Source organism: Ovis aries, chromosome 14 (genome assembly GCF_016772045.2).
Source record: "Ovis aries strain OAR_USU_Benz2616 breed Rambouillet chromosome 14, ARS-UI_Ramb_v3.0, whole genome shotgun sequence".
Lineage (NCBI taxonomy): Eukaryota > Metazoa > Chordata > Mammalia > Artiodactyla > Bovidae > Ovis > Ovis aries.
The window spans coordinates 1950965-2525168 of NC_056067.1; the positions used below are offsets into that span (position 1 = coordinate 1950965).

Here is a 574204-nt window from a genome sequence, read left to right on the forward strand (position 1 = left end):
CACCTGGGCATCTCGGAGGCTGGGAAGAGCGATGGAGGATTCCTCACTGTGGGTTTCAGACGCTGCATGGTCTTGCCAACACTTTGATTTCAGAATCAAGAACTGTGAAAGGACAAGTCTGTGTTGTTTTCAGTCACTCAGTTTGTGATCCTTTTTTTTTTAAATTTTATAACAGCCCAAGGAAGCTAATATACTGCCCTTGATAGGATAGGATAAAAATGGTTCTTTTTACCTCTGATGTCTTCCTCCCCAAAACCTATAACCCCAGTCTAACCACGACAGAAACATCAGACACTCACCAATAGAGGAATATCAGAATGCCCGACAGTGCTCAAAGCTGTCCAAGTCATCAAAAACAAGGAAAGGCTGACAAAGCCACAACCAAGGGAGTCCGTCTCAGTTCGTGCGGATTTCGTTGCTGAAGTCCATTGCTGAATGGACTTCAGTAACCCATTAACAGCAACATTTACTGGCTTACATAACATTTACTTCTCACAGTTCTGGAAGCTGGGGTGTCATGCTCAAGGCATGGGCAGATCTGGTGTCTGATAACCACTTCCTGGATCAGAGAGCTGTCTTCTAGATGAGTCCTGGCATAGTGGAGGGGACGAGGGAGCTTTCTAGACTAAGCACATTCATGATGGATTCACCCTCCTGATGTAATCCTCCCCGTAAAGACCCTACCTTTAAGTACCATCACATCGGGGGTTAGTTTTCAACCTATCAATTTTATGGAGACACAAACATTCAGTCTGTAGCAAAGCCTAAGGAGACGTGAAGACTAAATGTAGCCTCCTGGATAGAATCTGGTAACAGAAAAAGTAGTCAGTAAAATTAAGGAAATCTGAAAAACTATGGCTTTTAGTTAATAATATACTATTATTGATTCATTGGGCTTCCCAGGTGGTCCTTGGTAAAAACCTGCCTGCCACTGCAGGAGACATAAGAGATTTGGGTTTGAATCCTGAATCAGGAAGATCCCCTGGAGGAGGGCATGGTAACCCACTCCAGTATTCCTGCAGAATCCCAAGGACAGAGGAGCCTAGAGGGCTGTAGCCCATTAGGGTCGCAGAGACTCAAACACGACTGAAGCAACTTAGCACTCACATGCATTGGTTCATTAATTATAACAAATGAACCATACTAATTAATGTAAGATGTTAATAATAGAGGAAAACTGTACTCTTGTTGGGGGGAGATATGGAGCTCTGCTATCTGCTCAATATTTGGCAAATATAAAACTTTTCTGAAAAAAATAAGTGTATTAATAAAAATACAAATAGAAAGGGGGATTAATGAGGGGGGACTGGACCCTAGTAATTAAACATACCATAAGACACAGTGATAATAAGTGTGATATTGTTGTACGAATAGACAGACCAGTGGAACAGAAATAGAAAGTTCAGAAGTGTAACCAATTACAAATATTTTATGTTTGATAAAGGTGGCACCTACAGTCAGTGACTCATTGGAAAAGACTCTGATGCTGGGAGGGATTAGGGGCAGGAGGAGAAGGGGACGACAGAGGATGAGATGGCTGGATGGCATCACTGACTCGATGGACATGAGTTTGGGTGAACTCCGGGAGTTGGTGTTGGACAGGGAGGCCTGGCGTGCTGCGATTCATGGGGTCGCAAAGAGTCAGACATGACTGAGTGACTGAACTGAGCTGAAAGTCAGTGTAGTAAAGATGGACTTATTAACCCATGGTATCAGGCAGAAAAATAAAGTTGGATCCATATCCAAAATAAATACCAAAGAGATAAAATATTTAAATGTAAATAAGTGACATCATAAAAGTATTAGAGGAAAATGGTATTATGTATTTACTTATTTTTGGCCAGGCTGGGTCTTCATTGCTGCTCAAGGGCTTTCTCTAGTTGCACAGAGTGGGAGCTACTATCTGGGTGCAGTGTTCGGGCTTCTTACTGCAGGGGCTTCTGTTGCAGAGCCCTGGTGCTAGGGCGCGAAGGCTCAGTAGTTGCGGTGCATGGGCTTAGTTGCTCTGCAGCATGTGGGATCTTCCTGGGCCAGGGATCTAACCGGTGTCCCTGCATGGCAAGGGGGATTCTTACTACTGGACCACCAGGGAAGCCCCAAAATGGCGTCTTTTAAATGTGTTGACCCCGTAGATTACTAATTACAGCTTTGAAATTTCTGTTATACAAAATGAATGAATTCTAGAAATCTACTGCACCGCACTGTGCTCCTGCAAAACACTGCTGCACAGTACACTTAAAAATCTGCTGAGGAGATAGATCTCATGTTGAGTGTCCTTACATTAAAAAGTATATATTTGTTAATTTATTCCGCTGCACACCCACCTTTGTTACGGCGCCAAGTTCCTTTTTTAGTTGCAGCACGTGAACTCTTAGCTGTGGCGTGTGGGATCTAGTTCCTCGACCTGCGTTAGGAGCTCCAAGTCTTAGCCACTGGACCACCGGGGGGGGTCCCAAGTGTTCTTACACTGAAAACAATAGTTTAATTAAAAAATGTTAAAGATCTAGCCGACAAGGAAAATGATGCAAGAACCATTTTTTTTAATTAATTTATTTTTTATTGAAGGATAATCGGTTTACAGAATTTTGCTGTTTTCTGTCAAACCTCAACATGAATCAGCCATAGGTATACTTATATCCCCTAAGAACCACTTTTAAACTAAAGCAGCAGCCTTGCTGACACTCCATTGTCACGTTTAGAACCAGAAATGTTTGCTTGACAGCAGTGTGTTGCGGAAGTGTGTCTTAGTGTCGGTACACTTTAATTTCAAAAAGTACTTTCGTTGCTCTGTTTACTACCCCACTGAATCAGTTAGCTGTTGCTATAGTATAACAAACACCTAAAACTCCATGGCATAAAACAATAAACATTTATCCTTTTTTTTGATCCCAGGGTATCAGCTTGACCTGGGAAGGGGCTGGAGACTAAGGTCAGCCGTGTGGGCAGTCAGACATGCCCATATGATCAACCTCCAGTAAAGACCCTGGATACCAAGGTTCAGCTGAGCTTAGGGTTAGCTATACTCCACATATGATGTCACACACCATTGCTAGGAGAATCAGGCGCTGTGTGCATGACACCGCTGAGAGAGGACAGCTGGAATCTTGTGCCTTGTGTCTTCTGGACCTTGGCCTTTGTGCCTTTTCTGCTGCTGATTTTAATCTGTATCCTTGCACTGCAGTAAAATGTCGCCATGAGTATAACAGCTTACTGAGTTCTGTGTCCTTCTAAGGAAAAATTGAACCTGAACGTGGCCTGGGGGAGCCCCTAAAACAGTCATACTATCATTTTGAAGCCATAAACAGCTTATCTTTGTCAGAATTAAAACTTGTTGGCTTCTCCAGGCTTTTTCCATTTGTGAACGGGTATTTAGACCAATGGAGTCCTGATCTGTTCTGTTGATATTTATGGATCTGCTCTTAAAATAGAGGAAGCTTTGATTCAGTTGCTTATTTTGCAATAATACTTTGTCCAGTGGGGGATGGAGAGGGTGGGATGAAGTAACATTGAAATATATACATTACCACGTGTGAAATCAATAGCTAATGGTAAGTTGCTGTATAGTGCAGGGAGCTCAGCCTGGTGCTCAGGGACAACCTAGAGGGGTGGGATGGGGTGGGAGGTGGGAAGGAGATACAAGAAGGCGGGGACATGTATACCTGTGGCTGAATGGTGTTGACGTATGGCAGAAACCGATACAACATTGTAAAGCGATTATCCTCCAATTAAAAATAAATATAAAAAAAGACTAAGGCAAATAGAAGAAATAAAACAAGTTCAGAATATTTGCTTTTTAAAAGAATAAGACTGTGTCCAATAATATTCAAACCTATGTCTTTCTGACTTGTATGCAGTTGTCTCTAAATTCTCCATAAAAACCATTGTGCCCAAAATTAAACCTGATTCAGAATGACTATGATTTTTTCCCCCTAAGGTGGGATAAACAGGATATTCTTTCTTAAATTTATTTAATTATTTATTTATTTTGGCTGATTCACGTCTTAGTTGTAGCCCTTGGGATCGTCGTTCCGTCACGCGGGATCTCCTAGATGTAGTACACACATCCTAGATGTGGCGCGCAGGCTTAGTTGCTCTGCGGCACATGGGATATTAGATTCTGAGCTCTCTGAGCAGGTATCCAACCCTGGTCCTCTGCACTGCAAGGCAGATTCTTCACCACTGGGCTACCAGGGAAATCTTTTTTTCTTCTATTTTTAGTGTAGTCTTTAGGTGTCTCTTCACAAAGAGGAGAGAGAGCGAGGAAATAGCTGGAGTTCTTTATAACCCCAAGACCTGGGCAGCCCGAGAGGAGGGCCAGAGGAGCAGCCACCTGCCCTGGTGTGTTGAGGAGGCACTGCTGGCCCACTGAGGTGGGCAGCCCCGAAAAGTTGGGTGATGCTGGAAGCTGCCCATTCCAGCAGGATGCGCGATGCGCAGGCAGCCCTTGGTGCCCTCAGGTGGACAGACGTGCTCAGTACTGGCCGTAGCTGGGTGTCGAGCATGACTGCTTCCTACCCCAGTCATCCACTCTCTCCTCATCTACATCAAGCACAGTGCGGGAAAGGCCATGACAAATGAGACAGACAGTCCTCAGATGCACAGAGGGTCCCTGGATCTCAGCCCCTGACCTTGAAAGACCCCTTCGTTCACTGAGGATGAAGATGGCCTTGTCAAGCACTCAAATAAGATAATTTTTTTGAGGCTCAGGTTGGTTCCATTTCCCAGAGTTCATTTATGTTAAAAATAAAGGAAAGAAACCCCCCTGGTGGTCCAGTGGTTAAGAAGCCACCTTGCAATCCCTAGTCAGGGAACTAAGACCCCATGTGCATGTGTGCGTGTGAGCTCAGTCGTGTCTGACTCTGCAACCCTATGAACTGCAGCCCGCCAGGCTCCTCTGTCCATGGGGATTCTCCAGGCAAGAACAGTGGAGTGGGCTGCCATTTCCTCCTCCAGGGGATCTTCCCCACCCAGGGACTGAACCAGTGCGTCCTGCGTCTCCTGCATTGGCAGGTGGATTCTTTTACCCCTGAGCCTCCTGGGAAGCTCCATGCTCCAGAGCAACTAAGCCTGTGGCTACAACTACTGAGGCCGCACCCCACAGCTAGAGGGTCAGTACCTCCAAAGAAAGATCCTGCATAACGGAACGAAGAGCCCACGTGCTGCAACGAAAACCGGATGCAACCAAATCATTAAAAAATAATAATAATAAAGGAAAGACAGCATAATACATTTAACTTTGCTACAAATTAGAAGAATTTTTGCAGGGTCCCTACTTTGTAATTTTGCCTTGCAAAAAGTAAATTAAAGGTCACTTCTCAGAGCCCCAAACGAGGAGGGAAAAGCTTGTGATTAGACATCATTCCTTTTCCATTATCTTGGCTATAAAAAAGAGAGAGGCTGGTCAACTAGCTGGGAGAAATTGGGGACCAGGGGGAGTGGTGTTGTCAGACACTGGAAATAATACAAGGAAGGAATATCCACCGATAGGGGTCTGATTATGGAGTCTTAGAGTTATGATTATAGGAATTATGGAGTCTAAGAGAGTCTTGGCTCAAACCTAACCTGCTGAGTAAAGCCTTCACTAGCCATTCTGCTCAAAAACGCACCCCTCCACAAGCTCTTGCTACAACTTCTTTTCGGGGGGGGGGCATGCCAAGTAGGGTGTAGGATCTTGGTTCCCTGACCCTTTCCCCCTGCAGTAGAATTGCAGAGTCTTAACCACTGGACCACCAGGGAAGATATGACCTTCTTAGCAGTAAACGCCATCTGACAGGCTCTGTTTTGCTTGTTTGTTGCCTGTCTCCCCAAGTAGAATGGAAGCTCAGAAGGAGAGGGCTCTGGGTCACTCAGAGCTGTGTCCACGCAGGTGCCTGCCACCAGCAGGTGCTTGATAAACGATGGCAGGAATGCAAATAAAGGAGTAGAAAATAAAGACACTTGGGGGAAAAGTTAAACTTATTCAGAAAAAGAATTGTTCCAAGACCTGGAAAGGAGTAAGGAATCACTGGTACTATTTGGCTAAAACTTCTTCTTAAACCTTGACCTCAGGTTCAGAGTTCAGATGAAGGAAGAGAAAATTGACAATTAAAATTTAAGGTGATCAAGACAGTCCAGACCATGTGGAAGTTCTTCAGATTAGACAATCCAGTGTTTCTAGCATGTAAGTGACAAAGGGGGAAAAAAGATATGGAGGAAGGACCTATGTATTAAAAGACATTAATCCTGGGCCATGGATTCATTAGGATTTTTAAAAATATATTTATTTATTTGGCTGTGCCAGGTCTTAGAGCATGCAGGAACTTTAGTTTTGGCATGCAAACTCTCAGTTGCATCACGTGGGATCTAGTTCCCTGATCAGGGATCAAACCTGGGCCCACTGCGTTGGGAGTTAGGAGTCTTAGCCACTGGACCAGGGAAGTCCCCGACTGGATCTTGAGTTTGAAAAATTTGAAGAAATGTATGATGTTCATGGAAACAAGTTGGAAATGTGAACACCAACTGGATATTTGAATAGTATTTAGGAAATACTGTGCAATTTTTGGAGAAGGCAATGGCACCCCACTCCAGTACTCTTGCCTGGAAAATCCCATGGATGGAGGAGCCTAGTAGGCTGCAGTCCATGCTAAGCTTCGGACACGACTGAGCGACTTCACTTTCACTTTTCACTTTCATGCATTGGAGAAGGACATGGCAACCCACTCCAGTGTTCTTGCCTGGAGAATCCCAGGGATGGGGGAGCCTGGTGGGCTGCCGTCTATGGGGTCACACAGAGTCAGACACGACTGAAGTGACTTAGCAGTAGTGCAATTTTTAAGTGTGATAATAGTGCACAGTGACTGTGCTTTAAGTATGACCCACAGACCCCTGAGGTCTCCAAGACCCTTGCTGAGGATCCAGGAGGTCAAGGTCACGTTTAAAAAACTACACGCTGGGAAGCCTCCTGGGGATTCCAGACAGTGGCACCGAAGCGCACTGGCAGTCACTGCCCTGTTTTAGTGTTTTTGGGCTGTGCTGAGGCGCGCAGGGTAGTAGTTCCCAGACCAGGGGCAGAACCTGTGCCCCATGCAGCGGAAGCACAGAGTCCTAACCACCAGACCACAAGGGAAGTCCCTGGTAGTCCCTGATTTCTGCACTCACACAATTACAGGAAAGAAGCGCCAGTTTCACTGAAGACTGACTTCAGTAGAGCAGTAAAAATGATTAATTGTGCTTGTCTCAACCTTTCAGCGCTCGCCTTTTTAATATTCTGTCTGATGAAACAGGAAGTACATACAGAGCATAATACTTCTGCTGCACACAGAGAGGCGATGTTGTCTCCAGGAAAACCACTTGTGCTGCTGTTTGAGTCATGAGTTGAACTAGCTGCTTTTCTCATGAAACATTTTTACTTGAATGGCTTACAGTCAATCCAAGGCTGGGTGTTTGGCAGACATTGTCTCAAAAATGAATGAAGTGAGCTGTCATTTCAAGAAAAACAAGTGGCTACAAGTTGTTGCTCAATGGTAAAATTATCTTTCAAGTGAAAATTTGAATGTTGGCAAAAACCTGATTCTGCTTTCTAAAACTTACGAAAGCTTTTCTGTTGAGACCAGCAGTGATATTATTATGGTCATTTGATACTATGCAATAAAATGTATCAACATTTTAAAGATCTTTAGGACTCAGGAAGCCAGTATTTTTCAAGTGGCCAGGGTATGACATGACAAACTCATGGATTTGAGATAAAGGATCCATTCAAAGTGCAAGAAAGACCAGTGAATTTTAATGTAACAGAGTACACAAGTTGTTTGATAAAATTGGATGATCTAGGATCTGTGCCCCATGGGAATGTCATCTGATCAAATGAACAAAAATAAAATTTTTTGCCAGTATCTAAGAATACACCCATAGACAGAGGAGCAGAGGAGCCTGGTGGGCTCTGGTCCATAGGGTCGCCAGAGAGTAGGACATGACTGCAGCGACTCAGCACGCAAGCACGCAGGAACAAACCACACTTTATTTATGTGGTTTGGAATATTTGCTCCACTCTCAACAGTCACTATTATAACAAAGTCTTTTTGAATCCAATAACAGTGCCGTCCAAGCATGTAGTTACTGTTAGGCGCTTGTTGGAAAGGAAGCTGATGCTACAACTTGCTGGGAAGATGAAACAGCCACTAGGACATGCTGGGTAGCTGACTGAGAAAGAGTGCGAAACCTTAGTGGAAGGTCAAAAAAATTAAAGGCAACATTTAAATTAAAATTTGCAATATGTTTTTTTTTTTTAATCTTCCACACTTTCCTTTTATTCCTAAGAGGAAATTAATAAAGAATAATGTGCAAGGTCTTCAGAAACAACCCCAAACACAGTACTCTACATTGTTGCGTAAGGCAGTTGGGAATTTAACTCATGTGTGTGGAATTTAACTCACTGGGGAAGAGTGTGTATTTATTCTTTTTATACATTTAAGTATTTAGTCTTTTTAAAATATGTATAATTTTTTACAAAAATAGGCTCACACGCTACATAATCTGTGTGATCTGCAATTTTTCATTTCTGAATGCATCAGACACCTCCCCCATGGAGTTAGCAGGTGTGTGTGCTCAATTGCTCAGTCGTGTCCAGCTCTTTGCAACCCCATACACAGACTGTAGCCTGCCAGACTCCTCTGTCAATGTGACTTCCCAGGCAAGAGTACTGGAGTGGGTTGCCATTTCCTTCTCCAGGGGATCTTCCCAACCCAGAGATTGAACCCAGGTCTCCTGCACTGGCAGGCGGATTCTTTACCACTGAGCCACCAGAGAAGCCCAATGGAGTTAGCATGCATTATCATTTTCAATGTCTCCCCAAATTCCATTTACATATTATGATTATTTTAATTACATCTACCGAAAGATTTTTAGATTTTTCCAGCGTTTTGTAGCAGATATAGGCTGCAATGTGAGAACATTTACGTATATACATCGTTGTACAAGATTAAAATCTATAATTTAAAAATTTTAACTTTTGATACAATAAGGCCTTCAGAAAGATTTTATGTATTATAGTCCTACCAGAATTGTATAAAATTTTTTTGGGGGGGGCTTCCCTGGTGGTCCAGTGGTTAAGAATCTGCCTTTAATGCAAGGGACACCAGTTCAATCCTTGGTCTGGGAGGATCCCGCGTGCTGTGGTGCAGTAACTAAGCCTGCGAGCCGCAACTACTAAGTCGTCGCTCTGGAGCCTGTGAGCCGCAACTACTGAGCCCACAAGCCTAGAGCCCGCGCTGTATAACAAGAGAAGCCACCGCAGTGAGAACCCTGCTCACAACTAGAGAAAGCCCGTGTGTAGCAATGAAGGCCCATCACAGCCAAAACTAAATAATAAAATGAATGAACACACATTAAAATTTTTTTTTGCCAAGTTGTTCCAACCTTGGATATCCTTACTCTTTTAAAAGTTGTCCAAACTGATAGGTCAAAATGATATTACATATGTTATCATATTGCTTTTCTTTGATTTTGAGTAAAGAGAAAACATTTTGAAAATATTTCTTTAGGTGCATCGGGTCTTTTAGTTGCAGTATACGGGCTCTTTGTTCTTCATGCTGGATCTTTCGTGGCGGCAAGCAGATGGGCTCAGGCTTGGTTGCATGTGGGGGTCTTAGTTCCCTGCCACGGATCGAACCTATATCCCCTGTTTTGCAAGGTGGATTCTTAACCATTGGACCATCATGGAAGTCCCCTCTGCCTGCCTCCTGCTTGAAGAAAACTTTTGTCTTGTAGGCCTTCCCCAAGGTTCAAGGAGAAATTTAATCCAAGAAATACAAACATACAAAAACATTTAAGCAAGTCAAAATAATAATTGTTTAACCATTAAACAAATTCAGGGATCTTTAGTTACTCCTCAAGGGCTATAGATAATATTGTGAACCATGTCCTTGAGCTACTTTCCGAAACCTCCACCAGGTGGAAGAAGTTAACTAAATGTTGACCACAAACACGTAGAGCCCAGACCGGTTGAAACCAGAAGGTTGGTGAGTCAATCAAGGTAGACTCCTGATTACTTCATCACCAGTCAATCGTAAAAATGTCCATGAGCTGATTATCCCACAACCCTCTCCTTCACCCTGCTTTTGTTTTTTTTTTTAAGATTGATTTATTTATATACTTTTGGCTGTGGGGGGTCTTCACTGCTGCGTGTGGGCTTTCTCTAGTTGCTGAAGGCGGGGCTCCTCTCTAACTGCGCGTGGGCTTCTCACTGTGGTGGCTTCACTAGTGGTGCCCAGGCTCTCAGGGGCTCGGGTTTCAGAAGTTGAGGCTAGAGGCTCTCAAGCCCTGGCGCAGTAGCTGTGTTGCACAGCCACAGGTGTTCCACAGCACATGGGATCTTCCCGCACCAGGGGTCAAGCCCATGTCCCCTGCATTGGCAGGTGGACTCTCAACCTCTAGACCACCAGGGAAGCCCCATCCTGTCTTTAAAAAAATTTCCCTGAAAGACATCAGGGAATTCCATTCTTTGAAGCAGTATCTGACCCTATGCCTTGCTTGGCCTCACAATAAACTCTGCACTTTTGTTTACCACAACCTGGCATCATATATTGGCTTCAGTGTGTGCATACAGACCCAGGTCTGGTTCAATAACAGTAGAGTTTGCGACCGTATATTGTTTAATTGAAAACTGGTTGCTTCCACTACACACCTATTAGCATGGTCAAAGTCCACAACACCGACAACAGCAAAAGCTGACAGGGATGTGAAGCGACAGGAACTCATTCATTGCTGGTGGGGATGCAAAATGGTACAGCTAGTCTAGAAGACAGTCTGGTAGTTTCTACAAAACTATATTGTCACTATACAACCGAATAATTGTGTTCCTTGACATTTACACAAATGAGAAACATTTTATTTCCATGCAAAACACTGCACAGGGATGCTTATAGAAGCTTTTATAATTGTCAAAACTTGGAAGCAGCCAAGATGTCTTTCAGTTGCTGAATGGGTAGATAAAATGGTGGTAGGTGCAGACAATGAAATATTATTCTGCTAAAAAGAAATGAGCTGACAAGCCATGAAAAGGAACTTTAAATGCATATTACTAAGTGAAAGAAACCAACTTGAAAAGGCTACAAACTGAATGATTCTAACTATATGACATTCTGAAAAAGACAACTGTAATAGGGATGAAATTTTGTATTCTATTACAACTTAATCACTAAAGGGATATTGCCTCAAAGCTTACATTATACATAATCACCCATCTCTGGGAACACTGCTTCCCAGGTGATGTGCATTAGGCTAAAATACCTTCAGCTCACTGGAAGCACCTTGACCAGGCCCACCTGTGAATAACTGCACGAAGAAGAAATTAATATATCCCCTCCAGAGGCTGCCGGGAACCAGGAACTGTTTGACTCTACTCCCTCCCCTTTTAGGGGATGTATAAAGGATGCCTGAATCCAAAAGTAGGCAAGATGGTTCTTCGGAACATGAGTTCATTATCTTCTTGGTCTGCTTGGATTCCCAGTTCAGTCGTTACTCCCTGCCCCATCAACTTGTCTGTTGAGTTATTGGTCTTCCGTGCAGCTTGGACTCGGTAATAATTCTAGCAGTACAGTACAAAGGTCAGTGACTTTCAGGGACTTAGGGAGAGGGAGGGAGGGATGAATAGATGGAGCACAGGGGAATTTGTGTGCAGTAAAACTACTCTGTGTGATACTATGGTGGTGGATACATGTCACCATATGTTTGGCAAAACCCATAGAACGTTCAAGGCCCAGCGTGAACCCCAATGTAACCTATGGACTTTGGGTGTCTTGTCAGTGTATGTTTAATTGTAACAAATATACCACTCTAGTACTGGGTGTTGATAGTGGGGGAGGCCATTCATGTGTGGGCACACGTGGTACATTGGAACTTTCTTCTCAAATTTTACTGTAAACCCAAAACTTAAAAAAAAAAAAAACCCTACTGACCTACACATGGTACCTTTATGGCCAGTTTTATTTATTTTTAATATCAGAAAGGTAACTTAATGTTATATATAGTTATCTTTGAAAGGTGAGATCATGGGTGATATTTGCTCTATTTTATACATATTTTCTAATTCAAATGCTGTGATCATAGATTACCTGTGTAATCTCGAAAAGCCAGGACTCCTATTTTAGGGGAGGTGGTGGTTGTAACTCATACCCCCTTTGGCGGAAATGAGGTCCAGGCCAAGGGATTATCACGGTCAGCACTCCTCCGACTGGCTGAACAAGGTGAAAACTTTCCTGAGAGTCCCTACGGTGTGGCCCTGCGGGCTTATGGGAAATGTAGTCCCGAAGTTTGACGGACCACCCCTCGGAGGACCCTGGGACGGCGTGCAGCCCCTTGCATCTGCGCGTGCGCACTGCTGCGAGCGCGCCGGGGGCCACCCTTCCCCCACCTGCAGCCGCGAGTAGGTGACAGGGCCCCGGTCTCCCCGCCGTGACCCAGCCTGGCCCTGCGCCACGAGCGGAGGCTGTGCCCCTCCAGGTAGGAGGGGGCCTGCCAGGCCGCCCCGCGGGGCCGCGGGGGCCGCGGGGCAGGGGACGAGGGGTGGGCTCGTGCCCGCGCGCGGCGGGAGCCCAAACTTCGGAGCCCCTCGGGGCGGCGACCCTCGGGGCGGCGTCGGCGGCGGCCCGGCGCTGTCGGCGGCGCGGGGCCGGCGGGGCCGCCCGGCCGGACGTGCGGGGGCGGGGACGGCGCGGCGGCGGGCGGCGGCGCGGGCCGGCCTCCCTCCCTTTGTCCGGCGGGGCGCCTCCGACCGGCCGCGGAGGTCTCCGGCCGCGCCGCCGCGCTCCGGGCGCCGGCGGGCGGGCGCGCGCGCGACCCTGCGGGCGGCGCGGGGCGAGGCCGGGGCGGGGCCGGGCGCGCCTCAGAGCGCGCGGGCGCCGCGTGCGCCGCGGCCGCAGCCTCGCGGAGGGCGGCCGGAGCGCCCAGGCGAGGCGCGGGCCGCGCGGACGGCGACGCCGCGACCTCCCCGCCCGGCCCCTCAGCCGGGGCCCCCCGAGGCGCGCCCTCCCGGGCGTCTTCGCTCGTTCCCGCGCTTTCCCGAGGTGGCGCAGCCAGCTGGTCCTGTCACACGAACGGCAAACATTTTTTATTTTGCCCCTTAATTTTGCTCACCAGTAGTTTTTACTGTGGAGGCGTTACGATTTTTCCGTGGTTGAGTTTACTGCTCTTCCTTTATTGGACACCCCAAAACCTTCACTATTTTGAGATTATACACCTTTGCTAATGATTCCCACTGATACCTTAGAATAAATTAATTTAAAAAATCTGTTCGTGCTTCTATGATCCAGTTGATGGTTACATTTAATGGGGGAGGGGTGGACACCTTTATAATATTGGCTCTTACTATAGGCCTTCCCATTTGTTCAAGTCTCATTTTTTTCCCCTTACGAGCACTTTGTAAGTTTTTTCATAAATATTTGCGTTTTTATATTATTGTTCTGTAGTAACTTATTGCTATGAAGATGGAATCTTTTCCCCATTATTTCATCTTTTTTCTCTCGTATTTGATATTTCCCACTTTGCTTATTATGTGTATTTGAGATTGCTCGTTTTTCTCCTTAATTTAGCTAGTGGTTATTAATTTTTTTGTTGCAAGAGAATAACTTTTTAATGTCTGTAGCATCTGTAGTAATGTCTCTCCCATTATTACTGACATTGATTTTAATGCTATAACTGTCCTCTAAATACTGCTCTAGCTGCATCCCTTAAATTCTGGTATGTTTTGTTTTTCATTTCCATTCAGTTTTTTAAACTTCCCTTGTGACTTCCTTTTTCACCTATTGGTTGTTTAGAAATTTGTTGTTTAATTTCCAAACATTAGGGATTTTCTAAATCTTTGTCTATTACTGATTTCTAGTTTAATTCTGTTTTGATTAAAGAATTTACTTTGTTACATAATTCAGTTCTTTAAACCTTGTTGACTTGTATCTCCCTGGAGGTGCAGTGGTTAAGAGTCCACTTGCCAATGCATGGGACATGCTTCGATCCTGGGAGGACTCCACATTCCTGGGACAGCTACTGTCCATGCTCAGCAACGAGATAAGCCACCACAATGAGAAGCCTGCACACTGTGATGAAGAGTAGCCCCCACTCACTGCAACTAGAGAAAGCCTGCTTGTAGCAATGAAGACCCAGCACAGCCAAAAATAAAAAATACAAGTTTTGTTTTATTTTATGGCCAAGGATGTGTTATACTTTGAGGATGTTTTTTATGTACTTTAATGACTATTGTACTGTTCGTGGTAGAGTTTTCTGTAAATACTAAATGGGTCAAGTTTGTTGGTAATGTGGTTCAGTTTTTCTGCATCCTTACTGGTTTTCTATATATGTGTCTTGTCACCTACTGAGAAAATAATCCTGAATTCTTGAGCTCCAATTGTGGATTTTACCTATCTTTTCTTTGTTTTATCAACTTTGAGTTCTTTTATTTTGAAGTTCTTTTGTGCATAAACATTTAGGATTGTTAACGTTTTCTGGTGACTTGATACATTTACCATTGTCATTTATTGAAATGACATTATGTAATATCACATCTTATCCCTGGTAATTTTTCTTGTTCAGTCTGCTTTGATGTTAATCCAGCTTTCTTTTGATTATGCAAGGAATCTTTTCTTATCCTTTTGCTATTTTTTCCCCCACTGTGCTGCGTGTCATGCAGGATTTTAGTTTCCCAACCAGGGATTGAACCCATGCTTCCTGCTCCCTGGTTAAGTCCAGTCTTAACCACTGGACTGCCAGGAGAGTCCCTATCCTTTTTGTTTTGATCTAGCTATTGTTGGTGAAAATTCAGTTAACAGTCAAGAAAATTTTATTTGAGCCAACCTGAGGATTATAACCCAAGAGACAGACTTAGGAGCTCTGAGAACTGTTCTGCCTATTAGATATTGAAGGCATAGTCATATACTTTTTTTTGAACTTTTTAGTTTGTATTGGAGTATAGCCAATAAAGAACTTTGTGATAGTTTCAAATGAACAGCATAGGGACTCAGCCATACAAATACATGTATCCATTCTTCCCCAAACTCCCCTCCCATCCAGGCTGCTGCATAACACTGAGCAGAGTTCCCTATGTTATCCAGTAGGTCCTTGTTGGTTATCCATTTTAAACACAGCACTGTGTACATGTCCATCCAAACTCCCTAACTATCCCTTCCCCTCAGTTCAGCAACCAAACCAAGTTTGTTCTCCAACTCCGTTGAGTCTTTTTCTGTTTTGTAAGTTTATTTGTATCATTTCTTTTTAGATTCCACATATATAAGGGATATTAGACACTCTTCTGACTACTTCAGTCACCATGACAATCTCTTGTCCATTTTTGAGACAGAGATGTCTCAAAATGACATACTGACATAAAGTTCACCAAGTATACAGTAGTTCAAGTAAGCATATGCAGAGTGAACCTCAAGTCATCATGACCCCTTACAGACTTGAGAAAGAATGTTACTCTTTTAAGAAGTTTCATTGCTCGCCTCAAAAGAAAACAGATCTTTATGGCAGGTAGGCATTCCTACCTTTGAGGCGGTCTGGTTAATGTGTGATGCAGATGGACATATCATACTAAACAGGGAGAGAGGAGGCTCAAATAAACTTCTTGAGTGAATCTCAGTGAACATTTAAATATATTCCACTGCTTTGTGTGTAAGGTAAGATCCTTAAAACTACCGTCAACAATTTCATCATCTCATCTTTTATGCTATTAATGTCATACTTTACATATCCTATAAGTTTGCAGAACTGTTCTTTTTGCTTTAGACATTCAGTTATGTTTTAGATTGATTAAAAGTAAGATAAGATGTCTTTTATAGTTCTCTTCATTTTAACGACTCCCAGAGATCTTTTATTTCTTTGTGTAGACCCACATTTCTGTCTGGTATCCCTTCTACCTGAAGAATGTCTTAAAAAGTTTTTGTTGTTGTATAGGACTACTGGTAATGCATTCTTTTTTTTGTTTGATAAGGTTTTTATTTCACTTTTTTGTGTGTGAGATATATTTGCTGGGTATAGAATACTGGATTGGTAGTGTTTTTTTCTTTTTTTTAAAGATGTCACTACACTGCCTTCCAGCTTATATAGTTTCTGATGAGAAATTGTGATTTTTTTAATGTTGATTCCTCTGTACAGGCAAACCTCTGAAACAGCATTCAGTTCCAGATCACTGCAATAAAGCAGGTCACGTGAATTTTTTGTTTTCTCAATTCATATCAATTTGTTTACCTTTATACTGCAGTCTATTAAGTCTGCAGTAGTGTTATGCCTAAAAAAATGTATATAACTTTATTTTAAAAATGTGTGTTTATTTGGCTGTGCTGGGTCTTAGTTGCAGCAAGTGGAATCTTTAGTTGTGGCAGGGCCATACCTGGTGGCTCATTGGTCAAGAATCTGCCTGCCAGTGCAAGAGACTTGGGTTCTATCCCTGGGTCGAGAAGATTCCTTGGAGAAGGAAATGGCAACCCACTCTGGTATTCTCATCTGGAAGATTCCATAGACAGAGGAGCCTGGTGGGCTCCAGTCCATGGGGTCGTAGAGTCAGACTTGACTTCCTGACTGAGCACACACACGGATCTTCTGGTTGGAGCCTGTGAACTCTTAGGTGCAGCATGCGGGATCTTGTTCCCCAACCAAAGATCAAATCCAAGCCCCCTTCTTTGAGATTGTGGAGTTTTAGCCACTCGACGACCAGGGAAGTCCTCTACATACATTAACTTAAAGATGCGTCATTACCGGGACTTGCCTGAAGGTCCAGTGGCTAAGATTCTGTGCTTCCAACGCAGGGGGCCTGGGTTCAATCCCTGGTTGGGGAACTAGATCCCGCGTGCCACCACTAAGAGTTTGTATGCTGCAATGAGGCGATCTTATGTCTCAACTAAGACTGAAAATCCTGCATGCTGCAACTAAGACCCAGTGCAGCCAAATGAATAAATAAATAATTAAAAATGTTCTTACTACAAAGTGCTAACCATTATCTAACAATGCTGAGTTGCCACAAACTTTCAATTTGCTTTTTTAAAAAAGCAATCTGAAGAGAGGGAAAAAAAAAGTTACGTCTATATGTAATATGTCAGGATTTTTTTCTGGCTGCTTTCAAGAATTTCTCTTTAACTTTGACTTAAATATGATATGTCCAGGTGTGTCTTTGTTTTGTTTTTTGATACTTACCCTTTTTGGATAAATTATCCTGGTTTCTTGGATCTGAGGTTTGATATTAGCCATTTTTGGAAAATCCTTGGTCATTGTGTCTTCAAATACTGCTTTTAAAAACATTTATTTCTATATCTGGCTGTGTTGAGTCCTAGTTGCAGCCCGTGGGATGGTCATTGTGTCACGTGGAATCTTTTGTTGTGGCCCCCAGACTATAGTTGTGGCGTGCGGGCTCACTAATTGCGATGAGCATGCTTAATTGCTCCGAGGGGCATGGGTTCTTACTTCCCCAACCGGGGATCGAGCCTGTACCCCCTGCGTTGGAGATGCGGAGGCTTAACCACTGCCAAGCTTTTGGTAATGCATTATTTTTGAAAATAATTATTTATGTATTTACCTGTGCTGGGTCTTAATTGGGGCACATGGGATCTTCAGTCTTCACTGCAGCATGTGGCATCTTATTTTTAGCTGTGGCATGCAAACTCTTAGTTATGAGATGTGGGATCTAGTTCCTGACCAAGGATTGAACCTGGGCCCCCTCTATTGGGAGTGTGGAGTCTTAGCCACTGGACCTCCAGGGAAGTCCCTCCAATACATTTTTGTTAGACCATTTGATATTGCACTAGAGCCCTTGGATTCCTTGTCTTTTTTTTTTTTTAAACTTCCTCTTTATGTCTCAGTTTGGGTAGTTTCTTTGGACCTATCTTCAGATTTACTGAAAATTTTCTCAGCTCTGTTGTAGCATTGCATATTGAAGATGGTCTTTCAACTCTGTTACTGCATTTTTTTAGCATTTCCATTTTTTTCTTGATGGTTCCGTCTCTTGAAGTTGCCTATTTGTTAATTCATTTTGTAAGTCTTTCGCACAAAGCTTTAATATATGAATAATAATTTTAAATTCCCTGTTTGATAATTTAACCAGTTATGTTTTCTGTTGTTTGTTTTGTCAGTTAACGATTGTCTTAGTCTTACCTTTTCAGATGTTTCATAATGTTTGACTGAAGGTGGGTTCTGCCAGCATGATCCTTTTTGCCCTTTCTGAACAGGCAAAAGGACTAGCCCATGAGGTGGAATTTTCTCAGGTGATGTGTAACAATTTATAAACAAGTCATTCTGGAAGTTCTGAGGCAAGTCAGACCTTTAATAATAATACCTTCTGTTTTCCTCTATTCCAGTTCTGCCTTCATAGTTCTCTGCCTTTATCCAAAAGCTGCAGAAAATGAACAAATCCCAGGTGAGTTGTTTCTTCCTAACTTTTCTGTGAATTTGAGGAAATATATAAGGACCTAGAAAATGAAATGAAAGGTATAAAAGAGTAAAATTCAGAAAAACATAGTAAGAATAATCAATACCAGCAGACAAAAAGTAAAATCAAATTAATCAGGTATTTTTTAAAAAGTTAAAATGTAAATCAAGTTAATTAAGCAATTATTGCATTGATTATGAATACCTTTCCTTGGTTCTCGAGTATTAGGTCTAAATTAGTTTTATGAACATTCATATAGATGGTGTTTTGAGCAGCATTCCCAGGAAGAAAAACAGATTATTATTTTATCTCTAGTTATTTCATATAGCATTCTTCAGGGTAATACAGTGTGTATTTTATTTTTCCAGTGAGATTAACATGATGCCAGAGAACTCACTAAAGAGCTGGATATGTATTTAAATTCCCCCCCTAACTTACACGAGTTCCATTGTCATTACTTTCTTGAGTAGCATTCCAGAATGTACTTCGACATATTTGCACAAGTATGAGTACAGATTATTATGAGATGGCATACTAATTATACTGTTCTGTTTATGTGTGTTTTGTTTTGCTTTTAATGAATAGACTTCATTTTTTTAGAATAGTTTTGAGCTTACAGAAAATTTGAGTGAAAAGTACAGAATTCCTTTCCTCCCTCTGCACACGTGGTTTCTTCTCTTATTAACATCTTGCATTAATGTGGTATAGCTGTTAAAGCTGATGAGCCAATACTGATGATACTCTAACTAAAGTTCATAGTTTACATTAGGATTTGCTTTTGGTGTTGTGCGTTCTGTATGTTTTGACAAATGTGTACGTGCATCCACCATTATTGTATCTTAGAGCAGAGTTTCACTACTCACAAAATCCCCTGTGCTTCATCTATTCATCCTTCCCTCCCTTTCCTTGAGTACCTGGCAGAATTGGAGGGGCAGTAAAAAAGATACATATTACCTATATATATCAGTGGTTTCCTTTTCCAGAATGTTATAAAGTTGGAATCAGTCAGTATGTAGCCTTTTCAGACTTTCATTAATACTCTGCATTTAAAGTTCTTCCATGTCTTTTCATGACTTGACAACTTATTTCTTTTTAGCACCCAATGATATTTCGTGGTCTGAATGTACCACTATTTATTTACCCATTGAGCAACTGAAGGACATCTTGGTTGCCTCCAGGTTTTGACAGTTACGAATTAAGCAGCTATAAACATGTCTGTGTAGTGTTTTTACGAATGTAAGTTAATCATTTGGGTAAATGCTAAGGAAAACTAATGCTGGATTGTACAGCAGGAGTAGTTTGTGAGAAACTGCCCAACTGTCTTTCAGAGTGGCTATAATATTCACATTCCCACCAGCAGTGAATGAGAGTTTGTGTTGCTTCATGTCCTTGCCAGCATTTGGTGTTGTCAGTGTTGTGAACTTTGGCCACTTTAATAGGTGTTTTGCAGTATAATTTGATACTTCTCTGACATCTTAAGTATCTTTACACATGTTTACTTACCATATGTATATCTTGTTTAGTGAAGTGCATGTTAAGGTCTTTGGCCCTTAAAAAAATTTTTTTTTTACTGAGGTATAGTTGATGTACAACCTTGTGTTACTTTCTGCTGTACGGTGAAGTAATTCATTTATACATACATGTGCATTCTTTTTAAAAAATATTCTTTCTCATTATGGTTTATCATAGGATATTGAATATAGTTCCCTGTGTTATATCTTGGGACTTCGTTGTCTATCTGTATGTCATAGCTTACATCTGCAGACCCTAACCTCTCACTCCATCTCTCCCGCCACCCCTGCCACTGGGCAACCACAGGGATGTTCTCTGTGGGCATGATTCTGTTTCTGTTTGACAGATAGGTTAGTTTGTTTTATTTTTTAGATTCGGCATATAAGTAGTTTTATATGGTATCTGTCATTCTCTTCCTGACTTACTTCACCTAGTATGCTATTGTGTGTGGACCACTAGTGGATTCCATTATACTTGAGTATCTGATCTTTTGGATTCTCTTCCCCTGTAGCTTGTGACAGAGTGTTGAGCACACTTCCTTGTTCTATCCAATGCTTGTTCGTTTTTTCTTTGATGTATCTGGGTGTCTCTTTGTGACACTCTCTCTGTGTCTAAGTGTGTATGGTTTCATCCCAGTCTCCTCGGTTATCTCTTCAATCACTGAATATTTGCCTTTTTTAAGCCTAAGCTTTTGTCTAACTCTGGGAGTCTGTTTGCATTTCCTAAATTAATTCATTGTATGTATTTTTAGATTGAGGCTTTAGGGAATTCCCTGTGCCATTTGTCTTTTCAGATTGCATTTGTAAGGAATTCCCTGAGCCAATTGTCTTTGTCTCATTTACTTGATATAGTCTGATCATCTCCAGTATCTGCCATGTTGCTGCAAATAACATGATTTCATTCTTTTCTAAGGCTGAGTAATTGTTCATGGCATATATGTAGCACAACTTCAGTATATAAAGCTCATAGATGTTCTGGATGTTTCCATATCTTGGCTATTGTAAATAATGGGTTCCTGAATGTTGGGGTACCTTATTTCATAGTATAGTTTTCCATGCATATAGGCTTGGACAATCTTGCTGTACGTCTGGGTTTCGTTTTAAAGAAACCTACATAAGGTTCTGCATCTTGTCTCAGCAATTTTCATTCCCAGAGGCAGTGGAGGAGGGTTCCCTTGTGGCTCAGCTGGTAAAGAATCCTCCTGCAATGTAGGTGACCTCAGTTTGATCCCTGGTTTGGGAAGATCCCCTGGAGAAGAGAAAGGCTACCCACACCAGTATTCTGGCCTGGAGAATTCCAGGGACTATGGAATTCTGTGGGGGTCGCAGAGTCAGACACCACTTTCACTTTCAGTATGTATCCCTGTGTTGGGATATTATGGCTGCTTTGGCACCATGGCGCCGGGAAAGAGTGCCTTCCTGAAATGTGGGGTGCCTGTATTGTTTTGAAGGATGCATTTCCCTGAATATAGGGCCTGGTGAGGGCTTGGAGGATCTCGTGGTAGGTGCTGGTTTTGTTCTAAAGGAGCCTGTCTCCATCGTGGCTGGTTGCAATGTCCATTTCCAGGAGCAGCGGAGGGGGGTTCCCTTCTCTCCCTGCGGGTGTCCAGCATTTATTGTTCTGATTTGCTGGGGAGGGCTGCCTGATGAAAGATGGTTGTAGGTTTGCTCGGCATTTCTCTAAGAATGAGGGAGGTGGAGTTTCTTTAGAGGTGCGGATAGTTGGTTTCCACCAAGTGTGAGCAAAATGTACCATTTGCAGTCAGGTTTTCAAAGTCAGGCCTGTTTTGAATTCTGTCTCTCTGAATGGCTGTCTGGGGAGGCCTTACAAATAGCTGTGAAAAGAAGAGAAGTGAAAAGCAAAGGAGAAAAGAAAAGATATACGCATCTGAATGCAGAGTTCCAGAGAATAGCAAGAAGAGATAAGAAAGCCTTCTTCAGCGATCAATGCAAAGAAATAGAGGAAAACAACACAATGGGAAAGACTAGAGATCTCTTCAAGAAAATTAGAGATACCAAGGGAACATTTCATGCAAAGATGGGCTCAATAAAGGACAGAAATGGTATGAACGTAACAGAAGCAGAAGATATTAAGAAGAGGTGGCAAGAATACACAGAACTGTACAAAAAAGATCTTCACGACCCAGATAATCACAATGGTGTGATCACTCATCTAGACAAGTGGGCCTTAGAAAGCATCACTACGAACAAAGCTAGTGGAGGTGATGGCATTCCAGTTGAGCTATTTCAAATCCTGAAAGATGATGTTGTGAAAGTGCTGTACTCAATATGCCAGCAAATTTGGAAAACTCAGCAGTGGCCACAGGACTGGAAAAGGTCAGTTTTCCTTCCAATCCCAAAGAAAGGCAATGCCAAAGAATGCTCAAACTACTACACAGTTGCACTCATCTCACATGCTAGTAAAGTCATGCTCAAAATTCTCCAAGCCAGGCTTCAGCAATACATGAACCGTGAGCTCCCTGATGTTTAAGCTGATTTTAGAAAAGGCAGAGGAAACAGAGATCAAATTGCCAACATCCGCTGAATCATGGAAAAGCAAGAGAGTTCCAGAAAAACGTCTATTTCTGCTTTACTGACTATGCCAAAGCCTTTGACTGTGTGGATCACAAGAAACTGTGGAAAATTCTGAGAGAGATGGGAATACCAGACCACCTGACCTTCCTCTTGAGAAATCTGTATGCAGGTCAGGAAGCAACAGTTAGAACTGGACATGGAACAACAGACTGGTTCCAAATAGGAAAAGGAGTACGTCAAGGCTATATATTATCACCCTGCTTATTGAACTTTTATAGAGTACATCATGAGAAATGCTGGACTGGAAGAAACACAAGCTGGAATCAAGATTGCTGGGAGAAATATCAATAACCTCAGATTTGCAGATGTCACCACCCTTATGGCAGAAAGTGAAGAGGAACTAAAAAGCCTCTTGATGAAAGTGAAAGAGGAGAGCAGAAAATGTTGGCTTAAAGCTCAACATTCAGAAAACGAAGATCATGGCATCCGGTCCCATCACTTCATGGGAAATAGACGGGAAACAGTGGAAACAGTGTCAGACTTTATTTTTTTGGGCTCCAAAATCACTGCAGATGGTGATTGCAGCCATGAAATTAAAAGACGTTTACTTTGTGGAAGGAAAGTTATGACCAACCTAGGTAGCATATTCAAAAGCAGAGACATTACTTTGCTGACTAAGGTCCGTCTAGTCAAGGCTATGGTTTTCCAATAGTCATGTATGGATGTGAGAGTTGGACTGTGAAGAAGGCGGAGTGCTGAAGAATTGATGCTTTTGAACTGTGGTATTGGAGAAGACTCTTGAGAGTCCCTTGGACTGCAAGGAGATCCAACCAGTCCATTGTGAAGGAGATCAGCCCTGGGATTTCTTTGGAAGGAATGATGCTAAAGCTGAAACTCCAGTACTTTGGCCACCTCATGCAAAGAGTTGACTCACTGGAAAAGACTCTAATGCTGGGAGGGATTGGGGGCAGGAGGAGAAGGGGATGACAGAGGATGAGATGGCTGGATGGCATCACGGACTCGATGGACGTGAGTCTGAGTGAACTCTGGGAGTTGGTGATGGACAGGGAGGCCTGGCGTGCTGCGATTCATGGGGTCGCAAAGAGTCGGACACGACTGAGCAACTGAACTGAGCTACCGTAGGTTATTTGTCAAGGGCAGGGTCATTTAGCTTAATCGGGCAGGCCTCTGACTGGGAAGAGCGTGTTCAGTTCAGTCACTAAGTCATATTAGTTCAGTTCAGTTCAGTCACTCAGTCGTGTCCGACTCTGGCAACTCCGTGGACTGCAGCATGCCAGGCCTCCCTGTCCGTCACCAACTCCTGGAGCTTATTCAAACTCATGTCCGTTGAGTCAGTGGGGCCATCCAACCATCTTATCCTCTGTCGTCCCCTTCTCCCACCCTCAATCTTTCCCAGCATCAGGGTCTTTTCCAAGGAGTCAGTTCTTCACATCAGGTGACCAAAGTTTTGGAGTTTCAGCTTCAGCATCAGTCCTTCCAATGATTATTCAGGACTGATCTCCTTTAGGATGGACTGGTTGGATCTCCTTGCAGTCCTAGGGACTCTCAAGAGTCTTCTCCAACAGCACAGGTCAGCGCCCTTGATTCAACGATGTTGTTCCAGGAAACGGCCACAAGGCAGAAGCGCTTTTGCGGGCTGTGGTCAGTCAAGTGGGCACCCAGAACCTGAGCCAGAGTCGTGTTCCTGAGTTGTAAAGTGGCATGCAGACTACCCGAGTACACACCAGAGAGCTTGGGTGCTATTCCTCCACGCCCCTTTCCTTTCACAAAGCCCTCTCACCACCTCCCCCTGGCCAGAGCCATCTCAGCCGCCAGAAAGGTGCTGTGTTGAGGCTGTTTCCTATATATGTGGATTCTGTAAGGAAGAAGTTGAAATTGGGAACCCCCCCACCAGGAGAAATGGAGACGGGGAATTTTTAAAATGCTTCCAGCCCAGCGTGGAAGTGGGGGTGCAGTAGCCCCGGTGTAGGTGCAAGAGTGCCTGGCACTTTGGTCAGCTGTGGCGTGTCCCAGAGGGGACTGGCGCTGTAGATGCAGAGGGGCTTCTGTGCCCGTGCACCCTCCGCAGCCCCGAAGCCGGGCCTGCGGGGCTCCGCGGGTATGCCGGCACCCCAGTCAGCAGGCCTGAGGGGATTGGGGTATGTGTTTGTTTTCATTTTCTCCTGTCCCTGTAATGTGTATTTTGCACTGGAGTCTACTCAATTCCTGTTATCGCGTTTGTTTGTGGTGGAACAAGAAGTGGATTCCTTTATAGTCATGCATCTGTTCTTTTTGGATTCACTTCCCCTGTAGCTGTTGACAGAGTGTTGAGCACACTTCCTGATTCTGTCCAGCCTATGCTTGTTCATTGTTCTCTGATGTGTCTGTGGGTCTCTCTTTGACCATGTGTCTGTGTCTACGGGGTACTGTTGAATCCCAACTTCCTCAGTGGTCTCCGCACCCCGACCCCGACCCCCAGGGTCGTCTTGTGCTTGATAAGCTTAAATTTGTTGTGTGACTGGGAGTTGGACTGTGTTTGCTAGTAAGTTTTAGTTGATTGTATTTTTCGATTCCACCTATAAACAATACCCTGTGCCATTTTTCTCTGTCTGATTTACTTGACACACTGTGATCATCTCTAGATCCTTCCACGTTGCTTCAGATGGCATTTTTTCATTCTTTTCTATGCCTGAGTAATTGTCCAAGGCATTTATGAAGCACAGCCTCAGGATTTACCCGTGTGCAAGGACTTTACGGCTGTTTTGGCGCCTTGGCGCTGGGAAAGAGTGCCTTCCTGAAATGTGGGGTGCCTGTGTTGTTTCGAAGGATGCATTTCCCTGAATATAGGGCCTGGTGAGGGCTTGGAGGATCTCGTGGTAGGTGCTGGTTTTGTTCTAAAGGAGCCTGTCTCCATCGTGGCTGGTTGCAATGTCCATTTCCAGGAGCAGCGGAGGGGGGTTCCCTTCTCTCCCTGCGGGTGTCCAGCATTTATTGTTCTGATTTGCTGGGGAGGGCTGCCTGATGAAAGATGGTTGTAGGTTTGCTTGGCATTTCTCTAAGAATGAGGAAGGCGGAGTTTCTTTAGAGGTGCGGATAGTTGGTTTCCATTAAGCGTAAGGAAAATTTACCGTTTGTATTTGGTATTTGAAAGTTGGGCCTGTTTTAAATCCTCTCTTGCTGAGCTTCCCCAGAGTATTTCTCGAGAGCGGGTTCGGTCAGCATCGGGCAGGCCTCTGTCCGGGAAGCGCCTGTTCGCCGCTGGCTTAGCGGTGTTGTTCCGGGAACCGGCCACAGGGCGGCAGCACTTCCGCCAGCCGCGGTCTGCCCGGTGGGCACCCAGAACCCCAGCCGGCGTGGCGTTCGTGGGTCGTCAGGGAACGTGCAGACCATTCGTGGGTCGTCAGGGAATGTGCAGACAGCCTGAGGAATCTCCGGAGGGCCTCTCCCGAGGGCCTGAGTGCTCTTCCTCCGCGCCCCTTTCCTCTCACAACCATCCTCCCACTCCCTCCTCCGGGTCTGAGCTGGCAAGAGCCATCTGAGACCCAGAAAAGTCCTGTTTTGAGGCTGTTTGCTACATAGGTGGAGAGGCTGTAAGAAGTTGAACTTGGGGACCCCCTTACCAGGAGAAATGGAGACAGGGGGACCTTTCCAAGTGCTCCCAGCCCAGAGTGTCCAGTATTTTGGGGGTGCAGTAGCCCGGGTGTCGGTGCAGGTGTGCCTGACTGTTTGGTCGGCTGTGGTCTGCTCCCGAGGGGACCAGGCGCTGTAGATGCAGCGAGGGGTTCATGTCCCGGCAGTCCTCTCTACGCCCCCAGCCCCGTAGTGTCCAGCCCTAGATCCTAGGCTGCTGGGTCCCCAGGAGTATGACCACCCAGGTCACCGAGGCCTGGGTGGACGAGAGTGGTCGTTTGTTTTTTTTTTTTTTCATTTTCTCCTTCCCATGTAATTTTTTTTTTCATGGAAATATAATAGTTTTACATTGTTTTTAGTTTTAGGTAGAAGAAATTTAGTTAGTTATATATGGAGTTCTAATCACGTTAGTGTTGAACTTATCAGAATCTTTAAAGTCATATATTCTGTATTGTAAGAATATTTATTAAGTTAAAGAGAAGTATGCGGAAGACTGCATATTGTCGGGACTCCTACGCCATCGCTCTTGTCTCCTCGCTGCAGTCGGATCCGTGTTTGGTCCGTTTCCTGGTCTGTCCTTCTGCTCAGGGAGCTGGGAGGATGCACCAGCAATGCCCCCCACCCCCACTGGACGTGCTGGCTGTTTCCTGTGCTCGGTACCACGTACTGTTGACCATTAATGTCCTCCTGGGCACCGAAATCATGGTGAACTGCCTTTCCTCCGAGGAAACTGGAATGTTACCTCATCTCCACGGGTCCTTTCGCAGGGGTTCCCGCCTCTATCCTTCCTCTGGTTCCACCTCCTGCTCACAGGATCCTAACAGGTCATTTTCCCGGGACTGGAATGTATTCAGGGATGACAGTAACGAGGAGGACGTAGTGAGCCTCAAGTTGGTGGTGGTCTGTCGGGTGCGTCCGCTCTGACCTCCGTGTCACAAGCCAGACTTTCTCTATGGCTCACTTTTCTTGAGACCACAAAGTGCGCTGCAGGAAGTTCTGCAGGCTTCTGGCCATCTTCCCTAGCAGCACCTCTTATACTGCTGCTTATGGGCACTTCTGTGTACTAGGTCTGCCCTGCCTTCAATGACAGGTGCCCTCACAAAAATACTCTTGGTAATTGAAAATGACTTCAAATAGAGAAAGACTTAAGAAACCAGTTTCAAGGGTTAAATTTTACCCACATTGTTTAAGAACCAAGAACATGAGAAGATTTGTAACATCACTAATTTGGCGGTAAATGCCAGTCAGCAATACAATGAGCTGCTCCTCTGGCACCATTCAGAATGGTCCTCCTCACAGAAACTACAAAGAAGAAATACAGGAATGGGAGAGGATAAAAGGGAACCGTCTCTAGGTTTCTGGTGGCCATGTCAGTGGTAACAGCCACTAGGGAGATCAGTGTGGAGCTTCCTTAAACATCTTAGAAGAGGTACTTCTCTGGTGGTCTGATGCTTCAGGCTTAGCTTTCCAATGCAGAGGGGAGGGCTTCGATCTCTTGTCAGGAAGCTGGGATCCCAGGTGCCTGGTAGCAGTAACAACCAAAACATTACACAGAAGATAATTGTAACAAATTTAATAAAGGCTTTAATGATGGTCCACATTAAAAAAAAAATCTTAAAAAAGTTCTAAGCATAGAGCTGCCAGATGGTGCGGCAGCCCCATCCCCAGACCTGTGTCTAGGAGAAGCACAGCCAGGAGAGACACAGGCGCCCTGGCTTTCTGTGGCACTGTTGTTAGAAAGTATGTATTTATCTGGCTGCCTCAGACCTCAGTTACGGCACGAGGCACCCTCAGTCTGCACTGCAGCATGGGGGATCTAGCTCCTTGGCCGGGGATCAAATCGGGACCCCGTGCGTCAGGAGCTCATTCATAGTCTGAGCCCCTGGACCGCCAGGAAACCCCACTGTAACACTATTGACAGTTGCCAAGAGTGGAAGCACCGAAGTGTCCACCAGTAGGTGAATGGATAAAGATAAAGCCAGCGGAACACTACTGGCTCAGGAACAAATCGTGCCCTTGCAGCAACTCGGCAGGACCTAGAGATGATGCTGTTGAGTGATGGAAGCCACACAGAGAGGCAGACGTAAGATACCATCCATAGGCTGGATGTAAAAGTTGAGAGCAATGAACTAATTTACCAACAAGAAAGAGTCACAGCTATAGAAAACAAACTTATCGTTAGCAGAGGGGAAAGGGGACAGACGGACAAGCTAGGAGGTTGGAACATACAGACATTCTTGCATATGGAGAAGAGCTGATCGACAGGCTACTGTACAGCGCTGCGCTCACACTGTGCTTACCGAGACGGAAGAGAGGCTAAAACCGAACATGTAGGCACCTGTCAGTATGAAGTCAGGTTGGTGTACGCAGAACAAACAGCACTGTAAAGCAAATATTCCCCAGTTTCAAATGCGGATATTAATTCAGAAAGAAAAACAGAAGTGCCTGCTGTATTCCCTTGGGCCCCACTCACCCAGGCTGGTGGCACATCCCTGGTGCCTGAGCAGACTTGGGTCCCAAGGCTGGACTGTCATGATACACAGGGTGTTGGGGAGGATGTACCAAGAAACGTGTCCCCTTTGACCCGTAGTGCCTGGGCCCCTCTGCGTGGAGCCACAGTCTTCCAAGTCCAGGGGCAGCCAGGACATGACTTGGGCAGCCGCAGGACAGTGGACCTTCTGGCCTGGAAGAGACCTGAAAAGCCACCTCGTCCCCACCTCTCCTTGTGGTGGGAGACCGTCTCCAGCCTGCCCCGTTAGAGCTGCCCCCTCTGATGACAGTACCATTCACAGGAGGTTTTCAGGGCTAGGGGTCTGCCCAGAAGATGAAGGGTAAGAGGGATGAGACTCAGGCCCTTGGGTGTTTGGTCAGGCATATCCCACTCTGATTTACAGCCCAGGAACAGGACCGTCCCTCCCTCAGGCTCATATTCCCTGAGTAACCAGAATGGGGCAAGAATAAATCCTGCCACCTTCTGCCCATTTCTTATAAAAACAGCTTTAAAGTCAGTCTTTAGGGGTACTTCATAATCACTAGACCTTTGGGGCTGTAAATGATAGGGGCCCTCAAAAAATGTCTTGGGTAGATAATCACAAATGACTTCAAATACGGTAGGCTTTCAGGAACCCAAGTTCAAGAGGTAACTTTTACTCATGAAAAGCTCGCCAAGATTGCTAATTATTGGGGAAATACTAATCAGCACTCCAATGAGGTGTCCCCTCGCAGCAGTCAGAGTGGCTGTCATCACAGTCTACAAACGAGAAACGCTGGAAAGGCCATGGAGAAAGGGATCCCTCCTAAGCCATTGTTGGGAATGTGAACTTGGTAACGGTCACTATGGAGATCAGTGTGGAGGTTCCTTTAAAATCTAAAAACAGACCTGCCAGATGATTCGGCAGTTCCACTCCTGGGTGCCTATCCAGGGAAAACCACTTTGAAAGGGCACGTGCTCGCAAGGTTCACTGCAGCACTGTTCACAGTAAAATGTCCACTGACAGATGAATGGATAAAGGAGATGTGGTAGAAACATTCGGCAGCCATAAAATAAAATAATGCCATTTTCAATAACACAGATGGACCTGGAGATAATAGTGAAGTAAGTCAGACATAAAGGCAAATATGATACCACTCACGGGTGGAATCTGAGTGAAAGTAGCTCAGTCATGTCCAGCTCTTTGTGACCCCATGGACTGTACAGGCCATGGAATTCTCCAGGCCAGAATACTGGAGTGGGTAGCCTTTCCCTTCTCCAGGGGATCTTCCCACCCCAGGGATCAAACCCAGGTCTCCTGCATTGCGGGCGGATTCTTTACCAGCTGAGTCACCAGGGAAGCCCAAGAATACTAGAGTGGGTGGCCTATCCCTTCACCAGCGGATCTTCTCGACCCAGGAATCGAACCAGGGTCTCCTGCCTTGCAGGTGGATTCTTTACCAGCTGAGCTGTCAGGGAAGCCCAAAGTGAAAGTGAAAGTCGCTCAGTCGTGTCTGACTGTTTGCAACCCCTTGGACTGTATAGTTCATGGAATTCTCCAGGCCAGAACACTGGAGTGGGTAGCCTTTCCCTTCTTCAGGGGATCTTCCCAACCCAGGGATCGAACCCAGGTCTCCCACATTGCAGGCGGATTCTTTACCAGCTGGGCCACAAGGGAAGCCCAACAATACTGGAGTGAGTGGCCTATCCCTTCTCCAGGGGGTCTCCCTGGCCCAGGAATTGAACTGGGGTTTCCTGCATTGAAGGCAGATTCTTTACCAACTGAGCTATCAGGGAAGCCCAGTAGAATCTAAAAATTGCTACAAATGAAATAATTTACAAAACAATCTCAGATGTAGAAAGCAAACTTTCAAGGGTTGAGGAGAGGGATAAATTAGGAGGTTGGAATTATACACCCTAGAAAAGAGACAATCAGTACCTACTATATAGCACAGGAATATGTAGATACCCATGTATATTAGTGAATTGAGTTGCTAAATACTTAAGCACATTGTAAAGTAAAATAAAGTAAAAATAAAAATTAAAAAATATATATACAAAAAAAAGCACAACATTAAAAAAAATTTTTTTTGGTGTGGACCATTTTTTAAATCTTTATTGAATTTGTTACAGTCTTGCTTTTTTTTTATGTTTTGGTGGGGTTTTTTGGCAGCAAGGCGTGTGGGGGTCTTAGCTCCCCAGTCAGGGGTCGAATGGCCCCCCTGCACTGGAAGCCGAAATCTTAAACACGGGACCGCCTGGGAACTCTTAGTGAACGTGACATCCTAAATAATCAACTCGTCGGTTTAAAACCAAAATTAAACTCAGAAACAGACGTGCCTGCAGCATTCCTTTAGACCCCACTGATCCCGGCTGGTGTCACATCCCTGGGGCCACAGTAGGCTGGGCCCAGGCTGGACTGTCCTGTGACTGAGCGCCATCACCCCCCGCCCCCGACCCCACCCTCGACTTGTAGTACCAAGACCGCCCCGCAACCTGCAGCTTCACACGCTAGGAGCCTCGTGTTTGTCCCAGCACCGAATGTAGCTTGGGCATATATTCTGTGATTGCCGATCGTTCAAGTGGTACAGAAGTGAGACCCTTCTCCTGAGGTCAGGGGTGTGCAGACAGGAGGAAGAGGCTCAGATGAAAAGGAAAGAATGAAGTTTGGGAGACGAGACTCTGGAGAGGGAGGCTGCTGCTGCTGCTGCAGCTGCTAAGTCGCTTCAGTCGTGTCCAACTCTGTGTGACCCCACAGACGGCAGCCCACCAGGCTCCCCCGTCCCTGGGATTCTCCAGGCAAGAACACTGGAGTGGGTTGCCATTTCCTTCTCCAATGCATGAAAGTGAAAGTGAAGTCACTCAGTCGTGTCCGACCCTCAGTGACCCCATGGACTGCAGCCTACCAGGCTTCTCTGCCCATGGGATTTTCCAGGCAGGAGTACTGGAGTGGGTGCCATCGCCTTCTGCAGGGAGGGTACTAGCCCACCCTTAAAATACCACCCGATCTTCCACATGCCCTGTCACAACCACCCGCTCCATGTTCCAGATTCTTTCACGGCTGTCAGCCCAGTGGTCAAGCAGTGTGTTTCTGAGCCCTGCCTCTGGTGAAAGAACACGCAGTTGGAGCACAGCCAGCCCCCCGAAGTGTCCAGGCTCTGCCTCTTGATCAGGCTGTAGCTGCCCAGTGGGGTCCTGCGGCGGGTTTCTGTCCCCTCTGGGAAGCCCCCGACTGGGCAGCAGGCCTCCAGTGGGCGTGGCTCTGAAGGCTCGCGGGCCTCCTCCCGCCCTCGGCCCACGCGGCCGTTTGGGGACCTCCTGCCGATATCCTCCCTGTGGCTGTCTGCAGTGAAGTTACCTACAGAAGTTGAGGGTCTCATGGAGGAAGAAGATCTTTGAGTCAGTGTTCCTCAACCCTGAGAAATTTATATCAAAAATGAACCCGAAATACTGTTTGTCTCCTTTTGTTTCTAAAGAGAAACAGCTCTAGTTCTCTAACTCATATAAAGTTATTTCCTTTGAGTACCTAACTTGTACTCATGTAGTTCGTGCTAACAGAAATACAGAGATAACAGTTTCTGGTCTAAAAAATCATAACATCTAATGGGGAGAGTAAGAGAAATAAGGTTTTTGTTTTTGTTTTTAAGAGAGCACAGAGTGAAATACATACAACATGAGAAGTATAACCAGAGTGCCCCAGGGTTTAAGAGGAGGGACTCAAATTATGGAAGTTCCCATCTAAGCAGTGTGTGACCTGACCTAAGTGAGAGAATCTGTCAGAGAGAGTGGAGTCAGGGGAAGGAGGGATGGAGGAGGAATTTGAAATGTGTTGAATGCTGGGCTAGTCACTAATTTAAGATATAATGGACAGTGTTTCTAATCCAGCCAATCCTATAGTTAGAGCTATACTTTAGAAAAATCATACTAGCTTATAATGTGTAGTAGATGAGAATAAGAGGAGTTAGGAAATAGAGAGTTAGGAAACATTGGTAGCAACTGAGATGCAGTGAAAGGAAGCGAAGGTTAGACTCGTGGGGTCTGCAGCTTGCCTCTAAGGGTGAAGACAGCTTGGTCCTCAGGACTCAGTTTATTCCTTGGGAAATTCCCAGTGTTCCTGTTTTTTGTAACGGATTTCAGAAGTGATCTGAAAATGGGAATAAATACTGCTGGGAAAATCTTGACTCTGATTGCTGACCTCAGTGATCCTAGGCATAGATGACCTACCACCAGCATTCTCTGCTCCCAAGCCACATGGCTAAAGATTCCTGTAAGATGTCATGAAACAATACTTCTGGGTTACCTGAAAATTCGTGCAATATGACTAGGTCATTTGTAGTGTTCAGATCTTTATCTCATATTTTTTTTCTCACTTCCTCTAAGTTTTTCTGGGTTTCCCAGGTGGCACTAGTGGTAAAGAATCTGCCTGTCAATGCAGGAGACACAAGAGACGCAGGTTCGATCCCTAGGTCAGGAAGATCCCCTGGAAGAGAAAATGGCAACCCACTCTTATTCTTGCCTGGAAAACCCCATGGACAGAGGAGCCTGGCGGGCTACAGTCTGTGGGGCTGCAGAGAGTTGGACATGACTGAGCGTACACCCATAACTTCCTGAGTCTAAGAACTTTTAAGATCTGTTCTCTTAGCAACTTTCAGGCATGCAATACAATATTATTACCCACAGTCACCATGCTGTACATTACCTGACTTACTTTATAAGGGGAAATTTGTACCTTTTGGCCCCTTTTACCTAACTTTCCTACCTCCACCATCCAGCCTCTGACAGCCAGTCTATTCTCTGTATCTACATGTTTGTGGGTTTTTTTTTAGATTCTACATATAATTGAGATGTATGTCTCATAATTATATATATAATGTAATTGAGATAACAATAGATAATTGAGATATGTAATTTAATTATAAACATAATTGAGAAATATATCATAATTTATATAATGTAATTGAGATATAATTTAATTGAGATTATTTCATTGAGATAACTTAATTGAGATGTATAACTTAATTATAAACATATAATTGGGATATATAATTTATCTGACATTTCATGTAGCATAAGGTCCATGTTGTCACAAATTCCATTCTTCTTTATGGCTGAATGATATTCCATCAGTGGATACTCAGTTTGTGTGCATATTTGGTTTTTGTAAATTATACTGAAATAAACACAGTGATAAGTCATGCCTCAGTATCTTCAGTAGACTTTGTATAAGTCCCTAATAGAAAAAGCATGGTATTTGCATGTAATCCACATACATCCTCCCATGTACTTTAAATCATCTCTAGATAATTTAAAGTGCCTTGTATAACATAAAGGACATGTAAATAGTTTTGTCTTTATATATATAAATAGGCACCACACCTATAAGAATGGCTATTTCACTGTGATTTTGATTCGCATTTCCCTGATGACTAGTGATTCTGAACACCTCATGTACCTGTTGGCCATTTGTATGTCATCAGAAAAATGTCTATTTCCTCTGCCTGTTTTTCAATCAGATTGGTATTTTTTTCTGCTAAATTAACCCCTCATCAGGTACATGACTTGCAAATATTTTCTCTCATTTGGTAGATTGCCAGAAAATATTTGCAAATCATATCAGATAAGGTTTTCATTTTGTTGATGGTTTCCTCTGCTGTGCAGAAGCCTTTTAGTTTGTAGTCTCTCTTGTTAGTTTTTATTTGTCTGCCTTTCTTATGGTTTGGATATGGTAGAGAGATCTTTACCTATGCCTGATAGTTTATCTTATAATTGGAATTTCATATTCTCCCTTTAAATATTCAAAGCTTTAACTCTTTATATTGTCTAGTTTGAGACCACGAAAATAATACCTATATAAGCATCATCACTAACTGGTAACATTAAATACTGCATATTAAATAATCTTAATATCTGCCAAATATGACAATGCTGGAATTTATGGGAATCTGAATAAATGCTTTAACTTTTATAAAGATATTTTTGGAGGCATGACAAAACAATGAAATTTTACAGTTTGTGTCATACGTAAATTTTAAAGATGGTTCTTTTACAACATAGAGTATGTTTTTATGTGTCCTTCCTGCATCACCAAATGCTAATCATATCAGAATAAATAGCAATATGCTATTTCAGGGGTCAGTTTCATTCACCGATGTGACTGTGGACTTCACCCAGGAGGAATGGGAGCAACTGGAGCCCTCGCAGAGGATCCTCTACATGGACGTGATGCTGGAGAATTACAGCAACTTACTATCAGTGGGTAAGGACAGCTTTCGGGTGTAATTCAGCATTTGCCCAGTCGCGTTTAGGTCCTTTCTCAGTTACCCAAAATTACAAGCTTCTTGGTTTTGGTCTCAAGCTTCATGTATTAAAGCTGAGATAGTGCAGACTCTGAAGTTCTGCCTTCTTTATTTTCAGGCTTTCTCAAGGCCAAGCAGTTAGGAGCAGTGTCCCATTATCAAGGTCTCTAATATTATCAAACCAGATTTTCAAGTTGGATCAGTAAGAATAGTTGTGGGTATCAGAGTTAGAATTTCCAGTTCAGAACTTCCTAGGGGGGGACTTCTCTGGTGGTCCAGCGGCCAAGACTGCACAGTCCGAATGCAAGGGGCCTGGGTTCAGTCCCTGGTCAGGGAACGAGATCCCCCATGCCACCACTCATGCCGATCATAAGCCAAATTCTTTTTTTTTTTTTTCCCCCAACAAAAGAACATACTAGTATACAGAGTGAAGTAAATCAGAAAGAAAAGCAGCAATACAGTATAGTAACACATATAAATGGAATTTAGAAAGATGGTAACAATGACCGTATATCCGAGACAGCAAAAGAGACACTGATATAAAGAACAGACTTTTGGATTCTGTGGGAGAAGGCGAGGGTGGGATGATTTGACAGAATAGTATTGAAACATATATATGAAACAGATTGCCAGTCCAGGTTGTATACATGAGACAGAGTGCTCAGGGCTGGTGCACTGGGATGACCCAGAGGGATGGGATGGGGAGGGAGGTGGGAGGGGGCTTGGGGATGGGGAACACAGGTACACCCATGGCCGATTCATGTGAAGGTATGGCAAAAACCACCACAATATTTTAAAGTAATTAGCCTCCAATTAAATAATTTAATTTGAAAAAACAAAGAAAATGATGAAGATAAAACCACCAGTTCACTTTTTTCCTTCTTAAATACTTGCTAGTTTAGTTTTAGATAAAACAGTATTTGATCAATTAATGTTTAAAATATTCTACTATGAGAACTTTCTGTGAGTATGGTTTCTGTGTGTGTCTGCCCTCTGATGCCCTCTTGCAACACCTACCATCTTACTTGGGTTTCTCTTACCTTGGGTGTGGGGTATCTCTTCACGGCTGCTCCAGCAAAGCACAGCCGCTGCTTCTTACCTTGGACGAGGGGTATCTCCTTACCGTTGCTGTTCCTGACCTTCAACGTGGGATAGCTCCTCTAGGCCCTCCTGTGCCTTTGCAGCCATCGCTCCTTGGGTTGCCTCTCCCAGCTGCCGCCCCTGGCCTTGGGCTCGAGGTGGCTCCTCAAGGTCACCAGCCCTGGCCTCGGGCGCGAGGTGGCTTCTCCCGGCCCCACCCCCCGACCTCGGTCACGGGGTGTTTCCTCCCGGCAGCCACTGGCCTCTGACGCGGGGTAGCTCCTCCCAGCCGTCGCCCTGACCTCGGACATGGGGTAGCTGCTCCCGGCTGCCACCGACCTCTGACGCGGAGTGTCTCCTCCAGCCGCTGCCCTGACCTCGGACGCAGGTGGCTCCTCCCCGCCGCCACTGACCTCGGACGCGGGGTGTCTCTTCCCGGCCGCCGCCCGTGACCTCGGACACGGGGTAGCTCCTCCTGGCTGCCACTGACCTCGGACACAGGGTAGCTCCTCTCGGCCTTTCCTGCGCCATCGCAGCCTGGTACTCCAGGCCGCTGCCCCCGACCTCGGACGTGGGGGAGCTCCTTTCCGCCGTGCTTAGTGCGTGGGCTCACCGCCGTGGCCTGCGCTTAGTACGCCAGCTCGCTGCCGCCGACTATGCCAAAACCTTTGACTGTGTGGATCATAAGAAACTGGAAAATTCTGAAAGAGATGGGAATACAGACCACCTGACCTGCCTCTTGAGAAATCTGTATGCAGGTCAGGGAGCAACAGTTAGAACTGGACATGGAACAACAGACTGGTTCCAAATATGAAAAGGAGTACGTCAAGGCTGTATATTGTCACCCTGCTTATTTAACTTATATGCAGAGTACATCATGAGAAACGCTGGACTGGAAGAAACACAAGCTGGAATCAAGATTGCCGGGAGAAATATCAGTAACCTCAGATATGCAGATGACACCACCCTTATGGCAGAAAGTGAAGAGGACCTAAAAGCCTCTTGATGAAAGTGAGAGAGGAGAGTGAAAATTTTGGCTTGAAGCTCAACATTCAGAAAACGAAGATCATGGCATCCGGTCCCATCACTTCATGGGAAATAGACGGGGAAGCACTGTCAGACTTTATTTTTTTGGGCTCCAAAATCACTGCAGACGGTGACTGCAGCCATGAAATTAAAAGACGCTTACTCCTTGGAAGAAAAGTTATGACCAACCTAGGTAGCATATTCAAAAGCAGAGACATTACTTTGCTGACTAAGGTCTGTCTAGTCAAGCCTATGGTTTTTCCTGTGGTCATGTATGGATGTGAGAGTTGGACTGTGAAGAAGGCTGAGCACCGAAGAATTGATGCTTTTGAACTGGGGTGTTGGAGAAGACTCTTGAGAGTCCCTTAGACTGCAAGGAGATCCAACCAGTCCATTGTGAAGGCGATCAGCTCTGGGATTTCTTTGGAAGGAATGATGCTAAAGCTGAAACTCCAGTACTTTGGCCACCTCATGCAAAGAGTTGACTCATTGGAAAAGACTCTGATGCTGGGAGGGATTGGGGGCAGGAGGAGAAGGGGACGACCGAGGATGAGATGGCTGGATGGCATCACGGACTCGATGGACGTGAGTCTGAGTGAACTCCAGGAGATGGTGATGGACAGGGAGGCCTGGCGTGCCGCGATTCATGGGGTCGCAAAGAGTTGAACATGACTGAGCGACTGAACTGAACTATGAGAACTTTGAGATGGTATCGTCATGAAAATAGGTGGCAACCTGCCTCTTGAGAAATCTGTATGCAGGTCAGGAAGCAACAGTTAGAACTGGACATGGAACAACAGACTGGTTCCAAATAGGAAAAGGAGTACGTCAAGGCTGTATATTGTCACCCTGCTTATTTAACTTATATGCAGAGTACATCATGAGAAACGCTGGACTAGAAGAAACACAAGCTGGAATCAAGATTGCCGGGAGAAATATCAGTAACCTCAGATATGCAGATGACACCACCCTTATGGCAGAAAGTGAAGAGGAACCAAAAAGCCTCTTGATGAAAGTGAAAGAGGAGAGCAGAAAATGTTGGCTTAAAGCTCAACATTCAGAAAACGAAGATCATGGCATACAGTCCCATCACTTCATGGGAAATAGATGGGGAAACAGTGGACACAGTGTCAGACTTTATTTTTGGGGGCTCCAAAATCACTGCAGATGGTGATTGCAACCATGAAATTAAAAGACGCTTACTCCTTGGAAGAAAAGTTATGACCAACCTAGATAGTATACTCAAAAGCAGAGACTTTACTTTGCTGACTAAGGTCCGTCTAGTCAAGGCTGTGGTTTTTCCAGTAGTCATATATGGATGTGAGAGTTGGACTGTGAAGAAGGCTGAGCACCGAAGAATTGATGCTTTTGAACTGTGGTATTGGAGAAGACTCTTGAGAGTCCCTTGGACTGCAAGGAGATCCAACCAGTCCATTGTGAAGGAGATCAGCCCTGGGATTTCTTTGGAAGGAATGATGCTAAAGCTGAAACTCCAGGACTTTGGCCACCTCATGCGAAGAGTTGACTGATTGGAAAAGACTCTGATGCTGGGAGGGATTGGGGCAGGAGGAGAAGGGGATGACAGAGGATGAGATGGCTGGATGGCATCACCGACTCAATGGACGTGAGTCTCAGTGAACTCCGGGATTTGGTGACGAACAGGGAGGCCTGGCGTGCTGCGATTCATGGGGTTGCAAAGGGTCGGACATGACTGAGCGACTGAACTGAACTGATCTGAATCCAGAATTATTTTTACCTTTCCTACAAAAAATAAAACATTTGGGCATAGGTCTTGAGTGAACTGTAAGTATTGATATTTGTTTTTGAAAGATTTTCATACTTTTTTTAAGACTTAACCAGAAATGCTGTTTCTGTTATTAATCAAATGGTCTTAATAAAATATACCAAGTCCCCCCCCCAAAAAAAAAATACTAGGAAAAATGTGGAAGGTGGGAAGGAGAATCTGTTAGAAGCCATTGGAAGTAATATCCTAGAGATTATGAATGGGTTGGTACCTTTGAAGTATTATTTAGGAATCTGTTTTTCAAATCCCTAACCCTTTAGAGAAAGCTGAGGACAGATGACTTGTGCACCTCATATCTTGAGTCATACTTCCAAACATCAGTTTCTTCCTGCTTAGCTTTTTTCCTGTTTAATTTTTATATCTATTTGCCTCTCACAATCAAGCCTTGATTCTTTCCTGGCATGTTATAAACCTTTGTTTCATGATTAGTTTCTCTTTCATTAGTATTGTCATCTAGCCAGACTGGTGACTTCTATATTTTAGGTCATGGGAATTGGTATATAACCGCAAGGAAAATACACGTTCTTCAGTACGAGTGCCACAAATGGCAACAGGATCCCAATGGTCAGGAATAACCAATAATACAGAGATGCAAGTAAAGGTTCGTACAGCATAGGTGGAGGTCAGGTAAATTTGATCCTTGCGATTCCTTGGAATAAAAGCTGGGACTTCAGACTGCTTTGAGAAAGAAATGAAACACATTAGAGAAAAATAAGAGATAATGATAGAAACATTTTCTCCAACAACTTCGATTGAAAAAAATTGTGTGCCCAACAGTAGCAGTGAGTGATTCTGCCAAAAGGATCTTGGATTCCTTTTATATTTCCTACAGAATATATGAGTTTCTGGATTTTGCCTTCCACTTGCAAAAGTCTGACTTTGGAGCTTTGGAATGCTGCGTAGGGTTCTGTCTGCAAACCTGTGAGAAATGTTGCCTTTAGGAAGTTACTGGTAAACCTGCTAGAGGAACAGAGGAGAGGAAAGGGGAAAGATCCTTGAATGTGTAGATGTGGCCATCCGACCACAGTTAGTCTCAGCATTGGCTGCTCAACTTAGATCTGCCTGGTTTTTTTCCCTTATCATCTACTTATTATCTTGTTCTGTGTCAGCTGGTGTCCTTGGACACCAGGTCACATTTGTCTTTGGAATTGCCAGCCTTCCCACATCAGTTGTTTTTATTTCACTTTACCCACTTTTAAGGCCGTTTTGTAACCTGGGGTGTTGTCTGTGTCCATTTTGCCACAGGCTTTGTCTTTTTCTTTCATTGTTTAAGAGCTAGGAAAACTCAGAACTGGGGACTTTTTTATACTGAAAGACTGGGTCCCAAACTAAAGAAAGAGACAGCCCTGCAGTGGAACATTTGTGGAGCTTCACATTCTGTAACATTATGGTGAAAGGCTGACAGTGTTTCATATGCTCTTTCCTAGAGGTATGGAAGGCTGATGACCAGATGGAGACGGACCACAGAAACCCAGATGAGCAGGCGAGGCCGCTTGTAATCTTTAAGGACCAAACCCCAACCGAAGAAAGAGATAATAATCTCTTTGGAAAAACATTTAACCTTAGCACAGACTTTGTTTCTTTAAGACAAGTACCCTATAAATATGACTTATATGAAAAAACTTTGAGATACAATTCAGACATACTTACTAGCAATAGAAACTATATAAGAAAGAAAGCAGATGACTGTAATGGATTTGGAAAAGCACTCTTCTATCTGAAACAAGAGAAAACCCATCCTGGAGTGGAATACTCGGAATATAATAAAAGTGGGAAAGCCTTCAGCCATAAAGAAGCCATTTTTAAACACCAGAAAATTAGAAATTTGGTACAACCTTTTATCTGTAATTATTGTGACAAGGCTTTCTCATTTAAATCACTTCTCATTAGTCATAAGAGAATACATACTGGAGAAAAGCCTTACGAATGTAATGTGTGTAAGAAAACCTTCTCCCATAAAGCAAACCTCATTAAACATCAGAGAATTCATACTGGGGAGAAACCCTTTGAATGTCTGGAATGTGGAAAAGCATTCACCCACCAGTCAAACCTCATTGTACACCAGAGAGCACACATGGAGAAGAAGCCCTATGAATGCAGTGAATGCGGCAAGACGTTTGCCCAGAAATTTGAACTTACCACACACCAGAGAATTCATACTGGAGAACGACCCTATGAGTGTAATGAATGCGCAAAAACCTTCTTCAAGAAGTCAAACCTCATCATACACCAGAAAATTCACACAGGGGAGAAACGCTATGAGTGCAGTGAATGTGGAAAATCCTTTATCCAGAACTCACAACTCATTATACACATGAGAACTCACACTGGAGAAAAACCCTACGAGTGCACCGAGTGTGGCAAAACTTTCAGCCAGAGGTCGACTCTTAGATTACATTTGCGGATCCACACAGGAGAGAAACCGTACGAGTGTGCTGAGTGTGGGAAAGCCTTCAGCAGGAAGTCCCGACTCAGTGTCCATCAGCGAGTTCACACGGGGGACAGACCCTGACACTGCAGCCCATTTGTACCAAGGAGGACCCTTCCCATGGGGAGGAACCTCACAAAGGTGCTGAAGGAACATGGGAACTCATGCAGTCTGTCGACGCAAATGTGTAAAAACGGGGTCCCCTAAGAATAATATTGTACCAACAGTTAGGTATGATACCCAGGTAAACAGTATGTACCGGAATATATCCAACTGTAAATAGACAAACTTACATGTATTACAGTGAGCTTTTAGAAATCCTGAGTAAATTATTCAGTAATGAAGTATTCTGGGCAGCATAAAGGAGCTAAAGACAGTACTCTGCGGATTCAGTGGTTATGTGCAAGAATATGCCACACACACAAAAAAAAACACTGTATTTTAGATCTGTGCATGTAAATTTAACAGACACTGATAGTTTGACATTCTTGTCCTAATTAGGACATCCAAACACAATTTTCCATACTGAGCATCACATGTTTTTCAGTACCTTACAATCCAGGATGCATTCCAGAGAGCATACGTTTTCTCCTCTTGTGGGCACACTGTTACTGAGTTACCTCGTCAGTCAACAGAAGACAGTGTTATTGAAGTTTTAGCCTTCTGGGTTTGCTGAAGACTTCCCAGTATTCCTGACACATAATTATGCAAGTGTGAGGTAACAGAGAGAGTGAAAAGGAGGCAGTGTGCAGCACAGAACACACGGGCTGTGTAAAGAACAGCCGCACCCAATGTGTGCTTGTGTTTCACTGGGGTATTTACGTACAAATGCATGTCTTACCAAAATACTGTGTAACCCAGGAACCACTTGTATTTTGTGTTTCCTTATTTCTCTTAACATTTTATACATTGTTTTGCAACAAATAGAATGTGTATGTAGTTCGTGTCACATTTCAGAGACTTAGAGAAATAATTTATTTTAAGTAACTGTCAATAAATGTCTTACTGCTTTTAAAAACGTCCATGTGCATAGTCCACTTTAGAAATAAACTTTTGCAGAATTTTATTTAAAGGAGATAGTTCTACTTCCATGAGTTTCACTGTCATCAACCAAAAGCATTTCCCTTTGGAATGTGACTTGGTGTGAGTTCTTTTAAAGGCTCACAAACACTTTATTAACCTAAAAAATTTCTCAGTTTTGCATAACTCAAAGATATCATTTTAGGCCTCATTTCAAATTCACAAGTTCCTTTCCTTATTCATCACAGATCATGCATTGATACAGCAAATGGCTGCTGTAACTTGCCTTTCTTGTAGGTGTTTTTGGAGATTATTGATGTGCTGTGACTGTGTATGAACATGAGTGATTTTCTGAACAAATCTGTCAGAATATCCATAGTCCAGTAAGTCTTGTCTTTCTAAACTGTCATCTCCTACTGGCAAGGAAGCAGCGGAAGAGGGTAACTTAATACACTGATGTTAGAAATACAAATTGTGACAGCCTCCTTGGGGATAATTATGACTCTGTCTTTTAACATCAAAAATATACATACAGTTGCCCCTTGGACAGCACTGGTTTAAAATGTGCAGGTGCATTTATCCACGATTTTTTTCAGTGAGTATGTACTCCAGTCCTCCATTGGTTGAATCTGTGGATGCAGAACCTTGAATACAAAGGACCAACTTAAGTTATACTTGGGTTTTCAACTACACTGAAGGTCTGTGCCTTTATCCCCTGTGGTGGTCAAGGGCCAACCCAGCAGACTTGCTTCTGGGAATCCATCCCTAAGAAAAAAAGTGCCAGCACCTTAAACTGTATGTTTTATCAATGTATATTGTATTTTTCTGTAAGGAAAAAAGAAACAATATGAAGGACCATTGGTAAGGGAATGATTGAATAAACTGTGATAAAGATGTACCACAGCTAGAACATAATCATGGAAAAGAGAAAGCGTGTAGGGGCAAATGCCACCAGGACAGATGGACAGATGGGGTGGGTAAGTATGTGTGTGTGTGTGTCTGTGTGTGTGTATGTGTACACCAGGATAGATGAGAGGGTGAGTGTGTGTGTGTACACCAGGACAGATGGGGTAGGGGAGAGTGTGTACACCAGGACAGATAGGGTAGGGGAGAGTGTGTGTACAGCAGAATAGATGGAGTGGGAGAGTGTGTGTGTGTACACCAGGACAGATGGGGTGGGAGAGTGTGTGTATGTGAGTGTACCAGGACAGATGGGGTAGGGGAGAGTGTGTGTGTGTATGTACACTAAGACAGATGGGGTAGAGGAGAGTGTGTGTACACCAGGACAGATGAAGTGGGGGAGTGTGTGTTTGTGTGTGTACCCCAGGTCAGAGGGAGTAGTGGACAGTGTGTGTGCACCAGAACAGATGGGGTGGGAGAATGTGTGTGAATGTGTGTACACCAGGGCATATGGGGTTGGGGAGTGTGTATGTGTGTGTGTGTGTGTGTGTGTGTGTGTGTAGACCAGGACAGATGGAGTAGTGGACAGTGTGTGTGCACCAGAACAGATGGGATGGGAGAATGTGTGTGAATGTGTGCACACCAGGGCATATGGGGTTGGGGAGTGTGTATGTGTGTGTGTGTGTGTAGACCAGGACAGATGGAGTAGTGGACAGTGTGTGTGCACCAGAACAGATGGGATGGGAGAATGTGTGTGAATGTGTGCACCAGGACAGATGGGGTTGGGGAGTATGTGTGTGTGTGTGTGTGTGTGTAGACCAGGACAGTTGGGGTAGGGGAGAGTGTGTGTGCACCAGAACAGATGGGGTGGGAGAATGTGTGTGAGTTGTACACCAGGACAGATGGTGTGGGGGAGTGTGTGTATGTCTGTGTACACCAGGACAGATGGTGTGGGGGAGTGTGTGTGTGTACCCCAGGTCAGATGGAGTAGTGGACAGTGTGTGTGCACCAGAACAGATGGGGTGGGAGAATGTGTGTGAATGTGTACACCAGGACAGATGGGGTTGGGGAGTGTGTGTGTGCATGTGTGTGTGTGTGTGTGTGTAGACCAGGACAGTTGGGGTAGGGGAGAGTGTGTGTGCACCAGAACAGATGGGGTGGGAGAATGTGTGTGAGTGTTGTACACTAGGACAGATGGTGTGGGGGAGTGTGTGTGTGTCTGCGTACACCAGGACAGATGGGGTTGGGGGGAGAGAGTGTGTGTGTGTGTACACCAGAACAGATGGGGTAGGGGAGAGTGTGTATACACCAGGACAGATAGGGTTGTGCAGTGTGTGTGTGTACTCCAGGACAGATGGGGTTGTGGAGTGTGTGTGTGTGTGTGTGTATACACCAGGACAGATAGGGTTGTGCAGTGTGTGTGTGTACTCCAGGACAGATGGGGTTGTGGAGTGTGTGTGTGTGTGTATACACCAGGACAGATGGGGGGGAGAATGTGTACACCAGATGGGGTGGGTGAGTGTGTGTGTGTGTGCATGTACACCAGAACAGATGGAGTGGGAAAGTGTGTGAGTGTGTGTACACCAGGACAGATGGGGTTGGGGAGTGTGTGTACACCAGGACAGATGGGGTTGGGGAGTGTGTGTGTGTTTGTACACCAGGACAGATGGGGTAGGGGAGAATGTGTGTACACCAGGACAGATGGGGTTGGGGAGTGTGTGTGTGTACACCAGGACAGATGGGGTAGGGGAGAATGTGTGTACACCAGGACAGATGTGGGGGAGTGTGTGTGTGTGTGTGTGTACACCAGGACAGATGGGGTTGGGGAGTGTGTTTATGTGTACACCAGGACAGATGGGGTAAGGGAGAATGTGGGTACACCAGGACAGATATGGTGGGGGAGTGTGTGTGTGGGGGACAGATGGGGTAGGGGAGAGTGTGTGTACACCAGAACAGATGAGGTAGGAGAGTGTGTGTCAGTGTGTGTACACCAGGACAGATGGGGTAGGGGAGAGTGTGTGTGTTGTACACCAGGACAGATGGGGTGGGGGAGAGTGTGTGTACACCAGAACAAATGAGGTGGGGGAATGTGAGTATGTGTGTATACCAGGACATATGGGGTGGGGAATGTGTGTGTGTGAGTGTGTGTACACCAGGACAGATGGAGTGGTGTGTGTGTGTGTGTACACCAGGACAGATGGGGTGGGAGAGTGTGTGTGTGAGTGTGTGCACAGCAAAGTTTGTAAAAGACACGGGTCCTCCCCGGGCTCGGTGCCGCGTCACTGGAGGTTTATCCCGGCAGCCCTGCTGTCTCCTCTCACGTTCTAACCTCTCGGGCACAGTCCGTCCTCATCTCTTCAGCTGAGTGACCGACACACTGCCCCGTTCCCAGCAGGGCAGCTGGTGTGGGCAGTCAGGACGCTGTGCCCTCCTGGGCCGTGTCGGGCTCGACCCCTTACCTGAAGTCAGGTCCTGCTGGGTTCCCCAGCTCGGCTGGGTGCTGGTGACCGTCTTCTCCGCAGGTCCGCCCTCCTCCTGCCCCAAAGAGAGGCCGCCCTCTGGCCCGGACGCTCCCTGAATCGGGCCACGTGCGACACGTTTGACTAAAGGAGAGCCCACCTCTCTCGGTTTTAGGACAGTCAGGATGTTAAAATGCAATGAACAAGCCACAGCACACCTCCACAGGTTAGAGACTCGCGAAAGAACCCAGAGATGGGCACTGGGGAACTTTCGGGAGCGTAAACCCAGGAGACGTCGGGACCGTGGCTCGTGAGGTGAATCGTGGCAGTGGATGTGGGACATTCATTCACACCAAAAAGACATCGCGAGCACCAAGGGAGTGGGCGCTGCGGGGAGACGTTGGGGAACAAAAGGACGCCATGACGGGGCTCCTGCCCTTGGAGTCTTTACATGTTGGCGGAATATCCGAGAGCAGACACTTGGAGCAGAGGACAGGCTCCATGAGGCTGAACTGCTGGTACCAGCTGGGCCTGTCCCTATGAGAAAATATGAGAAGCCACAATGGGGCTTTAAACAAGGAGTAGCATCATCTGCTTTTTAAAAAATAAATGAGCTTCATGCTAACAGGGAGGAGAATTTGGGCAGAGCTGCCCAGAAGCTGAAACCCCCACTTGGAAGCCTCGGATGGAGTTCTGCCTGTTTACAGCTCCTGCCTGGATTGTTTTCAGAACTTCAGAGAGGAACTGAGCTTCCCTCTGTCCCTGGTGGCTGGCAGGTAGACATCAAGACATCACCTTGGCCAGGATCCAGGGTCACTTCCTTCCGCTTCCATGGATCTGTTCTAATGTCTTCCGGCATTTGCCCCATTCCTCCTGCCTCCAGCCTAACAAAACCCCTGCGGATTACCTGTGCCCACCTCAAAACTTGGGATTCCACACCCCGAAAACCACTCTGAGCAGTGAGTGCAGGCTGTCTGGGGCTGACCCCAGCACCTCTCCTCTGCGCTGGGGGCTCAGCGCGGGGAGGTCTGTGTTACACGGGCTGCTGAGGCCGCTACTGAGAGAAGGAAAAGGACCAGTGGAGAGAGAGCAGGGCTGCGCGGGGCGGTCCCTGCGATTCAGGGGCGTCCTGGCGTGGAGACAGCAGGAGGCCTGGGGGGCAGTGGCTCACGACAAGCCCGGCTTCCGCTGTGCTGAGGACCAGCCTCGGGGCGGGCCTGGCTTCTGGGGACAGGCAGCCTGAAGAGCGGGTACAGGATGGCCAGGTCTGGGGAAGGAAGAGGCCGCTGAGGGGTGCCTTGCGGAGACAAAACTTGTCATCAGTGGAGCGGACCACCCAGAGGAATGGATGGGAAAACGTGACCTCAAGGGGGTCAAGCTGGTGAGGATGTCAGCATGGCTCCCCCGTGGCCTTGGGAGGTCAAAGGCAAATGACAACAACAGCAACAGCAGCTACCACCAGACTGGTTAGTGGATGTAATAATAGTGAGACAGGCTGGCACCTGGACAAAGGTCTCCTCGAGGAACAAAATACCAAGAAACCATAAGGGGCTATAAATAACTGCATGCGGGGGGCACTGGGCAAATTCTGGACAAAACGATACCAAAAAAGTCTGACACTCTGGAGAGCTGAGAACAGGGTGTCAGGAGCAGGCGAGTACAGCGCGTGCCCCCGAGAGGGCTGGCGACCCTCTACGCTGGCGCCTGGCTCCACCCCTGGGCTGACCACTACTCTCAGCCCACATGGGGAACCAGCGGCCCCCTCGCAGAGCTAGCCGGGGGTGGGGGTGGGGCCTGTCACGTGGTCTCAGCCCCTCCTGCTGCAGCAGGGGCCCCGGTAAAGCCCCACCCGAATTTCCTTCCGGCCTTTGGTCCGTTTCTAGTGACTGGGGCAGGCCGGGAGCCCTGGTTAGTGACGCCCATCGTGGGGCACTTGTCCCCTTCTAGGGAGGGGACCTGGGCACCTCCAGGGCCCCAAGTGCAGGGGCCCCATGGGTGACGAGTGGCCGCCTGAACGCCTTGTTTCCTCATCACGTTTGGTAAGGCTGCCTTCCTGGCCCCTGGGCCCGCAGGACTCTCATTCAGGAGACACTCTGCCCTCCCCTCTGTCCCTGTCTCTCCTCCATCCTCTCCCCCGGAGAGTGGACGTCGGGCAGCCACAGCATCACTCTCTGAGCTTGTGAGCCCTGCCCTGGGGGCGGGCTCCCCTGGCCGGCGACAAGCAGAGGCGCGGGGGCTCACCCACACGGTGCAGACCCCGGTCCGGCGGGCTCTCCCCAATGGGAGCTTCTGAAAGGCATGCAAACCTCCTCTCGTGTCGTGGCTGGGTCTGATCGTCCCTGACCTCTGACCTCTGACCTCTGTCTTCCTGCCGTCTGTCTCTTTCTCAGTCTTTCCTGTCCCTCCTCCCTTAACGGCTCCCTGGGTCCTCCAACCTACACTCCCGTTCCCTTCATCCTAAAGACTTCTTCTCTGTGTCTGTGAGTTTCTGTCATTCGTATCTTTGTTTAAGGCTTCCCGGGTGGCTCAGCGGTAAATGCATTTTCAGAAAAAAAAAAAGAAAAAACGATGCACTTTACATTTCAGGCTCGTGTCATCTGGGAACTATTCAATATTAATATCTGGTATTAAGGCTAGCTTAAGCTTGCGGGTTTAATTAACACAGACCTGGCTTTAGAGCATCAGGTATGGTACTGTCATCATGCCTGGGGCTGTGGAAGTGAGTGCATGTTGTTTCTGTTATGAAATTTGTCAACAGGGAAAATAAACTGACATGACTAACCTTTTAAGTAAATTTAACTGAGATAAGAACTTTCTGGTAAACTCTGTAGGAATAATTAATTATCTTTTGAAGATTTCCATCTAAACTAGTCCCTCCAAATTTTGGTAACTTAAATCTAAGGAACTCATTTAATAGCCAGGCCATTTCATATAAGAAAAGGGAAACGCAAACTCCACTGTAGCACTGCCTGGACTTCATATAAGCCGGGGGGATGGAGAGAAAATGGGTGTCTCAGTTATAGTTATATAGGCCCCCCAGCTGGCACTAGCGGTAAAGAATTCGCCTGCTGATGCAGGAGACGCAAGAGATGCAGGTCTGATCCCTGGTCGATAAGATCCCCTGGAGAGGGAAATGGCAACCCGCTCCAGTATTCTAGCCTGGGAAATCCCGTGGACAGAGGAGCCTGGTGGGCTACCATCTTTGGGGTTGCAAAGAGCTGGACATGACTGAGCATGTCCACATATAAGTAACGCCATACAGAATTTGTCTCAGGGGCCTTCAAGGGTTTCCCTCATAGCTCAGATGGTGAAGAATCTGCCTGCAATGTAGGAGGCCTGGGTTCAGTTCCTGGGGTGGGAAGATCCCCTGGAGAAGGGAATGGCAACCCACTCTAGTATTCTTGCCTGGGAAATCCCATGGACAGAGGAGCCTGGCGGGCTACAGTCCATGGGGTTGCAAAAAGTTGGACACAACTGAGCGACTAACATTTTCACTTTCACTCAACTACAATACCATCTTACAGCTGGATTTTCCTGTCCCAAGATGGGAGAATGGACTGAGGTTCCCATGTTCAGGCATTCATGATTCTTTACCAAAATGCTGCTCTTTGAGGTTGCTATAATCAAAAGCCTAGGGAATTATCTCTTTCTAACCTTCTCAATTCCAGTTGAGCTATTTCAAATCCTGGAAGATGATGCTGTGAAAGTGCTGCACTCAATATGCCAGCAAATGTGGAAAACTCAGCAGTGGCCACAGGACTGGAAGAGGTCAGTTTTCATTCCAATCCCAAAGAAAGGCAATGCTAAAGAATGCTCAGACTACCGCACAACTGCACTCGTCTCACACACTAGTAAAGCAATGCTCAAAATTCTCCAAGCCAGGCTTCAGCAATACGTGAACCGTGAACTTCTAGATGTTCAAGCTGGATTTAGAAAAGGCAGAGGAACCAGAGATCAAATAGCCAACTGCTGGATCATGGAAAAAGCAAGAGAGTTCCAGAAAACATCTATTTCTGCTTTATTGACTATGCTAAAGCCTTTAACTGTGTGGATCACAATAAACTGTGGGAAATTCTGAAAGAGATGGGAATACTAGACCACCTGACCTGCCTCTTGAGAAACCTGTATGCAGATCAGGAAGCAACAGTTAGAACTGAACATGGAACAACAGACTGGTTCCAAATAGGAAAAAGAATACGTCAAGGCTCTACATTGTCACCCTGCTTATTTAACTTATATGCAGAGTACATTATGAGAAATGCTGGGCTGGAAGAAGCACAAGCTGGAATCAAGATTGCTGGGAGAAATATCAATAACCTCAGATATGCAGATGACACCACCCTTATGGCAGAAACCAAAGAAGAACTAAAGAGCCTCTTGAAAGTGAAAGAAGAGAGTGAAAAAGTTGGCTTAAAGCTCAACATTCAGAAAACGAAGATCATGGCATCTGGTCTCATCACTTCATGGGAAATAGATGGGAAACAGTGGAAACAGTGATAGACTTTATTTTCTTGGGCTCCAAAATAATTGCAGATGGTGATTGCAGCCATGAAATTAAAAGATGTTTACTCCTTGGAAGGAAAGTTATGACCAACCTAGATAGCATATTCAAAAGCAGAGACATTACTTTGCCAACAAAGGTCCGTCTAGTCAAGGCTATGGTTTTTCCAGTAGTCATGTATGGATGTGAGAGTTGGACTGTGAAGAAAGCTGAATGCCGAAGAATTGATGCTTTTGAACTGTGGTGTTGGAGAAGACTCTTGAGAGTCCCTTAGACTGCAAGGAGATCCAACCAGTCAATCCTAAAGGAGATCAGTCCGGGGTGTTCTTTGGAAGAAATGATGCTGAAGCTGAAACTCCAATACTTTGGCCACCTCATGCGAAGAGTTGACTCGTTGGAAAAGACTCTGATGCTGGGAGGGATTGGGGGCAGGAGGAGAAGGGGACAACAGAGGATGAGGTGGCTGGGTGGCATCACTGACTCGATGGACATGAGTTTGGGTAAACTCTGGGATTTGGTGATGGACAGAGAGGCCTGGTGTGCTGCAGTTTATGGGGTCGCAAAGAGTCGGACACAACTGAGTGACTGAATTGAACTGAACTGGACTGGACTGAAACCTCCCCAAGTCTCCCCTACTTCTCCAGAGCCAGTTACTTCCCCAGATCCCTCTGGTGTGTCCCAAACTCCAGCTCCCTGTGTCCCGTTATGCCCTCTGTAACCCCAGAGGGGAGAGACTAGTCCTCTGGGTAACTTGTAGTGGAACTTTGTATCACCCAGGATCAGGGCAATATGCTCTCTTAAAGAAAAAGTGAAAGTGTTGGTTGCTTAGTCGTGTCCAACTCCTTGCAACCCCAGTGATGGTAGCCCACCAAGCTCCTCTGTCCATGGGATTTCCCAGGCAAGAATGCTAGAGAGGGTTGCAATGCCCTCCTCCAGGGATCTTCCCCACCCTGGGATCAAACCCAGGTCTCCTGCATTGCAGGTGGACTGTTTACCATCTGAGCCACTGGGAAGCCCATGTTCTCTTAGGGAAGTGGTAAATAGCAAAGAGGCAATCAGAACACATGGGCCCTTCTCTTGCACCAATTTAGCCCAATGCAAAGACTGGGCCGATTCCCTGAGGACTCTAGCAAGTTTGCTGAAGGGTTTCCAGCTCTAACTCTGGCCTGTGACTGAACTTGGAAGGATGTCCTAGCAGTGCGTGCCACTTGCTGTGCTCCTGAGGAAACACAGAGAGCCAGGCGGCAGTCCGGGGGCACATGCTGACCAGCTTGCCAGGGACCAACCCAGGCATTTTGTTATGGGTGGAGTTGGAGTCCCAGATCAGGAGCCCCAGCAGAACTGTAACTCTCGGGAGGGAACAGAAGCTGGGAAGCTCATGACTCAGCGTGTATAGAAGGATCAGGAAAGCGTTTCAGAAGCCAGTTAACTATGAAAAGGTTAAAGTAGTGATCCTAGATAAAAGAAAATCAGTCCTCTTTCAGGGACGCCTTGTGCAGGCTTTCAGAATATTCACAAATCCTGATGCATCTGCTCCTGAGAGTCAACACAGCTGGGATGACCTCATCAGCCAGTCTGCCCCTCATTTTCGGCACGGCCTCCAGAAGTCACGATGAGGCCCACACACCCCGATGCCACAGCTCCTGGAGATGTTGGTTAGGGTATCAATAATCAAGAACAAGCTGAGGAGGAAGGAGAATCCAGCGTGAAAACACACAGGCCAGGGCTCAAGCGAAACTGATGGTCATACCTGTCAGCCATGACTTGTGACCTCAGGACAACCCAAGGGGCAAGGAAGTTTCACCCTCTGCCAGGAGGTAAGACCAGCCAGGGAAATGCTTCAAAGGCAAGTCACCGGCCCGCGGGCCCTGAAGTGCCTGAAGGAGCCCTCAGCCCCTGCCGGCCTGCAGACGGACAGGTCGTTCCAAGCGGTGCTGTCCCCGTCCTGAAGGGGCGCAGGGGTCTTGCTCCTGAGATGGCCACGCCGATACCTGACGGGGCCCAGGGCTTCTGGCGGCTCCCCCACAGCCAGGTGTCTGTCTCCAGCGGGGAGCCCTGGGTGGTCCGTGACGTGACAGGTAAGAAAATCAATTCTCCAGTTGATACGGGAGTCACCTCCTCTGCCCTGCCTTCTCACACTGGGCTGCTTTCCTCCAAAAGCTGTACTGTGAGCAGGGTCCCCGGAAAGCCTCACACCTGTCTCTTTACTCGGCCTCTCAATCTCCTTGCTAGGCCTCTCAGTTTGAATGAGTCTCCTCCGTCCATGGAATTTTCCAGGCAAGAGTACTGGAGTGGAGTGGGTTGCCATTTCCTTCTCCATCTTCCCAACCCAGGGATCGAACCCAGGTCTCCCGCATTGCAGGCGGATTCTTTACCTGCAATGCGGGAGACCTGGGTTCGATCCTGGCTTGGGATGATCCCCTGGAGAAGGGAAAGGCTACTCACTCCAGTATTCTGGCCTGGAGAATTCCATGGACTGTATAGTCCATGGGGTCGCAAAGAGTCAGACACGACTGAGCGACTTTCACTCACCCACTCAGTTTGAACAGTGTTTGATCTCATGTGGCTTTCTGGTTATGTCGGGGTGTCCTGCCCCACTACTGAGGAGACACCTTCCCGGCTCCCTCAGAGCCACAGTACAGTTAGGCCCCAAGCAGCCACTTTCCTGACAAATCAGCTGGAAGAACAAGAACCTGTTCCCAGCCGTATTCTACACGCAGTGAACCTGAAGTTTGGGACAAAGGAATCGCTGGGGACACTATAAGCGTCCAACCTGTAAAACCTAGCCTTAAGCCAGAAGTCGCTTATCCTAACGAGACAGGACTGCATAAAGTTGGAAGCAAAATAAGATTTACAACCGCTCATAGATAAATTCTTAAAAGCATGGCCTCTTGGTACCCTGTCAGTCTCCTTGTAATCCCCTGTTCTGCCTGTTGTTCGGCCAAACGGGGAATGCTGAATGACACAGAGCTTCAGAGCAGCGGACGAGGCAGTGACCCGACACTCCCCCTATGGCAAATCCTCACGGCATAGTAGTCCAGATTCCCGGAGATGCCAAGTGGGTCACGGTGCCTGACCTCAAGGACGCCTGCTCTTGAATCCCAGCTCACCCCTCATCTCTGTTTGCCTTTAAGTGGACTAACCTCTACTGGGGCCAAACGCAATGATGTACCTGGACAGATTTGCTTCAGGGCTATGGGGAGAGCCCGCACTCGTTCACACACGGCCTAGGAGAGCCACTAAGGGACATGCACGTAGAAGGGGCCACGATGCAGTGCAGGGTGATGCGCGGGAGAAACGCAGCCAGAACGACAGCCAGCGCCACCGGCGCCAGCCATCAGCGAGTCTGCGACAGTACATGGAGACCCCCATGGAGAAAAGGGGGCCCTACGCTGCTGCTGGGAGTGGAAGCCTCCAAAAAGTCACAATGGAGAGCGGTATGCAGGTCCCTCACAAAACAAAAAGCAGTGCTAGCCTAAGACCCTGCAATCCTGCTGCAGGTCCTATATCTGAGTAAACCATCCTTCCAAAAAAGCACATGCAGCGGAACATTCAACACGACACTACTTAGACAGCCAAGGCCTGGACAGGCACAGTGACCTTCCCCAGGGGGACGGACTCGTGAGATGCGCCCTGTATATTCCATGGACTATCAGTCATCAAGAGAGAAGGAAGCCATGCGAGTCACAGCCACTCTGATGGGCCTGAAGGCGATCACGCTAAGTAGGACAGAGAAACACAAAGGCCACATGAGGCCGCTTAGAGGCGGAGTCTAAAAACGGATGCACATGAAGTAACTTACCAGACAGACACAGACCTGCAGATTCAGACAGCAAACTCAGAGTTACCCAAGGGGAAGAGAAAGCGTGCGGTGGGCAGAGAGACTTTAGGATGCTGGGATTGAACCATACACACTTCCAGATTTGACAGACGGAAAGCAAGCATATGAATAAGGATGTATGGGGTAGAACAAGGAACTCTATTCAACTCTCTGTCATAAGCTAGATGGGATCAGAATCCAAAGGGAAAACACACACACACACACACACACACACACACACACACACACCAAACCATGTATATGTATAATAGGATTAACTTGCTGAGCACCTCAAATAAATACAACATGGTAAAACAACTCTATTAGAAAATAAATATGACATGAAAGATAACACAAACGCCTAATTGATCCTTGTGCTTTGGTCCCGTCCATGGGTCCCGAGCAGGCTTGCCTCCCAAAGTGGGGCTTTAATCGGGTGGGGGAGCTGGAGACGGCGAGCCAGCAAACGGGGCCCCCCAGGACCTGAGGTGCCCGGTCCCCTCCGGATAGGACCACAGGCGTCACACCGGGTCAGGCCCTCCAGGGAGGGCAGCACGCCTACTGCACCCAGTAAATGGTGGCTGCTCTGGACTGGAAGAGCTTCCATCAATCGCCCCATTTTCACCTCTGCTGGTGGTGGGGCTGCCACTTCAGCCTCCTTCCTTAGAATCACTCCTGACACCTAACAGGGACAGATGCCTCTGCACAGCTCTCTGGAAGTGAGTGGGATCTGCTGAGGACTGAAGAGTGAGGGCCAAGAAGGAATGACGCTCGACGCAATGGGCGCCTCTTCTGGCACTTGAAATTTCAGCCAGGAAGCACGACCGTCGCGAAGGCTCAGGTAGCCCCGGTTCACCGACTGGGACGCGAGGAAGTGCTGCCACCTTATGGCCGTTAGCTAGAACAACAACTTTAAAACTGGTGCTTATGTTTTATTGCTAACAGCCACTATGGAGAACACCCCTAGTGGAGGTGACGGAATTCCAGTTGAGCTGTTTCAAATCCTAAAATATGATGCTGTGAAAGTGCTGCACTCAATATGCCAGCAAATTTGGAAAACTCAGCAGTCGCTACTGGACTGGATAAGGTCAGTTTTCAACCCAATCCCAAAGAAAGGCAATGCCAAAGAATGCTCAAACTACTGCACAATTGCACTCATCTCACACGCTAGTAAAGTAATGCTCAAAATTCTCCAAGCCAGGCTTCAACAGTATGTGAACTGTGAACGTCCAGATGTTCAAGCTGGATTTAGAAAAGGCAGAGGAACCAGAGATTAAATTGCCAACATCTGCTGGATCATTGAAAAAGCAAGAGAGTTCCAGAAAAATATCTACTTCTGTTTTATTGACTATGCCAAAGCCTTTGATTGTGTGGACCACAACAAACTCTGGATAATTCTTAAAAGAGATGGGAATACCAGACCACCTGACCTGCCTCTTGAGAATTCTGTATACAGGTCAGGAAGCAACAGTTAGAACTGGACATGGAACAACAGACTAGTTCCAAATAGGAAAAGGAGTATGTCAAGGCTGTATATTGTCACCCTGCTTATTTAACTTATATGCAGAGTACATCATGAGAAACGCTGGGCTGGAAGAAGCATAAGCTGGAATCAAGATTGCCGGGAGAAATATCAATCACCTCAGATATGCAGATGACATCACCCTTATGGCAGAAAGTGAAGAAGAACTAAAGAGCCTCTTGATGAAAGTGAAAGAGGAGAGTGAAAAAGTTGGCTTAAAGCTCAGCATTCAGAAAACGAAGATCATGGCATCTGGTCCCATCACTTCATGGGAAATAGATGGGAAACAGTGGAAACAGTGATAGACTTTATTTTCTTGGGCTCCAAAATCACTGCAGATGGTGATTGCAGCCATGAAATTAAAAGACACTTGCTCCTTGGAAGAAAAGTTATGACCAACCTAGGCAGCATATTCAAAAGCAGAGACATTACTTTCCCAGCAAAGGTCTGTCTAGTCAAGGCTATGGTTTTTCCAGTGGTTGTGTATGAGTGTGAGAGTTGGACTGTGAAGAAAGCTGAGCGCCAAAAATTGTTGCTTGTGAACTGTGGTGTTGGAGAAGACTCTTCAGAGTCTCTTGGACTGCAAGGAAATCAAACCAATCAATCCTAAAGGAAATCAGTCCTGAATATTCATTGGAAGGACTGATTCTGAAGCTGAAACTCCAATACTTTGGCCAGCTGATGCGAAGAGCTGACTCATTTGAAAAGACCCTGATTCTGGGAAAGATTGAGGGCAGGAGGGGAAGGGGACAACAGAGGATGAGATGGCTGGAGGGCATCACCGACTCAATGGACATGGGTTTGGGTGAACTATGGGAGTTGGTGGTGGACAGGGAGGCCTGGTGTGCTGCAGTCCATGGGGTCGCAAAGAGTCGGACACGACTGAGCAACTGAATTGAACTGAAGCTGTGGATGGACATTTTTGATCTTTCCATGCCTTGGCTATTGTAAATAGGGCCACGGTGGCGTGCACGTGTCTTTTTGAAAGATGATTTTGTCCAGATATGGGCCCCAGAGTGGGAATGCAGTATCTTAAGCTAGCTGTTTTGTCATTTTGAAAGGAACCCGCATCAGTCAGTCAGTTCAGCTGCTCAGTCATGTCTGACTCTTTGCGACCCCGTGGACTGCAGCATTCCAGGCCTCCCTGTCCATCACCAACTCCCAGAGCTTACTCAGACTCATGTCCATCGAGTCGGTGAGGCCATCCAACCATCGCATCCTCTGTCATCCCCTTTTCCTGCCTTCAATTTTTTCCAGCATCAGGATCTTTTCAAATGAGTCAGTTCTTTGCATCAGGTGGCCAATGATAACACAGGATGTTGAGAATAAACTATACACAGTGTTAAATACATAAATAGAAGTAGATCGTACTGAATAAATATGTACAGGACAGAACAAGGAATTCTATAATAAGTCCAACAATCTGTCATAAGCTCCACGGCTGAAGAGAACCTCAAAAAGGACAGATACACGTATGTGTAGACCTGAATCAGTTTGCTGTACACCTCAAACAAACAACACTGTAAATCAGCTCTACCCCAATAGAAAAAATAACGGGAAAGGATGAGACCGAAAACAAATGGCTACTTTTTCCCTTTGGGTTCGGTGGCCTGGGCTGGAGTCACCTTCTGGACTCTGAGCGGGGCTGGCTCCCAAGGCTGGACTTCAGGTTGGGGAGCTGGGCGTGATGTGCCAGCAAAGGAGCCCCCCTTGGCTCTGGAGCGCCTCGTCCCCTCTGGATGGGACCACAGGCTTCGCACCCAGGCAGGCGCTCCCATAGCTACACCCAGCCTTTTGCACCCAAAAAGTGGTAGAGGCTCTGGGCTGGAGGAGCGTACCCCAGTCATCCTCTGCTGGTGGTGCTGTTCCCACTTCAGCCTCCTTCCTTAAAGTCACTCCCGAGAGCTACATGGGACAGGTGCCTCAGGACAGCACTCACCGGCAGTCTGGGATACGACTGGGGGGAAGAATAAGGGGCGAGAATCAGTGATGCTCGCGGCCTTGGTGTCTGTTGCGGCACTTTGTCCCCTAGTTTACAGCGCAGGAACAGGCCCAGGAACAGGCCTTTCGCCAAGGCTCAGGCCGTCCCAGTGAGCGGTGTGGGCACGTGCTGCCCCTTGTGGCCGGTAACTGGAACCACAACTTTAAACAGCTGCGTAAAGGCACCTTTCCTCAGGAGACTTGCGATGCTCTAAATGCCGACAGCGGCCCCAGCAATCACTCTGAGGTAGGTAATACAGAAAGAATTCCAAGTGGGGCCGACTTTCAGGTCCTATCTCAAAAGGCAAATCTGGCTCACACTTAGGAAAAAAACACAAAATCTGAAACTGAAAAGACCTCTGCCTCCCTAAGACAGAGAAATGCAAACCATAACAGCCACCAGCTGTCATCTGGTAACAGTCCTCACCAAATCCACAGACAATGAGTGCTGGAGTCGGTGTGGAGGAAAGGGGACCCTCCTACGCTGCTGCTGGGGGTGGGAACCGCTGAGAGCCACAGTGCAGAACATCACACAGCTCCTTTCAGAACCACAGACAAAGCCAGCCTACGAGCCTCAATCCCACTCCAGGGCCTACACTGGCAAAACCATCCTTCAGAAAGACGCGTGCAGCCCAGCGTGCACCGCGGCACTATGTGCAATTGCCATGGCGTGGAAGAAACACACATTCCCACCCACAGATGAATGCACACTGAAGATGGACTGCATATGCAAGGGACTGCATCGTTCAGGATGTTGGGATTAAACCATTCACCATTTTAGATAAACAGAATACCAGAAAGGACCTACTGGATAGAACAAGGAACTCTACTCAACACCACGTCATAAGCTATATGAGAACACTGTCCAATAAAGGGCAGGCACGTGTGTCTGTGTAACTGAATCGCCCTGAAGTACACCTAAATAAACAATGCTGTAAACACACTCTACTCCAGTACACAATACAGATTACATGAAAAGATAAAAACGGAATCAGATGCCTACATTATTCCCCTTGGCGTTGGAGACCCAGCCTGGCGTCACAGCCCTGGCGCCTGAGCAGGGCTGGTCCCCGAGCATGCGCTTCAGCCCATCAGTAGGAGCTGGGGAGGGTGGGCCAGCAAACGAGCCCCACCTTGGATCCTGGGTCCTGGGTTCCCCCGGATAGGACCAGAGCTTCCCCCTAGGCAGGTCCTCCTATTGCTAAGTCAACCCCCCTGCACACAAAAATGGTGGATGCTGTGGCCAGAAAGAGCTTTCAGCAGTTACCCTACCTCTGCAGGTGGTGGGTTCCCACTTCAGCCTCCTTCCTCAGGGTCCCCTATCGTACCTACTTGGGACAGCTGCCTCTGTGCAGCACTTTGGAGGGGGTAGGGATATGTCTGAGGGGTGGGGGAAGGATGGGGCAAGAAGTAATGACACCCGAAGCCTTAGGTGTCTCTCTACGTTACAACCCAGGAACATGACCACTGCCAAGGCCTGGTGCCCCCATTAACCAAGGAAGGCAAGAGGAAGTGCTGCCGCCTTGTGGCCTTTGTGTGGAACAACAACTATAAAACTGCAGCCTACGGGTACGTTTTACAGAAGGCCTGTGGCTTCTAACTTTGGCCACCTGATGCGAAGAATCGACTCATTGGAAAAGACCCTGATGCTGGGAAAGACTGAAGGCGGGAGGAGAAGGGGACGACAGGATGGGATGGTTGGATGGCATCACCGACTCGATGGACATGAGTTTGAGCAAGCTCCGGGAGTTGGTGAACAACAGGGAAGCCTGGTGTGCTGCAGTCCATGTGGTTTCATAAAGAGTCGGATATGACTGAGCGACGGAACTGAACTGTGGCTTGTAAATGACCTCCACCAGCAAGAAAAATCCAGCTTCAGGAAACAGAGAAAGAAATCCAAACAGGGCTACTTTCAAAACTCAACTTTAAGAGGCAAATTTAGCTCACACTTTTTAAAGTACCTGAAAATAACTTCAGCCTCCCTGGTTCTTAGAGAAATGGAAATCAAAACAATAACGATCTATTTCCAGATACCAGTCATAACCAGATCTACCAACAATAAATGCTGGAATAGGTGTGGAAAAAAAGGAAAGCCTCCTACGCTGCTGCTGGGAATGGATGTTGCTAACAGCCACTGCAGAGAACATCATTCAGGTTCTTTTGAAAATGACAGAGCTAGCATAAAATCCTGCAGTCCCACGCTGAAGACTATACCCAAGCAAAGCATCCTCAAAAAGACACAGGCACCCCAACCTTCACTGCAGCACTATTTACAAGAGCAAAGACATGGAGGCAGACAAAGTGCCCATCCACAGATGAATGGCTACTAGAGATGTGCTGTGTATACGCAGTGGACCATTAGTCAGCCATAAAGAAGAACAGACCATGCAGTTTCCAGCAACATGGAAACTGGTGTCAATAGTCTCCACATCCACGGGCGGTGGGGTTTCCACTTCAACCTCTTCCTCAGAGCTGCTCTAAGTCAGCTGCCTCACACAGCGCTTAGCGTGTGGCTTATGTCTGCAGAAGGAAGAATAAGGGGCAAAATGTAACGATGCTCAAGGCCCTGGGTGTTCTGGCCCCTTGCTCTCTAGTTTCAGGCCTTTTACTGAGGCTCTGCTTGTGCAGTTCAGGAGTGCGGCTGAGGGAAGTGCTGCCACCTTGTGGCTGTTCATTGGAGCAACAACTTTAACACCAGTCCTAATGAGCACATTTTCTTCAGGAGGCCCGCAGAGACCAACTGCCGCCCACCTATCCCCACCCCTCCCCACTCCCCCCACCCACCCCACCTCCCCCACTCACCCCACCTCCCTCACCCATCCTCGCCCACTCCGCCTCCCCTACCCACCCCCCACCCCCCGAGAAATAGCTTGCAGTAGGTAACAGGAAAAGAATTCCAAACGGGGCTGACTTTCAGGGTCAATTTCAAAAGGCGATTTTGGCTCACATGGGACAAAACAGAAACCTGGACCTGAAAAGAGCCCCAGCCTCCCTCATTCTTAGAGAAATGCAAACCATAATATACAAATGCAAACCGCAACGCAAACCACTATAACGAGCTGTCAGTGGGCACCAGCCCTCAGCAGATCAACAAACTGTAAATGCTAGAGTCGGGGTGGGGAAAGGGAACCCTCCTACGCTGCCGCTGGGGGTGGAAACTGCCAACAGCCACAACACAGAACATCACGTAGCGGCTTTCAGAAGGAAGAACAAAGCAAGCATAACATCCTGAAATCCCACTCCAGGGCTTATATTTGGACAAAACCATTCTTCAAAAAGACACGTGCACCTCAACCCTGCAGCACTATTGACTACGGCCAAGGCATGGAAGCAACTGAAACTCCCATCCGCAGAGGAGTAGACACTGGAGGGGTGCCGCAGGTCTGCAAGGGGCTACTACTCAGCCATTAAAAGAATGAAGCCATGTCACTTGCAGCCATGCCGATGGACCTGGAAATGATGAAACTAAGTCAGAGAAAGACAAATAGCACTAATAGGTGGAATCTGAAAATGATACACATGAGCGAATTTACCAGGCAGATACAGACTCCCCGACTTTGAAAACAAACTCACAGTCACCAAAGGAAGAGAAGGAGGCAGGGGAGGGGCAGGGGCAGGAATCGTGATAATGTAGGATGTGGGGGATAAACCACACACACTTCTGAATACACAGACATAAACAAGGAACTCTACCCAACACTCAGTCACAAGCTCTATGGGAAGAGACTCCGAAGAAGAACAGATACACATATGCATAGAAGTGAATCAACTCGCTGTACACCTCAAACAAACTCAACATTGTAAATCAGCTCTCCCCAACAGAAAATAAAAGTTACATGAAAGAATAAAGCCGAAAACAAATGGCTGCTCCCCTTGGTTTTGATGCCCAGGGCTGGACTCAGTGCCCTGGGGCCTGGGCAGGCTTGCTTCCCCAAGCTGGGCTTCAGTCAGCTTGAGGGGCTGCGGTGCCAGTAAATGAGCCTCCCGGATCTGAAGCGCCTGGTCCACTTGGGTGGGACCACGGATTCACACCCGGGCAGGCCCTCCTACACCCACAGCAGGCCTTTCGCTCAGAAAGTGCTCGATGCTCTGCGCTGGAAGATGTTTCAGCAGCCATCCTGTCTCCTCGTCTGCCGGTGGCAGGGCTTCCATTTCCAGCCTCCTTCCCTAGGGTCCCTCCGACAGCTACCGGGGCAGCTGCCTCAGAGCAGCACTGGGTGGGGGGTTCAGATATGACTGAGAGTGAAGAGTAAGGGGCAAGAAGTGATGACACTCGAGGCCCTGGGTGTTTGCTCTGGCGCGGCGCCGTAGTTTACAGCACAGGAACACGCCTGGTACTAAGGCTCGGGTTGCCCAGTTCCCCGAGTGGGTGTGAGGAAGTGCTGCCACCTCGTGGCTGATGCCTGGAACAACAGCATTAAAGCTGGGGCTCATCGTCCCATTTGGGGACTTCCCTGTGGCTCAGCTGGTAAAGAATCCGCCTGCAATGCGAGAGACCTGGGTTCGATTCCTGGGTCGGGAAGATCCCTTGGAGAAGGGAAAGGCTACCCGCTCCAGGATTCTGGCCTGGAGAATTCCGTGGACTGTATAGCCCCTGGGGTCGCAAAGAGTCAGACATGACTCACTTTTAGGTTCGATCCCTGGGTTGGGAAGATCCCTGGAGAAGGGAAAGGCTATCCGCTCCAGGATTCTGGCCTGGAGAATTCCGTGGACTGTATAGTCCCTGGGGCTGCAAAGAGTCGGACATGACTTTCAATTTTCACTTTCAGGCGGCATGAGGGGTAGATGGGTCTGCCAGGGTAGGAGACACAAGAGATGTGGGTTCGATCCCTGGGTCGGGAAGATCCCTGGAGAAGGAAATGGCAGCCCACTCCAGTATCCTTGCCTGGGAAACCCCATGGACAGAGGAGCCTGGCGGGCGACAGTTCACTGGGCAGCAAAGATCAGGCATGACTGAGCACGGCACAGGGATGGGCACATTTTGTTCAACAGGCCATGGGACTCTAAATGACCCCGCTCCCGGAGAAGTATACAACAGTATGTAATCAAAAAAGAATTGTGAATAGGGCCAACTTTCCAAACTATTTTCAAAGGGCAAATTTGTCTCATATATAACAAAAACCACAAAACCCTGAACCGAAATGACCTCTGCCTCCAAAATACATAGAGACGTGCAAACCACAACCACAACAAATCCACAGACCATAAATCTTGGAGAGGGTGTGGTGAAAACGGAAGCCTCCAGTGTTACTGCTGGGAATGGGAACTGCTAACAGCCACGATGCAGAACATCATGAAGCTCCTTTCAAACGAAGAACAAAGCTAGTATAAGATTCTGCAGTCCCACTCAGGGCCTAACTCAGGCAGACCATCCTTCTAAATGACCCAAGAATCCCATGATTCACTGCGGCACTATTTACAACAGACAAAGTACAGAAGCGATCAGAACTTCCCTCCACAGCTGAGTGGATACTGAAGGTATGCTACGTATATGCGATGGAGTACTATTCAGCCATGAAAAAGGAATGGAAACACGCCATTTGCAATATGGATAGACCTGGAGACGATCAAACTAACTCAGGAAGGCAAATGGCTTGTGATATCACGTACAGGTGTAATCTAAATTGGATACACATGAACAAATTTACCAAACAGAAACACACTCACAGGCTTAGAAAAACAAACTCAGAGTTACCAAAGGAAAAGAAGGGGCTGGGGGAGGGGTGAAGGCAGGGCTACGGAGAGCGTGGAATGCTGGGAATAAACCACACACGCTTCTAAACACACAGGTAGGTAGAGAGAAACAAAGCATGCTGACAAGGGTGTGTGGGATAGGACAAGCAGCTCTGCCAACACTGCCCTAAGTTCTGTAGGAAGAGAGTCCACAAAAGAACAGGCACGCCTGCGTCTAGAACTGAATCAACCTGATGTATACCTCAAACACACACAGCAGTGTGAGCCAGCTCTACCCCCATAGGAAGTAAGAATTACATGAAAAGATAAAACCGAAAACAAACTGTTACTTTACTCCCCTCCAGTTCCGTGGCTGGGCAGGGGTCACCTCCCTGGAGCCTGACCAGGCTGGGTTCCCAAGGCTGAACTGGGGTTGAGTTGGGGGAGCTGGGGAGGACGTGCCAGCAAATACCCACCGTCCCCTTGGATCTGGAGCGCCTGGCCCCCTCTGGGTGGCGCCACAAGATGCACAGCCAGTGGGCCCTTCTACAGCCACACTAAGCCTTTTGCACCCAAGAGCTGCTGGATGCTCTGGGCTGGAAGAGCTTTCAACCGTCCCTGATTCCACCTCTGCTGGTGGTGGGGTTCCCGCTTCCTTAGAATCACTCCTGATAACTACGTGGGACAGCTGCCTCAGCACCGCACTTATTTGGGGGTTCAGATATGACCGGGGGGCTAGGAGTAAGGGGCAGGAAGTGATGACACTCGAGACCGTGGGGGTGTGTTCTGGCACTCTGCTCCCGGATTCACCACCCAGGAACACGCCTTTGGTTAAGGTTCTGGTTGCCTTGGTTCCCCCAATAGAGGCATGAGGAAGTGCTGCCGCCTTGTGGGCATTAACTGGAACAGCAGGTTTTAAACCAGGACTTCGGGCGTACTCCCCTCAGGAAGCCTGTGGGGCTGTGGGGCTCCAGTTGAGCCCCGCTCCCGGAAAACATCCTGCAGCAGGTGACAGAAAAAGAATTCCAAACGGGCCTGGCTTTCAGAGCCCACTTCAAAACGCTAATTTGGCTCCTACTTACCAACAAACACAAAATTGGGACCTGAAAAGACCCGGATTCTTAGAGAAATATATACCACAACTATAACCAACTATCCTCACCAAATCCACAGAGGAGAAATTTAGGAGACAGCGTGGAGAAAAGGGAACCTTCCAGTGCTGCTGCTGGGAATGGAAGCTGCTAACAGCCACACTGCAGAACATCACACAGCTCCTTTCAGAACCACAGACAAAGCCAGCCTCAATCCCACTCCAGGGCTTATAATGGGCAAAACCATCCTTCGGAAAGACACGTGCCCCCCAGCGTGCACTGCGGCAGTATTTACAATAGCCACGGAGTGGAAGGAACCAACTGTCCATCCACAGATGAATGGACACAGAGATGGGCTACAGATGTGCCAAGGGGCTGTTACTCAGTCATAAAAAACAATGAGATCATGCCATCTGCAGCAATATGGATGGACCTGGAGATGACCCAGCTAAGTCAGAGAAAGACAAATACCATGCAACATCACTTATAGGAGGAATCCAAAGATGGCCGCCCTTGAATGAATTTACCAGAGAGAAACAGACGCAGACTTGGAATACAAACTCAGGAGTTACCACAGGAAAAGACGGAGCCAGGGGAGGGGCAGGGGCAGGCACAGAGACAAGGTAGGGTGCTGGGAATAAACCAGACACTCTTTCGAATACATAGACAGACAGAAACAAAGTATACTGAACAAGGAAGTGTGGGCTAGAACAAGGAGCGCTACCGAACACTACGTCACAATTCTATGGGAAGAGAATCTGAAAAAGGACCGATACATATGCACGCAGACCTGAGCCACTTGCTGCACACCTCAGGCAAACACAACACTGCGAATCAGCGCTGCTGTAAGAGAAAATAAAAATTACACGAAGACAAATAGCTACCCCATCCCCTCGGGTGACCTCGGTGGAAGCCACCTCTCTGAGGCCTGAGCAGGCTTGCTTCCTGAGACTGGACTTCAGGAGAGCTGGAGAGGATATGCCAGCTAATGACCCCTCACCTTGGATCTGGAGTGCCTGGTCCCCTCTTTTTTTTTTTTCTGGTCCCCTCTTAAGGGGACCACAAGTTTCACATCCAGGTGGGCCCTCCTACAGCTACACCCATCTTTTAAACTTGAAAAATGTCGGATGCTCTGGGCTGGAAGAGCTTTTGACAGTCATCCTGTCTCCTCCTCTGCTGGTGGTGGGGTCCCCACTTCTAGCTTCCTTCCCTGGAGTCCCTTCTGACAGCTACATGGGACAGCTGCCTCAGCACAGCAGTTAGGGGTTTGGATACGTCTGGAGGGCTAGAAGTAAGGGGCAAAAAGTAATAGCCTTGGGTGTTTGTTCTAGCCCTTTGCACTCTAGTTTACAACCCAGGAAAATGCCTTTTGCTAAGATGTCCCAGGTGGCGCTAATGGTAAAGAACCCGCCTGCCAATGTAGGAGATGCAAGAGATGTGGGTTCTATCCCTGAGTCAGGAAGATTCTCTGGAGAAGGAAATGGCTGCCCACTCCAGTATTCTTCCCTGGGAAACTCCGTGGATAGAGGAGCCTGCTGGGCTACAGTCCCTGGGGCGGCAAAGGTCGGAGAGGACTGAGCACAGCTCAGGGGTGGGCACGTTTTATTCCGTTTTATGCAGTAGGTCTGTGGGCTCTAAATGACCCCCGCCTTGGAGAAATAGCCTACAGTAGGTAATAGAAAAAGAATTCCAAGCAGGCCAGACATTCAGGGCCAATTTCAAAGGGCAAATTTGGCTCACACTTACAAAGAAAAAGAAAAAACACCACCCAAAATCTGTACCTGAAAAGACCTCTGCCTCTGTAATATGGAGAGAAATGCAAACCACAGCTGAAATGAGCTATCATCTGCTTACCATCCTCATCAAGTGCACAGACTATAAGTCTTGGCGACAGTGTGGTGAAGAGGGACGCTTCCAGTGCTGCTGCTGGGAACGGAAGCTGCTAACAGCCACGGTGCAGAACACCACGCAGCTCCTTTCAGAACCAGATACAAAGCCAGCGTGAGATGCTGCAGTCCCACTCAGGGCCTAACTCAGGCAAACCCTCCTTCAGAGAGACACGAGAATCCCGTGATTCACTGCGGCACTACCCACAACAGACAAAGCACAGAAGCGATCAAAACCTCCCTCCAGAGATGGACAGATACTGGGGGTGAGTGCAGTCCAGTCCAGTCGCTCAGTCGTGCCTGACTCTCTGCGACCCCATGAATCACAGCACGCCAGGCCTCCCTGTCCATCACCAACTCCCGGAGCTCAGACTCAACGTCCATCAAGTCCGTGACGCCATCCAGCCATCTCATCCTCTATCGTCCCCTTCTCCTCCTGCGCCCAATCCCTCCCAGCATCAGAGTCTTTTCCAATGAGTCAACTCTTCGCATGAGGTGGCCAAAGTACTGGAGTTTCAGCTTTAGCATCATTCCTTCCAAAGAAATCCCAGGGCTGATCTCCTTCAGAATGGACTGGTTGGATCTCCTTGCAGTCCAAGGGACTCTCAAGAGTCTTCTCCAACACCACAGTTCAAAAGCATCAATTCTTCGGCGCTCAGCCTTCTTCACAGTCCAACTCTCACATCCATACATAACCACTGGAAAAACCATAGCCTTGACTAGACGGACCCTAGTCGGCAAAGTAATGTCTCTGCTTTTTAATATGCTACCTAGGTTGGTCATAACTTTTCTTCCAAGGAGTAAGCGTCTTTTAATTACATGGCTGCAGTCACCATCTGCAGTGATTTTGGAGCCCCAAAAAATAAAGTCTATCACTGTTTCCACTGTTTCCCCATCTATTTCCCATGAAGTGATGGGACCAGATGCCATGATCTTCGTTTTCTGAATGTTGAGCTTTAAGCCAACTTTTTCACTCTCCTCTTTCACTTTCATCAAGAGGCTTTTGGTTCCTCTTCACTTTCTGCCATAAGGGTGATGTCATCTGCATATCTGAGGTGATTGATATTTCTCCCAGCAATCTTGATTCCAGCTTGTGTCTCTTCCAGCCCAGCGTTTCTCATGATGTACTCTGCATATAAGTTAAATAAGCAGAGTGACAATATACAGCCTTGACGTACTCCTTTTCCTATTTGGAACCAGTCTGTTGTTCCATGTCCAGTTCTAACTGTTGCTTCCTGACCTGTATACAGAATTCTCAAGAGGCAGGTCAGGTGGTCTGGTATTCCCATCTCTTTCAGAATTTTCCACAGTTTATTGTGATCCACACAGTCAAAGGCTTTGGCATAGTCAATAAAGCAGAAATAGATGTTTTCTGGAACTCTCTTGCTTTTTCCATGATCCAGCGGATGTTGGCAATTTGATCTCTGGTTCCTCTGCCTTTTCTAAAACCAGCTTGAACATCTGGAAGTTCGCGGTTCACGTATTGCTGAAGCCTGGCTTGGAGAATTTTGAGCATGACTTTACTAGCATGTGAGATGAGTGCAATTGTGTGGTAGTTTGAGCATTCTTTGGCATTGCCTTTCTTTGGGACTGGAATGAAAACTGACCGTTTCCAGTCCTGTGGCCACTGCTGAGTTTTCCAAATTTGCTGGCATATTGAGTACAGCACTTTCACAGGCTCATCTTTCAGGATTTGAAACAGCTCAACTGGAATGCCATCACCTCCACTAGCTTTGTTCGTAGTGATGCTTTCTAAGGCCCACTTGACTTCACATTCCAGGATGTCTGGCTCTAGATGAGTGATCACACCATCATCATTATCTGGGTCGTGAAGATCTTTTTGTACAGTTCTTCCGTGTATTCTTGCCACCTCTTCTTAATATCTTCTGCTTCTGTTAGGTCCATACCATTTCTGTCCTTTATCGAGCCCGTCTTTGCACAAAATGTTCCCTTGGTATCTCTAGTTTTCTTGGAGAGATCTCTAGTCTTTCCCATTCTGTTCTTTTCCTCTATTTCTTTGCATTGATCACCACGAAGGCTTTCTTATCTCTTCTTGCTATTCTTTGGAATTCTGCATTCAGATGCTTATATCTTTCCTTTTCTCCTTTGCTTTTCGCTTCTCTTCTTTTCACGGCTATTTGTAAGGCCTCCCCAGACAGCCATTTTGCTTTTTTGCATTTCTTTTCTATGGGGATGGTCTTGATCCCTGTCTCCTGTACAATGTCACGAACCTCATTCCATAGTTCATCAGGCACTCTATCTATCAGATCTAGGCCCTTAAATCTATTTCTCACTTCCACTGTATAATCATAAGGGATTTGATTTAGGTCATACCTGAATGGTCTAGCGGTTTTCCCTACTTTCTTCACTTTAAGTCTGAATTTGGTAATAAGGAGTTCATGATCTGAGCCACAGTCAGCTCCTGGTCTTGTTTTTGTTGACTGTATAGAGCGTCTCCATCTTTGGCTGCAAAGAATATAATCAATCTGATTTCGGTGTTGACCATCTGGTGATGTCCATGTGCAGAGTCTTCTCTTGTGTTGTTGGAAGAGGGTGTTTTCTATGACCAGTGCATTTTCTTGGCAAAACTCTATTAGTCTTTGCCCTGCTTCATTCCGCATTCCAAGGCCAAATTTGCCTGTTACTCCAGGTGTTTCTTGACTTCCTACTTTTGCATTCCAGTCCCTTATAATGAAAAGGACATCTTTTTTGGGTGTTAGTTCTAAAAGGTCTTGTAGGTCTTCATAGAACTGTTCAACTTCAGCTTCTTCAGCGTTACTGGTTGGGGCATAGACTTGGATTACTGTGATAATGAATGGTTTGCCTTGGAGACAAACAGATCATTCTGTCATTTTTGAGATTGCATCCAAGTACAGCATTTCGGACTCTTCTGTTGACCATGATGGCTACTCCATTTCTTCTGAGGGATTCCTGCCCGCAGTAGTACATATAATGGTCATCTGAGTTATATTCCCCCATTTCAGTCCATCTTAGTTCGCTGATTACATGTATGCAATGGACTATTACTCAGCCATAAAAAAGGAATGAATTCATGCCATTTGCAGCAATATGGATATACCTGGAGATGATCAAACTCAGAGAAAGACAAATAGCTTATGATATCATTTACGGGTGTAATCTAAAAATGGATACACGTGAGGATTTACCAAACAGAAACAGACTCACAGACTTAGCAAACAAACTCAAGAGTTACCAAAGGAAAAGAAGGGGTCAGGGGAGGGGTGAAGGCAGGGAAAGAGATAAGGTAGAATTTGGGAATAAACCATACACACTTCTAAATACACAAATCGATAAAGAGCATTCTGAATAAGGATGTATGGGATAGAACAAGGAATTCTACCAACACTCTATCATAAACTCTTGGGAAGAGAATCCAGAACAGAACAGATGCATGTGTATGTAGAACTGAGTCAACCTGCAGGACGCCCAAACACAACACTGTGAATCCGCTCCACCCAACAACCTGCAGGACACCCAAACAAACACAACATTGTGAATCCGCTCTACCCAACAGAAAATAAAAATTACATGAAAGGCTACAACTGGAATCAAACCTCAGGTTCAGTGACCTGGACTGGTGTCACCTCCACGGCTGGACTCCGGCTGGGCTGGGGGATCTGGAGAGGACGTGCCAGAAGATGAACCCCCTTGGATCCTGAGTGCCCAGTCCTCTCCAGATGGGACCACGAGCTTCATATCCAGATGGGCCCTCCTACACCTACACCAAGCCATTGGCACCCAAAAAATGTTGGATGCTCTGGGCTGGAAGAGCTTTCAATAGTCTTCCTGTCTCCATATCTGCTGGTGGCAGTTTTCTCACTTCCAGTCTCCTCACTAATTCCCTCCTGACAGCTGCTTGGGGCAGCTGCCTCAGTGCAGCACTCAGGGAGACGTTAGGATATGTCTGGGGATGAAGAGGAAGGGGAAAGAAGTAATGACACTAGAGGCCTTGGGTATTGGCTCTGGCACTTTGCAATTCGTTTACAACCCAGGCACACGCCTTTTGCTGAGGGTCTTTTTGCCCCTGGACCCTGAGTGGAGTATGAGGAACTGCTGCTACCTTATGGCCGTAAATGAGAACCACAGCTTTAAAACTGGGGCTAATGGGCCCATTTTCTGCAGGAGGCCTGCGAGACTCTAAATGGCTCCACCCTCAAGATACATCTTGCTGTAAGTAATAGAAAAAGAATTTAAAGCAGGGACAATTTTCAGGGCCAACTTCAAAAGGCAAATTTGGCTCACACTTACAAAAAAGCAAAAAACATGGACCTGAAAAGAACCTCAGCCTCCCTAATTCTTCAAGAAACGCAGACCAAAACTCCAACAAGCCATCATCTGGCACCAGTCCTCACCAAATCAACAAACAGTAAATGCTGGAGACAGTGTGGGGAAAAAGGAACCCTCCTACACTGCTGCTGGGGATGGCAATCACTAACAGACACTACGGAGAACTGTATCCAGGTTTTTTTCAAAATGAAGACCGAAGCCAGTAGAAGATCCTGAAATCCCACTCCAGGGCCTATTCCGGCCCAAACCACCCTTCTAAAGGACACAGGCACCCCAGCGCTTACACTGAGGGAGCTGTTTACACTGTGGCGCTGTGTACAATGGCCAAGGCACGGACGCAACCGAAATGTCCATCGCAGATGAATGGATACTGAAGCTGTGCCACATATATGCTGTGGACAATTACTCAGCCGTAGGGAAGAATGAAAAGCGCCATTGGCAGCAACATGGAAGGATCCAGAGATGATCACGCTGTGGCAAGTAACTGAGACACCGAAGGATCAACATGAGATGGCTTATATGTGGAATGTAAACAATTGTACAAATGACCTCATCTGCAAACCAGAAACAGAGTCAGAGATGCAGGAAAGAAATTCGTGGTTATCCCAGGGGGTGTGCGGAGGGGGAGGGGTGAATTAGGGGATTTGGGTCGACACGCACACACTACTATGCATGACACGGGTGACTCGTAAGAACCCACTCTATAGCACAGGAGCCCTGCTCAGTATTCTGGAACACCCTGCATGAGGAGAGAGTAAAGAAAATGAATATGCTGGGGGTCTACTGGTTAAGAATCCACCTACCACTGTGGGGGACATGGGCTGGATCCCTGCAGGGGGAAGATTCCAGCTGCTGCCCATGCACCACAACCGGGCCACAAGCTGCAATCGCTGTAGCCTGCAGGATCTGGCGCCTGTGCTCTGAATCCAGAGAAGCCGCCGCAGTGAGAACCCTGCTCAGGGCAGCTAGAGGGCGGCTGCCACTCACCAGGACTATGGGAAACTTGAGGGCAGCAAGGAAGACCATCGAAGTCAAAAAGGAAGTAAAGAAATAATAACAGTTTGAAAAAGAATGGATAAATGTGCATTTACAACTGATTCGCTTTCTTGTACACCTGAAACTAACACACTGTAAATCAACTCTACTCCAATAAAAATTAAAAGTTAAAAGAAAGTAAAATTTTAAAGAAGAAAAGAAAATATACAGGGACCCTAATGTTCACTGCAGAACTGTTTACAGCAGCCAATATATGGAAGAAATCTAAATGCCCATCAACAGAGGAATAAAGAAGATATTGTACATATACACAATGAAATATTACTCAGCCCTAAATAATGAAATAACGCCATGCGCAGCAACATGGAAGGGCCTGGAGATTATCATACTTTGTAACATATTTCAAAGAAAGACAAAATCCTATGCGGAATCTAATTTAAACAATGATACAAATGAACTGATTCATAAAACAGAAACAGACTTACAGGTATGGAAAACACATGGTTACCAAAGGGGACATGTAAGCGTAGGGATAAATCAGGAGCGTGGGATGAACACACACACTATATAAGACAGACATAAAGCAATTATCCTCCAATTAAAAATAAATTTTAGAAAAGATAGCCAGCAAGGACCTGTGGCATAGCACAGGGAACTCTCAATATTCTATGATAACTTGTATGAGAAAATAATCTGGAAAAGACTGAGTCGATGTGAATGTGTAACAGTCACTTTCTGTGCACCTGAAACAGGACACTGTAAGTTAACTACACTCAAATAGAATTTTTTTAAAAAAAGATTCTGTGCAGCAGGAAGGAGAGAGGGGAGCTGACTGGCTGTTGCTCATCTGCAGGTCAGGCTCTGAGCTGTTCTCACAGCTGCCAAAAAATGTCAACGGGCCATTATCTCTGAAGACCCTGAAATCCATAACCTTCGTGAAGATCCACCCTAGCTACAAGCTTGTTCCCTCCAAGATCCCACAGATCCTATGGCCCCGTGGCCTTCCTCTGAACAGGGCAGAACCAAGAAGCTCACCTCAGGAGGCCTCCCTGCACCGGGGGAAAGGCTGACGGGTGTCGAGGCCTCCCGTGTCAGAGGAGGGAAGGGAAGGGCCCAGGGCTCTGGCGTTCATTCCAGGGCCTCCCCCTCACGAGGACATTCCCTGCCTGGGGCCGGCCTGTCCCTCCATGACAGGGGTCACTGGGAAAGCTCACACTGAATGGACACACTCCTGAGACCCGTCTCCTGCTGTGCAAAGTTGGCCTGAGCCAATGGCGAGAGTGCTGCACACACAGTCCCCTTGGGTATGAGGGAGCGGGGGTTTCCTCACACCACTGGGCAATTCTCAGGCCCCGGAGGCACCGGCTAGATGTCCTAATATTCACCTCAGTTCTGACACTGTCTACCTAGGGATTACATTCGATTTCATAGTTCAGGGCTCAGTCCTTCAAGACTGCCTCCGGGCCCATTTCAGAGGCCAGTCTTAAATCCAGGTTGTTATCTGCCCTTCTAACTGACCATCTGTAAATCAGAGGTTCCCATGACCCCCTCCCTTGCGTGCAATTAATTTGCTAGAGGGGCTTGCAGAACTCAGAAAATCTGTTTACTCACTAGATCACCAGTTTATTATAAAAGGATATAACTCAGGAACAGCCAGAACAGACCACAAATTATGGACAGGGGCACAGAACTTCCACGTCCCTTCGAGGGTCATCATTCTCCCCAAATCTCTACTTGTTCACCAATGTGGAAGCTCTCTGAATCCAGTCCTTTGGGGTTTTTATGGAGGTTTCCTTACACAGACACGATTGATTAAATCATGAGCCACTGGTTACAGCTCCAATTTCAGCCCCTCTCCTCCCACTGAGGGCGGTGCTGGAAGCTCTAACCCTCTAACCACAAGGCTGTCTCCACTGGCAACCAGCCCCCAAATATAGGTGAGTTCTGAAAGTCACCCCATTAACAAAAGACACCTTTATGGCTCTCATTACATCAGAAATTCCAAGTCTTAGGAGGTTCTTGAATTGGAAGAATCAATATGGTCAAAATGACTGTATTACCCAAGGCAATATACAGATTCAATGCAATCTCTATCAAAGCACCAATGGCATTTTTCACAGAACTAGAACAAAAAGTTTTAAATTTTTATGGAGACACAAAAGACCTCAAATAGCCAAAACAATCTTGAGAAAGAAAAACAGAGTCGCAGGAATCAGGCTCCCTGATTCCAAACTATACTACAAAGCTACAGCCAGCAAGTGGAATATTACTCAGTCATAGAAAAGAATGAACTAGGGACTTATCTGGTGGTCCAGTGGTCAAGATTCTCCACTTTCACTGCTGATGGCCCAGGTTCGATCCCTGCTTGGGGACCTAAGACCTCAGGAGCTGTGTGGCATGGCCTAAAAAGATAAAAAGAATGAAGTAATGCCATTTGCAGACAGACCTAGGGATGATCGTACTAAGTGAAGTAAGCCAAACAGAAAGATAAATATCATATGACATCACTTACACCTGGAATCTTTAAAAAAAAAAAAGACACAAATGAACTTATTTTCAAAACAGAGACTCACAGACATAGAAAACAATCTTACAGTTACCAAAGAGGAAAGGAGTGGGGTAGAAGGAAGAATAATTTAGGAGATTGGGATTAACATGTACACACTGCTGCTGCTGCTGCTGCTGCAGCTAAGTCGCGTCGGTCGTGTCCGACTCTGTGCGACCCCATAGATGGCAGCCCACCAGGCTCCCCCGTCCCTGGGATTCTCCAGGCAAGAACACTGGCGTGGGTTGCCATTTCCTTCTCCAGTGCATGAAAGTGAAAAGTGAGAGTGAAGTCGCTAAGTTGTGCCCGACTCTTCGCGACCCCATGGACTGCAGCCTACCAGGCTCCTCTGTCCATGGGATTTCCCAGACAAGAGTACTGGAGTGGGGTGCCATTGCCTTCTCTGACATACACACTGAGTGGGTGCCAAGTCACATCAGTCGTGTCTGACTCTTTGCAACCCCCCCATGGAGTGTAGAACCCCATGGAGTTTAAGACAGGCCCCTCTGTCCATGGGCTTCTCCAGGCAAGAACAGACTGTGGCACCCCACTCCAGTATTCTTGCCTGGAAAATACCATGGACGGAGGAGCCTGGTAGGCTGCAGTCCATGGGGTCGCTAGGAGTCGGGCACAACTTAGCGACTTCACTTTTACTTTTCACTTTCATGCACTGGAGAAGGAAATGGCAACCCACTCCAGTGTTCTTGCCTGGAGAATCCCAGGGACGGAGGAGCCTGGTGGGCTGCCATCTATGGGGTCGCACAGAGTCGGACACGACCGACGCGACTTAGCTGCATATATAAAAGAGAGTGCTTGCTTCAGCAGCACATATACTAAAAATGGAATGATTCAGAGAAGATTAGCATGACCCCTGCACAAGGAAGACCTGCAAATTCACAAAGCATTCCGTATTTTTGTCCTGAAAACATAATGCAAAGGAAGGTTCATCAAACAAGCTTTATATGTTGGTTACCTATGTGCCTGTCACCACTTCTGAAAACCCTACGGTTAATGTGGATGAGAACTGCTGACTGTTGAATAAAGTTATTGAATCCCCAAAATAATTAAAATAAAACAGATAACCAACAAGGACCTACTGACAGCACAAGGAACTATACTCAATACTTTGCAATAACCAGAAGGGAAAAGAAGCTGAAGAAGGATAAACACACACACACACACACACACACACACACACACACACACACACACAATTGCTGTGCTGCTGCACACCCAGAACTAATACGATATTGTAAATCAATTACACTCAGTTCTGTTTTTAATAGCAAACATAAAAGTCTTAGGCGCTCTGTACAGAAATGGGGATGAAGATCAAACATATATTTCTTATTGTAAATCATAGTATCACAATTGTCAACCAAGACATAGTGCAGGAAGCTGCAACAAAAAGAGAATTTATTGGGAGTTCTAAGAATTCCAATTCAAAAGATACACATTCAAGTAAAACCAAGAGCATGTTCACAGGAAGAGAGTTGGCGCTTATAGACGCAAAAAGTCGTGAGGTTAAAAGTTGCCTGGCGAGAACTATGATCAACTCGAACGCAAGCTGGAAAACACTGTCCTTAAGGATTCGCAAATTATTTTAGGGTCCGGGAGATAAGTAGAAAGGCTGTGGTGAGTAATTTTAGGGTAAGGCTCTGACAAGCATCTTGAGCTTCTGGCGGATGTTTTGAGTGACTCCATTATGACGGTGAGGGGCCAGAAGGTCTGATTCTGCCCAGCTGAGATGTACATAAGCCACATTCCTGAAGGGCCTCCAGGCTCTCTAGCAACGGCAACTCCATTTTGCTTTTCCTTTCACCTTGGTCTTCAAACATGGATCCTTTATGGCAAAACGATCTGAAAAGTGGAAAGATACTGGCACACTGCTAGAATCCCATTTAGTCGTTAACAACCATCCAGTCCACAGCATTCCATATGAAAACGTCTCCCACAATGAGGTTGAAACTGAGGGCAGTCAAGAGTTAGCTCTCGTAGACTCTAATTTGCTCAATACATAATGTCCCATAACCAAGCTTGCCTTAAATGTTCCTGCAAATTGCATACTCTTCAAGATTTGCATAGCTTAGACACAAAAAGTGGTGAGACTCCTTTTATCACCCCCTACGGGTAATACCTGTGACATAAGGGTTGTATGGTAACAGCTACTTAAGTTGTTTTTCAGGAACATGGAGCTAGTCTTGCCAAGTTCACAGTCAGGACCATCGACCCTCCAGCTGGGCCTGCACAGGTGTCCAGTGCACGTGATGTCAGGGCCAAAATCTCCACCCTTGGATCATGCTGACACCACCATGCTCTGAATGTGCAGCTCACAAAGAAGCATGCAACTCAGATATGGCTTTACAGAGCAGCCATTACCTCACCTTTTCCTGCCTCCAATTAGCCAGAAAGTCAGCTGACAGCCTTCTGGGAGTTCCTTTGTACATAACTTGCTGCTTTTAAGACTATCTTTAATTTTTGTCCCCCCCCCCTTTTTTTTTTTTTTTCGCAAATGGAGAGTGTTCTTAGGGAGGGTTTTGTTTTTTGTTTTTTGTGTTTTTTTTTAATGTGTAATTGCTTTACAGGTTTTCCAGCTGGCTCAGTGGTAAAGAATCTGCCTGCCAATGAAGGAGACACAGGTTTGATCCCTGGGTCGGGAAGCTCCCCTGGAGAAGAAAATGGCAACCCACTCTAGCATTCTTGCCTGGGAGATCCCATGGACAGAGGAGCCTGGTGGGCTCCACGGGGTCACAAAAAAGCCAGACACAACTTAGGGACTAAACACCAACACAACTGCTTTACAATGCAGTGTGAGTTGCTGCAGTACAAGAAAGTGAGTCAGCTGTGTGTGTGTGTGTATACCCCCTCCCTCCCTCCCAGCCCTCTAGGTCGTCACAGGGCACCGAGCTGAGTTCCCTGTGCTGTGCGGCAGCTTCCCGGTAGTTTTCCAGTTCCCATGGTAACTGTCTAGCTCACACACATATGTCAACGCTACACTTGATTCTCTTTGGGAGGATCCTCTTCGGGACTCTCCAGGTTTCTTGGACCTGGAGGCCTGTTTCCTTTCCTAGGTCAGGGAAGTTTTCAGCAACTTTGTGGATATTGTGTTGTTTTGTTTTGTTTTACAAATTGAAGGTTCATGGCAACCTGGCATCAAGCAAGTGTACTGGTGCCATTTTTTTCCAACAGCATTTGCTCACCTTGTGTCTCTGTCACATTGCAGAAATTGTTACAATATTTCAAACTTTTTCAGTGACCGTTGATATGGTGACCAGTGATCTGCAGTGTTACTATTGCAAAAAGATTATAATTTGCTGAAGGCTCAGATGATATTCCAGCATTTTTTAGCAATAAAGATTTTTAAGGAAGGCATATACATTGTATTTTTTAGACATAACGCCACTGCCCATTTATGTATAGTGCAAACATAACTTTTAAAAAAATCTTTAATTGAAGTATAGTTAATTTACAATGTGTTAGTTTCAGGTAGAAAACTTGAAAAAAATTTTAAATGGTTCTTTATTCATAAATTTGATGTAAGCTTACAAACTTACTATAGACTGCCAAATAAATCTGCAGTGAAAAAAAAAAAAAGCATGCCCAACGTGCAGCTGTCAATCTGCTAGGCATCAGGACATTAAACAATTCAATAATGTATTCAAGATTCAGCCTTAGGTTTAAGGAAATTTAATTACTTTAAGAACTCTGCTTTGTCACCTGCTATCTGAGCAACTGGCAATAACAACTCTATACAAATAAAACGTCGCTTTTATGTGCACTAGGAAACCCCAACATTTGTGTGACTCACCTTACTTCACTATTTGCTTTATTTTGATGGTCTGGACCTGTAGGATCTCCAAAGTCTGCATGTGCTCTGTATGTGTTCTTGCAAAGCCCTGGGTTAGAGATTCCTCCCTGCAGAAGCCCCTCTGGTAAGATGGAAACGGTACCTTCTGGGGAGGGCTACACCTGACATGCGCCTGACATCTGGGGAGGGCTACGCCTGACACCAAAGGCCTTTCCAAAGTACCGGAGGACGTGGCTTCCCCGTACTCAGTCCCGAACCCGAGCTCCTGGAGCAAGTGATGATGGGGGTGGGGCAGCTGCCTCCTCCTCCTCGCAGAGCCCTGGACTGTGGCTAAGGGCCTGGGGGTTCGATCCATAGCTTTGGGACAATTTTCTCACAAAAGGCAAGCCCGGGCAGGGCGCCCTGATATCGAAGGAATTATCAGAGACCCCAACTCGCTCAGGGTTACCCCCGTTTCCGCACATGCTAACAGTTCCACACTGGAAATCCTCCTGCAGGACACCACACACTCGCCAGGCCCTCCACGCCCTTCCTGCTGGGACCCTTCCCACCCGCTTGAGAAGTAGGCCCACGGGAATTGGGCGCATCAAGAACTCACACTTTTAACAACTTGGTTCAAGGGAGGGGAACCCTGCCTCCCCGCGATTACCATAAAGGACTGCATCTTCTAATTCCAAAGCAAGCAAAGGAGGCCGTCCAGATGCGTCCGCGGAGACCCAGCGCTTCTGCGGGCGGGCTGATTTCCTGGGCCGCTGACCGCTCCGCAGCCACAGCCATGCCCTCTGACTCCGGGCCCCTCCGCACCACCCCGGCTGTGGCTGCCCCTCAAACAGGTCGTCTCTTCCCTGATGGCGCGTGTCTTGTGCCCTCTGCATCGCCAGCCATTACTGGTTCTAACCTGGGCACTCGCTTTTCATCAGGACAGACTCATTTTCTTTTTGGCTGTGCTGCTCAGCTTGCAGGATCTTACTTCTTAGATTCCCCCACCAGGGATTGAACCTGGGCCCTTGGCAGTGAGCCAGCAGAGCCCTACCTAACCTCCTTACAGCCAGGAAGTTACCAGAAGAGCCTTCTGAAAGAGACTCTCCTTAGGTCACCCTTAAGCAAGTGACCCCTGAAATGGACCAAGCTGGGACCCCGTTTTGCTTGACTCTCTGCCCCGCCCCTGCCCCGGCCTGCACACCCCACAGACCAGTTACCAGCCACCCCCACTGCCCCCACCAGTTCCACTTCCCGTGGTCTCTGGCAATCCGCAAGCTTTACCCCTCCAAGACAGGGTCCTTTCTCTTCTGTCCTCTGACTCCACTTCCCCTTCCACTCTGGTTTTTCCATCTTCTCATCACTGGCTTTGCACTGGGGACCTGATCGAGGGCAGATGGTCCAACGTGCCCCTAATGGCTGTGTGGCTGCCAGGCAGATGCTCAGTAAGCGCAAGTGTGAGATCATTTCTTCTAAAACCCTGACAAGAGCTTCCCTGGTGGTCCAGGAGATAACACCCCCCACTTCCAATGCAGGGGCGTGGGTTCATCCCTGGATGGGGAGCAAATGTCCCACATGCCTTGTGACCAAAAAAAACACCCACAAAAACAGAAGCAATATTGTGAGAAACTCGATCAAGACTTTAAAAATTGTCCACATCAAAAAAAAAGTTAAAAAGTAAGTGTTTTTGTCTGTGCTCAGTCATGTTCAACTCTGTGACCCCATGGACTGTAGCCCGTCAGGTTCCTCTGTGCATGGATTCTCCAGGCAAGAACACTGGAGTGGGTTGCCATGCCCTTCTCCAGGATCCCGGATCCTGCCCATCTCCTGGATCTTCCCGACCCAGGGATCGAACCCGTGTCTCCAGCATCTCCTGTATTGGCAGGTGGTTCTTTATCACTGTGCCAAAACTATTAATTAAAAAAAAGTACAAAAAATAAAACCCTGACAACAGAGGGGCCACTTTCAGGCTGGCTGCTCTCCCTGTTTACAGAGGCCACAAGGGTGGCAAATGAAATCAGACCCTCTACTAACTCACAGGAAGTAAAAATCATTGCCTGGAGACCGATCCCTGGCACAGTCTGAGTGTCTGAAAGAGGGAAGGAAACTCTCTGCTTGGTAGAGATGAGCCAAACTTGGAGATGAGAATTCAGTCAGAAAGTCAGATCCCACAAGAGCTGCGGTAACCCACAATCCACAGCTTTAGCCCCGGGAATCGGCACACTCAGCCGTTCATCAGTATACAGTCGGCTCAGCCAGGACCCCAGTCAAGCTCACCAAGCATCAGTGCTCGACGTGGCTGTGACTAAATGACTTTGCACAGCTAGGATGACGGGTTACACTCTTGAGCCAAAACTCATGCAGACCCAATACTGGAACATACTGTTCCCACGTGTGACGGCACTGCAGAGTGGAGGAGGGGAGAGGGTTGGGGAGCCCTATCAGAAGGGCTCAGGGCCCTAGACCACCCAGCCCTGAGCAAGGGATGGACTCCCTTTCCAGGCAACTGGTCCTTCGGAAGCATCGTCTACTGATACTCACCCCCAGACTCCTATACGTGGAACCCTGCCACCAGCTGGCCCTGTGGTTGCCTGCACAGAAAACTCATCTGGTTCTAGGTACTGTGCTACCATATCTGTCCTGTGCCTCAAGGGACAGTCCCAGGAAGCAGCATCTGTAAGGTCTTCCCTGGCCTGCAAACAGAGGTGTGCCCAGGATCTTCATGTGCTTTCGATGCTGATGAAGCATGCTCAGGGGATGAAGGGCGGCTGCCTGGCCCGTAGCTGAACGTGGCCCTGAGGACCCCGGCGGGCTCCTCACAACTGGTCGCTAGGAGCAGCAGCAGACGCGCAGTTCCGTCCTCGGGGAAGCCCCCAGTCTACATCAGTGTGGCCTGCACCCTGCTCCTGACCAATATGCCCACCGACAGTCACATGGGAAAGTCACTCACCATGTAGGAGAGTGCCAACCACAACCCTCCACAGCACCTCGCCTCCGAGTGAGAAGGACTCTCAGACCACATGGCCCACGCCCAGGAATTTGCCTTTGGAGGTGCCTTTGCCTCCACCAGAGATGGCTCCCTGGGACACACCACCCCCTCGGAGACCTCACCACTTGCCCAGATGTTGAAATATTGCTCAGTGTTACCCAAATCTATGAACAAATTTCCAGGGCCCCCAAGTTCACTGACCTGTTTTCGTGGCTGGATGTTTTAAGTCTGGGACAACAGCTATAGAGTGCGTTTCGGACTGTATATTATTATTGGGTTTGCACATTTAGGATTTAGAGGTGTATTTTATTGGTCACAACTTGCCCTATCCCTGAGTTTTAACCAATCTGCCACCCAGGCTGCTAATGTCTTTATCATTGACTCAGAAGCCTCAGCATCGCAGGGTAGATTGCAGTGTCAGTGCCAGACAGGGTTTTTGTGTGTGTGTCACTGAACTTATTTCGTCTTTACTAAGAATTCTGAATAAAAATGCAGAGTAAGAGTTAAAGTGTTAATTGCTCAGTCGTGTCTGACTCTTTGTGACCCATGGACTGTAACAGCCCATTAGGCTCCTCTTGGAGTTCTCCAGGCAAGAATACAAGTGTGGGTAGCCATTCTCTTCTCCAGGGTGTTTTCCTGACCCAGGGATTGAACCCTGGTCTTCTGCATTTCAGGCAGATTCTTTACTGTCTGAGCTATGCAGAACACAATCTGAATTTATATGTAGAGAAATAAAGTTTTGGCAAAACAAAAACTACTGTTTAGGGAAGTTAAACTGTATACTAGTTTTTTCTGTTTATATTTAGCAGTGAAATATATTACAGGTAACATTCCAAGACATCAGTTCCATGGTTAAAAAAATTTTTTAAATATGGTTCCATGGTTAAAGAAAATTTAAAAAATACCATGCATACTGAAATAATGATAGAAGTGGAAAATTAAGTTTTCATACTAATAAGGAAGCCCAGCTTGCTAAAGCAGCATTAATATCATTCACATAAGATTTTAACTTGTTGTACGCTTTTGTAGTTCAGTAAATGTTTTTGAAGAACTGATTCACTGGAGAAGACCCTGATGCTGGGAAAGATTGAGGGCAAGAGCCCAGGATGACAGAGGATGAGAAATGGACATGAGTTCGATTAAACTCCGGGAGATAGTGAAGGACAGGAGGCATCGAGCGCTGCAACTCATGGGGTCATAGAGAGTTGGACACGACTTGGCGACTGAACAACAACAACAAATGTCCTTTATAATAAAAAACAAAACGTGTTATTTACTTAGGACAAAAAATAAGACTGTAAAGGAAGGAAGACCAAAATATTTTTATATGCTTATTCAGAGACACAGAATTTTCATGAATTTAAGAGGAATGAAGATATTCAAATAGTAATAGAAAATTATTAGACTTATCTGTTCAAATGCTTATGTAAGTTCTCAATCCATCTGGTTTTATAAAACTAAAACTTTGAACACGAAACAGAAAAGTTAACATTACCCTTTTATATGTTCCCAAGTATCACACTGCATCTATTTATTATGAATTTAAAGAACACAGATTTTAAAAGCAAAGTACGGAAGTATCTGATTCTTTTGAATTCCACAAATACTAGCATCCCAAAGTAACATGTAAGCAAACCTCTATGTTGCTTAGTGAATTCTCCCCAATTTCTAGAATAAACTTTGTTTTTTTAAACTTTAATGCAAGTGTCTGACAATCCTTGGATTGCCAAGGCATCCACTTCAACGACAACTGAGTCAAACACACTGCCAGTCACACGACTGGATAGAGAGCCAGCCCACCCCCATGTGACGCTGCAGCTGCTGGCCTGAAGACCCCACTCGGAGAACTCTCGCTGGTGGTTAAGAGTACTGCTTTGCAGCGTGGAGAAAGGGCTCCTGCCTCTTGAAGCCCACAGTCTAGCTAGAGAAGGTCCAGTGGACAGATGACTCCAACAGACCATCATTAGCTTCTAGCTGGGGGAGGACTAGGCACTGCGTGCAAGCTCGGAGGAGGGCCTCCTAACTCTGGTCGAGGCAAAGGAGGCCTGATCAACTAGAGGAGCTGCACAGAGCCCAGCTGCTGGCCACCCGTCCTTCATTTCCTTCAGTCCCACAGGCTGAGCAGGGCCCCAACAGTGCTCCATCTCTTCTGCCCCAGGGTTTCCAGGAGCCCCTAACCATCTCCGTGACCTGAGGACCGGGACACGGCGGCCCCTCCCGCCTCGCTGCCATCACCATGGGCTCTGCACCGTGGCAGTTACTGTGGCAGCGTCTCCCCCAGCCGGCCTACCGGGGAGCTGGAGAACTCCTCACCCAGGCTGGGGCCCCTCCAACAGCACACGCGCTCCCGGCCCTCCTGCGGAACAGGCAGACTCCAAGCCTGCGTCTCCCAGCCTCACCGCCCTTCTCCCACCATCTGACACGGTCACTCTGGCGTCTGGTCGGGTGCTGTTTTCCAGCTTCTAGGAGCCATCCAGGCAGCATGTTGGTACCATCCCCAGGGGACTCCGCTGGGGTGATCAATCCTATACCCTGGGAGAAGGCTCCTAGTCAGTAAGCTCTCCCGGATGCGATTTCACAGTCTGACCCTGCTTGACCCCTGGCTCACCTGGCCTTGGTGGCAACAGGCCTGCCGCTGCATCAGGACACGGCTTCTTTCCTCTCATCAGAGCCGCACGGACAGGAGGCAGGCGGAGGCTGCGGGAGCCTGTGGTCCTGCCAGGCCTGACCCTGGGGAGCAGACCTGCCTGGGTTGCACGTTTAACCTTGGAGCTGGGCGGCGCTGGCTTCACCCTGGAGCTTTCTCACCTGGTGGCCGGGGCGGTGAGGTTGGGGGGCAGCTCCTTCTGGGCTCCAGGGAGGCTCCCTGGCCTTCAGGCCTGGCTTTTTAATTGCCAGTGAATCACTCTCAGCTTTTCCTTTCCTTTTTCCCTGAAGCCTGAATTGTCTTACCAATGGCCATGCCATCTCACCAACCTTGGAGCTGCTCCCTTCCTCTCCGTTTCTCAAACTCTTGACACATGGACCCCACTAGTGAATTCTCCCCCAGCAGACTACCATCAGTCCATCACGGTGGGCATTTCAACAACAGTTTCATCGTTACCTTGTGCCACGGGCGGTGCGCCACCACCAAGGGTGAAGGGTCCTCAAGCCAGCGGCAGAGAGCAGCAGCTCCAACACCCTCCTGGCATCCGCTCCCTGGGCTCCACCCGCTCCTGGGAGCAGCAGGAACAGTTTGAGCTTCCAGGGAGCAGAGGCTGAGCCAGAGGTTGGCACCAGGAAATGCATCAGGGAAGGCTTCTGGGATCAAAACCTGAAAAGGGAAGGGACGGCACTTTAAAACAGAGCTGACCAATCAGAGATGTGGACGGCCTAGAAAGGTGGCATGCCCGTGGTCAGGGTTCCCTGCAGCTGAGGAAGCTGCGAGCACTGACCGCTGAGGGCTGTGCATGGGCAACACTCCCTGCAGCTGGGGTGTCCCTCAGCCCTGGAGTAGGGTCTGGGCAGATCATGCCCGCGGCCATCAGCTGTGGGCACAGATGCTGGATGACGGATGACTGTGAATGGTGCGACCCTCCACATGTGAATGACGACCACTGCCTTCTGATCTGTCCGGACAGTTAAGCAGGAAGCCCGGTCATCTGCAGACAGAAAAGGATGGCAGCATGCCCTGTGTCTAGCACAGAATGGGAACCCTGAATGGGCTAAGTGGAGTAAGCCAGAGAGAGAGACACGCTATGACACCACTTACATGTGGGATCTGAAACATGACACCGGACTTCCCTAGCGGTCCGGCAGTGAAGATTTTGTGCTTCCATTGCAGGGACACGGGTTCAATCCCTGGTAGGGGAAGATCCCGCATACCACTCAGCACAGGCCAAAAATAAATTAATTATATTAAATACGACATAAATGAACCTATATGAAACAGAAGTAGAATCAGGGACATAGACGTTAGACTGGTGGTTGCCAAGGGGCAGGGGGTGGGAGAGGGATGGGTTCGGAGTCTGGGGTTAGCAGATGCAGATTATTATACAGAATGGATGAAAAACAAAGTCCCACTGTGTAGCACAGGGAGCTATATTCAATATCCTTTAATAAACCATAATGGAAAAGAATATGAAAAAGATATATATGCATAACTGAATCACTCTGCTGTACAGCAGTAACTTAACATAGCCTTGTAAATCAACTATATGTCAATTAAAAATTATAAATAAATAGTAAAAAAAAAAAAAAAAGAATACTGTCTGAGGCAGCCTCAGCAGGGCCCATAAGCAGACCCTTCTCTACAGTGGGTCTGTTTACAAACTGGGACAGACTCTCAATAATGGAACTTTTATTTATCTATACTTTTCAGTTTAACACCTAATTGGAAACTACTTGGGTATGCCAATCTAGTTTTTAAACTGCAATTTTTACGACATTTAAATACGGAGCAAATATTCCTTTTGAAAATTTAGCATCCTAATAAAAATGTGCTGTTAAGTGCAAATTAGACACTGGATTTCAAAGAATTAATATGAGAAAAAATGCAGAATATAACATTAGCAATTTTTAAACATATTGAAATGATATTATTTGGATATACTCAGTTGAAAAAAATACATAAGTAAAATTAATTCACATATTTCTTTTGATGCTTTTAGAAAGGCTATAATAATATCATCTAAAATCATCCATTTGGCTCACATTACATTTCTAAGTCAGGCTTCTCAGGTGCTGCAGTGATAAAGAACCCGCCTGCCAAAGCAGGAGACGCAAGAGACTCGGGTTCGATCCCTGGGTCGGGAAGATCCCCTGGAGGAGGAAATGCAACCCACGCCAGTATTCTTGCCTGGGAAATCCCATGCGCAAGGAGCCTGGTGGGCTACAGTCCATGGGGTTGCAAAGATTTGGACACGACTGAGTGACTGAGAACGCATGCACGTTTCTCTAGGAAGCCAGAAGCCAGACACAGCCTCACAGCTTTCACACAGGCCACGAGGTGGCAATTTTATCCTGGCATTCAGGTTTTCAGACTCCGGGAGATGGGATGGTGGGATGGTGGGCAGAGGTGAAGGCAGGTCTTGCTACTAAGTGAGAAAGGAGCTTGACCAGCCTTGTGCTCGCTGCCCCATTTTAATTCTGAGCACATCCCACATCCATTTGTGTGTAAACAGTTTTGATGTAGACACGAAAGGCTTGTCCTTTGGTCTCCTGAGTTTGAGCAGTCTCCCCATCTCAAACCCTCGGTGTTCCTTAAGACACTGGGCTTTAAGTGACGTTTTAAACAATTTACTTCATGCCCACTCCTCTGCCCAGCCCTTCTCTCTCATGTTTCTTTTCCACCCTTTCACCTGTTCATTCTCCAAATCAGGTTTAACTGTTTGGGGGCTTTTTCTCTATTTCATTACTAACTAAACTGTGTATGTAACCTTAATTTCAACATACTATGGCCCACTATCAGAACAATTAAAATTTTACTGGGAGGAGAAAGATATTAGGAAGGATACTGACAGGGAAATGCAGCAAGGAGACCAATGCCATTCCCTCCCAGACGCCCCGTTAGCCTGGGCTACTGGCTGCCTCCTCTGAGACCAGATCTGCAGGAACTCCAGAGGGAAACATCACGATATGGGACCTGGGAGAGGACAGTGTGGACTGGGGCGGGTGTGTGTGTGTGTGCGTGTGTGTGTGTGTATATATGGGACCTGGGAGAGGACAGTGTGGACCGGTGTGTGTGTGTGTGTGTGTGTGTGTGTGTGTATGGACCTGGGAGAGGACAGTGTATGGGACCTGGGAGAGGACAGTGTGGACTGGGGCGGGTGTGTGTGTGTGTGTGTGTGTGTATGGGACCTGGGAGAGGACAGTGTAGACCGGGGTGTGTGTGTGTGTGTGTGCGTGTGTGTGTATGTGTGTGTATGGGACCTGGGAGAGGACAGTGTGGACCGGGGCGGGTGTGTGTGTGTGTTTGTGTGTGTATGGGACCTGGGAGAGGACAATGTGGACTGGAGCGGGGGCTGTATGTGTGCATGTGTGTGATGATGAGTGCTGGGACCGATGGTGGAGGCTGTAGGCCTCGCTCTGGGAGGATAAAATGGGAAATGAACTGTTGTAATTCTGTCTGCTTCTCCCTTAAACCCAGTGCTTTGGGGCCATGGATTCTGCCCCAGGCCCCTCCGTGACAGAAAGGACAGGTGCCATCAGTATACACGGGTCGTGCAGAAATGTGCAGGTGAGGAACCAAGGGCGCTAGAAAACCGTCCACACAGCTTCCCACTGCCCACCCCTCTGGATGGCACAAGACTCCTGCCTTCCAGAATGCTCCATGGGCCAAGGTGGCTCCAGCAATTAGGACCTGGGTTCTACCCCAGGATGGAGCCCTGAGCAGGGAGGACGGGATTCAAAGCCTCAGCTTCCTGAGAAGCGTGTGGGGCGGGGGGCGGTGCTGGGGTGCTGGCAGCCTGAAGGGAGCAGTAATATCCCCTTGGTGGTTGACGGGGGCCCTGCAGCCCCATGCCGCCCCGGCCACACAGGGAGCCACGTGCAGACTGTGCTTATGGACAGAGGGTTTTATTAGGGACTCTCAGGGTGGGATGCCAGGAGGCCCGGGCTCAGTTGGCAGCCAGGGTCTCCTGCACCCACGGCATAAGTGCAGTGACGCGGGCGTACACAGCGGGCGTGGATGTGGAGCACGTGCTGCTGCCCCAGGACACGATGCCCGCCAGGGTCCAGACTCCGTCCTTCTGGCAGACCAGGGGGCCGCCAGAGTCGCCCTGCAGGAGGAGACAGGACTTGAGTCCAAGCCGGAAAGAAGGTGCCAGGGCCCCACTGTGCCCGGACCTGGCCGAGTCCAGCGGGTGCAGACCAAGGGCAAGTGGGGGCCCAGAGGTTGTGCACAGACACTCGGACCTGCTCAGATGGCAGCTCTGCCCCCTACTCCTGGGGGGCCTGGGGCGGGGGCTGATCCTCTCAGCCTCCCCATCACCTGTAAAGCGGCCTGAAATGTCCACTTTGTGGGCACAGTGTGAGATTAAACACCCCTGGAAGTCTCACACCACACCCGGTCAGGGCCAGCCCACGTCAGGGACATCTCCTGGTGCTGGTCCCTGCCTTCACTGGGGCACCAGACAGGGCCTGAGGTTAAATAAGGCATGGCAGAGAGGAGTGGGCCTCAAGGCCTGACTAGTGTGGTGGTGGGGAAGGGGCAAGTAGCCTGTGAGGGCGGGCAGGGCAGGCAGTACCATGCAGGAGGAGACGCCGCTGGCCCCCGCACAGATCATCACGTCGGTGACCCTGCTGCCCCAGTACTTCTTGCAGTCGGTGTTGGACACGATGGGCAGGGTGGCCTGCTGCAGCTTGTCAGGGGTCTTGAGGGCTGGAAGGACAGAGGGCGTGGGGTCAGGGCCCAGGGAGAGGAGACCAGCGCCTGCTGGAACCCTGCCCTCCCGCGGTGTGATCCTCCTCCATCACGACGGTCGTGGGCGCTGAGCGCCACCTTCCAAGAGTCTGGGAGGCGGTCCCTCTCCAGTTCCACACCAGGCAGTGTGTCTGCGCTCCCAGCACAGTTGGGCAAGCAAGTCCTGCCTCTGAGCCCCTGCGCCCCGGGCCCACCGGGCTCTGCGTGTGGGCAGAGGCGCCGTCCCTCCTCCCCAGCCCTCCTCTGCCTGGGGACGCTGGGGGGACCCAGGGGGAGCACTTCCCTCTTCCGCCCTTTCCTAGCTGCCTGCGTGCTTAGTCGCTCAGTCGTGTCCGACTGTTCGTGACCCCAGGGACTGAAGCCCGCCAGTCTCCCCCGTCAGTGGAATTTTCTGGCAATAGCACTGGAGTGGGTTGCCATTTCCTCCTCCGTTCCTAGGTGCTTGTGTCCTGTTAAAGGACCGGCAGGCTATGGCCGGCACTCAGGCCTAAACCCGACCTGGACACTGGGCTCCGGGTTCTGACTTCAGGGTCGCTGGACACAGCCGCCCTCCTCAGTCTCGGGGGCAGTCCGGGCAGTCCGTCTCCATGGAGGTTAGAGGGGCGCGACACTTGCTGGAACTCAGGTGTTTCTTCAGAAGCTGACTGTTCATGTATGTGTTATTAAACCTTATTTTTATTCATGTTTGATAGGTTTTTAATTGCGTGTTTTTAAATAAAGAAATGGGGAGGTTGATAACTGTAAAGGAATTTACGACCAAAACATCTCTAAACAACCATGCGTGTGCCACTTGGCGACTCCTGGGCTCAGGGAGCCCCCACCCCAGACCCCCAGCTGGTGGGCAGAAAGGCTCACCGTTGTACTTGGTCTTGCCCCAGCCTGTGGTGGCGCACAGCATCCCAGCAGGGAAGTCCTCGTCAGTGCTGGGCAGGCACACAGCCGACACGGTCTCTGAGAACTGCGCGGGCGTGGCCAGCTTCAGCAGGGTGATGTCATTGCGGACCGTGAGAATGCTGAACTTGGGGTTCTTGAAAACCTGCAGGGAAGGCCCAGAAAGACAGCTGAGGCCCTGGGGTATCCGCCAGTTTCTAGACCATCTCCTTTCCTGGCGATCTGTTCAGGACAAACGGACCCACAGGAGCCCAGAGTGAGAATCCTGAGACTGGCTCGATCCACTTGGCTCCTGTCTCTCAAGGGGCTGAAGGGTCTTCCCTTTGCCCCCTCCCCAGCCCCGGCCTGCAGCCCGGCGGCTGTCCCTCGGCCCACCCAGCGAGGCCTGTGCGTACCTTGCCAATCTTCAGGACCTGGGTGTTCTCGGTCTGTGAGCCCTGATCAAACTCCCCAGCCACAACCACGTCGGAGGTTCTGGGGGAATCAGGTGGTGGTTAAGGATTGAGCTTGCGCCCTGCTCCCCTCCCCGCCCCGCCCAGGCCGAAGCCAGAAGCAGAACCCTGAGCTCTGGTCCTCACGTGACCCCGCAGTGGGCGGCAGTGACCACCCAGTCCTCGCTGATGAGCGAGCCCCCGCAGAAGTGGAAGCCGGTGCTGTCCTGCAGGAAGATGGGGAGGGTCAGCGTGCGCTGGACAGCAGCAGCACCGACCGTGGCAGCGGCCCTCTGCCCAGCTGAGCCCCCGGTGCCTCCGCCTCATTCACAGAAGCCCCCTCACCTGCAGGGACACCTGCCAGGGCCAGGAGCCGGGCACGGCGTCCTCCCCGTTGACGATCCTGGCGAGGCCACTCAGCACAGGCTGGATGGCGGGGACCCCGCAGCCTGGGGAGGGTGACAGGAGGGTGAAGAAGCGCTAAGACCCAGAGCCAGTCTGCGGAAATCCTCGCTTTTACTTCAGATGTCTAGGCTGACCCAGAACCCACCGCCACACTCCCCGCTTCTCCTGGCACCCTGTGGGCTCAAGGATCCCCTCACACAGCCTACCGACCCCAGGAGCCCACTGTGGATGCAGAGGCGTGGAGCCGCCCCCACCCAGGGCCACCCTGCCTGAAGGAGCAGGGGACAGGCTGAGACAGGGGCTGTCCTGCCTGGACTCCGAGGCCTGCCCCTCCTCGCCAGGAGGCCTTCCACCGGCCCCCAGATCCCATTTCCTCAGGATGCTGGGGAGCAAGCAACGCCACCTCACAAGTCAAAGCTCACTTGTTAGACTGGTAGGATCTGGGGGTCGTGAAGTTAAAATCTGATAACCCTAGCCCCTGGGGAACCCAGAACGCTGACAGCTGATGGGGAACGTTTTACACTGAAATCTCTATTCCCAGAGATTTCAGGAACTCTCCATTGTATAAAGTTTTAATTATTTAATAAAACAACATTTTGATTCCATGCTATTAAAGGACACACTGAGGAAAACAGAAAACGGAGGACCTGAACGGTCACAAAGCAATGAGAAAAGGCAGGTGTACTTCATGTGTCCGGGACACACTTGCTGTTTTGGGACCAGCTGAGTTCTTGGCACCTGTATACAGGTTTACAACTCGGTGGCAGTGAGGAGTGTTGGGCAGGTACAGCCCTGATGACCACCTGGAGGCCATATGGGCCTTGCTACAGGCCCAGTCCAGTGTCTCCTGCCCATGTGGACAGACCAGCCCCTCATCACCAAAATACACGTCATCAACACCTTTTTTTTTTTGAACTAGCCAGAAGATTCAGTATCAACTGTGATGTATTCACCCAGCTGAGTGCTCTGCAGCGATTAAAGTGAATGAGCTGGGTCTCTGCATTAATGGGAATAAATCTAAAACTACATAGATAGGGAAAGGCAGGTTGTAAACCTGATGTAGCAAATGATACAGTTCATGTAAGTTTTTATAAATATTATACTGTGCTGGTGGATTTAGAAACGTGTGGTAAATTTGAAAAGCCCACACAGAAATAATACACAGTGAGTTCAAAATAGGGATCACCTTCTGAGAAGGAGAGAAGGGACTTCAGCTCAAATGGTTCTATGTTTTAAAAAGAAATACCTGAGCAAATCTGGAAAAAAATAACATTTGCTAAAGTCCAATGAAAGGTACAAAGATGCGGTATTATTTTCTGTATTTTCCACTATTTTTTTTTTTTTTGGAAAGTGCCTCGAACAGTATAGTCCCAGGAGGAGGCTGTGGGAGGCTCTTGTGACTACACCTTCACTCTGCCCACAGCGCCCCAACCTGAGCCACATCTGGGGCCCCAGAACTCGGTGCGGCTCGGACTGGACTTTTCTGCTCCAGGCACAGGTTGTGAGGCTCGGGAAGCTCCCAAAGGCCCTGCCTGTCAGGGTGAGGCCCAAGCGGGCAGGGCAGGCCTCCGATCTCCCTCCTGGCCAGGTCCGGTTCGCTTCAGACAGAGCCCCTCAGCCCTCTAATGGGGCCTGGCTTGGGGCCGTCAGGCGCCCAGGGACTCAGGGACTTCCTTAGCCACCTCCCAGACCTGGCCGGCCATGGCCCTGCATGCTAAGTCATTCAGTTATGTCCAACTCTTTGTGACCCCATGGACAGCAGCCCACCAGGCTACTCTGTCCATGGGATTCTCAGGCAAGAGTACTGGAGCCCGTTGCCATGCCCTCCTCCAGGGCATCTTCCTGACCCAGGGATCGAGCCAGCGTCTCTCATGTTTCCTGCATCGGGAGGCAGGGTCTCCACCACTAGCACCACCTGGGAAGCCCTGAATGCACCCTGGCACTCACCGAAGGCGGCCCCTACAAGGGCAAAACAGGAGAGGAGCCAGAGAGGGGCCATGTTTCTGCTTCCGGGGGATACAGGGCGCCTGCCCTGGGCTCCTTTTATATCATATGGGACCCCAAGGCCTCCGCCCAGCCCGAGAGCCACCTCCCTCCCGTTATCTAGGAACCTTGGGAGACAGAGGGGTCAAGCCCCCCTGTAAGCCTGACTGAACTGGCTCTCGGCCTCAGACATCCCAGCACCTGGGAAAAGGGCAGCTGCCCTGGCACAACGTCGCCCAGGAGTCTGCCAGGGCGCTGAGGTCAAGGCCAGTGCCCAGGCTGGGAGCTCAGGTCCTGCAGGGCCCAGCTCGGGGCAGCCAGGACACAGGGCAGTGGGTTCTGCTCCCAGTGCACCGGGAGGATTCCCAGCCCCTAAGTACAGGCGGTCCCAGCACTGGCTGCAGAGAATCCCAGCAGGTCATCACTGGGGGGCCCTGGCTTCTCAGCAAAGAGTGCTTTCAATGCGAGACTCATCTAGAAGCACAGCATCACACAGAGATGCTGGGCCATCCAGAGGTCACCTCAAAACCAGCCAGCTTCGAGCCTGTGTGAGGGCACGTGAAGGAATCACCCCCATGGCTGGTCACAGGCAGGTCGCAGGTTGGCAGACATGTTGTCCCGTACCTGCTGCTAAGCTCAAACACACACTCTCCTCCCGTGATACCTCACAACTTAAGGAACTGGTGATTGCATGAAACTTGAGTTTCAGATAAGATGGGGCTTTGTTTTAGCACCATCAAGTGATACACTGAGGAAATGGCAAAAAAAGGATGTTAATTGTCACAGAACAACGAGAAGAGGACAGATGCAGGTTAATACGCCAGTGGTGTGTTTTCTGTAAGCCGAAGACTTTCCAGCACCATGGACGCGGGTCCTTCTCTCCCCTGGGCCAGGGCCTGGTGTGGACCCCGGGGCAACCCACAGGGGCAGAGCTCAGGGCACCCCTGCCCTCATGGGGCCAAGACTCAGAAGCGAAACAAACAAGAAAAGAACCTGCGGGGTCCGAGAAACCAGGAGAGGGTCTGGAAATCTGCTGCTCCGGACAGTCCAGTCTGGTCCTCACCGATAAACCAGTCTGAGAAGGAAAATAAGCCAGCTGGGCAAACTGCGTCTATTCCCAAGACGTCCAGGGCTCTGCGGTCCCGGGGCCACAGGCATTGAGAGAGAAGCTGGTCAGGGCAAGCAGGACAGTGTTACAGGTCTGGATTTGGACTTCACCAGCTTTGAAGTTCTGTCTCCAAGTTGTGAGTTCAGCTTTGTTTTAGAGTTCTCTGCAGGGGGATGTTCAAAATATTTAAGCACTCCTGAGCAGACGCTCTGGCCAGTGAGAATGGCGGCCATGGCCGGGACAGGCCCACAGAGGCCCTGAGCCCTGCCTCTGAGGGGAGGATTGCAGGGGGCAAACGGAGTGGGGCCAGCAGCTGTCTGGTAACTGGGTCTGCAGCTTTTTGACTTTTTAAGAATCATTATTATTTTTGGCTGTGCTTGATGTTCGTTGCCGCACATGGGCTTTTTATTGCAGTGTGCAGGCCTCTCTAGTTGCCCCACAGCATGTAGGATCTTAGCTCCCCAACCAGGGATTGAACCTGTGTCCTCTGCATTCACAGGCAGATTCTTAACCACTGGACCACAAGGGAAGACCCACTTTTGATATTTTAACAGGCTGGGTTCAGTCCAGGAAAGTCAGCCCTGGCTTTGAGCACAAGGAATAATCCATACTGAATTCCTGGCCAAGGTAATTTATGGAAACATTAACATTTGCTGTTTTGTTTTTCCTTCACTCATTCCAAGCAGGTAGCAAAGCCATCTGTGATTTCCTTGCCTCTGGGATTTTTCCAGACTGGAAAGCAGAAGCAGCCTGAGGTCACTGGCTCCTGAGGTCTGTTGGGAAAGTAAACTCTTGGCCAAGTAGAGCTCAGGAGGGATAAGGCCTTGGCAGGGGTGGGGCGGTGGCGGGGTGTTCACCACAGGGGAGGGGGCGCTTCCCTAGCCCATAGAGATTTTCCAGACCATGAGGTGAGCACCCCTAGGATGAGGGTGACCGTCTTGTCACAAGGAATGACAGCCTTTGCCACTTGTCTAAAGCCATTTCCCCCTTCTTGTCTTCCAGGAAGGTTCCCCTGGAAGGTCACCCCAGCCCAGCTCTCGGGGGGAGGACTCTGATGAACAAAAGCCGGCAGAGGCAGAGGTGAGGCGAACCCCTGCCCTTCCCTTCATGCACCTTGGCTGACTCCCGTGCAGAGGCGGTGCTTGGCGCCTTGGCTGCCGTCCTCAGATCCAGAGAGGAAAGACCCTGACCCAGAACCACACCATCGCCCAGGGCTAAGCGAAAGCCTACACCTGCACACCTCCAGATCTCTGCTGTGTGAGAAAAGCAAATCTCTGCCGCTGAGCCACTGTCAGCCAAGTGTTTTATTATGAAAAGCATCTTCCGTGACGCAGAGTAAATGTGAGAATGGTCCCGGGTATCTTCTGTTTTCCCTGCAGACCTACTCTCCACTGTTTCCATCCTGCTGGCCTCCAGCAAGACTGACCTTCAGGGATGAGACTGCACGAGAGCGTCCCTGCCTCTCTGGCTTCCTACTGGGGTCAAGGCCAGAGACAGGGGAGGAGACAGAAGTCAACTATTTATTCTCTGGGTCCCCTCCCTGAGAGGCTGCTGTGGGTTGACACAAACTATTCTGTATAAAATAAGCTACAGGGGGCAATTCCCTGGCAGTCCAGTGGTTAAGACTCTGTGCTCCCACTGCAGGGGGTATGGGTTCAATCCCTGGTCAAGCCCTGGAAGAACCATGGTCAGGGAACTAAGATCCTGCATGCCTCAGGGAGGAAAAAAAAAAGAACAAAAAAGCCACAAGGACACATTGTACAACATGAGGAATACAGCCAATATTCAACAATAACTACAAATGTAGCTGATAACTATGAAAGTGAATGATTCCCTGGTGGCTCAGATGGTAAAGCATCTGCCTGCAATGCGGGAGACCCGGGTTTGATCCCTGGGTCGGGAAGATCTCCTGGAGAAGGAAATGGCAACCCACTCTAGTACTCTTGCCTGGAAAATTCCATGGATGGAGGAACCTGGTAGGCTACAGTTCATGGGGTTGCAAAGAGTCGGACACGACTGAGCAACTTCACCTTCACCTTATGAAAGTGCTTTTACCATCTGAGCCACCAGGGAAGCCACTAACTATAACTATAAACAACTATAAATATAAATAGCATTAAAAAATTATGAATCCCTATATTGTATACCTGTAACTTATATAATACTGTACATCAACAATACTTCAATTAAAAAAAAAACAAAGAGCTCTGAAAATGGATGGTGGTGATGGCTGCACAACAGTATAACTGTACTTCGTACCTTCTGAATTGTACACTTAAAAATGATTAAGATGGTAAATTTCATGTTATTCATATTTTAGTACAATTTTGAAGAGTGAAAAAAAAACAGTGATACCCCTTCACAGCTATAATTTTTAAAATGGAAAATAAGTTTTGGTGAGGCTGTGCAGAAATTGGAATCTTTGTACATTACTGGTGGGAATGGTGCAGCTCCTGTGGAAAACAGTCTGGCAGAGTCCCAAAAGATTAAACAGAGAGCCACCATGTGACTCAGCAATTCCACTCCTAGGTACATGATCCCTAATCTTTGGCCCTGCATCCAATTTAGGACTAACTGCAGAAAGCTAAGTGTGTATTCCTAATCAGTCCCAAAGGATGCCTGGGTTCTAGTTGGCCCTCCTCCAGCTTCCCTGTGCCCACACCTCCTACGGGTACATCTGAAGTGCTCCACTATAAAGCATTTCCTCTCCTCTGCTTGCCTTTGAGTCTCTGCCAAACGCAAGTGATGCTGCCTGACTACCTGGGTATAGCAGTCTTTGCTGGTCTTCATTTGGGTGGTCTTTACTGATTTCCACAAAGGCCAAGCTTCTATTGGTGGCCTCCTCCTTGCTTGTCACCCTCCCTAGGGGCCAGGTAATCATTCTTGCATTTCCAGCCCCACTGACCCCTGAGCACCTGCATCTCCTTATGGTTTCCCTAAGCCCTTGTTGCTGCTACTGCTAAGTCACTTCAGTCGTGTCCGACTCTGTGCGACCCCAGAGATGGCAGCCTACCAGGCTCCTCTGTCCCTGGGATTCTCCAGGTAAGAACACTGGAGTGGGTTGCCATTTCCTTCTCCAATGCATGAAAGTGAAAAGTGAAAGTGAAGTTGCTCAGTCATGTCCGACTCTTCGTGATCCCATGGACTGCAGCCCACCAGGCTCCTCCGTCCATGGGATTTTCCAGGCAACAGTACTGGAGTGGGGTGCCATTAGAAAGTCTCTTTGTTAGACTCTCTAGTGAGACTCCTGGCAGAATAAAGAATCAAAGTTCAAATTTCAATCTGTAATAGCAAAATAAAGAAACATGCATTTCTTTCCTGTCTGTGTTTAGGGCTGAGAATCACTTCATGGAGCAAAAAGTGAGTGGGATGATAGATGGGTAACAGCCCAAATGTCCCAGCAAGAGAATGGGTACATACAGTGTGGTGTATGAGACTTTCCTGGCAGTCCAGTGGTTAAGATTCTGCCTTGCCAAAGCATGGGGTGTGAATTCCATCCCTGGTTGGGGAACTAAGATCCTACATGTCAAGCAGCATGGCAAAAAGATTAAAAAGCAAAGTTTTTTTTAAGTGAGGTGTATTATACAATATTGCACAGCAACTATACCTCAAAAAGATTTTTTTAGAAAGTGTTATGTACTTATGAAGTGCAATACCACTCAGCAACACAAAGGAACACACTGCTGACACACTCAGGAAGACATCTGGTAGAGTGAAAGAATCCAGACACAAAGACAGCACACTGTATGGTTCCACGCCGATAAATTTCTAGCACAGGTAACACTAATCTATGGTGAACGACATCCGGACAGTGGTTGCTGGTTGCCTCAGAGAAGGGGAAGATGGACATAGGCACGAGGAAACTCTGGGGAGTGATGATATTATCTCACATCTTGGCTGTGGGGTTTGCTACACTATCATCTACACAAGTCAGCACCTATCTGCTCACTTTGGATCTGTGCGTTTCACCATGTGCAAACCGTATGCAGTATATCTTACCTTTGATGGTAAAGAGGGTTGGGATTTGACCCCCTCAAGAGGAGGAGCTCCCCAACCTGAGGAGACTGCCTTCTGAGGTGCCGCCTGGAGGAAGAGGGCACAGTTCCAGAGGCGCGGGCCCGAGCCCTGACACGACCCCGCGCGGGGCCAAACCCCAGGAGGCGGCCGGGCCCCGCCCGCTGACCCGGGCCCCGGGCGGCCCCGTCTCCTGTCCTGAGGGACGGTCCCTGAGGCACACCTGTCTGCGGGCTGGCTCCTGCACGGCCCCCTGAACATTCTAGAGCGAACAGGTGCGCAGTGAAGGCTTTCTGACAGGAAGACCACCCGCGGCCGGGGCCGCACCTCCCCCTGGGCGTTTGTCTGGGCCCTGGGAGTCTACGCAAGGTTTCAGACACGGGGACGGGCCAGACAAGTATTCGCGGCAAAGGGAACACAGGAAAAGGCTCTTCACTGTACACTGACTGGGTTGGCCAGACAACCTGGGGGCCAAAGACCCCGGCCTCCGACCTGTGAGGAGGCGCCCCCCGCTGGGGCCGGGGCCGGGAGGGCGGCGGCTGTTCCACGCGGAGGGAAAAGGTCCAGAGCCGAGAAGTCGGAGCTGTGAAGAAACACTCCGCCCTCAGCGGTCCTTTGTCTGGGCGGGGGCGGGCAGAGCGCGCAGTCTCAAGGATGCGCGCGGGAGGGCACGGCTTGCCCCGCCCCGGCCCGCCTTAGCCCCGCCCCCAGAGGGGTCCAGCCTTAATCCCGCCCCGGCCCGCCGTAGCCCCGCCCCCAGAGGGGTCCAGCCTTAATTCCGCCCCGGCCCGCCTTAGCCCTGCCCCCAGAGGGGTCCTGCCTTAATTCCGCCCCGGCCCGCCTTAGCCACGCCTCCAGAGGGATCAGCCCGGCCCGGCCCGGCCCGGCCCGGCCCGACCCGCCCTGCAGCTGCGCGACTTCCCAGCGCCCGCAGGGCCCGGGCCGGTTGTCGGCTCCCAAGGCCACCGCCACGGGTCGGCCCCGGTCGTGCTCTCCCACCGGCCGCGACCCAGCCCACTCAGGCTCGGCGGCTGCCTCCTCGCATCTGTGCTTCACCAGGCGCCCCTCCAGCGGCCCCTGGCCCCTCCCCCTGCCTCGTGCCCTCCCGGCGCTTGCTGCCATCCAGGCTCGCTCCACTAGGCCTGTGCCCTCCTGCTCCCTGTGCCTCGACACCGGCCCCACCCAGACAGCTAGGAGACTGGTAGATCACAGGTTAATCTCTCCCTCGGAGTGGGGCCCTCCTGCCTTGGTATTAGTAATAACAACAACAATGATTATAGCGCCTTGGCTGGTGGTAATGTATATTTCACTGTGTGTGTGTTTTCAGACCGTTCCATAAACTCCCCACTGCTTTCCCACGCAGGCCCGTAAGGCAGGACTTTGTGTTTCTTTCTTTTGTTTGATCTGTGCCTGGTAAGCTCTGGTTGATAAGATGGATGAACTTGAACAGGTGGTGGGTTTCATATGCACGGGGCCCACACTCTGCATTGTTTCATGCCCTGCTTTCCCACCCAATGCATTGTGGCCGTCCCTTCCTGTCACTGGCAGTCCTTTAGGAAGCACGAAGAGCCCCGCTGGCAAGTCAAGAAGGAAAAATAACAGGGCTGACCAACGTGCATTAGGTTAGGTCTGGTCCCAGCACTGCTGAAGATGGGCCAGGCCTTTCATGAAGTAGGACCTGTACTCTAAGCATCCCCATTTTACATATCAATACTTACAAAAGGGATCAGAGAGGCTAAGTAACTTGCCCAAGGCCCCCACAGCTGTTTTGTGCCAAAACCTGTGAACCACCACACTACAGTCATCAGTGCAATGGAAATGAAAAATTGCCATGAGATACCATTTTACCCATGTGTTTTGGGGTGCTTGCCCTGTGCCTAACGGCCTCACCTTCAAATTTCTCACTCCCCAGTTTCCCAATTGCTGGGAAAGTGTCCTACTGCTCACCGGAAATAGGCCTCCTTGCCTCCTGCTTTTCCACCTGGTGCAGCCTCCACCAGCTCTTGCAGGGACAAGGACAGGGGCCCCCTGGCTGGCCCTGAGCCCAGTCCTGCCTTTGGATGCCATGTGCTCAATTCTAAGGGCAAGATGCCTGGTTGGAAGGCCTGGCTCCACATGAACAGGCAGTGGGTGGCTTGCCCTCTGAACCATGCGGCACACAGCTCATGTGACTGCGCTGACAGTGAACTGAGCCTTCAGTGAGGCTTCTTGGCCATCCCGAGACCAGGGGAGCATTCTCAGCCCACCGGCCACCCGTGCCCTCACCATGCTGCGGTCCCTGCCCCTCCTCCTCCTTGACCACACTGCCCATGGGGTACTGAACAACTGCAGACCAACTCAATTACTCGTCCAAGGTCCTCCAGACTATGAGAGACTGAACTGGGGCTCAATCCTGCCCAGACCTGGCTGCTGCTCAAAGGGCCCCTCCAGAAGCAGGGCCTGGAGGAGGAAACCTGACTGTCCTTTCCCTTTAGCTGGTCGAGGGCCACCTTGGTTGGCCCCACCTTTACTGTTCTCACTGGCCCAAACTCGGCCGTGGTTGCAGCTGCTGCCATCCCAGGCCCTGATGCCAGGCCTGCTCTGGCACATCCTACCCAGTGGGGCACATGCCCAGGAAAGAGATTATCACATCAAGGTCTTCAGATAACAGCCTGGTGCACAGGGATATAATAGGGAGCCCTGCAGCAGGCACCCCACACCACTCTGAAGGCAGCACCATGAACTTCCTCTGGCTTCTCTCCTGCTGCGCCCTCCTGGGCACAGCCTTTGGTAAGTACCTGGGCAGGCAGAGGCCAGAAAGGCTGTCTCCCCTTCCACCCACTGTTGGAAGGGGTGCTGGCTCCAGCAACCCCCAGATCAGCAAAGGGCAGCGGGGTCCCTGCTCCCAGTTCAGCCATGCATTGTTGGTATTAGTCTGAGCGGGTCTTTCTCCGTCTCTGAGTCTCACATCCCTAGAATGAGGACACTGGGAAGACTGGACCACACCATCCAGTGTGAAGTCCCCAGGGTGCAGGTGGACCTTCCTATGTGCAAGGAGCGTGGACCCTGTTTAAGGAGAGGGAGCAGTTCCAGAGGGCCAGAAAGTTCTGTGAGGAGTTAATGGCTCCCAAGCAGCCTCAGATGATGAACAAGTGGGTGGGTGTGGCTTGGCCCTCATCAGCTCTTTCAGGCCCTGAACCAGCACTTTTAAACTTTTAAACTTGTGTGTCAGGAACAGAGTAAGTTCCTGCTTTGCCTTAGTAGTCAAAACATCTTTCAGCTTTATTATATACCAACTCTGTGAGGTTGCCAACTGTAAGATCCCCATTTTGCTGATGGGAAAACTGAGACTCAGAGTGAGTAAGCTGGGCGGTGTGATAGGGCTGGGTTCAAACCCACAGAGCCCAGCCTCCTAGCCCATGCTCTGGCGCTGCCACCACATGGCACTTGGTCTGCTGGGCCTGAGACTCACATCGGCCTGTGCTGTCCCTAGGGTATTCCTGGAGCCATGGGTCCTGGGTGAGACCTTGGCCTCCACTCCTCACCCCTTCCTCCCTCCTCAGGCTGCGGGGTCCCCGCCATCCAGCCTGTGCTGAGTGGCCTCGCCAGGATCGTCAACGGGGAAGAAGCTGTCCCCGGCTCCTGGCCCTGGCAGGTGTCCCTGCAGGTGAGCGGGGTTCTGTGCGTGAAGGGGGAGGAACGGGGGGGTCAGCTGGGCAGGGGGCCGCTGCCCGAGTCAGTGCTGCTGGTGTCCAGCACGTGCTGACCCTCCCCATCTTCCTCCAGGACAGGACCGGCTTCCACTTCTGCGGGGGCTCGCTCATCAACGCGAACTGGGTGGTCACCGCCGCCCACTGCGGTGTCACGTGAGGGCCCAGGGTCCCCAGGAAACCCTTTGGGGTGGTTTCTTCCAGCACTGAGGTCTTGCCCTTTAATGCCATTTCCCAGTTTCTTTTTGTTTGTTTCTCCTCCCCCGGGGTCTCCTTCTCTCCCAGGCCAGGGTCTCCCCTGGAGCGGAGGGCAGGCTGCCCCTAGCCAAGCTGGACAACTAGTAGGCTTCGAGCCCCAACTCTGAGGTTCTCACCTGCCTGCCCCGAGGCTGCTCCGCATGCTCGGCAGCCTGAGCTGCGGCTTCCACGTCTGGCCGCCCGCTTCCCAGGTTCTAATTTTGAGATGTGCAGCAAATCCAGGTCCTGCCGGTCTCCCGGCGTCGCGTGGAAAACACGAGGCAAGCGAGACTGCACAGTGGAGACTCCGAGCTTCAAGCTCCAACTCACACCACACCCCTGTGAGGACATGCACAAAGACACGCAGATGCCCACACGCGCGTGCCCCGACGCCATGTGTACTCCATGCCCCACCTACCCGCCTCCAGCGGGAACCTCTCTTTTCTCTGGCTCTCTTCAGAACCTCCGATGTGGTCGTGGCTGGGGAGTTTGACCAGGGCTCAAGCTCTGAGAGCATCCAGAAGCTGAAGATTGCCAAGGTATGGTGGCCCCCAGGGTCGTCCAGGTGTGACCCCAGGTAGGGCGGTCCCTCGGGAGTGGCCGCCTACACTAAGACCCAGATACTCCAGCTCCCCTCGGTTACCCCGATACCCCATCATGATGGGGCAAAGCAGAGGGCAAGGTGTGCGAGGCTCCAGGAAGGGAAGGTCTGACCTTGAGCCTGGGCTGGGGTTCCTGGGGCCACAGGAGGAGCTGCCGAGTGGAGCAGGCTGTCGTCTAGGGAGGGGCGCTGACGCCACGAGGGGTCTCCCAACGCCGCCAGCTTCTTCCCTTTGCGACTTCTCCCCAGACCCCAACAGCGGCTATTTGTCTCTCCCCCACCCACACACACACACACAGGTTTTCAAGAACTCCAACTACAACTCGTTAACCATCAACAACGACATCACCCTGCTGAAGCTGTCCACGGCTGCGAGCTTCTCCCAGACTGTGTCCGCTGTGTGCCTGCCCAGCGCCAGTGACAACTTCGCCGCCGGGACGATGTGCGTCACCACAGGCTGGGGCCTGACCCGATACACCAGTGAGTGAGGGGTGACCACGGGTGGGCTGGCTGGGAGGTGGGAAGCACAGTCACTGACCACCCACCCTCCCCTTCCAGATGCCAACACCCCTGACCGGCTGCAGCAGGCATCCCTGCCCCTCCTGTCCAACACCAACTGCAAGAGATACTGGGGCACTAAGATCACCAACGCCATGATCTGTGCGGGTGCCAGCGGTGTCTCCTCCTGCATGGTAGGGCCTCCCAGCCTCGGGGGGGTTCAGGCCAAGGGCTTGGGCAAAGACGGAGGAAATGGAAGCTGAAGGCAGCCCTCTTTCAGGGCCTGCCATTCTCTTCTGGAGCATTCCTGCCGGAGTAGTTGGGAAGATAGAGCTCCTGGAGAACCCCCAGTGACCTCAGCAGAGGGGTACTAGAGCAGGGGCCTCTGCTCTCAGAGCTTCAAGCTCCATGTTACAAGATGCCCTTGATATCTGCGTCTGAGCAGTGGCACTTCCTGATCTTGTGCAGTGCACAGCCTGGGCAGCAGAGCATGGCGGCCCTAAAGGCTCTTGAAGGGGCTTGGCAGACCTTTCTCTCTCCCTGTGGCCCCGTAGCCAGCAACACCTGTACTTTCCTCCTGTCAATCAAACCTGCTCTATTGAGCCTCTGTTATAGGACCCCAGGGGGTGACCCAGATTTCCAGGGGCACAAACCACAGGAGCTGCTGAAGTTTCTTTCACAATCCTTCTAATATGCATGTGCTGAGCTTCCACTGGCTGTCTGGCCTGGGACTGGGTGCTGGGAACAACGTTCACGAGTCTGGCCTGCCAGCTCCAAGCCCCCTCCTCCCTGTCCTGCAGGGCGACTCTGGCGGCCCCCTGGTCTGCAAGAAGAATGGAGCCTGGACCCTGGTGGGCATCGTATCCTGGGGCAGCAGCACGTGCTCCACGTCCACCCCCGGCGTGTATGCCCGCGTCACTGCTCTCGTCAACTGGGTGCAGCAGACCCTGGCCGCCAACTGAGCCCCCAGCCTCACGCTGGCCTGCCTGCCAACCTTGCTCCTACATAGCCACAATAAACCGGTGGAAGACATGTTGATGGTGTCTGTGTCCTGTGCTGGGGTTTCTGGGAGTTCATTCTTCTCCTGAACTTGGACCTTCACTGAACCAGGTGGCAGATGGTGTCCAGGAGGGCCCCTTGTTAGCCCACCTCCCACGCGCGGCCAGAAGGGGTGCACACAGATGAGGGGGGCACCTTGGCCTCCTGCCTCCCCGTCAACCCTTGGCTCCTTGTGCTCAAGGCCTGCCCTGGGGAGGGGGGACCTGGGGGTGGAGTCCGGTGCTGGCCCCACACACTTGTGACTCCAGGAAACTTTCCCAGGAGTGGCCCCCAAGGCCTGTCTCTTTCCCAGGCCCGTGCTGCAGTCAGGTGCTTCTCAGCCCAAGGTCTTCTGATAAGGAGGGGATGGCGAGGCAGGCTGCGATTGGTGGGCTGGGGCAATATATTGGGGGTCCCTCGGGCAGACCCCATCTCCCCTGCTGAGCCGCACACCATGGCCCTTCTCTGGGTTGTCCTTGGCTTCTTCCTCTTTGGCAGCAGCTTCGGTAAGTGCAGGGCTCAGGCAGACCTGGCAGACCCCGGTCAAGCCTTGGCCCCGCCCTGGCCCCAGACCCAGAAGCAGGGGACACGAGGGTCCAAGTCCTCATGCCTTGAACCACCCCTGCCGCCCACCCCTCCAGGTGCCCCTCTGACCCTCCTTGGGCACCTACCCCTGGCTCCCCACTCCTCCGCTGGGCCTGGGGCCCCCCGCCACCTGGAGGTCCCTTGGACTTCTGGTCTGGTCTCCTCCATTCGCTCAGAAGCCTTGGGGTGGTCTGGGCTCCTCTACCCCCCAAACCTGCCACCAAGCCATGTGAATTCTGCCTCAGGGATATTCCCCAAGCCCGTCCATCTTGCCCGGCCCCTCCACCCTCTGGGTTTGGACGCACTCCTGGGTTGGTGCCACCCCACCTGTGGCAACTGTTCAGTCGCTAAGTCGTGTCCGACTCTTTGCTATCCCATGGGCTGCAGCACACCAGGCTTCCCTGTCCTTCACCATCTCCCAGAATTTGTTCAAACTCATGTCCATTGAGTCCGTGATGCCATTCAACCATCTCATCCTCTGCTGCCTCCTTCTCCTCCCACCTTCAATCTTTCCCAGCATCAGGGTCTTTTCCAATGAGTCAGTTCTTTGCATCAGGTGGCCAAAGTACAAGGTAATACCCTCACCCAAAGCTGCTCCCCCTGAAGACTCAGAGGCCATGAGAGCACCCAGGACTCACACAGGACATCCCAGCCTTTGGGAAAGGATCCTGGGCTCAGAGGGGACAGACACCCCCCTCAGGGCACACAGCAGGCCGGGGAGAGACCCTCCGCTTCAGGGACCATCCACAAGAGTGCCTAAGGGCAGTTGTCAGCTAGCCGGGAGGGGGCTAAATGTCTTGCAGCAGACAAAGCTCTGGGTGCCAGGGTGCTGCGGAGGCCTGGAAGAGCTGCATCTGCACCCTGATACCCCTTGAGGCACCATCTACAGACCAGCCACCCCATCTCTGCCCCTCAGGTTGCGGGGTCCCCGCCATCGACCCTGTGCTGAGTGGCCTCTCCAGAATTGTCAACGGGGAGGACGCCGTGCCCGGCTCCTGGCCCTGGCAGGTGTCCCTGCAGGTGAGGGGGTGCTGAGGAGGGGCAGGTTAGACAGAGGGGGCTGAGATGGGAGAGGCAAGGCTGACTCTCTCCCACCCCCTCCCCAGACCAGCTCCGGCTTCCACTTCTGCGGGGGCTCCCTCATCAGTGAGGACTGGGTGGTCACCGCCGCCCACTGCAGGGTCAGGTGAGGCCCCACTTCACCTGCTCAAAGGGACCACCTTTACCTCCCAGCCCCAAGCAGGCTCAGGGAGTGGGCACGGGGCTGCTGTGGGAGGGGGCTGCCAAGGGGCTGGGGGCGGCTGCTCTTGTTCCCCACCTGCAGGCAGAACAGTCTCCAGGAAAAGCCCCCCCATCCTCCAACCCCCCCAGCACCCCGGCCTCCAGACCCCAGCTTGGTCCAGGACAGCGTGTCTGGGCCTCCGCCTTCACAGTACAGACGGAGAAACTGAGGCCCAGGGAGAACAGGGGTGCCCTGGGGTCCCCGCAGGACTGCGCAGCCCGGGTGGGCTCGCCCACCTGGCACAGTGCCCAGGCCTCTGCGGGGGCAGCTGTGAGCCTGTGCTCCGACTGTGGCTTCCTTTCTAGGAAGGGTCACCTCGTGGTGGCCGGGGTATCCGACCAGGGCTCCGAGGAGGAGGCCGGCCAGGTGCTGAGGGTCGCCGAGGTACTCACGGTGGGTGGGCGGTGTGGTGGGGGAGTGCTGGGGCGGGGAGGAGGGGGGTGCTGGGTGGGGGGTCGTGGACTTGAGGACCCTGACCAGCGGCTGCGCTTCACCCCGCCGGCACCTCTCTAGACCGACTTTCTGTTCTTCTTCCCAAACACAGCTCCTTTACAAACACTCAAGGTTGTTTTGCTCATCGTAGGAAAATGCAAAATATGTCACATGCCACTCCCCCCACTTGGTCTGTTCGGCCCCATCTGCGTTCCCTCAACACCCTCTGCACCCCCACCCCCCAATCGCTCGCCTGCGCCCCCGCGGCCCCGCCCCCGTGGCCCGCCCAGCCCCCGCTGTCCTGCGCAGGTCTTCGAACACCCGCAGTGGGACCTGCGCGCCGTGCGCAACGACGTGGCCCTGCTGAAGCTGGCGGTGCCCGCCCGCCTCTCCGCCGCCGTGGCCCCCGTCTGCCTGCCCAGCACCGACACCAGCTTCCCCGCGGGCTCCCTGTGCACCGTCACCGGCTGGGGCAAGACCCGGTACAATGGTGAGTGTCCGTGAAGAGTGCTCAGGGCCCAGACTCCTGCTGTGCTTCCAGCTAAGTCCTGAGCACAATCAACCTTCCCTTTCTTTACTTAAAGAAAGCTAAAGTGAAGTCGCTCAGTCGTCTCCGACTCTTTGCAACCCCCTTGTCTGTAGCCCACCAGGCTCCTCTGTCCATGGGATTTTCCAGGCAAGAGCACTGGAGTGGGTAGCCATTTCCTTCTTGAGAAAGTCTTCCTGACCCAGGGATTGAACCCAGGTCTCCTGCATTGTAGGCAAACGCTTTACCCTCTGACCCACTGGGGAAGTCCACTTAACCCTCTTTATTAAAAACCTATCAAGCAAAAATAAAAACAAACCATATATACCTAAACAGTTTCCAAAGAGACACCTAAGTTCCAGCACCTAAGTGTCACCCCTCTAATCTGCACGGAGGTAGAGTGAGAAGGGTGGCCGTGCCCAGCATCCCTGAAGTCTGCGCTGGGAGCCCACGGTCCAGGCTACCTTCAGGCCCGAGCGCCCAGATCTCCCCTCCCTCCCCGACTCCAGCCTCCTCAGGCTCTTCCTCTGTCCTGAGTTCCTCCACCACGGCCACAGCCTACCAGCTGGTCCTTTAACACAACGCGAGCAGCCAAGAAAGGGCAGAACAGGGAGGTGCTCCCTCATGGGTCCCTCCAGCGTCCCCAGCCAGAGGAGGGCTGGGGAGGAGGGATGGCCCCTCCGCCCGCACGCAGGGCCGGGCTGGCCCAGGACGCAGGGGCCCGGCAGGCAGGACTTGCTTGACCAACTGTGGTGGGAGCGCAGACGCATTGCCTGGTGTGGAACTGGAGAGGGACCGCCTCCCAGACTCTTGGAAGGTGGCGCTCAGCACCCACGATTGTCATGATGGAGGAGGATCACACCGTGGGAGGGCAGGGTTCCAGCAGGCGCTGGTCTCCTTTCCCTGGGCCCTGACCCCACGCCCTCTGTCCTTCTAGCCTTCGATACCCCTGACAAGCTGCAGCAGGCCACCCTGCCCATCCTGTCTAACGCCGACTGCGAAGAGTTCTGGGGCAGCAAGATCACTGACGTGATGATCTGTGCGGGGGCCAGCGGCATCTCCTCCTGCATGGTACTGCCTGCTGCCCTGCCCGCCCTCACAGGCTCCCCCCTGGCCAGGCCAGGAGGGCTGGGTCCTCTGCCGCGACCTCCTCACCCTCATGCCCTGCCCGGTGTCCCAGTGAAGGCGTGGACCCGCACTATCAGAGGGCCCTGGTGAGAGCTGGCTCTGACCAGGCGTGGTATGGTGCTTCCAGACGGATTTAATTTCATAGCAACCGCACAAGATGGACATTTCCATCCGTTTTACAGGTGATGGGGAGGCTGAGAGGGTCAGCCCCCGCCCCGGGCCCCCCAGGAGTAGGGGGCAGAGCTGCCATCTGAGCAGGTCCGAGTGTCTGTGCACAACCTCTGGGCCCCCACTTGCCCTTGGTCTGCATCCCCTGGACTAGGCCAGGTATGGGCACAGCAGGGCCCTGGCACCTTCTTTCTGGCTTGGACACAAGTCCTGTCTCCTTCTGCAGGGTGACTCCGGCGGCCCCCTGGTCTGCCAGAAGGACGGAGCCTGGACCCTGGCAGGCATCGTGTCCTGGGGCAGCAGCCGGTGTAGCCCATTCTTACCTGGCGTATATGCCCGGGTCACCAAGTTCATTCCCTGGATTCTTGAAGTTCTGGAGGCCAACTGAGCCTCTGCGCCACCCCAGCTCCCATCTGTGTAAAACCCAAATAAAACTGCTTGCATCTTCACCTCTGCGTCTTCACCGGGCTAGATGAAGGGTGGGAGGGTGGCCGCCCTTCCTGAGGGCCCTCTGGAGTTCAGAGCTGAGAGGGCTGGCAGATCGCCCAGCCCCATGCCCTCCTTCACGGAGATGGGGAGTGAGGCCCAGATTTACATGCATCACGATGACAGCTCGTCCCCTCGTGGGAGGAGGGCACAGCAACCTACTCCAGGGTTCTTGCCTGGAGAATCCCATGGACAGAGGAGCTTGGTGGGCCACAGTCCACGGGGAGTACAGGCCACAAAGAGTTAGACATGACTGAAGCAACTTAGCAGGCACTGGTCCCCTACCTCCCAACTTGGAAGCCAAGTCTCAGTGTAATTCAGATGGAACACTTCTGGAGAAGTTCCACAAGCTGAAATTAAGAGCTCCTAAGGGTTAAGTTCTGGACAAGGGCTGTGAGAGTTTCTCTGCATGGAGTCTTGTGTCCCCCAGGGGTGCCTGCAGTGGGGGGCTCTCTGCCTTTAGATGTGGGGGCCCCAGCACGGCTCACTGGCTCCTGGAGCAGCTCCCGCCCCTGCACCCGCCTTCCCCTCGGCCACTGCCGGGAACCAGGGTGGATTTTCATCAGACCTCAGTGCTGGCTGTGCCCTTGGCCACACACAGGCTGAGCCTTTCTGGTCGCAGGGCTCCGCCGGACGCTGCTCTTCAGCCTCCTTCCAGCAGCCCGGGCTCTCTGCCTCCTCTCCAGGCCCAGCCCTGCTCCCCCAGGCCTTCATTTTCTGAAGAGACCTACTTTCTCTTCATCCTTTTCACAGCTTCAGCCTGAAACCCCTGGAAACCCCTCAACCTGGCAGCCCACCTGTGGCACACCTGCCTTCCCACCTGGCAGCCTTGACTCTCATACCTCAGGAGGATGCTTTTCATTTTAAATTTTATTTAAATGTAGACTATTAGTCAAATGAATGGAAAATCAATAATGAAAAATAGTTTCTTAGGGTTTTCTCCTGGTGCAGAGAACATACCCCCAGCCACGCTTGCCCTGTCGGGGGACGTGGCCCCCTCACTGGTCAGCCCAAGGGGTCCCCTGAGGCTGTGTGGGTGGTGAGGCCTGTGGACCCCAGCCTGGCCCCCCTGGGCCTGCAGTGCGTTCGGGAGAGACTGCTAGCCCTCATAGCCTCGGCTCTGCTGGGGCTCCGCCAGGAGGCCTGCCCCACCTCCTGGCCCATCATAAATACACACGCTGCCCTGCGCAGTCTGGGCGCCTGGCCCCGCGCGGTGCGGCAGCTCTCTGGGCCGTGCCGCCCTGCCCTCCTGCCCTTGCCCCTCCGTGGGCGGCACTCAGGCGGCGGCCAACTGGCCCAGGACGCGGCGGAACTGCTGGGTGCTGTGGCCCAGCTCCTTGACCCGGTCCACCATGTCCTGGGCAGCAGCGGGCGATGGGTACTGCAGGGCGGCAGCCTTGGTGGTCGCCACGATGCCGCGCAGCAGCTCGCACAGCAGGTTGCTGTAGTGCGTCACCTGGCTGCGCACGTCAGCCGCCTGGGCCTGCCGTGACAACGTGTCCCCGATGAACACCAGCTTGTGCGCGCTGAGGATGACGAACTTGCTGTGTGCCACGAAGATCTTGGGCGGCTGGTTGGTGGCCACGGCGGTGAAGAAGGCGTCCACGGCGTTGGTCAGCGTGGTCAGGTTGGCCTCGCACTGCTCCAGGTAGAAGAGCAGCAGCTGCCGGTCCGAAGGCCCCAGGCCACCTGGCCGTCCCGGCACCGCAGCCTGAGCCGGCGTCCAGCTGGCCAGGTCGTGCTCTATGGGCCGCGACACCTCTTGCTCCAGCCGCTCGAACTGCTTCAGCTGGGAGAGAGGGACAGCAGGGTGAAAAGCAGGCCGTGGAGCGAAAGGACAAAGCCCAGCGGGAGAGCGAGGGCCCCCGGTCAGAGGCCCTCACTGGCCTCCCCGGCCCCACCCGCCCAGCCTGCCCTCAGACATTCTCCAGACGGCCTCCCCACTCATCTCCAGAGGTGGCAGGCCGTGTGCGTCACGCCTTTGAAAAGACAAAAGTGCTAGAGAGGGGGCCGGTGAGCGGCGGCGGGGTGAGGGGTCGCGGCCTCCTGGTTGGGATGCTGCTGTCCAGTCACCTCCGACGCCATCCCTGGGGGACTGGGAGAAGGGAACGCACTCGACACTTTGTTTCCAACTTCCCATCAATCTCCAAGTATTCCAAAATGAAAAGGTAAAAAAAAAAAACTCTCCTTAACGTATGCAGTGTGAAAAGATTCAAATACACGAAGCAGAAAAGAAGAGAGTTATCACCTAGAGCAACATGCACCCTGAAATCTGTTAAATCTCTGGTGAGTTATCCTTTTAGAACTATACACTGAAGTATTTGCAGATGAAATGAGGTAAGGCTTTCACAACAATGTGGTGGACAAGTCGCTGCCCTGAGAATGATGGGCTAGGGAAGCCTGGGGCTCCTTCTCTCCAGTGAGTTTACCTGGGGGGTTATTTTCTTCAATTTTATACATGTATTAAATCTCTCACAATAAAAATGTTAAGGAAAAACCAAAAGGTCATAGTACTTGCCTATTTCAGAAAAACCCCACCCATAACTAGTGACTGTTCTACAAAGGCGTTTCCCTTTAAACACGAATAGTCCCTTTCCCTCTTGAACCAGAAAACTGGAGGGCTCCGCTGGTGGCCTCATGGCTAAGACTGCGCCTCCATCGCAGTGGGCGCAGGTTTGATCCGTGGTTGGGAAACTAAGATCCCGCAAACGGCCCTCCCTCCCTGCCCGCCACCCCAGGAAAAGATAGAAACTGGAAACATACAGTGTACTAAGAGTTGACTCATTGGAAAAGACTCTGATGCTGGGAGGGATTGGGGGTAGGAGGAGCAGGGGACGACAGAGGATGAGATGGCTGGATGGCATCACTGACTCGATGGTCTGAGTGAACTCCGGGAGTTGGTGACAGACAGGGAGGCCTGGCGTGCTGCGATTCATGGGTTTGCAAAGAGTCGGACACGACTGAGCAACTGAACTGATATATACATATATTAAATATATATATGTATAGCCTAAAATATATATTAAATATATACACATATTATAACCTACCTTTAACACCCAACAATAATGGGCTGTTCACTTCCTGTTAGTGAGTACACATAAGCCATGTGATAAAAATCCCCACCAGCAGCAGCTCTGGCCTGGATGTTAGCAGTGTGGACTGACAAGTCCTCACCCCAAGCTGGTTCTGACTGGGTGGCTGTGACCAGCCCTGCATAGACTCAGGTTTCAGGCTTTATTTAATTAGCAAACCAGCGTGACACTGATCCTTCCTAGCACTTGGAACCCTGACTTTCCCTCTTAGCTGGCTACTTGGTGAAACTCACTTGGTTCTCTCTGGTTAGGTAAATGCTGCCAGAGTGGAGCAGAAGGCAGAGAAGACAAAGCGTACGTCCATTTCTAAGTCAGTGGCGATCCCCTTCAGAGCCAGTCATTAGCATCTGTACCTCGGCTGCACATGTTCTGTGTGCTCAGCACCTCCCAAGCATTATACATTGTTTACTCATTGAATTCTCACACTGACCCCAAGATGGGTACAACTATGTCCCCTACTTTGCAGCTGGGGAAACGTGGCTTTGAAAACCACACCCCAAGTCCCCAGTCTCAGGGTGAACCTGGTGGGCTCTCTCCTAGACCACCCTTCCCCATGCTCAAGGAATGGGAAGTGAGGGAAACTTTCTGGGTGATACTTTCTGTGTTGATTTTTTACCAGACTGTATTTTAATTTTTAAAATCTCCATAATCAGAATAAAACTCCCTGAAAACAAATCCCTTTCCTATTCTATGGAAACAAGCCAAAAATGAAAATTCTATGTCCTCAGATAAACACAGCAGTGTTTTTCACAATAAGAAAAACTGGGTACAAAGCAAACATTCAACTATAACTGATGTAGGTTAACTTTAAAAACAATTTATGGTCAATATTTAATGCCACGGAAACGTCCTGAGATGAAAGCAGATGTAACTGTTTTCATTCACGTCTCAAGCCACGGATGGCGGACCCTTCCAAGGCCGGAGCAGGAATGGAAACCAGCCCCAGAGCATGGCGACTGCCCCTGAGGGTGAGTGGCTTCTTTTTTGCTTTCACACTTCTCTGCGTGTGCTAAGATACCTGCCACGATGACTGACAATAACCTACACAAATCCTGCTAACACATGGGGACAGCTTTGCGGGAGAGCAGAGTGGGGAGGGTCTGGGGAGCCCCGGAGGGTCAGCTAGCAGAACAGACTCTCAAGACGACAGTGCCAGGAGAGGCTGCGAGCCTGGGCGCCCTCACCTGCTGCAGCTCCAGCTGGCCCTTTCCCTGCCGCGTGATGCTGCCCTTTTCCAGCAGCTCCTTCTGGGTCTTCTCGAACTCTTCCTTCCCCTGCAGGGGAGACACAGGATGGAGCTGAGCCACAGCGCCCAGGCCAGGGGGTGCAGCGAGGCCAGCGGCCACCGGGGGCGCTGCGGCCATGAGCGGAGGGCGGGGCTCGGGGCTCCGCAGCAGGGCCTTGGGCCTCCTTCAGCTCCAGCCCTCAGACCGGTACCCGCCAGGCGGCCACGCGCCAGCTTGGGGTGAGGACGGGGCGGGCGCCCAACCACGCGGTCAGGCTCCGCCACCCCGCCCTGCCCCCACGGCGGGAATCACGTCCAGGCCGCCCCCTGGGGTACAGGGTCTGCCCGCCCACCCCTGATCGCTGTCCCTGGGACGCCCACTCGGCCAGCACCCGGGCCTCCATTCAAAGGCCCAGCCGGGCCCACTGTCCGTCACTTCGCTGTTCTCCCTCTCCTGCTAGGATCTTTGCTTTTGCTTGCACTTCAGGATTCACCTCCCCAAACAGGACAAGGCGCAGGCGCCAGACAAGCCCTGCCCTTGCAGGTGACTGGCAGCCATCCCTGGGGGGCGCTGCAGGACCCCTGAAGGTGCGGCCACATGGGTCCAAGGGCCTGAGACAGGGAGGGTGGGACTCCAGGGGCCCGGCTGGCCTGGAAAAAGAGAAGCGCCCAGGGGCTCACCAAGACCTGGCCGGGCCCCATGCCTGCCCCTGGCCGTGAAAGCCTGCTGGGGGTCAGGGCCCTCCCCAGGCCGGGCGCACCCACCTGCAGGTGCACGTAGTCATAGTCCTCCATCCAGCCCCCCTCGCCGCTCTCGTACTGCCCGTCAGGAGAGTCCTGGGAGGCGAACTTGGGGGGCGAGGGCAGGGGCCGGGACTGGATGCTGCTGGCCTTGTCGGCGGGGGTGGGGTGCAGGGGGCCACCCCCCTCCGGCCCTGGGACAGAGGCCTTGGTCCGTCTGAAGAGCAGCGAGGCGTTGCCATGCAGGAAGGAGGCCAGCTGCTTGGCGTCCTCGGGCACCGCCCGCGAGCAGGCCACCAGGCGGTCCAGGTCTTCGGGGGTGGCGCCCAGGCCTCCCCGGCCGCTCTCGAGGGCCTGGCCGTGGGCCACCAGCGTCTGGTACACATCCTCCATCTTCTGCAGCTGCCGGCTCAGCTTGGCGTGCAGCGTGCGGTCGGAGGTGTGCGTGGCGTTGCCCACCGCGCTGCGGGCGAACTCCAGCAGCTCGTGGACGGCTGCGTGGACGGCGGCCACGGCGGCCCGCAGGTCCACAGCTGGAGGCTCCTGAGGCTCGGGGGGCCCACGCCGGCCCCCGCACCCGCCTGCGCTGCCTGCCAGGTCCAAGAGGTGGGCCACGGTGGCACTCACGCCCTGCTGCAGGCGGGTCAGGGCCTCCACGGCCACCTCCAGCTCCAGGGGCTCACGGCCCGGCACCGCCGCCTCCAGGGAGGAGGCCGACTGGCTGCTGCGGGTGCTGCCGGTGCTCGAGGCCGACAGGCGCTTGGCATCGGCCGGGGCCTCCCGCTCGGCCGCAGGAGGCACCGAGTACACGCCGGCGTCTGCCGCGCCGCTGCTGGCCGCCTCAGGGGGCAGGAGCCGCTCCCGGGGCACGTCGTAGAGGGCGCCGGGGCCGGGCCGCCGCAAGCCTGGGGGCACGTCGTAGAGGTCGGGGGCCGGGGGCGGCACGTCGTACACCTCCTCGGGCGGCGGGGAGTCCGGAGGGGGCGCGGCTAGGACCAGCGGGTGGCGGGTTGGGTCGAAGGGCTTGGCCTTGGCGAAGGCGGGGGGCACGTCGTAGGTCTCCTCACGCAGCAGGGGGCCGTCGGGCACGTCCTTGCTCACCGAGGGAGGGACATCGTACACCTGGGGGCCGAGAAGCGGTCACGGCTGCCCGTCCACCTGCCCCCCCCCCCCCCCCACCCCCCACCCCGGACCTACGGGTGGACCCAGGCATCTGTGCACACACAGCCCTGCGCTCGAGGGCCGCAATTCTTCCTGCAGGTTATGCTTCAGAGCTCGACTCTGGGGCCAGACCAGAGCTCAAAATCCCGGCCCCACCACTTACTAGCTGTGTGACCTCAGGCGCTGGGTGCACCTCTCTGTGCCTGTACGCTGGCCTAGGAGAGAACGCCCTCACGGGTTTATTGTGAGGACTACACGATTTAATTCTCTGTATAACTGCAAACACGCAGGGAGAGGTCAGCTATCACACCACTACCACCCCGACCTTCAGTACCACCACCACGGGGGTATTTTCTACTCTATCTCTACTCTTTGTCTCTTGGTCGTATCCGACTCTTTGTGACCCCATGGACTGTAGCCCTCTAGGCTCCTCTGTCCCTGGGATTCTCCAGGCAAGAATACTCGAGTGGGTTGCCATGCCCTCCTCCAGGGGATCTTCCTGACCCAGGTATCCAACCTGCACCTCTTACGTCTCCTGTATTGGCAGGCGGGTTCTTTACGGCAGATATTAGTAGGTGGCTGAGCCACCTGCGTGCTGTACTCAGGGTGCTGATGCCCTGGTTTGCCCAGGACAGTCCTGGTTCACGCCCGAGGCCCCTTCTAATTATTCATCCTCCTCCTCGCACTCTGAGAAGAATCCCCGTTTGGACGGTGCATGCTGTGGTCCCCCTGCCATCCCATGTGACCCTCTCAAGAACCTCCTGGAGAACGCCCTGCAGAGGAAGGACCCCTTCCCTGATGAGGAAGCCGAGGCTCGGAGGGGCGGCTGGTTTCCACCCCCATCACAGAGGTCCTGGAGGCAGGTCTCTGGAGCCCCTGCTCTGCAGGCCCCCGCCGCAGGGCGCACACAGTCACACCCAGCACCCTGTGCAGCTGCAGCAAACCCTCCATGCTCACCGCGTGGTGGCTGGCTGGCAGCAGGCCCTTCTCCACACTGGGGGGCACGTCGTACACATCCAGCGAGGGGTCCCGGCCATTGGGACCCTTGACGGCCATGGGGGGTGTGTCGTATACCTGAGGGCAGGAGAGGTGCAGTAATGCAGGGGCCAGGGCCACCTGAGGGCAGGGAGGTGGACCCCAAGCTGCACCCCAGGGCCTCCCCGGCCGGGCCTGGACAGCACAGCACCCTGGGCAGGGGGAGGATGGGACCCCGCCACCAGCCCAGACACCCACCTCCTGGCTGCACTGGCCAGGCAGCAGCCCACGCACGGGGGGCACGTCGTAGATGTCCTGGGGCCCGGGGGCCAGCAGGTGGCGCGGGATGTCATACTCGTCCTGCTCGGGAGGGGGGGCCTCGAACACGTAGCCCTGCCCCACACGGGTGGGCACTACCACCTGCGGGCAGACAGCCACCCGTCACCTCCAGCCCTGGAGACCAGCCTCCATGACCCCCTCAGGGAGATGCCACCGCCTGACGTGAGCAGAACACACGCGAGGGGCCCCCAGAGCAGAGGGTGTGCACGTCCCTCGTAGTCCTCGCCTTCCCGTCAATGAAGCAGCGCGCGAGGACTACAAGGACCCCACTGTTGGCTGACAGCCATCTGGTGTGGCAGGACACAGGAGAGGAGTCCACAGCCCAGTGACTCACAAGGCTCCAGAGGCACCTACACGTGGGCTGAGGAGGGGGCCGCCCCTGCCCGGGGTGCCCCTGCCGATGGCGCCTCACAGCAGTGCTGTCCACAGGGCGGCCTGCCTGCAGGGCTGTCCCCACCAGAGGGCCCGGCAGCCACTTTCCGGCTCCAGACAATGAGGGGGGATGGTGCCAGGCGGGAGGAGGAGGGGGCCTGCAGGGGATCCTGGGGGTCAGGGCCTGGGGCCTCCCCGCCCTCCTTGTCCCCCACACCCCTGGGGGACTCCTGGGAAGGGGCCACTGAGAACTCCCAGCGCCCAGAGCCAGTTCTACTGCAAACAGCAGGACAGAGGCTGTTCTGGCAAGTTGTGTGTGGGTGTGAGGAAGGATGGAGACCGGAACCAGGAGCCCTGCTCCCACAGCACCACACCCCCGGGGCTGCAGAGACCAGCCTCCACGCACCCGAAAGCACAAGGCCTCGGCTGGGAGGTCTCCCCTCCCGGTGCTCTTCCCTGGGCGAGCTGGCAGGCAGCCCCCCCTGTGGGGCACCGGCCCTGCGGGACTGGTGGGCCCCGGATCTGCTGACCGGGCACGGGCACACTTCCTCCACACGGCTCCCAGCTCACCCCTCTTGACAAAACGCCCTTCTGATCCCTAATCAAACGGAGGTCTGGGACGCGGTGACTCAGGCGCTCCCCACACACGTCCCTGGGAACTGCGGGGCGGAGGCAGGCCTGCCCCGGTGCTCATGCCCAAGAGCCCTGCGCCCCCAAAACCCTGCGCCCCGGGCTTGCATCCCCAGAGCTCTGCGCCCCCAGAACCCCGCGCCCGCTCCGCAGCCTGCGCGCGCTGGGCGCCCCCGGAGCAGCGCGGCCCTTGCTGGTCGGAGGCGCGGCCGGGCGGGGCTCACCCGCGGTGTCCCCGCCCCCGGCGCGTCTGCGGCAGAGCGGGCGGCCCTTCCCAAGCCTGTCCCTCTCCTCCAGCCCCAGACTTGAGTCTCCTCCAGGGCTATTTTCAGACGCTGGACCCGGCCAGCAGCAGGCCGGGGAGGGGGGGTGCGGCTGGCGGGAGATGGCGGGTCGGCGGGGCCCTGAGGCGAGGCCCAAGGGGACCGCGGGACCAGGGGTGCTTCCCGGCTTCTCCGCGCCCACCAGCACCGCCTCCGCCAGCGCTGATGGGAGGGCCGGGGGCGCGGGCCCGACTGGGCCTGCGGCTGAGTCAGGGACGAGGAGCAGCCATGCCGGCTGACAGAGGTCTCTGTTAGAGGGCAGAGCAGGCGGCCACGGTGGGGTGGGGGTGGGGGGCTCGTCAGAGAGACCCACACCCCAGAGAGGAGCCCCTAATCACAGGCTGCCAGCTCCACACCTGAGGCCCCATCAGCAGACCTGGCGCCCCGGGCATAGGAGACACAATGCCCAGCACACGGCCCACACGCTCCCTCACGCACACATCTCAAGGCGCAGCAGACAGACACGCAGAGGCCAAGAAAACACACCCAACAGCCACGGCCAGACACACATCCACACCACGGACCAGGCAGGTGCTGCAGTGCGCCTTCAGGAGACAGAGCGAGGCTGAAGGCTCCCAAGACCCCGGGACCCGGCAAGCGCCCTGCTGTCTTCTGTCCCAGCCGACCACTGCTGGGCAGCTTGCAATGGGCTTGTTCTGGGCAATGGGCGTCACCCCACGCGACCCAAGCCAGCCTGTCTGGCACCTCCAGCCCCAGCCCTACCTAAGAGCCTCAGCTTTCTGTTCTGGGGTGTCGAAGGACAGAGGCCCAGACCCGACATGGGTTCCCCCCTCCTGAGGAGCGAGGCTGAGCTGTGTCTGCAGCTCTGACCCAGAGGAGGCCCAAGACTGGCCTCCTCCTCCCAGGCCTCGGCTCCCTAAGCCATGCCCCAGCCCCAAAGGGTGCTGACTCCCGAGGTGGCCCTGACCTGCCCCGAGCCATGCAGGCCGCCCTGCTCCAGGCTGCAGGCAGGTCGCTGTTCCTGGGCGCCCACCTCATCACTCACCTTCTGTTTCCCTGGACCCAAGGCCCTACCGACACTCTGCAGGGAGAGTCCCCCTCAGTCCAGCCAACCTCCAGCCCTAGAACCAGGGGCCTCAGTTTCCCAGGCTTCTGAAAGCACAGCCTGAAATGTGGGCACAGGTGAACACTGCAGGATGTTTACAGTCTTGCAGTTTGTTACAGAGACACTCGCCATCAGAAGCCCCTTGGAGCCTGTCCGCCAAAGAGGGGGCGACAAGCAAAACTGGGGGCAGTTGTAATCACACTTAGGGACCCAAGAAAATGCTTCTGGTATCTAATGCCAGATTTATAACCTCAAAGGCGAAAGTCTGTACCAATCTGTGAAAGATGAGTAGTTCACTAGGCAAAATATGGCGAAATCCCCCAGCGAGCCCGTCCCGATTGGGGAAGCTCCTCTCCAGGCCTTCTCATGCATTACGCACCTGCCCGTGACAAGCAAGCACAGCTCTCACGACTATGAAGTAAAAGCAGATGCAATCGAGGCTGCCCAGGCCAGGAGCAGCGAGGCTTCTCAGGCAACGGTGAGGTTCCTGGGCCCCCAGCCCAGGGGCCCCGGGGGACACCGGCTCTGGGCAACCCCCTCAGTGGGCACGCGGGGGGAGCTCGCCAGCTGGGGGGAACCCAGAGAGCAGTCTACGAGCAAGCCGCGTGCATGGGAGGGAAACAGGACCCACAGCTAAACGCCCACAGCCCGCAGTGGGGCCTCACTGCGCCTCCGGGGTGGGGGCTTCTACCGTGTCTGACTTCAAAGCTGTGCCAGGACAGGCCTGCCTGCAGAGGCTTGGAAAGGAGGGGGCAGGCGGGGAGGGTGCCTGCCCGGGGAGTGTGTGGAATGGAGCTGTGTGGGTGTGCGCGGGTGACTCTGGCATGTCCCCAGGCTCACCAGCCAGTTACCGCCCCCTCACCCCCACCCCAAGCCACTGTGCAGCAGTCCCTGTCTGGGCCGCCCCAGCCCAGCCCCCAGCCTGTCCAGCCAGGCGGCGGAAGGAGCAGGCAGAGACAAGGGGCCTCCGCCCAGGCCTCCCGGCTGCCAAGCTCTGCCCGTGGCAGGTCCAGGGCAACATACATGCTGGACTGCTGCCCAGCTGGCATCTCGGCCCCGGGCCGGCAGAGCACAGAGGCCCAGCGCCGTGAGGAGAGTGTCCTCAGACGGGCGGCTCTGGGCAAGACATGCACTCCAGTCCCACTCCTTCCATGGCAGACGGCCCGGGGGTGAGGGGCGCGTGAGCAGGTTGGGGTGCCGCTAGGGTGCTGGGTTCCTGCCTCCCGTGGGCAACAGCGAGAGGCCCTCTCAGGGCGACCATACGGTCTAGCAGGCAGTGTCCGCCCCTCAGTCCAGGAGTCACGGGCAGGTCACCCTGTGGCTTCTGCAGCTCGCTGCCATGGCCCGGGAGATGGTCGGGTGCCTGGAGGACGAGCTCACCACCGAGGGGCCCTTGGGCACTCCAGCACTTGCTGGCGGGCCTCCCCCAGGCCCCGTCCTGGCCTATGGGCCCCAGGCAAGGTGGCAGAGCAGCAAGATGGGGCAGCCGCGGACTCCGACAGTCTCGGAGGTGCCCACCAGCCCCACGCCGCTCACCCCCACTGTGCTACTGGGCAGAGAAGCGTCACCGCCAGCCAGTGCATCCCCCTGGGATCCTGGCCACTCCGGCCTCACGCTCCGTGCTCCAATTACCCCCAGCAAGCGCCGCCACTCCCCTCTCCTGGGCTCCCTGCACCCTCCCCTCTGCACAGAATGGCTTTACCCGGACACGACTGGGCAGGTCACTCCCACCCCAAACCCTCTGTCCTCAGGAGGGTACCAGGCTCAGGGTCCTGGCCTACTCTCAGGCCTCCTGGGCCAGCTCCAACTGCCACACCAGTCTTAGACAAGCTGCGTCCTCTGCCGGGGACACCCTCCCACTGGGGCTTGTCAGCTGAAGGACACCTCACGGCCCAAGACCAGCTCCATGTCTCCTCCTGGGCAGCTCACCCTGACACCAGCAGACAGGTGAACACTTGGCACTTACCTCCCACCGCGGCCCCAGACCAAACATGGAGCTGCTACAGGAACCCCCGTGGTCCCAAAGGTCACTGGTTGGGCCCTGCTGCGTCCAGCAATCAGGCCTGGGCGAGACCCCCCAGAAGGGCCGCCTGATCTCCCAGGAGGCCTTACCTTGGCTGGTGGCTTCGTCCCCTCCCAGTGCCGTGCGTCCATGGAGGGCGGCACCTGGTAGACGTCCTGGGCAGGGCTGCCTGGCCCCGGGGGCACCTGGTAGAGGTCGGGGGCTGGGCTGGGGAATGGGTGATGAGGCATCTGCTTGGAGAAGGCGGAGGTCTGCTTGGCCGGCGGGGACTGGAACTGGGGGCTGGGCCCAGGAGCCTGGTAGAGGCCTTGCTGAGTCTTGCTGGGGGTGGGCACCAGGTAGACGCTGTCCGGCTGGGGCGGGAAGGTGGCTGGCACCATGGGCGTGTACGGGGCTGCGGGGGCCAGGAGGCTGGGCTGGGGTGGACCCGGCACAGCCGGCTTCTTGTCGTGCATGCCCACCAAGATCTTGAGGCGGTTCCCGGGCACGATGCCTTGCCGGCCGTGGAGCGAGCAGAGCCACCAGCCGCCCAGGCCCTGCGTGTCCCGCTCCAGCACCGTCATGATGTCGCCCTTGCGGAAGGAGAGCTCGTCCGGGGACTCGGCGACGTTGTCGTAGAGGGCTTTGGCCAACACGTTCTGGGGAGAGGACATGGGGAGTGAGGGCAGAGGCGGCACTGGGCGCCCACGGCCCGCCCGGCTCCCAACTCCTCCGGGACTGGGGAGGCACGTGGCTCTGGCACCGAGGCACGAACTACACAGGGTTTGGCGGGATCCCCGCGCTTCTGTGCCCACCGCCCCTGGCAGAACAGCCCCGCTGATGCTGGCGCTTCTTCAAACACGCCTGCAGAGTGCCTCAAAGCCCTCGTGACCGCAGCTTCCACCCACACTCCAGGATGGCACCCAAGCTACTGAAAAAAAAAAAAAAAACCAACCAAATACTCCCGGAGTCATGCTACTGGCTAGACCCACGGCTGGGGAAGGCAGCGATCAGGACAGTAATGGCCACCACGTCCTGCAGAGAGAACAGGGTGCACTCTGCCTGCTGCCCCGCCCGTGCAGTCAGCCAGGAGGGAGAGACCAGGCAACACACAGGGGCAAAGCAGTCATCGTCTGCAAAGCACACGCCGTCTGTGTAAAGAGCCCAACAAGCACGAAGGGCCAACCACACGGGAAAGACATCAGCAGATAACAAAAGCTGCAAGTTATCTAAGAGTTAAGCAAGCACAGACTCCAGGAGACCTCGGAGGAAGAAAACGCACCAACTGGGCCAAGCTTACTTAAAATGTTACAACTGCAATAAAAATGCCAGCAGAATTTTGGGGGGGAGGGAAGAAGTCAATCAAAGACAAAGAATCTTTCTAGAATTAAGCGGAGAAATAGAGGTTGGCAAATAGGCAGGTTGGTTCTGAAAATGGAAGGCAAAGAGGCACTGTGTTCTGCCATGAGGACAGGTCACAACTCCGGACCACGACTGGGAACCCCGCAGCGATGGCGAGGGCAGGACCACAACCCACATGCTCACGCACCGCGGGAAAAACGGTCCATTTGGACACTTGCCTCACGTTACAAAGACCCACCTGTGAAAGGTACGAGCTTAGAGGTGACAGAGAAAACACTGTGGAGACTACCTCTGGGACTTTGAGCTGAAAAAATTATAAAACAAAACCCCCGGGAAAAGGACCACAAAAGCACCAAATCTAAGGTAACAACAACAGGAGCAAAGAGGGAGTCAAGCTCACTGACGTGACCGGTTTCAGCTGGATGGGCGAATCACAGAAAGCTGACAGGGTGGCAGGCCACCAGTGACAAGCAGATCACACCTGGAGTCTGGAGGGGCTCCGACACATCAGCAGCGAGAAGGCAAGAACACCAACAGAAAACCCACAAAACGCAAAGAGTTCTCTGAAAGGGAGAGCAGACTGGCCAAGACGGCCAGTGGACGCCCAGGGCTCCAGCCAGCGAAGCGGGACACGCTCTTGACTCTGCTCTGAGCTCTGGCACGGCCCAGGGCCTGGTGAGGAACGCCAGCCATGCCCTCGCGAGTTACGGCTGCAGACAGGCGCTCTAGGGCCCAGAACACTTTATGCAGATGTCACGGGCACCTACAGAACAACTCTACGCGTTTTTCACAGACACTTGTCCGAGGACCGATTCCAGAGACGTTACATTCGCACAGGTGCCTCCGGAGGAGGGACAGGAATGAGCCAGGCGTCAGGAATGAATGGGGAAAATACAGCAAAGCGGGAAGGCCTCCCGTAAGGCTGAGGAAGGCCGCAGAAGGGCAGCACCGTCCCCCCAGCCCTGCTCTTTACTCCAGCAATTCCCCTTAGGTCTCACAGCTGCCCCAGAACCGCTGACTCGGGGCGCTCCTCTGTTCTCTGTGAGTCAGCGCCCCCGGAGCGGGGAAAATGCTCCACGCAGAGGCCCCAAGGCCCAGCGGCCTGTGCAGGCCTTGGGGTCACACAGGACCCCAGTCCTGGCAGACAGCGTGCTGACAGGCCCAGAACCTCCCTGAAGACAGAGAACCAGAAAGAGGGCCTGGTTTCAGTCCTTGGCCCCACTGCATGCACAGGGGGAGGGCCCAGAGGTGCCCCAGGGGCCCGGCAGGAGGGCCATGGCCAGACCAGCCGCAGCGGGCAGGAGGAAGGCAGCAGGCAGGGGTGAGGCAGCGGGCAGGGGGAGGCAACGGGCAGGGGTGAGGCAGGGGGAGACAGCAGGCAGGGGTGAGGCAGGGGGAGGCAGCAGGCAAGGGGGAGGCAGTGGGCAGGGGCGAGGCAGCGGGCATGAGAGAGGCAGCGGGCAGGGGGAGGCAGCGGGCAAGGGGGAGGCAGCGGGCAGAGGGGAGACAGCAGGCAGGGGCGAGGCAGCAGGCAGGGTAGAGGCAGCAGGCATGAGGGAGGCAGCGGGCAGGCGCAAGGCAGCTGGCAGGAGGGAGGCAGCGGGCAGGGGCATGGCCGTGGGCAGGGGCAAGGCAGCGGGCAGAGGTGAGGCCGTGGGCAGGGGCGAGGCAGTGGGCATGAGGGAGGCAGCAGGCAGGGGAGAGGCTGCAGGCATGAGGGTGGCAGCGGGCAGGGGCGAGGCAGCAGGCACGAGGGAGGCAGCGGGCAGGCGGAGGCGGCGGGCAGGGGCGAGGCAGCAGGCATGAGAGTGGCAGCAGGCAGGGGTGAGGCAGCGGGCAGGGGGAGGCAGAGGGCATGAGGGAGGCAGCGGGCAGAGGTGAGGCCGTGGGCAGGGGCGAGGCAGTGGGCATGAGGGAGGCGGCAGGCAGGGGCGAGGCAGCAGGCATGAGGGAGGCAGTGGGCATGAGGGAGGCGGCAGGCAGGGGCGAGGCAGCAGGCATGAGGGAGGCAGCGGGCATGAGGGAGGCAGCGGGCAGGGGGAGGCAGCGGGCAGGGGGAGGCAGCGGGCAGGAGCAAAGCTGGCTCCTGCTGAGAGGGCGGGGGCCGCTGCAGCCTCCGGGGTGGCGGAGAGCTCGGTGGGGCGCAGCAGAGGCCCAGGCCTCGCCAGGAGGAAGGCCAGGCCTGAGACCAGGATTGTGCCAGGCCGGCTGGGCGCCAGCCCCTCCTCTGCATCTCCTGGGGCCTGAAGAGTCAGAGCCTACTCTGGACCTGCCTCAGCAGTGGGATCCGGGGCAGGACCACCCGCGTCCACTGGGGCCTGCATCTTGTCCCTTGGATTCATCAGCAGGCAGAGAAGAGAGAAGGGGTCTTCCCCACCTCCACGTTGGCCTCAGGGGCCAGAAAGAGCCCCTCCAAGCCCTGGCACGCTGGGGGCTGGGGGGTGGACACGGTGTGAAGGCAGCTGGCTGGGCAGGCAGCACCAGGACCGCACGCTCAGACTCCAGGCTCAGAGTGTCGGCAGAGAGTGCAACCCTGCAGAGCCGGAGGCCAGCAAGCTGGAAGCAAGCTGGAAGCCACGGGGACAAGGCCCAGGGAGGTCAGCCCAGGCGCGGAGCGGAGGCCCACCTGCACCGAGGGGAGCACCGGGGTTCAGGCCCCACATGGCACCGTCCGCAGCTTGTTAGACCAGGTCAATTATGAACACAAGAGGCATATGTGATTCCTCAATAAAAAGTCACTTGAACTTGAAAAATGGGGAGAGGGTAATGTTTGAGACGATGAGAGGATGCTTTTTCCTTCTGTTTTTCAGAAACTTGCAACTTGTATTTAATAAGCACTTTTTGGTTTGGGAGCTGAAAACCCATATGTCTTGACAACCTCCTGGGCTCCATCGCAGGATGAGATGGCCCAGGCTGAGGTGGGTCAGAGGGCAGAGGCCTGGGAGGAGCCCCACAGCTCGCTGATCCCCGGATCCCAGCCCTGGCCGCCTGCAGGAAGAGCAAGTTTCCCAAATATGGTCTGCAGTCTGCCGGAGCACACTCTGATTCCGTCGGGGAGGGGAGGGGGCGGGGGGGTGACGCCCAGCCCACCCTCCCTCAGCGAGTGACCCCAGAACATGGAGCTACTCGGATGGGTCCCCTCAGCCCCTGCCCGTGACCACAGGAAGTGCCAGCAGAGTGAGTCACAGGAAAACCCCTCCAGCCAAAGGGGGCGGGTGCAGACAGGGGTATGCCTCACAGACGCCCCCCACCTGGAGGAGGGCCGCCGGGGGTGGAGGGCCAGCAGAGGGGCTTCAGGCAGTGCTAGCCTCAGGTGCTGGAGAGCTCCACCCGGGGCCAGGGCCAGCAGGAAAGGGGGACGGGGTGAGAGTCTCCCCCGGGCCGGGAGGGCACCCAGGGAGCTACTGGGCCACTGCACCCAGGGAGGCCCAGTCACAGGCGGTGTGAGCGCGTGGAGCAGTTGGGCCCTATCCCGCAGGCGACCGAGCTGGGCTGCGCAGTGCCTCCTGGGTGGGCACACAGCAGCAGGCGCCTGGTACTGGGAGCGCCTCAGCCTGCGTCAGCTGGTGCCCCCCCCCGCTCCACCCCGAGCCCTAGGGGCGGACTTGCCACGGTCCGGGCACTGCCGCGCGCCAGCTGGCCGGGCACCACCCCGGGGCCTCCCAGCCGCTCCAGCTGCTCCTCATGCCCTCCCTCTCCGGTCTGAGCACCAGCACCAAGACCCACCTGGGTCTGCCCTCCGCCCACTGCTGGGGACCCCAAGCAGGCCCCGCAGCCTCTCTGAGCACCCAGACCCCTTGCATTCAGAGGGCGAGCCTGGTTTCCCAGGACGCTGCTCTGTTTAATGAGAGGCTCGCCTGGCCAGGTGCTGGGCCAGCCTCAGCAAGGCGGTGCAAGCCTAGCTCAACCAAGAAGACATACCACGGTTTGCCAGGACAGGGCGAAGAGTGGGACGCAAAACTACCGTGACAGGGCCACCTCACAGAGGCCGGGCTGAGGGCTTCCCTAAGAGGGACATCTCAGGTGACTCACGAAGGGCGAAAACCAGGCGCCAGGAAACCATGCGGGAAGGGCGTGTGCACAGAGGGCACACGGGGCATGGCCGTGATGCGGGGCGGGCGGGCGGGGCACCAGGGTCACGGCCCGGACTGGCAGGCCGCCTCAAGAGGACGCAGGAGGGCCTGCAAGCGTGTCCAGCATGGCACGCTGTGGGAGAACAGGCAAGACCCACCACTCCGGAGCACTCCTGCACTGGACGTGTGCCCAGGCCTGGGTCCTCGCTCCAGGCTGAAGAGGGGCCCGTCCACCCAGCACCCGGCCCGCCAGCCTCCATCACTGCCGGGCCTCACGAGCCCCAGGGGCGCACAGCCGGGCCCCCGGAGGGCACAGCACCCGGCCCGCCAGCCTCCATCACCGCCGGGCCTCACAAGCCCCAGGGGCGCACAGCCGGGCCCCCGGAGGGCACAGCACCCGGCCCGCCAGCCTCCATCACCGCCGGGCCTCACAAGCCCCAGGGGCGCACAGCCGAGCCCCCAGGAGGGCACAGCACCTGGCCCGCCAGCCTCCATCACCGCTGGGCCTCATGAGCCCCAGGGGTGCACAGCTGGGCATCCAGGAGGGCACAGCACCCAGCCCACCAGCCTCACAAGCCCCAGGGGAGCACAGCCAGGCCCCCAGGAGAGCATAGCACCTGGCCCGCCAGCCTCTGTCACCGCCAGGCCTCACGAGCCCCAAGGGCGCACAGCCAGGCCCCCAGGAGGGCACAGCACCTGGCCCGCCAGCCTCTGTCACCGCCAGGCCTCACGAGCCCCAAGGGTGCACAGCCAGGGTCCCAGGAGGGCACAGCACCTGGCCCGCCAGCCTCCATCACTGCCAGGCTTCATAAGCCCCAGGGGGCACAGCCGGGCCCCCAGGAGGGCACAGCACAGGGGCCCACCCGCATCCAGGCACCACGGGGATGGCAGCCGCCACCTCTGGCCCCTCACTCCTGACCTGGGGAGCCCCTCGCTAAATCCTACTCCTTCAGGATGCCACTCAGGTGTCACCACCCCCCGGAAGATTACCACGTTCTCTCCTGGGCACCCACCACCTGGTGCGCCCTCCTTGAGGTGCCAATTGACACCCCTTATCACTGCCCACTTCATGTCCCCCAACCTGGGCATCCAGGACGGCAGGGGGGAGGGGGTCCTGCCTTCTCAGCAGGGGACCCCCGCACAAGCAGGGCTGAACCTGGGGCTGCTGACCTGCCAGGCGCAGGAGGGGGCGGTGCCCTGGCCTCCCTGGGAGCCACCCGAGGAAGCCAGGTCAGCCCCCTGACACGGCCTCACCCTAGAGGGAGGGGACAGAGGGGCACCCCCAGCCTGAAGCAATACTCCCTGGTCAACAGCCTGCCATCGGCGCACCCAGGACAACGGCCTGGTTGTTGCACGGGGAGCTGAGAGGCTGTCCCGCAGGCCGGCCTGGGGTGAGAATGGCCCTCGTTGTGTGTGCCAGACCCACGGGCCCAGGGCGCGGAGCAGCTGGGCCACGGTCGCCACTGGGCATGCGCCCGGGAGACTGGTGCCCGTCGGATGGGTGTGCCCTCCACCTGCTGCCCCAGAGAGTCTTGGGTGTGCTCTAGGGGTCCCCAAACCCAGACTCGGGGGTGGTGCTACCTGGCGGCTGAGAGACTGACAGGCTCACAGTGACAATCTGACGACACAGCCCTTCTGCACGCTCAGTATCTCCTTCACCTCGAGACACCAGGACTACGCCCATCCTACAGACAGGGAAACTGAGGTGCACAGCCGTTACCTGATCTGCCAGCGTCGCGGGCAGGACGTGGCAGAGGGGCCCTGAGCTGTGTGGCAAAGTGCAGCCAGGAGGCCCCAGGGCACTGGTCAGGTCCACGAAATCCAGGGCGTAAAGTTCACAGGCCTTGCTCACCCCCCCATCCCTGCCTGACACACACCCAGGCCGCGAGCACAGAGCCCCACACACGGCACTCACTCGGCAAACACTGGTTCTCTTCATACACGGCCGTCTCAAATGTGGGCCAAGATTATTTCTGGGGTATTCTGTTTGCTTGTCCCAAGGAGACCCTGTGGCCAGCGGATACAGCCAAAGCGTGTGTGTGCCCCCGCCGCAGCCCACACCCACAGCTCACTTGTGCCCTGGGACGCCCCCAGGAGGGCTGCCCCGTGCCCAGGGCCCTGGCAAGCCCCCGCTCTGCTCCGGGCTGGGGGGTTCAGGAGGGCAGCCCCTCACCTTTCCAGGGGTCCCCACACCCTCATCTCGGACAGAACTCCGGAACAGCTGGCCTTGGTGTCACCCAGGACAGCTGAGAGTTCAGGGACTGGGCTCAGGTCTTCAGTGCCCAGCGTGAGGAGCACGGGTGAGACCCTGCGCCAGAGCCACGCGCGGGGACAAGGCAGGCATGCCCCCTTCCCCGCCTACTGGGCAGTGCCCGAGCCCCAGACGCAGAGCAGGGGCTGGGTGTGGGTCTTCAGCCCCAGGCCCTGACCCCAGCAGCCAGAACAGGCCCACAGACACAGACTGGAAACCCAGCTGTGGGGGGTCATGGCCAGCAGGAGCCCTGACCCGGCCTTGGTTAGCAGTGGCAAGAGCAAGAGCCTCCGCATTCAGGTCCTGGGCGGGAAGAAGGCCGTGGGCAGGGAGCCCAGGCACGGACCCTGGCGGCTGGGCAGGGAGGGTCCTCGAGCCGCAAACATGGCCTGCAGCCTCTAGCACACCAGATGGTGGGGAGAGGCGGGCCTGGCCCCGGGCACTGAGGAGCCCCTGGGGAGGGACGAGAGCAGAGCCCACTGTCCCAGAGCCCACCTACCTGCTGACAGCTGGGAGTGGTCCTCGCACCCTGAGCTCCGCACCACTGCCACCCGCCCAGGGAACTGACCCAGACCCCAGACTCGCTGGGACAGTCTGGCCTGTTCAGTCTCAGGATTTGGCTTCTTGGCAGAGGCCAGCACAGGCTGACCTTGAGTTCACGGACAGCATCAGGCCCTGGGAAGCCACCACGGCCACCCCCCAGGTTTGCCACTGGAGGGGCAGAGACAGAGGCACAGCCCAGGTGGGGCGGCAGAGGCGTTGTTCCTTACAACGCCTTGGTTTCCCCACCTCGGCGTTCAAAGCCCCCTCTCCAGTCCTAAATGGTAACCCTCAGCAGCCCTTAAAGCAGCACCACCTGCTTCAGCAGGAGGAGGGAGACACACTGGTACAAAGAGCACAGTTCTCCAGCTCAAAAAAGGTCCCGAGCCCTGGTGTCTAGGGTGCGTGCTGGAAAAGGGGTCTGAGACGGGGCCCAGCTCCTCCACCCTGAGCCCGTTCCAGGCCAGCCAGTACTTCGTCCCTCTCCCCAGGCAGAGATGGGAGCAGGTCAAGTCAGGGGCTCTCCCGCCCGCCCCCTGGAGGGAGACCACCCTGGAGCTCCGTACTTGGGGCCTTCAGGGCCCAGAGAGGAGGAACTTGGACAGTGTCTTCCCGGAGAATGACCCAGTGCCCGCCAAGCACTGTCCCCACCCCCTTCCACCTGCTGGCTGGTTCTAGCTGCCCCAGCCAGCTGTGGGCTCCTGGGGGACGGAGGAGAGCTCTCCAGGCTGAGAGAAAACGGGCGCTGGGACCCCTAAAAGAATGACAGGTGGGGGCCACTAAGGCACAGTGTGGGAGCCAGTGAGAGACCCCACGGAGCTGGCAGTCCCCCCAGTCCCAGAGTGAGGGGAGCACATGGACGAGCTGGGCCACACCAGGAGACTACGCCCTGGGTCAGCTCTGAGGACAGTAACGTCCCTCTCTGGCCTCAGTGCCCCCATCTGCACCTGGAGGGAGCAGTGGCCTCTCTCACTCGGGCAGGACCCCCAGGGCACTGCCCTCACTTCAGTTCCTGCCCAAGCCTGGGCAGACGGGGCAAGCCTGCAGCGCAAGTGTACAGCTCTCTGGAGCTGAGGCTGACCGTCCTGGCAGAGTTGGAGACTGCCCTAGCCTGCCTCCACCCTGCACCCACTGGACTCTCCCCTCGCTGAGGTCAAGTGGGTGGCGGGTGCCAGTGCCAGAAGGGCTTGCCAACAGCTCCTCCCAGACTCCCTTCCCATCAGGCTCCACCTGCACTCAGGCCCCTCTCCTGCTTTTCCAGGCCTGTTAGCCCTGACACGTCCCTCCACACCAGCATCAGCTCCCCACCCTGGAAAGGAAACGGTCATGGGTGGGGGGAGATGAGGAATACCTCCGGGCCTGGCTGAAACCGGCACAGCAAACCCGGACAGGACCTCCCAGCTGAGAGTCTTAAGGCTGGGGAGAAAACAAGCTCCCTGTTCTCAAGACCAGCTAGAGATGGGAGACCCCAACATCTCCCCGGACTTTAATCTCTCACGCTCCCCTACCTCCCCCAGGCCTCGGCAAACCTCAGTTTCTCCGAAACCATCACCACTACCCGGGGCTCTGCCGAGCGCAGCAGCAACCCGGGCACCTAAGCCCAGGTGGCGGCCACCCGAGTGGCGGCCGCGCCCCTCCCGGCTCGCAGGCTCCACCAGCGCAGACGAGGGACCGGGATGGGACCGCCGCGTGGGGTTGGACTGGCCTGTCCACCGTCCAGCTCCCACAACGCTTCTGCAGAGAACGAAGGCCATAACTGGAGCCCGCCCCGGATCCCGGAGTCCAACGCTGGCGACCGAGGTTAATTATTAACTTCTCCGCAGACCACGCACTTGCTCCCGGCGCCCTCGATCCCTAGCCTGGGGCAGGGGCAACCGTCCCCCCAAAACACAGGGAGCACCACCCCGCCTCCTGGAAATTCACGGCCCAAGGGGCCCCGGGTCGCTGCTCCGGGCGATGGAGGGGGGGGCTCGGAGACCCGGCTCTCAGGCCCAAGGTCACCCGGCAGGCGCGGCCGGCAGGCGGGAGCGGGCCTCCGGCCAGCTACTCTCCCGGATCCAGGAACTTCCCTGCGGCCCGCGGCGCCCGAACCCGGTCCTTCCAGCAGCCCGCGGGCGCGCGGGGCCTGCGGTCGCCCACAGCCCCGGCCTTCGCGAGCCCGGGCCGGGCAGAGGGGGTTCGCAGGACCCCGGCCCCACGCCCCCGCGGCGGCCGTTCCCAGGACCCGCGGGTCCGGCAGGAAATGCCGCTCACTTAACCCCTCCCCGCCCGGGCCCGCCGGGTCCGCCCGGGCGCGGGCAGGGCCGGGGGGCCTCGGCCGACGGCCCCGGGTGCGCGGACCGCGCCCCGGCCGAGCTCACCAGGTAGTTCATGGTGTCCGGTGGGCCTGGGCTCCCCCCGGGGGCGCACAGCGAACCGCTCGCGCCGCGCGCTCGCGGGGTCCCGAGCGCCCCGAGGCCGCGCGGCTCCCGCGCCCCGGTGCGGCCGCCTCAGCGCCTGCCCGGCCACTGCCGCCGCCCAGGGCCGGCCCTCCTCGCCCCGCCCGCCGCCGCGCCCCGCTCCGTCGCGCCCGGCCGCGCGCACCCATTGGCCACGCGGGCCCCCATGCAAATGCCCCGCCGGGCCGGGGGCGGGGCGCCGAGCAGGGCCCGCCCCCGGCCCCGCCCCCAGGGCCGGGACTGCGCGGGGCTCCGGGAACCCGCCCGCCCCGCGCTCCGAAGGCCTGTCCCTGCCCTCCACCGAGGGCGAGCGCGCCCCTCCTCAAAGGCCGTGGCCTTCCTCTTCCGGGAAGACTGCCGGGATTGCCCTCCTGCTCTGCGGCCGTGGCAGCCCCGGAGGCGCCAGCCTTCCCCGCCTGCCAGCGAGGGTCATTTCACACGCGTCCATCCAACAAGTCCGACTCAGATCTGCACCCGGAGGAGTATGCCCCAGCTGGCAGAAAACTGAGATTCCGACTACCACCGCACCGACTCTGGTCAGGCGTGTGGTGTCAAGAGCCCCAGAACGTGAAGACACGGCAAGGACGCCGGGGAAGGCAGGGAATCCGGGGACGGCAGCTGTCTCCGTGGGTAACGCGGGGAGTGGAGGCCCGGAGCGCATCGTGTTCTAGAAGCCACAGTGTGCAGGAGGCCCCAGCGCACCGGGGACAAGAAGCTTGTCCATTTACCCCTTCTCCGAACTGAATCCAGCTTCCCTAGTGCTGCCCCAGGACCTCTGCCCCCACTCAGACCCCTCAGTCAGCCCTGTCCAGGGCTGACTCTTCTGGCCTAACAACTCCCCTGTTTCAGCAGCAGGAGCTGGGAGGGATGCTGATGGGAATGACCGGGAGGGAGAAGCCCTACAGGGAAGCTGACTGGAGGGCACCATGGTTCTGAACTTCCCCTCCCCAGCAGACAAGCTGTGACCGTCCCTGAAGGTGGTCCAGGGCTGCAGCAGGGAGATCTAGGAAGGAGCCAGCTCCAGACCTGGACGCTCCCGCGCCTCACATTTGGGGTTCTCCCACAGGCTGCCTTCTCGAGCCACCTGCTGAGTGTGCAGACACCATCAGGCAGCTCAGAATGCCAGCGAAGCAGCAGGGCATATCCTGTAGAGAACCCTCGGGCGTGGCCTATAAAATACAGTAGTACAAGCCCAAGGAAGACCCAAAGGTGTCCCTCCATTGACACCCAGGCTGACACAGCCCCTCTCCAGGTGTGCTACCATGGGCAGGCTCTCCCTAATCTATAAAAAGGAGCTGGGCTAGGATGCCCCACGTCTGGCTGGTCATAGATCCTTTGGAAAGCTTGTTCAGAAACAGATTCCTAGGTCCCCTCCTCCAGAAAAACTGGGAGTGAGAGGAATCCGGACATCTGCATTTCCCCCAAAACTGCTTGGGGAACCACTGGACGAAACTCTCAGCATAGTGTGTGGGTGAAGAGCAGCAAGGTTTGCACACAGGGGGACCTAGAGTCCTCAAGAAGGAACAGGACAAGCTGCCACCGTATGCCCGCCTTAGGACTGGCCCCCCTGTACTCTTCAAAACAGCTCCATTCCCCACAGAAGAGCCAGCTCTCGGGAATGTTAAGGGTGTCCCCTCCTGCTTGTTCCCAAGGCTACGCCCCAAAGTTAGAAAGGAAGCCGTGGGTCTGCCCTGCCCTCAGCCTGACTGGCACCTCCGCTTCCAAGGAAACATCGGAGCAGCCGGTCGTGAGTGAATATCTGTCCATGCTGAGTGGAGGGGGTCCTTAGGTTTTCCCCGGGGTCTCCACTCGGGTGGGGAGTAGGGTGGGGACCAGGCTCCACAGCTAGTCAGTAGGTCTCCACAGAGGTGGGCAGGGACAGCCCTGTCAGGCTGGCCTTGGGAGAGCGAGGAAGCAGCCTGGAGGGAGAAGACCAGAGACCCTCCCTCCACCGGATTAAAGCCAAACGGGGGCGGGGCTGCTCAAGTGGGCGGGCAGGCGGGGGAGGAGAACCCAGCTCTGGCCCAGGCATTTCAAAAATTTGCTTCTTTTCCACTTAAACTCCCCACTCCCCCCAAGACTGTGCCTCCTAGAATGGCATTTCCGCTTTGGAATCCAGGCCCGGGATCTGTGCCCCAGTGTGCTGGAAGGGGAGGGGTTGAAGGGGTAGCGGAGTGCCCCCTCCCAGGCCTGCCTTTGGGAACTGGGGGAGGGGCGCCCATTGGGCAGCTCCCGGGGTCTGTGGGGGAGCAGACCCTCCCAGGCCAACGGCCAAGGGACGCAGCCCCCAGGACAGCGCTCAGGCCAGCACTGGGCTAAGGCCTCCATGATCACGTGCTCATCTCGTGCCCACCGTGATCTTGCACAACAGGCTTCCCAATTCGCCCCATTTTCCAGATGAAGAGGCTGAGACCCAGTTTCCCCTGCCCCTCCTGCCCCCCCCCAGAGTGCAGTCCTGGAAGGGAGGGCCGGCGGGGCTGCTATAGCGCAGCCCACGCTGAACCCCCTGCAGCACCTTCAGGACCTGCAGGGCAGAAAAGAGGTCGAGGAACACGGGTGCCCAGGGAAGCCAAGGACCCTGCCGCACTCAGAGGCCCCAAAGGACAAGTATGTGAAACCCAAGCACCATCCTCAGACACAAGTGACCTCAGAACAGGCCCAGGAGCGCCCCTCCCACACGAAGGCCAGCCCTGCAGGGTGAGCGCACTGCGTGGCCGGGAAGGAGAGGACCCTGCTGGATGGATGGGCCGGAAGAAGCTGGCAGAGCGCGGGCTCCTCCCAGAGCACCACAGTCACCCCAGTGGCCCGCCCCTCTGCCAGGCTGCAGGCGAGCTCACAGCTGGGGTGTCCCCCCAGGCCCCGGGGGAGCAGCTCTCTGTGCAGGGCCGATGGTGGCCTGCACCCCAGGCTGCTGGTTCCGGTGCGTCCATCGTGGGCCCGCTGGGGCAGGCGCTGCCGGTGATCCTAGGCCCTGAGTGAGGAGACCTGGCACCTGCTCTCTGGGATTTAGGGGGTCTTATTCTCCACGTCAGACCCACAGCACAAAGAACGGTTCTTGCTCTAGCCCCAACAATGTCTGTGGCAGCATTTAACGTAAGTGTCCAGCTATAGAGGACTGGTTGGGCCACCAGAACCTCTCAATGGAATCCTGTGCAGCTATTAAGATGGCCATTTTCAAAGGCTAAAATCATGCAAGAAAATGCTGATGCCAAGTGAAGCGTGGACTGAAATGGCTAGCTCCGAGTGGCTCGGACAGCCGCCTTCTCCTAAGCCTGGGCTTTTCCAGCAGCACTGAAGGGGGCCAGCCGGCTCTGGGCACAACAGCAGGAAAGGATTTCCTGAGGCCGGAGGTGAGGGCTGCCAGCCGCAGGGACAGGAAGAAACGATGCCTCTGGAAGGCTGCGGTGGATGCTCGGCCCTGGGCTGGCCACGCACACCGGCAGGCTCCATGGCAGCCTGTGAGCCGGAGCCAGCCCTGCGGGTGAGGGGGCAGGACCCCGTGTGGGCCCGGCTGCACCAAGAACCGCTGTCACACGGCCACCGCCACACACACCGCCCTCCCAGGGCCAGGACAGAACCATCCCCACCCAGAGGCTCGGACAGGGGCAGGGCCTTGCCCCGTCACACCTCCAGGAAGTGACAGAGCCACAAAGTGCAAACCGGCTGCCAGGGCGTGATCCCACAGAAGAGCACCCCAGGGGACCTCAGACAGAGCAGACCCCAGGGGCTGGAGCCACGAAGTCTTGCCTCCAGTGGAGAAACCACGGGCGTCCCTGCGTCATGATGGTGGTGACCAGCTGTGGGGTGGGCTCCAGTCCCCTCACAGGGCCCCAGGTCAGCCCCCAGGGGCCTGGGTGCAAGGGTGGGACCAGGGCAGAGGGGTGGGGGCTGAGGCAGGGCTGGGGGGTGCACGGCCTGGACCCCTGCCGATCCTGTGCCCCCACCTTCCAGCAGCTCCCTCCCCAGCTCTCAGGCTCTTTCAAGGGCAGCACAGTCTCCTAATTTTTTAATTGCTTTTCTAATTTGAAAATTAAGCAGGCGCAGAGACACCTGCAGGGAGGTGTTGGCTTCAGAGAGGGGCTCTGCTCACACAGCTGGGGCGCTTCCCAGGGGCTCTCTACTCCAGCCCTGGGTGTGCACCCCAGTAGCCTGAGTGCCCCCTTCTCTTCTGTACCCCCTCCCAGTGTGACTCAGAGAACCAACAACCAGCTCCCGCACTTCCGTGTGCACAGAGAGGCCTGCCCCCAGCTGGCACTGGGACTCCCGTCCCCAGGTCCTCGCCCCCCCCCCCCGCTGACACTGGGACCCCCGTGCCGAGGTCCTTGCCCCCCCCCACTGGCACCGGGACCCTCATTCCCCGGTCCTTGCCCCGCTGCTGGGACCGGGACCCCAGTCCCCGGGTCCTCACCCCCGCAGCGGCCCCTCAACACTGCCTGGGGGGGGCGGGGGTAGGGGAAAGGAGAGCCGGGGATGAGCCCCTGTCCTCGGAGAGAAAGCTGGGTGGCTGAGCTCTGGCGGGCAGCCTGGGCAGCAGGGCCAGGGTGTGGTCAGCAGCCCCAGTCCGCCATCTGCCTGCCTCTCCCATGGCAACCGGCCCCAGCGTGAGGGCAAGGGGAGGGACGACGGCACATGCCATCTGCCACCCCCACCTGCTTCTGCCAGAGGACAGGTGCCGACACCCACCACGGCCCCCATGGGGCAGCGGTGTGGCCCCGACATCAGTGGGGGTCAGGGGGCCAGTGGGGTCACAGGAGAGGACTTCGGGAGCCCAGGCCGGCGTGAAAGCAGAGACAGCACAGCCACGGCGGACCCGCCCACACCTGCTCCAGCCTGCAGGGGGCTCCATGCGCCCCGGGCCCCCCAGTCCTCTCCAGGTTGGCCTGTAGGCCAGGAGCTCTGATTCCACCCGGTGCAGGGCCCTCCGTGGTCACTGCGTCTCTCAGAGCCTCTGGGACTGGCCGGGATGCTGCAGGCACACTCATGCCTCTGCCTTACACACCAGCCCTGCCCCACCAGGCACCCACACTTCGTGCACAAGTCCCCTCTAGTAAGCCCCCCCGCCCTCCCAGCCCTGTGTTTCCGCATCCCCTGAATGGTTCTGCAGCAAAAACCTTTCTGCAAAGCCCAGGTGCCCCCAGGCCCCCAGCCACCGCAGAGAGGTGGGCAAGGTCTTCCCTCAGCCCTGGGACTGGGGTGTGGCCGTAACAGGGTCTATCAGGACACATCCTCCAGCACCCGCTCCCCGCTGGGACACCACTGCCAGAAAACAAGTCCTCATCTTCGGGGAACGTCCACTCCAGGGTGGGTGCGGGGGGCAAGTGGAGAGACACGGAAGGTCTGGGGGAGAACGACACAGAGAGGGGCTTCTTTATACAGATGCTAGGGGTCCTCGCTGAGGAGGTGGCATTGGAGCAGCGTGTGACTCTTTTGCTCAGGCTCATTATACAGAAAAAAGTAAGTCAAGGTTTTTGAAAAATAGCACAAGCATGCCAACAACTGCCTGGGTGTGAAGTGCAGCACCTGGGGCAGGAGAGGCTCTCAGGCCAGCCTCCCCTACTGCAGCTTCCTGAGGAGTCAGGTGTCCTCGGGACCTGTGGACTGCCTGCCTGGCAGGGAACCTTGGCGGGCAGCCAGCGACAAAGTGGGGAGCCCAGGAATCCGTCCAGACCAGGGAGGGTGGAGAGACAGGGGCCACTCCGGGGAGAGCTCCATCTCCTCCTAGAAGCCTCTCCCCACCAGGAGCTCTGGCAGGTACAGGACCTGGGAAGAGGGGATTCAAGCCCCAGATACCTGGGGAGGGCTGTGGACAAGAAGGCATGCGTCACACCACTCGAACAATCACGATACTTTGGGCAACTCGGCATTTAGGGAACACAGACACCTCTGGGCATGCCTCAAGGCACACAGCCCCAGATATCAGGTTTTATAAAATACTGAAATAGGTTATTATACCACCCCCAACACTAGTACGTTCCAGTATTAAAAGCCCTCCGCACACAAGGACTAGAGACAGACAGCCATCAGCAAGAGAGCAGGACATACATAAACTCAGAGTCAGAAGTGGACTGCTCAGCACAGCAGCGAAGACAGAACTATTGATACATGCCCTGCGGGTGAGAATCTCAAAATCAATTTGCTGAACGGTCAGACCCCAAAGAGTATACACTACAATATGCTTCCGCTTGCCTCAAGTTCAGAAATAGGTGAAACCTCGCCATGATGGGAGAAATCACAATGCTGACCACCACAGAAACGAGCACAACACTGTAAAATCACCTACCTACCAATACAAAGTCAATTTCCTGAAACAAAGTCATGGGGTAATCCTAGTTTTTCCTTCTGAAAAACAAAACAAAACAAAAAACAGAATGTTGACCCTGCTATAGGGCTGGGGCACGTTTGACAGTGAGGCAGTACTTGGGAACTTTCTGAGATGATGGAGGGGCTCATCATCTTGATGCGACTGACGGTTACATGGGGTCTACATTAGTCAAAACTTACCCAACTGTACACTAACGTCTGTCCATTTCACTACGTAGAAAACCTTCTCAGTTAAGAGAGTCTCAACTGGTAAAAATAAAACAAATCACAGAGGAAACAATAAAAAGCATTAGGAATACCCAAAAGTAGGTATTGCAATCCTAAACCCACCGCGTTACCCTTTCTGCCCTAGCCATCAGGGAGCTTCAAGTTAAATTTGTATGCCTACCTTCCCCATACATTACACAGTTCTGGATTTTGTGATGATCCCAAACTCGGCCTTCACTATAATCTGTTTCAAATCCTTACTGGAATTTGGCAGGGTTTAAATAATAAAATTGAATTACTGAAAAAAAAAAAAAAAAAAAAAACCCTTAGAGAAGGGATTAACTTTAGAAAGCCGTAACTTGTGACCAGTTCTCCTAGCAGGCATCATCACCACCTCCCAGGTCCCTGACCTATCCCCAACTTTTTATCTTGAAGATAGGGAGACAGTGGTCCAGCAAACTAAGAGAAAGCCGAAGAAACGATGGGGTTAGACTAGGATGCAATCAAAGCAAGCGGCTGTGATGAAACCCCGTCAGAGGCTGGGGAGGCACAGCTGAGTGCAGGGGGCACACCTCTTGCTGGGCCACGGGAGGGGGGTCAGGAGGGGCCGCCTCCTAGCCTTGCGGTCCTGCCTCACCCACAAACTAGAGCCCCCTCCTTAACTCCTTCCCACCCAGGACCCTGCCTGTCCCATGCTGGGCAGGCTGCTCCAGCCACATCTGAAATCAGCCCAGTGCCCAACAATCCAGCAGCTTCCACCTCCTGCTACACAGCACTCACTCTTGGGGGCACTCAGGGCAGGGCATCCAGCCGGCCTGGGACACGGTGGGCCTGCTGTTGGCCCCACTGAAGGGCACTCCATCTGCCAGGTGAGGGCAAGTACCTGTCCATCCAAGGCTGAGACAGGGGTCCCACAGGCAGGCAGGGGAGTGGCCAGGGTCACCCCACGGCTTAAGCCCTGGCAGGAACGGGCCACAAAAAAAGGGCTACTGGAGGCAGACTGGGCAGGCCAAGGGGAATTACAGGGGCAGGGGGGCTGGTTGTGCAGGAGCCAGGAGTGGGTCTTGGCTGCCGTACCAGCCACCAGTGGCAGGATAAAGATAATAACCTCAACAACAGTAGCTACTATGACTTATTAGCCTCTTACGGAAAGCTTTCTGCAAACCTCGCCAAGATCTCATAAAACCCCAAGAGCTCAGTGCCCTTACAATCCCCAGAACACAGAGGACACAGGCTCAGAGAGGTTCAGGGGTTCGCTCAAGGTACAGACGACCCTGCCCCATCATTCTGGAGCCCTGGCCCTTGACCCGCCAAACATCGTCCCTCCAGAAGTGACTCTCTGGGGCCCCATCAGCCCCCAGCCGGGCTTCCAGGGCCTGCGCAGGGATGCAGACCCCAGGCTGTGGGGGCTGGCCGGGGGTCATCGGTGCTCCCAGGACCACCTCCTCTGCAAGCGATCAGAGCAGGCTGGACAGAGAGGAGCCAGGCAGCCTGGGCAACGAGGCAACCCCCCTGATGAGTGCACGACCACCGCTCGGAATCCTGGAGGGCTTCCCGCAGCTGAGAGAGAGGAGGGACGGGGAGCAAGGCGGGGTCGGGGTCGGAGGTCACTTCCCGCAGAGGCCAAGGCCCGTGGGAGGGGCGTGCCTGGCGCTCTGGAGCCTGAATGGAGGACCTTGGACTTGGGCTCTGCCAAGCTCCACTGCTCTCTTCTGCACCCGTTCTCCCAGGCCCCTACGGCTGCTGGCTTGGCTGCCCAGGCCGGAGCCACCCAGTCCCCTGGCCAGCTCTCTAGCAGTGGCAGCAACTGACACAGAGCCAGGCGCGAACGGCACCCTGGGACCGTTGGCAGAGGCTCAACCAGGTGCCACTCCTGCTCCGTGGACCTCCCAAAGGGCTGACCTGCCCTGCCGGACCTCCCTGGAGAGCTGCTTAGCCACCGGGAACCCCAGAAGCCCCACATCCCATGGGTGCTGAAGGGCTGACTCGGACTCATGCTCAGAAAGCCACGAGCAGAGGGGCGCGCTCTTAGTGGCCCTGGCCTCTGCACAGCTCAGCAGGCCGCAGCCCCCACAATTACAGAGGCCACACTTGCTTGCTGGCTTTGGATGCCGCCCGACTCAGTTCCCAGCCTGGCCCCATCCCCAGTGGCCGTGCGACCTGGCAGGACCAGAAGACCTCCTTGAGCCCAGCGCCCAGCACAGGGAAAGCTCCACACACATCAGCACCTCGCTCCTTGAAAGAACCCGTCCCTCACTTAATACAGGAGCAGAGGAGAGGCTGGAGCGGCTGTGCCCATTTCACAGACAGGGAACAAGAGGCAGGAACAGGCAGCAGACAACTTCTCTACCAGCTGGAAGCTGGCTTCCTACCTGACACTGCTGGGGGGCAGTGTCACTCCTAAATTCAGAAGATGCCAGGGCCCACCAGGGGTCTCGGGTGAGTGATGTAGCCATTTCCCTTACCAAATGCTTCCTGCCTGCCCAGAGAGAGGAGGCGGGCCTGGGCACTGAGCAGCCATGCCCGAGAGGAAGGCAGACGTCAGAGAACAGCCAGGAAGCACCTCTCCTGGCGTTGTGTCAACTCTGCCCTCAGCTCAGGGCACAGGCGGGATATAAGGCAGGGAGTCGGGAGGACCCTGCATGCCGTTCTTTGTCTGGGCCCCAGTTAGTCGTACAGTCGTGTCTGACTCTGTGCGACCCCATAGACTGTAGCCCACCAGGCTCCTCTGTCCATGGAATTCTCCAGGCAAGAACACTGGAGTGGGTTGCATGCCCTCCTCCAGGGGATCTTCCTGACCCAGGGATCAAACCCAGGTCTTCTGCATTGCAGGCAGATTCTTTACTGTCTGAGCCACGAAGGAAGCCCCAGATTGCATGTGGGTCAGACGATGGAGTGAGACCAGTTGATCCCTTTAGGGTCCCCCTGCTCTGACACTCAGGAGGTCCCTCCTGGCCCAATCTGGCCTGTCCCAACCCCTTCGCCCCCCCTGCCCCCCACCATCGCCTCCCACCCCATTCTGAAGCATCTGGTAATTGCTGTGGGCCAAAGTGCCTGCGTCAGCCCCATCCAGGAAAAGACTGCCCAAATGAATGGGTATGCTTAAAACCCAAACGTGTCTGTGAGCACCACGTGGGCGGTCATCATTCTGGGTTCCCAGAGCAGGGCTTGAGCAGGAGGCTGGCCTCACCACTCACCAGCACATGAAAGCAATTTTCGGAACATTTCATGGCTGCTCCGAAAATGAACTTGGTTTCCCACTGCCACCAGTTCACACATCACCAGCGGGCCCAGGAGAGGCCCAGAGTGACCCGATAGCCCGGCATGTGAGCACAGAGGGTGACGCCCCTACTCCCCCTGCAGAACCTCCGAGGGCTGCAGCTGCAGGCGGAAGCGTGGCAAAAGATGTGGAGCCGGCAGTGTGGACATACGGGGCAGAGGTGGGTCACAGGTATCCAGGGCAGGTGTCTACAGCGGAGCCTGTCTGCGCTAGTCACACCCAGAACCTGGCCCTCCCACCACCTCTCTCCTCTCACAGACGGGGCCACGGAGGCAGAGCCCAGGAGAGCTGCCCAGAGTGCTACCCCAGACCCTGTATCCAGACCTTTGCTGTGACTGTGGAAAACCACACCAAATTGAGCACGGACCTCCCAAACTAAGGCCGTCCAGGCTCCGATGTGGCCTTAAAGTCCCATTCCCTGTTCACTCGTGCCCTGGAGACTCTGGCCCTCGGGCAGGCTTAGATGATCCACCTCATCTCTCGGGTCAGTGCCCAGCAGGGTCAGGGAAGGTGTCCTGATGCCCTGAGCCAGAAAGGACCGAGAGCCTTGCAGGAAGGCAGGGCAGAAGAAGGACCTGACAGGCCTTTTCTGTCTTCTTTCTTTCTTCCTAAAGATGAGGCAATTATGCTAGGAGCCAGAACAGACGGGGGTGGGGGGTTCACATTAGCACGGTCTGGAAGCCCTAATTTTTTCATCTGTAACTCTGCATTAACCGCTTCTGGAGGCGGGCAGGAGCTGGGATCTTTAATTCCATAATAACAATGCTTTGCTCTTACACAGCATCTCTTCTCCAGTAATCTCCGCGCACTCTATGGTGGTTAATTAAAAGGCCACTTGCCCTGCCAAGAAGCCCCAAACTGTCTGCCTCATTGTAAGGATGGGGTCCCCCAAGTGGGAAGCAGTTTCACACACAGGCCAGGTGGATAGGCACCCGGGGACCACTGCCCCCTCCTGTCAGAGGGAAAACCCCTAAAGGCCACAGAGAAACAATGGCTGGAGGCCAGGGCTTTACAGCACAAGGCCCTCTTCCCGGCAGGAAGCAGGGAAGCAGCCCCCACCTCAGTGGGTGCCTCTGCAAGGCGGGCTGGGGGCTGCACCTGAGGCCTGGTGACCAAGGGCTGCCGGGACCACTGGCCACCCGCGCAGGCGGGGCTCGGATGCCTCCAGGTGACCGGCCTGTGTGGAGCCCGGGGCGGAGTCGCCCGAGACGCCTGCTGGGCTAGCAGCAGGGGGTGCCAGGTGAGAAGAGAAGCCCCACGGCTAGGGGGGAAAAAGAGGTGAGGCCCTGCACCCTTGGAGGCTTCAGCGGCAGAGGTACGCTTCCCGGAGAGCGCACCCTCGGGTTCTGAAGGGTGGGCGCAGATCCCCACCGCTAAGCCGGCCAGGCCGCGAGGGGTCTCCGAGAGGAGCACCCGGGCCCCGGCCGGGGAGGCCCCTGAGCACCGCAGGGCGGCGGTCCCAGGCGGACCCCCGGCGGGGGGACGCGGACCCCGCCCCCTCAGCCGGCCCGGCCTCCTGCAGCGTGTCCCGGGGAGCGGCCGGGCCCTCTCCCCGCCGGGCCCGGCCACCCTGGCAGCGGGGACTCCTGGGGGCCAGCGCGGACCCCGCCCGACCCGGGTCCCCAGGGAGAGGGCGCAGGGGCGGGCGGGGGCGCGGAGGCCGGCCTCGGGGAGCCGCCCCCGGCTGCCCCCTGCGCCCTACGCGAGAGGGCCCGGGGCGCCCTAGCCCGGCGGCCCCAGGCGGCGCGAGGCCGCGGGCAGGAGCGGGCCCGGCCGGCGGTCGGTACTCACCGGCACGGACATCTTGGCCGCCGCTCCCGGGGCCCGGGCGGGCAGCGGCGCCGGCAGGCGGGGCGCTCGGTCCGCCGCGCTCGGCGCCCCCCGCGCGGTCCCGGCGCTCTCGGGGCTCCTGCGCGCTCCCGGCACGGGGTCCCGGCGCTCTCGGGGCTCCTGCGCGCTCCCGGCACGCGGTCCCGGCGCTCTCGGGGCTCCTGCGCGCTCCCGGCACGCGGTCCCGGCGCTCTCGGGGCTCCTGCGCGCTCCCGGGGCTCCTGCGCGCTCCCGGCCGCCGGACGGTCCGGCCGCCCCAGCCCGCGCCGCGCATGCGCCGCCCGCGCCGCCCCTCCCCCTCGGGGCTCCCCCGCCCGCGGCCGCGTTAAAGGAGAGGACCCCGCACCCGGGGTTTTTCTGTCGGCCCACCGCGGCGCCGGGGCTGGGTCTCCGCCCTTTACCCATCCGTCAGGGACCACCTCGAGGCGCACCATCTCTTGGCTGCCTGCCGGCTCTGGAAGCCTGAACGCCCACCCCACCCCCAACTCCACTTTGCCTAGCCCAGGGTGCTGGGCGCCTGCCCGGTTCTCTGGCCAGGCTCCCAGCCCCGGTGTCGGGACGACTGCAAGTCAGCCGATCGGGGCTCCTAGAAACCCTTCCCGCTCTCCTCGCTGAAGGCCTTGGGACCCCTCCTCACCCCTACTCTGTACACCCCCAGGCAGCGAGGTCCGACGTTCCTCGCTGGCGCTGCGCCCCCCTGACTGCCCTTCCCCAGGGATGCGGAGCGCCCGACCCCCCCCGGAAACAGCCTGGCTGATCCAGGTCACCGAACAGAGCTGGCCTGGCTTCTGGGGAGGATCCTGCCTCCTGCTTATCCCCGCTAACGGGCCGGCCCTGCCCCGGAGCCCGGGCTTCAGACACCGAAGACAGACGTTCCAGGGCCTGAGCCTTCCTTTCTCTGGGTTAACCCCCCAGTTTCTTCAGCTGTTGCACAGCTGCCCTGGTGCCCAAGTCTGGGCACATACCTGAGCATCTTAGCTGTTCCCTACCCGCTGCCAGGTAGGCCTTGCTGTCCCCACGGTTACTTCTAACAGACTGAGGCTCTGAGCCCCCTCAGCTACCAGAAGGCAGCACCGGGGGTCTGAGCACTCTTCTGCTTCCCACCACATACAAATCGCTCCCGCTCCCTGGGGGCCCTTCTCGGACTAGAGGCGGCAGGCAGGGCCATAGCTAGCAGAGGGGGGTCTGGGGTGACAGCTGTCACCCCCTCAAAGGGCCTTCTGTGTGTGTCTGGCAGGAGGTCCTGCCCGCGCCCACCCGCCGGCATCCAGCTGGCCCGGGGCTCCTGAGCTAGAAGCCGCAGCTCAGCGCGGTGCCCTGCGCTGTCTCAGAGGTTCCCCCCACGCAACCCCGACACTGCCCCAGCCGCGCCTTCTTGCTGGAGCCTGGCTCCACCCCTTCTTTCTTTCCCAGTCTGTCTGAATTCGTATCGCCCACTGTTCCTGTGTCCTCTCCCGGCCTGGGTACCCGGAAATGGAAACCCAGCAGAGGGGTGCGGCTGGGCCACAATCTCCAAAAACATCCTTGCCTCCGACCGACCCCCTGTGACTACTTTCCCGGAAAGGCCATCACAGGCTCATCCCTTAGTGCCGGAAGAGAGAACACGGCCCAGACCCTCCCTCACTCCGAGGCAGGGACCCAGGGCCTCCCACTGATGGGAGCAGCCCCAGGCGCCCCATCAGTGCACTGAACAGCCAGCAGGACCAGGCATCTGTGAGAAAACAGCGGCTGCTCCCCGCTCGCCACCGCCCAGCAACCGCCCACTGCTCAACACCCCCTCACTACCCAGCCGGCAAGGATCCCCGGATGACTCCCTCGGTGCTGCAGAGAACAGGCTCTGGGCACCTCACAACTAGCAGTTTACACCGCGCTATCTGAGCAGCCACCAGCACCCTGGGAGTGTCCTCAAGGGTTACCAGGGACCCAGGGAGACAGGGATTCCGGTTGCTCTTGGCACTCATGTGGAAGGGAGTTTGGACACGGCCAGAGTGTCTTCTCAGGTGATTCAGGCGGTAAAGAATCCCCCTGCCAATACAGGAGACACAGGTTCGATCCCTGGATGAAGGAGATTCCCTGGAGGAGGAAATGGCCGCCCACTCCTGTATTCTTGCTGGGAAAAGACAGAACAGACTGATGGGCTACAGTCCATGGAGTCGCAAAGGAATTGGACACAACTTAGCAAATGAACGCACACTCAGACACAGATAAGTCTGGGCAGAGACAAGCTTCAAGCCCAGTTCTCTAGACACTCAAACCGAGCCTCTGTGCCCCAGGCTTTGCCAGAGGATCTCCAGCCTAGGAGAGTGTAGTGAGGCTTTGGAGGCACCAGCAGGCACCGTGTAATGATCCTACACTGGTCACCACTGATGAACCAGCGATGAGACATACATCCTTACTAACTGAAGTCCACACTGTATTCAGATTTCCTTCCTTCTCCCTTCTGTCCTTTTCCTGTTCCAGGATGCCACCAGGAATCCCACATCATATGTAGTCAGCACGTCTCCTTAGGCTCCTCTGGACTGGGACCGTTTTTCAGACTTTCCTTATTTTTGATGGCCTTGACAGATATGAAGAGTACTGGTCACGGATTTTATACAGTGTCACTCAACTGGGATTTGTCTGATGTCTTTCTCACAGTTAGGTTGGAGTTGCGAGTTTTTAGGAGGAGGGTAAAATGACTTCCAGTGTACTTGCATGGGCGATCTCATGAACAGAGGAGCCTGGTGGGTTACGGTCCATGGAATCACAAAAGAATCGGACACAAAAGAGTGTGTTTGTAAAATGACATTCTCAATACATCATTTCAAGGATACATTATATTAATAGGGTTTACTCTTGCCAATGTGATGTTGACCTTGAACTCCTGACTGAGACAGTGTTTGTCAGGTTACTCTGCTAAAAAGTGACTCTTTTTTCTTTAGTTTTCAACAATGTACCCTTTGAAAAGAAGTGAGGAGTTATGTTCCACCTCTTTGATGATAGAGTATCTACATCAATTATTTGTATTTCTTCTGTATGGGAAATTGTGCCCATTATTTATTTATTTTTTCAATCGTTTATATCAGTATGAATTTATGAATATTTATTTTACGTTTTGGAGTAGAATCCAATAATACTTTATTTTCTTCTTCAAATTGTTCCCGCTTTGGCTGGGTTCAGTTCTTTCAGTGAATCAGATTTTTCAAGTGAATCTAGAAATCCAGATTGTTTTATAAAATCTCTAGGTTTTGAAACATTGACTGTGTAAGCCAATGCTTCTTCCTGCCAACTCTGGCAGCTCTAAGTCCTGGAGTAGGATTATCTGCTTTGAACCCTGGTCCTCTGCTTGTAGGCTTCCCAGGTGGCTCAGTGGTAAAGAATTTGTCTGCAGCGCAGGAGATGCGGGTTGGATCCCTGGGTCAGGAAAATCTCCGACAGAAGGAAATGGCAACCCACTGCAGTATACTTGCATGGGAAATCCCACGAACAGAGGAGCCTGACAGGCTACAGTCCAGGGGGTCACAAAAGAATCAGACACAAAAGAGTTTGTTTGGGGGAGACCTAGAAAGACACTTCAGGGTTGGAGGTAGCTGGCAGGACCTGGTGCGCCCCAGGGTTGATAAGAAGGAGCATCACCCCAAGCATAGTTTTCAACATGAGAGTTGAGCTCCGCTACTCTGTAGTAATACCATATCGACCTGGAGAATCCAGTGCCAGTTGTCCTCTTACTCATGCTAAGGTTTGAATGACTACTTCTCTTCAGGAAGGCAAGTCAGATTGGAACACAAAAGAGGTTCAGTTGAGTGGAGTGGATGGGGGGCCTCACTAGCCTGCCAGGCTAGACCTTGGGGTTTGGTCCTGGCACCACCTCACACTTGCCATGTGACCTTAAGTCCAGTTTCCAACAAGGGTAATTTCATAGTCTGGTCAAGGATGGGCCCCTGGGGTAGGGTTCCTCCTTGTCTGTCCTCATGCACAGAACCTTGGGTATGCTCTGCTGGAGGGCCTCTGGTTAGGGGAAAGAGTGCGGTTCAGGTCATCAGGCTGCTGGGCCCAGAGGGAGATCCTCATCCCTGAGACAATGAAGTTTTAGGACCTGGTGGCAAGAGGAAGATGCATTAGTTTCTCATTGCTGCCGTAACAAATTACCCCAAACTTGGTGGCTAAAACAACATGAATTTATTACCCTCCAGTTCTTGAAGTCAGAAGTCCAAAATGGGTTGAGAGGGCTGCATTCCTTCTGGGGGCTCTAGGGAGAACCGCTTTGCTTGCCTTTTCCCTTGCTTGAGGCCACCTGCCTTCCTTGGCCTGTGGCCCCGCGTCACTCAGACTCGGCTTCCATCATCACATCTCCTTCTCTCACTCTGGCCCTTCTGACCTCCTCTTGTAAGAAGCTTGAGATTACACTGGGCCCACTCAGAGAATCCAGGAAGCTCTCCCCATTTCAAGATTGTTAATTTAATCACACCTGGCAAAGCACATTTTGTCTTATAAGGTAACTCAGTCATAGACTGGGGATTCAGATGTGTATGGGTTCGGGGAGACCCTGGTACCCTGAAGCTGCTCCCCCACTGGGTACTACAGCCTAAACTTCCACCGTGGCTACCCGCTTGGCCAGCCCAGGAACCCTCTCAGTCAGTTCAAGAGATCTCTCTGGCTGTTCGTGGGAACAGCTATAAGTCATGTATGGCTCCAGTGTACAGTCTGGCAAAAACTTCTAACAGGCAGGGAACTTTTGACCCAGAAATTCCATAAATTTATCCTAAAAAATGCACGCAAAAAAATGCACTCTCAAGTAGCCAGAGATTTACGTGCAAGGATGTAACTTGCAGCTTTCCTTATGGGAACGACTCACAAGTTCAAGAAGACACCAGTGAAACAATTCATGGAGCATTCCCAGGATAGAACTCAGTTCTGGGCACCACCACAAATGACATAGAATGGCATGGAGATGTGTTTATAATATACCGTAAACTAAGGAAAAAGAGGCTTCAAATAATAGGTACAGGTGGATCCTGTTTTCATAAAAATTCACATATTTTTATTTATGTCGTATATTTGCATTGGGCAAAGTGTGGAAGGGTAGATAACCAAAATACAATTATGGCTATCTTGGGGTAGGGATCGGATTTTTTTCACCAGCATGTCATTTTTAGGGACGGCCTATTCAGTGTTGATACTCTACAGATTAATAAATAGAGCTTTTCCTTTCTTTATGGATTAAAATTTCACAGGAGACTAGATTTTTCAGTTGCTTTTTGGAGGAGACGAGGGGGTTTTGGTGTAACTAAAATTGTTTCCTCCATCTTCTGATGTTTCTTGAGTGAATATTCATTATTTGTACAATTTTTCTCACAGTAAACACTTTAAAATTGTGGTAAAACATACATAGTGTTAAATTTACCATTTTACCTATTTTAAGTGTACAATTCAGTGGCAGGAAGTATTCAATCACAGTGCCCTCTAACCATTGCCACTATCCATTTCCAGAACTTTCCCCATCTTCCTGGGTAGAAACTCTGTGCCCGTTGAACAATAACCTCCTCTCCCTCTCCTAGCCCCTGGCAACCACCATCCCCTCTGTCTTTATGTATTTGCCTATTCTAGTACCTCAGATAAGTGCAATCATACAATATTAATCCTATTGTGTCTGGCTTATTGCAGTTAGCAAGATGTTAGTTGCCAAGGTCTAGGAAACACAGGTTCCCAGGCAGCCTCGTCACCTCCAAGCAGGCAGCAGACAGAGGGGAAGGGAGCTGCCGGAGGCGCCCAGCAGCGGGCAGCGGAGCTGGGCAGACCCGCGGGCCCCGACCCCTGCTCCTGGGCCCCTGCCGCTGGCCTCCTCTCTTCTAGGGTGTTCGTAAACACCCAGGGACCAGAGCCCTTCCAGGAGCAGGCCTGCGTTCTCAGTGACTGTGACAAGTGGAATTTCACTCTCCACTGCAGGCAACCCCCAGGGCACTGTGTTTCTGAATCCAGGGATGAAGCCTCCCAGCTGATGAGTACACATTCTCTAAATTATTAAACAGTGGCTGCCACGCCCGGGTCACCAGTGCGAGTCCCCAGAGCAGCAGCTCTGTTCTCAGCAAAGCAGGCCCGCCAGGCCCCCACTGCCATCGCTGCTGTGCTGTCTGGAGGCCAAGGGTTGGCGTTGGGAAGCTGGGAGTGCCTCCCCGCTCATCCCAGAGCGAGGCTCACTCTCATGGAAACGGAAGGAACTCACTGCAGGGAGGGAGGCCTGTTCTGTGAACCGGCCCCTTTGGCCTCCAGTGGCAGGGCGGGGCGGCCACCTCTGGGCAGCAGGCTGGCCGTGAACTTTGGCATGGCATGTACACTCTCTGAGCACGGTTCCACCCCGTCTGTCAAACTGGGCTCAGTCAAGCAGCCCGGCAGCCACAGCTCTGGGAGCCCCCCTACTTTATTCTGAGACCACCCCTGCCTCCCTCCCAGAGTCCCGCAGGGCCGCGGCGCCCTGATTCAGAAGTCCTGGACGGACCGGGCTGTCAGGATGGGCTAGAAGAGCCAGTGGGGCTCCTGGTTAAAGCACCACAGGCTGCCTTGCTGGGCTCCCCGCTTTCTGCTTCTCAACTCCCCTGAGGCGGGCACTGCTGCCTGGAGGCCCAAAACCTTCCCTGTGCAGGGAAGAGCCCTGGGGAGAGGAAGCACTTCAGAAGGCACACAGAGCTGCAGCTAGGACCTCCGTCTTCTGGGAGGAGACCCACGGCAGTCTCCCGATCAGAGGTGTGAGGGTAAGGCAGCTCCCTCTGGGGCAGCCGCAGGCTTGCTTTGTTCTTCTGTGGCCTCTGGGCCTGTCGGTTTGTTGAACAATGAAAAGTAGGTAATAATGCAGGCTGTGGTTAAGGGTACAGCCACCCTGGGCCAGCCAGCAGCCTGGGGCGGACACTAACTGCCACGAGCTCCAGTAAGATGACAGGGCAGCTGCCCCAGGGACTTTGAACTTCCTGGGGGTGCTGTTCCTGCCTCGTGTCTCAAGCTCTGAAGAAGGATGTCACTCTCTGCCTTAAATGATATCCTCACAGATAGTCCCTTGACACATCTCCAAGGAAGGAGTCTTTCCAGCCGAGGCCTACGGTGACCCAAGCTCAGCCCATCCCAGGAGGCCCAGCTCTTGCGGTAGCTGCCAGCAGGGCCAGCTCTGGCTCTCACACAGTGCTGGCTCCCCCTTGTCTCAGGATGCAGAGTGGAGCCGACGCCCCAGGCCCAGTCTGTCTGTGTTGCTTCGTAAGTGTCAACCCCCACTGTACAGACAGCCCAAGTGAGACTGCATGAAGCAGCCCGAACTACAAGAGAGTGGAAGCCAGAACTGATGTTTGGGGTCTGAACCCCAAGTTGGGAAGCCGCGAGTAACCTGACTGCCCGTCAGGATGGGCGTGGCGCCCTGGAGGACAGACGGGGTGGAACCGTGCTCAGAGAGTGTACACAAAGGGCCTGACACGAGAAAGGGACGGGCAGGCCACAGAGGAGAGGAAGAGGGGCCTGAGTTAGGGGAGAGAAAGACTGAGGGCCTATGAGGCGGAGGCCGCGTGGTTGTGAATGATAACTTAAGGCGAATGTGAACCTGCTCACCAAAACTCAGAACCCCCGGGGAAGTGTGAGAGAAGTGAAGTGAGGCTCTGCCTCTTAATCACACGAAGCTCCCTGAGCAGGGAGAGGATGAATGCGTGCAGCGCTCAGTTGCTCAGTCACAACCGACCCTGCAACCCCATGGACCGCAGCCCGCCAGGCTCCTCTGCCAGGGGGATTCTCCAGGCCAGAATACTGGAGAGGGTTGTCAGGCCCTCCTCCAGAGGATCTTCCCAACCCAGGGATCGAACCCATGTCTCCCGCATTGCAGGCGGATTCTTTACCATCCGAGCCACCAGGGAAGCCCAAGAATACTGGAGTGGGTAGCTGTTCCCTTCTCCAGGGGGATCTTCCCAATCCAAGAATCGAACCGGGGTCTCCTGCATTGCAGGCAGATTCTTTACCAGCTGAGCTACCAGGGAGGTCCTGATAAATGAACTCAGAAAATGTTTAGAGTGACTCACAGATGAATATGCCACAAAACTAGGTTTAGATAAATGCAGGGTCATTGGGGGCATATTCCTGTTGCATTAGGGCTCTGCAGATGGCAGAAACAGTAGGATACAGACAGGCTGAAGAGCACCATGGAGACCTGAGGGAGCTGGCGGGGCGCGTCCTAGTCCAAGCCCGCAGGCACCCATGCCAGGGGCGCCGATGGACAGGGGAGAAGGGTGTCTGAGCTCAGGGCGAGACCGGCTGGGGGGCTGAGACCAGACTTGCCCTTCCTTCGCCTGGGCTCTCCTCCGGCCCTCAGTGGGTTGGAGGAGGCCGTCGACACTGGTGACTCTCAACTTCTTGCCAGCCTACCCATTTAAATGCTTCTCATTTCTAGAAAACCCCCTCAGACATGTTTTCCCAGCTACCGGGGCATCCTTTAGCCTGGTCAAGTCGGCACAAAAAAATAACCATCACAGCCGCCCAGTCCAAATGCTTCTGCCAGAGACAGAGCCCTGGCTGGAACTTCAGAAGGTGCTAGTACTCAGGGACCATTGAGGCCAGTCTTCCCTGGGCCATCCTCCTTTTGGTTATGGACACATCTTGCCCAAAGCACTGGCTCAGAAACTCACTGTGCTCACAAACAGGCAGAAAGGGCTTCCTTGCTGAATCTTGTCTTCTCAGAGAGTCTACATAGGAAGAGAGGGGCACAACCGCCCTGCTGGAGAGAGGGAGACCCTTCGGGGAGGTAACTGGGCATCATATTTCAAGGCCTTGAAGAAACCTGCACCTTCCTGGTCACGACAACTCCACCTGTAGCAGTGATCTGGAAATGGTCAGGGATGCAGGTCCAGATCCAGGACTATGCAGTTCACCACAGCATCATGTATAATAACAAAGGCGGGCAACCTCAGTGGCCAGCGAAGACTGAGGAAATACATGCAAGCATACAATGTATTGCTTCAAACATACAAAGAATGTTTGAAGAGCGGGGATGTACATTTTTCATGGCTCATGGCTCACGGTATATATCACAGGTTAAAACAAGAATACAGAACTGCACGTACTAGGTGGTTGAACAGAGTTCCATGCTGATGGAAACATTCAATACATGCACTGTCCAATATTGTAGCCCCCGATCACGTGACCGGTAAGCACTTGAAATCTTTGGCTAGTGGGACTGAAGAACTGAACGGTGAATTCTAATGAATTTAAAGTTTCGATGGAAACCGCCACATGTGGTTAATAGCTTCTGTAGTGAGCTTCACAGGTAGAGTATGATTCCAACTGTGTTAAGAAAAGGGATGCAAAAACAAAGGGAAATGGACTGAAAAGCATCCCCAAATGTACACAGCAGTTTTCTCTGGGGATGCAGTGCTTCCAGATTCTCCAGCGACGACTAGTTGGCTTTGACAGTCGGGAGAGAAAACAGGTCCCTCAGGAGGGAGGAGAGGACAAGCCGGGGGCAGGCAGAGCTCCGCAGGCAGGAGGGCCGGGCGCTGGCCAGGCAGCTGGGGAGGTGGGCCGCCTGCCTCCCGCGGGATTGGCTACAGGCGCGCTGTGCCTCTGTGCCTTGGGTCTCCTCCAAGCTGACGGGCACCCTCGCTGGCACACGAGATGCGCGGCTTAGCTGGGGTGAGCATGTGCGCGCGTGCACGTGGGTCCTGCCCTCTGCTGCCAACCTGGCAGCCCCGTGCTGCCTCTGCAGCTGTTTGCTGAAATCTGGGTGGGTTCTGTTGCTTGAATGTTCACTTATTTTCCAGGCTTTCCTTCAGTTACTTCTCCAGTTACCCGTAACTTTAAGGAGCTTCCCTCCCTGGACTTCTGAAAGCAGGAGAAAGTTACTGCAGGTGGGTCTCAGCCAAACAGCAGGGAGGAAGCCTGGGCTGGCTCATTATGGTTTGCTGGTGTGTCAGCAATTTAGGAGCTTGAATTGTTTGAAGTGGCAAGAATAAAGGAAGATGGAATTTTCCTAAAGACATAGCCGGAGGCTTACAGATTTTTCTCTAGGTAGAGAGGCCATAAGCAAGGTTCTCAAACTTCAGAGCACATAGGAATCACAAGGCTGCCTGTGACATGCAGACTCCTAGTGTTAAATGCAGAAACGGGGGCAGAGGAGGCCAAGCCACGTGCCTGAGGGCATCAGCGGGTCAGCAGAGCTGGGGTGAGGGTGTCTGGACTCTCCCGTGAGGCTGCCTTTGACTGTCGCGCTGTGCCTATCTCCTGCGGCAGATGTTCGGCATGAAAGGAAGAGTGAGACAAACATGGGGTCCAGCTCATTCTCTAACGCCAACTAGAAGTCCAACAACTCATTTCTGTCCTGTCACTAACCACCCAGAGTTAGCGTAGACCCCACTGGTTACTGGCTCAGTCACGCAAGACTGAGCCCACTGCAGACCCCAGCTGCACACGAGGAGCCTGTGACACCTGCACTGGGTGTGATAGTTTGCTAGAACAGCTCAGAGACTCAGGAAGGTGCTCTCTTTACAAGCAGTTTATAAAAACGGTCCAGAGGGGTCCGAGGCAGAGCGCCATTCTCCTGGCACATGGATGTGGTCAGCTACTTGGAAGCTCCCCACACTTCGCTGTTTATGGGGCTTCACTTAGGTTCCATTGTGTTGGCATGATTGATTAAGTCATTAGCCATCGGTGGCTGACTGACACCTGGCCTCCTTCTCCTCCCCAGAGATCGGGGGTTGCGGCGGGGAGGGGAGGGGCTGGAAGTTCTAACCCTCTAGTCACAGGGGTGGTTTTCCTGGTGACCAGATCCCATCCTGAAGCTACTTCGGTTTCCCCAGGCGTCATCTCATTATCACACAGACCGTAAATTGCAAGTGTTTTAGGGGCTTTGTGCCAGGAACTGCACCAAAATGAAAGATATATTTATTTCCTATCATACCATAGGGTATTTACAATTTTCTGGAAAACACACCTGTATTTCTACCACCAGTTGTCTACAGCGGTCTCAAGGGCACACACAGGTCGCACCACACACTCTTGGTGCAGGAGGGCTGGGTGTGTGTGTGACTGGGGGACCCAACTTCAAATTCAAAGGTCCTGTAACGGAGCTCAATGGCAGAGCTGTAACCAGACTGCGAGGTCCAGTTAGAGACAACAGCAGGGATGAGGCAACCTTATGGGATGCCTGGGATGCAGAGGGTCCACCTGGCCACAGACACAACCTCAGACACCCAGAGAGCTCCCGGACTTAAACACGTCTTCCATTTGTCAGTCAGGGTGCCTCAGATGTGGGCAGGCTTAGGTTACTAATGTAAAGGCATTAACTGGAAGAAGTAAGGCATTAAATCATTAGCAGAGATTAGTGGGGCTGGGCGGAGGGTGGCTCCCTCCCTCCCTGCCGAGGCCCAGCAACACGCCTCTGCACCCAGAGGAGCTGAGAGCAGCCTCGGGTCACAGCTGTGGCCCTGGGGCAGCTCAGGGTGCTGGGCAGAATCTGAAGACAGGCAGCTCCGTGACTTCCACTAGAACACCCAGACACTGACTATAATTCATTTTGGAGCCTTTAAATTCAAGCTCATTTACACAGGTCAGAAACCATGTGTCTGTATCTGACAAGCCGCGGCCTGCCGCAGCATCCTTCTGACATCGCGTGCGCCTGCGCGGTCTTGCGGGCGAGGAAGGCGGCCTCAGCAGGACTGGCACTGTCGGTTGCGCTGGGGTGGGGCACGCGGCCTGGCTCCAACCCCTCGGCTTCCCCAGCCTCCCGACCTGCTTTCAGAGACGGGAGCTGAGGTGGAGCTACATACGCGAATCACTCTTCTGGGGAATGTTCTGGGGAAAGCCGTGCAGGGATCGTTCTGGAACGCCTGCTAGCCCAGAACAGGAGACAGACAGAGCTCCCTGACACCCAGCAAGTTCATCCCCACGGCAACGCTCCATCACCGGACTGCCCACGCCTTGGCACTCTCTCCCCCTAAAGAGACTGACAGAGGTGATGCAAATTTAAACGTGGGCTTGCCTTTCTCTAAAAAAATTTTATCTTGGGACTTCCCTGCTAGTCCAGTGGCTAATCCCAATGCAGGGGTCCTGGATTCAATCCCCGATCAGGGAGCCAGATTCCACAAGCTGCAACTGAGACCTGGCGTAGCCAAATAGATAATAAAAACATTTTATCTTGAAATAGTATGGATAAATAGACAGGTGTAGTAAATAATGTTAAGAAATATCTGTGTCCTCACTTCCCAATTTAAGATATAAAACCACATCATTAAACAAAGCTCCTTCGCTCTCTTTGACTGTATAACCTTCCCGGTCCCACGAGAGGTAACCACTATGCTGAAATCAGTGTCATCACCCATTCGTGTACATATATTTATATGTGTATATATAATTACATAGCATATATACAGAGAGTCAATATACAATCTTTCTCATGTTTAAAAACTTTATTGAGGCGAAATCCACACGACATGAAGCTAACCATTGTAGAGTGTACAGCCCAGGGCACCCAGTGCCGGGTAACCCTCACCTGCGCTTGCATGCCCGTGAACCTGTGTGGCTGGGGCCGTGTGTTAGGCATTTTGCCCACCTGCGCTTGCATGCCCGTGAACCTGTGTGGCTGGGGCTGTGTTAGGCATTTTGCCCATCTGTGCTTGCATGCCCGTGAACCTGTGTGGCTGGGGCCGGGTGTAGGCATTTTGTGCAACAGAGCTGCTTGCGAGGTTCATCCTGTGACGCGTGTAGCCCTGGCCCCTTCATTTCACCACTCTACTGCATTCTCCTGCGTGGCTGTTTCACAACTGACCCTTTCTCCTGACGGCCAGAGGATGGTTTCGAGGTTTTCCCTGTCACCAATAAGCCTGCCTCCCTGTGCACACACTGGCGCTTCTCCAGGATGTCAAGCCAGGAGCAGAGCTGCTGTGCCATGGGCCGAATGCAGCTCCAGATTTGAGGCATCGCCAAAGTGCTCTTCAAGGTGGTGCTAATTTATACTCACAGAAGCTTGGCAGTCTTGGGGAGCTGGGAGCCAAGTGTGCAATTTAATTAGAGTAACTTAACACTTGGATAGTGTATTTCATTTAATAAAACGCTGTGAGGTAGGCAGAGCAGGATTATTAAGCATTCTCAGAAAACTTTTTGAAGACGAGGAAATCTAAGACGCAGAGGGCGGGCCTCACCCAGGATCACAGGAGCCAAACCCGCCGTCTGTGAGCTCCTCCTGCTACGCTAGTTCTCCCCTTCCTTCCCCAACACAGCCACCTTGTCCCTTACTTGAGCAGAGGTCCAGCTCCCTATCAGCCTTCCGAAGGCACCGTAATGAAAGCTCACAGGCTGACCCTGGAGAGGAGCCCTGGGAAGGGGGGTCTCTGTGGATTGGGCCATTCCAGGCTGCAGGGAACCAGGGCGCAACCTTCTGGACTTCTACAGCCCACTCTCCTCCTTGTGGTCAACTTGCCTACACACACAGACTGCATCTGGGAGTAGCACTGTTGGATCTAAGTTGCCTTGAGACGGCATAAAAAAACAAAAAGGCTGCAGGAAAAAAAAACACTTGGAGGCAAAGACTTTTCCTGGCAAAGCAGGAGCCCCGGGCACACTGGTACCCCCAGGGAAGGAGGCGCAGTGGGACGGCATTTAAGATACCGCGACTGTACCTCCGAGTACAGTCACCTGGGCACCTGCCCCTACTGCCCCCGCTCGCTGAAACCAGGCAGCATCCTGAAGAGGAGAGGGCGACCCAGCCTGCACCGTGGGGCACGCTCTCCCCTGGAGAGGTTCTGATGCTGCCCCAGGGCACCGAGGACTGGAAGCTGAAGCCCGTGTGCCCACGCCTTTGGTGTACTTCTGGCACCAGAGTGTGCCAGCTGTCACTGTTCTCAAGTGTAAGTGTCCTTCATTTTTGGCTCTTCTGTCCCCTCGAACTCCAATCTTTCCTTTCCGACGTGAATCCTCCAATCGGGAGCTGGATTCGGCAGGTGAGAAGAGACTGTTTCATCTTGCCTGCCTTCTGCCCTCCAAGCCCACCGCACGGATGTAATCACTGTCAGTTTCACAGTCTGACCTCAGGTGAGTTTACTCTCCTGGTCAGGAAAAACGGGAGAAAGCACCAGGCACATGGGGACAGTCCGTCATGTGTTGATGAAACTGAGAGCTTCTGAATGTTTCCCTTGGAGTTCACCATCTTACACCAATTCCTATTGTTCACTTGGTTTTTGGTAATGAAAAAAAAAAAATCATGGGCTCCTACCCGACATGCCTCAGCAATTTCCGTTAAATGCCAGAAGAAAACTGCGCCTGAGATCCACTCCACACACACCTCCTCTGTCCTGCTGAGGCCAAGAGGCGGCCCGGCACCTGAGACCCCGTCCCCTGGCCTGCCTGTTGCCTCCTGGCGGCCAGCAGCACCGTGATGCCACTCCTTTCCTGGAGGTCTTCCGCAGCCTCCTGTGGCACCAGCCACCAGCTGGCCCGGTCAGTTCTTGTGACCTCGGGCCCTGGGGCCTGTCCGGTTCTCTCCGCTCAGCTCCGACGGAGCACAGCTCAATCAAGACTTAGTTCTCAACGCTGCCCTTCTCCCCCAGGACTTTATGCAGGGCTCCTAATTAGAGCACTGCGTTCCTTGGGAAATAGGTGAACAGAACACATAAAGAAGCCTGTTTTTCTTCTTTGACGTTATGCTGTTGTAGGGCAGGTTTTTTTCAGTAACGGGAAAGTACATGAAGCCCTGGAAATCAAATGTGTTCACCTGGGACTAGGCGAAGACTGATGGCCAGAGCGAGGCCAGGAAACTCAGCTCTCAGGGGTTTTCTGGACTCCACAGACCGGCCAGGAAGTGTCCTTGGCCGCCTTCCTCGGACGTCCCCACCACGGCCAAGGGCGGTGCCCGGTGCCTGGCGAAGGACAGTCGAGCTGCCTCCCAGCGCTGACTCAGGCTCCCCACTTCCTGCAGACATTTTCCTTGGCAGTGCCTGACTCCTGGAAAGGGATGTTATTTCCCTTGGGAGTTAGGCAGATAAATTTTCACTAAGTATTGACGTGAAAAGCTAGATAAACTATTATCCACCTGTTCTTAAAAATTGCTGGCTACAGTTCAAACAAGACTCTGATGGAAAAGATGATTCTGTATCGAAGATGCACACACGCCAGTCAGCCCCGTCACCCAGCCTGGCCTCAGCGAGTGACGAGGGTCATAACCTCACGACCGTGCAGGGCTGACATTCTGGTCTTGGCTGTGTGAGCGTCTGCCATGTATGAGAGGACTGGAGGGGGAGACCTAAGCGTGTTCCCTGTACGTGTCACTAGCTCGGCTCCACCTTGGGCGGTTCAGAGAGCGGAGCTGTGCTCAAGGTCACAGGGCTGGTAGATGTACGGGCAGGATCTGAATTCCAGTCTCTGGAGCCCTACTGCCCCTTAACCCTGTCCATGTTACTCAGGACATCCGCCCACTTGCCCCCAGAGGCAGGTTGTGAGGTTTAGGTTTACTGGTTTATTAATATGAAGTTTGGAATTTAAATCTTCTAAAGAGTTTAAAAAAAAAAGAGTCCTTTGGAGTTTTCTTTGACAAACCCCCAATCAAAGAATTATTGAGGTGAGAACACATGGGAAGTTGACTTTAACTTTGAGGAGAGGAGAAAGGTTGAAGGAAAAGAAAGATCTCTAATTCAGTGATGGCATATCCTTATTTTTCAGCCTTACATCCTTACATTGTATCCGTGTGGAGGAGTCCCAGTCAGGAGGGAAGCGCTGGCCCTCGCCACGCCAGCATGGCGAGCCTCGTCTCAGACAGCCCCTGTTCTCGGGCCCACGGTGAGCGGGCCGCGTGCTCTCTTCTCCACAGCGGCCGAGACAGGCCTGCGAGGAACGGGCTTGGCCTCGTGGACTTAGCAGCAGAACAAAGGGAAGGCAAGTGGCGTCATCCTCATCAGCCTCTCACAGGATCAACTTGTACTTTTTTTTTTTAATTTTTATTTTTGAAAGGACAAACTATTAAAAAGTAAAACAAATGAAATCACGTGAGATCAAGATACAAAGACAGAAATTCAGTGTAGAAAAAAGGACCTTGCTGGGAGCCAGTCGATGAGAAACACAGAAAACTTCTCACAGACACACAAGAAGCTCACGCTGTAATGAGGACTGAGCTGCTGGGGGCTCCCCATCACATCAGGGTTTCATTTTGCTCAGCCTGAGATCTCGCTCGATTTCAAACTGCCTGTGATCCACTCGGTCTAGAAAAGCTTTCCGTTCGATATACCTGGAAGAAAATGAAGATGCCTGTCAGCAGACTGAGTGGGAGAAAACGCCTCCCCGGCAGCGTCCCCCCTCCCCATGGGGAAGGGCCCACTTGGCCCGGGGCTCAGCGCGTGACAGCAAAGGCAAGCAGGTGACCACAGGCAGCGCCCAGCGGGGCTGCCGCTACTCTTTCAGTAACATCCAGACCACTCATTTGGTCTAAACAAGGCACTTTCTGGTTCAGAGGTGAATAAAAGTAAAACGAGAGAGAAAGCAACAACTTACGCAGGGGAAGGACACTAGCGGCTGAGGGCAGGAAAACGTGATTGTGTAGCCAGGTTTAAAGGAAAGAGCAGGGCTCAGTCAGGCCCCGGTTCAGAGCCTGACCTGGTTACATAGCAGCTGACGGTGGTGAGCACTCACCGTCTGGGGCACCTGCCTGCTGGTGGCCCTTCCTTCCCCCAACCCGTCCCTCCTCTCCGTGTGTCCTCCACCCACGTGGGGCCAGGGGACTTCCTTGAGGATGACAGAGGAGGCTTCCCTGAATTCCTCCAAGGGAATGAGGTCAACTGCCTCTGTGCCCACGGCCCACATACTCAGGGTGCCCTCAAGGCGGGCGGCCTGCCCCTCACCCGGGCCGCTCAGCAGGCAGGCTTCCTTTGGCCTGCTAGGCACGGTGGGAGGGAAGCCCCAGGCTGAAGGTGGCAGGTACCGCGGGGAGTGAGCGGTGAGATACAGCTTGATTTTTATGCACCTTCTGGCCATAAAGTGCGCTGCCACTTGCCTTGGGGGGAGGGGCTCTCTGCCAAGTAATCTACTGAGAGAGCAAAACTGCCACTGCAAACGGGAGACATGATTGAAACTCTGCTAATCTTCCCTTTGTTGCACTGCGGAAAATGTGCATCTGTGATTACAAGGTCATTTCATTTGTGGTGAGCACGTTTCCAGCTCAGGACCCCGTGTTCCTCGGCTGAGCTCACCCTGTGAAGGGCAGCCCACCCTCCCCGCTCTCCCGCAGGCCTGTGGCCACAAACCCTGTGCCTCACTACGGACAGGGTAGCGGCTCGGGGCCGAATCCTGACCCTGCAACTTGCTGGCTGTGTCTCTGAATAAGCCTCCTAACCTGGCTAATTCTCTTTCTTAATCTGCCAAAAAAAGAGATAATTACCCCTACTCTGAAGGCCTGCCACGGGGATTAAATGAAACAGTGTACATACAATGCCGAGCACAGAACAGGTGCTCCATAAAACGGCAGTTAGAGTGGCCACCACCATTTCGGGAAGCCAGCTTCTAGAGTCCGGGCTCAGGGCAATCAACTCAAGAGCAGCAAGGAGCTCTCTGGTGCATGTTACGAGCATCTGTAACAACAACCTGGTCCAGGATCAGGAACTCGGCAGCTGAGTCAAAACCGCCACGGAGGGGCCGGGATGGCTGGAAAAACAAGGGCCCACCTGTAAGCTTGACGTGAGCCCTCAGGGTCAGGCTGTCAAATTTAGCCAGTGAAATACAGATTCACTGGCTTCAGATTCCCTGGCAGACGGGGAAGCCACTGCAGGGGGAAGAGGACCCTTTTTGATAAAGTGAGAAAGCAGGAGAGAGGGTAGTGGGACGTGGACACACAGAACAAGCTCCTCTTCCGTCCCCCACCAGGGGCCCCGCGACTCCCCAGTGGGGGCAGTAAGCTAGAACCGACTGATGGGCTGTACTGCCCCACAACTGTCCCCCTCCTCACACCAGCTCAAGGACCTGGGCTGAAGACCACAGTGGGCATCAGAGTTTTGACAGCAGCATGCTTAACTGCCCCTACAGGTTTTCCATAGAAAAAAAGGGGGCGGGGCGCTGCGGTTGAGAAGACTTCAGGGCATGTTTCAGGAGAGCCACCAGCCAGGGTCACCTGAGAGCGCAGCCTGGGGACAGGAGAGGAAGCACGAGGCTTTGAGTATTTGTGGTCTTTCCTCTTTGACTTTCCTTTAAAGTAGAGGAAGTGATACTTAAATTAAGATGCTCACCGAGCATAAATAATGGCCTCACAGGTTCCCGGAAGCTGTGTCGGGTCCAGCTGACCTTGAAACCATCAAGAGCAAGGCCAGGCTGGGTACTAAACAGGCAGGTGCAGGAAGAGCGCGGGTTCAGGGAGCGCCGCAGGCAGCAGAGGGAGGCACACGTGCAGAAGGCGCCTGAACTCTCAAGGGCAACCGAGACAAAGGCCATCCCGGCAGGTCTGGCGACTTCACTCCCCCATTTATAGCATCTGCAGCTGCTAACAGGATCCGTATGATGGCTTTGGCTTGTTGCCAAGAGCAGATCAGAAACCAAACTTCTACTGGACAAGCCCCTGCCCCCTCCCCGAGATCAAAAAGGTGCCAATGATGAGGGCGTTCCAGCATCAACTGTGTGTGTGACTGTGGGCAGGACCGCTCATTCGTCTTTGCTGGAAAACACGAGTAAGAATTACAGCACCCCTCTGACAATACAGAGAAGTACTCTGCAAACAATAAAACCAGAAATGGCTGTGAGCACTGTGGGCTCCATGCTTCCCATTTCTGACCTGACAGTAGTACCACTCCCAAGCCTCAGGAGCCGGGACAGTTGGAACAGGGACCAAGAGACCAAGTGCTCCAGAAGGAGGATGGGCTCGTGGGGAAGGCTGGCTCTGCAAGGTGGCCCGAGAGGATGGCCCATTTAAACTGAGCCTCAGGCAGTTTTCAGGCCCCGTAAGCAGGTTACAGTCTCCAAGGAGAACCACCAGCTGACAAGTGCAAAGGTTCTTTTCCGATCTGTGCCCAGCACTCCTGGGGACCAGCCTGGTTCAGCTCAGTCTACTGGGAGGCGTAGGCGGGGACATCCCTTCGTGCCACCATTCACTATGGAGCCCAGTTAAGAGGCCACAGCGCCTCACTCACTCACAAAATACGCTAACGGCACCAAAACCCAAGGGATGTGCTAAGCCTTTCCTTTCAGAAACCAGGTTAGACACAATAGGCTTGGTCATCTTTTTGATCTTTCAACCCAAATTCCTTTTCTGCCACCAATTTCCTTGAGATCCAGGCTGTTGAGGAGGGAAGGAAAAATGGAAGAAGACAAAAAAGCTCCGCCACACAGTCACAGCCATCCACTAGAGGCCTCCGGACCTATGGTTAGGAAAAGAAAGAGCAGGGACTTCCCTGGTGGTCCAGTGGTTAAGACACTGCCCTTCCATCACAGGGGACACAGGTTCAACCCCTGGTTGGGGAATTAAGGTCCCACGTGCCGAGTGGAGCACCCGAAAAATGGGGGTGAGGAGTGGAGAAAGAGCACGGCCAGCTGCAGGGAGTCTGAGCGGGCGCACGAGGAGGGCATCTCGCGGCTGGTTATCACTCTGCCCGCAGCAGAGCCCGCAGGCGTTCTGTGCAGCACAAACCTGGGAAGGAAAGCGGATCAACACCAGAAAGCAACAGGCCACACAGGCACTGAGGCTGGAACAGAGCTCTGTAAGGGATGTGACGAGAGGCGCCTTGCTGCTCTGAGACCCGTGAGTGAAAGAAGCAATCTGCCCAACACCACCCGAGCCCTGAGGAGAGCACACCGCGGGGGCCAGAGTGAGAGGGTGCCGCTTTTAATTCAGTTCCCTCTCCACTGCTCTCCTGCCATCTCACCTCAAGGATGTGACTCTTGGGGGTCATGGAGATAGATTCTTTGAAGAAAGAAAGTTATTTTCTCTGGTCTCTCCTTCACACCTCTTCACATCACAAGCACACCTGGTTTCCAATCATCACGCTTCATGACCTTCAGTTTGATTGCCAGCAGCAGCCAAGACCATGCCTAGCTTCCTCTCCTTCTCTGTGCACTGATCCCTCTTCTAAGCCTGCTGGCTTCCACCTCAACAGAGTAAGAGAGACGTGTGGCTGACAGCGGATACCACCAGGGAATCTAGTAAGAGCGGTTACAGGAATAGAGGGAAGCAATGCTAGAGGCCCGAGGGCCACGCCAATCTTGAAATACTGGACTGAGTTCTGGAGTGCAGGGCTCAGTGGAAAAGCAGCAAGTCTTTGCTGTGCAGCTGACCTCTTGGGTACAGGCATTTTAACCAACTTTGCTGACTGAAAAAGATGCCCGAGTGGAGATCTCATTCCGACATGCCATGCCCTCTTTTCTGGGGGGTTAATTCTAATCCTGCTGGGTTCCAAACAAAACCACGGATACCTAACAGCTAGCGGAATGGGCATCTAGACAGCACAACGGCTCAGCGCCTGCTCTGGACAGGTACTCTTAGAAGGTACTGGTGGTGGGGAGGTGAACCAGACCGTGCCCTTGGAGCTTACTGCACATGAAGCAAAACATGATGGCGCGTGCCACTTGACAGTGTGAGGAAGATCAGACAGAGAGACGTGATGGAGGCTCTCTAAGGGGGGCTGCGCTAGAGAGTAGAGCGCGGCACCCGAGTGACCAACAAGAGCCCACCACGGAGGAGGAACCGGGGAGGCGGATCTGAGGAGCGGAGCAGAGGCTGGGCGGCCGCGGGCAAGCGGAAGAGTAAGAGGTGGGCAGCGGACGGCTCAGGGAGGGCGTGGAATGCCCGGTGAGGAGGTGAACGCTGACCTAAGTGCTACTGAAGGGCTTTCATTTCAGCAGGGGAAGGAGGGAAAATGGTTTGCGCGTTAAAAAAAATCACTCTGGTTGCAACGTGGAGAAAGGAGGTGTAGACGCAGACGCCTGCGGCTGGGACTGGACTGCAAGCAGCTGGGAGGGGCCGGAATACTTCACAGGAGAATTTTCTATTGGACTTTCAGGACTGACTCCGAGGGCCAGCTGAGTGGATGGGGATGGTCCCCTTTTCTGAGAAGTCTGAGGAAGGAGGCTGTTTATGGAAAGAAAGCAAGCCCAGGTTTCCCCTGCTATCTGAAATTAGTGTTCCTAGGACACCTCTCTTAGCTGACATGGTGTGAAGCAACTACCTTTTTGGTGAAAATGAAACCTCTTCAGATTTCTTGCGGTTAGAGAGAAAAGGGAGAGCATTCATGGAGGCTTTAGGTAAAAGCAAAATGGCACAGAGCAAACTCTTGAAAAGTGGGGGCTATCCGTATTTGGCTTTAGTTGTTAAATTTGAGGTACGTCTTGTACATGCAAATAGAGATGTGAACTAAATGGCTGCACAGGAGTCTTCAGCTTAGTGGGATGCTCAGGCAGGGGCAGCTTTTTGGGTACCTAACCCACAGAATTAGTGAGCTTTGCTGGAGGGAAGAATGTGAGGAGCTGCCCAGCACTTGGGCCTAGGGCCTCCTACCTTAAAGCCCAGGACTGAGGGGAGATGCCCCCAGGCTGTACAGGCCACAGCTGGTAAGTGTTCCCGGAGGGTTGGCAGGACTACATCAGCAAGGAGTTTAGAGGCACAGAGCACCCAGCCTTCCAGTAAGGCCCGAAGCTGGGCACGGTCAGTAATGGCAGACGGGAGAAAGGAGAGGGGGGAGACTGGGGGGTGGGGGGGGGGGGGGGGAACCCCATCTGTAAACATGCCAGACATCCCCCAACTTGTTATCTAATTCCCGTAAAACACCCGGGAGGATACTGAAGAGTTCCTACTGCACAGATGAAGACACGGGGGCTACAGCACATGACGGGCTGGCAGTAGGGCCAGGAGCTGAAGTCAATTTCAAATCAGTTTATTGTAAAACAGAATATACACCCAGCTCCCTCACAGCTCAGACGGTAAAGAATCTACCTGCAATGCAGGAGACCCGGGTTCAATTTCTTGGTTGGGAAGATCCCCTGGAGAATGGCAACCCACTCTAGTACTTTTGCCAGGAGAGTCCCATGGGCAGAAGAGCCTGGCGGGCTACAGCCATGGGGTGGCAAGAGTCAGACACGACTTGGTGACTAAACCACCACCACACCCTCACAGTATCAAACGGGCAAGGCAGATGAATCAGTAACGCAAGCCAAGAAGCAGAGAGTGAGCACCCCAGAGAAACCCAAGCTGGTCTGGGAGAGCTTGCTTTATAATGATTCACAATCAGACAGAACTAGACCGTAATGTCACAGGAACAGAGACGTGAAAGCGGAAATGCAGGCAGGTTCACACCTGGCTAGGCTTGGGTGTTGGATACGCGTGTGTGGGTGGTGGTGAGAGATACACACGTGCCACAGTTCTAAAGCATCAGTTCTTCAGCACCCAGCTTTCTTTATAGCCCAACTCTCACATACATCCATACATGACCACTGGAAAAACCACAGCCTTGGCTAGATGGACCTTTGTTGACAAAGTGATGTCTCTGCTTTTTAATATGCTGTCTAGATTGGTCATAACTTTCCTTTCAAGGAGTAAGCATCTTTTAATTTCATGGCTGCAATCACCATCTGCAGTGATTTTGGAGCCCAGAAAAATAAAGTCTGACACTGTTTCTACTGTTTCCCCATCTATTTCCCGTGAAGTGATGGGACCAGATGCCATGATCTTCGTTTTCTGAATGTTGAGCTTTAAGCCAACTTTTTCACTCTCCTCTTTCACTTTCATCAAGAGGCTTTTAGTTCCTCTTCACTTTCTGCCATAAGGGTGGTGTCATCTGCATATCTGAGGTTGTTGATATTTCTCCCGGCAATCTTGATTCCAGCTTGTGTTTCTTCCAGTCCAGCATTTCTCATGATGTACTCTGCATGTAAGTTAAATAAGCAGGGTGACAATACACAGCCTTGACGTACTCCTTTTCCTATTTGGAACCAGTCTGTTGTTCCATGTCCAGTTCTAACTGTTGCTTCCTGACCTGTATACAGATTTCTCAAGAGGCAGGTTAGGTGGTCTGGTCTTTCCATCTCTGTCAGAATTTTCCAGTTTCTTGTGATCCATACAGTCAAAGGCTTTGGCATAGTCAATGAAGCAGAAATAGATGTTTTTCTGGAACTCTCTTGCTTTTTCCATGATCCAGCGGATGTTGGCAATTTGATCTCTGGTTCCTCTGCCTTTTCTAAAATCAGCTTGAACATCAGGAAGTTCACGGTTTACGTATTGCTGAAGCCTGGCTTGGAGAATTTTGAGCATTACTTTACTAGCATGTGAGATGAGTGCAATTGTGCGGCAGTTTGAGCATTCTTTGGCATTGCGTTTCTTTGGGATTGGAATGAAAACTGACCTTTTCCAGTCCTGTGGCCACTGCTGAGTTTTCCAAATTTGCTGGCATATTGAGTGCAGCACTTTCACAGCATCATCTTCCAGGATTTGAAATAGCTCAACTGGAATTCCATCACCTCCACTAGCTTTGTTCGTAGTGATGCTTTCTAAGGCCCACTTGACTTCATATTCCAGGATGTCTGGCTCTAGGTGAGTGATCACACCATCGTAATTATCTTGGTCGTGAAGATCTTTTTCGTACAGTTCTTCTGTGTATTCTTGCCACCTCTTCTTAATATCTTCTGCTTCTGTTAGGTCCAGACCATTTCTGTCCTTTATCGAGCCCATCTTTGCATGAAATGTTCCCTTGGTATCTCTAATTTTCTTGAAGAGATCTCTAGTCTTTCCCATTCTGTTGTTTTCCTCTATTTCTTTGCATTGATCACTGAGGAAGGCTTTATCTCATCTCTTCTTGCTATTCTTTGGAACTCTGCATTCAGATGCTTATATCTTTCCTTTTCTCCTTTGCTTTTCCTTCTCTTCTTTTCACAGCTATTTGTAAGGCCTCCCCAGACAGCCATTTTGCTTTTTTGCATTTCTTTTACATGGGCTAGGGCCACTTTAAAGAAATTTTATTTATGTTTGGCTGTGCTGGGTCTCCATTACAGTGCACGGGGTGCTCACTGCTACACAAGAGGCTTCCCCAGTTGCGATGCCTGGGTTTCTCACTGCGGTGGCTTCTCTTGTTGCAGAGCACGGGCTCTGAGCAGGGGGTCAGTAGCTGTGGTGCAAAGGGTTAGCTGCCCTGCAGCATGTGGAACCTTCCCAGACCAGGGGTCGAACCTGTGTTCCCTGCACTGGCAGGCATACTCTCAACCACGAGCATAAGGGAGTTCTAGGGCCACTTTTACAGTTTCTTCTTCTGGTAAATATTTCAAGTTTGTTTACTTATTTAAATACAGCAGGCATAACTGTATTAAAATCTGTATCTGCTATCTTCATTGTCTAAATTCTCTGCCAATCTGATTCCCAGATTGTGTCTGGTGTTTGCTGTGTCTGCTGTTTCTCAAGGTGCTTTGCTTCTTTCTGTGAATATTTTAAGATAGCAAAATTGCTTTTAAACGACTGGACAATAATAATTCAATACTGACCAATGTAGCTTCAGATAGTATCAGAGGTTTACAAGGGGAAAGACGGCACCACACTTGCTGAAGTAGAATCACTATCAGAACACAGAAAAGCACAACACAATATCTTAACCTCAACTCTGTCTTATTTTGGACTTCCCTGGTGGGTGTGGCTCAGACGGTAAAGCGTCTGCCTACAAAGAGGGAGACCCGGGCTCGATCCCTGGGTCGGGAAGATCCTCTGGAGAAGGAAATGGCAACCCACTCCAGTATTCTGGCCTGGAGAATCCCATGGACGGAGGAGCATGGTGGGCTACAGTCCATGGCGTCGCAAAGAGTTGGACGTGACTGAGCACTTTCACTCTCTCTCTCTCTCTCTTATTTTAATCAGGACTGTATTACAGGAATATTTGTATCGCCTGTAATCATTTTGTGTTTGTGATCTGGATTCTTCTATGTGAGAACAATTTAAAGATGGTGCCTGTAAAAAGGTCACAGTCTCATAATAACTACGGTAGAGGCCAGTGATTACTCACAAGTACCTTATTCGAGATGTTACCAAATACGATCTTTCCCCCTTCTTAGTTTCAGCAGAGATCACTTTTGTTCCAGGGTAACCCTGTCTGGGATTCTCCAACCTCAATGTAGACTCTCCCGAGATGACCTCTGCCCTCACTGGCATCCGTGTAAGGGAATCTGGGGACCTGACCAAACACACCTTTCAGGTTTGGCTTGTGCTCCCTGCCCTTTGACATTGTGGCACTGGGCTCACTTCTCCACAGAAATCTTCTTGCCTGTTCTCAAACAGGCTTTCTAGTTACGCAGGTGCTGGAAAGGCTCACCCAGCAGCTGACTGTCTTGATCTCATTTCTAGAATTTTGTTGCTGTGGTCTAGTGATTCTCAATCCCGGCTGTACATGAGAAGCACCTGAGGAGTGATTTAAAGATACTGATATCTGTGATTTTTTTTTTAAATCGAGGCACAATATTATATAAGTTTTCGGTGTGCTGTGCTAAGTCACTTCAGTCATGTTCGACTCTTTGTGACCCTATGGACTGTAACTACCAGGCTCCTCTGTCCATGGGATTCTCCACAGCAATTCACAATTTTTTTCTGCCACGCTGCATGGCTTGTGGGATGTTAATCCCTTGACCAGAGATCAAACATGTGTCCCCTGCTGTGGAAGCAGAGTCTTAACCACTAGCCCATCAGGGAACTCCTAAGTAATTCATCATCTTTAAAGGCTACACTCCATATAGTTATAAAATATTGGCTATGTTCCCATGTAGCTTATTTATGTTTTATTTACTAGGTTAGATTCCACATATAAACAGTATCATGTAGTATTAGTCTTTCTGACTTATTTCACTAAGCATTTCACTAGGCATAATATGGCAGAAGGCAATGGCACCCCACTCCAGTATTCTTGCCTGGAAAATCCCATGGGTGGAGGAGCCTGGTGGGCTGCAGTCCATGGGGTCTCGAATAGTCGGACACGACTGAGCGACTTCACTTTCACGCATTGAAGGAAATGGCAACCCACTCCAGTGTTCTTGCCTGGAGAATCCCAGGGACGGGGGAGCCTGGTGGGCTGCCGTCTATGGGGTCGCACAGAGTCGGACATGACTGAAGCGACTCAGCAGCAGCAGCAGCAGGCATAAACCCTCGAAGTCCATCCCTGCTGTTGCAAATGGCAAACCTTCAGTCCTGTTGCTGGTGGTGTCGTCGTGCTGGTCTTCGTTGTTGCACGCAAGCTTCCTCTAGCTGTGGCAGCAGGGGCTGCTCTTTCTCCGCAGGCTTCTCCTTGTTGAGCATGGGCTCTGGGGTGTGTAGGCTCCGGCAGCTGTAGCACTTGGGCTCAGTATTCATAGCCTGAGGGCCCTAAAATGTGCATGAACCCGCTAGTTGAAGCTCATGGGCTCTAGAGTGTGAGCTCAGTAGCTGTGGTGCACAGGCTTAGTTGCTCCCCGGCGTGTGGCATCTTTACGGACCAGGGATCGAACCCATATCCCCTGCACTGGCAGGTGTATTCTTATTCACTGCACCTCCAAGAAGCCCAAACTTTCATTATTTACTATGGCCGAGTAGTATTCCATTGTGTATGTGTTCACGCGTGCATGCACACCCACTCACACCCTTGACTCTTGATTCAGCAGTGTGCAGGGATGTCTTTGTCACGTGAACTTTGGGAAAAACCCAGAAGATACTCGTGCTTAGCCAAGGTTAAGAACCGGATCAACAGTTCCTTCCCTGGACTAGGGGCTGGGCCCTTGATCAGCCAGGAGCCAGGAAGGGCAGTGCGTGCAGGTGTGGGGTGGGCCCTGGAGAGGGCAGGTGAGAGAGGAGCTGAAGCAGAGCACTGCAGTCACGAGATCAGCACTGGAAAAACACAATCAGATCCGTGGAATCATCTGGCTGAGGGGGAGGGCTCAGAGACAAGGGAAAAGCAGAGGGCTGCAAAGTTCCGTGCTCTTGGCTGTTCCCTAACCCAGTTATGTGACTCTCCATTGCCTGAAAAGCCCTCCTGGGGCAGATGTCCTTTTTAATCATCTTGTTTTCACTTCCAGACATTTTCTTATCTCTCCCTTATCCTCAGCAGCACCACTCCTTACTTTTACAAGACCTCTATTAACAGAAAGAACATTGTCTAACCCATATAATCAATCCTCAGAGAAGCAGTAAAGTGTGGCACACACTGGCAGTTCCTCCGCTGCTTGAGATCACTGAGCAAACACGAGAAGAGGCGGGGCTGAGCTGCCCAGGCTGAATCAGAGAGCGGAGGTTGGGGCGTGCGTCAGAGACCTCCAGGTGACACCGACCGCTGCCAGTGCTTGCCCGTGGGCCTTCCTCAGAAGGCTTTGGCACTTCTGCCTTTGTCCTGTGGCAAACCATCTCTGATAGATGAACTCAGAAGCCTGGTAGCTACACAAGCTCATAACGTCATTAGAGAAAAAACAATGTTCATATCGTGATCAGCTTCCACATTCACTCACATAGTCTTGAAACCTAATCTAGAAAAATGACCCTGTCCCTCCAACAAATCTCCCACCTATCTTTATTAGAATTTAGCTTATAAGTAAACCTGAGCTACTACCACTTAAGCTGGGCTGGAAGAACCACAAGCGGGAATCAAGATTGCTAGGAGAAATATCAATAACCTCAGATATGTAGATGACACCACCCTTATGGCAGAAAGTGAAGAGGAACTAAAGAACCTCTTGATGAAAGTGAAAGAGGAGAGTGAAAAAGTTGGCTTAAAGCTCAACATTCAGAAAACGAAGATGATGGCATCTGGTCCCATCACTTCATGGGAAATAGATGGGGAAACAGTGGAAACAGTGTCAGACTTTATTTTTCTGGGCTCCAAAATCACTGCAGATGGTGATTGCAGCCATGAAATTAAAAGACGCTTACTCCTTGGAAGGAAAGTTATGACCAACCTAGACAGCACATTCAAAAGCAGAGACGTTACTTTGCCAACAAAGGTCCATCTAGTCAAGGCTATGGTTTTTCCAGTAGTCATGTATGGATGTGAGAGTTGGACTTTGAAGAAAGCTGAGTGCCGAAGAATTGATGGTTTTGAACTGTGGTGTTGGAGAAGACTCTTGAGAGTCCCTTGGACTGCAAGGAGATCCAACCAGTCCATTCTGAAGGAGATCAGTCCTGGGTGTTCATTGGAAGGAATGATGCTAAAGCTGAAACTCCAGTACTTTGGCCACCTCATAAGAAGAGCTGACTCATTGGAAAAGACTCTGATGCTGGGAGGGATTGGGGGCAGGAGGAGACGGGGACGACAGAGGATGAGATGGCTGGATGGCATCACCGACTCAATGGATGTGAATTTGGGTGAACTCCGGGAGTTGGTGATGGACAGGGAGGCCTGGCGTGCTGCGATTCATGGGGTCGCAGAGTCAGACACGACTGTGCGACTGAACTGAACTGAACTGAACTACCACTTAACACACCCCTTTTGAAGTGACACTGACAGGTGTTCTGCATAGGGCTTCATGTGTCTCATTCCATTGTGCCCCACTGCACTGCATTTGCAGATACTGTTTTTTGTACAAACTGTAGGACTGTGGCAGTTCTGTATTGTCAGATGATTGTTAGCATTTTGTAGCAATGAAGTATTTGTAAATTAGGTATGTATGCTGTGTTCTACATATAATGCTTGCACACTAACAGACTGTTAGTATAGTATGAACATAACTTATATGCACTGGGAAACCAAAAAATCCCCATGAAGGCTTTACTGTGTTATCTGCTTCAGCGTCTTTGTGTGGAACTGAACCTGCAGTACCTGAGGTCTGCCTGTGCTATATACATCTACGCACGATACACAGACCACAAGCTTTGTCTCATGACAGCCTCACGACCACCAAGGGTGGTACTGTTACCACAGTCTTACTGGGAAAAGAGCTGAGCCTTAGGGATGCACAGGAACTTCAGGGAGAGCCCTTGCCGGAGAGGGGCAGGGGCTCCAGGCCGTCCGCCGGGCCACGCGCCTCTCTCTGTGAGGGGGAGCGCCGGGCCACGCGCCTCTCTGTGTGGGGGGGGAGCACCGGGCCGTGCGCCGCGCCACACGCCTCTGTGTGTGTGTGTGTGGGGGGGTGCCGGGCTGTCCGCCCGGCCACGTGGTCACGCGGGGCGGGAGTGGACTCAGAGCCATGGACCACTTCTGCAGTCACTTTGTTCTTGGCTCCTTCTGAGGTTCTTAAGAAACCACTGAAAACCGTTTCCCCTGGGATATGCCTGTGCACAGTTTATGGACATCCTCTTTGTGCTGCGAAGTGAAGAGGAGGAGAGTACACGTGATGGTCAGATGCTGTCTGAGGGCTGGTGTGTCACACAGCTTGAAACCAAGGGTGAAGGCCCACCCGGGCCATGACGACCCAAACAGAAGCCCTACAACGTGACAACGTCTAGGCGCTCTACTGGCTCTGCGTTTGATGCACTGAGTTTGCCTGGCTTCTCAGAAGACCAAATAACTCAGATGGTGAGCCAGATCGCAGATTCAGCGTGGCAGCCATGCCTGTTCCCAGGGGGCTGCTGCTCACACGCCCTCCCACCCCTGCCCATCACCTCAGTGTTTCCCTCGCTGGAGGGACCGGCCCACGTGAGAGCAGAGTTTCAGCAACCAAGCAGAGCACTCACATTTCTCATTTCACCGTGGAAAGCTCCCGCCTACTTGCACTGGGTGGCGTGTGTACAAAGAGCTCTCCCAGGGCTTCGAGGGTTTCAGAGGAACAAAATGCAGTGGTTCTTACCCCTCCTTCCCTCGGTTGTGGATGGCTAGCTCTTCGCCAATGCCCTCTTCCTCCTTGAAGCTCTCCCAGTCCAGCTTGGACTTCTCTAGGGTGCTCATCTTCTGCTTCTTGGCTCCGATTTTCCCCAAAAGGCTGCTCATGCCACTTGATCTTTTTAACCTAAGGAAAGCAAAAACATGAAACATGTAGCATGTAAAAGCTCTAATCTCTTAATTAATGGTTTTTCTGACTGGCATGGGCCTCCCTAGATTTGAGCTACGTATCTTATTGGAAGCCGTGTTTGCATCCAGGGTACTTCCTGTCTGGTGAGGAGAACACAGTAAAGACACCAGAATTCTAATGTGCTTTTCCTGCTTAATACCCTCTGACTGCTTTAACGAGCTGGGGATAGGAGATCCTAAAGACCTCTCTCTGGTGTGTATGACGGACAAGCCTCTGCCTGCAAGGAGGGAGAAGTCCAGCATGATTCAGTCTTGGTTTTAGAAGCACATGCCGTGGTTTATATTTCAACCTGAACCATGTGACTTTAGGCGAGTTATTTAACTATCAATACATCTGCCTCAGTTTCCTAATCCACAAAATGAACACTCACTCACAGGGCAGTAGTATCTCTTCTATGTAAAGTGCTTAAGACAGCACCTGGCACAGAGGAAAGGTGCAGCATGAATGTTACCACCCTGTATCACTGTCATCATCTGAGCACTAAAGCCCCAGGGAATCCTTTCAAGACAACACCGATGAGCAAGAGGTCATAATAGCTTTAAAAGACTCTTAAGATCGCTTCCTTTCAACTCCTGTGAGTCAGGACCCTGGTTTTTCCCAGGAGGTGGAGAACATTCCTCACCCCGAGAGCAAGGAATGCACAGCCTGTGCTCTGCTTGCTGGTGATGCTATCATGGATGGCGGGAGAAACCCCACATGCCCAAGTTCAAGTCCTGGCAGGTCGCGTGTTTCCAGTCAATGTTAAATGTGGGAGCTCAAATAAGCAAAACAGACTGCAGCCAGTAAGAAGGTACTACAAGAAGAAGGAATTACGGAAGGAACGTGGCTTTTGGTCTCTTCAGAAAGCAAAACAAGTTATATACCAGCATACAAAAAATTAGAAATCATTTTCTGCTTTGCTGGGATATGCAAGAGAGTTAAAACATTTAAAAACTCTAGGAGCTAACATCACAAGGCCTACTGATAACACTGGTAATAGGACCTCTCATTTGTCTAGAAGGCTAATTCTCCAAGTGCTTTTCATAGCCATTTTCTCATCTTATTCTCCCTAATGCCTGTGAAAAGCAAGCACCGAGTCTCAGAGGTGGTGGAGGAGGAACCTTCGAGGTGATCTTGACTCACCAACTATTCTGAAGTCCCACCTCCCTGCAGCACAGTGCCAGGGAGAGACGGCTTACTACCTCTGCCCTGGAGAGAGGTGACAGGCCAGTGTCCACAGTGAGCACAAGACTCTAGGGGCTGGACAACTGCCCTCCACATTCTCATTCTGTTTATACTGGTGGGGGGATGTTAGCGTCCCCGTCGCGGTCATGCCCTACTGTATGCTGTCAGCTCAAGATCAACTCAGAAAAGGCTGGGCAGGCGTCACGGTCCTCACTTTGAGTTGGACAAATAGACCGAGAGTAGAGAGGTTACATGACACGGAAAGGTCAGAGCAACAGCAGATGCAGGCCCAGGATGGAACAAGGCTTTTCTGGCCCTCAGTGTGGGGCACTGTGCTCACCTCTAGTGTGAGGATTTACTCGAGATATCTTCTAATGGCTACTTTGTTCCCAATCTGCTTATGAATTTTCCAAACAGCTTTTAATGAGCTTTCAATTCATACCCAGATAACTCAGTCCCTACAGCAGTCTCTCCATCCACACACAGACTATATTTTACCAGGAACAGAGCATGACTGTGTGCGTGGTCACTCAATGACGTCCACCTCTGTGCGACCCCATGGACTGTAGGCCGCCAGGCTCCTCCGTCCATGGGATTCTCCAGGCAAGAATACTGGAGTGGGTTGCCATTTCCTTCTCCAGGGGATCTTCCTGAGCCAGGGATTGAACGTGTGTCTCCTGCATTGCAGACGGTGATATTTTACCAGGACAGAGCATGAGGGGGGATGAGGAAACTTGATAGGGCTCTAATGTTTCCACTTCTCACCTGCTGCACTATACTGGTTCTCAGTTTTATTTCCTCTCACCTGGATAATTCAGCAGCCTCTTCACTTGTCTCCCTGACTTCTATCTTGTCCCATCACTCACCTGTTCCATCCTGGCATTGATTCTAATAATATATGCTGTCTTCAGAGCGAGTTTCCTAAAATCCGAATCTTATCACGTCTTTCTGTTTAAGTATCTCCTCCCTGGCGCCCAACCGCTCTTACGATCAAGTCTACACGCCTTCGCTCTTGAAGCGCCTCCTGGCCTTCTCTCACCACATCTCCCTTTGCAGCCAAAGCTCCAGCCACACCATCCCGACCGTGCAGTTTACCTCTCACACACTTAACATCCTCAGGTCTCGTCTCAGCTGGGAAACCACTTCCTGCAGGAGGCTTTCCCAGCCCTTCCCGCACTCTCTGCATTAGACAGCTCCTGCTGGAGCTTCAAGAGCGCCCTGGTTCTCTTCCGTCGCAGCCCTGCTCCTGTACACGTGCCTGAGGGGCTCCACTCTCAGCTGCGGCCACACCGGTCAGCTCTGGGGATGCTCAGGGCCACTGCTGACACCTCACCAAAACTGCATACCTGCAGGCTTCTCGTTTCTGGCCACAGGGCCTCCTCCAACCCTGTCCACATGTCACAGGCACGGTGGTGGAACGACTGTGGGGAGCTGGTGCCTAAGCGGGCCAAGCTCTTGTGCTCACACAGGCGGCTCCGGGAGGCACACTGAACGCTCCTCTGAAGTCCCAGGGACGTGGAGCCCTTGTGGCCTTGGGCACACACACACGCCTGTGCTGGCTCTTCCCCCTTCCCGGCCTCCCCTGCCCCACTCCCTCAACTCCTGCTTCTTGAGACGCCTTCCCAAATAAGCTACCTGTACTCAAAGCCTTCCCCAAGGTTCTGCTTTGATGGGAATCTAACAAAGATGCTCAGGAGAAACACGACTTGCCCTGTGCTAGCTCTGTATGATGCGGACACTTCAGTTCTGGGTTTCCAAATCTCTCTCCAGCACGTGGATATAGTTGCCAATGGCAGACACTCAATAAAGTCAACAGTGTTACCTGGACCATAGAACCAACTAGTGGGAGAGGATTAGACTCTTTTTAGAATAAAAGGTATTCAGAATACTTCTAAATTAGGAAATTCTAAGGGAGGAAACAGTGTCAGACTTTATTTTTTTGGGCTCCAAAATCACGGCAGATGGTGACTGCAGCCATGAAATTAAAAGACGCTTACTCCTTGGAAGGAAAGTTATGACCAACCTAGACAGCACATTCAAAAGCAGAGACATTACTTTGCCAACAAAGGTCCGTCTAGTCAAGGCTGTGGTTTTTCCAGCGGTCATGTGTGGATGTGAGAGTTGGACTGTGAAGAAAGCTGAGCGCTGAAGAACTGATGCTTTTGAACTGTGGTGTTGGAGAAGACTCTTGAGAGTCCCTTGGACTGCAAGGAGATCCGACCAGTCCATTCTAAAGGAGATCAGCCCTGGGTGTTCTTTGGAAGGAATGATGCTCAAGCTGAAACTCCAGTACTTTGGCCACCTCATGCGAAGAGTTGACTCATTGGAAAAGACCCTGATGCTGGGAGGGATTTGGGGCAGGAGGAGAAGGGGACGACAGAGGATGAGATGGCTGGATGGCATCACTGACTCAATGGACCTGAGTTTGGGTGAACTCTGGGAGTTGGTGATGGACAGGGAGGCCTGGCATGCTGCGATTCATGGGGTCGCAAAGAGTCAGACACGACTGAGCGACTGAACTGAACTGAACTGAAGGGGAGGAATTTCCACTTACATTTGCCAATCAGTTCTCAGCAACTCAGGGTTTCCCATTTTATCTGGGCAACACCATGACTTTGTACACATCTCTCCCCATTAGCCTACAGCTCTGATGGCATTACCAGAATACACCATCTTTTCAACAACAGAAAAATGATTTTTGCACATAGCAGTTGAAGAGGGTGCTAGAGAAGGAAAACAGTCACCAGTAAACATCAGCAAAATGTCACCTGCTCTGTTACGTTTTATGGAAAAGCTTCCAGGTCTGCCTGCACCGGATCTTTAACATAGTGTATGATTTCCTAATTTGATGGCCTCAAAAGCAAAATTACCCACCTTTTATTTGAGGCTAAATCAAAGTGAACGTCACATTTACAGCAGTAACCGAAACGCCTGGTGGCCTTATCCTGAGACCAGCACCTCTCCTGGGGTTGAGCATGTGGGGTCTCATACTTGGTTCCCCCCTTGAAACAGGGCTGCAGTGGCACAGTCCTGGCGTCAGCCCATCGCAGCCATCAGGAAGGCAGATCGACCCTGACCTTGGCCCCCTCTCTGCTGCAAAGGTTCATCCAGCAGGCTTTCAGGAGAGCTGAGGCAGGCAGCAGCAGACAGCTTCTGGGCCGCGGCTGGGAGCCATCTCTGCCCTGCTGGGAAATGCAAAGCACGCCGTGCCCTGCACACCCCCCTCACAACAGCGGCTGGGCTAGGAGACGGTGGCCCAGCACTGGCGTCCCACAGGCATTGAGGAGCTGTGTACTGGGCAACCAGGGAAAGGGGAGACTCCTAATTCCCTTGGTGACCTCTCTGCTGTCAGCAGGAACCCGAGCAGCTTCAGGCGTTACAGTTTGTTCTGGATCCTAAGCCATAAGGGCAAGAGACTACCAGAAAGTTGGCTCTGACAGCTCAACCCCCTCCCCAGCTACAGACTTTCCAGTCTTGGTTCTAAAGTGGGGTGAGCTGTGTTACAGAAACCACATTCAAGAGAGCCCTCACCCACCTTTAGAGGCCGAAGCTCACAGTGGGCCTCTGCACTTGCTCCCTCAGAATGCATCCAGAATGTTATACTCAGACACGTCCAGAATACTGCTGACAAGATGTTTTCCACGTAACCCATGACATTTCAACCACCTCCTCCTGCTCTGCTGACCTTCTGACCATATGCTTGGTGTGAACACTAGTCCCATCCGAGGAGTGCGCTGTCACTCTGGCCAGCTGGCCTCTGTGCCATCATGGTGTGGCTGAGTGTGCAGCGTGCTGGTGAGAGACCCTCACTAAGCCTTCGCTTCTGTGCGAAGTCAGCGATTCCCTCAATTCCCTTCCCACCACGCAAAGCCTGCTGACCTGCCCCAACACCAGACACCAGCCAAGGCCTCACAAAAGAAGAGTCAGAACCTCAGAAAAGCAAAAAGGATAAAAGGGCAAAGTGACTGTTGTCTTTTTCCTTTCTGAATTCAAAGTTTACAATGATAATCTGCTGGAATTTTTGCTGCCTTTTAGCCCCTGAAATGTAGATTTAACAAAATTCATTGCAACTAAATGATAAAGTCCACCCTGTTAAGTCTGTTATAACGATATTAAAGTAACATGTTTTCTTTGTTCCAGTCCCATGAACATGGACACAGATTCACCCAACTGATCTGTTCCATAGCAAAAGCACTGCTTTATCTGGCCATGTTCAGTGAAGCTCTGGATCCTGCTATTTATTTATAAGACGTACTAGAAAGGAGCTGGAAAAATAACTTCTTAAACAGAAATAGAAAGGATGACAGGACACAGCGACTGGTTCTCAAGAAAGAGTGGGAACATCTTTCCCATGATCTTTAAAATCAGCCTCAGGCGCCCAGTGGTCCCACAGAAGAGAATTTGAGGTTTGGGAATGAATTTAGAGTCCGTTCGTTCATTGGACACATCCGACAGAGATTACTCAGAAATGACTGTATACCAGACAGTGTGCTTGGAACTAGGGATTGATACAAAAATATATAAAGCAAAATTTTGGCTTCTAGGAGAAAATCAGGTGGAGATGATTATACAAAAAAATTATGACCAAATACTATTAGGGCACAAAAGAAGGAGCAGCTGAGAGACCGGTTGATCTCTTTGTTTTAGAGATGCGTTAACTAAACTCTAAGAAGGTTAAGAAATCTGCCCAGGTGCACAGTGAGAGAGACCTGGGTCAGCACTCAGTGCTTGATCACCCGGCTGATATGAGATGAGGACAGCTCACCTTTGGCCCTCCCTTCCACACTCCAGTTTCACTGCTGGTTTTGGGGTTTGGGGGAATATTCTTATCTTCCCTGTTGTCTTGGAGCTCACTGTACACAGGGCCTATGTCTTACTCATTCTTGGCTCACTCAGCATCGTGCAAAGCTTTGCCATGGTATGTGATCACTACATGTTTAATAGGATTTGACAGTGGGCAAATGAATTTTCTCTTCTAACAGAAGTTTTTAACACTACATTTGAACCAACAGCAAAGAAAAGGAAGCTCCAAAATTGAACCAGCAAGGATAAGGTCAACACAAGTGCACGGGAGCACCACTGACCTCTACTTGGAACTTCCACGCACACAGCCCAACTCAAGTCTATGCTTTCCGGCTCACAACTTGCTTAACCACTAAAATGCAAATTATTTGGAACTAAGATTTCTTGGCAGAGATAAGCAGTTTCCGTAGTATCTGGCATCTGTTTACAAGGCAGGAGTGGACTTTTCACAGCTCACCCATGGCCTAAGAGCCATACAAGGGTCTGGAACTGGCATGGTTCTTCCTGAGAAATGTGAAGGTTTATGATGGAAATTCTTCAGTGAGAGCTGTCTGCTTCAGTGAGAGTCGTCTGCTTGTTCTCTTGCAGATCATCTTTGGATTAAGCTGAAATCCCTAAGAATGAGAAGTAAATCCCCAGTCCCTGGGCCAATTTCACTCTCCACCTGTGCAAGTCTCTAAGTAATCTTCCCAAAGCCCAAGACCAGACGACTCAAGGAAATGGACTGGAAGCCAGTGGCACATTAGGAAAAGAGTTTAAATCCCATTCACTTCCCAACGTTGTATTGCAGTATTCTATGGGACACTGGGCTCAGTAAAGTGGAAAACCAGAAATATTGACATTGATACACTGCCAACCAAAAAAAAAAACACACACCAGAAAAGAAAAAAAGCATCTACCAGCAAAAGGTGAAATAAAAGCTGGCAACAAGTAGCAGCTTCACAGTTTTTGTACAAATAGAAAATGGTCTGTTAACTCAGTTTTATTGATCTTATGCCAATCCAAGAATAAAAGAAGTTAAGTTTTGTCTGATTTGATTTCAGCTGCTCTCCATCTTTACAGCATGTCTGTGAAAACTAGGTGATGATTTTGGTAGCAAATGCCCTGAATTCTAAGCTCTTCTAAAATACTATATTACAGAAAGCCCTTTCCAACTTTTTCTTCCCTATCTGTTAAGCACAGGACTGTTCTGCTTGCTGGAAGGACTATCTTAGCTGACTTGGTTCTATTTACATGAGCAGCCCTTCCTAGAGAAGACACACCATCCCTCCACCGTCAGCTCTCCTCAAAGCCGTAGGAGTCCTGTAACTGCACAGTCTCTGGTCTCTCTTATGATCAAGGTCAAGTATTTCTGAGACAAGTAACTTGTGGCTGGGGACTCTCAAACAACACTGAAATGGACTTATTCTCTGGGACCGCTAACTGAGCGGCTGGGCAACAGTTTATTAGCATCATATGCCAAGAGAAAGTTAATGCCCCTCTTTGTGAAGAACAGTCCTCCTCTGGTCTATTGTTCTGCTGAAACCAGCTCAGTGGGCTTGGGCCCCTTGCCACAGAAGGCAATTGTTTGTTTTTATTGTTGTTTGTTTTCATTAATCTGCCTAGTTCAGACCTTTCAGGGCGGGTCAAAGTTAGACAAGCATTAGGAAAGAATGGGTCCTTTTCCACACCAACCCTTGGCGCACATGAGGCCTTTGCGGTGCTTGGTTCACACACTTATGCAGAGAAAAATGCTGTATGAAGATGTAAAAGGCCTGTGTTGTCAGGCGGGTGGGTGAGCTCTAGAGCACCCAGTCCGCTCCTGCTTCTGCGAGATGGAATGTGACGGCACAAGGAGGCCAATGTGGTCTGCTGAGAACTTCCCCTCAACTTTCCAGTTTCAAAATGTCAAACTGACAGAAAAGCTGAAAGCAGAGAACAACTATTTATCTAAATACTCTTCACTGCAATAGCGTCTGCCTTCAATGCGGGAGACTCGGGTTCGATCCCTGGGTCAGGAAGATCCCCTGGAGAAGGAAATGGTAACCCTCTCCAGTATTCTTGCCTGGAGAATCCCATGGACAGAGAAGCCGTGGTAGGCTATAGTCCACAGGGTCGCAACGAGTCGGACACGACTGAGCGGCTTCACTTTCACTTTAACATTCTGCCACATTTGCTTTCTCTCTCTCTCCTTCTCTCTCTATACACAAATTTTCTTTTTTGGGGGGTGATTCATGCCCCATCACCTCTGGGTCTAAGAAAGTCTCCAAAAAGTGAAAAAGCAGTAACTGGAGAAAGGCCAGGGGTTATGATCATCAGCAGGGTCCTAGACTAGAACTGCCAACGGTGAGCATGGAGTCCCTGGCCAACACAGAAGCATTCAGCTTGATATCTGGATTCTCTTCTCAAGGGTCAGAGGCCCGCTGTGCAGAGGGTTAAGCGAAGTCAGTGCAAAGTCGGTGGCAAAGAAAAACCCTTTGGCCTGTCCACCAGGCCTTGAGGAAATGATACTTTTCTGTTTCCCTTCTCCTCTGTCCCACTCCCATGTGGTCATCTCATTCCCTGGGAAAGAGATAATGCCACATCCCTTCCTGCCTCTGCTCTGGCAACTTCCTTCCTCACACCATTCCCATGGCGGGGCCCAGGACGGGCAGGGGAGAGCCGCCACCACGTTAGATGGGGCCTGAAGCAGGCCAGGGGGCTCTCTCCAAGGAGGAAATGTTCATTTACTGGGAGTGAGGATTGTGCCTGGGGGGGAATGAAGGCCTCTTCCGAGAGGTGCTGCTGTTGCTTTAATTTTCATGATCAGGCGCAGCTGGGGAGAATAATGTACTGACCAACACAAACAGACCATTTACATTTCTGAGACAGACTTTTAAAGAAAGTATTAAATACAGCTCCTAACAAAGCCCATAATGGCATTTTTCTTTAGGCAAACCCTGGGAGCTCAACTGAGGCAGGCACAGCTTGTTTTCCAGACGCTGCTTCCATATGGGCGCCAACCAGTCACAGCCTTGGGGCAGAGGCAGAGGAGCAGAGGAGCCCCTCTTTGGGGGTGCTCTGGGGCATCTCTGAGATGGAGCCAGGCCAGACAGCTCTGGACTACCTGGACTGCCCGCCGGGGCTGAGGCCAGGAGCCCCGCTCACCCTTACGGGTCCGATCCCGGCAGGAGAAGAGCGCCTCTCCCAGAGACAGCAGCCAGTGGGAAGCAAAGTGCGGAGCCCGGAAGACAAATGCGCCCGACGGGGCTGTTCTGGCTAACTGCTGACTGCTGACTCGGGAGTTGGCGTGCTTTCTCAGACCTCAGCGTTCTGCTTTCTTTGACTTCCAGCTTGCTTTTTCTCAGGCAGGTCTCTCTCTCTTCATGAAAATGTCTGAGGATGTCAACATAAAATACGTTTTTAAGTCTTGGCCGCCTCCCAGGTTGAGATCAAGTTAGAGTCTCAGGATGTGGGGGTGTGCTCAGTCAGATCAGGGAGCATTCACTGAAGAGTCATGCCTGCGCTCCTTTCTAGAAATGGGTGGGCACATTAAGGCTTGATGAAACACACAAGTTAGCTGGCATATATTTTGCAAAATTATTCCCCCTCCATCCCTCAACTTCTCATCACTACTAAACAAGCATGCTAAATTGCAAATGAGAAGGATATGAACGCTGGACACAGCTTGATTCCTGACACCTCGCAGTTCTGTCTGGAGAGGGGTGTGCTTGGCGGTCTTCTCATTAGATGAGGCTGAGTGGTGACACAGGTCATGTTCTAGCGCCTGGCGTGCCTCAGGGTCCCTGACTCCAGACCGCTCTCCGTGTGGCGGCTGCACTGTCAGGCGCTTGCTCACTGGCCAGGGGATCTCCTCTGGCCGCCCAGAAGGCGCTGTCCTGCTCACTCAATGGGCAACTCAACAAGGCCCAGACCCCAACCTGTTCCCCTCCCAGGGCAGCGCCTGTCTTCAAAAAGCCAGGACACACCATCATCTACAGTTTTCCCATCACAATCCAGGATTCAGAGTCCTTGGGAAGCAATTACCTGCACAACGGTGATCAAAAGAAGGGGATTGTTTCCAGCCTGAGCCCGAGGTGTCACTTTGCTAAAGCAATGCAATGGATTTCAATAAAGAGGAATATCTGTTCCCACGTAGTCTGGTAGAGAAAGCAGAAAACTTTCTTTTTCCCTGCACTCAGGAAATGGTTTTCATATATGTCAACCACAGCTGGGTAATCTGTATAACCACAACATAGCTTCTCTTTAATAAATAGAAGATTTTTAAGCACTGCATCACTAACCACCAAAAAGAATTCCCACCCTCCATCTCTAAGGCAAGAAAAAATGATAAGGCTAAGTAGAGTCTCTTTCCTTAATCTGCCAGTCAGGGGTTGCTGAAGAAGCTTTTTCATTCAGAAATGTAGACTGTTTCATGAGGCTTCTGTCATCCAGCCCCACTGCTGAATGATGGATGAATCCTGAACAAATCCAGCTTCTCTGCATGCTGGGATCCCCTCAGAGCCTTTATGACCACGATCCACAATGGGTCATAAGGTAAATATAGACTATGGATCATGGCCAATAGGTGTGAAGGAGCTTTTGTGACTGCTGGCTGGGAGATGAAGGTATGCTGAAACAAAGCTGGCCAACCCTGCCTAGCACAGATGGTTCAAGAAAATGAAAACAAATCAAACCAAACATCATTAACTAAAGATGCGAAGGGTGGACTGGACAGTTCTCCGATTCATCCTTGTATATCACTTGCCCTGGGAAACCTGGCATCACCCTCTCCCTGCTGAGAGAGCAAGGCCTCTGTCCTCTGGCTCCTTGCCCTGAAGCCAGGAGCAGTCTGGGAGAGCCGGTGACCCTCTCCCTGGGGGCAAGTGGCTTCATGACGCCCTTCCTGTCACTGTGAGGCCCAGCTGGTAATTCAGCAAAGACTGTATGAGCATGCTCACCATTCCTGCTGCCCAGAGGAAGGAGGTTTGGAGCCAGAGGTACTAACACCGGTGGTCTCATTTGAATGATATTACTAAAACTAAAAGGGTATTCATGCAAAAACACACAAAACAACTCCCCTCCCCCAAACCTACCTAGTTGTCAGGAAGAGCTTTTTTGTAAGGGTGAAGATTAAGCTACTGAATTGATTTGTATTCTGTTGATAAAAGAATGCTGGAAAACTGGTGACACATCATTTTTTATTCTCAGTTAATACTTTTAAAAACAGCTTGACTGCAATACAATTCACATACTAAAGAAGTCACTCATTTAAAGTATGCAAGTCAATGGTTCTCAGTGTATTCAGTTGTGGAGCCACTATTACAGTCTAATTTTAGGACATTTTATCATTCTCTCAAAGAAAAACAAAAAAAACTCCTCACACCCATTCATTAGCAGTCACCCCCATTCCTCCAGCTTCAGGCCAGGAGCTAATCTATGTTCTGTCACTACAGATCTGCCTGTTCTCCCAGCTATCAATAATAGTTGTATTTTGCTATTTAAAAAAGTATTATTATTCTTACTTTTTGTCATGCTATACAGTATGCATGGTCTTAGCTCCTTGACCAGGGATTGAACTCAGGTCCCCTGCAGGGGAAGCAGGAGTCTGACCCGCTGGACCGCCAGGGAAGTCCCAGCCAGCTAATAATTTTAAATCGTAAGTTTAAGACTATACAGTTGGCATCTGTTGTAGCTAACTGTAAGAAACACTTTTAAAATTTCAACTTGTCCCATATGTTGATGGTCATATACATATATTTCATAAGAGCCACGAAAATCAGAAATCTAGACTTCAGACAGGAATACTGTAATATCTGAGCACTGCTTATATAGCTAAGTCCTGAATACCGTCACCACTGCTTTGGAGCTGTGTTTTTAAAGCAGTGAGGCGCAGTGGCTTAGCATTCAGTGCAGAAAACTGCCCCTGCCACTTAAACCTTTTTGTTTGTTTGTTTGTTTTAAAAACCATTTGGGTGAGAAAATTTACCTGAGCCTCAGGTCACTCATTAGTGTGTGTGTGTTTAGTTTCTCAGTCGTGTCTGACTCTGCAACCCCATGGACTGTAGCCCATCAGGCTTCTCCGTCCATGGCAAGTATACTGGAGTGGGTTGCCATGCCCTTCTCCAGGGGATCTTCCCGACCCAGGGATCAAACCCAGGTCTCCCGCACTGCAGGTGGGTTCTTTACTGACAGAGCCACCAGGGAAGCCCAAGAATACTGAGGATAATAATAGCTGCTTTGAAGTGTGATGATTAGGTGAGATATTCATCTACCTAGCCCGAGTGCCTTCAGTGTGCCAGACTCTGTTGGCCACTGGAGATAGAAACACAAATTTCTTAGCCTCATTAAATTCATTTGCTCAAGACAGAAACACAAACAAGTAATTAATTAGATTATGAGAAAACCAAGTGCTTTAGGAGCCTAACAGTGTGAGCTGGGGAAGGCTGTAGAGAGGGAGGGGAGGTATCTGAAATGTGCAAGCTGAGAAGGGCTTTGCAAGGAGACAAGGTGGGAGAGAGAAGTCAGCAGAGACAGGGGCCTCTGCAGCACATGTGAAGGCGCAGAGCAGAGGCCACACTTCCTGTCGCTCCTACTCTCATCATGCCCTCAAAAAGATGCTTCTCTAGAAGCCAGAAACAAATTAAAATCCTGCTGCTGCTAGAGAAAAACTATGGAGCTTTAGGAGTTGCTTGTTCTTTTTCTGAAGCTAATTCATCTTTGGCAGCAAAGTATATTTTAAATTTCTACTTTTTTCTCCTGAAAAATTTCAAACCAAGAAAAGTTGATCACCTTTGATCTAGAACAGTCCCCATGCCTGCAGAATGGCCCACAATTTGGACTTGCCCGATTGTTAACGCTGGCTGCTTTGGGGGCATCTGGGAGTCTTTCAGCACGCAATCTTTGGACGGCATTTCCTCATGGACACCTACTTCCTGAGTGATTTCATCCAGTCCCGAGGCTTACATACCAGTAAACTGCCTCTGACTCCCAAAGGTCTTATTTTCAGCCCAGACCTTGCTCCGTAACTCCAGACTTTCACTAACTGCCCAGCAGACCTCGCCTGCAGCCGCTTTCCACACCTTAGCAGAAGGCACAGCACCTGGCCACGTACTCACCTTTCAGACTTGCTCTCTCAAGACTAACCCCACACTCACTCCATCTCAGGTACGTACCCACCTTTGAAGGCCTAGACTCAAGCCATTCCTTCCACCTGAAATACTCTCTTCCAATAGAACATCTTGTTAGCGTTCTCACCGCCCTCAAGACTGCGTGCAGATCTCAACTTCTCAGTGAGACTTGCCCTTACCACCCTGTGCATCCTGTTCCCACTCTAACCTTCACCCTCACCCCACAGTCCGGCTCCAACTACCCTTCTCAGATTTTTTTTTTCTTTGTAACATTCAGTATTTTCTAACACACCACATAATTTATTATGTTTATTGTCCATCTCTTTCTTGGAATGGAAACTCCACAAAGGCTGGAGCTGATGTCTGTTTTGATCACTGATATAACCCAAACATCCAGTACAGCGCCTGGCACATGGCAGGCACTTTTAATAAACATTTGTTAAAAGAATGTATGAATATTGGGAAAACATATCAACTTGGTACATTATAAACAGATTCCAATAATGATATCTACTAAGGTAACAGTTCTTGGTGTTGGCTAATCTCATAGCCGCTGCATATCCTTAGCTGGGTTTTCTGCAGGAAAAATTAGCAGTTTAGACATGGGAAAAGCATTTGTTCATTGCAACAGATGGCAGATCCCTCTGTGAATGGCTGTCAGGAGCCTGGAATTTGTCCTAGGCTGGCCCCAGTGTCACTGGATAAGAGCCTGCAGAAGGCTCAACAACCCCACCATAAACTGTAGTCTGGTGGACACAGGCTAAAATATCCTAATTGAAACACAAGTCAGGGACAGAATTAGAGGGAATGCTGGATGACCTTTGTGTTTTTGGTCTACGATAAGAGAATTTGCAAAAAAAAAAAAGAAGTGATATATACATTCGTATTTTGTGGTAAATGAAGCTCTGGAACAACCAGGTCAGGAGACAGAAGCAAAGACTAATGAGGGTCACAAGCGAGTCTTTTTCTCTTGCCACCAGTTACCTCACAGCAAAGCTGCTTTTATTGGTTTAGTCTTGGGGCTAGTTTTAAAGTCATATACTCTACTATGTTATGAGCCAGAAGCAATGTCTGAGTCCAGTCTTGAAGCTAAAACCAACACTGGATGGATGTACTTGGAGCAATTAGCTAACTCAATATTCAGCCAACTGAATAACTTCTTGTCAGAAGCTGCCAGGAAGAATCATTCAGGGGTACAGGTTTGATATCAGCGGCAAGCTGAGCTACAGCAAAGACAACCACTCCTTCCAGCTGCCACAACCAACTATGTCAAGGTAAGAGAATTATCCAGATAGGAACTTTCTCTCTTGTTCAGTGGGCACCTGAGCTGGTGGACAGTGGAAGGGATAAGATGGCAAGAGCAGCTAGAAAAAGAGGCAAAAAGAAGTGGGTTCTTCTCATTGCTGGTGGTCTGGGTGCCTGGTAAGAATAGAAGACCCTAAAAACGTTCAAAGGGGTGTGGGAACGAGGTCATATGCAAAAATGCAAGACTTCCAAATGACTTGAGACTTCTAGAAGCCTGACTGTGGAGAAACATCCTTACAATTCTGAAGGAAAATCATTTCCCACCTCATGTTATATGCAGAAAAACCACTGCTAAAATGTAAAGACAGAACAAAGTCATCTTCGGACATGCTTAGTTTCAAAAATTTATCTCCTATGTATCATTTCCTCAGGATGTTACTGGAGGATGAGCTCTATTAAACGAGGAAATAGAAAGAGTAAGACAAGGAATCCAAAAGGCAGGGGAGCCACACAAACAGGGATGGGAGGCAGGCCCAGAACAACAGCTGCAGAGAAAGCCCAGAGAAGAGAGTCCAGACCCGGGCCGAAGGATGGAAGACTTCAGAAGGGACTGGGCAGGGTGTGGTATGGAGACGACACAGTCAAGAAAAGTATCGACAGGGATTTCACAGATCTGTGGGAGAGTTTGGAAAAAATGTGACAGGGACATAGAAAACGAAGCGAACTAACAAATAACATGCTGGGAAAGACTGAAGGCGGGAGGAAAATGGGACGACAGAGGCTGAGATGGCTGGATGGCATCATCGACTCAATGGACGTGAGTTTGAGCAAGCGCCGGGAGATGGTGAAGGACAGGGAAGCCTGGTGTGCTGCAGTCCATGGGGCTGCAGAGTCAGACACGACCGAGTGACTGAACAACAACAACGAATACGATACATACGTGAAAGGAAACACAAAGCTAGTCCACACCTGGGCTCAGGGAAGGGGCAGTACGAGAGTATTAATTCCTTCTCTTTCAAATCAGGAGCTGGTGTTCCTTAAAGACTAGGATTAACAGTAAGTCAACAAATAATGGCTAAAATTGAAAAAAAAAAATACCCAGTATACTAAACACAGTAGTTTAAATTATTGACAAAATAATACCAGAAGAACTAGCTGAAAGAGTTTAAAGTGGTTGCCTCTGAGAAGCAGGGCCCAGGACACGATCACACAGTGCATCTGGATGTTTCACTCTATGCCTGTATGACTGAGCTGATGATAAACCTGGGTTAATAAATCTTAATGTTCCTTTTAGCAGGAAAAGAAGAGAAAGGAATGTTTCTGAGGAGTCAATCGGTCTCTCTCTCCACTGGACAAGCTGGTGAAGTGATCTGTTCCCCAGTTAAGGGCACTGCTGAAATGATTAAAGAGATGAAAGCTAGAACACTCTTCCAGTACTTAACAGAAAAAGTTTTGCAGAATCATATTTATTCCTCAGTAGGTTTTGTATGCTGTTAAGTTTTAGGAAGACAAAAATCTTTAAAGGGTGCCCCTTCAGATAGACGCTGTGCTTCAGAGTCAAAGTATGGGATTTCCCATGATTATGGGAAATGGCTAAAATGGGACGTGCCTCTGTCAAATGAGAATTGGGAAGGGAAGTCCTGGAATGCCACTGAGACTGTCAGCAAACCAGAAAGTCTGTTTTAAACAGAGGGAGGAAAGTAAAAAGGTGATGAAAGGAAGTCTTTAAAGTCATTCACTCTACATTCTGAATGTTAATAGAGTGCATTTCTTCTTTCGCTCTCTCCACAAGCTGATTAAAAAAATAGGGAAGGAAGTGACAGTGGTTGGAGCAAGGCGTTAAGGTGGTTAGAGCCCGACTCCTGGGCTGCACTCCTAACTCATCTGCTGCTTGGGCTGGCCGCCCCCGCCCCGCCCCCGCCGGAGAAATCACGCCTCCACATTTCTACTTCAGTGACGAGACACAGAGAAACTAGTTTACCTCTGTGAGAGGCCATGAACATTATTAATCATTAATACTCTGCAAGAGCCTCTGTGGAACAGAGATTGCAGTATCAGTTACTCATGATCATCTGGAAAGGCCACTGACCCCACCCCCTCCCACAGACCCAGGACTTGCCTCCTCTTGAAGCACGGCATCCACTCCAGCTATAGGAAGGCTTGCTTCCTCCTTTTCCTGTAATTAATTAATCCAAACAAGACCCTTTAAAACAACAGAAACATGAAAAGGAATAGGAAAGAGGACAATAATAAGGACAAACTGTTGCAACAATCAATTCCCTCTGGCTAGCCAATCCCGTCAAGCCTGAAGTGCTCTCAGAAACATCTAACTGGACTTTCCAGGGGTGCAAACCCCAGAAAGAGGCTGCTTGCTGGCCAGTAGACCTAGCCTGGTGTTGCAAAGCAGAAACCATCAGCTGGAAACGGCGCAGGGGGTAGAGAAAGTTTCCACCAGGACAGAGGAGAGAGGGAGAAACGGTTGGGTAAAGCACGGGAAGAAGCCTCTTCCCTCACCTTTATTATTCCAATAAACTGTCAAAATAAGGCTAAAAAAGAAACAAAAGTTGGGATAGTCCCAGCACAATCTAAACCCTACCAAACTGAAAAACAAAAAGACTGGAAAAAAGAAAACTTCCTATTCAGCAGGTCAACTGATGGGCTAAGGGAATGCATATGGGGCTGAGAAATGGCTCAGCTGCCCCTACAATTAGTCTCCCCATCAACACATTCCAGGGACGCAACCAATTCAGCGATCCTTCTGGAGCCAGCCATCGCTTTCTTGTCCTCCTGTCTCATAAAAGCTGCAACCTGCTCCCTCGCCAGGTTTCAAATGCTCTCAGGTCTCCTGATTTACAGTGAGACATGAACTATTAGAACCTGAAGTATGTATTGGCCAGTGACTTCCTGCTGCTGGGAGTTGGGTGGGGGAATCTTTATTTGGTTTATGCATATGGTCAAAATGCAAAATGATCAAAAAGGGACCAATGAAAAATAATATCCTGCCAGTCTCCCAGCCAGAAATTCTTTTCCTCTGAAGCCACCGGTGTGACCAGTTCCTGGTGTCCTTCCAGAGTGTCTCGGCGTGTGCAGTCATTGTCAGTCCCCTCGCTATCTTCTCCAGTAGGACCTAATTTCCTATCCGAGCACTTAAATCTCCATATATTTAGTTTTTATTGGGGTCTGGAAAGAGAGCTCTGCCAGTCAGATTTTAGAAATCTGCTTCTTCCTGCCAGAGCTATTTCATGCATATCCAAGCAATATATATTTGTCTATATTCTCGCCCATCCTGCACATGATCTGACTGTAGGCCTCTACACCATTCTGCCCCTGGCCTTTTCCCCTGATTTATGTATTCCCGGGATCATTACACATCAGTACACAGGGTACTTTCTCTTTCTTCTCCCAGCTGCATGCTGTCCTGCTGTATGGAAGAACCATAGGTTACCAGACAGCCCCTACTGATGGACCTCAATGACAACTGTCTGCCACTACAAACACAGAGGGCCATACCCTTGTCAAAGTGCTGTTCTCCAACCTTGGGATCTCTGCCAATCTGGTGAAAAATAGCATCTCCTTGTCATTCAAATTTGTGTTTCTCTTTTTAATAGGGAAACTCAGCATCTTTTCTAATGTGTAAGAGACATTTATATTTCTGTTCTGCTAAGGGATTTTTTGGCCCTTTTAAAAATTGGGTGATTAATATAAATATATTTCTTATTGATTAGTAGAGGCTCTTACTAAGGAAACTTATACCTTGTTTGGATTTGAGTTGCAAATGAGTTTCTCCTAGTTTGTTATTAGTCTGTCATAGGTTTTTCATGGTATTTTTTTTTTTAATGAATGTATCAGCATTCTTTTAAAAAAGCTTCAAATGATCTAAACATCCATTGACAAATGAATGGATAAAGAAGATGTGTATATACTTTAGTACTTTCAGTAACCTCAATGGCAAATTCCGGAAGGAGGAGGAAAGAATTTGGAAGCCGTGATGGGGTACAAGGAAGATATCTATTTCATCTCCAGGTCTTGGGAAATGTGAAGTGCAGGAGAAAAGGCAGCTCCAGCCTGAGGCTGCTCAGGAGAAGCCATGATTCCAGGGGCCCACTTGGGCCAGTTTCAGTGAAGGCAGGTGAAGGGATTATTCATCAAGGAAGCTGAGTCAGCAGGGGGTCAGGATGTGTCACACCAAAATATGTCACTTTGGCCTTTTGAGTTTTCTGAATTAAAGGTACTTGAGAAATAGCCAGGACGAAAAGGACAGTCTGACCCTCCTTGTCCCCCTACTCACCAGGCGATAACCGCCCACCCATGGGGAAGGCAGCAGAGGGGCAGTGGGCATCCTTAGGGCTGAGAATGTCATATAAACACATCATGCTACTTCTTTACCAACTCACTATCCCGAGCCCAAACCCCTTTGCTCAGCCCTTCACAAATCTATGGTTTCTTTGTCTAAAAGGTATAAAAGCTTCCTCTTTCGGTCACTTCTTTGAGTCTCACATTTTTATGAAGCTCTGGTACATACAAAATTAAATTCATTTTTCTCCTGTTAATCTATCTTATGTCAATTTAATTATTAGCCTAGCAAAAGGATCTAGGAGGGGAGAAGGGAGATCACTGGGTCCCGAGCACAGGCGGGTACGAGAGGCTAGGCAGGGGTGGCGAGGGATGAGCATCTCAAGGCTGAGCAGAGCCTGGGGACCTGTGGTGAATGGAAGGAGCGTTTAGACACTGAGGAACTAGAACCTCACTTGAACATGCACAACAGCAAACCCCAGGAAAACCAGAATCATGAGAGAGAAAACTCCAAACTCAAGAAATTGAAGAGCTGACATTGGAGAATCCAACTACTGTAAATAGAACCTAAGGAAGGAGACTTACAGGGAAATGTGTTTATACCCTGAAAGGAATAAAAGGAAAATCTTCAATTAACGAAACAAGAACAGACTCTTATGGGAAAGAATGAATTCTATTTCCTAGATCTTGGAAATAAAACATGATTGTTTAGCTAGAACCTCATTAAAGGGACTCTGTAGCCTAATAGATACAACTAAAAGGAATTAACAGTGAGCAAAGGAGAGACCCGAAGAATTTCAAATAATTAAGAAATAGGTGGACAGAAAAGTAAATGTAACAAAAAGAGTCATTTCAGAAGTTTCAGGGTTCACAGAATATGAGTTCTGGGAGAAGAGAGGAAAAATAAACAAGGGGGAGCAAATATCTAAAGACATAATGGAAGAAAGTTTCCAAAACAAGAAATAATCCTTATCATGAAAGGGCGCACTATAAATGTATTAAGAGGGCTTACATTTTACAGATACAGTGGAAGTCTCAAAGGACTCAAAGGTAAGGAAAAATCCTAAAAGCTTCGAGATAGAGGAAACAGTGCAGCCTAGAATCAGGTTGGTGTATCAGAGACTTCTTGGCAACGCTGGATGCAGGAAAACAATGAAACAATACATTCATAGATCTGAGAGAAAATACTGTAGGACCTCACAGTCCATACCCAGGGAAGCTATCCCCCAGGTATTGAGATCTAATGCAGGCATTTGTCAAGTTTGCAAGAACTCAATTTCCTATTCATGATCCCTATTTTAGAGAATTACCAGGGGGCGCTGTCCAGGAAAATTCAAGGGGGAAACAGAAGCATTAATAAAGGGGGGGAAACGCAGCAGAAAATGCTTTAGGCCAGTGGTCTGGGACTTGTGAGCCGCTGCCGGCCCGTGACAGCACTGACCCCTGTAGGTGCAGGCAAAGGCGGCCGCCCAGAAGGGTGGGGGTGGGGGGTTGAGGGGGTGGGACACGAAGCGCTCTTGGATTCTGGTTTCCACCTTTAATATGATCCCATCTGCCTTCTGTCCTTCAGGAATTCCTCAAACTTTTAGACTATCCAGGACATCCTTTTTTCCCAACAGTTAAAGACATATAGCTTTCTGATGTATTTAGGAATTTGGGGCACATTGGAGTACCTGTGTGGCGGCATGTGTTCAATTTACCATCTAGAGCCATCTTAGCAGTGGCCATTTAAACTGACCAGGTGGAGAGTGTTTAAATACAAACCACTAATACTAAGAACCTTACAGATAAATGCCTTACAGTAGAAGATAGATTCCTTGGAAGTCTCTAAGTGGCACATAGAGAAGACGCTAGATCTATTTACTTCTTTTTCCTTACCTCGTTACAAAGCCGATCACTTTTCTTGATTTCTCAGCTACTGGATTTGGGATGCTTCATTTGAACAAACTCTTCTGGCCAATGAAATAATAATTTTAATAATTTTAAGTTAACTAACAAGCATTTTGGTTTTCTAAACCAAATGTAAAACACCAGCCTAATGAGTCATCAAACAGTTCATTAGAATCTAATCAACTAATAAAATCACATTTCTAGAACTGCAAAGCTGAGAAATGATCCTATAACAGAGGTATCTACAACAAGCCTGCGGCCTCCTTCAAAACACAGAACACAATCAACAATCAACTGCAAAAAGGAAAAGCAATCTAGGAGAAGAAATAATGTCTGGCTCTGAAAGATAGCCAAATTTAAAGGAGCTACTCTTCCTCTAAATAAGCTGAGGAGAGGATCTGCCTCTAATAAATGCTGGGTTCAAAACATTTACTTATAGAAGTAAGCTCTCCTTTGCTTTCTCCTATACTGAAATGTTCACACGGAACTCAAATACTGCTGCTGCTCAATTCAAAGCAGTTTCTAGTCAGAGTAACGGGCGGGGAAATCCTTCAATAAAACGGCACTGCCTTGGGGTAAAATGCAACACGACAAAAACAGGACCAGCTTTATTAAGGTTCTGCAGGAAGAGGAAAAGAATTCTGTGAGTGCCATTTCTGTCTGCAAGTGAAGCGAATGTTCAGGTAAAACATTTTCAGAAACTGAGGCTGCTTGGGTGGACTCCCTGCTTCTCTGCAGCATGGGTTCTTCTCTTCCTCTTCTGTTTCTCATTTGCCAAGTAAGAGTTAATCCATAAACTAGCGGCATGTTTCAACTCCACAGAAAGCTTCCAAGGAGAGGGTCAATGCAAGGACCAAGAGTCTTCATTAACTCATTAATGAGACAGGTCACTGTGGCCTCAGGGTGCATTTATCAGCAGGAAAGCCTCAGCTGGTAATGGCTGCTTGTTTCCTGCACATCTCAAAATTCAGAATGGAGAAGTGGATGCTATTGTGAGTTTGTTTCCTGACTCGGAAGGAAAGAAAATATTTTCACGATGAGTATTCTTTTCTCAGGTTGGTGTTACATTTGGTCCAAAGGCACAATGGCCAAACATGGGGCTTCTTCTCCCAGAGCACTTTCTAAATGCTTTTTTGTTCCCAGGTAATTATTTTCTAATGGTGCTTACGTATAACCTCACTGGGCTTCACCAAAGAGGCACAAGTTTTTAAATGAATTTTTATGTAAATATTAATAGCTGTAAATTAGGCAAGTTTCAGCAGTAATTGCCGACCCCTGTACCTGCCACCACATACCATCAGCTACAATTCTCCCTGGTGGCTGATGTTCCTAACTGTGAACTACTACTGCTCACAGTCCAAAATGGACCCAAAGCTATTAGTAACCCTATGGAAACCCAACTGGTTTTGCTATAATGTTCAGAAAGGCTTTCTTCTGTAACGCTGAGCTGGCATATACCTTGAGGAGGAAAGTCACGAAAAATTGAGCAATCACTGTGCTCTCTAAAGAAGACAGGGAGTTTCTCTCCAAAGTACGTGACTAGTTGGATTAGCATGGAGCTTAAAGCAAAACTCCAAAGTAAAACCTCTCAGTGGGGTATTATAATTAAAGCGCCCACGCACGTGGCGTTGCTCTGGCTTTTAAGCCTTGGGAGGGCTTCTGAGGCCTTACTGCGAACAGCAAGTTGCAGCAGGGAAGAGGGGGAAAAGAAGACTTGATTTCTCGCCATCCCCTCCTAGCCCTGACCCAGCAGTCCTGACACACCTTCCTCAGCTGCAAGGAAAGGCAGCCACAGCATTTCTGGAGGAAGTAAAGCTGCCGTGTTTTCTCCCCGCCTCTGGTGCTCTGCCTCTGCCACCACGTCCAAGGCTCCCTTTCTGTGTTCAGTTTGTTGCTCTTCTCCAGCAGCCAGTTCGGGAGGTAGTGTGGAACAGCTAAGACCTAGCCGCAGGCGCCCCTCAGCCTCTCTGACCCCCAATGGCGTGGTCTCTTTCACTTCTAAAACTCTACTGGCATTTTCTTAATTCCTAGTATTTGTAACTCAAGGGGTGTCGAAAGCTGTAGGAATAGAATATCGGTTACATTGTTCCTGGAGACCCCAATCTTCAGGAAAGGTAAAAAAGGCTAACAACATTATTAAGAGACATCTGTGTAAATTAACTCAAGAGCCTCAGGACAACTGGCTTCAAGTTCTACAGCTTTAGAGAGGGCTTGGACTGCCCCTAAAAAGGAAGACTGTCCCACTTTGAATGTATCTATGGAAGACCCTCTTTACGCATAGACATTGTTATAGACCCTGAAGCCTTAGGATTAACTAACTATGTGACTCAGCTTTCAGCCTTTCAGGAGACATTGTGGAAACTCCGGGAGGTGGGTCCTGACCCAGCCTCTGAGTCAAACAAGCCACTGTTTGAGCCAGGCACTGAGGTCCTGATAAAGACTTTGGGATCTGGAGGCCCATCTCTCAAGCCCCTCTGGGAAGGCCCTTACCAGGTTATTCTTTCTTCTCCCACAGCTGTCAAGGTGCCAGGAATTGAGTCCTGGGTACAACCACACTCAAGTTAAAAAGTGGCACCCTGGCCAACTAAACAATGTAATTTTATGTTTTTATCCTCTATGCTTTCACCTTTTACTTTTCAGATGGGCCTGATAATCTATGTGGGTCTGCTTCTGCTGACTCCAAAAGTCCTGTCTGCCATCTGACCCTAAAGACAACGCCTTCCTGTCCTGGACTCTTTCCTACACTGCATTCCACCATCAGTCTAATTCCTGGGTCTGTGGAGCACACCCCCACCCCCGCCCCCATCAACTGGAGGTTTAACACGGTAGGTTTCTCCATTTCAAGGAAAGGACTTTCTTCAAATCTGCAAAAACCTTCACCAATCATATGTGACAATCATATGTGACTCCTCTTCTTGATCTGATGACATCTAACAATCCTAAGATGGACTGATGTAACTATGGACATAATTTAACTTTTAATTTTGATTATGTTTTCACTTGGTTTAATGACTGTTTTGCTGTATATAAGAAGGTAAATGGGTCTAGATCTGGAGGATTTCTACCTGGTATTTATCAAATATGGGATGAGGTCATATGGCTAACTCCTAAAAAGGGATGCCTACTATCTAATGCTCCCATATGCTGGGAACAAATAGAGCCATCCCCAGAAGCTAGCCAACAGCTTAATGACTGGAAACAACTGGGATTTTTGCCCCAAGAAATATACAATACAATCATTCCTGTGTTTTCCAATCCCAGTTTAGGTCCTCCTTTTGCCTGGCCAGGTAGTCATTTGGACTGGATCCCTCAGTCACACTGGTTTGCTCCACATGGGACCTACTGGATATGTGGCTCTCACCTATGGGTGTGGCTTCCCCCTGGCTGGATAGGGAGATAAACCCTAGGTCTAACTTCTACTCATGGCTTCTGGATCTTCCCTGTAGCTCAGACGATAAAGAGTCTGCCTGCAGTGCAGGAGACCTGGATTCGATCCCTGAGTAGGAAAGATCCTCTGGAGAAGGGAATGGCAATCCACTCCAGTATTCTTGCCTGGAGAATCCCATGAACAGAGGAGCCTGGTTGTACAGCACATACATTCAAGCTAAACATTTTAATATGCACTTCAAGTGCCTGAATATCACAGGCCACACCAAGGATGTTCCCAGTTGCTGGCATGCTGCCACAAAATTCACTAACAGGACCAATTTGTGGAGTTTGCTACACTAGAGGTTTTATAATCCTCTGTTGACATCAGAATTTATTTTTTACTATAAAATGTAGAGAATAGTGGTGCTTTCTAATCATTATTGTTGGGAAGAAAATCTTGGAGCTTTGAAAAACCATTACTCATAGTAGTCACAAATTGATGCTGGCACTTCTGTTTCACTGAGAAAGTTAGTATAACAGGAACTTATGTGCACACAACTCTGCTGTGTCTCTGCTTCCTAAAAGCTTTGGCAAAAGAAGAGCATTTTCTTTACCAGCTGACTCGTTAACAGAAAGGCTGTAAAAGTTTGTTTAATTAGAACAAGAGGGGCAGGTAGTAAGGAGGTTACTGCTAGCTCATCACTTCCCATCCCCAGGGCTGTCCAAGACAAAGGCAGTAGTTTCTGACTGATTTCTGTGTATCAGAGTGAAAGCAGAAGAGGCATTTTTTCTCTAGGCTCTTACTTGGGAGAAGAAAAACTACTTTGAGGTTAGGTGGTTAGGTTAAAGTCAGGAAGCTCATTTTGCCTCCAGAAGAATCCTAAGATCAATGATTCTCAATCATGGACAATTGTGCCCGCAGGGAACATTTGGCAATGTGTGGAGACACTCTGGGTGGTCGTTACTGGGGGAGAGGGAAGAGGTATGACTGGCATCAAGTGGGCAAAGGCTGGGGTAGCTCCTGAACAGCCCATAATGCACAGGCCAGTTAGTTCTCCATGACAAGGGATTCTCCAGCTCAAACATGAGGGGAGCGGGGCAGGGGAGAGGCCTGAGACGCCCTGCCCGAGGGGCAATGGCATTCCTGCCACCCCAGGGAGCAGGTCTGCTGCCAGCAGGACAGATGTGTCCCTGACACAGCGTGCTGAGCTCCTTGGAAACAGACAAGATTCAAGGTCTGGTCCATCAGTGAGCATTCCCTATGAGCTCCAACTTCTGGTTGTTCTTAGGAAGATGGGAGACTGGCTTGGAAACTCGAAAGTTTCTACACTGAATTCAGACTACTGCATGATAATAGATACTTCCAAATAACTTTCTGCAAAACCCTTTCACATTTAGCTGGTTAGATAACCAACCAAAGGTAGCACTAAATAGCCAGTCTTCTCTGCGCGCACACATTCTATCTTGTTTCATGGCAGTTCCTTTGTTGAGGATCCTACTTTTGAGCAGTCCTCAAGTAGCCTGGGCACAGCCTGGCTAAAATTCCTTCACACTGATGTGTTGATTCCATCTTTCTCAGCAAAAAACGTGCTAGACCACATCATGCAGATGAGAAGCAAACTCTAATGAAATTGTTCCAAGGTGGACAGGAATTTTAGGGATAATATATGTCTATGACAAAACAGTCTTTAGGGAAGCATGAGCCCCCAGAGCACATGAGAGCCTGGGAAGGAGGTCATGACGTCATCACTACTTCAATTATTTTAAAAGCTTCCAAACAGAAACTAAGCAATAAGCTTTGGAACTGCCTCAGCTAGTACACTAAGTAGAATTCTCAAAGGTGGTCTGATGAGGTAAAAATGATCAATATCCTAATATTGACTAACCCTACCCTTTTCTGCTATACTACTCTAAATCAGTTAATAAATGCAAAATCAGTTCACGCACGGTTAATTTCCTAAGGAGGCAAAGAAAAGGAAATAATTTGGTGGATGATTTGATAATTGTATAGACTGAGCAGCAGACGAGAATGCGACATTTCCTGCAGAATTTTTAAAAGCATTTGCTTAATTATGACATTTCAAGAATCTCTTTAAAAAACAACTTCCCCCTTATCCCCAAATTAAAGCAGCAGGAACAATTTTAGCACTTTTTAAATAAGAGGGGTAGGACAATTATGGTAAGACAATGTGCTGTAAAAATCCAAGTAACTTAAAACCCAATGGACCAATTGCTTGGCTACTGGATGAAACTAACAATTAACTAACTAAAATCCAGTACTAGGGCATAAATGCTGAAGCCAATGAAAAGCTTGCCCTATCAGCATATACAAGGCTTTGGAGGCATATACAAGTTTTTTCATTGCTACACACAAACAGTAAAAAAGGAATCAGGGTGATGACTGCACAAAAATGAGACTACTAAATACTACTGATTCATATGCTTTAAGATGGCTCATTTTATGTTACTTAAACCACAAAACCGTGGGAAGAATGCCTACCAGAAAAATACCTATAAAACAACAATATACTTCATAACCAATCAACAGTATTATAGCTCATGTACAGATGTTTTACAGTAGACATATGTATATATATATATTCACATGAGAAGAAAAGCAAGAAAGAAAAGGAATGCTGAATGAAAGACTATTCAAAATACACCTCTGAATGAAAATAACGATCTTTACGAAGAGTCCAGGAACAATCTAATTTACAAAGAATGTCCCTAAAAGCTGTGAGAGACTTGGTAATAGGAGAGTAAAATCACCGGTTCCTACTGTGACTGGTTTGAGGCAGACTAATCTGGAAGTAGGAATACAAGGAAAGTGACAGAGAAACTTCTAAAATCTTGGGACTTGCTGATCTTTTTTTTTTTTTTTTTTTTTTGCTGATCTTTTTAAGACACGTGTTACTTGGTCCTGAGATTGTGTCTGGCCGCCATAAGACCTGGTCAAGTAACCAGTGACTGCACCGAAGCTGCACCAGGGGAATAATCAAGGCCTTCTTTCGATAAGATCTGAAGGTTTCTGGGTTTCCACCCAAGAAAACGGAAATGTTCATTAAGAGAAAATAACAGAACTCAATGACAGTGTAAATTTCAGCGTTCATAATCCATCTTCCATGAGGACTTGCCTCGCTTAAATTCTGCTGGACACAGGGCTTACTAGTCGGCCTAGTATTAATAACAGAACAGTGGTGAGATTGTACCCTGGCTTCTGATATGAAAGCTCCTGGTGAAATGTAAATTAAATAGCCCAAGAGCTAGGAATACTGATTTGCCAGAATTCTCTGGGAGTAAATGATCTACTGCAGATGGACAGACAGGATGAAGGAAATAAGAATAAACTACAAAATGTCTAGATACTCTACACTGCGTAGGCTTGAATCTTCTAAGATAACTCTTAAAAACTCCCACTCCAAAAAAAACTGCCAACACTCCCTATGAAAGAGTCGCATGCCATCCAAACTCTGGAAATAACCCTGCTCCATTCCTCTCCTCTGAGGTCGTATTTTGCTGCCTAATAAAGACTTGAAAATCCAGTCAGTCATCAGGACTTCCCCACCTCACCCCCGAAAAGTGACTGAGCTTCCCTTAGAAAAATGCAGATGGTCTAATTTATCCTTCCAGAGTAACAAGTAGTTGGTGCCACAATGCATTTGGGGAGCTCGGGTTCAGTAGCAAGCATCAATATTCCTTTGTTAATATCAACAGAACACAAATCCAAAGTGACCTGGAAAAACTGAAAAAGCAAAGCAATTAAATAAAAGGTAAAGAGAAAAAAATTAAAATATTATAGTGGAGAAACCTGGCAGACTCCACTTTAACCAAATGATCAAAGGTAGCATCACCAGTAATAATGTGATAAGAAGGGCACGCCACTTCTTGGGCAGGTTTTCTAAACTTCCATAAGCCCAGCCTCATCATGAGGGAAACTCAGATGAGTAACATTCTACAAAATACACGATCAGTAGTTTTCAACGGCGTCAAGGCAAGAAATAAAAAGACTAGAAACCATCACAGATCAGAGGAGACTATGTAGACATGCAACTGAGTGCGCGGTGGAATCCCAGTTTGGATTCTGGAGCGCAAAAAGGATTAGCGGGAAAACTGGTGAGATCTGAATAACGTCTGCTGCTTAGTTAACCATATACCAATGTTAATTTCTTAGGTTTCTTTTTTTTTAATACATGGGCAATCTTCATATTTCTTTCTCTTATTTGGGTTTGTTAATTTCTAATAGAAATATGGGTATTTTTAACTTTACCAGTGATTTCCTAAATTTTTCAATTGGTATTATATACCTTTCTATGTTTTTCCTAAGAAAAATATTTGAACAGGGACTTTCTTGGTGGTCTAGTGGTTAAGAGTCGGCCTTCCAATATGCAAATAAAGAAAAAAAAAAAGGGCCCACCTGCCAATGCAAGGGATGTGGGTCTGACTGCCGGTCGGGGAAGTAGAGTCCCACACGCCGTGGGCCAGCTAAGCCCACACGCCACAGCCAGAGAAAAGCCCGGGCATCAGGGAAGACCCAGCACAGTCAGAAATAAGTAAGATTAAAGCAAAGAATAACCGGCCAGAGTTGGACGGGTACTTTTCTTCCTCACAAGGATCTCCGTCCTTTGAGGATAGAGACCTTTTCCTTTCTTCTTTCTATCACTAGCACAACACTTTGCCAAAAGGATTCCTTATGACCAGGTGAAAAAGGTTAAAAAAAAAGAGAGAGAGAGAGAAAGAAAGAAAGAAAAAAAAAAGGCAATTTCACTTAAGAACAAAGCAGTAATTTGCTGTGTGTCTGTCATTATATCTGCCCATTTGTGGAGGAGGAAGCTGAGATTAGGGAGGTCACACTCCCGGAAACAGCTGGGGTTGGGCGCAAAACCCTGGTCTGCCTGACTCCAAGCTTGAAGTCTTGAAGTCGTAAGAATGTGAGGCTCACAGATGTGGAGGCTCCCCCCAAATCTAAGACATGTCTGCAGGGGAAGTGTCCCCTTGATGGTATAAAAATGTTGTGGCCTCTATTAGTTTTAGACAAACACTATTATCATGCAAGATGCTTACATCAGGGGAAGCTGGGTGGAGGGTACATGGCACTGTCCTTTCTGTCTCTGCAACTCTTCCATAAATCTTATAATTTTTCTTAAAAGTGGTGGAGAAAATATTGTTGCCTAAATGTAATGGGATATTCTGGATTGAACTCTTATGGGAAAACTGGAATATAACTTAGAATTTGGTTAAGTTTTATCCTCTTGTTGATATCTTAATTTTGACAAATGTCCCATGGTCATATAACTGTTAAAATTAGGGGAAGCTGGATTAAAAATATACGGGAACTCTCCATATCATTTTAGCAACTTTTCTGAAAGAAATTATTCAGATTGTTCAGTATAAAATTATTCTAAAATAAGAGCTTTATTCTTATTAAAAAAGAAAACCCAAAAGCCATAAAAATTAAGGGAAATAAACATTTTATATACAATTATAATTGCATTTGTAATGAAATAAATATAATCTTATTAAAATAAGGCTAACTTATTAAACCTTAATTCTTTACTAGATATCTTTTTAATATTCCATTTTATGAAGTAGAAGTAAGCACTTCTGCCAAGAGTGGTGGTCTCTAGGAAAAGCATTTGTACAACCAAGTTGCAAGCTAAATCTGCTTTTCCAGATAAACTATGGTTACTCATACTTGGGTACTTGGCAGGTATTTTCTCATTTCTGAAAAACAAACGAAGTCTTTCACTTGAAGGAGAACAACTAACAGTATCTGCTGCCAATGAAAAATTCTGAGATTTAGAATTCTGGAAAATTTGGATCTACCACTGTGAGCTGGAAGGCTTCCTGGTACTTAAAGGCTTTCTGATGAGATTGGTGGCGATATTAACAAATACAACTTGTTAATGAAATTAGTCAACATTAGCTCTGTATAATCCAGTGAACTAGCATTCTACAAATGCCTAAAATGACTAGTGCATGGTATTACAAATCATGTGTATTGGTTAAAAAAATTCATTCAAAATGCAAGTGAGACCAAAAATTTTCATATGATAGTACAAAATGCTTACTGATATGTTTTCAGATTCCACGTTGCAACTAAGCTTTAAGAAACTACCACTGGAGAACTCTGTGTATTAAATAAAGGAATCCAAGTATCTGAATTCAGTGTGCTGATGAATTGGGTGCTAATGCATAAAGCCACCATGTGTTTTGTTGAGCCTGTCAATGTTTTGTGTTATGTTTTTAAACAGGGAAATCAAGGTGTTGCTTTTTTATGAGGCAAGTTATATGTACTATTCTATTTGACAGGTTGTGCTGCCTACTGGAGCTTGCCTGCAGCAAAATAGTGAGGAAGGGCAGATCTAGTCACTGGCTTTCCGGGTGCTGGAGGTCCTCAGAGACAGCCAGCAGCATGGCCCCGAAGACACGAGCTATGCCTGCAATCCTGCTTCTGCGGCTTCCAGGGAAGATCACAGTCACACTGATCCCACAGATCTATGACTTCCAGACTCAGACCTGCTCTTAAAGCTGCTCAGAAGTCCTGGGGAGTGACTCTAGGAAGCTCCCCTTTCCCATTTCCCAGGGACCATTCCAGCCACCACCACACTCCTTGAGTCCCTAACATCATCTCCTCTTTCCTGTTGTAAGTAAGAACAATCAAACAGGATCCATCTTAACTTCCAGGCCATTCTTCCCATGTGGAGGCTCTATGCTTGTATACTCTGAAAAGTGAAAGTGAAATCGCTCAGTCGTGTCCGACTCTTTGCGACCCCATGGATTGTAGCCTACCAGGCTCCTCCGTTCATGGGATTTCCCAGGCAAGAGTACTGGAGTGGGGTGCCACTGCATTCCCCAGGAGATCTTCCCAACCCAGGGGTTGAAGCCGGGGCTCCCGCACTGTGGAGTCATGGGGGACCTCCACCAGTGACTACCAAGGAGTAAGACAAAGGCCAAATGCAGTGGGAGAGGGCAGGAGCCAGGGATGTGTGAGGGATGCAGCAAGCGAGGGCAGCCTCTGGGAGCAACTACAAAGGGAAAAGCGAAAATGGAAGAAAGAGGTGTATCTAAAGAAGGGGGACTGCTGAGGAGGTAGAAAAGGATGGATGCAATTCTCAGCTCAAGGAGCGCATTAGTTTTGGAATAGAAGCTGCTAGAGTACACGTGCATTAAAATACAGAAAGCTCCTTTACCTCACTTCACAAGAGCATTAACAGATGATGTATCCCTTCCATGACTATTTAAAGGCAAACTGAGTTAACACCAACACCAATTGTAAACAGACAGAGGGAAACTTAACTGCAAGAACTCAAAAAACTCTGCTCAGACAAAGTTGTAATGGTAGCTAACAAACCAAAGAAGACACGGAGTCCTAAACACGGCTAAATATGGGTCACAGGACGGGTCATGGGTGTGACCAGCTGCACCTCACTACAGGTCAATGTGGACAGGGGAGGCTGGAGGGGCCTGGAGAGGGCGGCTGACATGTTAACTGTGAAGCATAAAACTGAATCTTAAAATGGGAGGGTAAGCGCAGAAGGTATAAATCTTCACCCCCTCGGGGGCTTTATCTGTATTGGTAGTTCATGCCGTGGTCTGCGTTTCTGCCGTAGCCCCCTTGTGATGACTGACAGGAGCTGGGAGGGCCGCACGTGTACTCTAGCAGCTTCTATTCCAAAACTAATGCGCTCCTTGAGCTCAGAATTCCATCCATCCTTTTCTACCTCCTCGCAGTCTCCCTTCTTTAGCTACACCTCTTTCTTCCATTTTCGCTTTTCCCTTTGTAGTTGCTCCCAGAGGCTGCCCTCGCTTGCTGCATCCCTCGCAGAGCCTGGCTCCTGCCCTCTCCCACTGCATTTGGACTGTCTTACTCCTCCTCTGCAACCAGCTGGTGGACGTCCCCAAAGACTTCCTAGTTATCAAAGGCAAAAGAACTTTTTCTCTCTTTTGTTGTGGGTATTGGGGATGCAGGAGTCCTGGATATTTTTGAGACCATTATTTAGAGCTAAAAGTTTCAGAAACAGAAGGGTCACCTAGAGAGTTCACCCGACGCAAAGGACAGTAGGAGAGGCACAGAGAAACTGAAGATGCTTTCCAATGCTCTCTAACTACAAGTAGCAGGCCTGGACTTTGAAGCCAAGAAGCTGGGCTCCTGCTGGCTAACCCTCTCACTCAACTGCTCATTCAGGTCTCCTGTATCTTTTAATAATGTACTTCAGAGGCTTTCCCAGTAAGTACATACTGATCTTAGGGTTTAACAGCTACATTATATTCCATTGTACAGATATACTATATTTCATTAGTCACATTACTGGGTATTTAGACTCTTTTCAGTTTTGCTGTGGCAAAAAAAAGTTGTAATGCTTTCGTATAGAAAAAAAAAAAAAACTATCATTAGTCATATTTTTGTGTAGTACCACACAACAATACCCCAAATGATCTAGATAGCTATTAAAATACTCCTTCCTTGATAAGAAAAATAAGAAAAAGAATAGAAAAAATACTCCTTCCTTTTCCAACTATGTATCTGTATAAGTCTGGCTTTTTTGCATATAATTCAACCAAAGTAACGTATTTTAAAACAGCTTGACTAAAGCAGAAGATCTGAGAATCCAGTTACCTTCTATTAAGATACACGTGTGCTTAGCTGTGTCCGACTTGTGGCGACCCTATGGACTACAGCCCGCCAGGCTCCTCTGTCCACGGAATTTCCCAGGCAAGAATACTGGAGTGGGCTGCCATTTCCTTCTCCAGGGAATCTTCCCGACCTAGTGATCAAACCCGTGTCTCTGGCATCTCCTGCACTGGCAGGCGGGTTCTTTTTCACTGCGTCGCCTGGGAAGTTGCTCTTCTATTAAACCAGATGTTAAAGAGAAAAAAATCACAGCACGACTCTAATTTTTTTTGGTAAAATATAGTTATTTATATTATGTTAACATGTATCAAAGTTCATTATTGTTATTTGAAAATGAACTAATAAATATTTTAAGTTGTTCTCAGTTTTAACTTTTTACACTATAAATGGCAGCTGTAAACCAACTCAACAATTTTGAAGAGTGCTAAGAGGTCCTGAAAACAAAAAGTCTGAGAACTGCCAAGCTGGGTAAAATGTACACGAGCTTCTTTTCTCCAATGCGGGGGAAAAAAGCCAGACTCTTATTAACAGAGAATAATTCACACCACCGGCTCCAAAATAGCTAAGCTCTGCAGAGGCTGATGGGAGAAGGCAATGGCATCCCACTCCAGTGCTCTTGCTTGGAAAATCCCATGAATGGCAGAGCTTGGTAGGCTGCAGTTCATGGGGTCGCGAAGAGCCAGATACGACCGAGCAACTTCACTTTCACTTTTTACTTTCATGCATTGGAGAAGGAAATGGCAACCCACTTCAGCATTCCTGCCTGGAGAATCCCAGGGACGGGGGAGCCTGGTGGGCTGCCGTCTATGGGGTCGCACAGAGTCGGACACGACTGAAGCGACTTAGCAGCAGCAGCAGCAGCGGCGGCGGCAGCAGTAGTAGAGGCTGATACCCTATGAAGTGAATCAAGTGTGTTGACGTTTTAGTCAGTCTGTGCATTTAATTTTGCCCATCTATTCCCCAACTCCTAGCAAAAAAAAAATACAACAAAACCATCAAATCTCATACTTTGTGTTTGCCAAATCATGAAGCCAGTTTTTTTTGTTTTTTTTTTAAATGCCTTTGCCACCTTTAAGGAGTTTCCCTGACCATCAGCACCTCCATATTATACAAAGGCAAGTGGCTCACCTTCTATCAGATTCTCCTATCTTTTCTCCAGGGATACTAACCTTGAGTACATTTTGGAGACATAGTCAGGACCATTAGAAGTAACTTGTTTTGAATTCAGAATAAAAGAATAACCACCTGTGATCCAATAGGGATGTGCTTCCTGGTCTCCTTGACATGGTCAATTTCTCTGAGGGCCAGAGTTTCATAAACACAATCTGAAGTTTTCAATATTTGTTTATTGTGCTATCCAACCCCACATTTGCACTGCTAATGGATACACTCCAACAAAAGCTGAAAATGATCCACTGAGAGACAACTAGTTTTCTACTTGGTTGAATCTTGCATACTTTCTATCTTTTAAAATGCTAGTCTCCCAATAGAGCTTGGAATACCTGTCTTGTAACATAGCCACACATACTTCTTACCAAATCAAATAAAAAAATGGCTTCTGGAAGGATGTCCCTTCTGAAAGTAAATACAAGGGTCCTTATACTACAAAACAGCTTTATTTCACAGATGTGGCGACTTTGGAGTAGAAGTCAGGGAAGGCTGGAGGTGACTCTAAAGAGAATGATGTATCTAGTTAGTCAACCACTGACTGGGTGCTGAATCACATGGCTGGGTAGTGAATAAAGTTCCTTGGAGCCAAAGTAATGGGATAAATTCTAAATTCTGGCCTTAGATGAGTAAGAAAAGCCTCAGGGAAAACAGAGCAGAAAAAAAGAAATCTATGGGACTGGCAGATCAAAGAAAGCATAAACCATTTTCCCCTTGAGATCAATTTACCCATGTAGAATTATATCTACTTGTTAACTGTATCATAATACAAACAAATAATGCTGTGTGTAACTGAGGTCCATGTAACTCATATCAGTTACCAAAGCCCATCAGGGCCTCAAGACTACTAGACTATCCTATTTTGATTTAAATAAAATTAGTTCAATCTATCATCTCATGTAGGAAAAACTTGCACCCAGCCACTCTCTTCTGGATATTCACAGAGTCTTTCATTAGCTGCTTTCAGTTTCCGTTTTCTTCAGTTGTGTTCATTTACAGCCTCCGCTCTCTCACTCGTCTTTAGCACGCCGTCTATACACGCGATGCTATGTATGCTGGTGCCCCGTGGTAGATACCGACCTCTTCTGCCACCCGTGCAAAGGTGTGGGCCCTATCACACTTTTCCAGAAAGCTTCAGGAAGGGCAGCGGTGCTGGTGTGGAGGGAAGCGTCCACCCAGCACAGCAACTGACTTAGAGTGGAACAGAGATTAACCGTCTCTCTTTTTGGGAGTCTGTGGGAACTCTTCACCAGCTCGCTCTTTCTCTGAAGCTCCTACAGTGGTCAAGAATTCTCAGTATATGTGTAATTTTTCTAGGAGGCAGGTCCATAATTTTCCTTAGATTTTCAAAAACCTCAAGATCTAAGAACAGTTAAGACGTACTTTATATTTAGGTAAAAACATCAAAATGCACTCTAACAGTAAACAACTGCCTCCCCACTAGGTAACTAAATCAGTAATAGAGAAATGCAAATTAAAGCTATAGTAAAAGTTGCATTCTAATAGTAAATAAGGACACACCGTTTCACACCCATGAAAATGGCAATACTGAAGTCTGCCAATGCCAAGGACTGGAGCAATAGGAACTCTCACTTGCTGCTAGACTGATTCAACCACTTTGAAAACAAACTGACATTATCTTCTTAGGTTAACATTTAAACACATTCTAGACCCAGTCATTCTTAGAGCAGTTTTCCAACTGTTGGTTTTAATCTAATGGATCTTGAGTCAATTTAGTGGGTACAACCAGTATTTTATTTTAATAAAAGTAAATGGAATAAAATGTTATATTTTTACCTCATTACACACAAATAGTGCATTTTGTCTTATATTTCTTCCTATGGGGTCGTGGTTAAAAACACTTCCCAAAACAGACCTGGAGAAACACCTACACATGTGCATAAGGAAATGTGGAGGGGAATGTTCAAATTCTTCAGTGCTAAGATGCATTTTGGGCTGTCCTTTCAAATATTCCACTCCTTCTCCAATCTTCTTCCTAAAACCTCATCAATTCAACAAATATTTATTAAGTGCCTGTTTCTAACATAAATTCTTCTGGGTGCTGCTGATACAGAGGTAAGTAAACCAAGTAATCTGGGTTCCCACTGGTGGGGCTTATGACCTCAACATGTAAACATACATGGTCCTGAGCACAGTGACAATACCAGCCACTACCCAGAGAACTTTCACAGGTGAAATTCCGGGTTACAGTCACAGATTCAGGTCCCCATAAATGCCTCCCAGAGTGATACTGCTATCAGTGTTAGAGTTTGTTACTTTGGGACAAGAAGAGGTACAGCAGGAACTAAAAATTCCATCTCAAAACAATGTTCAGTCAGATATTATAAAACCTTAGAAAGGGATAAGGACTAGAAAAGTTCAGAGAATGAAACATTTACAATACACAATAGAACTCACAGGGCACCTGTAGCTTCCATAAATATACCACGGAAAAAAACTCTGAACGCACGGCACGGGCATGTTTTCAACTAGGCTGGGCTCTTTCTAAACTTCTCATGTCAGTTTCCTCTTTGGTTCCTCTGGTTTCCTTGTATTTGTTTTCAGACCTTTTGCTATTTTTTTGCTCTTTTCCTTCTACTATTCTGCAATGTGCAGCTATGGCACGGATTGGAGTGACGTCTAAGAAAAACAAGCAAAAGAGCTTGTCTTGACCAATTCCCATAACTACAGGAAGTTACTTGTGTAAGATGAAGAAACTCAGAAAAACCCAGGTAGTCAGTGAAGCTGTTCTTTCCCAGAGGTCCTTGTGCCACCACCAGACACTTGCCATTTCCTAGAGTGTAAGATCTATACAGATTAGGCGAGGATGGCCAAATGGGATAGTCCTGGGTCACTGTTTTATTCTCCTGTTTTCACCTGTCTGACCTACAGGCTTTAAGGCAAGTGTCCTTTGCAGCAAAAAAGACATCTCTCTATGATGGCTTGGTGTAGTCTGTGGTGCAGCATCCTACTCTGGGTAGAGAGGTGGGGCCAGGCTGCAGTTCTAGCAGTGCTGATGCCAACATTGTGCTGAAAGACCAATAAAGTGGACATTAAAACACAGCTTTCCAACTTTTTAGAGTCAGCCTCCTGCCTTCCTTCTAGGAAAAGCATTCTTATGTCCTGATATTCTTGGACAAGGCCAACTTTTTTACTTTACGCCTTAATGTTTAACTGTATTTGACTTATTATTTCTAAAATTTTATTTCTTTATTCACTGCACAGGGTCTCAGCTGTGGCGTGTGGAATCTTATTTGCAGCATGTGGGATCTAGTTTGCCAACCAGGAATCAAACCTGGCCCCTATGCACTGGGAGCATGGAGTCTTAGCCACTGGACCACCAGGGAGGACCTCCTTATTATTATTATTTTCAAAAATTTTGGCAAAGGCATTTATTTAGGAGAAAAAACCCACAAAGCTTATTCCACATAGTGTAATGCCTTTAGGACCATCCATGCTACTGACTTATTTTTTAATACCACTGTATGACTTTTCCGGTAAATAAAACTACAAATGAAAAAAAATTTCTTGCAGCAGGTGTGCTGATTTTTGGTTTATGAAATACACGCACCATAGCTCCAAGGAAATCATGGCATGATCTCCAGCACAAGCTGTGAGCTGAGGTACCTTCCAGAAGCATACACTCTGCTCTTCATTCCTATACTCACAAACCTAAGTGAAAGATCTGTTCACGGATGGGAAAAGAAGGGCTTTACTACGAAAATATAGCTCACCGTGTGCTCTTCTACTAATGACTATAGATCTTCTGCTCCACAGGGTTGTTTTGTATAGAAGAGAGAATAAAGCTTTTTAGAAATAGTGAGATTACATGGAACCTGAGGCACAGGAGTGGACCTCAGTGCCCACAGCAAGAGCATCAGCTCTTGCTACTACGGCAGTGGCAGATCTTACGGCAGTGGCAGATCTTACGGCCGTGGAGGGTCTCATGAGCAAAGTGCTGGCTTTGAAATCCACCTGCTTGCCTCTGATGACCCAGCGGTGAATGAGCTGAGAACACTGAAAGAACCACCACAGGGAAACAGATGAAATGTTTGGCCATCTTCATCCAGGAACGAAGAAATGTTTGGTGTAATGCTCTTTACCTTAGCATTAGAGTTTTTTTTAATGTTTATTTTATTTAGAGAAAAACATAAATCAAAGAATGAGATGGAGAAGGAAATCTTTAAAATAGCAAAATGGCTTCATGCATGAAAGTATGAGCACAAACCCATTCTGCGGCCTCCTCTGTGACGCTCACCTTCCAAATTGCTTACTCAATATTTATTGCTCATCTAATACACAATCTATGGGGAGCCTGAACAAACGCAGGAAGCTTTTTACCCATAAAGAAATGGTGTTTGGGCAGCATATTTGTATTCTGGCAACTGTCCAGAACTGCTCAGCATTGACAAATGGGAAACTGATGTGAGTTTCCCATAGATCCTCATTCATTTGTTTAATTAATGTTTGCTGACAAACCATTATGAACCAAGTACTAGACTGAGAAGAGTGAACAGATTTGGCTCGTGCCCTCAGGGAGTTAACCATCTAGTGAGGGACAAGAAAGGTGAAAAAATAAAACAGACAAAATCTATGTACTTACAAGTTGAGGTAAGTGCTACAAAAGAAAAGAATCAGGGACTATAAGAAAGACAGTGGGAACTGAATTTAAATTGAAGAGGTGTCTCCTGAAGTTCTTCTCTCCTCTAAATATAAGTATCTAAAATAAAATAATTTTTGAAAATCTATTACTTTAAACACCTTTCTGCCAGAAGAAAGATAAGGGCTTTATTAAATCATTTACGTTTTAAAAATGGTAATTAATGTACAAGGCACAAAATTCAAATTGAAAATATGCCTTCCTTCCCTCTTCTATCTTCTAGTTACCAAATTCTGGCTCCTCTGAGATAAATATTGTTATTAGTTGCTTGAGTATCTTTCTAGAGATAATACTAAACTAAAATGTAAGACAAGGCCATTCCTCTGAATTTTTTTTTTTTTGGAAAATATATTTATTTTTCATAAAAATGCTACTTTTACTAACATGTAATGAGTTTATTCTGGAGAAGGGAATGGCTACCCACTCCAGTACTCTTGCCTACAGAATTCCATGGACAGAGGAACCTGGCAGTTGACAGTCCATGGGGTCACAAGAGCTGGACATGACTTAACAACTGATACTTTCACTTTCAACGAGTTTATTACTACCTGAATAATTTCTTAGCTTTAAGTTCTAATACAGGAACAGATATCAAAAGCTCTTTGGGGTTCTCAGTAATTTGTATGCATGTAAAGAAGTCCTAAGACCAAACAGTTTGAGAAGCACTAATCCAGGCATGTATAAACGTACATCAGGGCATCTCTGGGGGTCCAGTGACCAGGGATCTGCCTTCCACTGCAGGGGATGCAGGTCTGAGCCCTGGTCGGGGAATGAAGATCCCGCATGCTGTGGGAAAACTAAGCCCACATGCTGCAACAGACGCCAGCGCGCCACAAGGGGAGGCCCACGTGTCACAACAAGCAAGACCCGGGCGCACTGCAACCAAGGCTCCATGCAGTCAAAGTACATTTCTTTACAAATGTATGTCAACTGTTCCCTTTTAACCCCACTAAACCCTGGCCCATCTCCTGCATTATTTTGGTAAAGGTTTTAGAGTACGTTTTGAGTAGACTGGCAACAAGATGGAAACCAAGTTACTTATCTGCAGCTACAATATGCTCTGGATTATTTGGCCTTCAACACATCACAGATTCCACCATAGTGACTGGCTAGTTGTTTTCCTACAGCACCTTAAACGTTCAACGTATTAGTAGGTGGAATTACTCAAAGCCCATAAAGAGTTTTCAGAAAGTAATTATATATATATATGATAGCTGAAGCTGAATGGCAAAGTTAAACACATATTTGTGGCGGGAGAGTAATGAGAGAATCTGTTTTTAAAATTAAATAACGCAGTAATGGTGGAGTACTTTTTATAGACTAATCCTCCCACAATCAGATAACAATGATAAACTCTGGATAAAACTGGAAAAACAAGTATTTAAAGGCACTAAAGAGCAACCAAAACCATGTAGAAAACTGGAATGGAGTCAATCATCAGAAAAAGGGACCCAGCTGAGAGAGCCCAGTTACATACAGAGCTTTGCCTGCAGGCAAGTGCCAGTCCCTGTGACATGGAGTGGCTACAACTCAAGTTGAAAACAGCATTTTCATGGCAGATCTACCCAAGTCAAAAGGCCGTGATAATACCTTACCTACTTCCAAGAGGGCTTCCCTGGTAGCTCAGCTGGTAAGGAAGCTGCCTGCAATGCAGGAGACCTCAGTTTGATTCCTGGGTAGGGAAGTTCCCCTGGAGAAGGGATAGGCTACCCACTCAGTTTTCTTGGGCTTCCCAGGTGGCTCAGATGGTAGAGAATCCGCCTGTAATGTGGGAGACCTGGATTCGATACCTGGGTTTTGAAGATCCCCTGGAGGAGGGCATGGCAATCCATTCCAGTATTCTTTCCTGGAGAATCCCCGTGGACAGAGAAGCCTGGTGAGCTACGGGGTTGCAGAGTTGGACACGACTGCATGACTAAACACACATACACACACGCACACGTGCGTGCACACACTTCCAAAGCAGAAGCCAGCAGTAATATTCATGACAGTGTTTTCTTCCCTCTATTACAAATAGAAAGATGTATGTTTTTTATGTCTGTTCACAAATAACTCAATGCTGGGCGGGAGGCACACCCGCAAGTTCAAGGCTGGACCCAGGAGTGCTCACCAGTCTTGACAAAGTGTCAACTGACTGCCAAAGGATCCAGATCAGTGGAACTTTCCAGTTCTCTAAGGAAGCAATATACAGTTGCCCACAAAATGGTTCCAGTATCCAATCAAAACTGGAAACTGAAAAGACTCAGACCAGGTTCAGAGCAACAAGTATCTTCTTCATGAAAGAGTCAACAGAAAATCTAACAGAAGTACTCTACTTGTGCCTCGGTCCAGGGTTTATGGTTTGGAAATCATTCTACTTCTTAAACTGCTTGCAAAGTTCATCCAACTTTTCCTTCCAGGTTTTCTTTCACAGGGGAGAAAAAAATCATTGCATTTTAACACAAGAAAGTGCTGACTTTTCTTCCTGCACCTCTATAACCCACAAATTTAAAAGAACACACACACACACACACACACTGTTCAAAAGCCTGTGTGAATCCTAAATAAGCCAGAGCATGTGTCAGGGAAGGAGAAAATAAAAGTGTCAGCAAGGGAACATTTTAGCTACAAAGTTCTAAAGGCAAACTGATACCTGAAAAAGGAAATTAACTTTATCAACCTTGAGATAAAGTTCATGATCCTGTTGTTTCAAAGGAATTCCCAGGCCCGGAGTCAGATCATAGACTCAATTCCCAGTTCAGGGACCAAAACAATTCTGGCCTGGAGATAGAGCGGTGAGGAGCCACCCGACACACCTCTGCTGGAGCAGCTGCTTCCATCTGTCCACTTCCCTCAAAAAGCTACTCCAAGGGCTGGATTTATCAGTTACATATGCTGATTGAAAAAGACGCACATTTCCCAGGCCACAATCACGGAAATAACATGCTGGCCCATTTCAACACTCACAAACAGATGTTAACCTGACCAGAGTCAATGTGAATCATCCCCCCTCACCCACTCTTGCTAACCCTACAGGTGAGCTGTCTTACAGGCTTTCTTGCTGCAAAACGACCGGCCATGTACTACGCATGCACGTTCAGTCGCTCAGCCGTGTCCGACTCTCTGCGGCCCTGTGGACTGCAGCCGCCAGGCTCCTCTGTCCATGGGATTCTCCAGGCAAGAAGACTGGAGTGGGTGGCCATTCTCTTCTCCAGGGGATCGTCCCAACCCAGGATCAAACCCGGGTGTCTTGCATTGGAACCTGCGTCTCTAATTTTACCACTGAGCCACTAAGGAAGCTGGCCATTTACTATAAATTTAAGATTTTAGAACCATTAGGAAAGATGTTTTGCTTAAAGAAAAAGGAAAATAATTAGAAAGAGGAGAGCTTTTCAAAAGAACACAGTGAGCATTAAAAAATCCCTTAAGCTCAGGCACAGAATACTGGCTTCTTTTCGTTTGTGACCCTCTGTCCAGCCTAAACTTGCTGTGTAACTGATCATGTGTAACAACTGATCATGAACAAAAGAGAGGCAGTTGGAACTCCAGCAGGAAAAATACACTTTATTTAAAGGGCCTGCTCCTCCTAAGACTGTTTTGATTAGAGTTATGAAGCCATTTTGTCCTTGACAAGGGAACCTTGACTTCCTCTACACAATTCACCCATTCTGGCTATAATAACCATTTCTATTTGAGAAGAAAACTGTTTTTATCAGATTTCTAAATATGAAGAAGCCTCTAAAAACACACTGTTTATCAGAAAGCAAAACAGTAAATAAACTAAATGTCTCTATAGGGAAATGGTTTTATAAATTATAGAACATTCAAAATAGAACACTATGCAGCCACTAAGAGAAATATCAAATAATCTATATGCACAACACGATATGTGTTAGTGTGTATATTTTTTTATTTTTAAGAAAAAATGGCAAAACCAATACAGTATTGTAAAGTAAAATAAAGTAAAAATAAAAATTTTTTTAAAAAAAGAAAAAATGACAAATTTCAGGAAAACAGGCTTCATGTAACTAAAACCAACTATTACATGTGAAAAAAAATCTCAAGCACAGATAAGGATATAAAGATTACTAAATGCTTAGGAAAAGGTCTAGAATAGAGCTATTCAATTGAAATATAATGGAAACAACAAATAAGAGTCACATATAATTTAAAACTTTATAGTATCCATATTAAAGAATGTAAAGGTGAAGTGAATTTTAATTATTGTATTTAACCCAATATATTAAAAATGTTACCACTTCAATAATGAAATGATACAAAAACTGAGCTAGTTCGCCTTTTTCTCCTAACTGTTCAAAATTTAGTGTATATTTTATACTTAAAACACATCTCAATTTAGAGTAGCCACATTTTAATGCTCAGCATTAAATGCTAAGCATCAAATATGCTTAACGAGGACTGTACTGAACAGAGGATGTCTAGAAAAAGAAACATAAAATTATTAACTTTCATTTTGTTTTCTGTATCTTTCTGTACTGTTTGAACTTTTTAAGCAATAGTTTAAATTGTTTTTACTTTCATGATTCTTAAAAAAGTGACTGTTTAAATATAAAAATAATCAAGACAGATAAAAAAACCTAAACACACACCAGAACAATGAGGGAAAGAAAGGAGAAACCATCTCAACCTTAGGATAGGGAAACTTCTAGGAAACAAAAAGCACTAACCATTAACAAAAAAAAAAGATAAATAAACTGAACTTGAACAAAATATAAAATTCCTGCTCATCAGAACATACCATGCAGGGGACACGCACGGGTGCAGTCTCTGGTCGGGGAAGACCCCACACGCTGTGGGCAACTAAGCCCGTGCTCCACAGCTACTGAGCCCAAGCGCTACTGGAGCCTGCAAGCTCAGGAGCCCGTGCTCCGCAACAAGAGCAGCCGCCACAGTGAGAGACCCACCACCACGACGAGAGAGAAGCCCGCTCGCCACAACCAGAGAAAAAGCCCGCATGAAGCAAAGACCCAGCACAACCAAAAACAAGTAAATGAATAAAAAAAGAACAAACCACACACCACAATGGCCAAGCGGTAGAGAACTCACTGCCAATGAAGAGACACAGGTTCAGTCCCTGGTTGGAGAAGATTACACAAATTGTGCAGCAAATAAGCCCATGTGCCCCAACTACCAAGGCCTTCACGCCCTGGAGCCTGTGCTTACAGGAAGAGATGCTGCCAAGAGAAGCCTGAGACCCACACCTAGAGAGCAGCCCCCACTGTCCGCACCCAGAGAGCGGCCCCCACCGTCCGCACCCAGAGAGCGGCCCCCACCGTCCGCACCCAGAGAGCGGCCCCCACCGTCCGCACCTAGAGAGCGGCCCCCACTGTCCACACCTAGAGAGCGGCCCCCACTGTCCACACCTAGAGAAAGCTCTCACTGTCTGCACCTTGAAAGTGGCCCCCACTGTCCACACCTGAGAAAGCCCCCACTGTCCGCACCTAGAGAGTGGCCCCCACCGTCCGCACCCAGAGAGCGGCCCCCACTGTCCGCACCTAGAGAGCGGCCCCCACTGTCCGCACCTAGAGAAAGCTCTCACTGTCTGCACCTTGAAAGTGGCCCCCACTGTCCACACCTGAGAAAGCCCCCACTGTCCACACCTAGAGAGCAGCCCCCACTGTCCGCACCTAGAGAGCAGCACCCACTGTCCGCACCTTGAGAGCAGCCTCCACTGTCCGCACCTGAGAAAGCCCCCACTGTCTGCACCAGGAGAGCAGCCTCCACTGTCTGCACCTAGAGGAAAGCCCCCACTGTCTGCACCTAGAGAAAGCCCACTCACAGCAACAAAAACCCAGTGCAACCAAAAATAACAAATAAATATAATTGTGAGCTAAAAAAACATAAAAGAAATACTCAGTAATAGCATTTATATCTGACAAAGTGCACATATCCATAAGAATTCCTACAATTCAACAAACTGATGAACAACTGATAAAAAAATGAGACTGGAGGACACATTTCACAAAAGAAGACATACAAATGGCCAATAAGCACATGATAAGATGTCATTATTATTAGTCTTCAGAGCAATGCAAACGAAAACCCACACCCACCAAAATAAAAAAGACTGTCAAAACCAAACGTGGACCAGAATATGGACCAAGTGGAACTCTCACACACGCAGGCACTCACTTTGGACAACTGTTTGGCAATCTGTTTTTCACATTAAATATACACCTACCCTATGACTTAGCAGTCCTACTCCCTGTTATTTATTTACCCGAGAGAAATAAAAATACATGTCTTCAAAAAGATTTGGAAACAGCCCAGACGCCCATCAACAGGATGGATAAACTGGCAAATTCTCACGGAATATGGAAATAAATGGAAAGAAATGGACGTGACACAGTAACACGGGTGAGTCTAAAAACATGCTGAGTAAAAAAGCCACAAACAAGAGAGTTACACGCCATATGACTGATACACATCGAATTTTGGAAGAGGAAAACTAACGTATCGTAATAAAAATGGGTGGCTGCCTGGGGCAGAAGGTGTGAGGGGAGGGGGGAAGAGAACCACCTGAGAGAAGGCAGGAGAAAGCTCTCTGGGGAGACGGAGTCACAGCACACGGACCTCATTTCAGGAGGGGCTACATGGACATATACAACTGGTGTAACTCACTGAATTGAACACTGAGGCTCCTATGATAACTATCCTATATTCCGTTAAGAAAGTCAAATTCTGTGGGGAACCAAAAAGTACTCAACAGAGGCTGTTTAATACATCTTCTGAATAGATGAAGACTCAGAAAATAACGAAGCTTAGAATATGGGGATTGTCACTAAAATGCTCTCCACCATTCTTGACTTGAGTTCACCTGAAATGTGATGAAAGGATACTAACAACAGCTAAAATGATATCCTTATCTCTCTACAATCTTGCCTATTTATATCTCACTCCTTTCTTGCAAATTCTCAATATATAGCTATTAACAAGGCATCTAGCTGAAATAACAAAAAAAGAAAAAAAGGATGGCAAAGAAGAGAAGAAACTAAGTATGAGAGAAGATACAGAAAGATCTTCCTGTGTTCAAGTACCATCTAGTCAATTTAGTTTCAAAGGAGGAAAAACATGAACCCATTAAATATGCTCTTAACTGAAAGTCAGAGAAATCATTCAAGAAGTCTTTTCCCACTGGCCATCCCCAGTTCATTCAGTTCTATTTTTTTTTTCTTGCAGTAAAAACTGTTAGAAAATCCCCAAAGCAACAGAGAGGAAGTCACCCCAAATTGCCTTAGCAATAAATAGGATATCATGCCAAGTGGCAGAATGTGTAGCTCAGGTCCCTACACGGCTCCTATAGCTACTCCATTTACTGCACACAACTTAGATGGCAGTCACCAGCAAGAGCCTGAACTCTTTAACATTAACAGTGCACATTATACAACAAAATCCTTTATGCACATTTTAACCCAGGGAAAGTGAAAGTGTTAGTTGCTCAGTCGTGTCCAACTCTTTGTGATCCTTTGGACTGTAGGTCACCAGGCACCTCAGTCCATGGGATTTCCCAGGCAAGAATACTGGAATAGGTTGCCATTTCCTTTTCCAGGGGATTTTCCTGACCCAGGGATCAAACCTGGGTCTCCTGCACTGCAAGCAGATTCTTTCCTGTCTGAGTTGCTGCTGCTGCTGCTGCTGCTGCTAAGTTGCTTCGGTCATGTCCGACTCTGTGTGACTCCATAGATGGCAGCCCACCAGGCTCCCCCGTCCCTGTCTGAGCCACCCAGTACCTACACTGAATGGAGAAAACCACCAAAGAGTTATCCATCAGGAAACTCAAAGTTAAATGCAGGAAAGGCTAAGGGAATACCATGTGCTTCCTGACTAGAAAACAAGGCTTCTAGGTACATATCAGAGCTTTTGTTCACTATACAAGGATGTGAATTGTGAAATGTCTTGTTATGGAAACAACACTTTTACAACAAGAGGACAAGTCAACCTGTAATAAAGGAAATAGCAGGAGTTGTGAAATAAGTCTTGTGGAATGAGTAAGGAACTTCCCACATGTCTATGCTTGAAATATGACATGATCAAGCTGAAATGAAATGTCATTCTAATCACATAAATAGACATTACAGTTTGTTTCAGGGGTCAATCACTTGCTGAACACAAGCTGTAGAACAAAAAACATTCTGCTTTTAAGATTAAGACTGATAGGAGAATACATATAAGCCAAAAAAAAATGAAATCTCCTTAGATCTGAGTTTACCTAAGACTTTTTAAAAATGCTGGAGGCTGGAAATCCAAGATCAAGGTAAGACCTCTCTGGTTGGCAAACAAATACCTTCTAGCTGTGTCTTCACATGACTCCTTCTCTGTTAATATTTGCAGAGAGAGGTCTGGTGTCTCTTCCTCTTCTTACAGGAGACTGATCCTTTGGGATGAGCACCCACCCTTATAACCTCATTTAACATTATTTACTTTCTACCTTATCCCCAAATACAGTCACACTGGGGGTTAAAGCTTTAAAATACAAGTTTTTAAGAGGGAGGGAAGAACACAATTCAGTCCATAACAAGGTTTAACAAGGTTTGATACGAATTCCTATCAAAATCCCAGAGTTTTTCTAGACACTGACAAAATTGTTTTAACACTTATTTGGAAAGGCAAAAGAACTAGAGAGTTTTTTTTAAATACTTCTGAAATGAAATAATGAAGTGGGAGGAATCAGATGACCAGATTTCAAGATTTATTTTATAGATCAGTAATCAAGATTATGGGATAGACACATGTCAATGGAACAGAGAACCCAGAAATTAAACTACACAAATAAGCCGAATCAATTTTTGACAAAAGGGCAAAAGTAATTCAAAGACAGCCCTTTCAACAAATGTTGCCACAAAGAGGATGACACAGGCAAAAAATAAATAAAATGAAACAAAAATTTAAAAAATCATCCTTGACCTAAATCACATGCCTCATGCAAAAAATAACTCAAAACAGTTCATGAAGTTAAATGTAAAACATAAAAAAAAAAAAAATCAAAGAAAAATCTGTGGGATCTAGGGCTAGGCAAAGCATTCTTAGACTTGACACCCCAAGGAAAATCCATAAAAGGAAAAACTGATAAACTGGACTTCATCAAAATCACAAACATATACCCTGTGAAAATCTTCTTAAAAGGATAAGACAGCTATACATTGGAGGAAAGGATCTGCAAATTTAATATCTGATAAAGGACAAATATCCAGAATTTATAGACAACTCTTAAAACTCAGCAGTAAGAAGTTCAAACAATCCAGTTAGAAAATGGGCAAAAGACAAGAACAGTCATTTCACCAAAGAGGATATATAGATGGCAAAAGAGCACATGAAAAAGTATTTAACATCTTAGGGAAATGTATTTATATGTCATTAGAGAAATATAAATTAAAATCATAATGAAGTATACTACACACCTACTGGAGTGGCTAAAATAAACAATAATGACCGTGCCAAATGTTGATAAGAATGCAGAGAAACTGAATCCCTTACACACTTCTGGTGGAAATGTAAAATGGTGCAGCCCCTTTGGAAAAGTTGGACAGTTTCTTATAAAAGTATACATTCAACTACCATCAGTTCAGTTCAGTCGCTCAGTCGTGTCTGATTCTTTGTGACCCCGTGGACTGCAGCACACCAGGCCTCCCTGTCTATCACCAACTCCCAGAGTTTACTCAAACTCATGTCCATTGAGTTGGTGATGCCATTCAACCATCTCATCCTCTGTCGTCCCCTTCTCTTCCTGCCCTCAATCTTTCCTAAGATCAGGGTCTTTTCCAATGAGTCAGTTATTCAGGTGGCTAAAGGACTGGAGCTTCAGCATCTGTCCTCCCAATGAATATTCAGAACTGATTTCCTTTAGGACCGAATGGTTGGATCTCCTTGCAGTCCAAGGGACTCTCAAGAGTCTTCTCCAACATCACAATTCAAAAGCATCAATTCTTCAGTGTTCAGTTTTCTTTACAGTCCAAGTCTCACATCCATAATGACTACTGGAAAAACCATAGCTTTGACTAGATGGACTTTTGTGGGCAAAGCAATGTCTCTGCTTTTTAATATGCTGTCTATGTTGGTCACAGCTTTTCTTCCAAGGAGCAAGCATCTTTTAATTTCATGGCTGCACTTACCATCTGCAGTGATTTGGGAGCCCCCCAAAATAAAAGTCTCTCACTGTGTCCATTGTTTCCCTATCTATTTGCCAGGAAGTGATGGGACTGGACGCCATGATCTTCATTTTTTGAATGTTGAGTTTTAAACCAACTTTTTCACTCTCCTACTATATGGTAGTTTCACTCTCAACTACCATATGACTCAGTAATTGACTCGCTCTCAGAGCATTTACCTCTGAGAAATGAAATTTTAATTGTGGTGAGAAGAATAATGACCCCTCTCCCTGAAAGATATTCACTCCCTACCCTCCTGGAATCTGATTTAGCTACCTTATGTTTCATGGCAAAAGGGACTCTGCAGATGTGATTAAGGGTATGGTCCTTGAGACAGTGGAGATAATCCTCGATTATCAGTGTGGGCCCAATCTAATCAAAGAAATCCTCACAAGCAGAGAACCTTTCCCAGCTAGGGTAGAGATGAGATGAAAGGAGGAACAGACATTCCTAGCTTGAGAGGGAATCAACCAGCTACTGCTGGCTTTGAAAACAGAAGCGGGCCATGAGTCAAGGAAAGCGGGTGGTCTCTGGAAGCTGGGAAGGCCCACAGCTGAGAGCAAGAAAATGAAGCCCTTAGTAGTCCTACAATCACTAGGAACACAGATCTGCTTTGATTTTAGCATGGTGAAACCATGGTGTTGGGCTTCTAGTCTACAAAATTGTAAGACAATAAATCTGTGCTTTGTAAGTAGCTACATTTATGGTAATTTGTTATAGTAGCAATAGAAAACGTGTTCACACAAAAATAACACACTTATGTGAGTTCCCTGGCAGTTCAGGGGTTAGGACTCAGCACTTGCACTGCTGGAGCCCGGGTTCAATCCCTGGTCAGGGATCTAAAAGCCAGCAAGACACATGGCGTGACAGAAACAAAACAAAACACCCCACAAATGCACATACTTAACAACCACACAAAACCTGTACATGACCATCTGTAGCACTTTGTCTGTGATACTGTAAGATGTTACAGTAGAGGGATGCTGGGTCAAGGATTCAAGAAAGCTGTTATTTTACAAACTGCATGTGAGTCTACAATCTCTCAAAATAGCAAGTTTAATTTAAAAAAAAAAGGTATTGGATTACTCATCAAAATCCAGGAGGATTTAAGAAGCAAGTTCAGAAGCCGGAAAACAATGCCCCCAAATCACACCACAGATGTAGACTGGCGCTGCTGTCTGGGGTCCCACACATACCGCAGCGGCCACCCCTGTATGGGCCCAGGAAGATCTTCCGAGTTCTCTGCCTCTGCCTCACTAGGCCTGGACGGAAAATCCTGGGCAGGTATCTGACTCAAGAAGCCTAGGTTCCTGACTGAAAACTAGCTACAAAGAACACTGGGAAATCAATAGTTTTGAATATTCGGCTCCTTGCCTCCCATGAAGTGTGGCATTTATGAAATGTCTTGCAGATTTCTGAGGGGGTGAGGCACCAGACAGACAAAAAGAAGATCCACAATGCCTGGTGGTAAAGATTTTCAAAATAGACATTAAGATGGAGCTGGGAGCAGGGCGGGGGAAGGTAACAAATAAGACTAATATGAGTATGAGGAAAATTCATGGATGCTTTAGAAAATGTAACAAAAAATATTCCCAGATATTTTGTTTCTGAAGAGAACAAGGAAAATCAACAAAGGGAGCAATGTAAATAGCTCAAAAGAGAGAAGAAAAACAACAGATATTTAAGATATACAGGATTTTAATGGTGAAAATCAATAGGGTTTGAATAGGAGAAGAATCAGTTTATATCTGATATGAAAGAAAGTCATCAAATGTGTTTTTAAGGGTTACTGGGTATTTCTTCCTATGCTCAGAGTGGTCAGAAGTATTTCCTTTGAGTAACTTCAAATTCGCCAATTGTAATGACCAACTTCGTACTAGCTGCAGGGAAACATTTTTTTAAAAAGAAATACAGGGTATCTGCCCTTAAAGAGGGGCTTCCTTGGTGGCTCAGATGGTGAAGTCGATCCTTGGGTTGGGAAGATCCCCTGGAGAAGGAAATGGCAACCCACTCCAGTATTCTTTCCTGGAGAATCCCATAGACAGAGGACCCTGATAGGCTACAGTCCATGGGGTCCCAAAGAGTCGGATATGACTGACTGACTTCTCACAATGAACTTCCAGTTCAGGCAAGATGAATGTTTAATATAACCTAAACATTTTCCAATAAAGACCTAGAAACACAAGATTTAAATATAACAAACGACCAAACCTTATTTTAAATGCATAGTTAAACCCGAGAGAAAGAAAAGGGAAATGCCCAGGGTGCCAGGATCAAGGAAGGAACTGAGGCCACAGTGGCAGAATATGAGCTGATTTAGTAGCTACAGGAGCTGAATGCGGTGGGGAAGGAGTTTCAATAACTTCTGCCCTGGGTTTTGCTATCCACATGCTAACACGACTAGTCTCGGACTTGTAAAAGGTGGAAAACTAGAACTAAAGTCTCAAATAAAACAGAAATTATGTATCCTCAGGGAGAGGACAGGCTAGGAAAAGCTCACCTAACAGCCTACAGAGCAAACAAGAAGCTTCTCTCTGCTTGGACAACAGGGAAAAGGGAGGGGGAAGCATCTCCTGAGAACTGGGGCCCTGGGCCTGTTATCACACGGAGCTGGGATTCCTAATTATTCCAGTTATGATAGCTGAGTGTTCCAGAAACTTCAAAGCAAAGAAAGAAAAAAGGAAACATAAAAAGCCAGGGCACTGAGAGGAGAGTTCATTTCACTTTAGAGAAATATAATTTCACTAGGCCATATGAGATCACACCAGACAAAAGCTTAGTAAAGATGATAAAGAATACTAAACACAAAGGGACATAATCCACTGTAAGAGACAACAGATGAGATAAAGACAGCTTTAGAACTTCTGGTAAAAGAACAACCAGAAACTATAAAGGAAGCACACAGAAAATGATAATAAATATAAAAGAAAACCTCAAAACCATATGACCCTATGAGAAAAAAACCAAGCAGATTTGCAAACAAATCAAATAAAAATTCTAAAAATGAAAAGGAAACGTACTTATTGAAATGAAACTCACTGAACAAGCTAAAATAGCTTAGACATAGCTGAAGAAAAAGTGAAGAACTGGGACACTGGAAACAGCCGGAAGGCAACTCAGAGATACAGTGAGGCGAAAAATACTGGAGAAGTGAAGCGATGCGGAGGACAAAATGAAAAGAGCTGCATACAGGCATTCTAAATGGTGGTGATAAAATGCAAACAGACAATATTCAAAGAGAGAACGCCTGAGAAATTTTCAGAACTTTCAAAAGGCATGAATTTTCAGATTTAAGAGACAAAATTAAATCTCTACCATCCACACAGTATTGAAACTGCAGAAATCCAACCTCAAAGAAAAGATCTTAAGAGTTTTATTCTTTTCAAGGCATAAATAAGGAAGAACAAAATAACTATACTTCATGGTCAAATATTGAAAGGGCCATTAGTGGGACAGGAGTACAGAGAGAGAGGGTCTGTATCAGGACAGTGTGTGAGAGGGCAGAGCTGGGCTTGAACAATGGGTGGGATTCCCACAGATGGGAAGAGATGAGGGCACCTGGGGTGGGGACAGGGGGTCTGAATAAGCTGACGAGGCAAAGGGAAGGACCCTTCTCTGGCTGTCAAATAGAGTACCTGAAAAAAGTTCGGTTTGCTGGAACTAAAATCCGTTGTTCACTAATATTAGGCTAAAGAATTTGAACTGAATAGTAGGCAAAAAGAATCAAATTTTTGAGCAAGTGATAGGATCTAAGCTGAATCATTGCCCCAAATCTCTTATTCCAGAAATGGCATCCAGGGTGGATACAGGAAGAGAGACCACAGTCTTTTAAGTAAATTTAGGAACCAATTATAATAGTCCAAGCTATTCAAAGACTTTAGAAAATATTTCAATTACAAGACAGATGATGAAGAAAGACAGACCCAGAAAAGAGGCAATGTCAGTGAAGATGAAATGTAGACAGAAGGCATGAAGAGAGAGAGGGAAAGAATATAAATGGATATTCAGAACATTCTGACGGTGGAATTAAAAGGACTTAATGGATTGGGCAGGTGGGGGTAGGGGGCGGATAGGAAAAAGAAAGGGAAGAATTGAAGACGGCACTGAGGCTGGGATGACTGATTTAGGAAATAGTGGTGGTATATTCTTTCTCCAGAGACAGACAAGCAGTGTGGCCCAGCAGGCAGGAAAAATGACTAGAAAGAAGCTTTAGTTTAGAAGCTCTCTCTGAGAAGCTACTTAGCTTCCCGGCTCCATTTCTCCAGTACTGTGAAATGGAAGCATTTAGAGAAAATGAATTAAATGCTGGACCACTGTGGTGTCAAGAGGATTCAGAATAAACTTTAGCAAGCAATGGGAAACATGGGTCTGGAGCTCAGGAGAAAAGCAGTACCGGATGGACAGAGGACCACCAGCACTGAAGAGACGGTCAGAAGAGGCCTCTGAACCCTGCGGATGCGCCACACACACAGGAGAGGCGGCGGTGGGGAGCTGAGCGGTGTGTCAGTCTTAGCAGGAAGGGGCGTCCTGAGATAGTGTATCGTAAGCAGATGACACACACACTGGGAGAAAGGAGATGTGTTCCATTTTCCATTGCCAATCAATCCCCCCAGGGATTGATAAGTGTACGGAAAACAGAAGCCCTTATGCAAACTTTCCCTACTCCGTCTGAGAAGCACTGATCCTTCGCTTTCATTTTGGTGCTGACCAAAGTCCTATTTCAAAGGCGCTTTAAAAAATACATATATAACTCCAGTTTCATAAAGACAGATACTTCAAAAGCTAAGCTTTTGTGCTGAAATTCTACCTGGCTCATTCTTCTATGATACTGTAAAACACATAGCTGATTGCCCAAGTTAGCCCAATAAGAAAGTCGCTTCATCACAACAAGACTGAGAAATTGAGGTCCAGACAGGTCCAACGTAAACTTAATTGGAATGACTTTCTGAAATGCTTTCAAAAACTAGGATTTCATTAACCCACAGCATATACAGAAACACAGCTGGGAAGCAGACATGATGCCTGTGGTTAATGCTCTAAAGGAAACTCCCTCAAATCTTTTCTTTGAAACTAGTTACATGAGACAAGAGTTCAAGATCAAGAGTTTTATACATGGGATCCTCTGGACCTTTCTAATTCTCACTTCAGATAAGACATGTCACTCTCTGACTATAGAGAAACTCTTCTCTTTTGGTTCCTACCTCCTACAGTTTACCATCTCACAAGCAGCTGGGGCTGAATGATCCCAGTTTAAAGCAAAAGCCAATGCAGAGAGTGGATTGCTCTTGCTCATTCTCAAATAGGCAGCTACTGAAACTGCAAGCATTGCAAATTCAAGGGAAGTCTAACTTTCAAAAGGCTGCGATATTGTTTATGGTCATAACTACCCAGAATTACTATTAATATATCTAAAGATTAACATTTATTCAGAATCTCCCATTTTCTTAATGATATAGAAATATTAGCTTAGGTTAGAAATTTTAAATTATTTTGAATGAAATTTATCATAGGTTCCCTTGGATAACAGGGTTTTGGCAAGAATCCAGGGCTAGTAACTGACAATAGTTCAGTGCTGGACCTCACATCAGCCTAATTTTCAATCCCTGACCAAAATAACCAGAACAAAGCTACTCAGCCTCTCCCATAAGAAAAACTCCCCAATCCAAATAAAAATATTTATCAAATATGCATCTTTCTATTTAATCATACTGCTAAGTCACTTCAGTCGTGTCTGACTCTGTACAATCCCATAGACAGCAGCCCACCAGGCTCCCCCGTCCCTGGGATTCTCCAGGCAAGAGTACTGGAGTGGGTTGCCATTTCCTTCTCCAATGCATGAAAGTGAAAAGTGAAAGTGAAGTCGCTCAGTCGTGTTGGACCCTCAGCGACCCCATGGACTGCAGCCCACCAGGCTCCTCCGTCCATGGGATTTTCCAGGCAAGAGTATTGGAGTGGGTTGTCATTGCCTTCTCCGCTATATAATCATAACCTCCCACCAAACAGTAGCAAGATGCCTGTATCAGAACATGATCAGAATGTCAGAATCACTGGCTGCTAAGCTTAGGACAAATGACATTCTTCACTGACATGAAAACATTTGGGAGTAGTGACTTCCACCACTAAGGACACAAAGAGAGAATGCTAACACATAGCATTTTAAAGAATCTATGATATACTACAGTCCCTAAACTGGCTCACAATTGCTCTCAGCATGCATAAAACTCAGATTTTTATCTGAACTCTTAAATGACTGAGAATTAATTAACTTTGATGATTTGATATAACATGGAGACAATCTAGAGGCGATACCAAAATCTTGATTTTCTCCTTCTCTAACATTTGACAAGGGCACCAACATGCAACACTAGCTTAATTCTTGGGGAAAAAAAAAAAGTGTTTCTGATAAAAGTTTTCAAAGGAGGGGGAATTTTAAGCCACAACACAAACCAGTAGGTTAAGAGGAATCAGTTAACATGATTGTGGAGAAACCTTTGGATACTAGTAAAGCAACGATGTGCAGAAATGCGCCCTCCAACTCACATAACACTGGAGATATCAAACTGTTGTTGCCTATTTGGCAGTACCTATTAGGATTTAAGATGCATACATTTGACTCAGCAATTCCACTTATAAGAAATCTGTCTTCCAGAAATAACAGCATAAGAATATTAAAAAAAAAAAAGTATGTACAAGGATTACTACAGAACTATTCATAAGTGCAAAATTTGGAAAACTAAAAGTTCACCAATAAGGGAATGGTTGGTTATTCAAATTATAGAATATTCACACAACAGAGTATCATGCAGGCATAAAAAAGAATAGACGTTTATACCGGACCTGGAAAGATACTCAAAATAAGACTGTTTAAAAATACAAGTTGCAGATTAATGAAGAAAGAACAAGTCCATTTTTGTTTTAATGTATATATATTATAATATATTAGCATAATACAGGGAAGGATTGGAATATAACTGATAACTGGCTGAAATGATTAGCCTCTGGGACTGGGAATGAAAGAACTCAAGAGAGGAAAAAATCATTTTCCACTTTCTAAGCACAATGGTAAAATTTAAAACAAAACAAATTCTCTAATAAAAGAAAAATGTAGAAACTATATATAAAACATAAAAATATTTCATACCAAGAGAGTAATCTCATATCATTAGAGAAAAATGTACATTACACACTTATATACCCAATCTTAGGAATGTTTCCTTCTCCTGGGATCTTGTCAAAGACAAACTATCTTAAAAAGACAATCTTAAAAAGACAAACTATCTTTTCAGGGGAACTCTGCCCTCTAGTGTACACTGAAAGAAGCTAAAGCACAAGAAGCAACTAAAATCAATAAATTCATGTTATAACCAAAATATTTCCACTTCATCCCTATAGCATCACAACTCTCTCCTTAAATGAAGGCCTCCATGTATCTTTTCCAAATCAATTTCCTATTATCGCACCAACTGAACTTCACAAGAGTCATAACTTCAGCTACCTACCCTTTCTATGCTTCCCTACACTCCAAGAAGCACTCAAAGCATCTTCCTTCCCTATTTCACACTAAGAGAAATTTGGCACAATCAAGGGTATAGGAATACAGAAAAATAAAAAATTTAAATTTTATAACACATATAGGTATCTGGCTCTTAGACTTGTTGCTGCTTTAACTCAAGGGAAAAGGCAAAGTTTTTAAAAAGGAGGTTGCTCTGTGGAATAAAGCAACTCCTTGATAGGACTTTCTAAGATCACTAGAAGTTGTTCAACTCTGGGCAACCTGTAAAACCAAAGGGACATTTCCTAGAGGCACAGTATTTGTTGTGAGCATTCAATCCCATCCTAGTGACTACAAAGGAAAAATGTCCTTGCTTTGCAGCTTTTCTATGTTTGGGTTCTCATTCAGATGCATGAATTACTTGATCCAAATGTCAGAAAGTCTCCCCGAAAAGTGAAGGGTGGGGTGAAAGGAATATCATTAATCTCTCCAGTCATAATTCTTTCAGTTAGTAGCCTGACCTGGAACAATCTCTTCAAATCAAGAATGTGCATGAGATGAGATGACCTGTAATAAATTCAAAATATTCCAAGTAGTCATGGGGAAATCTTAAAAGAATTGTTTAATTTCAATTTCAAATCCACTTACCCTATACCTGCAACAACTGTAGAGTATACCTAAAATAAAATTTAAGAATAAGCTAAAACCAAATGAAGCAGAATATAAGCATCCATTGAAGAACATGTAGGTGAAAGTCTGTACAGGGTTTTCTTGCCCCAACAAAAAGCAGCATTCTGGAGCTGGTAAGTAAAGTAACAGCAGTACCAGTGAGGCTGATAGAATCAATCATTTCCTCTTAAAAGCTGTTTCTAGATAGTCTTATTCTGGAAGAAATGGTTGCAAGAAGAAATGACCTTAAAACAAGCCAAACAAGGATATCTCCTACTTGGGTCCCCTGGAAGCTTTCCGCAGTGTAAGATGCAGACCTCAGCAGGAGTCCACTGCTGCTGCTGTTCAGTCGCCAAGCCGTGTCCGACTCTCTGCGGCCCCATGGACTGCGGCACGCCAGACTTCCTTGTCCTTCACGACCTCCTGGAGCTTGCTCAAACTCATGTCCATTGAGTCAGCGATGTCATCCAACCATCTCGTCCTCTGTCGCCCCCTTCTCCTCTTGCCCTCCATCTTTTCCAGCATCAATCAGCCTCTTTTCCAATGAGTAGGCTCTTTACATCAGGTAGTCCTGAAGTATTGGAGCTTCAGCATCAGTCCTTCCAATGAATATTCAGGGTTGATATCCTTTAGGATTGACTGGTTTGATTTCCTTGCTGTCCAACGGCCTCTTAAGAGGCTTCTCCAGTATCACAATTTGAAAGCATCAATTCTTCAGTGTTCAGCCTTCTTTATGGTCCAACTGTCACATCCCATCCATACATGACTACTGGAAAAAGCACAGCCATGACCATCCAGACCTTTGTCGGCAAAGTGGTGTCTTTGCTTTCTAAACAAAGCTGGAACTCATTTTTAAAATGTGCTAGCTCCTTCAATTTCATGAGATAAGGCTGAGATTAAAATATAATACAGGAAACCCGACTAGTCATGGTTAATGAGGAAAAGGCTTACAAAGGAAACGGGATTAAATAGTCATCTCACTTCCTTCAAAAATAACAAAACACAAAATAGCTTTAAAGGGTCCTTCATCAGTTATAAAGCTGAAGAGATACTTTTAACAAAAAAGGTTCAATTGAAAATAAGGAGTGGTTGTAAGGCACAGTGGCTGGAGTTCAGGTTTTGGTCTCACGTAGAACTAGACTGGAATCCAGGCTTCACCATCCATCCACTATGTACTTTTAACAAATTAAGAGCACCTCCCTGAGTTTCAGTTTCCTGATCTGTGAAATGGGCACAAAGTTAGCACCTATCTCTTGAAGTGTCCATGGGGAGTAAATGAAATAATAAATGTACATTTAGGACTGTGTCTTAAGTCTGGTAAACTATCAATAAACACAAACTACTTATTCTTTTAAAGCAGATAAACGTTTAACCTACAATCTGAGAAGGCAGTAAATCTGATACTTAATCTAGAGAACGAGTTGGTTCCAAAAGGTAACTGACTTGACCATTAAGGGGGAACACGGGGCTCAAGCATGTGACTACAGGAACCAGGCAGGCAGCAACACTGAGGAGCGTGAACGGGAATGGGCACAACCCGTCGGCTCTGCTCCAGTTCCTTCCTGCTGTCAGCAAAGAGCGGGGGCAGGGGCACAACCTGCTTCTGAAGAAAAGCCAATAATCCAAGGTGTTGTGCCAACTCTCCTGATTTTTAAATGCTGGTCAAATAAAACATCCAAGGACAGATCTGATTCATCAGCTGTCAGTTTGTGAATGTCTACCCTGGAGGAGTCTCAAACTGGAAAGTGAAGGACCCCAGCTCCCTAAAACAGTATGCCACAAAGGGGACACTACTGGCATTTTGGGAAAGAAAATTCTCTGCATAAACTGTCCTAAGCACTGCAGGATATTCAGTACCCCTGAACCCCACCCACTGAGTACCGATGGTCTCAAGTCACGTGGCACCAAAATCTCTCTCTCACCACACGCTCCTGAACACCCTCTAATGGCAGAACCACATCCACCAAGAGCGACGAATTCATATCCAAGCGTGAAGTCATGAGCATCTATTTACAAACAGCAATAAAACAAGGGCAGGGCCAGCCCTGAGTCAGCTGAAGTAAAATCCCAAATTATCATCCAACAGGAAATCTCACTAAGTAGAAAGCTTAGAGCTGGCTGTGGGAACAAACCAAAAGTCTTAACCTCTCTCCTTACGTCCAACATGAACTATGACAAAAGGAAATTGCCTTATTTTTTATCTGGCCATTTCTTTTATAATGTTATTGGACATTACAGCTTTCCACCAGTCTCTTTTTCCTACAGCAGAGCTTATAGAACTACACATGCTTTAAAAGAAATCACGGTCAAAGGAACCTCTTGGTAACACGTGAATTCTCCTCTTATGGCTCCTTGTCCTATCCAAAGCTGTGTCCAACTTACCACATGACCCAGAAATCTCATGCCCAGGTTCATACACATATCCCTACAAAAACTCGTACATGAATGTGTGTGTGCGCTCAGTCACTCAGTCGTGTCTGACTCTGTGTGACCCCAGGGACTGTAGCCCACCAGGCTCCTCTGTCCATGGGGATTCTCCAGGCAAGAATACTGGAGTGAGTTGCCATGCCCTCCTCCAGGGGATCTTCCCAACCCAGGGACCAAACCCAGGTCTCCTGCACATGAATGTTTAGAGAAGGATTATTTGTAATAGTCAAAAACAGCAAACAATCCTGTGTCCATCAACTAATGAATGAATAAACAAAAAGAGATACAGTCATACGAAGGAATATTATTCAGCCATAAAAAGGAATGAAGTACAGACACAAGAATGGGCCTGAAAAACATTACGCTAGGGACTTCCCTCGTGGCCCAGTGGTTAAGACTCCGAGCTCCCAAAGCAGGGGGCACGGGTTCCATCCCTGGTTAGGGAACTAAGATCCCACAGGCTACAGAGTGCAGCCAAAAAAAAAAACAAAACACATCACGCTAGTCAAAGAAGCCAGACACAAACCAAGAAATGCTGTATGATTCCATTTATATGAAATGTCCAAACAGGCAAATCTAGACAAAGAGATGGATTAGTGGTTTCCTGGTGGTGGGGAAGAGAGAGGTGTATAAAAATGGAGACAGACAGCATTTTGGGGGAAGTGCTGCACAATGCTGAATACACTAAAAACTAAAAATGGCATAACTTAATTGGTAAATAAATACAGTTCAATATAGCTATTTTTAAAAAGAGATGAGGTACATCCAATTTTAAACTATTAAGCTAATACTATTTGTTCTCTTAAAAACGAATATGAAAGACATCACAGGTCATGTCTAGAATGCCCATTTTCTTCAAATGATCTTAATTATAATAATTATATACAAATTAGAAATGTTAATAAAATATTTATAAATATATAAAGATTATAAGTATATAATTAATTGTATGCTGCTAAGTCGCTTCAGTCGTGTCCGACTCTGTGTGATCCCATAGACGGCAGCCTACCAGGCTCCCTCGTCCCTGGGATTCTCCAGGCAAGAACACTGGAGTGGGTTGCCATCTCCTTCTCCAGTGCACGAAAGTGAAAAGTGAAAATGAAGTCGCTCAGCCATGTATGACTCTTAGCGACACCATGGACTGCAGCCTACCAGGCTCTTCCGCCCATGGGATTTTCCAGGCAAGAGTACTGGAGTGGGTTGCCATTGCCTTCTCCAATTAACTGTATAATTATATAATTATGATTATAATTAATTATAATAATTACTAGTAAGCACTTACTTATGATATTTATTCTTTTGAAACAAGCTGATTCTCTTCTTCTGGGAAGGGTCCTTCTCTGGCATTCAGTAACCTCATCATGTATAACTACTCACAAGCCCACAGGTGCGTGCCACCTGATCAGGCATTTCACAAGAGCATCAAACCTGGAGGTGAAGTCAGATTTTTGAGGTAGCCTGTCTTATCTTTTGCTACTGATATAAATATATTTTTTGTGAATAATTCGGAGGTCCTTTCTTCACTGTCAGGCAAAAAACTTGGAATATAATTTTATCTAGCTTTGAGATGGTCCTCTCAATGGAGAAGGCAATGGCAACCCACTCCAGTACTCTTGCCTGGAAAATCCCATGGATGGAGGAGCCTGGTAGGCTACAGTCCATGGGGTCGCGAATAGTCAGACACGACTGAGCGACTTCACTTTCACTTTTCACTTTCATGCACTGGAGAAGGAAATGGCAACCCACTCCAGTGTTCTTGCCTGGAGAATCCCAGGGACAGGGGAGCCTGGTGGGCTGCCGTCTATGGGGTCGCACAGAGTCGGACACGACTGAAGTGACTTAGCAGCAGCAGCAGCAGCAGTAGCTTTGAGATGCTCCTCTCAATGTGACTGTAACACTTTAAAAGTAAAATGGCCTAAAAAAATAAATCAACATACATCAGAAGTCTGACTGATCAATAATGAGATTCAGATCAAAAATTAAAAACTTTTCCAACCCAGTGCTGTGGCTATGTTTGATTTTTATTGCTTGAAGTAAAATGCTCAATGATCTCTATCAAAAGACTATATATTGAAACTTAAAAGTCAACAAGGTTTTATTAACTCAAGTCCAAAGAGTTTGGGAGAGATCAACGGCTCAGACAGACCCTGCTGTATGAAGTGAAGGTCCTGGGGATGGATGGCTCAAATACACTCAGTGCCAACAGGTCTTCAACCAGCAGTGTGACACTGTGAGGAATCCTCTCTCTTCTATTTTTGGGGCAAACAGTGCTAACCTGATACCACCCAGGATGATGTCTGAGACTCAACAATGAAGCCTTTTTTTTTTCCCTCAACAGATCGAGATGACAACACAAAATTACACAGGAAAATGATGTCTTGAACCCTTATGTTTTACTGGTTTAGATCATTTTCAGTCTATAAAGAGGAATCTAAAACAGTAAGCCCTTAATCAAACAAGTTAACGGCTCTGGCTGGGATCATAAACTTGAATGGGACTAATGGTTGCCCACTGTTGGAATCGAGTAAGTAGTAAATGCTGGGTTGAAGACAAGCAGTGAATGTACCGGCCAAACACCCACAAACACTGACAGAAGCTGGATTCAACTGGTCACCAGGGCTGGAGGGACGTGGAGGGTGAGAAGTGGATCGAGCACTTAGAGTAACAGGACTCGGAGAATCCAGACACGGCAGGAGGAGCGTGGTGCTTCTTCTACCAACTGCAGAGTTAACTGTCATCTCTGATTCCTGCCTCCAGTGAAAACTGGATGTTTGGTTTACTCTATCCCCAAAGTATAAACTTCAGATTTTTTAAGCCAAAGCAGTGTACTATTTTAAACATGTGGAGGAAATGCATTTTCAGTTACAAATGTTTGCTCCTGTGATTCTAGCAAAGGATGTGGGACAGGATGTTTTACTCTCCTGCTCTGGTTTTCCTGTATTGCTTAAATCTGTTTAGAGAAGAGAAAAATAAACAAACAATGTGTTTCTCCTGGGCAACCTCTATTAACTGAAACAATTCCAACATTGAAAAAAAATTTTACTGCGTTAAATAAATTTCACTTAATAAATCTGGTTATCTCCTGTAGACTCTTCTGCAGACTTTCCACACCATGTGTGTGCAGCCTGCAGCACATACTGATGTCTGCACTGATAAAATGTTGCTAGACACCTCAGATCAGCTGAATTCCTTTTGACCCTGTCTTTTCCCAAGCACAACGACCACTGCGGACATTTTTGAGATAAACCTCAGAAAAATTATCATGTCAACTTTGAAGGTCATCTTCTGGATTTATTGAGACATTCAAAGTCAATGTATCATTAATGAAATGTGTCCCTGTTTTCATGTACAAACTGTGAGGACTTTTTTACTCAGTCAGACATATCCTTGTAATCTTGTTATGTTTCACTACAGCTTTCAAAGAAGCTCAGGTTCCACTTTACCCCTTTACGAAGGAGTGAGTTCATTAACCTGCTAAAGGATACGTCACCGGCTGACCCATCTGGAGGCCCCTGCGTCCGTCTCCACACTGCTCCTTGCCCCAAATGCTGTCCCGTATGGGTGTATCGACAACAGACTCTCTGCTTGGTCCAATCTTAGTCAGGCTCCTTTGAAACCTCTTCTCCATGAGGTCTCAAACTTGGCCCCCCTCCTTGTTGGGCTTGCAGAGCTCAATTTTAGCAAGAATCCTGCTAAATCAGGTTAAACAGAATCGCCCACCCGTGATAGCTGATCACGCTCAGTACTGAACAGTTTCCTCAGTTGCCACCTTTGACGTATAAGTCCTTGGCCTGCCTTCAATGAGAACCCTGTTGGGTCAGTGAGCCAGAACCCTCTCACCGCTGCTGTCGCCCTCGGCACTGGCCCATCCACAGACGCTCCTCCCAGCCCTCACCTGCTCCCTGGCCACAAACCCCAGCTCTTCGCTGCATGCAAAATCAAGCCTGAAAACTATAACGAGGCACACACGAGTCAGAACGGTCATCATTACAAAATCGACAAACAACAAATGCTGGAGAAAGCGTGGCGAAAAGGGAACCGCCTTGCACTGTTGGTAGGAATGTAAACTGATACAGCCACTACGGAGAACAGCAGAGCTTTCTGAAAAGACTAAAAACAGACCTACCATGTGACCCAGCAATCCCACCACTGAGCATACGCCCAGAGAAAACCATCATTCAGAAAGACACATGCACCCCAAGTGTTCACTGCGGCACTATTTACAATAGCCAGGATGTGGAAACGACCTGCACATCCGTCAACGGAGGAATGGATAAAGCAAACGGGGCACATCTGTACAATGGGACATTAATCAGGCAGAAAAAGAAAAGTGAAGCCGAGTCCCGTGTAGAGATGGCTACGGACCTAGAGACTGCCATACACAATGAAGCTAAGTCGGAAAAACAAATACCGTATATTAACACGTATGTGTGAAATCTGAAAAAATGGTATAGATGATTTTATTTACAAAGCACAGATAGAGACACAGATGCAGAGAACAAACATAGGGGATACCAAGGGGGTAAAGCGGGGGGAGAGGATGAACTGGGAGAATGGGACTGACCTATACACACTAAGACACTATGTATGAGACAGGTAATAATGAGAACCTGCTCTACCGCACCAGGCACTCTACTCAGAGCTCTGTGGAGACCTAAGTAGGCAGTAAACCCAAAAGAGGGGATACATGTATACGTACAACTTTGCTATACAGCAGAAATTAACACAACACTGTAAAGCAACTGAACTCCAAAAAAATTTTAAAAAATAAAAAGTTAAGCCTGATCTTTCTCCCCTACTGTGACAATTGTTAATACCTACTGTAATAATCCTGAATAAATCTTCCTTGCATTTTAACAAGTAGAGGATAATTTTTTCTTTCATGAGCCTCATTGGCCAATGGAGTCCCCAGCAGAGAAAGGATGGAGGGAGGAATGGGATATTTCGTTATTTATTCCCCTGGATGATCCATCACTCAAGCAAAGCTCTCAGCTCCTGACAGGAGGTCCTCCTTATCCTCACTGCCACAGGCTGCTCCCTGCCGCGCCCCTCAGGTCGAGGGGTGGTGATGGAGCCTCATTATTACTAATCCCAAGGATACCGCACTCTCACTATCTGTGCAGTCTTTCAGTACACTGTGAGTTCTTAAAATCTCCTAGAGGTGTCCCAATTTGAGGATGCCATCTGTTTCCTTCTGGTTCCCACTAAAACAGCAGATTTCTTATCTTTGAAAGGTTAGTAGCTCTTTCTAAGAAAGCAAGGCATGAATACAGAATACAGTCAGATTTTCATGACTGACTCAGTGACTTAAACAAGGTGACCTTGCCAAGATGCCACTTCTGCCTCCTCCGGTTATCTTTAGAACTATGGTAATAGTATTTTCTGAAACATGTTGTTTCCAAGTAGAATCTCAAGAAACACCCAAGGAAGCTAGAAATAAAAATTATGCTACTTGAAATTAACTATGCTAGAAACCTAAAGCAGAAGAAACTCTGACTTTATTTCCATCCAGCATTTAATCCACAGTAACATTCACAGTAACACTTTCAATAAATGCAAGAGGCATTGTTTAATAATACCAGATACAAGCCTGTTGACCCAGAGATAAGCCTGCAGAAGGCTGATTCTATATGTAGTCTAGCACAGTATTAGTTAAATACAGGTTGTAAGAGATTGTGAAATTGATTCAATGGGTTATAACATTCTTTCAAAAGACATATACTATACATAGGTCTCCCGCATTGCAGGCAGACGCTTTAACCTCTGAACCACCAGGGAAGCCCTAATAATCACATAATAGGCATAAAACAGAAGTCACCATACATATCTGTATTTATGGATAGACTAAGTCATAATGTGGGGCCTCCCTGGCGGCTCAGACGGTAAAGCACCTGCTTGCAATGAGGGAGACCTGGGTTCGATACCTGGGTTGCGAAGATTCCCTGGAGAAGGGAATGTAGAAGAGAACTCCACTCCAGTATTCTGGCCTGGAAAATTCCATGGACAGAGGAGACTGGCAGGCTACAGTCCATGGGGTTGCAAAGAGTTGGACACGACTAAACGACTTTCATTTCACCTAAGTCATAACGTAAGATGTTTTTCTTATTGTGAGTGGCAGTCAAAAAAGTCTGAAAGCCACTGGTCTGCAGAGAACCCCTCTCAGACAATATAATAACTAGAAAGCCAAAAGCATGCAGTTTCAGCTTAGAGCCTCCTATTTTTATCTCAGCCCTCGTAAAAAAAAAACACACACACACACAAAATAAAACTTTACCGTTTTAGGGGGAAAGGACGAAGCAAAAACTGAAAGGTCAGCAAATCAACTATAGGTGACTTGTTCCACCCTAAACATCTCAAGAAGAGAGAGCTCCACTCAGGAGTCAGAGGTGATCAGCGCTGTGATGGGAGTGAGTGGCCCATGTTCACTACTCTCGAGGCGAATGCCCTGACTCCTCCTACTTAACTGTCACCTTTACTTCTTACACGTAGATTAAGAAGAAAGAAATTTTTCCTTCTTCCACGGAAAGAATTCTAGTCTTCAGCTCAAAATAACTCATGTACTATGGAAAGTATGAAGGGAGAAAAACTGTTAAGTTCTTGACAATGTGCTAATAAAATTATCTGTAAGTCAGCCTTGACCTTTTTTTGTTCTTAGGAGATTCTTAGGAAGGAAGTATTCAACTCAAATCTTTATTACATGTTATGATGAACTGCTGATATTTACACTCAAAAACCATTTTTTAAATGTGAAGTCTACTCTATGTTCACCTCTGTGGCCAACACTGTAAACCAGGACTTTGCTCAGAGTCAAACAAGAAGCCTGCATCCTCCATTCTGCAAGTATTTTTCTCTGCATCCTCCATTTTGGCAGGTATTTCAGCAAAGACAGAAGAGCAGCATTCCTGCTCTCAGGAAAGGAGCCATGAGAGCTGCAGGTGAGGGCGCCCCTGTTGGGAAAACAGCTTCTCCCACGTGCCAGGTACACCTGGGCCTGAGACTAGGCGACTCACCCTGACCCGGCAGGAGGTGATGGCACTGCTGAAGGGACGTTAGACTGGGGCTTTTCTTTCTCATTTTGCTTGAAGAAGGATTTGGCTTCTTTAGATGTGGCATCCACTTCCTTAATCACCCTGTATCAAGGAAAGAGACACCAAGTTTACAAGCGGAAGAAAAGGGGAGAACAAAATCTAATAAAAAAGGCATAAAGAACCAAGGAAAAAAATCACTGGGCTTTCTGTAAGCTCTGGCTGCTGAGTGTTATGGTAAAAATTTACTTCAACAGTTCTAGACAGACATTAGCCCTTATTAATTAAAAAAAGGAAACAACAGCAGATGGAAATCTGATGTCTCTCACACCCCCTCCATTACTTTCTGTCACACGACCGTCACTCTGAATCAGAGCTCACGTGAGATCACCAAAGTGAGGACTGAAGGGCCTCCCACTGCACCTCACGCGCATATTAGTGCTCACGCTTAAGTCAAAGTGGGAACAGGGACGTGGAGTAATTGCGAGGAACACACTGGCATTATTTCAAGGAGAAAAGCAACAGTATAAACAATTGGGATAACCCTATAGAAGGCTCCTGTTCTGTTCCTAAAACAACCCAAAGATGAAACAAAATTCCTTAAAACTAGCTACATAGATAGTGATTTAGGAGTGAAAGTTACCCGATTGAGAACCCTGTCCAATTTCAAATCTAAGAAAACTGCCCTCAATAACACTGAGTCCTAAAGGATCAAATGAAGATATGAATTTGATGCCAGAAACTTCAGATAAAGACGGGAAATGCCTTATGTCTGCCTTGGGTTTCCCAAGCGAATACAAACGTCTGAGGAATTTTGTTTAACTGCAATCTGTCTGTCGGAGGGTCCAAGATTATGGGGTTATTTTGAGTGTTCAAACAGGTCATTCACAATAATGATAGACAAATCCTATATTCCAGATTTGCAAAGAACAGAAGTCCTTAGCTTTTCTTTTTCCTTCTAGGCTTCTTGGGACTAGAACCAAATTTTTATATTAAGAACTATCTTACTCTGGTACTATTTCACCATCACAGGTAGTACAAAATGAGAGTTTTACATTTAAGAATCTTTGGGATTTCCCTGGTGGTCCAGTGGCTAGGGTTCCATGCTCTCAATGCAAGGGGCTGAACGTTGATCCCTGGGCAGGGCACTGGATCCCACGTGCCACAGCTAAAAGATCTCACATCCTGCAACTGTGTGGATCACAACAAACTGTGGAAAATTATTAGATGGGAATACCAGATCACCTTACCTGTCTCCTGAGAAACCTGCATGCAGGCCAGGAAGCAACAGTTAGAACATGGAACAACAGATTGGTTCAAAACTGGGAAAGGAGTACATCAAGACTGTATACTGTCATCCTGCTTATTTAACTTATATGCAGAGTTTGTGTGTGTGCTCAGTTGCTCAGTCGTGTCTGACTCTTTGCAACCCACGTTGCCCGCCAGGCTACTCTATTCATGGGGATTCTCCAGGCAAGAATATTGGACTGGGCTGCCATGCCTTCCTCCAGGGGATCTTCCCAACCCAGGTATCAAACTCAGGTCTCCCACACTGGAGGTGGATCCTTACCGTCTGAGCCACCAGGGAAATGTGAAATTCACATTTCACCATGTGAAATGCCAGGCTGGATGAACCACAAGTGAGAATCAAGACTGCTGGGAGAAATATCAACAGTCTCAGTTATGCAGATGATACCACCCTAATGGGGGAAAATGAAGAGGAACTAAAGAGCCTCTTGATGAGGATGAAAGAGTACAGTGAAAAAGCTGGCTTGAAACTCAACATTAACAAAAGTAAGATCATGGTATCTGGTCCCATACCTTCATGGCAAATGGAAAGGGAAAAAGTGGAAACAATGGCAGATTTTATCTTCTTGGGCTCCAAAATCACTGCAGCCATGAAATAAAAAGATGCTTGTTTCTTGGAAAGAAAGCTATGACAAACCTGGACAACATATTAAAAAGCAAAGCCATCATTTTGCCAACAAAGATCCGTATAAGTGAGAGATATGGTTTTCCCAATAGTCATGTAGGGATGTGAGAGCTGGTCCATTAAGAAGGCTGAGCGCCAAAGAATTGCTGCTTTTGAACTGTGATACTGGAGAAGACTCTTGGACAGTCTCTTGGGACTGCAAGGAGATCAAACCAGTCAATCCAAAAGGAAGTCAACCATGAATATTCACTGGAAGGACTGATGCTGAACCTCTAAAACTTTAGCCACCTGATGCAAAGAGCTGACTCATTGGAAAAGACCCTGATGCTGGAAAAGATTGAAGGCAGGAGGAAAATTGGGGAACAGAGAATGAGATATTTAAATACCATCACCGACTCAATGGACATGAATACGAGCAAACTCCAGGTTAGAGTGGGGGACAGAGAACCATCGAGTGCTATAGTGCATGAGGTCTAAAAGAATCAGACTCAGTTTAGCAACTGAACAACAACTGCTGTCCTAAGAAAGTCTCTCCATAATATGTCAAGAGTCAAAAACAGAGGGAGAATCTATATGATAGATTAGACCATTATTCCCCAAATAAATACTCCTTCCCTGTTGACCAAGAAGATATTCCCCAAGCCCCACAGATGATGAGCTTGGATATATGACCTCAGTGGTCAATGAGATGTTAACTGATTTGAGAGGAAAAGAAGCTTTAAACGTACTTGTGCTTTTTTACTTGTCCCTTGAATTCCTCCCTTTAGCCATAATAATATACCTCAAGAAGCTGCTGGTCTAAGACAGCGGAAAGACACACGCTGCCAAAGTCGCAACCCAACCAGCAGCTTGGACATGAGCCTAGATGAACTGAACTCCAGATATCTAGAAACACATGTGTAACAACTAAACGGGTATTACTGTATACTACTTTTAGGGGGAACGGTCGGTAGCATTCCTGTACCAACAGCTAACACATTTACAATTCATGAGTAAGAACACTGATATCTAAGGAGCTAAGTTACTTGTTCTCATCTAGAGATTAAGCAGCAATGCTAGAGAGAATCTTTTAACTCTACTTTCCAAATATGGTTGCCATAAATTTCCCAGCTCCCATGCTGTCCAGAAACTGACACTACCCCAGTGAAAAGAGAGGGTATGTCTCCCCACTTGGAACTGAGCGGGCCTTTGTGGCTGCGTCAGCTTACGAGGTTCAGGGGAAAGGGCACTTCTAAGACTTGCTGAGAAAAGTGATACAGAGCTTCCAGGTGGCTGTCTCTCGGAATGCACCTCTAAAACCCCACGTTACCACATAAAAAGTCTGTCTGCCTTGAAGCCTCCATGCTGGAGAGAACACATGGGAATACCGCAGGGAGAGAGAGATATCTAAGGAGTCTGTTCCAGATCCCAAGTGTTTGAGTCTTCCTGGCCCAGACACCAGACAAGGAAGTAATTAAACCATCAAAATGGTCCCAGACCAGCCACTAAGCCCAACTGCAAGACAGGCTCTGCATGAGAGCCATCTAGCTGAGTCCAGCCACCCCATAATTAAGAGAGATTATGATAAAATAATGGTCTCAAGTGGCTAAGTTTTGGGGTGATTCCTTACACTACAATAGAAAAAAAACAAAATAAACTTTTGTCCAAACCTGAGAGTTGCAGAGTCCAAGAATACTGGCCTGGAAAGTTGCTTTAAATCTCCTTGCCCTGGGCAGGATCTGGGGAGACCTAAGATGGTTCATGAAGAGAAGTGGGATCTTTCACTTGGAAATGGTGGTCTGAACACATGCTCTACTTTCTATTTCCTACCAAAACCCTGCCAAATAGTGGTAATAAATTTACAAAAGCAGAACTACACAAGGATAAGAACAGGAATAATAAGAGAAAGATATCAATTAAACTTTTGAAGGTAGAAAGCAAACTTGGTCTGCTCTCTCAAGCTGTAGCCATGTGGAATGGCCAATAAACAAGCCATATCACCTACAAAGGTTCAGGAAACTGAGATACCAGGAACCTTTGAAGGTGGAGGAGAGGAGTGGGGTTAAAACCAACTGAATGTCTGTATCAGGAGCACCTAGGTCCCAGATTCCCTTCTCCACTGGGTACCACAGGCTACTGACCCCAACCAATCCAGCAGAATCCATTACTTGGCAGAAAGATGAGAAACCACCGAAGTTCTAGACTCAAAGGGCAGGGCTGAAGTTTCAAGACTCATTCTCAAAACAGACAAATTAAATGAAAATGTATCTACTCAGATTTCCCGTGCCACAACCCCCCCAAAGGTTATGTGTTCCCTATGTGTTCGCATGCGTGTGTTATTAGATGGAGCTGCCACCTCACCTGTCCTGGACTTCGCACCAGTAAGAAACAAACGTGCTACGCTACTGACGTCCTGGGTTTACGCCACTTACTATTACACCAATTTAACTGACAGGAATTTCAGAATAAGAGAAAATATGGGAGGTTATCAACAAAAAGAAAAATTTCCTAGAAGGATGAGTTTCCACAAAATGGTTGTTCCACAGAACATCTGACCCAGCAATTTACTTTATTTCTTTATTTAAAATAAATATTTTGACCGTACCAGCCATCTTACAGGATCTCCGTTCCCCGTCCAGAGATCACATGCAGGACACAGCAGGGACAGCCTCAAATCCTAACCACTAGGCTGCCAGGGAACTCTCATGACCCCACAGTGTAGAAGGTCCCACATCAAGGCACAGCATCATGAAAGTTCAGAAGGCTAGTGATGAGAGAAGATACAAATCATGTGCCCCCAAATTACAGGGAGAGTAAAAGAAGCCTTTATGCAAAGTATGCTTTGTTTTCTTATTTTACCACAATATGAACAAAATGTTTCTGCCAGCAATCTAAGACAACTGAGTGGACATTATCTAAGAGAGCAAGCTAGGTGCAGGCACTGTGTTACACGTGAGACACAGAAAAAGCTGTAACATGGTCTCTGCCTTGACTGGCGCACAGTCCACTGGGATAACCAATCACGAAAACAAGTCGTAATGAAATATGATACGTGGTAAGTGCCATAAAGCAAGCAAAGAAAAAAGGATAAGCTGTGGGGAAAAAAGTATAAGGAAAAAGTATCTCTATAAATTTATTACTGTCAAAATCTTATTCATATTCACTAGGGAAAAAACTTCTATCAACTGGAGTATTTCTCTCAGGGATTCTGGTAAAGGACACAAAGGAGTACCAAGCAGACTACTGCACACTGAGGCTATGTCTAGAACTCCAGTTTAACAAGCAATGAGAAGAGATCTGCAGGAATTCCCTGGCGGTCCAGCGGCTAGGATTCAGTGCTCTCACTGCCAAGGCCTGAGGCCAGTCCCTGTTCAAGACACTGAGAGCCCGTGATCCATGGGGGCAGCCAGAAAAAAAAGAAGGGTGGGGGCAGCTGTCAAAATAACTTCAAGTAAGAGAACAGTTAAATTATAGACCGTTTCTAATACACAAGAGGGATCCCTGTGAGGAAAAGGCCCACCAATAGCAACAGCTAACTGAAGTGCCATCAGCAGAAATTCCATCTTAACTTCATTTTCACTTAATCAGAACTTCCTGAAAAGTCTTTATTTAGCAGAAACTTTCCATGACTGGCCTCTTCCAAAAGGTGAATCATTTAGGAAAGTCTGAGCTAACTGGCTCAGCTGGTTATATGATAAGGAAGGGTAAAAAAAATTACTATTTTTCCTCATTCCCCAGTGTTAATGAGCTACACATTTTCCAAGTGGAGAAAAACTGAAACAAAATAGTGAAAACTCAAAATTTAGCATTTAAAACATATTAAGAAAAAAACTAAAACACCAGTCTTTGCTAATACTACCTTATGCTTATACTTATAAATTCTTCCCAGTCATTATAGCTCTTTCTCACGTTTTTTTAAGATGTAGTAATGCTCTTAATTGATATAAAGACAGAAAGAGCAGAATAATGACATCAGGAGATTAAAAGATATGCTCAAATCCATTTACCAAGTTTGCATCAATTTAAATTCAGGCCCTCCAAATTCTTACATAATGTTCTTTATAATACATAAATTTAACTATAAATACTTTAAGTTAAAAAAAAATGCTGCCAACATGCCAATTATTATCAGAATTTTTGTTTAGGAAGAAAAATTCCAGAGAACTTTCCCTTAGCATGTTATATGTCTCTGCAATATATATGTTTAAACAAATAGGCATATATACTACCTTAGAATATAAAACATATAAATATGTGAGTGTGTATATTTATTGGGAAAAAAAAGCATTTCCTTATTCATATTTGTTTCTTTGATAGACACTGGGCTGCCCTCTTCTGACAAATGACAGAAACAGCAGGCTCCCTGCATACTCATCCAGTATTTAAAATCATGATGCATTTGCTTAAAAAATGAAATAGGGGAAAGAAAATTTTTTAACAAAATTTGTGTCAACTATAAGTATTAATAAATCCACAAAGTTTAATTCGGTTAGGAAATTTAATGATTCTTCATAACAACAGTTATTCACCAGCTTTTCTTACTCCGTCAAGTCAATGGTAGAGTTATAATAAATCTTTCTCAGATATCCTGTGTGACACGTGGGAAACAACGCAAGCCAAGAAAGATGTCCAAAAATGTAAAACCTATATTCCTAATGATATATTACATTTTCCGTATTTTCTGTAGGACTTCCAAACATTAGAGGCTCACCATCGGTGTTCTACCACCCTCTGTTGGACAACTCAATAGTTCCCAGTGGATTTCTGGCAGCAAAATACATGCTTAATTCACACCAAGATTTATTTAATGGATCCCAAAAAGGATTATAAGGGAAAAGACTGTCTTTGTAATGGTGAATCCCTACAGATATTGCCTAAGCGGTCTAACTCACCAGCACCAGTGCTGGGTGGTAATGATGTGACGCGCTGAGGAGGCCAAATCATCACCAGGGTAGTAGTTTTGTCTAAAGTGATTAACAGGAAGCTAACCATGAGGAAGCAACGCACCCGCCGAAACTGAGAGACATTCTGCCACACAGACGGGCTCTTCACACTAAATGCAGAGGGTAATCCTGGACTGAATTTTGGACTGGACAAGAAATACAGATACTAAGAACACTTTGGAATAACTATGGAAAGATCTGACTAGAATTGTACATAGAGCTACCAAAAATGTGAGCTGCAAACTACCTGCTACTGGTCTAACAAAAGACAGGAACAAAAACTGTGAGTATTTAAAAACTCGCCCAGAAATTTGATAATGTCATAATAGTCAAGATATGAAAGACGAGCTCACAGCATTAAACAGAACATATACCAATTATTGCAAAGTACTCACATGTGATATTACTGCATTAGTCATGTGCAGTTAGACCATACTACAGTGAGAAAGTTTAGGGTTATTTTCTCAATTAAAACCCCAAAAGGTGATAAAATGTAAGCATTTCTCTTTACAAATTGTTATTTTTATAATCATTTTAATTTTTAATAACTAAGAAAGTAAAACTGTTATAATTTTTTAATCCTAATTTGCTGATGGCAAAAAAAAAAAACCCCACACTGTATGTCTCTGCAAAAAAAAAAAGCTCTTTTTCTTAATATCTTTTCTGAATGCAGCAGAAGTAATAAACCACACGATGATAACAGAAGTGACTTCAAAGAAATGAAGGGCAACTGAGGTGAAGCTGATTTTACTCTATGAGCCCTCACACACTGGGCTTGGTTTTCGATCATACAGGGCTTAAACCACAGTGAGTTCTTTGCAGAGATGTTTTAGCTAGTAAAGCAACAAATTCACAAAAACTTCTGCAGCATTTACATATAAAACGTGACTAAATAAGCTCAAAATCAAAAGAATTATTTGAAAGAAACACTACTAAATTCAAAAGTCAATAGAAACAGATGCAAAATTCCATTCATTAGCATTGTGGCCTTTTGGGAAAGAAGTACTTTCTGTTGCTAAGCTAAACAGAATAAACCATTCCTAGGACATTAGTAAAAGACCATATCAATGATGTTTGCTTGGAAACCTTGGTGAATCTGTGACAAAGGTAGTTCAAGTTTAACTTTCCAATGACACCATGGCTTGAAGTATTTGGGATCTAGCTTATGATAAACTATGACAAAATTAGTTAGCAAAGTGTTTCTTCAATGCAATTTGAAGAATGACAAATTACTGCTGATATGAAAATTATTTTAATATCTGTGATTTAAACATGAGGGTGATATTTAAAAGTCTTTTTTTAAAATCAGTTTCTTGTTAATAAACATTAACTGACAGCGATCTGTATAATAAAAGTAGGATCAGATGACAACAGATGAAATTCGAAGTGTAAGTGTTTGCAAGAACAAGTTCCGATGACATAGCTGCAGGACAGGGAAATAGTTTAGATCAAGGAGTCTGTGCTAGAACATAGATCAATATACTGCTTCCTTCACTGAGAAAAATCTTCATACAAAACAAAAAAACCCCACTATTCTGAGCACAGTAGGAAAGCCTGTGAATCACGTAAAGGTAATGCATTAAATTTACAAGACTATATTTGATAAACTGAAAGCTGATCATAAATGTGGATATATTATATATGATGAGGTACAATGGTTATGAAGAAAGCGCCATACGAATGAACCACAGAAAAAATTTAGTGCTTCCAAAAGAGAAACAGTAACCATATGGTCCCCAGTTTTAAACATCTCAATTAGATAGTAAAACATGCTTATCTGTCTGCTTTGTTCAGTGTTTTTTTTAGGCTTTGTTTTGTTTTTTTGAGGGTTGGGGGGCTGTGGCAGGAACCTTGAAGGAGATTAAGTTTCCTGACCAGGAATTGAACCTGGGCCCTCAGCCGTGAAAACAGAGTCCTAATCACTTGATCGTCAGGGAATTCCCAGCTTGGTGTTTTCAACAATCTTAGCACTTTCATACAAGGATGAGACTGAACATATTTTTCAGAAGCAAATAAATAATAAGAGCAAAAGTGAAAAATAAAAGCCTGAAGAACAGTGCCTGCAAATTAACATGTTTGATAGAATATTTTGAATTGTATTTTCCATAAAAAAAAAATCCACACATAGAGAATTCACGAATCCAGAATTCCTTTTTCCCATTGAAATGACTTAAATTTAATTATATAAAAAATTTAATTACAACTTGACAGGATAAACGACTAGAACTGACTACTGATGGAACATGTAAGATGAAATCAGAAAACACAGTTATTACTAATCATTTCATGGGGGACCTAAATCAGATCATTACTCTCTATGCCTTAGACTTATATAGTGCTGTACATCAATTACTTCTTCAATAAAACTGCAAGAAAAAAAAGTTATTAATGACTTCATTTGGAAAAAGTAAAAATGAAAATCCTGAACTCATTGAGAAATGACTGCCTTAAAATCCACATGTCCATCTCCATTAATTTTACATTATTGCAGATTATTATTTAAACTATCTGCAGTGAAGGACTTGGACATAAAACTTTCAACCTGTTGCAGAACAGTATTATTGTAAAACACAATCAAAAGAAATTATTAGAAAAATAAATTTAAAAGAGATATAATACAGCCTTTTGAGATGGATTTCTTTATGATGAATATTATTTTTTTTTAAATTAAAAAGACAAGGAAGAACACCAACACAGAAACAGTAATTTACAAATACATAATCCTCTAGGAGTAGGGCTGTCACCAATCCCATTTAGACTAGATAATTAACAAGAAAGAAATAAGCTATTTTGACACATTAAAAACTGGAAAAATTAATATAAACAGTACTTTTTCAAAGTATGTGTCTAGATATTAAGAACTGATACTCTACTCTTAGTTTCTTGTTTCAATTATATAATTAAAGTGGATTCCTTTTATCAATCACTTACACTCACACTTTCAATGACCAACATGTAGAGTTACTGGGAATTCCCTGGTGGTCCAGCAGTTAGGACTCAGTGCTTTCTGCACTGAGGTTGGGGTCTCAACCCCTTGTCCAGGAACTGAGATCTCACAAGTTTTTTTGGGTACAGCCAAGGGGAAAAAAAAAAAAAAAGAATATAGTTGTATAACTCTTTTCCCTCTTTTCCTTTTCTTATTTATGTTCATTTTGATTGTATAGACTGAAATGTAACTTTATATCTGCATGTTAAATCTCATTGTTAAAAGTGTGAGCTTGCATTTTGTATCTTTTTAACATACTTTTCTAATTCCTTTTGCTGTGTTTTAGGAAAGCATTGGTCTGCAACAGGCTGAATATTTAAAATCAGGATCCTTCACTAGAGTGAGTTGAGAGAATAATCTGTATTAATGTGAAATCTACTGGATGTGAGAGTTACACTGAGTCACCATGGAAAATATCTTTGTTCTTAGGAAACAGGAATGAAGTATTTAAGAGTGAAATGTTATGAGACCTACAATTCTTAAAAGGTTCAGACAAAACAAAAAGAAATACTGATGCAGGTGGGGGAGAAAGAGGCAAAACATTTACAGGTGGTGAATCAGTATGACAGGCATATGGATGCTCATTGTAATACTATTCTTAGAACACTTCTGTAAGTGTAAAATTTTTGAGAAGAAAAAAGGAGAAAAAAAATAACACAAAAAGAGTGGAAATATCTATGTATGTGTGCTGAGTACTCAAGTCGCTCCAGCTGTATCCAACTCCTTGTGACCCCATGGACTGTAGCCTGCCAGGATCATCTGGTCCATGGGGTTCTCCAGGCCAAAATAATGGAGTGGGTTGCCTTGCCCTTCTCCAGGAAATATATATATATAAAACTTAATTCATAGCAGAAAGTAACACAACATTGTAAATCAACTGTATTCCAATTAAAAAAAGAGCCACAACCACCACCAACAAAAAAATAATAAAAGTTTTCCTTCACATCATTTATAAAACAATGCCAAAACTTTTTCCAAGATATATTTTCACTAGATGAAACAACTGTTGGAAATTAGATACTATTTGTTTTTAAGAACATCAACTTTAAGGAAAATAACATTACTGATTGGCAGGCAATTCATTTGTTCTCCTCTAGTTCTAAATTACAAATCTACTGTTTTCATATCAAATTTTTTTTCAATGGGAAAGAGGAAAATTCTAGGCATGTGGCTCTCATCCAAAACAACCTGAGTATTAAGTCTGTACTGTTTTGCTAAACTAGTAACAAATTTATGAATCAATTGAAAAAAATAATATTGAGATGAGGAAACAGCATCAGAATTAAACTTCTCTCCTAGTACTTTAAACTGTCACCAGATTTCAAACGTTTTACTGGGGCTTATACTTCAAAGTTAGGGAAAGTACTGAAGGGAGAAAGAGCCCAGATGCAAAGCACGGCGGCAAGTAAGTGGAAGCAAACAGCGCTCAGTTTGTTGTTTTTGTTCAGCCAACCACTCCATGCTGCCCCAAAACTATATGACCATACATGAAAGGACATTCTCCTGCTCCCTGATGATTAATGGAGCCACTGTTTTCCTTGAGTTCAAATATAACTCATCCAAAATATTAAGATATGTTGGAAAGAAGACAGATGTCTAACATCATTTAGAAAGATGTTCCTTTTTAGGGGCTTGCCTCTCTGGTAGTCCAGAGGTTAAGAATGACCGTGCAATGCAAGGGACACCGGTCTGATCCCTGATCTAGAAAGATTCCACATGCCTAGGGGCAGCTAAGCCTGTGCATCACAACTAATGAGCCTCCACTCTAGAGCCCGCGCTCTGCAAACAGAGACGCCACAATGAGAAGCCTGAGAACCGCACAAGAGAAAGCTCACATGTAGCAAGCAGACCCAGCGCAGCAAAAAAAATAAATAAAATATATATTTTTTAAAAAATGTTTCTTTTCAAAAGAACTAATTTTGGAAAAAAAAAAAAGAACTAAGTTTGAAGTTTGTGAATGTCATCTTACCTGACTTCTTCACCAGCAAAATCAAACACCTTTGTAATTTTAACTTTTTCTGCTTCTTTAGGTTTCTCTAGCCTTTCTGCTTTGACCAAATGACTTGAACTTGTCTCTTCAGTCTCCTCTCCTGTCTATGAAAAAAGAAGTGTAATAAATTTCACATTAGGATGAAAACTAAAAGATCCACCCAAATATATTGTTTCCGGCTAGTCTTAACACGTGTTTCATCTCTAAACACTTAAATACTCACTGAATTGATATGATTAGAAAAGCTTATGTTTTCTCCCACAGGGAATGCTTTACTTTTCACTTAGTAGAGTTACTATTAAAAAGCAGCTAATCAGATTTCTGCTGTAAGCCTCAAACCTCGGTTTGTAAATTTAAAAAATCTATCTGGGAAATTTCCAAGAAGCATTCATCCTATTCACCTGTTAACTTACCTTAACGTGTGTACTTGTGGGCACTTTTGATTTCGGGCCTACATCATTCAGGAAGCTGGCCCATAGTTCATCCTCCTTCTTCTTCCTGGCATCCTCTGACTCAACGCCTTTTTCCTGCCCTGTTGCTGCATCTTCCTCCTCACCACTACTTCCTCCGGATTCCTCGTTGGCATCCTCTTCGTCCTCTTCTTCTAGTGAGAGGCCACCTTGTTTTCTCTTCCTAGTCACCAACAAGAAGGAAGAAGAAAGATAAGACAAACAAGCAAACTAATTTCAGTTATTCCTTCCTGAATTCCAAACATGTTGGAAACTTCAGAAAACTTTTAAGCTGACTTAAAGGACTACTTACCTCACCGTGTGACATGGTGAGTGGGAGAGGCTAAGCTAAGATTTTGTGGAAGAAAAAAGAACTGAGCTCTTAGAGTTACCATTTTCCAAAAACACTGAGAATCAAAATCTACTCTTCTACTTCTGAATCAGGACTAGCTATTCTCACTAAGAAAACACCAAAAATCACCTCAATCAAAAAGAGGGCTCTAAGAACATATATATGCCAGATACTTTTAAAAGTCACTCCATTTGGAGAACAGATATTGAAGAGAGCCTCAGATTTATTCTTTCTAGAGTTCTGAGGGAGTAGGGAGTAGAGAATCCATGTTTCTTCCAACTTTCTGAAGATATGAAAGCTGGAATACAAAAAAACTCAAGGACAAAAGAATTGAGCCAAGACTTAAAAGAGCAAATTGTTTCCCAAGACTATTCTGACTTCAAGTGAATCATCTAATACTCAAAATTCTTCTACAATCTGCTTTTTGCTTCAATGCCCAGGAAGACAGAAACACCAATCAAAAAGAATAAAAGACTTCTACTGAAAGACTCCCTTATCTGAGTTAAGTAACTCGTGAGAACTTTCACACTTTTTTGTTGGGAGTGCAATTTAGTACCAGGCTTATAGAAGGTAATTTGCCTATACCAATATATATATATATATATTTTTTTTACTACATATAACCCTGGGTCAAACAATTCTACTTCTCCACAATCTGATTTATAAATATACAAGTGTATAAAGACAAAGAATATTCATTGTAGTCTTATTTGCTGTAGTAAAGGTAAGGACAATCTAAAGGTCTCTCAAGGAATGTTTAACCAGAGTAGAGTCTATCCATGAAATGCAACACAATGCAGTTACCAAAAAGAAAAAGGCACAGTAGGTGCACTGCTGCAGCATTATCGCCAAGTTGTGAAATGAGGAAAGCGACAAAAGATACGCAGACTACACTATTCATACTTTTTTAGAGGAGGAGGTACAGCGTATTCTCTACTGGTTCACTGGTTAAGACTCCCCGCATCTAGTGTAGGGAGCACGAATCCAACCCCTGGTCAGGGAACTAAGATCCCACAAGCTGTGTGGCAAAAAAATTTTTAAAAGTACGAAATACAAAATACACACTTATATATATATATATATATATACACAGAATGAGGGGTTCCAGGTGGCTCGGTGGTGAAGAATCGCCTACCAGTGCAGGAGACACAGGAGACTGGAATTCAATCCCTGGGTCAATAAAGATTCCCCTGAGGAGGAAATGGCAAGCCCACTCCAGCATTTTTGCCTGGAAAATTCCACAGACAGAAGAGCCTAGCGGACTACAGCCCATGGGGTTGCGAGGAGTTGGACACGACTTAGCGACCGAACATGGCATGCACAGAGAAGTATTTCTGGCAGTGTAATTCTTCTGAAACAAAGCAACAAGAAATAGGAATGGGATACATATTTTTTCTAGTAATTGAGCTTTTCTTTTCTCTTTTTGGCAAACCAATAGCTTATAGAATCTTAGTTCCCCAACCAGGGGCTGAATCAGGCCCTGGCACCGGATGCATGGAGTCCTAACCTCTGGACCACCAGGGAATACCCCAGTTTTGCATTTTAAATCAGATGCACATATTACCTATTAAGTTTTTTTATTAAAGTTCAAAAATTATTAAAGCTTACCAGAGAATAAGAATTTAATCCTAAAAGGTCACCAAATATTTCCCTCAATGAGAAAAAGGTTAGAGACTGGCAGCAAGAAATCTGTCATCAGACTAATGCCAGCAGTCTGGATGGCTGTGTCAATAGCCCCTGACGTCTAAGGGCCTTGAGGGCAGCATCACCTGGCCAGAACGCTCTCAGCCTTTCTTTTTGTCCCTTTGGTTTTCTGTGTCTCCTCTTCGCCATCCACTTCATCTTCCTTCACTAATTCATTTATATCATCTTCACTATACTCTCCACCTGAAATAACATAACACGGCGGTCAGACAGACAGGAACAAAGGCTTTCACATGAAGATGACGCATTTTCATTATGAAAAACTAGTACTTTCCTTTGTTCTTCACCAGACAGAAATATTTTCTGAGGGCTGTCCTCCCTGTTCCTGAAGACTAGGATAAGTCCCCCTACTCCAGGCCTCCAGGAGAGTCCATTACCTCACTCTACTTATATTTGCAATTTCTGCTATGCTCCACCCACCATGAGGACATGGATCAGCATGTCTTTACAACTATATGCTGAATGAACAGAAATTCCAAATCTACCACTGTCACTTGTCAAAGAAGAAACTGATGTTTTTACCTCATCATGGATATCTTTCAAAAGTAAGCAAAAGTATCTCTCTTATCAATAAAAGAGGTTTAGAAAGAGGCTTACAAACTTCAGGTTAGACAGAAAAAACAATTATGTCAACTTGCCATCTTCAGACACTGACATTCAGGGTCCCCAACAAAAGTGCTCCTTGGATGACTAGTCTAATCACTTTTTGCTTGTGGGTACCAGTCAACAAATCCTGTACACACAGAGATTCAATCAATTTTTTTCTTTTTTATTTCACCGAAGCCTTATTGCAAGTATAACATACCAAAAAGCACACAAGCTAATGCACAGGTCACTGAAATTATGCAAACTGAACACTCCTGTTTAGCTAGACCCAACTGAAGCAGCAGAACATGAGCAGCTTTGCAGAAGCCCCTGGCGCCCTACTGCAACCACTAGATACCAGCCACATCCCACAAAGAAACATTATCTTGAAGTCTAATGAAATAGATTAGTTTTATCTGTTTTTGAGCCTTAAGCAGACGCCTACAGTATGAACTCTTGCATCCAGCTTCTTTCACTCAACATTTTATTTGTAAGTCACCTTGCCTGGAGAATTCCAAGGACGGAGGCTACAGTACATGTGGTCGCAAAGAGTCAGACACGATTGAGCAACTAACTCTTTTATTTCACTCTGCATGGAGGTATAGCTTCTTCATTGTCATCCCTAAATATTATTTCATTATATGACTATACCACAATTTATTTACCCATTCTTGTGTTGATGGATATTTGGTTTGGGGCCATTACAAAGAGTGGTATTTTGAATATTCCTCCAGATCCATTTAATTATTAAAGGTTTAATGTACAATGAACTAGGACCGCCAAACAACCGAGGAAAGCCTCTAAGGCAAGACTGAAAAGAGAAAAAATTCAGAGGAAACAAAACTAGGGAAAAAGGCGCTGGCTGTAGCTCAGTGGTTCTTTCGAATACAGAGTGATCAAATTACCCAATTACCCTCTCTGAGGCTGGTTCGAGACCAGCAGATGCTCTCCAGTCCTTAAAAAGAAAAAAAAAAGGCAAAACTAGGGAAAAAAACTTTTATAATTAATATCCATATAGTAATAAGATACTTGCACTCACAAAAGAACATGATGCTATTTAAAAGTTTTCAAACAACAAAAAGAGTTATTAAAAATTAAAAATATTCAAGGGTCACATCTTGATGCCCTATACTGGTGATGAGGACAACAAAAAAATAAAGCACGTGCTGCACCACGGCTTCAGAAGTTCCTGGTCGACAATGTCAAAGAGCTTGAAGTACTGCTGATGTGCAACAAGTCTTGCTGTGCTGAGACTGCACCCAACATCTACAAGAAATCCAGTGTCATGGTGGGAAGAGCAGCCAACAGGGCCACCCAAGTCACCAATTCCAGGCCATACAGAAAAGAAAACAGACAGACAGCTTGCGTACACACTGTATTTGTGTTGATAAAAGCCATAAAACATAGAAAAAATATGGAAAGAGAAAAATACTCAACAGAAGAGGAGGATGTTAAAATACTGAAATATTCCCATGAAGAAAAAAATCAGAGTTAGAAAACAGAGGCTCAAAATGGAAGAAAAGAGAGTACCAGTCCATAAGGTAACGTAAGAGTGAAAAGTGAAAGTCGCTCTGCTGCTGCTGCTAAGTCACTTCAGTTGTGTCCCCGACCCCATGGACTACACAGTCCATGGAATTCTCCAGGCCGGAATATTGGAGTGGGTAGCCTTTCCCTTCTCCAGGGGATCTTCCCATCTCAGGGACTGAATCCAGGTCTCCCACGTTGCAGGCGGATTCTTTACCAGCTGAGCCATCAGGGAAGCCCAACGTAAGAGTAAATATACAAATGATGATTCCAAAAAAATAAAATGGAGAAAACGGTCCCCTTCCCAAATTTAAAAAGTTCCATAAGGCCAAGACCAATGGATGGAAACAGACTCATACTAAGGTATAGTACATCACTGGGAAATATCAGAAAATATCAGGAACAAAGATTCTATGAGCTTCCAGAGACAGACAAACTTTATGGAAATGAGTAAAAACTAGCAACCAGAGACTTCTTAAAATAATGCAGAAATGCCTTCAAACTTCAGATGGAAAACTATTATAGAATACAGAACTACATACCAAAATATTAATCATGCCTGAGGGCCACCTACTTATTTTTAGATAGTCATGGTCTCACACAAAAAAAGTTTGTATCATCCATCTTTCTTCAATAAGCTATTTGAGGATTTATTCTCATTTTGGTGGAACACACCAAGAGTGAAGATATCACGGGACCCAAGAAACAAAGACTCTAAAAGAAAATGGAGACAAAAGGAACATCCAGAGTGGTGGTCAGGATGGAAGATTTTAAGTTTAAAAATGGTAAAGCCAAGTCAAATCCGAGCAGGTCAGAAGACAAAGAAGGACTTCAAAAAAGTGAATCATTATTTAATATATCAAATTGTCTTGGAAGATGATTTAGACAATTTTGAGAGTTTAGGATCAAATCAGTATTAAGTACATAGATGACTAAACAACAACAAAATGGCAGTTATTCACTCCAAAGAAATCTAGTTTAGGAAAAGCAATAACTGTGTATACCACATGATTCAGCCAAGAACCTGGTGTCCACAACGTCATTACAAAAAAGAAATCAATACCAGTCTAACCCAAATTAGACATAGGAACATTGGCAGGCTGGGGATTTCAGAAGGTTCTGAAGTTTAAAAAGTCTGTTTCGGCAGTGAGGAGAAAGACTCAAGAGGGTATTAAAAGAAGACCTAATGTGGATCAGTTATGTCAACAAACAATGGAAATACCAAACTTTAAAAGAAAGCAGTTTCTTCTAGAGAGACCTGACAGGGATGATAGGTGACGGAAAAGGTTCAGATTCAAAATAAGTATTTCAGAAATACTTGACTATTTTTAAGCATACCCATGCCACCTTTCTGGCTTCATCCGGGTTCAGATGGAAAAGAATCTGCCTGCAATGCAGGAGACCCGGGTTTGATCCCCTGGAGAAGGGAATGGCAACCTAATTCGTTATTCTTGTCTGCGGAATCCCAAGGACAGAGGAGCCTGGTAGGCTAAAATCCATGGGATCGCAAAGAAGCATACACAACTGAGCGACTAGCACGGTACTTTTGATTAATATGAAAACTAGTTTTCAAATGATCACACTGGCCAATATCGGAAGACCAATGTTGGTGGATAAGAACGGAAGCTGGTAACCCAGTTGGGAAGCTATGGAGTCTTAGTGATAATGGAAGCTCAGTAAGAGCGAGATTACTGAGGGAGTAATCTTCCACGTGGACTCAAACAGAACGGAATGATTATCTGGATCAAAAGAGTGAGAATAAGGTCAACTCCGACGGGTTTTTAGGCTTTGCTTTTACCTGAGCGATCGTACCAGCAGATACATCTAATGAGATGGGGGAGCCTGTGGAAAGCGCAGGATGGCGGACGAGTTAGGTCTGGGTGACATTTTAGCCCGGATCAGTTTACACAAAAACTTTATCTAAGGTCTGAAAAGACAGCAATGAGTGCAATCTTCGCTAAGAAGTAAAGGGGATCATTATGTCAACTTTTAAACAACCAGATCACTTCTGAGGACAGAAAGTGAAAAGGTTATATGTGGGGCATGCCAGTTAGCAACACCCTGGGGACGCAAGGTCTGCCTTTCCTTAGAGTTCAGGGTGGGTGAGAAAACGCGATGCCCCAACGACCGGCAGCGTCTGAGTTCACTTGCAGGTTCCCGCCCTCCGAGGTGGGGCGGCGGTCCAATCCAGGCCACCAGGAGCCGCTGCGAAACGCCGCGGCGGACGCAAGCAGGGCCACGCGGGGTGCGCAGAGCCGGCCGGCAGGCTAGGGCGCGGGGCGGGGCCGCCTGAGGCGAGCGCTGCCCGGCCGCCGGGCCCACGCACGACGGGCAAAGCGCGCCTCACGTGAGCCGCTGGGCGGGGCGAGTCGCCTCTCGCCTCCGGCGGAGTCGCTCACCCGAGGGCACGTAGTCCTCGTCCTCCTCGGAGGTGGAGAAGTCTTCAGAGTCGAATTCCTCCATGTCGCTACCGCGCAGGGTCTACAGGGGCGACGCAGCTGTGCCCAACGGCAAAGCTCTAGGGATAGAGCGTAGTGGTGCAAGACAGGAGGCGGTGGCTGGGGCGGACCCCCGCAGCGTGGAGCATGCGCAACGCGCGCTACGCGCACCCGATGCGACACTTCCGGGCCGGAGCCTCGGGCTTGCCGAGCCGGGCTCGCTGCTGTGGCGAGGCATGCTGGGACGAGTAGTCTTCAGCGCTCCGCCGCTTCTTCTGAGAGGATGTATCCTTGAAGCAAAATTTGTTTGCCTGGGGGAAGACGGCCGACCTTTGTTCGGTAGTTGACGTTTTTGAACTCGCTTACTTGTGAAAATTTACTGTCACCCCAAAATCAAAAATGTTAGTGCTTTCTGGGTTTATTTGCGGACATGTGCAGAGAGTGAAAATTTTGAGTTAACCAGTGGTGGGTAGTCGAGATTGGAGGCACATGATCCACTATATTACTTCAGCTCTAGAAGTGTAAATAAGCGTCGGATTCGCAGTCTATTTCTTGCGGCGGTTTTTCATCTTTGGGCTCTCTGTTAGAGATTTCGCTGTTTAAAACGACCCTGAGCGTAGTGCTGGGGTGCTGCCTAATGTTCATAAGCGCAAGAAGGCTGTGATGTACCTTATGGAGAAAAATACGTGTGTTAGATAAGCTTCGTTCAGGCATGAGCTGTAGTGCTCTTGGCCGAGTTCAGTGTTATTCAATCAACTATCCGGTACATCAAGAAAAATGAAATTCGCTGATCCGTACATGAAGCTGCTCGGAAAAGTGCTAAAGCGACATCCATAAGTGCGCGAGGAAGCTATGGAATAGATGGAAAAGCGGCTCAGTTTGTGGATTCATGAGATGACAACTGATTTAAAAAGTCTCGTGGGCAGCACTGTTGTGAAACTAAAAGCCAAAGAACGTCTCCACTAGTGCTGGAAGGCTTGCACATTTCAAAAGGCAGCATGGCGTCGGTCGTGTTAACCTTGCAGGTGGGGCAAGTTTTGCAGATCTGGAAGCTGTGGAACTCAAACAATACTTGCTAATTGTTATACAGGAAGAGGATATATGAAAGAGCAGGTTTTCAACGCTTATGAAACTGGCTTATTTTACAGGGATGTTGGCAAAAGAACCTATATAATGCAAATAACCTCCAATGCCACTGACTTTAAATCATTCCAGGAATATGAAAACTTACTTTTGTGCACCAATGCTAAGGCCGACTTTAAGTGCAAACCCCTACTGGTATAGAGCTTCAAGTTCAGTTACTTAGAGGGAAAAGCATGAACCATACCTTATGTCAGTCCCTTGGAAGTGGAACAAAAAAAAAGCCTGGATGACCTCTAATTGACCAGAAGTTGAATACTGTCTCCAGGGCAGAAACTTTTCCTTCAAGATTTTGTTAATTTTGCATAATGCCCCACTCCACTGCTGTAGGACACTCAAAAATCCCCACACCAAGGTACAAGTTCTTTTCATGCCCACAAATACTACCTCTCTCATCCAGCCCTTGTATCAAGAGTTCACTAGCTCAGTCCTGTCCAGCTCTTTGCAGCCTCATGGACTGCAGCATGCCAGACTTCTCTGTCCATCACCAACACCCAGGGCTTACCCAAACTCATGTCCATCCATTCAGTGATGCCATCTAACCATTTCATCCTTTATTGTCCCCTTCTCCTCTCGCCTTCAATCTTTCCCAGCATCAGGGTCTTTTCCAGTGAGTCAGCTCTTTGCATCAGGTGGCCAAAGTATTGGAGCTTCAGCTTCAGCATCATTCCTTTCAATGAATATTCAGAAATGATTTCCTTTAGGATTCACTGGTTTGATCTCCTTACAGTCCAAGGGACTCTCAGTCTTCTCCAACACCACAGTTCAAAAGCATCAATTCTTTGGCACTCAGCTTTCTTTATAGTACAATTCTCACATCCATACATGACTACTGGAAAAACCGTAGTCTTGACTGAATTTTGTTGGCAAAGTAATGTCTCTGCTTTTTAATATGCTATCTAGGTTGGTCATAACTTTTCTTCCAAGGAGCAAGTGTCTTTTAATTTCACGACTGCAATCACCATCTGCAGTGATTTTGGAGCCCCCCAAAACAGTCTCTCACTGTTTCCATTGTTTTCCCATCTATTTGCCGTGAAGTGATGGGACCGGATGCTGTGATCTTTTCTGAATGTTGAGTTTTAGGCCAGCTTTTTCACTCTCCTCTTTCACTTTCACCAAGAGGCTCTTTAGTTCTTCTTTGCTTTCTGCCATAAGGGTGCTGTTATCTGTGTATCTGAGGTTATTGATGTTTCTCTCACCAATCTTGATTCCAGCCCAGCATTTTGCATGATGTACTCTGCATATAAGTTAAATAAGCAGGGTGACAATGTACAGCCTTAACGTACTCCTTTCCCTATTTGGAACCAGTCTGTTGTTCCATGTCCAGTTCTAACTGCTGCTTCTTGATCTGCATACAGATTTCTCAGGAGGCAGGTCAGGTGGTCTAGTATTCCCATCTCTTAAAGAATTTTCCAGTTTGTTGTGATCCACACAGTCAAGGGCTTTGGCACAGTCAATAAAGCAGAAGTTGATGTTTTTCTGGCACTCTTGCTTTTCTGATGATCCAATGGTTGTTGGCAATTTGATCTCTGCTTCCTCTGCCTTTTCTAAATCCAGTTTGAACATCTGGAAGATGTTCACATAATGTTGAAGCCTGGCTTGGAGAATTTTGAGCATTACATTGCTAGCGAATGAGATGAATGCAATTGTGTGGTAGTTTGAACATTCTTTGGCACTGCCTTTCTTTGGGATTGGAATGAAAACTGACCATTTCCAGTCCTGTGGCCACTGCTGAGTTTTCGAAATTTGCTAGCATATTGAGTGCAGCACTTTAACAGCATCATCTTTCCATAGCACTTTCAGAGCTCAACTGGAATTCCATCACCTCCACCAGCTTTCTTCATAGTGATGCTTCCTAAGGCCCACTTGACTTCACATTTCAGGATGTCTGGCTCCAGGTAAATGATCACACCATCGTGGTTATCTGGGTCATGATCTTTTTTGTATAGTTCTGTGTATTGTTGCCACCTCTTCTTAGTATCTTGTGCTTCTCTTAGGTCCATACAGTTTCTGTCCCTTATTGTGCCCATATTGGTTGCATGCCCTTGGATCAAGGAGTAAGTATTCAAGGCACATTATCCTAGGGAGCTCTATAGCAAGGCTTTTGAGGCTCTCAACACCAGTAAGGAAACTACCACGATGGACTACTGGAAGTCAGTCTCTATACGCAATGTAATTATGTTGGCACAGCCTGGAGCAGTATCAAGCAGACAACTATCAATAACTGTAGGAAAAATATTTGACCAGACTGTGTGGAAAATACCCAAGGCTTTGAACGTGTTGCAGAAAGTATAAAGAACAGTGTCAAAAGCACAATACATATCACATGAGAAATAAGTGGAGAAGACTTTGCTGACATGCGGTAAGACATGGAGGAAATTTTGGCACAGAAAAGCAATAGAACCCACCAACAAAGATTGGCCAAGATGGCAAAACAAGATGACAATGAAGATAGTGATGACAGCCTGAGAGTCTTCAAACTGTCCCTGTTACAGCAGGCTAAAAATCAGAATGGAGCTCTGCCTTAAAGAACAATTATCAGTGACATGAGCAAATACTTGATCGAAGCCTCAAATTTGAGTGCTTAACTTCCTATGCCTTTGCCACCTATGCGGAGATGCTTTAAAGATTTGAGGCAAAAACCAAGCAGACAGGGCTAATCCAGTTTCTGGAGCCAGTTTAGGAGGGAAAAGTGCCAACTCCACCCACAAGTGGTGAAGCCAAACTTCTGAGGTTGAACTGACAGATGTAAACCTGCATCCCTCTTCCTCATCTGTCCTTTGGTTTTGTGGGAACCCAAAAAACGTATCACATGGCAAATAAGTGGAGAAGACTTTGATGGCATGAGGTAAGACGTGGAGGAAATTTAGGCACAGAAAGCAACAGAACCCACCAACAGAGACTGGCCAAGATGGCAAAACAAGGTGGGGTTTTGACCATATTGAGGGCAGCATTTTCACAGCATCATCTTTCCATAGCACTTTCATAGCTCAACTGGAATTCCATCACCTCCACTAGCTTTCTTCATAGTGATGCTTCCTAAGGCCCACTTGACTTCACATTCCAGGATGTCTGGCTTCAGGTGAATGATCACACCATCGTGGTTATCTGGGTGGAGAGGAGAGGTTTGACCGTACTGTGCACTGCATCACTGCACAGCCTTTAGCCCCGTCAATAGGAAAATATTAGGTAATGCTTTTATAAAACTTTAAATGCTTTATTTTTCACTTTCCAGGACTTTATATGCATGACTATACAGACTAGTATGTGTTTATGTATGACTTAGGGGAGAATTAAGGTACACAATCTCACTGTTACTCACAACACAGTAATACTCATTGAAACGTTTCATTATAAATACTGTATATATCATTATTTATAAAAATGATATTGAATTGTTATCTTTGAACAGAAACACAGGTGAAACAAGGTTATGTACTCATTAGCTGACAAAAACCTATATTCTCAGAAACATACAGGAACTCAACCCTGTATTTTTGTCAACTGTATGTGTATAGTGATCTTACAGACATAATTACAAGGATAAGCTGTATTCTAGAAATCGAACATCATCCACACCATTTCCTTCAAGCTAATACATACAGAAGTACTACCATATGTAATGCTTCTCATTCTCTCAGATTAAAAATTTTGTATACTACAACTCTGGGAGGCAGTAATCCTATTCTGTGGGGATCTTTTCACATTAATGGCATCCTTTTAAGCATAAAAATTTTTAATTTTTATAAAGTCCTGTCTACCTGGTTTCTAATGTCCCTCGTGCTTTGGGGGTTGTATCTAATGTAACTTTGTCTAACCCAACATCACAAAACCTACTCCTGTATTCTTCTAAGAGATTTATTGCTTTAGTTCTTAAAGTCTATGACTCATTTCAATAAATCTTTCTTATGTGAGAATAGAAAAATAGATGTACAATTAAGACCCAATATTTGAGAGTTGACCATTCTGTCTCATTTTCCTTGGACAGCATAGTTAAACCCAGTGATGACAAACTGGGATGTAGCCTTTTGCCCCATCCCTGGGATCTGAGTCTGGGGAAAAGGCTATCCCAGAGTTCTTCAGCAGTCTCTCTCCTCCATCACCCTGCTTCTCCCTCTCCTCTTCACAGCTTACCAGCACCCCATACATTTGTTCAGATTCTGACCACTTTAAGGGTAACCAGGGAACTATTTTCTATCGTGTTAAATTGTTTAGTAAGGGTCTAAAATTGGTTAGCAGGCCAAATCCAGCTTAAAGACATATACTTTGGACTTGAAAAGCATTTTCCATGAATTAAAATAGGTCACCAGCTTTTTATTATGATTTTAAAGAACTACACATTTGGTCACTGAGATGACCAAAATTTCTCAAATACTTGGTCTTCATCCAGTTTCTGGCTCATTATCTTCCAAAACCCTGGAATTTCTGAAATAGAGTGATCAAGGTGCTTTGTGTTGTATGAAGGTGACTTTTAGAAGCAAAGGATAGGTGCTGGTTGCCAGGAGAGCCAACCTTGTGATTAAAGGATTGAGCTTTCAGTTCCCAAGCCCCCTATAGCCCTCCTCTGCCCCACCTCTGGGGAGGTACAGTGTTGTTGCAAGCTGAATCCCTCCCCAGTAGCCAGTGATTTAATGAATCATGTATATGTAATGATGTCTCCATAGAACCCAAAGGACAGGGTTGAGAGATTCCCAGTTGGTGACCATGTGAAAATTCAGGGAGAATGTGCTTGTGGAGAGGTCATGGAAGCTCCACACCCCTTCCCCATGCATAGCCCTATGCATCTCTTCCATCTGGATGTTCCCTGAGTTATATCCTTATGATAAACCAGTGATCTAGTAAGTAAAGTGCCTGAGTTCTATGAGTCAGTCTAACAAATTAATAGAACCCAACTTATAGTCAGTCAGAAGCACAGGTAACAACTGGGACTTGGAACTGTTTTCTGGAATGCAGGTTGGTCTGGTAGGACTAAGTACTTAACAGGTAGAATCCGGTGCTGTCTGGGTAGAGTCAGAATTGAGTTCAATTGCTGGGCACTGTGCTGTTGTCCAAGAATTGCTGGTTGGTATGGAGAACACTCAATATACCAGCACTTAAAAACTGAGAGATCGCACATAATCTAGATTTCCAACTTCCTTTGAAAAAGTAGAGAATCTGCCAAGACTGGGCACATAATCCCACCAAGCAGAAATAGGCTAAAACTGAGGAATCCCTTTAAAGAAAGGTCTCCAGTTGGCCACAATAAAATCCCAATCCCCAAGTTTCCCGGTTAATTATTACTGTGTTGTCTTGGCAATAATTTAGGGGATCCTTCCTGCTCTCATTCCCCAAAGTTTCTTCCCACTGTCCAGTCTTGGGTTATCACATTTTGGAAACAGAAAAGATTCTCCTCTCTTGGGATACATCAGATATTGGAGGCTTCTAGGCACCCCACTCCAGTACTCTTGCCTGGAAAATCCCATGGATGGAGGAGCCTGGAAGGCTGCAATCCATGGGGTCGCTGACTGTCGGACTGAGTGACTTCTTTCACGCATCGGAGAAGGAAATGGCAACCCACTACAGTGTTCTTGCCTGGAGAATCCCAGGGACGGGGGAGCCTGGTGGGCTGCCGTCTATGGGGTTGCACAGAGTCGGACACGACTGAAGCGACTTAGCAGCAGCAGCAGCAGCTGAGCTCTGCATCACTCTGGGGTCCTAGAAACATTCTGTATCTTGATCTAACTGCTACCACTTCGTATAGTGTATGGGGCTTCCCTGGTGGCTCAGAGGTTAAAGCGTCTGCCTGCAATGTGGGAAACCTGGGTTCAATCCCTGGGTCAGGAAGATCCCATGGATGGAGGAGCCTGGTAGAGAAACATTCTGTATCTTGATCTAACTGCTACCACTTCATATAGTGTATAAATACATACAAATTCATCAAGACACACATTCAAGATTTGTGTACTATAGTGTATATTATACCTAGACAAAAACAAAGTATTAGAGAATGGATGGGTAGTTCCTGCCAGACACTGAATATCTGTCTGCAATGACTGGAATTATAGCAGTTGTGTTTAACTGTGACAATGGGGTAAACTAACCAAACCAGACAATCTAATCTGCTAAAAAACGGCAGAGTAGAAGATGATTTATGTCACAGAACACCATGAAGCTTCATGTGGACTCAGTGTTGAAATGATACATTTATTTCACAAACTTCATCAGCTTTCAGCAATCCCAGTGTATAATCATACAAAAGCTTCTGGATGCTAACATACAGCCTACAAAGCAGAGTTAAATCACATCTTTGGACAAGAATTTTACCATAAACTAGTTAAGTCGAACATAAAGGAAATACAGTTAAATATATATGTTGAATTGCTGTTCGATTGTTAAGTCATGTCAGACTCTGTGACCCCATGGACTGCAGCTCCCGAGGCTCCTTTGTGCTCCATTTCGTCCTAGAGTTTGGTCAAATTCGTGTTCATTGAGTCGGTAATAGTATCAAACCATCTCATCTTCTGCCGACCTCTTCTGCCTTCAATCTTTCCCAGTGTGAGTATTTTCCAATGAGTCAGCACTCTGCATCAGGTGGCCATACTGGAGCTTAAGCAACAGTCCTACCATTGAATATTCAGAGTTGATTTCCTTTAGGACTAACTCTTTTGTTCTCACTACAGTCCAAGGGTCTCTCAAGAGTCTTCACTAAGTTAAAAAAAAAAAAACAAACAAACACAACTCAAGTTTTCCTATTAGTTAAAAAAAAGTCCAGTTACTTTTTTGTGATCCTTTGTACTTTTCTTCTGTGACTACCCCTGGAAAATTGGTTCTCCTGGCTATTTTCAATCAGAAGCCAGAGTGCATATTGCTTTAAATCAAACAGCACTGTACGTGAAGTCATGGGCAGGTAGCCTTACACTCACAATGAAAACGCCCCTTTAAAAATGTCAGATTTAATTGCCAAAATTATTTTCAAAACAGCTAACAATAACAATTTTGTTTTGTTAACAGATAACAAAACAGAAAAAGATAACAAAAACAGGTTAACAACTGTATTTTATACAAACCAGATTAGGTGGTTAAGGACAAGGTCAGATACTTAATTGTTGCAATCCTTTTTCTTTTCAAGGTCACGTTTTTCAGGCCTTTAAATGAAAAAGAAAGTTAGGGATTAAAAGAAAAATCAAAAGAGCTAAAACTGGGATTTAAAAAGCTCTGATATTTAATTCTAAGGATATAAATTCTCTTGAAGGAAAATGTAAAGGGCACATTGCAAGGCATATCTGAAAATTAAATTTTCAAGAGCCTCAGTGGCCAATGGAGTCTCTAGCAAAAGGTGGGGTGGAAGGAGGATTGGATATTTATTCCCCTGGCTTCTCCCTGGATGGTCCATCATTCAAGTGAGGTTCAACTCCTAAGACGAAGCCCTCTCTATCGCCACTGTCATAGACTGCTCCCTGCTGTGGCCCCTCAGGTCTAGGGGTGGTGATGGAGCCTCATTACTACTAGCTAGGGATACCACACTCTCCCTAGCCCTGTGATTTTTCATTACATTGTGAGTTATTAAACTCTCCTCAAGATAGCGTAATACGAAGATGCCATCTGTTTCCTGCTGGGTTTCCCTAAAACATAGCAGATTTCTTTTTTGTGAAAGGCTACTAGCTCTAAGAAACGAGAGCATTAACATAGACTGCAGCGGGACGATTTTCACGAGCGGCTTAGACAAGGAGAACTTCCCAGGCTGCCACCTGCCCCTCTGCTTATCTTCAGAACTGTGGGAACAGTATTTTCTGGAACACGTTGTCTCCAAGTAGAATGTCTAAGCATCAACAGGGATTATTTTAAAAGCTCTCAAGGAAGCTAGAAGTAAAAATTATGCCAACTAAAACTATCTGTGCTAGACACCTAAGGCAGAAGAATCTCAGCCTTTCAGTCTAATACTTAATCCAGAAAGTAACTTTCATAGTAACACATACAATAAAGCCAACAGACACTGTTTAGTAATACCAGAAACAAGGCTTGGAAACCACAATTAAGCCCAAAGAATGCTAATGCTGTATATGTAGTCTAAAGCAGTATTTCTAAAATATAGGTTGTAACAGATTTTGCAATCAATTCAATGGGTCATAACATTTTTTCAAATAACACATACTAAATAATTACACAGTAATGGACATAGAGTTCATCATACAAACCTACATTACGAGTACACGAAGTACTAATAACGTACTTTTTTTTTTTCCTAATAACACATTTTCTTATTGTGAGTGGCGATCAATAAAGTTTGAAAGCCACTGGTCTGAAGAGAATCCTTTTCAAACAATATAATGATTAGAAGGATAAAGGCATGTTATTTCAGCCAACAGTGTCTTCAGTCCTCACAAAACATAGTTTATGTTGTTCCCTGTACAAGCACATTAACAGCTGAAATAGGGAATGCCTTGGCAGCCCCATGGTTAGAACATGTTTCATTCTATTTCATTTATCTTAAATGATGACTGCAAACGACAGCTTAAAAAGTACTGGCCTAGGGCAGTAACAGTCAGTATGGAGGACTCTGCTCCTCTCACAGCTGCCTTCCTCAGCGTTTCCCTCACTTCCACTACGGTGGCAAGCACTCAAATCCTATTCCTTCTTAGGTTCCTGTGTAACTGTTGCATGACTTCCACCACCTGGTGCTCCAGTGGTTAAAACTCAGGGCTCCCAATGCAGAGCCCTGGTCGGGGAACTAGATCCTATGTGTCACAACTAAGACTCAGCACAGGGAAATAAATAAAAGTCAAAAAAAAAAAAGCACGGAGCAGATGTGAACACAGCCCTTCCTCACATCCCTGCACTCACATCCCTGCCACAACACCCTGAGGAGAGCGTCACTGCAAACACCTCTGGCCACGGCCTGAGTGCCATGGAAGCAGCTGAGCGAGCACGGCAGGGAGCTGGAGGATCACACTGCCCCAACCGCCTCACCCCTGCCGAGTCCCCCAACAGGACAGAGTAGCAGCCACCAGAAGCAGCGGCTGGAAAGCACACCCCGCCCTGGCTACCTTCCCTCACCCTTTCACCTCCCTGCTCGGGCTTCCAGGAATCACCTCTCAGACTAACAACCTGCACTCAAACCTTCATCTCAGGGTCTGCGTTTGGATCAAAGCACACCAGTGTACTCAGTGTTGTTTGGAACCAGAACTGCAGTGAAGAGGAAGGTCTGTCCTATAAAAACTGATAAACTGACAGGAAAGCCAACGATTTTTTTTTTTTTTTTTTAATGTAAAAAACTCAAAACAAAACTATACTGTTCTGGGGGCTGGGGGAGAGGATGAGGCAACAAACTAACTGAAGGGTCAGCAAAGCTGTTATAGGTGACTTGCTTTACCTCCAATTCAAGAGAGCTCTACCCAGAAGTCAGAGGGTGATAAGGGCTGTGATAGGTGCCGTCCATGTCCACTTCTCTGGAGGCTAGTGCCCTGACACTCCCCATACTTAACTATTTGCTTTACTTCTTAGATACAGGTTACGAAGGAAAAAAATGTTTACTGCCCGCGAAGAAAAAATTCTACTATTCAGCTCAAAATAACTCATATATGACAGAAAATATGAAGGGAGAAAAACTATTCTGTTCTTGAGACTGTGTTAATTATTTGGAAGTTACCTTTAACCTTTTTCTGTGCTAATGAAATACTCAGGCGTCAAAGAAAGTACTCAACCCAAGTCTTTATTTCAGATTATGATAAATTACTAATGTTTTCATTTAAAAATACATTTTAAACACGAAGTCTACTACATGTTGAGCTCTGCAGCCAACACTGTGAATCGGGACTTTTATCAGAATCAAACAAGAAACCTATGGCTAACTGTTCTCTGCATCCTCCATTTTGACAAGTATTTCAGCAAAGACAGAACAGCAGAATTCCTTCTCTCAGGAAAGGAGTCACAAGAGCTACAGGTAAATGATGTCCTTGTACTGAAAACAACTTCTCCAACGTGGCAGGCACACTGGACCTGAGCCTAGACTACTCACCCTGACCCAGCAGGAAGCGATGGCACCGCTGCAGGGACATCAGCTTGAGGTTTGTCTTTCTCATCTTGCTTGAACACAGATTTCGCTTCTTGAGATGTTTCACCTACTTCCTTAGTCACGCTGCACAAAGGAAGGAGACACCAAGTTTACAAGAGGTATAAAAAGAAATAAACTCTTTTAAAAGGGCCCAAGTAACAAGGATAAACACCGGGCTTTCTGGAAATTCTGACTGCTGAATCTTATGATTAAAGTTTACTATAACACTTCTAGACAAATTCCCCTTATTAATTTAACAAATGAAACAACAGCAGATGGAAGTCTGACATCTTTATAAAATCCCCTCGTGTCTGTCACACGACAGTCACCACTGAATCACAGCCCACATGTGTCACTGATGTGAGGACTGAAGGCCTCTTCCACTGCACCTCACGTGCACATTAGTGCTCATGCTTAAGTCAAAGTGGGAACAGGGACGTGGAGTAATTGGGAGAAACACACTGGCATTATTTCAAGGAGAAAAGCAACAGTATAAACAATTGGGAATACTCTAAAGGCTCCTGTTCTATATCTAAAAAAACCCAATGATGAAACGAAATTCCTTAAAACTGGCCACACAGGTAGTGATTTAGAAGTTGAAGAAAGTTACACAATTTAGAATCTCGTCCAATTTCAAACAGGAAAGAAAGGTTCTCAACAAAACTGACTCCTAAAACATCAAATAAAGATATGAATGGTGCCAGAAATTTCAGATAAAGAAGGGAAATGCCTTATGTGTGGGTTTCCCAAGTCAATAAAAACATCTGAGAATCCCGTTTAAATGCCGATCTGTGTGTCGGACGATCCAAGATTATGATCACTGTGTTATCCTGAGCGATCAAAAAGGTCATTCAGAATTATGAGGCAATCCTATAAATTCCAGATTTCCAAAAATAAAAGTTCTCATCTCATCTCTTCTCCCCTCCAGGCACCTGGAGACAAGACCCGAATTTCCTTGCTGAGAACGCTCTAACTCCTGCACTCAGTACTGTCACACACACAAGTGGCACAAAACAAGCAGTTCAAGGCTTACACTAAGGATCCTCGCGGGCAGGGACTTCCCTGGCGGTAGAGTAGATGGGAACACACCTATCAATGCAGGGAACATGAGCTGGAGCCCTGATTCAGGAAGGTGCCACAGAGTAACTAAGCCCATGTATCCTAACTATTGAGCCCAAGAGCCGCAACTACGGAAGCCCACATGCCTAGAGCCTGTGCTCTGCAGCAAGAGAAAGTGTTAGTCACTCACAAGAGAAGCCGCCACCATGAGGAACTCAAGCGCTACAATTACAGTCTAGTTGAAGTCCTCAACTAGAGAAAGTAGCAATAAAGACCCTGCACACCAAAAAATAAATAAATACATTGGAAAAAACCCACGAATTTTCACTGGGAAAGACTGCTTTAATCTTGAAGGATGACTTCAAGCAGTGAAACAATCTGCTACTCCTACTCAAGTTCTTCTGATGGCTCAGTGTTACTGGCAGCATTAAGTACAAACTCAGAAGAGTCTTCTCTAATTTACATGTATCAAAAGAACTTAAGTTGGAAAACTTTACTGGAAAAGATTAACTGAGTAAAAAAAGGTTTAATGAAAATAAAAGATTAAATTCATTGGAACACTGAGAACAATTCTAGTTCTGACATTTTTTTGTTTCATTTCTCTTAAACATTGCCAACAACAGCTTAAAAAATACTGTCCTAGATTATTAATAAGGTCAGTCTGGAGAACTCTCCTCCCGTTACTCTGCTCTCTCACAGCCGCCTTCCTTGATGTTTACCCCATTTCCACTGTAGTAGCAAGCACTCAAGTCTTGTTCCTTAGATTCCTGGGTAACTACTACACGACTTCCACCACCTAGCTGCTCTGGTGGGAGACAAATGTCTGGATGAAGAAGCAGATAAAGAGTACGGAGCAGATGTGAACACAGCCCTTCCTCACATCCCTGCACTCACCGCCAGGACACCCTGAGGACAGTGTCACTGCAAACACCTCCGGCCACGGCCTGAGTGCCATGGAAGCAGCTGAGCGAGCACGGCAGGGAGCTGGAGGATCACACCGCCCCAACCGCCTCACCCCTGCCGAGTCCCCCAACAGGACAGAGTAGCAGCCACCAGAAGCAGCGGCTGGAAAGCACACCCCGCCCTGGCTACCTTCCCTCACCCTTTCACCTCCCGTCTCAGGTTCCCAGGAATCACTTCTCACATGAATGACCTGCACTCAAACCTCTTTCCCAGGGTTTCCATTTGGTACAATAAGCAGCAGTGTACAGTGTTGCTTGGAGTCAGGGGTGCAAAGATAAGGAGGGCCTGTGCTGAACAAACCCATAACCTAACAGGAGAAGCGGTTTATTTTTTTTAATGTAAAAACACAAAACTTCATTGCTTGGGGATGAAAGGGTAAAGCAACAAACCGACTAAAAGATCAGTGAAGCCCTATAGGTGACTCGTTCCACCCCAACCCCCACAAAGAGAGAGTTCTGCTCAGGAGTCAGAGGTGATCGGTGCAGTGATGGGAGTGGTCCATGTTCACCGCTCTCCAGGAGAGACCCCTGACTCCTCCTACTTAACTGTCGGCTTTACTTCTTACATGTAGGTTAAGAAGAAAGTTAAGTTTTCCTTCCTCCAAAGAAAGAATTCTCATGTACTATGGAAAATACGAAGGGAGAAAAACTATTAAGTTCTTGACTGTGTGTTAATAAAATTATTTCTAAGTCTGTTTTGACCTTTTTCTGTTCCGATGAGATCCTTACAGGTAGAAGCAGGTACTAAGACCAAATCTTTCTTATAATTATGATGAACTGCTGACATTTTCATTCAAAACTTACTTTTTAAACGTGAAGTCCTCTGTACATTCAGCTCTGTCAACACTGTGAACCAGGAATTTTCTCAGAATCAAACAAGAAACCTATGGTTAATTTAATTCTGCACCCTCCCTAATTGGCAAGTATTTCAAGAAAGGCAGAACAGCAGCAGAATTCCTTCTCTCAGGAAAGGAGTCTCCTGGAGAAGGAAATAGCAACCCACTCCAGTATTCTTCCCTGGAAACTCCGTGGACAGAGGAGCCTAGCAGGCTACAATCCATGAGGTCAGAAAAAGTTGGACACAACTTAGCAACTGAATATGAAATAGGTAAACCATATGTTACATCTTTCCAGTGCGTTGTTTTCCCTATGGGAAATGATCTGGTGTTTTCACATTGGTTGCATGTCCTACGTACTTAGTGTTAAGTTGCTCGGGTGTGTCCAACTCTGTGATTTCATGGTCTATTCGTGGAATTCTCCAGGCAAGAATACTGGACTGGGTAGCCATCCCTTCTCCAGGCATCTTCTCAAACCCAGGGATCGAATGTGGGTCTCCAGCATTGCAGGCAGATTCTTTACAGTCTGAGCCACCAGGCAAGTCACTCACCTCTATGCACTTAATAGCAATACAAATCTAACCACTTCCTTCATTATATAAATTTCTTCAAAAGCTTCAAGTACTTTGGTGTTTTGTTAAGTGTCTTCTTGCAGACTCCTGGACTCTTCTCTAACAATGTGGGTTTGGTGTTCTCTTGGCCTAGGTCTCCGCTGCTGTCACCCTCAGGACGCCTTCAGGACTCCTGTCCACTGTTGCATCTTCTGATTCCTAGACCTCATGTATATATTTGTTTCAAAAAAGCATTTTTTTAAAAAGAGGACATTCTCCAGTATTTTTCCAATAAAAAGAGTTTGGGAGATGAAAAACAGGAAAAAGAGTACTAACAGGTATAGGTAAAGGGCGCCACTGTACTCAAGACATCTTCTCCAACATCTCAGGTATGCCTGGGCCTGAGGCTAGACTACTCACCCTGACCCACCAGGAACTGAGGACACAGTTGAAGGGACGTTAGCCTCAGGCTTTTCTTTCTCATTCTGCTTTAAGACGGATTTTGCTTCTTCATTTGTGGCATCCTCTTCATTAGTCACTCTGCACCAAGGAAGGAGATACCAAGTTTACAAGAGAATAAAAAGAAACAAAATCTAAGAAAAGGGCATAAGTAACAAGAAAAAAACCACTGGGATTTCTGTAAATTCTAGCTGCCAAAACTTCATGATTAAAGTTCACTCGAACAGTTCTAGAGAATAGTCCCTCTCTCTGCAAAGACCAAAGACAATGAATAGCAATGAAGACCCAGGGCAACCAAAAATAAAATGAAATATCTTCACTGGCTACCACTGCTTTGACCTCAAAGGATGACTTCAAAGAAACAAAAAAAACATTGTTACTCCCCTACCTAAGTTCTTGTGATGGATCAATATTAACTCAGAGCATAAAATACAAACTGCTGAATCTCACATTCAAGACCACCCAAAATCTGGTTCTACTCTCTATCAGGCTTAATTTCTGTGCCCCTCTAGTCTCTTAATCTCACGAATCTATCTGTCACCTCCACTGTAAAATCACAAGATATCTGATTTAGGTCATACCTGAATGGCCGAGTCGTTTTTGGTATTATCTTCAACTTAAGCCTGAACTTTGCAATAAGGAGCTTATGATCTGAGCCACAGTCAGCTCCAGGTCTTGTTTTTGCTGACTGTACAGAGCTTCTCCATCTTTGGCGACAAATAATATAATCAATCTGATCTCGGTATCGACCATCTGGTGATGTCCATGTGTAGAGACGTCTACTAGGTTGCTGGAAAAGGGTGTTTGTTATGACCAGCCTGTTGTGGTGACAAAACTCTATTAGCCTTCGCCCTGCTTCATTTTGCATTCCAAGGCCAAACCGGCCTGTTATTCCAGGTATCTCTTGACTTCCCACTTTTGCATTCCAATCCCCTATGATGAAAAGGACATCTATTTTCGGTGTAATTTCCAGAAGGTGTTGTAGGTCTTCATAGAACCGGTAAACTTCACCTTCTTCAGCATAAGGAGTTGGGGCATAGACTTGGATTACTGTGAGGTTGAATGGTTTGCCTTGGAAACGAACTGAAATCATCCTGTCGTTTTTCAGATTGCACCCAATTATTGCATTTCGGACTCTTTTGTTGACTATAAGGGCGACTCCATTTCTTCTAAGAGACTGTTGCCCACAGTAATAGATATAATGGTCATCTGAATTCAATTCGCCCATTCCCGTCCATTTTAGTTCACTGATTCCTAAGATGTCGATGTTTATTCTTTCCATCTCCTGCTTCACCACATCCAATTTACCTGGATTCATGGATCTAACGTTCCAGGTTCCTATGCAGTATTCTTCTTTACAGCATCGGAGTTTACTTTCGTCACCAGACACATCGACAGCTGGCTGTCCTTTCCACTTTGGCCCAGCAGCTTCGTTCTTACTGGAGGTGTTAGTATCGGCCCGACGCTCTTCACCAGCAGCATGCTGAACACCTTCGGACCTGCGGGGCTCATCTTCCGATGTCCTGCCAGACAGCCTTCCCTGCTGTGTAAGAAACCTGCATGTGGATCAAGAAATAGTTAGAATCGGATGGACACAGAACAACAGATGGGTTCAAAATTGGGAAAGGAGTTGTTGTTTAGGCCCTAACTAGTGTCCAACTCTTGTAATCCCATCAAGATGGCAGGAACTTCATCTGTTCTCATTTAGCTCTACCTTACAGATCTAGTCTCATATTATAAGTTTAAACAAATGAGCAGGAGGAAACTCTAGGTATGTGCCTCTCATCCGCAACAATCAAGAGTATTAAGCTTTTATTGTTTTTCTACACTAGTAAAAAAAAAAAAAAAAAACCTATGAATCAACAGAAAAAAATAACAGTAAGATGAGAAAATAGTATAAGAATCAAACTTTTCTCCTAGTACTTTTATTTGTGACCTGACTTCAAAGGTTTTATTGGGGCTTATACTTCAAAGTTAAAGGAAGTTATAAAGGGAGAAATAGCTAAAGTCACCATGCACGGCAAAAATTTAAGTCAAACCAAGTATTTAATGCTTAACTCTTACATTTTCTTGTTTCCATTCAGTCAACCATATCACACTACCCCCAAACTATTACCATCTGTGAAAGGACCATTCTCATGTACCCGGACACAGGAGCCACTGTTTCCCTTGGGGCTTCCAAGGTGGAATCGGCCCTGCCAACGCGGGAAACATAAGAGACTCGGGCTCGATCCCTGGGTCAGGAAGATCCCTGGAGGACGACATGGCAGCCCACTCCAGTATTCTTGCCTGGAGAATCCCATGGACAGTGGAGCCTGGCGGGCTACAATCCATAGCATTGCAAAGACTGAAGTACTGTTTTCCTTGAGTTCAAGTGTTAAGTCTTTCAAAACATTAAGAGAGGTTGGAATGAGAACAGATATCTAACACCACTGAGAAAGATGTTTCTTTTTAGGTGGTCCAGGGTTAAGAATCCTCCGTGCAATGCAGGGGACAACGGTTTGAACCCTGGTCTAGGAAGATACCACATGCTGCAGAGCAACTAAGCCCGTGCTCCACAACTACTAAGACTGCGCTCTATAGTCAGAGCTCTGCCTCAGAGGAGCCGCCACAGACAGAAGGCCGCACACCACACCAGAAAGGAGCCCCTGCCCACCCCAACCAGACAAAGCCCGAGTGCAGCAAGGAAGACCAGGGCAGCCAACGAATACAGCAATTAGTAGTAAACAAGAGACATAGTAAAAGAGAGATGTGCTGTTTTAAAGAACTAGTTTTGTCACGTTACCTGACTTCTTCACCAGCAAGAGGTGATTTGGTGAGTTTAACTTCTTCTGCTTCTTTAGGTTTCTCTAGCTCTTCCGCTTTGACCACATGACTTGCACTTGTCTCTTCAGTCTCCTCTCCTGTCTATGAAAAAGGGAATGCAGTAAGTTTCATATTTGGATGAAAACTGAAAGATCCATCTAAATATATTGTTTCCGGCTAGTCTTAACATGTATTTCCATCTTTAAGTACTCACTGAAAACTGATTTTCTCTCAGAGAAAGCTTTGCTTTTCACTTAGTAGAGTTACTATTAAAAGACAGCTACCTTGATTTTTGCTGAAGCCTCACACCTTAGTTTGTAAATTGAGAAAATCTACCTAGGGAACTTCTGGCATTTATGAGGAAACATTCATCCTATTCACCTATAAACTTACTTTGCTTTGTGTACTCGGAGGCAGTTCTGATTTTGGTTCTACATCACTGACGGAGCTGGCCAGCACTTCATCCTCCTTTCCCCTGGCATCCTCTGACTCAGCGCCTTTTTCCCGTTCTGCAGCTGCATCTTCCTTTTCACTAATATTCCCTCCAGATTCCCTGTTGGCATCCTCCTCCTCCTCTTGGTCTAGTGAGAGGCGACCTTGTTTTCTCTTCCTGATCACCAACAGTCACAAAGAAGAGAAGACAAACAGGCAAAACAATTTGTTATCCCTTCCTGAATTCCAAACATAATGTTGCAAACCTAAAAAAACTCTTAAACTGGGGACTAGTGATTAACATGCATGATACAGTGAGTGGGAGAGATAAGCTGTGATTTTGTGGAAGAAATAAAAAGAACTGGATTCCTACTGTAAGGATTTTCCTAAAACGCTTAGAATCAAATATACTGTTCTAAGTTAGGATCAGCTATTTTTACCAAGAAAACACCCAAAATCACCTTACAAAATCAACTGGTTCAAAGAGAGAGCTCTAAGAACAAACAAATGTCAGCTACTTGTGACTTTTTAAAAGTCATTTCATTTGAAGGACAGAGATTGAAGAGAACGTTAGATTTCTACACACTGCTTTTGCCTAGAGTTCTGAGGGGGTGAGGTACAGGGAAGACTTGTATCTTCTGTCTGAAGCTGGAAAGATGGAATACTGAAAAACTCAAGGACAAAAGCACTGGGCTCAAGACTTAAAAGAGTAAATGCTTAAGACTATTCTGGCTACAAGGAAATCATGCAATATTCAAAATACTTTTTTACAATCTACTTTTTGTTTCAATGCTCAGAAGACAGAAACATCAGTTACAGAATAAAAGACAGATCTGATTTACAAATGTACATGTGTACGAAGACACACACAAGCGGTGCAGCCAAATAAAAAGACTTTTAATTGAAAATTCATTTTAAGTCAGGTGCACTTATTAATTACACATCGAGTTTTTAAAAAATTAAAGCTCAAGAATTTTTAAAGCTTTCCAGAGAATAAGAATGTAATTCCAAAATACCACAAAATGTTCCCCTCAATGAGAAAAAGGTTAGAAACACTGGCAGCAAGAAACATATCATCGGGTCAACCCCATCAATCTCAATGGTTGTAACAGCGGCCCATGACTTCAGGGCCTTGAGGGCAGCATCACCTGGCCAGAACGCTCTCAGCCTTTCTTTTTGTCCCTTTGGTTTTCTGTGTCTCTTCTTCGCCATCCACTTCATCTTCCTTCATTAATTCATTTATATCATCTTCATGACACTCTCCACCTGAAATCACGTAACAGGGTGGTCAGACAGACAGGAATAAAGGATTTTCACATTGAAATGACACATTTTCATTAAGAAAAAAAAAAGTCTAGTACTTTCCCTTGTTCTTCACCAGACTAAAATATCATTTTCTGAGGGCTGTCCTCGTTTCTGAAGACTAGGCTACGTTCCCCCAGTCTAGGCCTCCAAGACAGTCCATATTTTTCTCCTGAACTCACTCCATTTATACTTAATGTCTGCAATTCCTGCTGTGCTCCACACACTATGAGGACACAGCTGCACAAGTCTTTAGCAGTATATGCTGACTGAATAAACAGAAATTCCAAATCTACTACTGTACTTGTCAAAAAGAAACTGATGTTTCCACCTGATCTTGGACATCTTTCAAACTAACCAAAAGATACCTTGTCTTATCAATAAAAGAGGTTTAGAAAAAGGCTTAAAGACTTCAAGCTAGACATAACAGAAACAAACACATCAATTTCCCATCTTCAGACACTGACATTCAGGGTCCCGAACAAGAGTATTGTTTGGATGCCCAGTCTGACCACATTCTATGGGTAACAACCAAAAGATCCTGGTACACATAGATTCTACCAAACCACCAGATTTTGTTATTACTTCACTTAAGCTTTTACAGAAAGTATAATATACCCCAAAGCACACAATATAATGTAGAGATCAACGAAATTATACAAAGTGAACACACTTGTATAACTAGATCCAGCTGAAGAAACAGAACATGACTAGCACTGCAGAAGCCACCCGGGCCCTGCTGCAATCACTAGGCACCACCCACATCCCACAAGGAACCACATTGTCAAGTCTAACATCAAGGAGTAGTTTCATCTGTTTTTGAGTCTTAAGCAAAAAGCCTACAATATGTACTCTTGCCTCCAGCTTCCCCCACTCAACATTCTAAGTCATGCTTCCTTACATGGAGCTGTAGCTTATTCACTGTCATCCCTAAATATTATTTCATTGTATGACTATACCATAATTATCCATGCCTGCGTTATGGACATTTGGTTTGAGACCATTACAAAGAGTGGTATTTTGAATATTTCTCCAGATCCATTTAGTTTTTAAATGTTTAACTCACGACGAACTAGGACCACCAAACACTCGAGGAAAGCCTCTAATATCAAAGGCAAACTGAAAACAAACAGAAAGGAAATCAGAGGAAACAAAAAAAGGGGGGAAAAAACACCCTATATAATTAAATCTCCTCAGAGGCATCCACAAAAAAAGGATGACTAAAAGAAATTAATTAGAAAAAAACTATTAGAAAACTCTTAAAAACTACCAACATGACAGAAGTTTAGGGGAAAAAAAAAACCCAACAAAACAAAGATAATGAGAATGAGCTAGCCATAGGAAAATCTGTGAAATGAGCATTTGAGGTCAACAGAATAGTCAATACATGGGTTCTAAAACTAAATCAAAGTTGGTATCCTAGACAGCAAATGGACATGAGTTTTTGAGTAAACTCCGGGAGTTGGTGATGGACAGGAAGTCCATGGGGTCACAAAGAGTCAGACATAACTGAACTGAATATAGAGTATAAAAAGGCAAAACTACAAGGAAAAACAGAAAACTAAGGAAAATCACTATTGGTAAGCGTCAACAGAACACAGGAGAACACAGTGGGATAGGCAGGGACAGAAGCAAGAGTTCTCTGTTTATCTCTCTGTAGAATTCAGAAAACCCCTTAAATTAAGCAAAGTTTAAATAAACAAACATAATCATCAAAATGATAACACAACACACTAAGAAAGGGCATTGGAGACTAACGTCTCCACGGGCTTTACAGTATTTTGACTGCATAACCTTAGCAAAATGCATTCTAGAGACAAAAAAATGTTCTATTCCTATTAGTAATAACAGTGTTGGTATTTTGAAAGTATTTCTTTTGTATTACAGGTAAAAGCAAGGAAGTTGTTCTGCTAATCATATTAGGAATATAGACCTTCAGCACATGAGAAATGACACACAATTATAAAACCACCTTAATGAAATTAAGTGAAAGCAAATGTTAAAATTGAATTTAAAATTTAGAACTCTTTTTAAGGTATTTTTTAGCTCTGTTTACTGAAACAGAATAGGAGCAATATCACTCTAGTTGTTCAGTCACCAAGTCCTGTCCAGTGTTTTGTGACAGCATGGACTGCAGCACAGCAGGCCTCCCTGTCTTTCACCATCTCTCGAGTTTGCCCAAGCTCATATCCATTGAACTGATGATGTCATCCAACCATCTCACCCTGTTGCCCTCTTCTCCTGCCTCAATCTTCTCATCATCAGGGTCTTTTCCAATGAGTCAGCTGATCGCACCAGGTTGCCAAATTATTGGGGGTTCAGCTTCAGCATCAGTACTTTTAATGAGTATTCAGGATTGACTGGTTTGATCTCCTTGCAGTCCAAGGGACTCAAGAGAGTCTTCTCCAGCACCACAGTTCGAAGGCACCAATTTTTTAGTGCTCAGCCTTATTTCCCAACTCTCACAGAATTGAAACATTTATCTTTTTTCCCTCTACCTGGCTGATCCTACCAGTACCACATGCTTGTCTCAAAGATTAATCCATACATAAGCATGCATGGTCAGTACAATGAAACTGCAAAGAGCTCACTGACTCAGTTATGGCTTCTTTGGTCGCTTGATTACTGCAACTGGATTACAAGCAGTTACACTAATCACTGTTTAAATTTGTTCTTTGTTTTCAAATTGCGCTTTGTGTCCCCAGCTGCACTGTTATTGTCAATGTTAATAGCTGCATTACTTATATCCTATTTAATTAATAAGAATGCTGTCTCCTATAATAACCAATGTGTAATCGGGCCTCAAACAAAACTTCTATGGCTAAACATTTTGAGAAAATCACATTTATAAACATAAAATAATTGTAATAGCATAATTCTAGGTATGGTAAGGAGCAACAAGGGAAAATGTCTCCTGGATTATAGTCAAGACAGAATCCAGAGAAATTTTAATTATTCATGGAGCCTGGTCCAAAATTTAACACCTGGAGGGGCACATCAAGAATTTTTGTCTAAACTGGGATAAGCCTCCCAGTGTTGTGGGACAAAAGCTGTTCATGGACAATCTCCCAAATATTGGTCAAATTCCTGATCAAGAGGGGAAGACTTGAGAAATGAAATCAGCAACTGCAGCCCTTCAATGTGAGTAAATGAGCCCTGAGGAAGAGGAATACCTAAAACCTAGCTGGCATCAGACTGCATAGACTCCTTTTGGTGAACCCTGAGGAAACTGGGAATACAGGATTACAGGCTCCCAGAGAGGTGATGGACCTACCGAGGAAATAATTTTAATGAGCCCTCTTGCATCTCGCCATACATAGAAAAGTGCTGACTTTCTTAAACTGAGATACTGTCTCTTGGATGTGAAGTTCAGTATCTCTACGTCAACAAGGATAAAGTAGACACTTTCCAAAGAGGAACAAAAAGAAGATAAATCTCAACATTCAGAACACTGGCGCCAAAGGTGGACACTCCAGCAAGATCCACTGACAAACAGAACGCATGCTCTCTTTCCAAGAGGCAGAGAAGCCAATTCTAATTCCTTAATCTTGGAAACTGTTTCTTTGCCTTCCTTTTCGTTGTTTTTGTTATTACAATCATATCCTAACAGCCTACCTCAGAGGACCCTAGAGTAGGACTGACTGAGCGACAAACACTTTCACAGGACCCTGCCTGCCCCCTGCCTGACTATGAAACTAAAAAGCTTTTGTTCCGCTCGTAGAGATAATCGGACCCCACTCACCTGTGAATAGCTTAAAAAGAAGAGATGAATACACCCCTTCCAAAGGCTGGCCCTTCCCAAAGATGCTTTTCAAGACTGAACACCCTTTTCACTTTGCTTCCTCACTGCCTCTCCCTATTCTGTCCTTTGGCTTTAGTTCCTCATTGCTTCTCTCTCGCCCTCTCTCTCCGATTTTATAAAACAACCTGGCATCCAGACCCCAACAAATTAAGTTACTATGACAAGTTAAGAATGCCAACTTTTAAAGTTGTATTCCTTGCCTCAACACCTCATCTCTTGGATTCATTGGCCTGTCCTTTGACAAGCAGAGTGAGCTTGTACTCAGTATCAGATTCTTTACCACTGCACCACCTGGAAAATCTTCTGGAATTTAAGTCCATCCCAGCTACTATTTAGGTGAGTAACTTTAGGTGCCTCAGTTTCTTCATCTGTAAAATGAAGAGCATAAAAACATGGACCTGGTAATGTTATGTGATTGAGCTAGTAATGAAGTAGCAATGGAAAGTCCTTAAAACACACAAAAGGCATCTATGAAAAACCTACAGCAAACATACAAAGAACAGTAAAGCAATCATGTTTTCTCCTTAAAATTGGGAACAAGGCAAGGATGTGAATGCTCGCCACTCCTATGCAACACACACTGGAACTATACCCAGTGAAATAAGGCTACCAAAAGAAAGAAAAAGTATGCCTACCGCAAAAGAAGAGATAAAATGGTTTCCATACACTCACAGTATGATCTATCTTCGGGGGTAGGGAAGGGTAAAGGTGGTCTTGGAACTGTTAATTTTAATGGTAGTTACATAAATCTAATAAGCATTTCTCAAAAACTCACAGAACACTGTAAGAGTAAATTTTACTGTACAAAAGTTAAAAGTAGAACTATTTAGAGCATCATCATTATTATTGACATTTATGAAGTGGATTTGTTGAGAGAGATACACATTCCATAGACAGAATGCCAACCATCTCCAAAGGAGAAAGGGGCCCCAGGTAATGGGGCCATCTTGGAAAGCAAGAGCGGTCATGGGAGAAATCCACAGGGTATGGGCCATCTCAGAAGGCAAGAGGCCTGAAAGCATTATTAATATCTATAGGACATTAAGACACTGCACTCATGAAACAAGAATATGATGTTATATAGAAGTTTTCAAACAAAAAAAGTTCTCAAAATTAAAAATATCCAAGGGCTACATCTTGATGCCCAACCCTGGTTATGAGGACAACAAGAAAACAGATCACATGTTTCCCAGTGGCTTCTGCAAGTTTCTGGTCTACAACATCAAACAGCTTGAAGGGTTGCTGACATGTGACCAATCGTACTGTGTGCTGTGACTGCTCCCAACACCTCCTCTAAGAACCTCAAAGTAATTGTGGAAAAAGCAGCCCACCTAGCCATCTAAGTCACCAACTCCAATGCCAGGCTGCACAGAGACGATATTTACGGATAGCTTATGGAAGGAGGAAAAAAACTCAAAAGAAAAGCGGAATGTTAAAATACTGAAATATTCTCATAAAGCCAAAAAAAAAAAAAAAGAAAGAAAATTAAAAGTTAGTAAGGAGGATAAAAATAGAAAAAACAAAGTATCAGTCCATAAGGTAATATGAGTCAATATATAAATAATGATGATTACCGAAAAAAATGAAGACAACTGTCCCTCCCCAAATTTAAAAAGTTACAGAAGGATGGATATCACTGCAAAATATCAGAAACAAAGACAAGATTCTATCTATCACCGTCCAGAAACAAACATTTTATATAAATGAGTAAAAACTATCAACAAGAGACTTTTTAAAATAAAAACACTGGAAACTTAGAAAATAATGGGACAAAAACCTTCAAAATTCACATTAAAAAATTATTATAGAACACAAAATTCCATACCAAACTACTAATCGTGCCTGAGGTCACCTGGTTATTTTTAGTGATGGTCTCCAAAAAAAAAGATTCCATCATGCAATTCTGTTGAAAAAGTTATTTGATGATTTATCCTCATTTTGGTGGAACATGCCAAGAAAGAAGACATCATGGGACCCAAGAAACAGGGAATCCAAGAGAAAAGGAAGATAAATGGAACATCCAGAGAGGCGGTTATGATGATAGATCTTAGTTTTAAAACTGATTTAAAAAAAAACAAAAAAAAAAACAAGCCAAAATGGAGCAGGTCCGAAACAAAGAGGGACTTCAAAATAAAGGATGATTAATAAATCTAAATATGTTGAGAGGTAACTCAAACAATTTTCAAAGTTCAGAATCGAATCAGTAGTACGTATATAGATGACTAAGCAACAACAAAATGAAAATTATTCACTACAGAGAAAACTAGTGGAGCAAAAACCATTAACACCGCGGGATGTTTACAAAGTCATTACAACAACAAAAAAAGAAAATACTTAAATATTAATAGTCTAACCCAAACTGAGATAGGAACACTGGCAGGCTGGGGAGGTGGGAAAGGTCTGAAGGTGAAAAAGTGTGTGTTGGCAGAGAGGGGAAAGACTGAAGGAGGCGTTAAAAGAAGACCTAACATGAATAGGTTAAGTCAACAGTCGACGGAAACACCAAATTTTACAAGAAGAAAACAGTTCCTGCTAGCGAGGACTGACAGGGATGAGAAGTTGATGGAAATGGTTCAGTTTCAAAATAAGCCTTTCAGAAATATCTGACTATTTTTAAGCAGGCTCATGGTAACTTCGATTAAAACGAAAATTAGTTTTTAAATGATCACAATGGACGATACGGAAAGACCAATGTTGGTGCAGTGAATCTTAGTGATTATGGGCTCCCCCCGACGCTCAGTGGGTAAAGAATCAGCCTGCGACGTGGGAGAACACTGGAGACTCCGGTTGGATCCCTGGGTCAAGAAGATCCCTTGGAGGATATAATGGCAACCCACCACCCTATTTCTACCTGGGAAATTCTACGGACAGAGGAGCCTAAGGGGGCACAAATAATGGGATCCCACTGAGTCGGACCCACTTAGCGATTAAGCACACACATAAACAAATGATAATGGTAACTCAGAGCGAGACTGGTGAGGGAGTGATCAGAAATGAATCTTATTTGTAGACTCAAACAGAATTTAATGACTGGTTGGAGCAAAAGTGAGAATAAGGACAACTGCCAAGGGTTTTTTGTTTTGTTTTTATCCTGAGCAATTGGGCGGGCAGATACATCTAATGAAATGGGGAGCCTGGGGAAAGTGCAGGATGGCGAAGGGGTAGCAATGGGTGACATTTTGGCCCGATTCTATTTTAGAAGCATATACAAAAACAAAACAAAAAGGTCCGAAAGGAGAACCATGAGTATAGAGGTTGCAAAGAAGTAAAGGACATCACTACGTGGACTTTTTAACCAGATCCCTTTTGAGGACAAAGTGAAGACATATATCTGGGACGTGATGCTAGCTACCAATTCCTTGGGGACGGAAGGTCTGGGGATAAGACTGCCTTTCAGAAGAGTTCAGGGTCGCTAAGGGTACGCAATGCCAGACCGCCGTCAGACTCCGAGGTAGGGTTCTCACGCTCCGAATGGGGAGACGGCCGAAGCCAGGCCCCGAGAAGCAGCTGCGCGAAACGTCGCCGAGCACACAAGCCGAGCCCAGGGGACCGCGCTGGGCGGGCAGGCGGAAGAGGACGCCGAGCCGCTCGAGAACACGCCCGCCGGGCCAACGCACAATCGGCAAAGCGTGCCTCTAGCGAGGCGCTGGGCGGGGCAAGCCGCCGTTCGCCTCAGGTAGAGTCGCTCACCCAACGGCACGCAGTCCTCGTCCTTCGAAGTGGAAATGTCTTTGGAGTCGAATTCCTCCATGTCGCTGTCGCACGAAGCCCACAGGGACGCAGCAGGGACGTCCAACAGCAAAGCTCCAGAAAGGACCGTAGACTTGCAGCGTGGTCGATGGCGCCTGACTCCGCAACTCCCCCCAGCCCCGCGGCGTGTGCGCAGGCGCAGAGCGTACCACGTGATCGAAAGGCAATACTTCCGGGCCAAAGGCTCCGGCTTGACCCTGCTGGGGCGGTTGGAAGAACGCGGGCTCCGGCCTGAAGCGGTGCATGCTGGAACTTGTAGTGCTCAGAGCTCAGCTGTTTTGATCTGTGTATGCTTGACTTCTTTTGCCCATGAGAATACAGATTACCTTCGCTATTCACAGGTTGGTATTTTTAAATTGGCTTGTTATAACTTATTGTAACCCCTCCAAATCAATATTCCCTGTGATTTCTAGGGTTATTCGCGGACATGCGCAGAGTGAAAATTTGGAGTGAAAATTTTAACCAGCGGTGGGTTGTACCGAAGATGGATCCCACAATCCGCTGTCTTACTTCAGCTCTTCTAGTGTAAATAAATATCTTCACAGCCTCTTCAGTACTGCGTTTTTTTCATTTTTATACTTTCTGTCGGCGATTTCGCTGTTCAGAGTGACCGCCGAGCTCATTCTGTAACAGCAGGATGAGCACAGCCCTCAGCAGGCAGCAGTTGCAGTGCCTCCTTACCCGGCACCTTGTTAGTAGGCAACAGGGCTTGGTCGGCCATTGTCGGTGCCCCAGTGGGCGCCAACCACAAATGACCAACTGTCAATCAGGGATCTTTGGTTGTCCTGCCCTTCTATTGGTCAGCGCTGCAAGTTGGCCTCGCCCACAAGTAACTGTCAATGAGAGACCATTAGGAAAGCGTTTCAGCCAAGCGTCAGTGGTATGGTCATCAGGTGGAGAGTGAGCTTAAGTGGCGGGTTCAGGCCTTCTCCTGGCGGCTCTCCAGCTCCGCCTTGGCCCAAAGGGTGAGCTGGAGGGCCCGGGGAACAGCCTGGGGAGTATGTCTAAAGTGCTCCAAAGCCCTCACTAAGGCCCTCTACTAGTCTTGGCGCAGCCCTTGTGGCAGCATGAACCTCTTCCCCCATCCCTTTCTTTGCGACTTAATAGCAGTGGCTGTCTAACAGCAGTGGCTGTCTGCCTGGGCCGCAGTCTGAGAGACCTGGTCTCCCATCTGGATGGCCTAGAGAGACCTGAGGGCCAACTGGGCTGAGCACATAACTCCCCAGGGATGACCAGCTGGGCAGGGTGTGGGAACCTGGCCCTGGAGGCGATGCCTACTCAGACCTGCCTCCTCCTAGCCAGGACTGGGAACTAGCAGGGTGAAAGCTGCGCCTTGGGACCTTACCCTTTCGTGTCAAGGCAGAGAAAACATTCGCTTGTTAGTGATTTATAGGGACATCCTCACCTGACCATGACCTGGCTTAAGACAAAGGATCTAAGAAGTTTGCAACAACTAACCTCACCCCTCCCTCACCTCGTTTTTAAAGGCTCTTACTGACAGCTTTCCATAACTTTGGGGTTCTTAGAGGACACGAGCCACCCATTTCCTTGAATGAACCTGTACGAAACCTCTGTTCCAAGCTCTAAGCTCTAATGTTTCAGTGTCTCAAGGCCTCCCTGCATCTGGCACATGGAATTGCAATTTGGTAACAGTGCTGTGGTGCTGGCTTAATGTTCCTAAGCACAAGAAAGCTGTGGTGTGCTTTATGAAGAAAAATGTGTGTTAGATAAGCTTTGTTCAGGTATGAATTGTAGTGCTGTTGGCCTTGAGTTCAATGTTAATGAATAAAAAATTTGGTACATCAAGAAAATGGAAAGGGAAATTTGCCAATCCAGACGTGAAGCTGCTCTGCAGAGTGCTAAAGTGACATCCAGAGTGCACGAGGAAGATATGGAAAAGTGGCTGTTTGTGGATTCTCAAGATGACAACTGATTATAAAAGGTGCAGTGGAAAGCGTGTGAGGCTGAAAGCAAAAGAAATTTACCGTCATGTTACCCAAGGTCAGAAAAATGTGAAGCCCTCCTCTGCTAGCGCTTTGCACATTTCAAAAGGTGACAAGATATGAACAGTGTTAATCTTGCCAGTGAGGCAAGTTCTGCAGATGAAGAGGCTGCAGAAGAATTTAAACAATACTTGCTAAGTGATATACAGGAAAAGGGTATGTGGAAGAGCAGGGTTTTGGTGCTGTTGAAGCTGGCTTATTTTACAAGGACATTTGCAAAAAGAACTTACATAAGGCAAATGGCCTCCAAAGCCCCTGGCTTTTAATCATTCCAGAATTATGCAACCCTACTTTTTGTGCACCGATGCCAAGAGTGACTTTTTTTCTTTTTATTTGTGAAATTATGAAAGTATGATAACACTTGGAAAATACAGAACAAACTTACATATATTTCCACTATTAATATATATTACAATTGTTTTTAAGTAGATGAATTAAGAATTTAGTTGGAATTTCATTATCAAACTCAAAAATTAATAGAAAGTATAGGAAAGACAAGGATATACTAAACGTGAAAAGCACTATGAGCCTATTCAACATAATTAAGATTTATACAATTTTCACACAACATTAGGATACAAATTCAAGTTCCCATATACTATAAACTAAGAAACACTGGAACATATCCAAGGACATAAAACAAGGTGCAAAAATTTAATGGTCCAAAGGTACTGAAATCATACACAGTCTATTCTCTTATCATTGTGGAATTGTGTTAGAAATCAATATCAAAAGGTATTTAAAACTCACTCACATATTTTCAACTGCAATGTGGTATTTTTCAAGACTTCTTTAACTTAGCCATTGAAAGCTTCGATAGAAGACTGAAAAAACAGAGGGTGATTGCAGGGAAGCATTTAAATGAGAAATTAATAGCAAAATTGGAAATTAGTATCAAAGATGCTTTATCCCATGCATTTCAAAATTAAATGTTGACTTTTAAATGATGGATGTATCTAAGATGCCGTACAAGGAAAATTAGAAAATATTGATCATAGAATAAAAATGAAGAGAATTTACCAGAATTTGTTCCCTGCAGCTGAAGCTGCTCAATGCAATTAAATACACTGTGGAGTCTTGAATATGGAATGAAAAAAACAATCGACAGTAACATAAAATTTCGTGAAATTTGAAAACATGTACAAAATACCGTAGCATGTTAATTTCCTGTTTTTTTTTAAAAAAAAAACATAATTTCTTATAAGTTTCAAGCCTCAATTCAATTTCTTTTTAAATCACCAAGATAATAAACTTTCTAGACTGTCAGCAGTAATACTAGATGTCAAAATACATGGAACTATATCAAAGTTTTGACTGAATGTAAATTAGAAATCTAGCATTCTACTCATACTAAGACAAACAAGTGGAATCAAAATGTGATAAAACTTTTAGCTATGTAAAAAGTCTTATGTTTTCTAAAATACGTTATACATACTATTTATATATATGTATATAAAAGCTTTTCTACTATGCTTCATGAACTTTGAGAGAACAGCAACAAAAGAGATGGATAAACTGGGAACCATAAACAAAATGAAAAGGGGGCACCAAATATGAAATAGAAAATGTGAAATAAACTAGATTAAAGTAAAACATCATATATAGTCCAGTTGTTTTTAAACATGTCTGCTCATTAGAAACACATCTGAAGCTTTGGAGACAAAAAGCAATGCCTGGGCATTTCTATTTTTCAAAACACTGCCAGATAATTCTGGATTTTAAAAAGTGATTTCACGTTTTTCTGTTAAATGGTAGTTTCAGTGATAAAGAATTCCATTTTCTGTTGACCAATCACAATACAATGGTATGAAGCAAATTAGTTACGTAATCACAATAGTAAAAGTTGTTTTCCAGTTTTCAAAATAGCCATACAAAAAAGAAAGGATACTTAGAATTGCAAGCCACAATGGAAACTATTAACCTAACAATATAAAATTATTACATATAATTTGGGGGTTTTAGTAGAGTGATGTGTTAAGTGGAGGCTCACATGCACGTTTTCATCCAACCATCCAGTCTATTATTTGGTTAGTGTATTTAACCTATTTACATTTAAGATAACTACAATTTATATTTAAGGTTAAGTTACATAATCAAATCCAGGTCGCTTTCAAAGTCAGATTCCCTGGGGATACCCAGTCCCTTGGCCTGATCCCCATTCTGGGAAGCCTGCCGTGGGACTCAGAACCTTTACAATAGTGGGAGAACATCTTTGGTATTACCATTCTCCAGTATCTGGGTCACTCAGCTGGCGGGTGTGAAATTTGATTTTATCATGATTGCATAACCCCTACCATCTTGTTGCAGCTTCTTTGGACATGGAGTACAACGGCAACTTCAAGTGCAAACCCCTACTGCTGTACAGAGCTTCAAGTTTACAAGCACTTAACCTTAACCGGAAAAGTGTGAACCATTTGCAGTCCATTGGAGGTGGAACAAAAAAGGTTGGATGACATCTGATTGATTCCACAGCTGTTTCAAACCAGAAGTTGAATAGTAACTCTAGGGCAACTTCGGCTTCAAGATTTTGTTAAATTTTGGATAATGCCCTAGTCCACTGCTATGAAGAACTAAAAAATGCCCACCCCTATGTAGAAGTTCTTTTCACACCCCCAAATACTAAGTCTCTCATCCAGGCCCTGGATCAGGGCATAAATGTCTTCAAGGCACAGTATACAAGGGAGCTTTGTAACAAGGCTTTCGAAGCTCTCAAAGCCAACAAGGAAACCACCGTGATGGACGAACTAATGGAAGTCAGTCACTATGCCCAATGTGATTGTGTTGGCACAGCCTGGGACACCAAGCATAAGCCTGTAACTGTTGGAAAAATGTTTGGCCAGGCTGTGTGGAAAATTTAGAAAGCTTGGAAGATGCTGCAGAAAGAATGAACAGTGTAAAAAACAATGGATGCTGCACGGCAAATAAGTGAAGGCTGCGGTGACATGAAGGAAACTGTGGGGGAAATTTTGGCAGAGAAAGCAAGACAGTGATTATAGTCAGCCGAAGAGTCCAGGAATTGTCCCTCTTATAGCAGCCAAAGTAACAGAATGGAACTTTGCCTTGAAACAAATTTTCAGTGACATGGAAGGGTGTAAGCCTATCCTTGATCCTCAGGATAGAATGATTTAAAATTGATCCTCAAATTTAAATCATTAACTTCCGGTGTGTTTGCCCCTTATGATGAGATGCTTAGAAGACATGAGGCAAAAAGCCAAGCAGACAGACTGGCCCAGTTTCTAGAGCTAATTTAGGAGGGGAAAGTGGCAACTACATCAAGTCAGAGTCAAAGCTCTGAAGTTGCACAGATGTCAGCCTGTCAACATCTTCCTCATCTGCAGAATGAGTTCCACCTCCCTCTGCAGCATGCCAGGCTTCCCTGTCCTTCACTATCTCCTGGAGCTTGCTCAGACTTGCATTCACTATCAGTGATGCCATCTAACTATGTCGTTCAGTCGCTGCTTTCTCCTCTTGCTCTTAGCCTTTGCCCTGCTTCATTTTGTAGGCCAAGGCCAAACTTGCCTGTGTACTCCAGGTTCTCTCAAATTCCTACTTTTGCACTCCAATCCCCTATGATGTTAGTTCTAGGTCTTGTAGGTCTTCATACAGTCCTTCAGCTTCTTTGGCATTAGTGGTTGGGGCGCAGACTTGGATTACTGCGAAGCTGACTGGTTTGCCTTGGAAATAAACTGAGATCATTCTGTTGTTTTTGAGATTTCACCCAAGTACTGCGTTTCCGACTCTTGTTGACTATAAGGGCTACTCCATTTCCTCTAAGGGATATTTGTCCATAGTAAACATAATGGTCATCTGAGTTCTCCCATTCCTGTCCATTTTTGCTCACTAATTCCTAAAACTGTCGATCTTTAACCTTGCCATCTCCTGCTTGACCATGTCCAATTTACCTTGATTCACAGATCTAACATTCCAGCTATATATACAATATTGTTCTTTATAGCATCACTTTACTTTTACCACCAGACACATCCACAACTGAGTGACATTTCCGCTTTCACCCATACTCTTCTTTCTGGAGCTATTTCTCCATTCAACAAGCGGTAAGAACCAAACCTCTGAGGTTGAACTGATGTATGTCAACCCGCCACTCTCCCTCATCTGCAGAATGAGTTCTACCAACCTCTCCCTTGGTTTTGGTGCGGTAAGCCAAGGTCGAAAGGACTGACCACACTGTGCACTTATCAGTATGCAGCCTGCAGCTCCATCAACAGGAAAATGTTAGGTACTGCTTTATAAAATGTTAAATGCTCAATATTTCCTTTCCCAAGACTTTATCTGCATCACTATACAGACTATGTCTCTATATGAATACTATATGTTTACTGTGAGTACTTTTATGAGTAATGTATGTTTGTAGTTTGTGTAAAACTGAAGTAAAGACATAGTAGTACAACCTCAGTGTCGTACATAACATTGCTGTCATTCAAACAACTGTTTCATTATACATATAGCATGAGGCTTCCCAGATGGTGCTAGTACCTGCCAATGCAGGAGACACAAGAAACCTGGGTTTGATCCCTGGGTCAGGAAGATCCTCATGGAGGAGGAAATGGCAACCCACTCCAGTATTCTTGCCTGGGAAATCCCATGGGCAGAAGATGCTGGCAGGTTACAGCCTACGGGGTCACAAAGAGTCGGACACAAATGAAGCGACTTAGAACGCATGCATATACTGCATATCATTATTTGCTACAAAGATTAAATACAGCATCTTTCAACACAAACACACATAAAACAAGATTATGTGCCGATCATTTGACAAATATAGTACGTCCGGAGTCCCACACATACACAACCCTGTATTTCCACTGATTATGTGTGGTGACCTTATAGACAGGAACTGTTTACTGCTGTTCCTACTGTTGTTTGTGGTGGGGGGAATACTCAATATATAAGCATTTAAAAGTTGAGTGTTTTCCAGTAACCTAGATTCCCAACTTCCTTTTAGAAACCAGAGAATCCGCCAACACAGGGCACACAATCCCACCAAGCAGAAATAGGCTGAAATTGAGGAATCCCTTTAGACAAATGTCTCCAGTTGGGAAAAATACAAATCCCAACTCCCTATAAGTTTCCTGGTTCGCTATTACCCTGTTGTCTTTGCAATAATTTACGGAGTCCTTCCTACCAAACTCAACATCTTTACCATCTCATCCACCATACTCTCTGTGCCCTGTCCAATCTTTAGTCATCACCTTTTTAGAAATGAAAAGATCCTCTTGGGAAACATGATATTGAGGCTGCTAGCTGAACTCTGCATCCTACTAGGGTGCTAGAGACATTCTGTATCTTGATCAAAGGGCTACCACTTCGCATGAGTAAAGTTTCATCATGTAAGATTTGTGCACTTTACAGTATACCTAAAATAAGAAAAAAAAAAAGAGAGAGAGAGAGAGAGAGAGAGAACTGAAAGGGCAGTATCCTGCCAGGCACTGTGTATCGGCATTGCCTGGAACTGAAGCTGTTTCCTCGTAACTGTGGGATAAGCAACCAAAGTGGCAGAGTAGAAAGAGATTTCTGGTGTCACAGAAACTGGGCCAACCTTGGCGCCTCCTCGTGTGGACCTACTACTGAAACGGTACCTTTTTTCCCCACAAACTGTTACCAGTTTTCTGCTATCCCAGCGTGAAATACAAAAGCTTTTGATGTTTACAGTCCGGAAAGCTGAATTGGTAAGATGCAAGAAGTAAGCAGTGTTTAATCAGATCTTTGGAAGAGAATGTTACTATAAACTAGCAAGCTGAACCTAAAGGAAATACAAAAACACATTTCACAACTCTTTGCGACCCCATGGACTGAAGCACACCAGGCTCCTCTGTCCTCCACTATATCTCCTGATGTTTGCTCGAAGTCATGTGTATTGAGTTGATGATGCTATCTAACTATCTCATCCTCTGCTGCCACATTCTTCTATTGCTTCAATTCTTCCCAGTATCTCAGTCTTTTCCAATGAGTCATCTTTTCAAATCACATGGCCAAAGTATTGGAGCTTCACTTCAGCAATAGTCCTTGCAATGAATAGTCAGCTGATTTCCTTTTGGATCAACTGGTTTGATCTCCTTGCGCTCCAAGCACTCTCAAGAGTCTCCTCTAAGTTATAAAAAAAATAAAATAAAAAGCTTAAAAAGTTAGAAAACCATATTACAAATATTAAATTCACTGGCCACTGAAAAAGAAAAAAACGGTTCTACTTCACAGAATTGAAAGTAATTCTTTATTGATAAACATTTATACCAGAATTAGAAACGTCAGTAGAAAAATAAAATTGAAATAATTTCCCACGGTACAAACATTTTATCATTTTGACTATATCATTTAGTGAAATAAACTAACTGAAAAGTTAAGTGACAACCAGCCAAACAGACTACAGAAAAAAGAAACGCAGGTGCACAGAACCTTCTGCATGTGGACAGCTAATGGCACCAGGACTTCACATCCCGGGAAATGGTCTCCTAGGAAAGGCTGGGTATGCACTGCAGTTGTAATAAGAACTTCATTCAAACCAGAGGAGCTTTTGGAATCAAAAGAAACATACAATTTAAAAACTTAGGAAACATAAAGGCTTAAAGATAACTATTTACATGAAACTTTTCTCCCTACTTTATTTCCTAAGTACTGTTTTCCTGTTAAAAAACAATAATAGCATAATTAGACATTTTTATCTTGGAAGATTCATCACTCATTTGTATATGGATGAAGTTAACATGAAAGACATTTACCCTGAAACTTCCATCTTAATCTAAAAATCAGCTTTTTAATGGTTAGGGTTGCTTCCTTCCAAGTCATAAAAAAAGGAAAAGTGGATATACAGCTGGGGAGAGGTGGTTGCATATCCTTCTAGAATAAAGTCAGTAGTTGGCAAAACTCCCAGAAGCTATACGTGAAAAAATATTCAAAATAAATGCCAGTATTTTTTTGATCTGAACAACCACCCCCACATGGCTACTCCGGGCTCAGCAATAAAGGAATTCACCTGTTATGCAAGAGAGTTGGTTATCGATTCTAATTAACTGGAAGATTCGCTGGAGGAGGAAATGGCAACTCACTCCAGTACTCTTGCCTGGAAAATCACATGGACATGAGTCCACAGGGCCCCAAAGAGCCGGACACAACTAAGCATGCATACAAAGAAGCAGCCTCAAGTAACTGTTTATTGGGGATCAGAAATAAAACTAAACCCTAAGAGGAAACAAACATTTCTTATCATTCAAATGATGGATCAAACATTCAGTACTCTCATGATCCATTTTATATTTGAAGTTTTTGAAAACAGAAGATAATCAAACAAGAAACAGATTAAAAAAAAAAAAAGACAACTTTCCAAATGCACTACTTTTAGTATCTTGGCTTTAAAGGAAAAATAAACATTTAAGCCATGGATCAGTATGTTCAAAATTAGTATATAGGGGTAGTGGTCCACTAAGTCAAATTCAGTTTCTGACACTGAATCAAAAAATAAATAAATTTTAGGGGAGAATACTAAGAGACATCTTTCAACAGAGATGACTGTTTCTGTATAAAATCATTTCATACAACAAATTTCTTAAACTGAAAGCTTGTTTTTCAAATCCTAGCTCACTGAACTGAAAAATGGACTCAAACTGAAGACACAAAAATTTTCTCAAAAGAATGATTTGATATTTGAGTACTGGAGAGTAATCTTGTAGAATTTGTGAAGATATTTGCCTGTATCCAACTCTTATAATTTTCCACCTATCTTAGTATATCTATCACTATTATTTTGATAAGTGGTCTAATAGCCTAATAGTTAAAGGAAATACATACTTACTTTATGTGATACTTTGCAATTTTTCTCTGTAATTGGCAATGGTGGTTTAGTTGCTAAGTCTATCCAACTTTTACGACCCCATGGACTACAGTCCTGTGAGGTTCCTCTATCCATGGGATTCTCCAGAAAAGAATACTGGAGTGGGTTGCCATTTCCTTACTTTGTAATTTTTCTCTGTGACTATCCCTGGTAAATCGATCCTCCTAGCTATTTTAATCAAGAAGCCAGAGTGCATATTGCTTTAAATCAAATACCACTGCACACAATCTCATGGGCAGTTAGCTTTGCACTCACAATGAGAACTTTCCTTCAAAAATGTCAGACTTAACGACCAGAAACTATTTTGAAAACAGATAAAAACGACTATATTTCATACAAACCAGTTCAGGTGTTAAGGATAAAGTCAGATACTTAATTGCTGCAATCCTGGTTCTTCTGAAGGTCACAGTTTTCAGGCCTTAAAATGAAAAGATAAGCATTAGAGGAAAAATTACAAGAGCTTAAATTGGGTTTGAAAAAAGTAATTCTTTCTCATCAAGGATAAAAATTCTCTTGAAGGAAAACGTAAAGGACCCAGAGGAAGGCATATCTGAAAATTAAGCTTCAGGCACTTTCTGGGAGTCATAACCAAACACTGTACAAGAAGGCTGAAGACCCACCACTAGGTAACCACATTAAGACTAGGAAATTAATAACCACTATTTCTAATTTATACTGCAAGACCCAAGAGTAAACCAAAGTCACTTAAAAAAGTGGTAACAGAATGTTTAAAGTATCTTTTCGCATGTCTCAATGAAGCAACTAAAAACATGAAAATGAAAAAATATTTTACTGCATTAAATACTTCTTTTAATAAATCAGATATTTCCTATATATTCTACCCCTGAAGACTTTCCACACCATTTGTTTGCAGCCTGCACCACATACTGATGTCTGCACTGATAAAATGTGTGCAACACACCTCAGATCTACTGAATTTTTCTTGACCCTGTTGTTTCCCAAGCAAAACTACGACTGTGCAGGTAAAACTACAACTGTGCAGGTAAAACTGCAACTCTGCAGGTAAAACTGCAACTCTGCAGGCGAAACAAACGATCAGGTTTATTGAGAAATTCAAAGTACACGTATCATAGTGCGATCTCTCCCCATTTCATGTACAAACTGTGACGACTTTTTGACTCAGGAAGACATTTCCTTGTCCTCTGTTAAGTTTCTCTGTAGTTTTCACAGAAGCTGATTTTCCTTGAATTTCACTTTACTCCTTCAAGGAGTGAGTTCATTATTCTACTAAAAGATACGTCACTGGCTGACCCACCTAGATTCCCTCTGTCGGTCTCCATGCTGCCCCAGATACTGTCCTGTGTGGACCACAGACTCTTCTTGATCCAACCTTAGTCAGGCATCTTAACCAAGTCTCAGGCTTGGCCACCATCCCTGTTGGGCCTGTTTAGTTCAGTTTTAACAAGCATCCTGCTAAATCAGTTTAAAGAGAATCACCCACCCTTGATATCTGATCACTCTTGGTTTCTGAACAATTTCCTCATTTCTCACCTTTGATGTTAAATTGATACAGGCACTATGGAGGACACCATGGAGAGTCCGTAAAAAACGAAAATACAGAACGACCATGTGACCCAGCTATCTCACTCCTGGAGATCCAAAGAAAACCATAATTCAAAGAGACACATGTGTCCCAATTGTTCACAGCAGCACTATTTACATAGTCAGGACATGTAAACAACCTGTATGCCCATCAGTAGAGGAATGGATAAACAAGATGGGGTATATCTATATGATGGAATATTACTCAGACATAAAAAATGAACAATAGAGTCACTTGTAGAGATGTGGACTGAGTTAGAGAGTATCATACAGAGTGAAGTGAGACACAGAAGGAAAAATATGACATGTCCTGTAGGTGAAATCTGAAAGGAAATGATATAAACTTACATTCACAGACTTCAAAAACAAGCTTATGTTGTGGGGGTTTGATGACTGAGGGGAAGGGATAGTTAAAGAGTTTGGCATGGACATATATACACTGATATTCTAAAAATGGACAACCAACAAGGATCTGTTACAGCAAATGAACAATGTTCAATACTGGAGCAGCCTGTATGACAGAGGAATCTGGGGGACAACGGACACATGCCTATGTACAGCTGAACTCATTCTCGGTTCCCCTCATAACACTGTTTATTAACTCCTGTATCACAATACAGAGTCAAAGGTTTCAAAAGAAAAAAGGCTATTAGCTCTAAGGATGTGACACAGGAAATACAGAAGGCAGTAAGACTTTCCTGAGTGACTCAGTGACTTAAACAAGGCGAACCTGCCAAGATGCCACTTATTCCTCTGGTTATCTTCAGAAGTATGCTCACAGTAGTTTCTAAAACACACTGTTTCCAAGTAGAATCTTTAAGCAGCAAAGCATTATTTTATGAAACACTCAAGGAAGCAAGAGGTAAAAATTATGTGACATGAAACTATTTTCTTAGAGCAAAACACATACTGAATTCTTGATACAACAAAATGAAACTAATCTGAGGTTGAAGATTCTGGTGGATGCCTGTCGCTCTGCCATGAGTCACTCTCTAAGATGTAAACAACACAATCAATCTAGTGAATGAAGAACTTTCCCTGCTCTGGTTGTTCTTCAGTTGCTCAGACGAATCCAGCTCTTTGCAAACCCATGGACTGCAGCACACCAGGCTTCCCCATCATTCATCATCTCCTCAAGTTTGCTCAAACTCACGTCCACTGAGTTCATGATGCCATGCAACCATCTCATGCTCTACGGTCCCCTCCTCCAACCACCTTCAATCTTTCCCAGCATCAGGGTCTTTTCCAAGCAGTCCTCTCTTCACATCAGGGGGCCAAAGTACCAGAGCTTCAGTCTTATATGAATATTCAGGTTGATTTTCTTTAGGATTGACTAGTTTCATCTCCTTGCTATCCAAGGGACTCTCCAGAGTCTGTCTTCTCCAGTACCACAGGTCAAAAACATCAAGTCCTTGGTATTCAGCCTTCTTTACGGTCCAACTCTCACATCCGTACATGACTCCTGGAAAAATGATAGCTTTGACAACGTGGACCTTTGTCAGCAAAGTGAGGTCTGTGCTTTTTACTATGATGTCTGGGTTTGTCATAGTTTTTCTTCCAAGTAGCATGCATTTTTTAATTTCATGGCTGCTGCCACGTCTCCAGTGATTTTGGAACCAAAGAAAATAAACTGTCCTGTTTCCATTTTTCCCCCATCTATTTGTCACAAACGGATGGGACCAGCGGCCATAATCTTAATTTTTTTGAATGCTTTCACTCTTCTTTCACCTTCATCAAAAGGCTCTTCCTCTTTGCTTTCTGCAATTACTGTGGTGTCATATGCATACCTGAAGTTTTTAATATTTCTACCAGCAATCTTTATTTCAGCTTGTGAGTCAAACAACCCGGCATTTTGCATGATGTACTCTACATGAAACTATACTATGCTAGAAACCTAAGGCAGAAGAAATTGCCTTTATTGCTATCTAGTACTTAATCCAGAGGTAACTTTCATAGTAACACTTTCAATAAATGCAAGACACACTGTTTAATAATGCCACTTACAAGCCTGTTAATCCAGGGAGAAGCCTGCAGAAGGCTAATTTCTTCTGCAGCTTAGAGCACTATTTGTCACATACAGGTTGTAACAATGAATCATGAAAGTTTTTCAAATGACACATACTACACATGATAATTACATAGTACGGACATAAAATACAGGTCATCATACATACCTATATTAATGAGCAGAGTAAATCCTAATGACATGTATTCCTTACTGTAAGTGGCAATAAATAAAGTCTGAAAGCTACTCATCTGAAGAGAATCCCCATCAAACAATATAATGATTAGAAGGCTAAAAATATGTTGCTTCATTCTATTTTATTTCTCTTAGATGACTCCAAACGACAGCTTAAAAAGTACTGGCCTAGAGCGTTAACAGTCAGTCTGGAGAACTCTGCTCCCGTTACTCTGCTCTCTCAGAGCCGCCTTCCTTGATGTTTACCCCATTTCCACTGTGGTGGCAAGCACCCAAGTCTTGTTCCTTAGATTCCTGGGTAACTACTACACGACTTCCTCCACCTAGCTGCTCCAGTGGGAGACAAATGTTCGGATGAAAAAGCAGATAAAGAGTACGGAGCAGATGTGAACACAGCCCTTCCTCACGTCCCTGCACTCACCTCCGGCCACGGCCTGAGTGCCATGGAAGCAGCTGAGCGAGCATGGCAGGGAGCTGGAGGATCACACCGCCCCAACCGCCTCACCCCTGCCAAGTAGCAGCTACCAGAAGCAGCGGCTGGAAAGCACACCTTGCCCTGGCTACCTTCCCTCAGCCTTTCTCCCCCCGGCTCGGTTTCCAGGAATCACCTCTCACACTAATGACCCCTGTTGCAGGGGTCAATGCACACCAGTGTACACAATGTTTTGAGCCAGGGCTGCAAAAATCAGAAAAGCCTGTCCTCTAAAAACCGTTAACCTGACAGGAAAACCAACTTTCTTCTTTAATTAAAAACTTAAGAGAAAACGTCACAGATTTGCAGGGGAAGGATAAAGCAACAAACGGATTGAAAGGTTAGCAAAGCCACTATAGGTGACTTATTGTACCCCAAACACCTCAAGAAGAGAGAGCTCTGCTCAGGAGGCAGAGGTGATCAGCGCGGTGACGGGAGTCAGTGGCCCATGGTCACCGCTCTCGAGGTGAGTGCCCTGACTCCTCCTACTTCACTGTCACCTTTACTTCTCACATGGAGTTTTAAGAATGAAAATTTTCCTTCCAAGTAAGGAATTCTAGTTTTCATCTCTAGATAACTCATGTACTATGGAAAATATGAAAGGAGGAAAAATTATTAAGTTCTTGACAATGTGTAATTAAAATTAACTGTAAGTCATCTTTGACCTTTTTTTTCTCCCTATGAGATCTTCAGGGTTGGAAAGCAGAGTCACTGTCCTGAAAACATCTTCTCCAACGTGGCAAGCACACCTGGGCCTGCGCCTGGACTACTCACCCTGACCCAGCAGGAAGTGATGGCACTGCCGAAGGGACACTGCACTGAGGTTCTTCTTTCTCATTTTGCTTGAAGACGGACTTCCCTTCTTGAGAAGTTTCACCCATTTCCTTAGACACCCTGCACCAAGGAAGGAGACACCAAGTTTACAAGAGGAATAAAAAGAAACAAAATCTAAGAAAAAGCAAAAGCTAACAAAGAAAAAGCAACTGGGCTTTCTGTAAGTTCTTGCTGCTGAGTATTATGATCAAAGTCTCCTGTAAAACTTCTAGACAAAGACATTTTCCCCTTGTTAATTTTATAAAGGAAACAATAGCAGATGGAAGTCTCATGTCTCTCACACCCCCTCCATCACTTTCTGTCACATGACTATCACCCTGAATCAGAGCTCACGTGAGATCACCAAAGTGAAGACTGAAGGGCTCTCCTACTGTACCTCACCCGCATATTAGTGCTCATGCTTAAGTCAAAGTGGGAACAGGGACATGGAGTAACTGGGAGAAACATACTGGCATTATTTCAAGGAGAAAAGCAACAGTAATAACAATTTAGAACACCCTAAAGACAACTCCTCTTCTATATGTAAAACAACCCAACAATGACACAATATTCCTTACGATACAAAGTTAATCGTTTTGAATGAAGCATTTAGTGAAAGAACCTAATACAAAGGTTAAACTGATTTCAGCCACAAGCAGCCTAACAGAGTCTACAAAACAGAAATGCAGGTACACAGAACTTTCTGCATGTGGACAGCTAATGGCACCTGGATTTCACATCCCAAAAAATGGTCTCATAGGGAAGGGTGGTATGCACTGAAGTTGTAATAAGAACTTTATTAAAACCAGAGCAGCTTTTACAATCAAGAGCTAACCACAATTTAAAAACCTGGAAAACATAAGGGCTTAATAATAACTATTTACATAATCTCCGTAGCTTAGCTAGTAATGTTTCATTTAAAGCAACCGATGAGTAATAGCACAACTAAACATCCTTATCTTGGAATATTTGTTGCTGATTTTTATATGGATTTATTTTTACATGAAATGCTTTTCCCTAAAATCCCATCTTAAATAATCCAGAAATTACTTTTTATGGTTGGGGCTACTTCCTTCCTGCTCATTAAAAGAAAAAGGAAAAGCCGACACGCAGCTTGGGAAGGGGGCAGTTTGGACAGATCTCTAGCCAAGTCATTTTTTGGGAAAATATCTCAGAAGCTGTGTGTGAAAAAATACAATGTTCAGGGACTTCCCTGGTGGTCCAGTGGCTAAGACTCCTCACTCCAATGCAGGGGGCCCAGGTTCCACCCCTGGGAACTGGATCCCACATGCTGCAACTTAGAGTTCACATGCCCCAACTAAAGATCCTGTGTGCTGCAACTAAGACCCAACACAGCCATACACGAAAAGTACAGTGTTCATCACAAATGCCAACATTTTTCCATGTAGGCAACCACTCACAAATAAAAACCTTTTTGAGATGAAATATTGAAAAAAAAAAAAAGAATTATTTTCAAACAATATAATGATGAGAAATCTGAAAACATGCTGTTTCAGCCAAGAGGCTATTTTTTGTCTCAGCACTCACAAAAAATATAGTTATTCTCTAACCCACTACAAACACAACAATTGAAGTGGGCAATTCCCTGGCCGTCTACTACACGTTCTACTCTGTGGCCAACAATATAAACCAGGACTTCGTCAGAATTAAATAAGAAGCTGATGGCTAATTTTTCTCTGCATCCTCCATTTTGGCAAATATTTCAGCAAAGACAGAACAGCAGCAGAATTCCTTCTCTTAGGAAAGGAGTCATGAGAGCTATAGGGAAATGGCATCCTTATAATGAAAACACCTTCTCCAACATGGCAGATACACCTGGGCCTAAGACTAGACTACTTACCCTGACCCAGCAGGAAGTGATGGCACCGCTGAAGGGACATTGGACTGAGGTTCTTCCTTCTCATTTTGCTTGAAGACTGATTTCCCTTCTTGAGATGTTTCACCCACTTCCTTAGAAACCCTGCAGCAAGGAAGGAGACAACAAGAATACAGGAGGAATACAAAGAAAGAAAATCTAAGAAAAAGGCATAAATAACATGGAAAAAAAAAAAAACCAATGGGCCTTCTATAAATTCTTCCTGCTGAGCGTTATGATCAAAGTTTCCTATAACACTTCTAGATAAAGACATTACCCCTTATTAATTTAACAAATGAAACAACAGCAAATGGAAGTCTGATGTCCCTCAAATCCCCTCCATTACTTCTGTCACATGATCGTCACCCTAAATCACAGGCCACGTGAGATCACCAAAGTAAAGACTGAAGGGCTCTCCCACTTCACCGTGCACATTAGTGCTCACGCTTAAGTCAAAGTGGCAACAGGGAGGTGGAATAATTGGGAGAAACACACTGGCATTATTTCAAGGAGAAAAGCAACAGTATAAACAATTTGTATAAACAATATAAAAACAATATAAGCAATTCTCTAAAGAAGGCTCCTGTTCTATACCTTAAACAACCGGAAGATAAACCAGCAGTGATTTGGGAGTGCAAGAAAGCTACGTGACTGAGAATCCTGTCCAATTTCAAACTGAAAAAAAATTCCCTCAATGAAACTGAGTCCTAAAGGACCAAATAAAGATTTGAATGATGCCAGAAATTTCAGATGAAGAAGGGAAATGCCTAATGCCTGCCTGTGTTACCAAGTCAGTAAAAATATCTGAAATATTTTGTTAAAATGCCAATTTGTTGGAGGGTCCAAGATTATGGTCACTGTGTTACCTGGAGTGTTCAAACAGGTCATTCAGAATAATGAGAGACAAATCCTATAAATCCCAGATTTGCAAGGGATAGAAGTCTCTCTCTTTTCTCTTGTTCCTTCTAGGGTTCTTGGGACGACAACTAAATTTTCTCACTAAGAACTATCTCACTTCTGCTCACCCACACAATTGGCACAAAATAAAGAGTTTGAGAGGTTTACACTAAGAATCTTCAGTGGCAGGGACTTCCTTGGTGGTACAGTAGATGGGAACTGGCCTGCCAATACAGGGGACATGGGTTTGATCCTGGTCCAGGACGATTCTACCTGCTGGAGCAACTAAGCCCAGGCACTGCAACTACCGCGCGCAGAGCCACAACTACGGCAGCTGTGGAGCACGGAAGCACTGGAGCGTCAGCGCACCTAGAGCTCGAGCTATCCGTGGCAATGAGAACGCCATGGACTGCAACTACAGAGGAGCCCCCTGTCTCCACACCTACAGGAAGCCTTTGGGCAGCAATGAAGACCCAGCACAACCAAGAACAAAATGGAAAAAAAAAAAAAGAATCGCCACTGGAAAACACTGAAGGGTGAATTCAAACAAACATCCTGTTACTCTCCTACTCAATTCTTGGGATGGCTCAGTATTACTCAGAGAATCAAATAAAAACTCTATAGAGCCTTCTCTATGTTATATATATAAAAATACTAAGTTTGAAAACTTTATTAGAAACGACTATACTCACTGGCCACTGAAAAAGAAAAAAAAAGATCTAGTTCACAGGTAGTAATTTTTATTCCTTAACATATATTTTATTGAAGTATAGCTGACTTACAATGTTTCAGGTGCACAGCAAGCTGATTCAGTTGTACATGTATACATATATTATTTTTGAAAATTTCTTCCATTATAGTTTATTACGAGATATTGACTACAGTTCCTTGTGCTATACAGTAAACCCTTGTTGCTTGCTGCATATCTATTTTTTAAATTAGAAACCTAACATTATAGTCATACTATGCGGATGACACCTTTAAAGCAGCTCTGAATGCAGAACTCCAAGGCACACCTATGGTCTCTCTGCATAATGCACTGAGTGTGCTCAGTCCTCTGACATTTTCAGTCCCATGAACTGCAGCCCACCAGGCTTCTCTGTCCATGGGATTTCCCAAGCAAGAATACTGCAGTGGGTTGCCATTTCCTTCTCCAGAGGAAGCAATACTTTACTGATAAACATTTATACCAGATTTAGGAATGTCAACAGAAAAATAAAATTTAAATAATTTTCTATGGTACAAAGATTTGATCATTTTGACTGCAGCATTTAGTTAAATAATCTAATACAAAAGTTAAGCTGATTTTAGCCACAAGCAGCCTTAACAGAGTCCACACAACAGAAATAAAGGTACCAGGAACCTTCTGCTTGTGGACTACTAAGGGTACCAGGACCTCACACCCCCCAAAACTGTCCCCTATGGAAGGTTGGTATGCACTGCAGTTATTAAGCAGCAGCAGCAAACCGACTGAAATGTCAGTGAGTTACCACTGGGCCACATGTGGCCCGAACGCCTCCGAAGGCTGAGGCGAGCAGTGCTGCGCTGGGTGCAGTCCCTGCTTCCCGCTCTCGGTGAGGGCCCTGACTACTTCTGCCTGCCAGCTTTACTTCTTGCATGTAGGCTAAAAAGAAATTACTCCTTCCTCCAAAGAAAGAATTCTTGTCTTCTCAGGATAAATGATGTACTATGGAAAATATGTAGGGAGAAAAACAACCGAGTTCTTGGTAATGTGCTAATAAAACTGTAAGTCAGCTTTGACCTTCCTCTATTCCTATGAAATCCTTACGGGTGGAAGCAAGTACTCCATTCAACACTTACTAAAAGTTCTGATGAACTGCTGACACTTTCATACAAAAATTATTTTTTTAAGTTAGGGCTACTACCTGTTCAACTCTGTGTCTAACAATGTAAATCAGGACTTTTTTCAAAATTAACCAAAAAAACTATGGCTAATTTACCTCTATACCCTTCATTTTGGCAAGTACTTCAGCAGAGGCACAACAACAGCAGAAAGAATCCTTTTCTCAAGAGAGAGAGCCATGAAAACTACAGGCAAATAGCATCCTTGTACTGAAAACATCTTCTCCAATGTGCCAGATACACCTAGGCCTGAGACGCAGTACTCACCCTGATCCACCAGGAACTGATGACACATTTGAAGGGACATTAGCCTGAGGTTTGCCCTTTTCAGTTTGCTTGAATACAGATTTTGCTTCTTGAGAGGTCTCACCCACTTCATTAGTCCCCCTGCATCAAAGAAGGAGACATCAAGTATATAAGAGGGTAAATAAAAAGAAACAAAACCTATGAAAAGGGCATAAATAAGGAGAACACTGGGCTTTCTATAAATTCTAGCTGCTCAGTTTCACATTTAAAGTGCACTATAATAGTTGTAGAGAATAGTCACTCTCTCTGCAAAGATCAATGCCAATGAGCAGCACTGAAAACCCAGGGCAACCAAAACAAAAATAAAATAATTTTTAAAAAGTATCTTCCTATGTCTGACGCAGGATGCAGCATGCTTGGGGCTGGTGCATGGGGATGACCCAGAGAGATGTTATGGGGAGGGAGGTGGGAGGGGGGTTCATGTTTGGGAACGCATGTAAGAATTAAAGATTTTAAAATTTAAAAAATAAAAAACTAAAAAAAAAAAAAAGTATCTTCACTGGCTATGACTGCTTTAACCTCAAAAGATGACTTCAAACAAAGAAACAAAAAAATAAAAACATAGTTACTCCCCTACCTAAGTTCTTGTGATGGATCAGTATTACTCAGAGTGTAAAATACAAACTGCTGAACCTCACATTCAAGACCACCCAAAATCTGGTTCTACTCTCTATCAGGCTTAATTTCTGTGCCCCTCTAGTCTCTTAATCTCATGAATCTATCTGTCACCTCCACTGTAAAATCACAAGATATTTGATTTAGGTCATACCTGAATGGCCGAGTCGTTTTTGGTATTATCTTCAACTTAAGCCTGAACTTTGCAATAAGGAGCTTATGATCTGAGCCACAGTCAGCTCCAGGTCTTGTTTTTGCTGACTGTACAGAGCTTCTCCATCTTTGGCGACAAATAATATAATCAATCTGATCTCGGTATCGACCATCTGGTGATGTCCATGTGTAGAGACGTCTCTTGTGTTGTTGGAAAAGGGTGTTTGCTATGACCAGCCTGTTCTGGTAACAAAACTCTATTAGCCTTCGCCCTGCTTCATTCTGTACCCCGAGGCCAAATTTTCCTGTTATTCTGGGTATCTCCTGACTTCCTACTTTTGCATTCCAATCCCCTATGATGAAAAGGACATCTATTTTCGGTGTTATTTCCAAGAGGTGTTGTAGGTCTTCATAGAACCGGTAAACTTCAGGTTCTGGAGCATAGGGAGTTGGGGCATAGACTTGGATTACTGTGAGGTTGAATGGTTTGCCCTGGAAACGAACTGAAATCATTCTGTCATTTTTCAGATTGCACCCAATTACTGCATTTCGGACTCTTTTGTTAACTATGATAGCTACTCCGTTTCTTCTAAGAGACTGTTGCCCACAGTAATAGATATAATGGTCATCTGAATTCAATTCGCCCATTCCCGTCCATTTTAGTTCACTGATTCCTAAGATGTCGATGTTTATTCTTTCCATCTCCTGCTTCACCACATCCAATTTACCTGGATTCATAGATCTAACGTTCCAGGTTCCTATGCAGTATTCTTCTTTACAGCATCGGAGTTTACTTTCTTCACCAGTCACGACCACATTTGAACGTCGTTTCCACTTTCGCTTAGTCGATTCATTCTTACTCGAAGTATTAGTAACTGACCTCTGCTCTTCCTCAGCGGCATGTTGGCCACCTTCTGATCTGGGGGGCTCATGTTCCGGGGACATACCAGGCCTTCCCTGTCTCCTAAGAAACCTGTATGAAGAAGAAACAGAACCGCACATGGAACAACTGACAGGTTAAAGTTGGTAAAAGGAGTACAACAAGGCTGTATATCGTCATCCTGCTAATACAAGTCATATGCAGAGTACATCATGTGAAATGCCAGACTGGATAAATCACAAGCTGAAATCAAGATTTCCAGGAGAAATATTAACAAGCTCAGAAATACATATACCAGTCTAATGGCAGAAAGTGAACAGGAACTAAAGAATCTCTTGAGGGTGAAAGAGGATATGAAATAGCTGACTTGAAACTCAACATTAAAATAACTAAAATAATGGCATCCAGTCCTACCACTTAATGGCAAATAGAAGAAAAAAAAGTGAAAGCTATGATAGATTTTATTTTCTTGGGTTTCAAAATCAATGTGCATGGTGACTGCAGCCATGAAATTTAAAGATACTTGCTTTCTGGAAGGAAAACTATAAGCCTAGATAGCATATTAAAAAGTGGAAGAATCCCTTTGCCAACAAAGGCCCATGTAGTCAAGCTATGGTATTTCCAGCAGTCATGTACAGTGTTGAGAGCTGGACCATAAGGAAGGCTGAGTGTCAAAGAATTGATGCTTTCAAATTGAGGTGCTGGAAAAGACTCTTAAGAGTACCTTGGACAGCAAGGAGATCAAAGCCATCAATCCTAAAGGAAATCAGTCCTGAATATTCACTGGAAGGACTGATGCTGAAGCTCTAATTCTTTGGCCACCTGATATGAACAGGTGACTCATTTGAAATGACCCTGATGTTGGGAAAATGAAAGACACAAAAAAGGAGAAGCGGAGGGAGGGGGGGGCGTAAAGCAGAAGAGATGTTTAGATAGCATCACAGACTCAAAGGACATGAACTTCAGCAAAGTCTGGAGAACAGGGGAGGACAGAGGAGCCTGGCATGTGACAGTACACTGGGTTGCAATGAGTCGAACATGAACATGACTTGGCTACTGAACAATGTAACTATTCTAGGTAAACTTCTCAGTAAAGAGAGAAGAATTAAACAAAAGAGGGAGAATTTTTATGATTATAGAATACCATTCCCCAAATATTCACTTCTTCCTTCTTGCCCAAGAAGATACTTCCCCACTTCCCACCCCACCCCCTACCCCCGACTGATGCTGAGCTTGGATATATGACTTACTTCAATGGTCAATGACATTAACTGATGTGACAGGGAAAGAAGCTTTAAATGCATTTGCGCTGTTCCACTTGCCCTTGAATACCTCTCTTCAGCCATGAGAATATGCCTCAGGAAGCTGCAGGTCCCAGATGGCTGACAGACACATGCTGCATGTCTCAACCCAACCAGCAGTTAGGAGACAAGCCTAGATTAGCTGAACCCTCGATATCTAGAAACACAGGTGTAACAGAAAAATGCTTGGTGGCATACCACTACGTTTCGGGATGGTCTGTAGCACTCCTGTAGCAACAGCTAACACATTTATAACCCATGAGTGAAAAGACTAATTTCTAAGGGGCTACGTTACTTTTTCTCATCCAGAGATGAAGTAGCACTGCTGAAGAGAAACCTTTAGTAAATTCTATTTCCTAAAGATAGTTGCCATAAATTTCCCAACTCTCATGTTCTTCCAGAACCTGACACTACCCCTATGAAAGTAAGAGTATATGTCACCCCTGACCCCCAAAACTGATAGGACTTTGTGGCTGCCACAATTCACAAGGTTCAGTGGAAAGGGCACGACATGATTTCTAAGACTTGCTAAGAAAAATAACAGAGCTTTCAGGTGATTCTCTTCTCAATAATGAACCTCTAAAATCCCCGTTACCACAGAAAATGTGTCTGCCTTGAGGCCACAATGCTGGAGAACACACGAGAATACCGAGAGAGAGATACCTAAGGTGTCTGTTCCAGATCCCAAGTCTTGAGTCTTCCTAACCCAAGCACCAGACACGGAAGTAAATAAACGTTCAAGATACTCCCAGACCCAGCCATTAACAACAACTGCAAAAGGGGCTCTGCACAAGAAACATTTAGCTAAGTCCAACTCTGCCAGAACTACAAGAAACTGTAATAGAACATGGTCTTAAGCTGCTAATTTTGGGAGTGATTCCTTATATTGCTATAGAAAAAAAACAAAATGAACATACATCCACTTTGAGGCTTAATGCAGAGTACAAGAATACTGGCTTAGAAAGCTGCTCTAAATCTCCTTGCCCTGGGCAGAATCTAGAGAACTAAGATGGTTCACGAAGAACAAGTGGAACCTTTCACTTGGAAATGATGGAATGAACACACTCTTCATTCTCCACTCTCTACCAAAACCCTATCAAATAGTGCTAATACATTTACAGAGGCAGAACGACACAAGGGTAACAATAGGCCTAACAGGAGAATGATGTCAGTTAAAATTCTTTGAAGGCAGAAAGCAAACAGACAAGTTAAAAGTTGACTGAGGTGTGTGCTCTGCTCTCTCAAGCTGTAGCCATGTGGAATGGCAAGAAAACAAGCCATATCCTACAAAGGCTGAGGAAATAGAGATACCAGGAACCTCTGAAGGTAGAGGAAAGGAGTGGGGCTAACACCAATTGAATGTTCATATCTGGAGCACCCTGGTCCCCGATTCCCTTCTCTAGCTTGTACCACAGGCTACTGACCCCTATCAACCAAGAGAACCCGTTCTTCTTTGTAGAAATGAAAACCACAAAAGTCCTAGACTCAAAGGGCAGTGCTGATGGCACAAGTTTCATCCTCAAAACAGACAAATTAAATGAAAATGTATCTCCTCACTCTTCGTGGCACAGCAAGTCTACAGTCTGTGTGTTTCCTGTGTGTCTGCGTGGCTGAGTAGTAAGACAGCCTGCTATCCAACCTCTACTGGACTCCTCCGCAACAGTAAGAAATAAACGTGTATTATGCTGCTGACTTTCAGAGAACTTTCACTTGGCACAGTATATAACTCTACAATGTGTGTGTTGACAATAAGAAGAATATACTACTTTTGAATATCAAATATGTGTGAGAGTGTGTATATTTATGGGAAAAAAATGATTTTCCTCCTTTATATTTGTTTCTTTGATAGGCATGGGGCTGCCCTCTTCTGACAAATGACAGACAGCATGTTTTCCGGACACTCACGTGGTATTTAAAATCACCATACATTTGCTTTTAAAAAATGAAATGGGAAAATTTTTTTAAAAGAAAAAAAATTGTGTCAACTATATTTATAAATATTAATAAATGCATGAAATTTGATTTGATCAGAAAATTTAATGATTTCTCACGACAAAAGTTATCCACCAGCCTATATCACTGTCAAGGCAATGGTAAAGTTATAATAGATCTTCCTTAGATATTCAAAGTGATACATGAGAAATAATGCAAACCAAGAAAGATTTCCAGTATTTAACACTGTATTCCTAGCAACAGAGTAAACTCTTTCTGTATATTTTTTGTAGGACTTCCAAACATTAGAGGCTCACCATCAGTGTTCTACCACCCTCTGCTGGACAACTCAATAGTTCCCAGTGTGATTTCTGGCAGCAAAATACATTCCTAATTTACATCATCAAGATTTAATGGGTCCCAAAAATGATTACACGGGGAAAGACTGTCTTTGTAATGGAGAATCCTGACAGATATCGCCTAAGCGGTCTAACTCATCAGCACCAATGTCAGGTGGTAATGATGTGATATGCTGAGGGCAAAGCATCATCAACATAGTATTGATGGTCTAAAGTGATTAACATGAAGCTAACCAGGAGGATATAATGGTTATCTGAGTTAAATTCACCCATTCCAGTCCATCATAGTTCGCTGACTCCTAGAATGTTGACTCTTGCCATCCCGTTTGACCACTTCCAATTTGCCTTGATTCATGGACCTGACATCCCAGGTTCCTATGCAATATTGCTCTTTATAAGCACTGGACCTTGCTTCTATCACCAGACACATCCACAGCTGGGTATTGGTTTTGCTTTAGCGCCATCTCTTCATTCTTTCTGGAGTTATTTCTCCGCTGATCTCCAGTAGTATATTGGGCACCTACCGACCTGGGGAGTTCCTCTTTCAGTATCCGATCATTTTGCCTTTTTATACTGTTCATGGGGTTCTCAAGGCAAGAATACTGAAGTGGTTTGCCATTCCCTTCTCCAGTGGACCACATTCTGTCAGACCTCTCCAACATGATCCTCCAGTCTTGGGTGGCCCCATACCGCATGGCTTAGTTTCACTGAGTTAGACAAGGCTGTGGTCCAAGTGATTAGACTGACTAGTTTTCTGTGATTATGGTTTGTGTGTCTGCCCTCTGATGCCTCTCACAACACCTACTGCAAAATGGCTGTCTGGGGAGGCCTTACAAATAGCTGTGAAAAGAAGAGAAGCGAAAAGCAAAGAAGAAAAGTAAAGATATACCCATCTGAATGCAGACTTCCACAGAATAGCAAGGAGAGATAGGAAAGCCTTCCTCAGAGATCAACGCAAAGAAATAGAGGAAAAGAACAGAATGGGAAAGACTAGAGATCTCTTCAAGAAAATTAGAGATACCAAGGGAACATTTCGTGCAAAGATGAGCTCGATAAAGGACAGAAAAGGTATGGACCTAACAGAAGCAGAAGATATTAAAGAGAGGTGGCAAGAATACACAGAAGAACTGTACACAAAAGATCTTTACAACCAAGATAATCATGATGGTGTGATCACTCATCTAGAGCCAGACATCTTGGAATGTGAAGTCAAGTGGGTCTTAGGAAGCATCACTATGAAGAAAGCTAGCGGAGGTAATGGAATTCCAGTTGAGCTATTTCAAATCCTGAAAGATGATGCTGTGAAAGTGCTGCACTCAATATAACAGCAAGTTTGGAAAATTCAGCAGTGGCCACAGGACTGGAAAAGGTCAGTTTTCATTCCAATCCCAAAGAAAAGCAATGGCAAAGAATGCTCAAACTACCGCACAGTTGCACTCATCTGACACACTAGTAAAGTCATGCTCAAAATTCTCCAAGCCAGCCTTCAACGATATGTGAACCGTGAACTTCCAGATGTTCAAGCTGGTTTTAGAAAAGGCAGAGGAACCAGAGATCAAATTGTCAACATCTGCTGGATCACGGAAAAAGCAAGAGAGTTCCAGAAAAATATCTATTTCTGCTTTATTGAATATGCCAAAGCCTTTGACTGTGTGGATCACAATAAAGTGTGGAAAATTCTGAGAGATGGGAATATCAGACCACCTGCCCTGCCTCTTGAGACACCTATATGCAGGTCAGGAAGCAACAGTTAGAACTGGACATGGAACAACAGACTGGTTCCAAATAGGAAAAGGAGTACGTCAAGGCTGTATATTTTCACCTTGCTTATTTAAACTTACATGCAGATGGTGATTACAGTCATGAAATTAAAAAATGCTTACTCCTTGGAAGGAAAGCTATGACCGACCTAGACAGCATTTTGAAAAGCAGAGACATTACTTTGCCAACAAAGGTCCATCTAGTCAAGGCTATGGTTTTTCCAGTGGTCATGTATGGATGTGAAGTGAAGTAAAGTAGCTCAGTCGTCTCTGACTCTTTGCGACCCAGTGGACTATAGCCCACCAGGCTCCTCCGTCCATGGGATTCTCCAGGCAAGAATACTGGAGTGGGTTTCCATTTCCTTCTCCAGGGGATCTTCCTGACCCAGGGATTGAACCCAGGTCTCCTGCATTGCAGGCAGACGCTTTAACCTCTGAGCCACCAGAGAAGCCCCATGGATGTGAGAGTTGGACTGTGAAGAAGGCTGAGTGCCGAAGAATTGATGCTTTTAACTGTGGTATTGGAGAAGACTCTTGAGAGTCCCTTGGACTGCAAGGAGATCCAACCAGTCCATTCTAAAGGAAATCAGCCCTGGGATTTCTTTGGAAGGAATGATGGTAAAGCTGAAAGTCCAGTACTTAGGCCACCTCATACTCACTGGAAAAGACTCTGATGCTGGGAGGGATGGGGGGCAGGAGGATAAGGGGACGATAGAGGATGAGATGGCTGGATGGCATCACCGACTCAATGGACGTGAGTCTGAGTGAACTCCGGAAGTTGGTGATGGACAGGGAGGCCTGGTGTGCTGCAATTCATGGGGTGGCAAAGAGTTGGACACAACTGAGCGATTGAACTGAACTGAACTGAACCATGAAGAAACAATGCAACCACCAAAACAGAGATATTCTGCAACACAGATGGGCTCTTAACACTAAATGCAGAGGGTAATCTCGGACTGGATGTTGGATTGGACAAGACATACAGCTCTGATGAACGTTTTGGAATAATTCTGGAAAGATCTGAGTAGAACTGTATATAAAGCTAACAAAAACATGAACACGGAAAACTATCTGCTATTGTTCCAAGGAAGAGGTACAAAAATTTTGAATTAAAGAGTTAAAAACTTGCATAACAATTTGACAATGTCATAATATTCAGGACGTGAATAATGAACTCACTGCATTAAACACAGCATAGACCAAACTCAGGTACTATCAAACCTGCAAGCTGCTTTAATGTGATATTAGCATATCATTCATGTGTAGGGAGACCACATTATAGTGTGCCTGAAAATTTAGGGTTGTTTTATCAATTTAAACACAGAAATTTGATAAGCATTTCTCTGTATAAACTGTTATTTTTAACAATCATTTTATCTTTATATTTTTATTTTATAACAATCAAGTGTAACTTTTAAAATGGACAGTTCAGTAAGTAAGCTAAGAACATTAAACTGGTATTTTTAGTCCTAGTGGCAAAAAACCAAACCATACATTTTTGAGGGGAAAAAAAAAAAAAAAGAAAAACCCCACATCTTTTCTGAATGCAGCAGCAGTAGTAAACCATACGATGCTAATGGAAGTGACTCCAAAGTGTCTCATTTCGTTAATGAGGGACTAGTGAAGTCAAGCTTGGTTTTAGTCTCTGAGCCCTCACACAGTAGGCTTGGTTTTTTATCACGTGGCACTAAAACCAGTGAGTTCTCTTCCAGTGACACCATGGCTTAAAGTATTCGGGATCTGGGTTATGATAAAGAAACTACGACAAAGTTAGCAAAGTATTTCTTCAAAGCAGTTTGAAGAATGACAGTTTATTGCTGATAGGAAAGTTATTTTAGTATATGTGATTTAAACATGAGTCTGATATAAAGGAGTCTCTTATCCGTTTCTTGCTGACAAACATTAACTGACAGTTATCTGTCAGTTAAAATAAAAGTAGGATCCTATAATATCAGATGAGATTTGAAGTGTAAGTGTTTGCAAGAATAAGTTCCAATGACACAGCTGCAGGACAGGGTAACAGTTTACATTAAGGAGTCTGTGTTAGAATATAAATCAACACACTGCTTCTTTCATTGAAAAACATCTTACTATAAAAAAACAAAACCAAAAAACCCCCATTATTCTTATCAAGGTAGTAGAAACTATGAATTATGTAAAGCTAATGCATTAAATTTAGAAGACTATATTTGATAAACTGAAAACTGATCATAGAAGTGGATGTTATATATGTTGATGTACAATGGTTATGAAGAAAGTGACCTAAGAATGATGAAATACAGAATAAACTTATTTCTTCCAAAAGAGAAATGATAACCATATGGTCCCCAATTTAAAGATCCCAATTATACAGTAAAACATGCTGATTTATCTGCTTGGTTTGGAGGGGTTTTTTGGGTGTTTTGCTTTTTTTGGCCAAGACACCCAGCTTGCAGGATTTCAGTTCCCACAACCAGGAACTGAACCCGGGCCCTCAGCAGTGAAAGCATGGACTCCTAACATCTGGACAATAAGGGCATTCCCAGTTTGGTATTCGTGATCATCTTAGTATTTTCACACATGGAACTGAGTCAACATATTTTTCAAAAGCAAATAAATTATAAGAGTAGGAGTGAAAGTTTAAAGCCTGAAGAACAGTTCTTATAAGTTAACACATTTCATAGAATATTCTGAGTTGTATTTTCCATATAAAAAATTCACACATAGGAAATCCCTTTTTCCCACTGAAATACAACTTAAATTTAATTATAACTTGATGGGATAAATGACTGGAACTGACTACTGATAAAGCAGGAAGATGACTTCTGAAAGTACAGTTATTACTAATCAATTCACGACAGACCTAAGTCAAATCACTATGCCAGGAGGAACTTCACCTGTTATCTAACTGTATCTTACAGATCTGCTGTTTTCATATTATAATTTTAAATAAATGGGGAAGAAGAAATCCTAGGCATGTGGCTCTCATCCAGAACAGCCAAGAGTATTAAGACTATACTGCTTTTCTAAACTAGTAACAAACCTATGAATCGCTTGAAAAAATAATATTGAGATAATAGTAACAGAATCAAACTTCTCTAGAAATGTGGCATGGTCAGCTTTCATGAGCTGGGTAATTTCAGCCACTAACGAGTAGGAGGATTATTCCAACTATTCTGGGGAAGGGATGGAGATGTCCAGGAGCTGGCCCCGCCCCCTTTCTGATCTTCTGATAGCGCCTTGTAACTGTCATGGCACCTCTGGGTATGTCACTTAGCTTGCTGCCTGAGGATCAAGGTCCAGTGGAAGTTGACTTTATTGAACCCATTTGATTCTAACTGGTTTATGTGGTATCCTTGGTCTACGTCTCTTAGTACTTTTAATTGTCACTTGACTCAAAGGTTTGGGGGGGTGCGGCTTATACATGAAAAAGTTGGGGACTTTCCTGATAGCTCAGCGGGTAAAGAATCTGCCTGCAAATGCAGAAGACCCTGGTTCTACTCTTGGGTTGGGAAGATCTGCTGGGGAAGGGATAGGCTACCCACTCCGTTATTCTTGGGCTTCCCTTGTGGCTCAGCTGATGAAGAATCTGCTGCAATGTGGGAGACCAGGGTTCGAGCCCTGGGTTGGGAAGATCCCCTGGAGAAGGGAAAGGCTACCCACTCCAGTATTTTGGCTGGAGAATCCCATGGGCTGTGTAGTCCATGGGGTCGCAGAGAGTCGGACACAACTGAGCGACTTTCACTTTTCACATAGCCCAATTTTAAGGAAAATAATAAAGGGAGAAATTGCCAAAGTCACAATGCATGGCAACAAGTAGGTGGAACCAAATATGTAATGCTGAACTCTTACATTTTCTTGTTTCTATTTAGTCATCCACTTCATACTACCTCCAAACTACATTATCATATGTTAAAGGACCATTCTCATGTTCCCTGATAATTAATGGAACCACTGTTGAGTTCTAATGGAAAAGAACCTTGAGTTCTAACAGAATTCTTCCAAACTATTTAGATGGGTTGGTACAAGGACAGATGTCTAACCCCATTTAAAAAGATGTTCCATTTAGGTCGTTAAGAATCCACCTTGCAATGCAGGGTTTGACTCCTGGCCTAGGAAGATCCCACATCCCACAGAGCAACTAAGCCTTTATCTCCCAAACAAGAGAAGCCACACCAACGAGAAGCCCGCGCACCTCAACTAGAAAGGAGCTCCCGCTTGCCTCAACTAGAGAAGGCTCAGGTGCAGCAATGAAGACCCAGTGCAGCCAATAAACAAACAGTCAATATTACTAAAAGAAGGATGTTCCTTTTTAAAAGAACCAGGCTGAAGTTTGTAAACGTCATCCTACCTGACTTTTTCACCAGCAATATCAAACACCTTGGTGACTTTAGCTTCTTCTGGTTCTTTAGGTTTCTCCTGTTCTTCTGCTTTGACCACTTTACTTGAAGCCATCTCTTCATTCTCCTCTCCTGTCTATGAAAAAGAAGTGTATTAAGTTCGATACAAAATAAAAACTAAAGTTCCACTCAAACATGTTGTTCCTGGCAATTCTTAACATTTGTTTCAACTCCAAACACTTAAATTCTCACTGAAAATTGATTTGATTAGAAAATCTTATGTTTCCTCCCATAGGGAATACTTTGCTTTTCACTTGGTAGGGTTAGTATTAAAAGGCCGCTAGTCTGATTTCTGTTGTTAAGCCTCAAATCTGAGTTCGCAAATTTAAAAAGTCTACCTGGGGAATTTCTGAAAAACATTCATCGCATTCAGCTATTAACTTACTTTAACTTGTGTACACGGAGGCACTTCCGATTTTGGTTCTACGTCACTGACGGAGCTGGCCAACATTTCCTCCTCCTCCTCTTCCCTGGCACCCTCGGACTCGGCGCCTTTTTCCTGCTCTGCAGCTGCATCTTCCTTCTCACTAATACTCCCTCCAGATTCCCTGCTGGCATCCTCCTCGTCCTCGTGTTGTGGAGAGAGGCCACTGTGTTTTCTCTTCCTAATCACCATCACAAGGAAAAAACAAAATAAACGGGCAAAATAATTTCAGTTATCCCTTCCTGAATTCCAAACATGTTGTAAACCTCAGAAAACTTGAAATCAGGGACTACTGATTAACACACAGGATACAGTGAGTGTGAGAGGTAAGCTGAGATTCTGTGGAAGAAAAAAAGAACCCAACTCATATAGTTAGCATTTTCCCAAAACACTTAGAACCAAAATATATGCTGTTCTACTTCTGAGTTAGGACTAGCTATTCTAACAAAGAAAACACCCAAAATCACTTCACAGAATCAGTATGTTCAAGAAGAGACCTCTGAGAACATACATACGCCAGATATTTTTGACTTTTGAGACTAATGAGAGAGACTAACGAGAGCCTCAGATTTATCCAGACTGTCTCTTCCTAGGGTTCTCACTGTGTGAGGAATGGGGAGCCTTGTTTCTTGAGTATTTTCTGAAGATAGCAAAAATGGAATACAGAAAAACTCAAGGATAAAGGCACTGAACCCAAGATTAAATTGCTTAATGCTATTCTGACTTCAAATCAATCACCTAATACTCAAAATTCTTTTTCTACAATCTACTTTTTAATGTCCAGGAAGACTTCTACTGAAAGGTTCCCTTATCTGACTTAAATAACTTGAGAAATTTCATAATTTCACAAAGCAACAAAGGCTAGGGATGGGATACATTATTTTTTCTAGTAATTGAGTCTTTCTCACCCCCTGCCCCTTTTTTTTCTATTTGGCACATCACACAGCTTCTAGGACCTTAGTCCCCTAACCAGGGATTGAACGCAGGCCATGGCATTGGAAGCACGGAGTCCTAACCACTAGATAGCCAGAGAATTTCTAAGTTTTTCATTTTAAATCAGGCACACTTATTACATATGAATTTTTTTTTTTAAGTTAAAGCTCATTTTTAAAGCTTCCCAGAGAATAAGAATTAAATCCTAAAATGTCTCCAAATATTTCCCTCAATGAGAAAAGGTTAGAAATTCTAGCAGAAAGAAATCTGTCATCAGACCAATCCCAGCAATCTGGATGGCTGTGTCAACAGCGGCTGACTTCAGGGCCTTGAGGGCAGCATCACCTGGCCAGAACGTTCTCAGCTTTTCTTTTTGTCCCTTTGGTTTTCTGTGAATCCTCTTCAGCAGCCATTTCACCTTCCTTCACTAATTCATTTACAGCATCTTCATGACGCTCTCCACCTGAAATCACATAAGAAGGTGGTCAGAAAGACAGAAGCAAAAGTTTTTGGCATCAAGATGACACATTTTCACTCAGAAAAAAAGTCTAGTGCTTTCCTCTGTTCTTCCCCAGACTAAAGTATAATTTTCTGAGGGTTGTCCTCCCTGTTTCTAAAGACAGGATAAGTTCCCCTATTCCAGGCCTCCAGGGCAGTCCATAATTCGTCCTTAACTCATCCCACTTATATTTAATGTTTGCAATTTCTGCTATGCTCCACATACCATGAGATCACAGATCTGTATGTCTTTATAAGTAAATGCTGGTATGGCAAAACCAATACAGTATTGTAAAGTAAAATAAAGTAAAAATAAAAATTTAAAAATAATTAAAAAAAGAAAAAGTAAATGCTGAATAAATGAACAGAAATTCCAAAACTACCTCTGTAATTTTCAAAGAAGAAATTGATGTTTCTACCTCATCTTGGACATCTTTCAAACTAAACAAAACATACTTTGTGTTATCAATAAAAGAGGCTTAGAAAAAGGCTTAAAGACTTCAAGCTAGGCATAGCAGAAAAAGCAAATATATCGATTTCCCACCTTCGGACAGTGACATTCAGGGTCCCCAACAAAAGTGCTCCTTGGATGCCCAGTCTGACCACATTCTGTGGGTAGCTGTCACAGATCCTGTACACACAGATTCAACCAGATTTATTCTTTTTCACTTCACATAAGCTTTTACTGCAAGTATAACATACCAAAACGCACATGAACTAAAGTACAGGTCAATGAAATTAAGCAAACTGAACACTCCTGTGTAACTAGACCCATCTGAGAAGCAGAACATGAGCAGCTTTGCAGAAGCCCCTGGTGCCCTACTGCAATCACTAGCACCAGCCACACGCCCGAGAACTGCTATCCTCAAGTGTAACATCACAGATTAGTTTTGGTTTTGAGCTTTAGGAAGAAGTTTATAATATGTACTCTTGCATACATCATCTTTCACTCAACATTCCATTTGTAAGTCATCCAGTTCCTTGCATATAACTGTAGCGTATTTATTCTCATCCCTAGTGTCACTATAGACTAAACCACAATTTATTTATCCATTTTTCTGTTGACAGCCATTTGCTTTGGGGCCAGTTATAAACAGTGCTATTTTTAATAACCCTGCACTTCCAATTAGCTTTTAAATATTCACTCACAACGAACTAAGACCACTAAACACTTGAAGAAAGCCTCTACTATCAAAGGCAAGACTGAAAACAAAGGAATTTAGAGGAAACAAAACTAGGAAAAAGAAAAAAAACTTTATAATTAATCTCCTCAGAGAGGCATTTACAAAATAAAGATGACTAAAAATTTTTCAGAAAATGAAAAAACTAATGAGAAAATTCCTGGACTTCTCTGGTGGCACAGTGGATAAAAAGCCACCTCCAATGCAAGAGACCTGAGTTCAATCCCTGATCTGGGGAAACTCCACATGTCACGGATTAGCTAAGCCCTTGTGTAACAACTACTAAGCCTGAGCCCAAAAGCTGTGACTACTGAAGCTGGTGCACCCCAAGCAGAGAGCAGCCCTTGCCTGCCAAAATTAGAGGAAGCCCACGCAAACGCAGAGAAGACCCAGTACAACCAAAAATAAACAAATTCACTACTGAAAAAAAAAAAGCAAGCAAAACTCTGATGAGAGTGAGCCACCCATAAGAAAATCTTGCAAATAAGCATTTGAGGCTGACTATTTAGTCAACACAAGGGTTCTAAAACTGAAGAAAGTCATGTTTTAGACACCAAGTGTCAAGTGAAAGTCTCTTGAGATATCTGAACACACAAAAGTAATTTTGCTTCCTCCTAAAATCTGAGTAAAATGACTTACAACAAACCAACAGTGGTGGGCACCTCGCTGTACTGTGTTAGTTTATACTAATGGAATCTAAAAAGGCAAAACTATAAGGAAAAACAGAAAACTAAGGAAAACTGCGATCTGTAAGGGCCAGGGCACAACACAGTGGGGTATAGCCAGTGGCAGAAGCACGAGTTCTCTGTGTTGACCTCTCTGCAGGATTCTGAAAAGCTCTTAAATTAAGCAAAGTTTAAATAAATATATAAACATAACCAAAATGATAACACAACCCACTAAAAAAGGATTTACTCCAAGTACTTTAGAAACAGTATTTTGACTGTACATCCTTAGCAAAAGGTTAAAGACCAGAGAAATACCAATAACCTCAGATATGCAGATGACATCACCCTTATGGCAGAAAGTGAAGAGGAGCTAAAAAGCCTCTTGATGAAAGTGAAAGTGGAGAGTGAAAAAGTTGGCTTAAAGCTCAACATTCAGAAAATGAAGATCATGCTATCTGGTCCCATCAGTTCATGGGAAATAGATGGGGAAACAGTCGAAACAGTGTCAGACTTTATTTTGGGGGGCTCCAAAATCACTGCAGATGGTGACTGCAGCCATGAAATTAAAAGACGCTTACTCCTTGGAAGGAAAGTTATGACCAACCTAGACAGCCTATTCAAAAGCAGAGACATTGCTTTGCCAACAAAGGTCCATCTAGTCAAGGCTATGGTTTTTCCAGTGGTCATGTATGGATGTGAGAGTTGGACTGTGAAGAAAGCTGAGCGCCAAAGAACTGATGCTTTTGAACTGTGGTGTTGGAGAAGACTCGAGAGTCCCTTGGACTGCAAGGAGATCCAACCAGTCCATTCTGAAGGAGATCAGCCCTGGGTGTTCATTGGAAGGACTGATGCTAAAGCTGAAACTCTACTACTTTGGCCGCCTCATGAGAAGAGTTGACTCATGGGAAAAGACTCTGATGCTGGGAGGGATTGGGGGCAAGAGGAAAAGGGGATGACAGAGGATGAGATGGCTGGATGGCATCACCGACTTGATGGACGTGAGTTTGAGTGAACTCCAGGAGATGGTGATGGACAGGGAGGCCTGGCATGCTGCCATTCATGGGGTCGGGAAGAGTCAGACACGACACAACTGAGCGACTGAACTGAACTGGAAGACCAGAAAAGTTATATTATGAGAAATAACATCAGTGTTGTTATTTTGAAACTATTTATTTTATAATACAGATAAAAGGAAGGAAGTTGTTATGCTAATAATGCCAAAGAATCCAGATCTTCAGAGTAACAGAAATCATACTATTATAAAATCAAATAAATTAAGTGAAAACAAATGTTAAAGCTGAATTTAAATTCAGAACTCTCAGAGTCACAGACTTAAAAAATGAACTCATGGTTGCAGGGGTTGGAGGAGGGATAGTTAAGGACTTTGGGAAGGTTATGTATACACTTCTGTATTTAAAATGGATAACCAACAAAAATCTGTTGTACAGCGCACAGAACTCTGTTCAACGTTATGCGCCAGCCTGGATGGCAGTGTTATGTGCCAGCAAGGTTTCCAGGAGAATGAATATATGTATATGTATGGCTGAGTCCCTTCACTGTTCACCTGTAACTATGACAACATTGTTAATAGGCTATACCCCAATACAAAATGTTTTTGGTGTTAAAAAAATTAAAATTAAAAAAAAAAAAACTTTAAAAGCCCCGATTACATGGAAAAAAATTCCGAACTCTAAACATTTTATAAGGTAAATATTTTCTAGCTCTGAAGCAATGTCACTCTACCAACAACGAGCATTTCTTTAAAGCTCAGATTGTGTTCTTTCATGACTCTACTCAAAAAGGGTTCCCCAAAAAGTACAGCTAACTTTGGATTTGAGGGAAGGAAAGCACAAGGTGAAATGGGGAAATTTTGCTGTACCAGAAAACAAGGAAGTTAGGTATAATGGGTCACATTAAAAGGATATAAGATCTAGTTTGAAAGAACTTTTAGTGGCCAAAAGTGATGCCGAAACCATTAAAAGGAATAACTATTACTGAAATACACTGAATTGATTGGGGGAAAAAAAAAAACTGTTACCCCTTTATGCTAATTACAAATTTTGAAAAAAAAGGAAAAAATACTTTGCACCATTTTACGTTACCATTAAGATTATTCCCAATTTTGAAAATTGGTAATTAAGAGAAATGAATTAAATATTCATCCTGCTCCAGCTGACAGGAAAAGCTGCACTTTCCCAACAACATCAACCAATAAATGCAAAAGAACCACAAAACTAGAAAGAGACTCACTCTTTCACCACAATGATGGTAGTAATTCAACCAAAGATTATCATGTCAGGTAAAAGACAATTTAAGTTTTAATGATTAAGTATATTATTAGGTTAGTGCAAAAGTAATTTGAAATTTGGCATTTGATTTTGGAATAAATTAAATGAATGTGGTCATGTTATACATCATTTTAATGCACATTTCTCTCTTTTTTTGCTAATGACTTATTACTTGCTGTTCATTTTATACTGAGACTATGGAAATGTTACAGAAAGAGAAAATTCGAGCAATTTCTTTGAGTTCAAAATGTTGTAAAACAGCGGAGACAACCCGCAACATCAACAACACATCTGGGCAGTGGAGGTTCAAGAAGTTTTGCAAAGGAGACCTTGAAGAGAGATATCAGTCAGCCATCGGAAGTTGACAAGGACCAACTGAGAGCCATCACTGAGGCCGATCCTCTTAAAACTACAGAAGTTGCCTAAGAACCCAAGGTCGACCACCTGTGGTCATTTGGCATTTGAAGCAAATTGAAAAGGTGAAAAAGGTCAATAAGTGGGTGCCATAAGCTGTCCGCAAATTTTAAAAAATCGTGCTTTTGAAATGTCATCTTCTCTTATTCTACACAACAATGAACCATTTCTCTACTGGATTGTGACCTGTCGGGAAAAGTGGATCATATACAACTGGTAATGACCAGCTCAGTGGTTGGACAAAAAAGCTCCCTTTGGAGCTTCCCAAACATGCACCCAAAAAAGGCCATGGTCACTGTTTGGTGCTCTGCGGCCAGTACGATCCACCACAGCTTTCTGAATCCTGGCTACACTATTCCATCTGAGAAGTAGGCTCAGCAAATCAATAAAAGGCACCGAAAACTGCAATGCCTGCAACAAGCAGTGGTCAAAAAGAAAGGGCCCGATTCTTCTCCAGGACAATACCCAACTGCACATCACACAACAAACGCTTCAAAAGTTGAACGAAGTAGTCTACAAAGTTTTCTTTCCTCTGCCGTTACCTGATCTCTTTCCAACTGACTACCACTTCAAGCATCTTGACAACTTTTAGCACGGAAAATGCTTCCACAACAAGCAGGATTCAGAAAATGCTTTTCAAGAATTCGTTGAATCCCAAAGCACACATTGTTATGCTACAAGAATAAACAAACTTATTTGTTGGCAAAAATATGTGTTGATTATAATGGTTCCTATTTTGATTAAGAGAGATGTCTGAGCCTAGTCAGGACTTAAAATTCAGTCTGAAACCGCAATTATGTTTGCACCAACCTAATATAACACAAAACACTTTCCAGTTCCAAGGGAAAAAATAATTACACAATTAAGGGATCAAATTCTCTTCATTCTGATCCAGAAGTCACAACTATGGGAAATAATCAGGTATTTTGTTTTCCGATATCATGCATTATGAAACACACACATCAGCTATGAACTTTTTTTTTTTAAGCTAAAATTATTTTATTTGAACCCACCAAGCATTTAGATCTAACTTCTAATTTAACATGGGCTTCCCTGATAGCTCAGTTGGTAAAGAATCTGCCTGCAATGCAGAGACCCCAGTTCGATTCCCAGGTCAGGAAGATCTCCTGGAGAAGGGATAGGCTACCCAATCCAGTGTTCCTGGGCTTCCTTTGTAGCTCAGCTGGTAAAGAATCCATCCACAATGCAGGAGACCTGGGTTCAATTCCTGGCTTGGGAAGATCCCCTGGAGAAGGGAAAGGCTACCCACTCCAGTATTCTGGCCTGGAGAATTCCATGGGCTGTACAGTCCATGGGGTCGCAAGAGTCGGACACGAACTGAGCGACTTTCACTTACTCACTCGAATTTAACACAAGTTCAAGGGACAAAGGAATCACCTAATACCATGAGGGAGTAACCGGACAAAATTCCATAGGACATACCGCCTGGTCTCTATGCCAATGTGTGCTACAGAAACGTGAGTGTGCTCGAGTAAAACAGGTGTAAAGGACGCAACCACTGAACGACACAAGTAGTCCGGAGCTCAACCAGGATCTGAACAAAAAGCTGTTGCCATTTCTGAGTCAACAGGGAAAACTTGAATACGGTTTGCATATTAGATGAGCTCAAAGTTTACTGAAATGGACAGGGAGAGAAATGTTCACTGAAAAGAGCAGGCTACAAATAAACATGAAAAAAGTGTGATTTTAGGTAGGGGAAAAAAAGAAATATTAATAAAAACACTTGGGAATAGAAAAAAGATGAGCGGGTTTCACTAAGAAATCAATACTGATAATCTCTAGGTGGTGGGGATGTAGTAATTCTGATTTTATGTTTAATTGCCTGCATTTTCTAATTTTCAACAAAGTTCATGCATTTTTGTTATAAGCTTATTTTTCTTCATAAAACTGGGTGAATGTTGCAGACAGCTCAAAGAGATGTTTGTAGCTCTAGATCTTAAATATGAAAAAAGATACTCTATCGCACTGATAAGAGAAAAGCAAATTTCAAACTATGTAACAGAAACTACAATTAAATTCCATGTGGTTACTATAAGAATAACATCCCTAGAGACAAAAAAAGCACAAAATGAACAAATCTTTTTAAAACTGAAGTACAGTTGATTAACAATACGAGTTTCAAGGGGACAGCATAGTGATTCAGCATTCTTTTCTTTTGCTTTATTTTGTTCATTTTTGGCTGTGCTGCGTCTTTGCTGCTGCACGGGCTTTCTCAAGTTGTGGGGAGCAGGGCTACCCTAGCCGCGGTGTGCGAGCTTCCCTCCGCAGCGACCTCTCCGCTGCAGAGCACGGACTTCAGGGTGCCAGGCTTCAGGAGATGTGGCTCCCGGCTTTAGAGCACAGGCTGGCATTTGGGCCCAGTTGCTCCAGGGCATGTGGATTTTCCCACATCAGGGACTGAACTCGAGTCTCCTGCACTGGCAGGCAGATTCTTTACCGCTGAGCCACCAGGGAAGCCCTCAGCACTTTTTATAGCAAATGAACAAATCTTGTCCAAAGACTCAAAGCTTGCATCACCTTTTCAGTCCTCCATGCTTAAACATGAATCAAACAACTAAGAATTACTGAAAAAAATCAGAGAATGTGTCTAACATGTTAATGCCCAAAACAAACAAAACAAACACCTAGGGTGAATAAAAAACTCAGAGGAAACATTGTTTCCTCATTTTATCAGGCTAGCATTATTTGATACCAATCAGACAAGGAAATTAACCAGAAAACTATGGACCAACATTCCTTATAAACAAACACAAAACTTCTCAACAAAATTTTAGCAAACCAAATCCAGTCATGTAGACTACTACATCCAGTAAGTTTTATGGGGGTGGGGTGAGATGAATTTAAAATCAATCACAGTAACAGATTAAAAAAAGAAATACCACACGAGCAATACATGGTGAAAAAGCAGCTGACAAAATTCACCTCAGCAAATAAAGAATAGAGGGAATTCTTTAATTCCATAAGGCCTGAGAGGCAGTATACGCAGACTGCCAGGATTCAAATCCCAGCCCATCTAATCTAGCTGAGTAACTTTGGGTGCCTCACTCTCTTCTTTTGTAAAATGTTTTAGAAAAGCAAAAAACCTGCATAATTGCACAGACCTGGTAATGTGACTAAGTAATCAGTTCAGTTCAGTTGCTCAGTCGTACCCAACTCTTTGTGACCCCATGAACCACAGCACGCAACAATGTGACGTGCTTAAGGCATCTATGAAAACCCTGAAGGTAACATTATACTGAATGGTGAAACACTCATGCTTTCTCCTTACAATTGGGAACAAGGCAAGAATGCCCACACTCACCACTCCTATTCAATACACACTGGAACTGTACCAAGTACAATAGGCTATCAAGAGAAATAAAAGCTATGCTTACAGAAGAGAAGGAAATAAAACTTTCTATACATAGATAATATTATTTTCAGGGGTAGGGAAGGGTAAGGTGGCCCTGGAACTGTTAAATTCAGTCGTGGTTACGTAACTATAAGCATTTGTCAAAAAATTCACAGAATACTCTAAGAGTGAATTTTACTGTACATAAGTTAAAAGAAATATTTAGAACATTATTATCATTATTATTTGATAGATAAGTAGATGTATTTAGAGAGATATACATTCCATACACAGAATGCTGACTGTCTCCAAAGGCCAAAGTGGCCCCAGGGGATGGAGTCTCCTTGGCAAGTGAGCGCAGTCATGGGAGAAACACCTACAGAGCGTGGGCCATCTCAGACGGTGAGAAGCCCAAAGCGTACCTAATATCCATAGAGCAATAAGATGCTCCACTCATGAAACAGAACATGATGCTATTTAAGAGTTAAAAAAAAATTTTTTTTTTTTCCAAAATTAAAAATATCTTGATGCCCAACCCCGGTTATGAGGACAACAAGAAAACAAAGCACACACTCCCCAGTGGCTTCTGGAAGTTTCTGGTCTACAGTGTCAAACAGCTGAAGGGTTGCTGACATGCGACCAATTGTACTGTGCTGTGACTGCTCCTAACACCTCCTCTAAGAACCTCAAAGTCACTGTGCAAAGAGCAGCCCACCAGGCCATCCCCAGTCAACAACCCCAGTGCCAGGCTGCACAGAGAAGAAATTGACGGACAGTTTATGCAAAGAGAAAAAACAACAAAAGCACCAGTCCATAAGGTGTAGCAAGAGTCAACATACAAATAATGATGATTCCAAAAAAATGAAATGAAGAAAATTGTCCCCCCAAAATTTTAAAAGGTACAGAAGGAACAAAAACAAGATTCTATCAGAGTCCAGAGACAAATCTTATGTAAATGAGTAAAAACTAGCAACAAGCTTTTTTTAATAAAAGCACTGGAAACTTAGAAAATAATGGAGAAGTACCTTCAAAATTCAGATTAAAAAATTACAGAATACAGAATTCCATACCAAACTATTAATCATGCCTGAGGGTCACCTGGTTATTTTTAGATAGTCATGGTCTCAAAAAAAAAAATAGTTTCTAACATGCATTTTTCTTCAAGAAGTTATTTGAGGATTTATTCTTATTTTGGTGAACACACCAAGAAAAAAGACACCATGGGACCCAAGAGAACAGGGAGTCTAAGAGAAAAGGGTAAACAAAACATCCAAAGTAGTGGTCAAGATGGAAGATTTTAGGTTTAAAAATTATAAAACCAAGACAAATTGGAGCAGATGAGAAGACAAAGACGGACTTCAAAATAGCAAATGATTATCTAATAAATCTAAATACGTTGGGAGGTGATTTAAACAATTTTGAGCGTTTAGGATCAAATCAGTAGTAAGTACACTGATGACTAAACAACAAAATGGCAATTATTAACTCCAGAGAAAAGCAGTGCAGGAAAAGCAGTGACTGCATATGCAGATGGTTCAGTCACAAGATGTTCAAAGTCATTACCAAAAAAAAGAAACACTTAACATTAATAACAGTCTAACCCAAATTGACATAGGAACATTGGCAGGCTGGGGAAGTGGGAAGGGTCTGAAGGTGGAAAACTGTGTGTTGGCAGAGAGGGGAAAGACTCAAGGAGATGTTAAAAGACGACCTAACATGAATGGGTTAAGTCAGCAGATGATGGAAATACCAAATTTTAAAAGAAGAAAGCAGTTTCTTCAGTGGAGAATGGAAAGGGATAAGTGATGGAAATGGTTCAGTTTCAAAATAATTCTTTTAGAAATATTTGACTATTTCTAAGGAGGTGCATGGTAACTGATTACAATGAAAACTAATTTTCAACTAATCATGCTGATATTTAAAGAGCTTCCCAGATGGCGCTAATGGTAAGGAAACTGCATGCCAATGCAAGAGACGCAGGAGACGGGGGTTCCATCCCTGGGCTGGGAAGACCGCCTGGAGGAGAGCATGGCAACCTTCTCAAGTATTCTGGCCTGGAGAATCCCATGGACAGAGGAGTCTGACGGGCCCTCAGTCCCTAAGGGCACAAAGAGTGGGACTTAGCACGCACAGTGTTGGCCGGCAAGAATCTAACACAGGAAAGGAGCTGGGAAACTATGTCAAGTCTTAGTGATAATGGTAGCTCAGTAAGAGCCACACTGGTGACGGACTGATCAGAAATTCATCTTAGCTGTAGCCTCAAACTGAATGTAATGATTGGCTCCGCCAAAAGAATGTGAACAAGGACAACTCTTCAGGCTTTTTTTTAATCTTGTTTGACCCAGTGCAACTGTGCGAGCAGATACTTCTAATGAGATGTGGGAGTCTGGGGAACGGGCAGGACGGCAGGAGGGGTAGGTATGGGTAACATTTTGGTCTGAAGCCTATACATGTTGCCGAGCAGGCCCGTTAGGGACTCCTGGGCACAGAGGCCTTTTTGTCCCCAATTTCTTACAGGCAAGACTCCAGTCTCCAGGACCTTCCCTCATTTCCAAACAGCAGAACACTTGCTATTTAAAGCAGGAACAGCAAAGAAACCACTTGAGGCAAGATTAAAGGACCAGAGAAGCTCGCCACCATTGACAAACTGGACCACACCCTAATCTCGCCAGCACCCTTTTTGAAACTTTGCAGAATACTAGACGGTTACTGCCTTGATCCTTTATCACTAACTCCTGCCTGACTATACGACCTTTCCGTACTCACCAGGGAGAGGGGCACAGTTCTTGACGCGCTAGTCTACCGTGTTGCCCTAACCCTTTGCCTGGCAAAGTAACAAAGCCACTCTTTCCTTTTCCTCCAAAACTCGTGCGCCTATTTCTGTTTGCATGGCGCACAGAGCGCCAAGATGTGGGCAACATAGAAAAACAATAAAACAAAGGTCTAAGAAGGGCTGAATACTGAGACTGCAAAGAAGCAAAGACATCATTATGTGAACTTTTAACCACCCTCTCTCTTTTGAGGACAGAAAATGATGTATCGGGGTCGTGATGCTAGCAATTCCCTGGGGACGGAAGGTCTGCGTAAGATGGCCTTTCCGAAGCGTTCAGGGTTGCTGAGGGTACGCGATACCCAACCACCACTAACGGTCGAGCTCACCTGCGGGTTCCCGCCCTCTGAGAGGGGGCGTCGGCCGAACACGGCCCAGACAATCGGCCGCGGGAAAGGTCCCGGTCCGCTAACTGGGGCCACCCGGCCGCGCGATGCGCGCTCAGGGCCGCTTGAGAACCACGCCACCCTCCCACCGGGCCCACAAACGCCTGCAAAGCGAGCCTCAAGCGAGGCGGGGGCGGGGCAAGTCGCCTCTCGCCTCAGGAGTGCTCACCCGACAGCGCGTAGTCCTCGTCCTCCTTCGAGACGGAGAAATCCTCGGACTTAAACTCCTCCATACTGCTGCCGCGCGGGGCCTACGGTGCCTCAGCAACCGCCTCCAACGGCAAAGCTCTAGGGAGAGACCGTAGAAACGCGGAGTGCGCGGAGGCGACGGGGGATGGCGGCGGCTCCGGCGGCGCGTGCGCACACGCAGAAACGGCGCTAGGTCGAGAAGCACCACTTCCGGGCCAAAGCCGCGGACCTGACGCTTATATGGCGGTCGGCGGTATGCGGACTTCGTCCTGGAGCGGTGCATGCTGGGACTTGTAGTCTTCAGAGCTCAGCGGCTTTGATTTAGTGTATCTGCTTAAGGAAAACTGGTTTTGCCCATGGGAGCACAGTTGCCCTTCGTTAGTCACTGGTTGATATAACTGAATTCGCTTAGTTGTTAAAATAGTCACACACACACACACCCCCAAATCAATATTCACGGTGCCTTCTGGGGTTATTTCCCCCGATATGCTCAGAGAGTGAAAATATTGAGTTAACCAGTGGTGGGTTGTACTGAGGTTGCAGGCAGGCAATTTGCTATCTTGCTTCAGCCCTCTTAGTGTAAATAAGTATCGTCTTCCCAGTCTGTTTAGTGCCGCGTTTCCGTTTTTTTTTCATCGGTGTGCTTACTGTCGGTGATTTCGCTGTTTAAAATGACCCCTGGGTGTGTTGCAGGGAGGAAGCCAATTCTGACTCCATGTTGGAAAGTTTCTTTGACTTCCTTTTATTATTATAATCATACTCAATGGCTTGCCTGGAGGACCTTGCTTCTCTGCTTGACTGTAAACTAAAGTGCCTTTGTTCGGCTCTAGGAGAGGTAGTTTGTCCCTGCCCACCTGTGAATATAAGAGATTAGCACACCCCTTCTGAAGGCTGGACATTCCGTTGGAGATGTTTTACAAGGCTGAAGACCCTTTCCTTTTACTTCCTTGTGACTTTAGTTCCTCATTGCTTCTTTTCTCTCTGATCTATAAAAGAATCTGGCATCCAGATCCCAGTAAGATGGTTGTTTTGATGCACTAGCCTGCCATTTTCTCCGTCTGCCGAGCTTGCCTCAGCACTTCGTCTCTCTGACTCATTGACCTATCGTGCGGCGAGCAGAGCAAGCTTATTGCTGGGGTGCTTCCTAATGTTTGTAAGTGCAAGAAGGTTGCGATGTGCCTTATGGAGAAAATACTTGGGTTAGATAAAGCTTCATTCAAGTACGTTTGGTGGCTGTGAGCTCAGTGTTAAAGAATAAACTATCCAGTACATCAAGGAAAAGGAAAGTCACCAATCTGTATCTGATGCTGCTCCGTAAAGTGCTAAAGTGACATTCATAGTGTGCGAGGCAGCTATGGAAAAGATGGAAAAGCGGCTCAATTTGTGGATTCAACCAATAAAACCGATGAAAAAAGTCTGGTAGACAGCATTATAGAGGCTGAAAGTCAAAAGTTTACCGTCATGTTACCCAGGGTCAGACAAATGTGAAGAAGCCCTTCTCTGTAGCGCTGGCTCGGTTGCACATTTCAAAAGGCCATATGCTGTCAATAATGTGAAGCTTGCAGCTGAGGCAAGTTCTGCAGATCAGAAGGCTGCGGAAGAATTCAAACGATGCTTGCTAAATGTTATACAGGAAAAGGGGTATATGGAAGAGCCGTTTTTCAACGCTGGTGAAACTGGCTTATTTTACAAGAATGTTGGCAAAAGAACCTATGTAATGTGAATGGCCTCCAACGGCCCGGGCTTTAAATCATTCCAGGACTGTGCAACCCTACTTAAGTGCACCAATGCCAAGGGTGACTCCAAGTGCAAACCCTTACCGGTGCACAGACCTTCAAATTCACAAACACTTAACGAGAAAAACGTGAACCATACATATCTGGTGCATTGGAGGTGGAACCAAAAAGGGTGGAAGGCGTCTGATTGGTTCCACAGCTGAATCATACTAGAAGTTGAATACTATCCCCAGGGTAGAAACCTTGCCTTGAAGATTTCGTTAATTTTGGATGCCCCAGTCCATTGCTGAGAAAAACTAAAAAATGCCCACCCCAACGTGGAAGCTCTTTTCATTCCCCCAAATACTACCCCTCATCCAGCCCCTGGATCAGGGCATAGTGAAAGCCTTCAAGTCACAGTATACAAGTGAGCTTTATAGTAAGGCTTTAGAGGCTCTCAAAGCCAGCAAGGAAACTAGCATGATGGACTATTGGAAATCAGTCACTGCACGTGAGGTGATGGATTATGTTGGCAACATCAAGCAGGTGACAATCAGTTACTGTTGGAAAAATGTTTGGCCAGACTGCGTGGAAAATTTCGAACGCTTTGAAGGTGCTGCAGAAAGTGTAAACAACAGTGTCAAAAACATAACGCATACCACATGCAAATAGGTGGAGAAGGCTTTGGTGACCTGAGGAAGATGTGGAGGAAATTTTGGCAGCGAAATCAATAGAACCCATCAACGAAGATGTGGATGAGATGGCAAAGCAAGACATGATGATGAAAATGGTGATGAAAGTCAGCCGAAGAGTCCAGAAATTGTCCCGCTTACAGCAGTCAAAATAACAGAATGGAACCCCGCTTTGGAAAAAAATTTTCAGTGACATGGAAGAATGTGACCCTATGCTTGATCGAAGCCTCATATTTAAGCGCTTAACTTCCTGTGCATTTGCCCCCTATGCTGAGACATTTCAGGCAAAAAGCTAAGCAGACAGGGCCAATGTAATTTCTGGAGTCATTTTGGGAGAAAAAATTGCCCACTCCATCAACAAGTGCTGAGAGCCAAACTTCTGAGGTTGAACTGACAGATGCCAACCTGCCACCCTCTTCCTCATCTGCAGAATGAGAGCCACCAATCTCTCCCTTGTTTTTGTGGAGTAAGCCAAGGTGGAGAGGCTTGACCACACTTGCACTGTGCCATTGTTCAGCCTGCAGCTCCATCAACCAGGAAGATGTTAGGTAACATTTTTACAAAATGTTAAACATTTAATCTTTATTTGCAGTAACGTGCACTATATAGTATGTGTCTACTGTATGAGTACTGTACGTGTAGTTTGTGTTTTTGTGTGTGTATGACTGAAGGGGAAGAGTTAAAATAGTACAGTCTCAGTGTTGTACATGACACAATAATGCTGTCATTGAAGTAATTGTTTATTAATAGTATGTATCATTATTTGTAAGAAAGTTATATTAAATACAGTGTCTTTGAAGAGAAACATACATAAAACAAAGCTATGTACTGATCAGGTGACAAAAATGGTATGACCTGAGACCCACAAGAACCCAACCCTGTATTTCTGCTGATTGAGTGTGCATGGTAACATCACAGATGTAATTACAAGGAATGGCTGTATTCTAGAACTCAAACATCATCCACAAGGAATCCTTTCAAGTTAATCCATATGGAAGTACAACCAGATATAATGTTTGTCGTTTTGTGACAAACTGGGATGTAGCCTTTTGCCCCGCCCTTGGAGTCTCAGTCTGGGGAAAATGCTACCCTGGCATTCTTCAGTAGACTCTCCTCCCGCACCCCACTTCTCCCACTCTCCTCTTTAGAGCTTGCAAGCATCCCATACATTTGTTCAGACTCACAAAGTTTCTGACCACTTTAGTGGTAATGATGGAACTGTCTTCTATTTGTCAAATTGTTTAGTACAGAGGTCTAAAATTGGTTAGCAGCTCTCATCGAGCTTAAAAACAAACATTTTTGGATTTGAAAAGCATTTTCCATGAATTTAAATGTCACCAGCTGCACTATTATGCTTTTAAAGAAATATACATTATCCTCAATGGCCAGTGATTTAATGAATCACGAATATGTAATGACGTTTCCATAGAGCTGCAAAGAACAGGGTTGAGAACTTCCCAGTTCAACATGTGGAAATTCAGGGAGAACTTTGTCCCTTTGAAGGGGCACGAAAGCACCACACACATACCCCATACCTTGCCCTGTGCATCTCTTCCATCTGGCTGTTCCTGATTTAAATCCTTCTGATAAACCAGTGATCTAGTAAGTAAAATGTCTGAGTTCTGTGAGTCGCTCTCAAATTAATTGAGCCCAATTTATAGCCAATCAGTCAGAAGCACAGAAGAACCTGGACTCGCAACTGACGTCTGGAGTTGGTGGTTGAGGATGGGGGGTTGGGGGTGGGTGGAGTGCTACTTCTGGGTAGAGTCAGAATTGAGTTGAATTGTTGAACACCCTTTCTGGTGTTCAATGTTTGTTAGTGTGGGGAACACCCAATATACCACTTAAAAATTTAAAGATTTCAGCACATAATTCCACCAAGAATAAACAGGCTGAAACTGAGCAATCCCTTTGGACAAATATTGGCCACAATATAAACCCCAACCACCTACAAGTTTCCTGGTTCACTCTTACCATGTTGTTACCGAGTCCAAGGTCCCTCTGCTCACCGCACAACAGGACAGTGAATCCGAGAGACGAAGTGTCGAGGCAAGGAAAATGACTTCATTTGGAAACCTGACTAAGATGGCAGACTAGCGCCTCAGAGCAACCATCTTGTGGGGGTCTGAATGCAAAGTTCTTCTGTTGAGTCAGAGAGAAATAAGCAATGAGGAACTAAAGTCAAAAGGCAGAATAAAGGAGAGGCAGTGGGGAACTAAAGTGAAAGGGTCTTCAGTCTTGCGAACACCTCCGAGAGAATGGCCAGCCTTTGGAAGGGGTGTGTTGATCTCTTCTATTCACAGGTGGGCAGGGTCAGGTTATCTCTCCATTAGCAGAACGAAAGCACTTGAGCTTACAGTCAGGCAGAGGGGCAGGGTCCTCTGAGGCGGCTATTATGTATGAGTATAGTAACAAAAGAAACAAAAGCAAGCTATAAAAAAATGTTGGAGAAGACTCTTGAGAGTCCCTTGGACTGAAAGGAGATCCAACCAGTCCATCCTAAAGGAAATCAGTCCTGAATATTCATTGGAAGGACTGATGCTGAAACTCCAATACTTTGGCCACCCGAAGAACTGACTCATTGGAAAAGACCCTGATGCTGGGAAAGATTGAATGCGGGAGGAGAAGGGGAGGACAGAGGATGAGATGGTTGGATGGCATCACCGACTCAATGGACATGAGTCTGAATAAACCCCGGGAGTTGGCGCTGGACAGGGAAGGTGCTGAAGTGTGCTGCAGTCCATGGGGTCGCAAAGAGTCGGACACGACTGAGCGACTAAACGAAATGACAAGAGCAACGGAAAGCAAGTCAAACAAGCAGTTTCCAACCTAGAGTCAGAATTGGCTTCTTCTTTGCAACGTTGTCAGCAGTAATTTATGGGGTCCTTCCCTTCCTGCCAAATTCAGCGTCTTTAGCCTCTCCCCACAGTCTCTTCCCACTGTCCAACCGTGAGTAGTCGTCTTTTTGATAACAGAAGAGATCTTCTGTTGGGATACATAAGATATTGGAGGTTTCTTGCAGAGCTCTGCATCCGTCTGGGGTGTTAGAAACATTTTATATCTTGACCGAAGTACTACCACTTCACCTAAGTGTATAAATACATAAAAATTCATTAAGCTACACATTTAAGACTTGTGTACTTTACTTGTATGTTATACCTAAATTTAAAAAAAGAAACAGAATGGATGGCTAGTCTCCTGCTACACTGTATGTCCATCTGCAATGCCTGGAAGTCAGTAGTTACCCTGTGACCATGGGGTAAGCTACCCAAACGGGACAATCCAATTTGCTGAAAATGGCAGGGCAGAAAACGTTTTACGATGTCACAGAATCCTGAACCAACCTTGGAGACCCTCTTCATGTGGGCTATTGAAATGATACATTTTTATCACAAAGGGTTATCAGTTTTTAGCCATCACAGTGTGAAATTATACAAAAACTTTTGATGGTAACATATAGCACAGAAAGTGAAGTTAATAAGGCTCAAGTTCACATGTAAGTAGTGTTTAATCAGATCTCTGGACAGGAATTTTACCATAAACTAGTAAGCTGAACATAAAGGAAATACAGTTAAATAGATATGTTAAGTACTAAGCCTAAAAAAGAAACCAACACACTTAAGGTGGAAATCTTCATTACAAAAGCTTAAATTCATTGGCCACTGAAAAAGAAAAATCAGTTCAAGTTCACAGAGTTGAAAGTAATCTTTATTGATAAACATTTATACCAGAATTAGAAATTTCAGTAGAAAAATAAAATTTAAATAACTTTCTGTGGTACAAAGATTTGATCAGTTTGACTGCAGCATTTAGTGAAATAATCTAATACAAAAAGTTAAGCTGACTTTACCACAAGCAGGGAAACAATGCACAAAACAGAAACGCATGTACACAGAACCTTCTGCGTGTGGACAGCACCAGGACTTCAACTTCAGGAAATGATCTCCCAGGGAAGGTTGGTGTGCACTGCAGTTGTATTAAGAACTTCATTCAAACCAGAGCAGCTTTTGGAATCAAAAGCTAACATACACTTTAAAGACTTAGGAAACACAAGAGCTTAAAGATCACTATTTGCATGAACTTTATCTCCCTAGTTCAGACATTTCCTAGGTAATGTTCCGAATCAGTAAGCAGTACAGTGAGACACCTTTGTCTTGGAATATTCATTACTCATTTGTATTGGATTTAAGTTTACATGAAATGTTTTTCTCCTAAAACCTTTACTCAAAGAATCCAGAAATCAGCTTTTCATGGTTGGGGGTTTCTCCTTCCCACTAAAAGAAAAGTGGATGCATAGCTGGAGCAGGGGTGGTTTCACATGTCTCCAGGCAAGCCAGGAGTTGGCAAACGCCTCAGAAGCTTTATGTGAGAAAATAAAATGTTCAACACAAATGCCAGTACTTTTTCATCTGAGCAACCACTCCCAAGTAATTGTGCATTTGAGATGAGAAATTAAAAAGAAAAAGAAACCCTTAGGGACAATAAACATTCCTTATAATTCAAATAGTTTCTTCCTGAAAACATTTCAAGCCACAAAGCTCAGTTATATAAAGTCTATATTCATTTATTCACAGAATGTTCACATACTGGGATGGATGAAACATTCAATAATGTGAAGATCTATTTTATATTTGAAGTTCTTAAAAACAGCGGATAAACAGTGGATAATCAAACAAGAAACAGATGAAAACAAAGACAGCGTTCAAAATGCATTAGCTCTTGTGTTTTGGCTCTAGAAGTGAAGCAACCAAACATTTAAGTCATGGATCAATATGTTGAAAACTTAATATTTGGGGAGAGAAGCCCACTGACCACTAGCCCACACTCAATTTGTGAAACTCTATCCAAAGGAATGTTTTCGGTGAGAATGCTGAGACATCTTTCAGTAGAGATGAAGGAAAATTTCTTAAGCTGAAGGGCTACTTTTCAAAATCCAACTATTGAACTGAAATAATGGAGTCCTGAGCTAAAGACATAAAAATTTGTTTGAAAGAAAGATGTGAGCATTGGAGAGTAATCTTGTTGGGGAATTTGTAAGGATATTTGCCTATATACAACTCCTACAATTTTTCACCTCGTTAGAGTATATCTATCACTGTAATTTTGATAAGTAGTTTAATGGCCTATTAGTTAAAAGAAAATGTCCACTTACTTTTGGGGACCCTTTTTAATTTTTCTCTGTGCCCATCTCTAGTAAATTGGTTTTCCTGGCTATTTTTAATCAGAAGCCAGAGTGCATATTGCTTAAATCAAACAGCACTGCACGTGACCTCATGGGCAGGTAGCTTCACACTCATAATGAAAATTTTCCCTTTAAAATGTCATATTTAATTACCAGAAACTATTTTGAAAACAGATAACAACAATTGTATTTCATACAAACCAGTTTATGTGGTTAAGGATAAAGTCAGATATTTAATTTTTGCAATCCTTTTTCTTTCGAAGGTCACAGTTTTTAGGCCTTTAGATGAAAAAGAAAGCTAGGCATTAGAAGAAAAATTAAAAGAGCTGAAATTGGGTTTTAAAAAAACTCTGACATTTAATTTTCTTTAAGGATATAAATTCTCTTGAAAGGAAATATAAAGGGCACAGTGGAAGGTATATCTGAAAATTAAACTTTAGGCACTTTCTGGGAGTCATATCCAGCACTGTAAAATGGGCTGAAGACCCACCACTAGGTAACCACATTAAGACTAGGAAATCAATAACTCCTAATTCCAGTTAAAGCTGCACTTTTACAATTTTTTAAGAGCCATGAGCAAACCAAAGTCACTAAAAAATGGTAACAGAATGTTTAAAGTATCTTTCTGTGTGTGTGTCTCAATGTGCAGTGAGTGTCCTGATCAGCATGACTGAGAATTTTCCATCCAAACTATTTAATAGGGCGTGTTTCCAATTAAACTAAATAAAATCAATTATTGACTATAAAGTGATAGGAAAAGGTGGTAACAGGAGTTCTGTGGAAAAAATTCTCAATTACCTAGCTTATTTTGAGAAAATGTACAAAACAGGAAATTCACACATCTTAAAATATATAAAATAGTCAGAGGTCGAAACAGTTATTCATAAAATGTCACATCATTCAGGAGTTAGCTTTTATTTATTTAAATAGTGGAACTGAAGCCACTACTTGAGTTATAGGTTTTGTGTGTGTTTTATTTCTCCAAATTTGTTCTCAACGTTATGCTCAACCAAAACCTACTTGGCACTTACTGTCATGAAGATGTGGCAAGGGTTTGCCAAATTTTAATCAAGATTAGATCAGGTAAGATTTCAGTCCAGTTTACTGTGCTCAGAAGTAAACCACTATGTTCTACGGTTTCTCTGAAACATGCGAGGCTGCCTTTTCTCACAGGACACTATAAATCTCAGTGTGAAGGGTGCCAACCCAGAAGCACTGCTGACGGCTTGGGTAAGGCGCACCTGCAAACCGCCTGATGTGAATATACAAAAAACAGGGAGAAAAGAAACTGGACTTTTTTTTTTGGCTGAGAACAATGAGTCCAAAAAGATCTTTAATTCCTGGAACTTCAAACTGAAGAAAGGACTGAAGTGTTGTTCTTCATACCGTTTGAAGAACTGAGAAAACATCCCATAATGTATTCTTTTTGAGGATTCTATAAAACCGATTCACCATCATAGCACAAGGGCATGTGCTATAGAGTAGCTAAAATCCGTAAGAAGGAGACCACCACGACACAAAAAGTCTGTCCAGTCCCCAAGGTAAGGGCTTCAAATGGAATCATTTCCTTTCCTGCTGCTCGGTACACTCCAGCAATTGCTGCACCTGTTCAAAAATTCAAGTGTGTTAAAAAATGAGAGGGGGCTTAATATAAGCAGAAAAATATAGCACTTAAAACTCTAAGTAGAAAAAACATAAAAGAAATTTAAAAATAAAACTCTAAGAATGATCTAAATTTTTTACATTAAAATTTAAACATTACAGAAATGTTTTTGTTTTCCCTATTCTTTTTGCTAACTACTCGTGGTTTTAAGTATTCCTTATATGGTTTGCAAGTCACCAACAAATGCTTTTAGAAAAGGGACTCTTTCAAACTAAGTCTCCTAGACATATTGAATAAAATCACCTGGAAGTCATAGCCAAAATCACAAAGACTGCAATATTCACATAACCCGATTACAAACTTAAAACATCTCTTATTCCCCCGGCATGTAACCTAACAAATTCTTGGCAATAAATGATAGAAAATCCTCTGCATGAGGCTGAGCAAGAAATATTTCAGGAGCAGTCACAGGGAAACCCCGCTCCCTCTTGTACTATCCTCAGAGTTCGCTTCAGGAAATAGATGGAGGACATGCCCTGAATGCCCAGATGGCCCACTGCTCTGGCCGGGGGTTCAATCCCTGGTTTGGGAACTGAGATACCACAAGCTGTGTGGTGCAGCAAAGAAAAGAAAAAAAAGGAAGAAAGGAAGAGAGCGGGGCCCTAAGCCCGTCAAGTTGCTATTCATTCACAGGGCTTGAGGGGAGGGATACTCTGGGACTCCTTTCTATTTCCCACGCCATTCTGTTGGTCACTGTAACTTCCTACAAACTGAATAAACAGAACAAACAGATATCTGTTTCTACTCAGGTACCCTGAGCTGCTCACAGGGACTCAGCATTATACTAGGAAAAGTCAAGAATTCATTCATTTGAAAAGAACAGATCCAAAGTTCCCAGATAATCTTCTCCTGAGCCACCCCAAAATGCTCCAAACAGTATTCTCCTTGGTCAGAGAATACGGCTGGGGACATAAGACAGAAAGCACAAGCACGGAACAGATTTTGAGTAATGCAGGACGATATATACTGTTTCGATCAAGTGTCAACACCTTGTACCAAAGTGATGTGATGGTATATTAACATATCTGAAGGAGAAGAGAGACCAGCCCTACAGGCAGTGCACGCACCCTGTGCTATTAATACTGCCATCTGAGAGGCAGTGCTCCATTGGGCCTCTTTGTAACTTATCTCCAAAAAAAGTGGGTTGGGTCAGAAGAAGCTTAAAGAACCTGAACTGGGCCCCAAAGTGGGATTTGGATGATGAAGGGAAGATAGTTAAAAGCAAACCAGAAGGAGCAGCAAAATGGGAAGGGAATAGACTGTACGCGCTAGAGTCAAAGAAGGATACAATTACTACGTGTTAGATAGTCTATGTTTTATATACACACATAATTTCATTTAGTCATCACACAGCATTGCTATTTTACCAATGAGAAATCTAAAACAGGTCCTGGGGGCTAATAATCCAGTAAGAAAACTAGAGCAGAGGCTCTCTAAAGATAGCAGTAGGTGATATAGTTAAAAATATTGTTTAAGGCCAGTTATGGAAACTCCTTAATGCAGACAGGAGAAAATTAGCCTCCCCACTGCCTTATCACAAAGGTTTCAGCATCTACAGAACACAGAGAAACTAGGCCACCTTGTCCCAAAAAAAAACCCCTAAAGTCAAAGAGACAGGGGAATTTCTGCTTGAAGTCCAAAGTTTAAAATCACAGTGAAAAAAAAATTACATAAACCAAGAAAAAAGTCTGAAAGCATATAACGATATGCAAACTGTGGTTATCACGTAGGAATACAGTAATGGAGGATTTTTGTTTTTGCTTTCTTATAAATTTTAATTTATATAAAATATACATGCTATTTTTATTTTGTTATGAGCTTAAAAATATTCTCATCCCTGTGACATGAACAAAAGCCACACCCCCACCCAAAAGACACCACACAGATAAAAATAATGTATAATTATGAATGTTGCTCAAACTCTTACTCAGAAAGTCCTAAGAGAAAAAAAAAAAAAGGCACTTTTCTAAACAAAATTTCCTCCATCCTTAAAATACCTACACCTGGATGAAGGGAGGTAATTTGTCAACCAGACTGCAATGCCGCAAATCAGTGAAGTGACAGCTGAAGAGAAAGGAGAGCGGTAGCTTCTAAAAAGCCAAATATTATCTTGATAGTGGTCAAGATCACAAGACATATCTCACAAAGCTTAAAGTGGCTTCCCTAAAGCCACGAGACAGAATCTGACTCAGGAAGTCAAAGACGGTAGCCAAGTAAGAGGGGACTGGGCGAGAGGAGAACAGCATATAAGACACAGGGCCTGCACACACAGCGCGCGCTTGCTTCTTTGCCCCACTCAGCACTTTCTAAAACGGCTCCTAAAGGTAACTGGCTATTCGCATGAAATGTTCCGACTGTATTTTAAACGTCTAACATACTTGTCAAGATTCCAGCAGTAATTGGTCCCACGATGCCCATCAACAGGATGCTTACAGACATGAACCTACCATATTTGTGATGTCTGAGGGTGAAGAGGGCCAGTAATCCGGCGGGGACGTGAAAGAAGAGAGAAGACACCAGTGCCCACAGGAACACACCATACCACATCTCTGCAAGGGAAAGCAAAGAAAGGTCGACGTCACCAGCTTCCCCAGGGCAGTCATTACAAACGCGCGGTCATTATACTCGTTTATTTCAATTTTAAAATGATTCCGTTCCAGTGGCAGTTCATCAGTCAAATATCCAAACACTGATGATTTTGGAGGGATCACTAAACTGCGGCCACCCCGTTTTTGCATGGAAAGTCTTAGCGGAACACAGCCATGCCCGTTCATTTAAGTCTTGCCTATGTGCTTTCAAGCTCCAAGAGTAGGGCTGGAGCAGTAACAGAGACCACAGGGCCTGCAAAGCCTAAAATATGTATAATCCGGCCCTTGAGAGAAAAGGTTGGCTGACTCCTGACAAGCTACCCCTAATCCCAAACACTGAAGAAAAAGTTCACCCAGATTTGCAAATTCACTTACGTGATTTCCCTTTCACAAGGACAAGTGTGAGCACCACTGACAGGGCGCCATGCGCAAATGCCTGACCTCTCTCCTCCGCAGCGGCGGCAGCTCCAGAGGCTGCAGGGGCTGGCGCGCAAAGCTCTGCCCCTCCAGCCCGGGCCCTGCTGCACGCTGGCATCTCCCACTGGGGCCTCCTTGGACACCACCCACTGCCACCATCCCCAACCCAGGAAACAGCGCCAGGCAGCTCCCTGCTAAGCAGCAATCCATCTTTAACCCCCGAGTCCTCAGCAGCTCCTCCCCAAGTCACCTAAGAGACTCTGGCTGCCATTACAGCCCTGGTGTGCACAAAGCTCTGTGAGGACTCGGGAATGGCAGTGCCCGGGGGTGGACAAACGGGACACAAACCTGCCTCCGGGAGCTCAGGGACTCTGCCGCCCAGCTGACGGCCTTGCCGTCACGGGCCTTCCGCTGGAGCCCCCCAGGTTTTAGAGACAGCACTGCTCGCCACAGCAACTCAAGGGCCTGCTAGGGCGCGGCTCCTCACTGGCTGCGGTGAACCACGCGGGCAGTGAACTGGGGCGAAGCTTTCATCTTCCAGAGACAGAGGAAGTTGGTAACTTCAATAAAAGTGTGTCTGGACACTCGGGTATGCTACCCATCTGCCATGGGATGAACCCATGTGTGGAAGCCCTAATCCGACAGGACCACGGACTTACAAGAGGAAGAGAGATCTCTGTGCCTCTCCTACTCTTTCTCTCCCCATCGAGTGAGGACGTATCAAGATGGCCCAAGAGGGCCCTCAGCCTGACCGTATTGGCACCCTCATCTTGCACTTCCAATCTCCACCTCTGTTGGTTAAGCCACTTGGTCCATGGTGCTTTGTTCCAGCAGCCCTGGCAGACACCAACGCTCCCCTGTTCCCACTTCCCTGGAGCAAGGAGGCTTGCTGGGCTAGCAACTCGACTTTTCTAAAAGCTGAAAGGCATGTGTGCAAACAGGATCTGGTGCAGCAAGTCGACTCCTCCATGAGTCTCTGAGGGGGAGGAGCAGTGTGCACCCTCCTACATACAGCCCTAAGTCACATCCATTCGCCCCCCCACTGCCTCCATATTTTATATAGCGTCACTTAAGTCACTCTAAGTAGGAAAGGCTTTATCATATTAGATGAACAGTACAATTTATAAAACACTTTCAGAGGATAAAAGTAATACAGAACACTAATAGCTAAGGCAAACCTCAATCAATAAAACACTTTTAAAAAGCTAAGTGATATACCGTTAATACTGTGCCTTAATCTGCCATCTATTTAACAGCTATTTATTGATCATATAGTACTCTTCATTTCCCTGGCTCTATACACTATCAAACATCCTTGTCTATCTGTTTTACAGTATTTCCTTGTTCACTGTTTCACATAAAGTACATTATCTTCAACTTTGTTTACTGTGGCAGCTAAAGTCACATCATTTCCCCACGGTGAAGAACAAGTCAGGTTATTAACCTGAAATAAATGTTATAAGGGGAAACCAGACTAAGCACTGGTGGCAGAAGAGGCCCCAAAGATGCCCACATCCTCAACCCCAGAGCCTATGAAAATGTGACCTGACATAACAAAAGGGAGTGTGCGGGTGTGATGAGATTAGACATCTTGCAATGGGGGAGGGGAGTATCTTGGATTTTATAGGTGGCCCTACTGTAATCAAGGGTCTCTGGAAGAGAGTCAGAGTCAAAGAGATCTGAAGATGTTGTGCCGCTGGCTTTAAAGATGGAGGAAGGTGCCAGAAGCCAAAGGATGTGGTGACCTCTAGCAGCTGGAAAAGACACGAAAACAAATTCTCCTTAGAGCCTTCAGAAGGAAGATGGCTCTGCTGACTCATCTGGACTTCTGACCTCCAAGACTAATAAATCTGTGTTGTTTTAAGTCATTAAATTTGTGGTGAGTTGTTTCAGTAGCCACAGCAAGCTAATACCAGTACTAAGAGTTCATTAATTCAGCAAATACTTAGCCCATTCCATATGTCAGGCACATCAATGAACAAGAATAGAAATTTTAAAAAGACAAAGATCCCTGCCAAGAGAGTGTCTGTATCTTTAAGCATATTGTTCAGTTTGAGTTAAACAGAAACGTCACACAGCAGACCTCTTGGGGGGAAAGTCTGTGCTCCCTGGCTTTCTAGCTGCCACAGTCGAGCCCCCTCACTTCCGAGCAAGGGCTCAAGACCAAACTGGCCCCAATCAGCAGAAACAGGAGCACAGAACAAGTGGGCAGAGTTAGGCCTGGCACCCAGCCGTCCTTTCAGCTTGCCCCCTCTGCGTTATGTTCCAGGTCAAACAACTGTGCCTCTGTAGCTGGGGTTCCAAGTTGACCACCCCAGTCCTGCAACTCTGCGCTGGCCTGCCTAGATGCTAAGTGCCCATCGGCCTGCTTCTGTCCACACTGCCCACTGTGAGACCCTTCTCTTACCCACCCCCACCTACCTGCCAGGGGATCCATCTGTTTCCTTGTGAAATACTAATACAAATATATCTGGTCTCTACTCCCGACGCCAAAAACCCTTTAAGATAATGGTGCTAGGAAAATCTTTTTTTCTAAGACTTAATCTATGACCCTGGTTCCTGAGGAAGAGCTCCTAAATTCCTTGGGATTTCCAGGAGTGCATTTTGTTCTCATAAGGCAACTCTTGGTGGGCTCCTTGATGGGCGCTGGTCACCAGAAAGGCCAGGCTATGATTGTAAGCCTGGAAGCTTCAGCCCCACTCTCCATTCTCAGGAGAGAGGAGGGAGCTAGAAGCAAGTTAATAACCGGTCATGCCTAAGTGATGAAGCCTCCACAGATATTTCAAAAGTACGGAGGGCAGAGAGTTTCTGCGCTGAAGACACCTATGTGCTGGGAGGGTGACCCACCCCAGCTCCACAGAACAGAAGCTCCTGTGCTCAGAGACCTTTCCAGACTTCACCCTGCCTATCTCTTTATGTGGTGTTCATTTTCATCCTTTAACATCTTCGGGAACATATCAGTCACCTAGTAAGTAAACTGTTTTCCTGAATTCTGTAAGCTGCTCTAGCATTTTCACTTGAACAAGAAGGACGACATGGAAACCTTAGCTGGTCAGAAGCAGCTGAGGTGAAAACCTAGACTGTGACTGGCATCTGAAGTGGGGGGTTGGGGCAGTCTTGTGCATCTGGGCCTTTAACCTGTGGGACTGGAAGCCAGCTCCAAGCAGACAGTGTCAGAACGGAACTGAGCTGCAGGACACTACTCGATGTGCAGAAAAACAACATCGGGCGCCAGAAGTGCTGTGAGCGCAGGGGCAGTGTGAGAGTAAAGGGAAACTGAGTTTTTTCGAGGTACCCTTCCTCTCCTAACAAGAAGGACTGGCCCACCAGCACTATCAATGGTAGCCTGCCACCTCTCTCCCGAGGCCACTGCCTAACTGCCCACTTATCCCTGGTTCCTGAATGGGCCCTTCTGGCCTGCCTCAACCTTAATGGTCTCTTGGCCCTAGCCTCGGCTAGCTCTTATCTGCCCTGATCTGGCCTTTCATCTATTCTCCACACAAAACCAGAAAGTCAGTGATAATGGGGACAAGGTTTCTTGTTAGAGTGATGACCACATCCTCAAGTTGTTTTTTGTGATGATTGCAAACTCGGCAAAAAATCATTAAATTGTATACATGAAAAAAAAAGTGAATCAGGTCATCCTTCCTCTGCTCAAAACCCCTCGAACACGACTTTGGGGGATCTGACCTCACCCCCTGCCCCCCGTGCCCACACCGCCCCTCTCACTGCACCGGCCTCCTTCACGTTGCTGCAGCGAGCTCCTGTCCCAGGGCCTCTGCACCTGCTGCCTCTGGCCCAGAATGCCCGTCTCCAGACAGCTGCGTGGCTGTTCTCATTCCCTTTCAGATTTCACCTCCGACGGCATCATCTTAGAGGGCTTCCTCGTGACCTTACGTAAGACAAGCATTCTGCTCCACACACAAGACCTGGCACTACCATCCCCCTGCCCAGTCTTGCGCTCCCACTGTCTGCTCCGTTTCATATTTTGCTCATTTTGCTGTACCGCAAGGCATGTGTGGTCTCAGCCCTGACCAGGGACTGAGCCCGAGCCCCCTGCGCTGGAAGTGCTGGGCTGCCAGGGAAGCCCCTCCGTACTTCTAAGTTTTGTTTTCTCTTTCCCATTTAGAATGAAAGTTCTTTTGTTTTGTTCACTAACACACCTGTACTTGGTGCCTAGAAAACAAGAGACACACAATAGACACTGAGTAAATTTACAGACCCAATGAGTAAATGACTGATCCAAGTGTAAGGTATCCTTGATCCCAGCAATGGCACAACTAACACACCAGTGGGTTTCAGTTTATCAGAAGGTACACTCTGGGGAATCCCTTGGGCTCCAGCAGCTAGGACTCTCTGCTCTCACTACTGAGGGTCCAGGTTCGATCCCCAAGTCCGAGAACTAAATTCCCACAAGCCATGTGGCATAGCCAAAAACAAAAGAGAGGGGGGGAAGATATACTTTGATATTGAAAGTATTAATATAATGAGATTCGTCCCTTTAGAAAGTGAATTTTATTCCTGATACAAGGTGGGAGAATAATTTGCCTTTCTCAGCATTCAGATTTGTTAAAAATGACCACCAAAGAAATCTGAACTACTTGGAATAAGAAGGGTTAGGCAGAAACCTAAAGGTCTAAATTGCAAATGCAGGTTTAAAAAAATCAATTCAAAGCTTCCTGACAGTGATAAACCACAGAGTATTTCAGAGCAATGACTTTGCCATATTGAGTTGGCATAAAATACAAGCAACCTTTTCTGTGGGGCCAAAATAGAAACAATTCCAGAATCAGGACAATGAATGAGATTCACTGTCAGCAGGTTTTGGTGCCTCATGTACCTATTGAATCCATCATTCCAGCTAAAGAAGAGACACAACAGGGAGGTTACATATTCACCCCGTGTGTTCACTCATCACATTCCAATCAGCTTGTGTCCATGGGCTGTATCTCATGCATGTTTATAACTCCAGCCCAGAGTCTGCACTTGATCAGTAAATACATCTTGAGTGAATGATCCATGGTGATCACTACCCCCAGGTTATATATCCACTGCAGTACCCATAAACTCAAGTACAGACTACAGTTTAATATTTCAGAACAGTTCCTGAAAGGAAAATAATATGCTTAGCTACAGATTCTCTACTATAATATAGTAAAACTATCCTCCCAAATCCACTTACCTCAATCTTTTTTTTAAAAGAAGAGGCAACTAAAAGCCAGACTGAACAAAATGTTCAGTTTCATAATATCACCTCACATATGACTTATTGATTATGGTAACCTTAAGGTGGAGAGATCTGATAAACACCATCTTCACCAAATGATTAAACTTAGTGTTATCAATAAAGGGACAAATGACATTAAATGTCTCCTAATGTGGTGCTCTGGGAAGTGTACATCACCTATGTAGGTAGCATCCTGTTCAAAAATGTTTAATCTGAATCTAATCATGAAGAAATAATCAGATAACTTAGACTGTGGGACAGTCTATGGAACAGTTAGCCTGGTTTTCAAAAATGTCAGTCTCAAGAAACTGAAAGAAAGATGGAGGAACTATTCTGGATTCAACAAGACTAAAAAGACAACAATATCCTACATGTAACCCTCGATTGGATCCTGGAATTTTTTAAGAAAGGTATAAATGGCATTATTCAAACGACTGAGTATCTTTCAATAAGGCCTATATATTAGATAATATTCTACGGATGTTAAATGTGTTAACACATTCCAGTGCAATATGTTTTTCTAGGCTGTGGCAGAAAATGTCCTCATTTTAAATGATACATGCTATAAAGCATTAGCTGTCAAGTGCCACTATTTGGGTAACCTCCTTTCTCTTTTCTGCAGAAAGTAAACATATTATGCACATGCATACATATATTTAGACAGAAAGCAAAAGAATCGAAATATTAATAATGAACCTAAGTAAAAAGTATATAGGTATCTGTTACACTATCATTTCAATACTTCAGTAGGTTTAAAATTTTTCCAAATAAAGAGTTGTGAGAAAAGTTATAGACCAATCTGGTCCAGCAGAGCCTTCAGACTGCATGAACATTCCATTTTTGGACATGGTCTCCAGAATGCCATATATTTCTGTTGTCATTGTCAAATGTGATCTTAGTTTCTTTTGATACCTTTTGCCAGATTATCATTATAGGCATGATTTCAAGCTAACACCTGCATCTGTCTCAACGTGTTTTTTATCTTATTAACTACTCCACAGACCTGTCGGGGAAAATACTAGAAAGGTAATACAGAGCAAGTCCCTGGTGTCCACTGAATGGCGCCTGGCGGTCGCTGCCCAGCGGATGAGAAATCACAGGTGCCTTGTTTACCAGTTTTAACTGTAGGCAGTAATCCAAACTTACTTCCTTTGCAGGTCTCAGGCCGGTTCTTGCATTGTTTACTGAGTTAAAGTATCTGTCAGCTTTGCTGGAGGGCCCAACCTCACCCTTCAAACTCCCCTGATCTCAGTCTTCTTGCCTTTAAAAGGGCCAACACACAACACTACTCTCCCCTCCAAGGCTTTATTTTCAGCCTTCCCAAGTATTTTTTCCTCCTCTCAGTTTTCCGAGCCCGATAGCTTTCTATCTCGAATTCTAAGTTTGAAAATCTCTGCTCTCAAGCCCAGCCGAGATAAGTGGCTTAAGAATCAGAAAGGCGCCGTGTCGACGTTCTCGAACACAGGAGTGGGAGTCGCGGCAACAGGTCTCCAGAAAGGGATTCCTAGAAAGAGAGGCTGGCGGAGGGGGTGGATCTGGACGTGGGTGGCAGCGATCGGCAGACAGCCTCCTGGTGCAGAGGCTGGGCTACCTACCCTACGCACGGCGGGTGCCTGAGCTCTGACCGATGGCCCGCAGACCGGCCGGGACGACGCACCGTCCGAGGCGCGAAAGCCCAGAGGCCGGGGCGGACGAAAGGGGCTGGGGTTACCCAGTGCCCCCGCCCGCCAAAAGGAGGCGAGGACCGCCTCCCGTGCCCCAGACGAGGAGGGGCGGCCGCCACCAGGGCGCTGCCGAGTTCCCGCCTGAAGCCGGGGCGTTTGGGAACTCCAGAGAGCAGGACAAGGTCGGGCGGGGGCCGAGTTCCCCTCACCGACGGGGCCCCCCGGGGGATCGGGGTGGCCCGCCCGAGGGGCCCGCGGCGAAGCGGCGGGGGGAGGCGGCAGGGCTGCCGCCCCCAGCTCCCGGCCGACGGAGAGCCGACCCCTCCCCACCAGGAAACCAGCCCCGCAGCGGGCCCGCGGGCCGGCCGGTACCTGGGAAGGAGCAGAGCGAGGTGGAGTTGGGGCACAGCGTCCCGTTGCCCACCCGCGGCACCAGCTTCAGGCTGAGGATCTGCTGCAGGAGCTCGGCCGCCGCCCCGCTGCCGCCGCTCCCCTCGCGTTCCATCCCGCCGCCATTCACCGCAGAGGGCTGAGGGAGAGCGCCCAAGCGGCCGCTGAGGGAGAGCGCCCGAGATGTTGCCGCAGCGCGCGCTCGCGTACCGCCCGCTCCGCTCCCCACACCTCCGCAGCCACCGCGTCACCTTCGGCCGGGGCCCTCTTCCTCCTACCCCAACGGCCCTGCCAAGTGACGGCTCCTTCCTCCAATCACAGGGCACCGGCGACGGTAGGGGCGGGGCGAGGGTCGTTCCCGCCCCTGACGTTGCGTACGGCTCTGGGAGACCTGGCCCCGTACGGGCTACGCCCCCTACTGGAGAAGTCGCTCCTGCTCCAAAGGGGCGCGCTCGGCTCTGTCCTCTGCAACGCCACCTAGAAGAAAGGAGTGGAATTGTGAAAGCGGAGAGTGAAAAAGTTGGCTTAAAGCTCAACATTCAGAAAACGAAGATCATGGCATCTGGTCCCATCACTTCATGGGAAATAGACGGGGAAACAGTTGAAACAGTGTCAGACTTTATTTTGGGGGGCTCCAAAATCACTGCAGATGGTGACTTGCAGCCATGAAATTAAAAGACGCTTACTCCTTGGAAGAAAAGTTATGACCAACCTAGATAGCATATTCAAAAGCAGAGACATTACTTTGCCGACTAAGGTCCGTCTAGTCAAGGCTATGGTTTTTCCAGTAGTCATGTATGGATGTGAGAGTTGGACTGTGAAGAAAGCTGAGCGCCGAAGAATTGATGCTTTTGAACTGTGGTGTTGGAGAAGACTCTTGAGAGTCCCTTGGACTGCAAGGAGATCCAACCAGTCCGTTCTGAAGGATATCAGCCCTGGGATTTCTTTGGAGAGATGATGCTGAAGCTGAAACTCCAGTACTTTGGCCACCTCATGCGAAGAGTTGACTCATTGGAAAAGACTCTGATGCTGGGGAGGGATTGGGGGCAGGAGGAGAAAGGGACGACAGAGGATGAGATGGCTGGATGGCATCACTGACTCAATGGACGTGAGTCTGAGTGAACTCTGGGAGTTGGTGATGGACAGGGAGGCCTGGGGTGCTGCGATTCATGGGGTCGCAGAGTCGGACACGTCTGAAGTCAACTGAACTGAGAGAGGGAGGGGCGGAGAAGGCAATGGCAACCCACTCCAGTACTCTTGCCTGGAAAATCCCATGGATGGAGGAGCCTGGTGGGCTGCAGTCCCTGGGGTCGCAAAGAGTCAGACACGACTGAGCGACTTCACTTTCACTTTTCACTTTCATGCATTTGAGAAGGAAATGGCAACCCACTCCAGTATTCTTGCCTGGAGAATCCCAGGGGCAGAGGAGCCTGGTGGACTGCCGTCTATAGGGTCGCACAGAGTCGGACACGACTGAAGCGACTTAGCAGCAGCAGCAGCAGAGAGGGAGAGGGGCTTTCCAGGAGGCGCTAGTGATCAAGATTCTGCCTGCAATGAGGGAGACACAGGTTCAATGCCTGGGTCGGGAAGATCCCCTGGCGGAGGGCATGGCAGCCCACTCCAGTATTCTTGCCGGGAGAATCCACTGGACAGAGGAGCCTGGCGGGGTGGCGGGCTATACAGTCCATGGGGTCACAAAGCGACTGAAGCGACCAAGCGCACCAGGCACAGAGGAAGGGAGGGAGATGGATGGATGATAGATTATGGTTAGATAGACAGGTAGACACACATAGAGGTAGATAGGTGGGTAGAAAGATAAATACCTACATACGTATGCATCTGGCAATGAGAATCAGAGGTTCAGCAACCAGGTGAAAGAAGCTGGAAGATGATGCAGCAATACCTTCAATATTTGGAAGAAAAACGATTTTGAGAGAAAACTTCACCTGAAACTAAAAAGGATTGTGTACAATGTCAGGAATATGTCAATAATCTTGTAATGACTGGGAACAGGTGGTTTCTAGACTTACTATAGTGGCCATTTCCCGATGCATACAAATGTCATATCACTGTGAGTGTGTGTGTTAGTCCCTCAGTCGTGCTTGACTCTTTGTGACCCCGTGGACTGTAGCCCACCAGGCTTCTCTGTCCATGGGATTCTCCAGGCAAGAATACTGAAGTAGATTACCATTCCCTTCGCCAGAGGAACTTCCCAACCCGGGGATCAAACCCTGGTCTCCTGCGTTGCAGGCAGGTTCTTTACCCTTTGAGCTACAGGGAAGTCCCTATGTAGTACACCTGAAACTCATACAATAATGTTGGTCAACTATATTTCAATAAAAGAACTGAAAAACAATACAAACTCCAGGAAAAACACAAACCTACAAAAATTATGAAGTAAATATAAAGCAAACAAAAACTTTGCGTGTGTGTATTTTTCAGACACCCACCACCTCCTTGTTTCACTTATAGTGAGATGAAGAACTCTAAAATTTTCAGAAGACAGCGTTGAATATCTATGTCTCATGATAGTGAAGGGGTTCTTAGACATAAAGAGCAAAGACTACAAAGGAAAGGATATGTAAATTTAATTTTAAGACCTTGTGTTATTCAAGAGTTCATTAGAAAGCATTGCATACAAAATACATTATGTTTTCCTTTTAATTCAAGGACATTCAGTTCAGTTGCTCAGTCGTGTCCGACTCCTTGTGACCCCATGAACCCCAGCACGCCAGGCCTCCCTGTCCATCACCGACTCCCGGAGTTCACTCAAACCCATGTCCATTGAGTCAGTGATGCCATCCAGCCATCTCATCCTCTGTCATCCCCTTTTCCTCCTGCCCCCAATCCTTCACAGCATCAGGGTCTTTTCCAATGAGTCAGCTCTTCGCATCAGGTGGCCAAAGTATTGGAGTTTCAGCTTCAACATCAGTCCCTCCAATGAACACCCAGGACTGATCTCTTTTAGGATGGACTGGTTGGATCGCCTTGCAGTCCAAGGGACTCTCAAGAGTCTTCTCCAACACCACAGTTCAAAAGCATCAATTCTTTGATGCTCAGCCTTCTTTACAGTCCAACTCTCACATCCATAAATGACCACTGGAAAAACCATAGCCTTGACTAGATGGACCTTTGTTGGCAAAGTAATGTCTCTGCTTTTTAATATGCTGTCTAGGTTGATCATAACTTTCCTTCCAAGAAGCAAAAGTCTTAATTTCATGCCTGCAGTCACCATCTGCAGTGATTTTGGAGCCCAGAAAAATAAAGTCAGCCACTGTGTAAAGGACATTAGCAACATTGTTAATTAGCGTTCCCTTTTGAAAGCCTTGGTTTTAGAGGCTTTCTGACACCAATTCTCTAACACTACAACTGGGATTTTGCCTCAACCAAGGAACTTTTCTAAAACAGAAACAGTAAGCATTTTTTAAAGTCATAAAATATTTAACAATGGCGTCTTTTGGTACATTTCCCAGACTAGTAGAGTATAAAAGAAGTGGAAGAAACCAATATTTTAAGATTATATAACAATCAATGATGCATCATATCAGGAAACATTGTTTTGAATTTAGAATTCTATCCTCAGATGGTGAATTTAAAAATTTTTAAAAAGCCATTTAGACTTGCAGAACTCAGATGTATCTTTTATATGACCTTTCTAAGGGAAGCTGAGTATGTACTCCAATGAAGTTAGAGAGTGATGACTAAGGGAAAGATGGGCAAAAAAATAAAAAAAATGTGGATTTAACCAGGAGTCTTAGATTGACTTTTTTTTTTTTGAGGTGCTAAATACTCTTTATTTGATGCTATACATAAACCACACTAAAATGCCTTTCATTAAGTAAAAGGCTAAATTTTAGATAGAGAATTTTAATTAAATTGGCATAGTTTATAAAACCAAACAGATAAAGTGGACTTTGTCAGTGTATTTTCAATCCTTGCCTTAACAGGCTAATGAACACAACTTGAAACACGTGTGAATCCTCCTCTGTTCTATGAGACAGTGAAGGGACCTTTTCAGTATTTAAATATATTAATATAACCAGTTATAGAAATCTAAATATAAAACAAATCCCTTATAGGTTTTGAGAAGGAATGCACCATCTCCCTAAAAAGTTTCATATTCCTTATTCAAGTTCAATCATCTCTTTAGAATGGGAAAAGTGATAGTACTTGTTGAACCGGAATTACTATCAAAATTTAAAAAGCTGACCATATTTGTTTAGCCACAGACCAATCTTATTTAAATCAGGACTGTCCAACAGAATTATTCCATCAGCCATTCATGATCTGAATTCTAGTGTATGAGATCAATTTAAATATGGTACACATAAAAAGTCATGAGACACTTCTGTTTCATAATAAATAAGGCAGTGGCCAACTATTACTCATTGGTAGTTTTTTTGAGATAAGCTATCAAGTCCTCCCTCTCTCCCTTCTTCTTAATGCCAGCAAAGATCATCTTGGTTCCAGGGATGTACTTCTTGGGATTCTCCAAATACTCCATCAGCGTCTCCTCTCCCCAGGTGATACCTTTGTTTTTGTTGGCATCTGTGTAAGAGAATCCAGCAGCCTGACCTGTCTTTCGTCCAAACAGACCATGGAGGTTTGGCCCAGTCTTGTGCTTCCCTCCCTTTTCCACAGTATGGCACTGGGCACACTTCTGAACAAAAATCTTCTTGCCCTTCTCAACATCACCCATTTTTAAATCGTTCTTTTTCTGTGCGCGACCGAGAAGTTCCCGCTCACAAGCCGAACGTCCCGCTTTCTAATTAGATTGACTTCTGTGCAACAGTCCTAGCAGCCACCTAACCAGATAGGAACAGAAGGAAGAATATCCTCAGGAAAAATAATGAAATTGATTTCAGCAACAGACAAACTGGTTAAGAATCTCACAATTTTAAGAACATGGTGACGAAGGTACCGTTTCTTCTCTCAGTGGGGGGGGGGGGGGGAACCTGAAGAAGAATACAACTTCAGGAAAAACACAAACTTACAAGAAAATTATGAAGCATATATAAAGCAAACAAAAACTTGGGGTGTGTGTGTGTGTGTGTTTATTTTTTAGCCACCCACCACCTCCGTTTCACTTACAGTGAGATGAAGAACTATAAAACTTTCAGAAGACAATGTTGAATATCTTTATGTCCATGATGGTAAAGGAGTTCTTAAACTAGATACAAAAAGCAAAGACCATAAAGGAAAGAATGGGTAAATTTAATTACTTTAAGGCTTTGTGTTATACAAGGATTATCACAAAGAAAATATAAAGACAAGTCACAAACTGCGAGACAATATCTGAAAGATAAATAACTGACATAGGAGTGGCATTCAGAACATATAAACTACTTCTAAAAGTCAATAAGAAAATGACAAACAAAAGACCTGGATAGGTACTTCAGCAAAGAGAAATACAAGTGGCCAACAAAAATATTAATAGGAAAAGATGCTTAACCTCATTAATCAGTGAAACAAAATGAATCACAATGAGATGTCACTTGTCAACCTCCCTACAGCCAAAAATTTTAAAGTCTGAGAACGCTGATTGTTACTGAGGTTGTAGGGCAGCTGGAACTCTGGAGGCATACACAGATATATGAGTGCTCAGTTGTGTCCCACTTTTTGGGATCTCATGGACTGTAGCCCACCAGACTCCTCTGTCCATGGGATTGTCCAGGCAAGTGTTCTGGAGTGGATTGCGATCTCCTACTCCAGGAGGAAACTCCAGGGTCAGGATCTTCCTGACCCAGGGACCAAACCCATGTCTCCTGCATTGCAGGCAAATTCTTTACCACTGAGCTACCTGGGAAGCCCATAAATAGACCATCTGGCATAATGTTGAATGAAGATACTCATGATCCAGCTATTTAGCTCCTAAGTAAATGTCCTACGGCATTGGTAGCAAGAGATATAGACAAGATTGTTCCCAGCAGCGCTTTAACAGTTTACGGTTGTTGCTGCAGTCGTACCCGACCCTTTGAGACCCATGCACTGCAGCCCGCCAGGCTCCTCTGTCCGTGGAATTCTCCAGGCAAGAATACTGGAGTGAGTTGCCATTTCCTTCTCCAGGGGATCTTCCTCCCAACGCAGGGACTGAACCTGGGTCTCCTGCGTTGCAGGCAGATTCTTTACCATCTGAGCCACCACGGAAGCCCAAATATTCCATTTTTAGTTAGTTAAGTCGCTTGGTCAGTCATGTCTGACTCTTTGCTACCCCATGGACTGTAGCCCACTAGGCTCCTCTGTCCATGGGATTCTCCAGGCAAGAATACTGGAGTGGGTTGCCATTTCCTTAGGTAGGTATAAATGAAAATGATTTATTTACCTCTATAGATGATGAGGGGCGCTCAGTAGGAAAGGGTGACCAGGGCATTCCTGAATCCATTCCAGAGAGTGTAAGTTGGTACTTCATTTTTGGAGTAATTTGGCAATTTCACATTTAAAAGATGGATGCTCTTTGATCCAGCAGTTCTATTTCTAGGAATTTTACTATAGACACACAAACTCACTCATCTCCTGGGGTCCTCTCCCATCCCACGAGCTTGGATCCCCAGGAGTGAGCCTTTTGTCAAGGAAACGTGATTCCAAGGGGGCCAACCCCTCAATAGCTCTCTGCCTTTTCCTCCTATGCTCAATGAACTCCTATCCATCCTTTATTTGAACCAAATATTTCCTCTTCAAAAATGTTTTCCTGCCTCTCCACAGTAAAGTAGGCCACCCTCTACCCATTCTTATTATTTATTCACAGTTGCCTGTTTATTTATAGGACTTTTTATTTAGTGTCTGTACTCCCCACCAGAGCAAAGGCTGTGACAATTCTGTTTCAGGGCCTGACCCAGGGCTAACTCATGAAAACAATGGACTGGGTATTGTCTGTCTTTGTCCTGAAACCTTATCTGGGTTCACATAGGGGCTTGCCGAAAAGCTGCTGCGCCCTGCAGCTCTCACAGAGGCTTGTCCAGAAGGCCCCATATGTGGGCAGCAACATCTGAGAGCCAGTCATTGGCATCCTGGAACCTCGGAGACAGGTGAGAAGGAGTGAGTCACACAGCAAAAGCCATTCACTGTGCTGTCGCTGAGACAATCTGTGACCCTGGCAGGGACAAACGAAACTTGTGGATGCCAGTATCAGGCTGGGCTCCGAGCCCCAACCCAAATGCCTTCCTGGAGCCCCCTAGGGATCGGTGACTGCATGTCAGCCTCTGGCACCATGAACCTCTGGCTGGACCTTCTTTGCCCAAACATAGCACGTTGCAGACTTCCTGGCTGACTCCTCCACTTAACCATGTGCTCCTTCCAGGTGGAGCCAGGAGTCTGCTTTTATCCCCAGAGGCTATCCTGGGGTGGGGGGGGGCACATATGGGGAGGAAAGGGGTTGGTGGCAGGGTCCCCATTGCCCCAGCCCACTGCCCACCCCAAGATGTTTGCAGCTCAATGCCAGGACAGAGGCGATCATTTTGCAACATTTAAAAATATCAAATCACTATGTCATGCACCTGGAACTTATGTAGCACTGTAGGTCAATTATATAATTAAAAGTACAATAAAATTTTGGAGAGAAGAGGAGAAAGGTGGAGGCATTAAATCTCCATCTCTTAGAACATTTTCATTTTATTTTTGGCCATGCCATGTGGCTTGCAGAATCCTATTTCCCCTATCAGGGCCTGAACCCAGGCCCTCAGCAGTGAGAGCGCAGAGTCCCAACCACCAGACAGCCAGAGAATTACCTCTTGTAACATTTATAAATTTAAAAATTGCATTTTTCTTTTTATTGTATCTATCTGAGATGGCTGATATTAATTAAACCTAGTATGGTAATCATTTCCCAATATAGGTAAATCAAACCATCATGCTATACACCTTAAACTTAGAGAGTGATGTATGTCAATTTTTCCTCAATAAAACTGAAACCAAAAAAACCCAAAATGTCAGGACAGCTCCTTGACACCCAGAGACGCACATCTCTGGGTGATGATCTGGCTTTTGAAGCCTATGATGGAGTCTTCTGCTCCATCCCCAGTTCAGTTTATTTGTTATAACCATAAGCATTGAAGTTGAAGATGTAAGTTTGAGTTCCGGCCCATATATTAAGCCATGTGACCCTAGCCTAAGTCATTAATAAATTCTGCATTTTAAATACCTTCTTCTACTGTGAGAAGGGGCAGATGGAGCCCGAAGTTTCTACAGCTAGACAGGTCCCTAACTGAGGCATCCTGAAGTTTCGGCTTCAAGGTCAGTATCCATCTGCTCCCTGCGAGGAAGAAATGGAAAGTGCCAGACTGCCCTTGACCTGCCTGCTTTGCAATGAGGACGTGGGTCTGCAATCCAGGTCCCACCAATCCAGGCTGAGAACGGGAAGCCAGCAACCTCCAGAATCCCTCCTAGTCACTGATGGCCTCAGCGAGGGCAGATCCTCACTCCCAGCGGGAACGGGCTAAGGTGTTCTGGTGGCAACTGTCAGTCCGCAGATCAGCTCTGTATTCCGGTGTGATGGATATTCTATTTTCATGGACTCCAATCTGCTTCCCTGTCCTTCCCAGAGGTTCTGTGACCCTTCTCCCTCCTTTTCAATATTTTTTGAGCACTTGTTGGCTTTCATGTCTTGAATTTAAGACTAGCTCTTACATATCCACATCTTCCCCCTTCGCCTACCCCCTACCTCCTTTTTTAAAATCCAGCCTCTGTTTCATAAGACCCTCTGCCGGCAGAGCCAGGTGCTGTAGCTTGCAGCTAGGAATTGTATTTTGTTCTCCTCCAGGGCCTGGCACAGAAGGACCACAGGGAGACAGCCACCCTAGAGTCTTTTTCCTTCCAAGCTCCTGGCAAGCTTTATCTGGTTACATCCACCCCGTGACTTGCCCTCCAGGCACTGATCTTGCTGCCAGCCTCTTGCTCTGCCACACGCTCTGCCTGGCTTGCTGCCCAGGCCTGCCCAGCCTTCTTTCCCTGCACTTTGCCTGCTCACTGCCTCCCTCCAGGCTTATCCAGGAAGCTCCCTAGATTCTGCACTCTGAACCCCGAGCTTACCACTTCCCACATCTTACCTCGCAGCTGCGGTCCTAGCTACGGCCAACTGCTGAGCCCTTGGGCAAACAGGATGGGAAAATCTGACCCTTCTTGGTCCAGGAAACAGGTTTCTGCAAGCCTGATGCACCCTCTCCTCCCCAACGTGGTCTCAGAGCAAACCCCTCTCCTTCTCTTCAATCTCCTTCTCCTCCTGTAGCCTTGGACAAGTCCTTCACTTTTGCATTTTGCTTCTCCAACTTTACAGGCCGTAAACTCTAATTTGTATCATACAGGTTAAATATGTTTATTTCTGTAAGTAGGAGCTTTCCCATCAGGACAAATCAAAGGTTCACCTTACTTAGGCAGGTGATGGGGCCGTATGGGCTCCTGGGAGATTGGGTCAGAGAGAGACTAAGGGGAGACCCCAAGATAGAGGCTTGGCTGATTTCTTGCTGAAGACACAGATGAATATAAAAGCATTGGCTTTGGTGGCACGTGGTGCCAGAGGATTTGGGGGAACAGAGTCTGGGGGGGTGCCGTGGATGGGGAGATGTACTGACTTCAGGGGCCAGCTGGCCACAGTACCTCTCCAGTCCCAGGTAGGGCTGGGCCAGCCTTCTCAGCTGCAGGATGAAGCATCCTGAGGGAGACTGAGAGGGAAAGAAAGTGCTGGAGAAGGAGCCAAGTCGTCTGAACTTATTCCCCCCGTGCTCAGAAGTGGGGGAACCAGTCTGCTTTCTATGAAGAGTGTTCCTGTCCGGAATTCAGCTCCTACTTGCTGTTGCTTAATCACTTCAGCCACATCTGACTCTTTGCCCCCACGGCTCCTCTGTCCATAGGATTCCTCAGGCAAGAACAGTGGAGCGGATTGCCATGTGCTCCTCCAGGGGAATCTTCCCCACCTAGGGAGGGATCGAACCTGCGTCTCCTGCACTGCGGGCAGATCCTTTACTGCTGAGCTACCAGGGGAAATCATTCAGCTCCTAAAGAGGACTGGAAAGAAAGAAGGGGGCCGAAAGAAACTAGTTTGGGAACTCGGTCCTGGCCTGCTACAGGCGGGACCTCCCAAACTCTGGGCCACTGCGTGCCCAGCCCCTTCGGCACCACGCGTGGGTCTCCTGGCCCCGGTGACCGCCAGCCGCAGCTGGGGGCCTCCGCTACGGCCCGGGGCGCTCAGCAGTGGACGAGGCCCAGCTGAAGCTGCTCGGGCCGCGCGGCAGCACCAGGTCCAGGCTGAGGTCGCGCTGCTCGTCCTCGGAGAACACTGGCCGGTAGCCCAGCAGCTGCAGCGCGCCGGCACACAGCTCCTGCACGCGGCGGATCTTGGCGAAGGGCAGGGCGTGGCGCCAAGCCTGTGAGACGTTGAGCGCGTCCCTTGACGTGGTCTTGAAGGCCTCGCGGCGTGCGCCGGGCCCGGCGCCGTGGGTGATGTTGTGGATCCAGGCCTCGAGCTGCGGCGTGAGGCTCAGGCCCGTGAAGGCGTACAGCTCTCGGATCTCCTGCAGCGGCGCCCGCGCCAGATCCTCGAAGCGCACCAGGCGGTAGCGGCCGCGCAGGGCGGGCGGCGGCTTGCGTGTGGCAGCCTCGGCGATGCGCACGTGGCTACGGCACACCTCGCGCACCACGCGCAGGTCTGGGTCAGCCTCCACCCACTTGCCGTTGGTGCCCAGCACGATGCCGTTGTCGCGCGCCAGTGCCTTGGCCGTCTGCTCGCGCGAGCGCAGCACGGCGCGCGGGTCGCGCACCAGGTGCACGATGCGCAGGTGGAGTGCTGGGTCGCTGAGCAGCGGGTAGAGCACCTGCAGGTTGAAGAAACGCACCTCCTTGAGCACCACGTGGCTGTAGGAGCGGCAGGCCTCCTGTGCGAGGCTGAAGGGCCGCCGCGCGCACAGCGGCTTGCACACCGCCTCGCTGCTGATGGCGCCGCGCGGGAAGGCGCTGCAGGCGGGCGGCGAACACAGAGCCCGGCTCTCCGCCCACTGGAAGAGGTCCGACAGGTTGCGCCTCCATGGCAGGTAAGCGTCAAACACATCCATGTCGCACAGGAAGACTGAGCGCACCAGATCACGCACCGCCATGTGCAGCGCCAAGGCGCTGCCCTGCGACAGGGCGGCCCACACGTGCCACGCGGGCTCCATCAGGTAGAAGACGTCGGGGTGCTGGCTGAAGAGCTGGCCCACGAAGGACGAGCCCGAGCGCCACGAGGACAGCACCAGCACGTGCACCCGCTCCTCGCTACTCGCCGGAGGCGGCAGCCTGGGCCGGGAGACCAGGAAGAGCAGGAGACCGGTCTGCGCCAGCAGGAGCGCGGTTACCGCCGTGCTGGAGACGCGCCGCAGCCACATGCCGCCGGCCAGAGACCTGCAGAGGGAGCAGGCGGTAGCTGTCGGGGACCAGGGGCCGCTTGCCCATCCCACATCCCACATCCTGTCTGGGGCTGCCGGGGAACAGCTCTGGAACTTGCCCACCGCCCCAGGGAGACCACACCACTGAGGACCTCCCAAGTCAGGAGTGTGACTTGAAGGCATGTGCAGTGTTTGCAGAGCCAAACACCAGTTGCACAAGACTACGGGCAATGTTTTTCCCTTTGTCTCCTTTTCTCCCCTAGCCCTTTTCTTTCTCAGGGGGAACATATATGTAAACTGGAAGTCCTGCTTTTTGCTTGAAATTACTTATAGGGGAGCAATTTTAGGTTGTTTACCTAAATAGCTTGCTGGGTGATTTAGCAGAGCCTTCCCAACTGCGCCACTTCCTAGCATAATATCTCAGACCAAAGGCTTCACTTCTCTGTGACTCAGTTCACCCATCTGTAAAAGGGGATTCATCTTGGTCCTGGAGTATTGGGACGAGCCCGGAGGGCTGGGGCATGTACTAATTCTCAGAACTGAAAACTTGCACTTTCTGCGAAGTGTGCTTCTGTATTGTCTTTTTAAATAAGCAGATACTACTTTTGCTATTACAAATAAATAGACAAAAAACAGCAACTGTTGCTCTCACCCATGGACTGTGAAGTCCTGCAGGAAGCACGGATTCCCAAGGGAGGAGATCCTTCTGGATTGGTGGGACTTGGCAGAAGAAACCAGTTAAGTGAGAGGTAGGACGGAGCCAGAGAAGGGGAGAGATGAGGGCAGAGTCAGGCCCCTTTCCATGCTGAGGTTACTTACTGCTGCCCGGGCTGCTGAGAGGGCCGCCCACCTCGATCACAGGTCCATGGGAGAGGCCTGGAGGTTTCTCAGGGCCTGGGAAGGCAGGAGAGGGCTGGGTCAGATGGCCCCGGGCGCTGCGAGGGCTCTGTCTTCCCAGGCTGACAGAAGTTCCCCTCGGGTGGGAGTCTAGTTTCCCTTCCCCTGGCTGGAGCTGGCCAGGGACGAGCAGGTGGCTGGATACATTTTCCCAGATGGAAGTGAAATGAAAGTCTCTCCTGCTGGGTTTGAGTCTCTCTGATGCCACTCAGGAGCTAGGAGACCTGGGACAAATGACTTAAGTTCTCCAAGACTCAAGTTTCCTCCTCTGTAAAATGGGGATGATAACATTTGACCTTAAGGTTGCCGAGAGGAATGCTGCTACAAACACGTACGAGGAAAGGGGCTTGGTAAAGCACCACACATACCCCCTGTTACTGATGTAGTGTTCAGCTGTATCTGAGAGGAGGAACCATTGGGAGTCTCCACCCATAGAAGACCCCTGAGGTCACCTATGCTTAGAATCCCAGCATCTCCCAGACCCCCTGCAGCCCCCGAACATGCCTGAGTCCTTTAGTGGATCTTAAGAATGTCCCAGGGTGCAGGGGGAAAGATAAACTGGGGCACTGAGATTGACATATACACACTACTATATATAAGAGAGATAACTAATAAAAACCTACTAAAGCACAGTACCCCACGTCCAAGGTCGGGGCAGCGGCCAAGAGTGCCAGGCTGCGACGGCGCAGGAATGGCCGAGAGGAGCCACCACATGCCTGAGGTCAGGGGCGGCGGCCGGGAGGAGCAACCCCATGTCCAAGGAGCGTTGGCTGTGTGGGCGCAGGAGGGCCTAGAGGAGCTACTCCACGTTCAACGTCAGGAGGGGCGGTGGTGAGGAGATACCCCTCGCCCAAGGTAAGGAGCAGTGGCTGCGCTTTGCTGGAGCAGCCGTGAAGAGATATCCCACGTCCAAGGTAAGAGAAACCCAAGTAAGACGGTAGGTGTTGCAAGAGGGCATCAGAGGGCAGACACACTGAAACCATAATCACAGAAAACTAGTCAATCTAATCACACTAGGACCACAGCCTTGTCTAACTCAATGAAACTAAGCCATGCCCTGTGGGGCCATCCAAGACGGGCGGGTCATGGTGGAGAGGTCTGACAGAATGTGGTCCACTGGAGAAGGGAATGGCAAACCATTTCAGTATTCTTGCCTTGAGAACCCCATGAACAGTATGAAAAGGCAAAATGATAGGATACTGAAAGAGGAACTCCCCAGGTCAGTAGGTGCCCAATACGCTACTAGAGATCAGTTGGGAAATAACTCCAGAAAGAATGAAGGGATAGAGCCAAAGCAAAAACAATAACCAGTTGTGGATGTGACTGGTGATAGAAGCAAGGTCTGATGCTGTAAAGAGCAATATCGCATAGGAACCTGGAATGGTAGGTCCATGAATCAAGGCAAATTGGAAATGGTCAAACAAGAGATGGCAAGAGTGAACGTCGGCATTCTAGGAATCAGCGAACTAAGATGGACTGGAATGGGGGAATTTAACTCAGATGACCATTATATCTACTACTGCGGGCAGGAATCCCTCAGAAGAAATGGAGTAGCCATCATGGTCAGCAAAGTGAAAGTGAAGTCGCTTAGTTGTGTCCAACTCTTTGGGACCCCGTGGACTGTAGCCCACCAGGCTCCTCTGTCCATGGGATTCTCCAGGCAAGAATACTGGAGTGGGTTGCCATTTCCTTCTCCAGGGGATCTTCCCAACCCAGGGATTGAACCCGGGTCTCCTGCATTGCAGGCAGACGCTTTATCCTCTGAGCCACCAGGGAACTTAATGGTCAGCAAACGAGTCCGAAATGCAGTACTTGGATGCAATCTCAAAAACGACAGAATGATCTCTGTTTGTTTCCAAGGCAAACCATTTAATATCACAGTAATCCAAGTCTATGCCCCAACCAGTAATGCTGAAGAAGCTGAAGTTGAACGGTTCTATGAAGACCTATAGACCTTTTAGAACTAACACCCAAAAAAGATGTCCTTTTCATTATAGGGGACTGGAATGCAAAAGTAGGAAGTCAAGAAACACCTGGAGTAACAGACAAATTTGGCCTTGGAGTATGGAATGAAGCAGGGCAAAGGCTAATAGAGTTTTACCAAGAGAACGCACTGGTCATAGCAAACACCCTCTTCCAACAACACAAGAGAAGACTCTACCATGAACATCACCAGCTGGTCAACATCGAGATCAGATTGATTATATTCTTTGCAGCCAAAGATGGAAAAGCTCTATACAATCAACAAAAACAAGACCAGGAGCTGACTGTGGCTCAGATCATGAACTCCTTATTGCCAAATTCAGACTCAAATTGAAGAAAGGAAGGAAAACCGCTAGACCATTCAGATATGACCTAAATCAAATCCCTTATGATTATACAGTGGAATTGAGAAATAGATTTAAGGGCCTAGATCTGATAGACAGAATGCCTGATGAACTATGGATGGAGGTTCGTGACTTTGTACAGGAGACAGGGATCAAGACCATCCTCATGGAAAAGAAAGGCAAAAAAGCAAAATGGCTGTCTGGGGAGGCCTTACAAATAGCTGTGAAAAGAAGAGAAGTGAAAAGCAAAGGAGAAAAGGAAAGATATACCCATCTGAATGCAGAGTTCCAAAGAATAGCAAGAAGAGATAAGAAAGCCTTCCTCATCAATCAATGCAAAGAAATAGAGGAAAACAACAGAATGAGAAAGACTAGAGATCTCTTCAAGAAAATTAGAGATACCAAGGGAACATTTCATGCAAAGATGGGCTCGATAAAGGACAGAAATGGTATGAACCTAACAGAAGCAGAAGATATTAAGAAGAGGTGGCAAGAATACACAGAAGAACTGAACAAAAAAGATCTTCACGACCCAGATAATCACGATGGTGTGATCACTCACCTAGAGCCAGACATCCTGGAATGTGAAGTCAAGTGGGCCTTAGGAAGCGTCACTACGAACAAAGCTAATGGAGGTGATGGAATTCCAGTTGAGCTATTTCAAATCCTGAAAGATGATGCTGTGAAAGTGCTGCACTCACTATGCCAGCAAATTTGGAAAACTCAGCAGTGGCCACAGGACTGGAAAAGGTCAGTTTTCATTCCAATCCCAAAGAAAGGCAATGCCAAAGAATGCTCAAACTACCACACAATTGCACTCATCTCACAAGCTAGTAAAGTCATGCTCAAAATTCTCCAAGCCAGCCTTCAGCAATACGTGAACCATGAACTTCCAGATGTTCAAGCTGGTTTTAGAAAAGGCAGAGGAACCAGAGATCAAATTTCCAACATCCGCTGGATCATGGAAGAAACACGAGAGTCCCAGAAAAACATCTATTTCTGCTTTATTGACTATGTCAAAGCCTTTGACTGTGTGGATCACAATAAACTGTGGAAAATTCTGAAAGAGATGAGAATACAGACCACCTGACCTGCCTCTTGAGAAACCTATATGCAGGTCAGGAAGCAACAGTTAGAACTGAACATGGAACAACAGACTGGTTCCAAATAGGAAAAGGAGTATGTCAAGGCTATATATTGTTACCCTGCTTATTTAACATATGCAGAGTACATCATGAGAAACGCTGGGCTGGAAGATGCACAAACTGGAATCAAGATTGCCAGGAGAAATATCAATAACCTCAGATATGCAGATGACACCACCCTTATAGCAGAAAGTGAAGAGGAACTAAAAAGCCTCTTGATGAAAGTGAAAGAGGAGAGCAAAAAAAGTTGGCTTAAAGCTCGACATTCAGAAAATGAAGATCATGGCATCTGGTCCCATCAGTTCATGGCAAATAGATGGGGAAACAGCGGAAACAGTGTCAGACTTTATTTTGGGGGACTCCAAAATCACTGCCGATGGTGACTGCAGCCGTGAAATTAAAAGACGCTTACTTCTTGGAAGGAAAGTTATGACCGACCTAGATAGCATATTCAAAAGCAGAGACATTACTTTGCCAACAAAGGTCCGTCTAGTCAAGGCTATGGTTTTTCCAGTGGTCATGTATGGATTTGAGAGCTGGACTGTGAAGAAAGCTGAGCGCTGAAGAATTGATGGTTTTGAACTGTGGTGTTGGAGAGGACTCTTGAGAGTCCCTTGGACTGCAAGGAGATCCAACCAATCCATTCTAAAGGAGATCAGCCCTGGGTGTACTTTGGAAGGAATGATGCTAAAGCTGAAGCTCCAGTACTTTGGCCACCTCATGCAAAGAGTTGACTCATTGGAAAAGACTCTGATGCTGGGAGGGATTGGGGGCAGGAAGAAAAGGGGATGACAGAGGATGAGATGGCTGGATGGCATCACCGACTCGATGGACGTGAGTCTGAGTGAACTCTGGGAGACGGTGATGGACAGGGAGGCCTGGCGTGCTGCGATTCATGGGGTCGCAAAGAGTTGGACATGACTGAGCAACTGAACTGAACTGAACTGGAAGCAAAGTACTCTGTAATAACCTATATGGGAACAGAATCTAAAAAAGAGTGGATATAGATGTGATCATTCATTCATTTTGCCATACAGCAAAAACTAACACAACATTGTAAATCAACTATACTCCAATACAAACTAATTAAGAAAGAATGTCCCACAGAGGGTCCTACAGAATGAAAGGAACACCGAGCCCAGCTCCCACAACCCCAGGTCCCAGAGTTTTTTCCTCTTTGCACTGTTCTTCCTGCAGCAATCTCAAGGATGAGCCGCTTGGGAAGAGAAGGATCTGGAAGTTTCCTCTTTCCTTGCACAGTATTTGCTCCCCACGGAGACGCCATCACTGGCCACGTCACCACTGAGGGCAGCTGGCATCTAGACTGTAAGCACAGACCCCTCTCGACTCCCCCCCTTATCAGGGGCTTGCAGGATGCCCAACAGCTCTTGTTTCCCACTCGGTTCCCCCCGGAAGACCTGGCCAGCAGCCACCCGCCTGCTCTGCACACATTACCTCCTCTCCTGGAGGTTGTGTTTCTCAAGAACAGGGCACAGGAGTGGGAGGAAATTCTAACTCCTCTTTACTGACATAAAGAGCTCAAGGGCTAGGTGATTTGGGGCTTCCCTGGTGGCTTAGTGGTAAAGAACCCACCTGCCAATGCAAGAGACGCAGGTTCAATCCCTGGGTTGGGAAGATGCCCTGGAGAAAGGAATGGCAGCCCACTCCAGTATTCTTGCCTGGAAAATCCCATGGACAGAGGAGCCTGGTGGGCTACAGTCCATGGGGTCGTGGATATGACTTAACAACTAAGCACGCGTATACAGCTAGGTGATTTATGATCTCAATTTTTTATTTAGTTTAATTTATTTATTTTGGCCACAGCACTTGGCTTGTGGGCTCCCAATTTCTCGATCAGGGATCAAACCCAGGCCCTTGGCAGCGAGAGCTTGGAGTCCCAACCATTGGACTGCCAGGGAATTCCCTATGATCTCAGTTTTTTAGACGAAGGACCCAAGGTTTGGAGAGACAGCAAAGGACCCCAACGCAGGACTTACTTCGAGGTTTCTGGCACTTTCTGATCATAGGCTGCTGGCCTCTCCCTGTGGCTGGGAGATCGTGCAGAACACAGGACCCTGACACTTGGGCCCAAACACTGCTGCCCAGGCTCGCCTCGCCCTCCCCTGGTAAGGAGGACCTCACCCCCAGGCCAAGATGCTTGTTACCTGCACTCCAGGGATGCCAGAAGTCTTCTTAGGTGACTCACGCTATACAGGAACTGTTATCTGATCCTCCGATTGGAACTCAAGAACTAGGAAGCAGACGGAAATATTCTGCGCATGCAGGGTGTCCAGAGAATCCAGGTCCCGGCTGGGCGTTTTCTGAGAAGGCAGCTTACATTCAGCACACCACCAACTGGCCCAGGGTTCAAGTGAGGAAGAACATGTCAGGCAGGCACTGGGATGTGTATTTTATCTTCTTGATTGAATTTTATTCTCCCCAAGTCCCTAGAAGGTAAAAATCACCCTGTGTGTTTTAGTTGAGGCAATGGGGCTTAGAGACATGAATACACAGCTGGTAAGGGGTAGGGCAGGGGTTTCCATCCAAGTGCCAGGCCCCCAGTGTGGGGCTCTGGGCGGCCCCATTCCTACACCTTTGCCCAATGAAGCTCCTCGCTCTGGAAGGGTCATCTGCCTCTCCTATGAATCCTTTGTAATATTTTGTGGGCACATATTTACTATTTGTCTAATTTTTGAAAAGGTGATACATAGAAGTGGTACAAAATTCTGTGTGTGTGGAGTTTTCTCCTTTTGGGAACCTTCCTACACTGTTGGTGAAAATCGTATTACTAAGCTGGTATAACCACTATGGAGAAGAGTATGGAGATCTCCCAAAAAACAAAAAATACAGCTACCATATGATCCAGCAATCCCATTCCTGGGCATATACCTGAAAAGACAACTCTAATTAAAAAGATACATGCACCCCAATATTCATTTGTTGTTGTTGTTAAGCAACCTGAAGGTGCATAAACAGATAAAGAAGATAAGGTACATATATCCAATAGAATATTTCCAAGCCTTAAAAAGAATAAAATAATGCTATCTGCCGCAACACAGATGGGCCTAGAGAGTATCATACTAAGTCAGACAGAGAAACACAAATACCTTATGATAGCACTTATATGCGGAATCTAAAAAAAAGAATGATACAAATGAACTTACTTACAAGACAGAAATAGACGTACAGACATAGAAAAAAAAATTGTGGTTACCAAAGGGATGAGGGGGATAAATTGGAAATTTGGGATTAACAGATATATACTACTATATATAAAATAAATAATAAGGACCTACTGTATAGCACAGGGAACTGTATTCAATATTTTGTAATAACCTGTACTGGAGAAGAATTATATATATATATATAAATAAATTATATATATAAATACAAATAAATAAAAGTTTTAAAGTGTATAAGACCTAAAAGAAAAAAGCATATACATACTAGAAATTCTGTAAATATCCTAAAATTTTATATGAAATTCTTTATTGTATGTTCATGTACTATTTCCTTCGTTCTGTAAACATTTATTCTGTGGCTATTATGTGCAAAGCATGAAAGTAAATATTGACATGTGGCCACTGCCTTCAGCTTAATTTCTAGCTGAGAAGGTCACCATGAAGCAAGTGATCATTTAACCACAAGCATAGTAAGTATCCAAGGGGTCACAAAGAGTTGGACATGATGAGCAACTGAACTGAACTGATAGGAAGTGTAATAAGGGGCAAGGACAGTGCTGTGGGAGCCTGCAGCTAGGAGCAAGCAGAGGAGTCTTTCCTTAGCCAAGTGCTTTTTGAACCGGGATCTGATGGCTGAGCAGGGAATACCTGTGGTAAGGGCTGTGTGAGGGAGCAGGCGGAGAGAAGAGGTTAGTATGTCAGATGAAGGAGCATCTCTGAAGGCTCCGAGAAGGAGCATTTCATGTTCAAGGGTCAGAGGAAGGCCAGAGAGGCTGTAGGTACAGTATCTAAATGAAAAAAAAAAAGTCATCCCACTGAACCCAGCCCCATTCGTGGCAGATTTTCTGTTAAAGAAAGCAAACCCTGGTGCACATGCTTTCCCAGGCCTCTCACAGCTGAGCACTGCTGATGGCATCACAGCCCAGGATTTCCAACTTGGACTTGTCCTGTTCTACGCAGTCTACCCAGAGCTGCTCCTTGAATTTCCCCAAACCTCTTTTATTCCCTCCTCCTCACTATATACAGAACATCATTAGTGTACAATTATAATTAGAGAAATAGTTCCTGCCTCCAGGCATCTGAAACAAACTTAGTTCAGTAAGAAGTACATGAAGAGGAAAGTGTCAGGATTTCCCTGGTGGTCCAGCAGTTAGGACTCGGCACTTTCCATACCAAGGGCCAGGGTTCAATCCCTGGTCAGGGAATTTAAGATCCCGCAAGCCACCAGGCATGGCCAAAAAAAGGAAAGTGTTCTACTAACTGAAGCATATTGTTTCTGTAAATATAGTAATTTGGAGGGAAGAAAAAGGGACTAAGAGGAAGAAATAGGGCTCTGTCCTGTTTGCTATGGGTTTCCCTTGTGGCTTAGATGGTAAAGAATCCGCCTGCAATGTGGGAGACCTGGGTTCAATCCCTGGGTTGGGAAGATACCCTGGAGGAGGGAATGATAACCCACTCCAGTATTCTAGCCTGGAGAATCTCCATGGACAGAGGAGCCTGGCAGGGTATAGTCCATAGGGTCACAAAGCTCAGACATGACTGAGCTTTCTATAATAATAGCTAATATGATAGCCCATAGAAAAATGCCAATCAATTTTATCAAAAGGCCTGGAGGGACTTTGTTTTGTATCCAAGATTAGCAAGATTAGCTTTCCAGTAGTAGAGAGCTGTGTATTCAGGCTACTAAGACACACTGCCCATGGCACATGGGAGAACATGGAACTGGTCCTGCATTGAGAGGTACAGTTTTTTAATGTCTGTCCTTTCAGAAACAGTAGCTGTGTACTCATAAATTCAGTGCCTACAAACTATAAGGCGGAGTATGTGGGCTCAGTTGCTCATTAAAAAAAAAAAAAAAAAGTAAGCCTGATGCCACATTTCAGGACGTAGAGATTGCAAAAATCTTTTTTTTTTTCAAATTAAAAATAACCTAATATTAAGATCATTGAATTGCTTTAAAAAAAAGTTAAGAATCCTGCCAGAGTAAGACAATAAGTGTCATGTCAGGGATTGCCTCAAAGCCTGAGTGAGATGATATTAATAGATATTTGCTGAATTGATATCAGGCACTCTGATCCAAATCCGAAGGGAGTGATCCTCCACTTGTCCTGTATTTCTTTCTGCCGAGCATCTTAACATTATGATGGCTTCTAGTCATCCCTGACTAGCTCTTGGTCTGAGATAGAGAAGGAGCCCCCACTCTCTCCGATGTGCCGATGGGAACACTGAGCTACAGGGCAGGCCTCACAGGAGGTGCAGGAGGACAGGGATCTGCCCTCTGGGGCTGCTCCAGCTGCTCCAGCCTGCAGCTCCTCTCTCCAGTGTCTCCCAGCCCTGCAGTCTAAGGCAGTGAAAGGTAATCCTAGGTACCACTCCGGCTCAGATTTCTCTCAGTTTGGCATCAGCTGCAGGCCATTCTGTTCAGGAATCCCAAAGGCTAAAGAAAAGAGATTTCAGATGAGGCATGCGTGGACCTGAGGCATCAAGGGCCACCCCTGGAGACGAACCAGCTCTGATGGAGCCCAGGGTATCTACTGGAGAGAAGGCTGACGCGGAGGGCAAGAAAGACGAGGAAAGACGAGAAGGGAGAGAAAAAAGAACAAGAGACAGGGAGGGGAGAGAGAGGAGAAAGACGGATGCCTGTGGTGGTGTGGGAATCACGGAACACCACCTGTGAGGGCTTCCTACATACCAAGCCTTTCCCACCCATCTTCCTCTGAAGATCAGATCAGGATTATCTCACAACAATCCTATGAGGTGCATCTGATGGGCTACCCTATTTTACAGAATAGGAAACTGAGGCTTAGAAGGATTCAGGAACTTGACTAAAGAAGAGGAAGCTGAGGCTTAGAAAAGTTCAGGAACTTGCCCACAGAGCAACAGTCAGAATTTGAACTCCAGCTGTCTAACTTTAGAGCACTTCATGACATAATGCTGAGTGAAAAAAAAAACACAGCAAAACATTCCGTGTGTTAAAAATACGTGAATATCAAAGGATACCATCAAGAAACTGAAATGATATCCACAGAGGGGAGAAAATATTTGCAAATCATATAAATAGCAAAGGACTTGTACCCACACATAAAGAGCTCTTACAACTGAACAATTAAAAAAACCTGATTTTAAAATAAGCAACATATTTGAGTGGATATTTCTCTGGAGAAGATGGACACATGGTCTATAAGTGCATGAAAAGATCCTTGATAGCTTCAGTCATTAGGAAAATGCAAATCAAAACTGCTTTGGGTCACCACTTCCCATCCTCTAGCTTGGCTGTAATAATAAAGACAGATAATAGCAAGTGTTGGTGAGAATATGGTGAAACTGCAACCCTCACAGGCTGCTGGTGGGAATGTAACGTGGTGGATTGCTGCAGAAAGCAGGTCATCCCTCAAGGAAGCATAGAATTACCATGTGATCCAGCAATTCTACTCTAAAATACGCAAATCCAAGAGAACCAAAAATACATGTGTACACAAAAACGTGCTCATGAACTTTCACAGCAGCATTAATCATAATAGCCCCAAAGTGGGACTGTCCTATATGTCTATCAGTTGATGAATGGATAAACAAAATGCGGTGTACTCATATAACTGAATATTCTCTGGCAGTAGGAAGGAATGAAACACTGATATGTACCGCAAGACAGAAGAACCTTCAGGTGGTTAACGCACAAGACTGAATATGCTATAAACCAGTGAACTGGACCCTTAAAACAACTTCAAAGAATGTGAATTATATCTCAATAAAGCTGTTACTTAAACAAACAAAGACCAAAATGATTTAGTATAGGAAGAAATCCAGAAGGATGCATGCTGAATATTGGTGGTTATTCTGTGGCCAGATTACAGGTCATTTTTTTCTTGTTTTATCACTTTGTCAATCATTAACAATCAGGTCTGTTTCATCAATTCAAAGAGGCATGGGTGGGGTTTGCTGACTTAGCTTTTATTGCAGGAAGAGAGGCACCCCCAAGCCATCTTCCAGCTGACCTGAGGTGCCTAGGTGGCTAGAGGGGAGGGGCGTGGGATGGAAAACTACCTGGCCTTTGTGAAGGGCTCCAACCCATACTCAGCCTCAGAGCTCTGGGCTGGGGCAGGCGGTGGTGAAGACGTGCTTGGCCCTAAGCCCAGCCACATCTGCCATTCCCCTGCTGGCCCTGGGGAGCAGCTGTGTGGCATCAGCCGGAGGTAGGGAGGCTCCAGTCACAGAGCCCGGATGCTGCTGGAGTAACCAGACCCGCCTGCAGGAACCTACTGGGAAGTGAAATCAAGTTAGTCTGGGAAAGGAGCTTCAAGTCTCCTTGGCTCAGAGCCATGTGCGGGGCTTTCAGAGCAGATGAGCAGATACCAACACAGAAACTTTTTTCCAAGGCTCTGAACTTTGGGGATCCCCAAAGCACACCTTACACAACACCTAACTTGGTCTAAATCACTGCACCTGACAGGAGGGGCCTCAAGTCTGGGACTCCCCCTCTCCTGCAGTAACACTCGTGGGGAATAGAGGGTGCGTATTCCTCTCTGGCACCCAACCCCCAGGTGTGGGCTGAGCCCTCTTATGCAGGGATCATCTGGAATGTTCTCTGGTTTATTTTTCTTAATCTCTTATTTTGATTCATTTATTTTTAAAAAGTCATTTTTAAAAGACTCATTTAAAAGAGTCATTAATTCATTTTTTAAAAAGACTAAATCATTTTTATCAGTCAATGGCATGGAAAGAAAAAAGGAAGGGATTATTTTAGAAGAAAACAGCTTGGTCCAGTCACTGAGCTGCCGCCAAGGACTCAGTAGACTCCCTTTCGAGCCTCCTCTCTTCCTGATGCTACTTCCCAAGGCTCCATATCCCCTGCCCACCGTCTCCCTCAGCCGCCTTCAATTGTATTTATGTCCACTATCCAGAACCTCCATTCTTTGGACCCCTTTGCTGATGCAAGTAAGGGTGCTTATCTGCCTCCTGCTGGCACTGAGGATTATATCCATATAAGGATTCAACGAAGAAACGGCAGGGGATCGCTGATGATTATGATAAAAAGAATCTAGTGAAGGAGTTTAGGAAGAAATTTGCCTGCAATGGTACTGCACTGAGCATCCAGAGTATGGACAAGGAATTCAGCTACAGGGTGACCAGCACAAGAACATACGCCAGGTCCCGGTGGAGACTGGACTGGCTAAGGACAGTTCCTGGTGGAGACTGGACTGGCTAAGGACAGTTCCTGGTGGAGACTGGCTAAGGACGACCAGCTGAAGGTTCATGGGTTCAAGTGCTTTTGGCTCACTGAGGCTTAAGTGAGGATTTCCTTGCAATGAGTAGAATTTCCCTTTGTCCCTTGTCACAAGTTTAAAAACCTCTCAGCCTGTATAATGTAACCATCTGGGGTCTGCTTTTAACTTGGACTAGTGGAACTCCTTTCTGCAACAAACTGAACAGAGCCATGCTGTCTAGTCTTGGGGTCCCTCATTTAAACAGGGGTCAAGCAGAGGCGCCTGGCAGTGTCCAGCCTGAAACAAAGCAGCAACAGTGATGCTTCAGCCAAGTCCAGAGCCCCAGGATCACAGGCGGCTATGTCTGGCCGGAAGCCCCTCAGCAGTCCGTCTGCAGAGTTCCTGTCCTGAGAGAATGTCACCACCTGGACAGCCCTCGATGAAGCGGAGAATGGAGGATGGGTGAGGCAGCTGTACTGCTGGAGGGAGCCTTTGGTGGTCGGGGAAAGGTCCCCTGCTGTCTCCAGTGTGACCCAATGGGCAGAGCTTAGAGCAACCAACCACCCTCTAGTGAGGGGCCAGGACATCTGGCTTGCCACCAAGGTCTTTTTGACCAGACATATCCTAAATAATCAAACTAGAAGGTGAGGCCAACCTTCTATCAAATTTCAAACCGATCTATCCGTCATAGCTGTAGAGCTTGCAACTCACTAGCAACAATGGCCCAATGCCATGCGAAGTAACAAACTGATTTTGGGTTTTTTTCCTCCCGCCCTGTTCAGTTTTAATGTTATGTAATGTATTTAAACCCTTATTTAAATAAAACTTATTTTCAGAAACAACAACAAAAAAAGGAAAACAACACAAAACAGCCAAAGACAACATGTGTACCTTGTTTGGATTCTGATTCAGACAAACCCAGTGTGAGAAGATATCTCTGAGGTAATCAGAGAAATTTTAACATGGACTGAGTATTAGGTGATATTGGGAAATCTTTGTTAATGCTACTATCACTACAAAGAATACTCCTGTTCATGCATTTCTGTACCTAAATCCCCTGACTAGCCTAGAAGCCAGACCCTCTCTCTCTCATACCAGGTAGTGGGGTTAGCATATGGGCTAAGAGTATGAACTCTAGTTGATGACTCAGTGGGTGATCTTGAGCAAGTTGAGCAAGTTAATCTCTCTGTGCTTTTTTTAAATCTATAAATAGGGGAAATAATATAACTCACTTCATGGGCTTGATTTGAAGATTAGAGGAATTAATATTAAAGCACACAGATAATGTCTGGCACATAGGCCACTGAAAAGTATTTGTTCAAGGATCTTCTAAAAATTCTGGGTCACAACTGTGTTCTATAAGTCCAAGAGAAAGCCTGTGCATAAGGAAAACTCGAAGAAAATAGCCCAACCAAGTCCAAGTGACCCTAGCAATAGAAAGAATCAAGCGTAGGCAGCAGTGGTGGTGGTGGTGATTTAGTTGCTAAGTTGTGTCCGACTCTTGCAACCCCATGGACTATAGCCTGCCAGGCTCCTCTGTCCATGGGATTCTCCAGGCAAGAATACTGGAGTGAGTTGCCATTCCCTTCTCCAGGGAATCTTCCCAAACCCAGGAATTGAACCCAGGTCTCTTGCATCACAGGCAGATTCTTTACCAACTGAGCTACCAGGGAAGCCACACATCCCAAACAGGAGATAGTTAATCAAGGCTGAATGCCTGCCGTCTGAAGCCAGATTGGGTTAAAATTGTGCTCTACAACCAGTGGGGTGTGTCACTTTGAGCCAGTCACTCATAACCCATGGGCTTCAGCTGACTCTGAGAAGAAGGCTCCAGCAGCGCCTACCATGCAGTCTGGAGAGGACTAAATGGAACAGACTAACCCTTGGCATGGCCAGGCTCACCAAGCAGCCTGCTATTCTTGTTAACTCTGGTGCTTGGCTCACTCCCTCATGGCGTCACCTCAGCCAAGTCTTTTCCGCTCTTGGGGCCTCACTTTTCCCATCCTCGAGCCTCCAGTGCAAGAGGGAAGAGGAAAGAGAGTGAACATCTGCTGGGCACCTATGCTGAGGCCCAGGGAGGCAGTCTCTATTGCTGCCCGCGGTCCAGCAGCTGGGAGCAGGGCCCCCCAGACTCAAATTCAGCTGGATCTGGTTCCAAATTCACTTGCCCGAGCTGCTTTTCCTTCAGGGTTCTATGGAAAAAGCCCTTGGAGAGTTTTTTGTTTCTGTGTGTTTTCTTTTCTTTTTTTTTTTTTTTAATGAAAGCCATACCCTTTGAAACTCAAGTTGCAAGAGACAAGGGATCCTCAAGAAATGCCCTGTGGAGCTGAAGCCCCCGGAAGACCCTTTCCAACCAGCACTTGGAAAAGGGTGATGCCCTTTTAACGTTCTCATAAAAGCCACCCTCAGCTCCAACTGGCACAGCCCACGGGGGGCTGCAAGGTCACCGTCTCCCCAGCTGGGCCCCCGGCCGCCCAGGGTGTGGGCATCCCGCGCGGAGAGAGGGCGAATCAACGTACCCCAGGCGAGGTGTTCCGGCCCGGGGGCGCGGCGCGGGGCACACGCCTCTGGCCCCAGTCTCTGCCGAGACTCCTGGACGCCGCCTTCACCCAGCTCCGTCCGCGGCCGCTGTCTCCTCGCCGGGACAGTCCGCAGGGTCGTACGGCTCTGAAGGGGCACCCGTGCCCCCGGGGCGGAGGGCGCTCCGAGAGGCGTGGACTTGGCAAGCGGGGGCCGAGATATTGGAGGCACCTGGAGAGCCAAGGCGGCGGGAGGCTGGAAACCGGGCAGGAGTCCCCTAAAAAAAAGAGAGGTGTCGTTGAGAATGGGATGCTGAGGGAGCCGTCCCGGGCTGGGGTGGCGTGCGGGGCAGGACGCGAAGCAGCCTCGGAGCCCCCCGGGCGCCCGGGCGCCCGGCCCCGCGCCGCGCGCTACCTGTGCGGCCGCTCGGAGCCTCGGGCTGGAGCGGAGCGCGCACAATGAGGCGCTTTCAGACGTGGCTGCGGTCCCGGAGCGGGCGGGCGGGCGCCGGGGCGGGAGGGGAGGGAGGAAAGAGCCGGTTGGCCCCCGGGCTCGGGCTAGCCTGCCCACCGCGGGCCGAGGGGCCACGCCTCGGGGGAGGGGCGGCCGCCCCGGGCGGCGCGGGCGAGCCCCGGAGAGGAGGGCGAGCCGCGGAGAGGAGGGCGCAGGTGGGCCCGGGGGGCGGCCGGGGGCGCGTGGCTCGGCGCGGCGTGTCAGGGGGCGCCCGCCGCGTCGCTTCTCACCCCACTCGTTGACCAAGAAAGTGTTTCCCCCTCCAATCGATCCCCAGAGAAGGGAGACTCCTGGGAACACAAAAGGCCCTTGTGAAAGAAACCGAATCTTAATTTTGCCCCTGCTCGCTCTCGGCGGCATCCTCGCAGCCAAAGGAATCCAAACTGCTTCCCAAGCCCCCGCCCTCGGCCCCAGCCAAGCCTGGGTCACCTGGATGTCAGGGCCCCGCGCACTAGCTGGGCTGCGAGGCGCCGGGACACCAGGTGGCCCTCAGGAGCAGGGCCTGCAGCTGGCTGTCTCCCCGCTTCTCCAGCCTCAACCCAGGGACTCAGGCTTGATAGCAGGTCCTGGTAAATACCGGTATCTTTCAGTAAATAAAGATGTTATTTCCCCCTACAGATAACAGAGTCCAAGCATCTGAACAAGATGGAGAATTCTGATCTCTTGTAGTCCGTGGTGCGACCTAAAAAGAAATCTCTGCGGCTGGAACTATAAATTAGTGCATTCTTCCCAGGATTCGGTTTGGCGAGATGAATTAAAATCCTTAAGAACTGTCATAAGCTTTTTGAAATCGTAATTTCTTTCTAGGCTCTGTCTTAAAGGAAATAAAACTAACAAAAAGGATTTATATGCACGGTTGATAGAAATGTCATTTATGACAGCTAAAAAAAAAAAGGCAACAAAAAATTAAAAGGATGTGTATCAGAATGCCGAGAGCAATTGACAGACAACTCATTTTCTTTAGGTTTCTGTAATTACACGTTTCCTCCCATAGGCATTTAGAACTTACATGGTCACAAAGAAATAAAACTTCTTTTACAAAGCATGAACATGAAGAGAAAGAAAGAAGCCTTTATCAATTGCTTTATTATTCTTAGATGATGGAACCTCACCTGATTCAAATAGAAACTGGATAATCATCTGGCAAGATAAGAAACTCCCCCTTGCCAAATACTGTCTTAGACCCTGACACAGCTATGGGTTACAGCCCAGTTGATAAACTTCTGTTATTTCCCCACCTTTTTCCTGCAACTGTACAGTGTGGTTCTTCTTCAGAAGCCACCAACCTCTGATCTGTAAACAATCTGGTATTCACCAGAAGCAGTTGTAATTTTCCAGCCTGTGATTTTCACATGCCATGTGGATTCCACCAAAAACTCACATTTACTTGGGGTGGAGCCAGAAGGCTTTTGCCAAACAGTTAACAAAAGCTCCAGGGTCTTTGGTCAGAGCCCTGGCAAAGCAAGGCTGCTGGTGAATAACCAGAAGTGGGCACAACTTCTGCCTTCCCCATCCTCCCTTTTTCAAATACACTCCTCCTCTAAAGAGCCATATGAAACCTTCCAGTTTGAACATTTTAATTATAAATTTACAAAACATCATGGTTCTTTGTATGTTTGGCATGAAGAATAATTTAATAAAATACAAAGCCATGTTGACATACATCTTCAGCTCTCTTTCCGTATTTCATTACCTTTTGGTGATTCAAATCAGAAACTCTTTTTTATTTAGATCTCAAGGAAGAAAACAAAACAAAAAAACTCTAGGCATATAAACAGCTCAAAATATTAAAAGAAAAGGCAGAGGGACCCGTGTTAGGATCTTTTTGTGCTTAAATACTTCAAAACAGCTTTGCTTCTAAAGTTCTTATTTTGGGCAGCCTGGAAGAAAAGGCGCTTTGGAAATAAAAACTCAGAGGTGTGTGTGGATGGGTGTGAAAGGCGGATCTCAGAGGGCGTGTCCTCCCACTGCCAGTGAAAGCACGGGATCATAGAGCAGGTCCAGCGGTCCTTAGTGTGAATGGAAAATCCCTGTTCCACGTATGACAGAGGCCCATTCTGGGTCTCTTCAGCAGACGCTCACTTAGTCACGAGGGTGATCTGGCTGAACTGCGTGTCATTCTGCTAACGGCCAGGCCCGGAATGGGCTGCGCGGCTGGCATCCTCTCTGGGCCCTCCCTGCTCCTTGTGTGCCTCCCCAAAGCGGCCCACTGTGATGGGCACCCTGTTCCTAAGCCAGAGGAAACCCGAGTCGCGGCTTCCCGCTAGCCCTCCAAGTAACCTCTTGGTTGTCAGGCGGCAGGAGCCAACAGCAACAGCAGCTCCTCTGTCGCTGCATCCCTTTCAAGCGGGGGGAGGGCTGTCGAGGAGCTGGAGTGGCAAGCGTGCAGCCTGCTGGGCGAGGGCCAGGGAGAAAGGACCTGTTGCTGCCGGGCTTACTCCCCCACAGTCGTGGAGGGCTTGTGCCCGCAGCAGCTCTGCTGACCGCGGCCTGCTATTCCAGGGCTCAGCCCGAGGCCAAGCGCCGCCCGGCGGGCGGGATCAAGGGCTGCTCGGCGGGGCTGCCACAGACCCCTGTCTGTTCGATGCAGCAGGTGGACGCCGGGCCGCGTGCCCTCACGGCGCCCACCCGCGTGCACATGTGCTCCGAGCGCTCCCCTCTCCCCTTCCAGACCGCCGGTTAAAGGCCTCTCAGTTCTGGAAACCAGTGCTGAGTGGAAATTTAGACGCCCAGGAGTGGAAAGTGCTGATGATTGCGTATCTATCCCAAGAGAGCCCTGCAAAGAGGAAAACCTGGTTTACAACAGGGGGAAGAAATACACGGCATGCTTCTCAGTTCAAGAGAGGAAAAGTCTTTGCTTCACCAGAGATGGGACTCTTTCCAAGCTGTCTGAACTGACTGTAGTTTCCTCCCGAGATCCAAGTCTGAGGCGAAAAACAAAAACACAAGCAAATTATAGCCTTCAGGAACCCTCAGAAACATTTCTACAAACTAGTCCCTGATTATCTCTGCAGATGCTTAGAAGATACAGAATTTGTGTGGAGGAAAATTAGAAAGGATTGTTCTTTGTCTCTGATGGGAAAAGCACACACGGGGGCAAGCGGCCACGGACTCTTCAGAAATTCTGCAAGACGGCAGTTCTCAGAAGACAACAGAGGGGTGGCCACGGTCTTGCTTAGAGTTTTCAGAAGGGTCTTCTTATGAGAAATGCTCCTTATACAGTTCTCCCTGGGGCACAGCTGTTACAGGGATTGTGGTCACCACCTGATTTTGGAACACAAATCTTTTGATTCTTTCAAACGCCCACAGGAAGATAAGTAGGATACTGACATACTGGATCCAGGCAAACTTTATCATTTCCCAGAATCCTGGTAGATAAGTACAAACAGTTAAGGAGTCACAGATGACATTTTCTACATACATGTTACACCAAAGGGTTAGTTTATACAGAAAATCACAAAAAATGTTTCAAATACCCTTAAGATAAAAGAGACAATCAAAGATTATTAAGATATAAATATGTATGATTCTGACCTAGAAGAATTGCTCAAAAGGACAGGAAATGAATATTTTTTTCCCGTATGAACTGCAGACAGACAGAGTCGTTTGTGGGGGACTACCACTGCAGCAATTTCCAGTCTGAGGCTTCCCACATCTGTTCCCTCTTGAGACATCTGAGGAATCCCTCTTTTCTTTTTTGAAACCAAGCTACTGTTGGCCCCTTAACAGAAAGGATATGAAATGACTTCCACAGGGTATCGGATGACTGCATTAACCACAAATGGAGCTTCTGCAGCCCTTCCCACCAGCCAGATGGGGCTGGGGTCAGTCAGGATGGTGGTTACTGCAAAACAATGAGGAGTTAATCCGTGAATGCTCTCTTTGGCAATAAAATACTGAGGGCTGTAACATACTCTGACCTCTCAGGCCAACTCTGCATTTCAGAACACATTCCAAAGAAATAATTCAAAAGGAAAGAGAAATTGAATGTTCAAAGCTGCTCACATAGTATTTGTTAAAACACTGGTCAAAGGATGTTAAAAACAGCTTGTGTTCTACAACTGTCTAAACAAATGAATGGCTAAGCAAAGGAATACTATGCTACCTCTAAAAAGAAAACCAATGAAAACTTTCTAGCGGTGTGGGGGAAATATTAAATTACAAAGTACAGAAGACAAAAACTGTTTCTAAACTGTGACAGGAGCTGTATAAAAACTCTGCATATGGACAATAACTGGAAGGAATTAAGGAAGAAAAGCTGATTTACAGATAAATGTTTCTAAGTCGTGTTCTAAAATTCCTTTATTTTTGGAAACCAGAAAGAAAATACTGGAATTGCGGTCCCGACTCATTAAATGTCTGTGTATCGTATCTATGTCTGGTTGCCAGGCAATGCTTTAGATTCCTTTAGAGGAAACCTCAGACCACCAAGCAGCCAGATATGCTGAGTCAAGCGCACACTCAGGGACGATCTGGCGGTCTTGCCTCTTGGAGGCCCTGGGCACGTCTGCCTTTCAGCCAGAATCGTGGGTACCTTTTCCTCCTTTAGCTGCTGACACGCGGTGAGTCACTCAGGCTCCGTTTCCATATGAACACTATGGAGAGCAGCCTGTCTTCGGCTTTTCTTACAGGTGTGGTGTGGGAAGCAACTCGCCTATCTTTACACATAAACCCACCCAACCAGTGGTGGGACAAATACAGCAGTGAACTGGCACTAACCTGCGGGACCAGAGGAGCAGTGCAGGGGATAGTTAGGGGGTAGGTCTCTGGGTCAGGAGGAAAAGAACAACTTCTGAGCAGCCTGTTCACCTTCCACAGCGGAGCATTCACTGGTCTCGACATTTTGATATGACAAGGGCTCTAATTCTGTTTCTCTCCAATACCCTCATTAACCTGCAAAGTCCTTGAGAAGCAGATGCATGAGCTGTCCACACAACTCACCGTTCCTTTCCTGATAGGCAGCCACAATGCGGGTGAGGTCGTAGTCACTGGCAAACGGACTGGTCCCGTTGATGACAGACACCTGGGCGCGCGGGAGGGCGTGGTGTGAGCACACAAGCGGCTTGCGCTCTTGGTTTTTCTACCCCCCTCCCACCCAGGCTGATCTCAGAGACCACCCTCTTGCGCTTGGGGGCCTACTCCAGCATCGATAATATTTTCTTCAAAAATGAATGAACTCTTTTGAAACAGTTTACATCATTTACTTTCAGTCTTTCTTTCTGGAGGGAAGAAAACAAGGGGTCAATATCCATCTTTCACAGGTTTTAAAGCGACTTATATAATTCCCCTCTCTATTCCAATGGGACAAATGAGTCTTCTCATTTTTTCTAAGAGACTACATTCTCAACCCCTTTGTCTTTTTTCTTGCTTTTGTCTGGATGCTCCCTAACTGATCCCTTTGAAATGCAGAAATGGAAAGATAAAGTGCACATAGTAATAAGCACATAATCCTTTGAAGACAAGAAAGAGCTGTTCTCTAGCATCACATTCCTGACATAATCTAACATGGGCTTCCCTCGTAGCTCAATGGTAAAGAATCCGTCTGCAATGTGCGCAGACCTGGGTTTGATCCCTGGATCGGGAAGATCCCCTGGAGGAGGGAATGGCAACCCACTCCAGTTATTCTTGCCTGGAGATTCCCCATGGACAGAGGAGCCTGGTGGGCTACAGTCCATGGGGTCGGAAAGAGTGGACAAGACTGAGCGACTAAGCACAGCACAGCATATTAAATTTATATTTTATAGTCCCTCCTGTTAAAAAAAAATAGTATGTTGATAATGGTTATGGTTATGGTGACCATGAATCCCAGTTTATCTGGGACAGTCCTGGTTATAATAACTGATAACATTTCCTATTAACTTTCAAAAGTAGCCTAAATTATATGGGCCTCCTTGTGATAACATAAAGGTTTGTGATGAGGGATGGGATGCATGAGTCCTGGTCTCAGACCGTTCATGGCTCTGCGGGCTTTGGGAAAATTAATCAATCCCTGTAGCCTCCAGGTTCCTCATGTGTGAAATGAGAGTTCATTCTCTCATCAATTCTGAGTGCTTACTATGGGCAGGCACTGTTTTAAGCACTGGAGCGAGAGAACACAGAAGATAGCAGGGCTTTCACCACTGAAAGTGAAAGTCGTGTCTGACTCTTTGGATCCCATGGACTATACAGTCCATGGAATTCTCCAGGCCAGAGTACTAGAGTGGGTAGCCATTCCCTTCTCCGTGAGATCTTCCCAACCCAAGGATCGAACCCAGGTCTCCTGCATTGCAGGCGGATTCTTTACAGCTGAGCCACAAGGGAAGCCCCTTTACCAATGAGGGAGACGGCAAATGAACAAACTGGAAACCTCCCTTTCATATTTCAGGTGAAGGTAAGCAGAGTAAACCTGGGTGAGCGATGATGGAGGGTCAGGTGGATGGTCTTTAGAAGGCGTGTCGAGCAAGGACTGTGCTCAGGAGCTTTGACCAGGGGCCAGACGGAGCAGTAGGGTGAGCGATGTGGGTACTTGGTAGAGGAAAAGGTAAGCGCAAAAGCCCTGAGGCAGGAGCTGCTTCGTAGGTTTGAGGAACAGCAAAATGGACCCCGGGGCTGGAAAGGAGCAAGGGGGACAGTGACAGGACAAGCCGCTGGAGAGCGGAGAACGGCAACAGAAGGCGTCTCATGAGGCTGCTGCGATGACTGGATGAGACGATGTAGTTAAACCTCTTAACTCGGGGCTGGCCTGTTATAAGCTTAGCAAAGAAAGACCATGTGAACTACACTGCGTGTGCATGCAAACCCCAAAACTATAAATAATCCAGTTCTTAGATAAAGACACAGATTCTTCTCCCTCTTTTTTGAAGATGTAAACAGAGATATCTGTCACCATATTTCGAAAGGATTCACGGAAAGAATTCCTCAGAGATCCTTTTCTGTGCCACTCACAGAGAAGTGCTATTTCCAATGCTACTTGCTCCCTCTTCAAAGCGCTTGATAAACAATACAATACAGTAGCAAAAGAGATCGGCAGTGTGAAGCGTCCCTACGTTGTACCGGACGTCCAGGCCTCTGTAGCCGAGGGGCTGCTTCTGCTGCAGCCTCAGGTCTCCATTCACATGTAACTGGGACCCCGGAACAGCGAAGGAGGATTGGAGAAACGCCATGCTCTGCATCACGAATGTAGACATCCTCTGAAATCATTAGAAAGAGAGACCATATCAATTTCAGTCAGAGCCGAATGGTTGCGGGTTTTGAGCATCACCCATCTGTGGTTGAAGCTAAGCCGTCCCCCTAGTGCTGAGCTTAGCCATGCAGGAAGCGCTCTGCCCAGAACCCCTGGAGCTATTAATAGCTCATGGAAATTAATGTGGCCTCCGCGAAAAACATTCAAATTTAACTTCGGCAGCTAAATCCTAAATGACACTTCTGCAAAGAGTCTTCTGCAGTGCGAGTTTTCCCAGAAATCAGAAAGGGGGGCTCTGTTCTATTGAAAGACAAAAGGGAGGACTTCCTTGGTGGTGCAGTAGATAAGACTCTGCCTGCCAATACAAGGGGCACAGGTTCGATCCCTGGGCTGGAAGATTCCACGTGCTGCAGAGCAACTAAAGCCAGAGCTGCGCTCCAAATCAAGGACGCCCTCGCACTGCAAGCCAGAGTGGCCCCCACTCACCACAACTAGAGAAACCCCACATGCGCAGCCAAAAAATAAATAGGTAAAATAAAAACTACGAAAAAAGTAAAGACAAAAGGGAGGTAACTCACATGCAGTTGGTAGGAGAAAGTCAGGATGAGCTGCACACCTAGAACCTGCTCTGTGGACTGCAGGGGAAGCTCCAGTTTAAAGTGCAACATGTCCATTTTCCCATCCTGGTTCCTGTCTTCTTCTCTGGCCTAGGAAACCCAAAAATGCTGATGACCCTGGTCCTTAATAAGTCCAGGAGGACTCCACAGCATGGAGTACGTTGGACATACACAGTGACTCTGCCACACACAGGCATTACATCTCTCACCGAAAGAAGAAAGAGAACATGGAATAGTTATAGGTGGATCAATACTGGGGAAAGAGACAGGGCCCCTGAACTGCACACTCGCACTTCTAAATATTCTAGGGCCAAACTGGCTGGGACCTGGAAGCGGCAATGAAAGCAATGCAACATCTGGAAGCGTTATTCTTTTTCAGTTGTCTCATTTGACCTTTTTTGGTTTGTTGCTGGTGTTTTCTTTCCTTTTAAGAAATATGCCTGAGTTTATAGGGAAGGTTTAAATAGCACCTAAGAACAGATTTCGAAAAAACCCCAATCATTCTGCATTTCCCAAACAGACTCAGCAGAAAAACACCAGGCTCTGTTTATATGTTCTTTAACCACAATGTCTTTGCTTCAGATTCTCAACGTTGGACTGATGTCAGGGCTTTAAAATGTGGTGTATCTTGTAGTACCAATCAGTACAATGGAAAAGAAAGCTAAAGTAAAATCAGTAAGGCACTAAGACTCCATAGGTACTTTATAAATTAGTGACATGAAGGCAGTGAGAACAGAGATCCAAGGAGGGAGAAAGACAGATCATAGCTCACAAAAAACCGCCAGAATCCAGTCTCGCCTCACAGTGACCCTAAGAGGACGAGCAGGAGAGACGGTCACTGAGATGTGATCACTGGGGACATGATTCCGTGGTGCAACTCTGGACCTCGCTGTTACAACTCATCCTTTCCGAAGGCTCCCAGAAGGACTCTGCGATGGTGTATCAGCATATTCCCCCCGATTCCCCATCTACTGAGTCATGTGGTTCTCCTCCATACCTCTATGTGGGGGAAGAGATTCTTTGTTCTTTCTCAGGCTAATAAGGTCGCTTGAGATGGCGTTATCTCAGTTTTCAGAACCTTTCAATCATTTCTTTCCTTCTAGACAATAATGTCCTTATCCTGGGCCTTGTTATGGAGAAGTCTACCCTCTCTCTTCTGTTGGATGCTATTTTCTCTCTCTCGTTCTGTCGGCTTTGCAGGTGCAGCACAGGGATATCTGTTACCAGGGCTGACGATCAGGTTACCGAGGCAATTATGTATCAGCAATTATGAGCAGGATGGAAAAGAGGCTGCCTTGTCTTCCTGAGCATTTTTTCTTTCAGCTGATATCTGGGAAGACTTGGAAGACAAAGTCAGGTTACCTCTCTGTGGTAGATCCATAACTTTTCTGGATCTTGAGGGTTATACAGGAAGACAAAGATCAACAACTTTTGAGAGAGGAAGGATAGTGGTCAGGAGGGAAATACCAGAAGAATCTGGACTCTCAGACAGTCTCAGAGGGAGAGACACATTTCATTTGACCTTTACAATCAGTCAAAGGTAAGCAGAGCAACTACTATTCCCATTGCATATGTGAGAAAATCAAGTCTCAGGGAGATTAAAGGATTTATGGAGTACAGCTAGTATTGGTAAAGACAGGATATGAAGCCACATATCTGACTTCAAATCTGGTCCTGTTTCCAGGACTAAAATGTCCAGACTTAAACTCAAGGAGCAGATGTTGGTTATGAAAGATCTTTTTGCAAAAAAACCAGCATGCTTTTACTCCAGGTTCACAGAGGACAGAGATCTGGTACAGCACCATAACTGGTGTCTGCTTGTTAAATCCGCTCATTAACCTGGCAAATATTTTCTGAGGGCCTACTATGTGCCAGAGGTGCCAGGCATTGCTTCAGGTTCTGGGAATAGAGTGGCAAACAAAATGGACAAAGTCCCCACCACAGCGGAGCTTCCATTCCCAGCCAGGGAGGCAGAGAGTAAGTCAGTAGACCATGTGCCGACATCAGGCAGTGCGGGTGCCACAAAGAAGTGAAGCAAGCTAAAATCAGAGAATGGTCAGGGCAGAATTTAACAGAAATTTATACAGATGGTATGCAGGAATACCTGACTGTCTGAGAAGTCAGACAAGTGAGGTGATGAGGTACAGAAACATCTTGAGGAAGACTAACCCAGGCTAACCAAACGCACGTGCTCTGGGTGAAAGTGGGTCAGCGTTTACGAGGCTGAGATGAGGCCAGTGGAGCTGAGCAGAGTTCATGAGCTGGAGACAGTGAAAGACGAGGCTGATACAGGGCCATGGCGATGAGTGAGCGTGCAAATGATGCCTCTCCCACAGAGCTGCATGCGTGCCAAGGTGCTTCAGTCATGTCCAACTCTGCAACCCCATGGACTGTAGTCTGCCAGGCTCCTTTGTCCATGGGATTCTCTAGCCAAGAATACTGGAGTGGATTGCCATGCCCTCCTCACAGAGGACCTGTCACCAAGTAAGACTCTCGCTCCCCTGAGGCTAGCGGGTTACATTGCTGTGCTATCACCTGGACCATGGATGGGATCAGTCATTTAATTCCACCTGCTTTTTTTAAAAAATTGTATTTATTTATTTAGCTGTGCTGGGCCTTCATTGCTTTGCGAGCTTTTCTCTAGCTTCAGTGAGTGGGGCTACTCTCTAGCTGCAGAGCGTGGGCTTCTCATTGCGGTGGCTTCTCTTGTTGCCCAGCACAGGCTCTAGAGCATTCGGGCTTCGGCGTTGTGGTTCCCAGGCTCTAGAGCACAGGCTGATATTTGTGGAGCCTGGGCTTAGCTGCCCTGCAGCATGTGGGATCTTCCCAGACCAGGGATTGAACCTGTGTCTCCTGCGTCGGCAGGTGGACTCTTTATTACTGAGCCATGAGGGAAATCCTAATTCCATTTACTTTAAATGAAGCTTAATACAAAATCCAATGGCTACAAAGGTAGGTATTCAAACAGCGAATACTTCTTTAACACAGGTTCAAGATTAGTAACTAAAATCCAATGGATGTGTCTGGCTAAGAGAATTCATAAATTACACCATCCCCCTATTTCTATAAGGTATATGTGAACTTGGGGCAATCTTTATATCCACAGATTGTCCTGTCTCATTCCTCTGCATATCCAAGAAGTTTTATTACTAATAATAATTAGCAATAGAGAGGTGGGTATTATCATACTCTTTCTATAACTACACTAAAGTCAAAACAGGGTATGCAACCCAATGGCAGACCTGGGGTTGAGACTTAAGTTTGTTGACTCCTGATTCTATAACAGCCAATAAGAATGCTAATTTCAAAGATTTCTGGGGTTAAAACAGGTTAATCCTCTACAGCTATCTGTGAAACCAATACTAACATACTAGATGGGATAAATACAGGCAGGCACTGCTGGATCTAGTCAATACCCATCAGTCCAACTATATCGATCAGGGGCCAATCAGAAAGAAAACAAACAAAATCAAGCTATTTAACAGGAATTTAGTATAGCGGATAATTGATAACGTGGGCATTAGTGGGAGAAAAAAGGCCAAAAAGGGGGCACTTTTTGCAGGATGACTTCCTAAGGCTGGAGAAGAAAAGGAAGAGGCTGGGACGCCTCAAGGAGCTGGGACTCAGACCTCAAAAAGGGAGGGCTGATCCCTTTGGAGCTTGGAGGGAGAACCCATGGAGCCAGTCAGTAATGCTGGAGGAAGGATGTATGCCTGCTGTTTGCTTCAAGCCTGTGATGGTTCTTCACCCTGGTTGCAATTTCCGGTTTTCTGCCACTCCCAGAACAAGGCTTACCATGCCTCCTGCTGGCAGAACCTAACAGGCAGCCGTTTGTCAGAGGAGAATGTGGGTTTCAGTATCTCAACACGAGCGCCACAAAGGAGAGGGGTGGGTTTGGAGCTGAGTCAAGAGCTCATAGCCAGCAAAGCAAATTTAACTAGTGCCGTTGTTTTCAGAGTGCCCTGACTTGGAACATTTTTTCCTCATCAGGGATTCTACACTACTTGATAGTTTGTTGGAATTTTATTTGGCTCCTCTTGTTTTCATACCTTTTGTTCTTTTTTTAAAAAAAATTATTTACTTACTTTGAGGTTGCTCTGGGTTTTGCTAGGCACAAGCTTTCTCTGGTTGCAGCGAGCCGGGGCTACTCTCTAGCTGCGGTGCATGAGCTTCTCACTGCAGCGGTTTCTCTTGTTGCAGAGCAAGGGCTCCGGGTGCAAGGGCTTCAGTCGTTGCAGTGCAAGGGCTCAGCTGCCCCGCAGCACATGGGACCCTCCCAGACCAGGGATCCAACCCATGTCTCCTGCGTTGGCAGGCGGACTTTCAACCACTAGACCACCCAGGAAGCCCCACACCTTTTATTCTTTGGAGTCGTATTCTTTTATTTAAATTAATTTCCTAGTTTATACCCATGCCCACTTTACCATATACTTGTCATCATTTTCCCCACTTTTTCTTTTTATACTGAAAATGCTCTTTGACACCAGTCTTTGGCTCTCCAGCAAAGTAGGAACCGCTACTCCATGTCTCCTAGACTTATAAAATCCTTGCTACCTATACTTCAGTGAATCTAAGGGTATGGAGAAGGGCATGCCAACCCAGTCCAGTATTCTTGCCTGGAGAATCAATCCCAGGGACAGAGGCACCTGGGAGGCTTCGGTCCACAGGGTAGCAAAGAGTCAAGACACGATTGGAGCAACTTCGCTCAAGCAAGCAAAAATACTTCTAGTTAAACTGCTGTGTGACACAGTGCTTTCTAATCACTCAGGGAATTTGTTTTATACTCATTGGAAGAGCTTTTAGGTATAGGCATATTAATATATCATATTTATGTACGGAGAAAAATATATGTAAAATAAATTGATCCAGGGATTCTTAAAACTTCTCTACATTTTGATTCTTTTGAATCATTTTTTGACTCAGTATTATCCATACTTCTCTATGCAGTTTTGTCCTTTGTACCACGCAGCACACTGGTGTTAGAGCATCTGAAAAGACATTCACAAAGGGAAATAAAATCCACTGGTCTGAGTTCTAAAGCAGGCTTTCCAATTATGTGGAACTGTGCTACTTTCAAGGGCCTCTTGAACTTTCCCTTACTTGCCTCTCACTTGGTTCTTAGGGTTAAATGTTTTATTATTGTTTCTTCTTTAGAACACTTCTTCTGTTATTTATTTTCGGCTGCACCATGTCTTAGTCGTGGCATGCGGGGTCTTCCATTGTGGCGGGAGTGCTCAGTACACGTGGCTCGGGGGCTCAGTTGCTGTCCCCTGCGTGCAGGATCTTAGTTCCCTGACCAGAGACCCAACTCTCATCCCTGCATTAGGGGGATTCTTAACTGCTGGACCACCAGGGAAGTCCCTCCAGGGTTTTCTTTCAAGTTGCTCATGTCCCTTCCACCAGTTTTGGTGTCGGCACATTGATGTTTGCGCAAGCGTAGGCAAAGAGGCCCGGACAAGCCTGTCTTCCGGTCAACAGCTACTGTACGATGCCACTGTCAGGCAGACACTCCGATTTCAGAGACGTGCAAAAACACGTCTGACACCCAGTCCTCTCCGCTCATCTCCCTGCCTCCTACAGCCTCCAGCCCCACATTCTCCGGGTCACAGATGCTTAAAGAACCAAGTCAGGCTCGTTGAGGGAAACAGGTCATTCTGTGCTTTTTTTCTTCTCTCAAGCGTGAAAAGCATAGAGACGCTGTCCAAGGTGAACTGACCAAAGCAGAAGCAAAGCAAGGTGAACTGACCGTTTGTGACTTCCAAGGCATTTCCCCAAGTTATCAACTGCTAAGCCACCTCCAAGCATTTGATCAAAATTCTGATCTAAAAACACTGCTTCTTGCACTTTTTGGCACTTTCTTGGACAGGCTGTAGTCAGTCTACCCTTGTCTTCAGAGTCAGAAAAGCATTTTGTTGCACTAAGGGTGAAGAGTCCAAGATATGGAACAGGAGTCCAAGACAGGGAACAAGATGTGGAATATGAGCTATCGTCCTGACTGCTCACTTGAGAGCCAGAGATTATGTCAATTCTCCGAGTCTCGTTCTTTTCATCTGTTAAAACAGGGGTATAGCCTCTACCTCAAAAGGTTACTGTGAGCCTTAGAGATAATGCAATATGTAAAAAAAAATTAATGGCTAACACTTTACTAAGTACTTGTTAAAGGCCAAGTACTACATAGACAAATTTAAACGTGTTATCTAATGATAAAATTCTTAGCTTATGTCAGAGGCACAGTAAATGTATATCAATTTTTATTACTATGGTTTGTAAGCACATTACCAGGGTTTTGCCTATCCACTTATAAAAAAACTGAGACATAATTCACATATCATAAAATTCACCCTTTTCCTATCAATACAATTCAGTAGATTTTATTATATTCACAAAGTTGGGTGACTTATCACCACTGACTTCAATTTCAAAACATTATATCAGCCCCAAAAGTAGTCACATACTCATTAGCACTCACTTTCTCTGTCTCTCCTCTGTGCCAATTAATTTCCCATGTTTCCGGAATCCTTAAGCTACCTCTGTCTCTACAGATTTGTCTATTCTGGACATTTCATCTAAATGGAATCCTACAATACGTACTGTCTTGCAGCTGGATTCTTTCACTGAGTAAAAAAAAGTTCACCCATGTTGTAGCCTGTATCATGACTCCTTTCCGTTTTGTGGTTGAGTGATCTTCTATTCTATGGCTATAACACATTTTGTTGTCCATTCACTCACTGATGGACATGTGAGTTGTGTCCACTTTTAAAAAAATTGTTATTGCTATTATCAATGAGGATACTATGAATATTTGTGCACAAGTTTCTGTGTAGACTGTCTTCAGTTCTGAGGTACACAACTTCCTAGGGGTAGGGATGCTGGGGCACCTGGTAACTATGTTTAACTTTTTGAGGAACTGCAAACTATTTTCCTAAGTAACTGCCACTTTATATACTCATCTGCTTTTAAATGCTTTTTCACTACTTTTTGGTTTGCTTTTGTTTAACAAGGCACTTTCTAAATTTTTCCTTTAAAAATTGTCACTTTATCAGTAATTTTAAAATCTTCAATATATATTACATTTCCATGGTACAAAAGGCTATTTAGGGAAAAAATTTCTCTCCCACTGAATCTAAGTTCCTCCCCCAGAGCAATCAATGTTGTCAGTTTCTTTTGAATTCTTCCAGAGACAGCAGAAGCAGGCATGTATGAATATGTAAACATACACATTCATATATATATTTCTCTATTTTTATACAAATGGAAGCATATTATATACAATTTTTGTTTTTGATACTAGCAAATTTCTCTTGGAATAATTCCATATCAGTATATATAAATCCAGGCTTCCCTGGTGGCTCAGCTGGTAAAGAATCTGCCTGCAATGCACCAGGTTTGATTCCTGGGCCAGGAAGTTCCCCTGGAGAAGGGATAGGCTACCCACTGCAGCATTCTTGGGCTTCCCTGGTGGCTCAGATGGTATAGAATCTGCCTGCAATTTGGGAGACCTGGGTTCAGTCCCTGGGTTGGGAAGATCCCTTGGAGTTGGGCACAGCAACCCACTCTAGTACTCTTGCCTGCAGAATCTCCGTGGACAGAGGAGCTTGGCGGGCTACAGTCCATGCGGTAGCAAAGGGTCAGACACGACTGAGCAACTAAGCACCGCATACATATAAATCTAACTTCATTCAAAAAGAAAGCTATCTGTTCCACTAGGTAGATGTAACACAATTTTTAAAATGAGCCTTCTATTACTGTGTAAGTTGCTTGCCATCTTTTGATATTACAGACAATGCTGCAATGAGCACATTTTTTCAAATGTCACTTCACATGTGTGCACAAACCTTAAGATACCTCACTAGAAGCAAAAACGGGCACACGAATCAGTAATTTTGACAAACATGTACAACCAGTTTCTCAAAAATGCTCTACAATCTACACTCCCACTAGTGATATACAGGAGTGCATACATCTTGCCCATGGTGCTAGGAAATCTTAATTTTTGCCTATTGATAGATTAAAAAAAAGATATCTCAATTATCCTTAATTTGCATCTCCCTAATTATGAGTGTGATTTCATATGTCTAAGAGTTATGTGTGGAGAAACAGAATATTGCTTGCTATATCAGTAAACACAGGATATCACAGTCCTCAGCTATTACAGCCACCATGGAAGGTGAGCCCTGAGGAAACTCAGGATGTGAAAAAACAGAATACTGGCCCCAGATAAGTGAGGTACATATCAAAGGACTGATTTCCCTGAGCCCGAATTCTTGCGTTTTCCCATACATAGCAAGGCCTTAAATTCTTAACTTAAGATATAGTTCTCCTTTATTCAAGATCTTCCCTGGTGGCTGAGAAGGTAGAGCATCTGCCTGCAATGCAGTTTTGATCCCTGAGTTGGGAAGATCCCCTGGAGAAGCCAATGGCAACCCACTCTAGTACTCTTGCCTGGAAAATTCCATGGACTGATGAGTCAGTCCATGCGGTCGAAAAAGAGTCGGACAAGACTGAGCGACTTCACTTTCTTTCTCTTTGTTCCTACTACTTGCCCTCTGTTGCAAATTAACAGACTGGTTCCAAATAGGAAAAGGAGTACATCAAGGTAGTATATTGTCACCTTTCTTGTTTAACGTATATGCAGAGTACATCATGAGAAATGCTGGACTGGAAGAAACACAAGCTGGAATCAAGATTGCCAGGAGAAGTATCAATAACCTCAGATATGCAGATGACACCACCCTTATGGCAGAAAGTGAAGAGGAGCTAAAAAGCCTCTTGATGAAAGTGAAAGAGGAGAGTGAAAAAGTTGGCTTAAAGCTCAACATTCAGAAAACGAAGATCATGGCATCTGGTCCCATCACTTCAGGCAAATAGATGGAGAAACAGTGGAAACAGTGTCAGACTTTATTTTGGGGGGGCTTCAAAATCACCGCAGATGGTGACTGCAGCCATGAAATTAAAAGATGCTTACTCCTTGGAAGAAAAGTTATGACCAACCTAGACAGTATATTCAAAAGCAGAGACATAACTTTGCTGACTAAGGTCTGTCTAGTCAAGGCTATGGTTTTTCCTGTGGTCATGTATGGATGTGAGAGTTGGACTGTGAAGAACGCTGAGCGCTGAAGAATTGATGCTTTTGAACTGTGGTGTTGGAGAAGACTTGAGAGTCCCTTGGACTGCAAGGAGATCCAACCAGTCCATTCTGAAGGAGATCAACCCTGGGATTTCTCTGGAAGGAATGATGCTAAAGCTGAAGCTCCCGTACTTTGGCCACCTTATGCGAAGAGTTGACTCATTGGAAAAGACTCTGATGCTGGGAGGGATTGGGGGCAGGAGGAGGAGGGGACGACAGAGGATGAGATGGCTGGATGGCATCACAGACGCGATGGACGTGAGTCTGAGTGAACTCCGTGAGATGGTGATGGACAGGGAGGCCTGGCGTGCTGCGATTCATGGGGTCGCAAAGAGTCAGACACAACTGAGCGACTGAACTGGACTGAGCTGATCCTAAATAGCCTAGCTCCTCCCTCACCTCCTCTGAGCAGTTTCCTCAGGGTTACTTGAGATGCAGCCTCCCGGGCTTGAAGTCCTCAGTATATCCACTGTAAATTATAACTCTCAACTTTTAGGTCATGCATAGGACTATTTTATCCAGTGGCATGTTTCATCTTCTATGAACTGTCTATATTCTTTACCCATTTTTAAAACTAGGTAGTTGGTCAGAGTTAAAAAGCTGGCTTAAAACTCAACATTCAAAAAACAAAGGTTGTGGCACCTGGTCCCATCACTTCATGGCAAATAGATGGGGAAACAACGGAAACAGTGGCAGACTTTATTTTCTTGGGCTCCAAAATCATCTCAGATGGAGACTGCAGCCATGAAATTAAAAGATGCTTGCCCCTTGGAAGAAAAGCTATGACCAACCTAGATAGCGTATTAAAAAGCAGAGACATTACTTTGCCAACAAGGTCCATCTAGTCAAGGCTATGGTTTTTCCAGTAGTCAGGTATGGATGTGAGAGTTGGACTATAAAGAAAGCTGAGCACCGAAGAATTGATGCTTTTCAACTGTGGTGTTGAAGACTCTTGAGAATCCCCTGAACTGCAAGGAGATCCAACCTAAAGGAGATCAGTCCCGGGTGTTCATTGGAAGGACTGATGTTAAAGCTGAACCTCCAATACTTTGGCCACCTGATGCGAAGAACTGATTTATTGGAAAAGACCCCGATGCTGGGAAAGATTGAGGGCAGGCGAGAAGGGGATGACAGAGGATGAGATAGCATCCTCTGGACAGAGGTTGGATGGCATCACTGACATTATGGACATGAGTCTGAGCAAGCTCTGGGAGCTGCTGATGGACAGGGACGCCTGGCAGGCTGCAGTCCATAGGGTTGAAAAGGGTCAGATACGACCGAGTGAATGAACTGAACTGAGGCACTTTATGTTAGGAAAATTAGCCCTTTACAAGTGAAACAAATAGTAAAACTTTTTTCCCTAGTTGTCATTTGTGTTTTGACTTTGCTTTTGGTTTTCACCAGGCCAACAGCTTTTAAAATTATTTTTATATACTTGCATTTATCAAAAAAGTTTCTTTTATGCCTTCTAGATTTTATGTCATGCTCAGAAATCTAAAGGTTTTCACTCATTTGTTTCAGTAGTTTTGTGATTTCATATTTTAAATTTAATTTTGGTCTGGACTTTAATTCTGCTATACAGTCTCTGAGGACTAGCTTCATCTTTACTCACTGATTTAAAATGCCACCTTAGGGGACCTCCCTGGTGGTCCAGTGGCTAAGACTCCAGGCTTCCAATGCAGAGGCACCTGGGATCAGTCCCTGGTCATGGAAATAGATCCCACATGCTACAACTAAGGCCTGGCACTGCCAAATAAATATATATATATATATATATATATTTTTTTTTTTTAATGCCACCTTAGGCATATTTGGGTTCATTTCCATATTTTATACAAGTCTGCAAACCACACTACTTTATTTATTAGACCTTTAATGTGCAGTTTAACATCTGGTAGACTTGTGTTATTCTTCTTTTTCTCCTAGAATTGTTACTTACTTTTTTCCCCTGTACTTCCTTTATATCGTCTAACTCATTTATTTGTATCTCATGATTTCACACTATTTTCAAACCAAGAGGTCAATCATGAGGGAAGCAAATAATTTACTGTGAAAGATCGCAAATTACAAGGTCTTAATTTACTTACCGACACAGGCTTGGAATGGACAGGGGAAAAGACTAAGAAAAAGGAACTTCGGCTTTGTGTTTTACAGTGCAAAATTACCCAGTATTAAAGAGTACTGATAGCTCTGGGTACCATAAAAATAAGAAGTAGTCTTAGCTTCATAAAATCGCAACACACACACACCAGAAGTAGGGGCCTGGTGGGCAGTGCTCTCACGGGAGTGGCTTCTGGTCACAGAGATAAGAGCTAACTAGTAATCCAACTGGGGAGCCAAGCCAGTTTATGGTGGACGAACAAGTGAAAAGAACACATACATGAAACCTAACACTGTATCCTTGTTTTCATGACTATTTTAAGTTTTCATGATTATTTCTTAAAGACTCAAGTACCCAGAAGAATATGATAGATAGATATAAAGGTAAGGAAAAAAATTTCTACCCAAAGTTTAAAAGACAGGGAAAGCTAACCTAGAGTAAAAATAACAAGTTAATTTTTCCTGTGTTTGCGATGCAAACAAAAGTCACCTTTGCATCTACTGCTGGTAAGGAAACCTTGGGTTTGCAGGGAAAAGGACGCACACCTTGATGCTGGTCTCACATCAACAGTCACCTTCCCCAGAGCATTAAAGCTCAAATAAGACTAAAAACGCGCAATGTGTGAAGATTAGGTAGGAGCTGCTGAAAGAAATTTGTCTGTATTCCAGTTCTATTTTTAAAATAAATTTAAAGGACCTGATCATTTAAAGGATCAAAATGTTCAACAATGTTTGTTAAAAAACCCAAGAGGCTTCCACCCACACAGCAAATAAATTCACCTCATTTATCTTATTATTTAGAAATGTACCTTCATGTCTTTAAATAACATTTGTATTGGCACTTCTCAATTTCTGTTTCAGGCATCCTCTATTGTCTTCCCACAGAGAGGGATGATTTAATTTTCTTTGCCTCTTCCTAGCACCCACCCCCAGAAGAGTTAAACTCTACTTTTGGATAGTCAACATTTAGTGTTCACCTAATTATGATTATGTAAATCCTATGTATATTAAAAACCAGAGACATTACTTTGCCAACAAAGGTCCATTTGGTCAAGGCTATGGTTTCTCCAATAGTCATGTATGGATGTGAGAGTTGGACTATAAAGAAAGTTGAGCATCTAAGAATTGATGCTTTTGAACTGCGGTGTTGGAGAAGACTCTTGAGGATCCCCTGAACTGCAACGAGATCCAACCAGCCCATCCTAAAGCAGATCAGTCCTGGGTGTTCATTGGAAGGACTGATGTTAAAGCTGAACCTCCAATACTTTGACCACCTGATGCAAAGAACTGACTCATTGGAAAAGACCCTGATGCTGGGAAAGATTGAGGGCAGGCGAGAAGGGGATGATAGAGGATAAGATGGTTGGATGGCATCACCGACTCAATGGACATGAGTTTGGGTAGACTCCGGGAGTTGGTGATGGACAGGCAGGCCTGGCGTGCTGCGGTTCATGGGGTCGCAAAGAGTCGGACATGACTGAGCAACTGAACTGAACTGAAATCCTATTCATAACTCTGATTATTTTTCCCTTCTACTTTTCTAGAGTTGACAATTATTTTATTTGCTTGCTTAGTTTTCTATGTATTTTTGCAATGTCAACAAACAGCTTCTATTCCAGTTCCTCACAATTTGATGTTTAAAGGTGTATGATTTAGTAAAAATCTTGTTCACTGCAATATTCTAATAGTGAAAAAGTAAAAACAAAAAATCCACCAACAGGAAACTGGTAAATCAATTACAGGTTTCCATATCATGAAATATTTGGCTGTTTAGTCACCAAGTTGTGTCTGGTTCTTCTGTAACCACATGTAGTATATAGCCCACGAGGCTTCTCTGGCCATGGGATTTCCCAGGAAAGAACACTGGACTGGGTTGCTATTTCCTTCTCCAGGGGATCTTCCTGACTCCCAGAGATCAAACCCATGTCTCCTGCATTGGCAGGCGGACTCTTTACCACTGATCCATCAGGGAAGTCCCTAGCAGATCTTAAAATGAAGGTTAATTATAACAAGTCTAGATACATGTACCAAACTGAGCCTTTAATTTCATATGGTTTTTCCAGTAGTCATGTATGGATGTGAGAGTTGGACTGTGAAGAAGGCTGAGTGCCGAAGAATTGATGCTTTTGAACTGTAGTTTTGGAGAAGACTCTTGAGGGTCCCTTGGACTGCAAGGAGATCCAACCAGTCCATCCTGAGGGAGATCAGCCCTGGGATTTCTTTGGAGGGAATGATGCTGAAGCTGAAACTCCAGTACTTTGGCCACCTCATGTGAAGAGTTGACTCATTGGAAAAGACTTTGATACTGGGAGGGATTGGGGGCAGGAGAAGAAGGGGACGACCGAGGATGAGATGGCTGGATGGCATCACAGACTCAATGGACGTGAGTCTGAGTGAACTCTGGGAGTTGGTGATGGACAGGGAGGCCTGGCGTGCTGCGATGCATGGGGTCGCAAAGAGTTGGACATGACTGAGTGACTGAACTGAACTGAACTGAACTGATATGTACCTGTAACTCTATTTTCAATGAGCAGGCATTTTTATAATTATAAACAAATTAAAGTAATCATAAAAAGTAATCATAACCATATTTTGTTGGTGGTTATTCATTTATGGCCAATTACATTAAAAATTTTTTTTCCATTTTATTCAGTTACTGGGATAAAAGTCTGAAATTATTTTTTTTCAGCTACACAAATTGGAATGTAGGCCAATCATCTCAGATATCTAAAGAGATTCAACTTTGGAAGAAGGAAATCCAGAGTTTTCCTACTTCCAAAGGAAAATGCTTTCAGAAAGTGAGTTTAAAGGGGTGACTGTAAAGGAAGCACTCACTTAACTTGAACCAGATACTACAGGACAGGCAGTAAAATGCTTCATTTCAGCCCCAGGAAGCAGCAGCAGGACTGAGCGGCACCTGAAGAGGTGAGCCCAGGGAGGCGGGCCTGGCCAGCAGGACATTCTGGAGGTCAGCTAACCAATCAGCCCGTTGGCTTCGCCGTGACAGTCCGCCTAAAACTGCCTGCCCTTTCTTTGCGGGCAGTGGGCGCACGGACAACGGAGCGGCACAACGGGGTGATTGACCGGAACAGAGGATGAGATGGTTGGATGGCGTCACTGACTCAATGCACAGGAGTTTGAGCAAACTCGGGGAGATGGTGAAGGACAGGGAAGCCTTGCGTGCTGCAGTTTACGGGCTCGCAGAGTGGGGCTTCCCTCAGAGCTCAGTTGGTAAAGAATCTGCCTGCAATGCCAGAGACCTGGGTTTGATTCCTGGGTCGGGAAGATCCCTTGAAGGAGGGCATGACAACCGCCTCCAGTATTCTTGCTGGGAGAATCTCACGGACAGAGAAGCCTGGTTGGCCACAGTCCATGGGGTCGCAAGGGTCAGACACGACTTAGCGACTAAACCACCACCACCACCATAGAGTCGGACACGACTTAGGGAATGAACAACAACGCAACTCACACAGCAAACTCTGCGACCACCATTCCCTCAGGAAGGGCCAGGCCGAAATGTCAGGAATTGTCAGGGGTTGGAGACTCTGCAGAGAGCAGAGACACTGACAGTAGCAGCCAGCTTACCCGGGGTGGGGGACGGCTTGGAGAAGCCGAATGTACCAACAAACAGGCCTCCAGGAAAGGAAACAAGCTCGGGTCTGGGGTTCGTGACTCCTTCAGCCGCACACCGAGTTCCCCGGGACAGGGGCCGGAGCCTCCCGTCAGGCCGCGCCCTCCGCCCATCCCCTCCGCAGCCCAGTCTGCGCAGCCGGGCCCAGGCGGGAAGCACTCACCGAGACAAGCGGGACGCGCAGATGACCCTCCTGCAGCCGGTTGAAGGCGGGGAACGTGCTCCAGGCGAGGAACCCGCCCGGCTCGGATCCTAGCAAGGCCACGAGCAGCACCTGGTGCTGGAAGCGCACGGTTGGCTGCTCCTCGTAACTGCTCCGTTTTAGCCAAAACCCTGAGGTAACGAGAGTGCGGGGTGCAGAGACCCGGGTCAGGGAGGCGGCGCGGGAGCCACGTAGCGCTGCGGGGCGCGCACCGGCCGGGGCGAGGGGGCAGACTCACCGTGGCTCCGGAAGGCCACCAGCAGCGGCGGGATGTACGTGAGCGCGGCGGCCAACAGCAGGAAGAGCGCCGCCTTGGAGCAGAGCCCGGCACGGTAGCCCCGCTCCACTGGATGCGCGTAGAGCTCATAGAGCGCCATGAGGAGCACTCGGGGTCTTGTTCCCTCGGCAGTTCCGGAGCCTCGACCTAGTATGGCTTCTCCTGGTTGCCATAGCCGTGGTCTCCACGGCAACCGACGGCCCAGGGAGAGCGACCAATAGCGAGCAGGCGGGCTTTCCGTGGGGGCGTGGCCAACGGGGCGGGGCCCGCAAGTACACTGTGGTCGCACACTGCTTGCGCGTTCCCAAAGGGTGTTTCCGTGCGCCCAAACCGTGGCCGTTGTTAACAATTTTGTAAAATAAGGTTTTTTCATAAATGTTGACTATTTATTAATAGTCAAATCTATTAATCCCCAATGTGGTTTATTGTACACTTAAGTCTAACCAATCACAGCACACCGTACGTTGGAGGCAAACAAAAAAAAGTGGCCGTGGTCCTAGACACTTGGTCCTGGGTTAAGACCAAACCAGGTCCCTTTGTTTCCAAATTTTCTATCGCTTTCACTATACTCCATAGCAGGGCAGACACGGAAACAGACCTATCTCCCTGCTGTTCGAGGGGAAAAAAAAAGATAATTATTGTATAGCTCTGCTATACTTTGCTATCTTGATTGGGAACAAGCTTTATGCTACTTATTTTAGGAGAAGCCGTGGTCCTCCTCAAAGATAAAGTTACACAGGGAAGCCTGGCGTGCTGCAGTCCATGGGGTCGCAAAGAGTCGGACACAACTGAGCGACTGAACTGAACACTTAATTGAATGCTTCCACCGTCCCATCCCATCTGCTTTCTAGTATTTCAAACATGGCAGAAGAAATTTTTTTTTTTTAAGTAGTCAATAGCCAAGTTCTCCATCAAAAGGCCCTAAAGGATCACATTGCAGTGCCGAGTTAGTGTGAAGTTTGTGCTCAGAATGAGATCCACTCATAAATACTCCTATTTTGAAGGCAACCTAGAAGTGGGGTTTTCTCCTAGATTTATTGAGGTATAATTGACATATAGCACTGTATAAGTTTAAGGTGTACAACATAATGATTTGAGTTACATGCATCATGAAATGATTACCACAATAAATTTGTTGAACATCTCTCATCTCATATAGATTACAAATTAAGGAAATAGAAAAAAATTTTCCCCTGTGATGACAACTCTTAGCATTTACTCTTTCATCTACAAAATAAAGTAGTGTTAATTATATTTATCATGTTGTACATTACCTCCCTAGTACTCATTTATCTTATAACTGGAAGTTTGTATCTTCTGACTGACTTCATCCAACTTTCCCCTCCCTCCACCTTGCCTCGGGTAATCACAAACCTGATCTCTTTTTAATGAGTTCGTTTTTGAAGTATAATTGACCACAACATTAGGTTAGTTCCTGTTATACAATATAGTGATTCAGTATTTCTATACATTTCAAAATGATTACCATGATAAGTTTAGTTATTATAACCTAGAATTGGGTTTTCGATGAAGAGAACAGCTGAGATCCTAGCAAAGAAGAGAGGTCAAGACGTGCCCATATGGGAAAACTATACAATGCCCTTATCACAGTCCGAGATGACAATGTCATCAGCCAGAGAAACCAATTAGAATGGTGAACTGGAAAAAGACATCAGGAAGGTAGGTAAAGGGAAGTCCCTGGTGGTTCAGGGGTTAGGACTCTGCGCTTCTAGTGAACTGGGCATGGGTTGGATCCCTGGGGGTGGGGTGGGGGACTAAAAACTAAGATTCCTGCTTGCCGTGCGATGTGGCAAAAAAAATAAAAAAAAAAAAGGTAGGTTATGATAGAAGACAGACATTGCACCTCGAGACCATCAGGTGACAAACATGCTTGTAAGTTGCTTCGAATCTCTCCACTAAGAAGCATACTAAGTTCTTCCAGGTGTAAGATGGTGTACACATACTTTGAACTAGGACACAATGACCAGCTCTGTAAAGGGAAGCAGGGGTCTTTGGCCCAATTTTTAACTTCTTCACTGATTCACTATCAGAGGGTTGACAACCATCTTCATTCCTTAGTGTTTAATTCTATTTGCAAAATAGGTTATTTTCATTTTTATACTCACTCTCTTCTGTCAGTTTAGTTCAGTCACTCAGTCATGTCCGACTCTTTGTGACCCCATGGAGTGCAGTACACCAGGCCTCCCTGTCTATCACCAACTCCCGGAGTTTACCCAAACTCTTGTCCGTTGAGTCAGTGATGCCATCCAACTATCTCATCTTCTGTCATACCCTTCTCCTGCCTTCTATCTTTCCCAGCATCAGGGTCTTTTCAAATGAGTCAGCTCTTCACATCAGGTGGCCAGACTATTGGAGTTTCAGCTTCAACACCAGTCCTTCCAATGAACACCCAGGACTGATCTGCTTTAGGATGGACGGGTTGGATCTCCTTGCAGACTGCAGGAGGACTGCAGCCCACCAGGCTCCTCAGTCCATGGGCTTCTCCAGGCAAGAATATTGGAGTGGTTTGCCATTTCCTTCTCCAGAGGATCTTCCCAACCCAGGGATCGAACCCGGTTCTCCTGCATTGGAGGCAGACGCTTTAACCTCTGAGCCACCAGGCTATATTCAAAACCAAACTCTTGATTTGCATACCCCACCCCTCTGGCTCCACCCTGTTCCAGTAAATGACCACTCAATTATTCCAAAACCCTGACTTAGACTTGTTCCTCACGAATCATATTCGATTGATCAGCAAATTTTGTTGGATCTACCTTCAAAATGTATCTAGAACACAGCTGCTTCCCATCACCTCCACAGATACTATCTTGGGTTAAACCAACATCATCTTATACCTGGATTATCACAATAGCCTCTTAACTGTTCCCTTACTTCCATCCTCAACCCCCTATAATCTACTGTCTACACAGAAGCTAGGAAAGTCATATCATGTCACACTTTTGCTTATAACCCTCCACTGCCTTCTCATTCCATTCTAAATAAAATCTAAAGTTCTTCAAATGGAATTCAAAGCTCAACCCACTTTTCTAGATCTCTTTGGTCTCACTTCCTAATGCACACCTTCTTATATATTCAGCTCCAGTCACATGGGACTCCTTCGTATTCCCAGAAATATGTCAACCACTTTATCTAATTAGCATTCACTCCCACCATCATGGTGACTCACTAGTTACCAAGTATGCTTTATTTTTCTAAACAGCACCTATCATTACCCAACATATTTTTTTTCATTTTGTCCCACTAGAATGCAAACTCCGTAAGAGTGGAAGTATTGTCTGTTCTGTTTGCTGCTTTTCACCAACACTTAGAACAGTGCTCTTTCATGCAACAACAAAAATTTCCAGGCATGAAATTCAAAGGATTTTTCATAAAAAACAGTCCGACAATCAGTCACCTCTAACTCCTCTGGCAATTAAGGTTAATGTTAAAATAACAAGAAATACTTCTAGAATGAAGCTATATTCCACAGCATCCATCAGGAATTTCAACTTAGGAAATGATAAATGACAATATTCAAACATACAAGCCTTTCAGATGCATCAGAATCGCAAGCACGTGGCAAGGATCACATGCCCAATTAAGTGAATATCTTCTTACATATTCACCAGCTCATAAACAGAGGGATGAACCAGAGCACACTGCCCTGGTGAGTCTTGGAGGAAGAAAGGAATAGTCACTGGAGAACCTGAAGGCAGGACACACACACACACACACACACACACCCCTTAGGTTGTGATGCTGAATGCCAAAGAAACCCACTTCATGACTGGGTATCAGGGGAATTCTCTGGGTCTGACAGTCAGTCACCTCTAACTCCTCTGGCAATTAAGGTTAAATGGTCTCTTTGTGATCAGTGTGGTGTTACACTCCCCAAATGCATAGTTAATATAACTTTTCTTAAACGTTTATTCATTTATTCGTGAATAAGGGAAGGAGCTGGGATTTGTTTCAAATCCCAATTCCTAGGTCCAACGCAACAATTATGATTGTCCTCAGTACTGAACTCCCGCGTTGTCATCAGTACCCCTCTCCACACAGTCCCCTCAAACCAGTCACATCCCTCAGACTGAGCCCTGAACCTGCAGTCACTCCAAAGAAACCTCCCCAAAGTGTCAAAGCCCTAACTAGACCCCTTGCCGTCACAGGCCACCAGAGCAACCTCTTCTGTCACTGAAACCTACAAAATTGCCCTCTTGTCACCAACGCCCCAGTCAGACTTGTCTATTGAACAGACTCCTGTAAGGACTCTATCCTGTCGGCCGGACCTGCTCACCTCTTCCCTTTACTAACGTCCACCGAGACCCCACGCCTGCTACCAGCTCTCGAATACCCGCTCCGCAGTCATCAGTATCCCTCACAGACCTCCCAGTCGCCCACTCTATTCCCCGCTCCGCCGAGAGCCCCTCTACGCCCCTCTCCTGCCCCGCCCCTTGACGTGAGGCCCCGCCCCTTGACGCGGTGTCCCGCGAGCCGCGCCGGAAGCCCCGCCCCTCCCGGTTGCTAGGCTCCGGCAGCCGGAAGTCCCGCCTGCCGTGTAGTCACCGCCGCTGCCGCCGTCGTTGTTGTTGTGGTTGGTTCGCTGAGCTCCGCGGCTCCGAGAGCCGGCTGCGTCCCTTCTTCGCCGCCGCCATGAAGTGGATGTTCAAGGAGGACCACTCGCTGGGTGAGCGCTCGGCCGCTGGCCCGGCCGTGGGGGCGGGGGCGGCGGGGGCCCCCTCCCCCACTCGGGCCGCCCCAGGCTGGGCCGGGCGGGGCGGGTGCTTCCCTTGGGGCTCGGGCGGCCGAGGTCCTGGCCCCCAGGGCGGTTGCCCACACGCCCCGGGCCGCCCGCTGCGGGCCCTGCTGGAGCCGGGGCCCCGAGGACCGGGCCCGCCCGGACGCTCAAGAAGACCGGGGGCGTGCGCAGGTCCCAGAGGGAGGAGGGCCGGGGTTCTGGGAGCCGGCCGGCGGGCAGGCGCGGCCGTCAGCCCCGTGTGTTTCTTCCTCAGAACACAGATGCGTGGAATCTGCGAAGATCCGAGCGAAATACCCCGACCGGGTTCCGGTGAGTGCATTCCCCGCCCCCTCGCCTCCCTGTCACCCCTGCCGTCTAGGGCCGGTGGTGGGGCCCAGGCTGCTCAACAGTTGACAAGTTTAGACTACAGTCACGGTTGTGGTGGCAGATGGGCCGCACTGGGTAAGGGGCCGTCGAGGGGCGCGACTTGACGGGCTGTAGTGGATGCTGTTCAGGTTGCTTCGGTGCTGAACCTCGCGATCTAGGCCAGCGAGCTGTCTGCAGCCTCTGGGCTCCCTAGCCAATTATGTAAGAAATGATGTTCTAGGACAGGGCGACAGGTCACAACCACTTTAGGGAATGGTGGTGGAGGGAGACGTTCACTTTGATCTTGAAAGTGGTACTTAAGTCTCAGGACATTCATCTTTAACTTTGCGCCTTCCTCTTTACCTGACTTCTGGTTCCCTTTTCTCACCCTGACCCTGTCATCCTTTGCTGACCAAAAAAAAAAAAGTCTGAGCCGCTGCTGATCAATAATGCTTATCCTGTATTTATCCCTTGATGGGGGAAATAATTTCTGTAACCCTTATTTATTTTTGAGGACATCCAGGCCTGTTATTGTAGTTTATTGCTTATGAACAGTTCCTTTGGGGAGAGGCAGGAGGGATAGATTTGAAACTTAGTTCAGAGAGAAGCAACAGGCCAAGTGAAGAGCTTGGTCCTTGGCTGCCTGGAGTTGCCAGTCATCCCCATTGATCTGTCCCTTCTCATTTCCTGTGTTCCTTGGGATCTTAATTCCCCTGTAGTGTGAAGGCAGATACATTCTGGGGCCCTGGAGTAAGAGGCTGTAGAGGAACCCTTCACCAGATATTCTTGAGTCTGCCCAAAGTATTGAAAAACTTTGTAGTGAGAGCTGTGTTTCTCTTATGCATGCTGAGATCAGGGGTGAGAACTGTATTAATAATTGACCACAGAAAAGCACTTGCTGTTGCCTGTAACACATGTATATCAATTCTTAATCTCCAGAGTGTGTGGCGTATTACGCCAGGGGCATGTTTGCTCATGTTATGCCGTTTCCCACCCACCTCCTTGCCCACACACTGTGGATCAGCACTCCAGCAGTGCGCAGCCAGGGCACCGCGTCCGCAGTCCAGTCATGACCGCACTTTGCTTTTGCAGGTGATTGTGGAAAAGGTCTCAGGCTCTCAGATTGTTGACATTGACAAACGGAAGTATCTGGTTCCATCCGACATCACTGTGGCTCAGTTCATGTGGATCATCAGGAAAAGGATCCAGCTTCCTTCTGAAAAGGCAATCTTCCTGTTTGTGGATAAGACAGTCCCACAGTCCAGGTGAGGGGTGTTTACTGGTATTGGACATCTGCTTGGTTGCTTACAGGACTCAAAACTTTGGAAGTCTGAAAACTTTTAGAGATCCTGATTAGAAATCTGAATTTTGTGCTCCCTGACATCAGGAGCTCAAGGAAAACAAGAAAGGGCTGCAATAGATGTGTGTGTACTTTGGGTTAAGAAAACAGAGCAAGGCCTGGACTTTTTTTAAAAAAAAGATGAAATCAGCCTCAGATACCCAAGAATCCTTTTTAATAGTTCGGGACTTACTTAGGCTTAAGCCATCAGTAGAACTGAAGCCTGAAATGAGGTTTTTTTCCAAATGATCCATGAAATAAGTCCTGTCGTTCTTCCCCAGGAGCCTGTGGGCCCTGCTGAAGCTCAGCTTCAGTTAAGCACCCTGCCTGCTCGCTCGCTCTCCAGGCTCAGTCCTGGCCACTGTGAGAGTCCGCTGCCTGAGCCTCAGGTACCCGGAGACGGCTCTTTACAGACTTACACCTCCCTTTGCTCTGTCAGTAGCTGCCCTCTTGTTCTTGCGGTTGTGCTGCCTGGAAGCAGTCTTTGGGATATTTGGGGCCTGAATTGAGGCAGGGGCATTACAGTTCTCTTCAAGGTAGGCGACAGCCTAGCTTTAGTCTCCTGTGGAGAGAGGAGAATTTTCTGGCTCAATCTGTACCCCTGGTCAGTTCTTTTCTGTTACTGATTTGAGTAACAGAGCCAGATGCTGGCTCCCTTCCTCCTGAGTTTCATTTTGTTATCCCCCCAAAAGTAGTACTTCTGATGCTAAGGCTTTAAGAAGCCCTGGGAACTAGCCCAGTGTAGCCAAAATATGCTTCTTTTGAAAATCCTTGAAAACTCCAAGAAAGGCCTAAGCCAAATTCTAGTCCCATTTCCTACGAATGGAATAACTTTGGCTATTTTTAAGGTTTTCTCTTTCCCATTCTCTGACACTTCTGCTTCCTGATGTTTGGCAGAGGATTGCGTGGAAAATCCCATGGACGGAGGAGCCTGGTGGGCTGCAGTCTGTGAGGTCGCTGAGGGTCGAACACGACTGAGGGATTTCACTTTCACGCATTGGAGAAGGAAATGGCAACCCACTCCAGTGTTCTTGCCTGGAGAATCCCAGGGACGGGGGAGCCTGGTGGGCTGCCATCTATGGGGTCGTATAGAGTCGGACATGACTGAAGCGACTTAGCAGCAGCAGTAGCAGCAGGGGCGAATGGAAGGTCTGCCTTCCATTAGGCCAAGGCTCTGCCTGAGGAGAAAGGCCAGGCTCTGCCTAAAGGGCGCCATGGCCTGCTTACAGCTCGAGCTTAGGAAGCTGTGGTGTTGCCAGGGGTCATCTTGTCACCCCGCTGGGCTCTCGGCCTTCCTTCCAGGCCTCTGGGCACTGTGGTGCTGGGTGCATTCTTCTCCAGGGGAGGCTAGGGAAGCCCTGGGCATCTGCGGTCATGTTCCGTTTCCTTGCAGGTGGTGGGGAGGTGGAGGTAAATCAGTCTTCATGCCACCTGCAGCTTGTGCAGCCCCTTGGCGGCCCTGTGTGTTCTCCTTCCCAGAGTTGGCTTCTGGGTGGGAAAAAGTTTGTGAGTAGGACCTGTAGCCTTGAGTTTTGTTTTCCTTGATCCTGATCTTCTGATACTTTTTGAAGAAATGAAGCAGGCTTCTGGAGACATTAAGATTATGTTAATGTAGCAATTACAATGGCTGCAGATTTTAACTAATGCCTCTCCTCCAGTAGAATTGGAAATGAAAAGTGATTCTCAGGGTAGCAGAGGCTGCTTTCTCTCTTAAGTTTTATTTGCTTTTCCAACCTGGTAAGAATCCTCCTTAAAACAGGTTACAGTGGTGACCCAAGGCACACTAACCAGCCCCTCCACCCAGATCCTTCAGCGCCTTTGGCTCCAGTTAATGACTTCCTGGCCCACATTTAAGGCAGCAGTTCTTTGTTTGGGGGTTTTAGTCTTCAAAACAAGTTTGCTTATAAACAAAAGAGGCATGTGACATCCTTGGGCTGATCACCTGATTCCTGCACAGACAAGATTGGCAGTCTCCTCCTAAAGCTACAGTTTTGACTCAGCTTCATCACTTCCTCCCCAAGGCAGTAGGAGCTTCTTCCTTAGCACTTTCCAGCCTCCTTAGGGAAGCGTGGAGCCTCCTTTAACCATTAGCCAGTGTTTGCAGCCTTTGGAGAGTGGCTGGGGAAATCACAGTTGAGAAAGGATGAGCCCTCCCCCATCCCATAACAAGCATATCTACACAAGGATTGCGTATGTCTGAGGCTGAGCAAAAGCAACTTCATTATTCTTGCCTTAGGGTGGGCTTGAGTGTTCCGGGACACAGGCGACCATCCTGTAAAATAGTGTGATTATTGTTTGAGTAGTCAGTGTTAATACTGACTCTAGAAATACAGACAGAAGCAAGTCCATAAGAATTGTACATTGTACATTTTAAATCCTTTCTGAGTTTTTTTTTTTTTTTTTTTTAAGAAAGGGGAGATCTCAACTGCCTTTTCCCATTTAGCATTGGAAAGTTGAATTCTCTGCCTAGGTGCCTGCATCTAGAATCAGGCTGGAAACAAAAGGAAAACCGTGTCTTGGTGCAGACAGGACTTGAGAAAGAATATCATTATTGTATAAGCTTTCCAGTCAAAGCTTTAGTGGGGAACCCAGACCTGGCAGTGGGGCCTACCTTGTGGTCTTTGTTTAGAGCACAGATAAGAGTCTTATTAATCCCTTGTTTAAAATAGAAACTGGGGTATATTATTAAATTAAATAATATCCAATACTTTGGCCACCTCATGTGAAGAGTTGACTCATTGGAAAAGACCCTGATGCTGGGAGGGATTGGGGGCAGGAGGAGAAGGGGACAAGAGAGGGTGAGATGGCTGGATGGCATCACGGACTCGATGCACATGAGTTTGGTTAAACTCCGAGAGTTGGTGATGGACAGGGAGGCCTGGTGTGCTGCAGTTCATGGGGTCGCAAAGAGTCGGGCATGACTGAGCGACTGAACCGAACTGAACTGAAGATGTTGTAATTTGGGAATGTTACGTTGGGAGATCTGTGCTGTTTAGTATTACAGTATTTAATTGTTCCTGGCTCTTTTTTTGTTAGTTCTTTTGTTCCTGGCTCTTAGAAAGGTACTGCGTAAAAGAAGTTATGATGTCTTACAGTTCATTTAAACTTTATTTAGAAATATGCTTCAATTCAACACTTTTGAGCACTTCTGGGTAAATACCTCTTCAAAGCAGGGTTTATTTTAGTAGTGGAATAGAGTATTTATATCAGAGAAAAACCTGATAAAAAGAATAAGCAGTGGTTAATTTTTTGTATTTTAGGGAGCCTCTAGGGCCATATTAATTTTAACTTTGAGGCCAGTGTCTTTCCAGGGTCCACAGCAGTAGCCACTGTCCTCTCCCCTCGCCCCCCACCCCGCTTCCCCCGCTGGAAAAGAGACAGATCCAGGTCTAGTGGAAGCACGTGGGCTTCAAAGCAGATGGATGGCCAGGTGGCCCATCGGTCCAGCCAATTCATGAGTCAGGCTGGATCCCACAGCCTCCATAAGCTGACCTTGGCCGGGGCTGAGGAAAGCTGGTGCAGGGACGGGGTGTCCACGATTCTAGGTCAGCCGCCCCCGATTCATAAGCTGTCAAGTAGCTTAAAACTAGTTTGTCCTCAGCAGCATGGCTCTTCTTAGATGTGGGTCCTTCTGAAAAGTGCCTTTATTACCGGTTAGTTTGTCTAGACCTGTTTGATCTTGAATGGAGGGGTGGGGGACAAGGCTTTAGGGAGCAGTTTAGGGTCATGCCACTCAGGGTCCCACCACACCTTAGCTTGCCTCAAATCTGCTGTTGGCTTTTCCTGTTTCTTCCCTGTCAGACTGAGAGCTTGAAGGTGGCGTCCTTCTTAGATGCCTGTAACACACGATGCCGCAGCAGTGTGCGTTAGTGCTGGGCTGGGGGTCGTCCTTGGGTGTCTTCTGTAGCCGTAACTCGGGCAGGAATCCTTGGTGTTGCAGTGCTGCCTGTGGGTTGCCAGCCTGACCGACGCATTCGAGCAGCCTGCCTGCCTGCGCCGACCTGGCGCTCCAGTGGCGGCCTGCCTGTGCTGAGTGCCCTGGGCCTCCGAATCCCGAGGGGCCCCGCTTCTCAGTGGCATGGGGCTTGTTGGAAAGGAGCAGCCAGCCTTCTGCTGTGCCCTGGAGAAGAGAAGTGTGATTTACATCCCTGAACTTCCACTTGGCTATCCTTTTAATGGGAATTGTTTTTTTAAATTACTTTTATTAAACTATATTTGTAGCCCAGCTCTCTTTTGGCTCCAGACCGAGTTATTCTGTGTGTGTGGCCTGATCCCACAAGTGCTGTTTTCAAATCATACTGTACAGATGCTTTCTCGGCACTAGGAAGCCTTGGAAACAGGTGTCCAGTCATGCGCGTGGACTGGAGCGTTTAGATCCCAGCTGTGAGCAGTTTTCAAGTTCCTGCCCAAGGGATACCTGAGTATAAGGACATAGTGCTCTTGCCAACTGAGTAGGCTCCGTAAGATGCTGCATGGCAGAGAAAGAGAACAGCGAGTGGGCTCTTAAAGTCATTAGGCAAAGCCACCGAGTTATGAAAACACACGATCTGAAGGCGGGGCCCTAAGACCTGCTCGGTGTGGATACAGAGGCTGCAGCAGTGGCGTCCCTGGGAACTTGTTTGAAATGTAGAACCTCAGGCTTGACCTTGACCTTCCCAGTCCAAGTGGCATTTTAACAAGACACCCAGGTGATGCTGTATGTGTGTATGTGAGGAGCGCCGTCCCAAGGGCGATCTTTGCAGAAGGTACAGGAGCGCTGACACTCGGCTGTGAGGTCCAGTTGTGTGTTCGCGTGAAGGCAGCACAACTCGGTGGCAAGAATGCCTCCCAGCTTTGTGATCTGGGGAGAATTATTTAACCTCTGGGCTTCACTTTTATTGTCTGAACTATGGGTTATGATTGTACCTGCCTCCTAAGACTGTTCTGAGGGTAAAGAGTTATGTATGAAATACACTTAGAACAAGTGCTTGGCACATAAGTGTTTGCTGTTACAGTTAGGATTTTTATGATCGGCCTCTGTAGCTGCTAGGGCACTGTTAAACAGATTTATAAACCCAAGTTTTACCAAAAGACAATGGACTCTAAAGACAGAAAGCCACATGATTATAGCGCTCCCTCCCCTACCCCGTCAGAGTCTTGCCTTCGCAGGGGGTCCATGGTCATTGTTCACTGCAGACAGTGTTCAGAGTTGGGGATTTATAAAGCTCCTTGGATATTTCTAACTCAGCAGCAGGATTTCGAATCACTGCCCTTGAGCTTGTAACTTGCTAGAAGAGCAGAACTTAAGCCTGGCGCATGGACCCAAACTTGACAGACATCCAGGGGTGCTGCCCTTGGCTTGCACACAGTGTCTATTGCTTCCAGGCCCTGTGGGAACGGCACTGGGGAAATTGCAGTTCAGGTGTCATCAAGACCACCCTGGACTCTTGTGCCACGTGGTGCGGAGTGGTGGCGATAGCAGTAGCTCTCTTCCCCTTTGCCTCATTTTGAGGATTCTCAGGGGAAAGCAGTGTTCCTTAGGATGCCAGTGGGCTTCCCCGGTGGCTTAGACGGTAAAGCGTCTGCCCACAGTGCGGGAGACCCGGGTTCAATCCCTGGGTTGGGAAGATCCCCTGGAGAAGGAAATGGCAATCCACTCCAGTACTCTTGCCTGGAAAATTCCATGGACTGAGGAGCTCGGTGGCCTACAGTCCATGGGGTCGCAAAGAGTTGGACACGACTGAGTGACTTCACTTTCACTTCACTTTTAGGGTGCCAGCCACCAGAGCTAAAAGTCTTTGTGAGAGACGTGGCTACTCATTCCAACCTTGTGCTAGTTGCTGGCTCCTCACTCCTGCCTTGTCACTCTTCTTCCTAGTAAGGTGCTCTTATAGATAGGCATCTCCCCCTGTGGCAAAAGGCTGGTTTCTCAGCTTGCCTGCACTAGGAATCATCTTGGGCATCTTAAAACTTATTGACCCCTGGGTCCTACCTCCAGATTCTGCTTTAATTGGTCTGGGGGAGGGCTTGGGCATGTTTTTCAAGCTCCTTATTGTTTCTGCAGCTGAGGTGGAGGCCTGCCACTCGGAACAGGCTGCCCCCGGGTCCTCACGTGTTCCAGGGCAGGGCAGTCCATAAAGTGGCACACAGGCCACCTGTGTGATTCTGCATATTCTAGCAGCCACGTTAAACAAGGATAGTATACCCACCTATCTGATAGACCCAAAATGCCATCATTTCCACAGGTAATCGAGATTGAGATCATTGTGCATCTTTTCTCTCTACTTGGGCACTTTGAACCTTGTGTGTACTTTACGCTTGGAGCACATCACAGTTCAGTGAGCCACTTTTCAAGCGCTGAGCACAGATACACGGTGGCCATTGCATCGGACAGCGGAAACGTTTCTATCAGAGCAGAAACTTCTCGTGGACAGTGCTGCTTCAGGGAGTCCTTATTGTACAAAAGCCACCTCAGAGCCTGGCAGAGCACAGTTCTAATTGTACAGGACAGGCTATTCTGTATTCATACTCATCCACTCCTACATTGTTACTAATTCTCACCTGCCCACACTGTTCAGTTCAGTCGCTCAGTCGTGTCCGACTCTTTGCGACCCCATGAATCGCAGCACGCCAGGCCTCCCTGTCCATCACCAACTCCCGGAGTTCACCCAGACTCAACGTCCATCAAGTCAGTGATACCGTCCAGCCATCTCATCCTCTGTCGTCCCCTTTTCCTCCTGCCCCCAATCCCTCCCAGCATCAGGGTCTTTTCCAAAGAGTCAACTCTTTGCATGAGGTGGCCAAAGTACTGGAGTTTCAGCTTTAGCATCATTCCCTCCAAAGAAATCCCAGGGCTGATCTCCTTCAGAATGGACTGGTTGGATTTCCTTGCAGTCCAAGGGACTCTCAAAAGTCTTCTCCAACACCACAGTTCAAAAGCATCAATTCTTTGGTGCTCAGCTTTCTTCATAGTCCAACTCTCACATCCATACACGACCACAGGAAAAACCGTAGCCTTGACTAGATGGACCTTAGTCGGCAAAGTAATGTCTCTGCTTTTGAATATGCTATCTAGGTTGGTCATAACTTGTCTTCCAAGGAGTAAGCGTCTTTTAATTTCATGGCTGCAGTAACCATCCACAGTGATTTTGGAGCCCAAAAAATAAAGTCTGACACTGTTTCCACTGTTTCCCCATCTATTTGCCATGAAGTGATGGGACCAGATGCCATGATGTTCGTTTTCTGAATGTTGAGCTTTAAGCCAACTTTTTCACTCTCCTCTTTCACTTTCATCAAGAGGCTTTTTAGTTCCTCTTCACTTTCTGCCATAAGGGTGGTGTCATCTGCATATCTGAGGTTATTGATATTTCTCCTGGCAATCTTGATTCCAGCTTGTGTTTCTTCCAGCCCAGCGTTTCTCATGATGTACTCTGCATATAAGTTAAATGAGCAGCCAGCCCTCTAAACAGAGAGAGCCAGGAAGAAACTTCCCCTTTATACAGAAATGTAGTCTCTGCCCTGTTTACGTGGAGGTCTCTCGCAGCAGCCAGGAGCAAAGCAGGGCCGTGGGGCAGTTTGTCCTTACCATCTTGAGGCCCCACCCCCTCTCTGTGTACCCGCTGGCCCTGGTTTTACTGAGTCCTGCATGGAAGCATCTGTTGTGACCTTTCTGGGTTTAGTGACCTCTGATGTCTCGAGCTGGCTCCCAGACTGCTCTGTCAGTGCTGGCTCTGGCTGACACCCCAGCTCCCCCCAGATGTAGTCATGCCTGTTTAGCACGTGTCTGGACCTCCTGCTCGTCTCCACTAGTGTAGTCAGGTGGCCAGAGCTCAGGTGTTCCTAGTCTTAACTCGAGCCAGTGCGGCTCGGCTTCATGGCAGAGCGCACTCAGGTCTCCCCTGCTGCAGTCTGTTGTACTGCTAAGGGAAAGCCAGCTCTCCTCCCCCGCCTGCTTAGCTGGAGCAGTGTCTGTTCATGGAGGCTTCTTAGGCAGGACGTCCTTGGCTCCCGATACAATCTGAGAGCTTCTTGCACTACGTGTGAGGAGAGCAGCTTCCCTTTGATGACGCCGATGCAGGTCTCAGGCACAGGTTTCTGGCAGGGGAGGTTCCAAAGGAATCATGTCAGATACTAGTTATAAATCGTGAGAGGCCAGCTGCAAGGAGGCACTCTTGCCCACCTTTGTCCTCCGCTCCCACAGATGGGCTCTTGGGCTCTTGTTCCGGTTTTCTCCCCTGCCCCTGGCGTTCAGGAAGCATTGTGAAAGCACTCCCTGGGAGCTGGGGCTGGCGGCCTTGCCTTGAGATAGGCTGCTGCTGCTAGTCTAATCCCCGATTCCTGAGGCCTAATTACTTGTATCAACCGCCCACCAGAGGTGTTACGGAGAGTAGCTAAAGTAGTGGGCTCCTTATCCTCAAGCCATTTTTCTCCCAACAGCTGGACTCGGTCATCAACCCCAATTCTCAGTGTTCTTTCTTTGTTTCTCTGTTTCAAGCCTAACTATGGGACAGCTTTACGAGAAGGAAAAAGATGAAGATGGATTCTTGTACGTGGCCTACAGTGGCGAGAACACTTTCGGCTTCTGAGGGCCGGCGCTGGGCTGGTGCAGCGCTCCCGCTGTGGATCTTGTACATAGCCGGCCATTTTCAGTTACTCTACCAGAACCTCTTCACATAGACCTATCCGTGCATTTGTAACTGGATTTACTTCTTAATATATTGGAAGGTTTTGTCTCCTTAGACTAGTAAATTATCTGCAGAGTTTTATTTTGAGTTTTTCTTTTGTGCACTGTCCTCATGGCTATACCCTCCAGAGAACCTGTTCCTCTGGGAATCTTATTTAATGAAGATATTTCCATATTGAAGTGAGGGAGGTGGGAATTAAAGTGAAAGGGGAGATGATGCATTTATTCTGGATTATGTTTGAAGTGTTAGATGGTGAAGTGTTAAAAGCATCCAAATTAAATCCATAGCAATCAGAACACTGCTTTACTAGATTTTGCCAACTGCCAGTCATGTTGGACTGAGCTAATCTGTTCCTCTTTCTGAAACTATTAAGGTAAATAATTAACAATAAAACTTCCTCTTATAAAGGCACTGCAGTGTGACCGTGTCCTTCATTCACCTTGTTTTAGATGGGTGAGGGAAGGAGCTCCTACGTCCGCCAGGCCAGGGGGAGGGTTTGTGGGGCCCATGGCAGAGCAGCTGGGCACAGGGAGCCTCTGTCAGGAGGGACTTGTTTTCAGTGGTCAGTGGAACCTCTAAAAAGGTGTGTGTCAAGAAGCCCTTCTCCCACTGCTGTTTGCTGACTACCCTAACCCTCCACCTTTTGGGGAACTTCTTTTACTGGCACATTCTTTTCAGAATTTGTTTTTGGAAGTCCAGTTATATGTGAATATATGTTCAAAATGTTTCTTATACAAAAGAGAACACATTATATATACTTTCAGTGAACAGTATATCATGATGATCTTTCCATACCAATTCATAGAAAGCCTTTTCATTTATTTTAGTATTACATTGTGTGGGTGTATCATTATTACTGAAACCGAGCGGACCCTGTGTGGCTCCTGGGCATGGAAACCTTTCCATGTGACCCGTTCTTGTAGGGAAATAGACTCCAGCCTCCATGACCTTCCCTGAGTTCCAAAGGGCAGATTCAAACCCTTGTTAATCAAGGAAGGGTGATGCAGTCACCAACTCTTAATGGACATAAAGTTGAGCAAACTCTGGGAGAGTGTAGAGGACAGAGGAGCCTGGCCTGCTGTAGTCCGTGTACTTAGGGACTGAACGGCAACAAATCAGGGAAGGGAGGGGATGCAGAGCCTGGGAAGAGCAGCCTAGAAACAGTAGTGAAGCCCGTGGGCGAGGCTCTGGTTCCAGGTCAAGGGATACACAGAATACCTTTGAGCTCTTTACAGAACTCAGACTCCCAACAAATGGAAAAGTGAAAGTGAAAGTTGGTCAGTCGCCTCCGACTCTTCGCGACCCCATGGAATTCTCTGGGCCAGAATACTGGAGCGGGTAGCCTTTCCCTTCTGCAGGGGATCTTCCCAACCCAGGGATAGAACCCAGGTCTCCTGCATTGCAGGCAGATTCTTTACCAGCTGAGCCACAAGGGAAGCCCCAAGAAATGGAAGGTTAGCATTCTTCATTCCAGACAAGACCCTTCGAGGCCGGACTAAAGGAGTGTGGGCCCTGCAGACACTGACTTATATGTTTATCTCATAGATGAAGGAACAGCACCTAAAACATCTCAAAACCTATTTAACTTCTAAGTAAATTAAGAGGTCTTTAATTTGATAAAGGGGATTCATAAAAACGTGTAGCAAATATGTACATTTTAGTAACTAAAGCTGTGGTGAATGAGGCAGTGTGGTACTGACATTGGGACAGACAAATATTTTAATGGAACAAAACCTAGGAATTGATCTGTGTATAAAACATATGGCATAACAAGTTATCAGGGAAATAATGAACCAGTTAACAAATGGGACCGCAACAGTTGGTTACTTAATACGGTAAAATTTCAGAGGCATTCCTATTAAAAACAGTAACTCAAAAAGGAAATCCGAAGGGTGAACTCTATGGTATATTAATTATATCTCAATGAAGCTATTAAGAAGTCTGCTCTCAGTGCTTTTCTGAACTTTGTTCTGGCATAAAACTAATGAGAGGAAAAGTAAAGGAGAGGCAAAAGAATCAGGAAGGACACTGTAATAGACAGATGGTGCTAATCTACACAGAAAAACCTAAGAGAATCTATACGAATTGGAAGAAAGTTCTCCGTGGCTGGTGGATACCAGATCAGTCACAAATATTGATGTTTCTATACACCAGTTATGACCATTTAGGGAATATTATAGGAAAAAAATTCATTTTCAATAGAAGTAAAATGAATATGTGCATAGGAATAAACTTAATATGATATGTAAGACCTTTATGGAAAAAATTACTGAAGAACATAAAAAAGAGATAACCCTAATACACCATATTCAAGGATGGGAACATCCAGGACTATAAAAATGCATGTTGCCCCCAGATTAGCCTGTGAGTTTAATACAGTTTCAATAAAAATCCCAATCAGGTGTATGTCTGTGTAATCTGACAGTTGCTGGCAAAAGTCCATTAACTGGAGAGCAAAAGCCAAGAATAACAAGGAAATGTTAAGAAAAACAAGCCAGGGAGATCTGTGTTAGCAGTAATTAAGTAATTAAGACTGTGCCATGTGGCAAAGAAACAGACACATAAACCAGGGAATACAACGGAAACCCAGAGTTAGACCCATGTTTAAAATATAGCCGTGATGGCATGAAAAATCAAAGGGGGAATGAACCTGTTCATCTGTTATTTTATAATTGGTTTTATATATATATATATACACATATATGAATATAGATTAAATAATGCATCAAATAAATTCAAGATGAATTAAACATCTAAATGTGGAAAAGCAAAACTTTCAAAAAAATCTAGGAAAAACAATCTGGAACAGCTACTGTCTTTTAAGAGTTGGGAAAGAGAGACATCCTGGTGGTGCAGTGGTAAAGACTCTGCCAGGGTTTGATCCCTGCTTGGGACAGATCCTGCGGACATGCCGAGAAGCAGCTCAGCCTGTGCTCTGGAGCCTGGGAACCGCAGACACCGAGTCCATGCGCTGCAGCTGCCGAAGCCCTCGGGCCCCGGGGCCTGTGCTCCGCAACGAGAAGCCACTGCGAGGAGGAGCTGGAGCACCGCAGCCGGACAGTAGCCCCTGCTCACGGCAGCAAGAGAAGAGGCCGTGCAGCCACAAAGACCCAGCACAGCGCAACCAGGGCACCACTCCCAAAGGCAGCCCAAGCATCTGCTTCAAGGAGAATTCAGGAGGCAGTGTACATGTTTTTATTCTCAAAAGCCTCACTCTTCATTAGACTGAATGGTAGAATGCTTTAAAAAAGCACAACTGGGGATTTAAAGTTCCCCTTTTCATCTTTATTTCCTCAGGGAGAAAAAAAATGCTGGTGGTTGACATTGCGAAGGCAAGGCCTCGAGAGTTAGGTAGGAGGATCTATATGTATCTCTGTGATCAACAGCCCTGCTTCCTCGCCTCCTTAGCTGCTAGAGACAGGCTGCTGCTTCCAGATGTGGGAAGGGGTGGTGCATGTGAGCAAACGCCTGGTGCACAGCACGGAGCTCCAAATCATTTGCCCAACAGGCTCCTTCTATGGATGATCTCTCAGGTTTGTTAGAAGCAGCTCTGGAAATCTGGATCAGTAAACTGCAAAAAAGAGTCCCTTATGAACAGCAGCCGGAGACCAAGGCTGGCCTTGGACACATGGCAAGCAGCCCTCCTCAAGCCTGTGCTGACCCCACCCTCAGTCAAAGGTAAGGATACTGACACTCTTGAAAATGCACTTACCCACCCACGATCAGATGCTCAGAGCCTCCTGGAGCCACAACTCAAATCTGTAGCCAAAATCCATCTTTGTTCTGCTAGACCAGAGGTTACAAACAGAACACCTGTGTCTCTACGTGGCCCCTAAACATACATCTAGAAATACAACTTTCTTGCTTCTCCTCAAAAACAAAATGGCTCCTCTTTGGACAAGTAGCTTTCCAGTTTATTCCATCCACTTTTTAAAGGTTTCCAATTCCTGGATATATTTGGGCTTAAAACGTTTGCACCATAATTTACGTGCCATCCTTTATTTTAGAACAGAATTTCCCCAAAGTACATGCAATCAAAACAGTAACTCTCATTGGCCCTCATCTTTGACGAGAGAGGCAGAGAACTGGGAGGCACGATCTGCCTGTGTTGGCACAGGTGACCGAACCCTGGAGTCGGTGGAGACTCCTGCTCCCTCACTCCAAAGCCTAGTTCTTTGGCTGCCAGCTGTTTTTCTCAGCCCGGCAGTCACTGAGGTGCTGGGCTGGGAGGACAGTCACAGTACCACTGGGGAGAGGACAGAAAGTATGGCATGAAAATACCAACTGAAATGGCACTCAGTTCAGTCGCTCAGTCGTGTCTGACTCTTTGCGACCCCATGAATGCAGCATGCCAGGCCTCCCTGTCCATCACCAACTCCCAGACTTCACTCAAACTCATGTGCATTGAGTCAGTGACGCCATCCAGCCATCTCATCCTCTCTCGTCCCCGTCTTCTCCTGCCCCCAATCCCTCCCAGCATCAGAGTCTTTTCTAATGAGTCAACTCTTCTCATGAGGTGGCCAAAGTATTGGAGTTTCAGCTTTAGCATCAGTCCTTCCAATGAACACCCAGGACTGATCTCCTTTAGGATGGACAGGTTGGATCTCCTTACGGTCCAAGGGACTCTCAAGAGTCCTCTCCAACACCACAGTTCAAAAGCATCAATTCTTCAGTGCTCAGCTTTCTTCACAGTCCAACTCTCACATCCATACATGACCACTGGAAAAACCATAGCCTTGACTAGATGGACCTTTGTTGGCAAAGTAATGTCTCTGCTTTTCAATATGCTATCTAGGTTGGTCATAACTTTCCTTCCAAGGAGTAAGCGTCTTTTAATTTCATGGCTGCAGTCACCATCTGCAGTGATTTTGGAGCCCCCCCCAAATTCTGACACTGGAGGTCAAAATAGTCCACAAGGGGCAGTGATAAAACAGGAAGTTGGTGAAGTCTTACAGGGGAGGGACAGGGAACGCACACTGAGAAGAACTCTTTGCTTTCTCTCAATTAACTGAATCAGATTCAATGAAAACAGGGCAAACTGGGCTGAGTGTGTGTCTGTTGCTGGGCAAAGCTTGGGCTGCCCACAGTTTAATTCTCGGTGACTTCCTGCGAGGGTGCACACAGGTCTGTTGCTGAGCTGCAGAAGGATGCTGGGGACGGGCTCTGTGACTCTGCTCTGTTGTCAGCTTGGCCTCACCACCCAGGGGCCCGCAGTGCCTCTCCCCATGGAGACGCTGCCGGGTTTCAATGCGCTTTTCATTCTCTTGGCTGCCTGAGCAAACAGCCATCACTGTTTCCATTGTGAGCTCTTCTCATGGAGCCAAGCCCAGGTTCAGGGAACATGTGTTTGAGACCAACATTTGGCAGCCTGGGTCCTCACTTGGAGCGACTTTCTGCCTTTGCCTTTTTCCTATTGAGACAGTTCCTGAATTTGGAGACTGAAGAGCAGTGTTGAACACACTTAGTTCTAGAAGCTAACTCCTCATCCTGCTAGCTCACTGGGACGAGGGACAAGAAGTCCACATGCAAATCCAGAGCCGGGGTTGTTGTTCAGTGGCCAAGTTGTGTCCGATTCTTTGTGACCCCACGGACTGCAGCACCCCAGGCCTCCCTGTCCCTTACCATCTCCCGGAGTTTGCCCAAGTTCACTGAATTGGAGATGCCAGCTAACCCCCCATCCTCTGCCACTCTCTCCTCCTTCTGCCTTCAGTCTTTCCCAGCATCAGGGTCTTTTTTGCATCAGGTGGCCAAGTATTGGGGTTTCAGCTTCAGCATCAGTAGTTTCACTGAGTATTCAGGGCTGATTTTTAGGATTGATTGGTTTGATCTCCTTGCAGTCCAAGGGACTCTCAAGAGTCTTCTCCAGCACCACAGTTTGAAAGCATCAATTCTTTGGCCCTCTGCCTTCTTTATGGTCCAATAGTCACATCCGTACATGACTACTGGAAGAACCATAGCCCTGACTATATGGATCTTTGTCAGAAAAGTGATGTCTTCGCTTTTTAATACATCGTTATTACATTGTATTACAGTGTTACTATAGTGCCTGGGTTACTGAGATAAAATTATTTCCATTCCTCTTGTTACCAACATGACTGAGGCCATACATATCTCACAGTGTCAATGAGTTAAGTTTCTTGGAGAAAATTTCTCTTTGCATTGTCTACCCAATTAAGAATTTTTATGAGAAATCTCATCTCAATGTTGAAAAAACTGAACATCTTAACCTTGGGGCCTCATTTTCTAGATCAGGTGACAGGTTAAAATTCAGAGATTAAATGCTTTCTCTGCATCCACATAGGAAGTAGTGACAGAATTGGTACTAGGACATAATTATCAAAACTTCAATATCTAAACCAAAGTTTATTCTACTATGCCAAGTCATGGATAATGACTAGTTTTTTTTTTTTTAACATTTTTATATTGAAATATGATTCCATGTAATAAAATACACAGATCTTAAGTGTACAGCTTAATACATTTTGACAAATGTTTACATCCATGTAATCAACTCTCTGGTTGAAACATGGAATGTATCCATCATTCTAGAAGTTGCCTTGGGTCTTTTTCTACTCAATTCCCTTCTTCCATCTTCCCGCACCCAGCAATGACCCCTGCTGTGACTTCCATCCACTTTGATTAGTTTTCGGGCCCTGGTTTCAAGAAATAAAAAATGAATGCGTGTGAATTTGCCTGCAGACCTGAAAAGTCTCTTTACAGAATTTTCCTCCCCATCTTGGACCACAAGTACTGCTTAAGATTTGTTTTGGATCCATCTGGACATTCTTCCAGAAAGTCAGTTGTATCCCCAGTACAGACATATTTAGGTTTAAATGGATTCACGATTAGAAGTGGAGGCTAGCTATTAAATATGATTCTTCAAGATGTGGCATAAAAGGAGCTCTTCCTGGCTGGAAAATCAAGTTTCGTTCTCCAAAATACGTGCCTCCTTGGCTCTCTGCGTACCCTACTGTTCCTTCAGAGTAGCTGCCTTTGTTGCAGTGGAAAGAATTACCTGAGCCCTTGAAAGCGAGCACATGCGCATTAGCTCTCTGCTTAGAAGCTGTTTTCCAGTTTCCAGAACCTGCTGCTTCAGGGGACTCCTCTTGACAGCTCTGACTGCCCCAGATATCATCACAGGAGGACGTGGCCGTTAAAAACCTAACATGTCCTAAGCTATCTGAATTGCCAGCAAGGGACCTGGGTCTCAGAAATTGGCAAACTTCGGGTAAAGCTTGCTCAGAATGTTGCCTGAAAGCCACAAAGTGTTGCCCGGGTCCAGGTGGAGGGAGCCTTCCACCAGCCACGGAGGCGGAGGCGACCGGACTGGCGGGCCCTGCCTCTCCCCCTCGGGGCGCTGCAGCCAGCACGGGTCATTTTCTCCACATCGGCTGGCTCCCTAGACAATGAGCTAATGCTTGGCACGGAAAAACTCCAGAAAACAAGGCATTTAACTGCACACTTTAAGGCAGAAATGACTACATGGAATATATATGCAAAATTATTTAAATCAAGCCAACTTTTTAAAACTCTAAAGAAAAAGAGAATAAAAGTTATGCACACATAGTCACCCACTCGTGAACACAGAACCAAGAGAAAGCCATGCTGAAAATGTAATCTACCCTGAAAGAGCCAGATTTCAGAAGACATTTTGTGAGCAAAGAGAGAATTCTGTGGAATTAGCTGCCTAAAGCATGCCGAGTCCCTCTTCCCTATATAATGTCACTTCTGAGTATATTGTGGTATTTCTACAGTTTTAAACGACTTAAATTTTTTTTTTTTTCCATTTTCGAAAATGTACTTTAGGGACTTCCCTGGTGGTCCAGCAGTGAAGATTCTGTACTGCCAGTGCAGGGGGTGCAGGTTCGACCTCTGGTTGGAGACCTAAGATCTCATATGCCACGTAGCACAGCCAACAATTTAAAAAATAATAAAATAAAATTTACTTTAAAAAATAGTTACTATATTAACATGGTTTAAAATTTTAAAAATAATCGAACATAAAATGTATTCAGAGAAAAGTCTCCTTGCTGCTCTCAGGCCCTAGCAATTCTCTTTCTTTCCCCTCAGGTCTGTGTTAGTAGTTTCCCATGTGTCTATTCAGAGACAGTTTAGCAAAACATAGATATATAACTTTCATCCTTTTTTACAGAAATGGAATGTTACAATGCCGTTCTACATTTTGCTTTTTCATTTGCACTTGTATTTAGAAACAGAACTTTGAAGATGGATTTAAATAAAGAAAACTTTTGTGTTCATTTACACTTTGACACAGTGAATCCCACCTCTAAGAAATCTACCCAAAAGATATACTGGCAAAAATACAAAATATTCTATTCACAGAGTATTTCAAAAGGAAAGAATTTGAAATGTGTATCACCAACTAAAAAAGTTATGACTAACCTAGACAGCATATTAAAAAACAGAGACATTACTTTGCCAACAAAGGTCCATCTAGTCAAGGCTATGGTTTTTCCAGTAGTCATGTATGGATGTGAGTGAGAGTTGGACTGTGAAGAAAGCTGAGCACTGAAGAATTGATGCTTTTGAACTGTGGTGTTGGAGAAGACTCTTGAGAGTCCCTTGGAGTGCGAGGAGATCCAACCGGTCCATCCTAAAGGAGATCAGTCTCAAATATTCATTGGAAGGACAGATGTTGAAGCTGAAACTCCAATATTTTGGCCACCTGATGCGAAGAACTGACTCAGGTGAAAAGACCTTGATGCTGGTAAAGATTGAAGGCAGGAGAAGGGGACGACAGAGGATGAGATGGTTGGATGGCATCACCAACTCAATGGACATGAGTTTGAGTAAACTCTGGGAGTTTGTGATGGACAGGGAGGCTTGGTGTCCATGGGGTTGCAAAGAGTCGGACACGACTTAGTGACTGAATTGAACTGATCACCAACTAAAAAAATGGTTACTGCTGGGGGCAGAAACAGAAGTCAAGGGACAAAGATTGAAGACCTTTCTGAACGTACCTTTCTTTTTTAATTGTTTGAAATTTTGTATAACTTTTTTTTGTAAAAAATTCCCCTAAAAATTGAAAGGGAAATGAAACAAAACTAACTGTGTATAGATGTGGAACAGTAACTAGAGAGGAGCTGTTTCCAGTGACTTTGACATATTCACAATCTGGGAGTTCCCTGGTGGTCCAGTGGTTAGGATCTGGGACTTTCACTGCTGTGGCCCAGGTTCAATCCCTGGTTGCGGAACTGAGATCTCACAAGCCTCTGGGCGCCTCCAAACACAAAAACAGAGAAACCCTAGTTCAGGTTTCTCAACCTCAGCAATAGTGACATTTTGGGTGGGGTATAGTTCTTTGTTGTGGGGGGTTGTCCTGTGTATCATAGGGTGTCAGCACCCAAGGCTCAGGTGAGCCTCCTTGGTTGGCAGTGATACTTCACTCATATGGTCGAACATCACTGCCCCCCAGCATTGTGCTGTGTGAGTGCCCCAGGAGAATGTTCTGAAATACAGGAGGAGGGGGCAGGCCATGCCAGGAGGAGCCACACGTGGAAGCACCAGGGTGGGTCAGGAGTCACTGGGGGTGAGGAGGAAATGTGGGCAAGAGGCATCAGTGTGAGGGGACCGGCAAGGGCCGGGCTGGGAAAGCGGGCTTGGGACTGGCTAGCTCCAGGAGGGGCAGGCTCTCCAGGGTGAGCGAGGCAGAGACAGCAGGAGCGTCGGCACAGCAAGGGCAGCCAGAAGCTCGTGCAGACCCTCTTCCCCACGCACCCTTCTCTTTGCTGACTTGCACTGTAATAAATGGTAACTGAGGACAACAGCTTTTCTGAGTTCTGTGAGTCTGTCTACTGTCTCAGTCTGAGGGTGGTCTTGGGGACCTCAGGACACAGCTGCTAAAACCATTCTGTGAAAGGGGGAGGGGGAGGGGGTGGATCAGTCACTGAAAGTGGGACAGCCTGATGTCATGTTCCCATAGGTTAATATAATGTAACACAAGTATGCAGAATCTCCTGGAGAGAACTGAACTCGGCTGTAATCAAGCCTCTCATGTAACCACAGATTTATAGGAAATATGAGGGGGAGAGGAACCGGTTATCAACCCTGGAGGAAATAAGCAGCCAAATCCTGGATGGGAGAGAGTCTACCAGACAAATGACCCATCTGTCAAGGACATAAAAAGGAGAGTGAACTGCTAGAGATTTAGTGACACAAAAGATACATCAACCCAATGCACTGTGTGTTGTTTGGATTCTAATTTGAACAAATCAGTAGTCAAGACATTTTTGATACAATAGGGGAAACTAAACACAGCCTGCATATAATAGATATTAAAGAATGACTGTTAATTTTATTGGGTGGAATAGGATAGCTAGAATTCAGTTTAAAATGTTCTAAGAAAAACAAAGTTGGAGGGGAGGGGGGAAAAGATCAGATAACAACAGCATAAAGCTGATGGATGTTTGGTCTGGGTGATGGGTACATGGAGGTCCACTGTGCTTTTCTATTTTTGAGTCTATTTAAAAATTTCTATAAGGAGTTTCTTTTTAAAAGGTAGTTAAAAATTGGAAGTGGTTATCAGTAAAAACACACGATCCAAATGTATGACGTTTGAGAACCTGCCAATATTGCAGAGATGTGATTTTAAGGCATAGGTGAGATTCTTAACTTGGGTTTTTAAGAGATTAAAGCAAAACATAGGGAATGGGCTAAGGTGAAGGTGAAGGTGAAGTCGCTCAGTCGTGTCCGACTCTGCGACCCCGTGGACTGTAGCCTACCAGGCTCCTCCGTCCATGGGATTCTCCAACCCAGGTCTCCTGCATTGGAGGCAGACGCTTTAACCTCCGAGCCACCAGGGAAGCTGAGGGAATGGGCTAAGCTCTCCTTTTCTCTCTTGACAAAACAGGCAGAGTCCAAAGTGAAGACGCCTCTGGTCTCTAGCTTTCGGGGTTTCCTAGACTCTGTTCTAAAGTCTAAATTGATGCGTGTGTTTTACATTCTGTACACATGTGACAAACACCATGAATTTTAGGAAAGAAAAGACACCAATTCCTCACATTCTCATAGAAATCTTCATCTTTGAAAATAGGATCTCATAAGAGTGATGCATAATCTTCTGTGGGTAAAAAGAGCTTCTGCCAGTTGAGGTGTCTTAACTGCTCTCATATCACTGGGGTCAGGTCAGGCAAAGGGTTGATTAAAGCAGCATGTGGGAAGTCTGGCCTTTGATAGTGAGGTTTTTGTCTTTGCTCCCACCTAAAAGGATTCCTCATAGAAAAAGGTTCAAAGATAATTCAACGTGAGAAAGTTATGGGGGAATTACCTTGCGGTCCAGTAGCTAGGACTTGACAATTTCACTGCCATGGCTTGGGTTCAATTCCTGATTGGGGAAGTAAGATTCCACAGGCCACACGGTACCTGCTACATCCCCCCTGCCGCCCCCTGCCAAAAGCTACAATGATAAAAAGGCAAAAAAAAAGAAAGAAACAACAAAAAAGAAACCTTATGTATTATTTCTGCAATAAAAAAATATTAAGAACATATGTTCACATGCAAACCTGTACATGAATGTTTATAGCAGCAAGATTCACAATAGCCAAAAAGTGGAAATAACCTAACAGTCCATCAGTTGATGATTAGATAACAAAATGTGGTATATCCATAGAACTGAATGTAATTTTTATCCCAAAAACAGGAATAAAGTACTGAATGATGTTACCAATTACATTACAACATTATCAGTCTTAGAACATCATGTTAAATGAAAGAAGCCGGTCACAAAAGACCACATATTGTATGATCTTCTTTATATAAAAAGTTCAGAATAGGCAAATCCATAGAGACACAACATAGATTGCTGCTTGCCCTGGGGTTAGTGGGGGTGTTGAGGGGATATGAAGAGCGGCTGCTAATGGGTACTGTACTGGATCAGATAGCACCCCCCACTCCCAATTGAGAACACAAATGTTCTAAGATCGATTGTGGTGACTATGCACATCTTTGTGGATATACTAAAAACCACTAAACTGTACATTTTAAATGGATGAATTTTTTGTATGTGAATTACATCTCAATAAAGCTGTTATTAAAAATATTTAAAGCTATAAAGAAATACTGAAGAACGAACAAGGTCCTTGAGCAATCCCAACACAGAGAACTTCCACTTTCAGTCAGTATATTAGAGTGTGAAGAGGCTGAGAGTTAAATACTACTGCTGCTGCTAAGTCACTTCAGTCGTGTCCAACTCTGTGCGACTCCATAGACGGCAGCCCACCAGGCTCCCCCGTCCCTGGGATTCTCCAGGCAAGAACACTGGAGTGGGTTGCCATTTCCTTCTCCAATGCATGAAAGTGAAAAGTGAAAGTGAAGTTGCTCAGTCATGTCCAACTCTTCCCGACCCCATGGACTGCAGCCTACCAGGCTCCTCCGTCCATGGGATTTTCCAGGCAAGAGTACTGGAGTGGGTGCCATCGCCTTCTCCGAGTTAAATAAGAGATGTTAGGAAAAACAGGCCTGGTTTCTAGGTGTGCTGCTGAGTTGCTATAGGGACTTTTGTTTGGCCTTTTAGACAGAACTCTTTCCAATGAAAGTTACAGAAAATGGAGTCAAAGGGGCTTACTCAAAATAACAAGAGCAATTTATCTCACATCGTTGAAGTCCAGAGTGAGCACTAGTTTCAGGCACTCAGACAAGGTCACGAGAGCCTTCCTCTGGGCTGTTTCCTTCATCACCTTGTTCTCCAGCTGGCTGTCTCTGTGCAGTGGGCAAAGGCAGCCCCAGGCAGTCCCGGGTTACCTGGCGCTCACAGCTCCCAATACGAGAAGAGAGGGAATCTTTCCCGATTGCTCTGGTATTAGTTCCAGGACTGTTCAGGGTTGGCTCACACTGCTGGAGTCAACGAGGAAAGTTCGCTTCACCCGAGTCTCAGGGATAAAGCAAAAAAGAGTGGTTCTTCAAAGGAAGCAAGGCTGGGTATACAAAATACATGTCCATTATGACAGGTGAAGCTCTAAAGTTTACAGAGATTCAAACATCATCTCAGCCCAATACTTGCTGAATCAACGAGGAACACACTAAATGGAGCTACTGCGGAGTACTTCTACAGCATCACACTCCAAATTCCTATTCTTAGAGAAGCAATAAAATACAGGACACACACCAAGGTCATTAGCAAGATGCTTTTAGCAGAGAGCTACTTCAATCAAGTACTGTTATTGTTCGGTTGCCAAGCAGTGTCCGACTCTTGGCAATCCCATGGACTGCAGCTCCCCAGGCTTCCCTGTCCCTCACCATTTCTCAGAATTTGCCCAAGTTCATGTCCATTGAATTGGTGATGCCATCTGACCACCTCATCCTGTTGCCCTCTTCCCCTTCTACCTTCAATCTTTCCCAGCATCAGGGTCTTTTTCTAATGAGTCAGTTCTTTGCATCAGGTGGCCATTGGCGCTTTGGCCTCAGCATCAGTCCTTCCAATGACTATTCAGGATTTACAATGGACTGGTTTGATCTCTTTGCTGTCCAAGGGCTCTCAAGAGTCTTCTCCAGCATCACAGTTTGAAAGCATAGTTCAATCAAGTATAGTTTGTTTCATGTCCAAAATTCCATGCATCTGACATAGAAGAGATCCATCGCTCTGATAGACGGCAGTCTTTTTTCCTGATCAGCCACAAGAAAATCTAAGGCCTGTTTAGCATGTAGGAAGACAGTAGTCCAGGATGAATGAGTGGAAAGCACCCGTTGCTCACTGAAACTGGTGATAATCTGGGGGATTTCTGATCCAGGATGCAAACGCCTGCTTCCGGAGTGCACTCCAGGCCTCCTGGTAAGTGGATGCAGCCTCCTTGTACTCTTGGTACGTCGCTAGCTTCTGCGCCCTAATGCACACACACCACCAAGCACACACGTTTTCAATGGAAAGCTCACCACTGTGGCCAGAAAGACACCTCAGCAACTGGCTGGACAGGTTTATGAGGAGAGACTTAGGGACAGAAGGGCTCTGTTAGCTGTCCTAGAGTGACTCAGCTCCTCCGGAGGAGATTCACCAGGAAGCAACACGGGGTTAAAACAGGGAAGAATAAACAGTGCTAGTCTGAGTCTGCTTGTTTCTTTTTTTTTTTGGGTCCTGGAATCAGATGAACAAGAATAACTGTATCTACCACTTGGTTTAAAGTTTTCTACACGGCTATAATCTTCACTGGTAGCATCGAGCCGTTAGACACTTCTCAAGTGCATTTTCCCAAAGTACCTTTCATCTTAGTCATATTCTCCTGTGTAATGAAAGCCAACACCCCTTCCCAAATCCTTCAGTGTCTCTGACTGCTGAAGAATGGCTAATGTGCTGAGCAATGTCTGTAACACTTAACACCCAGATAAAAAGATTTTCTTGAGACAAAGATTCTTTCCTTTGATCAAACTTGAGTCAGGCTTCTCAAAGTCCTCTTCTTGACCCAGCCCCGACCTTGAACTATGACCTTGTCATCTCATAGCTGAAGAAACTGAAACTCGCAGCTCACTGAGTCAGGTTTTACCCTGCTTCTACTCTTTTGTTCTTTGCAAAGATCTTAGGAGACCCCAGTTGTTTCTTCACTCACTACAGCACAGAGCCGAGTTGCTAATTGTAGCAGACACTGATTCTAGTCCTTTGATAAATTTCCCATAGCTTTTTGGTGGTTGATGGATGGGAGCTACATGCATGACAACATTAAACTTTACCTGAGCCCTCAGTTCCTAAAACAAGCGATGGTTAAGAAACGTCCCTCCTATATTTCTGTGTGTGGGAAACGGCAGACTGGAAAGAATCCCCTTTCTTCATGATTTAGACTCATGGATGCCCCCCTGGTTTACCTGTGACAAGGCCAGACACAGACCCTCCAAACACCTGTTTTTTGTCTCTTAATGATTAGCTGAACTGTTTGTACCCACTGACAAAATCTCATCAAAATGCCTGATAATTTGACCAAATATTAATTACCACTTGTGCGTCTCTTCCTTCTGCAGACCCCCAAACTTAGAGCCACTCTTTCTGAGGCAGCGTAGGCAGGTGTACCAGCCCTTTCTTTTAACAGCCCCTCCTGAGGACTGACACTTCCTATTCAGTGGTCCCGTCACACTGCCTGCTCACCTCACTCCCACATTTCCAGCTCTGACTTTGCTTAGACGAAACTTCTTCTTTGCCCCGCTCTTAGAGAGGCTCACAGAGCTTAAGACCGCGATGCTCTTGCTACTGCATCAGTCCTCCGCCTGCTGAAACAGGCCCTGTCTCTTACTGCAACAAAGCCTTCAAACGAAGTCTCTCCTCACCTAAGTCCACATTTGTTTTTAAGTCATAGAATGTATGCCAACCCACCCAGTTCCAATCTTGTTGATTTTTCCAGATAAGAAACAAGCAAACTGACCATGGATGGCTGGAGGGCATCGACACCAACTGCAGGATACATGATGCTGAAAACAGGCAGCAGCCTCTTCGTATGGAGTGTCTAGCTACTCCCTGGCTTCCCCACTGTTGTATAAAGAAGAATTTGGCTGGTCTTTGCTGCCAGTTCCTGGGAGGGAACCTCTAAACTTTCAGAACTTCCTTGATGATAGGAGTGTCTTTGTTATTAATGGTGGACCCCTTGGATCTCAACTTTTTGCTTAATGAGGTGACTCATGGTGGGCCCTAGATATAGTTTCAGGATGGGCTGGCTGTGGCTAAAAGATCAGCCATGAGATTAGAAAGCTGGGGCCCTGAGTCATCTGATATCTGACATCCTGGGGTGGGGAGAGGAGAAGGTGGAGATTGAGTTCAATCACGTCGTTCCTGGTCGGTGACAGACAGTGACATGCTGGGCGGGTGATGCATCCTGGGGACGCAGAAGTAGCAGGTTGGATACCTTTGCAGACCTTGCCCTATGTGTCCTTTCTTTTATCTGGTCCTTATTTGTATCTTTTACAATAAAAGGTGTTCAAAGTACGGTGCTTTCCAGAGTTCTGTGAGTTTTCCTAGTGAATTATTGAACCTGAGTGGGTAGTCGCAACCTCAGTGGCTTTGGGGCTCCCTAGAATGCGGCTGGTGTTACGAAGTGAGGTCAGTTTGTGGGCAGTGTGCCCTTACCCAGTGAGATTTGGCCTGACCCTTGTTAGCATCTGAATGCCACCCACCCACCTGCTCATGAAGTGGTTTTATAGTCTCTACATTCCTGTTTGGAAACTAATTTAAGTCCTCGAGCTTTAGTTCACAACCACTGATTGAACAAGAGAAAAAGAGAATAATATTCCCAACAGAACACACTGACACCTCAGCGCTCACATTCTCACAGTGCTCTCCATCTGGAGCTGGACTAAAGGAGGGCCTGGGACGGGCAGGCCCCAATTCTACCCGCAGGCTCTGTGACTCTGTCCCACCAACCATGCATCCATCACATCTCAGATCACACACGTCTGCAGCTGCGGCTCTGGGGACTGAAGAGCATGTGGTCAGTACTAAGTACTCACTGGCCGACTGAAACACCACTCCTGCCAAAACGTCCAGCCATTCATAAATATGAAAAATGTAGGTCAAAGGCATCACCTGAGTGAGTCTGGCCACTTGTCCTCTGAAATACTGCTTAGCAGCTTCTGGAATGATCTAAAGAGCTCTACTTTGCTGATTCGGGATCTGTTTGAAAAAAGACCAAGAGGATTTATTAAGTGTTTAGTATGCACCAGGCCACCATCAAAGATACTGGGCTTCACATGGTATCTTTCTAGGTCTGAATGTCCTGAGCCCCTGTCTTCACCAATGCTTGGCAAGAAAAGTCCAGAGAGTCTGATTAGGTTGAGACACAAAAATGATTCTCATTTCATAAACATTATCAGCAGTGAAATCATCAAGGTGACAGGCTGAAATGGGCTAAAGGCAGAGGGAATTACTAAATTCTGCCCCCAAGGATACCCATCAGCTGTTACTTGGCCACCATCTTTCAAGGGAGCTGGCCCCTTGGGTAGCACTGCTTACAAGACATTGAAAGGTTTGTTTCAGAGACTTGAGTGTTGCTCCCTATACGAACTGTGGTTATAAAGTCTATTCAGCCCAGGCACCGGAGGAAGATCTCTAGATTGCTCCTATGGGGATTACAGTCCTTGGGAGGTGAATCCTTCAGTTCTGAATCAAGCTTCATGATGGTCATAGTTTGAAGTAGTGAAGGAAGTCAGTGTGAATTCCTTACCAGTTACTTGGGTCTTCTTGGTTTTGCTCATTTGTAACAGCTGGGGCTGAGAGTATATGTGCCTCCTTCCTTTCCCTCATATACACAATTCATGGGCTTAGAAGCTGGGAAGCGTTGTGTGTGCCAACAAGGTATAGTCTTATTTTACATACCATATCCGTCTCCATCCTTGAAAATCATACCATCAGCTGAGACACTGAGGCCATTGCTGGCATATATGAAGCAGGGAACTGTACAGTCTGCTGAAAAGCTCCCTTGCCTGGCTGGGACCTAGCCTACTGGAGACATCACTGCTTAAAGGGGCATATGAGTCCCCACACGCCACTCTCTCTGGGCCTTATCTGTGTTAGAGTGGCTGCCGGCATTCAGGAACATAAGGCTGCTTTTTTTGTTTGTTTGTTTGCTTTTTGTTTTTGGCTGTGCTATGCTGTATAGCTTGTGGAGCAGCTCCCAGACCAAGGACTGAACCCAGGCCCACAGCAGTCAAGTGAAGTGAAAGTCGCTCAGCTGTGTCTGACTCTTTGCAACCCCATGGACTATACAGTCCATGGAATTCTCCAGGCCAGAATACTGGAGTGGGTAGCCTTTCCCTCCTCCAGGGGATCTTCCCAATCCAGGGACTGAACCCAGGTCTCCCGCATTGCAGGCGGATTCTTTACCAGCTGAGCCACAAGGGAAGCCAGAGTCCTAATCACCGGACCTCTAGGGAAGTAGGCTGCTTTAACATGAAAAAAAAAAAACAAAAAACAAAAACCACAACCAAAAAACTAATGGATCTCATTAACAGACCAAAGGAGAAAAGTACTTTGAGGAAAATATGTACAGAAAATGCATTTGTTATAATTCAACATCCATTGAGTGATATAAAACCTTTTAGCAAACTAGGACTAGGAAAGATAGTATTTAAATTCATAAAGGGTTTCTATAAAAATCCTACAGCTGATACATGTTCTTAAAATCAAGAATGATAGAGGGATACTTGCTATCACTGCTTTTATCCAACGTTATACAGAAGGTCTGGCTAGTAAGACAAGAAATAAAAGGAATAAAGATTGAAAAGCAAAAACTGAAGACATTATTTAGAGATGACTGTGATATTGTCACTTCTGGTTAGCACAGTAAGTGTGAAAAAAAATAAAAGAAAAGGAGTGGCAACTTGGAAAGGAAATACTATTTGCAAAAGATAGTCTACATTAAAAATTTTTTAAAGAATTAATACATATATCAGTAGAATAGTAAGAGTTAGCAATGTTGCTGGATGCATTTATTGTGAGAGAAATAAACAAAATAGAAATTGATTGCAGTAGCAATGACCAGAAAATGAAATAAAGGAAATGACTTAAATAGCATCAGTGGTAGCAATCTCTGAATGGTGATTCTTGCCTCCTGGCATTCAAGCCCTTATGCAATGCCACCCCACATAGAACAGGGCTGACACCACTAACCATTAGAAGATTGGGCTGGAGTGTGACTTCTGAGGCTACTCATAAAAGACTCTGTGGCTTCTGCCCTGCTCTCTTGGGATGCATCCTCTCAGTGCGGGGGGAACCAGCCATCATACTGTAAAGATGAATATCTGTAGCATCATGGAGAGACCCAGGTTGAGAGGAACTGAGGCCTCTTGCCAACAGCCAGCCAGCTCTGACCTGGCAGTCACACGAGAGAGCTACTGGAAACTGGATCCTCCAGCCTCAGTCAAGCTTCCGATGACTGCATTGCTGGCTGACGTAAGAGAGTGCGACCTCATGAGCCCCTGAGTCAGAATTATCCAGCTAAGCTCCTCCCAAATTCCTGAACCACAGAGACTGTAAAATGATGTTAAATGTTGTTTTCAGCCACTAAGGTGTTCTCCCCCACCCCGCCATGGGGTGAGGGTGTTATTTGTTATACAGCAACAGAAAACGAATACAACATCAAGAAATAAATCCAATAAAAGATGTGAAAAATCATAAAACTTTACTGAAATATATATAAGAAGACCTAAATAAGTGAACTTCAAAACTATTTTAGATTTGGGGCACAACTGCCAATTTGGCACCAGCATTATATATAGAGATAAACACCATATTCCTGGTTTGAAGACTTAACAATGAAAGATGTCAAATCTCCCCAAACTGATCTTTAGATTTAAAGTCTAAGAAAAGCTGAGACACTCTCGAAAGACAAAGCAAGGAGACTTTTCCCCTAACAGATATCATCTTATTATAAAGCTATGGTAATTAAGAGTATGGTTTTGGTGTAGGGAAAAACAGACCAATGGAATAGAACAGAATGCTCAGAAAGAGACATACATACATATACACATAAAATATTCTAAGTTTGATATGTATTCACTTAAAACATGGATTTCAATAAAATTACTATAAGTTTCTTTTTCTATAAAGAAAATAAAATGAGTTTCTCTGACAGGGAGCTTGTATTCTATGAGAGCCCCTTATACATAACCATGTATTGGGTCATGGTGGGTGTACCAGAAAGATGTCAGATAAGTGAAATTCCTGTAGCTCAAAGTGCTCATATTTTTTCCACTCAATAAGTGGGCTGGTAGACCTAATAAGGAGCTGGAGCTAAAGCTGCCATTAAGTAAGAACTGTCAGATTGAAATACCAATCCCCTGAAACTGAACTTAAATTACAGAATTAAAATACAGGGCAAGCGTGTATATGATTGCATTATAACTGAAAATTACTACTCAAGAACAAAATAATCTGTTCAATATTAGTGAAAATATATCCAAAGGGTGGTCACCAAAGGCAACTGTAATGTTAAATCTTTTATTCATCCAGTAGTCTAAGTGTGAATAATGCTGACTAATTCATACTGACTGATTAGACAATCAATAAATTACTTTTAGCCAAGCCTCACAGCTTCCCATAATACTTTGCCTGGTTCATTCACTGGCATACCAACTAGCTAGATCAACCTAACACTTAAAGACTTGTAAGAAACAATTATACGTGGATGCTTCGAACACGGATTTCAGGTGCTAACGTTATTCTTCTGTAACAGAACCAGGGCACTTTAGAGAGAAATGATTCTAGCAGCGAAGTGATGGTCCTGGAAAAATCTCATATAGGACAAAGAAATGAGGCCTGCTTTCTAGGCCTAAACATAAAAAGAGAGAGAATGAAGTCTATATAGCTTACAGAAACATATTAAGAGTAAAGCCAGAAGTTCGTGACCCTCAAAAAGGGGAAGATTTAGACTTTTTTTTCAGATAATTAGTACTGTATCATGGCTGGTTTCACCCAGTTAAAAACTAACATTATTTATGCTTTATTGCATGAATGCTTTCAGGTAGATAAGGTGATATGCTCACTTTTACCTAGAATCAAAGATTTCATTTCTAGATTTAAGAGTCTGCAACCGTTTTTGGTGACATGACCACATATTTTCAGGAAGTCTAGAGAGTCTTACAGAGCCAACATTTCCACTGCCCACATCACCCAGAATCAGCAAAAGAGGAATACAAAAAATAAGCTAATATCTTGTCCCAGATGCTCATGTTTCCCTTTGAAATACTGATAGGAGAGCCCATGAGATTTTTGCTAAAGCCCAGTGGCTGCTGATGTACAACTATGAAAGAACATCTGGCTACATAATTACAGAACATTAATGAAATATGTCAAGGAATTTCATTCACAAGAACAAGAAGCCTCAGCAATCAACCGTGCCATGCTCTGTAGTCCGGAGTAGGGATCCACTCAAGGTTCAGTAAAGAAACACATCGCTTAGACCTCGCAGGAAGGAGTCAGCTAGACTCTGTTTGCCACCGACACTGTGGTGAAACGCCAAGGCCTCTAGCATCACCGTGAGGAGCCACCAGTGACAGAGAGCTTAGCGGCTTTTTCAGAGCAGATCTGCAAATGCTTTCAACATTCTTCCCTCTGGGGTACCGAATGGTACTTTCTCTTATGAGTGCTTTTGGTCTAAGTCACCTCATGAGTAATGTTTAGGTGTTATATCTATAAAGATAAATTGGGAATCTCTCCTTTGCTGGAAAAGATCTCCTTCCAGAGAAATAAGACCTTTCTCAAGACTTGTTCAACAGCAGAACAGAGTGACTACACTAATAACTTCTCTGTCAAAGAGACTCACCTAACAATAACCATTAATGTCATCTGTGGAGCAAAACCATCTTGGTGACTGCTAGATGCTATGTTCCAATAAACCCTAGTTCCTTTTAGCAGTGAGGATTACTTTCTTAGATGTTAACGTCTCCCTGGTGAGGTGGTTAACGTTGCTGATTGGTACATCAAAGAGCTAGGAAAGCTATACATATATACATAATTTTTTTTGAAGATCACACATTCACATTCAACCTAGGCCCATCTTTATTCTAACACACTTAGACACACTGTTTCCTCTCTTATCCTTCTCTTTTATAATCCAGTGAGCCATGTAATGATCTCTGCAGGATGCTGTGGTGGCTCATGTGGGATGGAAAGAGGATACGCCTCTTCAGAGCAAAGAGAATTTAAAAGGATTTGCCACTTTGGGGCAAAGAGTAAAATTAAGCTTCTGGAAAATGCGGGTCCTTTATCTGACTCCTGTTATTATCTCGTTTGCAATAAACACGAAGGCTTAAATACTACCTTTTCAAGTGTTGGCTGGCCATCATAGAGATGGCCAACAAACACATGAAAAAATTGCTCAACATCATTAATTACTAGAGAGATGCAAATCAAAATTACAATGAGGTGTCACCTCCCACCAATCAGAGAGGCCATCATCAAAAAATCTACAAGCAATAAATGCTGGAGAGGATGTGGAAAAAAGGGAGCCCTCCTATACTCTTGGTGGGACGTAAACTGATACAGCCACTATGGAGAATAGTTTAGTCAAAAAACTGAAAGCAGGCCTACCATACGATCTAGCAATCCTGCTCCTGGGCATATAGCCAGAGAAAACCATAACTCAAAAAGACACACACACCCCAGTGCTCACTGCAGCACTATTCACAACAGCCAGGACGTGGAAGCACTCCAAACGTTCATCAGCAGAGGAATGGATGAAGATGTGGTAATATATATAAAGGAGTATTACTCAGCCATAAAAAGGAATGAAATGGTGCTATCTGCAGAGACATGGGTGGACTAAGAAACTGTCATACAGAGTGAAGTAAGTCAGAAAGAGAAAAACAAATATTGCATAATACTGCTTATATATGGAATCTGGAAGAATGGTACAGATGAGTTTATCTGCAAACCAGAAATAAAGACACAGATATAGAGAAAACAAACTTATGGATACCAAGAGGGGGAAGGGAGGAGTGGAATCAATTGGGAGACTGGGATTGGTGTATATACACTACTAGATATAAAAATGGAGAAGGAAATGCCAACCCACTCCAGCATTCTTGCCCGGGAAATCCCAAGGACAGAGGAGCCTGGTGGGCTACAGTCCATGGGGTCACAAAACAGTCAGACATGACTTAGCAGCTAAACAACAACAAATGTATAAAGCGGTGAGAACCTGCTGTCCAGCGCGGGGACCTTTCCTCAGCGCTCTGTGGCGACCTAAACGGGGAGGAAGTCTAAAAGAGAGGGAATACTTGCGTATCCATAACTGATTCACTTTGCTGCACAGCAGAAACAAACGCAACCTTGTAAGACAACTGTACTCCAATACAAATTAATTTTAAAAAGGTATAAAAATACTACCTTTGAGTATGGCACTAGAATTTTAAATGCTTCTAACATCCCAGTCTTGAGTTTGTATTCCAGATCATTCTAAAATGAGTCCCAGGAGGGTACTCAGGAATGAAAAGTGAGGAAACCCTCTCTCCCCTGCAGTGGTCAGTCTTTAGAATTAAAGCAACTGATTCTTTCGAACGTAACATGCAGCTTCATTTGATGACTGAAGGGGGCATCTATCTTAACAAGATGTCTACTGAAAGCCCTGCACCATGTTAGAGGCACTCTCTCTCAATTTTCACATTCCTGGGTGATAGATACTCGGAGTTACCCTTGTTTTACTGTTGGGGAAACTGGGGCTCAGAGAGGTAAAGTAATTTGCTCAATTACTAGGGGAAAGGAGCCTGGAATTAAACATCAGTCTCTTGAACTGCAGAGCTTCTGCTCTTTCCAGCACGAACTTCCTTCTGTATGAAGTCTGCCTTCTAAATGGAGAGACATCCACAATACGACAGAAGCTTCGGACTGCCTTCTCCAGTATCCTCGGCTTAGAGATACGAACATACTGAGGCCCTAACTCTGAGGCCTCAGTCTAATGAGGCCATATCTGTCTTAGAGATATGAACACACCGAGGTTCATACAGATATGAACACACTGAGACATTACTACACACTGAGACATCACTTTGCCAACAAAGGTCCGTCTAGTCAAGGCTATGGTTTTTCCAGTGGTCATGTATGGATGTCAGAGTTGGACCATAAAGAGAGCTGAGTGCTGAAGAATTGATGCTTTTGAACTATGGTGTTGGAGAAGGCTCTGGAGAGCCCCTTGGACTGCAAGGAGATCCAACCAGTCCATCCTAAAGGAGATCAGTCCTGAATATTCACTGGAAGGATACTGAAGCTGAAACTCCAATACTCTGGCCACCTGATGAGAACAACTGACTCACTGGAAAAGACCCTGATGCTGAGAAAGACTGAATGCAGGAGAAGGGGATGACAGAGGATGAGATGGTTGGATGGCATCACTGACTTGATGGACAAGAGTTTGAGCCAGCTCCGGGAGTTGGTGCAGGACAGAAAAGCCTGGCGTGCTGGAGTCCATGGGGTCACAAAGGGTCGGACAAGACTGAGCGACTGAACTGAACTGAGGCCCAGAGGGCTAACGGACTTGTCCAAAGACACCTGGGTAACTAGAGACAGAGCCAGGGTGAGAACAGGGGCATTCCCAATCACACAGAAAACAACAACATATTGGGACAAGTTGGAAAAGAGCACTTTAGGAATCTGGAGAAAAGATGGTAATTTTGAGCCAGAAAGCAGTGGTAAGGCAAGTTTTTAAGGTAAAAGATGGTATGGGTTCACAGTTAAGAGCATTTAGACCTCAGCAAAGCAACAAACTGAAGCCACAGGCAGGTGGGTGGGGCTAGCATGGGGTGCGGCTAGTCTGTCACTGCCTGCAAAGGCAGAAGTCAGCAGGAAGTGTGCTCCCTGTCCCTCCTGACCTGCTCTGCTCACACATCCTGGTCTGTGGTTAAGGGCTGATCCCCTGAGAGATGCAGACCTTGGCCTGAAGCTGGGAGGTCCTTGAGAAAAACTGCAAAAAAATCTCTATCCCTAAAAACAAAACAACAACAAAAATTTTGTAAATACTACTTGATTCAATAGCTTAGGCCACTAAGAGACAGGCCAGATCTCTTGAACAGGAGTCTGAAGCCTTGTTAGTGTTTGTGAAGAAAAATACTTTTTTTTTTTTTTTTAAGTCTGAAAGGATGTAAGTTGTTATTATTGTTTCCGTTGAGGGAGACAAATGAGCATGTCAAAAAGAAAAGAAACAAGTCCACCTGTGAACTTTCATTACAATACAACTCCTTATAAGGGGCATAAAAAAGACATGGAAGAGCCACTTAAAGTGAAAAGAACTACTTTCAAACTGTGGGAGTCTGACAACAGTCGTTCAGCAGCAGCTCAGTCCAGACGGACAGAAAGACCTTGCTGGAGAGGCTACTAGCCCACAGCCTCGTGCACCCCTGGGTTACTGCACACCCTCTGTGGTTCACTGGGAGTGAAAAGCAGAGTGTCCAAGATGAACAGTTAACAAAAGAAGAACCAATAAGGCAAGATACATGAACCTCCAAACACACAGGCATGATACCCAAGTCTCATGTCCAGCAGAGCACATGCTCCACATGTCAACAAAAGTCGATTTGAAGATGCAAAGTCTTGTATTTATGGCACTCTTCTTGCCAGTCTAATCACTGTGAAGCTTCATAAATGGTTCTTGGGTTCCAGCCTTGTTCTACTAAACCAGAATTTCTTGTGGTAAGACCCAAGAAAGTGTTCTTTTCAAAATTTTCCAGGGCAAAGAAGAAGGCTGAAGAATTGATGCTTTCAGACTGTGGTGTTAGAGATGACTCCTGAGAGTCCCCTGGACTGCAAGGAGATCCAACCAGTCAATCCTAAAAAAATCAACCCTGAATATTCACTGGAAGGACTGCTACTGAAGCTGAAGCTCCAATACTTTGGCCACCTGATGGGAAAAGCTGATTCACTGGAAACAACCCTGGTGCTGGGAAAGATAGAAGGCAGGAGGAGAAGGGGATGACAGAGGATGAGATGGATGGATGGCATCACCGACTTGATGGACACGACTTTGAGCAAGCTCTGGGAGATGATGAAGGACAGGGAAGCCAGGCGTGCTACAGTCCATGGCGTTGCAAAGAGTCAGACACGACTGAGCAACTGAACAACAAGAGGAAAGAATAGCCTTTCCAAGAAATGATGCTGGGACAAGGACATCCACATACAAAAGAATAAAGGTGGATTCCTACCTCATACCTTATAAAAACGAAATCAGAATAGATTAAAGTCCTAAACATAAAAGCAAAAGCTATGAGAAGAAAATACAAGGTAAATATCTGTGGCCTTGGATTAGACTACAGATTTTTACATATGACACTAAAAGCGCAAACCATGAAATAAAAAAATAGATAAGATGGACTTCCTCAAGATAGAAAACTTTTCTGCTTTAAAGTACACTTTAAAAAAAACAAAAGACAATCCACAGAATTAGAGAAAATATTTGAAATATATATCTGATAAAGGGTTCATACCCAGAATATACAAGGAAATCTTGCAAATGAACAATAAAAAGATGAACTGATTTTAAAAGTGGGCAAAAGATCTGAATAGATATTTCTTTAAAGAAGATATACAGTTGGTTATACAGGAAAAGATGCTCATCATTAGTTACTAGAGAAATGCAAATCAAATCCACAATGAAACAGAACTTCACATTCAATGGTTACAATAAAAGACAGATAAAAACAAGTGTTGGAAAGGATGTGGGATAAATGAAATTCTCATAGACTGCTGATGGAAATCTAAAATGTTGCAGCTATTATGTAAAACAGTCTGGCAGTTCCTCAAAAGTTAAACATAAAGTTATCCCATGACCCAGCAATCCCACTCCAAGTATACGCAAGAGAATTGAAAACAAATGTCCACCCAAAAGCTTGCATTCTGAATATTCAGAGCAGAGTTATTATTCATATACCCCCAAAGTAAAATAACCATCAATGAACCAGATTAAAAACCTGGTATACCCAGGGAACTCCCTGGTGGTCTGGCGGTTGGGACTCTGCACTTTCATTACAGGGGCAAGGGTTTGATCCCCAGTCAGGGAACTGAGATCTTACAAGTTGTGCAGCCCAAAAATAAAAATTAAAAACACCAGCGCCCCCTCTAAACTGGTGTCTCCGTATGACGGAATAAGGGAATGAAGGCGTGACACGTGATACGACACGGATGAAGCCTGAAAACCTCATGTTAAGCGAAAGAAGCCGCATACTGTATGATTTTGTGCAGAGAAACGTCTAGTACAGGTAAATCCATAAAAACAGAAAGTAGACCTGCGGGCCCCAAGGGCGACAGAACGGGAGGGCGGGGACTGCTCGTGGGTGTGGGGGTGGAAATGTGCTGGAATCGGAGGGTGGTGAGGTGTGAACACACTGCCACCACCGCCTGCCCCAGTATTCTGTACCTGGCCTGGAGGCGTCCGATTCCTTTCTTTGTTGTCCCCTGGGGAAATCCATTGGCGGTGACATCCAGGGGCTGCTCAGGCACTGCACTCCAGCTGATGGCTAGGAAAAGGTACGATTCTGGGGTTAAAGGTGTTCAGTTTTCCGTAAATGTCAGAGGTATTTCAGTAAGAATATTTCCTACCGCTGCAGACCCATGACAGTTGGATATGATGTCAGAGACAGTGGCTGTCACTCTGACGCCTGCCCTCCGGAGTACAAGAGTATGAAGTAGCTCATGATTCTCCATCATCATCACCATCAGGGCTGACAATCGTTAAAACACTTACTGTATGCTGGACATGCAGCACATGCATGAAAAAAATCTCTCATTTATTCCTCATAACAACCCTGACAAATAAATGACAAATTCTTATCTGAAGATGAAGAAACTGAGGCTAAGAGAGAACAAGTTGCCCAGGGTCACACAGCACGATCCTGACCCACTGTGGGTGTCTCCTGAGCCCATGTTATTGACAACTTGTGTGGGAAAGTGCTACCCCAGGCTGGGAGGATGGAGAGTCTCCCAGGCCACTCTACAGCCTGGGGACAGTGCAAGTGGAACCTGGACCCCTCACCTGCCCCACAAGGAACAAGTCGGCCTGGGCTGTCAGCCTTTCTCGTCTGCACTGCACAGCGGCTCTGTCCAAACAGTAAATCTGACTGCTGTATTTTCACTTCTTGAACTCCAAAGCCTTCTGGTAGAGCTGAGACGTTCTGACACCTAAATGTGAGGGAAAATGCATGAAATTTGGCTCACTCCTCGATAGAGAGAATATCTAGGGCTGAGCACCACATCACCCCCACGTCTCAGCAAGAGGCCAAAGCTTTAGAAGGTGTGTGCATCTGTGTATTTCTTTACGGGGATGGTATAGGCAGTACTGGCAGAACAGAACCTAGAGCCTCCGAGCCTTACGAGTGAGGGAAAGCCACTTCCGTCACTGAAGTGAAGCTATGAGCTTAGCACCGTCCCTCAGGGGCTTCAGCAGCACCAGACTCTACTCCTGGTAATGGGTTTGATAGATTTGAAGACGTTAAGCAAAAATATTAACCTGTTGGCAGTAGCTTCCTAAGGAGTCATTCAAATATACCAGAAACCGTAATTATTCTGTAATATAAAACTTCACTTTTTTCTATTTTACACAAAGTAGATGCCAGCATGAAGTGGGTCTAGAGCTGAGTAGACAGCAACTTATAGTCTCAGAATCAAGAAAACATGGAAAACAGAGAAAATGCCTCGGGCACCGTGCCTAGGATTGCCTTTTTCCCCCTTAGCATCTTTATTGGTATAAGTTTATATACCATAAAACTCACCCATTTCAAGTTATAATTCAGTGCTTTTGGTCACAGAGTTGTGCAGCAAGCACCAAAATCCAACATTTCCATCAGCCCGAGAGAAATCCGTCACTCCCTAACAGCAGCAACTCCCTGTCTCCTTCTCCAGCCCCTGGCACCCATGAATGTACCTTCTCTGGATTTGCCTACTTCGGACATTTCAGTCCATGAAATCATATGTGTGGCTTCTTCCACTTGGCATAAGGTTTTCAAGGTTCATCCCTGCTGTGACATGTATCAGACTCCATCCCTTTTTGAGGCTGACTAACATTCCACTATAGGGAGCTACCATCTTTGATTGATCCGTTTGAGCAGCTGATGGATATTTGGGTTGTTTCACTTTTAGGTATTATGACTAACGTTGCTCTGAACACTCATGCACAGCCTTTATGCAGATGCATGTCCTCATTCCTTTTGGGTATGTACCTGGGAGTGGGATTAGTGGGTCATATCCTGGCACTGCTCCCAAGAGCTGGCTTTAGGGGAGTGCATTTGACAAGAGCGCCCAGGTTTCCCCGGGCCCTGGCCATATTCTGCCCTCGGTACTACAGCAGGAATCAGGCGTGGCCGCCCTTCTTTAGGGAGATTGCACTTGGGTGGTCATCCTTCATCTTTTTTCTTTTTAAAAATTAACACTACTGTTTGAGTGTTCTTAAACATAACAATAGCAAACTGTGCACTGCAAAAAAAAAAGAGTAATCATAAAGAAGAAAAAAAAAACACCCATAAAACCACAACTCAGAGGTAATCAGTATTACTCAGAGGTAATACTAATACCTTTCTTGGTATATATCTTTCTATAATTTTTTTTCCTATGGACATAATATACTGACTGAAAAGACTGAAATGAACTCATCTTACCTTCTAAATTGCTCTTTAAACATTATGAGCATTTTTCCATGTTTAATTCTCATCAGTATTAGTTGTAAAAAACAATCACAATCTTCCATAGCTGGCCACTTCTGTGGTTTTTCTTTTCTTAATTAGTGTACACAAAATGAACGTTTGAGCGGTTCTTAGTCACTCCCTTAGGACAAACCCTAACTTTTTCTACATCTGTACCCGCGTTCAAGGCCCCATGGACATAGCCCTAGACCGTTTCTTGGCAAGACGGCCCCCCTGCCCTCTCACCTCCCGATCAGTGCTCTCCGCATGGCCTCCTGGCTATAGGGGCACTTTCCAATGACCACAGCTGACAGGTAGATGGGTTCTTCTAGGAAGTGCATCAGCAGTGCCCCCTGGCATCCGAGGATGTTCCACCGTGCCAGCTTGTCGCTGCAGGACATGGAACAAGTCCTGTCCCCCCGGCCTGGCTTCACTCGGAGCAGCCCCACCTGGTGATACGCAGCACCAGGCTTCCTTGAGTCTCCAGCTTCTCCAGGCACACACTTGGCTCCGGTTCTATAAACATCCACCACTTGGGCACCACTAGGGCTCATTCCAGTGACACTGGCCAGTTCCTCTGCTGTGAGATTAGAGCCACTGACATTTGGTGGATTTGGGCCCTTTTCCTGACTGCCAAAACTCTGACGGTGAGCTGTACCACCAGGAGTCCTGGGCTCCAGCCTCATTTTTTTAGCCACAGGACTTTCTGGGTCTTCACATTTCCTTTTATCTTCAGGAGCTTCTAGGTTATCACTAGTTTCTACTGATGGGTTACTGGCCCAATCTCTACTGACAGGACAGCAAGGCTGATCTTCAAACTCAAGCATTGGAATGATGGAGGCATCCCCACCTGCAGGAGAAGAAATCCTTTAAACCAGTTGTTCCCAAAGTGAGGTCCCCAGACCAGCTGCATGAGCATCCCTTGTGAACCTGTTAGAAATGCCAAATCTTGGGACCCATGGTAGACCTGTTGTATCAGAAACTCTTGAGGTGGTACCTAGCAGTCTGTTTTAATAAGCTCTCCATGTGATTCTGATACAACCTTGAGTTTGAGAATGACTGCTCTGCTGCTGCTGCTGCTAAGTCGCTTCAGTTGTGTCCGACTCTGTGCGACCCCATACACGGCAGCCCACCAGGCTCCCCCGTCCCTGGGATTCTCCAGGCAAGAACACTGAAGTGGGTTGCCATTTCCTTCTCCAGTGCATGAAAGTGAAAAGTGAAAGTGAAGCTGCTCAGTCGTGTCTGACTCTTCGTGACCCCATGGACTGCAGCCTACCAGGCTCCTCCGCCCATGGGACTTTCCAGGCAAGAGTACTGGAGTGGGGTGCCACTGCCTTTTCCGAATGACTGCTCTAAATGAAGCTCAATACTCTTCTCCCAGCTGACCTGAGATGGATTAAGAACACTTGGCCAAATTTCCCTAATAACAGTTCTCTGGGGTTCTCACCTAGACCCAGTGAGCTAGAATCTCTCAGTGGAAGGAGTTTTTTAAAAATTGAACCATTTAACAAAGATCCCAGGACGTTTCGGAAACACTAGATTAGACCAAGCTTTCTCAACCTCCACATGGACATTTGGGGCCAGATAATTCTTTGCCATGGGGGCTTATTCTATATATTACAGGATCTTTAGCAATCTCTCTGGTTTCTACCTCCTAAATACTGATAGCACCCCTGAGTCTGACCACCAAAATGTCTACAGATGCTGCCAAGTGTCCCTTGGGGATCAAAATTGTCCTGAGTTGGGAACCCCTGGTTTAGAACGAGCATGGTTTCCCAAGTGCATTTTGTGGAGTGTTATTCCCAAGATGCCTTGGAAAATAAAAGTGGAGGGTTGATTTCATGGTTAAATAAGTTCGGCAAATAATGCTTATAATTTTCCCATCTTGCATATCCTCTCAGTAAATACTTGCATAACTGGTATTTCCCTGTGCTGGTTTAGAGATTTCTGACTTGAACCAAATTTCTTACATTGAACCAAAGAAAACCAGAGGTCAGTAAAAAGCATAGCTTTCCCAAGAGAAGGGAGATTCTTCAAACACTAACCTAATGTGTACTGCTTTTCTTTTTTTTTTTTTTGTATCAGGAAGTTTATTTGGGGATGAATCCCAAGGAACAGGACTGGAGGACTAGGAAGAGTCAAACAGTCAAGGCAGGAAAGAAAAAGGCAATCCAAGGGTGGACTACTGAGCTGATTAAGTTGGACACTACCACGGGCAGCCAGGGTTCTGTCATCTTAGGTGCTGTACAAAATGTACCTCGTAACTGCCCATGGAAGAGTGGAACATTTCTCCACTAGCTTCTGTTCGCTTTGGTTAGAGGTTGTCCAAGGACGTGTTAATTCCTTTGTACTTCCAGGTTTATGTTCGAATGGGCTGTGGCTTCTTGCAGGGGTCCAGACTGCAGTGGCAGAGAAGCCCTGAGATATGAAGTACAGCGGAAGCAAGGTCCTCTCAGGTTACATCTGTGTGTAGCAGGCTGCCACAGCAAAGCTGGAATAAAAAGATGGGCTGGGAAGGTGTGAGGTCAGCCACAAATGGAGTCAGATAGACATAGACACGTCAATTGTCCTGCCTTCCATAAATAGAACTTTATTTCCATAAATTCTGGGTCCAAAGGTAGGAAGGAAGTATGTTTTTCCTGGGTGGAAATATTAACTCTTTTATCAACTGCTTTTGAAGAAGTGAAGTCAAGTCGCTCAGTTGTGTCCGACTCTGCGATTCCGTGGACTGTAGCCTATCATGCTCCTCTGTCCATGGGATTTTCCAGGCAGGAGTGCTGGAGTGGATTGCCATTTCCTTCTCCATGTACTGCTTTTCTAAAGTGTGTAAATAATATATCTGTGGTCTATATAACCTAAGAGTGGGAGAGGCAAGAGATGCAGAAATGGGAGTGTTGCCAGAGAGGCTGGCTGGCAGGCTTCCAGAGACCTCACAAGGTGACAGTGACTTTGAAGAATGCCACAGGGCCCACCTCCCACTCTGAAGGCTCAGAGATTTGATCCTGACCGATGTCTGAACTCGGGAGTCTCAAATGCACAAGTCTGAAGTAGCCAACCCAGGCACCAACTTAACAGTTAGTGATGAGGAATAAATGCCAAGTGAGCCAGACCATTACACTCTCTGGTATTCTCTCTTCCCCCAGTGGGGACCTCCACTGTAAAAGACGGCCCATGACCCAGAGAGTTACGTCAGCAATTTCAGATTTTGATTTCACAGACCCAAAATCCCCAAAGACTGTAAGATTAATAGAGTGTTGTCAATTTTATATTCCATCAAGTAAGATCTTTAAAAAGCTTATTTATCATTAATTTAAAAATACATAAAGATCTCATAAGCTTAAAATGGAAAGAAATTAGCTTTTTGAACAACTCACTGAACAGTCCTCAGTTTTCTCATGTGGCCATGGCGCAGCGCTCTCTCACAGAGCAGGACCAGCCTGTGGACCACTGAGCTTCGTAGTTTGATTAGGTGGTCAGGCCAGCTGTGATCCCCAGATATCTCTCTCCACAAGAATGCTACACCTGCTACTGGGATCAACCAGGCCCTGGCTGGTCAAAGCGGGATCCACAGGCTAAGACTTCTGGCATCACCAGGGAGCTGGTTAGACATGCAGGCCTCCCGATGCACTCCAGAGTTGCTGTATTTGAATGTTCGTTTAACAAGTTCTTGGGTGCATGTTATATATATCACAGTTTGAGAAACACTGAGTTAAGAAACATCTTTTGGTCCTTGGGTGCCTTGGTCCAAAGACATTGCTAAGAACAGAGTATGGATGAGCCCTGCCTTTCTCTGTATGTCATTTTTCTGTTCTCTCATAAAGTTATATTTTTTATTTGAATTATGATCTTTAGTTCTTGTCTCTAAAGACTGATTCGTGTAATATACCCATGGGACAATCTTATTTCCTTATTTCAAAATTTTTAGGGTGAGAAAATTTTACTATCATTCCTGAGTTGTCTACAAGGGTAGAAATTATTCTCGGTTTTCTAGACAGAAAAACAAAGGATAGAAGTGACCCCCTTGGCCAGGTTTGATTTGCCTGCCTAACGCAACCACAGCACCTGAACACCCCCTTAAATTTATCAAAATCTACCTTAACTCACCATGACTGTCTATATCTCCTGAAAAATTAAAGGGTAAACGAGGGACTAGTCTTATTCACTGCTACATAACCATATTTCACACTTTCCTGACAAACAGTAGAAAATATGTGTTTAATGAAGAGGTGGCAAGAATACACAGAAGAACTATACAAAAAAGATCTTCATGACCCAGATAACCATGATGGTGTAGTCACTCACCTAGAGTCAGATATCCTGGAATGTGAAGTCAAGTGGGCCTTAGGAAAGCATCACTATCAACAAAGCTAGTGGAGGTGAAGGAATTCCAGTTGAGCTATTTCAAATCCTAAAAGATGATGTTGTTAAAGTGCTGCACTCAATATGCCAGCAAATCTGGAAAACTCAGCAGTGGCCACAGGACTGGAAAAGGTCAGTTTTCAATGCTGGAGAGGGTGTGGAGAAAAGGGAACCCTCTTACACTGTTGGTGGGAATGCAAACTAGTACAGCCACTATGGAGAACAGTGTGGAGATTCCTTAAAAAACTGGAAGTAGAACTGCCTTATGACCCAGCAGTCCCACTGCTGGGCATACACACCAAGGAAACCAGAATTGAAAGAGACACGTGTACCCCAATGTTCATCGTAGCACTGTTTATAATAGCCAGGACATGGAAGCAACCTAGATGTCTATCAGCAGATGAATGGATAAGAAAGCTGTGGTACATATACACAATGGAGTATTACTCAGCCATTAAAAAGAATACATTTGAATCAGTCCTAATGAGGTGGATGAAACTGGAGCCTATTACACAGAGTGAAGTAAGCCAGAAAGAAAAACACCAATACAGTATACTAACACGTATATATGGAATTTAGAAAGATGGTAACGATAACCCTGTATGTGAGACAGCAAAAGAGACACAGATGTATAGAACAGACTTTTGGACTCTATGGGAGAGGGAGAGGGTAGGATGATTTGGGAGAATGGCATTGAAACATGTATAATATCATGTAAGAAATGAATCACCAGTCTAGGTTTGATGCAGGATACAGGATGCTTGGGGCTGGTGCACTGGGATGACCCAGAGAGATGGTATGGGGAGGGAGGTGGGTTCAGGATTGGGAACTCATGTATACCCATGGTGGATTCATGTTGATGTATGGCAAACCAATACAGTATTATAAAGTAAAATTAAAAAAAAAAAGTCACTTTTCACTCCAATCCCAAAGAAAGGTAACGCCAAAGAATGTTCAACTACCGCACAACTGAACTCATCTCACTCCTTAGCAAAGTAATGTTCAAAATTCTCCAAGCCAGGCTTCAACAGTACGTGAACCATGAATATCCAGATGTTCAAGCTGGATTTAGAAAAGGCAGAGGAACCAGAGATCAAATTGCCAACATCTGTTGGATCACTGAAAAAGCAAGAGAGTTCCAGAAATACATCTATTTCTGCTTTATTGACTATGCCAAAGCCTTTGACTGTGTGGATCACAATAAACTGTGGGAAATTCTTCAAAAGACAGGAATACCAGACCTACCTCTTAAGGAAACTGTATGCAGGACAGGAAGCAACAGTTAGAACCGGACATGAAACAACAGACTGGTTCCAAATGGGGAAAGGAGTACGTCAAGGCTGTATATTGTCACTCTGCTTATTTAACTTATATGCAGAGTACATCACGCAAAATGCCTCGCGGGATGAAGCACAAGCTGGAATCAAGATTGCTGGGAGAAATATCAATAACCTCAGATATGCAGATGATACCACCCTTAGGGCAGAAAGTGAAGAAGATCTAAAGAGCTTCTTGATGAAAGTGAAGCAGGAGAGTGAAAAAGCTGGCTTAAAACTCAACATTCAGAAAATGAAGATCATGGCATCTGGTCCCATCACTTCATGGCAAATAGATGGGGAAACAATGGAAACAGTGAGAGACTATTTTTGGGGGCTCCAGAATCACTGCAGATGGTGACTGCAGACATGAAATTAAAAGACGCTTGTCCCTTGAGAGAAAAGTTATGACCAACCTAGATAGCATATTAAAAAGCAAAGACATTACTTTGCCAACAAAGGTCCATCAAGTAATAGCCATGGTTTTTCCAGTAGTCATGTATGGATGTGAGAATTGGACTATAAAGAAAGCTGAGCGCCAAAGAACTGATGCTTTTGAATTGTGGTGTTGGAGAAGACTCCTGAGAGTCCCTTGGACTGCAAGGAGATCCAGCCAGTCACTCCTAAAGGAAATCAGTCCTAAATATTCATTGGAAGGACTGATGCTGAAACTCCAATACTTTGGCCACCTAATGCCAAGAACTGACTCATCTGAAAAGACCCCAATGCTGGAAAAGAATGAAGGCAGGAGAAGGGGACAACAGAAGATAAGATGGTTGGATGGCATCACCGGCTTGATGGACATGAGTTTGAGTAAACTCTGGGAGTTGGTGATGGCCAGGCAAGCCTGGCATGCTGCAGTTCATGCTGTCACAGAGGGTTGGACATGACAGAGCAACTAATGAAACTGATGTGTTTAATGAATGAATGAGTGTCAGGATAAATCGCCACAGAACTCAGGGCTTTGGACTTCTAAGCCCTATTGTTGGTTTTGGACCTTTAAGTTTCCTGATCCTGATCAGGAACTAAGAACTGAATAACAGTGTGAGTGATGTGCCCTCCACTTTCCTTGGTAGCGAAGTGATTAGGCACACTGGGCTGTTCACAAAAAGGCACTGTCACTGGCTGTAACTACATGTTCGCTAAAGAGTTTTTTTTTTTTGAGAAACATACTCACGGATAAGACACCAATAAGGAAGTAAAGATGAATGTAACATGAATCCAGAGATTTGAATATACTTACAGGGTGTATGGCTGGAGAAAAACACAAACAAGAGGTCTGGTCTGAGTTTCCACAGTCCTCTCTGAGATCCTGGGAGAAAGATGCTCTCCTCTTTCAGGGCAGCTGCCAAGTGGAGCTGATGGAGCAGGTACCTAATGGGACGCGGGGTGGGGGCGTTACCAGAGCGAACCACCCATGTCTGTGGTCAAGGGAGAGACTGGTTGGGTGATTACTAAGAAGGAAGGAGATACTGGAGACCAATGAAACAGACAGTGACCTGGAATTACGAGAATGAGCTAGTGATTCTCAAAATGGGGTCCATGAACCAGCAGCACCAGCTGGAATTTATTAGAAATGCACCTTCTGGGACTCCCCTGGTGATCCAGTGGTTAAGAGTCTGCCTTACCATGCAGGGGACTAGGGTTCGATCCCTGGTCGGGGAACTAAGACCCCATGTGCTGTGGAGCAACTAAGCCCCCAGGGCGCAACTACGTGCTGCAGCTGGAGTCCATGCGCCATGTGGAAAAGATCCTGCATGACACAACACAGATGCCATGGGCCACAGCTAAGACCCGAGATGGCAAATAAACAAACATTAAAAAAAAATGGAAATGCAACTTTTCAAGCTCCATCTGGATCTGCTGAATCAGGACCCCTAGGGATGGGCCCAGCTATCTGGGTTGTAACAAATCCTCCAGGTGATTCTGAAGCACACTCAAGCATGAGAACCCCTGTCTAGACCAGACCAACTGTATTTTAAGTACAGTTCAGAGGCTGACATAATTAGTATTACCTGGGGGCTTATTAGAAATGCAAATTCTGGGGCCCCCACCCATGCTAGATCAAGCTCTCTGGGGATGTGGCTTTACCTTTGGAAACTCCTTCTGGCTATGACCTCAGCATGGCTATCATTGAGGATGTCACCTGCGGCAAAGACAAGACACTAGTGAAAACATATGGAACCTAGAGAGGCCCTGGTTCCTGAAAGCAGAACATGGCAGTTTTCCCCAGCACCCAGACTGGCCACATAACTCCTGGAGGGCTTTGCCAGAAAGCGGTACAATCATTATTGGCACAGCATTTACAGCAGGGTTTCCTCAGCTTTGTGTGTGTGTGTGTGTGTGGGGGGGTGTCGTGTGCACTGCAGGATGTTTGGCAGCATTCCTGGCCTCTATTCACTAGAGACCACTAGCATATTCCTCTTCTCCCAGTTTTGACAGCGAAAAATGTCTCCATACATTGCCAAATGTCTCCTGGGGGGCGAATCTCCCCTAGCTGAGAACTCCTGACTTATAGGGAAATCTTAATCAGGAGGACAGAGGTCCAGATCTTTGGTCCCCTGGTGCCATACTTGTGTCCATGGTGAAACAATTCTGCTGAATTCAATCAATAGTAGTCCTGGAACAGTGTCCTCATATCCCCAGGAAAACCAGGAGATGAGGGAAGCAAACTGGAGGAGGCATCTGTTAACTGGCATCCAGAAAGTGAAGACGCCAGACCTCTAAGGGATTTTCTTACTCTTTCTTGTGCCAAAATCTCCATTTAATTCACGACTGCCTTCTGGGGCTTCAGATGTACTATGAAAAGCTAAACTCAGGGAACTTTTGGTCTGAGCATGAAAATAAATGGCCAACTTTCAATCCACTGAGAAAGACGTTCCTGGTGGCCTTTGCTTCTGAAACTTATTTCCATTCTTTAAATGAGTTCTGTCCTTCCAACTGGAGCGACAGTCAGCAGGAAGTGAAAGGTCAGCCACCTAGTGATAAGGCCCCTTTGCTCTGCCGGGAAGAGAAACAGGTGACATGGACACCGGTTTTCTAAAACTCCCTAACAGGCTCCGTGTAGACCCCACCCAGCCTTACCGCTCTTCCTCATTTTGGACTGGCCTATGCATTTGGTTCCTGTTCCCATTGAGACAACTTCCTTTGTCACTGAGGGGGGAAAAAAGCAAATCATGAAATGAGTTCTTAGAATCTGAATGGTTGGCAAGTTTAACAACCTCCCCCTCCACCCTGCTCCCACATTCGTCCAGAGGACTCCCTCACAGGCTGCCCCAGCTGAGGACTGTGGTTTCTGCATGGCCATCTCCCGCCACCAGAGGTCCCGCAGCGCCTGGCCAGCAGCAGCAGAATGCGCCCGGCATCTGGGATCATACCCAACCACCACCACCCCTTGTCTAGCCCTGTGTCTCTTACTGGGAGAGACAGTGTGTTTCAGGGAGAAAAGGTCTCACCTTGCACTGGTCCGTCAGAGCGGTCGCAGGCTTGGTCAGCTGTGAGTTGTATCTTCACCACGGCTGCGAGCAACGTCCACTCGCGGTTGGGCTCAGGCTTCCCTTGCTTGGGCAGCCTGCTCCCATAGTGCTCGTAACACAGCTGGGCAATCTCATCCGCAGTCCACATGGTGCTCAGGCCCTGATCAAAACCCATAGCTGTCAGGACAGAAAGGAGAGCCAAGGCAAGATGCTGCAACCCACACCTTGCTGCAGCAGGCGTTCACAGGTAACCCCTTCATGTTCCTTGTGAAGCTCCCCTTTTGTAACTCTGTGTATCATCTTCTCTGACTACCCCTCTGCTTTCTTTTCATCATTAATGAAAGAGCAACAAAGTCTCAAATCTCACAACCCCAGAAGATACATTACTTCTTCAAGCTGTTTTTTTCCTAATGTTGGATATATGACATGTTTCTAATGAATCTGAGCCCAATACTCAAAATGAAAGCATATGAGGAAATATTGTTGGTATTCCACTTTTCATTTGGAAATAGCACGTAAAGGGCTGCAGACCTCAGCTTGCTTCAGACAGACCCTCACCACACAAAGTTCATCTTTCTGGGGATAAAGGTCTTCTTTTCTATCCTTTTTTCCCAGATGTTTTACTTTTCTTTCCCTCACAGCAGAGAGGTTCTTTATCCTCTGTCTAGCAAGCCTCCGCCCCCATCAGGAAAGCAACATTTTAATCTCTTCCACAATCTTTTATGATACAGAGGGAAGTGACAGAGCCCAGTGGTTTCTCACCACTCAAGTGAGACAGCGGTTCTGCTTCTCAGAATGAGGGCTTTGGAGTTACCCTTTCTGGATTCTAATCCTGGTTTTGCTACAAATTAACTATGAGATGCTGGGTAGATTACTTAACCTTTCTGTGTCATCTGATAAAAGAGACAATAGTATTTAATCCACTGGAGTTTCTGTGAGGCTTAAATAATGTTTACAAAAAGTGTCCAGCATAATTACATCCATTGAGATTAATACTACAAATAAGAACATTTGAATTTCCTGATTCATTTGCCTTCAGCTCCCTGGCAGATAGTGGATCTGTGATGTAAAGCCATGAATAAGAGACCATGAAGTGGACCTAAAAGAGGCCTAGAACACTTCCCTTGACAGTCTTCTCATTGTTGACACTATCAATGCTCACTCAGTGACCTCATTTGGTCACTGAAATGTATGAAAAGCTTCTTAGGAAAAAATAAGATCATAAGGTGATCGGCAAAGCCAAATGTGTCACCAAAGAAAAAAAAGGCTCCACTTGAGCCTCAAGGCATATCGCAGACAACTGATTTTTCCACAATAAGCTCTTTGCACTGTCAAATTAATAAAACAAGGAGACGATTCGATTTATGAGCCTCTAATGCTGTTGGCCTATTTAAGCAAACCAAGATCTAAGTGTGTAAATACCTTAAGGTCACCATATCAAAACTGCTAAGGACAACCAACCAACAGCTGTCAGCTAGGCTTCCAGCTGTAGCCAATCAAATGATTTCTTCTTTTGTTTCTGCACTTTTTCTGTAACAGTCTACCTTGCCTCCTGTCTGCAGAGGGCTCCTAACTACTTCTGCTTTGGTGCTGCCCAACTGGAATTGGTTTTTGACCCAACTTTTAAAAATTCTAATATGCTTCAGTTTATCATTTAACTGTTCTGATGTGTGGGTTGTTATTTCAATAAACGGTCATAGTACCTCAGATCATAGTGATTTAAATTAAGAATCTGGCGGCTGCTGCTGTTGCTGCTAAGTCACGTCAGTCAGGTCCAACTCTGTGCGACCCCATATACGGCAGCCCACCAGGCTCCTCCATCCCTGGGATTCGCCAGGCAAGAACACTGGAGTGGGTTGCCATTTCCTTCTCCAGTGAAAGAAAGTGAAAAGTGAAAGTGAAGTCACTCAGTCGTGTCTGACTCTTCACAACCCCATGGACTGTAGCCCACCAGGCCCCTCCGTCCATGGGATTTCCCAGGCAAGAGTACTGGAGTGGATTGCCGAACTGACATAAATTGTGATTTATAAGTCAGAGAACCATCATAAGTTTTCTTTGCCCCACGGGCTGGTTTGCGGGGTCTTTAGCTCAAACTGACTCCAGTATTCGGACACAGGTGAGCCTGGAGATCTACAGTCCATGGGGTCGCAGGAGTCGGACACGACTTAGTGACTAAACCACAACCACAAGTTCCCCTAAGTAGGGATTGAAACTGGACCATTGCAGGAAAAAAAGCGGATCCTAACCTCTAGACCGCCAGGGAGCTCTCGTAGCATAAACCTTGTATTTGTTAGAGCAAAAGAAAGGCATGGGTAAGGCTTGAATCCTCCGTTTGGAAGAGATTTCCCTCTCATTTCGAGGGGGCGAGGAGCATCAGAAGGCAGTATACTTTATGAAGGCAGATACTCCGGTACCCACCTGATATTAAATCATAGGTACACAAACCATAATAGCCAAGGAAGACAGAACTTGCCAGAAGAAACGCTGTCTCTCTATGAAGCAGCAGCCCAGAACTGGTATCATCACGTTCTCGGTGCTGTCAGGATGAGCGTGCCCAGTAGTTGAAACGAATAAAAGTTTTGCTACACTGAGTCGACTAAAATTCAAATCCACTCTCTCCTAGAACGTGAATAATTTTTTATATGAAACAAAAGATCAGCTGTTAGTTCTTTGCCCACAAGGTTGCATGTTTTAACAATTGCAAAAGGCTGAAGGGACCACTTCCTTTTCAAAGAAAGTTAGGGCCAGGGGCGAAAAGCCCTTTTCGAAGGGTTGGAAGGGAAGCCTACTTCCCTCGGCCCCCGGCTCAACACCCTCAAGAGGTCCGGGTAGGGCCAAGGTGTCCAGTCAACAGGAGACTCCGGGCCCCTGCAGCCGGGACTAGGTGGGTGCCTGCCCTCTTTGGTTCTGTAGGACGCTGCAGCACCGCCACGCGTTCCGCGCTCGCCCGCAGAGGGGGCTCTCCGCGCCGGGAGGGCGGTATTTCCACTAAAGGAGCCGCCTTGTACCTCCGGACGCGTGGTGGGAGAGGTACTGTTCTCACGTCCTCTCCCCACACAAACGGAGCTTGGGAAAGTCAGACACTGGCACCTGACCCAGAAGCCACGAGGACCCCCACCGCCCCACCCCTGCCTCTCGCGCCCTCGGCTCCCCGACACTCTCTGAGAGCCTCCCACCTCTTCGACACACGCCGCCGAAGGAAGCGGACGCAGCGTCTGTGGCGCAGCGGACGTGACGTCACTAGGAGGCGGTACACCGTGCACTCTGGCCTTTGTAGCCACTTAGGGGGCGGAGCCAGGCGGGAGGGTCAGATCCGATTTCCGGCGCTGTGCGTATCAGTCAAAGGGGCTCGGGAAGCTGATGGTGTGCGAGAGAATAAATTCCAAGAGCAGAATGACGTCGTATCTTGGAGCATTAGGGTAAATTTTTGTCTAAAACACTGCTATCCAGTAGAAATATAATTCGAGCCAGATATGTAACTTAAAAATTTCTACATTTTAAAAACTCAAAATAGATGAACTTAAACGATGTTTTATTTAACCTGACATATACAACATATTTCAGCGTGTAATCAATTTTTTAAAAAAGATATTGAGGTATTTTATATTTTTTCCATTTAAGTTTCAGAAGTCTGGTTTGTATATTACACTTACATTGACATTGAAGTCGCTCAGTCGTGTACGACTCTGTGACCCCATGGACTGTAGCCTACCAGGCTCCTCTGTCCATGGAATTTTCCAGGCGAGAGTAATGGAGTGGGTTGCCATTTCCTTCTCCAAGAGATCTTCCCGACCCAGGGATCGAACCCGGATCTCCCGCATTGTAGGCAAACACTTTACAGTCTGAGCCAGGTGAAGTCACAGTACATCTCAATTCTGACCAGCCACATTTCAAATGTGCAATAGCCGCATGTGGCTCATGGCTTATTTATTAACAGTTCAGGTCTAAAACCTTCAGATTGTCAGTAATACGTATTACTAGTAATATGTAGTAATATATAGTATAGCTGTCTGGATAGTTCAGGAGTCTGTACCATTTGGCAGTTGTATATCTCAATTCCTAAAGATGAGACGTGAGTCTGAGTGAACTCTGGGAGTTGGTGATGGACAGGGAGGCCTGGCGTGTTGCGATTCATGGGTTCGCAAAGAGTCGGACACGACTGAGCAACTGAACTGAACTGAAAGATGAGAGAGAATTTACTTTTCATATTATCCCTCCAAAGCTAGAGAAGTGCAGCTTAATTGACTCCCATTCTTTTTTTCTAGATCAGAGGAAGGGTAAGTTCCTTACTCCTCCAAAGATACATATCCTGTTCCTCTCTCTAATGTGTTTAATCTGTGACTCTAGTTTTTTTAAAAGATTTTTTGTGGGGGAATCATCTTCCAGAGTTATCTCAAGGATTAGTACCACGGTTCATCTAGTTGCATAAATTGAAAAGTGAATCACCTTGTCATTTCCTTTCCCTTCACCCTCATATTATAATCCAATATATAATCTGTTACTAAGTTCTGTTGATCTCTCTCTTGAATTCACCCAGTTCTACTTTTATGGCAAAACCCTAGTCCTTTGGACAAACTGCTGTTGTCTTTCTCTTGGATTGCTGTGCTAATCTTGGACTTTTTAAATTAACTTTTTCTGCCCAGCTCCAGTTTTTTTTCACTGAATTGAAAATATGAACACACCAGATTCACTAGTCAACATCCTACTCACTCTTTTCACCCAACATCTAACAAACATGTTTAAAATGTCCAAAACCACACTGAACCTTCCTTCTCAAACCTGCCCTTCAAAGTTTTTCCATCTCAAGTCAATGACAACTCTGCTTTCCAGGTGGTTAGGCCTAAAACCTTGAAATTATTTGATTCCTCTTCTCACAACAAGCAAACTCCAATAACTCATAACCATCACCATCATTTTATACCATCCAAAACTAAGCCATCATGTCCTCCTTGGCCTGCAAAGGCAGAGTTAACTCTCTCTCACTCTTGCTGTCCACATACTAACTAGAACAGTCTTTGAAAAACACTGCTCATAACCCTCCAATGGCTTCTTATCTCCCTCATGATAAAACACATACTCCTTTGCATGGCTTACAGGCGCCTTCGTGATTTGGCCCCTCACTGAGCTTTACTTACTCCTTTCTGGTCATTCCAGACCCCTTTGGCGCTCCTCAAAAATGCAGCCCTCTGGTCTGGACTATGCTTTTCCACTCAGATCTCTGTTTCTAGATTTCCACTTAGATGTCACCTAGAAAAATTTGTTGAATGAGTAAAGTGGTAGAATTCTAAACATTCATTAGGTCAGTTGTCTGGGAGATAAGATGACATTTCAAAAGTAAAAAGAGCGATGAGACAAGAGTAGAGACAAATGGTTTATTTGGTAACAAGGAGTAAAAAGGAATTCTTGATTCCTCTTCTCGCTTTTGGCGGCTGAAGTGAAATGTGATAGTCAAATAGACAGCAACACACACAGGAATTCCCTCGCAGTGCCTGATTACAGAAATGCAAAAATGCCCGTCACACGACTCGCCATTACTGTTTTCTAGACAGAAGTGCCAGGTGCTGTGCTTTCCGGGACATCCGTGGTGGCTACATTCTCCTTCTTGTCTTCAGGTTTCATGGCAGGAAACAGAAGCACTTCCTATAGGAGAGAGAATGGATTCTGAAGCTAAGAAGCACTTTTTCCTGCCCATCCACCCACTCCTCCCCACTGACCCGCCCCCGGTTACTGTTATCACCAAAACCTGGAGATCTGTGTTGTGTTGTTTCATTTGAGTTCAGTCCCTCTCAGTTACAAACAGTGGAAAAGAAGAAATGCACAACTAAAGGATCTCGCATGCTGCAACTGAGACCCAGAGCCCAACAAGTAAACATTAAAAAAAAATGCACAGCACTGCCGAGGTCACGATATCAAAAGAATAAACAGAGAGGTTCTCCAAATGATTTCTTCATCTGTAAATATGGGGATAGCAATAGTTTCTACATGTCCCAGGTTGACTTCAGTTAAATGAGGTAATGCATGAAGACGGCTCAGTATGTTCCTTGGATCCTTAAGAAATGCAAACAATTGGTATCTCTTCTGCCTTGGGTAGAATCCCCCCAATTTTGTACAATCAGATGCCCTGGCGGTCCTCTTGTGAAGTCACCGGTAACCTCTCCGCCTGCCCCTCCTCCCAGCCCAACGCCCTTCCCCTGCGCTCCAGGCCCGCCAGGCCACGCTTCTGACACTGGTGCACACGGCGGTGCCCCTCCAGGGCTGCCGGGTACCTTGATGTTATTGGAGTCTGTGAGAAACATGGTGACGCGGTCGATGCCCATGCCCCAGCCGCCCGTGGGGGGCAGTCCGTACTCCAGGGCGGTGCAGAAGGTTTCGTCTATGAACATGGCCTCATCGTCGCCAGCGGCCTTGGCCTAGAGGACAGAAGCACACAGTGACACTGTACCGGGCTGCGCGCTCTGGCGTCTGAGTGAGCATGTGGAAACTGCCAGAGGCGTTTCCAACCCAGCGCTGCTCCGGACACCCAGCACTTGCTGGAAACTAGCTTCCCAGGAACTCTAGGATGGAGCCATTTCTTTTGAAGACCTGAAGGTCAGGACTGATGAACCATACCCCAGAACATATGCGAACTTCTCTGCCAAATGGAAATACCTCCACTGCCTGGGGCTCTGTGAGTCCAGTGAAGTTGATTTTCAGAGACTGATAATTCCCAACAGTGTCTCTCCCATTTCCTGAACCACCCATCAGTGGCAACGCTAATGCAGGCAGCCTGTGGGTGCTGTGTTCCCATCCCTAGGCCACCTCGATAAATGTACCATTTAAGAAAACGTAACATCCTCGTCAAAAAAGTGTCACACTCCCCCCCACAGATCATCACGCCTGAGCCCCATTTATACAGAAATTCTAGGGCCCAAACTGGTCAAGTTCTCCATCTTGAAATGTGACCTCCTCCTGTGAGGCCCGTGGCTTTCAGCCTCATTTCTGTCCTCGTCAGCAGGAGTTGCAGGCCAGACACAGACCAGGGTGAAGGCAGGTGTCTTCTGGTGAGCTCGCTCCTTACCTTGGCCTGTTCTTCAAAGAGCTGGCGCTGTCGCACAGGGTCGTTCAGCTCCGTGTAGGCATTGCATATTTCCTTCTTCATGACAAACAGCTCAAAGCGCTCAGTCAGACCCTCTTTAGAGCGGTGCCTGGGGACAGACCACCGGGGAGGCTGAATAAGCAGAGCGTGGGGTACAAGCACAAGAACTCCTGAAATCTGGCTGACTCAAAACTGTTTCTGACTGTGACCTGAAGCCTGCATGCATCCTCAGCACTGAATCATTTGCTACATTACCCAGGACGGTTAGAGACAAGGAAGCTTGAATTATCTTTCAACAGACCTATGCCGTAGACTGGGACCCCGAACCAAACCCGCCATACTCATGCCCTGCCATACCGACTCCGGGCTGCCTGGGTGACTTGCTCTGGCCAGTGGGACATCAGCAGAGGCTTGGTGTGTGTTTGCACACCAGGATTTAGTCTTTCAGAATGATTCCACTTGGAGCCCTGGCTCTGCTGCCAGAGAAGAGGTTCTGGAGGAGGAGAATCCCCTGCAGGGGGATGCAAGGCACACTGGCCAAATTCCCAGGTGAAAAAAGCCACTTGAGTTACCCTCACCAACACCACATAGGGCAGAAAGACAACCCTGTGAGCCCACACACTCTTAAGAATAAACTGCTTTATGTCACTAAGTTCTGATGTTATCATGCAGCAACAGATAACTGAGACACTGCAGTCTGCCTTACCATTTGGCCAGAGGGCTCATTATCTGCGGGTGATCACAGATGAAGGTAGGATTGATGCACGTCACTTCCAGGAACTCCCCGACAAGCTGAAGGAAAAAGCAGAGCACAGCTAGAGCCCTTCCAAATGCCATTTTGATTGGCTCAGTCCTGGTGGCAGAGGACTCCTGTCCACACCTGATGCTACAGAGGTTTATCTTAAGCTGCTGAAAGGTTGGTAAGGATTAACTAAGGCAACAAATGCAACTATTTGGCGGAGAGCTTAGCACAGCAGGAATTTAAAACTTGTTCTCTCCTTTCTCTAGAGCATTCCTGTGAAGCTGGGGAAGTTAATTCTCTTTGGCAGAGTTCCCCTTCACAGGGAGCAGGGTGCATTTCCAGTGGATGTGGGCATCTGCTGCCAGTGCCCAGCCTCCCACCTTATCAAGCAGCCTGGCGGTGGTCCGGGGTGGAGGGCACTCGACATCTTTTGCCACACAGATATCATCAAGGATTCTGCGAGTTTCTGTAATACAAACATACAAGTTGGGACAGAAGACACCACACCATCACAATACCACCCCAATGTAAGAATTACACGGGGAATTCTACTCCTGACCTAATCTAATTCAGAGCTGAACAGGAAGGAGGGCCCTACAACTGGAGGAGTGCTTCACTTTACCTTCAGTTTCGAAGAGGTTCGTTTCCGGCAGCTTCATGCCCAGGGCTTTCTCAAGCTCTTCTACCATGCTGATTTTCCGGAAGGGCGGGGTGAAGTCAATCTCATAGGCTTGGCCTTCTGGGCCATCTGGATGGTAGGTGACCTTGTAACTGCCTGTTATGTGTTTCACCATCCCTGGGAAAGAAACGTCATTTAAAGAGGACCAACAGCAAGTCCAATTGAAGGCAGCACACCAGTCCTCCAGACACGTTGGAAAGACAAAGGGAGCAGGAAGGGGGGGAGGGTCACCTGAAATCATCTTCTCTGTGATTTCCATAAGATCATGATAGTCGGCATAGGCCATGTAGAATTCACAGGTGGTGAACTCAGGATTGTGAGTCAAATCAATTCCTTCATTCCGGAACTGGCGTCCAATTTCATAAACCCGGTCGATGCCACCAACCACCAGCATCTAGTAACACATGGCCACAGTCATGGTCACAGCAGCCAGTCTTGTCTGGCTGGGGAAAGTTTCTGCCTACAGAAGTTGTAACTTGGTTTTCACAGCTCAAGCCATGCTTTCAGGTCTCCACCTAAATGCTGAATGCCCTACTCTCTTCAGGTCTTTGTGGATAAAATTATAATTCACTCTGGCTGCCCAGGAACACTGAATACTCTTCTCTGGGGTGTCCCCCATCTTGTGTAAGCTTCTACAGGAAGCCTCTTGGAGGTCAGGGTGCAGACACATGACCCAAGCTCCCCGGTCAGACCCATCTGTGAGACTTCCACGTGCAAAGAGGATGCAGATATAGCAAGAATCTCCTGGGGTGAAGGGGCCAGAGGTATCCGGCTTATAAAGGCAGTAACTGTGGAGGTCCTAATGGCAACGACCTGTGCCTCACACCACGCTTATGAGCTGTGCTAAGTTCCCAAATGGAAGATACTGGGTTCTTCACGGGGACAGCCCTTTGATATGATTCAGAACCATTCGAATTGTGTGGTCTCCAAGCCCAATTCTCTGATCCTCCTGGAAATTGTGAACTTCCCTGTATATTTGGATACATTTTTCTTTTACTTAAATACTTTAACAGTTTTTGTTGTTTGCAACCAATGACATAGTCTTTGATATTTATTCTGGTGATTTGAGGATATTTCCAATTTTCAGGCAGAGATTCAACTCATTTCTCAACAAAAGACTAAAATCAGATTTAATATAAGAATTATAAACTTAAAAAGTTTTATGGGAAACAAAGTAGGTTAGGAAGATCTGTCCATCTAGGAGAGACACTCCCTTTGCCCTTAGAGAAGGCTCTACTGATCCTGTAGATAAATTCCAGAAATGTAACACTCACAAACTCGACATTTAGAACTCCTCTGTTGTTCTACCCTCACTGTTCCTCTATTTCTGACTGTACCTGTCTAGCCAATGTTTTTCAGCCTTCTGCTTCTCTAAGGACACAGGGCATCTTTTACTGATTACCTTATGGTAAAGTTCCGGAGCAATTCTCATATATAAATTCATGTCCAGCTCATTGTGGTAGGTGATAAAAGGCTTGGCCACAGCTCCCCCTGGGATGATGTTCATCATGGGAGTTTCAATCTAAAAGAGAGGGAAAAACGTTAGTTTACAGACGGAGCTCCTCTAGTTTGAGGGGATGGCTCATGCTTTGACTGGGATAGTCTACTATATCCCAAGTAAAAGATAAGTTCAATGGTAATGTGCAGGTGCTCGACAAAAAAGTAGAGCCAGCCTGATTCTCTAGTATAGTGTCTCTTTCTATTAATACCAAACACCATTAACACACAGCCTGATTCTCTAGTATAGTGTCTCTTTCTATTAATACCAAACACCATTAACACAGTATCATAAACTTTCACAAGCTGTCAGTGGGACTCTAAATGGGTATGCCCTTTCTTGAGTTCAATTTGCAGTGTTTATTAAAAATGTAATGGCTTATATCCTTTGACATAAATCCAGCATACAGAAACACTTGTACATTTGCACATGTACAAAGATGTTTACTAAAACATTATCAAAGAAAATCAGAAACTTAAACTACCAACAGAGGAAATAATTATAAAGTATCAAAAAGGAACATAGACACACACACACACACGGACATGCGAAGGGTCCTAGAATATGTTGGGGTGGAGAGGTCCATTATAATATACACAACATGATTTCATTTATGTTTAAAACAAAGAGTAAAACCCTTCTAAAACATTTACACAGGTACCCCATCTGCAACATGCATTGCTATGTATATAAATATACACAGTAAACGGCAAGGAAGGATACATATTCAAATGCATGTTTGGAGAGGGAAATTAGTTGGGAAAAAATGAAAGGGGACTTTCAGTTTTGCTTCTACTTACTTCTTTATTATCTAAATTTGTTTTATGGTAACATGTACTCATATTTCTCATACAATTAGAAAATATTGAAATTTTTTGTTCTAAAATTCTTCCTAAACAACATCTTTCAGTTTAAAGAAGTTGAATAAAAATTAAGAAAAATACTTTTAATTCTACAAAAAAGCAAAATGAGTTGGCAACATATTGAACATGGCATCATTAGCACGTGACTGGCCCTCTGCTGTGTTCATTATCTTTGCAGTCCTGTCCTACCTTCCAAATCAGGGCAAGAAAGAGGATTTTTCATTGAGCATGAAGCATACTGACACAGGATGTGCCTGTGGGGAAGGGAAGGGAAGGGAAGGGAAGAGTAAGAGGCAGGCACCGCAAGGCAGCTCATGTCAGGTAAGAACTCTCCATCACCTCTAGGAATCCCAATTCATCCAAGAAACTTCTTATATACGTGATGATCTTAGAGCGGATGATAAATTTCTGCCTCACAAAGTCATTCAGGATCAAGTCCAAGTATCTCTGACGATACCGTGTTTCCTAAATGAGAAGGAACAGAGAGGAATCACTGATGTGTTCCATTCAATGGTATGGTAGAATCAGAGCCAGAAGGCCACAAGAATTCACCTTGTCTTTGAGGCCGAAGTGAAGATGAGGTAACATGTGCAGGCAAGGAGACAGCAGTGTGATTTCATAGGGGATGATGCTTAGCTCGCCCTTCTTGGTTTTCCCAGGATTGCCCTGGACTCCAATTATGTCTCCCCGGCGCAGTTTGTTGTTAATACGAATAAATTCTTCTTCAGATTTGTAATTCCTGAATGAATGGAAAATTTAACTCAGTATACAATATCCCAGATGAAAACTGACCTCTGGTTTAACTTTAGAACCCTTGCTAAACTGTTACTGTGGATCTAAGACAACTCCTAGATTCAAGGTCAAATGTCTGTCACACAACCCAAGAACAGGCGTCAGTCTCTAGGTGACCAGAGGGCTACTTTATTTTCCCCACCTTACACCATTCCCTTTAACTTTTATTTCCAACGAGAAAAGAAGACCACATGGCCTTTGTTCTCTGTCATGTTGCTCTGGGCCAATCGAGAAAGGCCTGGAAATGGTATTTCTATATACCTGGAATTGGCCATGACTTGCAACTTGACCCCCTCTCCTCGAAGGTCATAGAAGATGAGCTTTCCTCCAGAAGCTCTTTTGGCATGGATCCTACCTGGAGAAAGAACAGCAGAAATACTGACAGAAGCTATTTCACGGTGTCAGTGCCAAAAAGTTCCCTCTGCACTTTTCACATCCAGGCAGAACATAGACTAGAGCAATTTGATCGTAGCCCGGGGCCTAAGCCCTGCCCTTTTCTACAGCACAAAGTTGGCTTCCCATTCAAACCAGTTAAAGAATGTGTAGGAAGATCTGGTTTTGAAAGGTGCTCAATGGATTCCCAGAATGTTGGTGGCAGTGTTTTTGGATCTTCCTAAATCCCCACATAAAAAGAGAAAGCACAATTAGACAGGGGAGGGCAAGAAGCCATGGACAAAATTTACAGCAAAATTACGTGGGAAGATATTCCAAGAATCCCCCAATAGGAGCATGGGTAAAAACCAGCAAGGACCCCAAGAGGAAAAAGCTATGGGAATCAATGGGGTCTCTGACAGGTCTGAGAACGGGAAGTCTCCCCCAAAACCACAGGTATTCACTGGAAAATGCGGCAGGGCTAAGTAAAGGACTGCAGCTCACTGCCATACAAGTGAGTACTGTGGGCTGCGTACCAGCAAGGTCTAGGGGATGAAGCCCATTAGTAGAGCCCCCAAGAACTCTCTAAATTCAACGGCCAGGGATCTCTCCTGGGACAAGGCCCCCCCAAACTGAACAAGACTGAGAAAACAGAGAAAGTCCAACAAAAGCAAGGAAGAAGAGACTGAAACTCCCAGAAAGCAAGTTGCCGTATTTCTGAATGCTTCACACACAAAAAAAACCAGAAGAGAGATCTCAGTGAAACTAGAAAAGTGATCTGAACCAAGCTCCCCACCCCTCCCTTTTAAAAAAATATTTATTTATTTGGCTCTGTCAGGTCTTAGCTGCCGCATGTGGGGTCTTTAGTTGCAACATGTGGGACCCAATCAGGGACTGAACCTGGGCCTCCTGTGTTGGGAGCAGAGTCTTAGCCACTGGATCACCAAGAAGTCCCCTGAGCCTCCTTTTAATATTCAGGAAAAAAAAAATCTCACATTTAAAATAAAAAAACAAAACATCACAGCAGAGCTCTCTTGCCTGCTCATGTGTATCTCTTATAAGCATCTTATATTAATAAATCTATTTCTTGCCTATCAATAAAAAAAGAACCAAGGTCAAACACCAATATTAAATCTAGAAACAGAGTAACAAGAATAACATCTCCACAGACAATGAAAGCACTTGAGAAAGACATGCTCAGGAAAAAGCAAAGAATTCTATTTCACAACCTGAAAGACATTTGAATATGATACAAAATATGAAAGAACACAAATCAGAGTTATAAAAACTAAGAAATGAGATGGCATGAAAAAATTAGAAAATAAAGTAAAAAAAAAATCTCAGAAATGAAGCCTAAATTAGAAGGAAGTAAGACTGAATAAATAAAACACGTAATGCCTTAAGAAAATCTGGAAAGGAGGATAAAATTAAAAAATCAAAGTATAAAAAAGATAAAAAAAGAAATTTGAGAAAAAGTATCAAAAAAGCAAAGACAAAACATATTTGGGGAGCATTTAAGTATTGGCAGGGGTTCTCTTTAGGTGGTGGGATTATGGGTAATTAAACTTTTCTTTCTTTGCCTCTCTGAATGTTTCAACATTCTAAATTTTCTACAACTGGTAGTTTTATATAGAAATATTTTTTGGGGGTATAAATGAAAGACAAGATTTAATTCTTTTTTGAATTAAGGAGAAGATCCTATACAAAATAAGAGTGCTCTAGAAATATAGCCTAGTGTATAGTAGTCTAGGGACACAGATCCGAATTTTTAGGAGCTTATTAGGGCATGGTTCCCACTGGTGGGATAAAGTCTCATAAAGGACTATGAACAAATAGCAGCACCAGGTCAGGGGTCCCCCACAAAGAATGCCCTTTCCTCTGCAGCCTCGACGCTGGAACGTGGCCTCATGCCTCAGAGCTGCTCTACCTTCTGTGAATAGACATAATGGCACCGTCTCTAGGAACGTAGTCTCAGACACAAGCTCCTCCAGAGCAAGATCACCCCAGACGTTCCTTTGCACAACTGCAGAGGCCTGCCTGCTGCGGGAGCCCAGCAAATTGCCAGGGAGTCTTCCTACCTGCCACCTTTAAGGTGATGTCAGTCAGGTGGTCCCCAGGCTGCAGGTGACTGTATTCCTGGATGAACTGAGTGAGCGAGATGTCCACATGGAACTTGTGTGGGTACGGATCTTCCCCACTGACCTTCAGCTGGTGGATTGCCTGGCTTCGGATTTTGAAGTATTGCTGTTAAAAAAACAAAAGAGCTTCTGAGAAGTTGAGCCCAGTTAGACCAGTGGCCGGTCTAGCGGAGTTCAGTATTCTGCCTCAGAGGGGTCCCAATACAGTGAGGTTTCTTTAACCAAGCTCTCCCCAGCCTTGAAATCAAGGATTGGCTATGGAGTGAGATTTGCACTTAAATATGCAGGGTGGCCAGATATATAGCTGGGAATAAAGACTAGAATTCCAAAATGCCAAGGTGTGACAAAAAGAAAAACCACATTTTTGTCTAAATAAGTTTTTTTTTTGGGGGGGGTTGGGGGATGGCCCCCAGCAGTGGAAGCTCAGAGACCTAACCACTCGACTGCCAGGAAATTCACTAAACAGTAAGTTTAGTTGGTGCGGGTGGCACTGGTTACCACTTCTGGAGACACATCTGCCTGCTGAGTCACTTCTCCTACTTTCCTATCCCTGGTCACACACCAGACTTTCCCCCAAGGCACACCCATGGGCCTGGAGGTATGAATATTCTGTATCAGGGGTCAGCAAACATTTTCTGATGCAACTAGTCAACTACTCAAGGTTGTAGTGTGAAAACAGCCTTAAGACATGTAAACAATGGGCATGGCTGTGTTTCAGCACAATTTTACTTACAGAACTAGGGAGGAGTGACAGGGATGGTGGGGCCACGGTTTGCCAATCTCTCAGCTAAAATACCCGGGGGGCCCACCTGTAGGGAGAGATTTTCTCTAGGGTTGCTATAAAGTGAAAGTGAAGTCTCTCAGTGTGTCCTCCTCTTTGCGACCCCATGGACTGTAGCCTATCAGGCTCCTCCATCCATGGGATTTTCCAGGCAAGAGTGCTAGAGTGGATTGCCATTTCCTTCTCCAGGGGATCTTCCTGACCCAGGAATAGAACCCGGGTCTCCCGCATTGCAGGCAGACGCTTTACCGTCTGAGCCACCAGGGAAACCACCAGGGTTGCTGTAAGGTCCAACTAACTCCAAGGAGTAGCAGCCACCTGAAAGTACTGGATTTTCTCAAATGTTAAGCAAAAAAAGACAAGAAAGATGCACAGGGCCTGTGCCTTCAACCAGATGGAGTGGTGGGCCCCCCTCATCAGTCCCAGTGCCTGCCCCAGTTCCTGTTTATCCCGCCAGTCACTGGTCCCTCCTACTGTCTCTTCCCGGGGAACCTGCCCAATTCTCACCAGAAGCTGCCCCGAGCCCAGGGAGGGCAGTGGTCCCGAGAACTCACATTTGGGTCCAAGCTCTCCTCCTCCGCAGCCACGCCATCATCAGCACTGTGATTGGTGGCGGCGGCCTGACTCAGCTGCTTCTCACTAAGCTCCTTCTGCTTGGCCTCCTTCTCTGCTATTTTCTTCTCAGCTTTCAGGCGTCTCTTTAGCTCACTGTCAGGAAGATGAAAGTGTTCAATGTTAACAGGTGCCTGAAGAGTCCCCTACGTTCTGCCCCATCACCAATTACCAAAAATATCAACTGCCCAGGGAAACACACTTGTCCAGTTCCACACCCCCACAGTTATCTCTTAGTTACTAAACTCTATACATGAAATAGACAGGAAAAAATAAACTTAGAATCGAGATGTTGAAAGATCTTTTTCTCAGTCTCTATTTTCCAGTCGGAGGTCCTTGGCCTTAGGTCCTGTCTAAAATCAAGATACACAAGGACAAAGAAAACCCTACATATATTAGTTTATAGTTAGGATAGGAATAAATGTTTTACAGAAAATCACCAAGATTTTCTCAGGCTAATTAGTCTTGGGAGCCCCTTGAGGCCAGGGACTGAGTTGTTTGGTATCCTCTGGACAACATGGAGTTCTGAGCGCATTAGATGTGATGTGCAATAAGGAGAAAGTCCTCGCTTTGTCATCTCTCTCCCCTCCCACCAGGAGTGGATTAGTCTGGGGTGGGGTGAGGAAGTCCAGGGAGACACTCCTCTGACAATCTCTCCCTCAGCATTGATCAATGCATTGACAGTGACCCTCAGCACTGGCCTTTCCCCAGAGGAGCTGGACTTTGACAACAAATTGGGTAGACAGTGTACAAAGCAGCATGGTGTAGGGGAGCACCATCTTTGGAGCCAGACTGTCTAGGACTAAAACCTGACTTGGTGTGCTTGAGCAAGTTACTCAATTACTCAAGTTATTCCTTTAAAATAATAATAGACATCTTCTTCCCTAAATGTTGTGAGGATTGAAATATACACAAAGAGATAACCCCCATCCCTAGCATCTAACTGCATTCTTTATTTAAGTATGCAAATGTGAACTATTCTAGGTATTGCCCCACTGTCTTAACTCTTCACACCCTGCCTCAAGGACAGAATCTTTACAGATGTGGATTAAATTTCTGGTCAAATCTCTCACTATCCAAACTCTTTTAATACTTGTTAGCTGAGACTCAGAAACCAAACAGATTTGGGCAGAGAGGGATAGCCTCATTGTTCTTTCAAACCACCAATGTTAAATGAATATCCTATAATAATGAACCATGGCAAATGATCCCTCGTCATGCTTGCTATTGTTCGGTTTCAGGGCACATTCTTAATTATATATGAATTTAGAATAACTCAATTAAAAAATGGAGATTTGAAATGACCATCTTTTAAGTAAGAAAACTGACTCTGAGGCCCCAAAGTACGTGTCTCTGGGTATAATCTGTTTTGTATCAGTTGTAAAGTCGCCTCTCCAGAATGTGCTAGATTTATTGTGCTGTCATTCAGTCAGGAGCATCTAAGCCTATTTGGTTCTTCCTAGCAGCAATGGCGCCCCACTCCAGTACTCTTGCCTGGAAAATCCCATGGGAGGAGCCTGGTAGGCTGCAGTCCATGGGGTCGCTTAGAGTTGTACACAACTGAGCAGCTTCACTTTCACTTTCATCCACTGGAGAGGGAAATGGCAACCCACTCCAGTGTTCTTGCCTGAGAATCCCAGGGACGGGGGAGCCTGGTGGGCTGCCGTCTATGGGGTCGCACAGAGTCGGACACGACTGAAGTGACTTAGTGGCAGCACCAGTTTTTGCCATTTAAATCAAATCAGTAAAAAGGGTTATCCAGAAAGGTTCTAGGAATAAGAACTTAGACTATTAACCAAATTAAATCTCAGAAGCAAAGAAATTCCAAAAAGATAGGGACGGGAAAATAATCGGTGTTACAAATTCTTCTTTATTCATACAAGCGTTTTGTCTCAGCACTGTTCTAGCATAAGACCTAAACGTCATCTCAAGAATTTATGGAGTGAGAATTTGAATATATTAAAGAGAAACTGAGAAAGGACTATTGGTTTGGGAAGTAGGTAGCAGGGCTGTTTACTTGGCAACAAGTCCAAAACTTAGCCAGAGGCTTTACAGATGAGAAACTAATTAAGAAGGACCTTTGCTTCCAGAGCAATAAAGAAGGTAAAGGGCACCAACCTTCTTTTATCAGAAAGTGGCTTGTCCTTGTGAATCGTTGTAAAAGGAGCAAGTTGACACAGGCGCAGCTCCCTCTGCCCCCACTGTGCCCAGGAGGTTTGGCGCAGGGACCCCCTAACAAGCCTTACAGCGGCTTGCATCAACATGGCAGAATACCCTGGAACCACCTAAGAATGATTACCACCACCTAACAGGAAACAGAGATGTGGTGTCAGATGGGACAGGCAGTACCATAAACCCCAGCCAGCACTCCTACTGTTATGGGTTGGGTTGGGGGAGAAGGGGAGGTCACACAACCTTTTAGTGTCCCATTCTATGCAAGACCCTCTCAACTGACAGCAGCCATCTAACACTCACTGTGCCACACATGTCACTGACAATGTTCTCAGCCCTGGCTATGGTACCAAGATGCTTATCTGGGGTCGCAAGTCAATAATAAGTCAATCAATGGTTTACAGGTACAAATGGTTACAACATTCTAGAAAATAGGAGACAGGACACAAGGCAGTGTTTCTCAAGTTCCTGACATGCAGTTTCTCTCCTGGAGATGAGACACCTAGCTACAAAGATGGCAATGTGAAACACACAAAACTTCATCATCAACTGCCAACTCTAGACAGAGCTAAAAATAAGCCGCAAAGGCAGCTGAGTCAAAGCCTTGTTTGGAGCTCTAGGAATGAGGAGGAAAGGGGAATTTCAGGAAGAGTCTTGGACTACATTAAGTTTATACATTAACACTGGAAGGCAACACAATGACAGAGATCATGTTCTTCACTGCATTAAAATGAATGAGGCCTTAACTGAGTCACCTGGCAGGCAGCCTGCTTTTAAACTTGGAGACAATAACTGGCATATGGTGGTGCTCACTAAAGATTCTGACAAAGGAAGTTCCAAGAATAATCAAGACACAGAAGTAAAAAAAATGCACTAAGGCAGCCATTAAATGCAAGAAACTAACTTCTCTCCGATGCCCCTGGAAGGGTACTATATTTATGTACTATCTTTGGGAGTACTGAGCAATTAGTCACTCTTATCACTGCCTAGGTTCTATGAAGGACTCCGGTTGAGGAATGCAGTATTATGAGAATACAAAGGACAATCGGTGAAAGGGAGGCCAATCTTAATTCATTTATATTTACCTTTATACTCCAAGGATTTGGGGTGATTAACAAAGATACTTCCAGCAGTACTAAATGCAGCTTGGTGTACTCGGCTAAATAAGACAGTCCATACTGCTGATTGGTGATTCACTCAATTCTCACAGATCCTCTGACCAACCCATAAAGATAGCTGCACGACAGTTTTAGAATGATCCCTTTAATACAAAAGGTTCAGAATGGCCTTGGCGAGGCCAAGGAAAATCTGAAGGTCCTTCTGAAGAGCTGGGTATTTATCATTTCTCCAACTTCTTTACCGGGGCGTGGCACAATAACACATTTCTCCGCGAAAAGAGTAAATTTAGCTTTTCTCCGTCGCCGCCCAGTTCTCCGCATTCTCTTACTCTAGGAGTACGACAGGGAGGAAGGACCCAACCAGCGGGACCCTCGGGCTGCTTGGGGGATGTAGTTTCGGGACGCAGCGCCTGCGTCCCAACGTGTTCATAACCACGAGAACCGGCAATAAGGCCCCAGGCACAGCCGTCCCGGCCGGAGCCTCGAGGCGCTTCCTAGTCCAGACTCTCCGATCGCATAATGACCCGCAGCGACACTTACTTTTTGCTCAGTTTCGGCTCGCCGCAGTCCACTTTAACTTCAGCGCCCTGCACATCAGCCATCTTCCCCGAGGGCCGGACCTAAAGAGGACGGGGAGTCGCGCGGCGACTTCCAGGTCAATGTCAGACGCCCCGCCTCTTCCGGGGAAAGGGGGCGGGGCACTGTTCGCGCGCAGCCAATGCGCAGGCGCACTACGGGCCTGGCGCAGGCGTCCCCGGGAGCTTTACCTGAATCCCTGCAGCTCCTTGTTCGTCGGGCTCTCGCTGGGGGGGCAGCTTTTTCGGGTGCCCCGGGAGAGCCATGGCGGAGGCGATGGATTTGGGCAAAGACCCCAATGGACCCACTCACTCCTCGACTCTGTTCGTGAGGGAGGATGGCAGCTCCATGTCTTTCTACGTGCGTCCCAGCCCGGCAAAGCGCCGGCTCTCGACGCTCATCCTGCACGGCGGCGGCACTCTCTGTCGCGTTCAGGAGCCCGGGGCCGTGCTGTTGGCCCAGCCCGGGGAGGCGGCGGCCGAGGCCTCGGGCGACTTCATCTCCACGCAGTACATTCTGGACTGCGTGGAGCGCAACGAGAAGCTCGAGCTGGAGGCCTACCGTCTGGGCCCGGCTCCGGCGGCCGACCAGGCCTCAGAGACGAAGCCCGGGGTCCAGGCCCGGGGCGCCGCCGCCGCCGCCGCGGCGGAGCCTGAGCCGCAGTCGCCGGCGGGGCGGATGGTCTTCACGGACGCGGACGACGTGGCCATCTTAACCTACGTGAAGGAACATGCCCGCTCGGCCAGCTCCGTCACCGGTAACGCCTTGTGGAAAGCGATGGAGAAAAGCTCGCTCACCCAGCACTCCTGGCAGTCCATGAAGGACCGCTACCTGAAGCGACTGCGGGGCCAGGAGCACAAGTACCTGCTGGGGGAGGCCCCCGTGAGCCCCTCCTCGCAGAAACTCAAGAGGAAGGCTGAGCAAGACCCGGAGGCTGCTGATAGCGGGGGTGAGGTCTGCGGTCGCCGACGCGCGGGTGCTCCGCTGTCACCGGGGTGCTCTGGGGGCGGGGGCGTCTCCCCTTCCTCGGGGAGTCCATGTGGGCATCTTGGGGGCATCGCCCAGCCCCTCTCTTTAACCCCCTTTGCCGTCCGGCTAAAGTTCGCATCATTTTGTAATCTGTCTTTAAACATTCGGGTAAAGTTAGCATCATTTTGAAATCTCTCTTTAACACGACATGGCCGGAGATGCAAAAGAGGCAGAAAGAGTCTGTGGAAAATTCTTCCCCTTCTCCTTTCTTTTCCCACCAGCTATCCAGTTTTTTTCCCCCAGAGACAACCTGTATCTTGGGTATCTTTTCAGAGATATTTCACAGACTCGTTTTAAACAGTGATTCTCTTGGCTTTAGGCAGATTCGGTATAAGCCAGTTTTAAAGCCATGCTGCTGCTGCTCAGTCACTTCAGCCGTGTCCGACTCTCTGCGACCCCAGAGACGGCAGCCCACCAGGCTCCCCTATCCCTTGGATTCTCCAGGCAAGAACACTGGAGTGGGTTGACATTTCCTTCTCGATGCATCGGAGAAGTGAAAAGTGAAAGTGAAGTCGCTCAGTCGTGTCCGACCCTTAGCGACCCCATGGACTGCAGCCCACCAGGCTCCTCCGTCCATGGGATTTTCTAGGCAAGAGTACTGGAGTGGGGTGCCATTGCCTTCTAATCCATTTTATTTTCGTATCTTGGCTTAAATGAATGCATATTCATAGAAGGTTCTATTGGAAGCCGCTTCCTAGTTTCGCTCGGGTGAGGTGAGTTTCTAACGCAGGTGAACTGAGTATTGGTTTTCCGACGTGGTTAGGACACAGGGCATAGCTGTTGAGAATCTTCTCTTCTGCATAATCGATATTGAGCTTAACCTGTCGGACACTTTCGTTTAGAGTACGCTTTCTCCACTTAACGTCTCTTTCCTTGTGTGACTATTCTGCCTAACAGTTGAAGTCTGGGGAGGTAAAATCTATTTTCTCCTGTTCAGTATGCTTATTAGGAGTTTTGTTTTTGGTAAAGTGATACTTGAGATTCATCCAACAAGTATTTGAGCGCCAGACTCTTACCTGCTGGGTGGTAACAGTATATAAAACTCCCTGTAGTCATGGAGCTTAAAATGCTAGCTGGGCAGCGGTGAGTGCTATCAGTTCAGTTGAGTCGTTGAGCCGCGTCCCACTCTGCATGGACTGCAACAGGCCAGGCTTCCCTGTCCATCACCAACTCCAAGTGCTGTAGAAAAAAATAAAAAGGGTGAGGACTAGAGAAGAGGTTGTTTTCTACAGGGTAAGAGGGGAAGTTCGCTGTCATAAGCTCATACTTGAGCAGAGATCAGAGGAAGTGAAGGAACTAAACAGGTGGTTATTTGGTGAAGAATGTTCCAGGTTTTGGGGGTATTAAGTGCAGAGATCAGTGTGACTGGGATGGAGTAAGGAAGAGGGAGAATTCTTGGAGAGAGGGAAGGGCTATGTGTATGGGTGAAGGAGAGCATATATATATGTATTTTTATATATAAATCAGTGACATAGAGATGACTGGTAGACCAATTGGAACTTGGGATGAAATTAACTGGACTCATCCTATGCAGTGTTTTCATGTTCAGATATTTAAATATAAAAATTAAGATCCAAAAAGGACCAGGAAAGAATGTGGATGAATAGCCTTTTTAATAGCTGTGTGTTGTTATTTCTGAAGCCAGGAAGATGAAGAAAAAAACTTACATATTTGATTACTTAAAATTTAAAGCTTTTCATGATAAAGTCAGAGGGCAGATTGGAAAAATATACCCAATACATTGCAACAAAGCAAGTTTCCTTAGTGTTTCCCTTTGAGGGCTTGCTGAAGTTAGTAAGTAAAAGAGAAACTAGTAGAAAAATGAGCAAAGGAAATGAAACAGGAAGTTTTCAGAAGAGGGAATAAATAAATGGCTAATACATGCAGAAATATTATTAAAAAATAAAAGTAAATTAGACCCTGATCAGTGGACCGGTACAAGCCATACCTGGGCTTCTGACGCATGGAAACTGAAATAGTGTGTGGGGTTGTGTTTTTTAGAAAAGTAGATCAGAGCAAGGCAATGTCATATTTTATCTGTTAGTTATTTCAGCATATATCTCTAAAATATAAGGCTTCTTTTAAAAAATTTATGTAAAATAAAATTGACTTATTTTGATGTACAGTTAGGTATTTAATTTTTTTATGGTGGTAAAATATATATTAGATAAAACTTATCATTTTAGCAGTTTTTAAGTGCTCTGTTCAGTAGCACTAAGTATGTTGTGATGCAGTCGTCACCACCATCCATCTCTAGAATGTTTTCATCTTCCCAAACTGAAATTCGTACCCTTTAAACACCAGCCCCCCATTCCTGCCTCCCCTTGGCGATCACCATTCTGCTTTCTGTCTGTATAAATTTGATCTCTCTAGGTACCTCGTGTAAGTGCAGTCATAATGTATATGTCCTTTTGTGTCTGGCTTATTTCATTTAATATAAGTGAAAGGCTTATTTTCAAGGCTTATCCATGTTATAGCATGTGTGAAAATTTTGTTCTTTTTAAGGTTGGATAATGTTCCACTTTACAACCACATTTTGTATATCCATTCATCCATTGATAGACACTTAAGTTGCTTCCACATCTTGGCTGTTGTGAATAATGCTGCTATGGTATGGGTGTACTAATACCTGTTTAAGACCATGCTTTCATTTCATTTATTTATTTATTTATTTTATATTTTCAAAAGTGGAATAGGTGGATCATATGGTAATTATATGTTTAATATTTTGAGGAATTGCCATGCAAGTTTTCCAGTTAGGTGTGTTAATACATGTATAGATTTGTGTAACCATCACCATAATCAGAATTCAGAAACAGCTTCATTGCAAAACTCCCTCGAGTTGCCCCTCCACAGTCAGTTTTTGTTAAGTGGAAAACAGCAGAGTTAAATCCTCAGAGAACAGAGTAAAAGGAGAATAGGAAGGTGTTTAGCTTTATGAGGCTCTTCTTTCTGTAGATGGTATGTAGTGGATTGTGGTAGACCCCTCAGATCCATCTTCAGCTGGGCAAGGTTCTGTCATTTTATGCTAGCGTCCAACGACTAATCTGTGTAGTGTTATTGGCACCTTTTCCCCAATATGGTCAACTCTGCGGGGCTTCCCAGCTCCATACTTCTCCATGGTTTCAGTTGAGGCCTTGTTGGAGCTCTTTCACAGCTCAACTTTCTCTCTCTGCCCGCTAAGCACTCCCTGATCAACACGTTACACGTTAATCTCCATCTCAGAATCTGATTCCCAGAAAACCCAGTTTATGGCAGCCTTTTTTTTTTTTTTTGCAAAATCTATATAGGTACAAAACAAAACAATGAATTAAGCTTGAAGAGTATTTTTTATTTTATACATGAGAACTTAGTAAAATTATCATTATTTTTATTGTATAACTTTTCAGTAGCAAGCTGAAAAATTAGAAATTACTGAACGTGCGTGTCTTATGTTTTTCTCACCCTCTGATCAAAAACTGTTAGGGAAAAAAGTTCAGCCTAACTTGTGGCCCAGAGCTAATTCTAATCTAGTGCTGTTCTCTTTAACAGAGCCACAGAATAAGAGAACTCCAGACTTGCCTGAAGAAGAATTTGAAAAAGAAGAGATGAAGGAGAATGAAGCAGCAGTCAAAAAGATGCTTGTAGAAGCTTCCCGAGAGTTTGAGGAGATTGTGGTATGTTGATTAGAAATCATTTTTTCCCTACGTCTGTTCTCCTCCTTTGAAAGTGGTCATCCCATCTGTCCTTTTTATACGCCTGAGGCCCATAAAGGTAAGAGAGTTCAAGATGGAGGAGGAGGATGGAAAGTGGGACCAATCCAAGTTCCAGGCACATAGCTTTCAGAGTTTGGTAGGAGGCTTGAAGGAGGGGGAGAGGGAGAAAGGCGAGCATGATTTTCAGCAGCACAAAGCATCTCACTTTGAGTACTTTTATCTATAAGGTTTTCTAAGTTAAGACTGTGGATTTATCTTTTTAAAATACTTTGTGCTTCTCAGGTAAAAGTAATTTTTTAAGGAGGTTAATTTTTTTTTATTAAACAATTTTAGCTGTTTATATACTTAGAGCTTTTTTAGCTCTGCATATTCAGTTAATTTCTGATATTTTGTTGGAATCCCATATTTAATCATAGTAATAGAGGAAGGCAACCATAAAATAATTTAAAAAAATCCAAATTATATGTGCATATTTCTCTAAGGAAAAGAATCTTGTTAATTAACTTTTCTTACTAACACCAAGAAAAATGGTTAGGTCTTAGTCTAAACCACGAAATAGTTTAAAATTCATTTAGTTTAAAGTTGGTTCATTTTTCACAAGCTTTCAGGTACTTCAACAACTCTCAAACATGGCCTACATAGGTCTTTTCTCACATAATATTCTTTGTAATGTGCCTAAATGTAGTGGAGCGTGGAGGCCCTAATATATTCATACAGCAGTGTTTTTTGAGTGCTTATTATTGGTAAGCGCTGAGGATGTAGTGACAAGCAAAATACAATTCCTGACCTTATGGAGCTTACAACCTGAGAGGGAAGTCAAATTTTTAATAGATAATCTAATGCATACATGTATACTCATATATGTGTGCCTATATATGCATATATTTTTCACATTCAGCGTAGCTTCTAATGTTCTTTGGAATACCATGATTATACATACACGTATTTATATGTTTACACATGCACACATCGACACATATATACCCTATACTCACACTCCTGGTTACGCTAAGGCGCATATATATATATGTGTGTGTGTGTATATACACACACATGCCTGTATCCACACATCTAGCCTGACTAAATGCAAGAAGGAACATAACACATTAGAGGAGCTGAAGGAAGGAGTGAGAGGGAGAGGAGCTGGTAGTTGGGAGAGACCAGGTATTTTAAGAGTAAGTGTTTGTGACTTTGTTGTTATGCACTGGTTCTATTCTTCACTTTGTCTAGGTGGACGAGAGTCCTGATTTTGAAATACACATAACAATGTGTGATGATGATCCACCCACGCCTGAGGAAGACTCAGAAACACAGCCTGATGAGGAAGAAGAAGAAGAAGAAAAAGTCTCTGCACCAGAGGTGGGAGCTGCCATTAAGATCATCCGGCAGTTGATGGAAAAGTTTAACTTGGATCTATCAACAGTTACACAGGCCTTCCTAAAAAATAGTGGTGAGCTGGAGGCTACTTCCTCCTTTTTAGAGTCTGGTCAGAGGGCTGATGGGTATCCCATTTGGTCCCGACAGGATGACTTAGATTTGCAAAAAGATGATGAGGCTACTCGAGATGCATTGGTCAAAAAATTTGGTGCTCAGAATGTAGCTCGGAGGATTGAATTCCGAAAGAAATAATTGGCAAGATAATGGAAAAAAAAGTTGGGCAGATAAGACATTTTTTTTGTGTGTGTGAGCATTGGACTGCAGAAATTTTTGCATTGGAACCCGACACTAATCTTTGACCAGTTTTGTTGCACTGTGAGTCCTAGATCTTGCACCCAAGCAGAGTTGTGTTCAGTTCAGTCGCTCAGTTGTGTCCGACTCCTTGCAACCCCATGGACTGCAGCACGCCATGCAGAGTTGTATAAGAGGATGGAAATAAAAGAAATGGGATATGTTTCGAGCTCTTCCTGGCAGTATCAGTGTATTTATGAAAGGAAAATCGAGAACGGAGAGATTGGTTTACATAGTAGTGGTCGTTTTCTGGAGTGGAATCCCTGCTATGTTGGTGATAGGAGCTAGTCATGAAGTCAAAGAAAGAAAATTAGATGGGCCGTGTTAGACTGTGAATAAAGAGCCTCCTGTCTTTTGGCAGAAGCTCCTCTAGATTGTGATAGATTCCAAATCAAGAATCTAGAAATACGGAAAAATTTAATTACAAGGCCTTGAACATGGACTATCGCAAACTCTTATATCCCTCAGTGAGCTCTGATTCTGGGCTGCTTTGAAAAGCCCGTGTTTCTTTTGCCAGCTTAATATTTGGGAACCCTGTTCCTTGGCTGTTCTTTTCTTTGAGTCTGTGTCAGTGAAGTCTCTAGCATGTGTTTCTTTACCTATCATCTAGTTTTGTTTCAGACACTACAAGAGAGTCTCAAGAAAAGTCTTACTTGTTTACTAGTAATGTGTTTTTATTTACTGAAGATCGTTTTGTGCTAAGAATTTTGTTAGATTGAAAAATAAGAGGATTAGTTTCTCTTTGTTGTGTTGATTTCATTGTTGAAAATAAATAGAACTTTGTATTTGAGTCTCCACAAAGTGTTTTCTTTGGTTGTATTCATAAAACCTTTTAGGTATAAAAGCTATAAAGGAACTAACATTTTTGGCTTTTATATTAGAACCAATAAAAGGTTCCATTTAGAACTGATAGGCCATTAGAAAGAAGCTATTTCTTCTGAATGGAGCAAAGAGAAGATCTGTGTCAAGGACTGTGAAAGATGGCATGAGCAGGTGAACTGCTGAGTGCCAAAGGGGAGAGAAGTCAATGAGGAACTATCCATTGTATAACAGAAGGTGTCAGTACCTGTCCCAGATGCCTGAGCACTCACCAGTCCAGCACATGCCAACAGCAGGAGTCTTCTTGCCAGCACCTGTCGGGGGCGCTCTCTCTGTTTGTAGTGCTGTGGAGTTAATGCCCCTGAAAGCAGCTTTTACCCAATGGTGAATGCGAATCAGAGAATGCATACTCAGCTTCCTTGCTGACCAGAGAGATGACAACTGAATATTTGAGTTACTCCTTGGATGGGATGGTGGTCTCCATGCCATCTGTTGGAGGCCGCCAGTAGAAGAAAGCATAGTTGCTCGCAGTGGGATGACTGCACCTTCATAGGCCTCCTGCTCTTACTTTACATCCCCGCTTCTCTCCTAGTGCATCCGGAATCATCAGCTGCACTCACACTCTTTTCTTCTGGAAAGAGTCTGCTTCTGGCAGAACCTGGCCTAAATCAAAGCATTTAACCTTTTCCTCCTCCTCCGCTTGTTGGAATGGTACGACATAAGTGCAGGGATTTCCCTGGTGGTCCAGTGGCTAGGGCTCCGCACTGTCAATGCGTGCTGCAACTAAGAGTTTGCATGCCATAGCTAAACTAAATGACAAAACCTGCGAAAAAGCGAAAAGATTTCACATTGCAACAAAGATCAGAGATCCTGCATGCTGCAACTAAGACGTCGGTACGGCCAGATAAAGAAGTGCGTGTGAAGTGAAAGTCGCTCAGTTGTGTCTGACTCTTTGCGACCCCACAGACTATCCATGGAATTCTCCAGGCCAGAATACTGGAGTGGGTAGTGTTTCCTTTCTCCAGGGGATCTTCCCAACCCAGGGATTGAATCCAGGTCACCCGCATTGTAGGCGGATTCTTTACCAGCTGAGCCACAAGGGAAGCCCAAATAAGTGCATAAATAAATATTAAAAAAAAAAAAAGTACACCCATTTGCTCACTATAGCAGTGACTTCTGGGGCCGCATTTTGTGGCAGGCAGGATCTTAGTCTTAGTTTCCCTACTAGGGAACCCGAGCCCCCTACAGTGGAAACATGAGTCTTAACCATTGGGTCACCAGGGAAGACGCTATGGTAGTGATTCTTAAATGGGGCTTGGGAGGGGTTGGTGGTGGATGTTTGTTTAAAATGTGTTTTTCTATTGTGATGTGACACTAGGGTGGTTGAAAATCATTGCTTTAGATGTGAAATGGGCATGTCATCCACCATGTCTGTACCTTAGTAGTTACCACAGCCTATTGGCTTTACAGAGTTAGAGATCCTAGTTTTGTCAGTCATGTGCAAAAAGGTCTGATTTATTATACCCGTGCTGCCAGAAGACATGTTTAAACCAAAACACACGCCAGCTTCTAGTGCTCATTATAAACCAGTAATTTTCTAATACCTGGTTTTGTAATTTCTCAGATCATTTCATCTCTTGTGCTGGTATATATCTGGGGAAACAAATTATCAGAAGTCTTTTTGGGAGCACAAAACTAAGCAAGGAAAATGAGTTGGATTTTAATAGTTAATGGGATTGAACTATACCTGTATCTGTTCCAAAGACCAACTGTTTTAAGTCTTAATACTGGGATACTTTTGCCTTAAGCTGCTAGATTCTTATTCTTTTTCTTTCCTCGACTTCATAAGTTTGGCTTTGCTTTCTGCTTGTGTTCTGGGAGACTTTATTTCTTAACTCATTTAATTAAGCTCTTGAGTTCTGGGCCTTTCTCATTATTCCCCCCTGGCCTTCTCTTATTCCAGCTTTTGAGATTCCTTATTCCAGCCTTAAGTAACCTCCACAGCTTCCATAGTGGCAGAAACATTCTGTCTTCTCTTTCTGTGCAGCAGTGAAGAAATATTCCTGGTATTGTTTTCCTGTGTCCCTATTCCATGTAAGTGGTTGCAGCTTTAAAAGTTTATGCTGCTGTTTGCTTTATTCTCATCCTCTCTTGCTTTTGGACTGATGCTGTTTGCTGAAATCATAACCCCACCTGGCTTATCAAAAGCCAGGTGTTTATTACATGTAACAGAAAACCTAACTCTAAAGAACTTCAACAAGTAAGGGAATTTATATTTTGTATATATAACAAGTCTTGAGTTAGGGAGCTTTAAGGTTCTAGTTTTCTGCCCTGCCATCCTTAGCTTGTCCTGTCAGCCACTCCCCTTGTGGTTGAAAGGTGGCTGCTACAGCTCCCAACAGCCGAAGACGGAGGGTTTCCTCCAAGAGTCTCTTTTATTGTGGGCAGCCTTTCTCAGAAGCTCCTCAGTCCAAAGGTTTTCAGGCCCAGAGGGGTCTGAGATACAAAGACCCAGCTTCTTGGGACCCAAGGAGCCTCTAGGAAGAGAGCAGATGCCTTTTACTGGAGGCACTGCTGGGACGGGGCAATCAGATGCTCTAGTCCTGGGCACCAAGCAAGGTCCACTGGACTTGCCACCTGCAAGGTTCAAAACCCTGCAGACTCCATGTTCTCAACACTGTTTTCAGGCTGTGGAGGCCTCGACCATGATAACTTTTAACCCCTCCACTGGTTGAGCTCAGTCCACATCCATAGATCACCTCAATCAAATAGGATGTCTGGTCATCCAGTTCATGAAAGGCACATCAGACTTGAGATTCTGAACTGGTCAGCCTGACTCCCTTGGTCAGACACTGTTCCCTACATTTTTCTCTAGGGGCTTAACCTCACTGCTTGCTTCAGAAGAGAAAATTTACTTTTTTCTCTCTCTAGAGAAAGTCATCCTGTGTCCACCCAGAGGCTATAGATACATGTGTAGATACATAGAGATAAATAGAGGATAGAGGGGAGCTATAGAGGCTGTGTAGGTGAACAATAGATATGTATTTACACTAATCTAGAGCCAGACATCTTGGAATGTGAAGTCAAGTGGGCCTTAGAAAGCATCACTATGAACAAAGCTAGTGGAGGTGATGGAATTCCAGTTGAGCTGTTTCAAATCCTGAAAGATGATGCTGTGAAAGTGCTGCACTCAATATGCCAGCAAGTTTGGAAAACTCAGCAGTGGCCACAGGACTGGAAAAGGTCAGTTTTCATTCCAATTCCAAAGAAAGGCAATGCCAAAGAATGCTCAAACTACCGCACAACTGCACTCATCTCACATGCTAGTAAAGTAATGCTCAAAATTCTCCAAGCCAGACTTTAGCAATACGTGAACCGTGAACTCCCTGATGTTCAAGCTGGTTTTAGAAAAGGCAGAGGAACCAGAGATCAAATTGCCAACATCCGCTGGATCATGGAAAAAGCAAGAGAGTTCCAGAAAAACATCTATTTCTGCTATATTGACTATGCCAAAGCCTTTGACTGTGTGGATCACAATCAACTGTGGAAAATTCTGAAAGAGATGGGAATACCAGACCACCTCACCTGCCTCTTGAGAAATCTGTTTGCAGGTCAGGAAGCAGCAGTTAGAACGGGACATGGAACAACAGACTGGTTCCAAATAGGAAAAGGAGTACATCAAGGCTGTATATTGTCACCCTGCGTATTTAACTTCTATGCAGAGTACATCATGAGAAATGCTGGGCTGGAAGAAACACAAGCTGGAATCAAGATTGCCGGGAGAAATATCAGTAACCTCAGATATGCAGATGATACCACCCTTATGGCAGAAAGTGAAGAGGAGCTAAAAAGCCTCTTGAAAGTGAAAAAGTTGGCTAAAGCTCAACATTCAGAAAATGAAGATCATGGCATCTGGTCCCATCAGTTCATGGGAAATAGATGGGGAAATAGTGGAAACAGTGTCAGACTTTATTTTGGGGGGGCTTCAAAATCACTGCAGATGGTGACTGCAGCCATGAAATTAAAAGATGCTTACTTCTTGGAAGAAAAGGATGACCAACCTAGATAGCATATTCAAAAGCAGAGACATTACTTTGCCGACTAGGGTCTGTCTACTCAAGGCTATGGTTTTTCCAGTGGTCATATATGGATGTGAGAGTTGGACTGTGAAGAAGGCTGAGCGCCAAAGAATTGATGCGTTTGAACTGTGGTGTTGGAGAAGACTCTTGAGGGTCCCTTGGACTGCAAGGAGATCCAACCAGTCCATTCTGAAGGAGATCAGCCCTGGGATTTCTTTGGAAGGAATGTTGTTAAAGCTGAAGCTTCAGTACTTTGGCCACCTCATGCAAAGAATTGACTCATTGGAAAAGACTCTGATGCTGGGAGAGATTGGGGGCAGGAGGGGAAGGGGACGACAGGATGAGATGGCTGGATGGCATCACCGACTTGATGGACGTGAGTCTGAGTGAACTCTGGGAGATGGTGATGGACAGGGAGGCCTGGCGTGCTGCGATTGATGGGGTCGCAAAGAGTCGGACACGACTGAGCAACTGAACTGAACTGAAGAGCAATACCTATAAATGTGCAGATACAGGTGTTCATGTAAGTGAAGAGGATTACAGATACAAATGTATAGTCTTCCCTTCTCAAGTCATCAGACTTGTTTTCATAAGTTGAAGAACTGTCTACATATGGTTGAAGTACAGGAAAGATACTGGGAGCTCTCAGCTTTGGCTGCATGAGAATCATCTGGTGGGACAGTCTAAAAATCAAACTGGGCATGGTATCAACACTGTCAAATAATTATATCAGATTTTTTGGGTAGATTTGTGCCACAAATACCTGTACATATGCCTGTGAGTTTTAATTCCGTAAGTGGTTAATGAAGATACAGCTTATATTAGGAAAAATTACTTGTGCTGAGTGTAATTTGGCCATAAATCTTGGTGCTGGAATATTCTGGCACTTGTGCTTCAGTATGAACACCTAGAGAACTCTTGCATGTAGCACACCCAGATACCAGAAGGATGTCCACCTCACAACTATTACTTGTGCAAAACTGGTATCTGTAAAACTAGATGTATATGTATTGATCTTTCAATACCTTCATATGGAAAGTAAAGCAGATATGACAAAACAGAAAACAGATTGATGAAGTAATTTTTTTGAAGTAATACTTTTAAAAGACATTTTTATTACCAAGGTAGACCCACATATACCAAAATCTATTTTTAGAAGTTACCTTTTGAAAAGAAGGGAGAAGATGGACAGTGAGAATGGTTTACCAAGTTTTGATAAACATACAAAGTTTATCTGAGGAAAAATTTTATGGACATATATAATCATATATGCAAATGTATTAAAAACCCTAAAAAGTGGAAGTATTAACATCATTAGACTATGTTTGGTGATGATATGGTGTTGCTGTTACAATTTCTTACAATTTTTTGTATGTTTTAAATAAAAATACACTTCTAAGTGAAGACTACTCAGTATTAAAGGATTTGTCCTAATGCATTTAATCGTTCCCTTAATGATGGATACTGAAGTAGTGTCTGGTTCCTAATTTAAACCCTTGGAGCTTTGGGAAAAAGTTCAGTTTTATGAACTCCATCAGGAAGTACAGCATCCCTTCATTTTTTACATAACAGATTTCAAGTTTGCCTTCCCATGTTGCCAGGAAGGAGAGAAGTTCTGATGTCCCTCAGAGACCTGTTCTCGCCTGAGTTAGGCTACCCTTTGGATTTTCCAGGTGGTGGAGGACGTGGTCATCACAGAGGTCATACTTGTCAGTAAAATGCTTTTTTTTCCACAAGAATTCAGCACATGTGTCCTACGGTGCTTCCAGCGGCAGAGTGGAGCTTGGAAAGAATCCTTAGTGGAGTACAGAAGATAACCACTGCCTACAAGATAACCTCCATTTGGGTTTCCACTTGGTTTTTCGTTTCCTCACTTTAACCTTGCCCCTGGCAGGATGGCTTCCACAATCATTGTTCTTTAAATTCTGATCTGCATCAAAAGAAAGGAGGCCTGGATCAGACTCAGAATGCCATCTTCCTCCAGAAGCTCAGGCCCTGGTGAACTTTGCAGTGTGTTCAGAAGAGCCTGAAAATCTTACTCCCTGAGGCACAGCTGGAGTCCTCGGAGGGTCCTCTTCCTGTGAATGAGGATTCAAAATATTTGTACCTTTTGCTGACAATCTGTGGATGGCAGGAGTTGACCTAAAGTCTTCTTGAGGTTTCTGTATATTGCTGGTGAGACTGGGTGAGGATATGCGATGATTCTTGAGCTCGCGTGTGCTGTGGCCATCAGCCTGTTTCGATGGTTGCCTTTTGAGGATTCCACTCTACAGTCAGCCTGGCAGCACTCATCCCACCACTGCAGAACGAAAGATATGTCCGCCTGGCCCAGATCCTGTGGCGGTTGTTTTTTTGTGTGTGCTCAGGTTGAGGCTGAGAATAGTCTTCCAACTGTAGCATTCCCGTATCAGTCTGTTCTTGGTGGTCCTGGTGGTGGTCTTGGTATTGAGACCAGAAAGGATCCTGAGTATCTGGGTCTCCTCCCATAGTCAGCGGTACTGGCACATCATTCCCAGATGTTAGCGTGGAGAGAGTTTTCCCTGCACAGCTTCACAGGCTGCATGATGACACTTTGACCTTGGATCACAGTAGGGACACGTAGGAAGGGAGGAAAATGGGTAGAAATGATTGGTTCCTGCTGAAAGAACTGGAGGAAGGAAGATGATGAGATCGGCCTGGGAGAGGCCACAGGTCAATTTCAGGCTGCTGGACTGTCGGACTGGGTCTCACATTTGGGCCATCTAGTAAGGAATCCACAGGCTCGCTTCTCCTCTTCCCAGGGTACAGAGATCTTGGGTCCTGAAACCACATCTCTGTGAGAAAAACAGAGATGTGGACATCATAAGGCAAGAAATAAGGCCTGTTATGTGGGAGCAAATCTCAGGAGATATGTGTATGAAATTAATTACCCTGGTTCATGTGTTCAGTATGTTTGTATGTGTACAAGTGTGTATGTGTATACATATACATACAAACATAGATTTAGGTCATAGCACTTTCAGCAGTCAACCTTAGATGAATTGAAACTTGGCTGAAAAGGCGTATGCTCTAGGACCACCCTCCGATTACAGCGATGGGCCAGGGAGCAAGGTTTCCTGACCAGGCTGACATTTTTTTCCTCTTTATCAGTGTGTCCACAGGAATACATATCTTGTAAACGTGTATAAATCTGAGTAAGGGTTAATAAACATAAGTGTTTTTGAGAGTCATTCTGCTGATAGACCTAAGAACGTGCTTCCTTGTCACGAACATTGAACATACATGAACCACTTTCCCCATAATTTAGGTCGAAGAAGGTGCTCATGAGGGTGATTTTGTTCCCCAGTTTGACTGTGCCTGTAGACTTCTGGGGGAGGGGTTGTTAAGAATGGGGAAAGGAGAAGTCTGCAGGATATCTCGTTGGTAAAGGCCAGGAACGCTGAAGAACATTATGCCAGGACAGACTGCCCCTCCCAAGAAAGAAATATCTGGCCCGAAATGACAACAGTGCCAAACTTTAGAGAACCTAACAGAGTGCTCTCAAAATAGGCATTAACTTTTACATTATCTGTAGTTCTGCTGCTGCTAGTTCTGAATAGATGCGTCACTGACAATTTAATTAGAAAATTCTTCCTTTTTCAGGAGTGTGACTTGCAATGCCAGGTGTTTACCATCCCATGCTTTTGTCCTTGATTACTGTGATAATCTCGGATAGGTACAGTTTTCCAGCAACCACTCAGGGGGTAACATTATTTAACAGAAGGGATATTTGCTGCCATAGACATCAAACTTACTTGAATTCTCAATTCCGAATGCCTGTTTGGCTAGTGTTTTCCTGGTGGCAATATCAAGATATTGGTTCCTCTAGAAAGCTTGAACTAGAATGTTTGATTAAGATCTTGGGATGGCTGTCTGGTCTTGTGTGGCTTCTTTTGGTTAAGTATTCTAAAAGAGAACTCAGGGACAGAAGGGAGGGTTTTAGGACATTTTTGCATTCAAGCTGGAAACTCAAACTTGAGAAGTTGGTGCTAACGTCTTACTCCCTCTGAATCCCCCTGAGATGACAGAAGAGATTGTTGCCCTGCTCAGAGCAGCAGGACCAGAAAGTCCAAAGACTTGCTTGCTCAGAACCTGTCTGTCCCAGCCACCTATTGTTGACACTCGGTTACAAAGAACAAGCTGTAATTGGCTCCAAAGCTAAGGATTCTCTGTGGTGAATTTGGGTACAATATGCAGAATTGATTCCTCTCTCAATTGATTCCACTGGTGAACTGCATTTGGACTGGTGGGTTCTCACCTTGAGTATAAGGCCAAGGCTGGTTCTAGCCATGGGTTTAGTCTTCTCCTAAGGAGGAGCTGAACCCCAATCGTCTATCTTGCTGTGTGGTTTTTGAAGCAAATCTGAGTGGGAAAGGAAGACATGAAAGTCACGTAACACAGTCTATGTTATTCCAAATATCATTGCAGTTAAACAAAACTAGTTGATCAGTTGCTGTTGGGATAATATCCCTAAGAGAAAGTGCATTATCCTGGGAATGATGCTATTATTAGCATAAAATTCAGGACAGTACGCAATCTGCTCTCAACTCAAATTAGCATTTCTTGTATGGTCATCCTCAGGGTATCCAAAGTAAATTTCATAGGTTTAAGAAACACCGTTAGTTCTCTCAAAGGAAATCAATCTCTCCCTCATGTCGCATCAACTCTTCATTGGAAATGCCATTTAATAATACATAATATGTACGGAATATATCTTAGAAAAGGATTTCTTTATGTAAGACAGTGGAATTAGCCACAGTCACGAGCAGGGCTAACTCATCCACACTTCCTCTTACTTACTTTGTCTTCATCATAGAATCTTGCTTTAAAATTATCACTAATACAGTATTTTGTTTCCTCATTACTGGAGTCAGCATTGCAATGTATGTTCCGATAATTTCTGAGTGTTTTATTTTGATAATTTGATAATTCATGGTAAGAATAGAGTGTAAATGATAACCAATATTTGATGAATCACTCATATCCCAGGCATTGTTCTAAAAGGTTATATCTATTCTTTAATTAATCAAAATATTTTCCAGTAAGTCTTAAGCCCAAGTGGAAACTGGAAACTGAGTAAGTTACTGAATACAGTGGCTGAAACAAGCTCATCCTCTGTTGTTTCCCGGACTTGCCTTTCTCCACTTCAGTTCAGACGGGCCTAGTACCTGTCGTGCGGCCAGTCACTAGACGTCTTGAAAGTGAAAGTCTCTCAGTTGTGTCCAATCTGCGATTCCATGGACTGTAGCCTACCAGGCTCCTCTCCACGGAATTCCCCAGGCAAGAATACCGGAGTAGGGAGCTATGTCCTTCTCCAGAGGATCTTCCCGATCCGGGAATCAGACGTGGGTCTCCTGTGTTGACGGCAGATTCTTTACTGTCTGAGCCACCAAGGAAGCTTCAGATATTCCCCCAAAGTGCACTTTTTTTACTGGGATTTGAGGAAACTGTTTCCTGTTCCTAAAACAAATACATTAAGAAAAGAGGAAATTTTCTTTTTCCTAGTGTCCCCTCAGACTGATGCCCTTATAGCCCTTACATATAGTGGTTTATTGGAAACTATTTTTGATAAAAAAATCATTCTTCTCCTCTAAAAGCATCTTTCCCCCCTGCTCCCCCCAAAGCATCTTTTTTATTGACCTTTATTGGTTTAAATACTGTTTCAGTTGGTGTTCTTGTATTATTTATAGCTCTTCGCTGACTGAAGAAATCCAACTTTATTTTTACATCAGTAGTTTATTCAAAATGATACAATATGGGATTTTATTTCATATACTTCTGTACGTAAGTTACATTTCTAATATTAGCGGGGAAAAAAATACTAGCCTGAGAATTGGGAATTTACATGTGTGTTTATCCCACAGTTTTCCTCACATGTTAATCATTATTCTGCAGTGTATATTCCAGTGATACCATATCATTAATGATACCATATCTTTAACACAGTGATCCGATTTCCTATAGTCTCCAAATCTCAAAAGTTGACTTAGGGACTAACCTGGTAGTCCAGTGGTTAAGAATCTCCCTTCCAATGCGGGGAACATAGGTTCAGTCTCTGGTCAGGGAACTCAGATCCCACATGCCATGGGGCAGCTGAGCCTGTGCCCTGCAGCTAGAGAAGCCTGTGCGTAGCGAGAAGAGCCTGAGCGCGCAGCTGAGACCCGAGGCAGCCAGATTAATTAATTTAAAAAGCCGATTCAGTTATCTTCTATTGGGAGACATAGTCCAGTATATTCTTTCCTCCAATGGTAAATACGCCCAACCAATTGGTAAAAGAAGTAATAGAGGTTTCTTCCATGGTAAAAGAGGTAACTCTTGTTTTTAGTTTAAGTATATAACAGGAAAAACCTTCTGGGAAACATACCTGACATAAGAGTAATTGCCTGCCAGTGCTAAGCCTACTTTTTTCCTTTACCTTGAACCAGAATAATGAAATATCTGATACTTACCTGAATTTTAGATTTCTGGAATGCCAATTTCCTTAGCCAGCTGTTTCCTGGTTGCTTGTTCAGGGTGAAGAGCATTCAAACCATGCTTGGATGCTTTTGACTCTGGTTGTAAATAATCTTGCCTTGCCAGGGTTCTTTTTGTAGGCTGTCCGATGAAGAGAAAATGGGGAGAAGTATGAAGGATATGTTTATAGATTAAAACCTGTATGAGCATGTAACTTATGTTTAGTTCAGATTGAAAGTCTGTAGATTCAATGATTATTTTATATTTTTACTTTAAGGCTATGCCTAAAGTCATTCTAAACTAGAGACATGGGGATTCCTTGGTGTTCCAGTGTGAGGACTCTGTCCCCTCCCTGCCAAGGGCTCAGCTTCAATCCCTATTTGGGGAACTAAGATCCTACAAACAGCCTTGCATAGCCAAAAAAAAAAAAAAAGACATATAGGTCAGATATATATATATATATATGTATGTATATAATACGTAAAAAAAGACAGTCTGTTATCTGAGTTACCAAAGCAAGAAATTACTAGAAATCCACAAAATTATGTGCAAAGAAAATAGGAGTTAGGAAAATGACTGGAAATAAGTGAAACAAGTAAAATATGAAAAAGATTAAAGGGATAAATATACAAAACTTATTTTGTGATAAAATTAATATTTTAAATCATTAATTATCATTAACATATTAAATAATTGCTACTGCTGCTGCTAAGTCGCTTCAGTCATGTCCGACTCTTTGCGACCTCATAGACGGCAGCCCACGAGGCTCCCCCCATCCCTGGGATTCTCCAGGCAAGAACACTGGAGTGGGTTGCCATTTCCTTCTCCAATGCATGAAAGTGAAAAGAGAAAGTGAAGTTGCTCAGTGTGTCCAACTCTTAGCAACCCATGGACTGCAGCCCACCAGGCTCCTCCATGGGATTCTCCAGGCAAGAGTACTGGAGTGGGGTGCCATTGCCTTCTCCAATTAAAGCATTAGGTATAATCATTAATATATTAAATTGTTAGATATAAGCTAAATGTAAAATATTGTATATGCTGTATAAATTTTCTCCATTAAAAATGTTAACTTTAAGATTTTTGAAAACCCACTTATGGGATTCAGTGCTGCCTCTTAAATATGGAATTCCATTCTGTTAACTTCAAAGTACCCATCAATCCCCTGACACAGCTTACCACTGCAAAACAACACCTACTTCAGCAATCTATTCCTCTAATCATAATGGTGAATTTACTTTTTATAAATTCTGGAAAATAAAGCATGTGGCATTACCAAAGAAAGGAGCAAAAGACCACTAGTAGTGCTGTTTTGATCCTTCTTGGGAAGAGGTATCCGGATTCTGCAGAGAGGAGTGGACAACTGAGCAGTTCCCCAAGACACAGGATTTGTAAACACCCAGGACCGGCCTACCCATCTCTTAAACACTCTCCTACTTAATCCCTTCATTAAACATCTTTAATACACTTTTCAGAAGAAACTTGAAGTAATTGGATTAAGAGGAAATACAGATTCTACCAGATTCTAATTTTGCATCTATCATGATGTCTTTCCAAATATGACTTAAAATCTGTGCTTTCTAGTTTATACAATACATATGTATGTATACATTGATATAATATATGCTTTGTTCTGTATAGTTTTTAAAACTTTTGTTTCTTATTTTGGCTTGATGATATTTTAATATATGGATATTCCTACTCTGTATTCTATTTTTCTTAGCTGTTATAGAAATTTCCATCATTGATATTGTTTATGTGTTATTGTGGCTATTCTGTACTCCACAGTTATTAAAAAAAGCTAATCTTAGTGTTGCTGTGAAGGTATTCTGTAAATTGATTGTAAATTCAACAATGTGTGTCTGATTCCATTTCCATGATACAGCCAGGATGGACAAATCCATAGAGACAGAAAGTAGGTTAGCGGTTTCTAGGGAGTGGAGAGAATAGGGACTGACTGCTAATTGATAGGGGATTTCTCTTTAGAGGTTATGGAAGTTTTAAAAAATTAGCTCTTGTTTTGGTTGAGGGTGGCACAACTCTTTGACTCTGCTGAAAACCACTGGATTGCACACCCTGAAAGGATACATTTCATGGCAAATAAGTTATACTTTTAATAAAATGTATTAAAAAAGAATAGCTTATAAAAACATAATGGAGGGGCTTAGGAAGTATTCTGCCACCTGGATAAGTGCAAGTGCAGAGGAAACTTTCCAGAAACATCTCAAAATTGTTTAAAATGAAAGTGTAAGTTAAGGAGTTAATATGGTGAAATTTAATCCCATTCATATTATGGTGAAATATAATCCCATTCGTATTAACACTTGTCAACACTGATCACATGCTTAGATTAAAAGAGGTCAGTTGACTATAATGAATATTTACGTAAAGTGCCTTTCACCAGAAAAAGAATTTAAATGTGCATTTAATTTTGTGAATAGTTTCAGGTTTTCAAGTGAGGATATGAACACATATGAAAATTTCAAAAGTATGGAATGAATAATATGATGATGTTGAAAATAAAAGGACATTAAGACATTACTCAAAAACATCCATTCACTTCCAAATTATTCATTTTCTTTGTCCAGTCAAATGGAAAATGACATCAATATAAGTAGCTTCACTTTGTTTATTGACCAACAGATACTGTATATCATTCTATGTAAGTATTAATGATAAACTTGGAAAGTACTGCCCTAAATGAACATGCAAATGTAATATTTTATCAATCATTAATATAACATTGGTATTAATAAAATATTTTAAGTTCAAAGTTTTTTCTATTAATATTTTAATGGTAATACATAATTATATTGATAAATTATTTCATTATTAATATTTATTTAGTAACTTGATAGTATAAGCCCAGATCATATAATGTTAATGAAATTGAAGTTTGCTATATATTTGCCATTAGAATTCATATTTAATATTTTTGTTAATTATTTACCCATTAAAATTATAATTATTATAATAGTATGATCATTTAAATCTACCCTTCTAGTCTTCCAATGCTTTAATATCATTCTGATTTTCCAAGATCTTCATGCTGTTTTCCCTTGACTCCAAGACTTGATAAAAATCAACATACCACTGAATTCTGCTGTTCTAAAATCTGAGGTGTCTGAGTGCTATAGGAAGAAATGTAAGTAGGTTTTACTATATTAATTATATTTCAAACATATTATTATCTTTTAAAATTGAGTTCTAGTTGATTTACAGTGTCACATTTTGGGTGTGTAGCACAGTGATTCAGTGTTATATATGTGTATATGCTCCCTATACATATGTAAATATAGATGTATGTTTTTATATAATAAGAATGTTTTCCCTATACGGGAAATAAACCTTTTCCCTTATAGGTTATTGCAAAATACTCAGTTCTCTGTACTATATAGTAGGTCCTTGTTGGTTATCTATTTTATACATAGGAATATATATATGTTAGTCCCAAACTCCTAATTTATCCCTCTCCATATTTTATTTCTAATATTCTAATTAAAATATTCAAATAAAATGTGAAATTCCCAAGAATAGAAATGTTATTAAATACAATGAAACAGCACATATGAAATATATTGTTTCTTCTCATTCAGTCCTGGAGTCCTTTTCAGAATGGCTCATATGTGTATAATCATGACACACTAGCAGCATTTTCCCAGGAATAAATTGGTTAAGCTGCCGTGACTGGGATGCTAATGACATGGGACACAGTTTGGGATCCTTGGGTAAATATTACTCTTTCTAGGCTAAAACCTAGAAAACTTGACCTAAGTAGCCAAAACCTTCATAGTTGGTATTCGCACTAAGATTTCCTTCACTACCAACTTTTGTGTCAAATCACATATTCTTATCTCCAACCTTGCGTCCATTATAGCACACACTTCACACTGAGGAATAAGTGGCACTTTCTTAATATTCCTAAGAGTATAACACACTATGTATGGATGTGAATAAATACAGATGTGCTGTGCTGTGCCTACTCACTCGGTCATGCCTGACTCTTTGCGACCCCATGGACTATAGCCCGCCAGGCTCCTTTATCCATGGGGATTCTCCAGGCAAGAATACTGGAGTCGGGGTTGTCATATCCTCCTCCAGGGGCTCTTCCAAACCCAGGGATCAAACCCAGGTCTCCTGCATTGCAGGCAGATACTGAACCTTCCGAGCCACCAGGAAAGCCCAAATATAGATGTATGTATATTTATTTATATAACACTTATATATGCTGAGAGTAAGTATCCTTCTGTTATTTTTTTTTAATGTTTTGTTTTATTTACTTATTGGACATGCAGCACATGGGATCTTGGTTCCTCTACCAGGGACTGAACCCATGCCCCTTCCATTGGGAGTTCAGAGTCTTAAATGCTGGACCTCCAGGGGAATACCTATCCTTCTGTTATTTTGTCTAAGAAAAATACCACTTAACCTTTCTGAAACTTGATGTTTCCTAAATAGTCTTATCAATTGGAAGGGATATAAAACAGTCTATACAAATAATCTTCTAAACTCTCTCTTTTCTAATTTTACTTTCTTAATTATTGACATCTCCCACTCCACTGAGGTGCTTCCCTGGTGGCTCAGACGGTAAATCGTCTGCCTGCAGTGCAGGAGACCCGGGTTCAAGCCCTGGGTTGGGAAGATCCCCTGGAGAAGGAAATGGCAATCCACTCCAGTACTCTTGCCTGGAAAATTCCATGGACAGAGGAGCCTGGTGGGCTATAGTCCATGGGGTCGCAAAGACTCAGACACGACTGAGCAACTTCACTTTTTCACTCCACTGAGGAAGTACAAAAGTGTCATTAAAGAGAAGCCTGCCTGGAGAATTTCCTGGAAGTCTAGTGGTTGGGACTCAGTGTTTTCACTGCTGTGACCTGGGTTCAGTCCCTGGTGGGGGAACTAAGATCCTGAAAGCCACAAGATGCGGCTAGGGGAAAAAAAAGAGAAGGCTTTCTGCTGAAACGCATATTCCAGATTTTGTCTTGAGGTTCCATGGTTAATGCAATTATTTATTGACTTCCTACATGCTTTTCCCTGCCAGATCCAGTTCTCAGACATCCTTATGTTGGATTCAACCATAATTCAAAATTCATAAACTTATGCCTATTGTATCAAGAGAAATAAAAACGATGTTATAATTCCCCAGTGACTCAGATGGTAAAGAATCTGCCTGCAATGCGGGAGACCTGGGTATGATCCCTAGATTGGGAAGAACCCCTCGAGAAGGGAATGGCTACCTACTCCAGAATTCTTGTCTGGGGAATCTCATGGACAGAAGAGACTGGCAGGCTACAGTCCGTGGGGTTGCAAAGAGTGGACACGACTGGCCGACTAAGCACAGCACAGCCCAGCACATAAGGAAACATACGATTGCAAATAAAAGATAAAGGATGAAAACCAGATTGGTGGGCATAGTGCCCAGAATAATGTGCTGAGAGACAGGTGTTTGCTGGGAGGTAATTTGCCTGGACCTGAGTCAGGCAAATCACTGCAGAGGGTGACTGCAGCCATGAAATTAAAAGATGCTTACTCCTTGGAAGGAAAGCTATGACCAACCTAGGTAGCATATTCAAAAGCAGAGACATTACTTTGCCAACAAAGGTCCGTCTAGTCAAGGCTATGGTTTTTCCAGTGGTCACATATGGATGTGAGAGTTGGACTGTGAAGAAAGCTGAGCGCTGAAGAATTGATGGTTTTGAACTGTGGTGTTGGAGAAGACTCTTGAGAGTCCCTTGGACTGTGAGGAGATCCAACAAGTCCATTCTGAAGGAGATCAGCCTGGGATTTCTTTGGAAGGAATGATGCTAAAGCTGAAACTCCAGTACTTTGGCCACCTCCTGCGAAGAGTTGACTCATTGGAAAAGACTCTGATGCTGGGTGGGATTGGGGGCAGGAGGAGAAGGGGACGACCGAGGATGAGATGGCTTGATGGCATCACTGACTTGATGGACGTGAGTCTGAGTGAACTCTGGGAGATGGTGATGGACAGGGAGGCCTGGCATGCTGCGATTCATGGGGTCGCAAAGAGTCGGACACGACTGAGCTACTGAACTGAACTGACTGAGTCGTGCTTGTCCTGGCCACCATGAGATCACCCAGGCAAATTTGATATGAAGGGACACTTCAGATAAATCAGTCAGTGCTCAGAGAGAAAGGGATCAGGACCCTGAACAAAATCCTCCTTCAGTCATCTTGCCATGGGCTGGCCTGGCTGGAAAGTGCTGGGTTTGACCTATTAACTGGCTAGGTGCCCACTTAGGGCACATTTCAGTGTTGAGATTAAAGTTGTGTCTTAAGGAGCGTCCTGGGGAGTTTAGCTTGAGCTTTAGGGTTAAGTCTGAGTTCAGCAAACTTCTTACATATTTTGATGACTTTTTTTTCTTCTACACCAAACTTAACAGAAACATGTTTCTTGAAAGGCTGCCTTGGGCGATGTTAATCTGGGTTATGGTGCTGATGGAGGGTGGATAGAGAGCATTGCCCCCTAAGAAGGCTGCGTCTGGAGGAATGCGCCCACTCTGAGCTGCTCATCCAGGCCCAGAGCTCGGTTCTGAGGGTGAAGGGTGGCAGAACTCCCAGGGGCTGTCAGTATAAAACCACACATGATAAATGCTGAAGAAAGTGATGCTGGGCCATGTAAAATGTTTCACAACCTACTTTTTCTTAAAAATTAATTTTGTTAAACATGTTAGTGTTGTAACTCATTACATTGAAATAAACTTTGCCTTCCAAATCTTTCTGGTTGTGAGTCCACTCATGTAAATTCTCTCTTAGTGTTCCCAGTATGGGCTCTTGTTAAACAGAAACAACCAAAATTTTGCCCTTACTTAAACACTGGCAATGAAAACAGAAGAGGAAAAATAAAAGTAAATCATTTAAAAAAAGAGAAAATTTTGTGTTTCTGATCATTTTGGTTGTCTTATGGGTAGCCACAAAATACTGTCATTGCGCCATCTACAAACAGAATAACAAGGATGGACATCTGAGAGTCACGTGAAATAGTCCAAGGTTACGGAACCTTGTCTAAGAATTGCAGCCCTATCACATTCCCACATGGAGCTGTTAGTGGTCTGTGGAAAAGGCTGCAGGTCACTAATAACTGCAGTAAGAACCCTCATGTCCAGTATTTCCTGATACTTAGTCCTTCATCCCCTTTCATTTCTGGGTTTTGCAGACCCTGCTGCTCCTTGGGAGAGAGGCCTTCAGGCCTCAGTTGGGAGTAAGGCAGGTGTGAGCACCATCAGGGCCTGGCCCAGGACAGATCACACACTCAAGCTCTCTTGCCATCCCTGGTGCCCACCATTTCCACACTGAAATATGCTTTGTCTTTACGTGGGACATGGCTATGTGTAGAGCTAGTGCTGGTCACTTACTCTAGAAGCCTGATCTGGCTGCTTGGCTGGACTGAGCTGGTGCCAGGCCTGGGAGGTGCAAATCCAGGTACACCCAACCACTTAGCCAAGGGTGAGTGACCCGCACCGAGAACACAGCTGTGCCAGTCTCACGTCATGAGTGCAAGTGCCAAGGATGCTAGCCTGGCTCACACCCCCACCATTTCCGAAGATGAACAAACACAGGCCTTGGATGTGGGACGCGGAAGCATGGATTCCACCCTTTGCTGCATTGGTGGCCAAGTGAGGTTGCCCTGCTGCAGCCTGCATGTGGGACGCTTAGGGTCCTGGGCTGGTGGGGACCTCCCTGCCAGCCCCTGGCTTCTGCCCTCACAATGCATAGAAATTCTACTGGAGACCTTTCTCTAACAAGGTAAATACAGATATAAATGAAGTCCAATTGTTTATGGTAAAAAAAATCTTTGTGTTCTTTGTGTTATACTTAAGAACCTTGCCAACCCCAAGATCGCTAAAATTTATGCTTTGGTTTTCTCCTAGAATTTTGCAGATTAAGCTCCTAAAGTTGGTTTATGACACAACATAATTTTTGTCTATGGTGTGAGATTAAGGGTAGAGTTTTACACATATATTTTATTGTTTCAATATCATTTGTTGAAAGGTTATCCTTTTCCCATCAAATGGTCTGGGACCTTGGTGGAAAATCAGTTTGTATGTATAAGTCTGTTTCTGCCATCACTAATCTGTCCCATTGATGTTTGTCTCTCTGTACACCAGCTGCATGGTTTTGGCCATCATGGCTTTATAGTATTAAGTCTTGAAATCAGATGGTTTAAATCCTCTAACTTTGTTCTTCCTTTTCAAAGCGGTATTATTCATCAGGATTTCTTAAGCTTGGCTCTATTGGCATTTTGTACAGGATCATTCTTTGTGGGAGGCATCCTAGATGGTGTAGGAGGTTTAGCAGCTTCTCTAGCCACTAGATGTCAGTAGCATCCTTCCCCACCTTGACAATCAACGTGTCCGCAGGATGTCAGCATCATGGCTGTCAGCATCACGGCAGCGGAAGATGTCACTTGCTTTTTTCACTCCCCCACCCCAGCAACAAAAATTTGACATCCATCCACAATTTGTCTCTGTGAGATCTGTGGGATATAGCACCGTATGCCAAGGGATCCAGGAGGAGTCTCACCCCCCTGAACATTGGGTAATAGGCACACAGACCTTGGTCCTGATGGTGGACCCTGCAGTGGCCTGTGAACTGGCTCCAGCCCTTCTCTGCCTCAGACCAGGGAGCCTCTAAAAGACATTGATAAGAGAGCCTTCGTAGAAGTCTGTGTTTCCAGAGGAGAAGTTAGCTCCCCACACTGTTGGAGGAAAAAAGAAGTTTGAACGCATTGGAGTGTGGATAAGAGGAATAGCTTGACTTTGCCCACATCACTCCTTCCCCAGAACAGCACGGCGTAGGGAAGAGAGAGCTTCTGGGCCTGTGATCTCCTGTGGAGGAAAATGTGCCGAAGGGTACTCTCCGCCTCATGAAGGAGGCTGACTGTGAACTACATGACTCGGGGTGGGGAGAGGCTGGGAGAGCAGCAGAGAGGGCTCTCAGAGATCGTTAAGGGGACACGGATTGTACCCACTGCATCACAGAGCCCTTCAGGAAGCATGCTCATGAGCTGCTGCAAATGTCTCAGCCGGGGATCCTCCAGCGCTCTGCGAGCCTTGCCCGCACACCCTCTGCAGAGCACTCTCAGGTTTACAGAAAAATAGAGCAGAGTCCTTATAAAGACATAGTTTTTGTTTTATATTATTTATAGCATATAGTTTCTACGATAATTAACATCTTGCATTAGTGTGGCATGTTTCTTACAGCTGATGAACAAATATTCATACATGATCCATAATGAGTCCACTAGCCTCCCCTCCCCGTGGCCTGCAGTCTCTTTCAAGGCAACAATCTGGGGAGATTGTACGGTTGGCCTTGCTTGTTTCCTGTCTCACAGAACCACTGTCCTCTCTGTTGCCTGTTGTTCAGTGCTTTGTAAACAATTATGTGATTTGTCTTCTTTTTTTTTCTTGATGGAAGGGAAAGTTTGTTCCTTATTATTCTATCATGGCCAGAAGCTAAGGTCCTATTTATGTACTTACCTTTGAAACAGTGAAGTCTTATTTTGAGTTAGTGTTTTGAAGTTGACCACTAGATGGCAGTGTTATACAGCAGAGACAGCATTTCTAGGTTAAAAGATACATAAAGTGATATATTTGGCATTAATTTGGATAACCCAGTCTGATTTGCTTTACTGTATTCTTGTATCTGTCATGATGGTAGTTTTTAGCTTCAGTGTAAAATTTACAAAAGTATTTTGCCTAAAATAATACATGCTCTATGCAGATTTAGTGGTTCTCCTCACTAGGACTCAACAGGAAAGACACAGTAGGTAGGGTTATTTTCAACCTTTAGATGGATTTCTGTGTGTTTATGGGGCATTGGTTAGCGTTCATTTGTGTTGCTATATAAGGCCCTCACAGAGAAGAATGATGAGATGCATCTCATGCCTCCGAGGGCTCCTGTCTTTGGTGAGGGGACACAGATGTGGACCCCAAATGACAGCATGAAGCAGCATGCTTTGTAACTGCCGGGGGTGGGGGGTCTGGGAGGCGTCACAGAGTAGATGACTATCCATCGGGATTCAGAAGATGTCTAGGAAATTTCCACTTGAGAAAGGGGCAAATAACTGTCCATCCTCAAAATTCTAAATATGACATAAAGTAGAAGGAAAGAGGTACTCAAAATATCATGACAAGATCAGCGAGTACTTACTGAGTGAGTCCATGGGAAGAGTGGCAAGAAATAACAATTTTAAAAAAGGGAGTTGGGGCCACTTTGTGGAGCACCAAATTTACTGCAATAAGAATTTGGACTATAGCTTTTAGCTAGTGGAGATTAAATGACTTTCGATTAAGTGATTGATAGGATTAAAATGGTATTTTAGACTAGAGTCTCCAAACTTTTGTACAGTCTTTGTAATAAAATATTGGTTTAGTAAACATCCAATATATTTATGTCTAGTTATTTATGAATTTTACCTATATAGTAGTACATCCTATCCAAATATACTATGTAGATTACAAAATATAAACAGAACTGTGACACTCGTGCTAATGATGAAGTAGAATTGACAACTTAGAATCTTTTGCAGATTATATGTCAGGTCTGATTAGATCACTGTTTTATATCATAATGAGGCTAATTTAAATGGAATCGAAGGCATTTTAGTCTCGGCATTCTCTTGTTCACTTCAGAAAATGTGAATATCTTGGTGGAATTCCTCTGTTTCTTTGAGCCTGGTGCACTGCACATTCAGCATGACCATTTTGTGTATGAACTGAGCAAGATTCCTCTCCCAAGCAAATAGAGGTCTCAGTACTTTCTTACTTTTTGTATAAAGTAAATGCTAATGGAGATACGCTGTTCTATTTGTTCCCTGTCATTCTGTGCAGCTTGGGAGTCCTTTGCCCTTTCATAGGCTTTCCAGGTTAGGTGGCTCACACTGCAGCGTGAAAAGACAACAGCGTGTAGGCAGGGGCCCAACACTCAGCAAATGTGACTCGGGACTTCTGTGGTACTCCAGTGGTTGAGAATCCTCCCACCAGTGAATGGGATACTCCTTTGATCCCTGGTCTGGGATTCCACATGCCTCCGGGCAGCTAAGTCTGCAGGCTGCGACTACTGAAGCCCTTGTGCCTTGGAGCCTGTGCTCTGCGCCAGGAGAGACCTCTGCAGTGAGAAGCCTGTGCATCACAGCTGGAGAGAAACTCCCATTCACCTCAACCAGAGGAAGCTGCGCTCAGCAGTGAAGACCCAGTGCAGCCAAAAATAAGTAAATAAAATCCTGGGAATAATTAAAAAAAAAGAATTGGACTCAATTAAGACTGAGATAAATAGTTACTAAGTCACTTCAGTTGTGCCCGAAAGTTACAGTCCAGTTCAAAAAATATGTATTTCATTTTGGCCCTTGTAAATTAACAAAGCACAGACATTAAAAAGAGCAATCACGTTCTAAGAAGTTCTGGTATTACAAGTGAAGATGGATTAGAATTATCTCGAAAAGAAAACTTTGTAGCTGATTCTCAAGCCAACACCTGAGAGAGGACGAGGTGCCTTAACTCTGAGGACATAGTGAGAAGTTGGCAGTCTGCAACCAAGAAGAGGGCCTTCACCTGAACCCAGTCATTAGGGCACCTTGATCTTAGACTTTCGGTTTCTAGAACTGTGAGAAAGAAATTTCTGTTAAATTGTAAGTAACTCAGTCTGTGGTATTATTGTTATAGCAGTTCAGATGGACTAGGACAAAGAACAAAGATGAGCTGAAGTATTTGACCTATGTTATCTCACACTGCATTGCAGAAGATGCCTGAGGAGACTTGAGGTGGCCCTGTCTCTCCATGTCTTTGCCCATCTGCTAGTCCTTCAGATGAATGTGGCTTTTTCAGCCAAGAGTTTCCCAAGTGTAGTAGGGAGCATCACACCTCTTGCTTCACCTTTGCAGATAGTGTTCTTGTATGAATTTGTAAATTACTGTGTATAAGTAATTCATCAACTATATGAAAAACATTACATAAATTCAGAGGCTCATCTCAATATCATATGAAGTATTAAAACAGATGTCTTTAAAGGAATGATTGTTGATAGTTTATACCTTGATCATTAGCAGATACCTTTCCCTGCCCAAATTGCATTTTGACCTTGTTAATTTGTTGATTGGAAAATTACATCCCACTTCTTACTTCTCAGTAGGATGGTATGTCAACGGTTCAGTGGGATCCTTCAGGATTCACAGTTCCTGAATTGTCTTCCAGATAAAATTGGAAATTGGTTTTTCTCAGTGTGAAATGTCGGAACGGAGGCTAGTCTTTCAGTGGACGCCTTCTGAAAGCTGAAACAAGACAGAGCTATGTGTGTACTAATGGTACTAAAGCCTCTCTAATGGGAGACTTTTTGAAGCAGATCCCAGTGTAAAACTGATGTGAGTTGGGTGTTCTTATTGGTGCGCTGATTCCTCACCTGGCCATCAAACGTCTCCTGTTGGGACATTTCATGTTGCCACAGTGTTCTCAGTATTGGAGCTCCAGTGGTCTTTGCAGGGGCGGGATGGCCTGGTGAGCTGACTCCTCTCTCGTCACTTCAGCACGCTTTGTGAATTGTTCTGTCCTATCACTTTCTGTCTCAGGAGCCGTGCTTTTCCCACAGGACTTACAAGTATTTGAAGTGACCTTATTCACTCAGGCTATGTGCATTTTCTCTGTCTCCTCACCAAAGTGTAAAGCTGAATGAGGTCAGGGGCTGTGTTTTCCTTCTTTATCATCCTGCCAACAGTGCCGAGACAGGCCGTGGTACAAATTGAGTGATCAATACAAAATCATTGATTATGTGAGTGAATGAATGAGGGTAATATTACCTGATGTCATGTCCATTGTCGTCATCATCAATATCAGAAAGCACTTATTTAAAGAGTATCTATAGTTAATAATACATTATTGTGTATATACATTAAAATATTAAGAGAGTCCATCTCCTATTAAATGTTCTAACCCCTCCCAAACCAACAACAAATGAACAAGAAACTCACAAAAGAATACAAGGAAATTTTTGGATATGTTTAGAGCTTTGGTGTAACAGGTGTAAGTATATGTCCAAACTTATCCAGATGTATACATTACATGTGAATGATTTTTTGTATATCCATTATGTCTCAATAAAGATTAAGAAAAGAAGCATTTGTTAAGCAGGACCACAGTACTGCACAACCCCAGCAGGCTCTGTGCGTGTCAAAGGTCAGGTCTTGTGCAAAAGAGACTGAAACCAAGCAAGACCTGATTAAATACAAACTTGTTACACCAAAGTTGCTCATGGATAATGATATATGAAATCACCTCATAATGAATATCTCTGGATAGTTCAGTAAATAAACCCCTGTGGGGAAAGACCCCCATGGATCCACCTGTAACTGAATACAAATCTTGCTCTGTGATAAACAGCATTGAAGGCAAAGAGCCTTGAATCTTTCAATTCTCTAAGATTCATAATCACAGCAAGGAACTTTTTTTTTTTCATAGAAACAAGAATATACATAAAGTAAAGTTTTTTAAATCAAATTGGGATTAAGTGCTATGAACACGACTGAAGCGACTTAGCAGCAGCAGCAGCAACACTAATTTGGAGAGATAGTTATATTTAATTGACTGATTTGGGTAGGATAAAATGGTAATAATTGTTGAACATGGAATTTAAATTTCATGACTTGAATTTCTTATGACTTCTTTCCACGTGAGGATTACCGTTGCAAATATAGCATAATAGAAGGCTTTTCAGGAAGCTTTTACTTGCATTTTCTCTCTAGTGTGTTGATGTTGAATTCAGGCGTTGGTGACTTAGGAGGGCACAATGAGAAGATGAATGTGCCTCCACCTCAGAAGTGTCTCCAGCTACTGACTTTGTTCTTTCCCTGAGGCTGAATGAGGTGAATATAGAATATCTTGCAGTTGAATAATTCGGATTGCTTTTAGGCAAGAATGTTGTGATGTTATAAAAATTGTGATCTAAAAGGAAACTTAACCTTCAGTTCATTCTTTTGATGTATTTTGCCCGAAGCATGGTGCTAGGACCTGTTATCTCAAATAGGCAATATAAAAATATCTTTCTAATTCACTCCTACAGTTGAAAGATCCTCACGGATTGAAATTACTGTGATCTATCAAGAGTTACTTTGTTGTGGAGATAAAATAAAATCACATGTCAGGCAAGGAATAATGGTAACAATGGACCAGCTTATTATGAAGCTTAAAATGAAAATGCTTTATTGGCAACACTATTGGACTTTGAAAAGATTGAGAATATGTGTCAAACCCAGGGGAGCCACAGTGCTGGTGTCCTGCTCATTCTTGTTGCTGTAGATTGTTTGCCCCATGTTTAAGGTCAGCCTTTTGGAATCAGCAGCAGTATTTGGCTTAATTGTGTCTTGCTTCATTGTTGTTGTTGGTATGTAATTAGCATACTATAAAATTCATTTTAAAGTGTACATTTCAGGTGCCCTGAGTACACTGATAAGATTGTGCAACCGTCAGGACTAATTCCAGAATATTTCATTAATCCGGAAAAGACGAAACTACTAATGTACTTTCTGTCTCTATGGATTTGCTTATTCTGGACATTTCATGTAAAATGATATGGAATGTGTGCTCTTTTGTGTCTGACTACTTTCAGTTAGCAAAAACTTTTCAAGATTCAGCGGCAAGTATCAGTACTTCACTCCCTTTAGCTGAATCGTATTTCACTGTATAGCTACTTATACCACATTTTATCTATCCTTTCATAAGTTGGTGACCATTTGTTTCCATTTCTTGGTTGTTATAAATAATATTGCTATGAACATTTGTTTTCATTTCTCCTGAGTATATACACCTAGGCGTGAAACTGCTATCATACAGTAACTTCTTGTAACTTTTTCAAGGAATAGCAAAACTGTTTCCCACAACAGCTGTGGTGTTTTTCACTTCCATCAGCAATACATAAAGATCCAATTTCCCCACATCCTTGTCAATATTTGTTGTTTCAAATTTTAAAAGTTATAACCATTTCAGTGTGTGTGTGAGGTGGTATCTCATCATAGTTTTGCTTTTTTTATTTCTCTAATGAATGATGAGCATTCATATGCTTATTTGCCTGCCTATCTAACTACCTATCCATCCTACCTGTGTGTCTGTCTATCTATGTTGGTTGTTCAGTTGCTAAGTGAAGTGAAGTGAAAGGTTCTCAGTCGTGTCTGACTCTTTGTGACCCCGTGGACTGTACAGTCCCATGGAATTCTCCAGGGCAGAATACTGGAGTGGGTACCTGTTCCCTTCTGCAGGGGATCTTCCCAACCCATGGATCAAATCCAGGTCTCCCACATTACAGGCGGATTCTTTACCAGCTGAGCCAGCGGCTAAGTTGTGTCCATCTCTTTGTGACCCCATGGACTGCAGCATGCCAGTCTCCTCTGTCCTCCACTATTTCTCAGAGTTTGCTCCACTGAGTCAGTGAAGCCATCCAGCCATCTCATCATCCTCTGTCACCCCCTTTCTCCTCTTGCCCTCCATCTTTCCCTGCATGAGGGTCTTTTCCAGTGAGTTGACTCTTCACATTAGGTGGCCCAGGTATTGGAGCTTCAACTTCAGCATCAGTCCTTCCAATGAATATTCAGGGTTGATTTCCTTTAGGATTGACTGATTTTCTCTCCTTACTGTTCAAGGGACTGTCAAGAGTCTTCTGCAACACCGCAGATCAAAAGCATTAATTCTTGGGCACTCAGTCTTCTTTATGGTCCAACTCTCACATCCGTACATGACAACTGGAAAAACTATAGCTTTGACTATGTGGACCTTTGTTAGAAGAGGCTTTTTAATACACTGTCTAGGTTTGCTTAGCTTTTCTTCCAAGGAGCAAGCGTCTTAATTTCATGGCTGCAGTCATCGTCTGTAGTGATTTAGGAGCCCAGGAAAATAAAATCTGTCACCACTTCTACTTTTTCCCTTCTATTTGCCATGAAGTGATGGGACTGGAAGCCATGATCTTAGTTTTTTTAATGTTGAGTTTCAAGTCAGCTTTTTTACTCACCTCTTTCAGCCTCATCAAGAGGCTCTTTAGTTCCTCTTCACTTTCTGCAGTTGGAGTATCTATCTATAGAAATGTCAATTTAAACTTTTTCCCATTTTTTAAATTTGGGTCATTTGTTTTTTCATTATGAATGGTAAGAGTTCTTTCTGTATTCTGGGTGCTATATCCTTATTAGATATATGATTTGCAGATGTTTTCTCCCATTCTGTGGATTGTATTTCATGATGCTTTGCTCCATCTGTCTATAGGAATGCAGACTGTTGGTTCCCAAGGGTACTGTTGAGAGGGGCAGTGTGGATGGTACTAGAGTAAGTTAAAACACCACAGAACTTGCTGCTTTCATGACTAAATGCAGCCATTTTTCTTGAATAAATGCTCCTTGGGTTATTACAAGTCTTTGGTTAACACCTTTAGGCCTGAAAAAGTTGATTTTGACAAATTTTGCTAGCTTTTCTTCTGTTACTTTTATGAAGTGGTACATTTTCAGAGGTTATCATGTTGACATTTTTACTGGCCTTACCTCAGTGGCATGACTTACATTACAGTGGGATGACTGCTTTGCCTTTGTTTTTTTCATACACACTTGTCCAGTCATGTGGATGCCGTGGAAAGATTGACTCAAACTTCTTGTAAGGCCACCACCATGGAGCTTGTTATTAAAAGTCATCTCCTACTTTTATGATTCAGAAATTTTGGGGGCCATTGAGAGCTTTAGAGATTGGCTAGAAGATTGATCCTTTTGTTTCATACATGAGAAAACACGTGAGCACTCCTTGTAAAGTGAAATGAATTGCCTGGCTTCTTCTAAATTGGTAGTTGAGTCTAGAGGAGAATTGAAGTCTTCAGACTGCAGGTAAGAGCTCTAACAGAAATACTCAGTAGAGTCCTGAGTCTTATCCCCCACCTACATGATTTCCCATTTGTGTGGGCATTTGGCACAGTCCCTGGGAGACTTTGAACATGAGATGCCGTAAGGCTCACCCATGCACAGCCCCACAGGTGTTCTCATGGACTTGATTTTTACCTTGTAATTATTTGGGGATTATAAAAATATCTACTCACCAGGAAGCAGCCAGCAGTTTGAGCTATGTGAAACCTATGTTATAACTACATTTCTAACTTTCCCTGTTCATTACTGTATCAAATAACCTCAAGAATGGCTTCTGTATAGTAGTCAGAGAGAAAATAATGGTTTCAAAATAAAAATTTTGGGCTGAAATATAGATATATGAGTGCAAATTGAAAGCACTTGTTTTGGAACACATGTATACCTGTGGCAGATTCATGTTGATGTATGGCAAAATCAATACAATATTGTAATTAACCTCCAATTAAAATAAATAAATTTATATTAAAAAAGAAACCTTAATGCTGATTGGTGATTATATTGGTTTGCTAGGTCAGTCACACAAAGTACCATAGACTGGATGGCTTAAGTGGCAGAAATTTATTTTCTCACAATTCTGGAGGCTGAAAATCTGAGATCAGAGTGTCTGTGGGACTGGTGTCTCCCAAGACTTATCTCCTTGGTTTGTATATGACTGTCTTCTCCCTATGTCTTCACCTTGCTTTCCCTCTGTAACTTTCTGTTATTAAAAGGACACCCATCATATTGGATTAGGGACCATCATAATGACCTCATTTTAATTTAATTACCTCTTTAAAGACCCTATTTCCAAATAGAGTCACGTTCTGAGATTCTGGGGATTAGGACTATGAATATGAAATCTATGAATCATTTTGATTGAATTGACTAAGATTCTATTGAATCTATTGATTCTAGCAAAAAAATAACATTTTCAAACTAAATAAAAGGGAAAGTTTAAACAAAGGAATAAAAAAAGGTGGAACAAATAGAAAGATGGTAGATTTTAATCCACCTATCCACATATGACTTCAAATGTGAATGGTTTACATATAACATATAACAATTAAATTGGGATTATCAAAGGGATTAAAAAACAGGACTCAGATCTATTTAGTGTCTGTAAAGAAGCCCTTAAAATATAAAGATGCAGGTAAATGAACAGTAAAGGGTTGTAGAAAGTTACACAATCATGCTGCGCTGCGCTGTACTCAGTCACTCAGTTGTGTCTGACTCTTTGTGACCCCATGGAATGTAGTGCACCAGGCTCCTCTTATCAGTGGGATTTTCCTGGCAAGAATACTGGAGTGGGTTGCCATTCCCTTCTCCAGGGATATACCGTCTTAACATCCATCAAAACAAAACTGGAGTAACTATGTTAATTTTAAGCAAACCAGACTTCAGAATAAGGAAAATTATCAGGAATAAAAGGAGGTATTACATAATTAAAACAGAGTCGATTCTCCAAGAGGTCATTGCTGCTGCTGCTGCTGCTAAGTCGCTTCGGTCGTGTCCGACTCTGTGCGACCCCATAGACGGCAGCCCACCAGGCTCCCCCGTCCCTGGGATTCTCCAGGCAGGAACACTGGAGTGGGTTGCCATTTCCTTCTCCAATGTATGAAAGCGAAAAGTGAAAGTGACCCTTAATATGCATATTCCTAACAACAGAGCATCAGAATACATGAAATAAAAAATGAATAGAACTGATCACTACTGATCTCATGGACAATAAAAGGATAATAAAGGGATATTATGTATAAGTCTATTCCCACAAATTTGATAACAGGTAAAATGGACCAATTGGACATCAAAACTCAAACAAAAAGAAATAATCTGAATAGAGCTATATCTATTAAGGATTTTGAATCACTGATAAATAAAATTCCAAAAATGAAAGCAGTGGTTCCAGATGATTTCACTGGTGAGTTTTGCCATACATTTAAAGAAGAAATAGAAGAAATATTCTAGGAAATAGAAGCAGAGGGAACACTTTCTAACATATCCAATGGAGCTCACATTATACTCACCCTCCAGACCAGATAATGACATTATAAAGAAAAACCAGGGACCAGTATCTCTTCTGAACATACATGTAAAATTCCTCAACAAAATATTAGCAAAGCAAATCCAATAATGAATAAAAGATTGCTCATCATAACCAAGTAGGATTTGTCCTAAATATACATGGTTAAAATCCAAAAAAACCCCTACAATACAAAAGCTGGTGAGAATGCAGAACAACAGAAACTCTCATTTGTTGCTGGTGAGAATGCAAAATGTTACAATCACTTTGGAAGACAATTTGGCAATTTCTTACAAAGCTAAACATTATCTTACCATATAATCCAGCAATCAAACTCCTTGCCTTGCTGGTGCAAATGCAAAATGGTACAGTCACTTTGGAAGACAATTTGGCAGTTTCTTACAAAGCTAAACATTACCTTACCATATAATCCAGCAATCAAACTCCTTGGCATTTACCCAAATGAGTTGAAAACTCTGCAAACACATACGAAAAAACCTACACAGAAATGTTTATGGCAGTTTTATTCATAATTGCCCAAATTGGAAGCAATCAAGATGTTCGTCAGTAGGAAATGGATAAACTTTGGCACTTCCATACAATGGAATATTATTCAGTGACAAGAAGAAATGAACTATGGAAACCAAAAATGGAAGACTCTTAAGTGCATGTTGCTAAGTGAAAGAAAGCAGTCTGAAAAGGAGACATGTTTTATTATCCATGATATGTCATTCTGGAAAAGTACAGAGACAGAAAACTACAGAGACAGTAAAAAGATCAGTGGTTACAGGGGTCGGGTGGAGAGGCGGAGTAAAGCACAGGGATTTTTAAGGCAGTAGAACTATATGATACTATGACAGTGGATATGTGAAATTTATAAAAATCGATAAAATGTACAACTTTATTGTAAACTCTGGGTTTTAGTTAGTAATCATGTGCTAATATTGTTTTGTTAACTTAAATATACCACACTCATGCAAACTGGTAATAACAGGGGACACTGTGTGGGAACGGGAACATATAGGGACTTTGTATTATCTACTCGATTTTTCTACAAACCTAAAACCACCCTGAAAGTAAAGTCTGTTCATTATAAAAACAAAAGTACATAAAAATATGTATCTGATTTCAATTTGCCTTCCACATACTCAGAAATCCTTTTTATTGAAACAAATTTCAGCTTTGAAATAATCATGTTGTCCAAAAGAGGGTGCCAAAGACTTACAAAGGTATCTTTTTTTTGGTTATGCAAGGCAGAGTTAAATAATAAAATAGAATTAATAGAATAAAAACAGGATACAGGATGCTTGAGGCTAGTGCACGGGGAAGATCCAGAGAGATGATATGGGGTGGGAGGTGGGAGGGGGCCTCAGGATTGGGAACTCATGTACACCCGTGGCAGATTCATGTCAATGTATGTATGGCAAAACCAATACAGTGTTGTAAAGCAAAATGAAGTAAAAATAAAAATAAAAGATTAAAAAAATAAGAAATAAAACACACAAGGCCCTAGCATAAGTCAGCGTGCGTGGCACGTACTTGCATCTCGCCTGCAGCTTCTGGTCTCCTGCCTCAGGACTCAGATCTGTTGCCTTGGCTCTTTGGTGCCGCTTCCTTCTGCAGACGAAGGGGAGTTCTCCCTGACGATGCACGGTGGTGACTTGCACTCTGAAGAGACCTGCAGGAAGCTGGGCTAGCACAGATACATTTGGCCCTGATTTTAAGCATGTGTGTATCAACACCCTCAGATACGCAGATGATACCACCCTAATGGCAGAGAGTGAAGAGAAACTAAAGAGACTCTTGATGGAGGTGAAAGAGGTGAGTGAAAACGCTGGCTTGAAACTCAACATTAAAAAAAAACAACACTAAGATTATGGCATTCAGTACCATCACTTCATGGCAAATAGAAGGGGAAAAAGTGGAAGCAGTGACAGATTTTATTTTCTTTGGCTCCAGAATCACTGCGGATGGTGACTGCAGCCATGAAATTAAAAGATGCTTGCTCCTTGGAAGGAAAGCTATGACAAACCTAGGCAGCTTATTGAAAGCAGAGACATCACTTTGCCAACAAAGGTCTGTATAGTCAAAGCTATGGTTTTTCCAATAGTCAAGTATGGATGTGGGACTTAGATCATTAAGAGGGCTGAAGGCTGAAGAATTGATACTTTCAAATTGTGGTGCTGGAAAAGACTCTTCGGAGTCCCTTGGACTGCAAGGAGATCAAACCAGTTAATCCTAAAGGAAATCCACCCTGGATATTCATTGGAAGGACTGATGCTGAAACTGAAGCTCTAGTACTTTGGCCACCTGATGGGAAGAGTCAACTCATTGGAAGAGCCCCTGATGCTGGTAAAGATTGAAGGCAAAAGGAGAAAAGGATGACAGAGGATGAGATGCTTAGATAGCATCACTGACTCAATGGACATGAATCTGAGCAAACTCTGAGAGATTGTTTAGGACAGAGGAGCCTGGAGAGAATCTGTTTGTTTAGGTAATAATAGTTTCACAAGTAAGCTAAGTTGCTTTATTTGTTATACTGCCTGTTTATAGTTACAAAACATTTTTATTTTTTGCTGATTATAAAAGTGTAAAAAACATACACTTATGTATTGTCATTATTGTTTGGATTTTCCCAATCATATTTTAAAGATGTCACAAACTATGGTCCTCTGTGTACTCTCTTCTCAAAATATTGATAATTATGTCCAGAGGCTTGATCTGATTTAGATTTGATTTTATTGGCAAAAGGAAAGGAAAGGAAACGAAAGTCGCTCCATTGTGTCCGACTCTTTGCGACCCCTGGACTGTAGCGTACCAGGCTTCTCCATCCAAGGAATTTTCCAAGCAAGAGTACTAGAGTGGGTTGCCATTTCCTTCTCCAGAGGATCTTCCCAACCCAGGGATCGAACCCAGGTTTCCCGCACTGCAGGCAGACACTTGACTGTCATAAATGGTGTTATGCATTTTTGTCATAAGGTACAAGGTGTCTGGTTGTCTTTCTTTGGGACTGCTTGAAGCCATTCATGACCACTGCCTGTCTTCATTAGGAGTTTGCAAATGTTACTATTCAATCATTTCCTGTTATAGTTCTTGGAGTGATTCCATAGAGAGACAATTTTCCTAATAAAGTATCTGGTTACCCTGTGTATAGATGATTTTTAAAAAGCAGCTTGAATATTTAATTTACTTTATTTACCAGCTATCAGAAAAATGAGTTGATTCTGTAGTGTTTTTCTTTAAATCTTACCAGTCTTCCTATTCTTTGTTTTTTTAATTAATTTTATTTTTGGCTGAACTAGGTCTTCTTCGCTGCGTGCACGCTCTCTCTAGTGGTGGCAGTCAGGGGCGACTTTCTCGTCATGGTGTGTAGGCTTCTCATCGCAGCGGCTTCTCCTGTTGCAGAGCTTGGGCTCTAGGGTGTGTGGGCTCAGTAGTGGACACACAGCGGGCTCGGTGGTTGTGGTGCACGGCGGGTGTCCCTGGCACATGGAATCCTTCTGGACCAGGGATCGAACTCATGTCCCCTCCTTTGGCAGGTGTATTCTCAACCGTGGACCACCAGAGAAGTCCCCTGAGCATTTTTAAAAGGTGATTAGTGTAGGAGGGTTCCCTTTTCTCCACACCCTCTCCAGCATTTATTGCTTGCAGATTTTTGGATCGCAGCCATTCTGACTGGTGTGAAGTGGTACCTCATTGTGGTTTTGATTTGCATTTCTCTAATAATGAGTGATGTTGAGCATCTTTTCATGTGTTTGTTAGCCATCCGTATGTCTTCTTTGGAGAAATGTCCATTTAGTTCTTTGGCCCATTTTTTGATTGGGTCGTTTATTTTCCTGGAATTGAGCTGCATAAGTTGCTTGTATATTTTTGAGATGAGTTGTTTGTCAGTTGCTTCATTTGCTATTATTTTCTCCCATTCAGAAGGCTGTCTTTTCACCTTGCTTATATTTTCCTTTGTTGTGCAGAAGCTTTTAATTTTAATTAGATCCCATTTGTTTATTTTTGCTTTTATTTCCAGAATTCTGGGAGGTGGATCATAGAGGATTCTGAGAGGGTGTGGAGAAAAGGGAACCCTCCTACACTGTTGGTGGGAATGCAAACTAGTACAGCCACTATGGAGAACAGTGTGGAGATTCCTTAAAAAACTACAAATAGAACTGCCTTATGACCCAGCAATCCCACTGCTGGGCATACACACCGAGGAAACCAGAATGGAAAGAGACACATGTACCCCAGTGTTCATCACAGCACTGTTTATAATAGCCAGGACATGGAAACAACCTAGATGTCCATCAGCAGATGAATGGATAAGAAAGCTGTGGTACATATACACAATGGAGTATTACTCAGCCATTAAAAAGAATTCATTTGAATCAGTTCTGATGAGATGGATGAAACTGGAGCCAATTATACAGAGTGAAGTAAGCCAGAAAGAAAAACACCAATACAGTATACTAACACATATATATAGAATTTAGGAAGATGGCAATGACGACCCTGTATGCAAGACAGGAAAAAAGACACAGATGTGTATAATGGACTTTTGGACTCAGAGGGAGAGGGAGAGGGTGGGATGATTTGGGAGAATGGGAATTCTAACATGTATACTATCACATAAGAATTGAATCGCCAGTCCATGTCTGACGTAGGGTGCAGCATGTTTGGGGCTGGTGCATGGGGATGACCCAGAGAGATGTTGTGGGGAGGGAGGTGGGAGGGGGGTCATGTTTGGGAACGCATGTAAGAATTAAAGATTTTAAAATTTAAAAAATTTAAAAAAAAGGTGATTAGTGAAGGTTTCATTTTTTGTTTTAGTAATATTTAAAACTCATGAATTTTAACATTTTTTTGTGTTTTTATTCTTATCAATACTTTGGTCAGTTGAAGCCTCTTCAAATTGACTCCTCTGTTCTTGTGATATAACCTCAATATAGAAGTCCCTCCTTATCCATGGAATACTTTCTAAGGCCCCTATTGTTTACCTGAAACCATGAGTAGCATGGAGTTGTATATCCATATACTATGTTTTTTTCCTATACATACGTACCTATGATAAAGTTTAACTGATAAATTAGGCACAGTAAGTGATTAATAACAATAACTGATACTAAAATATTAATACAAGTCAAAACAATATAATGTAATGAAAGTTATGTGAATATGGTTTCTCTCTCTCTCAAACTATCTAACTGCAAATTTAATGCCTTTTCCATCTTAACTAAGCACTTGTTACACATTGTGGCCGTAACTTTTGCAGTGTGAGGTGCATTAGCAGAAGTAGCACAAATTTCTTTTTCCTTCTTCACACTTCCACAGATATAAGATTCATTCTTACCATAGGTCTTAGCAACCTCAGCATAGCATTTTTTTCTTTCCTCATTAACTTGAGACACCTTTTCACTTACAGAAGCACTTGGCAGTGTCTCTGGCATATCTGAATTTCTAGCACTACTACTATTGTGCTTTGGGGCCAGTAATAAGTAAAATAAGGGTTACTTGAACATAGGCACTGCAGTACTGAAACAGTTGATCTGATAACCCAGATGGCTGCTAAGTGATTAACGCAGCGGGGAATATGCTGGACAAAGGAGGTGATTCATGAGCGGGATGGTACGAGATCTCATCAGGCTACTCAGAACATCACACAGTTTAAAACTTGTGAATTGTTTGTTTCTGTAATTTTCCATTTAATATTTCTGGACTGCAGTTGACCATGGGAGTAACTGAAATCACAGTGAAACCTTGGTAAGCAGCACAGGAGGGACCACTGCGATGTCAGTAATCTTTCTTGTTGCAGGTACGCCAAAAGATCTAGTTTTGGATAGTTCCTGCCCTAACCTGTAATTAGTAATTTTTTGCAAGGTGCTCTAATTTTTAAACTAAAAAATTATATTTACGTACAATTAGAGAGCAAAATCTGGGTGCTAGTGGTCTTTAGTACTACTGGGTTGATCTTTGTCTCTAGATCTTTTTAGTGGACAACTCTTAAATTTGACAGCAATCATAACCCAGTTTTTCATTGCGGCCTTTGTAGTAGTGGTATAATATGAGTTATATATTATCTTCATTGATGGCAATGCTTTATGTCAATTTGTCTTCATGTCTCATTAAATGGTGTTTCTCCGCCATAGCAGTAAGTTGAATTGGTGTATCACTATGCAGTTACAGGAGAAGGCAATGGCAACCCACTCCAGGACTCTTGCCTGGAAAATCCCATGGACGGAGGAGGCCTGGTAGGCTGCAGTCCACGGGGTCGCACAGAGTCGGACACGACTGAAGCGACTTAGCAGCAGCAGCAGCAGTAGCAGCAGGAAAAAATTAGTAAGAATTCACATAAATGTGACTGGTCAAAACTATTATAGCCTGAAGAAAGATAAACCTAACTACAATCTGTAAAAGAAAAAGAGTTCAACAAGGATAGAGTTGTTTATACAGGTAGGGGAGTGGTAGCTGTTAGTGGTCTGTTGGCACCAGATTGAGAGGTGGAGGTACAAGATGCTGGCAAGTGGCTGAGCATCGAGCATCATACTTAAATTAAGGAATCAGACTTGTTAACAGATCCCAAAGAAGATGATAGCAGTAAATAAGATGATATGGTAGTTTTAGAATCAGACACACTTAGGTTTGAATCCTAGCTTTGCCACTTACTGGACAAGCTATTACAGCTTTACTTTACGGAAGTGATGGTGAACCATGTGAAAACATCTGACTAAACAGGAGCTGACTGTGTTCCCAACTATGTATCATAAACTGACATCTTTTTACCTTGTCTTCACATGTGCCTGGGTCACAACACTACCACTTCAGCAAAGGGCAGTAAAAGGGGGAAAAAGCAGAGTGAAAAGAGACCAGAGTCATTTAATTATGAATTAAGTATCTTACATTTGCAAATTGTGCAACACTGGACCACATGGACATTGGCATCTTCCTAAACTCCATATATATGCGTTAGTATACTGTACTGGTGTTTTTCTTTCTGGCTTGTTTCACTCTGTATAATCGGCTCCAGTTTCATCCACCTCATTAGAACGGATTCAAATGTATTCTTTCTAATGGCTGAGTAATACTCCATTGTGTACATGTACCACAGCTTTCTTTTTTTTCTTTTCTTTTTTTTTTAGTTTTTATTTTTTAAATTTTAAAATCTTTAATTCTTACATGCGTTCCCAAACATGAACCCCCTCCCACCTCCCTCACCATAACATCTCTCTGGGTCATCCCCATGCACCAGCCCCAAGCATGCTGTATCCTGCGTCAGACATAGACTGGCGATTCAATTCTTACATGATAGTATACATGTTAGAATGCCATTCTCCCAAATCATCCCACCCTCTCCTCTCCCTCTGAGTCCAAAAGTCCGTTGTACACATCTGTGTCTTTTTTCCTGTCTTTTCCTAAATTCCATATATATGTGTTAGTATACTGTATTGGTGTTTTTCTGGCTTACTTCACTCTGTATAATCGGCTCCAGTTTCATCCATCTCATCAGAACTGATTCAAATGAATTCTTTCTTACGGCTGAGTAATACTCCATTGTGTATATGTACCACAGCTTTCTTATCCATTCGTCTGCTGATGGACATCTAGGTTGCTTCCATGTCCTGGCTATTATAAACAGTGCTGTGATGAACATTGGGGTACACGTGTCTCTTTCAATTCTGGTTTCCTCGGTGTGTACGCCCAGCAGTGGGATTGCTGGGTCATAAGGCAGTTCTATTTGTAGTTTTTTAAGGAATCTCCACACTGTTCTCCATAGTGGCTGTACTAGTTTGCATTCCCACCAACTGTGTAAGAGGGTTCCCTTTTCTCCATACCCTCTTCAGCATTTATTGCTTATAGACTTTTGGATTTCAGCCATTCTGACTGGTATGAAATGGTACCTCATTGTGGTTTTGATTTGCCTTTCTCTGATCATGAGTGATGTTGAGCATCTTTTCATGTGTTTGTTAGCCATCCATATGTCTTCTTTGGAGAAATGTCTATTTAGTTCTTTGGCCCATTTTTTGATTGGGTCGTTTATTTTTCTGGAATTGAGCTGCATAAGTTGCTTGTATATTTTTGAGATGAGTTGTTTTTCAGTTGCTTCATTTGCTATTATTTTCTCCCATTCAGAAGGCTGTCTTTTCACCTTGCTTATAGTTTCCTTTGTTGTGCAGAAGCTTTTAATTTTAACTAGATCCCATTTGTTTATTTTTGCTTTTATTTCCAGAATTCTGGGAGGTGGATCATAGAGGATCCTGCTTTATGTCTGAGAGTGTTTTGCCTATGTTCTCCTCTAGGAGTTTTATAGTTTCTGGTCTTATGCTTAGATCTTTAATCCATTTTGAGTTTATTTTTGTGTATGGTGTTAGAAAGTGTTCTAGTTTCATTCTCTTACAAGTGGTTGACCAGTTTTCCCAGCACCACTTGTTAAAGAGATTGTCTTTTCTCCATTGTATATTGTTGCCTCCTTTGTTGATAAGATAAGGTTGGACCACATGGACAAATTGCTAGAATTCTCTCAAATAAGGGACCCTAAAAGCTACATCTTACTTGTTTCATGGCGAATCAATTTGAGCATGAGGAAAGAAGAAAGCAGAATTATGCCTGAGTCAGTTTTTGTAAGTGAGGGCAGCAAAAATCCCGGAGCATTTGAGGAAGCCTTTGAAAAGAGAGCACTCCCTCCTGTAGGCAAAGGAAAGTTTCTATCAGGCTGCCTGGCCCTATGTTGCTTTCAATTTCACAAAAATAAGGAGGAAAAATGCCATGAATTTTCTTAACCTTAGAGCTAAATCTGTCGAGAGAAAATCTCTGTGAATGTTGTTCTATATGCTGATGTACACTAAAAAGGTTCACTTTAGACCTGACCTTGGTTGAGTTTTGTTAAGGATGGCTTATCACTTTTCTCTTGGGATTCCTAGGTGGCTTAGTGGTAAAGAATCTGCCTGCCAGTGCAGGAGATGTGGGTTTGATCCCTGGGTTGGGAAGATCCCCTGGAGAAGGAAATGTCAACCCACTCCAGTATGCTTGCCTGGGAAATCCCATGGACAGAGGAGCCTGGTGGGCTAGTCTGGGGTCGCAAAGAGTCAGACATGACTGAGCAACTGAACGTGCACACATCTTTTCTCTTAACTCTTTACACAGCGACTAAGCTAAAACGTACCCATCTTTGTGCTTAATGCTTTGGTCTTCACAGGCAAAATGCCTCAGGAGATAGTAAAAATTTGGGAGTAAGAAGAAACCAGGAGACCTTTAATACAATGCCCTCATTTCACAGATGAGGGTACTAAGGCTGCCAAGAAATTGACAATCCTATTTAAGAGGAATAAAAAAGTGAAATAATTAAATATCAATATACAGGAGTATAGGAGTAAATACTCTGTTTTATGTGGATTATATGTGCTCTAGTCTGAAGAGAGGAGATCTCCACTGTGGTATAAGTAAATGTAGAGAGCTAAGAGCCTTGACATTTGCCAAGTATTTCAGGTTTGCAGGAGGCTTTATCAGCGTGACCTTGAGTCTGATATTTGCCCAGGAGATTAAAGAATAGGAGGAAGGTGGTTCACAAAACTGGGGAGGTCCAAGAAAATGCTCAAAAGCAGAAATTATGGCTTGTCTGGAAGATGGTGATAGGAACACTGGGAAGCATGTTTGGAGAGAAATGAGTGAGAATGAGAATGTCAGGAATACAGACCTTGATATTCAGAAAAGGCTAGCAACCAGTGGATTGACAAGTTAAATTTGTAAGAAGAGCTCAGCAATTATCATACAGCAGCCACTGATAGCCACCCTTGAAAAGCTTCCAGTTCTCCAATATGAGTTAGTTATTGACTGTCTTTTAACTATGCTTAAAATTGGAGGAATCCTTTAATTTGTATGGTTTAATATCTGTGAAATTACCTGCCATTGTGACAGGGTAACTTGAATATATTTTAATTAGCAGTAACAGTGTATAGAGTCACTCTCAAGAATAATAGCCTAGCATGTATTGAGTGTCTTCTATGTGCCAGACACCATGCTAAACTTTCTACTTTGATTTTCATGTTTCATTACCATTTTACAGATGTGAGAGGTGAAGCTTAGGGAGGGTAGGGGATTCAGTTGGAGTTACACAGTTAGTATGTGGTGCAACCTTCATCTGAATTACCATCTTCCTATTCTCAAAGCCCAGTGCTCTTAAACCTATATATTAGTACCCTAATCCCCATTTCTTCTGAATTATTTGGGAAAATCATGGTTACTAGTCTGGAGATATTTTGAGACCTTATTTGGTTTAGTCTCTAATTAGTGCCATTTACAATTTTTTCTGATATTCCTCTGAAAAGTATATTACAATTTTACAGGTCAGCCGTGTTTCTTTAAAATAGTCATCAGCCCAGGTCACATGTGTTAGAAACTGACATCAGTACCGAGTGTTGTATTTGTGGCAGAACTTTATGATTTCCAGATTTAGTAGGTTAGAATATAATAGGGCTGCCATTTGCCCATCTACCTGCCACTCATCCATCCATTCATCATCCAGATGATGGACAGACAGATCCATCTATCCAACATGTGTTGAACGCCTGATGTGAACTAGGCCCCGACTGGCACCTGCATTGTCATTTCTTTCGGCAGTGTGCTGTTTTCACTAGCTAATGAAACAAGAAAAATTCCGCAAATCTCGATAGTTTCCTGCTTACATCCCAGATCTGTGTGACTCTCCTGTTATAACGTGACTCTCTCCATCTCTTAAGATGCCTTTAGTGTCTTTCACTGGATCCTTTGTCTTTAGTTGGCTGTGTAGTGAAAGGTGAGAGCATAAAGGATTGAACACCCAGCACTCAATTTCTGAGCCCAGAAATGGCAGACATCACTTTGGCTCACATTCCATCACATGGTCCCAGCCAGGGCCACCTCTTGCCGCCAACTTTGCGTTATGAACGAGGAGCATGGATCTGTGCTGGTCAGCCCGTTATCTCTGTCCAGATGCTGTCAGTGCTAAAGAAGGTCTATGGAAATATTTGGTAAACTGTGAAGTGCTCTTCAGTTTTTGATATTATTTCACAAATAAGAATGCATTACAATAGAAAACAAATTTCAGTCTGTTGAGACTGACTTGACACATTGAAAGAATATCTTTTATATCTATAATACATCATCTTTCTTCAGCCTTTTTAGATTATCAGGATTGCCTGGGCTGTCTGTGTTCCTGGCCAAGTTCCACTGAAGGCCACCCTTGCAGAGATGGGGAGAGAGGAGAATGATCCTTGTCATATTCCTCTTTCCTTATTCTATTTTGAAAGGCACCAAAGCATCTGTGATGTGTAATTTAAATGTCCATGCTTGGAAGCTTGAGTTCGTTTCTTTGGGAATCAGGGTTGTTGTGATTTGCTCTTTCTTGTAGCTTCACTTTCATTTTTCAGAGATAAACAATGGTTCCTTCTAGTATTAATATTCCCCAGTTATATTAAATATATAAAATGGGTATGTTTTTCACTGGAAGTTTTTTCTCCTTTAAGCAAAATAGGTAAATTGGGAGTATAGATTCTTTTGGTCATAACTTGGGCAGCATTCTGGTGCTGTACCTTCTTCTGGATCAGCTTCATGCCCTTACCTGCATTTTTAGTGGAAGTTGATTGGAGAAAGCAATGATCTCCTCTTATCTCTTTAGGTTAGTGGCATGTCCATTTCAGGTACCATGTCAATTAACAGGTCTAAGCTTGTACTGTACACTAAGATGCCTTCACCTGTGGGCTCTGAAATGATAAAGTGAGAAGCATTGATGGAGTGGATAATAAGAATGAAAATAGAGGAGGAAAAAATTAATGAATTTGACTACATTGTCTTGAAGAGAACAGTTGACTTTATTATTAAAATGGGCTGCATTTGAAAGCCGTGTTGAGCCTATGGGGGCCGGCTTGTCATAGCCCAGTGCCCATCCTGGCTTTTCTTCTTCAGTCTTTGTAAAGAAGGAAACGTGTCCCTCCACGAGTCCTGTAATGAGTGTGTTATATGGGCTTTCCTGATCGGCTCAGTGGTAAAGAATCCACCTGCCAATGTAGCATATGGGGGTTTGATTCCTGGGTTAGAAAGATCCCCTGGAGGAGGAAATGGCAACCCACTCCAGTGTTCTTGCCTGGGAAATCCCACGGACAGAGGAGACTGCTGAGCTACAGTCCATGGGGTCGCAAAAGAGTCGGACATGACCGAGTGACTACCCGTCAACAGCAACAACAACGAGTGTGTTTACAGACCAGAGCTGAGTGACGACGGCGCCCTCTCCCCAGTGAGAGCCGAGAGAGATGGTTTACAGTGTTTCCTCTCATCAAAGAAACACGGGCTTCTCTCTCACTTCCTGACACAGAAAATTGCGTTTCGTCACCCATTTGTCAGTTCTTAGAGATTTTCAGATAATTAAAGAACATTATAGCAGGTGACAGCTGTTGCTGAGTGCCGTGTTGCTAGTGCTTCTGCTTGTTGGATGCCCATGAATCTCGGATGATGATAGCTTGCTGCTCCAGGTTTAATTAGCTGGTTGTTTTGAATGTCTGGGCTCTCAGGTGTGGGGTTTGCAGGTTTGCAGCTTGTTGAATCAGAGCTGTGCTCATCACTGACTGGGGGACCTGGGTCTGACCAACTCATGAAGGGCCGTGGAGGGGTGCCCTGACCTTTATCACACAAAGGCATCAGAGGGATAAGGTGCTTTCTAGGAGAGGCTACTAAGAGCATCAAATGCTGATTGGTTTCCCAGTGTTCTTGCATCAAAGCATGTTTTTGAAGTTTATTTTCTGATTAAATCTCCTTATGGCCATCCCCTTTTTTTTATAATGCACAGTGATCATAATCCCTTTGGGTTTATTTCTAAGTTAGTTTACTAAAAGTTCCCTGACATGGAGGAGAGAGCTAGATGGCCTCCACTCTGGCTTTCATGAGTACAGAATATTTTCTTCTTTTTCCTGGAGGATTTGAAATGCTGTTGCACTGCATCAGAGAAACTACAAACCCTGCTGGCAGCTCCACGCTTCCTTTCTCTTTTACTCTCTTTAGGTGGGAATGACTTTCTATGTGTTTTAACAATTTGTTTATTAAAAAAGAATATTTTAAAAAATCCCACATGATTTTAAGTTTGCATCCCCAAACCGTATTTGTTTTTAAGCTCATCGTAAAACATGAAAGTAGTTTCAGCAATAATTTAAAACATCATCCTCATGCAAAAATTTCTTTCCCAACAAATTGTCTGAGTAATTACAATAAACACAGTAGAAGGGCATCAATTTGTATGTTAGAACAACAGTGATGGGTTCTGCTTGTAGAATCTATGGTGAAAGACACATTCTTTCACCCTTTTTCTTACACAACATTATGCCGTTTCCTTGAATCGTTTCTTCCTTTTGTACACAGATCAAACTCTGCTCATTTTTTTTTAGCTCATGGTGCAGAGGCCACCTTTTCTTTGAAGACTTTTTTGAATCTACCGAGCAGAGCTCAGAACTCTTCTTTGGTTCTGCTTCCTGTGTCCTTTGCATGCGTGTACACTGAGAATTGAAACCATCTATGCAGTTCACTAGTACATTAACATGACTTTATTATCCCACCGTCTTTGATCTAACTTTAGTATGTCATGAGGCTCTTTCCCTGGATGATATGAGCTGTAAATAACTTTACTTTTCACTCCAAGGACTTCCAAGGAGTTCCATCAACTCACTAATAGGAAGCATCTGTGGACAGTTTACACCAGACTCTCTGAATCTTCACCTCAGAAGTCTTGCATTGCTATGTCCTCAACTATTACTAGTCTGAAAGTATTGCATCATGATTCCTGCCCAATCGTAATCAAGCTTCCACATTGTAAGACCTGCTTTAAACCAGACTTCAAAATTTCAGTAAGTATCCTGACTTTGTCCTTCCCTAGGACATTGTTATGGAGAAGACAATGGCACCCCACTCCAGTACTCTTGCCTGGAAACTCCCATGGACAGAGGAGCCTGGTAGGCTGCAGTCCATGGGTCGCGAAGAGTCGGACACGACTGAGTAACTTCACTTTCACTTTTCACTTTCATGCATTGGAGAAGGAAATGGCAACCCACTCCAGTGTTCTTGCCTGGAGAATCCCAGGGACGGGGGAGCCTGGTGGGCTGCCGCCTCTGGGGTCGCACAGAGTCGGCCACGACTGACACGACTCAGCAGCAGCAGCAGCAGCAGGACATTATTAAGGCTCTGCTGACCTAGTGTCCTCGCTTACCATGGCAAGGGATTAGCTGTGCTTTGCCTTATCAGTAGCTGCTTTGGTGACAATTTGGAGAACCAGCATTTGATAACACTGATATCATTGTCCCTGTCACTGTGTCTTCCACTTGACTGTGACTCTCTTTACCCAGTTTACCATGTGCCCTTAAACTCTTTATTGCTCCTGCCGATTGTGGGGTCTTATGTTTAACCTAGAGCATGAGAAAGAAATATGCATCTTTTGGAAAGGTAAACAGTGAAACAGAGAGGAAGTTAATGTCCAGACGTACAAAAAACATCTCACTCAGACCAGACCTGGTGCTTTTTCAAGTGCTCCTTAGACTGAGTTTTAAAATGATCTCCATGTTCTGCCTTCAGCCCACCTACTACCTGTGTTTCCCACGCATCTCCCTCTCCCAACAGAGCATTCCTTCTCATTGGTCCATGCTCTTAAGCACATGCAAATATTCATGTATTCTGTTCCCGGTGCCAGGAATGCCTTTGTCTCTGTCTAATGCTAAACCTTCCTCCAGGTTTAAGGCTAAACTAGTTCTAAATTATCAGTTTACTTTTTTCTGTGTTCTTCACTATATCCCATTCTCTCCTGTAACTTTTGTATTGCTTGTTTAGGTAGCACCTCACTGTTTTTTCAGTATTTGCCCATAACTGATGTTTATTCAGTTATTTTTGATAACTTAATTCAGGCATGAGATCCTGTATTCATCATTTGTTTTTTTCTTCAACTAATGTTTATAGAAACCCAATACGGCAATGTACTCTGATGGGTACCAGGAACACAGCAATGAACAAGACGGAGTGACTTTATGTATTTTTTTGGGAAAAGGATCCCCAATTTCCTTGTCACAAGACCAAGTAAAACAAATCTGTGCTTGGTTAATTCTTTCAGTTAGTTGGAATCCCTCTAGGCCTTCTTCATATTCGTCAAAGAGAGGCTGGATCAATATTTTGTACCTAGTTTGATTGCATATTTTACCAACCTTGCTAAAAAGAAACTTACTGTAGAGAAACCTAGCATCGGTTCTCAGCTACTACTGTAACTGCTGTCACATCTTGGTGATCTGGAATAGAAAACAGGAACAAGAAGATGACGTTAAATCAGCCTAAGATATGTGAGCTGCTACAGGACTTTGAATGTTGGCTGCTGAGGGGTGTGGAGAGCACCAGGAACGGGCAGGGGGTAATTAGTGGACAAACCCAAGGCTGTGTTGCCTTTAATAAAGTGGCAAAATCTCTGGAACATTGTCCTTGAGAGAAGGGTGATGAGAACAGTATTCTAGTGAAACTGAGAATAATCATCAGTTAGATCTGTGAAACCCGTAAACTGCCTTCATCAATCAAGCTCACTTTAATCGCTGCAACAAAAAGTTTTCCTGTCTTCCAAGCCTCACGTCACCTAAAGAATAAGATGTTTGCCTGAGTTGTTTTCAGGGAGTTGGAGTCAGCTATGTTCAATTTGAGCTCGAGCTGTTTAAGACTAGTCGGGACCACTGACCCTCCAACTGGGCAATCATGAGTGTCCAATTGATGACCTTCTCACATCAGAGGGCCCCAAACTCCACCCTCAGTGCCTGGGGACGCTGCCATTTTCTGAACATGTGTCCATGAAGAAGCTCATAGCTCAGAAGCACCTGCCCAGTATAATGATTACCTCATCTTTTTCTTATCTCCAGTCCCTTTTCCCCAATTCCCCACACCTCAACCGTACCCTATGGGCTTTCCTGGTGACTCAGATGGTAAAGAATCTGCCTGCCGTGTGGGGGACATAGGTTCGATCTCTAGGTCTGCAAGATCCCCTGGAGGAGGGCATGGCAATCCACCCCAGTATTCTGGCCGGGAAAATCCCATGGGCAGAGGAGCCTGGCGGGCCACAGTCCTTTGAGGTTGCAGAGAGTCGGACACAGCTGAAGTGACGGAGGATGCACAGCTTTGTCCCATAAATATCCCTAGCCCCTTGCCTTGGGGAAGGCAGATTTGAGATTTGTTCTCCTGTCTCCTCTCCTCACTTGGCTGCCTTGAGAGTAGACCTTTTCTCTGCTGCAAACCTCGGCGTCTCAGCACCTGGCTTGCTCTGTGTAGGGCAAATGAACCTGGTTTGGTGTGGTGGTGGTTTAGTCACGAAGTCGTGTACAGCAGCCGCAGGGTGCTTGTGGGGAGTTCTAGGTGGGAAATACTTATTGTAAATAGATGGTGCGGATTTCCCAATGGTGTGTCTTCTCTGAAACAGTGTCTGATGTTACATATGTAAATTCTAGGCCCTAGGGGAAGGAAGCTGGCAAGAATGTGATGGGGAGCTGACTGAGCATGTTAGAAATCTGTCCACATGGGAGCAAGGGTACGGAAGACTCTAGACCCTCCAGGTACAGATTATCCATCAGGAAAAGAAGGCAGAGCTGTATTCCTTAGAAGAAATTGGAGGGAATGAAGGGAGTGCCCAGTAAGCATGCTCTGTCCACGGCTTTCTTGTACTGGGGAGGCAGGACTGTCGGCAGCCCTGAGACATGGTGCATCCGTGTGCGTCTCACATGCGCAGCCAGGCTCGGCACATGTGCCTTCATCTCTGAGCTGGGCTGCGTGTCAAGGGTTTTTCATCCCCAGGGGCAGTGCTGAGGAAGCAGACAGACCTGGGGTCAACTGGCACTGACGCTGGAGAAACAGTTTAGTCCCTTTCTACTTTTTTTTTCTCCTTTGACACTACTACAATAGCTTACGTTATTTTGTCTTTTTTCTTCTCACTTAGAAGGTAGAGGGATTTAATTAGCCGTGAAATGACTAAAGGCAAGAAACAAAGATCAAATATGAAGGAAAGCGAGGTGAATAAATACAAACGCATTGGGGCAGCCAATTCCTGAACGTTCAAGGCAAAAGAGCCACAGGAATTATTTTGAAAATGAAATAGCATACTGATGTATGCTAAAAGTATGTGGTTTCACCAGAATTCGGATTATTCTTTCGTGTGTGTACTCCTCTCCCCACCCCCACAACTTTAGAAATAGAGTATTTAATTTGAGAACAAATAATACATAGTGAAGATCAATATACAGTCACTGAAGCAGAAATTATTGGAGGAAAACAGTGCAAATTGGAGTATTCAGAAGAAAATCAGTATTATAATTCTACTATCATTGTACATGAACCTATTAAAACATAATTGGCAGCTTTCATCTACTAGAATATTGTTCCCTCTCACAAACAGGTATTGGCATAAATTCAGACACATTAACTATGTTCCAAGTAGTGTTAATTTATTTTTTCTCATATCCCCAATTACCACAGCATATTCATTTTGATTTAAAAACCCAGAGCACAGCTTAATTCTAACAAATAGTTTAATTTAAGAAAACTATTTATTGAATCCCACTAAATTGTGTTTTTTCCCATAGAGTACTGCCATATAAAGTTGAATTATCAAACTTAGCTTCCTATCATTTCTAGCCTGTTCCCTCTAGGACTTTTCTGCTCTTTTATCTGAAAGAAACAATCCCATCTTAATTTTCCTATTGAATATATTTTACCTATAACTGATCAGAGCACAGTCATCCTAGGATCAGATTTATTTAGAGGACAGGTACTAACCCAGTTACTGGGAAATGAAACTGATGAATCAGAAACTGATGAATCTGCATGGCTTGTGGGGCCTTGTTTCCTGGCCAGGACCCCTGCAGTGGAAGTGCAGAGTCCTAACCACTGGACCACCAGGGAACTCCCTGATGAGTCGGCTCTTAATCCTGATAAACTCTTTGCTTCAACATGTCAGCCCTGTCTGTAATTTTTTTCTTGAGGTCGTTTATATTGTCAGTATCTGCACCATCTATTTTCTCGTAGTGGAGACAGACTCTGATGAGGTGAAATACAAGGCATTCCTGGAGAGACTAGGCTCTAGGTACAAAGCAGAAGAATGGTCACCACAAGCCCTTGCTTCTGTTTTTCGCAGATGACTGTGCAATCTAAAATACAGTAAGAACTATTTGTGACTTGATCTCTCCAACGCTTAAAGGGGCCATGACACGTATCAGAGTCCATCTTGCACTGAGGTCTTCAGAAACCTGGAGATAATATGCAAGAGTTAATTGGCAATTTCTATAGAAACTCTTCCCAAGTTTTGGGGAAGACATTCTATTTCAAAATTTTATCCTTTTCTCTGATAATAAAACTGTGATCTTAAAGTGGGCTTCAATCTGAAGCTTAAAAGTAAAACTTTGTTCAAGTGAATAGTTTTTCTGTGGAAATCAAGGAAAGGAGGATTTTCAAAATGACTACGAATACAATAGATAAATATAATAAGATAATTACTACCTTTTTACCTAATTTAACCATAGTGCTACTATGGTATAAAGTGAAAAAAGTTATGGCAAAAGCAATAATCATTTGTGCTGTCAGTAACTGATCTAAAATTTTTTTACTGATGGAACAAACTGGTGTACCAAATAGCTGGTTTCATATCAGTCTTATTATTGTTGCCATTATTATAACTGTAGAACATGCATTAACCAATAAATATGACCTATGATGGGTGGAGATACTCTGGCTGATGCAAAATGACTCTTCCAACACCGCTGGGTCATAATCACAGGCAGGTATAGTCTAGCTCAAAGCAAGGAGGGCCTCTCGCTTTTAGCTCTTTGCTCTCAGAAGATAACAAGGGCTTCCTTTTGAATTGGTTAATGGTGGTGTGGGATTTGAAGGGGGAAAGAAGAGCATGGATGACTACTTGGTTAGTTTTAGAATGGATTCATTCACGTGGAATGGATTAAGTGACCTGAAGAAAAATTCCCTTCCATTGATGATATTCTATCATTCTTGCCTTTTTGGAAAGTAATTCATAGATTTGATCTCTGTACCTCAGGCCCTCATATGCTGTAGTAGACGCGGAGATATGGGCACATAAGATTGTTCACCCAGACAACCTAATACGTTTTCTTCACCTTTCCGGTTTTGCTGCTGCTTTGAACAATGCCAGCAAGTAAAAAGCGAGGTTTGTCCTATCTTGGTCTGTTGCCACAGTCCACGTGTACAGAGAATGTGGCTGCCGTTGTTAATGTTGGTGTCAGCTGGCGTGGGAGAGGCCTAGAAGCTGTGCCCCTGGGGTGAGAGGTGGGAAAGAGGAAGCCAGGGCGTTGGCCGAGGCACAATAATAGTCATGAGCGCCCTGGTCACTGTGCCCTGGTCCTGAGTAGGCTGAGTGTTGATGGATTTGTTAAGGCCGCTTCTAAACTTTCAGGCCGTTTGCTGCCCCCAAACGCTGGTGTCTCAGAGGCATTATGCAGTAATAGAAAACAGAGGACTGAGACTCTTCTTATTTCGTATCTGTGAAGAGCAGGTAATTCTTATCTTTAACTGTTGTGCCTCTTACCTCTAAAACATCATCAAGTGCTGTCTTGAAAAGGGCTTTTATTTATTTCCTACCATTATTAGAATACAGTGTGGAGTCATTTGTCAAGGTCATTCATTTAGAAACGTTCTACCCCTCCTTTATTTCTTAGGCTGGCCGGATGGAAGGAGAGAGGCGTTTTTAAAGGAAGGTTGGTGTTGTTCAAGCTCTGTGTTTTCACCACTTACTAAATGTGGAACCTCGATAGAGTCAGTCTTCCCGGCTCTCAGTTTCCTCGCCAATAAAATAAAGACACTGTAATGTAAGTTATAGTGTTGTTACACTTGACATATAGGCAGTAGTAAATGAATGGTATAGAACGTGGGATTTGACCTGAGACAATTGAGAGATCACACTGAAGAGTTTATATACAGTTACTGCTTCTGTGTTGGATGCTGCAGCCCCAAATCAGCAGGATGGGTGATTAGGAAGAAAGATGGACAAGAGATAGGGGAGAGGAAGCACGAACTGGAAACTGCAGGGATGGGCTGGAGCCCTCCCAGGTGAGCTGGGACCCACGTGGCTCTCTCACTGCTCCCAGGCCTCCCACTTCAACGAGGTGGCTGATCTGCTGGGGCAGCTGGCGCCCTTCATCACAGTGCTTAAAGAGGCACCTGGCGCAGGAGCTGGAGGAGCTGTGGGCTGCTGGTTGCTTTACCGCAAGTGAGCCAGCAGGTGAGTGGCAGTGTGTGCAAGCCGCCGTCCTGCCTGGGGCCCTGCTTTAGCCTTCCAAGTGTGAAATGAATGTGGTGGCTGTTTCCTTCCACCTTCAAATCTCACGTAAAATGTCTCTTGCGGCCCACATGAGTCTAGAACTATGCAGGGAAGGGCATTCTGGCAGACGACAGTTCCAGGGTCGACACAAAACAAAGCTGTCATAGTATCTATTGTTATTCTTCCCAGAAGTTCTCCTCTTAATCACCCAGGCCATTCTAATAGCTCACATGAAGTTACCATTCCAATTTCTCATTGGACTCAGACCACACACAGTGCAATTCTCTGTTCTTCAATTTATCTCTATATCAGTGGTTTTCAACCAAGGTGATTTTGTCCTGAGGTGATTTTGTCTGAGGACATTAGCAATGTCTGGAGACATTTGAGGCTGTCATGACAGAGGGCAAGTGCTGCTGGCTTTTAGTGGGTAGAGATCAGGGTTGCTAAATGTCCAGTAAAGCACAGAGAGGCCATCCCAACAAAGAATTATCCAGGTCAAAATGTCAACAGTGCTGAGATTGAGAAAGCCTGGTGTGCAGTTACCTTCTCATCTGTCCCTAGTATTTCTGAGGAAGAAATTACTTCTTTACCGAAGCCATTTCCTTCACTTTGCTTTTTTTTGGTTGTTGTTTGCATCATTTTCAATTCTTCAAGAACCACATTCAGTTCTTCAAGAACCCCATTCAGTCTCTTTTCTCTCCATTTTTACCTCACAGACTAAACAGATTCAACAGATGAAAACAATCACATTTGCTTTCCCCTTAGCTCTTGGAAATTACCATGCACTTACTACCTCTTTCTTTAATTAGCAAACTCTCTAATTGAATGATCCATGTTGGTTACTCATTTCCTCCATACCTCAAGCCATCTGGTGTATCTTAGCAAAACTTTTTAAAGTCAGTAATGAGCTTATTCTGGCCAAATTTGTGGATTATTTTAAAAAGCGAAATTAATTGACTTTCCAGTCCATTTCATTTCATTTCCTACATGTCTTTAAATTCCCTCTCTTATCTCCCACCGAAATCATCATGTCAGTATCATAGCAGAACGTCTCTAGTCAACATCGCCAGTAACTTCCGGACTGGTAAGCACCATGGACACTGTCAGCCTCTTCTTTCTGACCTTCTCAGCAGTACCTGACACTTTTGATCATCCTTCCTCTTTGAAACACTTTCTTCTCTTGACTCAGTAGGACTCCACATTCTCCTGGCTTTTTCCCTGCCATCCTCCATCTCGCTCTTCTCTGCTGCCCCCTCCCCCTCTTCTTGACCGTATAATTTTGCAGGCTCCCGTGACTCAGCTTTTGAACCTCTTCTACTCTGTATGTACAGACGCTTCCTGATGACCTCCTCCAGTCTCACGGCTTTATATTTATCTCTCTATTGATGACCCCAAATTTATAGCTGTGGTCTGGACCGAGATGCTGATCTCTGGACTCCGAAATTCAATTACCTTCCCAGAATCTCTACTTGCTTTTCTAAATGGAAATAGTAATCTATTATGCTAAAAACTGGGCTCCTGGTATTTTTCTGTATCTCAGGAAATGTCAACTTTGTCTTTCTTGTTGTTGTTTAGTTGCTCATTCATGTCTGACTCTTTTGTGACCCTGTGGACTGTAGCCCACCAAGCTCTTCTGCCATGGGATTTCCCAGGTAACCCTGGAGTGGACTGCCATTTCTTCCTGACCTAGGGATTGAACCCTTGTCTCCTGCTTGGCAGACAGATCTTTGTCCCCGCACCACCTGGGAAACCCTATCCTTCCAGTTACCCAGACCCAATGCCTTGGAATAATCCTCAACCCTTCTCTCTCACAAAGTGTTTACAGTCAGTCAGAAAATAGCATCAGCTCTGTCTTCAGCATGCATTTAGAATCCAGCCACTTTTCATCCTGTTGTGCTGGACTGCCATATGTACTGTCAAACCACTGCACCATCATCTCTCACTTAGATTGTCCAGCCCCCCAGCTATTCTTCCCTTCACTCATATTTAATCTCTTTTGCACTGATGAAAGGTTCTCTAGCTATACCTCTGGACTTCTCTCCAGAGGACACTTTTGTAACAGTGAACCTCCTAATTTTAGTATCTCTAGCAATCTGGATAGTCTGGGCATTTCCCAAATCATCAAGTCCTGGTTTCTTTTGGCTTAATATTTCTTTCCTCAATATGTCTCTTTCCTCTACCATTTTAGTACAGGCAGCAAGGAGAAGCCAGGCTGTATGTTCAAGGTTTTGCTTGGAATTCTTCTCAGCTAAATATCTGAATTCATCCCTTGCAAGATTTTATTTGCCACACAACAGTAGGTCACAGTGCAGTGAAGCTCTCTGCCACTGTTAACAAGGATTGCCTTTTCCCTTTTTTCCACCAGGATGTCTCTCATTCCCTTCTGAGAACTTTGAGCACCTCTAATGTTCACATTTCTAGCAATATTCTGTTTATGAAAATATGCGTATTCTCCTAGATGATACGAGCTTCCCCTTTTGTGCTTCCCCCTTATTTCTGAGCTCTTAATGCTTGTATTTCTTTTTGAAACATTTCTGTTTATTTGTTTGGCTGCACCAAGTCTTAGTTGCATGTGGGATCTAGTTCCCTGATTAAGGATCAAACCCAGGCCCCTGCATTGAGAATGCTGAGTCTTAGCCACTGGTCCACCAGGGAAGTCCCTTTAATGTTTATATTTCTATCAGTAGTTTGTTTAAAGCAATCTAGGTTTTATTTATTATGTGCCTCAAAATTCTTCTAGCCTTTGTCCATTACTAACTCCAAAGCCATATCCACATTTTTAGGTATTTGTTACAGCAATACTCCACTCCTTGGTACCGAAATCAGTATTGGTTTTCCTGTGGCTGCTCTAACAAGCTACCACAAACTTGGTGGCTTAAAACAACAGAAATTTATCCGCTTGTAGTTCTGGAGACCAGAAGTCAGAAGTAACTATCACTGGGTCAAACTCAAGATGTTGCCAGGGCTCTCCTCACACTAGAGGCCCTAGGGGAGAGTAATTTCTCGTCTCTTCCAGCTTCTAGTGGGCCCTGGATAGTCCTTGGTTAGGGGCTGAATGGCACTAGTCCTCAGGGCCAGGATCTTCATGTCCCTCGCTGCTCTCTATCCTCACACTGCCTTCCCTTCTCTCTGTGTTGAATTCTCTCAGCCTTCCTTTTCCTTGGTAAGGCCAGTTAGTGAACACAGACGACCTATGATGTCCACCAGCCCGGCTTTTAAACCCTCCTGCCCATTGTTTCGGCAGAACTGCATTCAGACTGTCTTTCTTCCCTCTGTCAGTAGCTTTGAATTCAGGCTTCCTTACCTGCTTAACCAAGTCTGGTGCGATTTTTGCTTTGACAATGGTTTCAGATACTAACCATCACCCTGTAATCATTTCCCAATGTAAACGTGATATTACTTTCAGAGAATATTATTAAAATAACTCTTTATTTTCATTCCCACTAAATTATGGCATGTTAATGCTAAGAAAAGCATGAGAGAATATAACTTTTGACCCCCTCTTGCTGGATATGTCCTCTTTACCATCTCATTCTTATAAACTCTGGGATCGATAACCTTGTTACGCTTATTTTTCCTCATTTGCAGCTGTTAAATGGTACTTTAAAAAAAGATAAAAGTGTGACTCCCATGCAGATATAAAATGAATAATGATTAAAGATTTTATTTAACTCGTGAATCGATAAGGAAATCAAGTAGACGCTTCAGTTCAGTTCAGTTGCTCAGTCGTGTCCGACTCTTTGCGACCCCATGAACCACAACATGCCAGGCCTCCCTGTCTATCAGCAACTCCCAGAGTCCACCCAAACTCATGTCCATTGAGTCGGTGATGCTATCCAACCATCTCATCCTCTGTTGTCCCCTTCTCCTCCTGCCGCCAATCCCTCCCAGCATCAGGGTCTTTTCAAATGAGTCAGCTCTTTGCATGAGGTGGCCAAAGTATTCGAGTTTCAGCTTCAACATCAGTTCTTCCAATGAACACCCAGGACTGATCTCTTTTAGGATGGACTGGTTGGATCTCCTTGCAGCCCAAGGGACTCTCAAGAGTCTTCTCCAACACCACAGTTCAAAAGCATCAATTCTTCGGTGCTCATCTTTCTTCACAGTCCAACTCTCACATCCATACATGACCACAGGAAAAACCATAGCCTTGACTAGACAGACCTTTGTTGACAAAGTGATGTCTCCGCTTTTTAATATACTGTCTAGGTTGGTCATAACTTTCCTTCCAAGGAGTAAGCGTCTTTTAATTTCATGGCTGCAGTCACCATCTGCAGTGATTTTGGAGCCCCCAAAAATAAGGCCAGCCAGTGTTTCCACTGTTTCCCCATCTATTTCCCATGAAGTGATGGGACCAGATGCCATGATCTTCGTTTTCTGAATGTTGAGCTTTAAGCCAACTTTTCCACTCTTCTCTTTCACTTTCATCAAGAGGCTCTTTAGTTCTTCTTCACTTTCTGCCATAAGTGTGGTGTCATCTGCATATCTGAGGTTATTGATATTTCTCCTGGCAGTCTTGATTCCAGCTTGTGCTTCCTCCAGCCCAGCATTTCTCATGATGTACTCTGCATATAAGTTAAATAAATAGGGTGACAATATACAGTCTTGATGAACTCCTTTTCCTATTTGGAACCAGTCTGTTGTTCCATGTCCAGTTCTAACTGTTGCTTCCTGACCTGCATACAGGTTTCTCAAGAGGCAGGTCAGGTGGTTTGGTATTTTCAGAATACCAAATACCATCTCTTTCAGAATTTTCCACAGTTTATTGTGATCCACACAGTCAAAGGCTTTGTGTGAAGTCGCTCAGTTGTGTCTGACTCTTTGCGACTCTATGGACTGTAGCCCACCAGGCTCCTCTGTCCGTGGGATTCTCCTGGCAAGAATACTGGAGTGGGTTGCCATTTCCTTCTCCAAGGGATCTTCCTGACCCAGGGATCGAACCCAGGTCTCCCGCATTGCAGGCAGATGCTTTAAGGCCGGGCAAGTTCCCCATAACTTGGAATCCAAATCACCTGTGATTCCCCAAAATCCTCTAAATTGTTTTTAAAGTCGTAGGTAAGGGATGATTTAGTATAGGTTTAATTCTCTCAGGGCCTAAGGCCCTAGTCCCTTCTGATATGATTAGGCCCAGATATTTAACAGATAAAGGCTTTGGCATAGTCAATAAAGCAGAAATAGATGTTTTTCTGGAACTCTCTTGCTTTTTAGATGATCCAGTGGATGTTGGCAATTTGATCTCTGGTTCCTCTGCCTTTTCTAAAACCAGCTTGAACATCTGGAAGTTCATGGTTCACATACTGCTGAAGCCTGGCTTGGAGAATTTTGAGCATGACTTTACTAGCGTGTGAGATGAGTGCAATTGTGCGGTAGTTTGAGCATTCTTTGGCATTGCCTTTCTTTGGGATTGGAATGAAAACTGACCTTTTCCAGTCCTGTGGTCACTGCTGAGTTTTCCAAATTTGTTGGCATATTGAGTGCAGCACTTTCGTAGCATCATCTTCCAGGATTTGAAAGAGCTCAACTGGAATTCCATCACCTCCACTAGCTTTGTTCGTAGTGATGCCTTCTAAAGCCCACTTGACTTCATATTCCAGGATGTCTGGCTCTAGGTGAATGATCACACCATCATGATTTTCTGGGTCATGAAGATCTTTTTTGTATAGTTCTTCTGTATATTCTGGCCACCTCTTCTTAATATCTTCTGCTTCTGTTAGGTCCATACCATTTCTGTCCTTTTGAGCCGATCTTTGCATGAAATGTTCCCTTGGCATCTCTAATTTCCTTGAAGAGATCTCTCATCTTTCCCATTCTATCCTATACCCCTATTTCTTTGCATTGCTCACCGAGGAAGGCTTTCCTATCGCTCCTTGCTATTTTTTCGAACTCTGCATTCAGATGGGTATATCTTTCCTTTTCTCCTTTGCTTTTCACTTCTCTTCTTTTTACAGCTATTTGTAAGGCCTCCCCAGACAGCCATTTTGCTTTTTTACATTTCTCTTTCTTGGGAATGGTCTTGATCCCTGTCTCCTGTACAATGTCAGGAACCTCTGTCCATAGTTCATCAGGCACTCTGTCTATCAGATCTAGGCCCTTAAATCTACTTCTCACTTCCACTGTATAATCATAAGGGATTTGATTTAGGTCATACCTGAATGGTCAGTGGTTTTCCCTGCTTTCTTCAATTTAAGTCTGAATTTGGCAATAAGGAGTTCATGATCTGAGCCACAGTCAGCTCCTAGTCTTGTTTTTGCTGACTGTGCAGAGCTTCTCCATCTTTGGTTGCAAAGAGTACAATCAATCTGATTTCGATGTTGACCACCTGGTGATGTCCATGTGTAGAGTCTTCTCTTGTGTTGTTGGAAGAGGGTGTTTGCTATGACCAGTGCATTCTCTTGGCAAAACTTTATTAGCCTTTCCTCGCTTCATTCTGTACTCCAAGGCCAAATTTGCCTGTTACCCCAGGTGTTTCTTGACTTCCTACTTTTGCATTCCAGTCCCCTATAATGAAAAGGACACCTTTTTTGGGTGTTAGTTCTAAAAGGTCTTGTAGGTCTTCGTGGAACCATTCAACTTCAGCTTCTCCAGCATTACTGGTCGTAGATTAGGGTCGTAGATTAGGATGGTAGTTTAGGGAGCTACTGGTTAAGTAGATGCTTAACAGGTTCAAAAGCAAATATTGGCTCTCCACAGTGGAGGAGGGAGGTCAATTAACTCTCTTTGGACCGGGCAGATTTGCGTAACTATAGATAAGAACTATTTTCCCCTGGCATCAGTTATCCATAGTTTACAAAGATATAGAATTGTTGCCATGGAATTGTAAACAGATGATATGGAGACATGCTATAGACAATGCGTAGTTGTTTCTTTGAAGCACCAATTTTTTCCCTCCAGAGTCTTGATTCGTTTTTTTTTTTTCACTATTGAAACAGAGTTGCAGTATGAAAGTGCTGGAGAACTGTGAAAAAATTTCTCAGCAATAGGGTTTCAATAACTGTTTTATTCATAACAAGAAAGGGATACAAGGTTAGAATATTTTCAATAGAACCAGCCAATGAGCCCAAGAAAGGATTTAGTGGAAGGACTGTTACATTAAAAGGAGATCGAACTTCAGAATCTCGAAATGGAAGGAGCTTCAGCTTTTGTGCTACTGACATGTAAGGAAGGAGAAAATGTCAGTTTGATCAGAGTGCACATGATTTTTTTTTTTTATATTTGAAATGGAATTGGCCTGATGGATAGCCCCAGAGCCCTTTGAACCTCTGAAATATGATTCTGCTTACAGACAGCTAGGACCAAGATAATTGAGCCAGACAGTCCTTGGATGAGTCTGCAAAAGCCTGGGCAGGAGGCACTCTCCAAAGGGAAATTCAGTGGGCATGAGATGAAAGGGTGTTAATCTGTTTGGTGGTTCATCAAGACCCCTAAAGTCTTCAATGCCAAGTCCTCAGCCATGAGTGATCTTTGCTCTCGGATGTGCAACATCATGTGGCGTAAGGTAGTAATTGTTAAATGTCCTCACATCTTAGCAACAATAGGAACAATATGCAGTTTAACCATGGATAATGTTCCTGGCTGTATACAATTACGGGTATTTAAAATTTTTAGATGCAAATTAAACCCAAAGTTCCTTGCAAATAGTGCCAATTTTCCTCCAAATAACATGTTGCACTATAGAATAATTTACCGTACCAGCAACAGTAGCTTGGCACATACATAGATGCTGTTCAATCAGTGTGTGTGGTATTGACTGACTTGAAAAGCACCCAAGAAGAGTTCCATTTTTCTAGGATAAAAAAATCTGATGCTCAGTTATTGAAAAAGAAGTGCTGACTTCAAACAGAGTTGTGTGGCATTTTGCTACTTACATGCACACTAACTATACCTTCATTTTTCCATTGTGTTCTTGTATGTTCAACGTTTATATCCCCTCCTAACTGGGGAACCAAAATATAGAACTCAGGGACACAGCAACAGCATAAATGTGAATAAACATGCACATTTCATGAATAAAAACCCAACCTGGGGAATCCTTTCTGAATATTGTAGGTGTTGGGTTACCTAGAACCTTGTAGTCTCCAGAAGTGTTTGTTATGATATGTATAATGTGTCATAATTGCTAAGTTACAGGCCTGTTGAAGTGAGTACCATGGAAATAAAACACACTGACCTCTGATTACAGAGACCTTATGAACTACTTCGTATAAACCACAAGGGTATCCAGAATGCTGGTTTCAAAGTTGATCTTCTGTAGCACTTTCTACTCCTCCTCTTTCTTAATTTGGATGTAAGTGAAAGTGAAAGTGTTAGCTGCTCAGTTCAGTTCAGTTCAGTTGCTCAGTCGTGTCTGACTCTTTTTGACCCCATGAACCACAACATGCCAGGCCTCCCTGTCCATCACCAACTCCTGGAGTTTACCCAAACCCATGTCCATTGAATCGGTGATGCCACCCAACCATCTCATCCTCTGTTGTTCCCTTCTCCTCCTGCCCTCAATTTTTCCCAGCACTGGGGTCTTTTCAAATGAGTCAGCTCTTCGCATCAGGTGGCCAAAGTATTGGAGTTTCAACTTCAATATCAGTCCTGGTGAACACCCAGGACAGATCTCCTAAAGGATGGACTGGTTGGGTCTCCTTGCAGTCAAAGGGACTCTCAAGAGTCCTCTCCAACACCACAGTTCAAAAGCGTCAATTCTTCAGCACTCAGCTTTCTTTATAGTCCAACTCTCACATCCATACATGACCATTGGAAAAACCATAGCCTTGACTAGATGGACCTTTGTTGACAAAGTAATGTCTCTGCTTTTTAATATGCTGTCTAGGTTGGTCATAACTTTCCTTCCAAGGAGTAAGCATCTTTTAATTTCTTGGCTGCAGTCACCATCTGCAGTGATTTTGGAGCCCCCCAAAAATAAAGCCTGACACTGTTTCCACTGTTTCCCCATCTATTTCCCATGAACCGATGGGACCGGATGCCATGATCTTCGTTTCTGAATGTTGAGCTTTAAGCCAACTTTTTCACTCTCCTCTTTCACTTTCATCAAGACGCTCTTTAGTTCTTCTCACTTTCTGCCATAAGGGTGGTGTCATCTGCATATCTGAGGTTATTGATATTTCTCCTGGCAATCTTGATTCCAGCTTGTGCTTCTTCCAGCCCAGCGTTTCTCATGATGTACTCTGCATATAAGTTAAATAACCAGGGTGACAATATATAGCCTTGATGTACTCCTGTTCCTATTTAGAACAGGTCTGTTGTTCCATGTCCAGTTTTAACTGTTGCTTCCTGACCTGCAAACAGGTTTCTCAAGAGGCAGGTCAGGTAGTCTGATATTCCCATCTCTTGAAGAATTTTCCACAGTTTATTGTGATCCACACAGTCAAAGGCTTTGGCATAGTCAATAAAGCAGAAATCAATGCTTTTCTGGAACTCTCTTGCTTTTTCCATGATCCAGCAGATGTTGGCAATTTGATCTCTGGTTCCTCTGCCTTTTGTAAAACCAGCTTGAACATCTGGAATTTCACGGTTCACGTATTGCTGAAGCCTGGCTTGGAGAATTTTAAGCATTAACTCAGTTGTGTCCAATTTTTGTGACCCCATGAACTGAAGTCCACCAGCCTCCTCTGTCCATGGGATTCTCCAGGCAAGAATACTGGAGTGGGTAGTTATTCCCTTCTCCAGGGGATCTTCCCAACCCAGGGATTGAAACTGGGTCTCCTGCATTACAGGAGGATTCTTTACTGTCTGAGTCACCAGGAAAGCCCATTTGGATGTAAGTAGTTTGTGGAAAGAAAAATAGGAGACAGCACAATACAAAGTATAAAAAAAAAACCCTAATGCAATGTGAAATATTGAAAGAATATTGTAAACATGCAAATGATTATTTATCTGAATTTGAACCACCATGAATAAACAAATCATTCAGAAATAGAAACACATTAGTGTTCATTTTGAAAACAAGATTGGAGGCTTGTGTATCAAATTATGCTCATGGTCTTTGGGTGGTAACTGTTTTCCTTAAAATAATTTACTGTAATGTACTTTATAAAACTTCATTAAGAACTTACTTTTATCTTTGTTAAGATGGACATTTAAAAATTTTCATAATGAAGAACAAGTTAAAAAAGCCTGTGAAATCTATGCTGAAGTGTCATTTCCAGCTTTGGTTTCACAATATATTATGTATTGTAATATAAATATGTATGGTATCTGTGAATTTTAATACTTTTTATTCTATTGAATGATAAAAATTTTCAGTTGGCAAAAAAGTTTGTTTTGGTTTTTTTGTAGTGTGTTATAGAATGAACTCTTTGGCTAATGCAGTATTTTCATACCCTTTTTTCACTTAATTTATTGATGTTTTATCATATCATTTAAAAATCTTCCAATGTAGTATTTAGAATTATAGTTTAATTCCAAATAAATTATACATACATCCATGAAATATATATTTATGTAAATATAAAATATGTATGTATAATTGGAACATATTCATATACACATACATGTGGTGGTGGTGTTCAGTCCCCATGTCATGTCTGACTCTTTGAGACCCCGTGAACTGCAGCACACCAGGCCTCTCTATGTGTGTATATATGATATATCACATGTGTATGTATATATATAAAATCACTCTCTGTTATTATTTAGTTTGACTTAAATATGCCATGAAATTAAAAGACGCTTACTCCTTGGAAGAAAAGTTATGACCAACCTAGATAGTATATTCAAAAGCAGAGACATTACTTTACCCACTAAGGTCCCTCTAGTCAAGGCTATGGTTTTTCCTGTGGTCGTGTATGGATGTGAGAGTTGGACTGTGAAGAAGGCTGAGCACCGAAGAATTGATGCTTTTGAAGTGTGGTGTTGGAGAAGACTCTTGAGAGTCCCTTGGACTGCAAGGAGATCCAACCAGTCCATTCTGAAGGAGATCAGCCCTGGGATTTCTTTGGAAGGAATGATGCTGAAGCTGAAGCTCCAGTATTTTGGCCACCTCATGTGAAGAGTTGACTCACTGGAAAAGACTCTGATGCTGGGAGGGATTGGGGGCAGGAGAAGAAGGGGATGACAGAGGATGAGATGGCTGGATGGCATCACGGACTCAATGTATGTGAGTCTGAGTGAACTCCGGGAGTTGGTGATGGACAGGGAGGCCTGGCGTGCTGCGATTCATGGGGTCGCAAAGAGTTGGACACGACTGAGTGACTGAACTGAACTGAACTGAAATATATTTATTCTAGTAGGAGTAAATATTACATAAACAGAGTGATGTGACTTTAAATTATTCTTCTTCAATATACAGTTTCCCTTCACTTATTCAAGTATGTGATAGTTTTCAGATAATTATCTGAATTTTTATTTCATATAGCATGCATTCTACCTTAACTGATTCTTAAGCAACCAAAAATCCTTGAACATTTTCTGAACAAGTACTCTATCTCTCCTATTATCATCTCAAAAGAAACCAGCAATATTTCTCCCACATATTCTATTATTGTCAATTTTTATTAATCATACTCTAGACCATTCAGTTCAGTTCAGTTCAGTTGCTCAGTCGTGTCCGACTCTTTGCGACCCCATGAATCACAGCACGCCATGCCTCCCTGTCCATCACCAACTCCCGGAGTTCACTCAAACTCATGTCCATTGAGTCGGTGATGCCATCCAGCCATCTCATCCTCTGTCGTCGTCTTCTCCTCCTGCCCCCAATCCCTCCCAGCATCAGAGTCTTTTCCAGTGAGTCAACTCTTCGCATGAGGTGGCCAAAATACTGGAGCTTCAGCTTCAGCATCATTCCTTCCAATGAACACCCAGGACTGATCTCCTTTAGGATGGACTGGTTGGATCTCCTTGTAGTGCAAGGGACTCTCAAGAGTCTTCTCCAACACCACACTTCAAAAGCATCAATTCTTCGGTGCTCAGCTTTCTTCACAGTCCAACTCTCACATCCATACATGACTACTGGAAAACCATAGCCTTGACTAGACAGACCTTTGTTGGCAAAGTAATATGCCTGCTTTTCAATATGCTATCTAGGTTGGTCATAACTTTCCTTCCAAGGAGTAAGCGTCTTTTAATTTCATGGCTGCAGTCACCATCTGCGGTGATTTTGGAGCCCCCAAAAATAAAGTCTGACACTGTTCCACTGTTTCCCCATCAGTCGAGACCATTAGGAACTGACTTATCTGTTATTTTAAAATTAAATTCATTGCATTCTTTTTCTCGACTTTCTATAAGGTTGATACAGAGCTCAGCTGTGTAACTTTCTAGTTTCTGCTAAAAAGTATAAGAGGATGACTGCAAGGAGAGGTGGTTTATTTGTTTCAGGATCTTTAGGAGAGCATTTTACAAGAAGGTTGTATATTGTCACTCTGTTTATTTAACTTATATGCAGAGTCCGTCATGAGAAACGCTGGGCTGGAAGAAGCATAGGCTGGAATCAAGATTGCCTGGAGAAATATCAGTCACCTCAGATATGCAGATGACACCACCCTTATGGCAGAAAGTGAGAAGAACTAAAGAGCCTCTTGATGAAAGTGAAAGAGGAGAGTGAAAAGTTGACTTTAAACATTCAGAAAACTAAGATTATGGCATCCCGTCCCATCACTTCATGGGAAATAGATGGGGAAACAATGGAAACAGTGAGAGACTTTATTTTTGGGGGCTCCAAAATCACTGCAGATGGTGACTGCAGCCATGACTTAAAAAACATTTGCTCCTTGGAAGAAAAGTTATGACCAACCTCAACAGCAAATTAAAAAGCAGAGACATTACTTTGCCAATAAAGGTCTGTCTAGTCAAGGATATGGTTTTCTCAGTAGTCATGTATGGATGTGAGAGTTGGACTATAAAGAAAGCTGAGCGCTGAAGAAATGATGCTTTTGAAGTGTGGTGTTGGAAAAGACTCTTGAGAGTCCCTTGGACTGCAAGGAGATCCAACCAGTCCATCCTAAAGAAAATCAGTTTTGAATATTCATGGAAGGACTGATGTTGAAGCTGAAGCTCCAATACTTTGGCCACCTGATGTGAAGAGCTGACTCATTTGAAAAGACCCTGATGCTGGGAAAGACTGAGGGCAGGAGGCAAAGGGAATGACAGAGGATGAGATAGTTGGATGGCACCACTGACTCAATGCACACGGGTCTGGGTGGACTCTGGGTGTTGGTGATGGACAGGGAGGCCTGGCGTGCTGCAGTTCATGGGATCGCAAAGTGTCGGACACGACTGAGCGACTGAACTGAACTGAACTAGGAGAGCGTATTTTGAAAGGTAGAAAACACAGCAATCTGAACTCTGGTTTCTAAGCCAAATTGCATTCTGTCAGATGGAAAGCCCTTGTGCACAGCAAGAAGTATATCTGATGAATCAGCTGCTGAGCTGAAAGGAGGCTTGTATAGACCAACTACTTGAGGTAGCTTTTTACTAGTCCTTCCTCTGAAGAAACAATCATGTGGACCTGTAGCTGTTGAGAAGTCTCTAGAGTCTCGACCACTTCAGAAACTCCCTTCCCAAATTCAGTGACTCATCTTAAACATCGGAGAAGGCAATGGCACCCACTCCAGTACTCTTGCCTGGAAAATCCCATGGACGGAGGGGCCTGGTGGGCTGCAGTCCATGGGGTCGTGAAGAGTCGGACATGACTGAGGGACTTCACTTTCACTTTTCACTTTCATGCATTGGAGAAGGAAATGGCAACCCACTCCAGTGTTCTTGCCTGGAGAATCCCAGGGATAGGGGAGCCTAGTGGGCTGCCGTCTATGGGGTTGCACAGAATCGCACATGACTGAAGCGAGTTAGCAGCAGCAGCTGCAACAGCATCTTATATATATGCTTTCCTTTTATGTAGTTGAGACAAGACTGAAGTCAAAGTTATAAGCATCTCTATTTTTTGATATACTTATCTTTTTCTGGTATACTTACCAAAAAGGATATCAATAGGTTATCCTAGTAGGAAGTCTCCATTTCACTGAGAATCTGCCAGAAATAGCATTTAAATTCCTGGGTAACTTTCTCTACCCTATACTGAACACTGAGTTTAATGACCCATTAGTCTTGTTTTGGAAATAAAGCTATATCTTCTCATTTCAAGGCTTCTGTGCAAACTGTTTTCCTATATGTTCACATATTATGAAAATCCAGATTTGAGATTCCAATGGGGTGTTTCTTTCCCAGATTCCTGGAGTCATACCGCCTTTTATGTTGCAACTCTGAAATTTTCTGCTTCCTTCCTGAAGGCAGCACGCCTGTCTGGCAGACCTCATATTGGCAACTGACAGACACCTTTAAAGACTTCCTTGGCATATTTAACAGGAAAATCATACCAGCCCTTTGGTATAGAGAAGGGGAGAGTTGTTCTAGTGGGAGAATGACAGCCATTGTGATCAAGGAGTTTGATGTTTGATCTCTGCGTGTATCTGCCTGGAGCTGAAGACGAGAAAGTGTATGATGAGAATGTTGGGAAAGCAAAGGTCCCAAGATTGTAGATAGACTTCTTCAGTTATTAGTAAACTAAGTTTTACTGAGAATTAGAATAATGCAATCATAAAAAAGTAAATCCCCAGATAGGGAGCATGTCTCTTTCCAAGACCTTTGTGTTCAGCTGAGCCACAATTAACTCAGAAGTGTCCAACATAAAGGAGTGAGGTTCTTTTCGTCTTAGAGACAGTTAGCTATGCATGTGTACATGCTAAGTCGCTTCAGTCAGGTCCGACTCTTAGCGACCCTATGGATTGTAGCCCACCAGGCTCCTCTGTCCCTGGGATTCTCCTGGCAAGAATACTGGAGTGGGTTGCCATGCCGTCCTCCAGGGATCTTCCTGACCCAGGGATCGAACCTGCATCTCATATCTCCTGCAGTGACAGGTGAGTTCTTTACCACTAGTGCCACCTGGGAAGCCTGAGTTAGTTATACTGATAGTGTATTTAAAATTTTAATCTAATTGTGGGTTAGAGGATTTGGGAAGCCACGATAGTCTTCCATACTAGGGAAAAGGTTTTGCAGTATCCCCAAGGAATAGATACATCCCCAAACTTAATTGAGGAACTTGGAAATGTAGAAGATGAATATCTGGGCAAACATGATATCAAACACAGGACAGAAAAACAGCCTTTATCTGCCAAGGAAATAAGGTCAAAGTGAAAGTTGCTCAATTGTGTCTGACTCTCTGCAACCCCGTGGACTGTATAGCCTGCCAGACTCCTCTGTCCATGGAATTCTTCAGGCCGGAATACTGGAGTGGGTAGCTATTTCCTTCTCCAGGGGATCGTCCCAACCCAGGAATTGAACCCAGGTCTCCCACATTGCAGGCGGGTTCTTTACCAACTGAGCCACCAGGGAATCGTCTTAAGTCCTTGACAGAAAGATGTTCTTGTGGGTAAAGTCACAGATAAAACCTATTCACAAAAATAAAGTTATGACATGCACTATTATATGGCTTTCCCTGTCTGGTGGAATATTTGAATTTATCATGTTGGATTTTCCCCCATCTAATATTAACAATTTTAATAAAATTTCCAAGAAGGAGCTCTGAGTCCAGTTATCATTATCTGATAATTCTCTGTCCAGTAACAAGTAAATTATCACTATACTTGATGTTATAAAAGTTTGAGCTTTAAAAAGCAACCTGAAAGTTCCTTTAATTGAAGAAGTATATGCGAATCCATTTCTCCCAGTCTCTACTGTGGAAAACAAAATCTAGAAGTATACTGTACAAGATTCAGAATTTTCATGTTTTTCATTAGCAAACCATTTGCAAGTTTCCAAGAAGGAAGGGATACATTTTCAGTGTGTCTTCCACAGAGAGTTTCATAAGGAAGATAGGTAGTTGATTTGATTTTTATTGTATCCAATTTTAAATTTTTAATGGTATTTCAAATTTAATGTTAAAAATTTAAAAGTGTTGCTTTAAAAAATGAAGTATAATGTATAATATTATGTTACAGGTGTACAGTAGCATGATCCACAATTTTTAAAGGTTATATTCCATTTATAGTCATTATAAAATATTAATTGTATTCCCCGTGTTATACCATATATCCCTGTACCTTATTTTATACTGTATGGTTTCTACCTTGTAATCCCTTGTCCTGCATATTGCCTGTCCCTTCCTTCTCCCTGCTGGTAACTGCGAGTTTGTTCTCTGTGTCTGTAAGTTTGCTTCTTTTCTGTCACAATCATTAGTTTGTTAATTCCGCATGTGATACCATACAGTGTTTGCCTTTGTCTGACTTCTTTTTCTTAGCATAATGCTCTCACAGTCTATTCATGTTGCTTCAAATGGCAAAACTGAGTAGTATTCCATTACTTTGCCAACAAGGTCCGTCTAGTCAAGGCTATGGTTTTTCCAGTGGTCATGTATGGATGGGAAAGTTGGACTGTGAAGAAAGTTGAGTGCTGAAAAATTGATGTTTTTGAAGTGTGGTGTTGGAGAAGACTCTTGAGAGTCCCTTGGACTGCAAGGAGATCCAACCAGTCCATTCTAAAGGAGATCAGTCCTGGGTGTTCTTTGGAAGGACAGATGCTGAAGCTGAAACTCCAGTACTTTGGCCACCTCATGCACAGAGTTGACTTATTGGAAAAAACTCTGATGCTGGGAGGGATTGGGGGCAGGAGGAGAAGGGGATGACAGAGGATGAGATGGCTGGATGGCATCACTGACTTGATGGACATGAGTTTGAGTGAACTCTGGGAGATGGTAATGGACAGGGAGACCTGGCATGCTGCAATTCATGGGATCGCAAAGAGTCGGACACGACTGAGCGACTGAACTGAATTGACTGAGTATTCCATTGTGTAATGGAATACCACTTATTTATTCATTCATCTGTTGATAGACATAAAAGTGTAGTTTTAATATGATGTCTTCAAATGGTGGTGATACTGGGTGGAGAATAGACTTAGCATAGGGAACATGTTTATTAATCAATTACTATTTTAATAATCATAAGATGAATAGCATTGAGTTCTCCACTGGAGTAAAAAGTTAACTTATTAATAAAGATAAACAGATGAAGTGCAATGGAAACATGCTTGGCAAGCAATATGATTTGAGTTGGAAGATTATTTTCTTATGTTAGAAATCAATGAACTAATTCTGTCCAATAGAACTTTCTACAATAATGGAAATATTCTGTAATACAGTGGTATTGTTCAGTGGCTAATTCATGTCAGACTCTTTGCAATCCCATGGAGTGCAGCATTCCAGGCTCCTCTGTCCTCCACTATCTCCTGGAGTTTGCTCAAATTCATGTGCATTGAGTCAGTGATGCTATCCAAGCATCTCATCCTCTGCTGCCCCCTTCTCCTTTTGCTTTCAGTCTTTCCCAGCATCAGGGTCTTTTCCTAAGTGAGTCAGCTCTTTGCATCAGGTGGCCAAAGTATTGAAGCTTCAGCTTTAGCATCAATCCTTCCAATGAATATTCAGGGTTGATTTCCTTTCGGATTGACTGATTTGATCTGTGCAGTCCAAGGGACTCTCAAGAGTCTTCTCCAATACCACAGTTCAAAAGCATCAATTCTTTGTCACTCAGCCTTCTTCATGGTCCAACTCTCACATCCATGTGTGACCACTGGAAAAATCATAGCTTTGACTATATTGACCTTCGTTGGCAAAGTGATATTTCAGCTTTTTAATACACTGTTTAGATTTGTCATAGCTTTTCTTCCGAAGGTCAAGCATCTTTTAATTTCATGGCTGCAGTCACCATCCACAGTGATTTTGGCGGCCAAGAGAATAAAATCTGTCACTCTTTCCACTTTCCTCCCTTGCACTTGCCATGAAGCGATGGGACTGGATGCCATGATCTTAGTTTTTGAATGTTGAGTTTTAAGCCAGCTTTTCTCTCTCCTCTTTTATTCTCATCAAGAAGCTCTTCAGTTCCTCTTCACTCTCTGCCATTAGAGAGGTGTCGTCTGCATATCTGAGGTTGTTGATATTTCCCCTAGCAATCTTGATTCTAGCTTGTAATTCATCCAGCCTGGCATTTTGCATGATAACTTCTGCATAGAAGTTAAATAAGCAGGATGACAATATACAGCTTTGTCTTAGCCCTTTCCCAATTTTGAACCAGTCAGTCATCCAGTTCTGTTGCTTCTTGACCCACATACAGATTTCTCAGGAGACTGGTAAGGCGATTTGCTATTCCCATATCCTTAAGAATTTTACACAGTTTGTTGTGTTTCACAGTCAAAGGCTTTCATGTAGTCAATGAAGCAGAAGTAGATGTCTTTCTGGAATTCCTTTGCTTTGTGATCCACCTTCTTTATGATCCTTCTTCGGGGGATCTTCCCCGCCCAGGGACTGAACCCACGTCTCCTGTGGCTCGTGCACTGGCAGGTGGATTTTTGACCACTGTGACACCTGTGAATCGTAATACAGTAGCTGTTGAATATTTAAAATGAGAATAGCATGACTGAAAAACGAATTTTATTTTTCACTTTTAGTCAAATTTAAATGTAAACAGCCAATATGGCTGCCCTATTAGAGAACACAGCTATGGATGGTAGAAATTAAGACATTAAAAGAAGGTTGGATCACTAGATGTTTAGAAGATTATTTACAAATTGCCGTTATAAATGCCAGAGTGCATTAATGAGAACGTAAATAAGGCTGAGAAATGCTGACCTTCTTTTTTATTTTTAAAACATCTTCTTAGCATAGAATCTCTATGGTATTTCATGATTATCAAATATCCAGCCATCAATCAAGAAACATATGCTCTACAAACATATTTTTAAACTAATTAATCTTTTATTTTTAGACAATCACAGAAATGGTATTAATGTCTCACCCAATGTCCCCGTTTTAATTCTGGCTTATTCTTTTCGGACCATGTCAATGTCAGAATCTTTCTCTTGTTCTTTGAACCCTTGGAGTCTTGCAGAGGGCCTATAGCGTGTCAGGGGGGTTGATATATACTGAATAGTTGAAAGCATGTCAGTTGTGTGCGTGTTGCCTAGTTAATGGTTCTTGAAGGCAAACACCTCAACATCTGCATCAGCAGTGTAGACGCAGGTACAGATCAGGCAGCAGGAAATGCTTGTGGACTGACTGCTAGACTTTGCACCTGTTTATTTCTCTAATTCTTATCTAGAAAAGCTAAATGGCAGTTGATGTATAATATGAATATGAATGCATATATGTGCCGTTGTTCAATCACCAAGTCGTGTCTGATACTTTGCAACTCCATGAACTGCAGCATGCCAGGCTTCCCTGTCCTTCAGTATCTCCCAGAGTTTGCTTAGACTCATTGTCCTTTGAGTCAGTAATGCCATCCAACTATCTCATCCTCTGTTGTCCCCTTCTCCTCTTGCCCTCAGTCTTTTCCAGCATCAGGGTCTTTTCCAGTGAGTCAGCTCTTTGCTTCAGGTGGCCAAAGTATTGGAGCTTCAGCTTCAGCATCAGTCCTTCCAATGAAAATTCAGGGTTGGTCTCGTTTAGGATTGATTGGCTTGATCTTCTTGCAGTCCAAGGGACTCTCAAGAATCTTCTCCATCACCACAGTTTAAAAGTGTTAGTTCTCTGGCACTTAGTCTTCTTTATGGTCCAACTCTCACATCTGTACATGACTATTGGAATCAACCATACCTTTGACTATATGGACCTTTGTTGGCTAAATGTCTTTGCTTTTTAATATTCTTTTAAATTATATATATGTATATGAAAAAAAAAGAAAGTGTTAGTCCTCAGTCATGTCCGACTCTTTGCAGGCTCCTCTGTCCATGGAATTCTCCAGGCAAGAATACTAGAGTGGGTAGCCATTCCCTTCTCCAGGGGATCTTCCTGACCCAGGGATCAAACCTGGGTCTCCAGCATTGCAGGCAAATTCTTTACTGTCTAAGCCACCAGGAAAGGCATATATATATATATATGCTTTCACTTTTGTGTGAGCCATAAAAGTTCAGTGTGAATCTCCCCTCTCTGTTCACTTACTGGCTTAGTCTTCTGCATGTTAAATGCCAAATTTATTGCTAAAAGCTATGAGTCTTATGTGTTTGGCAAAAAGTGGATTTTCTGTAATGAATACCTAAAGTCTAAGGAAATGCATGCATTTAAAAATGTTACATGGTTTGTAAGTTGCCTCCAGTTAAAAGCAAAAGCAGCGTTGCCCTTTATTAAACTGACCATTTATAGTGAAGTAGCATCTGCTTGATCATCTTTTTCTTAGTCCTTGGCATTCCCCTCATTAGAAAGGGCTTTCTTTTCTTATTATGTTTTTGCGGTGATAGCATGAACTGGCGGTACTCTCAGAAAGAGGTTGCTGGCTTTAGCCTTGTGAAAATGAACAGCAAGGGGAGCCAAGCGCACTCAGATGCGCCAAGGGAGCGTTGTATCAGGGCTCTAGTTATCTGGGGGATCCTGACTTTGTGTGTCACTCAGATTCTCTCATGCCTTCCTGTGGCTCTTGGGGGTATATTTTCTTCTAGAGAAGAAATGAAATGACAGCCTTCTTGTGAAGGGAAGGGAGGACAGTGACAGGATGCTGCTCAGCTTCCTTGGGGGTTGCATTTGTTTGAACCAAGCTGAACTTTGGTTTGTTTTTTTCGTAATAAGCAATTCACTGAAGAATTTGAGAGACTTGGTTCTTCTGTGTGTGCTGAATGCAGTCCAGTGTGGTTTGTATTAAAGAGACTGTCAGTGATTGGTCATTTCCTAAGAATCAAAGGCACTTTATCCCTGTGTTTTATGTGTTTTGGTGGCCATAGAAAGTGTTAGTATTTCTAGGGTCACTCACTCTGAGAGAAGCCACCTGATGTGCCAGGAGAACACTCAAGCAGACTGAGTGCAGGAGGTGAGAAACTAGACTTCCTGCAAACAGGCGGTAGCGCTTGCCATCCACATTAGTGAATCACCTTGGAACTGATTCTCCAGCCCCATTGAAGCCTTCATATTATTGTAGTCCTGTCCAACAAGTCATCTGCAACTTCATAAGGGACTCAGAGTCAGAAATACCCATTTAGGTTGTTCTGAATACCTTACCTACTAAAACTATAGATTTTCCACTTCTTGTCATGTTGAAGTAACTGGTAGTGGATTTGTCCTCTTGCTATAAAGAATTTAAAAACTGGAGAAACATATGAAATAACAGTTTTCATAAATTGGGCAATAGGTAGTGAAGGATTGTGATCCAGGGAAAAGGAAAATAAATGACGTGAAAGTTACCCTTGTTCTGGCTACAAGCACCCTGGAAATCCTTTGTGGACCATGGCATAGGACAGGCTAACCCAGGCAGAGTACAGCATTCTCGGATGAAATAGGTGAAATTTGTAGGGCAAAGTACTAAAGAAGATGAAATCCTAGGGAAAACAGTTCCAGAAATCAGAATAGAAATCCTCTTGAATTTGTTGCTGAATACTGTGTAGGATGAATATGTACATGTAGGATGAAACTCCATGAGGCAACACAAAGAACAACTTCCAGAACTCACAAAGTGCTGGGAGACAAGTTCTGTCCAGCCGGAGGAGAGAAATCTCATTCCTGCTGCTGCTGCTGCTGCTGCTAAGTCGCTTCAGTCATGTGCAACTCTGTGCAACCCCATAGATGGCAGCCCACCAGGCTCCCCTGTCCCTGGGATTCTCCAGGCAAGAACACTGGAGTGGGTTTCCATTTCCTTCTCCAATGCATGAAAGTGAAAAGTGAAAGTGCAGTCCCTCAGTTGCGTCCAACTCTTCGCGACCCCATGGACTGCAGTCTACCAGGGATCCCTCCATCCATGGGATTTTCCAGGCAAGAGTACTGGAGTGGGGTGCCATTGCCTTCTCTGGGAATCTTATTGAAACCTGGGTAATTATTCAATAGAGGTGGCAGAAAGGTTAAGCCTTAGTACTAAGGCTAACTTAGTCCTAGAATAAAGACTAATTCAGCCCTAATAAAGCTTAACAAGAAACTGATCTGAAAGTTAATCAATTGCTTGCCCCCTAAAATTTCAGCACTCAGTCTGACACTCAACAATGTATCACTTAAAATCTTACAAAAAATTATAAGATATGCAAAGCAACATATATATTAAAATAAATATATAATAATATGATTCATAACAGAATACACAGTTATATATTTTTATATAGGTATTATATAAACATAAATACATATATGTACACAAATGTGTGTATATATATTTTTTATCTGTAAAATTATGGTTAACTAAGAGAAAATCAAGCAATAGATATGTACATAGAAGTCAGCAAAGGTGATGAAATTAGCTCAAGTGCTTTAAAACAGTTATTTTAAATCATTATGTTTAAAATCTTCACTTTACATGTAATTAGGAAAGGAATGGAAGACATAAAAATAAACCATGAACTGATGAACATAAAAGGAGGATATACAAAATGAAAATTTTACTAGACAGAACTAAAAGCAGCCACCGTAAAGGGAAAGATCAATGAACCTTAAGATGTAGGAAAAGAAATTGAATAAAATGAAGCACAGAGAAAATTAAACACATAAGAAAAAAACCGTGATTGGTCCTAGTGATCTTTGGGACAATGTCAAATGGTCTAAATTACACTTAATTGCTGTCCTGGAACATAAAGAATGAGAAACAATTTCTAAGCAGATAATGACTGAAAATTTTTCCAGAATTAATAAACTCTATAAGCCCACAGATCTTAAAGTTTCAGTGAACCCAGCAAAGCTAGATAAATACAGAAAAGGAAAACAGATGGAGCCACATCATACTAAAATTTCAGGAAACCAGTGCTTAAAACAATGTCTTAAAAGCAATTAGAAATAAAAGATACATTACATATTGTGCAGTGAAGATAAGAATAATTTCAGATGTCTGCTCAATAACTATGAGAGTCAGGGAACAATGGAATTACATCTCCGTGGTGCTGGAAGGTACAGGAAAACATCCTTGTTTCCTTGGAATGTTAAGTGGGCTGAAAATCAGAAATGAAGGCAAAAGACTTTCTTTAGACAAATATGTATAGGAGTTGTCACCAGCAGATGTGTACTACAAGAAAGGCTAAACAAAGTTCTTCAAATGTAATAGAAGTGATAGCAAACAGAGAATTGGATCCAAACAAATTTCCCAAAACATGAGCGAATTAATGCGCAAAATGATGGTGATTCCTCACTTACAGTGATGGAAGTTCAGTTCAGTTCAGTCGCTCAGTCGTGTCCGACTCTGCGACCCCATGAATGGCAGCACGCCAGGCCTCCCTGTCCATAATCAACTCCCAGAGTTCACTCAGACTCGTGTCCATTGAGTCAGTGATGCCATCCAGCCACCTCATCCTCGGTCGTCCCCTTCTTCTCTTGCCCCCAATCCCTCCCAGCATCAAAGTCTTTTCCAGTGAGTCAGCTCTTCGCATGAGGTGGCCAAAGTACTGGAGCTTCAACAAAGAACACCCAGGGCTGATCTCCTTCAGAATGGACTGGTTGGATCTCCTTGCAGTCCAAGGGACTCTCAAGAGTCTTCTCCAACACCACAGTTCAAAAGCATCAATTCTTCGGCACTCAGCTTTCTTCACAGTCCAACTCTCACATCCATACATGACTACTGGAAAAACCATAGCCTTGACTAGACGGACCTTAGTCGGCAAAGTAATGTCTCTGCTTTTGAATATGCTATCTAGGTTGGTCATAACTTTTCTTCCCAAGAGTAAGCGTCTTTTAATTTCATGGCTGCAGTCACCATCTGCAGTGATTTTGGAGCCCCCCAAAATAAAGTCTGACACTGTTTCCACTGTTTCCCCATCTATTTCCCATGGCGTGATGGGACCGGATGCCATGATCTTCGTTTTCTGAATGTTGAGCTTTAAGCCAACTTTTTCACTCTCCTCATTCACTTTCATCAAGAGGCTTTTGAGTTCCTCTTCACTTTCTGCCATAAGGGTGGGGTCATCTGCATATCTGAGGTTATTGATATTTCTCCCAGCAATCTTGGTTCCAGCTTGGGCTTCTTCCAGCCCAGCGTTTCTCATGATGTACTCTGCATAGAAGTTAAATAAGCAGGGTGACAATATACAGCCTTGATGTACTCCTTTTCCTATTTGGAACCAGTCTGTTGTTCCATGTCCAGTTCTAACTGTTGCTTCCTGACCTGCATACAGGTTTCTCAAGAGGCAGGTCAGGTGGCCTGGTATTCCCATCTCTTTCAGAATTCTACTTTTATCAGTGAAGCATTCTACTCAGAAACATTTACTTGCATAAAGCATGGAATAGATACCCACGAAAGCCAAACAACAGCAATAAAGAGAGTAGGTGTGCGCTTACTGATTTCAAAGAGCACGAGGAGAGTGACAGGTGACTGGAGAGTCTACCTGGAGAAAAGACGCTCCTTCTGCCAGTTCAGTCTGCTCATCTCCTCAGAGAATTTTCTGAAAAATGACAAAGCCTGGGAAAGTGTAGAAATAAATTGGGTATCTGAGTTTTTACTCTTTCCAAATGAGACATTTTCAGGAGAATTCAGATGCTACTGTGCTTTCTGTAGAGGGTATGTGATATGAGGCACCTGTATGTGGTTTAACTTTTCTTTTTCCTTACTCCTTTGGTTCAGTATCCCTTTAAATTTTTTATTTAATTGCTCAGTCGTGTCCAACTCTTTGGGACCGCATGGACTCCCAGGCTCCCGCCAGGCTCCTCTGTCCGTGGGATTTTCCAGGCAAGAATACTGGAGTGGGTTGCCATTTCCTCCTTCAGAAGAAAAATTTTAAACTGAGATATAATTGACATATAACTTTGTGTAAGTTTAAGGAGTACAATGTTTTGATTTAATACATTTATATATTGCAATAAGATTACCATTATAGCATTAGCTGACATCCCTATCTGATCACATAATTATCATGTTTTTCTTTTTCTAGTGGTGAGAACAACTGAGATCTAGTCTCTCAGAAACTTTAAAGTTTATAATACAGTATTGTTGGCTATAATCTCTATGCTGGGCATTAGATCTCCAGGGTTTACTAATCTACTAGTTGAAAGTTTGTACCCCCAAACAACATCTCCCAAATATCCCCAGCCCCCCACCCCCAACCCCTGAAACCACCATTTTACTCTCTGTTTTTAACAAGGTCAGCTTTTAAAAATTCCACATCTAACTGATACCATATGGTGTTTATCTTTTCCATCCGGCTTATCTCACTTAGCATAATGCCCTCATGGCCCATCCCTGTTGTGGGAAATGGCAGGAAACCTTGCCTGTGTAAACTGTGTCCACCCAACTCCTTCTGTGACTGGTCTTCACCCTGTGTCCCTGTGGTATTTCCCCCGCCCTGGCAGGACAAGATAGTCCATGTTGTCTAAGTGCCCTTCAGAGTTTGTTCATTCATTAATTAACAAGATTCATAGTCTTTACAGAGTTGCTTGGCAACATGGCAGTCACTCAGCTCTCTGCTGATCTGGGGCAAGGAGGCGACAGAGCAGGACAGAACCAGCCCACATCCAGGGTCCATTCTCCTGATCAGCACCACTTGCTAAGAGCAACTAATTTTTAAGGAAAGATGGATAAGACCTGGGGCTTCCCCGGCAGTTCAGTGGTCAAGAATCCACCGGCAATGCAAGAGTTGCAGGAGACGTGGGTTCACTCTCTGGGTCGGGAAGATCCCCTGGAGGAGGGCATACCAACCCACTCCAGTACTTTTGCCTGGAAAATCCCATGGACAGAGGAGCCTGGTAGGTTACAGTCCATAGGGTCACAAACAGTTAGATATGACTGAAGCGAATTAGCATGCACATACGCACGGATAAGAATTGGGAATCCTGGCTTAACTATCTCTCTAGGAAGAGAAAATCCATTTTGATAAGGAGCCTGTATTTCTAACTACTAAATTGAAATACTTGGTGATAGTTACAGATGTGATATTTTCCTGGTGATTTCTACAGACCCACAACAGGTATTTAATAGGCTTCAATCATTCCGGCCACTTTCCTGAAGCTACGTGGGGAATATCAAAACAGGAGAGTCTGCTGGGCATAGCTCCTGCTCTGGGGGCGAGTGTCGGAGTGAGATTGGTACTGGAAATGGACAGGAAGAAGTGCAAAAGGACTGCGGCTGGAAATGATGGTTTGTTGAATAGGCTGATCCAAGGTGCATGACCCAAGGTACTCTCCAAGCACTAAAGTTTTAGATTTCCCTCGACTGTGTAAACACGAAGGAAAGTCTCATGATGTGGTAGCAATGATGCTATGATGTGTCGTTTGTGACATAATAAATCCCCAGCGGGCTGACATTCTCTTGACTTCAAGCACTCCTCTGTGTGCAGGTACTTCTCAGCTCCCAGCTAGAGCTGTGGTTGATGAGAGAGCTGCAGCACCAGGCCTGGTGTGGTAGCGCCTCGTCCAGCCTCTAACTGAGTGTGTGCAGAGCCAACCTTGTATGCCTCCTCCCCTAGAGCAGCAGCTCCTGCTTCCAGTCCCGGGGGCCACAGGAGGCTCCTTCGGTCTGTTTCCTCTCGCCCCACCTCCTGCCTGTTGTGAGGAACACTTCCCATTTCTACTCTCCCCCAAGGCAAAGTTCATGTCCTTATGCTTGGACTATTACATCCATGCACACCACTGGTATGTGTGTGTGTGTGTGTGAAGTGTCCCCATCTAGGCGCTTGTGAGTAGACTCTTTTTTTTTTTTTTTCAGTTTTTTATTTTTAAAATTTTAAAATCTTTAATTCTTACATGCGTTCCCAAACATGAACCCCCCTCCCACCTCCCTCCCCATAACATCTCTCTGGGTCATCCCCATACACCAGCCCCAAGCATGCTGCATCCTGCGTCAGACATAGACTGGCGATTCAATTCTTACATGATAGTACACATGTTAGAATGTCATTCTCCCAAATCATCCCACCCTCTCCCTCTCCCTCTGAGTCCAAAAGTCCATTATACACATCTGTGTCTTTTTCCTGTCTTGCATACAGGGTCGTCATTGCCATCTTCCTAAATTCCATATATATGTGTTAGTATACTGTATTGGTGTTTTTCTTTCTGGCTTACTTCACTCTGTATAATCGGCTCCAGTTTCATCCATCTCATCAGAACTGATTCAAATGAATTCTTTCTTACGGCTGAGTAATACTCCATTGTGTATATGTACCACAGCTTTCTTATCCATTCATCTGCTGATGGACATCTAGGTTGTTTCCATGTCCTGGCTATTATAAACAGTGCTGCGATGAACATTGGGGTACATGTGTCTCTTTCCATTCTGGTTTCCTCGGTGTGTATGCCCAGCAGTGGGATTGCTGGGTCATAAGGTAGTTCTATTTGCAATTTTTAAAGGAATCTCCACACTGTTCTCCATAGTGGCTGTACTAGTTTGCATTCCCACCAACAGTGTAAGAGGGTTCCCTTTTCTCCACACCCTCTCCAGCATTTATTGCTTGCAGATTTTTGGATTGCAGCCATTCTGACTGGTGTGAAGTGGTACCTCATTGTGGTTTTGATTTGCATTTCTCTAATAATGAGTGATGTTGAGCATCTTTTCATGTGTTTGTTAGCCATCCGTATGTCTTCTTTGGAGAAATGTCTATTTTGTTCTTTGGCCCATTTTTGGATTGGGTCATTTATTTTTCTGGAATTGAGCTGCAGAAGTTGCTTGTATATTTTTGAGATTAGTTGTTTGTCAGTTGCTTCATTTGCTATTATTTTCTCCCATTCAGAAGGCTGTCTTTTCACCTTGCTTATATTTTCCTTTGTTGTGCAGAAGCTTTTAATTTTAATTAGATCCCATTTGTTTATTTTTGCTTTTATTTCCAGAATTCTGGGAGGTGGATCATAGAGGATCCTGCTGTGATTTATGTCTGAGAGTGTTTTGCCTATGTTCTCCTCTAGGAGTTTTATAGTTTCTGATCTTACATTTAGATCTTTAATCCATTTTGAGTTTATTTTTGTGTGCGGTGTTAGGAAGTGATCTAGTTTCATTCTTTTACAAGTGGTTGACCAGTTTTCCCAGCACCACTTGTTAAAGAGATTGTCTTTACTCCATTGTATATTCTTGCCTCCTTTGTCAAAGATAAGGTGTCCATAGGTGTGTGGATTTATCTCTGGGCTTTCTATTTTGTTCCATTGATCTATATGTCTGTCTTTGTGCCAGTACCATACTGTCTTGATGACTGTGGCTTTGTAGTAGAGCCTGAAGTCAGGCAAGTTGATTCCTCCAGTTCCATTCTTCTTTCTCAAGATTGCTTTTGGCTATTCGAGGTTTTTTGTATTTCCATACAAATCTTGAAATTATTTGTTCTAGTTCTGTGAAAATGTGGCTGGTAGCTTGATAGGGATTGCATTGAATTTGTAAATTGCTTTGGGTAGTATACTCATTTTCACTATATTGATTCTTCCGATCCATGAACATGGTATATTTCTCCATCTATTAGTGTCCTCTTTGATTTCTTTCATCAGTGTTTTATAGTTTTCTATATATAGGTCTTTAGTTTCTTTAGGTAGATATATTCCTAAGTATTTTATTTTTTTCGTTGCAATGGTGAATGGAATTGTTTCCTTAATTTCTTTTTCTACTTTCTCATTATTCGTGTATAGGAATGCAAGGGATTTCTGTGTGTTGCTTTTATATCCTGCAACTTTACTATATTCATTGATGAGCTCTAGTAATTTTCTGGTGGAGTCTTTAGGGTTTTCCATGTAGAGGATCATGTCATCTGCAAACAGTGAGAGTTTTACTTCTTCTTTTCCAATTTGGATTCCTTTTATTTATTTTTCTGCTCCGATTGCTGTGGCCAAAACTTCCAGAACTATGTTGAATAGTAGCGGTGAAAGTGGACACCCTTGTCTTGTTCCTGACTTTAGGGGGAATGCTTTCAATTTTTCACCATTGAGGATAATGTTTGCTGTGGGTTTGTCATAGATAGCTTTGATTATGTTGAGGTATGTTCCTTCTATTCTTGCTTTCTGGAGAGTTTTTATCATAAATGGATGTTGAATTTTGTCAAAGGCCTTCTCTGCATCTATTGAGATAATCATATGGTTTTTATTTTTCAATTTGTTAATGTGGTGAATTACATTGATTGATTTGCGGATATTGAAGAATCCTTGCATCCCTGGGATAAAGCCCACTTGGTCATGGTGTATGATCTTTTTAATGTGTTGTTGGATTCTGATTGCTAGAATTTTGTTGAGGATTTTTGCATCTATGTTCATCAGTGATATTGGCCTGTAGTTTTCTTTTTTTGTGACATCTTTGTCAGGTTTTGGTATTAGGGTGATGGTGGCCTCATAGAATGAGTTTGGAAGTTTACCTTCCTCTGCAATTTCTGGAAGAGTTTGAGGAGGATAGGTGTTAGCTCTTCTCGAAATTTTTGGTAGAATTCAGCTGTGAAGCCGTCTGGACCTGGGCTTTTGTTTGCTGGAAGATTTCTGATTACAGTTTCAATTTCCGTGCTTGTGATGGGTCTGTTAAGATTTTCTATTTCTTCCTGGTTCAGTTTTGGAAAATTGTACTTTTCTAAGAATTTGTCCATTTCTTCCACGTTGTCCATTTTATTGGCATACAACTGCTGATAGTAGTCTCTTAAAGTGCTTTTCCTACCTAGCTGATGATACCTAGCAAACTGCTAGTCGTAGCCAATATGCCATACCGTTAATGAAATAAACTGCCATGGAAATAGGAAGACCTGCTCGAAGCTCCTCAGAGTATTTAAGGAAAGAATTATATGAGAGAGATAATCTCTGTTAATACAGATTCTAGAAAAGATGCTTTTTGCCTAGTTTGGCCTCCTTGAGTACCGATTTCTCACTTTATAATAGATAACATCCACTGTCTGCTGTATTTTATGAGGCATGAATGGGGACTTCCCTGGCCATTCAGTGGTTAAGATTATGCATCTACTGCAGGGGGTGTGAGTTTGATCCCTGACTGGGGAAATGAGATCCTGCATGCCTCACAGTGCAGCCAAATAATAATTATTATTATTTAATACTAAAAGCACAGATAAAGTTTTTAATGCAATATTTTGTGATGATGCTGAAATGATTTCTTTAGAGTATGTAAACCTTCTTGCAACACTAATCGTAGTAATAATGATCACATGTAGAGAATTTATTCTGAATCTACATATACTTGAAATGAACTTCCTTTATTATTCTCTTTGTTCATCTATAATAGGCGTCACAAAATGCTGATCCTTTACTTGTTAGCTTAGGGAACATTTCACTGTGACTTGGCCCCGCTGCTGTCTTTATCCTCTACAGATTCTCCTTGCATTAGGAGGCAGAAAGCATGGCTTGCTGGGGATTCAGGTGGTAGGGAGATGTATCCTACACCGTGCAGCTGTGCTCCTCTCCCTGTGACTGTCCTAGCTGAAGGCTGTTTGCTTTTTTGTATCACGACTATGCAGAATAAATGTATGTATCATAACCACAACAATGCACAATAAATTTATTGGTGGAGAAATTTTACTTAACATTTATGGAAAAATAATCCCTCAGAAGAAATGGAGTAGCCATCATGGTCAGCAAAAGAGTCTGAAATGCAGTACTTGGATGCAATCTCAAAAACAACAGAATGATCTCTGTTCGTTTCCAAGGCAAACCATTTAATATCATGGTAATTCAAGTCTATGCCCCAACCAGTAACGCTGAAGAAGCTGAAGTTGAACGGTTCTATGAAGACCTACAAGTCCTTTTAGAACTAACACCCAAAAAAGATGTCCTTTTCATTATAGGGGACTGGAATGCAAAAGTAGGAAGTCAAGAAACACCCGGAGTAACAGGCAAATTTGGCCTTGGAGTACGGAATGAAGCAGGGCAAAGGCTAATAGAATTTTGCTAAGAGAATACACTGGTCATAGCAAACACGCTCTTCCAACAACACAGGAGAAGACTCTACACATGGACATCACCAGGTGGTCAACACTGAAATCAGATAAATTATATTCTATGCAGCCAAAGATGGAGAAGCTCTATACAGTCAACAAAAACAAGACTAGGAGCTGACTGTGGCTCAGATCATGAACTCCTTATTCCCAAATTCAGACTCAAATTGAAGAAAGAGGGAAAACCACTAGACCATTCAGGTATGACCTAAATCAAATCCCTTATTATACAGTGGAAGTGAGAAATAGATTTAAGGGCCTAGATCTGATAGACAGAGTGCCTGATGAACCATGGATGGAGGTTCGTGACTTTGTACAGGAAACAGGAATCAAGACCATCTCCATGGAAAAAAAATTCAAAAAAGCAAAATGGCTGTCTGAGGAGGCCTTACAAATAGCTGTGAAAGGAAGAGAAGTGAAAAGCAAAGGAGAAAAGGAAAGATATACCCATCTGAATGCAGAGTTCCAAAGAATAGCAGGGAGAGATAAGAAAGCCTTCCTCAGCAATCAATGCAAAGAAATAGAGGAAAACAACAGAATGGGAAAGACTAGAGATCTCTTCAAGAAAATTAGAGATACCAGGGGAACATTTCATGCAAAGATGGGCTCGATAAAGGACAGAAATGGTATGAACCTAACAGAAGCAGAAGATATTAAGAAGAGGTGGCAAGAATACACGGAAGAACTGTACAGAAAACATCTTCATGACCCGGATAATCATGATGGTGTGATCACTCACCTAGAGCCAGACATCCTGGAATGTGAAGTCAAGTAGGCCTTAGAAAGCATCACTACGAACAAAGCTAATGGAGGTGATGAAATTCCAGTTGAGCTATTTCAAATCCTGAAAGATGAGCCTGTGAAAGTGCTGCACTCAATATGCCAGCAAATTTGGAAAACTCAGCAGTGGCCACAGGACTGGAAAAGGTTAGTTTTCATTCCAATCCCAAAGAAAGGCAATGCCAAAGAATGCTCAAACTACCACACTATTGCACTCATCTCACACACTAGTAAAGTCATGCTCAAAATTCTCCAAGCCAGCCTTCAGCAATACGTGAACCGTGAACCTCCAGATGTTCAAGGTGGTTTTAGAAAAGGCAGAGGAACCAGAGATCAAATTGCCAACATCTGCTAGATCATGGAAAAGGCAAGAGAGTTCCAGAAAAACATCTATTTCTGTTTTATTGACTATGCCAATGCCTTTGACTGTGTGGATCACAAGAAACTGTGGAAAATTCTGAAAGAGATGGAAATACCAGACCACCTAACCTGCCTCTTGAGAAACCTATATGCAGGTCAGGAAGCAACAGTTAGAACTGGACATGGAACGACAGACTGGTTCCAAATAGGAAAAGGAGTACGTCAAGGCTGTATATTGTCACCCTGCTTATTTAACTTCTATGCAGAGTACATCATGAGAAACGCTGGGCTGGAAGAAGCCCAAGCTGGAATCAAGATTGCTGGGAGAAATATCAATAACCTCAGATATGCAGATGACACCACGCTTCTGGCAGAAAGTGAAGAGGAACTAAAAAGCCTCTTGATGAAAGTGAAAGAGGAGAGTGAAAAAGTTGACTTAAAGCTCAACATTCAGAAAACGAAGATCATGGCATCTGCTCCCATCACTTCATGGGAAATAGATGGGGAAACAGTGGAAACGATGTCAGACTTTATCTTTTTTTGGGCTCCAAAATCACTGCAGATGGTGATTATAGCCATGAAATTAAAAAACACTTACTCATTGGAAGGAAAGTTATGACCAACCTAGATAGCATATTAAAAAGCAGAGACATTACTCTGCCGACTAAGGTCTGTCTAGTCAAGGCTATGGTTTTTCCAGTGGTCATGTATGGATGTGAGAGTTGCACTGTCAAGAAAGCTGAGTGCCGAAGAATTGATGCTTTTGAAGTGTGGTGTTGGAGAAGACTCTTGAGAGTCCCTTGGACTGCAAGGAGATCCAACCAGTCTATCCCAAAGGAGATCAGTCCTGGGTGTTCATTGGAAGGACTGATGCTGAAGCTGAAACTCCAATATTTGTGCCACCTTATGTGAAGAGTTGACTCATCTGAAAAGACCCTGATGCTGGGGAGGGATTGGGGGCAGGAGGAGAAGGGGATGACAGAGGTTGAGATGGCTGGATGGTATCACCAACTCGATGGACATGAGTTTGGGTAAACTCCGGGGGTTGGTGATAGACAGGGAGGCCTGGCGTGCTGCGATTCATGGGGTCGCAAAGAGTCGGACACGACTGAGCGACTGAACTGAACTAAACTGATTTAAAGCTAGGGCTTTCCTGGTGGCGCTAGTGGTAAAGAATCAGCCTGCCAATGCAGGAGACACAAGAATCCCTGGTTGGAAAGATCCCTGGAAAAGGAAATGGTGTTCTTGCCTAGAAAATTCCATGAGCAGAGGAGCCTGGTGGGCTACAGTCCATGGGGCTGCAAAGAGTCAGGAAAGACTGAGCGGCTGAGCCTGTTGCAGAAACCAGCACTTGAGAAACCAAGCACCACACTTGGAGGGAGAGTAGGAGAACTGTGGTCTATTACGCCATCGGGCCCAGAGGACTTAACACTGCAAGCTCTGAGCCCCGAACAAAGGGATTACAGGTTTTTTATAGACAGACTGTAGTGGGCAACACTAGCTGTTAGTAGGCTGGTTTAAACTAAGGGGTTTTGCGTGCACGGGAACAGTGGTCAAGATGGGGAGGGGGATGCCTGACCTGGACAGGCATGGTTAAGCCGGTTTGCAGGGGCTGGACGACTGCAAAGAGCAGGACAAGGTGAGTGAGATAGACTCCAGTTCCTAGTACTGCAAGTCCCCACTTTCCGAGACTACGTGACCTACATGATCCAGACTTTACAAGGGGCAAGCTGAGTTACAGAGGCAGGAGGTGAAATTTTAACTTTTCCTCTTCACACACACACACCTCACAGCTTTAGAATTAGTGGAATCACTGGGCATAGTTGATTCACTGTAATATAATACTGTTCACAATATTCTGTAATAGCTGTCAATGAAGGGTACTTCGAGAGGTGTGTTTAGAGTTGTGACTTCCAGCCTGAGACGCAGGAGTGAAGGATCAAAATTTAGAAGAATCAGAATTGCTACTTTCTATTGTTTTTAGGAAGATTTGCATACCTGTTTCTCTGAATCCTCTCCAGTAAAAGTTTTCTGTGACAGCCTGTCTGTTCATTTCGTTTTCTTTATAGAGCAATGTGGAGGTGTCACAGAGTCTCAATTCCTTAAAACTGAGGACAACATAAAACAAAGAGTGGAAATATTTTCTCAGAGGCAGAGAGAATATTTTTGAAAAGTGAGGGAATGCTATTCTGAGTCAAAGTGGACTGGGAGACATTTTGTCCTACCCAACGTTTTTACAAAATTCTCCTCATCACTTAACCATTAACCATGTATCAGTTGATGGTAGGGTTATAAGTCTCGATCTACTTATACTCCTGCAAGGCATCCAAGAGTTTCCCTGGTGGCTCAGTGGTAGAGAATTGGCCTGCCAGTGCAGGAGATGCCAGTTCAATCCTTGGGTCGGGAAGATCTCTTGGAGAAGTAAGTGGCAACCCACTCTAGTACTCTTGCCTGGGAAATCCCATGGACACACGAGCCTGGCGGGCTGCAGTCCATGGAGTCACAAGAATTGAACATGACTTCGTGACTAAACAACAACAAAGTGTGCAAAGCATTGCACAAGTACAAGTAATCATTTTTAAAAGAAAATAGAGTTAATAGAATTCTTGACTCCCATTAATGTATTTTAATGCTCTATCTTAATCAATAGGTTTATCCTTATGGTTGATTCAAATCCTTCTTGCTGGACTAGAAAACAATTGTCACTGGTCATAGATTAGAAATGCGCCAACCAGAATATGTGTCTGTGACTATATATATATATATATTTAAAATGATGTGTTCGTTTTAGGCTGACAAACCCTCCTTTTTTCAGCCCTCTGTTGTCACTTTCAGAAACCCATGTTAATCTTTCTTATAAATAATATAATGTGCGTAACACCATGTCTTTCTTTAAGTTATCCACATAACGCACCATGTTGGGATGTGACTTGGAAGACAGTCTGAGTCGTGAAGCCATTCTGAGCTTGGGTTTCTCAAAACTCTCCCAGGTTTTTTCATTCTTTGTGTTTAAAGCCATTTCCCTATCTCTTATGTTATATTTGTACAGCTTTTTTTTTCTTCCTAAAGGGATTACATCCACATCTGTTTCTATTAAACACCACTCTGCTTATCTTTCCTTTTCTCCAAATTGTCAAGGGCGCTTCTTTCTTCTTAATTCTGTGTCCTAGCCTCATCTCTATGGAGATTTATCTAATACCTGCACTGAAGAAATACCTTATTAAAATGTAAATAGATTCTCAACATTCCAAACATATTCAAATCATCCAAATTTGGTTATTTATTTGTTGGGTTCTTGTTTCTATTTCTTAAAAAAGCATTTACAAATAAGTGACAACTTTAATTAAATGGAGTTATTACATGGGAAGGGCAGGCAGAACATTGGAAGTTTATGAATAATTGTTCTTATAGAACAGTTATCTCTACAACAAGATCAAAAATTTAGTTTATGTTCCTCTCCTTACCTTTTAAGGAAGAGGCTTTTTCATACAATGTTTTAAGTTTTCACACCTGAGCATTTTGTCCTTTCTCATTTCCTTTAAAGGACTCTGAATCTTGTTTCAACACAGAAAGAATAAAAGTGTGTCTCCTCTCCCAACTCCATTCTTGTGATGTGTGTCTTTTATTAATAGGGATACAGTTCTGGAAGTGAGAAATTGAGACTTGACTCAAACTGCTTCAGAAATATAGCTGGTGAAACTCCAGTATATGACAGCTTTCAAGGTAGCACAAAATGAATCAAGTGACATGACTCAAAACACCGTGAATGTTAAAAAAAAACAAACAAACACCGTGAATGTTAATTAATGGATGGCTACAAAAATAATTTGGGGATAAAGAGGCTATACAGTGGAAAAGTATTGATACAGTGGTGACTGCATGTAATAAAAGTTGCATAGGAACTGATTTTATAGCCCTCTCACTCTTCCCAGTGGTTTCACTCTCCTTATCTAACAGCCGATGTCGTACTTTACTTGACTCTCCAGTTATCCAGGACTTGACTTCCTCTGCTTTCGGAACCTAGGAAGAAGCTGGATCATGACTCTGGAAGAGGGTGGTTGGAACTCAGGGTGGAAATGAGGAGGCTGGCAAGCTGCCACTGGAGAGAAGATGCACGGAGTCTTGAAGATTGGAGCCAGACTATAGCAGGAGGTAAAAATTGGACTAATTTACATGTACATGTGTGCTGTGTGCACACACTCACACAGAAATACACACACACACGCACACACACACACACACACAGTGAGTCAAGCAGAGTATTCCCTGAAGAAAACAAACACCAGAACACCTGAGGGGCAGCAAAGGCACAGTCTGCTCACTCGGTCACTCTTCGATTCCTTCATTCTTTCAGTGTCTACGTAACTCCCGCCTAAGACTCTGCACGGAAGAAGGCATTGTGGGAACAAAATGCCCAAATGTCTTTAAGGAACTAGGATTAATTGGAGGTACTATTTCCATGTGTATAAGATTGTGTGCGTGTGTGCTAAGTCGCTTCAGTCACGTTTGATGCTTTGCGACCCCCTGGACCCCGCCAGGCTCCTCTGTCCAGGGGGTTCTCCAGGCCAGAATACTGGGGTGGGTGGCCAGGCCCTCCTCCAGGGCATCTTCCAGACGCACGAATTGAACCTGTGTCTCTCATATCTCCTGCGTTACCGGATAGATTCTTTACCACCAGTGTCACCTGGGAAGCCTGTGTGTAAGAGTAAATCATAATAAATAGAAGCCAAGGATTTAATGTCTTTAAAATGCTGCAGAACATTACAGGGTCCATGGGAAAAAAACCCACTCATTTCTGAAGGAGTTTTTCTTTGGGCTGGTCTATAAAATTAAAAAAGGCAAACATATGAAGAGAGAGAGACCATTGGGTGATGGTTCTGCCTAAGACCCTGTCTAGTAATGTTCCCAGAACTGATTCTCCTGGGATCAATCATTAGAGATATAGGCAAAGGCAGTGAAGTAATGGAGTTGTTTGTATGTTAACTTCCTTCTGGCTACCAAAGAAAGGCAGCAAACCAATTTGTGTGTGTTTTAGAAATATGTTTACTTATTTTTATTTGTTTGGCTGCACCAGATCTTAGCTGTGGGATGCAGGATCCTTTCGTTGCAGTGTGTGGGATCTAGTTCCATGACCAGGGATCAAACGCCAGGTCCCCTGCCTTGGGAGCGTGGAGTCTTAGCCACTGGATCACTAGGGAAGTTTCCCCACTTTGTGTTTGATAGGTAAAACATGTGAGTAGTAAAAAGGAAATAAAGCCTTACATGGATCTCAGTAACTCACAGAAAATGAACTTCTCAGTTCCTGTTTGCCAGCTATGTCTGTTTGTTTCTCCAAACTAGCTCCGGCTCAGTATGGGTTGTTTAAAAGGTGAGCTGCCATGACCCTGATATGACAGAGGGATACACAAGAGTGTGGAAGCCAGCGGTGCCTGAGTGCACACAGCAGGAAAATAGTACAGCTTTAAAGGTGAAAATATCAAGACCACGTATTAGAGTAAAATGTTTCCCCTAGTTCAACTGAGGGAGAGTTTGATGGGCTGTTTTCTGACTAACAAGAGGAAGGATGTTTTCTTTACGTGGATGGGGTGTTTGTAAAATGAATATAATGGTTCCCCCAAAGGAGCATCATTTTGAGTATCGTGTATTCCATTCACACCAGGGGCACTGGTTTATAATTACCCTAATGGAGCCCTGAATTGGGACAAATGGATGTTCGCATCCCATTTTCTTCTTCGGCACTGAGTATGTTGTGGGATATGGAGTCATAAAACACACCTCGGAGGACACTCAGGACAGTGGAGTACAGTTTATTACGCCAGCGGATCCAAGGGGAATCAGTTCCCAACAAGGACCCTGATGTTTCTGAGAGGCCCAGTTTTATACCCCCCACTACGTGACTGGTTGCATGTTAGCAGCCTCTTTGTTGTGCGTGACTGAGTTTTATAACAGGTAGGTGCTAGGAGAACAAACAATTAAGGTTAAAGGTGAGGAACAATGATTATACAAAAGGGGGGATGTCTCCATAGTTAATCTAACAGGGGCAGCCTGACCTCAGCTACAATCTCCGTTTGCCATCTGTAGGGACGGAAGTCTCCAGGAGACCTGGTTTTCCCTAGCAACGGTTTCTTCACTCTTGGGCAGGGTTCAGGCCCAGTGTGAATCCTGTCTTTAGGATGGATGACAGGCTTCAAGATGGAGTCTCTCCTGCTTTCCTCACACTGGCCCCACAGTACACTGGGCACATTCCGCGACCAAGTACAGGGTGCAAGTGAGGTTTGCTTATTTCATCTTGCATTTCTAGGTGTGCATTTCTAGGTGACCGATTTTCACACAGCAGTGTTCACAGCAAACAGTGTATAAAGGGGGATTTAGATGCAGGACGGCTAGCACAGCTGGATGGACTTTGGCTTGGTTAGCTTGGCTGGACAGTGTAAATCAAGCCCGGGCGCCTCCCCAGTTAGTGTCCTAGTTGATGAAAAACACACCTGTGTCTGGATTTACCTATATCCAAGTACTTTAAACCTGCATATGTACTGAGCTGGCAGCAAGGAAAAGCACCTATGATGAACAGCAAGAGAAGGAGCGACTAAAATGTCTCCTTTATTTCTGAATTCTGTTTCCTCTTTTATTGTGAGGGAGTCTATTAGCGAAAAAGATAAGGCTGACGATTGAGATCTTCCAAGCAATGTTAAGTACCCGTCTATCAGAGCGTATCATCTACGACATGCTGTTAGCGGTTTGACTAAATTCTAGGAGCGTACACTTGACTTATCTTTTTGGGTTGCTTACATTCAGCCACAATGGTCTGTTCAGATTGTTGACACATGATTTGTAAGAGGATTTAGTTTTCCTTAAACTGCAGCATGAATACTGAAATGGAAATCTAACTTTAAAACCAGTGCAGGACAATTTGCAAAAACATCTTAAAACATGAGTATGGGGAATCTGGAAACATTAGGAAGACTACGTTTCCTGGTGTCAGGAAAAACCACTGCCGGAAAAGTGGGGTTGTTAGTAGATGATTTGCTGAGCCAAATCAGGCTTCGTGACATGTTTAAGGTAATCCAGACAGTGTTATTTGCCAAGGGTGTAGATTCTATCTTTGTATGGAACTCTGAAACCCGTGCTGGAATGTAAAATAGATATCTGTTCTTTAGTCCTGGAAGGAAAAGTAGGCGTTTTTAGATGTCACTGATTACAGCCTCTATACTGAGTTTAAAAAGCTATCAAGGACAGAGGTGCTGCTGCCTGCTGCTGCAGGGTCACTCAGGGCAAGTTGGTTCTTAAGGTTTTTAGAAACCAGTTAGGCACGCACATGTATGGACATGCACATGAATATATGCATATACATATTTGGAAGGAATGATGCTGAAGCTGAAGCTCCAGTTCTTTGGCCACCGCATGCGAAGAGTTGACTCATCGGAGAAGACTCTGATGCTGGGAGGGATTGGGGGCAGGAGGAGAAGGGGACGACAGAGGATGAGATGGCATCACCGACTCAATAGAAGTGAGTTTGAGTGAATTCCAGGAGTTGGTGATGGACAGGGAGGCCTGACGTGCTACAATTCATGGGGTCGCAAAGAGTCAGACACAACTGAGCGACTGAACTGAACTGATACGTGTATACACATATGGGCTTCCTCAGTGACTCAGAGGTAAAGAATCTGCTTGCAGTGCAGGAGACACAGGAGACTTGGGTTTGATCCCTGGGTCGGGAAGATCCCCTGGAGCAGGGAATGGCAACCCACTCCAGTATTCTTGCCTGGAGAATCCCATGGACAGAGGAGCCTGGCAGGCTATACTCCATAGGGTTGCAAAGAGCTGGGCACGATTGAAGTAACTTAGCATGCGCGCGTGCATGTATACGCACATATGGATATGTGTGTGTGCATCTGCGTGGAGCGGGTGATCTGAGTGAAGCGGGAAAGCCCTGGACTCATGGCTTCCAGGGTGGTGTCTGTTCTTTCGCCCACAGACCCTGCACTCCTGGGCAAGCTCTCTTGTCTCGGGATGTTATCTAGTTGTGAGGGACCTTCGCTCAGTCTCTGCTATCTTCTCAGCAAGAAGAAGAATGAATCTACTGAGAAAAAGGGTTGATCCTCAGTATCAGCTCAGTATCTGTGTTTAGACTTTCAAGTATAATGGGGGTCTGCAGTGCACCTGAAACTCTCTTGTGGGTCCTGTGAAAAAAATAGGTAAAAGGAGGTGACATTTGAGTAATAATTTGAAAGAGGGATGCATATTCCAGGTAAAGAGAAAATCAGTTGCAAAGGCCCTGAGGTGGGGGTGTGCTTGGCATATTTGAGGAAAAGTAAGGAGCCACTGTGGCTGGAATAAAGGATGGAGTAAAGAGTAAATGGTGAAGTCAGACTTTTGTAGGTCACTGAGAGGGCAGTTCTGAGTCATGTGGGAACCATTTTAGAGTGTTGAGCCTGGAAAGTCGCATGCTGTGACCTGTGTTTTAAATGCATCCATAGGCTGTGATGAGAATAGATTCTAGGTGGCGGGTAAGGGAGAAAGTAGGGAGAAGAGTTAGAAAACTGTGGGAGTAATTCTGGAAAGAGATGGGGGCACTAACACTGAGGTGTTAATGGAAGAGGTGGTGAGAAGGGGTCGGCCTCTTGATGTGCTTGGAAAAACAGATCTAATTAGGTTGCTAATGGATTGGATGCAGGCTGTGAGGGAGGGAAGACAAGCAGGCACCGAGGTTTATAGCGCTGAAAGTGGATGGATGGGATTTCTACTTGCTCAGATGAGAAGCCTGTTGAAAGAGCAGTTTTGGTGGATAAGGCGTGTCTTTATTTGTGGGGGATGTATCCAGTTCTGACACAGAAAGTTTGAGAGGTCTCTTTGCAACCCAAGCAGAAATGTCAATGCTACTCCTGCTGCTGCTGCTGAGTCGCTTCAGTCGTGTCCGGCTCTGTGCGACCCCACAGACAGCAGCCCACTAGGCTCCTCTGTCTCTGGGATTCTCCAGGCAAGAACACTGGAGTGGGTTGCCATTTCCTTCTCCAATGCATGAAAGTGAAAAGCGAAAGTGAAGTCACTCAGTCGTGCCCGACTCTTAGCGACCCCATGGACTGCAGCCTACCAGGCTCCTCTGTCCATGGGATTTTCCAGGCAAGAGAACTGGAGTGGGGTGCCATTGCCTTCTCCAGAAATGTCAATAGACAGCTAGAACTTGGGGCAGAAGCTGGGAATTGTCCGTGCACATGTGGAACAGAAAGCCTTGAGGTCTCCAAGGAGCGAGTGTACCCCGGATGTGGAAAATGCCCGAGGGTAAAGTCTGATGGCCCTGCAGAGTCCAGAGGTCGGGAGATGGAGAAGAACCATAAAGGAAACTAAATGATTGATCAGTGAGGAGAGAGGAAAAGCAAGAAATCAGGGTGAAGCCAAGTGAAGGAGGTGTTTTGAGGGAATGATCCGCGATGACAGATGCTGTATTTGGTCAGTATGTGGGAAAACTACTTAAGGCCAAAATGAGGGAACAAAGGCTTCATACTTTTACGTTTCACCAGCTAGGGATGAGGGTCTCCCGACGTGCAAACCAGAGAATTTTTGGACTGTCTCTATTCTCTTTTATTCCTGCTTACAAATGGAAATTCTTTTCTGAGCTAATCTCTTACAGCACTTTGTCAAATGCATCCAGTAATAACTAACTCGTGCTTTTAGTATTCTGTTTTCCAATTACTTTCTGCAGAGCTACAATAAGATGAGGTACACGAACTGTCTCAAAAATTGTCAGACATGATTGTTTACCAAATAATTTGCTACTTTATCACATGGCTTGCCATCTTACCAGCCTGTAATATAATTTTCCTTACTGCTTATTCCCTAAGCCAAGGCTATACTAAGAATAAGATTTTAAGGATTTTAGCAGTGACCCCCTTGAGAACCAGCTGAAAAGCTAGGCGGTCCCCAAATTCCAGTGGCCTAAGAGAGCAAGCATTTATTTTTCATTCACACAAAGTGCCACTTCAAGTTTGGGAGGCTCGAGGGTGACTGGCCTCCAAGTCACACCTCAGCCTGGCACCCTCACAAGCCCTGTGGGCATCAAAGTCTGTGTTGGAAAGATGAGCTTCACAAGTTAAGTTCTCCCACCAGGAAGTTACACACACAAGCTCTGATACCAAACCCAGACGACTGACTCTAATTTATAAGGCTTGGAGACTAAAATATCAGAGAATGTCTGCCTCAGAAATAAACCATTTTCACTTTATTTTGATAATCACAAAGAAGCGTGCAGTCATATGAATTGACTTTTTATCTTCTTGCCTAATATCACAGTAATTTTCCTGAAGAAAAAAAATTTTTTTTGCCTCACTTCTGGGTCTGTCTGAGACTCTAAAGGCAGCATAACTAGCGTGTGATGACCAGGTAAGGTCTTCAGTAAAGCTTCAGTAGTCCACTTAGAGAGGGAAAGGTGCTAGGTTTCTATGGTTTGAACTCTGTCCTGAGGTAAGTCATGACAGTTGTTAGCAGAACCTAAAAGTAAAGCCACGTTGGCCCCTCACCCAAACCCCTGGGCCGCTACTGCGCCCGCGTCTTTCAGCATTGTTACCTTTGTGCCGCTTTGTTTTGCACAGATTTACAATGGAGCAGGATCTATTTTTAGCTGCCAGCTACCTCAGCTCTCTTTTATCTTCTCAGTATTCTGATGTCCCTTTGTTATTCCAACAGAGACTAACTGCGGTTTCTGTCAGGACTTTGGTTACATTTGGTGGTAACATAAAGCAGCCATATCCCTCTCAAGTAGGTGTTGGTCTGCATCGCTGATCGAGTTACCTACAAATAAGTTATTTTGCTATTAGTGAAATGTTTAAATCCAGGTGTTAGCCAAGGGAACTCTCTCTTCGCCAGGAAAAGAGGAGCTGGCAGGAGGGACCAACCCCATTAAAAATCTCTGTATTTCATTTGATTTTATTCCTACTTGTACGTTTGTAGTACAGAGGAGGAAAAAAATCACAAATGAAAGTGGCTTGGTTTTGGACAGGTGTTCAGTTCAGTTCAGTCACTCAGTCGTGTCCAACTCTTTGTGACCCCATGAATCGCAGCACGCCAGGCCTCCCTGTCCATCACCAACTCCCGGAGTTCACTCAGACTCGCGTCCATGGAGTCAGTGATGCCATCCAGCCATCTCATCCTTGGTCGTCCCCTTCTCCTCCTGCCCCCAATCCCTCCCAGCATCAGTCTTTTCCAGTGAGTCAACTCTTCGCATGAGGTGGCCAAAGTATTGGAGTTTCAGCTTCAGCATCATTCCCCTTCAGAATGGACTGGTTGGATCTCCTTGCAGTTCAAGGGACTCTCAAGAGTCTTCTCCAACACCACAGTTCAAAAGCATCAATTCTTCGGTGCTCAGCCTTCTCCACAGTACAACTCACATCCATACGTGACCACAGGAAAAACCATAGCCTTAACTAGATGGACCTTAGTCGGCAAAGTAATGTCTCTGCTTTTGAATATGCTGTCTAGGTTGGTCATAACTTTTCTTCCAAGGAGTAAGCATCTTTTAATTTCATGGCTGCAGTCACCATCTGCAGTGATTTTGGAGCCGAAAAAAATAAAGTCTGACACTGTTTCCACTGTTTCCCCACCTATTTGCCATGAAGTGATGGGACCAGATGCCATGATCTTCGTTTTCTGAATGTTGAGCTTTAAGCCACCTTTTTCACTCTCCACTTTCACTTTCATCAAGAGGCTTTTTAGTTCCTCTTGGACAGGTGTACGATTCTATAAAAATGACATGTTTTTCCTATATTAAAGTGTTATTTATAGGTAGTGGTATGGAGTTCTCAAGTTGTTTCAGATTTGCTCTAATCTGCATCTCACACAGCAAGTAGGAAATGTGTACATGATTCCTACTTTACAAACAAATAAACAGACCAAAAAGAGAAAGGAAAATCCAGACTTGGTAACATTCACCCAATTAGCTATCGACAAAGCTGGAAATAAAGCCTGTGTTATCTTGTTTTCTTTTGTGATATTTCCACAAGCAATTTTCTAGATAATACAAAGTGAAGAGCATTATTTATTTTTATCATGACCTGGAATTTATTTTATCTCATTCAATAGCTAGCTGTACTGAGAGCAGCACTTGAGGCCATTTAAGTGGGCCATTGGTTCCCTGCGTGTCTGTAGCTCCTGAGGTTCCTTTGTGTCTCTGCCCATGGGCATCCCACACGGATTCATCTGTGCCCTCTTCAGATATGCTCCCAACATTAAAGAGGAGGGATTCTTTGTATTAGTAATTATTTATGAATTGGTGCATTTTTCATCATTTGCAATTGGTGGGAAGTGCTTTAGCACCTTAGAGAGTGTTCTCGTGATTTCCGGGTTTTAACCCATCTGACTTGCTACTAAGTTCAAACATTTCTTACCTGTCTCTTTTGTTGATTGTACTTAGAGTTTTAAAATTAATAATTTGATAGGACTGACCAAAAGCCATTACTTATTCACACTAGAAGGATTGAATTATTAATCTTGGGGGGAGGGACATTTATTGCCATCAGATAGAGGTAGGAGTCAGTCCTCTAAGAAGGACAACCTTGAAATCTGGGTTAATTTATTTTGAAACCTTTCCATCAGGAAACTCTGTACTCTTGGGCAATTTACTCTACCTCTCTGTACATATATTTCTTTATTAGATGTATGGAGGGAATTACCACACAATACTTAATAATGCATAAGCAATATCTTCAATTTTATTTTCACTTCTATGGAAAAGATATATAATCTCAATATAATCCTATGATTAATATTTTTTCCAAGTCAGGATCAAAAAGAACCTTATAAGTGATCCCATGAGTGGCCATTCCATGTGATGTAACAGTGTTAATGCCAAACACTTCTGGTGTCAGTCTCCTTGTACCTGTGCTAGAGAATCTGTTGAAATAATATCATTTTCTGAAAAAATCATCGATTAGGATTCAAGGTTAAATATACCATTCATTAGAAAATCGGAGCCTCAAGATTTAAGTAAAATTGAGGTTTAATTTTTAAAACTTACTTAAAGGATGTGTGCAAAATTTATTAGTACAGCATTTAAAACATCTTGATATGACTTCCACCCCCAGGAATGATGTAACAGGACACAGCAGACAAGTGTATATCGGGAAAAAAAAGCCTTAGAAAATAATTTTTTGTTGTTGTTGAAAATATCAGAGAGTTGTGGGGGCACAGGGATGAGAGGAACCAAAATTCCAGGGAGAAGTGAGGTAGCAATCTCCACCTTTTTTTTTCTTTTAAATTTGAGGGAGGGGCATTTCCTGATTCTGGGTGTGACCTGGGAACTTACACAGACAGCAATCCTATTTTGGGGGAGAGAGTAACCAGCTGCCTTTCCTGGTCATGCAGGGACTGCAATAGCAATAACTATGGCAGGGATTTTTCCCATGGAAATTTACATTGATCTGGGCATATAATGGCAGCGAGGGGCCTTGGTCAAAATGTTTTGAGAGGTAGAACAAAATGTCCTGTTGTATCGAGGTGCATAGGGAATAAACAAAACACAAAGCTGATCTTTCCAGCAAGATTTTGGGGGGCAACCATTGACACTCTCAGAGGTGGGAGGTGGAGGGCTAGACTGGAAACTCCAAAGGCAGAGACAGGTCTCTCAAAGAGCTTTCTTGGGCTGGGGAAACAGACCCCTCAGGCTAGCAGGGACACTTGCCAGTTACATTGAGCGTGCGGATTCCTAGAGGACTGCTATCACTATAGTTCTACTTAAAGAATGCCTTAAAACATTTGATTGCGTGTGTATAGTGAGACTCATTTTATAGAGCACTTCCACACACTCTATTTCCTTTGTTTGAGCCCTTCTAACCTTGTGTGATATGTAGTTCGGGGTAATTATGCTGATTCTGTACAATGGGGGTTCAGACAATTTGAGAGGGAAGTTCAGGCTAGAATCTAGGTGTTCTGACTGCTCATCCAGCATTCAGGCATCATATGCATTTAGGCAACTATTTTAACTGGTTACTCAGGAACTCTTAGCTGTCCTTTAAATTTCATTGTGCAAATGGACCATTTTTGAGCAACTAGTATTTACAAAAGTTGGTCCCTCACTGGCAGTTACAACAAACACACTGATCAGAGCCACTGGGATCAATATTATTCTCCCTTGGAACTTGGATTAAATAAATTTAATTGGTATTGAAAATGAGAGGGTAGAAAGCATGGGGGCATGAATTTTGGTTTCAGGATACTAATTACAGCCAGGGTTTCACAGTGAATTATTTATATTTCTGTCACCCAAGGACTTCCAGAGGGCAACTGGGTTAATTCACATACTGTAATTCTCCATTTCTAATAAACTGTGGAGGGTTCTTAATTGGTAATTAGAAAATGATTATACCTTGTCGGTAAAAACCGCATTTCTTTGACTATATTGATGTGATTATGCAATTACATTTCAAACTAGCTTGAATAATGTTCAACCCAAGAATTCTAATTCTGGTCTGATCTGCCAGGTAACTTGGCCATGGGCAGATTTAGGGGTGGCCTCAAGTGTAAGCACACCATGCCTGGTTTTGAAGTGGTTTCTCAACTTGTTTTAGTGTTTTTGCAACAACATGGGGTGGCAACAAGGGTTTAATTTCACCGTTCAGTGTTAATTTTGTACATAATTCCTTTTTAAT

General features: G+C 45.8%; 17 protein-coding genes, 3 long non-coding RNA genes and 1 other non-coding gene across 74 annotated transcripts; 8 read left to right on the top strand and 13 right to left on the bottom strand.

Moving 5' to 3' along the window:
• The first annotated feature begins 12363 nt into the window (after nt 1–12363).
• ZFP1 (ZFP1 zinc finger protein) lies at nt 12364–42180 on the top strand. 10 transcript variants are annotated; one of them, XM_060397864.1, is made up of 5 exons: nt 12364–12477; nt 18103–18218; nt 18312–18370; nt 34658–34784; nt 40162–42180. In XM_060397864.1, the coding sequence occupies exons 3-5, from the start codon at nt 18356–18358 to the stop codon at nt 41244–41246; spliced, it is 1227 nt and encodes a 408-aa protein (XP_060253847.1). In that variant the 5' UTR covers nt 12364–12477; nt 18103–18218; nt 18312–18355; the 3' UTR covers nt 41247–42180. The 10 variants fall into 10 exon arrangements, with proteins under 10 accessions (XP_060253847.1, XP_060253850.1, XP_060253846.1 ...); XM_060397867.1 differs by having other exon boundaries at nt 34700–34784; XM_060397863.1 differs by having other exon boundaries at nt 18117–18218.
• Nucleotides 42181–74672: 32492 nt separating this feature from the next.
• Nucleotides 74673–74779, top strand: LOC114118153 (U6 spliceosomal RNA). The gene has a single exon (XR_003591696.1). It is a non-coding gene; the product is annotated as a U6 spliceosomal RNA (small nuclear RNA).
• A 12409-nt stretch (nt 74780–87188) lies between these two features.
• LOC101116249 (chymotrypsinogen B) lies at nt 87189–91767 on the bottom strand. The gene is made up of 7 exons (XM_060399219.1): nt 91716–91767; nt 89709–89812; nt 89511–89590; nt 89328–89406; nt 88897–89077; nt 87866–87999; nt 87189–87397 (listed from the first exon to the last, which is right to left on the bottom strand). The coding sequence occupies exons 1-7, from the start codon at nt 91765–91767 to the stop codon at nt 87236–87238; spliced, it is 792 nt and encodes a 263-aa protein (XP_060255202.1). The 3' UTR covers nt 87189–87235.
• A 7823-nt stretch (nt 91768–99590) lies between these two features.
• On the top strand, nt 99591–102928 carry LOC114112429 (chymotrypsinogen A). The gene is made up of 7 exons (XM_060398214.1): nt 99591–99642; nt 100416–100519; nt 100639–100718; nt 101260–101338; nt 101700–101880; nt 101959–102092; nt 102699–102928. The coding sequence occupies exons 1-7, from the start codon at nt 99591–99593 to the stop codon at nt 102858–102860; spliced, it is 792 nt and encodes a 263-aa protein (XP_060254197.1). The 3' UTR covers nt 102861–102928.
• Nucleotides 102929–103364: 436 nt separating this feature from the next.
• Nucleotides 103365–107506, top strand: LOC101117443 (chymotrypsinogen B). The gene is made up of 7 exons (XM_027977544.3): nt 103365–103442; nt 104438–104541; nt 104628–104707; nt 105109–105187; nt 105545–105725; nt 106699–106832; nt 107284–107506. Exons 1-7 carry the CDS (start codon nt 103391–103393, stop codon nt 107443–107445), a joined length of 792 nt encoding a protein of 263 aa, XP_027833345.2. The 5' UTR covers nt 103365–103390; the 3' UTR covers nt 107446–107506.
• An 889-nt stretch (nt 107507–108395) lies between these two features.
• On the bottom strand, nt 108396–142023 carry BCAR1 (BCAR1 scaffold protein, Cas family member). 5 transcript variants are annotated; one of them, XM_027977631.2, is made up of 8 exons: nt 130059–130207; nt 120428–120507; nt 119583–120131; nt 114999–115160; nt 114723–114839; nt 112629–113726; nt 111823–111912; nt 108396–109332 (listed from the first exon to the last, which is right to left on the bottom strand). In XM_027977631.2, the coding sequence occupies exons 3-8, from the start codon at nt 120054–120056 to the stop codon at nt 108820–108822; spliced, it is 2454 nt and encodes an 817-aa protein (XP_027833432.2). In that variant the 5' UTR covers nt 120057–120131; nt 120428–120507; nt 130059–130207; the 3' UTR covers nt 108396–108819. The 5 variants fall into 5 exon arrangements, with proteins under 5 accessions (XP_027833432.2, XP_027833431.2, XP_042086672.1 ...); XM_027977630.2 differs by lacking the exons at nt 120428–120507; nt 130059–130207 and adding an exon at nt 141736–142023; XM_042230738.1 differs by lacking the exon at nt 120428–120507.
• Nucleotides 132601–141451, bottom strand: LOC132657718 (uncharacterized). Its single transcript, XR_009596250.1, has 2 exons — nt 136638–141451; nt 132601–136475 (listed from the first exon to the last, which is right to left on the bottom strand). It is a non-coding gene; the product is annotated as an uncharacterized LOC132657718 (long non-coding RNA).
• Nucleotides 142024–142025: 2 nt separating the features above from the next.
• Nucleotides 142026–170428, top strand: LOC114117845 (uncharacterized). Its single transcript, XR_006055894.2, has 2 exons — nt 142026–151622; nt 157423–170428. It is a non-coding gene; the product is annotated as an uncharacterized LOC114117845 (long non-coding RNA).
• On the bottom strand, nt 157671–256768 carry LOC101116755 (craniofacial development protein 1). Its single transcript, XM_004014911.6, has 7 exons — nt 256574–256768; nt 252131–252248; nt 249974–250193; nt 249540–249664; nt 237715–237834; nt 171439–171597; nt 157671–157984 (listed from the first exon to the last, which is right to left on the bottom strand). The coding sequence occupies exons 1-7, from the start codon at nt 256635–256637 to the stop codon at nt 157894–157896; spliced, it is 897 nt and encodes a 298-aa protein (XP_004014960.1). The 5' UTR covers nt 256638–256768; the 3' UTR covers nt 157671–157893.
• Nucleotides 256769–263915: 7147 nt separating this feature from the next.
• Nucleotides 263916–283863, bottom strand: LOC101117269 (craniofacial development protein 2). Of its 3 annotated transcripts, XM_042230744.2 has the most exons (9): nt 283681–283863; nt 276035–276152; nt 274848–275064; nt 274435–274556; nt 272231–273205; nt 271611–271730; nt 270608–270649; nt 267747–267866; nt 263916–264876 (listed from the first exon to the last, which is right to left on the bottom strand). In XM_042230744.2, the coding sequence occupies exons 1-9, from the start codon at nt 283739–283741 to the stop codon at nt 264831–264833; spliced, it is 1821 nt and encodes a 606-aa protein (XP_042086678.1). In that variant the 5' UTR covers nt 283742–283863; the 3' UTR covers nt 263916–264830. The 3 variants fall into 3 exon arrangements, with proteins under 3 accessions (XP_042086678.1, XP_012044955.2, XP_042086680.1); XM_012189565.5 differs by lacking the exon at nt 270608–270649; XM_042230746.2 differs by lacking the exon at nt 270608–270649 and having other exon boundaries at nt 263916–267866.
• A 56-nt stretch (nt 283864–283919) lies between these two features.
• LOC132657717 (uncharacterized) lies at nt 283920–284293 on the top strand. Its single transcript, XR_009596249.1, has 2 exons — nt 283920–284081; nt 284154–284293. It is a non-coding gene; the product is annotated as an uncharacterized LOC132657717 (long non-coding RNA).
• A 1764-nt stretch (nt 284294–286057) lies between these two features.
• On the bottom strand, nt 286058–328277 carry LOC101117010 (craniofacial development protein 2-like). Of its 4 annotated transcripts, XM_060398255.1 has the most exons (11): nt 328099–328277; nt 317355–317441; nt 316658–316775; nt 315341–315560; nt 314907–315031; nt 304346–305317; nt 303538–303657; nt 300496–300615; nt 298596–298715; nt 293928–294004; nt 286058–291848 (listed from the first exon to the last, which is right to left on the bottom strand). In XM_060398255.1, exons 2-10 carry the CDS (start codon nt 317368–317370, stop codon nt 293959–293961), a joined length of 1857 nt encoding a protein of 618 aa, XP_060254238.1. In that variant the 5' UTR covers nt 317371–317441; nt 328099–328277; the 3' UTR covers nt 286058–291848; nt 293928–293958. The 4 variants fall into 4 exon arrangements, with proteins under 4 accessions (XP_060254238.1, XP_004014961.2, XP_012044950.2 ...); XM_004014912.6 differs by lacking the exon at nt 317355–317441; XM_012189560.5 differs by lacking the exon at nt 317355–317441 and having other exon boundaries at nt 286058–292269.
• A 5938-nt stretch (nt 328278–334215) lies between these two features.
• TMEM170A (transmembrane protein 170A) lies at nt 334216–347953 on the bottom strand. 2 transcript variants are annotated; one of them, XM_027977635.2, is made up of 3 exons: nt 347639–347953; nt 339818–339919; nt 334216–337312 (listed from the first exon to the last, which is right to left on the bottom strand). In XM_027977635.2, the coding sequence occupies exons 1-3, from the start codon at nt 347769–347771 to the stop codon at nt 337182–337184; spliced, it is 366 nt and encodes a 121-aa protein (XP_027833436.1). In that variant the 5' UTR covers nt 347772–347953; the 3' UTR covers nt 334216–337181. The 2 variants fall into 2 exon arrangements, with proteins under 2 accessions (XP_027833436.1, XP_027833435.1); XM_027977634.2 differs by having other exon boundaries at nt 339749–339919.
• Nucleotides 347954–351870: 3917 nt separating this feature from the next.
• Nucleotides 351871–352423, bottom strand: LOC114117847 (cytochrome c-like). Its single transcript, XM_042230763.2, has one exon. The coding sequence runs from the start codon at nt 352353–352355 to the stop codon at nt 352038–352040; it is 318 nt and encodes a 105-aa protein (XP_042086697.1). The 5' UTR covers nt 352356–352423; the 3' UTR covers nt 351871–352037.
• Nucleotides 352424–352849: 426 nt separating this feature from the next.
• On the bottom strand, nt 352850–374736 carry CHST6 (carbohydrate sulfotransferase 6). Of its 10 annotated transcripts, none has more exons than XM_060398269.1 (7): nt 374691–374736; nt 374276–374553; nt 365539–365728; nt 359824–359898; nt 359657–359724; nt 359361–359466; nt 352850–359020 (listed from the first exon to the last, which is right to left on the bottom strand). In XM_060398269.1, exon 7 carries the CDS (start codon nt 359002–359004, stop codon nt 357817–357819), a length of 1188 nt encoding a protein of 395 aa, XP_060254252.1. In that variant the 5' UTR covers nt 359005–359020; nt 359361–359466; nt 359657–359724; nt 359824–359898; nt 365539–365728; nt 374276–374553; nt 374691–374736; the 3' UTR covers nt 352850–357816. The 10 variants fall into 10 exon arrangements, with proteins under 10 accessions (XP_060254252.1, XP_060254257.1, XP_060254251.1 ...); XM_060398274.1 differs by having other exon boundaries at nt 359824–360169; XM_060398268.1 differs by lacking the exon at nt 359657–359724.
• Nucleotides 374737–375743: 1007 nt separating this feature from the next.
• On the bottom strand, nt 375744–398091 carry TMEM231 (transmembrane protein 231). Its single transcript, XM_004014913.5, has 7 exons — nt 397867–398091; nt 397590–397759; nt 382530–382658; nt 381815–381958; nt 379731–379812; nt 378528–378633; nt 375744–378168 (listed from the first exon to the last, which is right to left on the bottom strand). The coding sequence occupies exons 1-7, from the start codon at nt 398003–398005 to the stop codon at nt 377988–377990; spliced, it is 951 nt and encodes a 316-aa protein (XP_004014962.1). The 5' UTR covers nt 398006–398091; the 3' UTR covers nt 375744–377987.
• Nucleotides 398092–402458: 4367 nt separating this feature from the next.
• On the top strand, nt 402459–413419 carry GABARAPL2 (GABA type A receptor associated protein like 2). Its single transcript, XM_015100375.3, has 4 exons — nt 402459–402589; nt 402915–402970; nt 404099–404271; nt 412819–413419. The coding sequence occupies exons 1-4, from the start codon at nt 402556–402558 to the stop codon at nt 412907–412909; spliced, it is 354 nt and encodes a 117-aa protein (XP_014955861.1). The 5' UTR covers nt 402459–402555; the 3' UTR covers nt 412910–413419.
• Nucleotides 413420–416180: 2761 nt separating this feature from the next.
• ADAT1 (adenosine deaminase tRNA specific 1) lies at nt 416181–454463 on the bottom strand. 21 transcript variants are annotated; one of them, XR_009596251.1, is made up of 13 exons: nt 454421–454463; nt 453690–453863; nt 451224–451404; nt 450853–450921; nt 449860–449914; nt 449012–449142; nt 442340–442943; nt 440452–440597; nt 439837–439936; nt 429522–429608; nt 424296–424424; nt 422141–422249; nt 416181–416579 (listed from the first exon to the last, which is right to left on the bottom strand). XR_009596251.1 is itself a non-coding variant. In XM_060398264.1 (11 exons), the coding sequence occupies exons 3-11, from the start codon at nt 451417–451419 to the stop codon at nt 424394–424396; spliced, it is 1419 nt and encodes a 472-aa protein (XP_060254247.1). In that variant the 5' UTR covers nt 451420–451421; nt 453718–453863; nt 454421–454463; the 3' UTR covers nt 416181–424393. The 21 variants fall into 21 exon arrangements, 12 of the variants coding, with proteins under 12 accessions (XP_060254247.1, XP_042086686.1, XP_060254246.1 ...); XR_009596253.1 differs by having other exon boundaries at nt 416181–419661; XR_009596255.1 differs by having other exon boundaries at nt 416181–419661; nt 451224–451421; nt 453663–453863.
• A 2139-nt stretch (nt 454464–456602) lies between these two features.
• Nucleotides 456603–470714, bottom strand: KARS1 (lysyl-tRNA synthetase 1). 6 transcript variants are annotated; one of them, XM_015100374.3, is made up of 15 exons: nt 470627–470714; nt 468915–469101; nt 466739–466892; nt 465344–465509; nt 463155–463248; nt 462654–462840; nt 462441–462566; nt 461143–461262; nt 459972–460134; nt 459684–459857; nt 459442–459527; nt 459026–459111; nt 458302–458428; nt 457511–457654; nt 456603–456884 (listed from the first exon to the last, which is right to left on the bottom strand). In XM_015100374.3, the coding sequence occupies exons 2-15, from the start codon at nt 469058–469060 to the stop codon at nt 456786–456788; spliced, it is 1872 nt and encodes a 623-aa protein (XP_014955860.2). In that variant the 5' UTR covers nt 469061–469101; nt 470627–470714; the 3' UTR covers nt 456603–456785. The 6 variants fall into 6 exon arrangements, with proteins under 6 accessions (XP_014955860.2, XP_042086699.1, XP_027833445.1 ...); XM_042230765.1 differs by having other exon boundaries at nt 470054–470714; XM_027977644.2 differs by lacking the exon at nt 468915–469101.
• Nucleotides 470715–470821: 107 nt separating this feature from the next.
• Nucleotides 470822–490290, top strand: TERF2IP (TERF2 interacting protein). Its single transcript, XM_004014916.6, has 3 exons — nt 470822–471611; nt 475223–475347; nt 476617–490290. The coding sequence occupies exons 1-3, from the start codon at nt 470927–470929 to the stop codon at nt 477013–477015; spliced, it is 1209 nt and encodes a 402-aa protein (XP_004014965.3). The 5' UTR covers nt 470822–470926; the 3' UTR covers nt 477016–490290.
• On the bottom strand, nt 484105–496624 carry DUXB (double homeobox B). Its single transcript, XM_042231361.1, is given in 8 exon segments — nt 484105–484365; nt 484368–484552; nt 484661–484825; nt 485786–485927; nt 488490–488547; nt 488549–488572; nt 488574–488624; nt 496569–496624. Coding segments are annotated over 8 exon segments (942 nt in total).
• Between the last annotated feature and the right edge of the window lie 77580 nt (nt 496625–574204).

Coding starts and splice junctions, on each gene's coding strand:
- ZFP1 (XM_042230731.2), top strand. Junction 34,785..40,161: donor CAGCAACTTACTATCAGTGG/GTAAGGACAGCT, acceptor GCTCTTTCCTAG/AGGTATGGAAGGCTGATGAC.
- LOC101117269 (XM_042230744.2), bottom strand. CDS start 283,741: ATGGAGGAATTCGACTCCAAAGACATTTCCACTTCGAAGGACGAGGAC. Junction 275,065..276,034: donor GCTGAGAGCGTTCTGGCCAG/GTGATGCTGCCC, acceptor GTTGGTGATCAG/GAAGAGAAAACAAGGTCGCC. Junction 271,731..272,230: donor AAAACGACTCGGCCATTCAG/GTATGACCTAAA, acceptor TCCTTGGTGCAG/AGTGACTAATGAAGAGGATG.
- LOC101116755 (XM_004014911.6), bottom strand. CDS start 256,637: ATGGAGGAATTCGACTCTGAAGACTTCTCCACCTCCGAGGAGGACGAG. Junction 252,249..256,573: donor CGAGGACTACGTGCCCTCGG/GTGAGCGACTCC, acceptor ATGTTATTTCAG/GTGGAGAGTATAGTGAAGAT. Junction 157,985..171,438: donor CACAACCGAGGGAAGGAGGG/GTAAGAACCACT, acceptor ATTTTCTTCCAG/GTATATCGAACGGAAAGCTT.
- BCAR1 (XM_027977629.2), bottom strand. CDS start 129,452: ATGGCCTTCGTTCTCTGCAGAAGCGTTGTGGGAGCTGGACGGTGGACA. Junction 120,132..129,227: donor ATGGTTTCGGAGAAACTGAG/GTTTGCCGAGGC, acceptor TCCTCTCCCCAG/AACGTGTTGGCCAAAGCCCT. Junction 115,161..119,582: donor GGACGAAGCCACCAGCCAAG/GTAAGGCCTCCT, acceptor GTCTGCCCGCAG/GTGGTAGTGCCCACCCGTGT.
- GABARAPL2 (XM_015100375.3), top strand. CDS start 402,556: ATGAAGTGGATGTTCAAGGAGGACCACTCGCTGG. Junction 402,590..402,914: donor CAAGGAGGACCACTCGCTGG/GTGAGCGCTCGG, acceptor TTTCTTCCTCAG/AACACAGATGCGTGGAATCT. Junction 404,272..412,818: donor AAGACAGTCCCACAGTCCAG/GTGAGGGGTGTT, acceptor CTCTGTTTCAAG/CCTAACTATGGGACAGCTTT.
- TMEM170A (XM_027977634.2), bottom strand. CDS start 347,771: ATGGAACGCGAGGGGAGCGGCGGCAGCGGGGCGGCGGCCGAGCTCCTG. Junction 339,920..347,638: donor CTCGCTCTGCTCCTTCCCAG/GTACCGGCCGGC, acceptor TTTCCCTTGCAG/AGATGTGGTATGGTGTGTTC. Junction 337,313..339,748: donor TACTGCTGGAATCTTGACAA/GTATGTTAGACG, acceptor ATTTTTGAACAG/GTGCAGCAATTGCTGGAGTG.
- LOC114117847 (XM_042230763.2), bottom strand. CDS start 352,355: ATGGGTGATGTTGAGAAGGGCAAGAAGATTTTTGTTCAGAAGTGTGCC.
- LOC101117443 (XM_027977544.3), top strand. CDS start 103,391: ATGGCCCTTCTCTGGGTTGTCCTTGGCTTCTTCCTCTTTGGCAGCAGC. Junction 104,542..104,627: donor CCTGGCAGGTGTCCCTGCAG/GTGAGGGGGTGC, acceptor CCCCCTCCCCAG/ACCAGCTCCGGCTTCCACTT. Junction 106,833..107,283: donor GCGGCATCTCCTCCTGCATG/GTACTGCCTGCT, acceptor CTCCTTCTGCAG/GGTGACTCCGGCGGCCCCCT.
- KARS1 (XM_060398256.1), bottom strand. CDS start 469,060: ATGTTGATGCAAGCCGCTGTAAGGCTTGTTAGGGGGTCCCTGCGCCAA. Junction 463,249..465,343: donor CATCACCTTAAAGGTGGCAG/GTAGGAAGACTC, acceptor TTCTTTCTCCAG/GTAGGATCCATGCCAAAAGA. Junction 460,135..461,142: donor CTCCGGAACTTTACCATAAG/GTAATCAGTAAA, acceptor ATGTGTTACTAG/ATGCTGGTGGTTGGTGGCAT.
- LOC101117010 (XM_004014912.6), bottom strand. CDS start 328,162: ATGGAGGAGTTTAAGTCCGAGGATTTCTCCGTCTCGAAGGAGGACGAG. Junction 303,658..304,345: donor AAAACGACTCGGCCATTCAG/GTATGACCTAAA, acceptor TCTTTGATGCAG/GGGGACTAATGAAGTGGGTG. Junction 298,716..300,495: donor TCACTTCCTGCTGGGTCAGG/GTAAGTAGTCTA, acceptor TCCTTGGTGCAG/GGTGTCTAAGGAAATGGGTG.
- LOC101116249 (XM_060399219.1), bottom strand. CDS start 91,767: ATGGCCCCTCTCTGGCTCCTCTCCTGTTTTGCCCTTGTAGGGGCCGCC. Junction 89,591..89,708: donor CCTGGCAGGTGTCCCTGCAG/GTGAGGGGGCTT, acceptor ATCTTCCTGCAG/GACAGCACCGGCTTCCACTT. Junction 89,078..89,327: donor AGGTCCTGAAGATTGGCAAG/GTACGCACAGGC, acceptor CCTTCCCTGCAG/GTTTTCAAGAACCCCAAGTT.
- TMEM231 (XM_004014913.5), bottom strand. CDS start 398,005: ATGGCGCTCTATGAGCTCTACGCGCATCCAGTGGAGCGGGGCTACCGT. Junction 378,634..379,730: donor TGCCTATCAGGAAAGGAACG/GTGAGTTGTGTG, acceptor ATTGTTTTGCAG/TAACCACCATCCTGACTGAC. Junction 378,169..378,527: donor TACCCTGTGGAAGTCATTTC/ATATCCTTTCTG, acceptor AACTGTTTGTAC/TTATCTACCAGGATTCTGGG.
- ADAT1 (XM_042230748.2), bottom strand. CDS start 453,767: ATGATACCAGTTCTGGGCTGCTGCTTCATAGAGAGACAGCGTTTCTTC. Junction 442,944..449,011: donor TTTCTCCAGCCATACACCCT/GTAAGTATATTC, acceptor CTTCTCCTGCAG/GTGGGGATGCCTCCATCATT. Junction 439,937..440,451: donor ACTTGTTCCTTGTGGGGCAG/GTGAGGGGTCCA, acceptor ACCTTTTCCTAG/CCATCAGCTGGAGTGCAGTG.
- TERF2IP (XM_004014916.6), top strand. CDS start 470,927: ATGGCGGAGGCGATGGATTTGGGCAAAGACCCCAATGGACCCACTCAC. Junction 471,612..475,222: donor GGAGGCTGCTGATAGCGGGG/GTGAGGTCTGCG, acceptor TCTCTTTAACAG/AGCCACAGAATAAGAGAACT. Junction 475,348..476,616: donor GAGAGTTTGAGGAGATTGTG/GTATGTTGATTA, acceptor CACTTTGTCTAG/GTGGACGAGAGTCCTGATTT.
- CHST6 (XM_060398266.1), bottom strand. CDS start 359,004: ATGTGGCTGCGGCGCGTCTCCAGCACGGCGGTAACCGCGCTCCTGCTG.
- LOC114112429 (XM_060398214.1), top strand. CDS start 99,591: ATGAACTTCCTCTGGCTTCTCTCCTGCTGCGCCCTCCTGGGCACAGCC. Junction 100,719..101,259: donor GCCGCCCACTGCGGTGTCAC/GTGAGGGCCCAG, acceptor GGCTCTCTTCAG/AACCTCCGATGTGGTCGTGG. Junction 102,093..102,698: donor GCGGTGTCTCCTCCTGCATG/GTAGGGCCTCCC, acceptor CCTGTCCTGCAG/GGCGACTCTGGCGGCCCCCT.